Source organism: Theropithecus gelada, chromosome 6 (assembly GCF_003255815.1).
Source record: "Theropithecus gelada isolate Dixy chromosome 6, Tgel_1.0, whole genome shotgun sequence".
NCBI lineage: Eukaryota > Metazoa > Chordata > Mammalia > Primates > Cercopithecidae > Theropithecus > Theropithecus gelada.
The window spans coordinates 126,149,622-126,726,337 of NC_037673.1; the positions used below are offsets into that span (position 1 = coordinate 126,149,622).

The 576,716-nt window shown below is 36.4% G+C and overlaps 3 protein-coding genes and 1 pseudogene across 3 annotated transcripts in view; all 4 read left to right on the top strand.

The window, feature by feature from the left end:
- The window catches only part of ADAMTS19 (ADAM metallopeptidase with thrombospondin type 1 motif 19), a 287,425-nt gene extending 274,249 nt beyond the window's left edge, over positions 1-13,176 (top strand). The window contains exons 22-23 of the mRNA XM_025388260.1: positions 9,402-9,579; positions 11,565-13,176. Coding sequence (XP_025244045.1) covers positions 9,402-9,579; positions 11,565-11,716 — 330 coding nt within the window. The 3' untranslated portion in view covers positions 11,717-13,176. The remainder of the gene's footprint in view (positions 1-9,401; positions 9,580-11,564) is intronic.
- A 9,439-nt stretch (positions 13,177-22,615) lies between these two features.
- Positions 22,616-39,443, top strand: KIAA1024L (KIAA1024 like). The gene is made up of 3 exons (XM_025389439.1): positions 22,616-22,780; positions 34,879-35,106; positions 39,264-39,443. Exons 1-3 carry the CDS (start codon positions 22,616-22,618, stop codon positions 39,441-39,443), a joined length of 573 nt encoding a protein of 190 aa, XP_025245224.1.
- A 137,689-nt stretch (positions 39,444-177,132) lies between these two features.
- On the top strand, positions 177,133-462,409 carry CHSY3 (chondroitin sulfate synthase 3). Its single transcript, XM_025389380.1, has 3 exons — positions 177,133-178,287; positions 180,783-181,066; positions 460,009-462,409. The coding sequence occupies exons 1-3, from the start codon at positions 177,486-177,488 to the stop codon at positions 461,569-461,571; spliced, it is 2,649 nt and encodes an 882-aa protein (XP_025245165.1). The 5' UTR covers positions 177,133-177,485; the 3' UTR covers positions 461,572-462,409.
- LOC112626146 lies at positions 409,249-411,194 on the top strand (annotated as a pseudogene).
- Positions 462,410-576,716: the final 114,307 nt, after the last annotated feature.

Below are 576,716 nucleotides of genomic sequence, written 5' to 3' on the forward strand. Positions count from 1 at the left end.
GTTTACTGGAGTTGCATGCATGCTCACTTAAGGTGCTCTTCCCTTAGTAGTCTAATATTCCTAGGAGGTCATATACCAGTTAAACTCCACCATTTTTTCTTAATGCTCATGCTTGAGCCCACTTGCCCAATTCCTGAGCTCTTATTGGAAAGCTGCTGATGACCAGTTTCCGGTTTTTTTCTATCTGTAGGGAAACTGCCTTCCCCAAGTGCTGGCTGCAACTAATTATTATTTTAGAGAGACAGTTAACAACCTACTGACCGTCACCTGATGGTCGCCTGACATTCCTGGTTGTGGGGGAGGGAGAGTCCCTCTTCTGCCTTGCTCATGTCTGCCTATCTAGTATAACACTACCACCCATTCATGGCCTGAATTTGTGTTTCAGGTTTACTTCTAGAATGCTCTTGGCTGACAGGAGGGGTCCATTCAGTTAGTTGGGGGACTTGGAATTTTATTTTTGGTTTACATGGTGAAATTATCTCATGTGTACCCAAGTACAGAGAAGATTGTACTTTCCTTAGGTAGATTTAATTGATGCATATCACTAAGGCAATAGAACAAATTTTGCTTTCAGAGACTTTAGGGCTTATTTTTTGGTGAGGAAAAGGGATTATCAACATCAATTTTCCTTGTGCCTTGTTGTTTGTCTATGTCAAAAATTTGCTTAAGTCCTAAATCCTTGTGACCTATTTTCTAAGCTATTTAAGTTTGCTCTAAAGATGATTGCTTTCATTTTACTCTAGTAAGCCTGGGACATCATGATTGTGTTTCCTATTCAGAATTAAATCTTGTATACAGAGTTGATTCATGAGGTGCTTTGTTTCAAAGGTCTTTTGGGTCAATATTAAACTCTTTGGGGAACAGAATATCTATCAGACAATACAAGACTCTCTTTTTAAAATACTCTAGTCAGAAAATTTTCCTTGTAAAAGAAATTTCAATAGCAAGTTATCTGGTAAACTCTGTATTTCTTTCCCATTTGCTGGCAAATTGATGTTGACATTTTAGCATTTTGGTTTTTAGTGGAACTCTATAGTGTGTCTTGTTTCAAATATACATTAAATTACTTGATACACATGTGAAGAGCAAGATGTAGCATTTATTAGAAAGAAGGACTGAAAGAAGGGAGAAGGGAAGGAAGGGGTGAGAGAGCACGCCATGGAATCTGAAGAAACACCTACCTAAAGGTCCACTCTACTCATTTGCCCTTGTTATTAAATGTTTTAGAATATCATAGCACACAAATGTATGAATAAAACTATATAGTGCAGATAGTAGAAATAACATTATATCTGGAATCAAAAGACTTGCATTTGAGGTTTGTCTCTCCTTATGGGGCATGTCTTTCTATCATCTCCTTGAGTCCTACCCTGATTTTCCCATTTGAATTACAAAACCCCTTATCCCAAACGTTTCTCATCCTCTCTCTCAGCTTTAATTTTTTCCATAGTACCTGTTAACATGTATATTTTAGTGTACTTTCCTCCTTTTTTTTTTTTTTTTTTTGCTCTTACCCTCTCACCCATTAAGATGTAAGCTCCTGGGGGCCCTGTTCTTGTCTGTTTTGCTTACTATTACATCCCAGTCTCCAGAGGTGGCACATTGGCTCAGTAAATATTTGTTGAATGACTAATTGAAATACATGCCTCACACTTTCTATTAGCAATGTTGTTAGGGTTATGAGAAAGATAACCGAGATATTCTATGTAAAAGCATATTAGAGGCATGGAATATAATAGGTGTTTCATATGTCTGTTCATTTGTGTTTATTGTCTAATACATGATCTGTCAGTAGGTTGTCTGTAGATAAGGTGACTAGATGTTTTAGTTTATCCAGGACTGTCCCAGTATGCCTAGAGTCTGGGAAAAGTTATTACCAGCAACTTATTTCACAAATGTCCTGATATGGATAATAAATTATATGATCACCCTATCTAAAGATGAATCATGCATGTGAATTGTCCTTAGAACAAAAGTTTACCTCATACCACATAACCTGAGTTATACTAAAAATTAAACAAAAAAGCTTTCAAAATTCATTAATTTTTAATTTAACAGTAAAGTAGGAGGATAATAGTCTAACATGGCAGCATGTGGAAAAGAGAAATATTTCTGTTTTAACATAAAAGGAATATTAGCAATTTTCTAGTATTAAATGGTGCTTAAGCATTCAAATGCTGAATTCAGTATTTTTTAAGTTAAAACTCTAATTCCAGCACTTCTTGCCTGTAAAACCATACGCAATTTGTGAATTTATGTGAGCATCTACTTTCTTGTCTGTTTAAAAGGGATAATAGTATTCATGGCCTTCATTAAAATAAATGAAGATATTAAATTAAAGTAAATATAAGCTTTAACACAGTGCCTGGCATATAATAAATATTACATAAGTGCTAGCTTCTTCCTGTTCGTATTGAATGGAGGAAAAACTTTCAGAAGTAGTACTGTCAGAGACTTTGGAACCAGAGAGACTCACTCTTGAATAGGACCTGGTAAAATAAGGCTGAGACCTACTGGACTGCATTCCCAGGAGGTTAAGGCATTCTAAGTCACGGGATGAGATGGGAGGTGGGCACAAGACACTGGTCACAAAGACCTTGCTGATAAAACAGGTTGCAGTAAGGAAGCTGGCCAAAACCCACCAAAACCAAGATGGTGATTAAAGTGACTTCTGGTCCTCCTCGCTGCTCATTATACACTAATTATAATGCAGTAGCATGCTAAAACACACTCCCACCAGCACCATGACAGTTTACAAATGCCATGGCAACATCAGAAAGTTACCCTATGTGGTCTAAAAAGGGGAAGAACCCACAGTTCTTTGAATTGCCCACCCCTGTCCCAGAAAATTCATGAATAATCCACCTTTTGTTTAGCATATAATCAAGAAATAACTATAAGCATACTAAGTTGAGCAGCCCATGCCGCTGCTCTGCCTATCGAGTAGCCCTTCTTGTATTCCTTTATCTTCTTAATAAACTTGCTTTCACTTTACTCTAAGGACTCACCCTGAATTCTGTCTTGTGAGAGGTCCAGAAACCCCTCTCTTGGGGTCTGGATCGGGGGCCCTTTTCCATAACAGTACTATTGGTTTCCTTTGATCACAAAGCAACGAAGTGGCTTTGTAGTGTAACTGATTGTTTAAATATTACATAACTGGCTAAAAGTAGATGAAATTACACCAGCTTCCATAGTGGTAGTAATCTACTTCTAACTCCATCGATTTTATGTCATTGTGTTTTGTTAATAAATGTTATTGAATAAAATACCAGATCCATAGTAAATGATCTCTGGTGTTTTTATTTTTTACACAAGACCATGAACATAATGAGTGGTCAATAAATATTTGAAAACAAAAGTAAATGATGTAGTATTCTGAGACATTCAAGCAGATTATAATTTTAAGACTATGTTAGACAGGACTTCTATTTGCAGAAAGCAAAAGACTTGCCACAACTGTGAGCTGGCAAAGTGGATAATTAGTTAATGAGATTAGAGTCTTTACTCTTATGTGGCTTCACCACTTAGAAATTTTCACCACTTAGATGATAGTAACTTTTAATAATAAATCTTTGGAATTTTACTTTGATAGTAATTTAGACCTGAAACTGCAGCTGTCATCTACTACAATGCCTTGTCTAACAAAAAGGAAAAATAAGTTTCAGGTAAATTATTTGCTAGAGGCAAATAATTAGCAGCCAGGTCTCCTAATTTTGAAGTCAGAATTATTTTGGCTTTTTCTTTAATGTCGGTGTGTTTTTAATCACAGTGACATTATTTGAGAAGATATTTGATTATTTAATATTGTCTTCTATAATAAAAATAATAGTTTAGAAGATACCTTGGGATTTCAATTGTTCTATTTCAAATAACTGTTCATTTTCCATACATTTGTAATAAAAGTTTTACCAAATTATATTTTATAAAGAAAATACTAGTAAGAACTTGATATCATATTATTAAAATATTCTTATGAAAATTAGATTCTAAAGCTAAAAGATTATTTATTTTAATAATAAAGCAAATCTATTAGTTATTAGTTTCAAAAGCAGAAAATTATACTGTTTTAGTTTAATGAATTACAGAACTTTCATTATTTCTTGGACAATATTTTTATTTCCAGATTATGCCTAAATAGTTACAAAACATAATTTGCCTATAAAATGCAACTAACATCTTTTTTTAGTTCCCAAATTTTTATCAAAGGTGCTGTGTTCAGCCATTATCTGCTAAGATTATGAATTCTGAGTTATCATGTGTCTACTGTTATTTTATGTCATTTTCAATAATACTGAAAAACGATGTGTTATTTTGCTTTGCTCATATCCTTTGGAGTTGATTATATAAGATTGACTAAAAGTGTCAGGAATAGTCTCTGACTAATTATGGGCCTCTTTGAAATACTGAGAACCTTCTTTATCACATCAGAGTGATTTCATCTTTCTAAGGCTTCTATTGTTCTTTTGGTTTCTCAAATATTGTGATGTTTTTCAAGATTTACAGAACTTTTAGGAATAGATACTAGAACAGCATTTTGTTCTATGTAATATTAATCCCTTAAAAGTTTTAGTTAAACTGTATTTCATTGTCCTGAAAATACTTTTCTAAGCATGTCTTTATTTATATGGTTATATCCATTGTATAGAGTGGTATTGAGATTAAGGCTTTTAAAGGAGAAAGACCATGTCAAAGAGTCCTCCTATAATAGCTGGAAATTATAATAAAGCTTACACTGTACTGGAAATATTCAGATCATGTAGAAGTTTAAGAGAAAAAGTCAGGTTTAAAGGACATAACATCATAGTTTGTTGTTCTTTGATCTGCTATTTGCAGAAAGCTAAGAATTTATCAGATAGAAAGATAATATTTTGTGGAAATATATACAGAGTAAAACTTAGAAAGCTAAGTTATCTGTAGATTCATGTTAATGACATGCACATCAAATTCCATTATTCTGCAGTAAACTATTGTCATACCAGAAATATAGGCTTCATTATTGAACATGACATACGAACAACTCTAGCATAATTTACCATGCAGCTGAGGCGACAAACTAGATGAATTATATGGTACTACTTACAGATAAGAAGCAATATAAAGGGTCTATGCTAAATACAGAACATGTACTTTTAGCCAGTAATTTCCAAACTCAGACTGCACAGCATAATCACCTAAATACTTTTACTAAAAATGCAGATTCCCAGATCTCACATGAATTTATTGACTAAGAAATTCTATGTCTTAAAATCCATCATTGTCTTTAAAGAAAAATCTCTCCTATGATTCTGAAGTGTAGACTCAACATATGAATATATGGTTTAATTTATAAATATTGCATAAATATGCATAGGTAGTTGGGATAATGTGGAAGCTTTCATGGAGAAGCTGGATTTGAGATAGTTTTGGTTTTTTTTGTTGTCGTTTTGTTTTGTTTTTGTTTTGTTTTGTTTTGTTTGAGATAGTCTCACTCGTTCACCCGGGCTGGAATGTAGTGGCATGATCTTGGCTCACTGCAACCTCCGCCTCTTGGATTCAAGCAATTCTGTTTCATCCTCCCCAGTAGCTAGAATTACAGGCCTGCAGCACCACACCTACTTAATTTTTGTATTTTTAGTAGAGATGGGGTTTTTCCATATTGGACAGGCTGGTCTAGAACTCCTGGCCTCAAGTGACTGCCCGTCTCGGCCTCCCAAAGTGCTGGAATTACACGTGTGAGCCACCACACCCAGTCTGAGATACAGTTTTGTAAAACGGCATGGCATTTAGGAAAGGAGTATTACTCTGAGCACAGTTGTAGAGGTAGAAATAGAAATTGCATGGAAATAATTAGTTTATAAAATAACAAATTATTTTTAATAGGGTGGAGTTGAATATAAAGTTAAAGTGGTAAATACATGCCAGCCTGGATATAGCAAGATACTGGGCTTTATCTTTTAGGCAATGGTAAACTCAGTAACCAAAGATTTTTGTCCAAGGAGCATATATATGTAAATAAATTTTGAAAGAATGCATTTTCAATTAATATGTGACATTCATTGGCAGGCTGAGGACTAAAAACAAATCAAACAATAGTACATTAGATTTGAGGTAATGAGGATTTGTGCAGAATGCTTCCTTTGCTAAGGAAAATAAGAAAAGAGATGAGCCCAAGGATGATCATAAAGGAAGAACTGATAACAAAGAGAATGCAATACTGATAGTAACTTAGGAAAATACAAAGGAAAAAAAGTATTAAAAATGGTATGTCTGTATATTTGAAAGATGACAATCAAAATATTTATTAATTTGTAATCAGAATAGAATACACCAAGATAATTTATTTAAATAATTATAATTGTATTAATAAACCCTTTAAGCAAAATATTGCTACATATTTTTACACAGAAAATAATATGGCTAGTAAATAAATCATTATTTTCAGAAACACAAGCACATTTCCCCTCTTACATATAGTTTTGATACCATAAAATAATGGTGTTTTCTCAGACAAACTAGCATCAGACTATTTGTGTCAAAAAACAAATTTAGTGATATATGTATAAAACCAAGAGATTTCCCTAGTAAAAGACTGTTACACATCAAATATGTTCTTTACATACAAAATATTTTACAAATGAAAATAACATTTAGTTGAAATGCAAGAAATCGGTTAAAAGTGCACTTGATTAATAAAAGCCATATATGACATACCCACAGCCAACATCATACTGAATGGGAAAAAGCTGAATGCATTTCCCCAAAACTGGAACAATATAAGGTTACCCACTCACCACCTCTCAGCATAGTACTAGAAGTCCTAGCCAGAGCAATCAGGCAAGAGAAAGAAATAAAACATCCAAATTTTAAAAGGGGAAGTCAAATTATCTGTGTTTGCTGATAATAAGATTGTATACCTAGCAAACTCTAAAAGACTCCTTCAAAAGACTCCTAGACTTGATAAATGGCATCAGTGAAGTTTCAAGATACAAAATCAAAGTAGAAGCATGTCTATACACCAATAACATTCAAACTGAGAATGAAATCAAGAAGACTGTCCCATTTACAATAACCACACACACAAAAGAATTACTTAGGAAAACATTTAACTAAGAAGGTGAAAGACCTCTGCAAGGAGAACTGCAAAATACTGATGAAATAAATAAATGACACAAACAAAAGGAAGAACATCCCATGCTCATGGATTATAAGAATCAATATCATTAAAATGACCATACTACCCAAAGCAGTCTAGAGATTCAGCACAAATCCTATCAAATTATCAGTGTCATTTTTCACAGAATTAGGAAAAAAATGCTGAAATTCATATAGAATCCTAAAATAGCCTGAATAGCCGAAGCAATCCTAAGTAAAAAACAAAGCTGGAGCCATCACATTACCTGACTTTATGCTACAAGGCTATAGTAACCAAAATAGCATAGTACTGGCACAAATATAGATACACAGATCAAGGGCACAGAAAAAAGAACTCAGAAACAAAACCACATACCTATAACCAACTGATCTTCAACAGAGTCAACAAAAAAATGCAATGAGGAAAGGACAACCCTATTTAATAAATGATGCTGGAAAAATTGGATAGCCATATGCAGAGCAATGAAACTGGACCCCTATTGCTCACCAGATACAAAAATTTACTCAAGGTGGATTAAAGACTTGAACATAAGACCTGACACTTAAAATCCTAGAAGAAAACCAAAGAAAATGCTTTTGGACATTGGCATAAGCAAGGAGTTTATGAGTAAGACCTTAAAAGCAAATGCAACAAAAACGAAGACACAAATGGGACTTAATTAAACTAAAGAGCTTCTGCACAGCAAAAGAAATAATCAACAGAGTATACAGAAAACTAACTGAATAGGAGAAAATATTTTCAACCTATGCATCTGACAAGGACTAATACTCAGAATCTGCAAGAGACAACTCAACAAACAAAAAACAAGTAGCCCCATTAAAAAGTTGGCAAAGGACATGAACACACATTCCTCAGAAGAGACACACAGGCAGCTCACAAACATATAAAAAAATGCTCAACATCATTAATCATCCAAGAAATGCAAATTAAAACCAAAATGAGATACCATCTCATGCCAGTCAGAATGGCTACTATTAAAAAGACAAAAAAGAACAGATGTTGGTGAGGATGCAGAGAAAAGGGAATACTTATACATTATTGGTGAAAATGTAAATAAATACAACCACTATAGAAAACAGTATGGAAGGTTCTCAAAGACCTAAAAATAGAACTACCATTTGACTCAGCAGTCCCGCCATTGAGTATCTATGCAAAGGAAACAAGTCCTTGTATCAAAAAGACACGTGTACTCATATGTTTATCACAGCACTATTCATATTAGCAAAGTTATGAAATCAATCAATGTGTTTGATAACTGGATAAAGCAGGTGTGTGTGTGTGTGTGTGTGTGTGTGTGTGTGTAATAATATGCAGCCAAAAAAGAATGAAATTATGTCTTTTACAGCAATGTGAATGGAGCTGGAGGCCATTATCCTAAGTGAAATAACTCAGAAACAGAAAATCAAATATTTCATGTTCTCACTTGTAAGTGGGAACTAAACAATGGGCCCACATGGACATAGAGAGAGAGAGAGATAATAGACACTGAGGTCTCCAAAGCAGAGAGAGTTGAAAATTTACATATTGGGTACAATGTTCACTATCTGGCTGATGAGTATACTAGAAGCCCAAACCTTACCATTTTGCTATATATCCATCCCCCGAATCTATAAAAATAAAAAAGTTTAAATGATAAAAATTAAAAAGAGAAAAAAAGTACCTTTTACCTGAGAAATTCAGATTATCAAACATTTTTATTAGCATAATTCTAACATCGCCTAATCTACCAAGAAAAAGCAATTACTTTAATAACGTATCTAGCTAAGACATCTTGATATTATTTATAAACATTTTAAGGCCAGAAAAAATAAGGCAGATGAGTATATTTAAAGACTGTAACAAGGATCCAGCTCTAAAAGTAGACATGTGCTAACTTCTGAACGTCAATGACTAAATTAAATAATCATGAATCAATTATTTGTTTGCAAACCATGTATTAGACCTTTGAAAGCTGTCTGCTCAAGCATTACTGATGTCATTCACTCTCTTTCTCTTCAAGTCATACTGTACCTTTTCCTTTAACCTTCTTTACTCTCATGTCCTTTTCATTACCCAAAACTCTGTCTTAGATCAGCCAGAAGTTCTCAACAGCATTGTGCCCAATTTATGAGCATCAGTGTTTCTGACTCATGTTTTGCCTTGACTGTCGATGCTGCAGCTCATGTTTAATTTTACGAAACATTTCGAGAAGGTTGCCACATCCTAGAAAATAATAACAGCAAAAAATAAAAATAAAAAAGAACCTTAACAAATCTTGTATTTCTCCTAGTGCTCAATTACCTGTGGCAAAGGAATGCAGTCCCGTGTTATCCAATGCATGCATAAGATCACAGGAAGACATGGAAATGAATGTTTTTCCTCAGAAAAACCTGCAGCATACAGGCCATGCCACCTTCAACCCTGCAATGAGAAAATTAATGTAAATACCATAACATCACCCAGACTGGGTAAGCAGACAAAACAAAAAAGATGTTTTTCAGAAACATAGAAATGCTTATGGCTTCTTGTATTTTGTATATTACTTTAAACCTTGATAGTTGTAAACCTATACTGATTATTTTGGTTTGGACTAAATTGGATCCATTTAAATATGATTTTGTCCAAATGGTCAGGTGAGTTAAAAAAAAAAGTCCTGAAAACTTAAACCGCTTTGATTCCCAAAGTTGTCCAATCAGAGCCAGATCCAGGAAATAATAATGCCACACCACCCCAGGTCTTTTTGTAACCAAAATTCAGATCAATCCCATGGCAGAACTATCAATTAAGTTAATATCTGCAGAAAGATGAGATTGTAGTGTAAGCCTCAGATTTCTCCATGATTTATAGCCTTCCTTGTTATCTGGGTACAAATTATTCTTTGGAGGGACATAGACTAAAAACTGTCTTTCAAGAAGAATGGGTGCATGGATCTACACCATTAAACAAGAAGTTCTATTTTCTTTTTAAGTTTTGAGAATATGATACTAAATTAAAAAACAAATTCTAGTAGTATTGAATATATTGATGTTTACATTGTTTTATGTTACAAAATGCCTTCATATATTTCCTCAACTTCTGTTATTTAATCTAAACCATAATCGAGAATTAGAGTATATATTTTAAGTAGATAGAGCCTACACTTGCATAACAAATACTAATGAATGATTTAGCATTTATATCTGTGACTTAGTAGCTTTTAACAGCACTCCTGCCTGATTGTCAGTGGGTTAATTTATGTTTAATACCTTTGGTTTTAACCTGTGCATATAATCTCCAGGGGAACAATTTGAATCATACAAAATAATATTACCAAAATGTAAGAAGATAAATTGTCATATGTATTTTTCCAGGCATAAGATTCAGTCAAATGAGAAAACTTGGTTTCTTCATGGAAATACAAAAATTCTCTTTTGGGGGCCAAATAATTAACTAACATTTCCAAGAAATAATCAGTTCAAGGTGAATAACACTGATTAAGACAAAAAGTTAAGCAACTCTAGAGCAGATGTACTAAATACATTTATTCAATAGCAGTATAATTCCTTTCTCCAACAATTACTTTACAGTATATTTCCTTTCTCCAACAAGTCCTTGAAATATTATGTGGCAGAAAATAATGGATTAAAAGAAAATTTTATTAAAATTGCATTTTCTCTATTTATTATTCCTTGAAGGTGTACCCCAAAATACAGAAGCACAATGGTTAGGAAAATCTAAGGTCTTTAAAAATGGAATAATTATGTTAGAATACAATTCATTCCCATATGCAAAAGAAATAATTGTAGCAGGAGTGACTTTCATTATGCATTCCAGAACACACTATTGTTTTACAAAAAGGGAGGCCAAGTCTACATGACCAAATATTCTATACCAAGTTCTCATTTCAAACACTTCAACTATTGCTATAAATCTCAGTCACTTGTGATGATGTGCGTTGATTTTTATAGAACCCTGAAATCACAGCTCCAGATAATCCATTTAGATGTGACTGTTGTCTGGGGAAACTAGGAATATGAAATAACTGTGAGCATATTTTTGCTTTGCTGTTTCCTTGTAATTTCAACCTCAATAATAGTATTTATTAATTTGTATTCCCATAAAGGTAGATATATTGAGCACATTTATTTTTCTTTTTAATTTTCTCTACTAAAATTCAAAAGAAGCTTACATGAAAGCTATGAAACTGAAGCTTAAAAGTACAACACATTGAACCTGGGAATTATATCTTTAATAAGCCTAAAAACATTTATAAGTAAAAATATTATTCATTCTTTACTTTTTAATCATAGGAGGGGTGTGTGTGTGTATCTCTTTGTTGCTTAAATTCCAGAAGGTAATATAAATGAATCAAAGAGAGTGTACAAAATCTGCCCCCATTTAAACGCTTGAAGTTTGTTTTTACTGACATATATGATATCTGCATGGGCTGAATTCACTATGTTCTATTTCACAGCTGCTCTGACTTTCAAGTGCCTGGGAGATCAGTGGCCAGTGTACTGCCGAGTGATCCGTGAAAAGAACCTATGTCAGGACATGCGGTGGTATCAGCGCTGCTGTGAAACATGCAGGGACTTCTATGCCCAAAAGCTGCAGCAGAAAAGTTGACCTCTAGCAGGCTGGCTGGATCACAGCTCGTTGCAATTACATTATTTATAAACACACACACTAGCATGTTTTTCAGACCAAATATTATCAGATTACATATAATTTAATCAAATTAATTTATTTTTTTGCCTGCCAAACATCTAATGTGGTGCTTGTTTTGGTTACACAAACATTTTGATTTCTACTATATGGCTTCATAAATAATTTTATATGAATGAATTAGTTGGATCCAGTAATATAATGAAAAGAAAAAGAAAAAAATAGATCATTATACTTAAAACAATGTTTTGTTGTTTTGTTAGGGCTATCCCTAAGGTGCTACTCTCTCCCCACCAATAACATTGAATTATCCAGAATGTATACTGACTTAGCATAATAGTTCAGGTATATATGAAGAGAAACTATTTTTGTTTTTTGGTGTCCTGCTGCAGAATTAGCCCATTTTCTGTTATCTGCAGGAGATGTGTAAACATAATGAACCTCATGGTGTTGAACAGGTTTTTAGAGAATGTATTATGAATTTGGTTGAGATTTATAGACATCCATAGGAAAAATTCTGCTGTAATTATAACCTTATTTTGATATGGAAAGGAAAAGTCAAAATAGAGACTTTGATCATGTTCATGAACATGTACTTGAACACAAGTATTGTAACAATGAAACACTGTAATGATTTACACTGAATCACAATTGCACTGTTGATATAGTGTAGAGAAATCGTTAGAAATGGTAACATCTTACAAAAATGTGTATTATTTTAACATGTTATCACTAGATTTTAGCTTTTTTAAAAATATTTTTAACAAAGAAAACATTGATCCACCCATTTCCCTGTATCTTTTTAGCAGATTTATTAGAGTATAGTACTTAGCCTCACGAATCATAATTAGAAAATTTACTAATATTTCTCAGCCTTTTCCCTAGGAACAAGGAAAAACAGAAAGCATATAATACTGTGGTAGTTTCATTGTGTTTTTCTTCCTTTTAAAAATTAAGAAGTTTTACAGTTATGTGAAACGTTCAAAAGCCAGCTTAAAATTTTTCTTGTGAGAAAATATTGTACATGATTCACATGATTTCTTAGATTTTTCAATAAAATATGTAAAACTTGCCATTGAGAGACAATTCTCCATAGACTTGTCACATATCCGCATGTCTGACCGACAAAGGTACTGTCTACTTTTGTTCTGGAGTATCTTCTAGAGGATGTTTGTATAGTGAACTGCCTTGGAGGATAGTATCTCTCTTGGGAGCAAAGGGCAAACATGCTTCTCATTATAAAAGTTTCAGGTTCCCTAAAATTGGGGTTTCTTTACTATAAGACAATCCAATGCATGTGCTGACGTCGCCTGGCTCTCTTCATTTCACCCTATGGGAAATGGGGCTCAAGGAGCCAGTACAGGAAAAGCGGATTCCCTGGCTACTATTGCTGTGAGTAACGAAGTCGTTTGTCTCTAATGCAGGAGTCTCATGTCTTCTGCCCTGAAATCATAATAAGCTAACTTGATAAGTTGCAAGTAGGGTAAAACCTCAAAAGCTTCACAGTTCTTTACATTTCTCTCATTAATATTTTTCACCCTGATTTTAATAAATGTGTTTTAATATCAAGGTCATATTTTTTCCTAGATTGACCCTTCCTATGTAAATCCTTTAATTTAATTGCTGAGATATAGGGTTAACCAATATCAACAAATTTTATGTGAGATAGTAGATGAATGGGAGAAGGAAAAAATGAAATAGTAACTTCCATCCCTTGACTCCTGAATCCATAAATCTAGGTAGAAATAGCACCATGTACTGGTTCATAATTCAGAAAATATACGTCTTAGAGAACATTATCTCAGACCTCCAAAGTGTTTTCATCCACCTGGTAGGAGACTAAACTTTTCTTAAAAAGACATATCATTCTGTTAGGCCATCTGCTTCGGGGTGATGGAGAGCACGGTACTATGAGAGATTTACATGACAGGGGGCCCCTGTCCACACTTTATTTGCTATCACATAAGTTCCTTGAACAAAAACAATATTGAATGAAATACCCTAACAGTGAGTGAGACATTTGTTTAGTTCACAGATGGCATTTTGGCAGGAGCATTACAAACTGGGAAAGCAAATTTATTTCAGATCAACTGACTGTTTTTGCAAGAACAAGCTACTGCCTCTTCTGTGATACAAGGAGTCTAATGTAATCAACCTACAATCAAGATGGTGGGTTGCTTCTCCCATAGAAGGGTACCATAATGTCTTCTCTGCTATTGTTAAATGGAACCCTCAGCAGTGACTGTAGCTAGATTGACCTTGGTGAAAGTAAGTTCATGTTGCTTAGCCCATGCATAATCTCCACTCCTGCTACCATTCTCTTTATTTTTGAGGGTATTGGTCAAGGACAGAGGTGCGTGGAAGAGACTGATCAACATCAAAAGAACATGTCATCTTATCCACCTGATGATCAAGATCAGTTTCTCCTAAGTATGCTGTTTGGTGAACATTCAAATGGAATATAAGTATATACAGTTCAAGGAGTTCTATCCATTCTTTTTCCTCAGAACTTCATTATTACCAGTTTTTGTCTTGCTCCTTTCAAGTTCCTACCAAACCCATTAGACACAGCCCATAAGTTAGTGCATAGCCATACCTCTGGCTGTTTTTTCTTCTGGTCAAAATAAACTGCCAGATGCACAGCTTGAATTCCTTCTGAGAGGATTTTTCTTACTAATCATTCAGGGCACCTCCGTGCAGGGTTGTAGAGCTACAGCTGTCTACTCTTGGTTATGCTAGCATATTGTGAAGAACCATTAGTAAACCAGGACCAAATGTTTTCTGTCTCAGTCAATTCATTATGATAAAGTCTCTATGAGGCTGTGTGGGTTGAGAGAGTGGAGGCAATGTAGCAGTAGTAGGACCCTTAACCATCAGATCCAATTATTCAAGGAACTCATGCCTAAGTGTGTGCTCAAGACTAATCTTGTACCCTTGATGATGGAGTGATATTCTGCCCAGGTAACCTGGGTGGATCAGACACCACCGAGGTTATAATGAGCAGTTCAAGTTACATGGGAATTTGGTGACCTGTGGTCAAGCATTAAACATTTACTAGCATTTCATTGCAAACCAGAAATAGTTTCTCAAAACAGAAATAATTATTTGTAGAAAAGGACACAGCTTTCTCCAAAGTTATTAAGACCTCACGGTGATTCACCAATAGGATTCTGCTGGAAGCTCCATATAGGATCCTTATGTGCCACTGATTCTTTAAGTACCATAATGTCTGCTGTGCCATATTGCCTAACTAGCAGAGTAGCTTCAATTGCAACCTGAACTGATTATAGATTCTCTCCTTATTCTGTGCACTACATGAAACTGGAAGTCTCTGGGGTTACTCAGTAATAATGTATAAAGTAGCATTCCAAAATGAGTTATACATGTCACAGCCCAAATGGGATGTGTCTCTCTTAGGAAGGGCTAGAGGCAGGAATTTGCACTTTACTTAGAAGGGATATCTCAACATGTCACTGAATTCCTTGAAATTTTACCAAGCTATGAAATTCCTGAAGTTTTTGAGGAACCATTCTCAAGGAGAACTGACCTCCCCTTCATTCAGGGAGTTCTGGGTCTGAGAATCATCTCTCCAGTGAAAACTGATAAAGGGAATGCAATTATCTGGTGTGGTGATTCAAATGCAATGTGTGTTCACTAAGTATAGAGATATAATGGTTACATAAATCAAGAAACACTTTAGTAGAATGCCCACATATTTCAGTCCTAAGGACTCCCTGGTCAACTGGCCAATACCAAAAATTTTTGCAGGTCAGATCATTCCTGTGTTAGTCTGTTTGGACTGCTATACCAAAGTACCTTAGACTGGCTAATTTATAAACAGAAATTTGTTGTTCACAGTTCTGGTAGATGGGAAGTCCAAGATCAAGTACCAGCAGATTTGGTGTCTGGCAAGGACATGTTCATCATAAATAGTGCCTTCGTTTTGTCCTGACATGGCAGAAGGGGTATGATGCTCGCTAAAGACTTTTGTAAGGGTGTTACTTCCATTCACGAGAGCTCTGCCTTGTGATTTAATCATGTCCTTAAGGCTCTACCTCTTAGTTCTATCACAGTGGGTATTAAGTTCCAACATATTAGTTTTGTGGGGGTGGCAGGGGGAACCAACATTCAGACCATAGCAATTCCCTTTACTACATTGAATCTGCTGCTCTTTGTAATATCCATGCATGCATGGTCTTTGGAAGTTAAATCCTGCCACTTGGTTCCTGACTATGAGGAATTTATTATACTCATTAAATTCTATAAGATAGTTCTATGGCAGCATTTCCCAATGTTACTCCGGCTTCCAGAGAATAGCCACTACAGAGTTCTTTAAGGATTCTAACGCTGCCTTCACCATTGTATCTTTCAAAGCCTTGATTAGGGAATGCCCTCTGGGCCCTCTTGGGGAATATATTTAACAGGTGGATGAACATAACTATCATATTAAAACCAGTCTTCCTAAATGTATACCTTTCTCTGTACTACATTGTAGCAAGGAAGTCTGGCATCTCAACTTTGCTCAATATGAACCACTATTGGGTCCAGTTTTCAGTCAAACTGTTAGAATTACACTCAGTCATATCAACTAACGCCTTAAATCCAAAATCTCTACTTATCACATACATATCAAAAAAAAAATCAAGCTAATCCAAGATTGTATATCTTCCATCCTAAACTAAAACCTTTAAGAAACATCCCCACACAGTTTATATGACTTTGTAAAATCTTGTAATTCTTTTAGAACCTTAAAGTACAACCTCATCAGTCACAGTTTTTACCTGGTCCCCTTGAATCTTCCAGGACGTGAGTCTGAGTATGGATTTAGCAGACATGACAGATAGGGAAAGGTCCTGAGGAAAATCAGCAGTACAACTGAAAAAGGTTTGCTGTGTTGAGGTGCCTCAACACAGTAAAGGCTGTATGTGTCAAATCCATAGTTAACATCATATTAAACAGAGAAAAGTTGAAAACTTTTCATCTAAAAATGGGAATAAACAAGGGAGCCTACATCACTCTTATTCAACATAGTGTTGAGAATCACAGCCAGAGAAATTACAGAAGAGAAAGAAACAAAGGGCATGCAAATTGGAAAGGAAGAAGTAAAATTTGGCCCTGTTTGCAGAAGACATGATCTTGTATATAGAAAAACCTAAATACTCTTAGAACTGATAAATTCAGTAAAATCTCAGTATACAAAATCAACATACAAAAATCAGTAGTGCTTCTACATGCTAACAATGACAACCTGGAAAAGACATCAAGAAAGCAATCCCATTTACATTAGCTCCAAAATAAAATGAAATAAAATACCTGGGAATAAATTTAACTAATGAAGTAAACAATCTCTGCATGTAAAACAAACTATAAAATACTGATGAAAGAAATTCAATAGACACAAACAAATGAAAAGGCATCCCATGGCCATGAACTGGAAAAAAAAAATGTTGTTAAAATGACCGTACTCCCCCAAACAATCTACAAATTCAATGAAATCATTATCAAAGTGGCAATAGCATTCTTCACAGAAATACAAAAGGCAATTCTAAAATTTGTATGAAACCATAAAAGGCTTCCATGCTTATTGCAGCACTATTTACAATAGTCAAGATATGGAATCAACCCAAGTATCTATCAACAGATGAATGCATAAAGAAAATGTGGTATATATAGACAATGGAATACAGCTCAGCCATAAAAAAGAATGAAATCCTATCATTTGCAGCAACACAGATGAGCCTAGAGGACATTATGTTACATAAAATAAGCCAGAAACAGAAAGTTAAACGCTACCTGCCTCACTCAAATGCAGAAGCTAAAATATATTGCTCTCATAGAAATAAAGAGTAAAGAAGTCCCAGAGGCTGGGAATGGTAGGGGAAAGGGGAGATAGGGAGAGATTTATTAAAGGAAACAAAATTATAGCCAGTTACAAGGAATAACCTCTAGTGTTCTATATCACTCTAGGATGACCATAGTTAACATTAATATATTTTTTCAAACAGCTAGAAGAAAAATGATATTGAACATTCCCAACAGAAAGAAATGATCAGTATTTTTGAGATGCTGGATATGCTAATTACCTTGATCTGATAACTATACATTGAAACATTACTATGTACCCATAAAAAAATGGAAATATATGGGTATATATATGTGTGGGTATAACTATTATGTATCAATTTTTAAGATAAAAATATTTAAAGGTTTTATTTCAGAGCAGTCACAGAAGCTTTTTCTACTCCCAACTTGGATCTTGAACTGTGACTTTAAATTCCATCTTATCATTTTCTTTCTGTAAGTTCTTCAGCACATTTAGAAGCAGTGAATCAACTCCACAGTCAGTATTCTCTTTGTTTGTGAAAAGGTTCTAATGCAGCAGATAATAACTCTGCACATTGCCTCTGTAGCCACTTAGATTATACAGGCACTAGGGGTGACTATAGGTGAGAATTTAAATAACTGTTGAATCCCACTTACCCCTGGCAATAGGGTCATTCATGTCTTTAAATCTAGTCTTTAAATGTCTTTGAATCTAGAGAACACGTTTCAAATTTTATTTTTAAAGTTCTGTTTCCTGGAAACACTTCTAGTTGGTTCAGTCAGCAGAGCAGTGAGAGGAGATGGGAAACTGAAGGGCTGTAAGAGGAGTTGGAGGATTAGAGGAGTCACCAGCCAATCAATCCAAGGGGCAGGCACAGCCAGCTAAGAAAAACTATGAACGGGTAGTCTGCAAGGAAATCTATGGGATGTTGTTGCCTCTATGTACTTTCCTTCTTTATAGGTTCACAGCCAACATCTGGTAGTGAATCTGACTTTTCTGTTGGTCAACAGGACCAACAGTTGGAAAGAAAAAACGGGTCTGGAGCTCAAGAGAGCAAAGTCAAACTGGAATCTGCCAGGCACATACACCTCTGTCACTGCATCTGACTAAAAGAGAGTTGCAGGTTAATGGATACTGTTTCAATTTGGCCTTCAGAATCTCAAGGAAGTCCCTCTTCTGGTCAGTTCTCACCTAGAATCACACAGGGAAGGGGTACTCTGGGAAACATAATTGAATTTTTAACTATAGATTGTTAATACTACTTTAATTTTTAATTTTTCCTGTTTTGCTTTTATAGCAGTTATACCTAAAGTGAAAATACATGTTCATATCCACTCTCAAAATAACAGCAAACTTTTTTAGTGCTTAATATATGCTGAGCATTCTGTTGGCCACTATACATATTAAACCTCAGAGCAACCTTTAAGATACCAATATCTTTCGTTTTTAGCTGAGGAAACTGAACCTCAGTGAGACTCAGAATCTTGCCCAAAAACACAAGTTAGTTGGATGTATAGAGGCTCCCTATTACATAAATACTGTGCATTCAATTATTCTAATTGCCACTGTTATTTACCAATTTTGAAAACATAAGAAAGGCACAGGATTTATATAACCCAATCACAGTCTTGCTTTTTAATCGAAACTAGGCAAATAATTTCTAAATTATCTCAGTTTGATGAACCTCGACAGCTCATCTGATCATTGTACAGGTATTGGAGCTGGAAATACTTTCAGATGTTTCCACTGGCTTTTGGTAATCTTGAAAGCTAGAAAGAAAGAAAAAAAAAAAGAAAGAGAGAATAAAAGGGGAAAATGTGAATTATTAGGTTGGTGCAAAAGGATTTACAATTACTTTTAGTGGCAAAAACCACAATTACTTTTGCACCAACCTAATAATATATAAACAGTTTTGCCTAGTGAAGCCATATTTAATTGTATTTTTCCAATTCTTGTGGTTCAGAAACAATTACTATGGATGCAAATTCATCCATGGGAAAATGATACTGTATTTTTTTTAAATGCTGTAAAGAAAGAGCAAATGATTGGTTGCATGGTAGGAGTTGAGAGGCCTCAGATATCCACATTCCCATCAGACTGCTCTTCCAATATAGTAACTCTTTATTTATATGTGTTTATACCCTATGTCACTCTTGAACAAAGCTATTATTGACAATAAGGCACTAGAAACCCTAACCCAGTATTTTTTAAAATTATGATCAAGTAACTTATTTTTTAAGAGTTAATAGGAAAACAATGAAGGAGATGTTATGTGATCAGATAAATTTTGAAAATGTTAGAGTTAACAAAACAGAATGTCTCCACCTTCAAGATGAGCTTATGAACTATAAACTACCAGAAGAGAATTATACAGGATGTCATTTTGGGCAATGGAATACTTTTTCACAGAGTATGGTTGGAATACAGATTTAAAAATGAAGCACCAAGGCATTTGTTAAAAGTTTAACTGGATTATCAATTTTCAATCATAGTTAAGTCCTAATAGAATGGAAGGGACAACAGCAATCATCATTTATTGATCAAGGGGCTTCATTAGGGTCTTCAGACATGACTCATTTGGAAGAGGCCATGTTATAGTACTGCTCTTTTGTGAAGTATCCTTTAGTGTAAAGGCCCTTAAAACAAAAATTTGAAGTACAGTATCAAACAAAAGATGAGAAGATGAGAGGATAAATTATCACTGTAAGGTTTCAAAGGAGAGAAAAGTTATACCTACTAGGGAAAATATGTAAAGGTTTTGCAAAAGGTTAGGTATCGGCGATGACCCATGAATGATGTATTAGGAGGTAGTCGACAGCCATGGATGGGAAGGAATGTTTCTAGGCAGTAGAGCTGGCATTAGCAGAGACACAGGTTCTCACTTATAAGTGAGAGCTAGGAAATGGCTACACATGGATATGAAGATGGAAACAACAGACAGTGGGGATTTTACAAGGGGGAGAAAGGAAGGGGGCCAAGGGCTGAAAAACCACCTACTAATACTATGTTCACTATTTGGGTAATAGGTTCACCAGAAGCCCAGACAACACCATTATGCAATATACTCATGTAATAAGCCTGCACCTTTACCCCCTGAATCTATACTTTAAAAAGTAAAAGCTTGATTTCCTGATAGTCAGGTAGGCTACCTACAGGGATAGCAATAAGAAATAAGAATTGATGGTTTGGGGGTAAAGGCAGACAAAGGATGGTGGGAGAAGACGGAGACTAAACTTGTAAGTAGAACAAGACAGTATTGAAGCCTTGGGCAACTAGGGAATGACGGAAGTATTGAAAGGAAGGACGCCTAAGGAAAACTGAAGGCTCATACCACCTACCTCATGCTTTGGCTAAGGAAAAAGCCTAATCAAATATATTTGGATCTAGGTTCTGTGTTTCTGCTTGCCAATATAGAAAGCCAAAGACAAGTAAATTTCTTCTTGAAGGTGTGTGTTATTCCCCAAAGAATCTTTTAGGAAGAGCAAGCAGCCTGAGAAATATTTGTTCATTAGATATATTCTGGCAGCAAGCAGGAAAATCCAGAAAGTACCAAGCACATGCACATACACATAATACACTTGATTCTTGAAACACTTGTGGTTTCACTGTTTTGTTATTAACTGTCATTATGAAGTACCTATTACTTTCTCTAGTAAATGCATTTATAAAACCATCCAAACCTATTTAAATATTGTAAAATAGTGATAGAGTTTGGGTCCAAAACATTCTCAGAGAAAAAGTTAACTGCTTAATTCAGTTTTACAACTATAAGTAGGGCAGATATTTTTTTAACACACCCCCTCATGTTTATTGCTGTGAAGAAGGTAAGTACTCTCCAGTGTCTTGCTTGATTCAAGAACATCCTGGCTGCTGACTCTTGTAAGCTGTATGGCACTCTTCTGAGATCTGGTGCTGATACATTCCACATGTAACCCCACTGCCCCTGGAAGAGAAACTTTCCTGCTGAGTCAGAGGGGTTTATAGAGATGCAAAATTAACAGACAACCTATGTCTTTTAGAAACTGCTAATATATCTATCCTTTGCCTTCTCACAAGTGGGAAAGTTTCTGCTCCCTCCAGATGGAAATCCATACTTTCTCAGTGAGAAGTATGGGTCACCTAAAGCAGAGTCCCTTGTAAAGAGAGAACATATCTCCATTAAAGTCATCACAACTTGCTGGCTGGCTACAGCTGCCCACAGACTCACTCCCACCACCTTGGCTCTCTTAACAGCAGATGGGTTCACTTAGAAGAGCGTGTCATCCAAATCCAGCAGCCATGTTTTTTGGGCGGTCCAAACGTGCCGTGTGAACACCAAAGCACGTTGTTAAGAGCATATACAGCTGGGAACAGAGCCAAGGGGACCTAAGATAGTGAATGGGTCAAGGTAGTAGATTGGGGCACTACATTACTGTAGCAAACTATAAAGCAAATTCTTGCCATTTCCCTCCCCGTAACAAAGCTGACAACCTAAACCTGGTTAGGTTTCACAAGAGTTGAGGCTCTGGGAGTCAAAACATGAGAAGAAACATAATCCCGAGTATCACATGTGAGGCTGCGGAGGCAGGGCCTGGTCAGCTGTGTTAGCTCAGCAATGTTCAAAGAGAAAAGTCAAGCACTGTCTCTCTATACGTGACTGTTTCCTGTGCTCCACATTGCGGGTTGTAACACTGAGATTCTGGCAGCCTTTATTCAAACAATAGTTTCCCTTAAATTGTTATTTCTAACTCTGAATGAAGAGACATTCAGTGCTACACATATCTAATTCTGTCATCCTATTAATTTTAATGAGTACAGCCCCATCTGTTCCAGTCAAGCACCCTCAGTGTACATGTGTGTGAGAAAGGTAGGGCAGTGTGCTGCTTTGTTTCTTCGTCCCTGTGCATTGACGTATCATTTTGAGAGCAGTGACTGTGTGCAGCTGAGAGGCCTGGTTTCAGATGCCGGTCGGAGCATCCTCAGGCACATTAATAATGGAGGAGTCTGACAGGAGCAGCTTTGCCTGCCTTTGTTTTCCACTGTAGGTGAAGGGAGACATGGATCTCTCTGTTTTGCCAAATAACAACCATCCTGACAAATTCCTGCAGCTTGACGTAAAGTCTTTCACGAGGAGCTCAGCCCTCCTTCAGACCAGCCTGGCGAGGTTTCCGGGTGGAAATTATCCTGCTGCACAACACTGGCAAAACCTTGTCTACTCACAGGTAAGATCGAGTGGCACAAAAATACGGGTACGGGGGCTTGTTTCTTTCTCGCCATCTGCCATTTCACCATTTATGCAAAAAGAAGCCTATAGGAACAGAGTACAAGGTGGCTACTCTGTCTTCCAACTTAGTCTTTCTCTCTTCCTTAACATTAGGAACTTTTCTTTATTTATAAAATAAATGAATTCTCTCATTCATTAACTCCCCTCCAAGCATTAGCTTCTCTGCCTGTCTTCATTTGAAATTTCAGGTGGCCCTCCTTTACTCCTTCCCTTCAAAAATTTTCAAAATAATTGTTATATACACAAATAAGACTTTGGGGGAAAAACTCCCATCTCTATCTTTGGTGTAATCTAAGCATAAAGCATCAGAAGTTTACATTGTGGGCATAAACAAGCCTCTAAAACAGCTGGAGGTCTTGCTTCTGCTTCCCTTGGACTAGCTCCCTGTCATAGCATACACAGAAGACTTAGAGAACAGAACAATGGAAACCTAATTATTGAAGGGAAAAAATACAGCGAACTCTCCACCTTGAAAAAGTGCTAGCTATTATTGTAGATATTCTTATTTTCCACAGGTGTCCGTGTGGACAAGGAATACCAATTAGACCTTCAAACAAAATGCAGGTTTTATTTTTCTTTTCTTTTGCATTTTCCTTCTTTTCGCTGACCAAAAGAGAAGAATAAAACTGTGATGAGTTCCATCTGCTGGAATAAACATAAAGGCCCTAACTGTTGCACAGCTAATGAAACAGGAATAATCTTTGCTTTAAGACATGAAGGCTAATGGGGTTAAGAGTTAGTCAATTTAGAAACAGGAAGAAGCATTTCATTACAGAACAGATGTGACTGACCTACAAACCCCTGCAAGTCATTAAATCCTTTGGAGTGGCTCAAATTCCCTGAACAGAAATTTGTTTTCTTTTAAGAACAGTTGCTACTCATGAGCCCTGGTGTAAAGTGACTCCTTTGTGGTATGTTTGTGGGCTCCTCGGGACCTTTATCATGAGATCATTCAAAAGCAAGTACACTCAAATGATTATGTAAGTGTTTCCTCCACCTATAAGGATTTTAATTTATTTCCATTGTAAGGCAGCCTATTATGACAACTGGCATTTTTTAAATTTTGCATCAATCTCTTTGGTAATCCTCAAACCCTTCTGCCATTTCATACCCAGCCATGTTGTTGCTGTTGTATTTGTAGATGTGCTTCTTTTTTTACTTTTAAATGAAATGAAATGAAATTGCTCCTTTTTCCTCCTTATTGTTTATAACATAGAATAAAATGATTCAAAAATCAGTTCAGAAAACTTGGCCCTTCTATGCTATGCAGTTTAGTCTAAGAAAACATATCCAGTAAATTCCTTTGAGGTTGGAACACATTGATCTAACATCTTTTGTTTGGTACTGAAGTTGACCTATTTCCTTCATGTGGAACTTCACAGTTAAAACTCTGTTGAATGTTGTTCCTAAACCTAAATGAAATGCAAATTTTTAAAAGGCAACTTTTTCTACAGGCTCCATTGGGTGGAAATAGTTATTCAAAGAAAAACCAAAGAGGTAAACTTCTGTTTCATAGGTCTTTGAATATGTGGTGTTAACATTATAAACTTCAAATACACTTGATTTAGTTATCCTTTTAGCCTAAGAAGAAATGTAGTGAAGGCCAGTGTACTAATTGGCCAATTAATAATGCATGGAGTGGAGAGGCAGGACAGTACATCAAGTACAAATTCAGGTAACCAGGTAGGTGTGGCACAAAATATGAGTAACAACAACGATATTCACTACTTCATTTTGCAATGCATCAGTAAATAATTCTCTTTTGGGGATGGATCTTAAAGTCCATGATTGATATATTCATTGGATAAAATAATAAATGTCATAGAAATAGCCATATAGAAGTTTTAAATATTTGCCATGATACCACGATACCATTCCATGAAAGAAGACACTGAATATACAAGTATATTGAGGTGTTAGGCACACATAAGGTGGTGGCTACCGAGTAGCTCTTAATTTAAAGCTCTCACTCCACTGGGGAGTCAGTAAGTCAACGGGAAGAACATGGAATAAAGAAATTAGAAACTTGGTTTCTTATCTCAAAGTCACAATAAACCAGTTTTAGAGACATCTATCATGGCCCTTCATTCATGCCTCAGTATTTCCACTTGCAGTATTAGGATAATATTTATTTTAGAAATTTCCTTAAAAGTGAGAGCAAATGAAATATGAAGTAAAAGCAATTGAGAGCCAGATTTTCCTATAAAAGATCAAGAATATGTATGGAAGTATGTACATATGTATTGTTATTTATACCAGTATTTCAAAATGTATTAAAGTTATCTTTTCATTAGAATTTATTAGCAAATCATTTCATTTCCATTATTTTATAAATATTGTGGATGAAGGGGTATGTGTATATGTGTGCACATGGTGGTTGAGGGAATGTACTCAATAGATATGTCAACCTGTGTGACTAACCCAAGCAGTAGATATAATACCACATGAAATCTACACAAACTCCAGAGTTGTGTCAACTGATCCTTTCATCCCACACTACACAAGTGCATGGTGTTTAGGATATAGACTACTTTATGGAATGGCAAAGCACTTAACCTGCAGTCATTACCTTCAAACTCAGGGTAACCCAGGAGTTAAAACAGACATTCCCTAGATTGGAAATGTCACGTTGAATTCTTAAATATAGGTATCGTTTTACTCTCAATGATTTATCGTTTAATTTTTAAAATTCACTTTCCATTTTCAGAGGAAATTCTCTTGGCCATTTTTATATGAGCTAAAGCAATACCATTCAATCTATTTTTTTTTTTCTGAGACATAGTCTCGCTCTGTCACCCAGGCTAGAGTGCAGTGGCACAATCTCAGCTCCTTGCAACTTCTGGAGATTCAAGCGACTCTCATGTCTCAGCCTCCCTAGTATATGGGATTACAGGCACCCGCTACCAGGCCAGCTAATTTTGTATTTTTAGTAGAGATGGGGTTTCACCATGTTGGCCAAACTGGTCTCGAACTCCTGCCTCAAGCTATCCACCCCGCTTGGCCTCCCAAAGTGCTCGATTATAGGCATGAGTCACCATACCTGGCCTCAATCTAGGAAAATAAGCAGTGATGGTCTCAGTTGATTCAGTAACCAGGGACATTGTAATTCCCATCTATGCAGATACTCAGGTCACCTATATTTGCAGAGAGTATACACAGATATTATTTGATTCTATTATATTTATACTTCTCGTTAATTCTTTCACCAAAGAAATAAAGAAGCTTCACAACAAATTTTATGTCAGTGCAATGAAGAAACATTCGCCAAAATCTAATGTTTCTAACTGTTAAAATAATTTGGGGGATGTATCTGATGAAGGCATTTAGAAATGTATTCCAAATACTTCTGCCAACCGCTTTATAAAACAAGTAATGAAAAAAAGGCTGATTTTTTAAAAAATGTGATAAAATATGTGGTTTTCAAACAATCCCATCAAAAAGTGGGTGAAGGATATGAACAGACACTTCTCAAAAGAAGACATTCATGCAGCCAACAAACATGAAAAAAAGCTCATCATCACTGGTCATTAGAGAAATACAAATCAAAACCACAATGAGATACCATCTCATGCCAGTTAGAATGGTGATCATTAAAAAGTCAGGAAACAACAGATGCTGACGAGGATGTGTAGAAATAGTAAGTCTTTTACACTGTTGGTGGGAATGTAAACTAGTTCAACCATTGTGGAAGACAGTGTGGCAATTCCTCAAGGATCTAGAACCAGAAATACCATTTGACCCAGCAATCCCATTACTGGGTATATACCCAAAGGATTATAAATCATTCTACTGTAAAGATACATGCACACATATGTTTATTGAGTCACTGTTCACAACAGCAAAGACTTGGAATCAACCCAAATGTCCATCAGTGATAGAGTGGATAAAGAAAATGTGGCACATATAAACCATGGAATACTATGCAGCCATAAAAAATAATGAGTTCATGTCCTTTGCAGGGACGTGGATGAAGCTGGAAACCATCATTCTCAGCAAACTATCACAAGAACAGAAAACCAAACACCACATGTTCTCACTCATAAGTGGAAGCTGAACAGTGAGAACATATGGACACAGGGAGGGGAACATCACACACCAGGGCCTGTCAGGGGTTGGGGGGCAAGGGGAGGGATAACATGAGGACAAATACCTAATGCATGCAGGGCTTAAAACCTGGAGGATGGGTTGATGGGTGCAGCAAACCACCATGGCACATGTATACCTGTGTAACAAACCTGCACGTTCTGTACATGCATCCCAGAACTTAAAGTATAATTTTTTAAAAAATTCAAAGGGCAAGAAAGAAAAATGTATGTCTTTTTTTTTTTTTTCATCTATTGTAGTGGGCCTTAATTTTCTAATTAGCAGTTGTACATCAGAATATTTTCAGATTAACTCCTTTGTTATATCTTTTCCTGTCTTCTATCACATCAGTTTCAGAACCAAGGAGCATTCCAAACTAAACCCGTGAGATGGAGGGAAAGGCTAAGGGTGAGAGGCTGCTCTTCCATTGATTTCTAGACAATGTCATTTACTGAATATATTTCCTAATCACCTTTCTGCACTCTTTTCCAATCCAATCACACTCTTTTTTTCCCATAAATTTCAATGTCTTTCCTTTTTATCATGGGTTTTTTTGTGTATAACTGTATTTCTTCTATCTCTGAACACACGTCATGCCTTCCTAAAACTGTCTCTATTTTCAATCTTCCATTTATTATTTTGAAAAAGACAGTGCAGGGGCCGGGCGCCATGGCTCACACTGTAATCCCAGCACTTTGGGAGGCCAATGCGGGCAGATCACTTGAGGCCAGGAGTTCAAGGTCAGCCTGGCCAACATGGCAAAACCCCATCTATACTAAAAATACAAAAATTAGCCTCGCGTGATGGCATGGCCTGTAATCCCAGCTACTCAGGAGGCTGAGACACGAGAAACGCTTGAAGCTGGAAGGCAAAGGTTTCAGTTAGCCAAGATCGTGCCACCGCACTCTAACCCAGGCAACAGAGCAAGGCTCTGTTTAAAAAAAAAAAAAAAAAAAAATCCCAGCACTTTGGGAGGCCGAAGCAGGTGGATCACCAGATCAGGAGTTCGAGACTAGCCTGGCCAACATGGTGAAACCCCATCTAAACATACAAAAAATTAGCTGAACTTAGTGGTATGCACCTGTAATCCCAGCTACTCAGGAGGCTGAGGCAGGAGAATTGCTTGAACCCGGGAGGTGGAGATTGCAGTGAGCCGAGATCACGTCATCGCGCTCCAGCCTGGGTGACAGGGTGGGACTCCATTGAAAGAGAGAGAGAGAGAGAGAGAGAGAGAGACAGAAAGAAAAGGAAAGCTGCACAATACGTCTATCCTTTCTAAGCTTATATTGGATGACAATGTGGTACTTTGCAGGTGCATATATTATCTAGGAAGTAGACTGATAGCATCATCAAGTTCCTCAGGGTACCAAGTTATACTAAATTTATAGGATTAGGGAATTGGCTTTGGATAGTGTATTTCCAAAAACAACACCCAAATTGCTCCAACAAACTGTTCTTAGTTGAGATCCAAATGTCTCTGGCATGAAAGCCTATATTAAGGGTACGTTGAATGTTATAACACCACCTGTGAGCACCAAGAGCCCTGGTTATATGCAGGGGAAGGCAGGAGATGAGGTTTCAGAGAAACCTGGATCACACCAGAGGGTCCATGGGCTTTGTCTATGATTTTGAATTTTATCCCGAAAATTTTGAAGAATCAGTGAAAAATTAAAGCAAAAGAATGACACAGTGAAATATGTGCTTTACAAAGCTTTCCATTCTAGCAATTTAAAACAAAAATGGTATGTTCACGAAAGAGCTGATTTTCTGGGAAAGTTTGTCTATGTGCTCACATAGGAAATATACACAAAATGCTTTGTTTTCACTAAGATTATGATAAAGATTACACTGAATGTACAGATCACAATGCAGAAAACAGAAATCGTTATGACCTTGATTCTCTCCATCCATGAACATGATGTATCATTTTATTTATTCAGTTCTTCATATGGCCTTCAATAATATCTTTAATTTCCACAAAGAACTATTCCATATAATTTGCTAGGTTTCTATCTAAATACTTATATTATTTTTTCTCTTGATAATAGTACGTTTTAAGTCATGTTTTATAATAGAGCATTACTCATGCATACAATAGATCATTACATACTGATTTTGAATCTAGGAAGTAAAATCTCTTATTTTCCCCATAAACATCCCTGTAGATAACCATGTCATCTGCTATTTGTTTATTTATAACCCTATTTCTTTTATCTACTTATGTTTCTATTATTTTTGCATTGCTTTGAACTTCCACTGCAAAATTATATGGACATTGTGATTACTAGCATCCTTGTATTAATTCTGAAACTAAAATAAGTGTTTCTAATATTAAACCATTAAGTAAACTGTGTTCTGTAAGTTTGGGGCCCATTCCCTTAATTAGCTTAAGAAAATTTTCTACCAGTTCTAGTTCACTAAGAGTGTTTGTTTTGAATATGTTTGAATATTTTGAAAGTCTTTTTCTGGCCTATTGTAAAATTTAATGGTTTTTTTTTCCTGTTAATGTGGTAAATTTCATTAGTATTCTAATATTAAACCATCCTGTTGGCATAACATCTTTCCCTGGTAAAAATCTATTTTATCTTGTTACATATAATTTGTACATATTGTAGTATTCTGTTCAGCAATATTGCATTTATAATTTTGCATTTATGTGTATAAGAGAAATTGGCTTATACTTTTCTTTTACTTACTGCCCTCATCTGAAGTTTATACTAATTTCAAAAGTGAGCTGGGAATTGTTCCTTTTCCTATTTTCTGGAAGAATTTGACTAAGAAATTATGTATTTTGAGAATTGTAGAAGTTGACTGTAAAACCCTCTGGCCTGCTGTTCTTAAATGTGTATGTTTGGAGGAGATTTAAAACTATTGATTCAACTAGTCAAATTATCACAGGTTTGTTAATTTTTTTATTTTTTTCTCAATAAGTTTGGTAAGTTACATTATGTAAGAAATTGTCCAACTGCACATAAATGTTTAAAGTCGCTCAGTTTATTTTCTGATTGTTTCTTAATCTCTGCTGTGTCTCTTGTCAGTTCCCCTTTCCATTCCTAACTGGGTGGATTTGTGTCTCTATTATTTTTCTTGAGCAGTATTGCCAGAGATATTTTAAATATTTTTCCAAAGAAATAGCTTTCAGCTTTATCTTCTCCATTGTATATACTTATTCTCTTTAATATGTATTGATTCTGCCTTTATATTTATGATTTCATTTTGACTGTTTTATTATATTAATTCAATGGCTTTAATTTTAAGACATTGAATTCATGCTTACTACCTCATTAATTTTCTCATTCAGCTTTATAATGCAAGCATATATGCCCATAATATTCTCTCGAAATACCATTTCAGATCCAGCCAACAATTTTGGGATGTAGCATTTCTCACTTTCATTCTGTCCTAAATTTTAAGATGTTTATTATTATTTCTTTGAAATGTATTTTTAAATGTCAGCAGAATGTGTTATTTTATGTTTTTGATAATGATTTCTAGATTTATAACTAAGTTGTCAATGGTCGAAAAGCATGGTCCACGTAATACTGAATCTTTGAAATTTGTTTTGGAATTTAAGATGTTATCAATTTTGTAAAATTTTCAGTGTATATTTTTAAAATGAATATTTTCAATTGTTTAATAAAGACATCTATATATGTCACTTGAACAAACCTTTTGATTTTATGGCTCACATCTTCTTTATCCTTTTTTTTCCCCATAAGTTATTGAGGTACAGGTGGTATTTGGTTACACGAGTAAGTCCTTTAGTGGTGATTTATGAGATTTTGGTGCACCCATCACCCAAGCAGTATCCACTGCACCGTATTTGTACTCTTCTATCCTTCACCCCCTTCCACTTTCCCTCCAAGTCCTCAAAGTCCATTGCATCATTCTTATGCCTTTGTGTCCTCATAGCCCAGCTCCCACATTATCAGTGAGAACATATGATGTTTGGCTTTCCATTCCTGAGTTACATCATTTAGAATAATAGTCTCCAATCTCATCCAGGTTTTTTATTCTTAATGATGGTTTTGCATGCTTGAGAAATTTACATGTATAAATTTCTCCATGTAATTAAGTTTTGTTTTATAAATGTTGAGACTATTTTATTAGATGCATACAAGTTTAGAATGACAATATTTTACTAATGTTAACTAACTTTATTCATTTTCTAGCAACCTTCTTTATATCTAGCAAAGTTTTTGACCATGTCTATTTTGTCTAGAGTGTGTGTGTGTGTGTGTGTGTGTGTGTGTCTTGGTGGTTAGTCTAGCTAAGATATGTCATGGAAACAAATATACCAAAATGTTTAGTGACTTAATATATGTTTCATTCACACAAGGCCCGATGTATATGTGATAGATGTCCTAGGAGACTCACTTCTGAGTAGAATCCAAGCTCCTTCCTTCTTGAGGCTCTACAATATCAGAATCTCTATTAAGCTTTAAATAAGAAAGGGAAAGGTTAAGCCAAGGATCTTGCGAGGAATTTTACTGGTCAAACTTGAGTTTCATTAGGTTTGCTGAGCATCTACTGAGGCTTAACCCAGCAAAAATATATATATACATGCAAACATATCTGTATATACACACATACATATATGTGTGTATATTTATATATAATGGTATATGAATATACTATATATGCCATATGTATCACCTAGTGTGTGTGTGTATATATATCATCACATATGTATAATCATCTTCTGCTATATAAAGCACATTCACAAGAGTCCTGAGATGTGTATAGTGTCATAAAAAAAGAAAGTGAGCCAAAATCACGTGGAAGATTTCAAGGGGCAGACTTGGAAATGGTCTTTCATCCACATATCATTAGACATAAAACATGTGGCCCCAATATAAAATCAAAAACAGATTAGGAAAAGTAGATATCCTCTGTGCTTAGAAAGTGGAAACAAAATGAGTAAGCATTTCATCAGTCACAACACCCAGTTCTCATTGTTTATATTTGCCTAGTATAAATTTTTATATATTTTTACTCTAATTCTTTCCGAATCTTTATATTTTAGGCATTTCTGTTGTAAATATTTTATAATTTAATTCTTTTTTAAAAATCTGATCTGACAATCTCTGTCACTGCAATAGGGAGTTTATTCCATTTACATTTAATGCGATTATTTATAATTGTTTTTCTATGGTTCTGAGATTTTCCACCTGTATTCTTTTTTTTTGAGCCTTTTTAAAGATTGTTTAGTCTTCATCTTTTTCCTACTGCTCTGGTGACTTAGAAGCTGTACATTGTTTCTTTGCTTGTTAGCAATATCTCTATATCCTCACTGAAATTATTTCTTAAAAATTTCTAATTAAAAAATCTGTGTTAAACTTACTATACTCCAGTGTATTCATTTCTCTTACTTTAAATTCACAAATTAGTGATTATTACTATTATCTCTATTTCACCTAAATCAATGCTTGCCTAGACTCACAAACACATTTATCAGTTTTTTTCTTTCTCTCTTTCTCTCTCAAATTTCTCTTGTATCTTAAATATTTGTTATCAACTTTCTTCTTCCTGAATTACTATTTTTAGAGTTTTTACAATAACCTATTAATTTGTACACTTAATTTTCTTTGTTCAAAAATGCCTTCTATCTCTCTTTATTGAATTATAGTTTACTTCACATAGAGTCTATAATGATTAAAGTATATAAATGATAAATGAACAAAGTTATGCTTAATACAGAAAAGCCTAGGTAGGTTTTGAAGTGTTACCTTTTTTAAATAAATATTTTAAAATGTAATTTATTTTAATGTCCAAGTAATTAAAATAATTGAATTACTGTTGAGTTTTCCTGTGGTAAATATATTCTTTCTTGTGCGGTAGAGTGAAGGGTTTTTTGTTGTTGATGTTCTGAAAGCTATTTAAAAAAATTTATCAAGATTCAAATAAAAGCCAACCAAAATCAGTATTGCTTATTTTGTGATTAAATTCATAATAAATTTATACTATTAATTTTTCTTTGCCTGTCTCTCAGACATAAAATTCACATGCAGTGCAAAAATAAATAGTACTATGCTCTATAATAAACCTCACAACTTTCAAAAATATCGTCTAGAAATAAGAGCTTGAATGTTCTTTTAAAATGTATCTCTGAGTATTTTGCTATTTTTACACATTAGATTTTCTAAGTCTATATACATTGTAATAGAGTGTGTACTTTTTTCCTTGATCTCCCCAAAACTATATTTTCATGTATAGATCTTTCTTATTTAAGAAACTTAACCAACAGTGTAGAAGACAATCTGACAAAGCCAATTTGTCAATGTCAGGAGAATTATCCCTCTTCAGAGATGATCAAAGATGCCTATCCTTGAAGAAAAAAAATAAGTAAAAATTATGCTAAGCTCATACCATTTACATTTCTTATCAAATTACTTTTGCTCAATTCAGAAACATTACTTTTCAAGCAATCTATCTTTGAGATAAATGCTAAGCCAAGAAGATTTATTATTTCAATGCAAACTTCAGTTTTAAAGAATATAAATTGACTTTGAGCAGACCAAGGACCTATTAAAGTCAGAGAGGTGTCTGCAAGTTGAGCTCTAAGAATGCGAAAAATGCATGGATTAAGAAAATTAGGGAAATCCAACACCGAAGAGAATGGGAATGATTTTATCTAGATGATTTTTTTTCCTGCTAGCCATTTCAGAAGGAAACTACATTTAACAGTTTACAACTTTAGCTTATATAATATAAATTAATATGACCTATATACCAACAAATGTTGACAGCATCAGATAATCATAAATATGACTCAGAAGAATAAACTTCCTATTAAATATTCTCTGTTTTGGGTGTCTAAAATACATGACATACATTTACTGAAAAATATCTGTAAATTAAGGAAATGAACCACTTCTTTTTAAAGGTAAAAGATTATCTAATATTAACTTATATGCAATCCCTCTCTTGATGTCCCATGACAAATGAAACATGACTCTATAAGTTTTATTCTTCTCAATTTGTATTTGACCAATGAACAAATTTTAATTTCCAAAATGAACACATTTTTAATTTCTACCTTCATGATAGCTCAATATACTTAAGAAGAAAACAAAACAAAGTAAAAGTCTGAAGGTCAAACCAGACACAGAAAAGCACACATTATATGATTTTATTTATAGAAAATATGAGATGAGTCCAAATGAATCTATGCTGTTAGAATTTGGGTGCTATTATAGCTATTCTTTGGGCAGGGGGAGGAAGGGTGAATGGAAAGGAGCATGAGGTGTGCTAGTAATGTCATGTTTCTAGGTCTGGATGTTGAATCTTGAGTTTGTTTGGTTTGCAAGAATTTATAGAGCTATGTATTTCTATATATGCATATTATGCTTCAATTAAAAAAGTTTTTAAAAACCTGAAAGTCAGTATTAGAGCTATATAACAGCCTTTACACACACAGATGCTAAATTACACGTACAGTGCTAAGTTAGCTTCGACCTCAAAGCTGTCTGAAACGGGAGCCATGATAGTATTTGTGAAAGTCGAGGCATATCTCTAAAATGTCTTTTAATTTTGACTTTGCTGGATTAACATAGCAATATTAAATACTATTTTAATAAGTCATGGACTATAAAAATAGAGATAAATAAAATGTCATTAAATCTCAATGCAAGTAACCTGAGAAAAGTTGGCTTTGTTCAGAATTCTACTATTTGAATTTGACAGTAAACAAGGCTCTTTCTCTGTAGTTATAAAATAGCATTTTAATGAATGATTAGTAAAGCTGTTCAAGATCACACAAAAAGAAAAAAACTCAATTGATGTTAGATTTCTAGGTCAAATGAAACCATAGAATCCTTTCCTCATTCATTGTCCTAATCTGTTGGGTTTCTGCACAAAATCAGCACATTATCAGGTACAGTTATCTCACACTGCATTCCCTACTATCAGAAGGCCCGTTGCTAAGAGATGCCTTGTTTCTTTGCCTCTTAGAGGGAAAAGAAGAATATTGCTGCTCAACGAATTAGGGGATCCAGTGCAGAGAGCCTTGTTACTGCTGATAGCCCTCCACCATCCATGTCATCAGTTATGAAGAATAACCCACTCTATGGTGACCTAAGTTTGGAGGAAGCTATGGAAGAAAGAAAAAAGAACCCATCATGGACCATTGAGGAATATGACAAACGTTCCCTGCACACAAACCTCTCTGGACATCTGAAGGTACTCACAACTAAGTGTCAACTTCTTCAACTGATAAGGGAGATCAGTCAAATAATCCTAAAAGAAAGCATTATTGAAGTGACAGGTATTCTTCACTAGGCACAGAATCTCTAGATTTCAGAGCATTTTGGCTCCTGGCTTTTCTTTCTCCCTTCTAGTCAGTATTTATGTTTATTTGTTTTGAGTTTTACAGTTTCGACAGTTACTGGCAACTGTATAGTATAGAGAAGAAAAAAACTATGTGGCACAGAACAAAGGTTTTCCAGGAGGGTAAAACTTTTATTGAAAATTAATATGCAAGATTACGTTTTCTTTTAGTTTTTAAACATTTATGTTCGTGAACACTTAACAGCTGATTCCCTAGTCTACATTTATTAAAAAATACTTATTAAGTGTTAGGCACTGTGCAAGGAAGTTCTCATCAAAGATTATTTTATCTCAGCTCTCTCAGTGATTTAAGATTGAAGATTTACATTTTGGTCATTTTCCTGTGTCTCAGTAACAAAACAAAACAAAAACATTTCAACACAGGAAAAGTATGCAATGAACTCATTCACCCAGCTTAAATCCAACTTAAGTTTTTCTTTCTTTGTTTGCCCCCACTGGTGTCACCCCAACCCATGAAAAACTTCAAAATACCTGAAAAGCAAGGAAGCAGCCCTCTGTTTTCTGAATGGACAGGATTCCTAGCCAGTCTTGGCTTGCCTCCACCTGCCCCGGGCCAGGAAAGCCTGCCATTTTCCAAGTACATACCCTTCATTCAAAAATGTTTATCTGTGCTAAGCCCCATACCTTAAGCACTCGAGAATTTTTTTTTTTTTTTTGAACAGGAAAGCACCCTGTCTCCTTGAATCCCACTCACACTTTTTACAATTTCAAATATGTGCTACTCAAAAGACCCACTGTCCAGAATCTTGGAAGTTTCTTAATCTCTTGGTAGATTGAATGTATCTCCTCTTTTATGTAGCCCGTTTTCCAGAGAAGTTTACATAACAGATGCTCTCCACAGAAACAATAAGCTTGTGTTTCTTTTTCCTTCTTTCTTCTTTTTATAAATTTTGCGTTCCTTACCAAGAGTCTTAAGGACATCTAAAAGTCACCCCTACTATTAGAAAAAAAAAAGTATTGATACATTTTACAAACATTTCTTGACTGTATGTTAGGGCCTCTTCCTTTTGCTGATTACATGTAAAATAAGGGAACTATGGAGGTGAATGTTCCCGTCCCTACCCTCAAAAAGTTGATCTAACTGAGCAAATTAACAGACAATAACTATAGAACAAGATAAAGGAAACTAACGGTAATAGAAAGTGCCATGCAGTGTTCTGACTCATAAGTGGGAGTTGAACAATAAGAACACATGGACACAGAGAGGGGAACAACACACTCTGGGGCCTGTGAGGGGTGAGAGGCAAGGGGAAGGAGAACATCAGCACAAATACCTAATGCACGCGGGATTTAAAACCTAGATGACGGGTTCATAGGTGCAGCAAACCACCGTGGCACAAGTGTAACTATGTAATCTGCACATTCTGCACATGTATCCCGGAACTTAAAGTTAAAAAACAAAATCTGTACCCCAAATTCTCATGATACACTTTACCTATAAAGAAAACTTGCACATGTAACCCTGAAGCTAAAATAAAAGTTCACAAAAAAAGAAAAGAAAATGCCTTTCCCTCACATTTGCCAATACTGGTTATTTTTCAAATAAATCATCAATGATTGGAAAAAATGGTAACACATTGTTTGCTGATTTTCATTTTTCTGATTACCAGGTGAGGCTGAACATTCTAGTAAAAGTATAAAACTTGTTCACTATAAAAGCCCAAATTAGGATTAGTGTAATAGCACATAATTATCTCCTGTTAAATGTTGCCATAGGCTTACCTGTGATACTCTTCATTCTCCGTTCTAGGAAATTGCTGCTTTTCAGGTTTTCTTCTCTTTCTTGTGGAATTAGTCCATCATCACCATTGCCAGCAGCAGCACAATCAGTCAGGTTTTCTGATAATCCCATGTTATTACTTCCGTGCTTCTTTATTTCTTCTTCAACATTGAGTGGAAGTTTCATATTAAGAATGGTTATTACTTTATACAATAAAAAGAAGTTTTTGTGTCACTGAAAAAAAATAAAGAAGAAAAATATAAAAGAAAAAGTGCCATGTAGGATAGGAAGGGGGCACAAATCACATTTGATTATAAAAGGAATTCATGAAAAAGCAAACTTATTATGGGCTTGAAGGATGTATAGAATTCCAAAAGGTATAAATGGCTTGCCTAAGTGGGAAGGCTCTTTTTTCAGGAGTAGCAAGAGCAAAGGCAGAAATATAGGAGCTACAGGTTAAGTAATAGAATAATGGGAAAATAAGGCTAGAAAATAAAGCTAAAAAATGTTTGAATGTTATGCTTATGAAATTGAAGATTATTGGCAATAAGGAGTAATTTTTTAAGCTGGACAATTATATGAGTTATGTTTAGGAAGAATGAGCCATAAATACAATGAGTGCCATGTTTTACTACAATCAGGACCTGCTCCCTCCCATACCCAGTCATAACAAAAGCCATAACTTTTGTTTTCATTAAAATTTTTTCTACCTCATTAATTCAACTTTCATCTTCACCCCTGTCTATATCTCATAGAACCCCTAACTTATTTTCTGAAACCTTGACACCACTTTTCGGCTATAAACCCAAGTCCCTGTGGTCACTCCCATTTTTCTACATTGGTAAGAGTTTATAAGCCAGAAAAGAGAAAAGAAATCCATATTTAATTACAAAGGAAAGCTAGAAGCAGAATGTAAGACAAAATAGTCTCTATGAGTGAAGTTCTTAGTGGAGAACAGAGGCATTAAACTTACGAAGTGCAGGCCTCTGATTAGGACACAAAATGAAAGATAGGCATGAGGTAGAGAAGGATTTTTACATCATTATCCTTCTTCACAGATCATCCATATTTTATTTTAACATTTTAGCATTTCTAAAACTAAGAAGTTCAAACTAGTACTAGGGAGAATTGTTTTGCCATCATCAGAATCTATCCTCACTTTCTATTCATACACGCATGCACATTCCTCTCCCAGCAGTGCACCTGGAAGTCTGAAGCTAGTTCATTGACCCCTGACGCTGAGAAAGAAAACTTGCTGTGCCACATTTCAGCTGACTTTAAGTCTTCTGAGACTGGAGAGGCAAAGAGAGGGGGCAGTCCACTGTAAGCCATTACAACAAAGCAGGTGAAATATAATGAAGCATGAAGTAGGTTTGTGAAAGCAGAGATTGAGTATTCACTGTAAATTTGTTGTATATAAGGCATAGACACCAAATCTACAGCACCAAAACATAGCAAGAGATGTAACAGGAAAAAAAGTATTTTTATTAATGTATGAACAATAGAGTTTGCACATGATTTATCAGGTACAGGAGATCAGGTTGACTTGATAATTCTATGGGCCTGGAAGGGAAGATGAAGTCTGTGAAAGAAAGAGAGACATGGGGAATAAATAAGAGCTGATGTGGGGAAGAATATAATGGGTCATTTTTTCAGGAGGTCAAACAAAGTTTCTGCATGCCAGACATGTGGCAGCCCTCTACAAGGAAAATCAGTGGGTCAAGAGTAATGGAAGAGACTCCTGACTTTTAGTCCTACTACTTCCATGGAAGTCAGCTTCTGGATTTACTGAAAACCCCACCAAGCATGTTTATTCCTGCCATGCAGACAAAATCAAACCTCAAAGGTTAATCTAAAGCAAAGAATTTTCATTTTATTTCAACGTACTATGCTGAATTATATGCACTATTTATAGGATGTAAGGAACACTAAATTGGCTACAACATGATAGAAACACTGTTGTGTTTCTGACCCTCTAATGTGAGCAATTTAATTAAAGACTCACGAAGGCCGCCTAATTAATTCTGATGCAGACCTACAAATTGGAACTGCAGGGATTCCTTGTCAGCCAGGAGACTGTAGCTACATTTTTATGCTATTCAAGGAAGCCTCGTATCACTCATGTGAGCCATGACATTGAAGCCTTGCCCAGGACAGAGTGAATATGGACCATCAGTCCCCATGACAGTGTCTTGTTCTGCAATCTCAATTAATTTGTAACACTGACTGATTACTGATTAATCATATTCTCCATGTAATTTTCTTTTAGGAAAATCCTAACGACCTGCGGTTTTGGTTGGGAGACATGTACACTCCAGGTTTTGACACTTTATTGAAAAAGGAAGAGAAACAAGAGAAGCATTCAAAATTTTGTCGTATGGGTCTGATTTTACTTGCCATCATCTCCATCTTGGTTGCCATAGTGACTATTATTACTTTTTTCACCTGAGGAAACTGCAACAGTCAGAGCTACTTTAAATTTCCTAAACTTTTTTCTGATAAACATTTGAAACCCCCCCAAAAAATAACAAAAACAATGTACATGCAGTGTGAATGGATTGTTGATTGTACTATTAAATGTAATTGTCCTGAAGAACGTGAATGTCGGATGTGGCATTCCGGCTTCTCCACTTTGTTCTGTAAAAGCTTTGTAAGAGTTCCAGCCTGAGCTTTGTCCTTTGGGAAGCAGGAATTCTGAGGACCATAATCACAGAACAGTCACTATATGCAACCCACATTAAATATCTTCATAGGGAGCAAACAGTATCAAAAATTGTCAGCAGCTTTGTTTTCATGCTTAAACTATATTAACCTTGTTTTAAAAATACTGTTAACTCTTTACCACCTCATCCTCCTGCAATCACCAGAAAAGTTTGAGCTGATAATTTTTTTTTAACCAACTGCTGGGTAGCTGGGATAAAAATCTTCTGGTTGTGCTGCCAACTGAGTTAGATTCATTCTCTGTTTTATTTTCCTGTATTTCTGTTTAAGTCAGAAAAAAAGGAAGGAGAGAAATATCTTATTCAAATCTATTCTTATTTCCCCAGTAATCATCTATGATGCCCCAGTTTCAGGCTGCAATTTTAATAGAATTAAACTTGGATAGGCCATAGTTACATAATTAATTACATTTAGATCCAATTTATCCAAATTGGCTATGACCCCTGGTGGCAGTTAGTGTGTATATATTGCCAACCATGGCCTACTTGGGGGTCCCTAGGAAAGCAGAGGGAATACTGCTAAGAGAACAGAGTTTGAAGCCTAACTGCTACTTGCTAACAGACTCTGGCAAGTTATTCTCTCAGAGAAGGAATGATATTACCTGCCCAACAGGGCTGGCTAAAGGACCAAATACAAAACAGGTATGAAGAGTATCTGGCTCGAAATAAACAGTTGCTTAGTTAAAGGCTGTTGTTATTATTAATTTGTGCTAGCTAATTGACAACCTGAGTTTACCTTCCATTGTCTGCAGATACCTGGGGACATGGTTGTAGATACAGATGGGGAATCAAGTCATCACCCTGCCCTTCCTTCTAGAATATCCTTTCCTAAACCCCTCATTCCCACTCCTTTCTCATCTATAAGCAACCCAGCCAAAGGCTGCCTTAAGCAAGAAATAAAAGAGGAACTTTCTCTTCTTCCCATGAGCCTAAAGTCAGATTTTGTTCTTTGATATTGCCATATCATTTTGTTGTATTTGTCTTAAAGATGCTTGAAATAAAGTACAGTACAAGACAGTTTGGGATGGGCGTGGTGACTCGCGCCTGTAATCCCAGCACTTTGGGAGGCCGAGGTGGGTGGATCATGAGGTCAGGAGTTCGAGACCCGCCTGTCCAACATAGTGAAACCCTGTCTCTATTGAAAATAAGAAATTAGCCAGGGTGTGTTGGTGGGCGCCTGTAGTCCCAGCTACTTGGGAGGCTGAGGCAGGAGAATCGCTTGAACCTGGGAGGCAGAGGTTTCAGTGAGCCGAGATTGTGCCTCTGCACTCCAGCCTGGGTGACAGAATGAGACTTCCATCTCAAAAAAAAAAAAGACAGTTTTACTGAACAATAAAGTTGTTGTATAGAAAAAAAAAATGGTGTTAGCCATATTTGTAGTCCCTCATTTTTTATTCCTCTTCTCCTCCATGGAAGGTTCCAGTCCAATTTAAAATTGAATTACAGGAGAATTTTAAAACTGAATTACATGAAATAAAGTATCAGGGACTTTATCACTCTCACTGTGGACATAGATATTACCTGCTATTACTCTGCCTTCAAAGCTTACCTGCCCAAAGTTTACCTCTAAGGGATTCACAACATGTTCAGGTCTCTGCCACACATGGAAAGCATCTGTGCTGCATCAGGTTACATGTGGCTGCCTAGGATTAAGCATGGGTAAGGCTTTCTAAAGGCAATAAGCAGTAGTAACCATAAAAGTGTAAAGGCTGCTTAACTGAATTCCTGTCTCCCTTGCCCCCAACTCATTACCTTTCTCTTCTGCCTAGTCAATTCTGGTCAAGCACCTAGTATTCTTCTATTCTCCCTATCCCTCTTCTATTCTCATTTATGATACTATCAGTCATTTCTGTTTCATCATAAATGAGTTTATTACTTTCCTAGTGCTCCCAAATCACCTTCATTTTTAGCTTTTGATGTAACTGTAAAATCAAAATATATTATTGTCCTGCACTGAATTAATATTATGCATCTACATGTGAGGGCAACTTATAAATAAAGAGAATTTATCTCTGTTTACACGCAAAATAATACCTTAAAGGAAGTTCCAATTTCGCCTTCTACAGTACAGGTTTTTGTGAAAATGGAACAGAAAGAGCATAAAGTCATGGAAAATGCAGAGGCGACGGCCCTAAACAGGCTTATGTTGAAATCGGCTTTCTTGAGAAGTTCTCATCCAGATTCAATGAACTAGTGTTTCTAAAATATTTAAATACAATCCTTCTCACATAACAGGTAGTCAATAAATAATAATTATTATTATCTTCAACACTGACTATTTTAGTAACTTTTTTTAACCTAAATTGGGGTGAGAACACCTGGCTCCACCAGTTCTTAAGTTATAATAATTTAGTTTCAACAATAATCTTCCCCGGGTTTTTGTACACACCCTCCCCTCAAAGTTATCTTGTATATTTTTGCTTTGTTTTTGTATATTAGGTGAGTGTGTGGGAGGCCTAAAAGCAAATAGTATATTAAATTTTCTTTCAAAAAAATTCCAACTGTGCATACTTTTTAAAAGTGCTCCTCCCAGACTCAACAGGAGAATTAAAGCTGTTTTTTTTTTTAACATAATCCATTAATGGCCGTTCCAATTATATTCATGCTGCTGTCACCTAGCGGAGAGTTTAGTGAGGGGAAAACAGAAAAGGGAACGACGGCCTGGATCCATTTCTCCAGAGTGCACTACTGCCATCTGGTGGTCATATTTACCATGTCTGCCCTCAGCTCATGAAAAAGCATTTTACCAAAGGGACAGAATAAGGTACCTCTGTAATTACAATCAGTGTGATGGCATGACTAAGAGCACCTGCAACCACTAATTTTGATACCCTCTCATCTTTCAAGAAAAGAAATATGATTGGCCTAGAGTCATACTGACACTTGAAGGCAGAGCTGTAACCCTCAGCATCAACTCTCGACTGTAAGACACATCTCACGCTAAAGCTAAAAGCTAGAGGAATGCCTGGAAACTGTCCCATTTCTAATCTCTTCAAATGGGTTAAAGTTTTAGGAATATTAAACAATTTACTGCTTGTTTCAGAGTTGATATGATCTCCTGAATTTCTACATTTGTAGCGCTCTGTATTGAAGGTGTCTTTAAATATTATTTTTTAGTAATTTTTTACTAAAATTAAATGTTAATAATATTGAATGATTAAATACTATCTGTATCCATTGTCTAACACAATTCTTAAGTTCTCCCCTCATATAACTGAATAAATATAATTTTATTGTATCTGAGAAATAATTTTTAAAACTGTAATTAGACAGGGCCCTTAAATCTCAACACCTCTGAATTTCTACTTCCAAACCCACAAGAGTCTAAGAGAATATACAGTTTAGAGGAAAGACAACTTTTTTGGTTTCTTCCAAATAATCACTTAGTCCAGGCTCTTGCCTAACGTGAGGTGAGAATATTCAGCCAAAGTGAACGACTTCGGAAACCGAACCCAGATTTCTGCCAGAGCAGTTGTTCTGCTTTCATGTTATAGACACGGTGACTCATGCACCTCATCCAGTTTCCCTCGTTTTGCAGACTGTTGCAAAGGGAGTGTATAGGACTTCCTTGTGTGCATTTTGAGCTCTTTCCGCATTCCTGGCTCCATTTTATAAAGTGCCCTTTCCTGCCTCTTCCTTCCTGCCTTAAATATACGGTAGCCCACAGTGCTCTGTCTTTCCTCAATGCCTTATACTTACTATATAGAACTATATAGACTACATAGAGAATTGTGTGTCTGCGTTTACAATATATGCATATATACATAAATAAAATCCAAATGCAAAAGACTTTTTTCTTTTTTTTGAGACAGAGTCTCGCTCTGTCGCCCAGGCTGGAGTGCAGTGGCGGGATCTCCGCTCACTGCAAGCTCCGCCTCCTGGGTTCACTCCATTCTCCTGCCTCAGGCGCCCGCCACCACGCCCAGCTAATTTTTTTGTGTTTTTAGTAGAGATGGGGTTTCATCGTTTTAGCCAGGATGGTCTCGATCTCCTGACCTCGTGATCCGCCCGCCTGGGCCTCCCAAAGTGCTGGATTACAGGCGTGAGCCACCGCGCCCGGTCAAAAGGCTCTCTTTCAAAATAAACAATTGAAATAAATATTGTATCTTTTAAATAAAGAAATTCTTTTTTTCAGTATAAAATGTTCTCTGACTAGATTTCTTTAGCGAGAAGGAAAGAGATTCAAGGCTTACACAGTTTTGCTTATCCTGTACTCCATTTTAAAGTTACTGACAAGGAAAAGGTAGTAATTCTTCTTATGCTAATTAAACTGGTGGGTTTTTCTCAGCTATAAGATAGGCGCTAAAATCTCTCACATTAGAATTAGTTTCAAAGTTGGGAAGTATTGTTTAGATAATTACTTGAATAATAGAACAATGGTTAGGCCAGATTGGAAGTATATCAGTAAATATAAATGAAACAGCAGTTAAGTGTTTCTTTCTTAAAAATACATTATTTTAAAGGCTGAAATATTTCTAACCAATACTTAATAGAATAATTTTATTGTTCCTGCTGCAAAAGGAACAATAAAATTTTTCTTTTTTTTTTTAATATAATGATCACAAACCACTTTCATGAATTGCAAACCCAGGAAAAAAGTTTTATTTTGCTTATCATTAACATATAAATGCACAAATTTTAGAGCTGTTTTTCCAATTTATTCAGGAAGATTCTTGACAAAGACACTGTCCTTGATCTAATGCTAGTTAAACTCCCGTGAGTGTCTCTCTGACTAGGCTCTGGATCTTGGGTTATGTCCATGGTTGGCTTATTCCACTTTTGGCAAAAATCTTGCTAAGTCAGTTTAGGGTAAATCTGACTACCCTCTATACGATATCTTATCACCCCGGCCTTCCTTCAGTGAAAATCCTGTTAGGTCAGTGTAGCAAAATATTACCCTACTCTTAGTAATATTCCATCCACCAAAGCCTGACTATTCTCCTTAGCTACAAGTCTCCACTTTTCCTTACCATATTCAGAGTAGAGACTGATCTCTCTCTTCTACTATAAAACCCCATTGCAGAAGCCTCCCTTGAATAAAGTCTTCTTTGCTGCCTTTAACATATGTCATAAACAATTTTTCCTTTAACATTCCCAGTGGATGCCCATGGACAGCAGTGTCCCATACGACCCCATGCCTGCTGCCCATCCCCCTGAACATTTCCATCCTGGCTTTATTAAGAATTCAACAGAAATAGTTGTATCTTCTACACTGTGTACTTTTTAAAACCCTGCCACTTCTACAAGCTATTTCATCTCAACTGTAATCTTGAGAGATAAGTGTAAAAGCCGTATTTTACAAGAAGAGATTGAGGCTTGGGGACATCAAAAGACTTGTCAGAATCAAATTGCCATGAGGGCTTAGATCTACTAAACCTGTTCTGACTATTCTTTCTGCTAAAGTTTTTATTTTCTCATGGCTGTAGTGGGGGCTTGATATGGTCCAGCTGTTGACGAAAACAAGGGAAGTGCGTCTCCTCTCCTTCGCCCCATAGCTATACATACACTCAGCTCCAGTCTCCAAGTGAGTACAAAAAGACCCTGCTTCAATAAGGGAATACACAGTTATGCTCAGAATCCCAGTAAATCTGAATGTCATACGCTTGTACCATTTTGTAATTTAGGTTCGTGGGGCTTCCTTATAAGGTAAAAAATTAAGTGATAGACTCTATGATTAAGAATATGTATGAGTTAATTACTCTTTCTTAATAAGTGTTATGGATAGAATGCCTTTCCCTTATGACAATGTTCCAGAGTACAGGATCTGATTTCTCTAACTTTGCCTGAGATTGTCCCTAAATTAGATGTCAGTCCCAGGAAGCCCCAACACCTCTGTGTCAGGAAGGAGTTTGGCTTCAGAGGAGCTGATATCAGACCCACGCTGAAGAACCTCACCTCTGGGAAACCTGCAGGTCTGCGTCGTCTGCATCAGAGGTTTGGTGCGATGAATCCCTCAAACATACATTCACTCTCCAGTGTGCTACCATGTAAGGCACCTAGTCATAGTTTGGCAACAGAATTTGCTCCCAGAATTTTCTCATCTTTGTAGACTCTGCCTTTAAAATGCACCTTTCTTAATGTACACTGGCCAGACACCGAGTTTCATCTTGTTCACCATGATAAAAAGCAGAAGGGAAAAGATGATCTTTTATTTCCCTATAGCTTGGAGTTTCCTCTCTTACCACCAGAGGGCAGGTGTGCACCAGGATGCCAAACCACAGCTTGCCTATTTTGAGGGCGGTATTTCAGTTATGTCAATATACGGAAATCTTGACAAATGAGTGAAGAACTTCCAAAGGAATACAAGTGATTAATTGTGCTGATTAAGCCCTAGGGTAGGGAGCAGGAGAGCCTGCCGGGATCACTGAGTGTGCATCAGCACAGAAAAGTGACAGTAATTGGGGTCCCATACTGAGAAGGCTTCAGATCAAGGAAGTTCAAGCTGGGCACACCGACCTCATTAACCAAATCTACCGTGTCTTTACTCAAGTTGTGGTTCATGCTTGTTAAAAAATGCAGAATCTCAGGGCAGCTGCATCAGAATCGTCATGTTTAACAAGCTCCCTGGGTGATTCTTTCTCTCTTAAGTTTGAAACAGGATCTTGAGAGTGTCAGCAGCTCGCTCGGGAAACTCTTCCAAAGCTAAGGTTCAGGTTGGGGAAACCCACAAGTGTTCTGGGTTTTGTTGTGAACTTTTAAACGCCCCCACCAGGCGCCCATGAATGTAAGGCCTGCTTGGTGGCACTTCCCTGTGGAACAAACAGGCAGATGTGGAGATACAAATCACCTCTTTGTCCTGGCTCTTTCCTCGGCCTTTACATACTCCTCAGGAATGCAAGCTTCATGAGCAATTTAACCCTCAAGATGTATACAAACAGATTTTTATTTAACAGATAAATTATACTTTAAAAGTTGAGCTGGAATTCGTACTCATTTTAAATAGAATCTTAAAAATATGATCATGAGACAACCTCAGCCATCAGGGATAATGCAATAATGACTTCTTGTGCATCAGTACGAATTTTGTGTGAATCAGGGGCTAGAACTCCAGCCATATATTGTCCCTAAAGATGGTTTCTAGGACACAAAGCCACTCCTTCTGACTAAATTTATGTAACAGGTTTGAATTCTATAGATACCAACTTGAGGGCGAAGAAATAGAACTCTCATCCTGTCTCCAGAAATATAGTATTGGGGCTAAATTCAGTCCAATCAGCCTTTTATCAGAATTACTAATTCAGTCAAAATTCAATTCAAATTTTAATTCAGCATCCTACCCCCTCCTCTGGAAGATATGCAAGTCTAGAGAGTAGAAGTCCATTCATTTGTGGCACGGAGAGTGAGATTCTGCCTACTTTCACTATTTTGTGGCACCAGTGCTGGATGGTGCTGGCTCCCAAAGGTGACACAGTCATCACCAGTACAGTGTGCAGGAGATACCAGCCAGCAGTTCACTTATAAAAGTCCACATACATCACAGTAATGTGCATCTCCTTGATCTATGACTTGTTTTTGGCCAGGTAGCCTCTGACGATGATCATCAGCTCACACTCCAAGTTAATTTCCACAGCTTACCATGGAGCCCTAGGAAGATTACAGACTTCTTCAATGCCATTCCCCAGCCGCAGGGAATCTCAGGTAGAACTGGGCCCTCCTTTTGGCAAAATATATCATTTCTGTTTTTCCCCCAAGACTCATGGTATATGGTATATCTCTGAGGTTTCTGTTCTCAAACTGCGTCCCAAACATGGCAAATCTGTTTTCACATCTCTCAGAAATGCCACATTTTTCAAGAGCCATATTTATATTTTCTTCCTTTCCCTTCTTCACCTACCCCACGGAGGAAGTACAAATTCCTCTCTTCCTCTGAAACAGCATTCCCAGGTCAGCTATGTCTTCCTGGAGCTCAAATTTTTAACATCATTCCGAGGAAAGAAGGGAAATCAGTTTGATCTCATACCCCACTTGAGTCGGTCCTGTTTTGTGGTAAGAGCAGCATCGTTGCTCATTTAGATTATCAGTCCTTGCTGTCTGTGGAGTTCTTCACATTCGTCAGTGCAGTTGAGTTAGAAGTCAGATGGGAATATGGCTACAGGTATCTTCAGGAAAGAGAAAGGAAATAGTATTAATAGTTGGTTATTCTTTCCTATTTTGCCTCGCCATACGTGCTTATGCCCAGAGAGAGTGAGTCGTGACACAATCTTAATCTCCTTTATTTTGGTACATTCTCAGAGGCTAGCCACAGAATATGATTAATGTTACTATCTTTACCCAGACAATAAGAGAGTTCTGGGACTTCCCTGGAGTGCTGGGACCCCTTGTGGGAAACACTAAGTAAAATGTATTTGACAAGAGGCAAATGGAGAAAAGACTAGCTGGAGCCAAGAGCTAGTGTGGTTTCAGTGTGTGCATACAAAGGGAAGCATAAAGAATATTTTTTGGCAGGTGGTGATAGAATTGCTCTGTATCCTAACTCTGGTTGAGGACACATTAATCTATAAATTTTTAAAAATTCATAGAACTATGCACCAAAAACGTCACTTTTACCGGATGTTGTTTATCTGTCTACCTGTCTATCTATTTATCTATCTATCTATCTATCTATCTATCTATCTTTCTGTGGCAAATGAAAACTTATTCTCGGAAGGTTCCATATTAAATAGCTTCTACAGGTAGGCTTAAATGAGCTGCCATTTACAAAGAAAACAAAAACTGAAGCTACATTAGAATTCTGTTTTTTGTATTTGTTTTCTGAAGTAGCATGGCTCTACCACATACAAATAAATTTGTAGAACAAATATTCCAGTATATTTTCAAAAAATTTATAAAATATTAATAAAAATGATCTCGTGTTTCATTTATAGATTTGTTAATCTTTTCATTATCATACACATATAACATTTTGGGAATCCTTTCAATTTAATTCAATATTTTAAAGTAATTATGGCTTTATCTTTTCTTCTAAAATGATCTAAAGTTACATCCTATGTATTCATTATATATGTTTGCTAAATCTTTATAGCTTACTTACACTTGACACTCAGAAACTGAATTCTATATCTTCATATCCTCTCCTTTAGAGAGCACAAAATGTTAAAAGTAGAGACATTCTTACTAAATTCCTAGAATAAACAGTTCTGGAATTGTGTCTTAATATAGTTGTAGTAAAGATAACAGAAATAGTAAATACGGTCTCTGACTTGAGTTTTCAGCTTTTTTGTTGGATTAGAAGACAATGTACCAAAGGGAGGAAAATTTTTAAAAAGACCTAAAAATTAAAAAGCGTGGCAAAAACCCAGGACCAAGCAATATAACACACTTGATAACACAAAGGAATCTTGTACCAGGGTAACAATAAATAACATATAAGCATATTTTTAAAATTAAGAAGACATAATCAAGAACAAAAGTCAAAATTCAAATACCTATGTAACACCATCTATGTTTTGTTTCTTCAATAAATAAAATCCAAGATCACAAATATTTTCAAAATACTAGCTTTTATTTCCCTAGCGACCTACTATCTAGTAGTTATCCCCACTATTCCTGGCTAATTATCTATTAGCTACTTAACAACCTAACTATTACTACTATAAGAACTTACTGCTACTACTGCTGCTATTTTACAAAAAATCGCAATTACTTTTGCACCCACCTAATACAACTACACTACTCCTGCCACCTAGATAACTGCTCTCTCCTTGGCTAGCTACTAGGGAGAATAAAAAGGGTTTTCACCCCACAGTGCTCAAGTACGTATGTCTAATGAAAATAGATAACACCCATGACAGCTAAAAGGCACAAGATAGTATGTCATAAATGCACTGCAGTTGCCACTGATTACATGTACTACAGCAGGCCAAAGGTGAATGAAATAAGCCTTTGCTGATTGTAGGATTAGGAAACTTTCAGAGGATGTGTGTTTTAAGGGACCCAGCGCGGTGGCTCACTCCTGTAATCCCAGCACTTTGGGAGGCTGAGGCAGGTGGATCACCTGAGATCAGGAGTTTGAGACTAGCCTGACCAACATGTGAAATCCCGTCTCTACTAAAAATACAAAATTAACTGCGTGTGGTGGCAAGCACCTATAATCCCAGCTACTAGGGAGGCTGAGATAGGAGAATCACTTGAACCCAGGAGGTGGAGGTTGCAGTGAGCCGAGATTGCACCATTGCACTCCAGCCTGAGCAACAAGAGCGTAGTATAATCAAAGGCACAGAGCACAGAGGACAGAGGTAGGTAAACCACAGGTTCAGGAAATGATATGTAAGAAGGACATGACTTTGTTTCTTATTTCACGCAGAAAATAAAAGCAAACGAGAATAATTCATATGCTTTCACTACACCCATATATTCTGCTTACCTCTTTTAAACTGATGAATGCTCTCTTTTTAAACCTGAAGTTCACTGGATCCTGTTCCATCTGTTCACTAAATCCCCTTCTCTCCCCTCAAGGACTTGCCTTCTGCAATTGACCCTGATCCTTCTCTTTCTTGCACTGACAAAGTATTTTCTCTACCAGGTCATTCGTATCAACATATAAACATGTTAAAATACATTCCATCTTTAAAAACCAGCCAACAAAAACAAAAACAAACACCAATTTCATTGTCCCCGTATTCCTCTCCAGCTATTGCCTCATTTCTCTATTCTTTTTACAGCAAACTTAAAAGAATTGTCAAAATCACTCTCGGCCTTCTCTCCTCTCCTCTCCTCTCCTCTCCTCTCATTTTTTCTTGAACCCACTCCATTCATGCTTCTGTCTCCATCACTCTTCTAAAATTGCCCTTGTCAAGATTACTGATGATTTCCACATTGCCAAACTCAATGGTCATTGTCAGTTCTCAATTACTGTTTGTCAAGAGCATTTGCTGGGGTGGTCCTTTTAAAAACATATCCTTTACTTGACCTCACTCCTGTCACTGACTGGCTGTTCCTTATTCTTCTTTGATGGATCCTCATCAATTTATTATCCTCTAAATGTAGAGTGCCCCAGAGCTCTGTCCTCAGCTTCTCATTTACTCTTATTTCTGTAGTAATCTTATACAACATCATGATCTTACTGATATTCCATCACTGATAATTCCAAAGGCATATCCCAATTCCTGACCTATCATCTAAACTCCAGACCTGTACATCCAACTAGCATTTTTCACAGAGCTCTTCTCTAATCAATCTGTGTGAAATAGTCTACCTCACTCCAAACTACTCCAGATACACTTCTCCACTTACCATAATGGATTTTCTCCACAGAACCTATCACTGCCAAACATATTATTCATTTGTTTTCTATCATGCTACCCATAACTTCTTCATTCCCCCTTCACATACCACCACCGTTAGAATGAATGAACCATAGGAGCAAGGAATTCTTTGGTTTTATTGTCTATGGTGGCCCCAGTATTCAAGTAAATCAACAAACATTTAGCTAGACCAAGCAAAAAGAGAGAAAGGCCAAATAAATGAAATGCATATGAAAAAGGAAACATTACAATTGATACCACAGATATGTAAAAATCATTGGAGATTATTATGAACAACTATATGACAACAAATTGGGAAAACTAAAAGAAATGGATACGTTCCTGGATACATACAGCCTAGTAAGATTAAACCACGAAGGAGGAGAGTGGGGTTGGTTACTGGGCACAAAAAAATAGGAAGAATGAATAAGAGCTAGTATTTGATAGCACAACAGGGTGATTATAGTCAATAACAATTTAATTGTACATTTTTAAAAAACTAAAATAGTGTAATTGGATTGTAACACAGAGGATAAATGCTTGAGGGGATGAATACCCCATTTTACATGATGTGATTATTACACAATCCGTGCTTGTGTGAAAATATTTTATGTATCCCATGAATATATGCACCTACTATGTGACTACACAATTTTTTCAAACAAAAATTTTAAAGGGTTAAACCATGAAGAAACAGAAAACCTGAACAGACTGAAAACTAGTAACAAGATGAAAGCCAAAAAAAAAAAAAAAGCCCAGGATCTGATGGATTTAATGCTGAATTATACCAAACATTCAAAAAAGAACTAATACCAATTCTACTCAAACTATTTTAAAAAATTGAAGAGAAGGGAACACTTCCAAATTATTATGTGGGGGCCAGCATTACCCTGATACCAAAATGAGATGAGGACACAATAAAACAAAAATAGAAAACTCCAGGCCTGATAAACATAAATGCAAAAGCCCTCGGTAAAATACTAGCAAGCCAAATACAACAGCATATTAAAAAGAACATTCTCCATTATCGGGTCAGATTCATCTCAGGAATATAAGAGGATGGTTCCACATATGCAAATCAAACAATGTGATACCTTATATCAACAAAATAAAAGGACAAAAACCATATAATCATTTCAATAGATGTTGAAATAGCATTTGATAAAATTCAACATCTCCTCATGATAAAAACTCTCAACATTGGGTATGAAAGGGATATGTATCAGCACAATAAGGACCCATATACAACAAGTCCACAGCTAATATCATACTGAATGGGGAAATACTGAAGTTCTTTCCAATAAGATCTGTGATTCTCAAAATCACAAGCAACAAAAGCAAAAGTAGACAAATGGGATTGCATCAAGCTAAAGAGCTTCTGCATAGTAAAGGAAGCAATCAACAAAGTGAAGACACAAAGTGAAGAAACAAGTCAGAGATGCCACTTTTATCACTTCTTTTTAACATAATACTGGTCATCCTAGCTAGAGTAATCAGGCAAGAGAAAGAAGTAAAGGGCATCCAAATATAAATACAAGAAGTCAAATTAACCCCATTTAAAATAGTTTGAAAAAAATCCCCTAAACCTAAAATAGCTAGGAATAAATTACGCCAAAGAACTCAAAGATTTCTATAAGGAAAACTATAAAACACTATATTTATAGTTTTTTATATGTCCTCTGTGCTCTGTGCCTTTGATTATACTACGCTCTTGTTGCCCAGGCTGGAGTGCAATGGTGCAAAGATTTCTATAAGGAAAACTATAAAAACCTATAAAACACTAAATTCTTTCTATAAGGAAAGAATTTGAAGAACACACAAGAAAATGGAAAGATACTCTATGTTCATGATTGGAAAAACTAATATTATAAAAATGTCTATAGTACCCAAAGTGATATGCAGATTGAATGCAATCTGCATCAAAATACCAAAGGCATTATTCACAGAAATAGAAAAAGTAATCCTTAAATGCGTATAGAACCATAAAAGACTCCAAAAATCCAAAGCATTCCTGAGCAAAATCCAGAAGGCATCACACTACTTTATTTCAAATTACAGTAGAAAGCTATAATAATCAAAGCAGCATGGCACTTGCATAAAAACAGACATATAGACCAATGGAATGGAATAGAAAACCCAGGAATAAATCCACACACTTACAGCCAACTCATTTTTTACAAAGATGACAAGAACACACACTGGGGAAAGGACAGTCTCTAATAAATGATGTTGGGAAAACTGGATACCTACATGCAGAAGAATGAAACTAGATTACTATCTTTCACCATATACAAAAATCCATTCAAAATTGATTAAAAACTTAAATATAAGACCTGAAAATTTAAAACTACTTAAAGAAAACATTGGAGAAATGCTACAGGACATCAGTTTGAGCAAAGATTTTTTTGGTAATACCTCAAAATCACAGGTGACAAAAACAAAAATAGTCAAATGGGATTACATCAAACTAAAGAAGTTCAGCCTGGCAAAAGAAGCAATTAACAAAGAGCAGAGATAACTGGAGCATGGGAAAAAATATTTGTAAACTCTCCATCTACCAAGAGATTAATAAGCAGAATATATAAGGAACTCAAAAAATTCAATAGCAAAAAAGCAAATACCATGATTTAAAAATGGTCAAAAGAGCTCAATAGCTATTTCTCAAAAAGTCATACGAACGGCCAACAGGTATATGAAAAAAGGCTCAACATCACTACTGATTAGGAAAATGCAAATCAAAACCACAATGAGCTATCATCTTACCCCAATTAGAATGGCTATTTTGAAAAAGATAAAAAATAATGAATGCTGATGAGGAGGCAGAAAAAGGTACCTCGTTGGAGAGAATGTAAAGTAGTACCCTGTTTGGTGGGAAGGTAAAGTAGTAGAGTCTGTATGGAAAACAATATGGAGTGTCCTCAGAAAAACTACAAATACAACTACCTTATAATCTTGCAATTCCACTGTTTGGTTTATATCCAAAAGAAAGGAAATCAGCATATCAAAGAGATACCTGCATTCTCGTGTTTATTTCATTACTATTCACAATAGCCAAGATATAGAATCAGCTTAAGCGTCCATCAATGGATGCATGGATAAAAATGTGGTACACATACACAATAGAATATTATTGAGCCACATACAATCATAAAATTCTACTATTTGAAGCAACATGGATGGAACTGGAGGCCATTTTTTTAAGTGAAATACACCAGGCACACAATAACAAATATTACATGTTCTTACTCATATGTGGAAGCTAAAAAGTGGATCTCACAGAAGTAGAGAGTATAAATTCTGGTTACTAGAAGCTGGGAAGGGAAGTGGGGAGAAAACAATAAAAAGTTATTGGTTAAGTGATACAAAACACAGTTAGATAGAAAAAGTAAGTTCTTGTATTTGATAGCACAGTAGGGAAATTATTGTTAACATTAATTTTTTGTATATTTCAAAATAGCTAGAAGAAATTTGTAACATTCCCAACATGAAGAAAAGATAAATGTTTGAAGGGACAAATATACAAATTACTCTAATGTGAACATTATATATTGTATACGACTATCAAACCATCCCATATACCTCCAAAATATGTAAACTGTTATATGCCAATAAAAATTTTAAAAAATATAAGGCTCACATACTACAAGAGATTGCAAATGATGGTCACAGATGTGTTTTAATTGTCTTAAAATACAAAATTGTAATTGAAATTTTGACAAAGTTATCAACACATAAACTTTGGAATTTTATATAAATATTTGGTTTTATGATTTCTACTAAAAAATTAGAAATTGCTTATTTTAGTTAACATGTAGTACATGCTAGGCACTGTTGTAATTGCTTATGATAGTTTTATATGTCAACTCGCCTTGAGCACCGGATATCCAGATATCTAGTTAAACATTATTTTTGAGTGTGTCTGTGAGGTTGTTTCCAGATGAGATTAGCATTTGAATCTGTAGACTGAGTAAAGCATGTTGGCCACTGCAATATGGGAGGGCATCATCCAACCCATTCAGAGACTGAACAGAAAAGACACACACACACACACAAAAAAAGGTGGAAGAAGGGAGGTATCAGATTCTGTCTGTCTTATTGTTTGAACTGGGTCATCGATCTTCTCCTGCCCTTAGAGGTTCCTTTCTCAGGCCTTCAGATGAACACTAGAATCTACACCATCAACTATCCCCAGATCTCAGGCCCTCAAAATTAACCAGTGACCTTCCTGGGTCTCCAGCTGGCAGATGGCAGATCATAAGACTTCTCAGCCTTGATCATTGTGGGAGCCAATACCTTACAATAAATCTATTTATATATGCATCCTATTGGTTGTGTTTCTTTGGAGAAACCATACTAATACACTGTAATTATTACATAATTATTACTGCATTTACTTATTAAACATCTACATGATGAATTATAGAACTGTAGCACAGAAGGGTTAAGGGCTTTTCTAAAGTCTTCTATCTAGCAACTTTGGCGGTTATTCAGACTCAAATAATGTAATTTCATGGTTCAGGCCTTTATCACTATCTTCTCTGAACCAGCATTCCTAAGAGGCTACAACACCTAGAGCTCAGTGCCAGCCTCCCTATTTAGCTGGAGCAAACACTCTGCAGTGTGCCAAAGATGCTTCTCTCTTTTACCTCACCTGCTTTAACCCTATTGCCATTCACCAGAATCTGTAATCCTTGTCAGACTGAAATGTCATACTTGAATCAATAACCATTTGAATGTCCATTTACATATAATCACTCAATTGGTCCTAAATTTGTTAAAAGGTGAGTAAAATATAACCCTTGTTTATTCGTGAGTACAGTCATACTAAATATAGCTTATATAGAATAGAAGTTATTCATCAAAAGAGTAGTACAAACCATATGAGACATTGCAGTAAATTTCAGAGTTCAACAGAAAGAAAAAATGTATAAATGCCCACCAGCCATGGGGACAGGGGATTTCTTTGTTCACTGCTGCATCCCAGTGTCTCCACAGTGTGTTACTGGAGCTGCATACATATTTTTGAATGAATGTATGAATGACTAAGTCTTAACTCCTCCCTGATTCAGTTTAATTTCTGATTTCTCTTTAGCATTTTTCTACCTTCATTTTATATATTTAGTGGGAAGGCACATAGGAAGCATTATATCCAACCAAAAAATCAGATAAACTCTAATGGAAGTTCAAGAGAAAAAGGGATCATATGCAGTTGAGGGGAACTAGAGGTTTCATGGAAGAAGCAGGTCCAAAAAAACTGGTAAAATGTCCGTAGGCAGAGATAAAAGGAAGGAGTTTCCGGGCCCCTAAGAGTGAGTCAGACCAAACTATTTGTACTATATGCCATGGAGTTTGGCAGCTGCTGAAGGTTTTGAGCAGGTGGATGTTGATTTTCTTTTGACATTTACTTGGCTTAAGAAAATAACCAAGAATGAATCTATGCTATAAAAAATTAATAACTAAAGCAAAAGTGAAATTCTGGCTTGGATTTGTTTACAGGAGGATCTTGGGCAGTATTCGGGGCTTTCAACCTCATGCAACCCGACAGTTTTGTCAGATTCGTCTCTTTCTCCAAAAAGTTATTCAGAAAAGATACTGGGTTAAGATAAAACTCAGGATCCTAGAATTCAGTATCAATTAGTTACAACGGTGTGACCTTGGGCAAGTCACTTACTCAACTGGAACATCTTCATATGTTAAAATATTAATAATTTCATATTTTCCTTATAACTTGGAATTATTTAATGAGTGAACATACTGCAGGAATTCTTTGGAAGTTGTAAAGTACTCTATTCTGCCCTTCTCTGTCGTCCCCAACCTGCTTCAGCAGCATAATAACATGTGGAAAACATATAAAAATGTAGTGGTGGAAAGTTGTATTTTATTACTCTGCATTTTTGGTTGTTAATATGTGCAATGATTATTGGTGAGAAAAAATGCTCCTGGCCACCTGGGATCCAAAGTGACATTGTGCTTTTGTATTCCTCTGCTTTTGGAAGAGCGTATCCTTTTCAATTTGTTGAGAAAGTCATTAACTAAGATAAAAAATTCAAAGCCATGAAATCCTTTTTTTCCTAGAGAAACAAAAATGAATGACAAATATAGTAGCCCAACAGTTGGTCTAAACAGTGAGATACTACTTACGAAAGTGAGAAATTTGAAGATGATCTAGAAATTTTACAGGCTAGAATTTTAAGTTACTAAAGAACAATTGTGGGAAATTGAGTTAATTTGTAGCATCTTAAACTTCTGTTCTTTGATTTTTAAGAGACTCTGAGAATTTCCACACCCTCAATAGAGAAACATTGAGATTAACTGAGAGTATAATTTAGTTCTGACCCCAAGAAAAACCCATAAGTAAGCTGATTTTGTTTTATGATTACTTCCTTCACTCCCAAACCCACTGTGAAACTTCTTCCATTGTCATTCCTTTTTAGACACTTATTTTCTTTCTTCCCCACACCCTCCCAAAATTAATATATTCATTGCATATTTTGCAGTCATCTACACTCCAGATAACCCCTTCCACGATGCCAGATATTCCATTTCCATCTCAAATATACTCTAGATATCAATATCTACCTGTACTGGTTCTAACCCCTCTGGAACGTCCCTTCTACTCTTGTAATGATAATTGATTGAAGTGTCACTCATTCTAATAAATACATTTGTGTTTTAATTGGGCCCTCTGAAAACATAAATTTAATATGGTGGCATTTCAAGTAATGAGAATTTTAACTGTAGAAGTCAAATAAAAGAGATTTTGGGCTGATTGCAGTGGCTCATGCCTGTAATCCCAGCACTTTGGGAGGCCAAGGAGGGTGGATCACTTGAGGTCAGGAGTTTGAGACAAGCCTGGCCAACATGGTGAAACATCATCTCTACTAAAAATACAAAAACATTAGCTGGGCATGGCGGCACACGCCAGTAATCCCAACTACTTGGGAGGCTGAGGCAGGAGCGTTGCTTGAACCTGGGAGGCGGAGTTTGCATTGAGCAGAGATTGTGCCACTCATTCCACATTCCAGCCTGTGTGACAGAGCCAGACTCTGTCTCAAAAAAAAAAAAAAAAAAATTGCCATAAGCTTTGCAAAAGTGTTTCTTATAACCACAACTATTAAGGCTAAACTAGATGATATCTGATAAAACAATTTCAATATTGTTTCCTTAGAATCAGTATTAAAGGTCTCTAAACAATTTAAGGAAGAGCCAAAAGTTTACACACTTCCAGAGTCCAATCTGTAACAGGATAATGTGAAACGGTAGAGCATTATACAATAAGAAATGTTGTAAACTGGGGTAAACTAGAGCGTGCATGCATAGCAAAAAGGAATAATGCATCAAAAATATTACACCAGAGGAGGCAGAGCAAGATGGAAAACTAGAAGCTTCCACTGATCTTTCCCCACAGAAACACCAAATCTAACAACTAGCTACACACAAAAAAAGCACCTTCGTAAGAACCCAAAATCAGGTGAGTGATTGCAGAACTTGATTTTAACTTCATATCATTGAAAGAGGCACTTATCAGTATAAAATGACAGTCATGAATTGCCAGTATTACCCCTCCCTGATCCTCCAGCAGTGGCCGCATGGCACAGAGAATCCATGGCCTTGGGGTAGGGAAAGCAGTGATTATGGGACTTTGTATTGAAATTTAGTGCTGTCCTGTCACAGCAGAAAGCAACACGAGGCAGAACTTAGCTGATACCAACAGAGAGGGGATTTAGACCAACCCTAGCCAGAAGGAAATCATCCATTCCAGCAGATGGAACTTGAGTTTCAGCAAGCCTTGTCGCCACAGGGTAAAGTGCTCTGGGGTTTGAAATAGACTTGAAAGGCAATTTAGTCAACAAAGACTGCAACTCCTAGACAAGTTCTAGTGCCATGCTGGGCTCAGAGCTAGTGGACTTAGGGGCCATGTGACCTAGTAAGACACCAGCCGGGGCAGCCAGAGGAGTACTTGTACCACCCATCCCCTAAACCCAGGAAGCACAGCTCACAGCTCTGAAAGAGACTCCTTCCTTCCATTTGAGGAGAGAAGAGGGAACAGTTAAGAGGAATTTGTCTTGCAATGTGGATAGAAACTCAGCCACAGTAGAACAGGGCACTGGGCAGAGTCCTGAGGCACCCGTTCCAGTCCCCAGCACCCAGAAGACATTTCTAGACCTACCTTGGTCCAGAAGAGAACCTGTTGATTTAAAAAGAATGACCCAGTCCTGGCAGGATTCATCATCTACTAACTAAAGAGCCCTTGGTCTCTGAATAATCAGCAGTGGTTACTAGGTAGTACATGCTATGGGCCTTGGGTGAGATTCTGAGACATGCTAGTTCAGGTGTGACCCAGCACATTCCCAGCTGTGGTAGCTATAGGGAGAGACACATTCTGTTTGAGAAAAGCAGAGGGAAGAGCAAGGGGACTTTGTATTGCAGTTTAGGTACCAGCTTGGCCACAATAGGGAAGAGCATCTAGTGCACTCTTGGGATCTCTGATTCCGGGCCTTAGCTCTTGGATGGCATTTCCAGACTTGCCCTGGGGCAGATGGGTGCCCACTGCCCTGAAGTATGGGTCCAGGCCAGGCAGCATTCACCACAAGCTGACTAAGGAGCCCTTGGGTGTTGAGTAGACATTGGAGGTCGCTTGGCTGTACTCCTTTCAGGCCTTTGGTGGTGGTAGCCACAGGAAGAGATGCCTCTGCTTGTGAAAAGGGGAGAGAAGAGTAGGAAGGGCATTATCCTGTGGGTTTGGTGCTATCTCAGCTGCAGTAGAATACAGCATCAGGAAGATTCCTAAAGTTTCCAACTCCAGGCCCTGGCTCCTGGACAGCATCTCTGGACCTGCCTTGGGCAACTAAGAACTCACTGCTCTCAAAGGAAGGACACAAGCCTGGTTGTTATCACCACCTGCTGACTGTAGAGCCCTAGGGCCTTGAGTGAACATAGGTGGTAGCCAGGTAGTAGTTACAACGGGCCTTGGGCAAGACCCAGTGCTATGCTGGCTTTAGGTCTGATGCAGTACAGTCTCAGTTGTGGTGGCCATGGGAGTGCTCATGTCAACCCTCCCGCAGATCCAGGTAGCTCAGCACAAAAAGAGAGAGTTCATTTGTTTGTGAGAAATTAAGGGAAGGGAACAAGAGTTTCTGCCTGGTAATCCAGAGAATTCTTCCAGATCTTATCTAGGATCACATGGGCAGTACATCTGCGAGTCTGCAAGAGCCACAGTGTTACTGGACAAGGGGCGCTCTCTAATGAAGATATGGCTGCAGTGACCAAACACAGATCACAACACCCAAGTCCCTTCTAATACCTTGAAAGTATTCCCAAGAAAGAATGGTACAGACAAGCCCAGACTGTGAAGACTAGAACAAATACTTTTCAATGCTCACACACTGATGAGCATCCACAAGCATCAAGATCATCTAGGTATAACATGACCTCATCAGAAAAACTAAATAAGCCACCAGGAGCCAATCCCAGAAAGACAGAGATATGTGACCTTTCAGACATAAAATTCAAAAATAGCTGTTTGGATGAAACTCAGCAAAACGAAAGAGAAGGAATTCAGAATCTTATCAGATAAATTTAATAAAGAGATTGAAATAGTTAAAAAGAATCAAGCAGAAATTCTGGAGTTGAATAATGCAATTGACCTATTGAAGAATGCATCAGAGTCTTTTAATAACAGAATTAATCAAGCAGAAGAAGGAATTAGTAAGCTCATAGACAGGCTATTTGAAAATATAGTCAATGGACACAAAGAATAAAAAAGAATGACACACAACTACAAAATCTAATAAATAGCCTCAAATGGGTAAATTGAAGAGTTATTAGCCCTAAAGAGGAGTTAGAGAGAGAGATAGGAGTAGAAAGTTTATATAAATGGGGTAATAAAAGAGAACTTCCCAAACCTAGAGAAAGATAGAGTAGACTTAACCAAAGAAGACTGCTCAAAACATTTAATAATCAAATTCCCAAAGGTCAAGGATAAAGAAAGGACCCTAAAAGCAGCAAGAGAAAAGAAACACATAACATATAATGGAGGTCCAATACATCTGGCAGCAGGCTTTTCAATGGAAAACTTGCAGGCCATGATAGAGTAACACGCCATACTTAAAGTGTGGAAGAAAAAAATACTTTTATTCCAGAAGAGAATACCTGAAGAAAATATCCTTCAACCATGAAAGAGAAATAAAAACTTTCTCAGACAAACAAAAGCTGAAGGATATCATCAACACCAGACCTGTCTATAAGAAATGCTAAAGAGAGTTCTTTAAGCTGAAAGAAATGGATGCTAACAAGCAATAAGAAATTTTCTGAAGGCATAAATCTCACTGGTGGCCAGGCTCTGTGGCTCATGTCTGTAATCCCACCATTTTGGGAGACCAAGACAGGAGGATTCCTTGAGCCCAGGACTTCAAGAACAGCTGGGCAACATGGCAAAACCTAATCTCCACAAAAATTAAAAAATCAGGTGGGTTACGTAATGCATGCCTGTAGTCACAGCTATATAAGAGACTGAAGCAGGAGGATCTCCTGAGTTCAGGGCATTGGCCTGAGTAATAGAGCAAGATCATGTCTTAAAAAAATAAAAATAAAAAAGAATAAAACTCACTGGTAATAGTAAGTACACAGAAAAACACAGACAATTATAACACTGTAATTGTGGTGTCTAACTGCTCACGTGTTCAGCAGAAAGACTAAAAGATGAACTGATCAAAAATAATAACTGTAACAACTTTTTAAGACATAGTACAATAAGATATAAATAGAAGCAAAAGTTAAAAAGCAGGGGGACAATGTTAAAATGTAGAGTTTTTATTTGTTTTCCCTTTGCTTATTTGTTTGTTTATACAATCGGTGTTAACTTGTCATCAGTTAAAATAGTGGATTACAAGATATTATTTACAAACTCCACAGTAACCTCAAATCAAAAAACATCCAATGAACACACACAAAAAAATAAAAAGCAAGAAATGAAAACATACAACTAGTGAAAATCATCTTCACTAAAAGAAAGACAAGAGGGCAGAAAAGAAAGAAGAGAGGATCACAAAACAACCAAAAGGCAAATAACAAAATAACAGGAATAAATCCTTACCTATCAATAATAACATTGGATATAAATGGACTAAACTCTCCAATCAAAAGACTCAGAGTGGCTGACTGGATTTTTTTAAAAAAAAAAAAACCAAGACCCAATAATGTTGCCTATAGGAAACACACTTCAACTATGAAGACACAAACAGACTTAAAATAAAGGGATGGAAAAAGACATTCCCTGCAAATGGAAATTTAAAATCACAGTAGGAGTAGCTATACTTAGACAAAATAGATTTCAAGATAAAAATTATAAAAAAGACAACAAAGGTCAGTATATAATAATAAAGGGGTCAATTCAGCAAGAAGGCCTAACAATTTTAAATATACATGCACCCAACACTGGAGCACCCAGACATATAAAGCAAATATTATTAGAGTTAAACAGAGTTAGATAGACCCTAATACAATAATAGCTGGAGACTTCAACACCCCACTTTTTTGGGGGGGCAGATTATCCAGAAAAAAATTCCACAAAGAAATATCAGGCTTAATCTGCACTATAGACCAAATGGGCCTCATAAATATTTATAAAACATTTCATCAAATGACTGCAGAATACACATTCTCCTCAGCACATGGATTATTCTCAAAGATAAACCATATGTTAAGTCACAAAACAAGTCTTAAAATATTCAAAAAACTGACATAATATCAGGTATCTTTTCTGACCACAATGCAATAAAGCTAGACATCAATGGCAAGAAAAATTTTTAAACTATAAAAATACATGGAAATTAAACAATATACTTATAAATCACTAGTAAGCCAATGAAGAAATTATGAAGGGAATTTTAAAAATTATTCAAAAATGATAATGGAGGCTGGGCGTGGTGGCTCACGCCTGTAATGCCAGCACTTTGGAAGGCCGAGGTGGACAGATCACCTGAGGTTGGGAGTTCAAGACCAACCTAACATGGAGAAACCCCGTCTTTACTAAAAATACAAAAAACTTAGCTGGGCATGGTGGCCCATGCTTGTAATCCCAGCTACTCAGGAGGCTGAGGCAGGAGAATCACTTGAACCTGGGAGGCAGAGATTGCAGTGAGTGGAGATCGCACCACTGCACTCCAGCCTGGGCAACAAGAACGAAACTCCATCTCAAAAAAATAAAAAATAAAAATAAAAAAAAAATAATGAAAACACAATGTACCAAAATTTATGGGTTATAGCAAAAACAGTACTAAGAAGGCAGTTTATAGCTGTAAGTACCTACATCCAAAAAGTAGAAACATTTCAAATAAACAACAGGGCAGAAATAAATAAAATTGAAATGAAGAAAACAATACAAAAGGTCAATGAAAAAAATTGCTTTTTTGAAAAGATAAACAAAATAAACAAACCTTCACCTAGACTAAGAAAGAAAGAGAGAAGATCCAAATAAATAAAATCAGAAATAACAAAGCAGACATTTCAACTGATACTGCAGAAATTCAAAGAATCATTAGAGACTACTATGAACAAACATATGGCAATAAATTGGAAAACCTAGAATAAATGGAAACGTCCCTAGACACATGTAACCTACCAAGATCGAACCATGAAGAAACCCAAAACCCGAATAGAACAATAACAAGTAATGAGAGTAAATCTGTAATAAAAATTCTCCCAGTGAAGAAAAGCCCAGGACCTGATGACCTTACTGCTGAATGTTATCAACCACTTAAAAAGGAACTAATACTATTCTACTCAAACTATTCCAAAAAATAGAGGAAGAGAAAACACTTCCCAAATGATTTTATGAAGCCAGTTTAACCTTGATACCAAAACCAGACAAAGAAACCTAAAAAAAAAAAAAAATCCCTGATTAACATTGATGCAACAATCCTCAACAAAATCTTAGCAAACTGAATTCAGCAACACATTAAAAATATCATTCATCATGACCCAGTGGGATTCATCCCAAAGATTCAAAGGTGATTCAACAGAGGCACATCAATCAATGTGATACATCACATCAACAGAAAAAAGGACAAAAACCATGTGATTATTTCAATTGATACTGAAAAAGGATTTGATAAAATTCACCATCCTTTCACGATAAAAATTCTCAAAAAACTGAGAATGGAAGAGACACACTTCAACACAATAAAAACCATATATGACAGACCCACAGTATCACATTAAATGGGGAAAAACTGAAAATCTTTCTTCTAAGGTCTGAAACATGACTAGGATGCTCACTTTAACCACTGTTATTCAATATAGGACTGGAAGTCCCAGTTAGAGCAATCAGACAAGAGAAAGAAAGAAAAGGCACCCACATTGGAAAGAAAGAAGTCAAATTATCCTTGTTTGCAGATTACATAATCTTATATTTTGAAAAATCTAAAGACTCTACCAAAAAACTATTAGGATTGATAAATAAATTGAGTAAAGTTGTAGGATACAAAATCAAGACACAAAAATTATAGCATTTCTATATGCCAGCAGTGAACAATCTAAAAAAAAATTCAGGAAAATAATCCTATTTATTATAGCTACAATTAAAGTGAAATAGCTAGGAATCAACCAAAGTTAAAAATCTCTACAATGAAAATTACAAAACATTGATGCAAGAAATTGAAGATGACACACACAAAAAAATGGAAAGATGTTCCATGTTCATGGATTGGAAGAATTCTGTAAAATGTCCACACTACCTAAAGCAATTTACAGATTCAATGTAGTCCCTACCAAAACACCAATGACATTCTTCACAGAAATAGAAAAAACAATTCTTAAATTTAGATGGAACCATGAAAAGCCCAGAATATCCAAAGCTATCCTGATCAAAAAGAATAAAACTGGAGGAATCACATTATTTGGGTATTTTCACCAGAGAGATTAAAACTGTAAGAAAAAAATCCAATGGAAAATACCATAATAAAAGTGGAGAATGTCTTTGACAGTCTCATAGGTTTGAGACTGTGGAAGAAAAAAATAGAACTTGAAGATAGAATAATAGAAGCTACCTAAACTAAGATACAAAGAAAAATAGAGAGTGGAAAAAAAAAAAAAAAAAAAAAAACCAGCATAACAGAGTATTAAAGAGCTGTGGAACAAGATCAAGTGGTTTAACATATGCATGATTAAAATCCCAGAAGTATAGGAAAGAAAGGTTAGGGAAGAAAAAATATTTGAAATAGTCATGGCCAGTAATTTTTTAAACTGATGACAGAATCTCTCCTCATCCTGACAAACACTCACACAAATCCAAGAAATTCCAGTTTACCAAGCAAGATAAATGCCCCAAAGAACACCTAGAACATTATAATTAAACTGCAGGGGAAAATCTTGAATCCAGCTAGAAAGCAAAGACACATTACATATAGATAAGAATTACAGCAGACTTTATGTCAGAAACCTTACAAGCTAAGAAAATGGAGTTACAGTATTTAAAGTGTTGGGGAAAAAAAAAAAAAAAGTCAAATGAGAATTACAAACCCAGAGAAAATATCTTTCAAAATGAAAGAAAAATACAGAATTTCTCAGCCAAATAAAATAGAAGGAATTTATTGCCAGCACACCAACTCTACAGGAAGTGTCAAAGAAAATTTCTCAAACAGAAGGAATATGACATCAGACAGAAACTTGGATCTACACACAAAAGTACAGAGTCCCGAAAATAAAATAAAGGAAGGTAAAATAATTTTCTCATTTCAAATTGTTCAAAAATTACTTTTTTAAGGTAAAAAATAGTAGTAATGTGTGTTTATAGAAAATGGAAAAGTGATAATGAATGAATGAGAAGAAAATTAGGAATATATTGCTGAAAAGATCTAAACTATATGTGACATGTAGATAAATAATAAAATGTATGTTGTAAAAACTAGGGCAATCAGCAATAAAATAAAAAGAAAAAAGATATAAGTGATAAATCAATAGAGAAGATTAAATAGAAGCATTAAATGTTCAATTAACACAAAAGGATGCAGAAAAAGTAGAAGAAAGTTGAAGCAAATAGAAAACAGCTAATTTAAAATGGTAGATTTTAACTCAACCATATTAGTAACCACTCTTAATACAAACAGTCTAAATGAAACAAAAGGCAAGTTTAAAAATAAAAGCTGGTTCAAAATCATTTAAGAGACAAATATTATCAGATAATGTTTTTTAATTTTTTTTATTCCCATAGGTTTTTGGGAAATAAATGGTGTTTGGTTACATAAGTTCTTTAGTGGTGATTTCTGAGATTTTGGTGCACCCATTGCCCGAGCAGTACTACACGGTACCCAGTGTATAGTCTTTTATCTGTTGCCACCCCCAACCCTGTACCCCCAAGTCCCCAGAGTACCAAATGTATCATTCTCATGCCTTTGCATCCTCATAGCTTAGCTCCCACATTTGAGTGAGAACATATTCTGTTTGGTTTTCCATTCCTGAGTTACTTCACTTAGAATGATAGTTTCCAATTCCATCCAGGTTGCTGCAAATGCCATTATTTCTTTCCTTTATATGGTTGAGTAGTATTCCATGATGTATACATACATATATATGATATATATATAAAATAATATATCTATATATATTAGATATATATCTATTACAGAAATAGAAAAAATAATATTTTTAATAGATATATATCTATTATTTTTTGATTTTTTTATTATGCCCATTCTTGCAGGAGTAAGGTGGTATTGCATCATGGTTTTGATTTGCATTTCCCTGATAATTATTGACGTCAAGCATTTTATATATATATCACATTATATATATACACACACACACCAATATATATATTGGTGTATATATATGTGTGGTTTATATATTTTATATATATATACGCATACCACATTTTCTTTATCCACTCATTGATTGATGGGCATTTGAGCTGGTTCCATATTTTTGCAATTGCAAATTGTGCTGCTATAAACATGCATGTGCAAATATCTCTTGTGTACAATGACTTATTTTCCTCTGGGTAGATACCTAGTAGTGGGATTACTGGATCAAATAGTAGTCCTATGTTCAGTTCTTTAAGTACTCTCCACACTGTTTTCTGTAGTGGTTGTACTAGTTTACATTCCCACCAACAGTGTAAAAGTGCTCCCTTTCACCACATCCCTACCAACATCTAATATTTTTTTGATTTTTTGGTTATGGCCATTCTTGCAGGAGTAAGGTGATATTGTATCACGGTTTTGATTTGCATTTCCCTGATAATTAGTGATGTCAAAGGCATTCTGTCTGTTATCAGAGCTCAAATGCTGTGCTGGGAGAACCACTGCTCTCTTCAGAGCTGTCAGGCAGGGATGTTTATGTCTGCTGAAGCTGTGCCCAGAGCTGCCCTTTCTCCCATGTGCTCTGTCCCAGGGAGATGGTGGTATCTATAAGTCCCTGACTGGGGCTGCTGCCTTTTGTTCAGAGATGCCCTGCCCACAGAGGTGGAATCTAGAGAAGCAGTGGGCCTTGCTGAACTGCAGTGGGCTCCACCCAGTTTGAACTTTCTTGCCACTTTGTTTACATTGTGAGTATAAAACCACCTACTCAAGCCTCAGCAATGGTGGACACCCCTCCCCCTGCCAAGCTCCAGCATCCCAGGTCGATCTCAGACTGCTGCACTAGCAGCAAGATTTTCAAGCCAATGGATCTTAGCTTGCTGGGCTCTGTGGGCATGGGACCACCGAGCCATGCACTGGAGGGAATCTCTTGGTCTACCAGTTGCAAAGACCATGGGAAAAGTGCAGTATCTGGGCATGAGTGTACCATTCCTTCAGGTACAGTCTCTCATGGCTTCCCTTGGCTAGAAGAGGGAAATCTCCTGACCCCTTGTGCTTTCTGGGTGAGGTGATGCACTGCCCAGCTTCAGCTTGCCATCTTTGGGCTGCACCAACTGTCCAACCCATCCCAATGAGATGAACCAGGTACCTCAGTTGGAAAAACAGAAATCACCTGTCTTCTACATTGATCTTGTTGAGAGCTGCAGACTGGAGTTGTTCCTATTCGGCCATCTTCAATGTTCTTCTTTAAAGTGGTTATTCTAGTTAACAATCTGTCCAACCTTTTTTCAAGGTTCTTAGCTTCCTTGCATTGGGTTAGAACATGCTCCTTTAGCTTGGAGGAGTTTGTTATTACCCACCTTCTGAAGCCTACTTCTGTCAATTCATCAAACTCATTCTCCAACCAGTCTTATTCCCTTGCTGGTGAGGAGTTGTGATCCTTTGGAGGAGAAGAGGCATTCTGGTTTTTGCAATTTTCAGCCTGTTTGTGCTGGTTCCTCCCCATCTTTGTGGATTTATCTACCCTTTTTTTTTTTTTTTTTTTTTTTTTGAGGCGGAGTCTCGCTCTGTCGCCCAGGCTGGAGTGCAGTGGCGCGATCTCGGCTCACTGCAAGCTCTGCCTCCCGGGTTTACGCCATTCTCCTGCCTCAGCCTCCCGAGTAGCTGGGACTACAGGCGCCGCCACCACGCCCAGCTAATTTTTTGTATTTTTAGTAGAGACGGGGTTTCACTGTGTTAGCCAGGATGGTCTCGATCTCCTGACCTCGTGATCCGCCCGTCTCGGCCTCCCAAAGTGCTGGGATTACAGGCTTGAGCCACCGCGGATTTATCTACCTTTGGTCTTTGATGTTGGTGACCTTCAGATGGGGTCTTTGAGTGGATGTGCTATTCCTTTTTCTTAGTTTTCCTTCTAACAGTCAGACCCCTCTGCTGCAGGTCTGCTGGAGTTGGCTGGAGGCCCATTCCTGACCCTGTTTGCCTGGGTTTCACCAGCAGAGGCTGCAGAACAACAAAGATTGCTTCCTGTTCTTTCCTCTGGAAGTTTCGTCCCAGAGTGGCACCTGCCAGATGCCAGCCAGAGCTCTCCTGTATGAGGTGCCTGTCAGCCCCTACTGGGAGGTGTCGCCCAAACAGGGGGACACAGGCATCAAGGGCCCACTTGAGGAGGCATTCTGACCCTTAGCAGAGCTGGAACGCTGTGCTGGGAGGTCCACTGCTCTCTTCAGAGCCATCAGGCAGGAACGTTTAAGTCTGCTGAAGCTGCTCTGCTGAAGCTGCGCCTTCCCCCAGGTGCTCTGTCTCAGGTAGATGAGGGTTTTATCTATAAGTACCTGACTGGGGCTGCTGCCTTTTTTTCAGAGATACCCCGTCCAGAGAGGAGAAATCTGGCAGTCTAGCCACAGCAGCCTTGCTGAGCTGCAATGGGCTCTGCTCAGTTCGAACTTCCTGGTGGCTTTGGTTACACTGTGAGAGTAAAACCGCCTACTCAAGCCTCAGCAATGGCAGATGCCCCTCCCCCAACCAAGCTCCAGCGTCCCAGGTGGATCTCAGACTGCTGCTGTGCTGGCAGTGAGAATTTCAAGTCAGTGGATCTTAGCTTGCTGGGCTCCATCGGGGTGGAACGGACTGAGCCAAACCACTTGGCTCCCTGGCTTCAGCACCCCTTTCTCAGGGAGTGAACAGTTCTGTCTCGCTGGTGTTCCAGAGGCCACTGCGGTGTGGAGGAAAAAAACCAAAAACCAAAAAACTCCTGCAGCTAGTTCGGTGTCTGCCCAAACAGCTGCCCAGTTTTGCGCTTGAAACCCAGGGCCCTGGTGGGGTAGGCACCGCAGGGAATCTCCTGGTCTGTGGGTTGCAAAGACCGTGGAACAAGTACAGTATCTGGGTCAGAGTCCCCGGTTCCTCAGGCTCAGCTCCTCAGTGCTTCCCTTGGGTAGGGGAGAAAATTCCCCAACCCCTCACGCTTCCTGGGTGAGGCGATGCCCTACGCTGCTTTGGCTCACCCTCCATGGGCTGCACCACTGTCCAACCCAGTCCCAATGAGATGAACCAGGTACCTCAGTTGGAAATGCAGAACTCACCCACCTTCTGTGTGAATCTTGCTGGGAGCTGCAGACCAGAGCTGTTCCTATTCGGCCATCTTGATCAGCTTCAGGCAATGATCTTTTTGCGACAAATTTCCCAGGTGTTCTTTGAGCTTCTTGTATTTGGATGTCTAGATCTCTAGCAGGGCTAGAGAAGTTCTCCTCGATTATTCCTTCAAATACATCTTCCAAACATTTAGATTTCTCTTCTTCCTCAGGAGCACCAATTATTCTTAGATGTGGACATTTAGCATACTCCCAAATTTCTTGGAGGCTTTGTTCATTTAAAAAAAAAAAAAATCTTGTTTGTTTGTCGTTGACAGATTGGTTTAATTTGAAAGTCCTGTCTTCGAGCTCTGAAGTTCTTTCTTCTGCTTGTTTGAATTTATTGCTGAGACTTTCCAGTGCATTTTGCATTTCTCTAAGTGTGTCTTTGATTTCCAGAAGTTGTGATTATTTTTTATTTAGGCTTTCTATTTCACTGAAGAATTTTACTTTTATATTCTGTATCATGTTTTTGATTTCTTTAAGCTGGACTTCACCTTTCTCTGGTGCCTCCAGGATAAAAGCTTAATAATTACCTTCTGAATACTTTTTCTGACAATTCAGAGATTTTTTTCTTGGTTTGGATCCATTCCTGGTGAGCTGGTAGGATCTTTTGAAGGTGTTAAAGAACCTTGTGTTGTCATATTACCAGAATTGTTTTTCTGGTTCCTTCTCATTTGGGTAGACTATGTCAGAGGGAAAATCTGGGGTTCAAGGGTGGCTGTTCAGATTCTTTTGTCCCATAGGGAGCTCCCTTGATGTGGTGTTTTCCCCCTTCCCCTTGGAATGGGGCATCTTGAGAGCCCAACTGTAGTGATTGCTATTTGCTCTTCTGGCTCTAACCACCCAGTAGAGCTACTATGCTTTGGGCTGGTACTGGGGAGTGTCTGCAGAGTCCTGTGATGTGATCCATCTTTAGGTCTTGCAGCCATGGACTTCAGCATCTGCTCTGGTGAAGGTAGCAGGGGAGTGAAGTGAATTCTGTGAGGGTCCTTGGTTGTGTTTTTGTTTAGTGGGCTGGTGTTGTGTTGGTTGGCCTCCAGCCAGGAGGTGGCACTTTCAAGAGTGCATCAGCTGCACTTAGTTTTTGGCAACTCAGGGAGCCTGCAGCAGCGATCCACTTCTTCAGAGGGTCTGTAGATTCACTCAGCTTTCCTGGTATGTTCCTGTGGTAGTTCTTGGAGCAAAAGTTCACATAGTGAGTCTCCACATGCTGCTTTGTTCATCCGAGTGGGAGCTCCAAGCTAGTCCTACCTCCTACCCACCATATTCCAGATTAAATGTTTAAAAAGCAAGTCACAGCTATATGCTGTGTAAGAAACCCACTTTAAATATAAAGATTAGATATATTAAAAATTAAAAAAAGAAAAGCTATATGATGCCAACACTATCCACAAGAAAGCCAGAGTAGTTATATAACATCAGGCAAAATGGACTTCAGAAAAAAGAACATTATTGAGGATAAAGGGAATATTATGCAATGATAAAGGGGTCAGTTCTCCAAAAAGACATAACAATCTGAAATGTCTGTGCACCTAATAACAAATCTTCAAAGTACATGAAAGAAACATAATGGAACTTCAAGGGGAACTAGGAAATAATTGCAACTATAGTGGAAGACTTTATTATTCCCCTCTCAGGAAGTGACAAAACAGTAACAATAAATTAGTAAAGATGTTCAGGTGCTTCGTAGTGTTAATTTGGCTAGGCTGACCAACATTTTTCATAATTCCATTTCCTGTATGTTTCTGGTTAAGAATGATCAATAGGAACATTCTTGTACCAGATTAGAAAGGTGGAAGTGAAAACACAACCATTTTATAGCTCACACACGTTATTGCTTATCTGCTAGCTAATTTTGTGGGGGAAAGTATAGCAATCAAATATGTAACTGCTGAACCTTTCCCTGATCCTCCTTCAGTTCCACTAATTCCTGAGCCAGAAGTGTGTCACGTTCTATGATGAAGGGCAATTATCAACAGCTTTCCTTGCGGAAATGCGTATCATTAAGCACAGAGGTAGTAATTACTGAAGTGCTTCAGTCTATCTTATGATCCAGCTCTTGTTTGTGGGTCACAGCTTGTCCTGGCTCTTTCCTATATTACATCATCTTTTCTTCCTAACTGCATGCCCTGTCCATTTCAGCTTCAGCATCAAATTCAAAGGCAAGAGTCTTATAGACACTAACAAGTTCCTATAATTGTATAACACCAAATCCTTTTAATAAATCCATTAATTCATCTATATCTGAATTGACGTATCTCTCTATATATCTGCATCTCCATCTCCACCTACATTTATATTTACATCTACATCATATTCATATTGACAGCTTATGGTCTGCTTCTCTGATTAAAGCCTATTTAGTACAGAATTTGGTACTAAGAGTGGTTCCAGAGTAACAGAAACTTTAGAATGAGTTGTCTGAAATGGTTCTTTAAACTGGATTATTGGATCTCATTAGACTTAAAGGCATTAATAACTTCATTTCTGAGGCTAAAGGGAACATTGATCATCTATGACATGCAGCGGTAAAACAGTTACTCAAATTATCACCTGCAGGTAATGTAATCAGTGCCTATAAAATGCAAGTAATTGCTGCCATAGGACGTTTTCATGAAAATAAGAAATATAATGGGATGGGTTGCTTGCTTATGCTGAAGAAATGTGAGAAAGAAAATTAGATCCGTAACTTAAATCCTAAGCTTACAGGCTACATAAGAGACCTGAAAGCTTCAATAACTGTCCTAAAGTAAACTTATTACTTGTAGCCGTAGGGCAGATATTTCCAAACACCAGACCCAACGTCTGATCCTGCAGGTGGCTGAATTACAAATGCAAAGTGAATATCCAATTCCACAGTATCTCTTTTGTTAAAGTTAGAGCATTGATATGGATGGGGTAGAAACTGGGAAATTGGGAAGGGGGCAGATAGGCAGAATCCAATAATGCTGGGGAATTTGAACTCCAAAATTCTGCTGAGCCTATGGAAGATCCTAAGGCTCTTTGCCCTAAGGAGGTTAGTCACCCTTGCCTAAGAACCTGTAAGGTCTTTCCCTGAAGTAGATATCTTGCAAGGTGTTACTGATGATCCTCAGGACCTATTCCCACTACCTGTCTTTGCTTCTATACCTATAGTTAAAATCAAGAACCAGTAGGCCTCAGAGGGTGAAACACAAAGTATGGCCTGTGATTAGATCTGATATATGCAAAAAAATGACTTTATTCAGAAAACTGGGAAATACATATAGGAATGGATTTTAAGAGTGTAGGATCAAAATGGAAGGAATATGAAGTTGGATCATGATGAATTCATTGACAGGGCTCACAAATTAGAGATTCTGAATTCAAAACTGAAGGACTGGAAATGACTCTAACAGTTTTCTTGGTTAGTTTTCTGAAATGTGGAGTCAAAGGTAGCCTCCACCACCAGATCTTTGGTAGATTATAGAGTAAGTGCCAGATCTTGGCTCGTACAATATAGAATACGTTATCCAAAGGTTTAGGGAGACTGAACTATTTTAAGTGAATGTAGTGACTGTTTAGTGTTTGCATTTTCTTTCTAAAATTTTTTTTCTTAATTTTTTGTAGGGACATAGTAGGTGTATTGCGTGACTTCTCTGCTTGTCGTATGAAACGTTTTATTTATTGCTATTTGTTTGAACTTATTAATTATATTATTCAACTTTGATATCTGTGATAATTTTCATCTTCACCTGTTTCTGAGAAAGATTTGCTAAAATTCTCTGACATCAATGGTTGATTTATCTGTTTCTTCTCCTAATTCTGTTAATTTGCTTTTTGATGAATGTGATTCTGTAATTATAACAAAAGAATGTATACTTCTTTCTTTTAACTTAGTCTTTCCTCTGGGCTTTTTCCAAACAAGTGTCTATTCACAAAAGAGCATTAATAAGTTTAATGGTGATTTTATTAAAGCTTACATAGGACACATGGAAAAGGGTTATATTTTACAGTGTATAGCATTCATTTTAAAAATTTTTCATTACAGTTGGCTTCTTCCAAGTTTCTCTTTTTGGCCTCAAATCCACCAGATGTCCTCCTTTCCTTTTCTTCCTTTTGGCACTACAATTCCTGACTCTATCCTATGCCCCTGCCCCAGCTCACTTCACTCACTACCACGAAACTGCCAACAATCTCTCTTTTGGTTGATTATGTACAGAAATTCTGCTCTATCCAGGATTCTTGCTCTCAACCATACGATTTTTCCTGCTACTTCATATAAATTCAATACATCACAGACCATTTTGATGAAAAGAGACATATTGATTATGCTCAGAAAATGAATTATTCTTTGGTAACTGGGCCCCATCTTCCTTAGGAGGCAGTTGAAACTTACATATGTGATTAGTACAATATGTTTCCTTTCAAATATTTCAATTTAAAATGGTACATCTTTTTATTCAAAGAGGAGAGAGACAAAATTGCATTTTGTTGTTGTTATCTAAAGACTCACGAGTAACAACCTGAATTAATGAACTGGATCTTTGTTTTGACTGCAGGTTTTACTCAGATTTAATATGCTTCAGCAACTCTCAAAGGCAGCCACTACACTGACTGCTGGTCTGACATGTCACTTAATCCAGTCCTGATCCAAGATCATGACAAGAGAAAATGATAAACTTCCTTGGAAAATCAATGAATTTAATGTTCTTTTTATCTCGTTTAATGATTTGTCTATTGACTGTGTTTCCTCTCTTCACAAACTTACACACAGAAAACCTCTTTTTGCCCAGGCACGGTGGCTGGCACCTGTAATCCCAGCAATTTGGGAGGCCAAGGCGAGTGGCTCACTTGAGGTCAGGAGTTTGAGATCAGCCTGGCCAACATGGTGAAATGCTGTCTCTACTAAAAATACAAAAATTAGCCAGGTGTGGTGACGTGTGCCTGTATCCCTAGCTACTCGGGAGACTGAGGGAGGAGAATTGCTTGAACCTGGATGGCGGAGGTTGCAGTGAGCCAAGATCAGGCCACTGCACTTCAGCCTGGGTGACAGAATGAGATTTGGAGAAAGAAAGAAAGAAAAGAAAGAAAAGAAAGAAAGGAAAGAAAGGAAAGAAAGGAAAGAAGGAAGGAAGGNAAGAAAGAAAGAAAGAAAGAAAGAAAGAAAGAAAGAAAGAAAGAAAGAAAGAAAGAAAGAAAGAAAGAAAGAAAGAAAGGAGGGAGGCAGGTAGGCTTTAAAAAAAATTAAAGTATATAATGTTTTAGATGACAAGACACCAGTCTGAGATCAGGATTGGTAATTACAATAGTCTCAGGTGACATAATTCAGGAAGGCAAAATTATGTAACTTTAACTAAACCTTTATCTTTATGTTTATTTCAAGTCTACGCATCTTCTCTTGATAACATAAAATAAAAACTTCGTCAATCCTAGGCATGAACTCAGCTCTGGAATTTCTCCCAATTTATTTTCTGTCTGTGGCATCATCTAAGTTCAAGTGAACTCAGATGGAGTGAATTACGTGGTCTGTGATCACTGACTTTGTCTACTTTGGTATCTGCCAAGATTCCCTCACCCAGGCTTGTCTGTATGCCTGATATCTTCCCTCTGTTATTTTCTCCACCTATGATGTCAGGTCAGGCATTGATACTTGCACCCTGAAACCTCCATGTCCTAGTTGAGTGATGTCTTCAGGTCTATCAAATCCCTCTCTCACCCAACTCTGTACCTTGTTGATAGCAAATGGGAAGTTGGAACTATTCCAATCCATTCCAGAGCCTCAAAGATTTCATCTGAGGCCTATTAGGACTCTAAAAATCCATCCAGCAAATTCTGTCTACTGCTTCAATATCAGGATAATCACTCCACACTGCTGCTCCTTAAATGGGAAGCAGGCCATTGTGCTGTCTGCACTTAAACCCCCAAATTTGGCTATTTATATTGGCACACACTCACACACCTTGAAGAACTAGTTCTAAGTGAAGAAGAGTGAAAGCTCAAAAGAGCATCTAACTCTCTATAAAGCCCTTTCTCTTAACCTATTATTTATTAGAGTATTTTAAGTTTAGTGTGTAGCAATTATTGAATATTGACTATTTTGTTCTGTTAGGCTCCCCATCCCACCTCTCCACAGTTTAGCTCCTGCCTAAAATTAAAGAAGAGGAACGGCAACAAAAATAAGAATGTTCAATCCCAAAAAACACATCAATTTATATCACTGCAAATAAATACTGACTTTCTAATCATGGCTCTTCTATTAATCCACCCTATTACACTGTGTGAATCAGTTTACCTTTCTGAGTGTTAGTTTCCTCATCTGTAAATTATGGGGGTTAAACTAGTTGCTTTTTAGAATCCTTAGCAGCATTAATATTCTATGATTGCATGTTTTCAGACTACAATGCATTCAAAGTCCAGCACTGACAAGTTCCATCTACAATCAGCCCCCCAGAGTTAAAAGGGGGAGACATTATATAATTCATATTAAAGTACTTTGAAAAGTTAAATGTACCATATAAATAAACCTTGGTGTACAGCAATTTGATGTCTGACAATTTTCTTTTACAGCCTTCAGCCGATTAAATGTGTGTTAGCAATTTACTACACTCATTGCTAGCAGAGGAGCACAAAAATGAACTTCAATTTCTATTCTGCTTTTTAATGTACTCCAGATACTAGTTTCAGCACCATTTAACCTCTCACACTTCCTATATCCTTCCACCATTCCTTCTTCGTGGGGTCAGGCAAGTTAAGCAGAGAAAACAAAAGAGGCAAGAGACGTTGGGCCAATGTCGAGTGCCTTGACTAAGTGTACTGGTTTTTATCCATTATTGTTCTTTTCATGTGTTAAGTACCTCTTTAAGCCATTTCAAAGGATGTGATGCCAAAAGATAAGTAGTTACTTCCCAAATATCTGCTTTGAAGAATTCTATCCTACTGTTGTTCATGTTCATGATTTAGTAAGAAAGAGCTCAGGCTTTAGAGTTGGACAAGCTAGAGGAAAATTCATGCTTGATCCTTAGCACCTTTGTGGCCTTGGGCCAGGCCAATTGTTTAGCCTCTTAGAGCCTCAATTATTCCTCTTCTAAAAACGTTGATTAAAATAAGAAAAACCCGAGTGTTTGTGTGGATTATAGATTAGAGTTAACATATGTACTGGCTGTGAAGTACTTTATACACTGTGGATCCTCAATGCTTGGTCAATAATATCTATGGCCAGGGCGGCCCATGGATGTGGGTGGTCCCAGACAAACATTTTGTATGGGGCCACTGTCTATATAAACAATTTGATTTAAAACGATTATTATACAATTTATTTGCATGTAAAGTTTGCTGATTTATTAATGATTAAGTGTAATGAGGAGAGAAGAGGCACTTAATTAATAATTATTGTTTAAATAGTGCACATGAAAATTCTTCATGGTGTCCACACACAATTTCTACCTGTTTATGTCCAAGAATCACATCTTGCATTTTTTATTGTCAAATACACTATCCTTACCAAATTTCTTATTCCTTAGTGTGAGAAAAGAAGTAGTAACACTATTGTTATAGACAATGTCCTGGTCTCCAGAATCTGTGTATATTAAAACAATGTAGATCTTCTTGCCTGTGTAATCCCTAATGCCATTTCATTTATTCTTGGTTCTCTCATTACCTGTGACACTGCGTTATTCTTCGTGTGGCCTATGAATACCAGCTTCCAATGACCCTATCAAAAGCTGTTGCTGAACTTCGTTAATGAAGATCACAAATGCATGTGTGCTCAGAGTATGCAGGAAAATGTGACCAATAATTTTTTTTTTCTGGTCATGTTAAGTGTGTCATTTTATAACATGAAATATAGACCATCTTTCAACTGTGTCTCCCTAGGCCACACATAATAACAACATTCTCAGAATGTAATCTCTTTCAGTGTTGACCACATTCCTGCCTTCTACATGCTATCGTCAGCAAAAACACTAAGAAGGTATTCATGAGCAGAATGAGTGGAGTGTTACTCCTTTTCCAGCATGGGTTAAGAATGTACTGGGTGCTTAGATGTAAGGTAAGAGAGGACTTTCTCAGAAGGGCCTGTGGTGGTGTGAGCAACAGTTCTGAAAGCTCTCAAGTCCTCAGAGGAGATAGGTGGGGCCTCTCCATAAGATCTACAGACGCAGGGTGCCACCCTTTCAAAAAAAATTGTGGTGACCATCCTGGGTGCCAGTGGAGAGAGCACATAGGAGAAAGGATAGCCATGCTAACCTCTTCTAACCTGAGGTGCTGTATCAGACCAGACAAGGGCTAATGGTTGGAACACAGGTTGGGAGTGCCAATATGCAGGCTCACGCACATAGCCCAGGGCTTTGCAATGGACCCTCGGTGTCCCAGAGCCCCAAATTTATCCTGTATCCAATGTGAGTTGCACCCATAATCAACGTGTAAATACTGTTCTGGAGGCACAGATTTGTACAATGCCACAAAAGAAATACTATGCTGGTAGTGGAAATCATATTTCCACTAGGCTGCACCAGGCTACCCACCCGAAATCAGTGCCTGACCACTAGCAACCGCAATGACCTACTAGGTAAAGCTTCTTGACATCTCTGGTCAATCTCATGTGATTGGGAGGGATGTAGATTTGGAGACCTCCCCAAAATGGAGAAACAAGGACTAGGGCCCACTAAATACCTGGCTGCATGTGGGACTTCAGTCTAGATGACATTGTTGATGTTGATGGGTTCCAGGCAACAGACGAGGACTTAGAACATTTTAAGAAAGAAACTCCAAAGTGTGGAGCCCTCTGAGAAGCCAGGAGCAGAAGCCCTGTTTGTTCAGTCCTAAAGCAGTACTACCTGTTGCCCATAGGCAAAGTCAATCTTTAACAAAACTGATTGAAGGAAGCAGTGCTCTAGTGATTTTATGAGTCATCCTGTGGGGCAAGTGAAGAACTTTAAGATAGAATAAAAAGACTATTATTTCGAGGACTGGGGAACTGTTTTAGAAAAACTCTCAAACGAAGTTTTTCTTCTACTCTCACACCACCACAACGAATGTTTTTCTTCTACTCTCACACTACCACAATTGTTCCATCAACACGAAAGAGGACTTCTGACCAAATGTGTAGGGGTTTCTCCCCATCACCAAGCTGTAGACACCATCTGTATGTCCTCCAATTCAATTCCAATACTATCTACTTGGAGATAATGTCAGATCCCACAGATTGAGGGCTCAGTCCCCAAGACTGCCCCACCCCTGCCAGGCACCTGTTGTCAGTCTGGGCCTCTGGAACTTCTGACTGACTGGTTTCAACTTGGGGTTCCTATGACCCCCTCTTTAGATTTGCTTAATTTGCTGGAGAAGGTCACAGAACTCAGAAAGACACTTACATTTACTGGTTTATTATAAAAGATATTGTAAAGGTACAGATAAAGGATGCATAAGGCAAGGTATGCCTTCCCCGAGTGTGCCACTCTCCTAGAACATCCATGCGTTCAACTATCTGGAAGCTTTCCAAACACAGTCATTTTGAATTTCAATGGCTCCATGATATCAGCATTCCTTCCCCTAGGGTATAGAATGGGAATGCTGATGTCATGGGAATAGTAACTACCAATTGTAATTGCCCAACCAGGTTCTTCTTGCCCACAGCACAGAAAAAGCCACCAATACACTGAGGCAGAAAGTGTTGCAATAGAGAGTTAAATTATCACCAGGCTGCTGAGCAGAAGGACAGGAGATATTTCTCAATTCTGCCTTCCCAAGAACTCGGAAGCTAGGGTTTTTAAGAATAATTTAGTGGGCAGCAACTAGAGAATGGGTACTGCTGATTGGGTGGGGATGAAATCATGGGAATGTCAAAACTGTCTTCATGCACTGAGTCCATTTCTGGGTGGGGGACACAGGACCTTTTGAGTCTGTTTCTTGGTGTGAGTCACAGGTCCAAGTGGAATTAGTTGGTCACCAGAATGCAAAAGTCTGAAAAAGATCTCAAACATTAATCTTAGTTTGACAATAGTGATGTTATCTATAGGACCAATTGGGGAAGTTACAAATGACCTCCAGCTACATGACACCTGAGCAGTAAGTAGTTATAAAAAGACAAATTATAAAACAATGACTGGTTAGAATTTAACTATGCCTACATTCTAACATAATTTAAGCCCCTACCATAATTCTAACCTTGTGGGCAATTTGTTTGGTTTACAAAGGCAGTTTTTGTCCCTGAGCAAGGAGGGGTTAGTTTCAGGAAGGGACTCTTATCATCTTGTTTTAAACTGTAAACCAATTCCTCCCATAGTTGGCTTAGCTTTCACCCAGGAATGAGCAAGAACGGTTAGCTTGTGAGGTTAGTGGCAAGATGGAGTCAGCTGTGTTAGATTTCTCTCACTGTCATAATTTGGGAAAAGGCAGTTTCACAATGAACATGTAATAATTATTTAATGTTCAGCTCTGTATTCTTTCAATGTGGTGTCAGAAAACTACTAATGAACACAGTCTCTAGACATGGAAAGTTAACATTGTTTTGTTATAAGCTCTTTGAGATAGATGAATTGACCATTTTTATTTCTAGGCTCCAAGGCCGGTCATCTATTGGGAAGAAGATAAGAAAATGTGAGAAAACACTGCTGGAAATAAAAAAGGAACATTCTTTAGGTGACAAAATTGAGGTAAGTAGAGAATGTAGTATTTCGTCCTATTTTGAAAGACTGCATATTCTTCATGCAAAGTCGGGTGAATGAAGCATACATTTAATATGTCAGTATACCTAAAATGTCTGTCATCAATGCACTGCTCACAATAGGAAATTCCACGTTGAAATAATAAAAGAACATTTTATCTTATGTCTTTAGTGCTGACTTGCTGTCTCACTGACACCATCTCTATTCTTTCTCTTTACTTGAGTAGTACATTACTTCCAACTTCGGCCATTGTCACCTTACTATGGAAAACAATTTGCAGCAATGTATGTCTCATTGGTGCAATGAGATATAATTGCACTGGATCATAGCAATGGATATAATTGGCTCATAATTTACTTTATATGGAATTTGATGTCAGGTATTACTTTTTAAATTTAGGAATATAGAATTAACAGGTCAAAGTGGACAATTAGAGGATTTTCTTTTAAGTGAATAAGATATATTCTGTGTTCATTAGCCTCAATATACCCAGCCCTATTTTGGGCTCACCTGAGCACTAAGCAAAGAACAACTTGCCTCTGCTCTTTAGCTATTATAATCTGGTTTGAAATATAAAAGCAAAACACACACACACACACACACACACACACCCCCCATAGCTAACAATTTATAACTCTAATAGTGTGCTAAGTATTATGGGAGTTCAGAGATGAAGCGAAGAGAGGACAATCTTATTTTACATTCAGAAAAAGTCAGCAGTAAAAAAGTACTGGCCAAAAGGTAAACATTTCTTTTCTTATCAGTTCAATATTTTTAATGTAAATGTAATTTCTTACTCTTTTTTCTAAGTAATTCCGATTCACAGTGTCCAAGAATCTGCCTTTTCAACAAGTTTCATAAATTAAATATTCTTGATAAAAATAAAATATAAAACAGAGAAATCTATTGTCTATTCTGAAATGTTACCTCCTCCTACCCTTTGCCTTCATTTGCCAGTACCTAGAATCTGCACACCAGGCTCTTCCCAACTCGGATGATATCATAGAGACCCATTTGGTACAATATAACTGCTGCCTTTTCAAGTAGAATTTTTGGCCTAGAATGAAAAACCAGAAAACTTGTTTTTAAAGGGTCTAATGTGTTTCTCATCAATCTATTCTTTTGAAGAAAAGTCTGGGGGCACTGAAATGATGTAGGTTTTTTTTTGAAAGTGTGGGAGATTCAATCTAGCATTTTTACCTCTCATACTCTTTCAAGTTGGCCTTCTAAATTATGCCAATATTTTTCTGGTCTGTCTTGCTCTTCAAGGGCCCAGTTCAGTTGAGGTTCCAGTAAAGAACCTAGAAAATATGTATATCTAAATAGAGCTACAATGTTGGATACAGACACTATAATGGGTTCACCCATATAAAAATTCAGTTTAATCCAAAATTATGTTTTATCATCCTTAGTTAAGGACTCACAATATCCATTTCTATATGCATTCCCCCAGCACTTCAAATTCATGAATTTCTATAATATTTTTACTCTTTTCTTTCATTTTACTGCCTAAGCAAAATTGATTTTTTAAGAACCCTCTGTACTTAGAAGCAATAAGGCACTGCTGGAAGTTTCAGCTCTCTTTCAAGGGAAGCATATTCTATTCAGCCAAGAGAGGAGCAATGAAAATTATTTCCAATGGATTCATTGGTCCAGGTTTTCTCCAAGCCTTCAAAATCCTCTGAGATTTCATTGTTTCAGGTATCAAAATCTCACTTTTATTTGATCAGGGTTCTTTAACTTAAAACACTTGGCAGAGCTGTCAATCCAAAGCCTGCTCGAATTCAGCAACTCAAAAAAAAAAAAAAAAAATCAATCTCCCAATTGATTTTCAGTGATCTCTGACCAACTGCTATAGTCAGTAAGGTATTTAGTTTAGCATTGTCACAGGAAGGTCAATAGTTTTATTCTATGCCCTGAGTGAGCATTTCACAATGTGAGCTTGGTTTCTCTAAGTTATCCAACACCACCAAGATCAAATATTCCACCCCAGTGTCTGACATTCCTTATCCCCTTTAAGTTGGCCTATTGGAATAGCATCCTATCCCAGAGAGTGGCATCATGAGTGAGCACATGGATCCGGGGGAACAGACTTGATAGATTGCTTATCCCTATTGCCATGGTAAAACATGAGCAGCTATTCTTTCATTCCAGAATATAAGCATGACTTTTACTATATTTACTCCATCTCAGCCAAACACCAAATCCAGATAGCTCACATTTTCCTGGGGGTCATTACCAAGAATTCAGTTTCCATATCTAATTTTGTTAGATGTCTTTGGCATGAATCAACAGAAACCAATTAAGGGAAAAAAAGAACTTATTAGAAAATAAAAGTGTAGCTCACAGAATCAAAGGAAGAGTTGAAAACCAAATCTTAGGGCAGACTAAAATCAGAATAGTTTTAAGTATTTTATTTTATTTTTATGTATTTATTTTTTGAGACAGGGTCTCATTTTGTTGCCCATGCTGGAGGGCAGTGGCACCTTCATGGATCACTGCCACCTTGATCTGCTGAGCTTAAGTGATCTTCCCACCTCAGCCACTCAAGTAGCTGGGACTACATGCATGCACCACCATGCCTGGCTAATTCTTTTTTTTTTTTTTTTTTTTTTTTTTTTTTGAGACGGAGTCTCGCTCTGTCGCCCAGGCTGGAGTACAGTGGCCGGATCTCAGCTCACTGCAAGCTCCGCCTCCCGGGTTTATGCCATTCTCCTGCCTCAGCCTCCCGAGTAGCCGGGACTACAGGCGCCCGCCACCTCGCCCGGCTAGTTTTTTGTATTTTTTAGTAGAGACGGGGTTTCACCGTGTTAGCCAGGATGGTCTCGATCTCCTGACCTCGTGATCCGCCCGTCTCGGCCTCCCAAAGTGCTGGGATTACAGGCTTGAGGCCGGGCTAATTCTTAATTATTTTTGTAAAGATGTTTACAATATTATGTTGCCCAGGTTGGTCTCAAACTCCTGAGATCCTCCCCACTCACTCTCCCAAAGTACTAGGATTACAGGTATGAGTCACCATGCCCAGCCAGTTTTAGGTATTTTCATATGGGAGATTAGCCAGCATCAGTCATGGACCTGCCTCTTCATTGGTGAGAGGTAGACTTGGCCTCACAATTCCTCCCAAATTACCCAGATTGGGAAAAGAGCAAATCTTATTCCACCTGCCAAAGAAAGGATGCTGTACTGGGAAGACTATATGCATAAATATGTACATACATAATGGAAACATGCATGTATGCAGCTTAAAAGACTGTCACACATGGAAAATAATCAATAATTCTTATTAATTTGGGCAATAATTCTAGAAAAGAAATTAGACTGCTCAAATGATGGTAAGCGCTCTTAGCTCAACTTCATACTTCAGCCACCACAGTTATAGCTTTGTGGAAATTATTTCCAGTGCACAAATTCTACATACTCTCCCTTCTGAAACTGGATCCTCACTCATTCTAGCTCAAGGAAGAGGTTCGTACATAGAAATGTTAGGCAAATGATGGAGGAGACTGGTCATCAAGGTTTCACAACTGTCTTACTATTAGATATTACTTCAAGTTCCACCAAAGGTGCTAGTCCTGCTGAATTTCTAACTAGGTGAACTTTTAGCTTATAAATCCAGATATTGATGACAAAGTACAGGACAAGCAATTATAGATTGCAGCTTATGCTCTGCTTCTACCACCAACTCCTCATGTGTTTTTTGTTTTTTAACACAATAATTATATTGTTCTGTGATGATAACTTTGCTTTGGGGCTTTTTTTTTCCTATAGGAAAAATAGATAACATTGGCTACTGAAACACCATCATGCTGTTCAGCCTTGAAAACAATTCTCTAATGTTGGGCTACAGTTTGCCCCTGTGATATATTTTCACAAATTAGAAAAATTCCCCCACTTTGAGCATGGGATTACAAAAGCCACTCTCAGAGTGACAATAACGCTGAGGGTATACAACTTGGTAAGCAGAGCAAGAAGAGAGCTTCAGCTGTCCCTCATCTCATAGCCTTGGCCTTTGTGCGATGCATAATTTGATTCACCACTCATGGTGACTCTTTTCTTGGGGTAATTTGGACAAACTGGGACAACTCAAAACCTTTTCTTTGAGTCATCTGGTTGGAAGCTTCAGAAAAAAAAAAGGTCACAACACATCCTGAATTGCAGTCACACAGTATTTCTCCATCGCTCAGATTACTAAAGAAAATCATTAAACCTTACTGATTAAAAAAATTTTGTGGAATAGTTCCTACCACTTGAGCTGCTTCACTTTTCTCAGTGTTCAATGTGATACATCATATTTAAGATGCTGGACTCATAGAGAATGCAGTCAAAATTGCAGAAACGTAGCTTCCTGGACCGCCCCCACCTTCTTTGTGTTTTATCCTTACTCCTTGCTTTTGATTCCTGTTGCTATAATCTACATGTCTTGGCTCCTTAAGTCAAATTGGTTCAGGCTCTCACATCTTGGCAACTATCCTGGCTATGAATGGCATTGTCTCTGTAGCTCAGCAATGCCTTCATGGACTTAATTAACTAATGTTCTTTGCATTTTAGCTGGGTCTTCAGGACGCCCTCACCTGTGTCATTCTGATAGATTCTCTCTGGTTTATTTTCCTTCCTTATCCAATTTGGACTGAGGCTTACTACTTCAACCCCAGTTTTATCAGCACTAAGCATTTATTTTGATCCTCTGTCACCACTCCCCAGCCAAGTTCTTTAACCTAATCATTCTTAAACTATGTTCTTGTAACACTTTAAACCAGTGGTTCTCAAATATAATCTGGGAACCCTGAAGTTGCTTAAAGCCATTTCAGGGCATTGGTGAAGTAAAGATCACTTTTATCATAATAATTATATGCCATTTGGCTTTTAAATCCTCATTTACCCTGAGTAATGTACAAAAGAGTTTTCCAGACTGAACACAGAAGCAAATATGAGAATTTGACTGTCTTGTGTTCATCCATACATTAAAGAGGGTTGCAAAAATTTAAAACAACACTACACTTACCACTAAATTATTTGCTTTTCATATACAGTTATTTATTCTAAAAATGTTCATATGCAAAGGCTTTACTTTTTAATGAATTAATAAATAACTTTAAGGTTCTTCAAGGCTATGTGGCAAAAATTTACAGATATACACAATTATAAAGCTCTGTGGGGACTCAATAACTGTTAAGACTGTAAAGCTCTTCTGAGACCAAAAAGGTTGAAAATTCTACTCTGAAATGAGCTAATAACAAAAAGTTCTGAACTTAAACTCAATACTTGACCAGTAGAAACCAATAAGACATCCACAGAACTCGTTCCACCCAACAACTAAAGAATATATATCCTTCACCTCTACACACAGAGCATACTGCAAGATAAACCACATGCTTGGCCATAAAGCAAGTCTCAATAAATTTTAAAAAAACTGAAATCACACCAACCACACTCTCAGACCACAATGCAATAAAATAGAAATCAATACTGAGAAGCTCTACTAAAATGAACAATTATATGGAAACTTTAAAAACTTGCTCCTGAATGACTTAGGGGGAAACAATAAAATTAAGGCAGAAATCAAAAAATTCTTTGAAACTAATGAAAACGGAGACACAATTTATTATACCAGACTCTTTAGGATACAACAGTATTAAGAAGAAACTTTTATAGTGCTAAATATCTACATCAAGAAGTTACAATTATCTTCAGTTAACAACCTAACATGGCACCCAGAGGAACTGTGAAAACAAAAATAAACCAACCCCATAGCTAGTAGAAGAAAATAAATTACCAAAATCAGAGCAGAACTGGACAAAACTGAGATCCAAAATCTATACAAAACCCAACAAAACAAAAGTATGGTTTTTTTTTAAGGATAAACAAGATTGATAGACCACTAGCTAGATTAATAAAGACAAAAAAAAAAAAAAACCAGATGATCCAAAAAAGCACAATCACAATTCACATAGGTAACATTACAGCCAACCTCACAGAAATATAAAATATCCTCAGAGACTATTACTAACACCTCTATGCACCCAAACTAGATAATCTAGGAGAAATGGATAAATTCCTGGAAACAAACAGCCTCCCAAGATTGAACTAGAAAGAAAGCAAAACCCTGAACAGACCGATAATGAATTTTGAAATTGAATCAGTAACAAAAATCCTACCAACCTAAAAAAAAGCCCTAGACCAGACAGATTCACAGTCAAATTCTACCAAATGTACAAAGAAGAACTGGTACCAATCCCACTGAAACTATTAAAAAAATTGAGGAAAGGACTTCTTTCTAACTCATCCTATGAGGCTGGCCTCATTCTGATACCAAAACTTGGCAGAGACACAACAAAAGAGGAAAACTTTAGGCTGGTATCCCCGATGAACATAGACGTAAAAATTCTCAACAAAATATTAGCAATACCCAATCCAGCAGCACGACAAAACATTAGTTCGCTGTGATCAAGTAAGCTGTATTCCTGGGATGCAAGATTGGTTCAACAAATGTAAATCAATAAATGTCATTGATCACAAAAACAGAATTAAAAACAAAAACCGTATAATGATCTCAATAGATGCAGAAAAAAAACTTTCAATGTAATCCAACATCCCTTCATGTCAAAAACCTTTAATAAATAGGCATTGAAGGAACATATGTCAATATAAAAAGAGCCATTTATGACAAATCCACAGCCAGCATCACACTAAACAGGCAAAAGATGGAAGCCTTCCTATTGAAGACTGGAACAAGACTAGGATGCTCACTCTCCCCACTCCTATTCAATATAGTACTGGTAGTCCTAGCCAGAGCATTTGGGCGAGAGAAAGAAATACAATGCATCCAAGTAGGGAAAGAAGAAGTCGAACTATATCTCTTTGCTAATATGATTCTATACCTAAAAAGCCCTAAAATATATGACAAAAGGCTCCTAGATATGATAAACAACTCCAGCAAAGTTTCAGGATACAAAATCAGTATAAAAATTGGTAGCATTTGCATACATCAATAACATTCAAGCTGAAAGCTAAATTAAGAATGCAATCCCATATACCACAGACATAAAAAGAATGAAATACCTAGGAATACAGTTAATCAAGGAGGTAAGAGACACTGGAATAAGAATTACAAAACAATGCTGGAAGAAATCGGAGATAACACAAATAAATGGAAAAACATTCCATGCTCATGGATAGAAAGAATCAATATTGTTAAAGTGGTCATACTGTCTAGAGCAATTTACAGATTCAGTGCTGTTCCTATCAAACTATCAACATCATTTTTTTCACAGATTTAGAAAAGGGCTATTCTAAAATTCCTATGGATACAATGAATATCTTGAATAGACAAAACAATCCTAAGCAACAAGAACAAAGTCAGAAGTATCACATTACCTGACTTCAAACTATACTACAAGGCTACTGTAACCAAGACATTATGGCACTGGTACAAAAACAGACACATAGACCAATGGAACAGAATGGAGAGCCCAGAAATAAATCTACAAACTTACAACCACCTGATATTTGACAAAGTAGAGAAAAATAGGCAATGGAGAAAAGATTCCCTATTCAATATATGGTGCTGGGATAACTGGCTAGCCATATGCAGACAAATGAAACTGGACCCCTACCCATCATCATACACAAAAATTACCTCAAGATGCACTAAAGACTTAAATGTTAGACTCAATGTAGAAAAACTAGAAGAAACCCCAGGAAATATCCTTTTTGATATTTTCCTTGGCAAAGAATTTATGGTTAAGTCCTCAAAAGCAATGGCAGCAAAAACAAAAATTGGTAAGTTGGACCTAATTAAACTAAAGAGCTTCTACAAAGCAAGAGAAACTATCAAGGGAGTAAACCAACAACTTACAGAATGGAAGAAAATATTTGCAAACTATGCACCTGACAAAGGTCAGATATCCAGAATCTATGAGGAACTTAACAAATCAACAAGCAAAAAGCAAATAATCCAATTAAATAGTGGACAAAAGACATGAAGAGACACTTCTCAAAAATAGACATACAATTGGCCAACACACATGAAAAAAATGCTCCTCAGGTTGGGCACGGTGGCTCACACTTGTAATCAAAGCACTTTGGCAGGCCGAGGTGGGCAGCTCACATGAGGTTAGGAGTTCAAGACCAGCTTGGCAAACATGGCGAAACCCATCTCTATTACAAATACAAAATATTAGCCAGGCATGGTGGCCTGTGCCTGTAATCCCAGCTACTTGGGAGCTTGAGGCAGGAAAATCACTTGAACCTGGGAGGCAGAGGTTGCAGTGAGCCAAAATCATGCCATTGCACTCCAGACTGGGCAACAGAGCAAGACACTGTCTCAAAAAAAGAAAAAAATGCTCATCTTCCCTAATCATCAGAGAAATGCAAATAAAAACCACAATGAGATACCATCTCATACCAGTCAGAAGGGCCTTTGTTAATTCTAAAAACGAGATGCTAGAGAGGCTGCAAAGACAGGGTAACACTTATATACTGTTGGTGGGGATGTAAATTTGTTCTGCCACTGTAGAGGGCAGTTTGGAGATTCCTCAAAGAAATAAGAGTTAAACTACCATTCAACCCAACAATCCCATTCTTGGGGTATATCCCCAATGGAAAATAAATCATTCTACCAAAAAGACACATGCACTTGTATGCTCATCACAGCACTATTCACAATAGCAAAGACATGGAATCAACCCAGGTGCTCATCAACTCTGTACTGGATCAAGAAAATGTGGTACGTATATACTAAGGAATACTACACAGCCATAAAAGAGAAGGAAATCATGTCCCTTAAAGCAACATGGACATAGTGGAGGCCATTATCCTAAGGGAATTAATTCGGAAACAAAAAACCAAATACCATATGTTCTTACTTATAAGTGAGACCTGAGCACTGAGTATAGATAAACATAAAGATGAGAACAATAAGCACTAGAGAATACACGAAGGAAGAGGCAGGGGGATGGGCAAGGGCTGAAAAAGCTACCTGTTAGGTCCTATGCTAACTACCTGGGAGACAGATTCATTCATACTCCAAACCTCAGCATCACAGAATATACCTTTGTAACAAATCCGCACACATACCCCCAGAACCTGTTATAAAAGTTGAAAAAAAAAAAAGTGGAGTTGCAAACAAAATAGAATAAAATAAAATAGTTAAGTTGTGAACACGTTGGAAGTGTTATATTCCTGGGTGCTTATAAGTCTGGATATCACGCCCCATAGTAGTTGGATATGGGAGTGTGGAGGTCAGAATACAAATATGTGAAAAAGATGCATTGGAGGTTTGTGAGTCTTTAGTGTGTAAATGATAATTTAATCAATAGGTATGGTTGGAATATTCCAGGGAATGTATAGAGCAAGAAGAAAATTAGGACTCATTGCAAGAAAATTAGGACTCATTGCAAGTATCTATCTGAAACAATAGATATTTAAAGAAGAGCTTGCAAAGAAGGCCAAAATGAAAATGTCCAGAGCAAGGAAATGAGGAGAGTGAAATGTCACAGAAATCAAAGAAAACTTCTTTCAATAAGAACAGTACTCAGCAATATTAAATGCTGCTAACAGATCAAGTAAGAAATCTCCTTTTGCACCAGGGAAGGCCTTAGTGACTTCAGTAAGAGATTCAGTGATATTGTAGGTGAGGGGTTGGCAGAAAACATTTTAATGGTTTTAGATAAAGTAGAGGATGAAAAATTTGCGATAGCAACACTCTCAAGGAATTTACTTGAGAAGAAAAGAGGTAATGTGATAACTGGGTGGGAGTGTACATAGGATAGGTAAGGGTTTTGTATAGGAGACAATATTATAGCTAGCTCACAAAAGGGCTTAATAGTCTCTTAAAGCAATTATCTCCACGTGTCTGTGTTTCGTGTATAATTACAAGTACCTTGAGTTAAATGGTCTATTGAATATCTCTCTATATTCTCAGCATTTGCTACTTATCTGGAAAATTACAGGAATGTCATACAGATTTGCTTCTAATTAGTTAATTACCTATATTAGTGTTTCTTAATATAAAACAAGGCTTACAGTTTCTCATAAACAATAGAAATACAGAGTTAGCTATCATTCTGTATGAAAGAGACCTTAAAAATGCTTATGTTTACAAAGCCACAGCAGCTCATAAATATCATATAGACAGAAGAATATCACATTAAAATTCTGAAAAACACAGATCATTGTTAATCCTCAGTAAAATGTGCATTCCTTGTTCCTCAACAGAAGACAGGATGTGTACTAATGACATCTATTTCAAGCTAATGGCAGCAGGTAGAGCAGAGGAGAAACACCAACTGTAGGAACTCTGAGAAAATAATTTATTTTTGACTGATGTAAAGATGTCCTCGTCTGTCTACATATATCTATGAGTAGAACTTTGAAATCCTAAATAGACATTGTAGTATTAAGTGATCTTCTAAAGGTCTACGAAATATTAGTGAAGCAAAATCATTACAGAAAGTCATACGTTCAGATGAAAAATAAAATGAGTTGAGTTAAAAGGGATGATGATTAAAATTTATAGGTCCATTTTATAATTCTTCAATTATTTTCATGAGATTACTCTAACATCTGTGTATAAAAAATTTCATTACAAACACAAGACACATAGAGGCCTCTATAGACTTACAAATAAAATGAAAATTATCACAACTGAGAAAGCTGCAGTATGCTAATGATTATTTGTATTATTCATTTGTGAGATGGATAACTGGTGAAGTGAATATTCTCTGCTATAATTTTTCATTAAAGAAACATTTTTCTTTCAAACTAGCAGCTTGTTTTAAAGAGAATAGGGCCACTGATAAGCTCTCAAAATGTGTTAGTAGATGGTATCTAGTTCTAATTACTGATAGTGGTTACTCAGGACTAATAAATGATTATCTTTCAATACATAGGTAAAAAATGAAGTAAAAATCAAACTTTGACATTGTTTCTAATGTACATTATCATATTATTGCCAATTGCCTTTGCATGGCCTTTTTGTTTGGGGGGAAATGTACACATTGTGACCATTGACTCTCCAGTGTGGAAATCAGAAATAAATCCTCAGCCTACCTTGCACATAGGAAGAAGGCCTGTGATCAGTGTGCTGCAATCAGACATACCTGCTTCCCAGTGAGTGCAAGGCTGAGTTTATAACACAGAAGTGCAATCAGTGCTGGCAGTAATGCCAGTTAGGTTGGACTTCCAGCACTTAACATCCAACAGAGGCTATGGGCACAGTATCCTGAACAGTCCTGTTCTGTGTCATGATTTGGCATATTGCTGCTAGAAGTTTGGTTTTGAGACTGTTCTGTTTTTTTCAATGCCATTCCAGTGAATCTATTAATCACCAGATATTCTTTTTTGTTCGTTTGTTTTCATACTTTAAGTTCTAGGGTACATGTGCACAATGTGCAGGTTTGTTACATATGTATACATGTGCCATGTTGGTGTGCTGCACCCATTAACTCGTCATTTACATTAGGTATATCTCCTAATGTTATACCTCCCTGCTACCTCCTCCCCACAGTAGGACCCAGTATGTGATGTTCCCCTTCCTGTGTCCAAGTGATCTCATTGTTCAGTTCCCACCTATGAGTGAGAACATGCGGTATTTGGTTTTCTGTTCTTGTGATAGTTTGCTGAGAATGATGGTTTCCAGCTGCATCCATGTCCCTACAAAGGACACAAACTCATCCTTTTTTATGGCTGCATAGTATTCCATGGTGTATATGTGCCACATTTTCTTAATCCAGTCTGTCACTGATGGACATTTGGGTTGATTCCAAGTCTTTGCTATTGTGAATAGTGCCGCAATAAACATATGTGTCCATGTGTCTTTATAGCAGCATGATTTATAATCCTTTGGGTATATTGCGAGTAATGGGATGGCTGGGTCAAATGGTATTTCTAGTTCTAGATACTTGAGGAATCGCCACACTGTTTTCCACAATGGTTGAACTAGGTTACAGTCCCACCAACAATGTAAAAGTGTTCCTATTTCTCCACATCCTCTCCAGCACCTGTTGTTTCCTGATTTTTTAATGATTGCCATTCTAACTGGTGTGAGATGGTATCTCATTGTGGTTTTGATTTGCATTTCTCTGATGGCCAGTGATGATGAGCATTTTTTCATGTGTCTGTTGGCTGTATGAATGTCTTCTTTTGAGAACTGTCTGTTCATATCCTTAGCCCACTTTTTGATGGGGTTGTTTGGTTTTTTCTTGTAAATTTGTTTGAGTTCTTTGTAGGTTCTGGATATTAGCCCTTTGTCAGATGAGTAGATTGCAAAAATTTTCCCCATTCTGTAGGTTGCCTGTTCACTCTGATGGTAGTTTCTTTTGCTGTGCAGAAGGTCTTTTGTTTAATTAGATCCCATTTGTCTATTTTGGTTTTTGTTGCCACTGCTTTTGGTGTTTTAGACATGAAGTCCTTGCCTATGCCTATGTCCTGAATGGTATTACCTAGGTTTTTTCCTAAGGTTTTTATGGTTTTAGGTCTAACATTTAAGTCTCTAATCCATCTTGAATCAATTTTCATACGAGGAGTAAGGAAAGGATCCAGTTTCAGCTTTCTAATTATGGGTAGCCAATTTTCAGAGCACCATTTATTAAATAGGGAATCCTTTCCCCATTTCTTGTTTTTGTCAGGTTTGTTGAAGATCAGATGGCTGTAGATGTGTGGTGTTACTTCTGAGGGCTCTATTCTGTTCCATTGGTCTATATCTCTGTTTTGGTACCAGTACCATGCTGTTTTGGTTACTGTAGCCTTGTAGTATAGTTTGAAGTCAGGTAACTTGATGCCTCCAGCTTTGTTCTTTTGACTTAGGATTGTCTTAGCAATGCGGGGTCTTTTTTGGTTCCATATGAACTTTAAAGCAGTTTTTTCCAATTCTATGAAGAAAGTCATTGGTAGCTTAATGGGGATGGCATTGAATCTATAAATTACCTTGGGCAGTATGGCCATTTTCACAATATTGATTCTTCCTATCCATGAGCATGGTATGTTCTTCCATTTGTTTGTGTCCTGTTCTATTTCACTGAGCAGTGGTTTGTAGTTCTCCTTGAAGAGGTCCTTTACATCCCTTGTAAGTTGGATTCCTAGGTATTTTATTCTCTTTGAAGCTATTGTAAATGGGAGTTTATTCATGATTTGGCTCTCTGTTTGTCTGTTACTGTTGTATAAGAATGTTTGTGATTTTTGCACATTAATTTTGTACCCTGAGACTTTGCTGAAGTTGCTTATTAACTTAAGGAGATTTTGGGCTGAGACAATGGGGTTTTCTAAATATACAATCATGTCATCTGCAAATAGGGACAATTTGACTTCTTCTTTTACTAACTGAATACTCTTTATTTCTTTCTCTTGCCTGATTGCCCTAGCCAGAACTTCCAACACTATGTTGAATAGGAGTGGTGAGAGAGGGCATCCCTGTCTTGTGCCAGTTTTCAAAGGGATTTTTTCCAGTTTTTGCCCATTCAGTATGATATTGGCTGTGGGTTTGTCATAAATAGCTCTTACTATTTTGAGATACGTCCCATCAATTCTGAATTTATTGAGAGTTTTTAGCATGAAGGGCTGTTGAATTGTGTCAAAGGCCTTTTCTGCATCTATTGAGATAATCATGTGCTTTTTGTCTTTGGTTCTCTTTATATGCTGGATTACGTTTGTTGATTTGCATATGTTGAACCAGCCTTGCATCCCAGGAATGAAGCCCACTTGATCATGGTGGATAAGCTTTTTGATGTGTTGCTGGATTCGGTTTGCCAGTATTTTATTGAGGATTTTTGCACTGATGCTCATCAGGGATATTGGTCTAAAATTCTCTTTTTTTGTTGTATCTCTGTCAGACTTTGGTATCAGGATGATGTTGGCCTCATAAAATGAGTTAGGGAGGATTCCCTCTTTTTCTGTTGATTGGAATAGTTTCAGAAGGAATGGTACCAACTCCTCCTTGTACCTCTGGTAGAATTTGGCTGTGAATCCGTCTGGTCCTGGACTTTTTTTGGTTGGTAGGCTATTAATTATTGCCTCAATTTCAGAGCCTGCTATTGGTCTATTCAGGGATTCTACTTCTTCCTGGTTTAGTCTTGGGAGAGTGTAAGTGTCCATAAGTGTCCAGGAAAGTATCCATTTCTTCTAGGTTTTCTAGTTTATTTGCATAGAAGCGTTTATAGTATTCTCTGCTGGTAGTTTGTATTTCTGTGGGGTCAGTGGTGATATCTCCTTTAACATTTTTTATTGTGTCTATTTGATTCTTCTCTCTTTTCTTCTTTATTAGTCTTGCTAGCAGTCTATCAATTTTGTTGATCTTTTCAAAAAACCAGCTCCTGGATTCATTGATTTTTTGGAGGGTTTTTTTGTGTTGGTATCTCCTTCAGTTCTGCTCTGATCTTAGTTATTTCTTGCCTTCTGCTAACTTTTGAATGTGTTTGCTCTTGCTTCTCTAGTTCTTTTAATTGTGATGTTAGGGTGTCCATTTTAGATCTTTCCTGCTTTCTCTTGTGGGCATTTAGTGCTGTAAATTTCCCTCTACACACTGCTTTAAATGTGTCCCAGAGATTCTGGTATGTTGTATCTTTGTTCTCATTGGTTTCAAAGACCATCTTTATTTCTGCCTTCATTTCGTTATGTACCCAGTAGTCATTCAGGAGCAGGCTGTTCAGTTTCCATGTAGTTGTGTGGTTTTGAGTGAGTTTCTGAATCCTGAGTTCTAATTTGATTGCACTGTGATCTGAGAGACAGTTTGTTATAATTTCTGTTCTTTTTCATTTGCTGAGGAGTGCTTTACTTCCAACTATGTGGTCAATTTTCGAATAAGTGTGATGTGGTGCTGAGGAGAATGTATATTCTGTTGATTTGGAGTGGAGAGTTCTGTAGATGTCTATTAGGTCCAGTTGGTGCAGAGCAGAGTTCAAGTCCTGGATATCCTTGTTAACTTTCTGTCTCGTTGATCTGTCTAATGTTGACAGTGGGGTGTTAAAGTCTCCCATTATTTTTGTATGGGAGTCTAAGTCTCTTTTTAAGTCTCTAAGGACTTGCTTTATGAATCTGTGTGCTCCTGTATTGGGTGCATATATATTTATGATAGTTAGCTCTTCCTGATGAATTGATCCCTTTACCATTATGTAATGGCCTTCTTTGTTTCTTTTGATCTTTGATGGTTTAAAGTCTGTTTTATCAGAGACTAGGATTGTAACCCCTGCTTCTTTTTGTTTTACATTTGCTTGGTAGATCTTCCTCCATCCCTTTATTTTGAGCCTATGTGTGTCTCTGCATGTGAGATGGGTCTCCTGAATACAGCAAACTGACGGTTCTTGACTCTTTATCCAATTTGCCAGTCTGTGTCTTTTAATTGGACCATTTAGTCCATTTACATTTAAGATTAATCTTGTTATGTGTGAACTTGATACTGTCATTATGATATTAGCTGGTTATTTTGCTCGCTAGTTCATGTAGTTTCTTCCTAGCATCGATGGACTTTACATTTTGAAATGTTTTTGCAATGGCTGGTACCTGTTGTTCCTTTCCATGTTTAGTGCTTCCTTCAGGATCTCTTGTAGGGCAGGCCTGGTGGTGACAAAATCTCTAAGTATTTGCTTGTCTGTAAAGGATTTTATTTCTCCTTCACTTATGAAACTTAGTTTGGCTGGATATGAAATTCTGGGTTTAAAATTCTATTCTTTATGAATGTTGAATATTGGCCCCCACTCTCTTCTGGCTTGGAGAGTTTCTGCCAAGAGATCTGCTGTTAGTCTGATGGGCTTCCCTTTGTGTGTAACCTGACCTTTCTCTCTGGCTGCCCTTAACATTTTTTCCTTCATTTCAACTTTGGTGAATCTGACAATTATGTGTCTTGGAGTTGCTCTTCTTGAGGAGTATCTTTGTGGCATTATCTGTATTTCCTGAATTTGAATGTTGGCCTGCCTTACTAGGTTGGGGAAGTTCTCCTGGATGATAGCCTTCAGAGTGTTTTCCAACTTGGTTCCATTTTCCCCGTCACTTTCAGGCACACCAAGCAGACATAGATTTGGTCTTTTCACATAATCTCATATTTCTTGGAGACTTTGTTCATTTCTTTTTACCCTTTTTTCTCTACACTTCTCTTCTCACTTCGTTTTGTTCATTTGATCTTCAATCTCTGATACTCTTTCTTCCAGTTGATCAAGTCAGTTACTCAAGCTTGTGCATTTGTCACATAGTTCTCGTGTTATGGTTTTCATCTCTATCAGTTCTTTTAAGGTCTTCTCTGCATTGATTATTCTAGTTATCCATTCATCCATTCTTTTTTCAAGGTTTTTAGTTTTTTTGTGCTGGTTACGTAGTTCCTGCTTTAGCTCTGAGAAGTTTGATCAACTGAAGCCTTCTTCTCTCAACTCGTCAAAGTCATTCTCTGTCCAGCTTTGTTCCATTGCTGGCAATGAGCTGTGTTCCTTTGGAGGGGGAGATGCGCTCTGATTTTTTGAATTTCCAGCTTTTCTGCACTGCTTTTCCCCCCCATCTTTGTGGTTTTATCTGCCTTTGGTCTTTGATGATGGTGATGTACTGATGGGGTTTTGTTGTGGGTGTCCTTTCTGTTTGTTAGTTTTCCTTCTAACAGTCAGGACCCTCAGCTGTAGGTCTGTTGGAGTTTCCTTGAGGTCCACTCCAGACCCTGTTTGCCTGGGTATCAGCAGCGGAGGCTGCAGAATATAGAATATTGCTGAACAGCTAGTGTTGCTGTCTGATTCTCGCTCTGGAAGCTTCGTGTCAGGGGTGGACCCTGCCATGTGAGGTGTGAGGTGTCAGTCTGCACCTAGTGGGGGATGTTTCCCAGTTAGGCTACTCAGGGGTCAGGGACCCACTTGAGCAGGCACTCTGTCTGTTCTCAGATCTCAACCTCCATGCTGGGAGATCCACTGCTCTCTTCAAAGCTATCAGACAGCGGCATTTACCTCCGCCGAGGTTTCTGCTGCTTTTTGTTTAGTTATGCCCTGTCCCCAGAGGAGGAGTCTACAGAGGGAGGCCGGCCTCCTTGAGCTGTGGTGGGCTCCACCCAATTCGAGCTTCCTGGTGGTTTTGTTTACCTACTTACGCCTCAGCAATGGCAGGCACCCCTCCCCCAGCCTTGCTGCCGCCTTGCAGTTAGATCTCAGACTACTGTGCTAGCCATGAGGGAGGCTCTGTGGGCATGGGACCTTCTAGGCCAGGTGTGGGATATAATCTCCTGGTGTGCCATTTGCTAAGACCCTTGGTAAAATGCAGTAATAGGGTGGGAGTTACCCAATTTTCCAGGTGTTGTGTGTCTCAATTTCCTTTGGCTAGGAAAAGGAATTCCCTTCCCCCTTGTGCTTCCCAGGTGAGGCGATGCCTCGCCCTGCTTCAGCTCTTGCTGGTCGGGCTCCACCCGCAGACCAGTGCCAACTGTCTGACATGCCCCAGTGATGAACCCGGTACCTCAGTTGAAAATGCAGAAAGGGGCGGAGCAAGATGGCCGAATAGGAACAGCTCCAGTCTCCAACTCCCAGCGCGAGCGACACAGAAGACCGGTGATTTCTGCATTTTCAACTGAGGTACTGGGTTCATCTCACTGGGGAGTGCCAGAGGATCGGTGCTGGTCAGCTGCTGCAGCCCGACCAGCGAGAGCTGAAGCAGGGCGAGGCATCGCCTCACCTGGGAAGCGCAAGGGGGAAGGGAATCCCTTTTCCTAGCCAGGGGAACTGAGACACACAACACCTGGAAAATCGGGTAACTCCCACCCCAATATTGCGCTTTAAGCAAACAGGCACACCAGGAGATCATATCCCACACCTGGCCGGGAGGGTCCCACGCCCACGGAGCCTCCCTCATTGCTAGCACAGCAGTCTGTGATCTACCGGCAAGGCAGCAGCGAGGCTGGGGGAGGGGCGCCCGCCATTGCAGAGGCTTAAGTAGGTAAACAAAGCTGCTGGGAAGCTCCAACTGGGTGGAGCTCACAGCAGCTCAAGGAAACCTGCCTGTCTCTGTAGACTGCACCTCTGGGGACAGGGCACAGCTACACAACAACAACAACAAAAAAGCAGCAGAAAGCTCTGCAGACGCAAACGACTCTGTCTGACAGCTTTGAAGAGAGCAGTAGATCTCCCAACACGGAGGTTGAGATCTGAGAAGGGACAGACTGCCTGCTCAAGTGGGTCCCTGACCCCTGAGTAGCCTAACTGGGAGACATCCCCCATTAGGGGCAGTCTGACACCCCACACCTCACAGGGTGGAGTACACCCCTGAGAGGAAGCTTCCAAAGCAAGAATCAGACAGGTACACTCGCTGTTCAGAAATATTCTATCTTCTGCAGCCTCTGCTGCTGATACCCAGGCAAACAGGGTCTGGAGTAGACCTCAAGCAATCTCCAACAGACCTACAGCTGAGGGTCCTGACTGTTAGAAGGAAAACTATCAAACAGGAAGGACACCTACACCAAAACCCCATCAGTACATCACCATCATCAAAGACCAGAGGCAGATAAAACCACAAAGATGGGAAAAAAGCAGGGCAGAAAAGCTGGAAATTCAAAAAATAAGAGCACATCTCCCCCGGCAAAGGAGCGCAGCTCATCGCCAGCAACGGATCAAAGCTGGACGGAGAATGACTTTGAAGAGATGAGAGAAGAAGGCTTCAGTCCATCAAATTTCTCAGAGCTAAAGGAGGAATTACGTACCCAGCGCAAAGAAACTAAAAATCTTGAAAAAAAAGTGGAAGAATTGACGGCTAGAGTAATTAATGCAGAGAAGGTCATAAACGAAATGAAAGAGATGAAAACCATGACACAAGAAATACGTGACAAATGCACAAGCTTCAGTAACCGACTCGATCAACTGGAAGAAAGAGTATCAGCGATTGAGGATCAAATGAATGAAATGAAGCGAGAAGAGAAACCAAAAGAAAAAAGAAGAAAAAGAAATGAACAAAGCCTGCAAGAAGTATGGGATTATGTAAAAAGACCAAATCTATGTCTGATTGGGGTGCCTGAAAGTGAGGGGGAAAATGGAACCAAGTTGGAAAACACTCTTCAGGATATCATCCAGGAGAACTTCCCCAACCTAGTAGGGCAGGCCAACATTCAAATCCAGGAAATACAGAGAACGCCACAAAGATACTCCTCGAGAAGAGCAACTCCAAGACACATAATTGCCAGATTCACCAAAGTTGAAATGAAGGAAAAAATCTTAAGGGCAGCCAGAGAGAAAGGTCGGGTTACCCACAAAGGGAAGCCCATCAGACTCACAGCAGATCTCTCAGCAGAAACTCTACAAGCCAGAAGAGAGTGGGGGCCAATATTCAACATTCTTAAAGAAAAGAATTTTAAACCCAGAATTTCATATCCAGCCAAACTAAGTTTCATAAGTGAAGGAGAAATAAAATCCTTTACAGATAAGCAAATGCTTAGAGATTTTGTCACCACTAGGCCTGCCTTACAAGAGACCCTGAAGGAAGCACTCAACATGGAAAGGAACAACCGGTACCAGCCATTGCAAAATCATGCCAAAATGTAAAGACCATCGAGGCTAGGAAGAAACTGCATCAACTAACGAGCAAAATAACCCGTTAATATCATAATGGCAGGATCAAGTTCACACATAACAATATTAACCTTAAATGTAAATGGACTAAATGCTCCAATGAAAAGACACAGACTGGCAAACTGGATAAAGAGTCAAGACCCATCAGTCTGCTGTATTCAGGAGACCCATCTCACACGCAGAGACATACATAGGCTCAAAATAAAGGGATGGAGGAAGATTTACCAAGCAAATGGAGAACAAAAAAAAGCGGGGGTTGCAATCCTAGTCTCTGATAAAACAGACTTTAAACCATCAAAGATCAAAAGAGACAAAGAAGGCCATTACATAATGGTAAAGGGATCAATTCAACAGAAAGAGCTAACTATCCTAAATATATATGCACCCAATACAGGAGCACCCAGATTCATAAAGCAAGTCCTTAGAGACTTACAAAGAGACTTAGACTCCCATACAATAATAATGGGAGACTTCAACACTCCATTGTCAACATTAGACAGATCAACGAGACAGAAAGTTAACAAGGATATCCAGGAATTGAACTCATCTCTGCAGCAAGCAGACCTAATAGACATCTATAGAACTCTCCACCCCAAATCAACAGAATATACATTCTTCTCAGCACCACATCGTACTTACTCCAAAATTGACCATGTAATTGGAAGTAAAGCACTCCTCAGCAAATGTACAAGAACAGAAATTATAACAAACTGTCTCTCAGACCACAGTGCAATCAAACTAGAACTCAGGACTAAGAAACTCAATCAAAACCGCTCAACTACATGGAAACTGAACAACCTGCTCCTGAATGACTACTGGGTACATAACGAAATGAAGGCAGAAATAAAGATGTTCTTTGAAACCAATGAGAACAAAGATACAACATACCAGAATCTCTGGGACACATTTAAAGCAGTGTGTAGAGGGAAATTTATAGCACTAAATGCCCACAAGAGAAAGCAGGAAAGATCTAAAATTGACACTCTAACATCGCAATTAAAAGAACTAGAGAAGCAAGAGCAAACACATTCGAAAGCTAGCAGAAGGCTAGAAATAACTAAGATCAGAGCAGAACTGAAGGAGATAGAGACACAAAAAACCCTCCAAAAAATCAATGAATCCAGGAGTTGGTTTTTTGAAAAGATCAACAAAATTGACAGACCACTAGCAAGACTAATAAAGAAGAAAAGAGAGAAGAATCAAATCGACGCAATTAAAAATGATAAAGGGGATATCACCACCGACCCCACAGAAATACAAACTACCATCAGAGAATACTATAAACGCCTCTACGCAAATAAACTGGAAAACCTAGAAGAAATGGATAATTTCCTGGACACTTACACTCTTCCAAGACTAAACCAGGAAGAAGTTGAATCCCTGAATAGACCAATAGCAGGCTCTGAAATTGAGGCAATAATTAATAGCCTACCAACCAAAAAAAGTCCAGGACCAGATGGATTCACAGCTGAATTCTACCAGAGGTATAAGGAGGAGTTGGTACCATTCCTTCTGAAACTATTCCAATCAATAGAAAAAGAGGGAATCCTCCCTAACTCATTTTATGAGGCCAACATCATCCTGATACCAAAGTCTGACAGAGATACAACAAAAAAAGAGATATAGACCAATGGAACAGAATAGAGCCCTCAGAAGTAACACCACACATCTACAGCCATCTGATCTTCAACAAACCTGACAAAAACAAGAAATGGGGAAAGGATTCCCTATTTAATAAATGGTGCTGGGAAAATTGGCTAGCCATAAGTAGAAAGCTGAAACTGGATCCTTTCCTTACTCCTTATACGAAAATTAATTCAAGATGGATTAGAGACTTAAATGTTAGACCTAATACCATAAAAATCCTAGAGGAAAACCTAGGTAGTACCATTCAGGACATAGGCATGGGCAAAGACTTCATGTCTATAACACCAAAAGCAACGGCAGCAAAAGCTAAAATTGACAAATGGGATCTAATTAAACTAAAGAGCTTCTGCACAGCAAAAGAAACTACCATCAGAGTGAACAGGCAACCTACAGAATGGGAGAAAATTTTTGCAATCTACTCATCTGACAAAGGGCTAATATCCAGAACCTACAAAGAACTCAAACAAATTTACAAGAAAAAAACAAACAACCCCATCAAAAAGTGGGCAAAGGATATGAACAGACATTTCTCAAAAGAAGACATTCATACAGCCAACAGACATATGAAAAAATGCTCATCATCACTGGCCATCAGAGAAATGCAAATCAAAACCACAATGAGATACCATCTCACACCAGTTAGAATGGCGATCATTAAAAAGTCAGGAAACAACAGGTGCTGGAGAGGATGTGGAGAAATAGGAACACTTTTACACTGTTGGTGGGATTGTAAACTAGTTCAACCATTATGGAAAACAGTATGGCGATTCCTCAAGGATCTAGAACTAGATGTACCATATGACCCAGCCATCCCATTACTGGGGATATACCCAAAGGATTATAAATTATGCTGCTATAAAGACACATGCACACGTATGTTTATTGCAGCACTATTCACAATAGCAAAGACTTGGAATCAACCCAAATGTCCATCAGTGACAGATTGGATTAAGAAAATGTGGCACATATACACCATGGAATACTATGCAGCCATAAAAAAGGATGAGTTTGTGTCCTTTGTAGGGACATGGATGCAGCTGGAAACCATCATTCTTAGCATACTATCACAAGAACAGAAAACCAAACACCGCATGTTCTCACTCATAGGTGGGAACTGAACAATGAGATCACTTGGACTCAGGAAGGGGAACATCACACACCGGGGCCTATCATGGGGAGGGGGGAGGGGGGAGGGATTGCATTGGGAGTTATACCTGATGTAAATGACGAGTTGATGGGTGCAGTAGACCAACATGGCACAAGTATACATATGTAACAAACCTGCACGTTATGCACATGTACCCTACAACTTAAAGTATAATAATAATAAATAAATTAAAAAAAAAAAAAAAAAAAGAAAATGCAGAAATCACCCGTCTTCTGTTTCGCTCATGCTGGGAGCTGGAGGCTGGAGCTGTTCCTATTTAGCCATCTTGGGCATGCCCCCCTAGGTATTCTTAAATACATCACTGTTCTGATAAAAGTAGCCAGCACAGATTCTATTGTTTGCAACTAAGTGATCTGACTGACATACCTTTGTAACTCAGGAACTAAAAAGTATTTCAATATCTCAGTGCTTCTTTGAGTTATTAAAATATTTATTAGAAAAAAACTTATGTGAAGTCAATATATTGGCCTTTTCTATTCTGAAAGTGTAATAAAATGGAGCAATAGAGTATGAGAAGTTCATGGCCTGCAGAGCTTGGAGTTTACATCTTGATATCACTATTGCTAGCTATGGATAAGTAAGTTAACCTCATTGATTCTCAATTGAATCACTTATGATAAATGATAATAATACTTAATGATTGTTAGAATTAGAAGGGATACGATTTATAAAGTATTAGTCCAATCTTTCATACTTCAAGCTGACTAACAAAGAGCTTTTTGTTTTGTTTTGTTTTTTGAGACAGAGTCTCGCTCTGTAGCCCAGGCTGGAGTGCAGTGGCCGGATCTCAGCTCACTGCAGGCTCCGCCTCCCGGGTTCCCGCCATTCTCCGGCCTCAGCCTCCCGAGTAGCTGGGACTACAGGCGCCCGCCATCTCGCCCGGCTAGTTTTTGTATTTCTTAGTAGAGACGGGGTTTCACTGTGTTCGCCACGATGGTCTCGATCTCCTGACCTCGTGATCCGCCCATCTCGGCCTCCCAAAGTGCTGGGATTACAGGCTTGAGCCACCGCGCCCGGCCACAAAGAGCTTTTTATTCAGCTATTGCTAATGCCACATAATGTTGGTGAATTTTCTGTTATAGAGAATATAATCCACTCTGACTACTTTAAACAGAAAGGATTTCTTTTAGAGGATTAAATGACTTTCAGAATTTTTGGAAGGGCTGAAGAAATTGAGTCTAAGGTGAGCTTCTAGAAAAACCCTGAGAGCCACCTGCAGAATATGCTAACAAGGAAGCTGCCACCCGGGTCTTGACAACAAAAATGTAGAATCAGGAAGCTTTGTAATAACTAGAAAGTTTTTGCTATTGTTTCTGGCTCTACTACCTGTGCTGTGCTAAAGAAGCTATCTGCTGAATCACAAAACTATTATTCTAATTCCTATTACTATATATTAGTTTGGTCTATTTAACTTACATACACAGAACCATTCCACATTATGGTTGTCTGGTTCATGCATTGTACTGTGTGAAGAAACAAATACAGTATTTTTTCATTGCTGTATAGCAGTATGTGGTAGGCAGAATAATGGCTCCCCAAATATGTCAACATCCTAATCCCTAGAATCTGTGAATATGCTACAATACATGGCAAATGAGAATTGACTTGCATATAGAATTAAGGTTGCAAATCAGCCAATCTTAAAACAGGGAGATTAGCCTGTATTCTTCAGATGAGCCCAAGTGTAATCACGAGGATCCTTAAAAGTGAAAGAGGGAAGCAGATAGTAGGCTACAGGGATGCAATATGAGAAGAACCTGGCTGTCTTTGCTAGCTCTGAAGACAGAGGAAGTGGTCCAGGATCCAAGGAAGAAAATAAAGTACAGAATTCAATACGAAAGGTGAGTGTACTTTAGAAGCTGGTAAAGGTAAGGAAAGAGATTCTCCCTTAAAGATACCAGAAAGGAATGCAGTTCTGCTGACACATTGATTTTAGCCCCGTGCATCCTGTGTTGAACTTCTGACCTGCAAAACTGTAAGATGATACATTTGTGTTGTTTTAAGCCATTTAATTTGTGGTAATTTGTAAAAGGCAATATAGAAAACTAAGAAGCAGGATTTCACAACTTCAGAACTATTGACATTTTGGACCAAATAATTCTTTTGTTTTAGGAACTTTCCTGTGTAATGTAGGATAGTTAGCAGTTTCCCTGGATTCTCCCTACTACGTACCATTAGCATTCACACTATTTGTGACAATAAAAAATGTCTGCCAGACATTGCCAAATGTCCTGAGGGGTGGGGAGCAAGATCACTGTCAACTGAGAACTAATACTGTGTGGTATTGTATTTTATAAATATTTCACATATTATTCAGCCATTCTATTATTTAAAAATATGTGGATTGTTTCAAAATTATGATTATTACTAAACATGCTTCTATGATTACCTGCATGTATTTATGTACACCAGAAAAGTGGAGTAATTTGATCACAGAACATACTTTTTCTACCAATTTGTAATTCTATAGACAATGTATAAAATTTCCTATTGTGTTCTGTTCTTGCTGATACTTGGTGTTGCCTGCCTTCTTCATTTTAGCCACTCTAGTGAGTGTGCATACATCTTTTTGTGATTTAAATTTGCCTTTCCATGGTAACCAATAAAACTGCACATCTTCTAAGTATGTGTACTCCCATTATGATACTCTGGTTTATGAAGTGTCTGATCAAGTTTTCAGCTCAATATTTTTTTGGCACTGCCTTTTTATTTTTTAATTTGTAGGGGTTATATTATATTCAAATATAAGGGCTTTGTTGGCTACATGCAAGTTGACTGGATGACTGATCCTAATTATCTCAATGTGGTAAGGTTGCTGTTATTGAACGGGGTTGGGATTAAGTCTGGAATCCAGGTGAAACTCTGTAGTGTCTCTTATGTGGGCATCTACCCCATTTTTGCATCCTCAACATTATGAGGCTACCTAAAATTGTATACTCCTTTGCAGGGGTTTTCTGAGCTATCTTTGTTTTCAGTTTTCAAAAATTTATTTTTATTTTGAAATTTCTTCCATGGTTTATTTATTTATTTTTCCATAGGTTATTGGGGAGCAGGTGTTGTTTGGCTACATGAGTAAGTCCTTTAGTGGTGATTTGTAACATTTTGGTGCACCCATCACCCGAGCAGTATACACTGCATCCTACTTGTAGTCTTTTATCCCTCACCCTCTCCCACCCTTCCCCCAAAGTCCCCAAAGTCCACTGTATCATTCTTATGCCTTTCTGTCCTCATAGTTTAGCTCCTACATATGAGTGAGAACATGCGATGTTTGGTTTTCCATTCCTGAATTACATCACTTAGAATAATAGTCTCCAATCTCATCTAGGTCGCTGTGAATGCCGTTAATTCATTCCTTTTTAATGGCTGAGTAGTCTATCTCAAGCGTCTTGAGAAGAAACACCTTCAAGTATAGGGCTCACATCAGCATCAGTGTCTCCCTTCTCTTCAGAATTCTGGTCATTTTGGCAGTCCCAAATTTCGTCTTTGTTTCCCTACTTCTAAGCAGTTACCAAAAGCTCTGCTGGCTTCTCTACTTCTTACCTGTAGTCCTCTGTCCAGTTTCCTTGTCCTCTAACATCTTAAAAAAATTGTCAAATACCCTGAGGGGAAAAGGCAGAATTCAGTTCACTTATCCATACTTCTCTTACATTCGTGATCTTGTTTCTTATATTCTGGTTGCTTGGAAGCTCTTCATACCCTCTAACAGATGATTCTGTATTTGGGGCATTGTATAACTGGCTAAGTATTCTCAATAGGACACATGGTCTGCTGAATCCCATAACAGCTGGAAGCAGAAGTCCCTCAGCGAAATTTTAAAGCCTTAAATCTCACATTCATTCATATTTGTTCCAAATTCCCTCTCCTTCATTCTTCCAGTCCTACAATTTTTCAAACAATACCACTGTTTTACACTGTAATTCAACATCTACAATATTAAACTGGTTTCTGACTTTTTTTTTTTTTTTTTGAGGTAGAGTCTCGCTCAATCGCCCAGGCTGAAGTGCAATGGCTCGATCTCAGCTCACTGCAACCCCCGCTTCCTGGGTTCAAGCGATTCTCCTGTCTCAGTCTCCTGAGTAGCTCTAATTACAGGCGCCCACCATCATGCTCAGCTAATTTTTTGTATTTTTAGTAGAGATGGGGTTTCACTGTGTTGCCCAGGCTGGTCTCAAACTTCTGAGTTCAGGCAATCCACCCGCCTCAGCCTACCAAAGTGCTAGGATTACAGGCCTGAGCCACTGCACCCGGCCTTGTTTCTGATTTTCAGCTATGCCAGCCCTTGTAGCCTGTGATAAAAGAGTCTTTCAGGAAAATCATAGAATTTCCATCAACCTGTGATTGTGCCTTGTTCTGAGAATGTAAAACTGTAAGTTTATGTTCTTTCTTCTCTAGTACAGTTGGAAGCAGTGAGTCTCCCACTATATCCTGTTTGCATTCTTCTTTCTCACCCAAATGTTTCATTGCAACAGCCACTTGTTCTAATAAAAATTTATTATCATTTCATATTAAATGCCCACAGACAAAAATTAATGGTTTTGCCATAGTATAGCATGGATCATCAATTTCTTATTTCATGTTCATGCATTTCTTTCCGGGTAAGATAACCTGTCCCATATCCCCATTTCTTGTAGAGTTCTGTGACCTATACACACTTCCCTGTTACTTCGAAGTGCATTTTTTCAGATACAGATACTACATGGTTTAATCAAAAAGAGAACTTTTTACCCTTCTTCAAGAATGGTTTGAAGAACTAAAGAAACAGACCATAGGCTTAACTTCTGCTATGACCAACAAACTGTAGAATCAAAAATTCCACTGCTTCTGTGTCTCCAGAACCACGCTGTCTCTGCTGTGTCCTGAGTCAACACAAGAGTCGAGCCCTGCCTTTTCCTTGTTTCACTCAGTTTTGAATCAAGTCTCACAGGACCATATCTTATTAGCAAAATATTGTTCATTGCTAAGACCCTTGCTGCAAGAGATGAGGGAAATACAACATTAAGTTTCCAGCCTTTGTAGTACCGGAAAGCATCCAAGAAGGGAGCTGGAACTAATGATGAGCAAGTCGACCTGCTGCCAGTCTCATCATTGGGACTTTCATAATTTATCCCTTAGATTGTTTTAATAGCCTTTTAATTGTACTTCCTGCTAAGCTTTCTTTCCACATATCCATCTCCCAATGGAACACATCCTTGCCACTAATGACGGCCTTTCCCACTTCCTTCTTTCTGTGCATCCCAGGCATGCATTCTTTTTTTTTTTTTTGAGACAGAGTCTTGCTCTGTCGCCCAGGTTGGAGCGCGGTGGCCAGATCTCAGCTCATTGCAAGCTCCGCTTCTCGGGTTTATGCCATTCTCCTGCCTCAGCCTCCTGAGTAGCTGGGACTACAGGCGCCCACCACCTCGCCCAGCTAGTTTTTTTTGTATTTTTTAGTAGAGATGGGGTTTCACTATATTAGCCAGGATGGTCTCGATCTGCTGACCTCATGATCCACGAGTCTCGGCCTCCCAAAGTGCTGGGATTACAGGCTTGACCCACCGCGCCCGGCCGGCAGGTACTCTTTACACAATTACTAGTAATTGTCCAAGCTTAATTTGTATTTTTCTACTTCCTTTACCTCATTCATATTATTCCCTTTGCCTAAATGTTTCTCTCTTTTCTTAAGTCCTATCTATCCTTTAAAACTCAGTCAAGTGTCACTTATTACAGAAAGTGTTTCCAAACTTCCATCTGCTCTAGATGTGCGTGACAGTATAATGCCAATATGTTCCCTATTCATCAAGGTTTTAGTCATCAGGTTCTTTCAAACAGAGTCTCAGATCCTCAAAGCCAGCTATCACATCTTAACTGTTGCTTGCCTGAAGTATAATATTGTAAGTGGAGTTCAGTATCCAGGCACATTGTGAAGAAAATCCACAATTAGTGTAGAAATCTTAACAGTATTTTGCAGGGCTCATAAATTTGATTAGATTTTTGAGCTACTTATAAGCTGGAATTTGATAGCCTGTCTTTCACATTTACTATGGTCTCAGTAAATGTCAGTAGGGATGAACAAACTTTACTTATGTTGGCCAGAAAGATTTATACCAAAAAATTCTTCTCCATTCAAGTAAGGATCCCAATATTTTTGAGAAAATTAATGGTTATGTGTCATAGAAATTAGGGCATAATTTTAGTGTCATTGATTGGGCATAACTATCTCAAAGAAGCTTCCAGAATGGACACATTGTAAGAGGGGAAATCTGTAAGTTAAACAAACTATATTAGAATTAAATTATCACATGGACAACTTTTTCTACAGAATTAGATGTTTTTTCTTTAAACAAATTCTAACCTAATAAAGAAGTTTGCCTTACTAAATATACACTTAAACCATATTTCTTAAAACTTTTCCAGGAAAAAGACACCTCTGTGATATGGCACACATAATCTGAAAAAAAAAAAAAAAATACTGTCCTCTATATACAAAGACCACACTACTGACCAGAGATCAGTAGCCCATGTACTTTTCCAAAAAAAGATAATAAACATCCAATTGTAAATCTAAGCTATACCAAACTTAGTCCCAAAGTTTCAAAAAACAGCATGCATTTGCAAAATGTCCAGGCAAAATTAGAGGCTTATCTCTGACTTAGAAAGAGAGCAAAGGTAGGTTCTAACCAAGTTGTTTATCAACTTATATTTAAGGGAACATTGATAACATTTTAAATATATTCCTTGAAAAGTGGCTGTGTGGCAAATAAATTTGGGAACTACTGGGTTAAACAAATTTGGATAAGCTTGTTTTTGTTTTGTGTGATGTTTAGTTTTTACAATGAGACTTCTCAGAGTCTTGATATGGTGATAAGAATTTCTATGATTCTCCAAGAAAGCATTTGACTATGCAGTGTCCTCAAACTTATCTAACCACAGAATTGTCCTCTCCCCCAAATATGCAAATGTTTTTCTTCTTTTCAGATTACTGGTTTACATTTTTCAAAGAAAACAATTCTAAGAGCTCAGTTAGGAAAACATTATTCTAATAAAAAGAACTGAGTTTCCAGGAAATCTTAACAGCTTTATAAAGACAATTTAAAACCCTAAATTGAAACTTCTAAATCAGAAAAAAATTCTACAAAAATTTAAATAATTTTTAAAAATCAGTAATAAAAACATAACTATTGAGTCCCTTCACTGCAGGGAGAATAGCTGGTTTGCAGGATGGTAAGGTTTTGTTTTGTTTTGTTTTCCATCTATAGCATAATTTAATATAAATTATTAATTAATATTGCCAGAAATGAAATCTCCCCTTAGAACTCATTCCTATATTCAGTAGCTAGCTCTAGCTGGAATATCTCTCTTGAATCTAAACCATTCAGATTTGCTCCTGGTAAGACAACCTCTGAGAGATGCACTAAATTCACTTTCAAGTCTCAAATTCTATTACTTAATGTTTTAGTGAAACAGTATATTAGTCCATTTTCACAGTGCGATAGAGAACTGGCTGACACTGGGTAATGTATAAAGGAAAGCAGTTTAATTGACTCAGTTCAGCGTGGCTGAACTTACAATCATGGCAGAAGGCAAAGGGAAAGCAAGGCACCTTCTTCACAGGGCAGCAGGAAGGAGAATTGCCAAGCAAAAGGGGGAAGAGCCCCTTATAAAAATATCAGATCTCGTGAGAACTCACTCACTATCATGAAAATAGCATGGAGGAAACCATTCCCATGATTCGATTACCTCCACCTGGTCTCTTCCTTGACACATGAGGTTTATGGGGGTTATGGGGATTATGATTCAAAATGAGACTTGGGTGAGGACACAAAGCCTAACTGTATCAATCAGTGTACAATTAGATGACATGTTCTCAGCCATAATTGGTACCTGTCTCTGCCTTTTATACTTCTAATTTTTATTAACGTATAATTCATAAAAGATAAAGACACCGTTTAGTGTGTACAATTCGGTGGGTTTTAGTATATTTACCATGTTTTGCAGTCATCACTAATTCCAGAACATTTCCATGACCCTTCCAAAAAACTTTGTGCCTATTAGCAGTCACTCCTAATTCCTCCATCTTCCCATAACCACTAATCTATTTTCTCTCTTTATGTATTTGCCTATTCTGGGCATTTCATATGAATGCAATCATACAACGTGTGGTGTGTTGTGCCTGACTTCTTTCACTTAGCATAACTTTCTCAAAGTTTATCAACATCATAGCATGAATCGGTACTTCTTTTCCATTTCTGAATAATATTTCATTGTATGAACATAAAATATTTTATTTATCTATGAATGCATTCAGGGGCATTTAGAGTGATTCTACTTTGGGGGCTATTATGAATAATGTGCAATGTTAATGTGAACATGTTTTTAATCATTTTGAGTATATACCTAAGAGTGGAATTGCTACATTATTTAACTGTGTTTAACTTTTTGAGGAACTGCCAAAATGTTATTCATAGAGGCAGCCCCATTATAGATTCCTACCAACAATATATGAGGTTCCAATTTCTCCATGTTGTCACCAACATTTGTTATTTACCCCCTAACATAAAGAACTCTTAAAACTGAGCAAGAGATAATAGGCAAACAACCTAATTAGAAAATGGGCAAAGCAATTAAATAGACAATTCTGCAAATACGATATACAAATGACTAACATGCATGTGAAAAAAATGCTCCAATATTATTAGTATTTAGGGAAATGCAAATCAAAGTCATAAAATTCCACTTCTAGTTCTTTTGAACTTGAATAAAACAATACCCTGTAAATTTCTCTCAATTTTGTGTTAGGAAATTCATAGTTAGATCCAGGGCAACTAACTTTACCACCTATCAAAACCCTGGTAATCTTTGTTCTTATGTAAGCTTTCCATTAATTGTTATTTTATAGACATAGGCATTCATACTCAACTTGCCATTTCACTATTAGCCCTGTTTCTCTTTTTATACAGATTTCCACTTCATGTAATTTGGAAACATTATCAGAGATAGAGTCTATATTGTCCCCTATGTTTTTCTAGTATCTGTGATAACCTTTTGCCATCCAGAAGGGATTAATTTTCCATTTTCAACAGAAGAGTTTGTTTCTCAAACAGTATTTGACTACATGCTCCTTATGGACTATCACTAACACCTCTTTCCTATCATTCCCTAGCCTCTTACCATACCATAGTTTAATCTTTGGTCCAGGAATTTTTCTTTATTAAATGGGTCATACTTCCTTTCAAAGACCATTTGAGAGTCTCAATATTAAAACACAGTTAAACATAACAAGATCACATTAAATGGAGTTATAAAGGTCATATTTCAGAGTACATCAGATAAGACATTAACGTTTTGTGCCCATAATGTGTAAAAAATAACGTCTTCTTCGCAGTTATGTATGTGTTTGAAAAGTGTTTCTAATGTATTCGCCACACTCAGACACAGACATACACATGTTCTTAGTGAGATACTGAGAGAAAAATCTTTCTAATAGAAAGGAGTGGCCTATTTAATCTTCTCTTTATGTTCTATCTCTGGGACTACAAAATTTCACAGGTAAAAGTTTGGTTTAAAAGATAATGGAAAGTATTTCTAAGAATCACTCCATGTGAATGTTAAATCCTTTTCTTCATGACAAGGCATAAGAAGATCATTTTAAAAATATAAGCTTGTGCTCATTTTTGCATGCTAGTAAGAAAAATAGGTATAGCCATGTAATTGCTTTAAAATAGGTCCTGAAAAGTGAGAAATATCTTTGCACAGCATTTTTTATTTTATAAAACTGCTCTATTTCCCAATCTAGATGAGTATGCTGAAGCATGCAGATAGATGTTTGAGAATAAATTGTGAGAGACCATATTGGCAATACTGATTTTGGAAACATATGTCTCCTACTGGAATTTTGATGAATGTATATTTATGCATATTAATAGCATTTAAATTCCTCCTTGACTGCATTTCAAATATTGAGCTTTAAAGCTGGCCAAAAACTTTTATTAAAGATGATGTTTTCCACTTTATCTCTGGGCATACACTTGCTTATTCCTCATTCTAGGTGGATATGCCTATGCTAAAGAGAATAATGTACCTTCATACTTCGAAATACTAACTTTAATATGATTAAAATGCATTTTCTGTATCTCACTTCCAGTTTCTTTTCTTTAACAGTCATCTGCATTACATAATCTGTTTTGTTTCAGTGGTAGGATCTTTTCCTTTTTCTCAGATAATCATTTCAGAAGATAGAAACTAAGCCTTTTTAGAAACCAAGGTGTCTCTTGTGAGGTAACCTTTTGTTTGTAAGTCAGTCTCAAGCCACCAAACAGACAATCAATAGTAGTATTACATATTCAAGACTGGTACCCATGACTTGAACATTTGAAGGATTCTTAAAGCAAGGTTGACTTATTTCATTAGTAAGAGGCTAAATGTCCTTTTTTATTATTTGACTTCAATATGTGGTCCTCTATCAGGTATGCTGCTTTTTGATGATTTATATTTAAAAGGCCATGCTAAGTATTTTATAGATATTTTTTCATCTACCCTCATGGCTAATGCATTTCAAAACTCAAATGTTTTTCCTCTGTTACTGATTTTTGTCACATCCCCTGTGACAAATGTGGGTTCTTATTTCTTGACTCCAAATGCACATATCAGCATATTTCTGTTTCATTTGTTCTTTCATTCAGAAGAGAGTTGAAAACTGATGGTAAAATGTGCAGTAGAATCCCAGAACTGTCCAGAAAGAGTCAATGCCTCCTGAGCATAATCCACATGTATTCCACCCATTCTCCATGTCATCAAGTCTGGCCATTCCCTATGTCTCCAGAGCTATAGCACAACTCCCATACCTTGATCTTTCTCAAGAGCCTCTGGGGTACAGGAGAAGAAATTGTAAAAGAATGGACCTAGTGGCATGATACCATTATGGCAGCTGTCTGCAAAAATCTTCCCCAAATCTCTTCCGCCATATTTTTCAGTAACTTTAGTTAGATTTTTCCAACTGTCTGAAAATGGGAACTGAATTCCTAACCATATAACACTATGTCAATAGAGACATCTGCTGGATCCAGATAGCATAGCTTCACAGGAACAGCGCTTTTTCCATCCCTTCTTAACTCATATTTTAAAAGTAGTCATTTTTCAAATACATTTAAAAAAATTAGGTAAAAGAAAATGGAAATCGACATCAAAAAACAGCAAAAGCATCAAAGTGAACAAATAAACACTCATTTTATATACTAAGTCAATTATAATTTCTCACATTTATTGAACTCTCATTATGTATAAGGCAATGTCTTGAATGTTTACCATAGATAATCTTGTTCAGTCCTTACAATAAGCTAATGAGGTAAGTAATATTATCATTCCCATTTCACCAACTAGAAAACCGATAATGAGCAAATTGCCCAGTATCACATTGCTAATAAGAAGTAGTACCGTGGTTAAGATTAAAATCTTGCAAATTGGCACAGTTTGAAGACAACAGACACTGTGCTGCTTAGCTTAGCCATGTCTAGAGAAACTAGACTCTAGGTCACTGCTTTAACCTGTTGAACAATTAATCTTCTCTGAAGGACATAATCTAAATAATGAACTTTAGTTTACACTAAATTTTATATAATATCTATTCCCTTTATCACAAAATCTTTGTGGTAACACTGAACAAAATACTGTGAAATATAAAAGACAAAATATGAAATATAATGTGAAATATAAAAATAAAATTAAAATATTATTAAACTAATGGCTTTAGTAGATCTGATGAATAGGGTGATGGCTCTTTCTAGATCAAAACTGGAAACCCTTTATTTATCTTGTGATACAGCATTTGAAAATACAAGAATATTTATGCCTTCACAGACCCTTCTGCATGCTTGACAATAGCTATTGCAGTCATGAAAACTACGGACATTCTAGTTCCTGCAGAAAGACTTAGAGATTTTGGTGGGCATCCCTTAATCTGGGGGTCATTTTGTCTTGAAATTTGCAGAAGACCTTGGATCCTAGTAGTAATAACACATGTGATTTCAAAGGCTATGGATTCCTTTGCAGGGCATGAAGAGGCAATAAAAACAATCATCCATTTGTGCCAAACATTACATTGTATTATATATGCACACATACATTTCATCCTCATAAAAACCCTTGGTGGTAGATTTGGATAGCCAAAAAAGCATAGGCAAGTTCATGGGCAATAAATGAAAGAACGACATTTCTTCCTATTAGTAGCAGGTGATATTTGTGCAGTAGACGATGGAGGAAGACAATCTCTGTAAGACACAATTAATAGATAATATATGTATATGATGAACTTCAGCTGTAAAAATTGATTATCTAAAAATAGTAACACCAGTGACAGTCATTCTTCAACAGAACAGAAGTTCTGTTGGGACAAGGATAGTTGGTAGAAACATAGAGGTCCAGGTTAATCTGGTTGATTAAAGAGGAGGCACTCCTCCCGGAATTGAACTCAAGGAATTCTTGAGGCAATAGCTTAGTGTTTTAACTAAATTCTGGTTTTAGTAGATCTGGTAAATAGCATGATGGCTTCTTTATTCTAGAAGAATGCAAATTTTATACTAGAAATCTATATACAATTAGTATAACTTAGGAATTTGTGCTAAGTTAATTGCATAAGAACTTTGATATCATTATCTTTCCTAAAGTCATGAGTTAAAAGAACCCTCCATATATTTTGTTAGAGATAAATATTTGGATTATATATAAAGGAACCCTCCAGATACTTTGTTATAGATAAACATCTGGATTATATGTACCTATGTTACAACTGCAATACAAATAAATGAGATAAAGTTAGTCATACAACTTTTGGGGCCACCTAGGCTTGAGAAGACACCACTGAGATGGTCCATGCTAGAAATACTCTTATGATGGGCAGACATGGGCAGAAAAGACTGTGTCTCTGTGAGTGGCATTCCTTGATGCTCCCTTCATAGTGCTGGGGCTTCAAGTGGGCTAGGGAGGGAACCTGATCCATCCACAGAAGCTGCATATGAACTGGAATACCGTACATTGGAGTCTTTTTCCATCTGTCTACAGAAAGTACTTTGGAAGCAGCTTATTCTGAGATCCATCCTGTGTATAGGTTAACACAGAAAAATTAGGCAAAGAGGCTAAATTTAATGTCCCTTGATACGCGGAGGCAAAACACAAGTTAAGGACAAATACAATATGTTTTGCTGGTCCTAAAGAGAGGATCAGTAAGTCGGAGTCCCAGTGGCAGACAGATCACTGCTTATTCGATGACCTTCCTACCAAGCTGCTTTGAAGCCCCTCCAATTCTGGAGGCATACTATGCCAGGCCTGTCACCCTGAGGAGAAACTTCATCTGCAGTGTTGCCATCACCAAGGAATGAAAGGTCGAAAATAATTGCAATGGATTGTTTAGAATCAACAAAGCTGACAGAAAGCCTTGTAGGAAAAAGACCTTGAGAAAGCTGTGACTCCTGATCATGCTTACCTAAGGAAAAAACATACACATATATTGAGACATTCCAAGTTAGATCAAAATCCCAGAGCAGGGCTGGGCGCGGTGGCTCATGCCTGTAATCCCAGCACTTTGGGAGGCTGAGGCAGGCAGATCACTTGAGGTCAGGAGTTCGAGACCGGCCTCAACATAGAGAAACCCTGTCTCTACTAAAAAAATACAAAATTATCCAGGCGTGGTAGTGCATGCCTGTAATCCCAGCTACTTGGGAGGCTGAGGCAGGAGAATTGCTTGAACCTGGGAGGTGGAGGTTGCGGTGAGCCAAGATCGCTCCATTGCACTCCAGCCTGGGAAACAACAGCGAAACTCCGTCTCAAAAAAAAAAAAAAAAAAAGAAAAAAAAAATCCCAGAGCAACTGAAGGAGACAGAAGATGCAAAACTTCCGCAAAATCTCTTGCATCAGAGCAGGTCTCAAAGTAATGAAACCCAGAGGGGCAGCAGTGCACAGTAGCTGATGGATGACAATTCAGCACTCTCCGAAGCTTTTCTCCACAACAAGCACCAGTCCCCAAAATGCCTAGTAGGTCTAGTGTTGAGTTAAATTCAGCACCAAGAAAAGAAAAAATATTAACAATGTTAAAATGTCAGGAAATGAATGTGAAAAGTGTGTAGAAAGACATACTAACCTGTCAACCATAAAATGTCTGAATTGTACCATTGTGATTTGCTTTTATTATTTGCAATTTATAAATTATCTACAATGAACCTGTATTGTTACTGAAATAAGAAAAAACAGTAAAATCTATTAATTTTTAAATCTCTTTCCTTTGGGATCTTTTCTCATGTCATCATTTTTATAGTTTGTTTTCACTTTCTATTATTATCTATTGTTCCCACTGTTAGATATTAAATGAATTCTTATGAATATTTGTCTGGCATTGTCTGATTACTGGCATTAGGTAGTCCTTTAAATACTGGGATAAATCTTGGTCTAATATTATCTAATTTGGTAATTTAGTAATATAACTCTTCTATATCTGTATCCTTATCTGTAAAGTACAATATTTAGGATTACTAAAAATTATATAATTAGTGCATATAATATGGCTACGTAAAGGAGGACTTAATTCATGGTAGTTATTATTTTTCAATTTCTTCAAAACTTATTGTCATTACAGCCTAAGCAAGAATATGAAACTCTTCTGTGGCTCCAAGTGGTATTAACTAGTTACTCATCTCAGTTGAAACTGCACTTTAAGTAACTCCTAAAATACGTTGCTCAAAGAAATTGATTGCATACCTCTTAGGTATACGCAGCTGAAATTGGTGATGTGTGGAAGGACAATTAGCTAAACTATTCCAAGCAGGAAAGAGGTGATTGTCTAAAATGTTTCATAGGTACACATTGATATTAGGAGTAGGACTAGTTTTCCTAGAGGTGGCAGAAGCAGGAAGCGGAGAAGAGAGCAGATGGGAGCTAGAAGGGAGATGGTCAAGACTGCTGATGCTGCCTAACCAGAATGAGTGAGAGTATATGCGAATAAGGAGTCAATCACTGGTCTCTGCATTGTTAGAGAGCTGACTCAGAAAACAGCATACCGTAGAAGAAATATCCTTGTAAAAGGAGTCAAAAGTCTGATCTTTAGAGCCAATGCTACAATTTAGGAGTTTGCAAATCCTTAGCAAATCTCAAACTTCCAGATTGTCAGTGTTCTTATCTTTATAAATAAGAACAATTATCAAACTTACTGTGAAAATAAAGATATGTTTATAAATTGCATCTTAAAAATATTATTTATATGTAATTTATTATTACTTATATTGACAGTCTTCTTCTCCTTTTGACTGAGGCTTCCCAGGTGCTGTGCTAGAAGACCAACAGGAATACAACAAGACCAAAGTTATATTGCACTTGCCAGGGATGTTCACACATTCAGTAATTAAGCAAATACCTATTAAGTACCTACTGGGTGGCAGACATTCTCCTAGGCATGGATGCTACAGTGGTAAATAAAGCAGAGAGGATACAATCCCTCAAGGTTACAAACTACATTACAATAAGCTCTATGAGGGAGATTGTGAGACTTCTGTGAGATGGGGAGAGGATCTGGTCAGGTAATTCTCAAGGAAGGGACATTGACATGACAGCTAAATGATGAAGAGAGATAAACCAGACAAAGAGAGGGAGAAAAAAATCTTCTAACAGGGAAGAATGCACAAATGCCCAAAAACCAAAAGGAGTTTGTATACTGGGGGAACTGGAAATAGCTCAGTAAGGCTAAAAGGGGGAGGCAAACAGAGTGAGCTAAGGTTCAGATGTAGTCCAGGTTCAGTCTGTGCAGGCCATTACTGGCCACCCTGAGGATTTTGGTCTTGCGGCAGGAGACAATATCCATGTCTTCAATGTAACAAGAGTAGTGGCAGAGATGTATGAATGAAATAGACATACTGAAAATCAATAGGATTTTCTAAGGTAGCCAAATCAGTAGGATTTCCTAATGTTGGAGGTGTGTCAGTGATAACAGTGAAAGGATAATAGGTGTTTTGTAGGTTTCTGGCTTGTGTATTTTGATGGATAATGGTCCACTTATTGGGAGCCAGGTTTGGGAGAAACACCATGAGTTCAATTTTAGCCTGATGAGTCCAAAGTTATTTTGTGATATCGGATGGAACATGCCAAGTAGGTATATGTTATTTCAGCTCTGGAATTCAGAAGAAGAGGTCTGGGCTGAAGTAATGTGATCTTCGTTGAAGGGTATAAGGGCTTAAAGCCACGAACATGTAGATGGGATTGTACAGGATAAGATATGCAATTAGAAAAGAACATGTGCACAAGCCTAAGATAAAACTTTGACAGCTATGGTGAGATATATGGTCCTTGCTTAATCTTGTACATCACTGAAGTATCTCTGCAGAATAAGTGTCCATAGATTGCACAGCTGAATGCCCAGCCAGCCCCCAACTCAATTTTCAGATGCAAATTGGATCGATTATACATTTTTATAGCTTGGAGATACTCATGCTATAATCATGACATTTTTAGTGCTCCTTCTATTTTGTTGTTCTTTGCTACCACTTTAGATTATTAAAAGAAAATACAGCCTTTTTTAGAGAGCAAGCCACTTACTGAAATTGTGCCTTAGTGCCAGAAATGTCACTTAGCAAAATAAATGGAAAAGAATACAAGGCACTTTGATGTAAGGACTTATAAAATAGTATACCAAAGCAATTAGGGAACCCTCTAAAATGTTTTCCAAGGTTACAAATTGAATCTTTCAACAGAATTTCTAACCATTTAACATTGGAAGCCATTCCAGTAAGTTGGTTCTAAAATTGACTAACTCTACTAAGCCTTTCTCTGTTTATCTCACCACCATCCATTTGACTGCTATAAAACAAAATCATTAAAGATGTGACCATGAGAGACAAATGTAGAAATGACGATCTCCACTTTTCTGGGTTCATAGACAAGCACACACTTTCACTGACCCAGCCAGACTGCCAAAGGTAATGGAAAATAAATGTCCATTAAGTGGAGCCATTCTAAGCTTGACCTTACTTGTTAATGAAACCTAATCCTACTTTAACAGTGTGAGTCAGAATGTCCATTTTCTTGCCTTTTAGGTATAAATTATTTGATCACAGCAGATCATCAAGAAAGCTAAATAGTTCAGATCAATTAGGTTTTGTTCCAAATGAAAGATTATTGCAGAAACCAGAGAAGCTGAGCAGCCATCTAGATCAACCACTGAGAGGGTTACAGTGAATTAATAGGCTGCAGCAGGGTGCATTTTGACATTTAAGATGTAGTCTTGCAACATTTTGTCAAGAAAGATTTCTTAGAGATTCTGGTAATCCAAATAATACAGCAGCATTCATTGTTCTGTCATCTCTTTCTCTTTCTCCTTGTATCCACATATCCATCTGCCTTTCCGCTTTTTCATTGATTTATTAATTGATGATATGCATGAAAAGTTAGGCTCTTTTCTTCTGATTCAGTTAGATGAGGTTTTTGGAGATTGTTCCTAATGACTAGTGCACAATCACCAAGTGATTAGGCAAACACCACACCCTTAGTCTACAAATGCTGACATAGATAAGTACTAGGTAATAAGCTATATATCAGGAATGTATTTGTAAGTTTTTCAAAATTTATTAAGGTTTGAAAAGTGTTTAAGCAGTGTGAATGTTGCAAAAAATATGCACAGTAGCTAAAATTAGCTAAAAAAAGAGATTCAAGGAAAGAATGAATTTATAGGAGATGAAAATGCAAGTCTACAATGATGACAGAGAATATTAAAGAGAGAGGACAGTGGAAACAAAAGCAGTGAAACAGTATCAGGTGCAAATAACAAACATTAATTATGTTTCAGAAAAATGGCATAATAAAGAACATAAAATTAAACTAGACATTATAACATAAAATATAAGGAAGGAGAGTTAAATCAGTTTAAAATAGTAATAATTTTTGTAGCAACCATAAGTTTTCCTAGATGCACATATGTTTTGCTAGGCCGATTATGAACCAAGTTACTTGGAAACCAACATTGAAAGACTACATCAGTGATAAAGCAATAGATAAGTTATTTGTGAATGATACCAGACCTGCTTTCCCCCCAAAAAGGACAATCAGATTTTTTAAGTTTTGTTGCAACCATAGTACCATATGTAATTTTAAAACCAAAATAAATCATGAAGACAATGGTGGGGGTAAAGTATGACAAGAGGAGTTATGAATTACAGTTGGGGGGAGGGGAAGAGACAGGAAAAAAGGAAACTCATACTATCTACATTAGCCAATACAATTTTCTGATTTGTATACATCCTTTAAAGATTCGCCTTTAACAAAGAATGGTTTTAAATGGATGTTAAGTTTCTTTCTGAGAAACAAACCAAACAAGCAAACATGGATCCAAAAACACCTTCAGTCATCAATATGTGTTCTTTTGCAGCCATGTGTTTAAAAGTATCTTTGGATTTTGAAAAGTAAATACAGGTTACAGAATGAATTTTGACATTAACCTAACAGGAAGTAGGGATTTGAGGGTTCTAAAGTCAGGAATTATTGCACTTCAATCCAAGCTAACATTTTTTAAGGGATTTGTGTCAGATGCTTTGATAAGGAGTTTACATGCTTTGGCAGGTACTGTAATTAACCCAATTTTTCTAGGTGAAGAGTCTGAACATAGACATTTTCACTAATAACCCACAGTTGCTCGGTGATGAAGCCTGCTTTCACACTGAGCAGTGCAATACCGCAGCCCAGGTGCTTCCCTGCTGTGCTGAATTCTGTAATGCGAGGAGGAAAGAGATGGAAGGTTCAGGTTAGAACTATACCGAACTGAACTGCTTGTCACTAGGTGAGAAAATCCGTGGTTCCAATTTTATTTCATTTTTCTGGTTTTAAAATTAATATAGCAGGAAATTCAGGAGTACTAACTGTATTGCTATCATAGCAATGTTCGCATACTAGTTAGGCTTTACCAAATATCCAAGTTAGCTAAGGTTTGCCTACAAAAAAGTGGAACTACCAAAAAAATAGGGGAGAAAGGCTTATACCTGAGCCTCCTTTGGGCAGGCCTGCTTTTACGTGGTACCCAGATGGAATCCAGTCTCATATGTGATCCTAACTATCAATAATGGTAGTCACAGCACAATAGCAAAGTAACAAATCTAAGGTAGGATATTATTGGAATTTGTTTAGGGAACAGAGGAGGAAACCAGCATCTCATAGCTCGGAATGAAGTTCTCAACAGTCCTTTGCCATCTTAGCTATTTCTATAAACTTTCTCTTAAAGACCACTGTCAAAGTATTCACTGGTTTTCTTTCAATGTCTCTCTTCTTCATCTTCTTTTCCAGATCTTTTACAATCCCCTCTCACCTATAGTTCCTCTTTATCTCTGAACTCCGCATCTTCCCCTCAGTGTTTTTCTTTCCCTTTTGTAGGATGATATATCCCCATCATGCCCAAGACGATGGGAAAATTCACCTATCGTCTTGCTCCACAAAAAGAATTTCAGGATTCACTCTTTTAAGAAGGTTCAGGATTGGGGAAAATGTCACCATTAATCCAGCATATTTTCCCTAGTTACACCTGTCACAGCATTACAATGAACAAAGAGATTTGCTGCTGGAGCCCTTATCTCTAACCTGCCCTTGGATCTTCCCAACAGGTTTTGCATGAGGGACTTAGATCTCCACCTTCCCCCCACATATTTGGAAATGGTACAATGCAAGGGACCACCATATATACATAAAGAGTAGGGAATGCTTTCAAGTTCAGATGCTCATATTCTGTCTGCTCATGGGGAACTCAATTCTTATTGATCCAGGCTGAGAAGAAACAGGAGTCCTTATGAACAAAAATTGGAAAGTGGAAGTTTTGATGGCCACATTCCTCTAGGTGCCCAGGTGAGACTTTTCATCATTATTTTCCACACCATGTGAGAGGCACCAAAAATGAGGACTATTCTCCAGGAAGGTGTCCCTGTCACTTTTAGTGTTGTAGTTTAATTTCTTAAAATGTTGACAAAAAGGCCTACTATTTTATTACACTCACATATATACACTGCAAAGGAGGACACTTATATGATTAAATGTGTCCTCTTTACTACTGTCGGCAGGAGTAAATGAGAGACCGTGAGCAGGGACAGCATCACCCCTCTATAGGCAGGGAGTGCTTCTGAGCTCCCAGGAAGACTGTGCCACTGTGGTGATTGTACACCTCCAGCAACAGGAGTTAAGTGAGGCCTCTAACTCTGCATGGGGCTAAGGAGAGCCCTATGCAACCCTCCCAACACTCACAGCCTCTCACCACTGCCTGCCCTAGGAACGTGGGACCTAATATCCTGTTCTTATTCTTGTGGCTGTAAACTGCCACAAGAAAGGAAGGCTTCAAGTCATCTCTCATTTGCCACTTATCTCTAGAGGGTTGTCTGTTGCCCTTTCTCACCCCGTCTTTTATGCCTCTGTGGCTTTTGAAAGACTTTCATGTGCTTTCTAGTACTCAAAGTATTTTCTAACAAAATCCCCTGTGTCCTCATCCATTTCTCTGAGCATTTTCCTCACTTTTTTGCTCTAATAATATCTGAACCTCAGTTAAGGACACTTCTTCCTCTGCTGTTCTCTAAATAATGGCTGTTTTCTCTCCCACTCCTGCCATTCCACTGGCCTGGAGATGGGAGTCAGTGACCTCCTTGGTCCTCACTGCTGCTTCCATGCCATTATACCTCTCTCTCTAAAAATGTCATTTTGTATTTTATGTTATCAGGCTCTACTTCTCCTTGCTTTTCTTATTGCCATTATCTACCACTGCTGGGACATTGTCTTTCATTCCCTGAATATTTCCTTGCCACTGTCAATCTACAACACAACTTCTTAGTAATATTCATATGCAACATAATGATCTATCTAATACTCTGCCCTCTTAATCCTTGATATCTTCCCCCACCATGTTACCTCAAATACTTATATCCTTTAGTCATCCCCTTAACCTAGTCACTATAAGTACAATCCCTCCAAAATCCAATTTCAAAGATGCTACTCTCTGAACTCATATCACTCCAGCTCACTCCTAGTAACCCCACAAAATCAATACTACAATATCCTCAAAATGTTCAAATCCCTGATCCTGTCATTTGTGCATCTCTCCTCTCCCAGCTTAAATGTCACTGTCAGTCAAGCCCATTTCCCAGCAGATGCCCTCGCCTCCTTTCTCTATCATCCTTCAAGTCTCTCATTTGATTTTACCACTAGCAGGTTAATTTCAACTCTATGAAGCCAAAAGTGACTAAGGAAAAATACACAACCATGCTAACTTGTCTCACTTCAAACACATGATCACTAACCTCAGCTGGGCCCTAGGAGTTGCCTAGTGATCAGACTATATTCTTTGAGTCCATTTACTCAGCCACTATACTGAATGATTAATTCATACTTTCTCTTCAATCAGAAAATAATTTCAACAAGTTATTGCCATATCTACCTGTTGACCTGCATCTTTGCCCAGATGCTTTACTTAATCTGCTACAGGATATCAAAAAATCCCCAAATCTGTATCTAGCCAGCTAGAGACATACCGAGGGGTAATGAATTAAATGTGTAAAATGGTAACATGGAGGGAATGTAGAAGTTTTTATACTGCTGTTTTAACTTTTCTGTGAAATTGATGTTATTTAAAAAAACAAACAAAACAGTCCTTACTTCCTGACTATGCTTTATTAGGTACTACATAATCTGGATCCTCTTACCTCTCTGAGCTCACGCGCTACTACGTATTTTTGCTCTTTTGATCCACTCTCCACCCTTCTCCACCCTGATCTGTGCCTAAAGAGCCTCAACTATGCGGCACATCAACAGGTTCCCTTCTCAGCTCCAGTAGGATTTCAACAATAGGGAGCACTTTCAGAAGCGAGAAGAGTAGGAGAAAAGAGAGGTGGGGATATTTATTCCCCTAGATCTCTCCTTTCCAGGTCTCATATTGGCGGGAGCTGTGTTCTGTATGAGTCTCCTCTACATCTATAGTAAAAGCTCCCTCCATGCTTTGGCCATCCCTCTGTCTACTCCATTGGAAGCCTAGACCTCCCTAGGGCCTTCATTGTCTCCTTTGCTTCCCTTACCTCTGTTCATCCTATAAATACCCCATTCATCAAATTCTCAGTTATCCTATGTGGTTATCCACTTTTCCTTCCAGAGTCTGAATGGAAGAAAACACCTCTCCGGCTACTCTGTCCCCAAAGCACTCTGGCTTCCATGCTGATCCTTGGACCTGCTAGGGACATATTTGTTCTATTTTCTCTCCCTGAAACACTCTTCCACCAGATACTCACATAGCTTGCTTCCTCATCTCCTTTCTGCATTTAATCTAAAGTCACTTTCCCAGTGAAACCCAAAATTTCAACCCCTGATACTTCCTACCGGCCTTATCTATAACACTTACTACTCACTAATGGATGTATTTTATTTATTTGCCTTTCTCTTACCTGTTTCACCTTTAAAAGATAAGCCACAGGATTGCAGGAATTTCTGTCTCCTTTTTACAATGCTGTATCCTGGGGCTAAGAACAGGGCCTGGCACATAGTCATGGCTCATTCAGTACTTGGTGTTGAATAAATTGAATCTATGCATCCAACATAAGGTGATCAATGAAGTTATTGATGAAATACGGATTGACTTAGTGACTGCATAAATTTTTAGACACTTTATGAGAAGCTTTAGGAGCTGAGTGGAACTCGAGAGTTGAGAGATGATTTGCCTCAACCCGCAAATTTCACAGATATGGAAATTTGAGGCCCAGCTTTTAGTGACTGACAGTGAGACTCAGTGTCTCTCACAACACAAGTGAAAAACTAGGTCAGTTTGATAATCCAACTCTCTGCCCTCTGAGTCTAGTTCTCTGCCACATTTGCAGATTAGTTTTAGAAAAAAAAAAATATATTTTATATTATTCTAACTAGTATTTATATAAAACATGGCCAGAATTTTGGAATAAACCCCCCTGAATCTTAGATGAGTGTCACAGTCATTTTCAGAGCTTGAGCCTACATAGCTCTGGCTTTAGGCTGGTTTATTATCAAAGCTTCTGTAACCTGTCTCTCAGCTTTTCAATATTACTTCTCACTTTATGAGTGTTGGGTGATCTTTTTGATTCCACTAAGCTTCTAAAGCTAATAAAAGTAAAGGTCCTTTTGCCTCTCCAGCACTCCTGTTGAAGCAGAAATGGTTTTTTTTTTTTTCTATGTTTTTTTGCACTAAGTCCTCTTGTTTCCTAATTATCCAGAGTATGGAAACTAAAAGAAAAGAGCATTTGTGCCCAGCCCATACTGGAACAGGAGAAAATAGTTTCCAAACTATTTCTATTTTTAAAATAGACTTAATAAGTAAAAAATCTTTTTAACTTAAATCTCCCTACATTATTTGCCACTTAAAAGTGACTCATAAGTAATCTTTTTTTTTTTTTTTTTTTTTTGGAATAGGCAAAAGAAAATGTCTGAGATTTTGTTAATGATATTTGTTGCTAATAGACCATTTGTTGGTTTTTAATTTTTATATACTTATAGTAGAATAGAATATTTTTTAAAAAGTAAATATAACTAGTTGTCTTTGCCTGAGGAAGGTTCAGTGATAACTCAGTAAATTAACCTTATCCCATTTTACAGAGGAAAAAAACTGAAGTGAAATAGTTTGTCTAAGGACAATAGCTAGAAAGTAGCAGAATTTGGGTTTTAATTCAGTTCAATCTGATTCCAATATCCAAGAACTTTTGGACATTATGCTATGTCTATAAAGTAGAATTATTTCCCATGAAAATACAAGTTGTTCCTAAACTAGTATTCTTAAAATGCTTTTACATATTTTAAGATATTTAAATTGTAATTCAGAAGCACTGAATATTAGGATTGGAGGTCTCTATGGTTATCTAATTCAAACTGCTTCTAGAAGCTTGATTGTCTTTCACAATATCTGGTCAGCAGAGCATGTGACCTCAAGCGATAGGAATTCAGTTATTCTACCCAAAGTAGGTTTCAGTGTAACCTTCATGATTAGAATAGTCTTTTATTTTGAGATGAATTCTGTATCTTTATGGTTTTTAAATTGTGATCTTTAGAACCATGACACAGCTAGTTCATCAAAATATATATTCTAATTCTCTCATCTTAACTTCTTTTTAGAGTGTAGGATCAGAACACAATACCATAAAACCTCATTGTAAAACATTTTGAGGGTGGGGAGTCAAACAATTTTTAAGTTTAAAATGAAGATGGGTTCAAAATTCGAATCTTTAAAATGCATGTGGGATATTGTCAAGTCAATTAAATAACTGAGGAGTCAGAGTTCCAGGGTCTGTCTTGTAATCCAAATCCACCCTCATCCCTGCTGTGCTTTGGCGCCACCTGGTGGTGGTTACTATGTGACAGACCCTGTGATGTGTGGGCTGGGTATTCAGTGGGTTAGATGCTAGCGAGCGAACAGATTCAAACGAACTATGACACAAATAAGAATAGTATAACAAATCGTAATAATTTCAAAGAAGACTAGAAAGAGTTATTAGGAGAGAATAGACCAAAATATTTCATTAACAGTGGGAAATGAGGAAAGGCTTCTTTAAGAAAGTGACATTTTAGACCTGGAGGATTACAGAAGTTTTACCTGTGAGTTCAAGGAAAAGAAAACAGCAGGTGCAAAGATTCTCAGTATATTGAAATGTGTATTCAGAAAACTACAAGAGGCTCGATGAGGCTGACAAATAGTTAATAGGAGGAAAATGAGACTGGAGAAATAACCAGAAGCCTGAACTTGAAGAGTCTTGAAGAGATTTGGGGATCTTAGGCTGCAATGGGAAGCTATTAAGGCAAGAACTGATGTTATCTGAGAAAGAACAAGGATAGGGTGGGCGCGGTGGCTCACGCCTGTAATCCCAGCACTTTGGGAGGCCGAGACGGGCGGATCACGAGGTCAGGAGATTGAGACCATTCTGGCTAACACGGTGAAACCCCGTCTCTACTAAAAATACAAAAAAAATTAGCCAGGCATAGTGGTGGGCGTCTGTAGTCGCAGCTACTCTGGAGGCTGAGGCAGGAGAAAGGTGTGAACCCAGGAGGCGGAGCTTGCAGTGAGCCGAGGTCGCGCCACCGCACTCCAGCCTGGGCAACTGAGCAAGACTCCTCTCATAAAAATAAAAGAAAAAAACAAGGGTAAAATCAAATTTAAAAAATATTGCAGTGATTTAGGTGAGTGGTGCTGGTGGCAATGGAAATGGTGGCTAATTTGTTGGGAGTTCCCTTTCTCTTGATTTCATTTTATTTTCCATTTTTAACCCTTATGTCGTTTATGAACATGCCCCTGAATTTCAAATGAAGAAAATGCAGTAATTAGAAGCACTATTGGTTGAAGTAAGACCGAAATTTTTGTTCTCATTATGTTTGTTTACTTGTTTTCTTAGGTAGACCGTTTGTCAGAGATCGCTTCCTAAGTTGTAACTGCAGCCTTTACAAACCCTGACCTTCCTCGTGTCCCTTAGGAAATGAGAAGAAACGCTGCAAGGCTGCTCACAACACACTGGTCATCTGACCTTCATGCAGCTACTAAAGAAGAGACTGGAAATGGGGGGCTAGGAAGGAAATGTCTCTTCCTTCCCTAATCTGTCAGGATGTTTGTCTAGCTTCCTCTCAGATGTGAACAAGAAAAGTACACACTGAGGCAGTTAATTTATTGGGGGAGGAATGCAGGGTCTGAATCAGTATATATAAGTCCTTAGAAGAGTGGCAAATAGGTGATGTTAAAAAAATTAGCTTTTAAGTTTGTGAAAGATTGGTATGTAGTTGCTTATTAAAGTACTTTGAGCACAATAAAATTGCTCCAATAAGAGGGTTATATATTTAGATTGGGAATAAAAGTACAGTGTTTCAACATTTTCTATCAGCTACCTGGAGATGAGTCATGCACCATAAATACTTTCTCTTAACTTGAACACCCACAAAAATCTAAGCTCAGCAAAAGGATAAAATGAAGAACAGGAAAATGAAATAAACTAGGGATTCTACTTATATCCCATTTCGATTAAGAATTTTAAGGAAGAGGTTCTTAGTGGATGTTTTCTATTTCTCCAAAGGTTAAAATCTGTTGGAAGGAACCTCCCCACCACCCACTTAAAAGCATTTTGATGCCTCTAATCATTGTATTGTAAATAAGGAAGAAATAAGTAAAAGAAAATGCTCTCAAGACAGGAAATGGACTTTGTGGTGACGAACCTGAAATATAACTAAAGACATAAACTCTTAACTGCATTTTCTCTCCAAGGATTTTATGTACAATGTTAAAAAATAGTTTTGTCTGGATAACTGAGTTGGACTATAAACAACTGTCTGCAAGAGTAATATTTCCCAAGATGGCACTCTGATTTTTTTTTTTTTTTTTTTTAACCAGCAGACCGCTTTGGCAAAAGCCAAAACATTCAGGAATAACTTAATGACATAGCCAGATGTGTCTTAGAAAATCAACTGTCTGGCCAAACCACCAAACCCTACAAAAAGGGGGAATGAGCTCAGCAGGTAGAAAAAATTCCATCATGCATGATGTATGCTAGGAATATTATTGTGACTCAATTAATAGCATAGTCTCTATTTGCTATTTGGTTTTAAAACTCTCTCGTTGAAGCCAGTTTCTCTCAGTGCTTCTGCAAGATAACAAATACACCTTTACTAAGGCATATCCTAGCATCCTGAAAGTGTTCCTGTGTGTTCCAGCAGTGCTTGATTCACTCCCCAGCATGCTGTACTCAGCTGGTGATTCTGGCCTATTATTACAGAAAAGCAGCATGCATTAGTCCTTTAGATGTATTGATATCTTGAATCACTAAACTATGGTTTGTTTATTAACAATTAATTTGCAAAGCCAGTTACTATTTAAATATGTTCTTGAAAGAAAGACAAGTTTATCTTTCTATGAGTGGGCAACATGTCTCCCTCACTACCTCCTGATGCTTAATATGTTCCAAGATTCTTCACCAGAGGTGGCTTCTCTTTGCCTTTCTCTCATTCTTTCCCAGAGAAGGAAGATAATTTATCTGATTTGAAAGTTGGGGAGCTCATTCAGGTCAATTTCTCTTTCCCTCTCTCTCTCTTACCTGTCTCTGTCACTCTGTCTCAGTCTCCATCTGCCTCTCTGTGTCTCTCTGCCTCTCTCTGTCTCTTTCTGTCCATCTCTCTGTGTCTCTCTGTCTCTCTGTGTTTCTGCCTCTTTTTGTCTCTCTCTCTGTCTCTCTGTCTGTGTCTCCTTCTGCCTGTCTCTCTTTCTCTGTCTCTCTGTTTCCCTCTCTCTCTTTCTGCTACTTTCCCTGTCACCTGGCTGCTGGCAGAAAGATGCATTCTCTACTGCTCTTTGCTCCACAAGAACTTTCTTGCCTGTGGGTATTTTGCAGTTTCACCTGCTTTCCGTCATCCTGGTAACCTTACTACCTTAAGTTGTCTCAGGAAATTGGGGAAGAGGAGTGACAGGGCTCTGGCAGTTGATTGTGGAGAGGGGAAAAAATTCATTTCAGGGCACAGGAGCCCATTTGAGCAGCAGGCCTTAAAATCTGCTCTCTGGTTACATTCATGTATAGTAAAGGCATCTATGTCTTCAGTTGCTCAGAAGTTGGGCAAAGAAGAGGTGTTTTATATTGACCTCTACATTGTCAACTCTAGCCTGGGCAACATGGCAAAACCCTGTGTCTACAAAAATAAAAATTAAAATTAAAAAAATTAGCCCAGTGTGATGGTGCATGCCTGTAGTTCCAACTACTCAGGAGGCTGAGGTGGGAGGATCACTTGAGCCTGGGAGGCAGAGGTTATGGTGAGCTGGGATCATGCCACTGCAGTCCAGCCTGAGCGACAGGGTGAGACCCTGTCTCAAAAAAATAATAAATTAAAAACACTTTTTAAAGAAATGAATGATGAATGCATGTTGAAGTTTTTATTTCAGGTTTTCCATGAGGGAAGTGTTCTGAAGAAGCCAAATCACAGAATCTTTCCTGATAGGGTCATTTCACAGGAAAAGAGAATAAGAATAGATATAAGTTTTTTAAAAATGTCTAGCTCAAGCTCATTAGACCCTTGATTGACAGTCACCTGGAAGAGAGCTGCCTACCTAAAGCTCTTGATCTTTTCCAAGTTTGTCAGAAAATTGCTTAAACATTTTAAAAGATATGCATATTTCTCCCCAGAAGGAGAACATAAATTACTTCATGTACAAGTTTTTTTCCAAGACCAAAATATGAACAATGTTTGCTTTATCATTTCTTATGCTAAAACATTACAATAATGAGATGTTTGACTTTTCTTCTATATAACCCTTTTTGACATCATGTATGTACTGACATCAAAGTACACTTCAAATAACTGTCAGAATGACGTGCCAAATAGTAATGATGATAATAATGATAAACAACCATATGTTAAGCATGTATTATGTGCCAGGTATTATTATAATTACTTGATATTTACTAAATTATTTAATCTCACAACCCTATGACACTGTTGGGCCCCAACCATATCCCCTAAGACCTCAACATTATAGTGTAGGTTGGATGCATTTCAAATTTTAGCATATGTATCTCTTTGCCTGAAACTTTTTCTAGATGCTTGAGCCTGTTCCGCCTGTATTCACTGAAGTGTCAGAGAATTAAGACTTCCTGGAAGAGCCTTAAACCAAGTACTTGTGGGACTGGGTGTTTAAAATACCCCAGCTCCTTCTCCCCTTTGATGGGATGACTATGAGGCCATGTGTTCCCCACTGACTCCCAGCAGGTTTAAGCCCCACTTATCTACAGTGGTAACTTGCTTGATAATGCACACTTTTCATTGGCTGCTTTCTTTCATTTCTCACTTCCCCACTTCCCAATAGTATTTCCTGGATCTCCTCCCAAGTAAATTACTTACAATTGAATCCCTGGCTCATAGTTGGCTTCTGGAGGAATCCAAAGAAGATAATATGTATGAAAAATGATTCTAGGATGCAGACTTTTGGTATGGGATTATGCAACTGGATTGTATACTGGACAGATGGCAATAATTACCTAAGTAGGTTAGTGGGGTGTGATGAACTGGTGACATCTTCAGAAGTGCTAGAATGAGACTCTTACTGCTGGCGAAATTGTTTTCAGTTATAGGTGGGAGGAATGTGCTGGCTTATACAGTGTTTCCACCATTTCAGCAAGATAGAGATAATGATAATTATAAGGATTGTGAAGCTGGTTAGTAGTTGTTCTGTGCTGTTTATACAGTTTCAGATGAGTTGACAGTTATGTCAACTCAGTTCAACATGTGAAAGGCCTAGAAGAACTCTGTAGCAGCATTTAAAGCAACCCTCATCTTCTCATGTCAGAGGACAGCACTATTTTAAAGCTCAGTCCCTGGACCTGATTTTGAGAGAAGCAGATTTACAAGATGGCTAAATTAACAGCCTTGGCAAGTCTTCTAGGCTAATGTTGGGACCATGATAAAGGAGGAGAGAGATCCTGAGATCTGAGATGAGGATATATGGATGGTTGACCTTGAGACCTACACTCCAAGATTTATTCTGAACCTTCTAAGCCAGTAGCAGAAGTGTTCCCTCCTGTTGCTATAATATCCATTCCTTGCTTGGAGATCATTTGAAAACCTCATGTGAGGTATATGCCTTGTAAAATGATGCTGGCCTACCACAAGATTTGTCTGATTTCCCTCATTGCTTCTAGACCACTAACTAGACTCAGTGTCAACATGGCCTGATCAGTAAAGCGCTATTCTTGCTTTGGAGGAAATGGATTATTCATCAAAAATACTTTAGGACCTGGCTAATGTGTATTGGCAGGGACCAAAATTGCATGCAACAAATGGATTAGGATATCCTGTGATTTAAGGCTTAATGTCCTAGCAATGACACTTAAAATCATTCCTAGTATATTGCTGATAGAGTTCTCTGAGGTTGGAAAAAATGATGGCTGGATAGGCTGGAAGTCTATGAATGAGTATTGAGGCAAGGCTCAGGAAACTAGTCATTTAAGAATAGATTTATTATAACACCAGACTGTAATTGCCTATGTTTTCCTGAAGGTCCCAAGGAAACTCCCCTTCACTCTAGCTACAGAAATGTGCTAGTAAAGCAGATCCAGCATCAGTGAGAAGCTCGGTCGTGACTGTCCTCTTTAGGCAGAACTGAGAGTAAGACATACTTTTACGGAACTGAGCTACCTGGAGCTGATAGGATACCAGACTAGTCAAGGCCAGGTGGCAGCACCAAATTATCAAGGTCAAGATGAATGTAATTCTTGTAATGGGCAGCACTGTCAGAAATCCCTAACCCATTCAAATAAACGATAATGACTTCTAGATCCTAGTAATCCTAGGGTCAAAACAAATGGAAAGTCAATAAGAGTATTTCTTAATATCTGTAATAAAAACTGATCAAGAGTGCAGAAGCAGAAGGCTTATGTTAGCCACAGCAAAGGAAAGTTGTCATCTCTTGCCCCGTTTCCAGACATGAATCTATTTTCAGACCTAGACTCATAGATTTAAGAAAAGACTGAGTCCTGTCGAGGAAGAACCCTGAAAACCCTGTGTATTGTTTACAATAGTGATTCCCCAAGTCCTTCTCCTAAGAAGCCTATGACCATTTTCTCAGATAATGTGCATGATTGAAGAAAAAGAAATATTTAAATCTCAGGGGAAATTGTATATATAGGGTCTAAGCTTTTGCTAATACGGGAAACAAAAAAACAATAATGGCTTCCCTGTAGGAATACGAAGGCCAGTGATAGAGTCTTGCTCAAAATTTGTCTCACAGTGGGACCAACATTTCAGTTCCCTGGTCCCTGAGTGTGGAATTGTGATGGATACACTTGGTAGCTGGCAGTACCCTCATGCTATTCCTTAGCCTGTGGAATAAGAGCCAGAAGGGGAAGAAAGGCCACATGGAAGCTCCTGAAGCTGTCAGGCCAGCCAAGCTCTAATAAGTTAGAAGCAATACACCATCCTGTGTGGAACCCTCAAAAAATGCAAAGATACAAGTGCTCACTATATCCTCCATTTAAATGATCCCTGCAAAAGTGAGATGAATGGAGGCAGATGATATGAACTCCTTTTATAAGGTGATATGACAAGCTGCCAGGTTTGAGTGGGGCTCTTCAGTAGATTCAAGCTGGATTACAAGCACTGCTGACACTTGGGCCTTATGTTATAGCAGACGCTGTGGTGCTAGAGGTTCCTGTCCTAGATAAGGGTATCACATATGGTTTCTGCAAACTCCAAGAGAAGTCACAGCACAGACTCCCTATAGTTTTGGAGCAAAATCATGCTGTCTTCAACACAAAACTATTCATCATTTGCACAGTAGCTCATAGTCTGCCACTGAGTCCTAATAGATACCTATCACCATTTGTATGTCAGAACTGCCAAGTAATAAGATTGAGGAGTAATGCATACGATGGAAGTGATACATTCAAGATTGGGCCAAAGTGAGGCATATGGAATCAGAAACTTAAAGATGGCTCAGATTCCCTCTCCATGTCACTTTCCCCTATTACAATGAGGCCAATCCCACAGCTCAAACCTATGGCCATGTAGGGGTTCCCCAAGACCAGCTGTCAGAATGTGATGGATTCAAGTTGTCATATTGGTAACATTCAAAAGTGTATTGCTTCTATATTACAACCCCACTCAACATTGGCCCTAAAAGACAGCAATGAGAAACCCTCCTTTGGACCCAGCTTTGTATGGTATACTTGCCATCAAGTAGGTGTGGAAGGGAAGTGATCTGAAATTAAAATACATAGACTTCTTGGCATTAAAAAATGGGTTAGCCAATGGGTCAATCGTGTGGAAAGAGTAAGATTGAAATATTAAGGACAGCTGGGAAGACACAAGGGAGTAGGAACAAAATGTGCAGATTTTTGTGTCTCACATCAATCTTCACACACACCACAGAAGAGGCACTGAACAAACAGAAAGATAGGACGATTTGTGAAATAGTGAAAGCCATTTAGGCCCCATTCAAGTCAGCATAAAGCTTGAAAAATCAGCCTTTATATGGGGTAGTAGGGTGACAGGGATAAAGGCTATGCATGTGCTCCCTTTCACCAAGGCTGATATAGTTACCACCACGCTACTACCATTACCACCTATCAATAGAAAAGATTGATGTTGAACTTTCAATACGACACTGTTCCTCAAAAACAAAATAGCCATTTAGTGGCAAGGTGGGTAAATCAGACCTCTTTCAGCCTGGAGAAGGCAACAATTTGGGGGTTGGTGAGATTGATGCATGTTTTGGCATGTTTTTTCCATCCTTTCCCATAGTACCTTGGCCACCACTACTATCTGAGGGCTCAGAACTTCTGATTTATTTTCATGGAATCTTACATAACACCACCTTGAACAAAGCAGATATGGCATGGGGCACATGTCCACTGGTCCCAACACATTGTCATTCTTCATAAGCCGTCAACCCAATAGAACATTATACTGGCCTCTTAGAGGTAAAACTAAAGTACCAGAATAGAAACGACACCTTCTAGGAGTTGGGGTGCTGTTCTTCGAGATGCAGCATACCAATCAACAGCCATTATAAAGTTCAGTATTTCAAGTACGATAAATAAATGCATCTAGGAACCAGGTGTGCAAGAAGGAGTAGCCCTCTTCATCATCAACCCCAGTGAGCCACTGGGGCACTTTGTGCTTCCTATCCCTGCTACTTAGGTTCCCTGGACAAGAAACCCTGGTTCCTGAGGAAATGGGATTACTTCTATTAGACCAGAATATAATTTCCATTAAACCTAAAGCTATTTTAGATGTAGCTTGGTCATTTTAGATGTAGCAAACCTATAGACTAGCAAGCAAAGAAATGGTTCATTATATCAGTAAGGAAAATTGACACTGATTATCATGCAGAGATAAGAGTTGCAGCTACACGGGGATAATGCAGAGTATTTTTGGAATTCAGAGGGTTCATTAGGGAACCACATTTTGCTCAGGCCTGGCAATGCTCATGCAACACGATAGCAACCTACCAAAGTAAAGAGTTCAGACCCCTCAAGGATGAATATCTAGGTTGTGCAAGGGGCAAATACTGTAGAATAGCAGAGGTGACAGCCAAAGTAAAGGATCTACAATGAGTGGTGGAAGAAAGAGATGATGAATATCATTTGCGGCCTTGGGAATAACTGCAGCAGGAAAGAATGTAGTTGGTCCTACTAATCCATATCTTGTAAGTATTTTCTTTAAAAATTATAACTCACCACCACCTTGAAGATTAAGTTACAAAGTGGAATAAACTAATGAGGGTCTTTAGTGGATTTGAGTGATGCAAAAGGTGAACTGTGGCAGATGTTAAGACATGTATTAATATCTTCATTCTATTGATGAAGAAACTGAAACAAGAGAATGGAAAGTCAGCTTGCCTAAGGTTATACAGCTAGTGATTGGCAGGGCCAAAATTTTAACTCAGGTTCTTCCTCACTGATAATGATTTGAACAAATAGAAAATAGTGACAGTCAGGCCGGGCGCGGTGGCTCAAGCCTGTAATCCCAGCACTTTGGGAGGCCGAGATGGGCGGATCACGAGGTCAGCAGATCGAGACCGTCCTGGCTAACACGGTGAAACCCCGTCTCTACCAAAAAATACAAAAAACTAGCCGGGCGAGGTGGCGGGCGCCTGTAGTCCCAGCTACTCCGGAGGCTGAGGCGAATGGCGTAAACCCAGGAGGCGGAGCTTGCAGTGAGCTGAGATCCAGCCACTGCACTCCAGCCTGGGCGACAGAGCGAGACTCCGTCTCAAAAAAAAGAAAAAAAAAAAAAAAAAAGAAAATAGTGACAGTCAGCTGGGTACAGTGGCTCATGCCTGTAATCCCAGCACTTTGGGAGGCGGAGACAGGTGGATCATGAGGTCAAGAGTTTGAGACCAGCCTGGACAACATGGTGAAACCTCATCCCTACTAAAAATGCAAAAAAATTAGCCGGGCATGGTGGCACATGCCTGTAATCCCAGCTATTCGGGAGGCTGAGGCAGAAGAATCGCTTGAACTCAGGAAGCATAGGTTGCAGTGAGCTGAGATTGCGCCACTGCACTGCAGCCTGGGTGACAGAGGGAGACTCTGTCTCAAAGAAAAAAAAAAAGTAGAAAAAAGAAAATAGAAGTAGTCAGGTGAGGGCTCATGCCTATAATCTTAACACTTTGGGAAGTTGAGGTGGGAGGATTGCTTGAGTTCAGGACTTCAAGGCCAGCCTGGGCATAGTGAGGTCTAATCTCTACTTAAAAAAAAAAATAACATAAAAAAAAAAATAGCCAGGCATAGTGGTGCACACCTGAAGTCCCAGCTACTCAGGAGGCTGATAGAAGAGGACCACCTTGAGCCTGGGAGATCAAGGCTGCAGTGGGCAATGATTGTGCCACAGCACTTCAGCCTGGGTAACAGAGTGAGACCCCGTCTCTAAAAAAAATATAGATAGATAGATAGATAGATAGATAGATAGATAGATAGATAGCAAGACGTTAATTCATGGATTCACTTTCAGAGTTAAAATTAAAATAAAAGACAATATAATGATCTGGATATGATATGATGCTATAAAATATGAATATAGGATTTGTTTACTGAACTTACGAATCTATCCTAGAGGACAGAAGGGTATAATAGTTCATAAAAACCTTACTGTTCCAAATCAAGAAGAAACCCAGGGTTCAAAGTAAAGAAATAAACTGTTCTTTACTGTGAGTTCAAGTCTTACATTTCATTCCACACAGAGCTCCCTGTTGGGTGGGTATTTATGGGTCACTTGTCCACTCTTTTCAGCTTGTCCTAGCTCTCCTCAAATGGTCTTTTGATCATGTTTTAGGGGCATGGCTGTGGCTATCCCCATTGCTAGTAGAGAGAACACATTCTCTTGGACTTCTTTTTCATTTGCTCAACATTCCTCCAACTCTGTGATTATTTTAATCACGTTAACTCCCTAGGTTCAGTCCCTTCTCCTTGGCATCCAATCCAGGCTCAATCAGTCCTTCAAGTCCAGTTAGTCCCACTCTGGATAGGGACTGGAGAAGTGAGGTGGGAGGGAGAATCTTGTGGGAACTGGGAAAAGAAGTACTTCAGACCTTGTGGCTCAATTAGACAAACTGCCAAGTTTGTTATGTTAGAATCTCTGTTCCTCTGCTTTAGTTCACATCACTAAATGTCCTTTTCTCAGAAATTAGCCTTGATGTTTTTATGTATCAGGAAGAATAATGAGGGAAAGGGAGAAAAACCCTGCCACACATGAAATTGGCTGCTATTTTATCCCCAGGAAAGTGTGCAAATATGTGCTCACTCACATTTGTCAGATTCGAGTTAGTAATATGAATTAGTAAGAATAGGCAGTAATCCATAAGTAGGCAGTAACCCATACAATGAGATTTGAATCATAAGAAATCAATTTCTGTCCAGAAGTACCTTCATTAACTAGTTTCAGGACTTTTATCCCTCATGTCCTCAAGGTGATATGTATTCGCCCTACACTGAATTAAACAACACTTGATATTACTGAAAAATACTTAGAAAAGAATTTTGATGGACTAGTATACAAAATTTTAAAATGAAAAAAAAATCAGTAAGAAGAAAATAAGAAAAAAAATTGGTAAGATGAATAAGAAACACAAATCTAGAAACAAAAGAATTCAGGGAAACTGAGAGAAGGTGGGTAAAAACTAATGAAGATAATAGATGCTAAAGAGAAGAAATCTGGAAAAAGGTAGATAGGTTTTATATAAAAATTATGTATATAAATTTTATCTTTATAATTTTTGTATTGTATCTATGCTTATATATAAACAACTTTTCAACAGGATTTCCTATCCAAGGAAGTAACATGTATTTAATTGTTCTTTAAGTTCTTCCATACATTATATATTTATTATAAATCATAAACATTTGTTATTTTATTTATTTATATCATTTCCATTTGTATTTGTTTCCTTTTTGTTTATTTGATCTGTAAATGTATGGGTAGTATTTAAATCTACTTGAAGACTGTGGTTTCTCAATTTATTTCTAAACTTTAATGGTTTTATGCTATATTGTAGGCACATAGAACGTATTACTATATATCTTCTTGGTGATTAACACACATTTTCTTTTTTCATTTTTAATGCTTGGACTTGAATCATTTTATCTGATATAAATTTTATTGTAACCCTTGTTTTTCTCTAATTCAATTTGCCTGAAATATCCTTCTGTCCTTTCACTCTAAACTTTCTGCCTCATTTTGGCTCCTGTTATAACTGGCATTTGTTTTGTATATTTTTGCCCTTTCTATTTTTCCTTTCTTTGGAGTTTCTTGGTGGACTGACAGAGGGTTTTATCCTCCTCTGAAGTTTAGGATGTTAAACATACTTTTACTATTCCCTATTGGTTACACTGATTTTTTTTTTTTTTTTTTTTTTTTTTTCAGATGGAGTCTCGCTCTCGCCCAGGTTGGAGTGCAGTGGCGCGATCTCAGCTCACTGCAAGCTCTGCCTCCCAGGTTCATGCCATTCTCCTGACTCAGCCTCCAAAGTAGCTGGGACTACAGCTACCCGCCACCACGCCCGGTTAATTTTTTTTTTTTTTGTATTTTTAGTAGAGATGGGGTTTCACCATGTGAGCCAGGATGGTCTCGATCTCCTGACCTCAGATTCCGCCCGCCTCAGCCTCCCAAAGTGCTGGGATTACAGGCATGAGCACAGCGCCCAGCCTACACTGATATTTTTAAAACAATTTCTATGAGTACTGCTAGGAATTGATCACTATCTCCTCTCTATGGAGAACATGAAGCACACTTTCATCAGACACATTACTACTATCTTCCATGTTTTCTTGTAATACTTTAAATTTCATTTCTATTTAGTAATTAATATTTTTCTGCAATCTAAAGTTTTTAGTGATTATTTGTACTTGATAGCTTTCTTCACACATATTTAACTTTTGCAATATTCATTGTATCTACACACACATACACATATATATATATATTTAACACTTCATGGCCTCTGAAAATAAACCAATTAACCCTTAAATAGTAATAGTTCTAACAATGGAGGAAAGCTAGACTGTATAAATTTATTGAGAAATGATATATATAGATTTACAGAAAACTATGAATACTCCACTTTATTAGCAATTTAAAGAGATTTAAAGAGTAATATTGATAATATACAATAGTACTCTGTAGACTAACCAAAGACTCTAAAAAGCCCAAAAAGATACAATTCACTGTAAGGTAGAGAGTAGAATGATAGATACCAAAGGTTAGAAAGGATGTGTGAGGGAAGGTGATTAAAAGATTAGTTAATGGGTAAAAACACACAGTTAGATAGAAAGTTCTAAGATCTGACAGAACAGTAAAGTGACTGTAGTCAGCAATGATACAGTGTATATTTCAAAATAGTAGATAGGACCCTAAATGTTTCCAACACATAAAAATTATAAATACTGGAGGTGGTAGATACTCCAAATACACTGACTTGATCGTTACAAATTCTATGTATGTAACAAAATATCACATGTAGCCTATAAATATGTATATACATTATGTATCAATTTTTAAAAGAAATAAAAAGATGCTCTTTCACTGTATATTTAACTAATTTTTCTCTTCAACGTGGTTCACCATGTTCCACCATCTTCTAGGATACAATTTAATGTATAGCTTGGGTACATCTCTGAAATAGCTTTCAGGAATGTATTTTAAGTGATATATTTTATTACTTCTTTCATATAAAATATATTTATTTTGCCATATATTGTGACAGTATTAAATATCGTAGACAGATGGAGAGGGAAAAAAGAAATAAGAGAAAAGATATAGTAGAAAAAAAAGGATTTATATTTTGTTAATGATCAGAGAGAGGAGAGCCAGTGATACCATGGGGAACTTACAATTAGAACTAAAACACGGAAATGTTTGACTACTTAGATAATCAATTTATTTTAGACAATAAAAAGGATAATCTTTTCCATAAATGGTTCATGAGTAATTGGTAATAATAATAAAGGAAGGAAGGAAGGATGGGAGAGAGGGAGAAAAGAGATGAAGGGAGGGAGTGAGAGACAGGGAGGAATACAGGGAAAGAAAATGAGAGAGAGGGAGAGAGAGAGAGAGAGACACTAAGGGAAGAAGGAGGAAAAGAAAGAAGGAAAAGAAAAAATGGAACCTCCACCCTTTCTTTACCCTGTATACAAAAAGTAACTTAACGGGGATCAATGACCTAAATGTAAAGTAAAAGCAACAAACTTTTAAGAAAAAAAAGGAGCAGAAAATTTTAGTGATGTGGACATAGCAAATATTTCTTCAATATGCTACGAAAGTATGAACGATAAAAGAAGAAATTAACAAATTGGACTTCTTCAAAATTACAGATGGGGTGGGGGAGGGAGGGATGTGTTACAAAGAGCACAGGAAAACTTTTGGAGGTGATGTACATGTTCATAATCCATTATTTAGGCGATGGTTTCATGGGTGTATACTTTTGTCAAAACATATCAAATTGTATACTTTAAATATGTGCAGTTTATTTTATGTCTGTTATACCTCAATAAAGCTGTAAAAAAATAAAGTTATATTTCAGTAAATCAGTCCAGGATGCCCTAAATATAATAATAATAAGTCTACTCTAGTCAGGTATTATAATGAGAAAATAAACACATGCAAATAAAATACATAGTAAGTGCAGACTTGATTTACCTGCCTATGTGCCTAATTTGTACTTGTGAGATGATCTGGGGAGGAATTTAGGTTCATGATGCAGACTAAGCATCAGGATAGAGAAAAAGAGCGTGAATTGTTTAAGGGCCAACTTGACCATACATGTCTGTACATCTAGAAAGCTTCTGATTACTCCTTATTGCTTCTTTCATGGCCTCTGGTCAAGCTGGAGTAAAGGAGGGGGAGAAAGCAAACAACTTGGAAAATATATTTCAGGATACTACTCATGAAAACTTTCCCAACCTTGCTAGAGGCCAACCGTCAAATTCAGGAAATACAGAGAACTTCTGCAAGATTCTACACAGGGAGACCATCCCCAAGACACATAATCGCCAGATTTTCCAAGGTCAAAATGCAAGAAAGAATGTTAAAGGCAGATAAAGAGAAAGGTCAGGTAACCTACAAAAAGATTCCAATCAGGCTAACAGTGGCCCTCTCAGGTGAAATCCTACAAGCCAGAAGAGATTGGGTGCCTATATTCAACATTTGTAAAGAAAAAAAAAAATCTTCAACCAAGAATTTCATATCCAGCCAAACTAAGATTCCTAAGTGAAAGAAATAAAATTCTTTTCTGATAAGCAAATGTTGAGGAGCTTAGTTACCACCAGATCTACCTTACAAGAGATCATGAAATATAGAAAGGAAAGACCACTACAAGCTAATACAAAAACACACTTAAACACACAGAGCAGTGTCACTGTAAAGCAACCACACAAGTCAACAAAATAACCAGGTAACAGCACAATGACATGATCAAACCCACACATATCAATATTAACTTTGAGTGTAAATGGGCTGAATGCCAAACATAAAAGGCACAGAGTTGCAAGCTGGATAAAAAAGCAACACCCAATGGTGTGCTGTCTTCAAGAGACCCATCTCACATGTAATGACACTCATAGGCTCAAAACAAAGGAATGGAGATAAATGTACCAAGCAAATGGAAAACAGAAAAAAGTAGGGGTTGCAATCCTAATTTCAGACAAAACAGATTTCAAACCAACAAAGATCAAGAAAGACAAGGAAAAGCATTACATAATGGTAAATGGTTCAGTTCAACAAGAAGACCTAACTATCTTAAATATATATGCACCCAACACAGGAGCACCCAGATTCATAAAGTAAGTTCTTAGAAACCTACAAAGAGACATAGACTCCCACACAATAATAGTGAGAGATTTCAATACTCCACTGACAGATGAATAACCAAGGCACATCATCAAGGCAGAAAATTAACAGATATTGAAGACCTAAACTCAGCATTGGACAAAATGGATGTGATAGACCTTTACAGAAGTCTCCACCCGAAAACAACAGAATATACATTCTTCTCACTGCCACGTGGCACATAATCGAAAATCAACCATATAATTGGACAAAAAACAACACTCAAAAAATGCAAAAGAACTGAAATCATGCCAACCACACTCTTGGACCATAGCATGATAAAAACAGAAGTCAATGCAATGAAAATCACTCAAAGCCATGCAATTACATGAAACTTAAACAACATGCTCCTGAATGACTTTTGGGTAAATAGTGAAATTAAGGCAAAAATCAGGAAGTTCTTTGAAAACAATGAGAACAAAAATACAACACTTTAGAATCTCTGGGACACAGCTAAGGCAGTATTGAGAGGGAAATTCATAGCACTAAATGCCCACATCAAAAAGTTAGAAAGATCTCAAATTAATAACCTAACTTCACAACTGAGAGAATTAGAGAAGCAAGAACAAATGGACCCCAAAGCTAACAATACAAGAAATAACAAAAACAAGAGCTGAACTGAAGAAATTGAGACATGAAAAACCATTCAAAAGACCAACAAGGCTGGGCACGGTGGCTTATGCCTGTAATCCTAGCACTTTGGGAGGCTGAGGCAGCTGGATCACCTGAGGTCAGGAGTTCCAGACCAGCCCGGCCAACATGGTGAAACCCCATCTCTACTAAAAAATGCAAAAATTAGCTGGACATGGTGGCACATGCCCATAATCCCAGCTATTTGGGAGGCTGAGACTGGGAATCACTTGAACCTGGGAGGCAGAGGTTGCAGTGAGCCGAGACCGTGCCACTGCACTCCAGGTTGGGCAACAGAGTGACACTCTGTCTCAAAATAAAAAAAACAAAAACAAAAACATCCAGGTGTTGGTTTTTTGAAAAAACTAATAAAATAGGCCACTAGCTAGGCTAATTAAGAAGAAAAAAGAGAATATCCAGGTAAACACAATTAGAAACGAGAAAAGGAATGTTACTACTGACCCCACAGAAATAAAAACAACCCTCAGAAACTATATGATCACCTCTATGCAAACAAACTAGAAAATCTGGAAGAGACAGATAAATTCCTGAATACATACACCCTCCCAAGACTGAGCCAGGAAGAAACTGATTCCCTGAACAGACTAATAATGAGCTCTGAGCTCTGAAATTGAATCAGTAATAAATAGCCTAGCAACCAAAAAAAAAAAAAAAGAAAGAAAGAAAGAAAAGAAAAGAAAAGGAAGGAAGGAAGGAAGGAAGAGCCAAGGACATGACGGATTCACAGCTGAATTCTGCTAGATGTACAATGAAGGGCTGGTACTATTCCTACAGAAACTATTCTAAAAAACTGAGGAGGAGGGACTTCTCCCAAACTTATTCTATGAAGCCAGCATCATCTTGATACCCAAAACTGGCAGAGACACAACAAAAAAAGAAATTTCAAGCCAATATTCTTGATGAACTTTGATTCAAATATCCTCAGCAAAATACTTGCAAACTCAATCCAGCAGCACATCAAAAAGCTAAGCCACCAAGTAAGCTTCATCCCTGGGATGCAAGGTTGGTTCAACATGCAAATCAATAAATGTGATTCATCAAATAAACAGATCTAAAGACAAAAACCACATGATTTTCTCAATAGATGCAGAAAAGGCCATTGATAAAATTCAACATCACTTCATGTTAAAAAAAACTCTCAATAAACTACATATTGAAGGAGCATACCTCAAAATAATAAGAGTCATCTATGACAAACCCACAGCCAACATTATACTGAATGGGCAAAAGCTGAAAGCATTCCCATTAAAAACTAGCACAAGGAAGGATGCCCTCTGTCACCACTTCTATTCAGCATAGTATTGGAAGTCCTAGGCAGAGGAATCAGGTCAGAGAAAGAAATAAAGAACATCCAAGTAGGAAGATAAGACATCAAATTATCTCTGTTTGCAGATAACATAATTCTATATCTAGAAAACCCGATAGTATCGCCCCCAAAGCTCCTTCAGCTGATAAACAACTTCAACAAAGTTACAGGATACAAAATCAATGTACGAAAATCACTAGCATTCCTATCCCACCCACCACCAACAACAAAACTGAGTCAAGTCAGAAAGGCAATCCAATTCACATTGCCACAAAAACAAATTTAAAAAATACCTAGGAATACAGCTAACCACAGAGGTGAACAATCTCTACAATGAGAATAACAAAACATTGCTCAATCAGGGAAGACATAAGCAAATAAGAGAACATCCCATACTCATGGATAGGGATAATCAATGTCATTAAAATGACTATACTGCCTAATGCAATTTACAGATTCAATGCTGTTCTTATCAAACTAACAAATACATTCTTCTTAGAACTAGGAAAAATTATTTTAAAATTTATATGGAAGCAAAGATGATCCTGAATAGCCAAGACAATCCTGAGCAAAAAGAACACAGCTGAAGGAATCATGTTCCCTTACTTCAAACTACATTATAAGACTACAGTGACCAAAATAGTATGGTACTGGTACAAAAACAGGCACATAGACCCATGCAACAAAATAGAAAGCCCAGAAATAAGACTGCACATCTATGACCATCTGATCTTTGACAAAGCTGACAAAAACAAGCAATGGGAAAAAGACTCCCTATTCAATAAACGGTGCTGGAATACCTGGCTACCAATATGCAGAAGATTGAAGCTGGACCCCTTCCTTACACCAAATACAAAAATCAACTTAAGATGGATTAAAGACATATATGCAACCCCAAACTATAAAAACTCTGGAAGCCAAGCTAGGCAGTATACCCTGGACCTAGAAATAGTCAAAAATTTCATGACAAAGACACCAAAAGCAATTGCAACAAAAGCAAAAATTGACAAATGGGATATAATTAAACTTAAGGGCTTCACAGCAAAAAAAAAATAAAAATAAAAATAAAAATAAATCAAGAGAGTCAATAGCCTACAGAATGGGAGAAAATATTTGCAAACTATGCATCTGACAAAGGTCTAATATCAAGTATTTATAAGGAACTTAAACAAATTTGCAAGAGAAAAACAGCTCCATTAAAAAGTGGGCAAAGGACATGAAAAGACACTTCTCAAAAGAAGACATACATGTGCCTAACAAGCATATGAAAAAATGCTCAATATCATTGCTCATTAGAAAAACACAAATCAAAACCACAATGAAATACCATCTCACACCAGTCAGAATGGCTATTTGAAAATTCAAAAAATAACAGATGCTGCTGAGGTTGCAGAGAAAACGGAACCCTTATACACTGTTGGTGGGAGCATAAATTAGTTCAGCCACTGGGGAAAGCAGTATGGTGATTCCTCAAAGAGAGAAAAGCAGAACTACCATTCAACCTAGCAATCCCATTACTGGGTATATACCCAAATAAATATAAAATATTCTACCATAAAGATATATGCATGTGAATATTCGTTGCAGCACTGTTCACAATCGCAAAGACATGGAATCGGCCTAAATGTCCATCAATGACAGACTAGAATAAAGAATAAAGGATAAAGAAAATGTGGCACATGTATACCACGGAATATTATACAACCATAGAAAAGAATGACATCATGTCTCTTGCAGGAACATGGATGGAGCTGGAGGCTGTCATCCTTAGCAGACTAACTCAGGAACAGAAAGTCAAATACCACATGTTCCACTTACAAGTGCAAGGTAAATGATAAGAACTTATGAACACAAAGAGGGAAACAACAGACACTGGGGTATACTTGAAGTGGGAGGGTTGTAGGAGGGAGAGAAGCAGAAAAGACAACTATTTGATACTGAGCTTAATACCTGGGTGATGTAATAGTATGTACAACAAACCCTCATGACACCTGTTTACCTATGTAACAAACCTTCACATGCATCCCCAAACCTAAAACAGAAATTAAAATAATTCCGTTCACTGCTCATCTCTTCTAAACTCTAATAGTGCTTTGCTATGTGAGATTTACCAGGTCTTTACAGACTCATGGTGTCCAAAATTAACTTTAGCTCAACTGCCCCTTCCTGGTAGACTAAATAGTTGATGATATAGAAAGCTTGGTAAAATTTTACTCTAGCATCCCCAAAGTGAAAAAAAGAAGATGGTAATGAAGTCATGTCCTGTGTGATGAACACAGCTAAATGTAAATGTAAAGGTAATTGGCCTGGGTAGCATTACAAGGAAGGAAGGGCAAGGAAGAGGAGGCAATAAGTCACCCTTGGCTGCCATAGGGAGGAAAGAAGGCAATTAAGGCTTGGGAGTTTGTGTTTGATGATAGTCTAATTATGACTGTTCACTGTGGTGCACAGTAAATTTAATTTTTATCACCCAAATTCAGACTTCTATTCTTACTCTGATAAGCACTGCCCTAAGAACTGGCTTAAGGGACTCAACTTGGCATTGTGAGGTATCCTAAGAAATTCATCTCCATATATGCAGAGGAATGTGTGGATGGTTGAAGTATTGATAGCAGTGCAATGGGAAATTTGGGGGAAAGATCATTTTGCTTAACTCTTCATTTTAAAAAATGGCTACTTGTTATAGATGTTTCTTTTTTTCCCCCCTCTTCCTTATGTTTGCTGGATTAATCAGTTTTTTGGTACTTTTTTTTTGTTTTCACTCTTTTTTGTGTTATGTTGGTAACTTGTAAATACTATTACAGAGTTCTATTTTACTAATTTAACTTCTTAGTTTTAAACACCAATAACTCCTTCTATATTTCTCAATTCATGTAACAAATTTAAATAATAATATCACCCCCAAATAATATAACCAGGCATTAAATAGAAGTTTCGACTTGAAAACCTTACCTCCATTGATTGCACAGGCATGGGAGTGGGCAGTGGGGACACTCATAGGTGGATGTGGGAGGGTTGGGAGAATGGTCCAAGGCAAAAACAAGAGTAAGTTACTCAGACTGTGTCAGTTCTTCTGTTACCTTTTTCACCCTACATTCTCATTCAGTCCTTGCTGCACTCTCTAGTCTTGTGGTTATTTTTAGGTTCTGCTAAAAAAAAAAATTTTCTTGAGGTCATCTATATCACTTTTATAGAATTTCAGAGTTTTCAAATTTTTGAGACTTTGAGATCAATTTTTTTCCTGTCTGCTTTATGGCTTTCACAAATTTCCTACTTTTCTGGTTTCGCTATGTTAACCCTTCCCGTTTTTCTGGGAACCTATGAAATAGACTTGACATTTAGTGTTTCATTTCAGCTGCATTTGTGAGGGAGGTAAAGTCATCATACTTGGTCACTGTGATTTCCACGTAAAAATCCAAGGGAAAGAATTGATGAGTAAATGACAAAGTACTATTTATATTTTATTTGTTTTCTTTGAGAAATAAGATACATTATTTTACCAAAAGTTTCTGGAGAGAGTACATGATGGATTGAATTTGAAAATTATATAACTCACAGCCATGACTTCGTTTAATGTAAGTACAAGATAAACATTTAGGAGATTTTATTTTAAAATAATTGTTGCTGTAAGAGTTATTCAAGGGAAAGATGTAAATCCTTATAACTTCTTGAATTTACTGCTTTTATTCTCCTTGCTACTTAATTTTCCTTGTCTTCAGCATATAAACATGCAACTTCTGGCGACCACAAATCTGCCTACTGTGTGAGTACCTGTTTTGTTTTCTACATTGATATGATTCATTTAATCCCTACTTTCATCTTTGACATTGCTGTACTAGAAACTGGCGGTGAATGCAGAGTATGGTGCACCTCAGTGTGTGTTTATGCAGCATTTCACCACCCACTGTTCCTTGTCAGTAATTGAAAGAGAAAACAGAAGCTAACAGGAACCAAAGTTGATGTGGTGGCAGACCAAGTTAATGAAGTGGAGGAAATATGAAGATTCAGTAGATGAAGGAAGATTCACCCCATCGATTAAAGAAATAACTATTTCCCAATACTCTTATTGTGCAAATTCTCAAAACATGTAATGTTGTGTATAAAACCAGAAAGTAATTAAAATTCCAGAAAATGTAACGGATATAGATAAATGCCAATGCAGAAGGAATAGAATCAAGAGTATGGAAAGAGTTGATTTAAAACATTATTGTGATTATTAAAGAGAATTAAGAAATAGTAAATCAAGAGAAAAATTAATGTCTCAAAAGAGAACCAAGGTGTGACTGTAGGAGGTAAATGAAATTGTGTAACCAGGAGACATCAACAAATATGCAGCTATAATTATCTGTGCATATAAACTTAGAAAAAGCCATTTATGCTGCTGTAAAAGTTTAAACGTGTTTACTTCGTAGCAACTAGTACCACAATTCAAATCTGGGAAAACAGTTTTGTTAACTAAGATATTTTGTTAAGCTTATTAAGGAGAGCAAAACCATTTTAGGTTAGTTCCCATGATCCTATGTAAAAAAGAAAGCAACTCTGCGAAGTGAAATGTGAGGGGAGGGAAGAGTGGGGATACTAAGTGTTGCACTAAGGGTCAATAAAATAGCTAGCAGGGCTAAAGAAAGACTTTCATGATACCAGATGTAGCCAATGATAATTTACTAAATTATCAGTTAGTGAGTTTGATTTCTTCCATCTTACCTATAAAATTGTCAGCAAATTCTTAATTCCCCACTAATGGTTTTTTTAAATGAATTGTTTGCATGGGAAATTCAAAGCTTCATGTAAAGCAATGTAATTTGTAAAGAAAATCAAAATGCTCTGGCAAGCCAAAAGCTTACAACCTCAGTCAATTTTACTTTTAAAATAAAAATAAAAATAAAACCAAGTCGGCTGGGCTTTGTGGCTCACACTTACAATCCCAGCACTTTAGGAGGCTGATGGAAGTGGATCACCTAAGCCCAGGAGTTCAACACCAGCCTGTCTCTAAACAACAAGAACAAAAAATACCTACAAGCTTTTCTTTCATTAAAAAAAATGTATGGAAACCACCTTCTTGTACTTATTATGTATTTTAATTCATTCAACTGTTAGTTATTGACTTTCGTGAAGTGCTTAGTTCATTTATTCAAAAAGGGAAGGTAAGTAGCAATGAGTTCCTACATAATCAAAGACTAAAATAATCTAATAGACATTAAGAAGCATGAACATTAATCTAAGTACAAGTATAAATTGCTCTAAAGAGGAAACTGAAGATACAGGAGGGCAGGTCCCCAAAGGGCCTTGGCTGACTCAGCTGTCCCCCCTTCCTGCTTGTAGTTCTCAGGGTAACTATAGAATGTGCTGAGAAGAAAATATCATGAGACAAGAATGAAATTTCTGGAACAATCCTCATCCCTCCTAGAGCAGTCTGCTCTGCAACACTTCAGTCCAGCAATTGCAGAGTCCCCTGGGGTATAAAAACCCAGAGCAGAATGCTTTTCAGGTCCCTCAACTGTGTTGAGACATGGGGCAAGCACAGACGAGAGACTCCATCCACACCTGGCAGCTTTCCTGAACCTTAGGGGCCTGCTCACCATCCTAGGCTTCTGTTGTCCCTTGCTGCCTATCTGAGGGTAATAAAGCTGCTTTTAACATGTGAGTGAGTGTTCCTGCAAGTGGTAGATAGAATAACTGGTGCAAAATGAACCTGCTTCACAAAGGAAAGAACTCAAAAGAAAATTAAATATGAATTATAATTTTAAAAATAGGTAAAATGTTGTTAAGCAGAGAATAGAGTCCGCATTATGCCCAACAGGGAGCTGGACACACCTGAGTAACAATAGGATGGGTAAGAAAGCACAGCGTGCTCAGGGGAGAGTGGAGATGCAGGTCCAGGGGAAAGAGAAAATGTACCTAAATAGTATCAACAACAACACAGAGTCTGATCCTGCAGTGGAATTATCCTGGCTCTCTAGGACTTTTGGGTAAAGTCTAGGGGTTGTCTGAAAATCTATGGCACACTGAGAACTGACATGTTGAAGTTAGGCTAGAGTGGAATGAGTCTGAGAGCCCCGAACAAACAAATCCTATAAAACTTCCCTTGACAACAGAGGCCACCTCTCCTCTCTGTTCTGATTAGCTAGCTCAGCTTTGCTTAACAACGCAGTAATGACCTCCACTGAAGTAGATGTGTGTGGATGAATTTTAAAAGTGCTAGACCAGAGAAGGAATATGACATTAGTGGAACCATCTCATATGCATTCCCTGGATTTCTCTATGTAACTCAGCAAAACCTTTCAGTTCTTTTTGAGTATAAGCTGTCTCCTCCTGAGACTCTGTATTTGTTCCCCAGTATATTAGTTTCCTATTGCTGCAAATTACCACAGACTTAGTGCTTAAAATAATAAAAATGTATTCTTTTAGTATTTTGGAGAACAGAAGTCCTAAAATGGTCAGCACTGCTGCATTCTTTCTGCAATCCCTAAAAGAAAATCCATTTCCTTGCCTTTTCTAGCTTCTAAAGGTCCCCCGTAGTCCTTGGCTCATGGCCCCATTCTCCACATTTAAAGCCAGCCTGATAGCATCTTGTCACCTCTCTTTCTGAACCTTACTCTCCTTCTTCCCTCTTATAAGAACCCTTGGGTTACACTGAGCTTCCCAGTTAACCCAGGATCTCAAGATTTTAAATTTAACAACATCTGCAAAGACTGTCTTGACACATAGGTAATATAATCCCAAGACCCGGGAATTAGGCCATGGACATCTTTGGGGGCAGCATATTCAGCCTATCAGACCTTAAGCATGTAGGGATTTTATGTTACTTGTGGGTCTGCAAGCAATGAAAACTGTAAAGAGTGGTACATAAAGAGGATAGGCATTCCATTGCAAAATGCTTGTTTCAGGGTAGCTGTGTCAACAATAATGATGTAGTGACAGCAAGAGTTTCCAGAATTATGAATGGTGGTAATAGCTTCCTGAATTCTGGTTGACAGTGTCAGGGGCATGAGTCTTAAGTCAAAGTCCAGTAATACCTCTGCCCCTCTAGTTCATCTGACGGGTTTGTAAGAACCTAAAACTTTCTATGCCTCAGTTCTCTTGCTTGTAAAATGGGTGTTATAGTATTACCTACCTATCACCCAGAGTTTATTTTCTTCGTTTTCTTAAAAAGTTCAATTAATTAATGTATTTAGTAATATTTTTAGAAAATATATGGAACATAATGATATTGCTATATAGAACATCATACCCCCAAAATGTAGCAAATACTGTATTTTTCAATACATGGAAAAATCACAAAAAGAAAAACAACATAAGTAATTTTCATCTAGTAAATGAAAAAAAAAAAGAACACTAAGGATCACAAGAATATCAACTGCAGAAAGCAGCTATTAACACTAGATTTGAGGAAACAGTGAATTTTGAAAACAGAAGCTTGAAGGAGGGGCCCTATGGAACTGAATCTGATGTCTCTTAGGATGGCACAATTTGGACAGTGCCAGGGTTTTTAAGGGAAATATAATAAGGTTGATTTTAACAGTGTTGGAAAAAAAATATGAAATGGATTCAAACACTGCTTCAGATAGGTACTGCAACTTCCCTTATCAGAAATTATTTTTTAGAAGTATTGATAAGATGATGCTTATGGAAGTAGGAAGCAAATAGGAAACAATCACAAAGCAAACTGGATGAAACAGTTTATTTTCCCTCCTATAGCCTCGAGTCTCTCTCTAGTGCTTGCTATCAGTTAAGCCAATAGAAAGCCAGCCAAAAGCAGCAATGTGATTTGCAGGTTCAACTCCAATATCTCAAAGTGAATATGGAAGGATGGGTTTGCCAGGTAGAGAGAATAGCATAATAACCAACAAACTCACCTTTGACTATGCAGCATCAATATAAAGCTTTATAACAAACATTTGAAATTCCATATTTCCACCCAGTGCAATGCAACTCTTCTTCATACAAATCAAGAAAGATGTCTTCCCTTTCCTCAAAAATAAGATGAAGCAAAGTTTCTATCTCTGGAAGATAGTCATTATTCATTTCTGTTCTATGTTGATTATTCTTCAGATACAGTCATGGTTCTAGTCTTGTGTAAAAGACAACTGAAATGCATTTCTTAATTAAAGTACTAATGGGAAGGAGGGGATGATGCATGGAGAGAAGCACCTTGAAAAAGAAATTCACGTCGCTCCATCTTATACCACTTTTTACAAGTCATAATGCTCGGCGGACTTTATCAGTTTTCCAGGAAACATATGCCACATTTGAAGCCATCTTTATAATTTTCTTACAGAGTAAAATTTTATTATGTTTAAGCCATTGTTCATGTGCGAATCTAATTGTTATATATGCTGAATTTAACACTTAACAATGGATTATAATTCAGTATATTTTCTCTCATATTTTCAGATAGTTACATTTCCAAAATATTTAGATTGTTATAACAGCTCTCATACGTTCGGTAAATACACTCACTCTTCTTCCTATTTTCATATGCTTAAACTTGTTTTGCAATCTACCTAACTTTTCTTACTCATCTATGAGCCTTCATGATGCCTAAACACATTTAACTTGATGTTGTCATTGATGATAACATGCACATATGACCTTTCACCACTTCTGGGTAAGCAAAGCATTGATTTATTCTAACTGAAATGTAAGTAATAGATTTTGAAATGTATTCTATGTTTTTTATCTTTCTAAAATTCCTTTTATGTGACTCTTCTGCCTCCATTCTTCCATGGGCATGATTTTTCCTCAGGACAGATTTTTATTGTTACAAGAAAGGTGCCAAGAGGAAGAAGAAGTCAACATTTAACATTTGAATTTCAGAATGGAATTTTTGAGTCAAAACCTGAAAATAAGCTTGAAAGCCACACTTTGTTGATAAAAGGATTTTATTAACACATCTGGGGCTAGGACTTGCTGACCAGATAGTAAAATTTTACTATAAACCAGAAATAGAACCAAATCAGAACAATGGAGGGGCAGTCATTATCATATAGAGAGCAGAGAGAAAGAGAGAGCCCACCCTTATTGACCTAGGATTGGAGGAGGGAAAAGGCAACAGAGGTTTTGGAAGTAGAGGTCAAATACCTGGGTCCTGGCTTCCCATCTCCGGGTTAGTGTCCCTGACATCATAAGGATTTATACTATGTGTGTTGGGGAGAAAGTGGAAAACAGAACAGCTTTTGCCTTGTCCTCTATTTGGAGAACTGGAAGACCACACAGAGGGTAAGCCCCCTTCACCATTGTGGGTTAAAGCATTGGTGGATAGGTGAGTAGAGTAGAAAGATCTCAGCCACCTTTACTGGCTTGCCATGGAGAAGCCCTTACTCTTTCCTCTATACCCTGTTACCAGTTTAAGGGGGAAAGTGAAAGGGAAAGCGCTGCAGGCAGTTTGACTTTGGATTAAAAAAATATTAATGCATTAAAGACTTTTAAAATTGAAAACACACTATTTAAAACAAAATATAATAATCTATTGTTGAAATTCCCTTAATTCCAGTGCCCGTTTCTTCTCATAGAGTTTAGAAAAGCTATAGAAAATAAAGGATCCCTGCATTCTTTGGACATCTGTGTAGTATATGTGTGAATTTAATACCACAGTAATTATCTAGTGGTTTAACAGAGCTCAGTGATAGTGGCTGTATTCACATAATTATATATAATCTAAGTGTGGCAATTTAGAGACAATACTCTAAATAGCAGAAAAATGTAGGTATTATATTGCTTAAATCTTTATTTAAATTATTTGGTTATGTTCATATTAAATAAGATGAAATAATTAGTTACAATAATACTCAAATAGAGTCACTCATATTTTATTCATTCATTTATAGTAAAATGGTAGTATCTGTAGTCTTTTATGATATTTTGCTATCCTTCATTTCCAAAGCATACTTACTGAATTCATTTGAGAGAAAAAGTAATTAAAATTATATTAATATTTGTTAAAAAAACAATACTTACAGAATAGGTGGATGCACTTACAAGATATTAACAACAAAACAGTCTGTGTCATAGAAAGTTTTGATGATCTGTTCTGTGCGTTACACTACATTAGTTTACATCTGACTTAGATTCTTACATTTTGACTTAAACCTAGGAATTGACTAGCTTATATTTAAAACAAAACACCAGATTTAATAAAAATATCATTTTAATATAATAATTGTTACCACATAATTTATTTTCCTGTTTTAATAAAGATAATTTGATTTTAACATATTATCATTTTAGTTCCCTCATAAACTAATTAAAAACCCCAGACAGAAACCATATTCCAGTAAATAACTGTTATAACATGTCTGTAGAAATGTCTGCTCTATGTGCATAAAATTTCCAGAAAAGTGGAAACTTAATATTCAAGTTTTTTATAATTCTGTTAACACCACCCTTAGAAAAAAATTAAGGAAAATTTATGAGTAACGTACTGAAATAGCTAACAAAAATTCTGCCAGTTTAGAATATCTGCTGGTTTGGTGCTATCCATAGAGTTTTTGTTTCAGTGCCAGCATCAAATATTCCATTTAAAAAATAAAATAAATAGAATGTCTGGAGCACTGGTTGGCAACTTTTGATTCATGGATTTTGTGCCGCTGGTGTCATCAAATACATGAATTTATGTCTTCACTTTTTTATGTTCCTATTTTTCACTAAGAATTTATTCACCTTTCTTTGAGCTCCATTTAATTTCACTGTCCTATATGTTCTCTGTCTCTTCTTTGCTGAAGTATTGGGTTTTTAAAAACTCTGTACTATTACTTGGTTGTTTTAAATGTATCTCTTCTTAACCAGGTAATATTTTTAATGTACACCTTATTTGGTGTAATAATATCTTGCATTTATTGAATACATCTCATGGTCTAGACGCTATGCTATAATACACACACACACACACACACACATACACACACACACAATCTCGACTAATACGAAAAGAGCTGGGATTTGATTACATGAGGTATGACTTCAAAGCACATTTCACCATTTGTGCATGTGTGTGTGTGTGTGTGTGTGTGTGTGTGTGAGAAAATTCTATTATTTGTGAGTGGCAGAAGTTCATCATAAAGTAGCTTATGAAAAATGGCATAAATTGCCTCACATAACTAAAAATCTAGAAGTGAGTTTCTAAACATTGCTGGATTTGGATCCTTAAACAACAACAAGGTCACCTGTGTGGCTTCATACTCAAACTGTTTCCATGTGTCTAAAATGAGTCCCCCAGTAGCTCGAGGCTCACAATGCCCTTGCAGCCAGAGATTGTGGAAAAGTGAGAGCATCTTTCCTATGATCTCTGGCAAAGATCCTGTGAAGGGGTATGATTAGACTTGTTGGGGTTACATGATGGTCAGAGCTTTGAGAGAGCTATGTACTATATTTGGCCCCACTTAACCACAAAGACGGAACAGGATTACTATAGATGAGAGGTCAGATGATTCCCCAAAAGAAGGATGCTGGGCAGGCAAATAAATAAATAAATAAATAAATACATAAAATTTCAAAACCTATTAAATGCCCATTAATAAAAATTAACATTAGACCTTGTGAATTACTAAATTTGTTTAAAGCACAAAACACCACATAAAGTTTCACAAAAACATCATGAGGTAAATTTTATCTTCATTTTTCAGCTAACAGAAGCAAAGACAAATGCAAATTGCCAAAGGTCACATTATGTCTAAGTCATCAGACCTTTTAAAGATGAATTATGTATCCGACTGCACTGCTATTACAGGAATAATATACAAAATTCACATGTCTAGGCTGAAATGTAGTAGCATCACATCTAAGTATTAAATTTTAAGGATTAAATATTTTTAAATGGATGAAATTAGACATTAGTCTGATTTAGTATTTTAGCATATGGTGATAATATTTAAAAAATAATCTAATATCATATGCATCCTAACTCATGTAACTTCCTCAGAGTATCAAATCAGAGTGAAAAATCTCTACAGGATGAATGTCAGATTTATTCATATTCTTTAGTTGAATAAATGTGATTTCTAAGAGTCATGTTTAATGAAATACATTCAGAAGTTACAAGAACTTGAAGCAACAGCAAGTACTTAATTAACATTTTATGTAAAAAGGAAGTGTCATTGGGAAAGGGAGCTTATTTTTTAAAAATTTCTATGTCATTATTGCCTGAGGGCGAGAAGATTGTGGATCCTGTTAAGTCTTGGTCTACATATTCAATATACATGCCAAGCAACATTTCTTTATTTTTTTTAAGTCTTCTTAAGTCCATCTTCAGTCCTCTATTTTGAGGGGACAGTATGAAATCAAATCTCAGACATTTCTGGGATACATCTTCCCATCAGGACTGTTTGAAGTCTTAGGGTTTGGCATAGGATCAAGTATCTGAGATGCTTCAAAGGATATGGGTCCTCAGTGGTTTCTGCTAATATATCCATCACTCCTTATGCATGGTACCTTCTGGGCTAGTGACTCTCTCTGCCCTTTCTATTGGATGCCCTGAGTTTTTGTTGAGACTGGGACCACTGTGTCTAGGGCACCAAATCCCTGGAGGCTGCTACTAGGGGGACTCAAGTCACCAATGATTATGGGACACACAGATCTTGGTCCCCTTTTAGAAACTAGAAATGTCATCTCACTCTCTGGCTTCAAAGACCTCACTCCTTTCTCCACTCTCTCCTTACCTGCTGGGACAGCCAAAATGCTCTCATCTATGAGCTAATACTTTTTTCAATAGATAGACTGTTGTCCTCAGGAGGACTCTATTTCCAGCTCTGCAAAAAAGGCTGGGCGCAAGGAAATATAAATGGCCTGGCTACCAGCTTGAAATAGGAGGAAGAAGGAGAAAAACTGAAGATAAATACAAACTATTATCTGGAAAAAAAAAAAAAACCCAGCAACAACAACACTCCTGTCACACATACACAACCATGATCTGTAGCTTGACTTAACAGTTTCATTAATGTTACCTCTGAAATAATATAGCAAGTGACAAGAAAATCTCATCAACTTTAGCCATCTTGAAGTGCTGTTAATCAGATACATCTAAGCTCCAATGAGTTGGAGATAATGCCCAAAATAAATGCCAGGAGGATCCCTAAGCAGCAGCTAAACAAAGGAATAAGGAGATGCCATTTGCAGGAAAAGAAGAATAACTATTTAAAAACAGCTAGAGAACAAACTAAAGAGGTCAGACATAAATATCTATTGCCAGAAACTAACTCAGGCCAACTTGTCTGGCATCCTGACTAAGAAGTACACAGAACATTGAACTAGAAGAGTCTTTAAGCTCATCTAACTCAGGAGACATCAGCCTATGTTCTGTGGGTCCACGGGGGGGTTTTAGGGGTTCCAGAAATGTTTGATTGGAATTCATTCAAATAGTGTTTTTAGCTATTTGTAATGCTATAATGAAGAATAGCAGGTAAACCTAAAAGTTTTATATTGTGAAGGAATACCAAATGTGTGCGTAGCTTAAAACTTAATTTGAGAACCTAACTATCACATAAGATGTTACTCCATGAGGCCCATTGTGGAGGAATTGTGTTAAAACTTAAGCGAGGTCAGAGGCTTCTTCTGCTCAAACCTCTGCGATGGCTTCCCATCTCCAAGTGAAAGTCTTACACTGGCCAACAGGTGCTAGAGGGCATACCCCTTGCCTGGTAACCTCATCTTTTGTGACATTCCCTTTACTATACTCCCCTTCAGCCATCCCAGCCTCCTTGCTGCTTCTGGCACATACCACGCTTCCATCTGCGGGGAATGCTCCCTCCACAAGAATCACAGGGTTTTGCTTCCTCGCCTCCTTCAAGTATTTGCTCATATGTCATCTTCTGACTGAGACCTTCCTTGACCACATATATAACAATTGCCTCTCTATCCGTAAGTTCTTAACCCACTTCTCTGTCTTATGTTTTCTTTTCTTTTCTTACTCTCTTTCTCTTTCTTTCTTCCTTCCTTCCTCCCTCCCTCTCTCTCTCTCTCTCTCTTTCTCTCTTTCTCTCTTTCTCTCTTTCTCTCTTTCTCTCTTTCTCTCTTTCTCTCTTTCTTTCTTTCTTTCTTTCTTTCTTTCTTTCTTTCTTTCTTTCTTTCTTTCTTTCTTTCCTTTCTTTCTTTCTTTCTTTCTTGACAGAGTCTAGCTCTGTTGCCAGGCTGGAGTGCAATGGTGCAATCTTGGCTCACTGCAACCTCTGCATCCCAGTTCAGGCGATTCTCCTGCCTCAGCCTCCCAAGTAGCTTGGACTACAGGCTTGCGCCACCACGCCCAGCTAATTTTTGTATTTTTGGTAGAGACGGGGTTTTACCATGTTAGCCAGGATTTTCTTGATCTCTTGACTTCGTGATCTGCCCGCCTCGGCCTCCCAAAGTACTTAGATGACAGGCGTGAGCCACCATGTACTGTACAATGTTAAAATATGTTTCATTTTATTGTCTACCACTCCCTACCAGTGTGTAGCTCCCCAAGACAAAGACAAGAGAATTTTATCTGCTTTGTTTAATGAAATTCCAGCACTTAGAACAGGACCACAAACCAAGTGCTCGGTAAATCTTTGCCAAATAAATGAATAGGAACTAGATGATGGGTGGAGTCAAAGAGCAAAGGCCACTAGACAAATGGACCAAGAAATCACATTTTTCTAGGTAAACGTGGGTCAGTGTATATTTCAGTCATATTCAAATATAGGAAATATCTGTTAAGCACTTTCTGTTTTCCAGACCTTATGCTGGGGGTGTTCATCTTATTTAACTTAATCCACACAACAATTTGCAAAGCTGTTAAAGAATGTCAGTGGAAGATAAACATTGAACACAAGGAGTATTTCTAAATTCTCTACCCATCCTCTACTCACTGCAAGGGTGTAGCAGGTTATTTTAAGGGCAGAATTCTCACACATGAATATATTGCTTCCTCTCAGTCCAGTTCAGCAGTCCTCAAACTTAAGTGGCATAAAATGCATCACATAAAGATATACATATCCAAAACCGTGTATAATCTACTTTATAGGCAAATAAGGAGTCCTCAAGGGTAATTTTCACTCAACCCAATTTTCATCTTGCTTTCTAATCTAATCTCTCATAAAATACAATGCCAAATTATGCTAACTTTAATCCCATTGTAATTTAAAGTTACCTGTTTCTTCTTGAACTTCAGAATAAAGCTGTAACTGTCATATTTATGCACATACTTGAACATTATGTTAAGGAACCATTAAGCAAGAAGGCTGTTGTTTTTCACTGCTATCTTTAAAATTCAAGTTTGCTTATGTCCACTCACATAAAATTACAGCAGCAAATTCATCTGTTGGTTGCCTGCTCCTCAGTGGTGCAATGACAAGAAAATATAAAGTGTTAAAATATAGACAGCTTTATCTCTTATTTCAAATTGTTGATGCTTCTTGTCTGATTACAGTTTTTTGATTATGAAAGCTCTTCTTGGATGTTGTAAATAAAATCAAAATTTTCTACTTATTTTTAAAGAATTTGGATCAGTATAATTTCAGAGTGTCCTGAGATGGCAAGGTGAGTTGTTAAAAAAATGCTACTATTTATAATCACTTATCTACTTGAAACAGGATTTTATATTTGAACTAGTCTAACAAAAAATCCACAGGAATAAATTGTAAGCTGTATCTTCTTTAAGACTGTAATTGCCATCTACAATCCTCAGTGTCAAAATTGTTCCTTCCTTATGTCTATTATGTTCATCAAACCTCATTGTTCCTCACTGAATTTTTTAGTAAGCAATTATTAACAATTTTAAATTCATTTAAACAAATGTACAATTTATTTGTTTTAAGCAGAGGAGTTTGTATCATAATTCTTTTCTCTTTTTTAAAGTTCCGCTACTGAAAACAGATTGAAAATCACTGTGGTAGCCAGGGATTGGTGAACTTTTGTTTAAAAAGCCAAATATTAAATAATTTAGGTATTGCAGGCCAAATGGCAAAATTTAGGATATTATGTGGGTACTTATGTAATATTTTAAATGTCACAATTTAAAAATGTAAAAGCATTTTAAGATGTAAAAATCATTCTTAACTTGTAGGTCATACAAAATCAGATGATGGTCTGGATTTGGCCTATGGGCTATACTTTGCTCACCTCTACTCTAGCCCAATACCCCTATTTTTACTGGTGAATAAATGATTAGCAGAGCTGAATTTTCTATGAAAGGTTCACAGATATTGTAGCAACCCTAAAAGCATGGACTGCAATGTAGGTCTCTTAATGTCTGACATCACTGTGTCATTAATGAATAACCTAAGAAGAAAAGGGGCATCAATACAGACAGGAAAAGACAGCAAACCACAGCTGAAGCCAAAACCACATAGAAAATGACTATATAAACACTCACTGTATAAAAGAACCATGTTTAGCAGGTTTTTTCCTTTCCCAAATTCAATCCCAGTGAACTCTTTTTGAACGCAAAGCACAATTTCCTATGATTCATAAATAATTCATATATAATATATCAGAAGTTCCAGGTGGCTAGGAACTGTGTGTGTACTCCCCCATATATATATATTATATATATATATTATATATATAATATATATATAATATATATATCTCTCTCCAGCTTTTTATTCTCTCTATATATATAGAATTCTATATTATATTCTATTATATATATATGTGTGTGTGTCCAGCTTTCTACCTTACCTTCACAGCCTATATGCTTCCAAATTGTAAAAGGTCAATAAATACCACTTATTGAATAAAAAAGTAAAAATGGGAAAATATAGCTTCTTTTTCTTCTCACAGCGATAACTTATGTCTTGATGTGTAGGCTGAAATATTAGTGATATGATTAGGGATTACATAGCAGAAAATAAGATTGCTTCTGGTGTAAATAAGCTTCCACTTTGGGATTATTTCAATTAGTTTTACTTAGCAAGGTCTTCTAAGGAACTGGGCATAGATATTGGTATTAATCATCTTTTAAAATCTCTGGATCATCATAAACTAAGAGTAAAAGGAAAGAACTATTTATCTTATTTTTATTCATATTGTACCACTGGATAATAGTAAGTTTTCTCCTCATAGAAGTATTTCAGTAATAAGGAAGAATAGTAGTAGAAGTAGAACATTGCCATTTGCAACTTCAAATGATTTGATGCATAGGAATTCATTATAAACAGCTGCTTACATCAGAAATAGACAAATATTATACATCTCCTGAAAGAACATAAAGCTATCTATGAAGTACTTTGGTTCAAGAAGAAAAAAATAAACTGGCAGTGGCAACTCTCTACGCCCTACACCATCTTACCAATTCACAGGGTATACAGAACATAGAGATGCGTGATAAATGACATGACAGGGGTGGAATCTGCAAAATTTCAGGTTGTAGGAAACCTCCGAGGGCAAATGACCCAGTTTTTTCTTTTTTAACTAAATATAATACAAAAAAAAGATAAAGACATAGAGGCATAACCTGCTAGAGAATCTTGAGAAACATATAAAACAATACTGATTTAGGGAATTGATGAGACTATTGTGAAAATATGGAACTGATGAGACTGTTGGAAATTTGAATAATTTAATATTTAATAATATTAGGAAATGTTTCTTGGATATTTTGTAAGGTCATGATATTTGGTTATTTTAAAGTCCCTATCTTTTAGAGATACATATTGAAATATTAATATGTAAATGATATTGTATTTTTGATTTGCTTTAAAATAATCCAATAGGGATCAAGCTGGTGGTGATACAGATAAAACTGGTCGTAAGTTGAAGTTGGATGAACTGCACAGGGAGTTCTAGTCTATGTACCTTGTATATGTTTGAAATTTTCCCTGGTAATTTTTTTTAATAGCCAAAGGGAATCCCCCAAAATAAGACATGGTACGATGGCAGTAGTAGTTCCTTACCATGAATTCTGGTAATTCAATAGGGAGTGGCAACAGGGTAAACATCAGCAGCTCCAATAGTCCCATAAAGTGGATTCAGTAGGATTTCAGATTTACTCTTAATAGTTATGCCACAAAAAAAGCATTAGAAATACTTGTGTAGGATTCCACTTTGAAAAACACTGACCTAGGTGCCAACATTTTAATTATTTGTATACCATCATGGCCAATTGGGTTCTGCATGCGTACAAGAAGGTTTGAGATGACTTGGATAACTATACTGTGTCCTGGAGTCCTAATGCTGTGCTGCTAATACTAAAACCTAAATTTAATTTTAATCTGATTCAGATGGCACTGTTTTTATTCCTGACTGCTTTTCTGTAAAGGTCGACATGGGGAGAGCAGTCTGGAACAAAAATAATGTGTGTTGTAGAATAGAGAGTGAGCAAAGCTTCAGTGGGGGTCTAAAGAATGTCATACTCCACCCTAACTTATAATATGTGCTTTTATTCTTGGCTTGAAGCTATCCTTCTTGTCCTCTTTCTGCCTAATAAGAACTCAGAGATTAGGCCACAGGGGCCCAGTGAGAAGAAAGCATCATCACCATTCTCCACCCCATACTATGGATCCTGCACAATAGTCTTGTTGCATTTTCTAGATGATGACCACTTGTAAATTCCTCTAGAATTTCATTTACGAGTGCCAATTTACTTTTTTCATATTTACAAAATTTAATTTGGAGTTAGCATTCCCTCTATTCTTAGAGCTCCAATTGGCATCAAAATGAAAATAATTGCTCCTTCAATTTTATTGGTATGGCAAGGTTATCTTCCTTCCTCACTAAATTTTATGACTGTCCAACTCTAGAATTAGCTAATCAAGATATTATTTATTTGATGGAATAATACAAAATGATTGGAACTTCAGAGTAATGTACTGTCCAGCAGCTTATTTTTATAGAAATGAGAAGCATATTTCCCAAATTGTTAAAGATATTAATTTGTTACTGTATACAAATTAGACAAGTCTTTAAAAATTTAAATTATATTGGTCTCAGAAGATTCATTCAACCTACTGGATTCCTAAAAAACAATAGGTGTGACTCTAGAAACATGGAGACAATCATGTACTTAAAAACATTTCACTTGCTTAGGATTGTCTTGGCTATACGGGCTCTTTTTTGGTTCCATATTAAACTTAAAGTAGTTTTTTTCTAATTTTGTGAAGATAATCAATGGTAGCTTGATGGGGATAGCATCAAACCTATACATTACTTTGGGCAGTATGGCCATTTTTATGATATTGATTTTCTGTATCCATGCACATGGAATGTTTTTCCAGTTGTTTGTGTCCTCTCTCATTTCCTTGAGCAGTGGTTTGTAGTTCTCCCTGAAGAGGGCCTTCACATCCCTTGTAAGTTGTATTCCCAGGTATTTTATTCTCTTTGTAGCAATTGTGAATGGGAGTTCACTCATGATTTGGCTGTTTATTATTGGAGTATAGGAATGCTTATGATTTTTGCACATTGATTTTGTATCCTGAGATTTTGCTGAAGTTGCTTATCAGCTTAAGGACATTTTGGACTGAGACGATAGGGCTTTCTAAACATACAATCAAGTCATCTTCAAAGAGAGACAATTTGACTTCCTCTCTTCCTATTTGAATACGCTTTATTTCTTTCTCTTGCCTAATTGCCCTGGCCAGAACTTCCAATACTATGTTGAACAGGAGTGGTGAGAGAGGGCATCCTTGTGCCGGTTTTCAAAGGGAATGTTTCCACCTTTTGCCCATTCAGTATGATATTGTCTGTGGGTTTGTCATAAATAGCTCTTATTATTTTGAGACACGTTCCATCAATACCTAGTTTATTGAGAGTTTTTAGCATGAAGCAGTGTTGAATTTTATTGAAGGCCTTTTCAGCATCTGTTGAGATAATCATGTGTTTTTTTTGTCATTGGTTCTGTTTATGTGATGGATTACATTTAATGATTTGTATATGTTGATCCAGCTTTGCATCCCAGGGTTGAAGCCAACTTGATCGTGGTGGATAAGCTTTTTGATGTGCTGTTGGATTCAGTTTGCCAGTATTTTATTGAGGATTTTCGCATAGATGTTCTTCAGAGATATTGGCCTGAAATTTTCTTCTTTCTGTTGTGTGTCTGCCAGGTTTTGGTATCAGGATGATACTGGCCTCATAAAATGAGTTAGGGAGGATTCCCTCTTTTCCTATTGTTTGGAATAGTTTCAGAAGGAATGGTACCAGATCCTCTTTGTACCTCTCGTAGAATTCAGCTGTGAATCCCTCTGGTCCTGGGCTTTTTTTGGTTGGTGTAATTAATTACTTTAATTAATTAAATTAAATTAATTACTGCCTCAATTTCAGAACTTGTTATTGGTCTATTCAGGGGTTTGACTTCTTCCTGGTTTAGTCTTGGGAGGGTGTATGTGTCCAGGAATTTATCCATTTCTTCTAGATTTCCTAGTTTGTTTGTGTAGAGGTGTTTATAGTATTTTCTGACAGTAGTTTGTATTTCTGTGGGATCATTGGTGATATTCCCTTTATCATTTTTATTGTGTCTATTTGATTCTTCTCTCTTTTCTTCTTTATTGGTCTGGCTAGCAGTCTATCTATTTTATTATTTAAAAAAACAGCTCCTGGATTTATTGATTTTTTTGAATGGTTTTTCGTGTCTCTATCTCCTTCAGTTCTGCTCTGATTTTAGTTATTTCTTGTCTTCTGCTAGCTTTTCAATTTGTTTGCTCTTGCTTCTCCAGTTCTTTTAATTGTGATGTTAGGGTGGCTATTTTACATCTTTCCTGCTTTCTCTTGTGGGTATTTAGTGCTATAAATTTTCCTCTACACACTGCTTTAAATGTGTCCCAGAGATTCTGGTACATTGCGTCTTCGTTCTCACTGGTTTCAAAGAACATCTTTATTTCTACCTTCATTTTGTTATTTACCCAGTAGTCATTCAGGAGCAGGTTGTTCAGTTTCCATGCAGCTGTGCGGTTTTGAGTGAGTTCCTCAATCCTGAGTTTTAATTTGCTCGCACAGTGGTCTGACATACTATTTGTTATAATTTCTGCTCTTTTGCATTTGCTGAGGGTGTTTTACTTCCAATTATGTGGAATCATGTCAACATGATTAAATAAGATAGTTTGTGAAAATAATTATATTTTCAACCCCCCCCCCCCAAGAATTTTGAAGACTGGCAGAAAAACAATCTGCTCTCTTGGTGCTAACATTCTGTTGAAAGTCATAAATCCTTACTTTTAATAACTATTGAAATATTTGTGTCATTATTAGTTCACTACAGACTTAAATAAAAGTCCACTGCTGTATGCAGCACCTTAAGATGAATTATAAATTATTCCTGCCTCATTCACTCAAGATACAAAATCTCAGATAGAATACCCAACTTGCTAAGCCTAAGCCATATCCCCTTCGCACTGGGTTGAGAGATGTGGTATCTAACTTCTCCTACATCCTAGTAAGGTATCCTAAAATTTAAATAAGAGTAATCATTATGGAAAAGGAAAGACCCCTAATCTCTCCTCTTATGTTTAACTTGTCATGATATGTGGTTATAAAGAAATGTATATATGTGTGTTTCTGTATGTACATATGCATATGTATAGTGTTTCTGTATGTAAACCCGTCATACATATATATCATATTTATGTGTATAAATATGCAATGTATTCATATGTTGGTATCTAAGAATGCAGCACAATGAATCCTGTAAACATCCTGAAATCCAGTTGTCTCTATCATTTAAGTGTTTTTGGGCTTAATAGTCAGAAATGGTATTTTTTTATTCATAAGTTTTGTATTATTTATCAGTCACAAACATGAGAAAAATATATTACAAGCAGGAATGTCACACACCCCATTTCAGATTTATGATTTATCTAATTGGTATTTGATAACCTATGTACCAAAGTGCTGCTTCCCAAACTTTCTCATGTAAGCAAATTACCTGAGGATCCTGTTAAAATGCAGATTCTGACTCTTTCAAACTGGGATCAGTATTCTGCCTTTCTTTTTTTTTTTTTTTTTCATGGTACATAAACTTTTTATTAACTTTGACGCCAAATAAGAAGGATGAAATTTAGGATACAAATCTTCTGTTCACAAAACAGTGGCAAAAATTTATATTTTTAAATTGGTATAATTTATGAATTCTCAAACATTTATTGGGAATATTCAAGTTTACCTAATTAATCACCCAGAAAGCCAGCAGTACTGCCAAAAGCTCTTGGTATATTCAGTAGTCACTGTGAAAACCTTTCATTTCTCTACCAACTAGCAATGGCTCAGTTTCTTCCTTGATGCATCTCGACACATCCTTGAAGCACCTCAACATGGACTGGAGAGAAGGCACTTGGAAGCAAATCAGAATGTACACTAAATAAACAGTCAACTTTTGGGGAACTGCAAGCACATGTTGACCAGATAACTGAAATGGCAGCAGTAATGAGGAAAGCCATTGAAATTGACGAGCAACAGGGTTGCAAGGAACAAGAACGAATATTTCAACTTGAACAAGAAAATAAAGGCTTGAGAGAAATCCTTCAAATAACTCGTGAATCATTTTTGAACCTAAGGAAAGACGATGCATCAGAAAGTACTTCTTTGTCAGCATTAGTGACCAACAGTGACTTGAGTCTGAGGAAGAGCTGAAGAGCTTCTGAGTCTGTGAGCTTCTTACATGACTCCAAATGGTCAAATAAGTGAATGAATGAATGGACAGAAAATTCAATCCTTTATTTTTTTCTCTGTAAATATGTACAGTGCACTGGCTATGAGATAGCAACAAAAAAATGCATAGTTAATGGTCATAGACTTTATTCCAAAACATAATTGGAAAGTATTCTGCCTTTCAAACAAGTTCCCAGGTGATGCCACTCTAGCCAATCCATGGAGCAGTAAAGGCACTAAGAAGCGTGTTCCACCATTGCTGGTCCTTGACTAGAAACACGGGCATCACTGAGAACTTATTAGAAATGCAAATTCTCAAGCTCCAAACCTGCTGACTCAGAAACTCGGGGGGTGGAGTCCTCTTATTCCCTACTAAAATTTGAGTGCTACTGAAATAAACCTTTATTTCTCTTATCTGATTATTCACAAATAAGCTCATTAATCCTCAAAGGCTCAAGTAGGTCCACGTTAATTTTTAGATACTGAATGACAGAAATGTGGTAACACAAAAGGTTTCCATTTTTTCAGCACCTCTAACTCCCATTCTGTCCCATCCTAGCATAAACTGGTCTGGTAAACAAATCTCCTGGAACTCATGTTCTCCATCTGTAGAATGCATAGGAGCTATGTGAAAGGGAGTCTTAGTAAGCTGTAGGTATCCTGCCATTATTATGGCCACGGCTGCTGTTTGAGAACAAAGACATGCACAATACTCAACTTGATTTAGATTCTCAGTGCCATGTAGAAAATTAAGTACAAATAAGAAAAAATAAAATATTTAAATAACCCAGAAACCTACTACCCTCAACTACCTTTTCTTTTTTATTTTTTTAAATTATACTTTAAGTTCTAGGGTACATGTGCACAACGTGCAGGTTTGTTACATATGTATACATGTGCCATGTTGGTGTGCTGCACCTATTAACTCATCATTTACATTAGGTATATCTCCTAATGCTATCCCTCCCCACTCCCCCTACCCCACAACAGGCCTGGTATGTGATGTTCCCCTTCCTGTGTCCAAATCCTCAATAAAATACTGGCAAACCAAATCCAGAAACACATCAAAAAGCTTATTCACCATGATCAAGTGGGCTTCATCCCTGGGATGCAAGGCTGGTTCAACATATGCAAATCAATAAATGTAATCCAGCATATAAACAGAACCAATGACAAAAATCACATGATTATCTCAATAGATGCAGAAAAGGCCTTTGACAAAATTCAACAGCCCTTCATGCTAAAAACTCTCAATAAATCAGTATTGATGGAACGTATCTCAAAATAATAAGAGCTATTTATGACAAACCCACAGCCAATATCATACTGAATGGGCAAAAACTGGAAGCATTCCCTTTGAAAACTGGCACAAGACAGGGATGCCCTCTCTCACCACTCCTATTCAACATCGTGTTGGAAGTTCTGTCCAGGGAAATCAGGCAGGAGAAAGAAATAAAGGATATTCAGTTAGGAAAAGAGGAAGTCAAATTGTCCCTGTTTGCAGATGATATGATTGTATATCTAGAAAACCCCATCGTCTCAGGCCAAAATTTCCTTAAGCCGATAAGCAACTTCAACAAAGTCTCAGGATACAAAATCAATGTGCAAAAATCATAAGCATTCTTATACACCAATAAGAGACAAACAGAGAGCCAAATCATGAGTGAACTCCCATTCACAATTGCTTCAAAGAGAATAAAATACCTAGGAATCTAACTTACAATGGATGTGAAGGACCTCTTCAAGGAGAACTACAAACCACTACTCATGAAATAAAAGAGGATACAGACAAATGGAAGTACATTCCATACTCATGGATAGGAAGAATCAGTATCGTGAAAATGGTCATTCTGCCCAAGGTAATTTAGAGATTCAATGCCATCCCCATCAAGCTACCAATGACTTTCTTCACAGAATTGGAAAAAACTACTTTAAATTCATATGGAACCAAAAAAGAGCTTGCATTGCCAAGTCAATCGTAAGCCAAAAGAACAAAGCTGGAGGAATCACGCTACCTGACTTCAAACTATACTACAAAGCTACAGTAACCAAAACAGCATGGTACTGGTACCAAAACAGAGATATAGACCAATGGAACAGAACAGAGCCTTCAGAAATAATACCACACATCCACAACCATCTGATCTTTGACAAACCTGACAAAAACAAGAAATGGGGAAAGGATTCCCTAATTAACAAATGGTGCTGGGAAAACTGGCTAGCCATATGTAGAAAACTGAAACTGGATACCTTCCTTACAGCTTTTACAAAAATTAATTCAAGATGGATTAAAGACTTAAATGTTAGACCTAAAACCATAAAAACCCTAGAAGAAAACCTAGGCAATACCATTCAGGACATAGGCATGGGCAAGAACTTCACGTCTAAAACACCAAAAGCAATGGCAACAAAAACCAAAATTGACAAATGGGATCTAATTAAACTAAAGAGCTCTGCACAGCAAAATAAAATACCATCAGAGTGAACAGGCAACCAATAGAATGGGAGAAAATTTTTGCAATTTACTCATCTGACAAAGGGCTAATATCCACAACCTACCAAGAACTCAAACAAATTTACAAGAAAAAAACAAACAACCCCATCAACAAGTGGACGAAGGATATGAACAGACGTGTCTCAAAAGAAGACATTTATGCAGTCAACAGACACATGAAAAAATGCTCATCATTACTGGCCATCAGAGAAATGCAAATCAAAACCACAATGAGATACCATCTCACACCAGGTAGAATGGCGATCATTAAAAAGTCAGGAAACAACAGGTGCTGGAGAGGATGTGGAGAAATAGGAACACTTTTACACTGTTGGTGGGACTGTAAAGTAGTTCATCCATTGTGGAAGACAGTGTGGTGATTCCTCAGGGATCTAGAACTAGAGATACCATTTGACCCCGCCATCCCATTATTGTGTACATACCCAAAGGATTATAAATCATGCTGCTATAAAGACACATGCACACGTATGTTTATTTCGGCACTATTCACAATAGCAAAGACTTGGAGTCAACCCAAATGTCCAACAATGATAGACTGGATTAAGAAAATGTGGCACATATACACCATGGAATACTATGCAGCCATTAAAAATGATGAGTTCGGCTGGGCGCGGTGGCTCACGCCTGTAATCCCAACACTTTGGGAGGCCGAGATGGGTGGATCACGAGGTCAGGAGATCGAGACCATCCTGGCTAACACGGTGAAACCCCGTCTCTACTAAAAATACAAAAAAGTTAGCCGGGCGTAGTGGCGGACACCTGTAGTCCCAGCTACTCGGGAGGCTGAAGCAGGAGAATGGCGTGAACCTGGGAGGCAGAGCTTGGAGTGAGCTGAGATCGCACCACCACACTCCAGCCTGGGCGACTGAGCAAGACTCCATCTCAAAAAATAAATAAATAAATAAATAAATAAATAAATAAATAATGAGTTCATGTCCTTTGTAGGGACATGGATGAAGCTGGAAACCATCATTCTCGGCAAACTATGGCAAGGACAAAAAACCAAACACCGCATGTTCTCACTCATAGGTGGGAATTGAACAATCGGAAATGGTATTTTCTTTAATTTAAAAAATGTTTTAACTTCCCCCATCCTTTTAGTTTTAGTTGACACGTAATAATTGTGTATATTTATGGGATACAGAGTGATATTTTAATACATGTACATAATATATAATGATCAAATCAGGGTAATTAGCATATGATACCTATCACCTGAAACATTTTACCTTTCTTTGTGCTGTGAAAATGCAAAAATCTTCTCTTCTAGCTTTTTGGAAATATACAAAAATGATAATGAACCATATTCACCCTATGAGGCTTCAGAACACCCAAACTCATTCCTCCTATCTAGCTGTAATTTTGTATCCTTTATGCATGCTCTCCTACTTCTCCCACTTATGCTTCCCAGTCTCAAATACCCACAACTCTACTCTCTACTGGAACTGCATATATTAAGGAAAATAAAATGAAGTATATTAGTAAGATTAATTTCACATGTCTTTGCTTCGCAAAATGTGGCTACTAAAATTTTTAAAATTACATATGTGGATAATTTTATATCTCTACTGAACAGTACAGATCTATGGGACAGGAAAGGAAAACCAAGTAATTAACAGGGATTGACAATTAAAGCAACAGAAAGAAGGTGGCACATGCATTTTATTTTAAGTTTTCTGAGACAGGAAATATTGAATTGGAGATTATTCATATTTTAGGAAAGTAGTGAACGGAGCCAATTAAAAATTAAAGTCTTTTTTTTTTTTAGCATAAATTCAGGTTAGTGATTAGGAACTCGAGATTTTGCAGCCCACTACCTAATCATAGACTATTACTACTTACAAAAAAATTATGTGTAAATAGTCCCTTTTTCTTTGTAAAAGCTTGATTGGGTATTTTGCTTATGTCTCAGACTGTCATGGGGCCAAGAGGGGCTGGAAGAAGTGGATGTTTTTATTTCAATTGATTGCTTTTTGACCCTTTCCCAAGTGACAGGAGGAGTTTCATTCTTTCCTCTCAATTGATCTTCTCACTGATTGCTTAAACAAGTGGACCATCTCTTGGTTAGGTAAATCTGTAGAAAATAAATGAAGAGTATGTGCTGACCTTAAACAAATGAAGTGTTTTTTTAAAAAAACCTTTTTATTATAGAGATCCAAATTTATCCAAAGATAATTGCCTACCCTAATAGTAATCAACACCTGGTCAATCAGACCTTAGTCACATCTACATCTCCCTCTATCCCATATATCTAAATCCCAGATACCATACCAGTTTATGAACATTTCAGTATGTATTTTAGAAAATAAGGACTCTTTCTATAAAAAACAAGGCTGCAATAGCATTATCATACCTAAAAAGTAATTCATGATTAATAAATCTTTGGTAGCATCAAATATCTGATCAGTGTAAAAAAATTTACTGCAACATTTTCATGGTGATTAAATGTAGATTAATACTAGGCCCAGAAACTTACCTAGTTTTAAGATATGCTGTAAATAATTACCTTTTCATATTTCAATATATGAATTTTGATCATCTCCTTATGTGCTGATTTCTGAGAAAATAAAAATAGAATCAAATTGTTATCTTAGTATGTCTCTATAATTATAATACTCCTTGGCAATAACAAAAATATTTTGTAACACAATTTATCCCTTAGGAACAAACTGAATTACCATTATGATTATTAACCACTAGATGCCACAGTTGCTTCACACAAACGAAATTAACTCAGCCTTGATCTGTCAAGAAAAAATGATAACATTCAAAATAGCTTAGTAAAATCCTGATTCAAAGTGTCAGGACAAGCCTAATCTTGATTATACCCTGTAACAAAAGCATAAACTGAACATTCATTGACCTTTTACTTTCATAAATGATCAAAGAATGATTCCACCCTTTAAAGTCATTTGTGCCTTGTCTGTGATTTTAAAGTTATTAGTAACCTTTTCCAATTAGTTTTAATATCTAATGTAGTTCCATTAAAGTAGTCTGCTCAAAGACTTTCTGCTAAGTATAGCAGACTTTGTCTTGGGGTGGTTGACATTAAAGTCTTTCCAAAGCCACAGGAACACAACCTCTACAAGAAGAAATCTGTCTTCACTGTGAATCCAGATGATACCTTATGTTCCAGTAGTTACAGCTCAGAGAAGGCGGCAAATAATTCATATGTTACTGTAGTCTAATATGGACATATTTGAAATTGTTAAAGGGTTTAGGAAAGACAGAAAATCAGTTTTGTAATTTTCTTTGTAAACTACTATAATTTTAGGAGGATTTTATTATTGCTTTTTTCTCAAAATCCACTACTGAGTTGCTTCACAGAGATTTTATGAGATGGTTCACAAGTATACTTATTGGTACATTCTTGCTTAGATAAGAACAGCAACTATATGAGACATTTTTCCCAGAGTTATTATTATAGAATTACCTGTATTTGTGTATTCTTTCCTCTAACATAGTATATAGATTTTGTTATATTTTGGTATGCAACTATGTTTATTTTTCTTCATTGTTAGTTCCATGAAAATTTCCTCCTCAACAACCCTTATATCCAATTGAAATTTTTTTCTTAAATTATTCCTATAACTTATTACTTAATGTTGTGAAAATAAAAAAGTGAGTTCTTGATAGAGATTTCCCAGAAAATTACCTCCTGTAAAATCATGTATCTTCAGAACAAAAGTGAGTATGAGAAAATTACTTTACTGACTTTGGGAAATTCCCGGAGATAACGACAGGAATCTCAACACACATAAAATTAAACTTATATAAAAATCTTTTCCCAAAGCTTCTACTTATTACAAATAAGGAAAGGGGTAGATGCTGTGCAGGAAGAACAAAAAAGAGTCTTGTTTTTTCCCTTCTATTCTAAAGTGATGGGGTCACTTCAATAAAGATTTCAATGTTTTATCTAATTCTACCCTTGTCCCACTCTAGTTTATTTTCTCCCCATAGGAGCTAGAATGATCTTTGTAAACAATAAATAAAAACCAGATCACTACTCTACACAACAGCTTCATTGTCACTTGGAATCAAAGCCAAAGTCTTTATGAATGTCTGCAAGGATCTATATATGCACTGTCCAATATGGTAGTCCCTAACCACTTGTGTCTATTGAACATTGGAAATGTGGCTAGTTTGAATTCAGATGTGCTGTAAGTGGAGAGCACAAAATGGTTTTGAAAAATTAGGATCAATAAAAAGATTGTAAAATATCTCCTGATATTTTGGATATATTAAGTTGAATAAAAAGTATTAAAATCAATTTCATCTGTTTTTAAATGAGGCTTCTAGAAAAAAAACTAAATTATATGTCTTGCATTTGTGGCTCACATTATAATTCTATTCAGCACTGACCTAAATTATCAACAAGTCATCCACTCCCTCCTTTTTCCAATCTACTTTGGCCTCTGCTGCTTCTCAATATAACATGTCTGTGTCAAAGACTTGTGTTAGCTACTCCTTCTCCTTGAAAAATATTATTTCAGATATCTTCAGGATTAGTTTCCTCACTTTTTCCTTTTCTCTGCTAAAATTATCAGACAGAACTTTCCTGACCTATCAGTTTTAAGTGGCCTCACCCAACACATAATACAGTCACTATCCTTCTCTATTTTTTAAATAAACACTTACACCAACATATTACATGTATTTATTTCTTTATATGTAAAAATACTTCATATACACACATGCATGTGTGTGTGTGTGTGTGTGTGTGTGTATATGTACCCATGAAGTGAGGACTTTGTTTTGTTTACTTCTGTTTCTCAGCAATAGTGTCTGCCTTACAGTAGATACTAAATAAGTACCTGTTAAATAAATGAAAAGATGAAATGTAATAAAAATTAGATGATAGATACCATGAGAGAGAGGTTTTAGCATGAGGGAAGGGATTAGAAATGAGGAGAATATTTGCCAAGCGTCTACAATGAACTAAACATTGTGCTAAGCACTTCATATAGTATATTAATAAAGCCTCACAGAAATGAATTTACAAATGAGAAATCCAAAACTTAGAGAATTTTCATAACTTGCCCAAGGTCATTTGCCTCATATGTAACATCACTTCAATGACTTTCATTTTATTTGAATATTTTCTAGTGCCTTCCCTGATTCCCAGACTAAATTAGATGCTCTTATAAATATTCTCAGAGTACTCTGTATTTCTGTTCATATCATTTATCACCATTCTAATTCATTTCATAGTGTGATGTTTAATGTCTGTCTTCTTCAATGCACTATAAGTTTCATGATGGGAAGTACTGAATAGTTTGTTGACATCTCCATGTCCAGAGCCTTCCACCTTGTCTAATGTTTAATCTCTAATATACACTTGTTGAATAAGTGAATGAAATTAACTTTCTCCCCAAATATTCCGAACAGTTGATGAATGGGTTAGTTATGCCCAATGAGAATTAATGATTTTGTAGATCAACTACATGAATGGCATCCATTACCATAAACTTCAGTTGAATACTGCAGGGGAGAGGGTACTGGTGTGTGGGTGGACTTATTTGTCCTTCACTGTTGACCATATGCAATAGGAAATCCTCTGGAAATGTGCTGTCCTACATGGTAACCCCTAGCCACATGGGGCTATTTAAATAAAAAGTAATTAAAATTAAATAAAATGAAAACTCATTTTGTCAATCACACTAGTCACCTTTCAATGCTCCATAATTTTATGTGGCTACTGTCTTATCAGAACAAATAAAAAAAATTTCCATGATAGTGACAGTTCTATTGAATAGTACTATTCTAGAAATTTTAAAACGGCTTTGGGAAGATATATTTTCAAATCAGAAGGGGTCTGTTTGACTAGCTTTGTATTCTAACTAAACTTCAACTTTGAGAGAGTCCAATAATCTGTATTCCCAAGTGTCTCTGGGCAAAACCTAGACGTGGAAAAGGAGCTTCATTGTCCAGCAGATGAAACATTCAGTCAGACGTGCTCATGCACAGCCAGTGACCGGTGTGGAAAGAACCATTCCTCCAAGGACTCCAGGCAGGCCTAGTGTTCCAGGGACGCTGCCAGCACCTCGCTGGATCGAGCCATTATGTCTAATGCCATTCAATACCATCCCTTTGCGTTTGATGTCTAAAACAGAAGACTGAAATTTGAAGAGAAGGAAGGGCTTGGGATGCCAAAAGCACCCCAGACTATAGCTTTATGCACAACCTTTAGAGAGAAATTTGTTACTGCTCCCTTCTTCAAAATGTCATATACCTTCAGGTAATTTCTTCCTAACGTAACTAAGTCACAATGATTTTGGCCAATACAGCTTAACTTTTTTTGAGATTCTGTTGCTGGAGAACTTTCCTTCCTCATTGGAGAGGTAAAATTTTCCTGTCTTTGCCTTAGAAAATAAAACGGTTCATAGGCAAGAATAAAAATCGTATCTTCCATTTTATTTTTTGATTAAGTTCACTTATTTTCTGGGGGTAAGACTTTCTTCCCTTTGGATCTTCAGGGTATTGGCCCTGTGAATGTGTGCCCATTTCTCCACTATTTGACAGTCTCACTGAGCCAATCTTCTACCAAGACTGAAAATAGACCATGGTTCTCATTTCTAGAACAGCTATCATCAGGAGAGCCGAGGGGGAGACCATTAGGCAGCCTCACGTTTTCCAACTCAACAGGTGGACATGGGATTTTTACGTTCTTTGGGGATTGAACCCCCAGTCACCATCATCTCCCTCAGCCTTTCAGGGTAAGTATTTCCAATCCCTCAGAGATTTTCTTAGGAGAGACTCCAAACGACAATGGTACTTCTGTGATGGACTGAGGAGAGCTGGTGGAGGATGCAGGTAGGAGGGAAGTTAGGCTGGGAGGAGAGGTGCTGGGATGGGACGTTGGGTTTCCTGACAAGTGACCGAGTAGAGAGAGAAGGCGCGGAGGGGCAGCGGTAAGAACAACGTGGAAAGGACGGAAAACGCGAAGAGTGGCGCCCTGGCAGACCTGGGGCGGGGCAGAGTGGGAAGGGTCACGCCAGGACGTACCCGGCTGTGGGCCGGGGGAGGAGAGCCCGGAGGGACAGCAACGAACTTAGTGGGGGCTCCCGGACCCGAGCTCCGCCGATGAGGTCAGCGGAGCCTAGGCGCCGGGAGGAGGCCAGTAGAGCCCCCAGACACGAGTGTCGGGAGGCCAGCGGAGGGGCGGGACGGGACGGGAAATGGGACGAAGAGCAAGAGCTGGGGGAGGAGGGAAGAGGGGGCGTCGGCGCTGCAAGCCGGAGGCGGCCCGACAGGGATCGTTTCCTTCCGGAGAGGAGGCCGGCTCTGGACTGAGGCGCGGACGGGGGGCGTCCAAGGGCGGGTGACGGGGAAATACCGCGGCCCGCGCTTCCCTCCGGCTGGCAGCGGTGCCGCCTGCGGCTCCTCCTCCGGGCCAGCTCGGAGCCGGGCGGCGGGGGGAGCGGGAGGCGGGAGCGAGGGCGGGGGCTCGGGAAGAAGAGAGGAGGGAGGGCCCAGGCGCGCCAGTGACAGGGTGGCAGCCTAGGAGCGGACGCGTTGCCGCCGCCGCTGCTCCTCCTCCTCCTGCAGCTCCTCTCGCTGCCGCTGCCGCCGCCACCCGTCGCCGCCGGGAGAAGTTTCACTCCCGACCCTCTCTCGGAGCCCCGGCCCAGAGCCGAGCGAGAGCCTGGCAGGCAGCTGCAGCCCGCGGCAGTCGAGGCGTCCGCGGCGCTCCGACCTCCAGCCGGTGTCGGCGCTTAGGCTGCGGGCTGAGGCCGGGGCTGGGGGCGCAAAGGCGGAGGAGGGGCGGGTGTGAGCCGGGGAACCCGCGTGCCCCGCCGCGGCAGCCCAGCGAGCGTCCGCGCCCGGGGCAGCCGCGATGGCTGTGCGCTCCCGCCGCCCGTGGATGAGCGTGGCATTAGGGCTGGTACTGGGCTTCACCGCCGCGTCCTGGCTCATCGCCCCCAGGGTGGCGGAGCTGAGCGAGAGGAAGAGACGCGGCTCCAGCCTCTGCTCCTACTACGGTCGCTCCGCGGCTGGCCCCGGCGCCGGCGCTCAGCAGCCGCTCCTCCAGCTCCAGTCCCGGCCACGGCAGGAGCAGTCGCCGCCCCCCGCGCGCCAGGAGCTCCAGGGGCCACGGCTGCCCGAGGCAGCCCCCGGGATCACCAGTTTTCGAAGCAGCCCCTGGCAGCAGCCACCTCTGCTGCAGCAGCGGCGGCGAGGACGCGAGCCTGAGGGTGCGACGGGGCTTCCCGGTGCTCCAGCGGCCGAGGGGCAACCCGAGGAGAAGGACGGGGGGGCGGCTGGGCAGCGGAGAGGCGGCCGGCCAGGGAGTAGCCACAACGGCAGCGGGGACGGGGGTGCTGCCGCCCCGAGCGCCCGACCCCGGGACTTCCTATACGTGGGGGTGATGACCGCGCAGAAGTACCTGGGCAGCCGCGCTCTGGCCGCGCAGCGGACCTGGGCGCGTTTCATCCCCGGCCGCGTGGAGTTCTTTTCCAGCCAGCAGCCCCCCAACGCCGGCCAGCCCCCGCCACCCCTGCCTGTCATCGCGCTGCCGGGTGTGGACGACTCCTATCCTCCCCAGAAAAAGTCCTTCATGATGATCAAGTACATGCACGACCACTACCTGGACAAGTATGAGTGGTTCATGCGCGCCGACGACGATGTCTACATCAAAGGTGACCTCCCTGCGCCGGCTTTCCAGCCTGCCCGCCTCCCCAACTCCTTTCTCTGTAACCGGCCCTAGCCCCTGCCCAGCCCCTCCGCTGCTTCTCTGCCAGCACGTGCTCCCGGCTCCCACAGGCCCTGGCCCGCCCTCCCCACCCCTTGCATCCGCCCATAATTCGGAGCCCGTTCCTCCTCTTCTGCAATCTGGACCCTTCTCACACCTGCCTGGCTTTATTCGCCTTCCTCACTTGCTGTTTTCGGTGCCGCCTCGCTCTTGTCCCTCAGTCTTTACCGTGTGGGAGAGGTTAGAAAAGGGACCGTAGAGCTAAACCAAAGGCCATTCCCACTCTGCCCTCCTCTGAAAGCCCCTGCTGATGGTAGTTTCCCCAATCGGTCCAGAGGGGCGTGGTCTTTGGTGCAGGAAGGGAAGACGGAGGATGCTGGCTACAACCAATTTGGAGATCCAGTGTTCTTGCTTTGAATCTTGCTCTTTTGTTTAAACTGGATCTAGCGCACTTTTGGAACTGCTCAGATTGAGGAATCATCTTCGCTGTCCAGGACCCTTTCCTGTGTGTTCCCTTCCCTTTGGCTCAACTCTCCACACACTGGGAGTCCCTGGCCATCCCCACCGCCCTAGCACGCTGCTCTTTCCAGCCACTACAGTGCAGCACCAAGCCGTCTCCCATCCCCCTGCCACACCTCAATAAAACCCTGAGAGGATGGGCATATTGTAAGGAATTGGTGGTGGGGAAGAAGAGGAAAGCACCCACTGATAAGCCAGACCCCGGGAACAGCAGACTGTACTAGCACACACTAGTACTGGTTCCTTTCCAGTGCATTTTGGTGGCCGCGGTGATAAGCAGAGGCTGGAAGTTCTTCCCAGAACCACAGGCAGCCACAGCAAGAAAAAACTTTTTTGTCAGTTTAAAAGAGGCGCGGTCTTTTTCCCGGAATGTGGGCGGCTCTGGACAGAGAATTTCTAAACTCAGCGGATCAAAGTTCTTTAGGTCAGGGAAGTGAATCTTTCCAGTCCAGCCAGTTGCAGAGATGGGGAGGAATGCAAGGGAAGCAGCAGGGTTGTACTGAATGAGGTTTCTCTGAGCTTTCCACATTTCCTAGCTTCTTGGTCAAAGGGGGGCAGCCCTTCCTTATTTTATGCCTCTACTCAGATAGAGTAGAGGCATACTTATTTTATGCCTCTACTCTATCTGAATCAGGAGAAAGCCTTGCTGCTTTCTCCTGATTCAGATAGTACTTTTCACACAATGCAAGAAAAACAAACAAAAAGCCAAACAATAAACCCTAACTGTCACATTTTGGCACAAGGAATTAGTGTAATCATAATAACTAGAGATCTCTTGGGTTTGGATTGGAAGGAGGGAAGTCACTCTAGAGCTGGTTGGAATAAAAAGTACTGATAATTGGATACAAAAATAAAGAATGGTCCCATGACATTTTTAACAGTGATATTTAGGATTGACTCAAAGAAAAAAGCGTCCTCTACTTTAAGTTCCTTGTCTTGGATGTGTCAAAATTTCAAAGGTTTCCTAGCAGAAGTTTGCCACACTTTGCAGAGAATTTATAAAATGCATCAACAGCACCTACTTCTTTCATTTGTTTTAATGCTTTGAAAGATTGTCCTTCAGAACATTAAAATGATATATTATTTCAATTTCTATTAAGAATGAAATGTATTTTGTATTAAGAACCCAATAATAGCTGAAACTCATTGAGATACAAGGGGCAAGGCATGGGATCAAGATAATGACTGCAGATGCTGTGCTCATCAAAAATGGCAGTAAAGATGCTGACTGGGAGTATGAAGAAGGTGACTCTCTACTTATTCCAGTGTATCACTTAGAATACCAAGTGCTTCTGAACTGTTTTACCTGCAAAATTTTATTTTTAAAAGTTTTTTTCCTGAACTTACAAACTACAAGTGAAACCAATTACACTAATTTTTGGCAAACTTTTTTTTCTAAAAAGGTGCCTTCTCAAATTAAATTTCAAGACAGGTTTGATTCAAACACCCTCCAAAACTGTGGGTTTTATATGACTGAAGTTTAATTAATGGCAAAACATCGAACTAAACCAATTATGAGTAAAAAATAATTATTAGGTGTCAACAGTCAGCCAAAACAATGCTAAATACCATTATTTAATATTATTTTATATTCCTGGGAACTTTTCATTACTTCAAATATACTGAGAAACCTGTCTTTACTTTCCTTGTCATTATTTCACCTTTTACAGAAAATTGGTGATTGTCAGAGCTGTTAAGGTTTTTCAGTGACCTTAAGAAGCTGATATAATTTTAATGTTTTAATTAATAAATATGAATTAGTGTTTTCAAAATAATAGAATATTGGAAGAGGTTTTTTCTTCTGTTCAATTGTGTAAGACTGAGGAGTTTAAGCACAATGTTTAAAGTTCTGCCCCTTACCTTGTACATTATAAGTGATTATGAAATAAGGAGACATAGTAATTGTTGCCTTTCTTTTTGTAGGTGATAAGTTAGAAGAGTTTCTTAGATCACTAAACAGCAGTAAGCCTCTCTACCTGGGGCAGACTGGCCTGGGGAATATTGAAGAGCTTGGAAAGCTGGGACTGGAGCCTGGGGAGAACTTCTGTATGGGAGGACCTGGCATGATCTTTAGCCGAGAAGTTCTCAGGAGGATGGTGCCACATATTGGTGAATGCCTTAGAGAAATGTACACGACTCACGAGGATGTGGAAGTAGGAAGATGCGTTCGCCGTTTTGGTGGGACTCAGTGTGTCTGGTCTTATGAGGTAAGCCTTGAGCTGTGATGAAAATGTTCACATAGTACATGTATATGCCTTTTTATAATCTAGGGCAGCAATTCTATTCATTGTCTCTGTATCTTTGTATCTACTTGAAAGTGATAGTAGCAGCCCTTTGGGGATACAAGAGTGGGAGATAACTTTCTCATTAGGTGTCAGGGCCTGTCTGAGACTTTGTTATTAGCATGCCCCTTAACTTCAAGCAGTGGCCTATACTTATGGCCACATCTCTGGAACATTCTTATATCCTCCTCTGCTTGATTTATTGGTGCTTATATACACGTGAATCTATTTCTCTTCTCTAACAAGGGTGTAATTTTACTCCTCTCTTCAGCTGTAGCCTTTAGCATTTGGTACTGTGCCTTTTTATGTTATTTTATTTTTGGTTAGGTGTGTAATGGCATCTCTTTGTTTTTAAATGGTTAAAATCTGAAGTTTCTTTGGATATTTTCCAGTGGAAATTTAACTTTTTTTTTTTTTTTTTTTGAGACAGAGTCTTGCTCTGTCGCCCAGGCTGGAGTGCAGTGGCGCAATCTCGGCTCACTGCAAGCTCCGCCTCCCGGGTTCACGCCATTCTCCTGCCTCAGCCTCCTGAGTAGCTGGGACTACAGGCGCCCGCCACCGCGCCCGGCTAATTTTTTGTATTTTTAGTAGAAACGGGGTTTCACCATGGTCTCGATCTCCTGACCTTGTGATCCGCCCGCCTCGGCCTCCCAAAGTGCTGGGATTACAGGCGTGAGCCACCGCGCCCGGCAATTTAACATATTTTTAAAGGTATTAGAAAAGTAAACTAATAGTGTATCACTTATGGTAGATGTATTCACAAAATTCCAATCACTGTATTTCCTTAGGCATATAAAAGGAATGAGTTGTCTGGAAAAAAAGCAGAAGTTTAAATGGTGTTCAGTAGCTGCTTAGTATTTTTGACAGATTCCCTAAAATTTGTTTATGTCTATTTCTATGCTATTTTCTGAAGAGGAACAATTATTTAAATAATCTTAGCTATTTATTTGTTGCCGTGATCATTTTTATGAAATACTTTGAGATTTTTTCCTTCAGAAATTGATTTTGAAATGTAACAACATTTTATTTAAAATACACTTCCTAATAGATAATTTTTATAAAAATTTATTTAACATTAAAATAATGTATTGTCTTTAGTTTGGTTTTCAAGTAGTTGGAATTTAGTATTATTTTAGCTACGGAGTGCACAGCTTTGTAAATTATATCTTAACTCCTTTGTTTATGTTTTCAAATTTTTCATGTCACTTAGTATAGAAGAAACATTTTATGGAAATATGTTCCCTGTGAAGTCACTATATACACAGTTTCATTTGTTTTCCTTGTAAGTGTAGTCTCACTTTAGTTAATTTTGCTTTCTCTTTTATGCTTTGTGGTATTTATACTTTGGGGACATATTTTATACATTACAGAAAGTAAAAATTATTAGTCATTTGAAATAGGCATGAAAATTTAAAATGATTATGTTGCTAATTTATTTTGATAATAAAATGGTAATTTGTAAAAACCATCCTACAACTACTCTTTAGGATAAAAATTTATGTAAAAACACTACAGTTTAGAGACAGGTCATCTAGAATAAACTCAATAAAATATTTCTTCCTTTGTTATAAAACAAAGTAAAAGACAAAAATATTTAATACAGAGAACATATTCAGTTGATTTTGTTTACATACTGTTATTATTTTGCAGATATTTACTTTACATGGATAAGTAAAAACATATTTGTATGGATAAGTAAAAAAATCTCATCTGTAGTTAACGATATAGATGGGAAATTATTGTTTTATATGATACTTTATTACCTTAATATAATATATAAAATTTTAACCAAGATAGTGTTTAAACATTCTTCTTTTCAAGTTCTCATTGATTCTGCTATGAAGGCCTAGTCTTCACCTAGCATTCCATTCCTTCATGTTCAAGAGAGTAAGATATGCACAAAATTGGGAGCTCAAAAATTGATTTAATATTTTATTTATAATATAGGCCTTTGTCCTGGTTAAAGTGAAGAGAAGTTATATTATAGATGTGCACCCTGTCTGTTAGAATAAGTGCAATCTTAGATCCTTTTATTAACTGATGTAAGAGGAAACAAAAGAGATTCCAAGTCTTACAGGCTGTAACCTGGTGAATATAACACTTTCAGTACTTTTCGTAATACATTTGAATTTAGACTGACACTTGACCATCACTGACTTATGAATCTGTATAAAACTAAACTAATCATCTCAACATGTTTCCCTAGCATTAGAAAATGTTTTCTAGATAAGTACTGTTGACTTTATGTTTTTCTAAGCTATTATATAGAATTTACTTTGTTTTGGGATTTCAGTCTTTAAAGGAGCTATTTAAACAGTATTAATTTAAAGGACACATTGATTTAATTCTAATACAAAGTCTCAAAAGTCTTACGTAGAGAAGTGATGGTAAATTTTATTACCAAGAGATATGTGAAAAAGCATTGTTAGCAAAATTAGTAAAGATATATATACAAAGAAATGATATCTAAATTTTAATACTAGAATGTGTTCTGTGTTTCATGAGACACCTAAGTAGGTAACTTGGGGCACAGCTAAACTGGGTATAACATTCACAGATGCCATACTTCACTTTCTAATTTGGATTTTATGTTAGTGGAAATGATGTCCATGTATGATACTGTTCATATTATATAGAAAGATTGGTCTATTCTACTCCAGGTTGGCACTCTCAGTAAAGGTGAGATTTTACATCTGCTCATTAAAAAAGCTATGAAATTGATCATTACTTTTTTCCCATAGTTCTTTTAAAAGCACTATCTGCGATAGAATTTTCGTAAAATTTTAAATTTCCTTTATCTATCCCTTTCACAAATTTTATAATTTTTTTTTGTTTGTTTGTTTATCCTCCTAATAAAAGTTCTTTCAGAGTTGAGAGTCTTGTTAAGACAGCATGTTCATGATTTTTGAGTTTGAATAGATCAAATGTTCATGATAGAATGTCATCTTTTAAAAATGGTGAACACGCTTGCAGATCTTATAAAAAGAGAATTGAAAGATTATTAAATAAAATATATAATTGTTAGTTTTCCTTGAATATAAGTTATATTCTTTATAAAATCTAGGAATGAAGCTTCCAGTATTATTCTTAACTGCTAAACTGAAATTACTTTCTCTGTGTTTGTATGTACCATTAAAAATATATTGTAAAAGAGAAAGAGAAAGAGAGAGAAAGATGATGGCGGGATTTGAACTGGGGTTTGAGCCACCATTTTAACATTTAGTAGTTTAATTGTCTTTCGCAGGTTACTTGTTTAAGTCTTGTGTAATTCAGCTGAAAGTAGAGTTTATAAGAGTATTTATCTCATACATTTCAGAAAAGATTAGGTGAAATGATCCATGTAAAGCCCTTAAGGTAGTGTCTGGCACATGGTACATTTTCAATAGATGTTAGTTTTTATTGTTCTAATGTTATAGATATCACGTACTGTATTATACAACATGGATTCATATATTTCCCGTAATAATTATTAGTAATGGATGGGTGATTCATTTATATCAAAAAGGTCAAAATAAAAAATGAATTCTCAGAGAGTTAAGCTTTTTTTGGTAAAGAATAAGAAACCAGTATGTTGCAGTATTTTAGAAATATGAGGAATTCAGCATTAGTGAAACTTACTGTGAAATATAGACACCTGTTTTAAAAATGCATTACAAATATTTGTTTCAGTCTTTGCACCTAATATGTATAAGATATATATAACTGAATTTGAGGATGTTGTGTGGAAAATATTACCTAACAAATTATTATTTAATATACATATGTAAAGAATCCCAAACAGATCTACGTAAGGAAAAATATTACTGTATAGATTTCCAAATTAATTGCCAGAACAATGGCCGCCTTTTTTGAGTTTCTCTGGCATCTTCAGTAGGGAAGAAAGTGAATAGTCTCTCATTCTCCAGTCAACTCATGAACACCCAGGGGCTTGTCTCTCAAGGCAGCGGGAACCTCCTCCCGGTGTACCTCAGGTCTTTGAGGTAATGATCTGCAGCTTCCGGCCTTTCTCACAATAAGGCCCAGGTGGTCTGAGGAAGTCTGTCTTGCTTGTTGGTCTCTTGCTCTTTTTCTCTGTCTTTTCTGCTCACTTTTTCTATTTCCTTCCGCTTGAGTGATAAATTTCAAATGTATTTTGATATGTACTGCTTTTCGTCAGGTTCCTGGTAAATTAATGTGCTCATAAAGGCCAACCTAGGTATCTTAAAAGATCACAGGATGTGCACCCAGACCGCAGTAGATCACAGTTAGGGCTCCAACATGGCCTGACCTGTTCAGAATAAAGAGGCCTTTGGTTGAGGGTGAGCCTTACACAGACTGGTTCTTTGTGTGCCTGTGATCACTGGAGAGTCTAAATTGAGATTCTCCCTTTCCCACCTGGGATTGAGGCATCTTGTTTTAAGGCCATATGGCAGATGTTAATAATCAACAGACTTCATGGGTTATACCTCAAACTTTATAAGCAAAGATTACTAACTGAATGAAGCATGCATGCTCATGAAGAAGTCATTCTATTCTATTCACTCTGCAAGTGTTAGAATTTATTGGCCTCTCCTGTTGGCAAAGATCACACTTTTGGTTGAGCTCTATCTTGGCTACTGCTTTTCTAGAGCTGCAATCTGGCAGTTTGGGAGACTGCATATGGCTCTTAAACATTGTTTGGCACATAGAGTATTTTAAGGTTTTTGTTTTTGTTTTTGTTTTTTGACATCTTTAGCAGAGGCAGGCAATCTACAGTTCCTTTCATGTCCTGTTATTGTCTGTAAGACTCTTCCTGCATGTTTATTTTCCCTTCCTGGCTTATGTAGGCATAAAAGTTTTGATTTTTTGAACTGGACAATCCATATATTGCAAGTTTCATGATAATATTCTCTAGAAAATGAAGTGATTTTCCAGTGATACTGAGAGGTATATTTTAAATATTTTAATTTATGGAAGAGTTAATATGTTATAAATTTGGCCATTAAAATTGTATTATTATATAACATAGTTACATTTTATTATAGATATGTTTTTAGTAAATAACAAAAATATTCTCACTGTTAAAAATTATTTATACATCCATGTTCATTTTATGTATTAGCAGAACTGAAAGTTTTGTTTTTTGATTTTGTTTTTAACATGATCACTTATATTCAAATCATAAAATAATTTTAATTCTGATGGTTATTCTTCTCCCTTTGAAGGAGTTTTGCATTTCTTCTAAGAGTCAGCTTAAGAATAGTTTGTATTTATCATTTTAATGTTTGCACTAAAATAGAGCCAAAGAAGATATCAGTTTCATTCAATTAAATGTTATTTCAAAGACAACAGAGTTCTATGTTGGTAAAAATATTTCTCTGTAGTTTTAAAAATTATTTCGTAAGACTAACTAGATTTTTATTAGACTTCTTAAAGTGATAATTTTACACTAGAATGTTTTATGTTCAATCTTAGTTCCTTAAAGTCTGTAAACACCCTAGGAAATTACATTATTTCACAAAAGGATATATTCTGGCAGTGTTTTCCTGAGCTGGTAAGTAGTATCAGAAGGCTGTACCATAAGAAACTGAACTATCAATAAGTTCTTAATAACAAATTTTTAAGGGTAAAATATCTGTGTTATTCTTACAGGGCTGCTGCACATCCTTCTTAGCTTCCTATTCCATATACATTTCACTCTTTTTTTTTTTTTGATACGGAGTTTCACTCTTGTCGTCTAGGCTGGAATGCAATGGTACGATCTTGGCTCACTGCAACCTCCCCTGCCTAGGTTCAGGTGATTCTCCTGCCTCAGCCTCCCGAGTAGCTGGTATTACAGACATGCACCACCACGCCCAGCTAACTTTATATTTTTTTAGTAGAGATGGGGTTTCTCCGTGTTGATCAGGCTTGCCTTGAACTTCCGACCTCAGGTGATCTGCCTACCTTGGACTCCCAAAGTGATGGGATTACAGGCATGAGCCACTGCGCCCGGCCAAATTTCCCTCTTTTCTAATGTTGATTTTACTCAATCATGAACATGTTTATGTCCCCAAAGTATATTCATATATATGAAAAATATAAAGCAGGGATTTTTATTTTAAAATTCAGTCTTTCAAAATCTTTTCTTGGTCTGATTCAGTCACAATTTAGTTTTTAACTTTACTAAAAGCAGTAAGCTTCTCACACCTACTCTTCCCACTCCCATCCCACTTGTCAGATGAAATCATCATGCATTGATTTTGTAGAACTTCTTTTCTTCCACACTGTTTTCTTCATTATACAAAATAAAATTGCATTCTGAGTTGATGGAAAAGCATGATATGGCAAGCATTGTAGGCTTAGATAGTTCATTTTTATCACTAACTGATGTCTTATCACCTAAATTGTGACAATTTATGCTTTCCAAGAAGATGATTTCCTACAATTATGAAAAATGTTAAGTTTGGAAGATGCCTGCAGGCAATTTGAAGTAAGCTCTATAATAACAAAAATGCTCATATTAATTTAAAAACTTTGAATATTCTTTCTCTTTAATTGATCACAAACATTCTAACGTCCTGAAATAATTCCAGGTCAGTTTCCTACTTTCCCTTTCTTTGTCTTGGTCTCCAAAAAGCTATGTTTTGGGAAACATTTATTTTAGTCTCTTTTCTATCTAGTGAATGATGCTGAAATTACAGAGAAATATATTCTATTATATAAATATATTACATTTAAGTTTTATTATAGCATGTTATTTTTGCGCAAAGATATAGCTGTTAATCAGGCATTTCAGTTAAAAAATTCATTGAAATTAGAAACAAAATCAGCTTACTGCGTTACATGAGTAATTATTTGATATTATTGAACCACAAGAAAACCTACGTAAACTGAAAAATTGAGGAGTTGCAGTTCTTCACATTTCTAATGTTCTCTTAAATACTGTCCTAACCATTAAACAACATTCTAGTTGAGGCTTAACTACATATAAATCAGTTTGAGTCATGATATGTGCTTAAAGATACTCTATCTTGGAAACTATATAACAAGTTTCTAAATTAACTGAATCAAAATAACATGCTTTTAAAAAATAAGTAGGCACAATTTTGGAAGTAACAGATGAATGAAATGCATTTATTAATTTTTTGAGATTTAAAAAGTTTTACTCAACCTTTATAATTTTGAAAGGTATGCTCATCATTCTTCACAGTCAGTGGTATCTGAACATCTGATTATCTCTTTCAATTTCATTAATTTTTATTGCAAAGCTATTTATTTATTTGTAGAGTTTCTGTGTCTCAAAAAGTGGTGATTTAAAGAAATATACATATTAATATAAATATTGTATAGTAAAATAAAAATAAAATGTGAAGAAATAAGAGAAAAGTGTGCAGAAAATTTGATAAAACCGTAAAGATACATGTTGAGTTCCTGTTTTCCTGGCATGAAAGAGAACTCTAACTTCTTTTGATACTGAGACCTGAGAAATCTCCCCCAGAGAACAGAAGGAAGTTGTGAGGGATGTAGCAGATCACATCCTTAGCACCACTTCTATAAGTAGAGTAGCATGGTTTAATTTGGATGTTCCTTAATAATTCCCTCAATAGAAGCCAGGGCTACAGCTCTAAAGGGCAAATCTACAAAAGAAATTCAACTTAGAGACAATGCAGTTATGGTCGTAGTGTACTATTATTTGGTTCCTTGCTTGATTTTATTGTAAAATTTAGAATTCTCTTCAAAGAGCCCTTCAAGGCTGTTATGTCTCACTTAAATGTTTTATATTAGGTTGTCCAACAGGAAGTCTGAGATATGCATATTCTCTGGTGAGAACCCAGAGTGTGGCTATTGTGTTGTTGATTAACGGCAGATCTATAGTTGTGCTTTGCTAATCAAGAGGAGGGTAGATATTAAATATACCAACCACAGATGGAGGAAACCAACTAGCTAAGGACAGGATGCCCCCTAAACTGAGCACAGAAGAGGTTCAGAATATTCCAAACAGCTTGGCTTAGAAATGTGGTCACCTAGCTACTGAGATGATTATTTAAAAGGTCTGTTTTTATAATAATAATTTAATTTTAAGGTAAAATTTTCATGTAAAAATTAAAATATGGAAAAATAGGCATTATAATTAAAACAGTATATTTTAATCTGATATCCTATTATACAGAAATAAATGTTATATGAAGTAAGGATATTTAATATACATGAGTATCTCATAAAATATGAAAAAATATGGTGTTAAAATAAATTGAAAATGTTCTGCCTTAGACTTCAGTCATTTCACATCTTATATAGCTAAATGATTTTGTTTGCTCAAATGTATTTATTAAGCAGTTTTTATCAGCAGTAAACAACACACATGCCTTCCTTGTCTTCATGGTGTGCACAGGGAGGAGGAGTCAGGCTTCCTACTGATTTCTTGGTTTCAAATCTAATATAGAGTTGGGTTTCTCGTCTCTGACATCCTTCTAAATTTTTTTTTTTCATTATAATTCATGAAATATCTCTAGTTGGGTCCAACTTTGGTACCTCTCTCAGAGCTAGGACCAGATTATTCTTATTTGAGTTTTCTTAAGTAAGCCTCTTCTTTTATTTGTATATTTATCCCTTGAAGAGGAGAAAAATAAAGACAGTTTTAGTAATTTTCTTGTATATTAATATATTGTATGCCTGTTGAATCACACAAATAACTAGGATTTTGTATTTTAAGTCTAGCACTAGATTACCTGGCTTCTTATCTAGTTTTGCCATTCACTAGCTGTGTGGCCTTACACAAGTTATTTAACCTCTGTGTGCCTTAGTTTCCTCATCTATCTACAATGGGTCAGCCCTCATATCTGAGGTGCATTGTTTCTAAGACCCCCATGGATACTAAAATCCATGGACGCTAAAGTTCCTTACGTAAAATGGTGTAGAACAATAGGCCTTCTATATCTTTGGATGTGGGTTCCACATCCAAAGATATAGACAGCCTGTTGTAATAACAGTACTTACTCCCTAGAGCTGTTAAATGCAAATAGCAGCATTCAGAGTAATGTCTCACAGTGTTAAGCATGTAAGACAATGGCTACAACTACTAGCTATTTTTGCAGAAGCAGAAAGGCATAAAATAGTGCCAACTTTACAGAGCTGTTGTGAGGCATAAAAAGGTCAGTGTATTAGAAGCCCTTAGAATAATGCTTGCCACACAATAAAGTCTGCATAAAGGTTAACTGTTATTAATATTTTCCAGCTTATAATGTTTATATTATTTGTTCCTCTCATGGGAGTGGGATAATGTTGATTGTGTAGGGTTTCATTGCTGTTTCTTTTTGTATGGTGGGCTTTGCTGTAATAGGGAAGGTGTTCATTCAGGGTGGTTCCTGACAGCACAATAGAATTTTCAATGGACTTTGAAAACTTATGATGCTGGACTCCCCCACCCCCTTCATCCATTATGTCAAAATCTCTTACAGGTGAAACCTGCAGCATGGGTAGTGTTTAAAACTTCTCAGGTGACTCTAATTTGGCTTCAGGGTTTAGACGACTGTGTAAATTTGTTTTATCAATTTTCCATATTCAAATATCTAGTCTATTTTAAAACTATTTGTTAAAAATTAGTTTTGCTTTGTTTTCCTTTGGGGAATCACAGGATAGTAATGAACACTTCTGCACTTCCGTTCTTGTCTGGCCTGTTACTGAACTAATCATTGGACTTTAAGACAGTGGCTACAAAGCCATCACTCACAACTGTATGTTTTCTCATGATCTGATTTTCATGGTTCATATATTAATTACCCTTTTCTTAAAAAATATCCAAGGTTGATTTTAAAACATTCTCATAAAGATATATTTTACCTGTCCAAGGCTTAAGGTTTATAGTTGTGTTTATTTATTACATCTCAGTAATGCATAGTAAGAGAGTTCTTATAATATAGGTGGAATGTCTACGTTGGCTTGATTGCTTTAACATTGACTTAAATAATTTTATCTCTGATGGTAAAAGGTATCAGAATGACATATGTGATTTAATAGTAACTTTTTAGATTTTTTTTAAAAGCTTAAATGGGTAATTTTGATTCTATTCCATCACTCTCAACAAATAGTTTTGAGCCCACTGCTAGAGGTGACTGTTATGATGGAGAAAAGTACAGGATACACAGGAATGTAGGGAAGAAATGCCTGAGGAGAACAGGAAAATGCTTCCTCCAAACTGGAAGTAACACATAGGGGCAATGCCAGGTGAGTGGCGATGCATGGGCAGGCAAAGACCTTAAGAATTTATTCTGCTAATATATTTTTTAGAAGGTAAAATCATGATTCTTGCAAAAATATACACATCGAAGGTCTTATTTATTTCATCAATTAATAAAGAAATAATACGTTACCAACTGTTCAGAGAATAACTCAAAGATAGTTACACATATCAGTGTTAGAGAATGCTGGGATAAATGTACAAATAGATGCAAAGGTAGGAAAACTTAATATTTATAAGGTGTTGTCAACTAATCAATTGCATTTCAGTGGACATAGTTGGTGTATTAGTCTTTTCTCACACTGCTGATAGAGAGATACCTGAGACTGGGTAAATTATAAAGAAAAAGAAGTTTAATGGACTCACAGTTCCATGTGGCTGGGGAGGCCTCAAAGTCATGGCGGAAGGCGAAAGGTACATCTTACATAGCAGCAGACATGACAGAGAATGAGAACCAAGTGAAAGGGGTTTTCCCATATAAAACCATCAGATCTCCTGAGGCTTATTCACTACCATGAGAACAGTATGGGGGAAACCGGCCCCATGATTCAGTTATCTCCCATGGATCCCTCCCACAACACATGGGAATTATAGGAGCTACAATTCAATATGAAATTTAGGTGGGGACAAAGCCAAACCATATCAGTAGGCATTCTGTCAACGACACTGATTTGTATAACTATAATAAAACATTTTTATTCTTATATATTAGTAAGTTATCATTGTATATGTATATATAAGGCAAAAAGTGATGTAATGATTTTTCATACAATGTGGAGTGATTAACTCAAGCTAATTAACCTATTCATCACCTCAAATATTTTACTTGTTTTCTGAAGAGAACATTCAAGATTTAGTTATGTTGAAATGTACAGTACTCAAGTATTAGCCATATTTACCATGCTGTGCAATAGATTCAATTAAAAAACCAAACTTATTGTTTCTATCTAATTGAGGCTTTTTAATCTTTGATTGTCATCCTCCTACTTACCCCACCTGAAGTCCCTGGTAACCACCATTCTACTCTCTGCATCTATGCGTTCATTTGCTTTAGATTCCACATAGAAGTGAGGACATGTGGTACAGTGGGCCCCCACCAATCCACAAGGAATAAGTTTCTTTTTTGGTTTGTTTGTTTGTTTTTTAAGACAAAGTCTTACTCTGTCGCTTAGGCTGGAGTGCACTGGTGCGTGATCTAGGCTCACTGCAACCTCTGCCTCCCAAGTTCAAGCGATTCTGCTGCCTTAGCCTCCTGAGTAGCTGAGATTACAGGCATGTGCCAGCACGCCTGGCTAATTTTTGTATTTTTGGTAGAGATGGGATTTTGCTATGTTGGCCAGACTGGTCTTGAGCTCCTGAGCTTGTGATCCACCCACCTTGGCCCCTCAAAGTGCTGGGATTACAGGTGTGAGCTACTGTGCTCAGCCAAGGAATTGGTTTCAAGACCCCTGGTGGATGCCTGAAACCCTCTGTAGTACTGAGCCCAGTTGCCATCAGTTGGAACGGCGTGATTTCTGATCATGTCTTCCATCCATAAATTTAATGCCTTTCTATTATAACTAATATGTTTGTGATATAACTTATCACATACTGTGGTTGTAACTTTTACAGTTTGAAGTGTATCAGTAAAAGTAGTACTAATTTCTTTCTCCTTCTTTGCAATTTCATAGATATAAGTGTCATTCTTACATTAGACCTTAGCAATCCCCCCATATGATTTTTTTCATTTTTATTTAAGACTGTGTTTCACTCTGTCACCCAGGCTGAAATGCGGTGGTACAATCACGACCCTCTGCAACGTTGACTTCCTGGGCTCCGGTGATCCTCCAACCTCAGCCTCCCAAGCAGCTGAGACTTCAGGCATGCACCACCATGCCCATCTAATTTTTTAATTTTTTTGTAGTGACATGGCTTTGCCACGTTGTCCAGGCTGATCTCCAACTCCTGAGCTCAAGTGATCTGCCCGCATTGGCTTCCCAAAGTGTTGAGATTATAGGCGTGAACCATCATGCATGGCCGATTTTTTTTCTTAAATCCAGAACTTTCACCCTTTCGCTCCTAGGAGACATTATATAGCTTCTCTTTGGCATACCAAAATTGCCAGCATCAACTCTTCTTGCACTTTGGGGCCATTATTAAGTAAAACAAGTACTATGCACAAGCACTATGATACCTTGACACAAGCAGTATGATGCTTTGAGCACAAGCACTGTGATACTTTTGACAGTCAGTCTGAGAAGCGAGGTGGCTACTGAGTGACCGCTAGGCAGGTAGCATCTACAGCAGGGATCCACTAGGTAAAGAGATGATTCATGTCCTGGGCAGGATAGAACAAGATGACTTAAGATTTTATCACTGTATCAGAACAATGTACAATTTAAAACATATGAATTGTTTATTTCTAGAATTTTTCATTTAATATTTTTAGACCAGAGATGACTACAGGTGACTGAAACCACCCACAGAAAGTGAAATGGTGGATTAGGGAGGACTACTGTATTTGTCTTTTTGTGCTTGCTTATTGCATTAGCATAATGTTCTCCAATTCCATCCATGTTGTCGCAGATGAGAGAATTTCTTCTATTTTACTTTAAAACATTTTATTTTTAATTTGTATGGTATATGTTGTATATATTAATACAGTACATGTGATTTTTTGGTATAGGCATATAATGCCAATATCAACTCAGGGTAATTGGGGTATCTGTCATCAGGCCTTTTATTATTTCTTTGTGTTAAGAACATTCCAATGTCACTGTTTCAGTTATTTTAAAATATACAATAAACTGTTTTCATCTATAGTCACCCTATTGTGCTACCAAATACTAGATCTTACTCATTCTATCTAACCATGTTTTGTGCCGATTAACCATTACCATGTTGTTGCAAATGAAACAAGGATTTCATTCTTGTTTATGGCTGAACAGTACTCCGTTGTGTATAGGTAGCACATTTTCTTTATCTGTTCATCCACTGATGGATACTTAGATTGATCCCATATCTTGGCTATTGCGGGTAATGCTGTAATGAACATGGGTATGCAAATATCTCTCCAATGGACTAATATCATTTTCCTTTGGATATATACCCAAAAGTGAAAATGCTGGATCATATGGTAGTTCTATTTTTATTTTGGGGGGAACCCCCATATTGTTTTTCATAATGGCTATTATAATTTACATTCTCACCAAAAGTGTACAAGGGTTCCCTTTTCTCCACATTCCCACCAACACTTGTTATTTTTCATCTTTTGATAATAGTCAATCTAACAGGCATGAGGTGATATCTCATTGTTGTTTCAATTTACATTTCCCTGATGATTAGTGATGTCTAACATTTTTTTTTCATGTATCTGTTAGCCATTTGTATGTTTTTTCAAAATGTCAGTTCAGGTCCTTTGCCCATTTCTTAATCACATTCCTTGTTTTCTTTCTGTAGAATTGTTTGAATTCCTTATATATTTTGGTTATTGATCTCTTACTAGATGTGTGGTTTATAATCACTTTTGCCCATTGTATAGGTTGTGTCCTTACTCTGTTAGCTGTTTCCTATGTTGTGCAGTGATCAGTTATTCTTAGAATTACCTGGAGTAATATAATTGGTCTAGAGTGGTTCCCATGCATAGTATTGTTAAAAATCTCTCTGGGTGATTCTAATGAGCAGTCATGTGGGAAAATCAGTTCTGTAGATAATGGGGAGCTTTGAAGAGTTCTGAGTAGGTGAGCATCGTGATCAGATTACCTCTTAATGGCTAGAGCATAGAAGGATGTACTGGAGGTTTTTGTTCGTAGGGATTGTGACAAATGACAGCTATTTCCCCAGATCCAGTGAGAGATGAATTTTAAGTCATAGTGGAAATGGAAGTGAGGGAGATGGACTTAAGAGCTAAGGAGGAAAGAGAATTTGCAGAACTAGTGATTGGTTAGATATGCAGTAGAGGAATGGGGGAATTTTTAAGATGATGCGTAGGTTTTGGATTTGGATGATGATAATATTCCTAGAGATAGAGTATAAGAGAGGAAAAAGAAACTTAGGTGGTTGGGGTGTTTGAGCCATTCGGAGAGGGTGAAGAGGAATGAGTTTTGTTTGTGAACATTGAGTTTCATTCATTATTCATTTATTCAACATACACTTATCGAACATCTAATATGCCAGGCACTGTTCCAAGTTCTGGAGTTGTAGTAGTCAAATAAATAGACAAACATCCCTAACTTATTTTATAATGGGAAAGATAATAAATAAGCAGGGGAAATGAATGCAGGATGGTAGGTGTGCAGTTTTAAATAGGGTGGTTAGATGGGCCTCACTGAGAAAATGATATTTAAGCTATGCAGATGTCTGAGGGAGAAGCTTTTCTGCAGGGAAGAGTAGGTGGACAAGTCCCTGGGGAAACACAATTGGCAGGTCAAGAACTAGGCAGAAGACAAGGGAAACTGGAAGTAAAGAAGGTACTTTGGGAGAGTGGTAAAAGGGAATGAGAGCGGAAAAAACGTGGGAGTTGAGGGCAGATATCATGTATGGCTTTGCAGCCCTTTGTGAAAACTTTTTAGGAGAAAAGTAAGGATCACCTAGTTGAATAACTTTCCCAGATTAGGCAGGCAGGGGTACAAAATCATTTTGAGTATTATCAGAGTACATAAATGCATTTGTTTCAAGTAAATTCTATTCATGGGTAAAGTAGTTAATATTTAAAATTAAAAAGAAATTGTACCACAGCCATAGAATTAAAAAGTTTGTTTAAAATTTGATTTATTAAACTTAGTAATTTGTTTTAAATTATTTAAAATTTAAATTCTATTTAGTGATTTGAACTAAATCACTAATATAAAATGGTTTAAACACTAAAAAGCATAAAAATATATATAATGAAAAATCAATTTCTGTTCTCTTTCTTCCTAGAGAGCTTCCCCCAACCCCCTACTAACCACTCTTTTTTATATTTCCATAGTTTCTCTCAAACATTAGACAACTTGATACATACGTTACCTCCTCTACCCTCAATTTTTGTCTATCTCAAGAGGTGGTATGTTACTCACATTGTTCTGAATGCTTTTAAAATTAGAATTAATGGCCGGGTGCAGTGGCTCATCCCTGTAATCCCAGCACTTTGGGAGGCCGAGGTGGGCGGATCACGAGGTCAAGAGATTGAGACCATCCTGGCCAACATGATGAAGCCTTGTCTCTACTAAAAATACAAACATTAGACAGGCATGGTGGCATGGGCCATAGTCCCAGCTGCTCAGGAGGCTGAGGCAGGAAAATTACTTGAACCTGGGAGGCAGAGGTTGAGTGAGCTGAGATCGTGCCACTGCACTCCATCCTGGTGACAGAAGGAGACTCCATCTAAAAAAAAAAAAAAAAAAAAAAAAAAATTAACTTTCTGTAGTTATTCTGATGCCAGTACCTAGATATAATCCTTATTCTTTTTTTTTTTTTTACTTTAATGCTGCCCAGCATTTCAAACCAATTGAATTATTTTTTTAAGAGAAGTGCACCCAGTTCTGTGAGAGCAAGAGGGAAATGCACTGCATAACATCCTCCAATTAACACACAAATTCCCAACCTTTTTAGACTACTAAAAATTTTTTTAAAAGAGGAGCAAATTCCTCAAATAATGATTACCCCTCTTTAATATGTCTCATTTGTTTATTCTACATTTACTGAGTATCTCTTGGGAAAGACATACTTTTCTGGATGGTGGGATAGGTGAGTTCTCTGTCCTTGTGGAATTTATGTTTTCATGGAGGGAGATATGAAATAAACAAATAAACAAATAGATAATCACGAACTCTGAGAAAAAAATGAGCTAGATGATGCTGGAAGGATTAAATGTGGAGGCCACTTCAGATTATTTCACCAGGGAAGGCTTCTGGGAAGAGGTAACATTTGAGTCCAGAAGCAAAGCATAAGAATGAACCTGGGAAGAGTTGAATACCCCGAATAAGGCCTTACTGAGATGTGTGTAGAATTGGTTATGGGCTAATGTGGTTGATATATAAACATTCAGGGAGAAATGACGCAAGAATAAGGTTCCAGAGAGGCAGGACCCAGATGATGGAAGAGAAGTTTAGTAAGAGAAATGGGAAGGCTTGAAAGATTTTAAACAGCTGAGTGATCTGCCTTATTTATAACTTCATGTTCTTTTTCAAATTTTATTTTTCAATTGACAAAAATTGCATATTTCTGTAGTGTACAACATGGTTTTGGTATATGTATACATTATGGAATGGCTGAATTAAGCTAATTAGCGTGCATTACCTTGCACACTCATCATATTTTTGTGGTGAGAATACTTAAAATCTACTATTTTAGTTGTTTTCAAGTATACAGTATATTGTTAACTATAATAATCACAATGTACAATAGCTCTCTTGAACTTATTTCTCTTATCTAACTGAAATTTTCTATCCTTTGATCAACATCTCCCAATTTTCCATTCCCCAAGCTCTGGTAAACACCATTCTACTCTCTGCTTCTATGAGTTCACCATTTTTTTTTTTAAAGAAATGTTTAGTGTGATCTGAAAGGTACAAATTGTAATATTAAAACACATTTTAGGTATTCTTGAATATTTCTTATACTAATGTGTGTGTATATATGTGTGTGTGCATGTATATATATGCATTTATATAAAGCACTTATCACTGCATAAGATTGTGAGGGCAGTTATGGAGATTATTACTAAATGGCCAGTAAGAGGATAATGGGCATAAAGCATAATAAATCTCCAGTTGTAAATTTGAGCTTCTATGTATTTTATGTGATTTACCAGACCTTGAATGCAATATATTCTGTCATTGAGAGTTTCTGAGTTAGGAGTACAAAACAAATTTGGGGCCATTGAAGCATATAGCATGGAACTTGATCATACATTATTATCTGGTCGTGAACCAAAGTACTTTTTATTTCCCTTGAAAATTCATTTTAGATGGCCAACTTATTGACTTTTTACATGATATTATTTGTCAAGCCCACAAGTTATTTTTGTAATATAGAATCATCTAATAAAATTTCCATCTAAAATGTCTTTAGTTTGGTGTGCCAAATCTCTTTAAGATATATGTCTTATTTTGTGAAACTGGAGTTTAGATTTATGAACATATAGTTTTATTTTGTGTCTTAATTGAGTTGTAGATGCTTCTACTGTAAATAGACTGAGAGCAGCATAACCTTGGATTAACAATTTAAAATATAAATCCATGATCATTGATTTTCCACCCATATAATTGGTTAAGATTCATGTGATTCCCCTATGGTTGTTTAAAATTCTGCATTTCTCATATTTGACCTTCATCTTGTTTTGATTTCCTTTTTAAAAAAAAATCTTAAAGATTTATGTGGTTGTGGTAAATCAAATTTTATCAAGAATGTCTTCTGACTTTGGAAAGTCTATGGAAAGATTTATCATAATCAAATAACTTTTGTTATTCAGCATTTGCTCTTCTGATGACATATTTTATGGTTTTGTTTGTGAGTGTTTTTTTCATTAGTTACAAGCATATAGTTGATAAATACTCTTGTTGGTATACATATTTGTTATCATAATATTTATATATTCAATTCAGTAACTTCTGCATGTAGATTGTCTAACACCTGGTCAAGTATATAAATACTTTTAAATTTATTGAAATTGATCTGTTGTTTTATTTAAAGAGCATTTAACAGTATATCACAAATTGGTTTTGCTGAAACTTAGGCAATCTAATGAATGATAGTGTATTAATAATAAAACAAACTTACCTGGAACAAACTATAAATGTAGATATTTTCATGAGGTCCTGTAAGGCCCTGATTTATGTAAATTTTAGGATTCTGTTTTTTCCTTAACTACGTTCTAATTTTTTAAAATTTCAACTAAATTTTCATTTTATGTTCTTTATGCCTCTAATATTTCTTTGTTTTCTAGTCTGCATATTGTTCAGTGCTGTTAGCAGGTTTTATTTTGTCTCAATTCATTTTAGAAATCGTTGATTTTCTGTTAAATACTACCACATTGCTCTGAAATTCTTGGATATTTTATGAATTTCAATTACATTTTTCTTAAAAAAAAAAAAAAACTTTTGACATTTTTAACAAATGGTCACACGAACTAAGTTTTGTGTTCAGGACACTGTGTTCATAGATTAAAAAATCAGCCTACCCAAAACCCTTAAACTATCCAAGCTTGTAAAACTTAAATTGCATTTGAGTTACACCAAATTCTTGAATTCTTGGACATTTTATGAATTTCGATTACATTTTTCTTAAAAAAAAAAAAAAAAAAAAAAAACTCTTGACATTTTTAACAAATGGTCACACGAACTAAGTTTTGTGTTCAGGACACTGTGTTCATAGATTAAAAAATCAGCCTACCCAAAACCCTTAAACTATCCAAGCTTGTAAAACTTAAATTGCATTTGAATTACACCAAATATCCATTTCATCAAGTATGTCATTTGCAGAATTGATTGAAACAGTTGTTAATGAGTGAAATTGTGTTCATCAAATTTGGCAGACAACTGTTAAGTGTGTCTGTGAATAATTGAAAGAAAATGCACTTCGTTGTTTTTCAGGTTTTATTGTATAGTGGCATTTATCAGTTTCGTGTGTAAATAAGTAATAATACTGACGATTCCTGGTTATGTAAAACATTTACGCTTTTTTTTTTTTTTTTTTTAAGAAACTGTACTTTCATTTTTTTTCCCAAAAGATTTGTGGTTGAACACATTACAGCAACATTTTTTTAAAGGATTGGAATGGTTAATCCCTTTCTTGTTTTCCATTTCTCCACATTAGTGTTACATTCCAGTTTTTGTGTGTGTGTGAGTTTATAGGATATCTAGTTGACCTAAAGCTCCCACAATTCCTAGGAAAAATGAATCAAGAATGATAATTTTATGTGATTCTTATTGGCCAATTCCTGTGGTTTTTAATCATAGATTTTAGAATAGTAGAAAATTATGAAAATACATTTTTAAACTTTTAAGTTCAGGAGTACATGTGCAAGATGTGCATGGTTGTTACATAGGTAAATGTGTGTCATGGGGGTTTGTTATACAGATTATTTCATCACCCAAGTATTAAGCTTAGTATCCGTTAGTTATCTTTCCTGATCCTCCCTCTCCCCACCCTCCACCCTGTGAAAGTTTCCAGCACTCCACTGATCATTAGAGTGAGAAAATAAATTTTTTATTAGTTCACATTTGCTATTTTTTCAATAGAATATAATTTACATGGCTTGACCAAATTAATCTAGAACTGTATCTAGTAGTTTCTATTTTTAAATAAAAAACAAGTTTTTTAATTTAACAGTTTGGTGGATAATGCTGGTATCATTTTGTACAGCTGCTTTGATTAACTTTGTTTCTTTTGGATGCTATATTTACAGCTGAAGTAAATTTAGGTGAGTCTCTGCATCATTTTAACACTTAAGGTATCATGTAACTTGTGGAGGAAATGGCAGTTGGAACAAAGACTTGTTGTAGCATAAAAACCAGTATAGACAACCTAACTACATGCTGATTTGTAGCTCAGTGTGGTTCTATTAATTTCTATCTTCTTTCATTATAGAATCAAAACTATGCTAAAAAAGTCTCAAATGTCTGGTATTTTATTATGCTGCTGCTGAATAATAATATAAATGTTTGAACATTTCTGATTGTATAAAATAATGATAGTAATAAGAATAAAATTCATTTATATTGATATGTAGCTAAAACAATAAACTGTTGACCATTATTTATGTACCAAGCTGTGTAGTGGGTACTTTAACACAGTTTTCTGAGCTATAGAATTAAGTGAGTTCCTTTGCCCTGTGCCACAAATGAGGGAACAGGCTCAGATAAATTTAATAACTTGCCCAAGATCACACTGCTAGAGAGTTGTTAGGGTCTTGCTTTGAGCTATGGCTTGTTTTATTTCAAGGACTATATATTCTTCTCACAATGTTACATTGAAATTCTGCTTATGAATTCAAAGAATGGCATTTCATTTTTATTTCAAAACCACAATGTCAGATTGGAATAGACAAGTTCAAGTATATATAATATAAGGAAATGGGAAAGAAAAGAGGTAGGTGACAAAGGTCAGACAGTAAAGGCCCAGAATGAACTACTGTCATCCATTTTAGCATTCTCTCTACTAGACAGTTGGAGCTAGAGTCACTTTGTTGTTCTAGGAGAGATCTGTGAGGAGTGAAACAGACCAAAATTGCTACATTTCTTCTACTTCTTAGCATGTTTACAGGAAAAATATGTAAGAATAAAGTTTTCATTTTCAGTAGAAACAGAAAATTGTATCTTTTACTGTGCCTCAGGGCAAGAATAAAAATATAGGCTGTCAGTTTTATTTAATGTAATTGTTTTTCTTTCAGCTATACTATTTAGGAACAAAGTGCACATGGGACACGGGCATACACATCATGCTAGAATTTCACTTGATGGGTTATATTCTGAAAACTCATTGTAGCAGAACATGTTCCTTGTTCTGGTGATTAGTGTAGGTTAGAATGAAGATTTCTCATTTACTGCTCAAAAATACATACACATAGTAGAAATTTCTCAGGAATAGTTAAATAGTAGAAATACAACAAAAAACAAAAAACTAGCTACAACTTTGTTGAAATCCTTATTGCTCCAGGAATTTTTAACATTAGTGTTTAATAATGTTTAATTTCTAGGAGTGTCTTTTACATGTCTTTTACATGTCTTTATATTGTTAGTAAATCCTTGTGAAAATCTCTATGAATAAATGGGGTTATTACCACCTTTATTAAAATTACCATAGTAAGCAGGTTTGTGTTGAATTTAGCCATTTGCTTAGCTGTTGATAGACTATGAAAATGATGATGTTCCAGATAATCTCCTTAGACAGGTACAACTATTTCTGGAATTTAAAGAAAACGTAAAGTCATGCAGTAAAAATATCAGGACATCAGAGTATACCTGAATGAATGTATTGGAAGTACTTACCAAGTATAAAATTCTATGCCTTCGGGCACAGTGGCTCATGCCTGTAATCTTAGCACTTTGGGAGGCTGACGCAGGCAGATCACCTGAGGTCAGGAGTTTGAGACCAGCCTGGCCAACATAGTGAAACCCCATCTCTACTAAAAATACAAAAATTAGTCAGACATGGTGGCTCATGCCTGTAATCCCAGCTACTCAGGAGGTTGAGGCAAGAGAATCATTTGTACCCGGGATGCAGAGGTTGCAGTGAGACAAGGTCTTGCCACTGCACTATAGCCTGAGTGGCAGAACCAGACCCTTATCTCAAAAAAAAAAAAAAGAAAGAAAAAAAGAAAAAAAAAACGCTATGCCTTATTCTAAGCACATAACCATTTTTCTTGAAGAGTGTAGCTATGGAAACAAGATAGCCAAGTAAGAATATGAGTCACATAGAAGCTAATATGGCATTGATAAGTCATACATAGATAAGCACCATAGATGTTTAAAAGGAGGCATCACCAGTGGGGTATGAAGTTTTGGCTGGAGGACTTCATGAAGTTGATCTTAACTTAGAAAAGCAGGTAGATAAACTTTCCAAGAACAGAGAAGGAATGGAAACAAGGTGAGCTGCGCATGATGCCCTGAGGGGAGGACGGTCAGCCTAGCTTCACCTACATCAAAGCTGTAGATGAGGTGGTCACAGAACCAAAAGAGGAAACCTGAGACTCTACCCCCATAAGGCTGACTGTATCAGTGACTACCTAAGAGTCCCAACTGTTGTCAGAAATCCATTGGAAGACTACAGATGAGATGACAGCCACAGAGGGACCATGAAAAGTGTGAAGGAGAATCCTCTCCTACTGCTGGGGATTGAGCATCTCTTCTACCCTACCAATTAAAGTAATGTCTTAGAATTCTGGGAACACATAGGTCACTAGGTTAATTTCATTTTATTTTGGAAACAGCTTTATGCAAATTTGTGTCTGGTGCACATCAGTCTTTCCAATTCAGTTGTTTTTAAATTGCCTTTGTCTTAGCCTCCTGATTTTGTTATAGTCTGCCTATAGTAACAGTTGTAAGGTCATATATCATGCTAACTGATTTTTTTTTGTCGTTTTGAATAATCCACTGAAAACAACTCCTGTTTAGTGTGACTTTGTAAATAATTTAAAACATGTATATTTGTGAAAAATATATCCAGCCTACACACGTGTGTCCATTTTTATGTGTAGTGTTGCCTACAACCATTTGTGCCCATGGACAGACTGACATCCTCATCTTGTTTCGTGAATCTCAGCTGATTGGGGGCTGATTTCTTCCAGCATCGCTCTAAATGAGAGCCTATTAAACACAGCCATTATTCAATTATTTTGATTAAGGAAATCATTAAGTGCTTTATAAATTATACCTGGGCTTTGAATAGTTCTATTTTCTTAAAATTATTTTTTTATAAGGAAAGAGATATTTACCAGCTGAATGCTATAGATATTTGAGTAGACGTGTATGAAGACATTATACAAGTTAGTGTGGCAGTTAATAATGTATTTTACTAAAGAGAACAGAAAACTTGGCCACAGTGGCTTTTGCTTTTCAATTTTCCAGATGTGTAGGTGAGTAGGCCATTGCTAAATGATGCGGTTAGGGTCTCATACTTTTTTTGTCTTTTTACTCTGCCTTTTCTTCAAGTGTTGGCTTTTGTTCTCATGCTTATAGATTTCAGACACTTTTTAAGTATTTAATTCTAGTTTTAGGTAGCAAGGGGGAAAACTTTTTCCTGGGATGGATTTTGTCTTTTCTGCATGGATGAAAGTCCTCCCCATGGACTTCTCCCTAAATTGTGTCATATAACCAAGTGTAGCTGCAAGAGAGGCAGATAAATTGAGTATTTACATTCTAGCTTTCATAGCAAAAGAAGGAAAAGGAGAAGGATCTTGGGACGTGGTGTTGATAAAGCTAATCTACTCTACTAGTTAGGGTTCTCTACAGAAAAGGAAATAATAGGATGTATGGAAAAAAAACCTAAAAAAACATAAAAATATTTATATGTAAACAGTAAAACCATATATATGTAAACAATAAAACCATATATTTATATATAAGCAATAAAACCATATATAATGTAAACCATAAAACCATGTATATATGAGAGTTAACTATCAGAGTCTCTGATAGTTTTCTTTTCTTTTCTTTTTTTTTTTTTAAGGAATTGGTTCACACTGCTGTGGGGGCTGGCAAGTTCAAAATCTGCAGGACAGGTAGAAAGATGGAAAATTCTAGCAGGAGTTGATGTTGGGGCCCAAGTATAATGGAAGTCTGGAGGTAGACCTTCTTCTTCTTGTTCAGGAACCTATCTTTCCCCTTAAGACTTTCAATTGATTGGATGAGGCCTACATACAATATGATGGATAATATGATTTATTCAGAGTCCACTGATTTAAATGTTAATTATGTCTTTGAAAATACCTTTTCTGCCACATCTAGACTTGTGTTTGATGCAACAACTGGACACCATAACTAGCCAAACTGACGCATCACACCTATATTATCTACAAAGGATTAATAATAATCAGTGGTTTAAAACTTTTGGATACTAAAGTCCAGCATCAGTTTCTTAGGGCTGACATCTTCCTGATCCATGTATTAGTTTATGTATATTAAATGCAATAAGGTTTCCATGTATCCCAGAAAGTTATTATGCTAATTCTGAATTAGAGTTAAAATATTGACTAATGTCCATTTTAAAAAGAGAAAGAGTTCTTTTCTTTCTTTCTTTCTTCTTTTCTTTTTTTTTTTAAAAAAGCATATTGAGAATTTCTAAGGCTCTAACTTTGTTTTCAGCCAGTAAATGACTTATATAGTAACATTTTAACCAATAAGATTACTCTTGCTCATATGGCCTAGGAAACGTTAGAAGAAATAAAGGAATGTTGACTGGCCTGGAATGAGGAGATGTAGATTTTTATATTAACTCTGACATTAGCTAGTTTATCACCTTGCTTTTCTGAACTGAAGACTGATAATAGATCCCCTACCTTTCCTTCCAGATTGTGACAGTTACATGAGATAACAGATCTAAAAAAATGCTTTATGCAGCATAGAGTGATACAAATATATAAAGCAGCACTAGAATATAAAGATAAATGTCTCATGATAACCTTCTCTGTGATTGGAGGATGGCATGGCTGACGAGCCATCAAACAAAGGTTAGAACTGAATGCAGACTCAGAAGTGACCTGGTGCAAACTCTGTTAGCCTGGATGGCCACAAAGAAACATCCATTATCCATCCATTAGAAGTAAAATTCTGTGGAAAGGAGGGCCATTTCTGTCAGCATGAGGAATGTTTTGAAATTAGCATCAGGTTGTCAGGCTTGGTCAGCATGACAGCTGTTTCAATTCATGTTTGTCCAACCCCTTTCCTTGGAAATACACAAGCAATTACTCTGCTAATGTTGGGAAAAATCCAATATAAAAAATATTTCATTTTAATAACAAATTTCTAAATCTGAATCTTATAAAATACTAAATAAAGAAGGGTGTAACAGAAGTGTTTACTTGATGTATTTATTTTTAAGAAAATCCTTTAGTCAAAGTAATGTTAGCTAAGTTAATTTTATTTGCGTACAGAATCATTAGGTACCACTAAAAGTCATTGACAATTTCTTAATTCAGTGAGACTTAATCAGCAAAACTTCCAAAAATATTTGATAATAAGTATACCCCTGGAATGGGATTTATATAACCCTATATTAATTTAACATTATCTCTAAATTCTTTCATGTAATTCTATACTTTCATATATTTTTTCATATAATTCTAAATTATTTCTTATCATCTAATTGTATGAATTTTTTAGAAGTTGTACCTAGCATTTAATTTCTTTAAAAATAGTAATTTTGCAGCTCTTAAACACCAGCTGTTAACACTCTTTCTTGATGTTCATGTGAAATGGACACTTAAAATTTCAATGTTGGTTTCAAGTTTTCAGTGTTGCTTATGCATAATTTATCCTTTGACCGAACAATGCCATTTTTAGTTATTTATCCTAAGGAAACTAGAGATGATTTTAGATTTGTTTGAAATAATATTTATTATGTGAGGCTACCTAGACAATAGATCGAAATAGTTAATAAAGTACTGTGCATTTGTATTATAAACTTTCAAACAGCCATTAAAAATGATCTCAATATTATATGAAATAGAAAAATGCTTATGACATAATATGTGAAAAGAATGAGATAAAAATATAATTCAAATCATTGTCTTTAAGATGTACATTGCAATATAATTAGGGTTATGGGGGCATTACCTTGAACTCTTCTATACTTGATCAGATTTTGTTAATATGTATAATGGTATGGTTGCTTTGTTTACTGCAATTTAAAGTGCATTTTTAATGTGAGAAAATGAAAAATAAACAGTGATTTTATTGCCAGATGATAGGCATAGAGTAAATATAGAAGAATTCATTTGAATTTAATGCAGTTTATCCTATGTTGTTCAGTAGTGTAGTTCTGTGATTATGATAGGCTATTAGGAAGATAACTGGAGCAGCAGTCTGTGGAAGGTTCTGGAGGAGTAAGTCTGGATTTGAAAAGGTTAGGAGGAAGCTTTTGTTTGTCTGTCAGGATAGGCTCTTCATTTGTACTGGAGTGTGAAAATAAGACTGAGTACTGGTCCTGGATAGTGCTGGTAATTAAATGTAGATACCCCATATTTTGTTTTCCAAAAATAACGCTGACATCTTTTTGTTTCCAATAGCGGTCTGTTATGAATAAGATTTGGGAAAAGAGAAGGGAAGCAATGAGAAAACAGGTTGCTTTATTAAAAGGTGTAGGTCTCACTGAGAGGGACTTTGCAGGAGTAAAATCCTACAAACTTAGGAACACTTAGTCTAAAGCTGGCACTCCAAAATACAGGAAGAAATTCTTACTCATAATAAAAACTCTACACTCACATTAAATGAATCAGAACAAGAGCTGAGTTATCAAAGAAAGATAAACTACTTAAAACCGCTATTTTTAATTGCCATACAAGAAGGACATTTCTCGTAAAGATAAACAGAATTTCCTTAGTTACATCATGTTTTCTCTTGGTAGTTGTCTCTCATTATTGTGAGAAAATTTTAAGAATTCAAATTCACATTTCTGAGGTAAACATTTTGAAATATTATTTTGTTTTGATCAGTCCCTTTGGTGTTTAAGTAACCTCTCTGATCACAAACATGGAAGAGGTTTCTTTGTTATGTATCATCTTTTGTCTTAGTAGTCACATAGTTTTACATGAAATATGAAATAAGAAGATCAAAGACATTTTTTGTTTAATTTTGGCAGTCTGTGTTTTTACTCTGTGTCCCTAAATTAGAGTCACTACAGGGCCTTACCTCAGAACGCTCATGTTCTTCTGCCAAATAAATAAGGACAGACATCGCTCTTAAGGCCTTTATTAGTCATCCCTTAGAAAGGTTGGTTCTTGACAATGTCTCATTCAGACAAAATATTCATTTAGCACAGTTTGCATTTTCAGGGCTTATTCATCCACAACAGGGATAACAATAGTTGCATAAGGGGAATTATTCACAAATTGAATTGCTTGAACAAAAAGGAAGAATGGATGGAACAGAAACTCCAAAGTTGTTCCACTTAGAAATGAGATGTGGCTACTCTTTTGATTCATCTTGTACCAAATTCTGAGTCAATCACCTGGGAATATTGCATTTTAAAATAAGTGTTACAGCACAACATTTACAGCTCTCAAATTCTAAACTGAAGCTGCCACATGTCAAGTGTTGACTCGCATGGCTCATAAATCACCAGCTGTTGTTTAGACAGTATCCATCTTCAAAGTTTGTACAGCAAAGGGGCCTATTCAATGCATTTTAAAATCAAATTTCTGCAGAGGAGTTTCAGACTAGACAGATCTGGGAACTAGGCTGAGAACAACCACTTAGTTGTTGATTCAAATATACTTTTGGCAAAATTTAACTCAGAGGCTGAAAAAAATCAGAATTTCGAAGCTGTAGTAGAGTACTGATTAAACGATAATCTATATTTATAGTCTTTTAAACTTTTAATTAATACACATGTGCTTATGTAAAAGTTTGGAGAACTTGAAAGACTATGAAATTCATTGGTGGATAAAAGGAAATAACACTTCTAAATCAAAGTCAGATTTGGAGAAAACTAATTTGCCTGTAATTCACTTTTTTTTCAATGTATTCTATAAAATAAAGGCTAAGCAATTTTGCATGGCGTGTTAGTCAGGATTCTTGGTTGAAAGCAAAAGGACTACCTCTGGTTAATTTATATAGAAGGGAATTTTTTTAAAAAGGATCTTGTGCCATTCACAGAATCCTCACATAGCCTAAGAACCAGATTGAGTTCTAGGCTGACAGGGATAGGGCCTAGAGTTTTGGGTCAGCCCCTATCTAGTGTGATGTCAAGTACCACTGCAAGGGCACTCACCAGACCTTGGTCACCAGGCACTGACCCTGGAAACACTTCCCCTCCTTGCTGCCTCATTGGTCACCACTTTTGCAGGGAAGGAGTCTGCACTGTTTTTGTTTCTTCATGTCACCAGCTTGCTGGACAGCTGGGTCTGATGTAGAGACCCAAGGCTACATTTCTGCACCATAGCTGTAAGGAAGGTTGTGAACATGACTGTGTTTCTTTTTTTGTTTGTTTGTTTCTTTGAGAGACATAAGATAGGGATGTTGTATAGGGAATTCCCCATATAAGAATGGGATATAGACGATGAGAGTACAGAAAAATATTAAAAGGTCTTAAACTACCATTCCCATTAATTTTGCCCTGCATTCTGGCCAGAGGCTCCTCATCATCCCTTCGGCATTCCTTATACTTTTCTGACACTGTGGTGCTGCTCATGTTGTTCCCTTGGTCTGGAATGCTCTCTTGCTCCATTTATATAGACTTTTCTTCAAGGGCTATCTCAAAGCTCCACAAAGTCTTCCTCTTTTCCCTAGGTAGAAGAAATAGCTTCCTTCATTTGGAGTTCTCTCTCTTTCTCACTCTCATTCTCTTTTTGGTTTCTGTCTCATCCACTTGAAGGTAAGCTCTTCCAAATGAGATACTATATTTGTCCATTCTCATACTGCTGTAAAGACATACCTGAAGCTGGGTAATTTATAAAGAAAAGAGGTTTAATTGGTTCATGGTTATTTGGGCTGTACAGGCTTCTGCTTCTGCAGCGCCCTCGGGAAACTTACAATCATGGTGGAAGGTGAAGGGGAAGCAGGCACATCTTCACATGACTGGCAGGAGAGACAGGGAGTTAAGGAAGAAGTGCTACATGCTTTGAAACAACCAGGTCCCATGAGAACTATATCAGGGAACAGCAAGGGGGAAGTCCATCCCCATGATTCAGTCACCTCCCACCAAACCCCTCCTCCAACCCTGGGAATTACAATTCAACATGAGATTTGGGCATAGACACAGAGCCAAAGCATATTATTCTGTCCCTGGCCCCTCCCAAGTCTCATGTCCTTCTCACATTTTACAACACAATAATGCCTCCTCAACAGTCCCTGAAAGTCTTAACTTATTCCAGCATTAACTCAAAAGTCCAAGTCCAGTGTCTCATCTGAGACAAGGCAAGTCCCTTCTACCTATGAGCCTGAAAAATAAAATTTAAAAAATTGTTACTTCTAAGATATAAGCGCTCCTATTCCAAATGGGAGAAATTGGCCAAAACAAAGGGGCTACAGGTCCCGTGCAAGTCTACAACCCAGCAGGGCAGTTATTAAATCTCAAAACTCCAAAATAACCTCCTTTAACTCCATGTCTCACATCCAGGTTACACTGATGCAAAGGTTGAGCTCCCAAGGCCTTGGGAAGCTCTACCCTTGTGGCTATGCAGGGTACAGCCTCCACAACTGCTTTCACAGGCTGACATATGGGGGCTCCAACCTCACATTTCCCCTCTTGACCTCCCTAGTTGAGGTTTTCCATGAAGGCTCCACCCCTGCAGCAGACTTCTGCCTGAACATCCAGGCATCTCCCTAATCCTTTGAAATCTAGGTGGAGACTCCCAAGCCTCAACTCTTGCCCTCTGTGCACCCATAGGCTTAACACCATGTGGAAGCCACCAAACGTGGCCTTGTACCCTCCAAAGCAACAGCCCAAGCTGTACCTTGGTCCCTTTTAGCCATGGCTAGAGCTGGAGCAGCCATGATGCCAGGAGCCATGTTCCAAGGCTGCATATAGTAAAGGGACCCTGGGCCTGGCACATGAAACCATTCTTCCACCCTGGGCCCCCAGGCCTGTGATGGGAGAGGCTGCTGGGAAGGTCTCTGAAATGCCTTTGAGGCATTTTTCCAATTGTCTTGGCTGCTAACATTCAGTTCATGTTCACTTATGCAAATTTCTACAACCAGCTTGAATTTCTTCCAGAAAATGAGTGTTTCTTTTCTGCTACATGCCTGAGCTGTAGATTTTTCGAAGTTTTATGCTCTGCTTTCCTTTTAAATATAAGTTCCAGTTTCAGATAATCTCTTTGTTCATGCATATGAACATATGCTGTTAGAGGCAACCAGGCTACATCTTGAACACTTTGCTCTTTCAAAATTTCTTCTGCCAGATATCCTAAATTTTCTCTCTCAAGTTCCAAGTTCCACAGCTATCTAGAGTAGCAACACAATGTCACCAGTCTCTTTGGTAAAGCATAACAAGTGTGACCTTTGCTCTAGTTCCCAATAAGTTTCTCATCTCCTGAGACCTCCTCAGACTGGACTTCGTTGTCCATATTACTATCAGCCTTTGATCACAATAATTTAACAAGTCTCTAGGAAATTCCAAACTTTTTCTCATTTTCTTGTCTTCTTCTGAGCCCTCCAGACTGTTCCAACCTCTGTCCATGGCTCAGTTCCAAAGTCACTTCCAATTTTCAGGTATCTTTATAGCAATACTCCAATACTCTGTTAGCAATTTTCTGTATTAGTCCATTCTCACACTGCTATAAACACATAACTGAGACTGGGTAATTTATGAAGAAAAGAGGTTTTATTGGCTCACAGTTCTGCTGGCTGTACAGGCTTCTGCTCTTGGGGAGTCCTCAGGAAACTTACAATCATGGCAGAAGGTTACAGGAAAGTAGGCACACCTCATGGCTGTCATGAAAGAGAGAGAGTGAACAGGGAAGTGCTACACACTTTGAAATAATCAGATTTTATGAGAACTCTATCAGGAGACAGCAAGGGAGAAGTCTGTCCCCCTGATTCAGTCACCTCCTACCAGGCCCCTCTTTCAACACTGGAGATTGCAGTTCAACATGAGATTTGGATGAGGACACAGAGCCAAACCATATCAGATGCCACACCTTAATCATTCTGTGGAGCTTCAAGTCATAATGAAGAGTAGGCTGTATTCACTCTTGTCAAAATAATTTTTAATATGACCCTTTAAAACTTGAATTTTGTAATATTTGTATGGGATTTTACCTTTTCATTTATTTTCTGCAAGCACCATTTTACATAGACCCTCAGGTACTATGTTTTATGTATAATTTGAAAAATAAAACAAACTTAGAAATTACGTACTCTGGATTTTTCTCTTCAAATAAGAAATGAAAAACTAGAATATGGAAAGTCTTGTCTATTTGAATGATGCTTTGAATTAATGCAATATAGTAAACTTTATTTCAGTGAGTCTGAATTTACATTTGGGTTACGAATAATCTTCACTTATGTGGAAAATGATGGGCTGAAAATAAATGTGCTCATAGCTTTTTCATGCACACCTTTTAATATCAGTTAACATAGGAAATCTTTGTAAGTGCTGCTTAAAGTTTAGATGATAACTTAAAGCCTGAGGATATAAAGACATAATGATCAGACATATCTCAGAATTCTGATTATTCAATCTCATATTATATTGGGAGATATCCCCATTTGCTAGGGAACATTGTATGTTATCTGAGTTATAGAACTATTTAAACAGTATAATTTCCATATATTAGATTTTAAGAGAGATTATGCTGATAAAATTATAACACCATTGAAAACATTCTTTAAAGGCTTGTCATTAAATAGAAATGTTCTAAATTCCTTTTTCCAGTTTGGATTATCTTCACTCCTGAAAATATGGAGACACATATTCTCATTGCCTACATACACCATGCAGTGTCTCTACACAGAGTGTAAAAAATTTAAACCTATTTTCTAGATCTAAGGGGATATGAGCAGGCATCTCCCTAGGTTTTCTTAAAAAAAAACAAACTGAATTCTTTGTTTATGACAGATATGATTTGAAATTCTGATTATTGAGTTATTTAAGATGTGATGAATCTTTTGATTATTGTTAACTGAACTCATTCTCAGGATTTGTAGCGATGACTTACATGTGAATCAGAAATTAAAGTTTTTCAAAAGAGTAATTCCCAAAATTATGTCATTATATTGTTGTACAAGTATTGTTTTTAGGAATATATCCTGTAGATACTATGTTAACCTTTAAAAAATAAGCTGAGAACAAATCTACACATTAGTAATTTAATGTAGATTCTTAAATATGTAAGAATATGCTTTTTACATTTTGGAAAATTACATAAAATTGACCTTTTCCCTCTTTTTGTAAACTCTGGTTTTAAAATTCCACTATTATAAAAAATACTGCAGAGCCTATCTCTGTGTGTGTGTGTGTGTGTTTGTGTGTGTACATGTGTGTGTGTATGCCAATGTATGTACATATAGTATATACAGGTGTATCTGTGTGAGAGTATATTTATGTGTATAGGCTTTATATATACATATATATGTGTTTTTTCACTTTCAGGATAATACTCAATAAATTACATGAGATATTCAACACTTCATTATAAAATAAGCTTTGTATTAGATGATTTTGCCCAACTTCAGGCTAATGTAAGTGTTCTGAACATATAGAAGGTAGTCCATGCTAAGCTATGATGTTCAGTAGGCACAGTGGCTCATGCCTATTATCCCAGCACTTTGGGAGGTCAAGATGGAAGGACTAATTGAAGCCAGGAGTTTGAGACCTGCCTGGACAACATAGGGAGAGCCTGTCTCTACAAAGAAATTAAAAAATTAGCTGAGCATGGTAGCACACACCTGTGGTCCCATGTGGTCCCTGCTATTCCAGAAGCTGAAGTGAGCATGACCTCAGAGGTCACTGCAGCCCAGACTGGGTGACAGAGAAAGATCCTGTCTCAATAAATAAATAAATAAATGCATTTTTTAGCTTATAATGTTTTCAATTTATGGTGAATTTATTGGGATGTAACCCCATCATAAGTCAAGGAACATCCATATCTTTGTGTAAACACGTACACACACAAATGTATTGTTTAAGTAAATCAATATCAAAATCAGACTCTTGATATTCATTTTATTATATGAGACAGGGCCATATTATTATCATTTTTTCCAATTAATAAGTAGCTTTAATGGTAGACAGATTTATGCCAGTGTCTTAATTATGATTTTTGTATGATGTTTCTTGGTATAAGTAGAAATTTCCCAAAGTGGCATATACTTTTGATAAAGCAAAGCCCATTTAAATTTTCATGCTATGAATACTAGCCAATAGAATCCATATAACAAGTGAAGATTACCAGAGAGTGTCTTTGTCCAGGGAAAAACTTTCTGAAACGATGTTTTTCCTCTAATCTCACACTACCACAGCAATCAACACAGAAGACTTCTATGACAAAAGCAGCAGACACCAGCTGGGTGTCCTCTAATTCAGTTCTCACACTCTCTACCTGGAGATAGTGTAAGATTTCATGGATTGGAGGCTCATCCCCAAGACTCACCACACACCCCAGAAACCAGTCAAAAGTCCACATCTCTGGAAGTTCTGACCAACTGGCTTCAAGGTGGGGTCCCCACAACCTCCTCTTTGGATTTGATTAATTTGCTAGAATTGCTCACAGAACTCAGGGAAATGTATTTAGTGGTTTATTATAAAGGACACTGCAAAGGATACGGATGAACAGATACACAGGACAAGGTATAAGAAGCTTCGGGAACCCAATCCTCTTGGGTTTTTATGGGAGCTTCAAGGTGTCATAATTCCTTCCCCCATGATATAGGGCAGGACTTTCTCTGGGGAGGGTCATAAAATCCATAACCAGAAAGGTGGGGAAAGATTAGAGTCTTGCCTTGGGATAGGTGAAATTAGGGCAGGAGAGAGATTCTGCTTGCTGAAGCCTGTGACACCCAACATTATATAAAAAAACTATAACTAGAGCTTTTGGAGTTATGAGCCAGGAAGCATGGACAAAAAACAGTATATACCACCACAGTAACACTTGTCAACCCTGTAAGAACACTAAATTTGTTTTATTTAAAAGAGTTCATTATTTTCTTATAAATGTTGATGCCTAAAATTTCTATTATATGTTTGGAAAATTACATCTGTTAACTTTCGTAAAATTATTTTTCTTTATATTTTTGAATATGGATTTTATTTAGATGTAATAACTTCAAACAATTATCTCTAAATTTCTTCCCAAAGGAAATAGTACAGATTAGCTAGAATGAAAGGAGAGATTTATATTATTGTACCAGACACCCTGCATAACATGTTAACTTGTTTTGTTTTTACGATAACCTGAGTGTATATTTTATCTCAATTTTATAGATAATGAAACTGCCGCTTAGGGGAGGTTACCTAATATTTCTAAAAGTTTTCTGATTTCAAAACCTATTATCTTTGTATTCTACCTAACCGGATCAAGGAGAGCATATATGCTTTGGTTTGAATGTGTAAAACCATGTTTTATTTGGTCATGGATTTGGGAGATAGAATTTACATTTAATGTTTTCTTCACTTATGACATGTTGCAAGTTGAGTAGTTAATGGATGTATATGAGAATAGCTTTTATTGACTCATGTATTTATCCTGCCTTCAACAAAAAGTCTTCATTAGAGTGTTTTCTTGGATGTAAAAGAGTGAAATTTGCCTTCTGATGGGTCTGAAAGTTTTCCACAAAAGTTATATATATTTTTTTATTTGATGATAATGAAATAATATATGTTGACACGTTGAACAGATTCTGCATCATTTTTATGATGCCATTATAACAGTTTTGGCATGCAGTAGTAGTATGCATATTTGTGTCCATTTTTTCTTTCATTTGAACTAAATAGGTCTCTTTTCATTATCATGAGCTAAGGTTAACAGAAGTCAGACTAATATGGACCTAATGCATTAGCACCAAATGAAGATTAAAATATCATCAGTGCACACTGTGAGAAGGGTTTTGCAGTAGTTCAGTTACTGAAAACTGTTGGAGGAACTGGTTTATCAAATGGTGATCAAAAAATCATGCTGAACTCCAAAGAACCTGTGCCATTGTACGCAATAGTCTAAACAAATATGCAAAATGGCAATTGTCACATTAAATTAATGCTAAAATCTATGTCAGTTCAAATTTTATTTATAGAACCTGTGCCATTATAGGCAATACTCCAGACAAATTGCAAAACGGCAAATGCCAAATTAAATTAATGCTAAAATTTACGTCAGTTCAAATTTTATTTATAGAACCTGTGCCATTGTAGGCACTACTCTAAACAAATTGCAAAACGGCAATTGTCACATTAAATTAATGCTAAAATTTACGTCAATTCAAATTTTATTGGTTTTCCATGCTGGCATTTAATTTGTAAATTAGATCTGTGTAAATAAAACTATATTATTATGTCAGATATAAGCTGACAGATTTTGTAATTAGTGATATATTTGTACATATTTAGGTAATGTATTAATAATAGCCATTTAAATCAATAATCATGATCCTTGAGAATTTTTTCCCTTTAAACATATTTTGTACATAAAATTTCATGAAGGGTAGATTAGGATATTCTAACTACTTTGCAGACAGGTACCAGATATAATGCGGAGCTGTACAGAATAGATGTTTTCAACAAATTTGTGAAGAATTAAATTGTATCATCCACATATAGATAGTATTAAAGAGGCAGCTCATACACATAGATTATAATGATGAGCATTTACGGCTTTTTTGGATTAAATATTAAATATTGCCATAAAATTTGAAAGGCATTAACTGGAAATCTCACCAAATTAGATAAATGCGAGGTAAGTTGCACAAGCTGGGGAACACACAAGTGTGAGTGTTGTAGTAAAGTTGAATGGATACCCTTCTATTCTATGCTGCTTCTCTTCTGTAATGGCAGCTCTTTTATGGTTTGTATCAAATTTAGAGCTTCCACTTGGAAAGTGATAATTACAGAACTATCACTTTCTCCTGGGCTTCAATGCTAGGTTGACAACATCCCCTCGTGTGGCACTTGGCCAAGGGCCAGCTGAAATTAATCTGCAAAAGAGGCAGTGCCTCTGACGGAGTGGTCTCCTTTCTTCAACAGAGATAAGTGACCCGTCTGAACATCCATGATAGTTTACTGGTAGGTGTAAGGAGGAGGGAGAAGACTAGTTGTTCTAGACTGGTAATACAAGGTATCCAGAAAGAGATCAGTTTTAATTTGCCTAAATAGAAACAAGCTGTGTAGATGGTCTTATAAATTGCCTGTGATAAAGTCACTCATTTGGGACAATGAATGAATTTTTTTTTTTTTTTTTTTTTTTAGTTGGAGTTTCGGTCTGTCACCCAGGTTGGAGTGCAGTGGTGCAATCTTGGCTCACTGCAACCTCCGCCTTCCAGCTTCAAGTGATTCTCCTGTGTCAGCCTCCTGAGTAGCTGGGATTACAGGTGCACACCACCACACCCAGCTAATTTTTGTATTTTTGGTAGAGACAGGGTTTCAGCATGTTGGTCAGGCTGGTCTTGAACTCCTGACCTCGTGATCTGCCCGCCTTGGCCTTCCAGAGTGCTGGGATTACAGGCGTGAGCCACCGTGCCCAGCCCAATGAACAAATTTAATATTTTGAACTTTGACCACAGCTATATTTTAACTATTTAATCTAAATTTTAGATTAATATATTTGAAAATGTTACATGAAAACGAATTTATAGTGAGTATAAATGAAAATTCCACGTGCTATAGTTTTACTTCCTTTTTTTATTACAAAAGTAATGCATGCTGCTTATAAATAACAAAACAATGCAAACAAGTAAAAGGGCTAAAGTAAATGTCTTTTTTCTCTGTATATTTCACAATATATGTGTTCATAGCTTAGACAAAAAACAGTGGGTTTTTTTGTATAAAAAAGGAATGAAACAGAAAGGATTGTCACTTCCTTAACAAATGCTGATATCAAATGATAATTTTAGAAGACATATTCCATGCTAAGATATCTCTTATTTTCTTTCTATTTCTTTGAATTTATCTACGCAAATTAAGTGTATTGGGAATTAAAATGAGCCTGTTTTTTGAGCCGTTTGTGCTTTAGTAAAAATAGATGTGTTTAAACACCTGATTACTGCAATATTCAAAGTTTGTGAATCATTCTGAAGCTTTTTGTAATCTACTGCCCTAGGTATTCTAAGTGAAGATGGGCATTAGGAAACTCTGTGGGACAGGAGGAATGTGGAACATGGCACTTGTGCCTGTTGGGAGAAAACAAAAATTGCTAGTCTGTTCTTTTCAGAGTGGCCAAACATCCCAAGAAAAGCCACAGAATAAACATGGCATAACTTCTTGAAGTATCAGCTTTGCTTAAAGTTGTGAGAGGAAAACATTATAATGAAATAAATAAGGCTATGTTAAGAAGCAACATCAAATACTTGATTTTTAAGATTTTTAAAGTTTTAATATAAAACAGAAGAAATTACTCATAAACAGTGACCTTATACCATCAAGTCCCTGAGGGTATGTGTCTCATCTCCCCTTCTGTTAAGGGTACTACTTTTTGGGCAAAGTTGAGAAACTGCTATGTGAGGACTTGGGGAAAGAAGAGAGGGGAAACTTTTGGATTTTTCTTTCGGACACTATAGGAGGAGAGACGGGTAGGTAAAAACTGAGGATTTCTCACTTATTTTTTATTCCCCACCATATTTAGGATAATACCTTGCAGATGGTAGGCTGGTAGGGCATATAGAAATGTTTTTGGGATTTTTGATTGTTTCTTTTCTTATTAAGGAAAAAATCACGCATTATTGAACACTAGCTTCCAAATTTTGCCAATAAGGTTTATAAAAAGTTTTTAAGTGGCTGGTACATTCTTTTTTCTCTTTTTTTCTTCTGTAGATGTGAGCTCTGACTCTCTCAGAGAAAAAAGAGCAAGATTTTGAGTAAAGTGAACCTATAAAAATATTATTCCAACCACAAAACTTATTTTTAACCATCTTCCCACACTTAGCTGTGACTTGAATAGCAGCACAGAAGCACAACAGCACTAGGTGAAGTACAGTGAGGGTGCTGGGCAGAATTTTTCACCTTTCTGAATATTCTTATTTTCTTCCCCAGTTATTTCTTTTGTCTTTAGGTATGTGGCTTGATATTAAATAGTGCAGTTGAAGAATTTTCTTTTTTGGAAAAAATAGACATTTCTAGAAATGTTTATTTCTCATTTCCTAGATGTTTTCTAAAGAATACTTTTGAGGTCAGGTTAGGGGATCTTGGAATTAAGCACATTTCTAAAAAGGATTTCTCCATATAAGGAAATTATTAGCCCAAATTAGGCCAGGGCAAAATTCAGACTATAGAATTAGAAAGTTTAAAAAGTACAGGTTTTAAACTTAACAATCCAAACACAATCATAAATTTAAACGACTGTTTTGTTTGGATTGAAATTCTATAAGTATTCATAGATAATTTTGTTTTAATCTAATTTCCATGCAATAAAAAACTATAGTTACACTGCTGTACATTAGGTCTCCAAAATTTATTTATAACTGAAAGTTTATACCCTTTGACCAGCATCTCCCCATTTTCCCTGACACTTGAACCCTGATAACCACGTTTCTGCTATTTCTGTAAGTCTGACATTTTTAGATTCCACGTATACGTGTCTTTCTGTACCTGGCTTATTTCTCTTAGCATGATGTCCTCCAGGTTCATCCATGTTGTTGAAAATGGCAAGATATCCCCCCTTTTTAAGGCGAAATAATATTTCATTGTATATATTTGTCATATTTTCTTCGTTCATTTATCCAGTAACAGACACCCAAGTTGTTTATATATCTTGGCTATTGTGAATAATACCACAATGAACATGCAGATATCTCTAGACATAGTGATTTTATTTCCACTGGATACATACCCAGATGTGGGATTGCTGGATATGGTAGTTGTATTTTTAATTTTATGAGGAACCTCCTATATTAGTCCGTTCTCACACTGCTAATAGAAACATACCTGAGACTGGGTAATTTATAAACAAAAGAGGTTTAATTGACTCACAGTTCAGCATGGCTGGGGAGGCCTCAGGAAACTTACAATCATGGTGGAAGAGGAATTAAACACGTTTTTCTTCACATGGCAGCAGGAAGGAGAAGTGCCCAGTGATAGGGGAGAAGCCCGTTATAAAGCCATCAGATCTCATAAGAATTCACTATCATGAGAACAACATAAGGATAACTGCCCTCATTATTAAATTACCTCCCACCCTTTCCCTCCCACGACATGTGGGGATTATGGGAACTACAATTCAAGATGAAATTTGAGCTTGGTGCAGTGGCTCACACCTGTAATCCCAGCACTTTGGGAGGCTGAGGCGGGTGATTCACTTGGGCCCAGGAGTTCAAGACCAGCCTGGCCAACATGGTAAACCCATCCCTACTGAAAATACAAAAATTAGCCAGGTGTGGTGGCGCATGCCTCTAATCCCAGCCACTTGGGAGGCTGAGGCATAAGAATCACTTGAACCCGAGAGGTGGAGGCTGCAGTGAGCCAAGAGTTGCACCACTGCACTCCAGCTTGGGCACATAGCGAGACTCCATCTCAAAAAACAAAACAAAACAAAAAGATCAGATTTGGGTGGGGACACAGCCTAACTATATCACCTCCATACCGTTTTCTATAATGGCTGTACCAATTTACATTCTTTCTAACAGTATAAATGTTCCTTTTTATTCATGTCTTTACCAACACATATCTTTTGACTTTTTGATAATAGCCATCTTAACAAGTGTGAGGTGAAATCTTGTGGTTTTGATTTGCATTTCCCTGATGATTAGTGATGTTGAACACCTTTTAATATACCTGTTGGCTATTTGTATGTCCTCTTTGGGAAAATATTTATATTCTTTGTCCATTTCAAAAATCATATTGTTTTTGGGCTATTCAGCTATGTATGTTTCTCATATATTATGGATATTAACCATTTACCATATAAATTATTTGCAAATATTTTCTCCAATTCTATGGGTTGCCTTTTAGTTTTCTTGATGGTGTCCTCTACTGTGCTGCTAAACAAAATTGACTAACCTAAACTAGACTAAGAAAAGAGAGAATACTCAAACAGATAAAATTGGAAAAGGTGGAAGATATTTTTATTTTTTTATTTCCATAGGTTTTTGGGGAACAGGTGGTGTTTAGTTACATGAATATTTAGTGGTGATTTCTGAGATTTTGGTCCACTCATCACCCAAGTAGTATATGTTATACCCAATTTACAGTCTTTTTTTTTTTGAGACGGAGTCTCGCTCTGTCGCCCAAGCTGGAGTGCAGTGGCGCGATCCTGGCTCACTGCAAGCTCCGCCTCCTGGGTTCACGCCATTCTCCTGCCTCAGCCTCCCGAGTAGCTGGGACTACAGGCGCCCGCCACCGCGCCTGGCTCATTTTTTGTATTTTTAGTAGAGACGGGGTTTCACCGTGGTCTCGATCTCCAGACCTTGTGATCCGCCCGCCTCGGCCTCCCAAAGTGCTGGGATTACAGGCGTGAGCCACCGCGCCCGGCCCAATTTACAGTCTTTATCCCTCATCCCTCCTTCCACCTTTTTCCCTGGGTCCCAAAAATCCATTGTATTCTTCTTGTGCTTTTGCATCCTCATAGCATACCTCCCATTTACGAGTGAGTACATACCATTTTAGTTTTCCACTCCTGAATTACTTCACTTAGAATAATGTCTCCAGTTCTATCCAGGGCACTGTGAATAACGCCATTGTATTGTTCTTTTAAGGCATATATATACACACACACACACGCACGTCATAATTTCTTTATCCACTCATTGATTGATGGGCATTTTGGCTGGTTCCATATTTTTAATTGCAAATTGTGCTGCTATAAACATGCATGTCTAAGTATCATTTTCATATAATGACTTCCTTTTCTCCTGGTGGATACCCAGTAGTAGGATTGCTGAATCAAATGGTTGTTCTACTTTTAGTTCTTTAAGGAATCTCCATACTGTTTTCCATAGGGGTGTACTAGTTTACATCCCCACTAACAGTGTAACAGTGTTCCCTTTGCACCACATTCACGCCATCTATTATTTTTTATTATGGCCATTCTTGCAGTAGTGGGATTGCTGAATCAACTGGTAGATCTACTTGTAGTTCTTTAAGGGTTCTCTATGCTGTTTTCCATAGTGGTTGGACTAGTTTACATTCCCACCCAGAGATTGCAAAGGTTTTATCCCACTCTGTGGTTTGTCTGTTAACTACACTGATTATTTCTTTTGCTGTGCAGAAGCTTTTTAATGATAAAAGGATTAGTCCAACAGGAAACTATCACAATCATATATATATGTATATATAATATATAATATATGTATGTATATAATATATAATATATGTATATATATAATCATATATATATAAGTGTGTGTGTATATATACACACACCTAACACTGGTGGTCCCAAATTTATGAAACAATTACTGCTAGACTTAAAAAATTAGATAGACAGCAACAAAATAATAGTGGGGGACTTCAGTACTCCATTGACAGCACTAGACAGGTCATCAAGAGAGAAAGTCAACAAAGAAGATGGAAGATATTACAACTCATACTGCAAAAATACAAAAAAAAATCATAAGAAACTGTGAACAATTATACGCCAATGACCTGGAAACCTAGAAGTAATGGACAAATTTCTAAAGACATATAACCTACCATGACTGAATCAAGAATAAATAGAAAATTTGAAGAGATTAATAAGGAGTAAGGAGACAGAATTAGTAATAAAAACGTCTCCTAACAAAGCAAAGAAAAAATAAAGAAAAGTTCAGTGACCTGATGGCCTCACTGGTGCATTCTCCCAAATATTTAAAGGAGAGCTAATATCAATCCTTGTCAAACTCTTCCCAAAAATTGAAGAAGAGGGAATACTTCCAAACTAATTGTGTGAAGCCATCATTTTCCTGATACCAAAGCCAAGACAAGGACACTACAAGAAAAGAAAACTATAGGCCAATATCCCTGATGAACATACATGCAAAAATTCCCAACAAAACCAGAGTAAACCAAATTTAATAGCACTTTACAAAGATCATTCACCATGATTAAGTAGAATTATTCCTGAGATAACAAGAGTGGTTCAACATACACAAATTAGTAAAGTTGATACACCATATTAATCGAGTGAAGGATGAAGGATAAAAATCATAAGATGAATAGGCTGGGTGTGGTGGCTCACGCCTGTAATCCCAGCACTTTGGGAGGCTGGGGGGGGTGGATCATGAGGTCAGGAGATCGAGACCATCCTGGCCAACATGGTGAAACCTCATCTCTACTAAAAATACAAAAATTAGCTGGGCGTGGTGGCAGATGCCTGTAGTCTGGGCTACTCAGGAGGCTGAGGCAAGAGAATTGCTTGAACCCGGGAGGCAGAGGTTGCAGTGAGCCGAGATTGTGCCACTGCACTGCAGCCTGGTGACAGAACAAGACTCCATTTCACACACACACACACACAAAATCATATGATGAGTAGTTGCAGGAAAACATTTGACAAAATTCAACATCCTTTCATGACAAAAATTTTCAACAAATTAGATGTAAAGAAATGTACCTCACTACAGTAAAAACCATATATAGTAAGCCATCATACATGATAGTGAAAAACTTAGTTTTTCCTGTAAAACCAGAAACAAAGAAACAATCCCTACTCTCATCACTTCTATTCACCATATTCCTGGAAGCCCTAGCCAGAGCAATTAGGTAAATAAAGAAAGAAAAAGCATCCAAATAGGAAAGGAAGTAGTAAAATTGTGTCTGTCTGCAGATGATATGCTCTTCTATATTACAATTTCTAAGGACTCCACCAAAATACTGTTAGACCTAATAAATATATTCAGTAAAGTTTCAGGACATAAAATGAATGTACAAAAATCAGTTATTTTCTTATACACTAACAATGAAATATCTGAAAAAAAATTAAGAAAATAATTCCATTTTTGATAGTATGGGAAAAATACTTAGGAATAAATTTAACCATGGTGGTGAAAAAGCCGTACACTGAAAACTGTAAAATATTGATGAAAGAAATTGAGTAAGACACAAATAAATGGAAAGGCATCCTGTATTTGTAGAATAAATAACATAGTCAATATGTCTATACTACCCAAGGCAATCTGCAGATTCAATGAAATCCTTATCAAAATTCCAATAGTATTTTTCATATAAATAGAAAAAGTAATCCTAAAATTCACATGCAAACACAAAAAACCCTGAATAGCTAAAACACAGGAACAAAGCTGGTGGCACAACATTTCCTGATTTCAAATTATATTACACAGCTGTAGTACTCAAAACAGTGTAGTACTGGCATAAAAGCATACACAAAGACCAATAGGGCAGAATAGAAAGCCAAGAAATGAACCCAAGCATTTATGGTCAACTAATCTTTGACAAAGACACAAAAAATACATGATGGGGAAAGCAGAGTCTCTTTAATAAATAGTGTTAGGAAAACTGCTTATTCACAGGCAAAATAAAAGTGATATTGAATCCTTATCTTACATCACACCCCAAAATCAACTCAAAATGAATTGTAGTTTTAAACTTAAATTCGGAGCCATAAAACTCCTAAAAGAAAACAGAGAAGAAAAGCCCTATGACGTTGGTCTTGGTGATGATTTTTTATATGTGAAACTAAAAGCTCAGGCAACAAAAGCAAAAAATAAACACATGAAGCTACATCAAATGAAACTGATTTTGTGCTTTTAATTTTAAAATGCACATTTACACAAAATATGACATTTTCTATTTGATATTAAATATGGGTTAAATACCAAAGCATCTTATCTGTAAATTGCTTTTTTAAAATTAATAATATATATCAATATGAGTAATAACATTTAAGCAACACATATCATCTTTCTCCCTGGTGATTCTGTCTGTAAAATCACATGCCTGTGGTGGGAAGCTTGGGAAAGCTGATAGGGATCTCCACCCATTGTCTCTCCATGTGGACCCTGAAGCGATTCTGAGAATTCATGTACATAGAAGCAGTCGAAACTATTGGCCATCTATGTAGATACTTGGCTTTGTAATTTACATTTTCTTAAAATATGATATCCAGATATAAATCGAAAGGCAGACTTCTCCAGGTATGTAGTATTTTTTAAATTATCTGTTTTGGCAAACAATGTAATTACCATTTGTTTTTAACTGTTTTTCAGCTTTACATTACTAGCACAGACATTTATTGAGCATCTGCTAAACACTGGTTATACTAGAAGGAATGACACAATCAGCCTGGATAGGAAGAGGGAGCATCTATGTAGAAAAATCATTATCACATAATTAGCTTTTAACTTACTACCACATTGGTATAGGCAGTCAGAACCCATAAATATTCAAGGCAGGAGGTAAAGGAAAAAGAGCTGAACCAGGTTGAGAAGTTTAAGGCAGTCAAGAGACTGATGTTGGAGGAAGAGTGGAGCCTCTAATATTTGTTTTGAGTAGAAGTGGAAAGAATGCATGTAGCTCTTAGAGCAATAAGCAGAGCCCTTGTCCTGCTGGGTTGGAGGGTTTGGATAAGAGGTGAGCAGTATCAAGTTGGAAGAGCAATTGAAACCAGATGTAACGAAAACTTATTTGTTCTGAAGACTCCTGGAAACTGTTTAACATCTATTAAAATCTCAATGTCATATATGCTTTCTACTAATATAATTGAAATATGTATTAATATATTTACATAAACAGTGCCATTAAAACATAATTGTATTCATTTTGCTTTCAGAAATGAGCTTATAACTTAAGATGCTAATTTGCCTAATTATCTACATTTTCTCCTCATGTTTTAAAATCTTTCTTTAAACACATTTGAGGAGTCATATTTTCTACCAAATGCCTTTAATGAAAATGTCCATTTTATTCTTTAAAATCTGCAATTTCTTCTTTATAGAATTTGCCTAGCCTGTTTCCAGAGAGTGCGTTTTATTTCTACTTTAGTTCAAATTATTAGATGTCTTTTGCATCCATTAGGAAAGCACTTTGGCATGCTGTGGTAGTTGCTAGGAAACACCAATAAAGATAGGATGAGTGCTGAGACAGGAGGAGAGGAAAAGTAACTTTTAATGTCTACTATATGCCAGGCACTGGGCTGGATATTTTGATTATATTGTTTACTTTAATTATCAAACACTGTAAGGTGAATATTATTGTCCCCATTTTTAAAATTGTATGACAAACTTTTATTTGAGACTTTAGTACATGAACAAACAAGAATGACTGAAAATTGAGTAGTATCCTATATCTTCTTTTTTAAAATTATACTTTAAGTTCTGGAATACATGCGCAGAACATGCAGGTTAGTTATATAGGTATACAAGTGCCATGGTGGTTTGCTGCACCCATCAACCCATCATCTACAGTAGGTATTTCTCCTAATGCTATCCCTCCCCTATCCCCCTACCCTCAACAGGTCCTGATGTGTGATGTTCCCCTCACTGTGTCCATGTGTTCTCATTGTTCAGCTCCCACTTATGAGTAAGAACATGTGCTGTTTGCTTTTCTGTTCCTGTATTAGTTTGCTGAGAATGATGGTTTCCAGCTTCATCCATGTCTCTGCAAATGACATGAACTCATCCTTTTTTATGGCTGCATAGTATTCCATGGTGTATGTGTGCCACATTTTCTTTATCCAGTCTAATATTGATAGATAGGCATTTGGGTTGGTTCCAAATCTTTGCTATTGTGAATAGTGCTGCAATAAATATACGTGTGCATGTGTCTTTATAGTAGCATGATTTATAATCCTTTGGGTATATACCCAAAAATGGGATTGCTAGGTCAAATGGTATTTCTGGTTCTGGGTCCTTGAGGAATCACCACAGTGTCTTCCACAATGTTTGAACTAATTTACACTCCCACTAACAGTGTAAAAGCGTTCTTATTTATCCACATCTTCTTCAGCATCTGGTGTTTCCTGACTTTTTAATGATTGCCATCCTAACTGGTGTGAGATGGTATCTCATTGTGGTTTTGGTTTGCATTTCTCTAATGACCGGTGATGATGAACTTTTTTTGTATGTTTCTTGGCCGCATAAATGTCTTCTTTTGAGGAGTGTCCGTTCATATCCTTCTCCCACTTTTTGATGGGGTTGTTCTTTTTTTCTTGTTAATTTGTTTGAGTTCCTTGTAGATTCTGGATATTAGCCCTTTGTCAGATGAATAGATTGCAAAATTTTCTCCTATTCTGTAGGTTGCCTGTTCACTCTGATAATAGTTTCTTTTGCTGTGCAGAAGCTCTTTAGTTTAGTTAGATCTGATTTGTCAATTTTGGCTTTTGTTACCACTGCTTTTGGTGTTTTAGTCCTGAAGTCTTTGCCCATTCCTGTGTCCTGAATGGTATTGCCTAGGTTTTCTTTTGGGGTATTTATGGTTTTAGGTCTTACGTTTAAGTCTTTAATCCATCTTGACTTATTTTTGTATAAGGTGTAAGGAAGGGGTCCAGTTTCAGTTTTCTGCGTGTGGCTAACCAGTTTTCCCAACACCAGTGTTTACATTGGGAATCCTTTCCCCATTTCTTGTTTTTGTCAGATTTGTCAAAGATCAGATGGTTGTAAATGTGTGGCATTATTTCTGAGGCCTCTGTTGTATTCCATTGGTCTATATATCTGTTTTGGTACCAGTACCATGCTGTATTGGTTACTGTAGCCTTGTAGTGTAGTTTGAAGTCAGGTAAAGTGATGTCTCTAGCTTTGTTCTTTTTGCTTAGGATTGTCTTGGCTATACAGGAATTTTTTGTTTGTTTGTTTTGGTTCTATATGAAATTTAAAGTAGTTTTTTCTAATTCTGTGAAGAAAGTCAATGGTAACTTGATGGGGATAGTACTGAATATATAAATTACTTTGATCCATATGGCCATTTTCATGATATTGATTCTTCCTATCCATAAGCATGGAGTGTTTTTCCATTTGTTTGTGTCCTCTCTTATTTCCTTGAGCAGTGGTTTGTAGTTCTCCTTGAAGAGGTCCTGCACATTCCTTATAAGTTGTGTTCCTAGGTAATTTATTCTCTTGGTAGCAATTGTGAATGGGAGTTCACTCATGATTTGCCTCTCTGTCTGTTATTGATGTATAGGAATGCTTGTGGTTTTTGCACATTGATTTTGTATCCTGAGACTTTGCTGAAGTTGCCTTTTTTTTTTTTTTTTTTTTTTGACAGAGTCTTGCTCTGCCACCCAGGCTGTAGTGCAGTGGCACGATCTTGGCTCACTGCAACCTTAGCCTTCTGGGTTCAAGTGATTCTCCTGCCTCAGCCTCCCCAGTAGCTGTGACTACAGGCGCATGCCACAGCACTCTGCTAATTTTTGTATTTTCGGTAGAGACTGGTTTTCTCCATGTTGGCCAGGATGGTTTCGGTCTCCTAACCTTGTGATCCACCCACTTTGACCTCCCAAAGTGCTGGGATTACAGGTGTGAGCCACTGCGCCTGGTCCATTTTTTTAAATGACTGTTTTGGAGCTATAATTTTTATATAATAACTTTTAAAGACAGGTAGTGTGATGCCTCCAGTTTTGTTTTTGTTGCTTAGGATTTCTGTGGCTATTCGGGCTATTTTTGGTTCCATATTAAATGTAAAATTGATTTTTTTCTAGTTCTGTGAGGAATGTCATTGGTAGTTTAATAGAAATAGCATTCAACCTATAAATTGTTTTGTGCAGTATGGACATTTTAACAATATTGATTCATCCTATCCATGACCGTGGAATGTTTTTCCATTTGTTTGTGCCATCTCTGGTTTCTTTGAACAGTGTTTTGCAACTCTCATTGTAGATACCTTTCACCTCTGTCATTATCTGTGTTTCTATGTATTTTATTCTTTTTATAGCAATTGTGAATGGGATTGTGTTCCTGATTTGGCTCTCAGCTTGATTGTTTTTGGTGAATAGGATTGCTAGTGATTTTTGTATGTTGATTTCGTATTCTGAGACTTTGCTGAAGTTGTTTTGCAGTTTAAGGAGCTTTTGGGGCGAGACTATGGGGTTTTCTAGATATAGAATTATGTTGACTGCAAACAGGGATAGTGTGACTTCCTCTCCTCCTATTTGAATGCTTTTTATTCCTTTCTCTTGCCTGGTTGATCTTCATATATTTGACATATAAATATATGTGCAAGATAAACTGAATGAATTCCTGCAAGTATGAAAGTATCTGTAGTTTTTCCTCACATATAATTAATGTTTGCTTTGGCATAGAATTTTAGGTTAAAAATATTTTTTCCTCATACTTTGAAGATATTGGTCAACTGTGTTCTGTTGTCTACTGTGATGTTGAAATATTTGAGGACAATCTGATCATTTGGAAATCATTACGTCCTTGCCTTTCATGCCTTCAGGAGCTATTAGGTTCTTCCTTTATCTCCAGTGCTCTAAAATTTCATGATTTATGTCTAGGCGTTGTAGGTTCATATTAATTTCAATATAAACATTTGTGTCCTTCAAATCTGGGTTTCTTTTTTTTTCTATTGTTTCCTTGATTTGTTCTTCCTCTCCAACTTCATTTTTATTCTTTCTTTTCCAAAATAAATCCCCATTGGCCGTATCTTTAACTTGCTATGTTGATCCTCTCTCTGTTTTATCTTTCCTTTTATGTTTTTCTTCTTCTGAGGTTTATATCCTGGCTGATGTTTTCAACTTTATGTTCTAAACCTTCTATTAATTTTTTAAAATGTGAATTTTTAAAACTTCTAAATATTTTTAATGTTTTCTGATTGCCTCTTTTCAGAGGATCCATTTATTTTTATGAATGTGATACTCTTCTTGAATATTAGAGTGTTACTAGTTTGTGTGTTTGACTTTTCTTTGCTATCTTGAATTATCAGTTTGTCCTCTGCTTTCCTTGGGAATCTGTTGATTCTTGGTTTTCTGCTCATATTTGAGTGAAAGGCTTGGTTGATTATTCTAATTATGCAATGTGGATTTCTTCTACTGGTATACAACTAGACCTGATTCCAGCTGGGCCCTTCTTGGGAATAGGGCATCTGACAGGGAACTATGTATAGGAAGGAGATGAACGTATTTAAAATTATTCCTTGCATTGGGTGGGCAGGGAAGCTGCTGTCAAATTATTGACCCCAAGCCTGCATTAGAAAGCCCTGCAGGTCACTTTAACATTTTTGTAACTTACGTACTTTTGTTGAACTACTTTCGTTATCCATTAAATATCACTTTCCTACTGGTTTGTTGTTCAGGGAAATCTCACTTATCAACAAGATAAGAGACAATTATTTTCAACCCACAAAGCAGAATAAAAAACAAACCAAAAATTCGCTGTAATCCCGAATCTCTGTCACGAAGAAACCAAATACCACATGTTCTTACTCATAGGTAGGAACTGAACAATGAGATCACTTGGACAGAGGAAGGGGAACATCACACACCGGGGCCTGTCGTGGGGTTGGGGGAGAGGGGAGGGATAGCATTAGGAGATACACCTAATGTAAATGATGAGTTAATGGGTGCAGCACACCAACATGGCACATGTATACATATATAACAAACCTGCATGTTGTGCACATGTACCCTAGAACTTAAAGTATAATAATAATAAAAAAAAAGAAATTAAAGTATGAGCTTGATTCCTTATCTTTTATACAGGACTTTATCTACTCTAGAGTTTTCCTGTTTTTCTAACAAAGTTGCTTTCTTGTTTTTTATCTTTTTTAACCCAGTAAAAAAGGATAATAAAAAAGAAAAAGAAACAAGGTATCGTTAGAAATAGGTGATCTTCTGAGGATCAAAAGTAAATGGAGGATGGAACCATAGCAATATGAATAATAAGCCATATAATCTCCAAATTTAACTATGTTCAATGCCTTCTTCTTAAAAATATTCTATTTTTAAAGAGATGGGGTTTTGCTCTGTTACCCAGCCTGGAGTGCAGGAGTGTGATCACAGATCACTGAAGTCTCAAACTCCTGAGTTCAAGCAGTCCTCCTACCTCAGCCTCTTGAATAGCTGAGACTACAGGCATGTGCCACCATGTCTAGCTATTTATTTATTTATTTATTTTTTCCAGGTGGGGTCTCACTATGTTGCCCAGGCTTGTCTCAAACTCCTGGCCTCAAGTGATCCTCTTATTTCAGCTACCCAAAGTGCTGGGATTATAGAAATTAGCCCGTGTGCCTGGCAGATGCAGATGTCTTCTTTGTAAGAAGATAGAGAAGCAATTTTTTTTAGCGAGAGGTTATTTTTGAATGCCATAAATTGATAAATATTAATCCCTAAAAGAATAAAATATAGGACTTAATATTTCCTTATTAGCCTAATTAAATGACATATTAATCTAGTTTGTTAGCTAAACATAGCAAACTCTACTATTCATTCAAATTTCAGCTTGAATCTTGCCCTTCTTAATGAAGTCTTCTTGGATGAATCCCAAGTGATTGTGTTCTCTTTAGTGAATTTGCATACTCATGTATTTATTTTTCCTTCTCTTATGATGATTAATGTATTTTGCATTATATACTAGTTACTGCTAGACGTTAATCTTGTTCTGAATAAGATTTGAATTTTCATATATCTTTCTTCATTTTTAGATACTTTTGCCTAGTATATATGTAAATAATATTGGTTAGATGACTAAAGAGATGATCTCATCATCGTATTCCAATAATAATTTGTTACTTGCTTTCTAAGCAAAAATCTTTGCCCATATATCCAGAATGTTGTTTTCTGATGCTTTCACATTTCCTATAGCTACCTATGGGATTGTACTTTGTATTTTGATTTATGGTTTGCATCTTGAAATTTGGATATTATGAATAAAAATTTGAAAACAAGAACTCTCTATTTTCTTCACTTTCATATTTATTATAATTCAGTAGAGCAGAGATTCTTAATTTGCATGTAAAAATATAAGACATGTTAATTTCAATATTGTTAAATAGGGAGGAATAACAATAAACATATATTTATGATCTGGAATAGTTGAGTTTATTGTTATTCAGTTTGAATATGCAGCTAAAGAAGCAAGATTATAAATAAGTGGTTTCCATAGATAGCATGTTTAGACTTATTTGCATTAAGATTTCTATGTCATCAGCATAGGAAAGATGCTGAGAGCTATAATAAATTTGAAATTTTTTTCCGATTACAGTTTTTACTTTGCATGTTCATTTTGTTACAGTTTAAGGTACTGTTTTCTTTTTCCTCTTATTGCAAGTGATGTATATCTTTTTTTTTTTTACTTGTTAACAACACTTTAAAATTTCTCTGATATCATATTTGATTATTGCATTGCTATGAAGTTAAGTGGTGTAGTGTTTAAGTATATTTGATGCTGAATATATTTTCAGACAAACCTTAGAAAATTCCTAATCCGGCCGGGCGCGGTGGCTCAAGCCTGTAATCCCAGCACTTTGGGAGGCCGAGACGGGCGGATCACGAGGTCAGGAGATCGAGACCATCCTGGCTAACACGGTGAAACCCCGTCTCTACTAAAAAATACAAAAAACTAGCCGGGCGAAGTGGCGGGCGCCTGTGGTCCCAGCTACTCGGGAGGCTGAGGCAGGAGAATGGCGTGAACCCGGGAGGCGGAGCTTGCAGTGAGCTGAGATCCGGCCACTGCACTCCAGCCTGGGCGACAGAGCCAGACTCAGTCTCAAAAAAAAAAAGAAAATTCCTAATCCAAAGGACTCTGAATGGATTAAGTTAGTTTTATGACGAGAGATGATGATTTGATGAAGTTAGAAATGGCTTTTCTGGGACCCCATCAGTAGAATTTTCCCTCCCTTAAGACAGCTTCTTTCCATTCCCAACACACTTAGCACATCTTCCTACCATGGTCCTGATGCTCTTTGTGGGCTTTACAGGATTCTTCCTCTCCCTGTTTGACGTTGCCCACAGAAGGACTGGCAGAGTTTGGCTTGTAGTGGACATTCACTTAACGTGGTTGAATGAGTAAAGATTGAGCTTATAAAGTTTGGAGGATCTTTGAAGGTTTTTGGCCAAAGATGACATGGTGAATACAGTGTCTCCAAAATATTTATTTCCTGATACTCTTTAAAATGGTCATTGAAGTTGGGATTTTGTCACTGGGTATACTTCTTAATAAATAAATTCAAGGATTAATGTGTTTTCTTGTGAAATGACTTGGGAAATTTAAATTTTTATCATTTAAAAAAGACAATTGTAGTATGATGAGCAACGATTTGGTCATTTTACTTAAATGCATGAGAAAACAGAAATTACAAAAAAGATTGTTAAACCCCAACTTTGATTTTAATTAGATTTATTTGTTTTAAAGTTTTAAGACTCTCAATGTAATAATCTCTGATAATTTGGTAAATATGAAATTTGTATCAGTATCTTTTTAGTAAATCATTTGTTTTATATATGAAATTTTTTCAAAAGAAATGAATGCATGCTATTGTTTAAAAAGTAAACTAGTTTTTATTTTTCCTGCAAAATTGACAGATTTTTATAAAACATTTTATATGTACCCTACTCCAAATAATAGCATAAAAGAAAGGGCATTGTAAAAGACTGCCCTTGTAATTATTTTACTTTGTGCCTAGTGTTCGTAGTTATCAAATTTTAATTTATTTTCCAAGCTACTCTGAATGCTGTGTCCACCAGTGGATATGATCAAACCAGTAGACAATTTCCGCAGTATGTTCTGAGTTGAAATTCTTCCCAGAGTGACTTGAATTGGAATGTTTGGTTGATTGCGGCAAGTCTGACTTGCTTTTCACCATAAATGGTACAGACATGAGTTTTCAGAAAACGGGCAATGGAAATTACAGCTAATGCATGGAATACACCAAAAGGGGTAATTGCTTCCTTCCTTCCCTCTTTAAATTCAGTATTTCTGACATAGCTAAAGTTGCTCAAAATGCTTACTTTTCTAATTGCAACATATAAAGTCAGTAAAAGCAGGGAAGGTATGTAACAGTGATAAAAAAGGTTTGAATTGAGACAGAATAAAATGTGTGTTCACATTGATCTATTATTTCTTAAAATAGTTTTATGTGGAATAGCAATATGGAGAGAATTATTCCTAAAAATTGTGTGAGCTTTTCAAATTGAACTCTCATTTGAGAAAAATAGTTTAGATCACTTACTGTCCCCTTTTAAGAAATGATCATCAGTAATGATCATCCCTTTCTTTTTATATCTGAGCATTTTCTCTGATACCCAAAAGTCTTAAACTGCTCCAGGCTTTCCACACCTTTTGTTTCTAATTTTAAACACTACCTCAGATAACCCCTTCTCTGATCACGCATTTTTTTTTCTTTGAGCATAATTATTCAAAGATTCCCTCCTTTTCTCTCCATTAGCCTCTTTCTTCCTTTCTGATCCAGGATGGTCCACAATTTCAGTAACCTTTAAGCATTAATTTGTTTATGAAATCACAACCTGACATAAACTTGTGTAACAGCTGTACTTTTTTCCCTCTAGTCAACAAACTTTTTAAAAACAACTTTCAATAACTATTTCAGATCTTCTCTGTTCTCATGTTTTTTATTACTCACCTCATTCTCTACAGATGACTCTACTCCTTTCATCCAGAAGAAAATAAAAGTCATTTGGGAACTCTCATAATTCTCTCAGCCCAGACCAGGAAACTATCCATACCTGCAGCCAATCTTTCAACTTCGTGCTTAGTTACATACATAATAGGGGTTCTACTCATCTCATACCAATCCCTGCTTCTGGGTTTTGTTTCCTGTATCCCCAGCCCTCTCAGAAAATTTTTATTGTCAGTTGTTTTCTCCTCTCTTCCGTACCAACTATTGCATCTCAAAAGAATCATTCCAGTCAAGACTCAGACTCAACACCACTATGGCTGAACGCATAACCTTCAGCATCAAGCCTTGCCTTTTCTTCTCTAATCTCAGCAATTGGCACCACCACCAAGCCAACTGAACGGAAACCTGAGTCATTCATGAGATCTCCTCCTCTCTCCCTGAATTCAACTCCCTGAATTCAATCTGTCCCCAAGTCTTGTTGCTATTGCCTCCTAAATGTCTCCTTTAAATCCACTTCTTTTCTTCTCCCCACTTAACACCCTTATCTAGGCTGGCATCATCTGTTTCCAGAGATACTACACAAACTTCTTAATGCATCAAGGTTGTTCTCTGATTTGCAGCTGTATTTATCTTTTCTGATTGTAAATATGACCTGTCACTGCCCTGCTTAAAACTATTTAGCTGTTTCCCATAAAACACAATATAAAGACCACACTCCTTTCAGTAGCCCATAAGATCCTGCATGGTCTGACACCTGTGTGCTTTTGCAGCTGTCTCATGCTCCCTGCTCTCTGCTCTGCAACCACACCAGGCTTCTCTAGTCAAGCCAAGAAATCCTGCTTCCTCCTCTTTGATGGTGACACCAAGTCTCTGGACTCTAGCTTTTATTGTACACATTAACTTGATGGCAGAATTCTGGCTTCAAGGATTGCATTCAAATGATAACTCCAGCAGAAAGAGCAGAATTATCATCCAGAAGAGCCAGTTGACTGTATGAGAGGTTAGAACACATGGGTTGTGATGTAGGCTGCACCTGTCTTTTGTATCGATAGCCCATTCTGGAACAGCCAATTTAGGGGTCTTTGCAGGTTATGTTTTACGTTCTGCTTCTGGAGTTCTACTAACTTCTAGGTGGTTGCTGGGAGCCTCAAAGGTAGCGGCCAGGGTTTCAGCTCCAGAGGTAAAGCCAGAATGATGAGAAATGACTATAACTTGTAATCAGTCTAGCAAAACTATGGTGGAATGGGGAGAGAGGGCCTCTATACTGAGCCTAGATCTAGAATGCTATTGGATTATTGGAGAAAGATGTGTACACTATTTTATTTCCCAGGCTTTGAAAGTGGATAATAGCTATTACAGATACCTTACATCTCTATAGTCTTTTGATGTTTAGGAAACTATTTTCATCTACTACCTTGGTGGATAGCTTACTTGATTGTTAGAGTAGGCATGACAAACATTTTTCAGTTTCTTTTTGTATAAACGAAGAAGCTAAGAGAAGGGTTATGACTTGGCCACGACACTTGAGTGTCAGAGTCCAGGATGAGCAGCTCCTTGTTCTGATTTCTGTGCTTCCCCTCATGGGACTGGTATAACATTTAACACTATTCTGGTCACGGTGTGTAGTATTAACATATGAGTGAAGTGTGATGCAGTGGGAAAATGACTAGCAGATGACACTGTGGAGTCAGTTTTCAGCTGCTTTTCACAGTGCAGCCCTTTATTCAGCAGTTAAATCGACCTATTTTTAGTTGTGTTTGGGACAAAGCCCAGAGCTGTACTTTACAGAGTCTACAACCTCCTGTTGGGTGTTATTGCCCTTAGTCATCATTTGAATGTTTCTTATGTCATCTGACTCAGAAAGTCCACATTTTCATTTTCTTCCACAGAATTGGTTTGGCTAATCTTGGGTCCTATATAATATCAGGGTTTTTTTTTTTTTTTCCTTTAAGAGTTTGAAAAAACCCCAGGGATGTGTGTGGGCATGTGTGTGCATATATGTATCTGTATATATATGTGTGTATGTGTATATGTGTAGGTGTGTACTTGTATCTATGTGTATGTCTATCTGCATGTGTGTGCACATGTCCTGTAATTCACTTGGGATAAAAAATTTCTGAATCATGGTAGTGCTCAGTTTCTCCATCCTTACTGTTCAGGAGGGTACATGCCAGTCAGAAACAGATACAGTGGGCAACCTCTCCCTCAAGCCCACCTCACAGGCATCAAGGAAGTCTTTGTTGGATGGGAGTGGAATAATGGTTTGTCTCCTTACTCAGGAGCCAGGATTTTATGTGGCTGGAAGTTGTTTCTAGAGAAGAAACTCTGATGTGCTTGCTGGCTGTGTGATCCTAGACTGACTGACTGAAGGTCTGATTTGACCCTGAATACCCAAGGATACTCCTGCTCTTATATACATATATGTGAAGAAGAGAAGGTGTATCCTTGGGTAAGGTGGAATCCCCACTCATACTTCCCTAGCATCTTCTGTTTCATCAGTTGGGCTCTAACCTAGCTTGGGAGGGAGAAGGTAGGAGAAGATGAAGAGAAGAGGGTAATTATAATTACCCTCCAGGAAAAAGAAGGGGGTAATTATAATTTTTCCAGAAGCTAGGGACTAACACAGCCCAAGTGTGCATTCAGATATAGGACTCCAATAGCTGTCAATCGATCCCTGTCAATATTATGTGCCTCTGTTCTATTTGGGATTCCCAGCTGGAAAACAGTGCGCAGCCGATCTCGTCTTATTTTAACAGCCACTCTTTAACAGTCTAGGATTGAATTATTCAGGGCAATTTTCCCCCTGTGTATATAGCAAATAGTATGTAGAAAATCTTAATCACTTTAGAAATAATCTTAATTATGGTCATAAGACTGGTTATTAGTAATTTTGGTGTGTTTAAAATTCAAATTAGTATGAAGAGTTTTTATTCCTCACTGTACAAACTCTGGAGCTATGAAGCTGCTCACGGTGGAAACCTGTTCTTTTCCCCCACTTTTAGAGCTATGACTGAAAACACAAAATGTTCTTGATTTTTTCATTCCCCATCTGTTTTCTGTCATTCAAATACCAGTACATTATTTGAAATGTATTTAGTCTGCAGCCACAGTACATAGGTTGAATCCTGTGTAACTTTTCATGTTGACCAATTTAAACTTTGCTTTTAATTGAAAAACATTTTCAAGTGCCTCATGACATCAGTTGGAATTTTCTTGGTTTGTGTGTCAGTGAGGATTTGGATATTCAAGAGTTTTCACTCCAGGGGGAAGAGGCAAAGAGGCTAAATGATGTGGGTGCATGTTATTTTATGGAAAGAGCTCTGAAATGGGTGGTAGAAATCTGGTTTTCAGGTCAACTTCTGGGAAACGCTGCCATTTGACGTTGGGGAAGTGATGTTACCTCTTTAGAACTGAGATTTGCCATCTGGAAAATTGGCAGAAGTTGCCTAGATATATTCTACCTTGCCAGCTTTGAAATCTGTGACACCGTCACGTGTTCTTTGATTTTATTGCAGAATTTCCAAATTACATTTCCGTATAATGCAGTGTGATGTGCAGCTGATCAAAAGTTTGCTTTAACTGTCAGTCCTGGTGGTTAAATAAATATTGTACATAGTTCGCCTTGTGGACTCTTCAATTCTAGTTATCATATGCTATTTCGGTGCTGCAGTGCACCTTGAGGTTACTCCATTTAGATACACTGTTTAATCCAATGCTTCTATGAGTCATTAAAGAAAGGTTTTCATCGTACCTTTTGTTGAAACGAGATAATTGACAGGTTTCAGAAAGGAACCTGGAATCGTGGGGAGGTTACTAATTTCTAACATATAATTGATAAAGGGTAATTGTCTTTTCACATTTGTCAAATTTTTTTCAGTAATTATTCTTTGCAGCAATAGGAAAGGAATTGAAGAGATGTCTCATTTAAGGTCACCAGGTATTTTATTTTATATTACAAAATACTGGTTCATCAGCTGTTTGCCTGTTGATAAACTTGCTGGTATAAAAACGTTTCATTTAGTGAGACCAGAGCCTTAAATTCTTGTTTTAAAAACTGTTAGATGAGGAGTAGTTGATTGAATAACTCTTCTCATATTCAACTGTTTCTGGACTCTGTCCCTCAGAAACATATTTTGGTGAGGGGAGCTCTGTACACACATGCAAAGATGTAAAGCTCCATCCTAACTTTTCTGACAACATGCTTTGTTCCAGGTGATAGTCTGTATTTTTATTATAGGCTGTTAGAGAAAAAGCACCTTTAAAGTATTAGAAATAGCAAATGATTTGAGAAGAACAGCTGTTGAAATGTCAAGGAATGTTTGTGTAGTGGAAGCAAAAGTGTGGAGTATTTTTCTTCTGTTTAATCTGTTGATCCAAATAAATTCATCTTTGGAAACTATTCAGTGTCTTGTGCATAACAGGAACTCAGTAAGTGATTGGCAAGTGAAAATAAGGCCGCATTTCTCAGTGCACAGCTCAGCAGGTAGGTGGTGCATTGTGTAAAACTTGCTGCACTGCACAAGTGTGAACCCTGGTTGTCTAACTATTTGCCAGATAATCGTTATCTCTCTGAGCATTTGAGCACTCATCTGAAAATGGGGGCAATGTAAGCTCCATGTCATAAGGCTGTTATGAGCATTAAATTAGATAATATGATGTTAATAAAATGGTAAAATTTTTAATGAAAAATAAGTAAATAATGAATACCTTTATTTGTGTCTTATAACATCTTGGAGGTATGAAAATGGAAAGATTCCTAAGACATACTCATCAAATCACAGTTTGGAGTTTATAGACCTCTACAAATTTGCCAGATATTCTTTACATGGAACTTTTGCAGCTCCATGAAAAGTTCTGCTTTTATCCAGTGTCTGTCCGAAGGAAAGACTCTCACCTACTGTTTGTGTATCAGTTTTCCTGAAGTGGGTTTAGTTCTTACCTTGAAAACGGAATGAAAAAAGTCACTAAGAAGTAACAACAAGAAGGGAACCAATGCCCGACTTTATTTTCTTTCTTGATGACCAAGTTGTCACTCCTACCGTACAGATACTGTAAGTAACTTTATACTTAAGGTCAAAGTACTCCTTGTGTAGGGTCTCAACATGTCTAGTGTTACCTGTGTCTAAAGCAATTTAAGAAGGTCATACATAAACGAATTGACCATCTTCTATTTATATAACCAATTTAGAGTGGCAGAGTTGTAACAGAAAAAGATACTGGGAATCAAAAGCCCTGTTTAACATCAGACTTCACTCCTTAACTGGCCTCAGTATCTTCATCCATAAAATAAAAATAATGTACCTATCTCATAGACTCTATAGTTTAATGTATCCATGCCACATTTATATAGGGTGAGAAAGACTTTGAAGGAGGAAAGATGGAATTAGTTAATGGAGAACCTTTTTACATGTCTTAAGAGACAACATTTGATACGAGAGGAATCAAGTCATGTAAATGAGGACTATTTTCAAATTATTACACTTGATGAAAAGTCTTATGTGGAATATAATTTTAGATATGTATATATATATTTATCTTGTTTACTTTTCAATATCATTTGTAGAGAATTAAACACATTTATTTCTGTAAAATTGAAAATTTATTTCTAACAGCTCTTTTTCCTGCTAAATATGGCATTTATTTAAAAGATCTAATATTTACCAGTCACTGCTATTTGGTTCTCTGAAAACCCTCCTAATTATCTGTGAAAGCCAAATGTGATCTGAGCTTTCTTGGCAAAAGGATATTGACTTTCATTAAGACCAAATTGCAGTACAGACCTTTAAGCCTTTATCTGCATCTCATTAATTGGCATGTGATTTGGGAGAGTGGCTATTAATTATACAGAAGACGGTGAGTGAATAGAAAGGATCATTCAAAGGCAAACCATGCTTAAACCTGACCGTGTCCACAGACATTATATACCTCATCTGGCGGTCGTTAATTTTCCTAAGTGTTTGAAATCAGCCGTAGTAAGGGTTTTTAAATGGCACATCTAGAAATAACATTAATGTCTAGATTTTTACAATTTAATTTACTGTTAAGTCCTTTTTATTAAACTTGCATGAATTTTTGGTTGAAGTGGCAATAAGAGAGTATACATAATATGATAAGCTACAGATTCATTTTTAGTAATAAAATCTCTCTTCCCCTGACAATAAACTATGGTAGTGTACTCTTCAAAAAATCCACTAAGTTAAAGTAAAGTTTTCAAGTTAAAATAAAGATACAAGAAGAGATAATCCTCATACCTATCGTTAAGATGTCAGCAAGTAGATTGTGCCTTGTTAAATATATACTGTTGGGGAATCTAAATTATTTTTCAATTCCATTAGAGTGATATCTTATAATATACTTTGATAAATCCACACATAAGAATAGACCAAAATGAACTTGCAATTAATTCTATGTAAATTCCTGTTTTCCGTTTTATCTATGTAGCTAACATTTCTGAAATTTCAACATGTATTTTCAAGTTGTCTCTTTTTGCAGATGAACACTTAAATCCATCTAATTGTTGCATTGAAAAATCTTGATCATTTTCAATATTAAATTATTTTTATTAATGCAATTCAACAAACATATATTGTATATTGAGTGCAAAATGCATTGTTCTACGTTAAACCATTTAGATGGGGAGGTTGAAACTTGGTACTCTAACATTTAACTTGGGAGAAACAGAGTAGAGGATTTTGATTCCACTGATAATGTGAACAGTGTTTAGTCATCTCATTTGACTGGTTTCTCACTAGTTCCTTATGAATTTTGCTGTAACTGTAAAGGACAGGTGTTTGTCACACTTTGATGGGTCAGAAGCAAATAGGAACCAACAGTTTTGAATGAAGGTTTTTATTAAATGGTAAGCATACTGTTACAAGATCTCCCAGCAAATAGGCCAATGTGTGTTTAAAACACTTTTCTTCTTAAGATTATCCAGACTCAAGGCAGTGTTTCCCAAACTGCAGGCCACCAATAGTCTACCTGCATCTGAAATATTTAAGGGTATTTGTTAATGCAGATTTCTTGGCTCTACTCCACAGTTAACTGAGTCAGAATCTATAGAAGTGGAGCCTGGGAATCTGTATGTAACACATTCCTTGGGGGAATTCTTAATCAGTGACTTATTTTTCTGATGTTTTAGCTAGAGTGGTTAATTTATGTGAAAAATGCTTATGATTAATGGATATCACATTATAGTTAAGTCAGTGTTGTTATGTATTGGTATATATTTTACAACATTACTGTATCTTTCAAAAGAAATATCTGTGGGTCAATGGAAGTAAATTGATGCTGGTATGACAGATCTTTTCCTATTTTCCTGTAAAATGATACTTCAAAAAATTTACTTTGCACCTAGACGCACATGCATGAAGTTAAGAGGTGACATAGCTAGGGTTAAATAAGTTGGTACAAGTTTGAGACCAGATTTCTGGAAGCATTGCATATTCCAATATATTTAAAGTAGTTGATACTACTTCCATTATCAATGTAATGATTTACTCATTAATGTTTAATATTAAGCATTACTTAACGTAATTAAATAGATCATGTTTTATGATGCATATTTTCTTCAACTAAACTTTAGCTGATTATAGTTAAGTCATTTAGTATACTGATTGCATGCTCAACACATTTTCTTGCTTTTTACAGACAATTAATTTGAAATACTGCATGAATAACAGTTATTGGTTTGTGACTGATCTCAAGCCTAAAAAGAAACTGTTTTCATGAAGAATTTAATTCAATTATTTTTACACTTTTTACAAAGGATATGTAATTTCAAAGCATATGTAAATGGTTTTGCTAGATTGTTTGAGGAAATGGGTGGAAAAAATACTTTCCTTCACGATCTTAAATACATTTATCTTTAATTTAGTGGTAGAATAATTTTGGTAAGATTCTCTTAAGTGCCATTTCTACAATAATTGAAGGGTATCCAAAAATAGAAGCTTGAGAAAAATATTTTACTTTAATGAATACATTTAGGCAGTTTCTTTCTGTTGTATCAAAAATAATAAGGAACTTTTCAACCAAAATAGTAGTGAAACATTATGAATGTATTTATTTGTTGAATAAATAAAATGAACTCTGCACTACAATTTCTCCAAAATTCCAGGCTATTTCCTGAACTGTGTCCTTGCCACATGCTGTCCCTGCTTATAAAAGGCCCCCCAAATCTGCAAAGCTGCCTCTTTCTCATTCTTTAGTTCCCCACTTGAAGGAGCTCCTTTCAGATCAGCCTTGCCTTCCTACTACATTTAGTGTAGATCTCCAAGTCAGCCTTTTGGTTGCTTCTTTTGTAAGACTTATTTCAATTGTTTTGTCTATTTACTCATTTCTTTTTTGTTTCCCACTGAGCTGTAAGCAACTTGAGATCAGAGAAAATGTTTGTCTTGTAAACATTTGCATCACCAGAGCCCAGCAGAGTGCCTGGCACATAGTAGGTACTCAACATCTTTACTTGACTTTAGGGATGGATAGATGGATGAATGGATGGGCAAACAGAGGGGTGGACAGAGGAACAGATCAGATAGATAGATAGATAGATAGATAGATAGATAGATAGATAGATAGATAGATAGATAGATAGATAGATAGATAGATAATCGATAAATAGTGCTTTTGAGTTGAAAATGTTTACACAGAGAGAGATCTTAAATGAAGTGTTAGCATGAAATAATGCTTATATTTGATCAGTGGTAAGGAATAGATAAAAGTTTAATCTTACATTTATCTAAAGATAAAAGTTTAATCTTACATTTATCTAAAGCATTTGAAAGGAATAATCAGGCTAGAGAATTTTGTAGATTGGGTTGTTTTTCTGAAATGCTGTACTTCACTTACGCTCTTGTGTTTCATTTGATTGATACTGTAGATGCAATTTTCTTTGTTTAATTGCATAATTTTTCTGTTAGTTATAAAGAAGATATGACTTATGGGTAAATTTGATTAATAATGCTACCAGCTACTCTAGGCTATAAAACTATGCTACCAGAAACCATGCTGCAATTTGAATTTGGTAAATGTCCAAACCTGATGATATATGTGATAACACTGGGGGAAAATGAGTTACTGTTTATAACTCTAAATTATTATAGTTAAATATCAATGTAATGTCTCTACTATGCCAAATAAATATAAGGTTATAGCAGGTTTTTTTCATAAAGCTAGAATTTTAAGGCTTATTATAGTATGTACCTATAAATGTATGCTCAGCACATTCTTTGGTGTTCTATTTAAAAATATGTGAAACTATTTAGAAGAAAATAGAATATTTGGCATTCAAAGGACATGTGCTGAACAGGATGAGGAGGTTGAAAGTGACAAGTTTTCAGGATTATTCTGTTATCTCATTTGTAATGAGATGGAAGTAACTCTGCATGTATTTTAGGTTTAATAATAATGTAGGGAGTGCATTTTAGATTTGGTATAATTTTATAGTAAAAGATAGTAGATATTCAATACATTAATTAGTCAAAATATAGTAAGTTATTTTAAGACAGATGCTGTTTTAAAGATATGAAATAATAATAATAAATGTGAGGGTGGTTTCCAATTTTATTTCCATGAACTAATTTTATTAAAATAAATAAAATAATAAAATACTTTAATCTTTATTTAGCTATGTAATTCTTCAATCGTTGGCTAATAAGACTTACATCAGAATACTATGTACTGTGAATTGAATTGCTTAGTACATTTTATTACCAGATGCTAACGTAGGCAAGTTTTTAAAATTTCTGTCTTCACAGCAACTCTGTAAGTTAGTATCATTACCTCTAACTAACAAATGAGAAAATTGTGACTTAGGGAAGTTACTTGTCTAATGCTATATTGTTAAAAAGTTTCAGGGTCAAGTTTACCTGCTTTCAGACCCTAATGTGTTATTGTATATCACATTGCTTATAAAAAATAGCCTTAGCTAAGTAAATTAATGTTCCGAGACATTATTAATGAGGGCTATATTTTTCATTTAGCCGATCAGCAAGCATTTATAGGGAATGACCAGGCACTGAACTGAGAACTAGAGATAGTCTAAAATTAGACATGAGACTTGTCTCCAAGGACCTTACTGTTATAAAGTGAGATCGTTGCTGGTGACTGTAAATTTCTACACATGCTTGGATTCTACTGGGAATTCAGCTATGCTATTTTATACATCTCTTCATCTGTAGCTGATTCAAAAGTGTGAAAGGGCTGCTTCCCCTAGAGCAATTCTAACTGTGCCTTGTTTAACCAACAATGCACTAAATTATTCTACCAAGAGATAGACTTTCCCTTAAGAATAAGATTAGAGTTTTGACTGAAATCAGATAAGTAACTTGAACAAAAAGAACTTCAGTGTTATCTGTTATTAACAGATTAAGTCAAAATTATTTAGAATGACCTAAAAATTATGACATAACCAGTCCCCAAGTTTAAGAACATTACAGATTATCTCCAGATTTACCACTGTGAACCCTCAAATCCAAAAGGCCAGTTAGTTACCTCCTTATTGCCTAAATTTACCCTAGTGGTTTTTGATAGTATCCTTTGCTGTAGGGTTATCTATACTTGAAATGTCTTTGCTGTTTTCGCAGATCTTACTCATATTTCATACATCGCTCAAGTTAACTTCTTTGGCAAAGGCATTCTTAACTGTTCCCACCCCTATTAATCATCCCTCCACAGAACTCTTTTGGCCCATGTTGTTTCACAATTCTTTGTTCCCTCCCTGGCCCTTTGTATGGTCATATATCTCTGTCTCCAGTATGTGAGTGTATTTTCAAATAGATTATAAACATCTGATGATCAGGGCTCATATCATATATTCATTTTTTGTCCTTGTAACACCCAGCTGGGGCTAAGGCAGAATTGGCATTTAATACCTATATGTTCAATTTATAAACCCAATTACTACGTAAAGGGTTGTAATTTCTATGCACCAATTAGCTATAATTATTTAACTTTTTTCAAGTTGAAATCTCATTAGACTAAAACTAATTCATCAGCATTGAGTATTTCAGTAGTGTGCTTTTGAGATTAAGGAGAAATTCCAAGCAGAAATGCCTGCTTGCTACTATTGTCAGTCATATGGGACAGAGGGCCAAGGATACAGAAAGTTGAGTTGTAAAGAATCTGCAATGATAGAATTTGCACTTAAACTTGGTTTGATACTTCAATTTTGAACACAAAAAGCTTGAGTCCATTTAAAGCAAATTCTCATGATGCAATTCATTAAGGTTAATTGAACATAAAATGTGCCTAAAACATCATCAATGTAAACATGTGGACTGTCATATTGTTCCATTTAGCTTAATTATCTTTCTGACAGTGTCATCATGTGCATTTGTTTTTGTTTTGCCTTTAACTAGATAATAAAGCTTAAATGTATCTAATTTCCCTTAATAACCCATTGTCATGGTGCCATCTGTAAACTGGTATAAATATATTTTCATCTTTTTCCGGTCTTTTTATGATCTGAGTAACAAAATCCACATACAGTTTTTGTACCATGGAGTAATACTTTCTTTTATTTAATCCAATACTTAGCTTTAGGAATTGCCACTAGAGCTAAGTGGTAGGTGTAAGGCGGGGGAACTGGTCCTCAGTGTCTGAGGTGAATAGTGCTCTAATACTATGTGCTTCTGATCTCACTTTCCATTTGGGGTGACCTTTAACCACCCATTGCCCAATAGAGTGGACTGAACTGAAATTCCTTCACTAGACCTTTTCCCAAAAGAGAGGGGTGTGCCTATGCTTGTGTGTTTGTTTTCTTTGCATTTAGCATTTTAGTACACTCACTTTGAAAAAATAACAAAAAGTATTTTTTCACTTAAATTAAGAACTTAATAAAAGTTCTAGCCATACCAAGACCAGAACATCCTAGAAAATCCTAGTGTCGAAATGGACCTTGGGGTTGCAGAAAGATAAAATATGAAAAATCATGAGCGAGAAGGGGATGACTTCAAGACCCCTAACCGTTGTTACTGGTATGTTTCCCTTCCCACTTTCTATTTGTAGTATTCCAGGATGCAGTTATGCAAGCCCAGTTTGGTCCTCTCAGTCACATATGTGTGTATATGCTATCTATATGTTTATACATCCTATTATTTTTGTACAGTCCAAAATGTTTGATGTTAGTAGCCTTTTTTTCCCTAAGTAAAAGTCTTAATGTCTGTTTTAGGGACTCTCCAAGAAATCTGCATCATGAAAACAGCTACTGGCCTGATCTCTGCCGTGTGTGTGTGTGTGTGTGTGTTCTGTGTGTGTCTTGATGAATATGGGAAAATGCTCTGCAATTGAACCCTTAAGGTTAAATCCCCCACACCCACTCTTCTACTCACAAAGCTTTCAAAACCAGACCTATAATAGGCAAGAAAGTAGTGGCGAAACCATCTTTATTTCTTCTCAAATGTCCATTTCTAACATATTTCCATCTTGAGTGCTGTCTGTTGTTGCCTGTGACTTAGGTTTGTGCCTTGTATCTTCTCATGGCTGTCTTCTCTGTTTCATAGGCCTATCTTGCCTCCTCTGCTTTTTTCTCCCATGTACTGCCTGCCTCTTCTTACTTGATCTTTAGCCCACGGATGGAGTCTTGTGATGAGTCAATCATGCTTTTTCATCTCATGATGAGTGTTATGCCTTGTGTTGCTCTCACATTGTGATTGTAACTCTCACATGATGCTCCTGCTCCCCTATCCCCTCAATGACTTTTTCATTAAATTGCTGTCTTGTGAGTTATCTTTTACCTCTGGTGTTTATGAAACCTTTGTGTCATAGATTCTCTCTACACTGATCATGTATTATCAAGAATGTAGTACTATCAGTCATGATCGTTGATTCGCATTGTATTATTCAGTCCAAGATCATAAGCTTTCCAAAAAGAAAGTATTCTCATTTTATTTCTTCTAATTTAATTACACTTTTTATGAAGAATTTCAGAGAATCTAGAATTCTATCCATAGTCCTAACTTAGCCACCTCTAACTACATATTCAAATGAACTGAGAAAATTGTGCCTGTTTTTATGTGTCTGAATTATATTCTTGTATGACTAGCTATTTTATGCATATGAAGTTCTTTATTCATATTCTAATGGATACAAAATATTTCTTTTTGAATTGTTGCCATTTTTAAAGATAACTAAATGCAATTTAGTTTCTTCAGAATTTCAAAATGATTATATACATATTTTCTCTCCCTACTACGCCACACTGTTAAGTATGACTTGTTACAAATTTGGAGTAGTCTATATTGTCATTTTGTGAAATGTCCTTTCTTCAATTTTTATAGGCATTGCCTTGATTAAAGGCCTCATTACCTCTCGTAGAGGAATGATGAGCTGCATCCTTACAGTCCATCCCCTTACCAAGTGATTGTTTCCACAGCAATCTTCTAAAAAAAAGTGTATCATTTTGGATAAGTCACTTTTAGTCTTGTAGTCCTTCAGTGTCTTGACAAAACCCAGACTCCATAGCAGCATCTGCCCCTGCTTACTTTCTCAGTAGAAATTATCCCACTGTTTATAAACCTCAAACTACTTGTGTTTTCTCCTAGAATGACATGCTATTACACAACCTCATTGATTTTTCATAAGTTGGCTCCTAGGTCTGCAATGCTCTTACTCTCTTTGTCAGTCTCTTATCTCCTCTGCATTCTTAATAGATTGACCACTTCTGAACTTTCTATAATTGTAAAAGTAGCTTATTAGCCCAAATAACTGAATGTGAAAAGTTAGAATTTCATCAAGTCTATTTTGGGGCAAATGAGATTTCCTAGCATATAGCTTATTTCTAATAGCCCCTAATTAGAAGGGATGCCTTTGAGCTGGTAAGGCCCTTTATATTGATCTGGTTACATTCCTGCCTGGTCCTCCTGGTGAGTCATATAAAAGGGATGGAATGTTCCAGTCTGGCTGTGCAGATTATCACCATAGAAAGGATAACTCAACTGACCCTTACATAGGCTTACCCTGACTTGGTGATACTGCGACCTTTAATATGAGTTAGAGCAGTCAGAAGAACAATAATTCCAACTGGAATATATAAAATGTGTTTATACTCACCCCTACCCCCAGTGGCCTTAATATAGTTTCTCTTGCTAACCTTCGAAGGAAGATCATAAAACACTGGAATTCTTTAAATTGTCTCCGCTGAGAAACAAAAATTCCCATGATCGAGAAAAAAAAAAGCAAAAGCCCCTATGTACTTGTAGTTCCTCAAGGCTGTCGTGTGGTTGGGTTGCTGGTACTCTCCACAATTCTAGAAGAACTTCATGGCGCAGTTGTAAGGACTGGTGCGGAGAATGAGATTTGGAAGCAGAAAGTTGAGCACGGATTTCCTTTACTGAATGAATATCAGGGTGGGCAGCACAGCACATTGAAAAAGTCACAGCTGATTTTACAAATTTCAGGACACCATAGAATATCTGTGTTTTATCTGTAGAGAGGATCTAAATTGATATTTTATACTGGAATGTATATTATTTGTGTAAGATATAGTGTAGAGAAGTAGTGTTAATCATATTTAAAATCTACTAAGACTATTAGTTTTGTTACCTCTGATACAATTATAGTAGCATCTACTCAGAACTTTAGTTTTCAAACTATATGCAATTATTATTTTAAATGATTACTTTATAATTTATGATCTTATAAAATGACTGTAATATCATAAATTATAAAGTCGTTGACCTTCAGTTTCTGAAGGAAGTAGCAAGTTGAAGAACACAAAGCATTGATTGAGAGATGAATGTCACAATTTTTAATGTTAATACAATATTTTAATACAATAATTAATTATTAAGTACTTCATATATAACAAAAGTATCTCTGGAAATTTGGCTAAGATGGTCAAATATAAAACTTAAATAGAAAGTGCTTTATCTAATGTGATTATTTGATTTTTTAAATTTTATAAACCATTTTTGGCATATATTACAATATGTGATTATTTGGATATTTGAATAATATTTGATGTGTTCTATGTATTCATGATAGTGAAGAATAAAAGTAATGGAAAAATTACTTTTAAGCCATTTTTACTATGGAATTTCTGTTTGGTGATGATGATGGAGACAATGATGGCATTATAGTTATGTATGAAACTTGAACTCGTATTACGGACAAGTCAGTCTTCTAAGTATTTTGTATAGGGTTGTTGCATGGATAAAATGAGATAGTTTATGTGGTAAGAGTCATCATTTTTCTCTTTATATGGGCAAGGAGACTGATGCATGGACAGTTGAAGTAACTTGTACAGATCAGTAAGTGGTTGTGTTCAGAGTGTCATCCTGGCTGTTCTGACCACATTCTGTGTTCTTCTGTGTGAAAAAAAAATTAAAAGTAAAAATAAATAAAAATAAAATAAAACCAGTCTTATTCAAAAAGATCAGTTGTTTTGCTTTCACTCTACTTGATACAATAGTTGGTTTGAAAATGTCTATATCCTTAGATCCCCACAGACCCCACAGATGTGAAAAATAAGTAGTGGAGTTCTCTCAAAGAAGAAACATGTGATCAGTTAGGACCTAGAATCAGTCTCTGATGAACTGGAAGTTGCCCTGATAGGCAGAAATTTCATAAGGAATCCTAGATCTTGGCCTCAAAGACTGTAGCAGTTTAAATAGCTGAATGAATAAAATCTGAGTCCAAAGCGGAGAGCTAAGTTAAAAAGAAACCAGTTAATAAATAGGGATTTGCCCTCCATAACCAATCCCATCTTGGTTTCATAGATAATATCCCAGTAAATGTGCACAGATATTTGCTGTAACAGAGTGCTCACCTAAAAATACAGTGAATTGTCTTAGGACACCAGAATAAAATGTTATAAAAGGGAATGACTGAATGAAGGATATCTGGGAAGCTTTCCTTTTCTTGAATTCGTATTCCTTTAGGAGTATTTAATATAGAACTTCCTGATTGGAAGACTCATATATACGCTAAAAAGCTCTTCACACTTAATATTATATATTTTTTAAATGGTGGGATTTTTAGCTGTGTATATAATGGTTTATGGAGAAAATATAGTAGCAGTAGACTTTTAGGAACTGGCTACTCTGGCATTTTTACTCATGATGAAGAAAACTCTAGCAATCCAAAAAACATGTGTTAAAAAGACAGTTAAATAAAGCACATTGTTTTTCTTATGACAGCTTCTGCCTGGGGGGTGGTTTACTTGAGCCGTTCATAAAATATGTCTAATGATTTGCTTTTTGTTAAGACAAAGCAACTTTCTTATTATATATAGAGAAGACTATATATATATGCTATTACTATGTATAAGATGTTCAATTTTTTTTAGTTTTGCTTTGTTTATTTCAATACTAGCCTAAAATTTTCATTTAATTGAATGGCTACTATGTAAGGCACTTCCTGCTAGGTGTTACTTTTTTTATTTTTTATTATTATACTTTAAGTTCTAGGGTACATGTGCACAACGTGCAGGTTTGTTACATATATATACATGTGCCATGCTGGTGTGCTGCACCCATTAACTCATCATTTACATTAGATATATCTCCTAATGCTATCCCTCCCCACTACCCCCTCCCCACAATAGGACCCGGTATGTGATGTTCCCCTTCCTGTGTCCAAGTGATCTCATTGTTCAGTTCCCACCTATGAGTGAGAACATGCGGTATTTGGTTTTCTGTTCTTGCGATAGTTTGCTGAGAATGATGGTTTCCAGCTGCAGGTGTTACATTTTATACCTCTAATCTGGAAAATAACTTTAAGGTAGAAATTATTAACCCTTCTTTACTTAGAAGAAAGTCAGAGCTCAGATAGTTTTGGGTAAAGGGATGTGTTCCAAAGGTCCAGATGGCATGAAGGCAATCCAAACCTGAATCTCTTTGCCCCAAAGGTCACACACTATTCATTACATCACACTGGCTGCAAAGAACATAATGAATCCAAAGATAGGTATTTCAAGGATAGGTATGTTTTCAGTTACTGATTAGCAGCACAATTATGAAGTATAAGCAACCCTTTAAGGACAGTGCTTTATCTGGGAACAGATTACTTGGGACTATCTGTACCCTTGTGAATCCTTGAAACTCACCACTGTGGCAGCTCAAAACAAAGCAGTCTTTTGTACACACAATGTATCTGTATTACATAAGTTAAATGTATATTTGTCTAATGTCACCCAAAGTTAGCTTATCTGTAAGATGGTTTTAAGATGTAGGAAGATAATAACTAAAATATGCTCATGATTCATTAAAATATACTTTAAAAGAATGAGATGAGCATAGCATTTAACCAGGTATCGCATTTCAATGGTAATTATAAGTTTTATCGTGGCCATAAAGCTGTCAAAATAGTAATGGTGAGATTATCTGTACTACAGTTTTAATTTAAAGTAAATCTTTTAAGCAAACATGTATGGAAATGTTGTCATTTTCCTGATTTTGACTTGCTCAGTATGACCATTATAAATATAATAAGTAAAAAAACGAAACTAGTAGCTTACTTCAGAACAATAAAAAAAATAAACCATAGATGGGTTTCTGAGTGGAGATTTTAACAAAGCAGAGCTGAAAGAAATCAATCTAAAACTTTCACCAGATCCCCTCGGCAGTTTGTCTGTTTCTGTTGTGCTTCTTTTTCACAGTCTTCTGCCTTTCTAGAAAGTAAATGTGTTAATTAATTACTTAAACAGGAAGTTTACAATACTGTGAGTTAAATATTAACATCATTTATTTTTAGGTATTCCTTTAGTTCTGAGCTTAGAGTACTAATTGTTTTGTTGGCATTTTGGCTATATTTGCTTTTGAAAAAAAGATGGTCACGATTCGCTTCCAATGACATTTATAAAGTAATATTTATGGTATGTCTTTGATTTCAAAACAGTTTCAACTTATAATAATATCTAATATAAATGATTCATTTTAGTCATATCTGTTATTTAATATCCAGTATTTTGCCAATAGAAATTATGCTAATGAGTTTTTAATAGCTTCACTCATATTTGTCCTTAAGTTGGAGATGTACAAATACATATTTTACATATGTATACATGAACACTTTAAAATATGTAAATATATAGCTTTTCTGAATGCTCTTACAGTTAATGTGCAATTTAACAGAACTTTGAACACCTGCTGTATCTTATGCACTATTCTCCTTACTGCAGGGATACAAAGATGAATTACAAACAGTTACTGAGATCAAGGACTTTCCAATATATCATAAGTATTTTTATGTACAAATCATAATGAAGATAAGCCCATAATGTTGATGGAATGTGTCACTGACAAATGAGTATTTTGCCTTTTCTTTAATAATTTATGTAAATTTTCTACAGTGAGTAGATATTATCTCAGTTTAAATATATAAAAGTATTTTAATCTACCTAAAAAAGGAAATGTAAGTATATTTGATAATTTATTTTTCCAGATACTTAGCTTACCAACTGAAACTGTAACTATTTATTTATACTAAATAATTAACCCTAAAGTTAAGAGGTCAGAGAAATGTCCATTAGCATTATACTGTCATTAGAAAAATTGGTACTAACTGGCCGGGCGCGGTGGCTCACGTCTGTAATCCCAGCACTTTTGGGAGGCCGAGGCGGGTGGATTACGAGGTCAGGAGATCGAGACCATCCTGGCTAGCACAGTGAAACCCCGTCTCTACTAAAAATACAAAAAAATTAGCCGGTCGTGGTGGCAGATCCCTGTAGTCCCAGCTGCTAGGGAGGCTGAGGCAGGAGAATGGCGTGAACCCGGGAGGCGGAGCTTGCCTTGAGCGGAGATCACTCCTCTAAGACTCCGGCCTGGCCGATAGAACGAGATCGCGTCTCAAAAAAAAAAAAAAGAAAAAGAAAAAGAAAAAGAGAAAAAGAAAAAGAAAAAGTCATACTAATTTATCAGTAACAATGTAATTCAGAAATTAATCTAATGAAGAAAATATTATATCAAAAAGTTAAAATTGTAAGTGAGGTTTAAAACACTGACAAGATTTAATTATGGCTTTTTATTTACTAAATACTCATTGATTGTACGATATCATAAAGTAAACTTTTCAACTCATAACAAGTGGTTCAATTAGAGATTCTGGCCTTCCTTTTTTTTAGAGACTATTTTTAGAGCAGTTTTTTCTTCACAGCAGAATCGAGATTTCCCATTATCTCCGACCTCTACAGAAGCATAGCCTCCCCATTATCAACATCTGTCACCAGAAGGTACGTTTGTTACAATCGATGAGCCCAAATTGACACTTCATAATTACCCAAAGTCTATAATTTACCTTAGGGTTCACTCTCAATGTTGTACATTCTATGGGTCTGAACAAATGTCTAATGACATGTATTCCTCATTGTTGTATTTTACAGAGTACATTTTAAATATCCTCTGCACTTGAGCTATTCATTCTCTATACCCCAGTCCCTGGTAACCACTTATCTTTTTACTGTTTCCATAGTTTCGCCTTTTCCAGAATGTTACATAGTTGGAACCATAATGTATATAACCTTTTTAGATTGGTTTTATTCACTTAATAATGTGCATTTAAGATTCTCTGATGTCTTTTAATGGCTTGATAACTCATTTCTTTTAATGACAGATAATATTTCATTTCCCTGATGTATACCTTATTTTATCCATTCACCTAATGAAAGACATCTTGATTGCTTTTACGTTTTGGCAATTATGAATAAAGCTGCTGTAATCATCCTTGTGCAGGTTTTATATGGACATACGTTTTTAACTCCGTAGGGTAAATACTACAAAGTGTGATTGCTGGATTGTATGGTAAAAGTATACTTAGCTTTGTAAAAAATCACCAAACTGTCTTCTTAAGTGGTTATACTATTTTGCACTCATCCCAGCAATAGGAGTTTCTGTTGCACCACATCCTTGCAGAATTTAGCGTTATCAGTGATCTGGATTTTGGTATGTAGTAGTATCTCATTCTTGTTTTAATTTGTATTTCCTAATGACATATAATGTGGAGCATATTTTCATATTTGACATTTAATTCACATTCATTTCACATTTCAGATGCTTCTTTGCCATCTATCTATCTTCTTCGGTGAAGGGTCTGGTGAGGTCTTTGATCCATTTTTGAATCAAGTTGTTTGTGTTCTTATTGTTGGGTCTTAAGTGTTCTTTGTGTATTTTAGGTAACAGTTCTTTATTAAATGTGTCCTTTTCAAGTATTTTCTCCCAGTATGTGGCTTGTCATCTCATTTTCTTAACATTGCCTTTCACAGAGCATAAATTTTTAAATTTGTCAAAGTCCAGCTTATCAATGATTTCTTTTATTGATTGTGTCTCTAGTGTTGTATCTAAAAAGTCATCACCATACCCAAGGTCGTCTAGGTTTTCTCTTATGTTACCATTTGGGAATTTTGTGTTTTACATGGAATTCTAGGATTCACGTTAATTGTGTGAAGAGGATAAGGTCTGTGTCTAGATCCATGTTTTCGTATGTGGATGTCCAGTTTTCTAGTACCGTTTGTTAAAAAAAAAAAAAAAAAACATGTTTGCTATATTGTACTGCCTTTGCACCTTAGTCAGAGATCAGTCGACTATATTTATGTGCATCTATTTCTGAGCTTTATTTTGTGTTTCATTTATCTATAATATTTGTCTGTTCTGCTGCCAGTACCACACTGTCTTGATTACTGTAGCTTTATATTAGATTATTTTGCTATATTATATTCTGCAACCTTGCTATAATCATTTATTATTTCCAGGATTTTTTTTTCAATATTTTTGGATTTTCTACAGATGATCATGTCATCTGCAAATAAGGACAGTTCTCTTTCTTCCAAATCTGCAGACTTTTAATTTTTTATTATTTTTTATATTTATTTTTGGAAACAGGGTCTCACTTGGACACCCAGGCCAGAGTACAGAGGTGTAATCATAGTTTGCTGCACCCTCAGACTCCTGGGTTCAAGGAATCCTCCCACCTCAGCCTCCTGAGTAGCTGTAATTACAGGTGTGAGCCACGATGCCTGGCCAAATCTGTATACTTTTTATTTTATTTTCTTGTCTTATTGTGTCAGCAGACTTCCAGTATGCTAATGGAAAGCAATGGAATGAGGGGACATCCTTGCCCTGATCTTAGTGGGAAAGCTTTGAGTTTCTCATCACTATGTATGATGCTAGATGTGGGGTTTTTTGTAGGTATTCTTTATCAAGTAGAGTAAGTCCCCCCACTTTTCCTAGTTTACTGATAATTTTTATCGCGAATGAGTGTTGAATTTCATCAAATGCTTTTTCTGAATTTAATATAATCATGCAATTGTTCTTTAACCTGTTGATATGCTAGATTACATGAATTGATTTTTTAATGTTGGACCAGCCTTGCATGCCTGAGACAGAATTGGTTGTGGCATACAATTCTTTTTATACATTGTTGACTTTGATTTTCTGGCTTGCTTTTTAGCAGGATTTGAGTACCGTGCGTATTTTTTACTTTGGTAACATATATGACACTTGCGGTAAGGTTCTTTATAATAAATACACTATTCATTTATGTGATAGAAATTCGGTCTTCACTGACTCTTGTCCCCACATCTTTCTGTATATAAAACGATATTCTTCCAATGTAAAAAAATAAATAAATAAAACACACACAAAAAAACAACCCATCAATGAACTCTAAAATTGTTGCCTTGGTTTTCCTTATAAATGCATAGTTTTTTTTTAACATAGGAGAAACAAAAAATTCATTTTCGTTATCCATCTATTCCATGTAAATTTGAACACATTCTTGTATTCACTTTTTCCCTTTCATGAAAGTGGAATAATATTGTAAGAGCAGTTACATAATTTAATCAAAATTTGTATCTTGAATTGTTAATTCAGCATATAATTTTCTTTTATACAATTCAGAACTATGTTTTTTCAAAGAGTAAAGAACAGTTGCTATATTTAATACCATCTCTTTCATTCAGCTTCCCTAATATATTCTAATAGCCTCATTAAATACAAATATAAATGAAACATTCAATTTCAAGGCTTTAAAATGTACGTTAATTTAATTAAATAAAGTATCAAAAGCAGCACTCATAGAAGTTATATAAACACAGATAAAATTGAGTAAAAGTTTATTATTTTAGCTTTTGATTTAAAAATGAAGATTATCTCACTGTTTTTTATCTGATAGAAAGGGAGAGTGATAGCTACTTAGCAAAGCAGCTTTAAGAATTACATAAGCCAATGTACATAAAAGGTTTAGTAATACCTTGCCTACAGTAAATGCTCAATACAGGTTGGTGTTTGTTTATAGTTAATGTTCCCGATAATTTTATGCTTGGGATTTAATCTTATATTTTATAATTAAGCTAACCAGTTTGTAACTTTCCATGTTGTAGTGAAGCATAATACTTGTTTCAAACAAAAATTGAACTTCTTAATTATACTTTGAAAAACACTGTATGATATATCTACTGTTAAAAATTATAGTATAATTGACAATGTTTGTGTGTTTTAACGCATGTATTTGCTTCACCTCTCTTCTCTTCATTTATCAACCCAATAACTATTTCTAGAATACGGAGATTAAATCTCTACACTTTCAGTATCTTGTTCAGGTCTGTTTTAGTGCTGTGGCAGTGGTAATTCTTTAATATTTACACTCACAGAAACAGTGTGGTTAGGTCAACATAATCTTTTGCATGGTGTTCTTTGTCCTCCTACATACATATTTGTCAACATTCCTTATGATATAAGCAATCAATGTAATACATTACTTATTATGAAATAAAATAAGTTTATAGTGTATTCCATTTTTAGAAACATTATATTTTTCTACTGTGTACACTTAGATTAAGCTTAAATTTTCTTTGATCTCTGAAGAAAGTGAAGAAAGAGAGCTTTTCCTTTTCATTCTTCTCTGATGCGGGCCATGAATGATTTAGTTTAACACGTATTTATGGAGCACCAACTACATGCCAAGAGATAGGGTAGATGCTAATGACAGAACTATGAAAACTGCCTTTTAGGATGCTCAGGTACATACAAACTCATTTCAGTGTAGTTTATTAAGTGTTAAGATCAAATAAAATATGAGGGGAATAGAGTGTCAAAGAAGCATTTAAACCAGCTTCCAGGAAATAAATTCAGCCCAAACAACCCATTTTAAGGTAGAATGGTAATTATATGTAGAATTATATCTGAATTATCACAAAATTCTTTGGTCATCAGTAAAGATTCACTTGTGATCATAGTAATTCTCTGGATATTGAACAAAACATCCTAATGAGTTTTAGCAAATCATTTTAATTGTTGTAAACAAGGAGTGTTATCTGATGATTAAGTGGAAATTACACCAAAAACCTCATATTTTTCATTTTCCAACTTTTAGGTTCAAGAGGTACATGTACAAGTTTGTTACATGGGTAAATTGTGTGTTGCAGGGGTTTGATGTATAGATAATTTCATCACCCAGGTAATAAGCATAGTACCTGATAGGTAGTTTTTCAATCCTTACTCTCCTCCCAACCTCTACCCTCAAGTAGGCCTCAATGTCTGTTGTTCCCTTCTTTTTGTCCATGTGTACTCAAGGTTTAGCTCACACTTATTAGTTAAAACATGTGGTACTTGGTTTTCTATTCCTGTGTTAATTCACTTTTGATAATGGCTTCCAGCTCCATCCATGTTGCTGCAAAGGACATGATCTCATTCTTTTTTATGGCTGTGTAGTATTCTGTGGTGTATATGCACATTTCTTTATCCAGTCCGCCATTGATGGGCATATGGGTTGATTCCACATCTTTGCAACGGTCAACACTGCTATGACACACACATTCATGTGTCTTTATGATAGAAGAATTTATATTCCTTTGAGTATATGCCTAGCAATGGGATTTCAGGGTCAAATGGTAATTCTAAGTTCTTTGAGAAATCTCTAAACTGCTTTCCAAAGTGACTAAACTAATTTACATTACCCCCAGAACTGTATGTGTTCCCTTTTCTTTATAATCTCACCAGCATATGTTATTTTTTCACTTTTTAGTAGTAGCCATTCTGACCGTGTGAGATAGTATCTCGTTGTGATTTTTATTTGCATTTGCCTAATGATTAGAAATGTTGAGCATTTTTTCATATGCTTGATAGTTATGTATATGTCTTCTTTTGAGAAGTGCCTTTTCATGTTCTTTGCCCATCTTGTAAAGTGGTTGTTTATTTTTTGCTTGTTGATTTGTTTAAGTTCCTTGGAAGTTGTAGACATTAGACCTTTGAGGAATGCATAGTTTCCAAATGGTGTCTCCCATTCTATAGGTTGTCTGTTTATGCTGTTGATAGTTTTGTTTTGGCTATGCAGAAGCTGTTTAGTTTAATTAGGTCCCACTTGTCAATTTTTGGTTTTGTCACAGTTGCTGTTGGCGTCTTCATTGTGAAGTCTTTGCCAGGGCCAGTGCCCCAAATGGTATTTGCTAAGTTTTCTTCTAGAGTTTTTATAGTTTTAGGTTGTACATTTAAGCATTTAATTAATCTTGAGTTGGTTTTTCTCAATATGGTGAAAGCTAAGAGTCCAGTTTTCATCTTCTGCATATGGCTAGCCAGTTATCCCAGCAACATTTGTTGAATAGTGAGTCCTTTCCCCATTGCTTGTTATTGTCAGCTTTGTTGAAGATCAGATGGTTATAGGTGTGTAGCTTTATTTCTGGGTTCTTTAACCTGTTCTATTGGTCTGTATGTCTGTTTTAATGCCAGTATCATGTTGTTTTGGTTACTCTAGCCTTGTGGTATAGTTTGAAGTCAAGCAGTGTGATGCCTCAAGCTTTGTTCTTTTCACTTGGGATTCCTTTAGCTATTTGGGCTTTTTGTTGTTGTTGTTCCAAATGAATTTTTGAATTTTTTCACATTCTGTGAAAAATGTCATTGGTAGTTTGATAGGAATAGCATTGAATCTGTAAATTCCTTTGTGCAGTATGGCCATTTTAATGATATTGATTTTTCCTATCCATGGGCATGAATGTTTTTCCATTTCTTTGTGTCATCTCTGACTTCTTTGAGCAGTGTTTTGTAATTTATATTGTACTGATCTTTTACCTCCCTGGTTAGCTCTATTCCTAGATATCTTCTTCTTTTTGTGGCTATTGTGAATGGGATTGTGGTCTTGATTTGTCTCTCAGCTTGGACATTATTGATAAATAGAAATGACACTGATTTTTGTACATTGATTTTGTATCTTGAAACTAGGCTGAAGTTGTTTATCATATCCAAGAGCCTTTGGGGAGAGACTATGGGATTTTCTAGGTATAGTATCATATTATCGGCGAAGAGAGATGGCTTGACTTCCTCTCTTCCTATTTGGATGCCTTTTATTTCTTTCTTTTGCCTAATTGCTCTGGGCTTCCAGTACTATGTGGAATAGGAGTCATGAGAATGGGCATCCTTGTCTTGTTCCAGATCTAAATGGGAATGCTCCCAGCTTTTGCCCATTCAGTATGCTGTTGGCTGTGGTTTTGTCATAGATCACTCTTATCATTTTGAGGTATGTATATTCAGTGCCTAGTTTATTGAGGATTTTTAACATAAAGGGATGTTGAATTTTATCTAAAGCCTGTTCTGTATCTGTTGAGATGATCATGTGGTTTTTGTTTCAGTTCTGTTTGTGTGATGAATCACAATTATTGATTTGCACATGTTGAACCAACCTTGTATTCCAGGAATAAAACTACTTGTATGTGGTGGATTAGCTTTTTGATGTCCTCCTGGATTCTATTTGCAGTTACTTGTTGAGGATTTTTGTATCATTGTTCATCCGGGATATTGGCCTAAAGTTTTCCTTTTTCATCATGTTTCTGCCAGGTTTTGCTATCAGAATGCTGCTGCCCACATAGAATGATTTAGGGAGGAATCTCTAAATCATTTAAAAATACTAGCATGATTAGTTTATTAACATTTTCAACGTTACCAGAAAAGGTTGCTCTCCTTTATTTTATTTATTTATTTATTTATTTATTTATTTATTTATTTATTTATTGTTTTTGAGACAGGGTCACACTCTGTCACCCAGGCTGGAGTACAGCGGCATGTTCTTGGTTCACTACAGCCTCCACCTCCCAGGTTCAAGCAATTCTTCTGCCTCAGCCACCTGAGTAGCTAGGATTACAGGCATGCGCCACTGCACCCAAATAATTTTTGTATTTTTTGTAGAGACAGGGTTTCGCCATCTTTCCAAAGCTGGTCTCGAGCTCCTGAGGTTAAGCAATCTGCCTGCCTTGGCCTCCTAAAGTACTGGGATTATAGGAGTCAGCCAGTGTGTCCAGTCACAAGTTTTCTTATTAATGACTTTTCTTTGACTAAAAACAAATTGAACAAAGTTGAAAAAGAGATATCAAAAATTATAGCAAAATTTTTGTTTATTTTATAATTTTTTAAATTACTGAAAATTTGGTTTCATTAAAGTTCCTTTTTCTGTGAAGTTCAGTGGCCATATTAGACCTTGATGTTTAGCAAAATGAAAATATTAAAATAGAGAACATAGGAAACAAAGATTTCATTACTACCCTAGAATTCAGCTTGGTGGTGGAAGGAATTGTGTTCAACAGTTTGTTCATAAAATTCTCTGGACCATATGGAGAAGATTAAATGTTATGTTATTGGTAAAAGTATTTGGAAAATTAGAGAGGACATACTATACAAAAGTAATGTAAAACATTTCTCATTTAATTTACAGTAATAGAGAATGCCAAATGCTGTCTTTGTTGTATGAATTAGGTACAAAATGTTTTTATTATGACAGATTTTTAAAACAGAACTTAGGACACATTCTGTGTAATTAATAATAGGAGATGTTTCTTAGTTCATAATATCAACTCCTTTATAAGCATATTTTTAGAGATTATCTTTTAATTAAAATATGCCATGTTTCTAGCATAGATATAAATCACTCATGTTTAAAGGAATGGCTTCTACAGGGTGGTATGATCTCATTCAGAGATACTAGAGCTTTGGTACTGCTCTGTAGGTTGGTTTTAGTTCCCTTCAAAACAAGATCACATTCTTAAATTTTATTTCCGTAACTTGCTCATATGTGTAACATGGCATATTTCTGTCTTGCATTATTTGACTATAAATTTAATAAAATAATAGCTGGCCAGTAGAAAAAGTAAGCATAAATATCTTGTGAAGAAGCATATTCCATTTGAACTGTTTTGCTTTTTCATACTAAATGTGTTGGAAAAGTTTCTGATTTTTCTAGCTGCATTTGTGGCTCTTAAGTAATTTCTTTTGATTTACCATGAAGATCATATTATGACTGCCTATTTCAAATAATTCTTAAAATCTTTCTTTTTTTCTTGCAGTGTGCCATGATATTTATAAGTATTAAATTTTTTTAGGTACCTGAAATAATCTACAGATATGATTGTGTAGTGAACCAAGAAATGCAATACAATAAATGCACAGAACACTTATAGACATAAAAGGACATTTGCTTCAAAATGGCATTTGCACTCGGGGTTAAAAACAAGTTATTTTCCTGGCCCAGAGAAATGTACTTTCTTTACAATGACACATTGTTCCCTGAATTTCGATGGGTAATGGCACCAGAACCATTTTACATGTGAGCCCAGATCTCTTAGATTCTTTTAATCCTGTTTAATCACTCAGGTGATGAGTATGCAGGATGAAAATGTTGTTGATAAAAGGCATAGCTCATTCATCTAAAAAGTTATTAATGTTTTCTTCTACCTTCCTTACAAAATACCTTTTCAGAAACAGGCCTATTTATAAACACTGGTGAAGAATCAGACAGCGGTAAGGACTGTCATGAAGCCCCACTCATTGTCATGGTATCTTCTAGACATATTCTTTTCTTGATGATAGTAAAGGTTGGCTTCTTCCATTTGAGAGCACACAAACAAATCTAATCAGGAGTTCTTATCAGTTGTGTTCACTGCTTTATCCCCATCCCCTAAAACAGAGCCTAGCGCATAGTAGGCACTCAATAAATATTTCTGAATGAATTAATATATTGTGCATTAATATTCTATTATAGCTGTCATTTGTATGAGTTAGTTAGTTTTTATTAGATCACTGGGCCAATCAAGTCAAAGATATAATCATCTGAAGCTGCTGACTTTTTAAGAGAGAACTCCGGTCTTTTGCAATGTTTTGTTATTTTAACCTCAATCAGGATTTTCTAAAATGTGATTTTTCTAGAAGTATAAGTTCGTGCTATAGGATTTAAAGCTGAGAAGGACCTTAAAACCTGTACTTCTCTACCAACATCATCAGAGGGGCCCATTAGTCCTCCTCGAAGAGCAACTTGAAATACTTTCTATACTGCTTCACATCTGGCATATGTCTCCAGAAAACTGTATTCCAGTAAGGGATGCCTCCAGAATGAAAGGAGGTACACAGTGAGAAATTTTGTAAAGTATTCTTTGCTTAGTTCCTGTCTTAGTTTGTTTATGCTGCTATAACACAATACCAAAGACTGGGTAATTTATAACAAACAGAAACTTATTGGCTGACAGTTCTGGAGGCTGGAAAGTCCAAGATCAAGAGGCTGCCATTTGCACAGCCTTCTTATGGGTTCATCCCATAGAAGAAAGGCAAAGAGAGGATGAGAGAAAAGCAAGAGGGCAACTTTTTAATTTATTTTTATTTTTTAATTTTTTTATTTTTTGAGATGGAGTTTCGCTTTTGTTGCCCAGGCTGGAGTGCAATGGTGCGATCTCAGCTCACCGCAACCTCCGCCTCCCAGGTTCAAGTGATTCTCCTCCCTCAGCCTCCCGAGTACTTGGGATTACAGGCACGCACCACCGCTCTGGCAAATCTTGTATTTCAGTAGAGACTTTTCTTTTATAAGGAAACCACTCCCACGGTTTTGTTATTAATCCATTCTTGAGGGCCTCACCCAGGCTTTAACACCTCCTATTAAACCTCACTTTCCAACACTGCTGCATTGGGAATGAAGTTTCCAACATATGAACTTCAAAGGGCACTTTCAGACCATAGCAGTTCCTTTCTGCTAAATTAGCTTGACAAGTGGTTGATTAAAAACACGGCTTGCAGCTTTTGTCCCAACTCTGCCATCTGCTAACTTTCTGAAGTTGGGCAAATTGCTTAACTTCTTGATGTCTCGGGTTATCATTCATAAAATGGTGATAATTATAGTGCATGCTTCATAGTATTAATGTTACTTTGATGATTTTATGAGCAGGGTTTAGGAATCTTATTCTGTAAACAGATAGATAGTAAATACTTCAGGCCTTTTTACCTGTCAATCATCCATAGTGTAACTGAATTTAGAAAGTAGTTTGCCTCCTGGTCATACAGAAATTGAATATAAAGCAATGTATATTTGTGAAGATGGATAGGTAATATATTAACAAACCCAAACTTTTATTTTATAGAACTTAACTACACTGTCTGGTTTTATTAATGCTAGAAATATTATTCCAGTAGCATTTATATCAGAGTTGGATGACTTCAATCAAATTCTATCCATTTATATAGTAGTAGATTTTACTTATATTCAGTTATTTCTTAATTTTTCACTTTATTCATTCATTTAGCAATAATTTGTTGAATACCTTCCCTAGGTTAGAATCTAAGTGTGACAATATTAAAAAAACATAGTCCCAGGGATCAAAAGTTTATAGTAGAATAAGGATAATAGAGAAGCAGTAAGGTGGTAACATCATGGTTGACAAAAGTACCATAGAAGGACACCCAGGGGGTTGTGAATCTACAGAGCACATAACCCAGCCTATCCAAGGAGGTGACACCTAGGCTAAGACCTAGTGGATAAGTTATTGTTAGCAAGTTTAAGGATACTAGGAAATGCATTTTAGACAAGTAGAGCACAAAGGTGAGATATCACAAGGAGACAGCAAGTAGATCATTAGAAGTGAGTAAAATGAGAAGGGGTTGGGGAGGTTGCAGGTCTTTATCTGCATAATTCCTGGGATGGTGACTAAAGAATTTAAGTTGAAGGATAGCATAATTGAATTTACCCTTGGGGAAGAATGATCTAGTGGCAAGGTGGGGAATTCATTGGAGAAAGATGATGCTGGAGTTTGAAACAAATTAAGAAGTTTCTGTAGTAGTAATCTCGATGAGAGATGATGCCAGTTGGACTTTTGGAGAAAAATTTAGGAGCTAAAATTAAAAGCTTTGAAGATTTAATTTCAGAGGGAAATGAGAGTGAAGATAGAATCAGGATGACTTCTGGACTTCTGGCTCTTTTTTATACTAATTTATTTATATTTGATATCTCAGGTATGAAATTTCATCAACATGTTATTTGCTCTTTTTATAAAGCAGTGATAGTGCTGATATATTTAAGAGTTTGTTCCTTGATAAGTATAATAGTAAAGCTAAAGAATATGTAGGGTGTTGAAGTCTGATTAACAAGCTTGAGTTTTTCCTAAAGTTGAATCTTAACCAGTGTCTGCCATTGTTACAATTATGAAATTCAAATTCTGTAAGTAATGTAACTGGCAAGCAGCCATGGCTAGTGCCTTAATAACAGCATGGGCAATAGCTATCACTGGATGAAGAGGAGTAGGAAAAAGAGGAAGAAGAGAAGAAAGAGTAGGGGGAAGAGGAAGAGGCAGAGGATTCTTATTTGAGATTGGGAATCAGGGAAGCAGATAATTTTTCCCTTAGATTTAAAAGAAAAATATGACAAATAATGATGTCCCAAAAAGATTTCAGGGAACATGAAGTTGCTTCTGAGAACTCTCTAGGTTGCTCCACTGTGGTTATGCCCTTTCTCTGTTTATAGTTTATGGATAGGCTCATCCTATAATACAAACTGTTCTTTGTTTCTCCATTCGCTTCTGTCCAAGAAGCACTGGAGACAATCAAAGATGAAGAAAGAACCTTTTAATTAATTAAAGTTGTTTTGTAGCTTGCCTTTGAAGTTTCTTTTCTGGGAACTTCTTCAGCAGTTCAAATCAGCCATGTGACATTGTAAGACAGCTTGCTGACACTGAAGGCCTGCAAATAGTCTTTTTCACCATGCTATCCACTTTTGCTAAGGCACACACTTTCTTCACCTTTCAGTAACAACAATACAATTAAGTTAAAATCTGACTAGAATTCAGTAGTACATTACTTTGGCATCCCAACTAAATGATTACCTTGATTAAGCCAAAGTAAATTTTGGAAGGAATGAGTATGTCCCCTACTTGTATTTGTTTTCTGATAACATTTTATTTTATACATAATTTTCAGTTAGGAATCATATGCTATTGAATTATTGTTCTTTTTAATTACTAAAGCATGCTGAATTAAACTACACATACCAGATAAGACAGAGGATAGAACAAACTGGCATTCTCTAGTACTTAAAAATTTTATTTTATGGTATTAAACACATTTCACAGATTTTAGATTTTTAAATAGAGCCTATTTTTTATATCATTCCAGTAAAGCTGGAAAACAATCTTGATGTCTGTTGTTAGAGGTACTATGAGCAGAGGAGATGAATTTTTACCAGTAGTCCTGTCCCGTCAATATATGATGTGCTTTATGGCAGGAGCAGTCATTAGTAGTGTTGTCACCTTTTGTGGCTTTGGCTAAATCCTGATCTGCCTTAAGGTTTTGCTTAAAAGAACCATTTCTAATAGTAACATGCTGGTCTATTTGTGGCAATTTCTATGCAAATCCTCAGTCATTCCATGTTATATCAAATTGTGTACTACAGTGGTAGTTTTTGATTGAAATTCTCACATATATCTATTATTATTGTTGTAACTGGTAAAATAAATTTTTGTTCAGTATTTTGAGTGTTTGAGTGTTTTAAGTTCAATGTCTTGAGTGTTTTGAATCTCAAACTTTTGTTCTGGTGGTTTGGCACTCAAAACACTGCTGCAAATGCTTTACCCATATTGTCATTTAATTTTCCTTCTAACTCTAGAAAGTGGGTACTGTTATATGCTATTTCAGATGAGAAAATTGAGCTCAAAGTTTACATGACAAGCTCAAGTTTATATGGCAAATTAATTCATGTTGGAGCCAAGATTCTAGTTCTCGTCATTAGTTCTGACTCCAAAAACTACACTGTTATTCACAGTACTCAATCTTTTAAGAATGACATGATTCCAAACCATCTGTGTACTTTTAAGAAAAGTAGTGCACATGTGTTAAGGTTCTTCCTTCCTTCCTTCTCTTCTTCCCTGTGTCTTCTTTCTTTCTTCCTCTCCCATGTTGGAGCCAACATTCTAATTCTAGTCATTAGTTCTGACTCCAGCAACTACACTGTTATCCACTATACTCTATTTTTTAAGAATGATCTGGTTCCAAACCATCTGTATACCTTAAACAAAAAAGTAATGCACGTGCATTAAGGTTATTCTTCCTTATCTTCTTCCTCGTGTCTTCTTTCTCTCTCTTTCTCCCTTTCCCTGTCCCAACTCCCACCTATCTCCAATCTCACATTTTTATCTGTCTCTCCCATCTCCATCTCCCATTTTCCATCTCTCTCTCTCTCTCCCTCCCTCTCTCTTCATCTTTCAATTTCTAGATATAGAGCATAGGGCTTAGAATGAAAAAGATCTTATTTCAAAGCCTGGTTCTGTCATTTGCCAACCACTTTGTTTTTGTTATGTTAGTGAACGTCCCTAAGACTCAGTTTTCCATCTTAAAAATGGGGTAATAATACAGTTGTCAGAGTGATTTTTGTTTAAATTATTTTGTATCTGGGAAGTACCTAACAACAGCAGCTGTTATTATGAGGAAATTTTGTTGTTACTGTCCATATGATTACTTTAGGTTACATTGGAACCTCACTTTCAATGCTTCTCTCATCTATATACCCAGCCAGTGCAGCCTGATTGCATTGTGGTCCCTTTAGAGCTTATGGAATAGCTTGCTTATAATAACTTTTAAAGTACTGTGTTATTTCATACACCAAATGTGAGTGTCTCAAAAAATGGCACAAGAAACCGAGTGGGACATGGTGGCATTTGTGCCTTTCAGAACACTGAAGTTATTTGTATGTGTTATTTTTACATCATCCGACAGCATTTTAATATGTTGTAGGACTTAATACCATAAACAGTTTCTGTTTTCCAACAAATATACTGGATTTCTTGATTTGGTTGCTTAGCTCATTGTCAGAAACAACTTGTTTAAAAATGCACAGCCAAGTTCTATATTGATGAATATCATAGGTAAGTTTTGTGTGCCCTAGTATTTGAGTACAAGGCCTTCTAAATCAGGCTGGATGCTTCAAGGAAGATCTTATTATCTTTTTGACAAACATGTAGCAATTCTGATGTCTGCCATCTTCAATACATAGTCACACACATACACACACACACACACACTCCTATATCATTTGCATTATTTTTGTTTCTTTATAGTATTTATCATATTTGTAACAACCTAATTTAATTCTTGCTGATTGTGTATCTTTCCCATCATAGTCTAAATAAAAGAAGATGTATTATTTCACTTCTTTTCAGTTTCGCTTGTACACAACACAATTCCTGAATTTATACAAGTGTTTTTTGAAGCAGTGAATGAATCCATGTAAAGTTTTGTTCATAACTATGCCTTCTGTCAATACTTGGTCGTTTCTTCTCCTTTTTGGATTAACTTTGCAGAAACTGCTGATGATTGAAGTCTACCAAAGGGCATACTTCTCAGATGATTCAAAGCACATTAAAACAAAAAAACAAAAAACTCTAGCTCTTCTGTTTCATTCTTGAGGATGACTTTTTAAACAAATTAAGTAAAACCAGGTTAGGTCATTTTCTGCACTTTGTCAAAGCCAATATATGAAAATATATGCCATATATATGACTAATATGACCCCCACCTCTTTTTCTCTCAGACAATAAAGTTATATCAGCAATGCTACAAAGTGTTTAACCTTTTTTTAATCTCATTTTTTTAATTTAAAAATCTATGCAAGCGTATAGATTTTAAAAATCAAAAATCACAGTGCAATGACATGTATGTCTCCATGCCAACTCAGATTCTTTGGCTTCAAGACCAGAAATAATCAATAACTTAATTTGTAGTAATTTAACAGTAAAATATTTAGAAACATTTCACTCTTATGCTAGCATATATGTATGTGTATAGTTAAATGAATTCTATGCTCACTGTTATAACACTTTGGTTATTTTTCCCCACTTAAAAGTATGTATCTTTAAGATTCTTGTTTGTTAGTATATATAATTTTATTAAAATTACTGCATACAGTTTCACTGTGAGGATATAAACCCCTAAATGTAGTGACTAATCTACTGATGAGCATTAAGATTGTTTTGTGTTTTGATATTTAAAAGCAATGCTACAATAATTATTATGGTAAATACTTTTTATACATACATTTAAATATATAGGATACATTCTTAAGGCAAAATGTTGCATAAAAAGGTTAATGTTTTGTAAGTGAAAACACATGTTGCCAAATTTTCATATAGGTTGATTTCTCAAATTTATACTACTGAGAAGAGTCTATGAAGAATATTGTTTATGGTCAATCTTTTTGATTTTGTCAGTCTGATTAGTAAAAAATAGCCAGTCCCTTTTAAATTGTTTTGCATTTTTTTTAACTAAGTAAAAGGCTTAAGATCTTTCAAATCTATGTATTTTTTGTTGCCCATTTTTCTTTTATATTTTCAACTTTTCTTACTGATTTGTAGGACTATGTCATTCAGTACAGCAATTTGCTCTGTTTGTGCCATATGTTGCAAAATTCTTTTTTCGGTTTTTGTTTGGCCTTTTTCTTTTAACTTTACCATGTTTTTTATGCAGAATTTTTAAAGTGCAGACATAGTTATTATTCTTTTCCATTAACCCTTTTTAAGGCTTCTGTGTTATTTGACATACAGAAAGGATTTCCTACTCCAAGATTAGGTTAAACATTGTACCATTTTATTCTAAAATATTACAGGTTTTTAAGAATGTGTAAATCCCTGATCCATCTGGAATTTATTTTTTTGGAAGAGTGAAATACAAATCTAGCTCTTCCCTCCTTTTTTTTTTTTCCTGTGTGTCTAGCTAGTTGTCCCAACACTAATTCCTGACTAATGTATCTTTTTTCTATAAGCTGAGATAGTATCTTTATCATATACATAATTTCTACAAACGTATACACCCAACCTTTTGTAAAAATTGAAAGGAAAAAAGGAAGAGACTGCTATGATTGAAAACAGCGTTATTTCATTGCTCCTTTTTATTTGCAGTTATGCAGAAGAGGCTCAGAGAGGACCATGCCTCTAAATATTAAAATATCTAAAAACTTTCCATCATGTACTATCATGATAGTGTGTATTACAGTAGGAACTGAGATCCCAGAGAAGACCTGGCCAATGATAATGGCAGTGGTGGAGTATTCCATCCTAAGAAATGTACTGATTGCACTAGAAAAGAAGGTCCATGAACACCCTCCAGCAATGTTGAGAGGGTACTGAATTTTATCTTCCAAGTTTCTGCATTATCAGACCCTTCTTTTGCCTGTAGTCTCATTTTGTCCTGTTCTTGTCCTCATTCAGGTAGCTCTAGCTACCCTGGAATTCTTTCAGTTTCCTGAACACACCACGCTTTCCTGCCTTTGGGAATTTATTCCTCTAGTTTGAGTAATTTTCCTTCCTTACTTAGAAGAATTTGCTTTAAAACAAAATTAAACTCTACCATATATCTAAGTAATATTTTAATTTAAATATTATGTAGCTGCAAGATAATGTGACAGCATAAAGAATGTTATAAAGTGGATACCTTTGTGACAACATCCAGGTTAAGAATTAGGATACCACAAGCATACAAGAAACCCCCTATTCTTCCTTTCTGATTCCATCCCATTTATCTTCCCTCAGAAGTATCCATTGTCTTTCAGAAAGCTAAAATCTCCTGCTTATCAAGAAACTTGTGATACATTTCAGCATATCTTAGAAACAGCTAACTTTGAACAGTGGTAAAAAGTATTTTTTATGAGGAGTATTACCATATATAAAGAACTCATAACTTCTTAGATGAATAGACCGTTTTCAAAGATAATGATTATGAATAACATATATTTTACTTTGTGTTGCTTTTTATGAAAGATGGGGACATGTTAAGCATGCTTTTCCTTCTGAAGGTTAAAAATCATTGTAGTATTTTAGTGTAAAGTTTTGAAATGCTGCACTATAAAAATAACACTTTTTTGTAGCAGGTACAAATAAGGTAGAATGAGCTGCATAATTTTTATTTGACTGTTAATAGTGGAAGAGTTGATAATTAGAATTATCTCTGATTTTAAATTTCAAGTCAGCACAAATTTATACTTTATAAAAAATATCTACTTCATGGTTTAAAACATTCTTCTAACATGGGTTTATTTTATATATACTATGTCTCTTGCCAATTATGATTCTATGTTCTTTCTCTCTAACCCCAGAGGTTGATGATTATTTTACGGACTGTAGTAGAAGCTAGGTACATTGTTGCCTTCTTTCGCCCACTTTTTTTTTTTTTTTTTTTTTTTTCTGTCACCCAGGCTGGAGTGCAGTGGCACAATCATGCCTCACTGCATCCTGGGCCTCCTTGCCCTGAGCTCCCCAAGTAGCTGGGACTACAGGTGTGTAATTTTTCTTTCTTTCTTTTTTTTTTTTTTTTTGGTAGAGATGAAATCTTGCTACATTCCCCAGGCTGGTCCTGACCATACAGCTTAAGCCATATTCCGGCCTTGACCTCCCAAAGTGCTGGGATTACAGGTTACTCCACAGCACCGGCCAGCCTCACTTCTTTTTTTTTTTTTTTTGTCAAGACAGAGTCTCGCTCTGTCACCCAGGCTGGATTGTGCAGTGGAGCAATTTCAGCTCACTGCAACCTCAGCCTCTGGAGTTCAAACGATTCTCCTGCCTCAGCCTCCTGAGTAGCTGGGACTACAGGCATGTGCCATCACGCCCAGCTAATTTTTTGTATTTTTAGTAGAGACGGGAATTCACCATCTTAGCCAGGATGGTCTTGATCTCTTGACCTGGTGATCCACCCACCTAGGCCTCCCAATGTGCTGGGAATACAGGCCGGAGCCACCACGCCTGGCCCTGCCTTCTTTTTTATCCTCAGTAATTTAGGCAAAGGGCTCCACCTCTCAGTGCTCAGGTTACCTGGAGGTTGAATTTATACTCAAGGGAAAGAAAAGATTATCTGAGAAACAGTCATGATTCATGATTCAAAAAGTTTTAGAATTAGGGGCTTGGTGGAGTTCTTTCATTTTAAAATTATTCTTCTTCCTACTCTTCTTCTCCTCCTCCTCCACAGTTGAGTTAGTAGGCTGCTGAAGAAATTACTAGATGATAAAGGTATCACCATGGACACAGTAGGCACTGCTCCTCTGTGCCTGTGGCAGAGAGAATGGTACCAAGATCTAGTGAAGGGCCTGGAATGAGAACCAAGATATGCAGGACCCATGAAGAGTCCCTCCTGTCCTTGCCTTTATTCCGTAAGAATAGTACTACGTGAGCATTCTGTGAGAATTTTTGTGTTGTTGTTTCTAGTTAAGGAGTAAGATAATATGTACAGAGTAATTTATAAGCCTGTGTCTTAAATATTCACAATTATTTCATAAAAATAAGTAACATTATTTTTTAAAGATCTCTATGCTCATAAAAATTGGCATCTCTTTTTCTGAACATGCCCTTGCTGATAGTTTCCTGTATATCTAGGTTATGGGAATAGAAATATCTATTTTCCTATAACTGACATTCAGAAATTTAACCCACTAACATAATCCCATGTGTAACAAAAAGGTAATGGGGGAAGTCGAAACAGTTACTTAAAATTCTGGCTAGTTCCTTTAAGATGTTAATTAATATGTCAGCCAGTCCTTATATTGGCTACCATAAGCCAATGCTTATAGTAACTATAGAGTTACTCTCTAAGCCCTTTTTCTATGTTCTTTTTTAACTCACTACTTTAGCAATAGAAGATGAAATTCTGTTGCCTATAAACAGAAGTGGTACCTGGTGGCCTTCTTCTGTGTCTCTGTGTGTCGTCCCTTGAGAGAATCACCCAGATTTCCACCTCGTATGCCATAGGGCTCAGGACAAATTCTATGAAGCCTATGTAGTTAAGGAATACGTTTTATTGGGAAAACCTGCATAGCCCAGGATCAAAAAGAGAAGAGAAAGCATGGCTGCCCCAGATTCTCCCATCATCCTGTAGAAAACCATGTCCTGACTAGGGTGCTTCCGGCCCAGGCTGATTTGTGCCAGGCAGCCTGTGTTTAGGATGCCAGCTGTTTAAAAGCCTTTTCTGGATGTGCCCCAGTTGCTCAGCACTTGGAGGCCTTACAATGCATGGGATATTACAGTTCCCTCTGAAGATGAGAGAGAGCCACAGGAAGCTGAGCTTGCATGGCCCCTCCTGCTAAGTGACAGGGCAGCCCCCATCCTGACTAGCTTATTGTCCAGGAAACCATAGTACTCTTAGAGTCATTTTACAGGCAGTCCTGATGCTAGTGCTACAATGTAGGAGCCACCAAGAGCAAATTAGATCCTAAAGAGACATAGAAGCTAGAGACATAAGTATTTTTTATATGGATAACTATTTGAGATGTCTATGTTAATTTGTTCCACTATAGTAAACATTTTATCATGTATGTATCTTATGTTGTATACCTTAAATATACACAATAAATATTATTTAAAAAATAATAGGTATTAAGCTTGATTTTTTTTCCCTTTTTGGGAGGGGCCAGAGGGGGTGGGTGGCTTATTTGTAATCACATAGCCACACTTCTAAACCAACTGTACTCCCAAATGACTCTACATGTGTTTTTGTGTCTTTGTTTTTGAATTACTATTCTGTTTGTGTTTTAAAAAAATTTCCTGTGTTCAGTCCCAGTTTCTTTGGGTTGCTTTGCACATGAATGTTATCAGGACTTCTCAGATGACTTTCCTACTCAAACTGATTTGTTCTAAGCTGTCCTTCAACAGCTGCAGATCAGATATGCCTGTTGTCAGAACTTCGTCCTGTTTTTGATGTTGGTGATAGTGTTGTTGCTAATTAATTTGTTAGGACTCTGGATGGAATATCCATGACAGCTCGGGTTCTTGTTATCAAAACCATAATGTGGTAGGAAGCATTATTACTCAGGTAATGAGTTTTTCATGAGATACAATGCCGTGTTGTAATGGAATTTGCTGGTATGTAAAAAGGGTATTTAACGTCTTTGTTTTCTTTTGATGGACAGAAGGCTGTCAAAGGAGCAACAGTTTAATTCCCTTTGGGGTTTATTATGGTTAGAGTGCTCTTTCAGACTTGGATCTGATACAATCTAAATGGTGAACTAATTTGAAAAAAAATACATTTTGTAATTTTTTCTAATTCACATTTAAGTTTTTTTGAAATTAGTTCACCATTTAGGTTGTATCAGCCTTGTTGTAAGGACCTTGTATTGGCTCAAGTTAGGCTCAGTGAAAAGCTGTGTTGTGTTCTTCCCAAGCACAATTGTAGTTCGGAGAGGATTCCATTTGTATTCTGTCTTTAGCATAAGCCACACGCTCATGTACTCTGGAGGCAAGGCAAAGAGGGGTTACCAGATGGGACAAAGCAATATTTACTTAATTAAAAAAAGTAAGAAAGCAGAATAGAAAACTCATCCCAATGCATAAGAAGAGAGGGATTTTAAAGTTCCTCCATAGGCAATTTGAGACCTTGTGGTCTAGTTTTCTCGAAAATTTCTGTTACGAGGGCATTGAAGTATATGACTGCCAAGTTGGTTTAAGCACCTTGAATATCTCAGTGGTTAATCTGATGTACACAAAACCGGTTTGTGCCTCATATTTTTTGGGAAAAGTCCAACCCTTGTGATGTCATGAATCAGCGTTTATCATGTATTTTGAATTGTTCTCAATATTTCATATAACAGATATTTTTATTTAAAAATTGGTTTGACAGGATATGCACTTTTTGGTTTCACATTTTTCCTTTGAGAACTTTGAGTTCTCTGGAAAATGTTCTGAAACATTCAAAGCCATTGATAAATTAGATGTGTTTCAGGGTTTCTGTGATCTTTAAACTTGCTTTAATATATTCACATTTTAATTCTTAAAATTTATTCAGACTATAACTCTTGAAAAGCTAAAATGCAGAAGGAAGTTGTTTCTCATTTGTTTTTGTCTCCTCCATATAGTGGCCATTCAACCTACTTTTCTTAAACGAAATGATGTTCTTTTCTTAACTGAACCACGCAACATAAAGTTGACTGCTGAGTGGCAAATAATGAATAATGCAATGTCTTTCTTTAAATAAGCTTGTGTTTTTCAACATTTAAAATTTTTATATATTTGAGTATAAGTGATATATTTCTGTTACTTTGAAATTTTTAAACCATCTAAAGTTAGAAATATTGATTGGAACCTGGTCTTTATTAATCGTGACTTAAAGTAAAAAGTATGTAAATCCATAGAAGCAATAGTTACCCAGTTATTTGCCCGTTTGTTCTGTTTGTATTTGTTGATAGTATCTACTAAATGAGGAAAGAGAAAAGGTGAGGCAAAAATGTAAGACTTGATTTTGGTAATAATTAGGATACCCCAAATTAGTCTAGTTTTAAAAATTGACATTTAGGGGTTCAGGTGGCTCTGAATTATTTGCCTGTTTCTAATAAAAGATTATTTTAAAACAAATGTTCACAAGTGAATGAAATATTTTTTAAGAGACTGAATAAAAAATAATATTTACAAGACTGGAAGGTAATGAAGTAGGTCCATGAATAGACCTGTCACTTTAAAATTGCATTTATGCATATTTTATTTTTCTTCTCACCAAATATGATTATAATCTCAATATTATTTTGGATGCTGCAATTTTTGTTATATAAATAACTCTATATCATTATATCAAGTAAAGTGACGGACTAAGTGAATATTATTCAAACATTTTCCAAAGCTGTTTTTTTTGTATGCTTAAAAGTATATAAATTTGAGGATCCTATTTCAGCAACACATATATAAACTCAATATATTAAAGTTTTTTGAGATACTATAAAGTTTAGTTTGGCCAAAAAACCTATTATCATTTAGATAAGAAAGCAGCTGAGATTTTTAAAAGTACCTTCTTTAAAAAAGCAAAAAAATGAAAAACCAAAAACTATAATAGCCTGTAATTCCAGCACTTTGGGAGGCTGAGGCAGGCAGATCATGAGGTCAGGAGATCGAGACCATCATGGCCAACATGGTGAAACCCTTTCTTTAGTAAAAATATAAAAATTAGCTGGGCATGGTGGCACGCGCCTGTAGTCCCAGCTACTCGGGAGACTGAGGCGAGGCAGGAGAATCGCTTGAACCCGGGAGGCAGAGGTTGCAATGAGCCGAGATTGCGCTACTGCACTCCAACCTGGTGACGGAGTGAGACTCTGTGGGAAAAAAACAAAACAAACAAAAAAACCCTATAATATTATTATGTAAAATAAAAGTTATTTTTTAAAATTCACTATTTTAGTATGCATTGCTAAACATGACTCAATACAATACTGAATTTCAAGTTAAATTCATTTTAATAGTCTGAAAATATTGTGATGTTTTAAAAACTCATGATATTTAGAATCCCTTGTTTCTTTTTAGTTGCATTTTAAATCTATGAGTGATTCCAGTAGGATGTCGAATTAAAGTACTTGAATAAGATGATTACAATCTTTATTTTTTATATTCAGATCTGCAGTGAGGCAATAATAAATACCTTCTGTCCTAAGCACACTGATACTCTAAATTGCAAATTTTGAATGTCATTCTCTCTGAAATATTTAATTGAAAGAGGAAAGTAATTAACATATAATTTCCAAATAAGTTTTGTTTGGCTATATAATACATTAATTCATGCCTTTGTTCTTTTTAATTTATCTTCATTTTGCTATCAATAACACATTTTTATTGCTTATGTTTAAATTATTACTATAGATAATGGGAATCCCAGAGCCATAAGATATAGAACTTAGTCTATTGGGCAAATTGTACACGAAAAGATAAACCCATGGAAGGCCCATACTAATTTGTGTCAAATTAATAGTGCATGTCCCAAAATTAAATAAGCATTGCAGAAAATAGAAGGGTATTTGGGTCACTGGGGTCTGAGGGTAGTCAATGAACTTCACATTCTTGGATTATACTTGCATACAACCTTGTTTCAACAAAAACTAGGAGGAATATTTTCCAAGCAGTAGGAATTTGAGTAAAGTTGTGGGGTTAGGAATTTGCCTGGATGGCCTGGAATGTTAGGACATAGTAAGATGCAAACCTGGTGTGAGAGAGGATAGACTATGTAGTGTGGCACTAGGAGATGAGGATGAAGAAGTGTCAGGCTGAAGTGTTTGTATTATGTAGCTCATGAATGTCTTTAAGCTGTGAGTGACAAGTGCCAAAGAACCAGCTAAGTCAGATAATCAGAGGGTGAGCTCTGTGATGATCTGGGTTGAGGTAATATGTTTCAAAATGCCTTATAAAATAAGAGTGTGTGCTACATATTTTGATTGGTGAAACTCAGAATATATAAATTATTAATAAAATTTTGTATTTTCTGAATGCACTATTGGATTACTCAAGGAGAAGAGGAAAGAAACATAGGTATAACACATCAGCAAAAGTGGTTCCCCTCAACAATATCTTGTGAAATAATATGATATTTTTAAGAAAGGTATCAAAGTAGTCACAAATGGAAGAATCATAGCTATATCATTTAAAAAATTTAAAATATTTATTTTCAGTTGCATATAGGAAGGGGATATATTTTCAGTGCTTGAGTCCTCTAAAAAATTTATCTAATCCTATGTAGATATAATCTTTAATGAAAGGGCTCCGAGCCTACAATGTGCTAGATGACTAAGAAAATCAATTGACTTTGTGAAGAAACTAGATATTGGTGGCTGTCAAACATTATGCCACAGTAGCTTGGAATCCTGTTAAAATGCAGATTCAGAGTTCAGTTGCTCTGGAGTGGAACCAGAGATTATACATTTCTAAAAAGCACTTAGGTGATATTCATGATGTTTATCCTTGGACTACACGTTGAGTAATACAATGAAATTTTCAACAAGTTAGTCTCTTAATGTATTGTACATGAACAAAATATTATACCATGTTGTTATGTGTTGGTTTATATTCAAAGTACTGTTCTAAGATTCTATCGAATATTTTTAAATAGTGAAGGATTTAACATCCTCTTACACAGTTTTATGGTGTTTTAATTGTCACTGCTGTGAATTATAAAAAATTTGTAAAATATACTATCACTGCTGTCGAGAAATTTCTATTTAACTCCTTCAAGATGGCTGACTAGACACAAACAGGCAGAGTTTCTCCCACTGCGAGGCCAGACCATCTAAAAGATGCACAATCCAAGCAGATCTTCTGAAGGAAGTCATTGAGAATGGAAGGAAAAGGGGCTCAGATCCTGGGTTGAAGGGGGAGAAAGAAGAGAATCCTACATGTGGTTACTGAGAAGCAAGACTCATTAGGACCTGCATGCTTCCTGGAGAAGGAGTGAGTTAAGTAGGCATGGTCTGTGGCCCACATTTGCCACAGAACTCTAGAATAGTAGCACCAGGAGACCCCATGACCCCTGTGGACATTTAGGCTGGGAGGGAGAGCTGCCTCGAGAGTTTGCAGGGTCACGACTACAGTATGTCTGGAGCCCAGAGGGTTTGGTGTGGGAACTGCTACAGTGGTGTATTGCCAGTTAAACTCATGCCTCAAGACTCGCCACACTCCTCTGGGTGGTTTGGTCTTTGTTGACTGTTGGGTCTGTACAGAACAGGCTATCTTGCCTATGGGATTGGGCCAATATAATCTGAACACCCCCTTGTCTGCCAGCCTCTCCCAGGGTCCCTGCCTGGCCACACCCTCTTGCAGCACAGCCTTAGATGTTCATATGGGGCACATCTTAAAGGCCACCACCATGGCTTTTTTACTGACAGACCTTGCCTAACCATCAGAGAGATTTTGCAGATGGGCCTCAGCCAGTGTGTAACCACATGCAGCCTCCCCTGCACCACTTTGCCAGCATGCATTCATCTGCAGCATCCCCCACCAGTTTGCCAGCATGTGCAGACCCCAGTGCTGCACCCCCACTGGAGCACATGTATGTGTGAACCTTGTGGCTAGGCCAGTGCTGGTGCACACACATGTGCATGGACTCAACTACCACCACTCTGACAGAGCACTGTTATTGCCCACCCCCTCCCACCCCCCATTGGAGTGTTGTTGCCAGCAGACTGGGGACACATTGGCCTCTCCAGTGATAGCAGGTCAGTGAACAAAGCCATGGGCCTGGTCCCAGACACCTGGGGTTAGAGCATGCAGACCAAGAGTGCTAAACTGAGCCTTGGCCCCCTGAAGTCATTGAGAAATGAAGCCAGTTGATGGAACCCAACATATACCACAGTCAGAGCCTCAAAATAATCAAGAAATATAAAAGCAAAAAGCTTCATCCAAAGGACAGCAACATCAAAGATTAAAGGAACATCAGCCTAACAGATGGAAAAGAACCAGCACAGGAATCCTGGCACCTCTAAAAGCCAGAGTGTCCTCTTCCTCCAAACAACCCACTAGCTCCCCAGCAATGGCTCGTAATAAGACTGAAATGGCTGAAATGACAGACATAGAATTCAGAATCTGGATGGCAGTGAAGATCATTGAAATTCAGGAGAAAGTTGAAACCCAATCCAAGGAATCTAGTGAAATGATTTAAGAACTGAGAGATGAAATCGCCATTTTAAGAAAGAACCAAACTGATCTGATAGAGGTGAAAAACTCACTACAAGAAATTCATGCTATATTCAGAAGTATTCACAGCAGAGAAGAGGTAAGGTGAGGTAAGAATCTCAGAGCTTGAAGATTAGTTCTGTGAAATCAACTCAGTCAGACAAAAATAAAGAAAAAAAGAATTTTAAAAAAGGAAGAAAACTTCCAAAAAATACAGTATTATGTAAAGAGAGAAAACCTATGACTCATTGGTATTCCTAAAGGAGAGGGGGAGAGAGCAAGCAATGTGAAAAACATATTTGAGGATATTATCCACAAAATTTTGACAACTTCACTAGAGAGGTCAACATTCAAATTCAGTAAATTCAGAGAATCCTTGCAAAATCGTGTACAAGATGACCATCCCCAAAACACATCATCATCGTATTCTTCAAGGACAATGCAAAAGAAAAGATATTTAAAACAGCTAGAAAGAAGGGGCAGATCACCTACAAAGTGAACCCAATCAGGCTAAGAGAGGACCTTTCAGCAGAAATATTATAAGCCAGAAGAGATTGGGAGCCTATATTCAGCATCTCTAAAAAAAGAAAAATTCCAACCAAGAATTTCATATCCAGCCGAACTAAGCTTCATAAATGAAGGAAAAATATAATCCTTTTCAGACAACCAAATGCTAATAGAATTCATTACCACTAGACCTGCCTTTCAAGAGGTCCTTAAAGGAGTACAAAACATGAAATCAAAAGACATCACTGGCCACCAAAAAAAAAAAAAAAAAAAGAAAGAAAGAAAAAGTAAAACCACACACTTAATTATATGGGTTATTGGTACTATAAAGCATCTACACAGTCAAGTCTAAACAACAACCAGCTAACATGACGACAGGATCAAATACACATATATCAATATTAACCTTAAATGTAAATGGGCTGAACACCCCGTTTAAAAGGCACAGAGTGTCAAGTTGGATAATGAAGTAAGACCCAAATGTATGCTGTCCTCAAAAGAACCATCTCACATGCAGTGACACCCATAGGCTCAAAGTAAAAGGATAGAGAAAAATCCATCAAGAAGACAAAAAAACATGAGTAAAGGTAGCTGTTCTACTTTCAGACAAAACAGATTTCAAACCAACGACCATCAAGAAGCACAAAGAGGGTTATAACATAATGATAAAGGGTTCAATTCTAAAAGAAGACTTACCTATCCTAAATATACATACATCCAACACTGGAACACCCAGATCATAGAACAAGTAATTAGAGACCAATTAAGAGACTTCTATAACCACACAATAATAGTATGAAACTGCAACACCCCACTGACAGTATTAGACAGAATATCAAGGCAGAAAACTAGCAAATATATTTGGGACCTAAACTTGACACTTGACCAAATGTGCCTAACAGACATTCACAGAACATTCCATCCAACAAAAAGAGAATATATATTCTTCTCATATGCACATGGCACATACACTAAGATCAACCACACGCTTGGCCATAAAGCAATTCTCAACAAATTATAAAAACCAAAATTATACCAACCACACTCTTGGGCCACAGTGCAACAAAGTTAGAAATCAATAACAAGAAGATATCTGAAAAAACATACAATTACATGGAAATTAACCTGTTCCCAAAGGACTTTTGGCCAAACATGACATTAAGGCATAAATCAATAAATTTTTTGAAACTAATGCAAACAAGGATACAACACACCAGAATCTCTGTGACACAGCTAACAGTGTTAAGAGGAAAGGTAATAGCACAAAGTGCACGTTAAAAAGTTAGAAAGATCTTAAATTAGCAACCTAACATCACACCTAAAGGAATTAAGGAAACGAGCAAACAAAGCCCAAAGCTGGTAGAAGAAAATAAATAACCAAACTCAGAGCTGAACTGAGTGAAATGGAGTAATGAAAAATCATCTAAAAGATCAACAAAACCAAAAGTGGTGATTTGAAGGATATATAAGATTGATAGACCACTAGGTAAACAAATAAAATGAGATGGTTCAAATAAACACAATCAAAAATGACAAGGGATATTACCACCAACCCGCAGAAACACACACACACAAAAACAGAGAGCATTATGAACAACTCTAAGCACACATAGTGGAAAACCTAGGAAAAATGGATAAATTCCTGGAGACATGCAACCTCCCAAGATTGAACTAGAAAGAAATTAAAACCTGAACAGACCAATAATGAGTTCCAAAATTGAACCAGTAGCAAAACACCTACCAACAACAAAAAGTCCTGATCCAGACAAATTTACAGCCAAATTCTATTAGATGTATAAAGAAGAGCTATTACCAATCCTTCTGAAACTATTCCATTGAATCAAGAAAGCAGGACCCTTCCTAACTCATTCTATGAAGCCAGTATCACTGTGATAGCAAAACCTTGCAGAAACAAAACAAAACAAAGAAAATTTCAGGCCAATATCTCTGATGAGCCTAGATGCAGAAATGCTCAACAAATACAAGCAAACCAAATCTGACAGCACACGAAAAAGCTAATCCACCATGATCAAGTAAGTTTTATTTGTGAGATGCATGGTTAGTTGAACATATGCAAATCAATAAATGTGATTCATCACATAAACGGAACTAAAAACAAACACCACATGGTCATCCCAATAGATGCTGAAAAGTCTTTCAATAAAATTCAACATTCCTTCATGTTAAAAACCCTCAGCAAACTAGTCATCAAGGATACATACCTCAAAATAATAGGAGTCACTTATTACAAACCAACAGCCAACATCATACTGAATGGGCAAAACCTGGAAGTGTTCCTTTGAGAACTGGAAGAAAGCCAAGATGACTGCTCTGACCACTTCTATTCAACATAGTAATGGAAGTCTTAGCCAGAGCAATCAGGCAAAAGAAAGAAATAAAAGGCATCCAAATAGGAAAATAGAAAATCAAACTATCTCTATTATATGATTTTGTACTTAGAAAATGCCATGGTCTCTGCCCAAAGGCTCCTAGATCTGATAAACAACTTCAGCAAAGTCTCAGGATAGAAAAGCAATGTTTATAAATCAGTGTTTCTATACACAAATAACATTCAAGCTGAGAGCCAAATCAAAAGCACAATTCCATTCACAAGAGCCACAAAAAGAAGATACCTGGGAATACAGCTAACCAGGGAGGTGAAGGATTTCTATAACAAGAATTACAAAACACTGTCCAAAGAAATCAGAATGACACAAACAAATGGAAAAACATCCCATGCTCATGGATAAGAAGAATCAGTGGTCATACTCCACACAGCAATTTAAAGTTTCAGTGGTCTTTCTATCAAACTACCCATGACATTTTTCAAAGAAACAGAAAAAAAATTTTAAAATTCATGTGGATCCAAAAAAGAGCCTGAATAATCAAAGCAATCATAAGCAAACAGAGCAAAGCCAGAGGCATAACACTACCAGGAGTCAAACTACAATACAGTGCTACAGTATCCAAAACAGCATGGTACTGATACAAAAACAGACACATAGACCAATGGGACAGGTTAGAGAACCCACAAATAAAGCTGTACACCTACAACCATCTGATCTTATACAAAGCCAACAAAAACAAGCACTAGGGAAAGGACTGTTTATTCCATACATAATACTGGTATAGATGACTAGTCATTTGCTGATGATTGAAGTGTACTCCTTCCTTTCACCATTGTTTTAGTCCATTCTCATGCTACTGTGACTGAGACTAGGTAATTTATAAAGAAAAGGGGTTTAATTAATTCACAGTTCCACATAGCTAAGGAGACCTCAGGACATTTATAATCATGGTGGAAGGCACCTCTTCACAGGGCAGCATGAGAGAGAATGAGTGCCAGCTGGGGAAATTCCAGATGCTTATAAACCATCCAGTCTCATAAGAACTCACTTGCTATCATGAGAACAGCATGGGGGAACTACCCCCACAAACTAATCACCTCCCACAAGGTTCCTCGTGTGACACATGGGGATTCTGGGAACTATAATTCAAGATGAGATTTGGGTGGCAGCACAGCCAAACCATATCATTTTGCTCCTGGCCCCTCACAAATCTCATGTCCTCACATTTCAAAACACCCAAGTCATGCCTTCCCAAAAGTCTCCAAAAAAGTCTTAACTCATTGGAGCATTAACTCAAAAGTCCAAGTCCAAATTCTTATCTGAGACAAGGCAAGTCCCTTCCACCTATGAGCCTATAAAATCAAAGCAAGTTTGTTACATCCTAGAAACAATGAGGATATAAGCAATGGGTAAATACACCCATTCCAAATTAGAGAAATTGGTGAAAATAAAGGGGCTACTGGACCCATGCAAGTCTGAGATCCAACAGGCCAGTTATTAAACCTTAGAGTTCTAAAATGATTTCCTTTAACTCCGTGTCTCACTGATGCAAGAGGTGGGCTTCCATGGTCTTGGAGAGCTCCACCTTTGTGGCTTTGCAGGGTACAGCCCCCCTCCTGGCTGCTTTCACAAGCTGGCTTTTAGTGTCCCTGGCTTGCACAGGCACATGGTGTAAGCTCTTGGTGGATCTACCATTCTGGGATCTGGAGGATAGTGACCGTCTTCTCAGAGCTCCACCAGGCAATGACCTAGTGGAGACTCTGTCTGGGGGCTCCAACCCCACATTTCACTTCTACACTTGCCCTAGCAGAGATTCTCCATAAGGGCTCTGCCCCTGCAGCAAACTTCTGCCTGGACATCCAGGCATTTGCATATATCCTCTGAAATCTAAGGAGAGGTTCCCCAACCACAGTTGTGACTTCTTTGTACACTCAGACCCAACATCACGTGGAGACTGCCAAGGCTTGAGGCTTGCACACTCTGAAACAATGGCCCCAGCTGTACCTTGGTCCCTTTTAGCTGGAGCAGCTGGAGCTGAAGCAGCTGGGATGCAGGGCACCATGTCCTGAGGCTGCACAGAGCAGAGGAGCCCTTGACCTAGCTCATGAAATCCTTTTCCTTCTCAGGCCTCCAGGCGTGCAATGGGAGGGTTGCAATTAAGTCTCTGACATGCCCTGGAGAAGGTTTCCCCATTGTCTTGGTGATTAACATTTGGCTCCTCAATACTTACGCAAATTTCTGTAGCCAGTTTGAATTTCTTCCCAGAAAATGGGTTTTTCTTTTTTATCGCATCATCAGGCTGCAAATTTTCCAAACTGCTATGCTCTGCTTCCTCTTGAATGCTTTACCAGTTAGAAATTTCTTCTAGCAGATACCCTAAATCATCTCTTTCAAGTTTGAAGTTCCACAGATCCGTAAAGCATGGCACAATGCCACCAGTCTCTTTGCTAAAGCATAGCAAGAGTCACCTTTGCTCTGTTTCCCAAGAAGTTTCTCATCTCCATCTGAGACCACCTCTACTTCTACCTCATTGTCCATGTCACTATCAGCATTTTGGTCAAAGCCATTCAAAAAGTCTCTAGGATGTTCCAACTGTTCCACATTTTTCTGTCTTCTTCTGAGCCCTCCAAACTGTTCCAACACCTGTTTGTTACCCAGTTCTAAAGTTGCTTCCATATTTCAGGTGTCTTTATAGCAGCACCTTCTCCTGGTACCAATTTACTGTATTAGTCCATTTTCATGCTGCTATGAAGAAATACCCCACAGTGGGTAATTTATAAAGAAAAGAGATTTAATTGACTCACAGTTTCACACGGCTAGGGAGACCTCAGTAAACTTACAATCATGGTGGAAAGCACCTCTTCATAGGACAGCAGGAGACAGATTGAGTGCCAGGCCAGATGGGGAAATGCCAGACACTCATAACCATCAAATCTTGTGAGAACTCACTATCATGACAACAGCATAGGGGAATCTCCCCTACAATCTAATTACCTCCCATGAGGTCTGTCCAATGATATGTGGGGAGAATGGGAACTACAATTCTGAATGAGATTTGGGTTGGGGCAAAGCCAAATCATATCAACCATATATAAAAATTAACTCAAGAAGGATTAAAGATGTAAATGAAAGACCTAAAGCTTTAAAAATCCTAGAAAAAATTCTAGGAAATACTATTCTGAACATCAGCCCCAGCAAAAATTTCATGACAAAGACTCCCAAAGCAATTACAACAAAACCAAAAATTGACAAGTAGGACCTAATTAAACTAAAGAGCTTTTGTACTGCAAAAAAAACTATCAACAGAGTAAACAGACATCCTACAGAATGGGAGTAAATATTTGCAAACTATACATCTGACAAAGGTCAAATATGTATAATATATAAGAAACTGATATGGTTTGGCTCTGTGTCTCCACTCAAATCTCATGTTGAATTGTAATTCCCAATGTTAGAGGAGGAACCTGGTGGCAAGTGATTGGATGATGGGGTGGATTCCCCCCTTGTTTATCTCAAGATAGTGAGTTTTGCTCATGAGATCTGATGGTTTAATAGTGTGTGGCACTTCCCCCTTCACTCTGTCTCTCCTTCTGTCATAGGAAGATATGCTGGCTTCCCCTTCACCTTCTGCCATGATTAAAGTTTTCTGAGGCCTCTCAGTCATGCCTCCTATACAGCCTGTGGAACTGAGTGAATTACACTTATTTTCTTTATAAATGACCCAGTATCAGATATATCTTTACAGCAGTATGAGAATGGACTAATACAGGAACTTAAATTAACAAGCTAAAAACAACTTCATTAAAAAATGGGCAAGGGACATGAACAGACACTTCACAAAAGAAGACATACACAGGGTCAACAATCATATGAAAAAAATGTTCAGCATCACTGATCATTAGGGAAATGCAAATCAAAACTACATTGAATTTTGATCTGACATGAGTCAGAATGCATATTATTAAAAAGCCAAAAATTAAGGGATGCTGGTGAGGTTGTGGAGAAAGGAGAACACATACACAGTGCTGGAGGGAATGCAAATTAGTTCAGTCACGATGGAAAGAATTTTAAAGATTTCTCAAAGATCTTAGAACTATGATTCAACCCATCAATCCCATTACTGAGTATATACCCAAAGGGATAGAAATCGTTCTACTTTAAAGATACATGCACCTGGATGTTCATCTCTGCACTAGACACCATAGCAAAGACATAGAATCACCCTAGGTGCCCATTAACAGTGGATTGGATGAAAGAAAATGTGGTATATCTATACTGTAGAATACTACACAGCCATAAAAATGAATGAAATCATGTCCTTGACAGCAGCATGGATGCAGCTGGTGGCCATTATCTTCAGCGAATTAATGCAGGAACAGAAAACCAAGTACCACATATTGTCACTCATAAATACAAGCTAGACATTTAGGACATATTGACACAAAGAAGGGAACAATCGACAACCTGAGCCTACTTGAAGGTGGAAGGAAGGATGGTAAGGATCAAAAAACTACCTATTGGGTACTATGCTCTCTACCTGGTGATGAAGTAATTTTACACCAAACCCCAATGTCACACAATTCACCCATGTAACAAATCTGCACATGTATAAATTTTGGAAGAAACAGAAGAAAAAAAGAATTTTCCACTTAAAAGGGGAGAGAAGATATGTAGTTGGGGATATAAGTCTATCCATATTGTATGTAGACAGTGTCTGGAGTGAACACATCAAGTAATATAACAGGGCTGATGATTTTGTCCATCATTTTCAAATATCATTATTAGCAGTATTATTTTATTTTATTTTATTATTATTTTTTGAGATGATGTCTCGCTCTTGTCCCACAGGCTGGAGTGCAATGGCGCGATCTTGGCTCACTACAACCTGTGCCTCCTGGGTTCAAGTGATTCTCCTGCCTCAGCCTCCCAAGTAGCTGGGATTACAGGGGCCTGCCACCACGCCCAGCTAATGTTTTGTATGTTTAGTAGAGGTGGGGTTTTCCTATGTTGGCCAGGCTGGTCTCAAACTCCTGACCTCAGGTGATCCACCCACTTTGGCCTCCCAAAGTACTGGGATTACAGGTGTGAGCCACTGTGCCCGACCAATTAGTATTATTAATCAAGGAAAGGACAGTCTCTAACATGTCTGAAATATAGAGATCATATTACATATTAATTAGGCATGCAACTATACTAGGTGTGTTATGTTAGATCTAGAATTCCAGCTTGGATTTTGTTTAGTGGCAATGGACACCATCACTTTAAAGGCTTTTGAGACAGTAGAGGAGAATGAGAAGGTACTGCTAGAGAGAGGATGATCAACCAACACATTAGGAAAATGGGTCTTGATAGGGGGTATAGTATAGGTAATACTAGTGAAAGTCTGAAGATAGTTGGGTTTTTGAGGAGACTGCTGTAAACATTCAGCCATGAGATAAGGACCAGGATGAATGCAAAGCCGTGGGAATTGGAAGACACTGATATAAGCCTGATTTATGAAGGTTCTACTTTTTAAAATCAGTTTCTTTGTAGTGGTTTGAAGTGCTTGGATGAAGAGGTTACTGCTGGCAGTTTTTTGTTTTTTGTTTTTTTTTTCATTTGTTTGCATATTTTATATTCATGCTATGCAGGTGTGGAAGTTCGAGTGTATGGTCAGTGTTCAGGTTGCTGCCAGTCTCAGATATTCTAGAGTTTGGCAGCTGCATGATGATTAGAATTCTGCTGCTTTTTCCTCACTCCAAACTTGAGATCCCCTGTCAAACTAGTCTCTTCATTGCTCCAGGCTTTCTCAGATCATTAAACTTCCCACTGCCTCTCCAGTAGGTTTTTAACACTTTGCAGGCACAGGTGTGGTGGCTGGATGGAGGGGTCTGGGATCGGGAAGGTTGGGGTAGTGTACTTTCTAATCCTGATGGTAGTGAAAGGTAACGAATGAGAAAAAGCTACTGATCTCCCGAGAAGTTCTTATTTTCCTGTTTTCTTCAATATGAAAATTTGTCAGGTTTTAAAAATAATCTCTTTTGGAGGAAATCTCACTCCATATTCCTTGCTCTTAAGTGAAGTTTACATTTACTTATTTTATTATTTTCTTTAGACCAGTTGAATATTAACACACTGAAGTAAAATTTTTTAAATGTCCTATGAACAATCTTTTGTTGCAATATATAAAGTTAGTAAAATGTAGCTTTTAAAAACATTTAACTAAAACATCATGGAGATATTAAGGAGTAAATTTAACATAAGAACTCTAGAAAGGAAGAAAAACAGCTTTGATTGCATTTTCTTTTATGATATCTTGAGATGAGAAAACCAGTTATAATCCTCTAGAAACCTCTTTGAACAAGGACACTACTTTTGAGAGAATGAGGTTAACGGACACATAATACCTTTGTAGTAACTGTTGTGTTTCCTGTTGAGTGGTCTGGGGGTCACAGATGGGTGCCCACTATCTGGTAACCTTATGTGGATCTTGCCATTGAAGAGAATCAAAATAGATTGCGGAGGTACATCTTTAGGTTCTTTTGTTTTTTAATAGACAAATTGCTCCTCACTCAACTATTTTGTTTTTCTCTTTAAAGAGAGAATGTGGTTTCACATTCTTATGTGTAAAAAATAAATCTTATTTTCTACAAAAAAGTTAATCTTATTTTTTACAAAAAAATCGTATTTTTTACAAATAAGATTTTAAATCTTATTGTTTAAATCTTCTTTCACTATGTTAGTGAAATATAGTAAGTCTTTATTTGCCAAATAAATTACAATGCCTCTTGCCCAGATGCATACTTCCTGATGTTTTAACAAGTATTCAGAAATGTAATTGTTTAAATTACAATCACCCCTGCATCTCCAACTATTTAACGCACTTCGTGAATAACTTTGAAATGGTCCTAGTAATTGAGACAATAAGTACTTTTTTAGTTCTCTGCTTCTGTCTCTATCTATGCTTTGCCAATACCGCTGTGGCTTTTGTGCTTCTAAATCTTTTCTATTTGCAAAGAATTTTGTCATGGTTATATTAGGTCAAACACATTTCTAGGACTTTTGCTATTTATCAAATGGCTTTATGTATCATAACTATTGGTCAGCCTTGTCTGTGTATTGTGACTCTGTCCTAATACATCATTGCTATGGTTTAGATATAGTTTGTTTGTCCGCACCAAATCTTACATTGAAATTTGATCCTTAGTGTGGTGATGTTTGAAGATGTTGCCTGGTGGAAGGTTGTTTGGGTCATGGGGGCTCATTGCCCTTCTAGGTTAGTGAGTTCTCACCCTTACTACTGGTTCAGTTCTCAAGTGCATGGATTCATTTCCTTGAGAGTGGGTTGCTATAAAGCCAGGATGCCCTCAGGCTTGATCCCTCTTTGCATGTGTGCCTGCTTCCCCTCGGGCCATCTCTGCCATGTTTTGATGCAGCCCAAAGACCCTCAACAGAAACCAAGCAGATGCTGCCACCATGTTTCTCGTACAGCCTGCAGAACCATAAGCTAAATTAAACCCTTTATTAACTACCCAGTCTCAGCTGTTTCTTTATAGCAACACAAAACAGATAAAAACAATTGTGTAGAAAAATTTTTTTTTCTAAAATGCATTGCATTCTCACTTAAATAACTAATTTTACACATGCTTGTTTGAAGAATAATTGCTTACATAATTACGATCAATGTGGTAATATTATTAGACCTTAATATAAATTCTAAAACAACTAATTTTTCCGTTCTCTTTTCCTTACTCTTCTCATGTATTCTTTATCCCTGTGAATGGCAACATAAAGTACCCCATCACCCAGCCCAGAAACCTGGGCAGTTATCTTTTGCTTCTTGATACTCATACATTCCCCCAATTATTCATGTTGTTGATCTTATATCCCTAATATCACTTGGTCCCATCACTAACGTCCTGTGTCACCACTTGGTCCCCTCTTCCTTAGTTCAAGTCTGTATCCCTTCTCACTTAGATCACTGCATTTCCCACCTAGTTAGTCTGCTTTGTTTAGTCTCTCTGGTTTTTAAGCAGGCTTACCCCTCAAAATAACGACCTGGTTTATCTTTCCCTGGTAGAATGTCTCTTAGTTTTTACAGTTACAATTTCATAGGCGCTTCACTTGATGTTTGTATCAGAAAATTTTATAAATTTCTCATTCAGTGGAGCTGCATCAGTCTGAGCATCAACTAAAGGTTTTTGCATCTCTCTTGTCACTCACACTATGAGAGGCCCTTTTACTTTTCACAAAACTATGTGGTTTAGCAATCATATTGTTTTATCAGTAAATTAGAACTTGTAGATATTTTAGATATGCTTTAGGAAAATGTTAGGGATTGGCATTGATTTATTATGCATTATAATTATGGGAGATAAGCCCCAATTAGCATTGTACTGAGGAATATTAGAACATCTGATTTTCATGAGTTATTGACATTTAGAGTGAGATTCACATACTTTCTCTACAGTGTTGCCTGTGAGATCTTGCTAAAATATAAATTCAACCCTCCTATTTCTCAAATTAATTTTTTTTCTCTGGGCCAGGTGCAGTGGCTCACGCCAGTAATCCCAGCACTTTGGGAGGGTAAACTGGGTGCATCACTCAAGGTCAGGAGTTAGAGACCAGCCTGCACAACATGGTGAAACCTCGTCTCTACTAAAAATGCAAAAAAAAAAGAAAAAAAAAAATTAGCGGGTGTGATGGCTGGTGCCTGTAGTCCCAGCTACTCGGGAGGCTGAGGCAGGAGAATCGCTGGAACCTGGGAGGCAGAGGTTGTAGTGAGCTGAGATCACGCCATTGCACTCCAACCTGGGCAACAGAGCAAGACTTCATCTCAAAAAATATATGTATGTATTTTTTCCTCTGGCTCCTCCACATCCTTTTGATTAAAGTTTAAACTCTGTTGCTTGAAGAAAGCTTTCTATACCTCTCCATGACTTTTCCTCACTGCCCCTTCAAAGCAGTCTTTCTCCGTTCAGGACCATGTGTATCTGAATCACCTGAGATGCATATTAAAAATGTGGGTTCCCAAACAGTTGCCCAGATACACAGAAATCAGAGGTTGTGGGAGTCTAGCCTAGGAATCTTCACCCACTGCATAAGTTATTGGTCAGAACGCTCACCTAAGCAATAACTCATGATGTGTGTATGTAATTCCTCCAAGAAATCTATTGCCTCTTCCCTTGTCCCCTACTCAGTCTGTCGAGATGCTTCAGATCTGGGCTCATATTTGTCCTTGTGCATGTCCTGATCTAACCCCCTCCATACCATAGTATTTTCAGTTATTTATGTGTTTTTTGCTTCTCAACTCTATAGTATATTCTTAAGAGAACGAGCCATGTTTTATTCAGTGCTGTGTCCTCAGTATTTGGTGTAGCAAATGTCCAAGTATATTTGCCTGACCAATAAATGGATGAAAGACATCTGCCAAGATGGTAAAACTTGGAGATGGGACCTCTGTTTATTTGATGTTATATTACCAATATTTATGTAGCTTCTTCTCTCACATTTATTTTTGTATGCTTAAGATAATGGGTTTAGTCACTAGAATCTTGTCCTGACTGACAATCCCAATAAGCATATATCAGCATTATTTACAAAGTCTTAGCTAATGGGCCATGGCTAATATTGCACTAAGAAACGTTTGCCTGTGCCTACACTTGTTATATTGCTGTCCTTACTACCACCACTAGTAACATGCCCCAAATGGTAATAATACCTAACCAGCATATTGGAGAGTTTTTGAATTACTATTATTTTTATTTATAATGGAATTCCTGTTTTCACTGAATCAATACATTCTGATCTTTTCTTCATATCCTACTAAATATGAGGAGAGAATAAGTAGAAAATAAATAAGAATTTTTTTCTTGTCAGTTTCCATGGTAATGGAGCTTTCTACTTGTTTAACCAGGAAACAATGTTCACACAACCTGTTTTTATTTTTTTTCCCCTTCTCACACTGTCACATACACACATACATATATACAAATATCATAAAAGTTTATTCTGTCAAATATAGCCAAAACTATAATATGTTTTAATGCTTTTTCTACTTTAATTTGTCTTACCCAGTGCTATTTCACTTATAATAAAAAGATAAGCACTATGTAAATTTGCATGTGTGATAAATATTTAGAAAATGTGAAAGGAGCAAATATGTGATATTTTCAAAATATACTACAGCTCTCAGGGTTATGAAGACTTTCACTTTTCTAACTGGGGTTTCAATAAAATTAAAAAGGAGACAGTCATCATTTCTATTGTTTACTCATTGTCTTGCCAATATATGTAATTATGTGCCATCTATTGGAAAGATCCATGTGTAGTCAGATCCATGGAGTACAGGAATAATTAACTGAAATCATTATTCTTTATTTGTATGTATGAATTCGGTCATTTGCTGGGAAAGTAGATTAAATTTCTTCTGTGTTCTGAAAGACCGAATTTGCTTTTTGAAATACCCTCCAGGGAGGGCTGGATGAATTCAACAATTTGATTTATAGTATTAATGTAGAAATAATTTAATTCTATCTCCAAGGGATTAATGAATATCTATTTCCACCTATACTAGCTTGTTATTCTCAGTAATTAGGGTTTACCATGGCAATTATTGAACTTTAATTTTCATGTGTTTGTGAGTCACACTATTCTGTAGTATAGTTACGTTGTTAGCAGATATTAGCATTAACTACATGGTGTTAATAAGTAATCATGAGTAAGTAGTCATGACTAAGTATTGCACTAAGAAACTCCTTTGGTTTCTATACATAACATTATGTTTGTATCGCTGCTGTTAATACCACCACTGATAATGTACCTAAAATACTAAATAGTAAATTATATATATGCTTACATTTGATCCTAGCAAAGTTAAAAATATAGGTAAGTCTTTGAGAGCAGTACCAATTCTATTTATTCTGTCTATGACATCTTGCCTTCTTTTTGTGACCCTGTTTGATCAATTGTAATTTATAATTTATTTTTAAAAATACATTTTTGACCAGGGAGTGAAATGATAAACTTAATAAATTACAATCTCAGCAGATAGTTTAATGATTTTACGTTTAATCCTTGGTCATTTATTCAGATACCTTCCATGAAATCACATTATTTAAATGTTGCCTTCCTAACTTGCATGTTATTTTGGAATATATTTAAAAATTAATAGTATATATACCTTACAGTAAATGTAAGGTAAATATAAAATAGTTATTTCTCTTCTTGTCTTTGTGTGTTCAGTTTTCTAAAAGGGGTCTATGAAACTTCCAGTAAAATGTGAAATTTAATTCACTTAAAATTCAGAGTATAAAAATATGCCCTATATTTGTTATATTTGGGAATAGGGTAAAGTTAAATAATGATGGACTCATAAACTTGAGATAGACTGAGAACCATAAACAATGGCTAGAATGTCCTTGGATATTCCTAGAGAAGACCTCTCAAAATTCTTGAAACATTTCATAATAACTTCTAGAATGTTCCAGGTCAGAGTGATTTTCACTCTTAGATAATGAAACGTTCAATTCTTTTTTTAGAAGTGGGAAAAATCTATACAGATGAGTGTATAGTCCTTGAGTTTTGTTTCTTAGGTTTTGTTTTCCCCACAGGAAGAAAAAAAAAGAGGTTGTAGTTGCTTACAGATGTTAGGAAACCCAGTTATAGGGAATCTAGTAAATGGTAAGGGATTTTTTGGAATACATTTCTTCTCCAGAAATTACATAAGGAAGAAGGGACCATAATCTAGCCTTTGATTCTGATCATGCTGCACTTTTACTTTTTCAGAGGTCAGTTTCCCAGTTTGCCTCACAATTAGTATTGGGAAGATAAATATAAAGCAAGAATACATTAAAATATAATAGGAAAGAAATTTTGTAAATGCTTGAAGGGTGTTTATAAGAATTTCATCAACTATTTAAAACCAATGTGTTTAAAGTACAGAGGAAAAGAGCCCAACCAAGGTTCAATGAGAGCTAATCATTGGGCCTAAATGTCTTCAGATTTTCAATTTTTCAGTAAAATGTATGTAAGCAGTAAATAAAGCATACTAAAGTCTAAAACCATCATCACAGGGTTTTAAAGACAGTCCTGAGAACAGTGCTGAAGAAATTAACACCCAAGGCTAACATGTAACACCCTCCACCCTTTTCTGTTTTTTTTGGTCTCATGTGTTATAAAGTGTACAGAGAGGAAAAATGAGTAAGACAGTTTAGCCTCAGATAGGAGGAAATGCTTGTTCTCTAAATACACAGCATTACAGTGCACATTATTTAAACATAACACAGTAAGACCATTTTTTTTTCTCCAAAATAGCTCTTTAAAAGGAAATACAAGCTTTTTGGCATGAACTACTGTATCACATTTTCCTAATACTAGGTATTGGTAGCAACTCTTATAATTTTTAAACAGTTTATTCCACTTAAAATATGCAATCAATGTAGACACTTCTTCTGGGTAGTACTTGTATCTCCTATTTAATAATCAGATGTTGTCCTCATCCTTCCCTATGATTGATGGCAAAAATAAAAAAGCCCGTCATGCTTGTTTAAAGGCTTTCTCCTTGCCTGTTTTGTAATTGTGTAACCCCCTCCCCCAGGGAGAACTTAAATTCTTTCCACATTAGAAATAAAATATCAAGTTATTTTCTTTAGCTTTTCCATTATTGATACAATCTAATTTAAATGAGTTTGATAAGATTTAAAAATGACAGTTGTTCATCCAAATCTTTTAAATATAGAAGCCCATTGCAGCAGTCTGTATTTTATTGAGCCTTTACTTGGTTAATGTAGGGAAAGTGCCTTTCCTACTTTGAATTTTCGAGCAATTAGTTTGGGAAGTGTTTATTTGTAGGGATAAAAAGAATGTGCAGACTCTGACCCTGACTTTCTGAAGTGTGCCACTCTTTCATGGTGACATCTAATCTGTTTTAACCCCTATTAAGGACAATACAAGATAGTCAATCAAATTATGTTTTACAAAATGTACTTTTGGTGATTTCATATTAACAATATGGAGAGTTAATTTTCTTCTACATACCTAGAGAAGTAGTCAGAGATTAGAAATTCTTGGCAACCATGAATAGCATGAAAAAAAATTAGACAAAACATTGAAGCAGCATTCATAAATAATCTACAATTTGAGATAGGCAAATTCAGACTGCTCCCTAATGTCACAAACTACAGTGTATAAACTTATGTTGGTAATAAGACAATTCTAAAGGTATTTTATATTATTGAGCACATATCTAGCCCTCCCAACCCCAGTTCCAATTATCTCCGCAAAAAGAAATATATGAGACCTTCCTAGGAATGGCTGATTAGGTTAACGATGTTGACACATATTGAAAAGTATTTTACAGAGTTAAGACACTTTTTCACATTTTCTATCTCATTTAATCCATTGGAAAACACCGTAAAAGAGCCTGGAGAGCTATTATTTTGATTCCAATTTTACAAATAAATTATCTGAGTTTTAATGTTGCACAGGATCAAAAGTAAGAGTGGCTGGGCTGCAATTGGGTTCAGTTTTATTAATCTGTATTTATTGATTCAGCAAATGTTTGATGAGTGATTGATTTATGGCGTGAAGCAGGTTATATAGTGGAAAATAAAACAGAAAGTTATTCCCTTGAGAAGTATTTTCATACAACACATTTTTCTCCATTATGTAAAACTTATTTTCAGTGTTGTATTAGGGTCCTTTATGGATTTAATGTTATGAACATCTCTCAGGCTGGTCAGCCCCTTAATTTGGCTTTGTATGAGAAGGAATGGTGAAAGGATCCTAATTTGGATTTGGTATAGGGATCAGTGAAATATTCTCTAAGGAATTAACCTTTAGGTTGAGACCTGGTAAAATTAGCCATATGAAAAAACCAGCAAAGAGTGTTCTGTGCAAAAGAAGCAACATGCAAAAGGTACAGTGCTGGAAACCAGCTGGGAAAGAAGGCCTGTGTAGTCAAAGAGAAGGAAGTAAGGTATTCAGACAAGCTGGAGGGCCAACAGGAGGAGCCAGATCGGGTGGGGTTCTGGCTCACAAAAAAAAGATTTGCCCTATAACAAAAAAAGCCACAGAATCAAAGAGGAACAGTGATATTGTCTTAGTCTGGTTGGGCTGCTCTAACAAAGTACCATAAACTAGGTGGCTTCTAAACAACCAAAATTTATTTCTCACAGTTCTGGAGGCTGAGAAGTCCCAGATCAAGGCACCAGTAGATTTGGTGTCTGTTGAAGGCCTGGTTTTTGAGTCATAGACAGCTGTCTTTGGGCTGTGTCCTCCCATGGCAGAAGGGCCAGGGAACTCCCTGGGATGTCTTGATAAATGTACTAACTCCATTCATGAGGGTTCTGCCTTCATGACCTAATTTCCTCTCAAAGACCCCATGCATGTCCAAATATGATCCCATTGTGCATTTGGACTCAACATACAGATTTGAGGTGGGACACAAACCTTCAGCTATAGCAGATATCATCTGGTTTGCGCTTAATTCGTTTTGACCACCATTGAGAGTGAATTGAAAGGCCAAGAATGAAGCAAGGAGAGGCCAGTTTTACTAACATGGATAGCCCCTTGCAGGCATTTAGGTAAGTGATTCTGGTGACCCTAAGGACTAGTACAATGAAGAAGAAAAGTGAAGTGATGTGAAGGAAATTTCATAGGGCCTTGTTGCCTCACAAGACTATGTTACCAAGGAGACTTACTTGTTTGTATGTATTTTTTCTGATATTTCTGATCTCTGCCGCCCACTCTTTCTTTCCTTGAAATTTCTGCATGACCATGGATTCCTTAGCAGTTTCTTATGGCATTCATAGATTGAAATGACTATCTATGTCATCTCCTCTTAATTACCAATCCAACATTTTGAAAATCATCACGTTTTATTTGGAAAAGTAATAAAATGGGACTAATGAAGTGATTAAAATGTAAACTGCATTCACCATGATTAAATACTATAGTAAAGGAAGATAATTTTCAAAACAAATTGACTGCTTGTTGAAAATACTGGTAAGCAGGATTTCCTTCAATAGAATTCATTGTTTCACATCAGCAAAAAATATTATTATGGACTCTCAGGTGGGATCTATAAATAGCAGTGATATGTTTTAGTGGTATTGATGTAAACGTATTTTGCCTTATAATTTTGAACCAAATTTGCATTCTTATAAGAATATCGTTGTTACTTATCATAGTTCCAAACGAGTTCTCTGAAAATGGGATCTTACTGCCCTTAAAATTGTATGCAATTGTTTTTGGTATTTTGTATTACGTTGTGTTTTAAAAAGTAAGGTGTTTTAAAACAAATTATCATAGAAAGTTGCCTTCCTTCTGCAAGTTTGGCAGATTAATCTATTTAAATTTGAATTAAACAATAATATGTGATTAAGTAAAATTCTTGTAACATTTTATTCTATTACCACATTTTTAAAAATACTGACAAGTTTACTTTTTTGTAATTTGAGATAAAAATATTATTTTTCCCAAGGGCCGTGTGTGTGCATTCACACATAAGTACATAGGTGAATCTAATTTAAAATAGTGGGAAGTGGGAGGCCTAGTGCTGTCTTTTCCTGTGTTTACAGCCATCATCACTAGGGTGTTGCAACCTCATGTGACTTGCCCTTGCAGCCTCTAGGAACATTGACTAAATTTGTGCCCAAAGGCACTGTAGTAGCAAATGCAGCCTTTCTGGTTCTCTAACACTATGGGACTTCCTGAGACACGGGGAAGGAGTTTCATGCGGGCATTAAGAAGCTCTGCGTGGCACTGAACTCAGCAAATTGTATAATGTGAGTCTAATAAATCTATAGCAGATAAAGGATCTACTTTTTCATTTGATATCTAGAAATGCCCAAACCCTGAACAACTTTATAAAAGGAGAATATAGCTAGGAGGAAGAATAGCTGCAACTCTGGGGTTAGTAGAGCACCTCAACCTCTGTGAACGTTTATGTTACCTGTAAAAGAAACATAATAATAGGCTTACCATGAGGATTAAACAAGGCGTGCACAATATCAGATGCATACTTTTCGATAACTATGAACTATTATTACAATTACTATTTTGGCTAAGCATCCAACATGTCACCTGGTACGTAATAGCTGCTTAATTAAATTAGCTGTAGTGAAAATGACAACTTATTATGTCACATAACTGAAAAGTATAGGGTGGTCCCAGTCCTGGGCTCATCTGGAAAGGGTGCTGGAAAAAATCTCTGTCTCTCTCTTTCTCTCTGTCATTGTCTCTCTTATTACTTTTTGTATTATCTATTTCTGTCTTATTGTTTCCATATCTTTTCTCTATGTTTTTTCTTTTTCCTTTTTTTTTTGAGATGGAGTCTCGCTCTGTTGCCCAGGCTGGAGTGCAGTGGCACGATCTCAGCTCACTGCAACCTCTGCCTCCTGGGTTCACACCATTCTCCTGCCTGAGCCTCCCTAGTAGCTGGGATTACAGGCAGCCGCCACCACGCCTGGCTAATTATTTGTATTTTAAGTAGAGACGGGGTTTTACCGCGTTAGCCAGGATGGTCTAGATCTCCTGACCTCGTGATCTGCTGCCTTGGCCTCCCAAAGTGCTGGGATTACAGGCATGAGCCACCGTGCCCAGCCCCCTATCTTTTTTCTTTTGTCCCTTTCTAAAGCTCTCTTATTATGTTTTATCTCATTGTCACTTTCTTGCTGCCTCTGTCCCTCTGCCTCTTTTCTCTCTGCCTGTTTGTCTCTCCCCCACATCTGCTTGTCCCACTGATCCCTCACCACCTCATGTTTCTCTCTTCTTTTTCCCTCCTTCTCTCTGTGTCTGTCCCTCTGTCTTTGCTTCTTTATCTATTCTGTCTCCTTCCCTCCTTCTTTCCTGTGTGTTGGATATGATTTTTGATAGACTGACATCAGTGCCGGTGGCCCCACAGTAAAGAAATTACTACTTCTCTCTTATCCCCAGCCAAAGTCGTTACCCCGATCCTCACAGAAATGAGCGAAGTGCTATTTGCCGAGGTTTGGAGCCAGAAACTTTGTTCTACCCAAGTCTCTCGGACTCCGTGGGGATTGTGTGTGACAATAATATATACTACAGCTTATTAGATTAATTATTATTTAGCAGGTCTCATGCTACACATTTTAATAATCTTATTATATCCTCATAACGTTTCTGAGTATTAAGAACTATGCTATCCTCATTCAACAAATCAGGAAATTGAGGTTTAAAAAATGAAGGGTCTTTCACAAGGTTGTGTATCAACTAAGCAACTAAGCTGGTATTATTAATAGAATATGGACTGCCTGCCCCAAGCCCTGTACTGTTAATGCCACACACACACCACTACCTCACAAGGAAGTTAAATTTACTGGGTCTCCATATGTTCATGAGGTATTTGAATTATATATTTATGCTGTTTAGTCCTTATAATATTAATTTTGCAGTTAATTTGCAATATATTATACACACATTTGAGCACCTTCTGCTCCTTCCCAAAAACTCTCAGCTAGCCCTCTTTTTCTTTTAAATAAAAATTTGTGGGGTTTTCATTCAACATATTGTTTTATATCTACCAGAACTTCAGTAACATAATCTCTTGGTAACATAGCCATTAGAGAGAAAATCAGCATTGGTTGCCCACTGTGGGCACAGAGACAGAACTGATTCTCCTAACCAAGCCCCGTCCCCACTCCATCTTTCTGCTAGAAATGGCAGGGCGGCGGCCGGGGAGGGGAGGGGAGGGGTTGAAGTCCAAAGACTTCTTATATTCAGCAACATGTCAAATTGTGTCTTCTTTGTGTAGTCAAAAATGTAAGAAGTAGTGGATTAGGCTTTTTTCTTTGAATTCTATAAATGAAAGTTACTACAGGCACAAATATTTGCATCTGTCCTATACTTAAATTTTTTTCCTAAATCAGTTTTCTGATTTTTAATTTTTTATTATTTTCTTACTTATTTTCAAGAGATCCTCTACTTTATCCGCTAGGTTGATGGTATGCTATTTTTTTTTTTATTATTTTGTATGTATTTAACCACAGTTTGAATTATCTCACCTAAAATATCTTTTTCATCTCAATATTTTGTTCTAATGAATTGAAAAAGAAAGCTTTAAATATCATAGTTTTCTGCTTATGTGATGTTTGGCCAATTTTGCGCAGGTTTATAGTTTTAGTGACTTTTAAAATTGCTCCCAGTAATGGAGGCAGCATTTTAAATTTCTTTTAACCTATATCAGAGATGATATACAAAATCCTGAAGGGGAACATCACACACCGGGGCCTATCATGGGGGGGAGGGGGGAGGGATTGCATTGGGAGTCATACCTGATGTAAATGACGAGTTGATGGGTGCAGCACACCAACAAGGCACAAGTATACATATGTAACAAACCTGCACGTTATGCACATGTACCCTACAACTTACAGTATAATAATAATAAATAAATTAAAATAAAAATAAAAAAAATAAAAAACTGTATATGCTAAAAAAAAATTTGTTTCTCAGGAAGTCAAGTAAACTTACTTTTATTGTTAGAACTGTATTTTGAGGTTAATTTTCCAAAAGGAGCATGTGCCACAACTCTGATATAACACTGGTGCTTAGAACATTATTCAAAAATAGGGAAATTTTAATGTTACTATATAGTCATTATTATTTTGTTTTCTGAAAATAACTTGTTAATTCAAAAAGGTTTAAAATACTGATTTTGAAAAGTTGATATGTGAATAATAATTTAACATTTTTAATTCCAGTATCCATTTTGAGAATACTAGTAAAGCTATTATCTGAGGCCAAATCCCACAGAGCCTTCCAGGTGGACTCTACTAAGTCAGGACAGTTTTAAGAGCTTTGGGGGCTTGAGTGTTATTCCCCGGAGCTAGGTTCTTAGAATGTTTATAAACCTAGTCCCTGGATCTGAACTTTCCATTGAAGATTTGAGGATGGTCTAAAGAATGGTAATTAAGGCTTGTTATAAAACATTTTGTTGTAAGAATAATGAGTGAAAGTTTTTGCCTCATTGTATGTCCCTACAAATCAGGGATAGTTTTTACTTTTTTTATTTTAATAGCTAGAGTATAGCAGGCTTATCCTAGAAGAATTAAACCTATTATTTATGGCGTGTAAGAAGCAGATAGTGTCTTTTGGCTCATTCTGAGTGGTATGAAAAATAAATAAATAAATAAATAAATAAATAAATAAAACAAAATGGAATTTCTAAGATAAACAGTTAAAAAAAAAGATGAAGACTGCAATTCTGCTGCTCTGAATGTGTATCCTGATGAGCCATTAATTTCTCTGCACCTTTGCTAACATGTGAGATGGCTGAAGATCCGTCCAAGGAGGTATATTATTAGACTCTAATTGTCTTTATTCATCCCAGATATACTTATTTATTTGCTGTTATCTCATACTTTAATGGATTTTATGCATATATAAATCATCTAAATTTGAAATAGTGTGATATACAACATTATTATCTCACTGTGTGCACAAAATATTTACTAGAACAGCCCCCAAATTAACTTTCTACTGTCAAAGAATTGGGAAATTTCCAAGATGGGTGGTTATTTGTCTACCTTGTTTACAGTATTCCATGTGGCAACATTGCTTTGGCTTGTACACCAGTAAAACTCTCATTGGTAATCAAGATCCAAGGGAATTATACAAGTTTTGAATTGGTTGACATGTACAGGGGATATATATCTTGCATAAATTGTGAATACAATGTACATTGATCCATATGATATTTGTAAGCCATGCATGGTTTGAATAAAGTTAATTTATTCATTCAACATTGTACCTGTGTTGTTTAAGATGCAAAGGCACAAAATTGAGTCCAATGGACATAGTATCTTCCCTCAGAAATTATGCAAGATAGTGTTACAAATTGACATTTGGGTAAATATGTAAAAATCTATTTTCAGTTTTAAAAATAAATAATTTCTGTTGAAATTAACATGTTCTAACAAAAATATGCCCAAGCCAAATATTTTGATATTTCACAGAGGCAGGCTAGAAACTCAGGAAAAGAAATTATCTTCAACTTAGATGTAACTTGATAAATTTGCGATTTGATAAATCAGAGAATATAGGCATGCAATGATGAATTCAGTAAATCAAAGAAAATTCACAACTTGTATTTCATTTGTGGTTCCTCCCTATTCCTCTATTGCTTATTGTCAGTAAATCCCAACTACGTAAATGCATATGTATGGGTTTGGAATGTATCTGTTGCATGTCTATATAATATGTTCTATTTCCTGTAGTTATGTTCTGTTATGGCAGCCTCTATGTTTGCAAATCATTTCCCCTCACATATTATAGATGTGAGATATCCTTGAACAATAGGGGAATATTTCCCTCATAAATTGGTTGTTTGGAAGATAGTGTTCATAGCACTTAGATTATATGTATTATCGTTTCTACTAATGTAAAAATATTTTGTTAGATTGGGCCTGTTTGGGTAATAGGGTGTTTAAATGGAAGCTTTGGCGGAAACACATTATAAAGGTAGATTTTGCCTAGGCTTTCCTCAGAAGAATTCCACTGTGACTCAACAACACCCATTTCCAAAATGAAAAAAAGTGCATGTTGCTATCACCTACCTTAAGCCTAGTGAGAGAGTCTTCGAGGAGATTTATTGGAGAGAACTCTGCTATACCTCCCCACCCCCCCCTTCCAGGAGTGCTACCCCCCTCACTTCAGGTTAAGAGAGAGGGGATTTCAGTAGACCACTCTGAGGGCGGAAAATGAGTACCCAGGTTAGACATACACCTGGGAAACCAAAACTGAATATGAATGAGAGAGAGTTGTATGCTTTGGGATAAACCTACACTCCTGAAGTTTGTTGGAGTTTCCCAAGATGAATCTCAGAAGATTCATCTGAGATTTAACACCATTAACACCTGTGAAATGAGAAGGGTGAGGAGGCCCGATTAGTTGGTCCAGGGAAGCCATTAGACAGCCATGTAGACCAGACAATGTCTCTGCCAGCCCAGCCATAATGCACATTAGACAAGTCCCATGTTGTGGGTAAGTGGCCAGTCCCTCATACCAGAGTCTTGCTCAATCCTGGGCTAGGGGCCACTCTGAGAAGACTATGCCCTTGGCTTATAAGCTGAGGCAGACCCAGATGAAGCTGACAGCTGGAGGCTGCCAACTAACCACACTCCTCACAAATGGACATTGAGTGCTTTCTTGAAGGAGAATCTGGACAGGATATCTCCATTTGTAAAAGTCCTCTAGCAACTCTGTTGATATTCCTATAATCAAAGTATTTTGTGTACTTTTAGTCATCAAACTTAAGTAAACTTTTTAATTAGTTACAGTCTAGTGTAATCATCAAAGTTCTGAATTTTCTTCAGTTATTTTATCCCTTCAACCCCAGCACATATACAACTATTCTTTTTCCTCCATTTGTTCTTTAACCCCTGTTTCCCTCACTTGCCAGAGATAGCTTCTAACTCTTCCAGTTTAGACCCAAAGAGGAGAGGCATTAGTGGAAGAAGAGATACTGTTGAGGTCCCCTGATCCATAGATGTGCAATTACTAATTCTCTCTCATGAAACTGTCTTGTGATAAATGAATCTCATTGAATTATAAAAATATTGGACGATTTTGATGTTTTTATTAATAACAATAACTCTCACTGATTTGGAAGACACTCCCAGGAACTGTATTTACAAACTCTATGTATTTTTAACCGTTACACCAATTTTTATGTACAAGAAACAAACCCCACTGGTAAATGGAGATGCTGGAGTCTGTATAGCTGAAGATACCAGAGTTCTTGTGCCTAGGCTGCCCAAATGTGGGGTAGACTTTTTAAATGATTTCTATATTATGTACTTTATATTTGCTTTAAAAATCTTTTGGCTCAATAAAATTTTTGATTTTGATTATATTTACCAATTACTGGTCTTTCTATTAGTACAAATCAAGAGAGTAAATACAAGTAACTATCTCAGAACAAATTAAAGAAATCCAACTTGTAATTCTCTGGATGTTTGGAAGGTAGTTTTAAATTGGAAAATCTATTTTTGTTTTAGGGATTTATATTTTAAAATGCAAGTTGCGAAAGAGTGAATTTTGTAGGAAAGGGAGGATCTGAGAATAACATCTTCTTAAACTAAATCTTGCTTTTGACTATTGCTTAAGTTTTTTACACAATAAGTTTCCCCAGATGTTTGTTTGCAAGTTGCTTTGGTGTTTATCATATGAAATAGGACAAATATTAATTGTGTCTATTTCTAATTTTTCTTTTGTAAGAATAATACAGCAGCTAAGTTTTGTTTTTCTTTTTCTTTTTCAAATAACATACTTGAAATGGAAGCAAATTTCACTTCATTTTACAATGAATATTCTAATAGGCTTTTAGCTATTAATCTTGGATGATTCTCCTATGAAAGACTCTATCATTATAAACTTCCTAAGTTATTCAGAATTCATCTTTTCCATATTTATGAGAGGTACAACTTCACATTTTTAAAAAGAATGGTTCATTTCCTCAAATAGAAATCTTAGCACTGCCAATTTTAGCAACATTTTATTATGAGCAGTTGTCACCATTCTCATCGTTGACATTTAATTGGTTTCCTTTCAAAACCAGGAAAAGATCCATTCAACAGATATTTGGTACAGACCCAGCTCTAAGGACTGTAGATAAAATGGTGAACAAAACAGACAAAATCCTTCACTTCATAGAATTTAGACTCTAAAGAGGTGAGATAAACAATTAAAAGTAAGCAATCAAAAAATATTTAGCATACCTGATGGTGGTATGTGCTATGTTGAAAAAATAAAGCAGGATGTCAAGACAGGAAGCACTGATGGGATAGGAGCAGACAGTGTTTTGCAATTTTAAATCAGCAGGTTGTCACTGAGAAAATGTGACACTTGAATAAAAACCCAGTGGAGGTCAGAAAATGAGGCAGAAAAATATCTAGGGGATGAGCATCCCAGGTAGGCAGAATAGCAAGTGCAAAGGTTTTAAGGCAGGAGCTTGCTTGAAATATTAAAGAAGGAACAGGGAGATCAATATAGCTAGTACAGAGTGGACAGAGAAGGGAACAGAGACGAAGATAAGGATAGAGAACTAACAGGGGACACAGCATGTAAGTTCTTTTAAGTGATTTGAGGAACTAGGACATCTGTGTTGATGAGATGGGAATGCATAGAAGTATTTTGATCAGATGAGTCCCAAGGTCTGACTTCCATTTCAACATACATTAGAAATATACTGTAACAAGGCAAGGGAAATAGCAGAAAGATGAGGTAGGAGGCTCTTGTTATAATACAAATGAGAGATGGTGGTATCTTGAGCCAACATAATTATAGGAGAGGTGGGAGAAGGGGCAGTTTTGTGGGTATATTTTGAATTTAGAACCCATGGGATTTCCTGATGGATTAGCAGTGGAAATGCAAAAAAAGATGGGAATCCAGTCTTCCTTCAAGATTTTTGGTATAAACAGCCAATAACATGGAGTTGCCACAAAGTATGAATATCTACAGTCCAATCAGAATCACATATGCATTTGGTATTTACTTGTCATAACACGAGGTATTACAGAGAAAAACAAATGAAATTGGCTACTTTACAGTTAAAATAAAGTAACATGAAGTCTATACATGCCCCCAGGCTGTAAATAGCACTGATAAAGTAAGTAGAAATGAGTGATATGACACACATGCCTCAAGATACAGGAAGCAGAAATGAGCCAACCCTTGTAGCAGTAGGTAAAAATTACCGTGTGAAGGGTGTAATCATTTCTGTTCATGAGAAATCTGATGTATCAGATCTTCAGTCACTTTGAAAATGAAGGCTTCTAGCTAATTTCTTTCCTTTTTCAAATTCAAATGACAAGATCAGTGCAGGTAGGTCCTATGACAATGAAATAAGAATAAGATATGCAGTTGATCAGGATACTAGCATTCCCAGAGTAATTCTAGGGCACATTCCCAAGTCTGATCATTCATTTGCTTGGTTTTGTTTTCTGTTTCTTTTGTTTTTGGTATTGTTTTAGAAAGTAGTGCATGAGCATCAATGTGTGAGGTATGATCATCAAACTCCTGTATTAAAAAGATGTACATTCTAAAAATGTGGCAAAGCCCTTTGCTCAATCCCAGGCAGCTAAGAGAAGAGCTTTGGTTCCAGATGAACTGACTGTCTCAAAAAAATATGGGAAAATAGGTTTAGCATCTCAGTGTTGCTGAGCACTCTAATGTAACATGACAGTAATTCCTGGTCATTTTCTTACACTGTCTTTCCTGGACATGATAAAGAATTAGTTAAGCAATGCCCATTCTTGAGGGAATGTATTGAACAAAAAGGGTAACAAAAGCTCTTGCATATACTTTATTAATTGTGTCTTCTGTATCTTCTCACTTTGACAAGATTAGCAAATTTATGATTTGCATGCATTCTTAAATTACATATATATTTTCCTAGTATATCTCTTCCATAACTGTGCTAACATATCATAGCTAATCTAGAGCACCAAATTTAAGTATCTAAAATGCACAAAGATTGCTTTTGAAATGTGTACTAATTTCAATGACATTGGGCTTGTATGCTGTAAATGCTCTCCCTTTTAAACGTAAAATGAATTTGTTCATTGCTTAAATATCATGTCCCCTGTTAAACTGCAAAGGTTGCTGGAAAAGCAGAAGAACAATATAAGCAGGCTATTGAGAAAAGAGCTTGGACCTTGGAGCCCTACAGATCTGGGCTCGAATCCTAGTCCTGCCAGGCTCCAGCTGTGAGTCCTTCCTTCACCTCGCTAAGCCTCAGTTTCTTCATGTGTGGAAAGGTTTTTGTTTTCACATGGATTAGTAAACTAATAACTGAGTAAATGTGGTTTTACTTTCTCCCCATTTTGAAACCAGCTCTGTGTGTGTGGCTGTGGGTGGGTGTTTATATTATGTGTATTGAGGATCATAAATGTTAAAGATAGAAGAATAACTCCATAACTCCTTGTCAGTGAAACTGGTAAAGAGCCATAGTCCAAACCACAGACGATAAATTCCATGCTAAGTAGACTGAACTCTGGATCAGCTTGAGGAAAGATACTAAAAGAAAAAACATAGCTCTCCTAACTCATGTAGCACATAGATCCTCCAAGAACGTCTCGTCTCCTGAATGGCCCGAAGTTGCTTACTGGAAGTAGGATGTATAGGATGGTAGCTGTCATAAAAGAAGGAAACATGCGTAGCAAGAGAGACTTCCTTTTACTCAGCGGGATAGCAAGGAGGCAAATTCAAAGAGATACCTTTGAGACAGGCCATATTTAATTTCTGGAACCCACCTGCTGACCTAGAAAAAAATAGCCCAGAAATTAGAGAGAAGGAGCATGGTGAGTTTCACCACCAGTGCAGCTGAGGACCTTGATGGGCAAGTGATACATCATAGAAAGCAGGATGAGGGACGCTCGTCCTACCCTCAGCCCCCTCTTGCCAAGGAAGGTACAGGAAGACGAATCATGATGTGCTCACAGGGCAGAGGCTGCTAGAGTTGGCGAAATAATAAGAAAATGACCAGTTGGAAGAATTATTTGTAAAACATAAACCGTCAAAAGTCTCCATTTCTTAAAAGTATTTTAAAAAGCTTTTAAATCAATAAGAAAAATGAGTGAGGAACCAAGGTAGTTTGCATGTACTATAGCCTGACTGTTCCACTTCTATGATACATATTATATAAATAAAGCCTTAATCGTGCCTACCTGTCAAGACTGAGGTGGAGAGATGACTTTTCCTTTTTACCTCATAATTTACTATGTTTTTATAATTTTTAAAATTTACAATGTAATTTATTTTCTTTTATTTAAATTTTTAAAAGAAAGGAAAGAGCAATATTCCTCAAAGTGCCTAGTACAGGGCAGCAGCTAATATCCTAAAGCTCAACCACTTGTGTAGTTAAGTTGTTCAAATTCTGCTTTCACTTAAAAGCAGCCATTTGATCGTGTATAGAGACAAGAATGCAGATTTTTTGAAATCTAAAAATCATTAGTACTGGTAATGAGATATTTATTTTTAGAATCACTTATCCTCTTGACCCTTAATTTATGGTGCTGTTTGACCATTAAAAAATTGTGTGAGAGGATGGTAAGTGAGATAAATATTATTAACCTGAACTTGTTCTTTCATTAGCCCCTGTGGTATGCAGTGCTACTGAAGTCAAAAGATACCTGTATTAGCAGGTTAATTTCTGCTACAGAAGGATTTGCTGAAATTTACATTTGCTTTGTATTTAACTGACTGTAAGGAGTGACTTTAGATACCTCTGCCTAGGAAAAGGGCAGAATATTAATATTGTGTAATTATCCTTTCCTTTATGTTTCCAGAACTTTTGTTCCTGAAAAAGATTGAGGGACAGTGAAAAAGGTACCTCTTTATGTTTCTCTATTTGAAAAGTTATTAGGCAGCATTGCTCTATTACCTTCTAGGAATAATACAACTAATTCTTATTAAGATTGAAAACAGACTTCTTAATATACAGAATGACCGTGCTATTTACTGTCAGTCATAGTTATGACTTTTTAAATGAAGGCTTGATAAACTTTCTCTTACATGTGATCATCAATTTGTGTTTAACCAAAAAGAGCAAGTAATGTAGAGATATTGCATGTGTAGATTCCTACCCTGCATGCAAGGACTGGGAAGGATGGAAGCACATCCAAACCTTAAAGATGCTGTGAGGTAGGAAATTCTTTTGAAGGGAATTTCTACTTTCCTCTCCATAGTGTATTGTTTGTCTATTTCAGTCTTTTATTCCTTTGCCAAATAATTAGTTTTCTCTGCTTTACATGTGCAACAGAAGACAATTAACTTACTGCATGCTGGATAGGGAATGGTTTGTCTTCACTGCACTACAAAATATGTGCATTCTTATTGTTACTAAGGGTGAGTGCCTGGTTTATAACAGAATTATAAATAAAGCCATCAGGAAGGAAGAAGCCATCATAATCACTAGATTATCTTTATTGGCCAGTCGTTTACCCTTTTTGACATACTATATTTACATTTCCTTGTAATTATTAGAAGAAAAGAAACAGAAGCACCAGTGAAAGAAATGCTGAAATTCAGATGAATATTTCTGTATCATAACAGTTCCTCGAAAATTATTAGAGAAGGAAGAAAATAAAAAATTAAGACATTAGGGTTATAATATGTTCAAGACATTTTTCTTATTTTACTTTACCTCCAATTAAAGCTTCACACAGAACAGGGGGTTCATTGTGTGGCAGATTCCCTTTGTAGGACTTCAAAGTTATTTAGAGTATCTACCAGAGATTCCAGGAACAGGACAGTTTGGATTAAAAATAGGTGACATCCCAGAGCTTTGGGAGACCAAGGCAAGAGGATTGCTTGAATCCTGGATTTTAAGACCAGCCTGGACAACATAGGGAGAACCTGTCTCTACAAAAAATAAGAAGTAAAAATGTAACCAGGCATGATGGTGAGTGCCTGTAGTCCTAGCTACTTGGGTGGCTGAGGTGGGAGGATCACTTGAGCTCAGGAGTTCAAGGTTACAGTGAGCTATGATCATGCCACTGCACTCTAGCCTGGGTGACAGAGCAAGAGCAAGACCCTATATCTAAAAACAAAAACACAAACAACAACAAAACCAAGATGATAGATTAATGTGGAATTTTCCCAGTTTGTATAAACTTTTGTTGTTGTTTTGAGACAGGGAGTGCAGTGGCACAATAACAGCTCAGATTCTCCTCAGGTAGCTGGCACTACAGGCATGCCCCACCATTCTAGGTTAATTTTTTGTAGAGACAGAGTTTCACTATATTGTTCAGGCAGGTCTCAAACTCCTAGGCTCAAGTGATCCATGTGCCTCAGCCTCCCGAGGTGGTAAGATTACAGGTGTGAGCCACTGCATCCCACCAACATTTTCCCCCCTAAATAGCAGTTGTGGCAAAGGGCTTTTCCCTGTGAAAACTTTTCTGATCCTCTTATTTCTTTATAATATTTGATTTTCCAGGGTTTCCTTTCAAAATATTCTGGATGTGTGTCTAAGTTGCTTAAATTTTGACACTGACATTGTCACTTTAGGGAGGTAAGGTAAAAAATTAAGGTAAAATTAATTTATTCCGTGTGGAAAGTGAAGGGTGTGACTGTAAACATTTTGAACTTTAGTCTACAGTTTTGTCTCCATCGACCACAGTATTAGTATTGCTAAACATCCAGGTACTTGGGTGCCTATGTGCAAGAGGTCTTAGAGTGTCTCTCCATTAAATCTGAAATAAAACTGATTTCAAAATAAATTCCATTTTCAACCACTAATCAGCGACCATTTTCCTGGAAACACTAAGTAACTGTCTTGTATTTAGAGTACACCACGTGAAGACAAATCACAGGGAATGCTCTCTTTGTCCAGCCATCAGCTTCCAGAGTACCAATTTTCATCAGGCTTGCAGAATACCAGTTTCAATACTGAGTGACAAGGTGTCTATTCTAAAATTTGCTCCCTGAAATTGTTCATACATGTAATAATATGTATTTGAGACAGTAAAAATGGTTAAACTGTCAAAACTGTCTTTCTTTGTCCATATTTAATTTTGAGGAGATGGCGAAGGTCCAGCATAGCCAAGAATTTACTCACTTAATGGCCTATGATAAATCCTTTCTGGCTTGGATGCTTTCAATATTATGTCATGTACAGCCGTAAATAATAACTTGCAACTATAGTCATGGAAATCAGAAAGGTAAACAATTTAAAACTTCATGGACACTCAAAATGAGCAAATTGTTACATTTCAGAGAAACTGATTCTTATGTCAAACACCTAAATGAACAGTTTGCAGCCTACCTATATTGACAGCATTTCTTGAGGAAAGAGGAAAAGCTGTTTTTTCAAGGCTGTTCTTAAATTCCTTCAGTGTCTATTCTGTATTGATCCCTTTGGGAGGCCGTATATGGTTCAGTACAAAGAGAGGTCTACTTAATTTTCAGAAGAGAAAATACTGTTTAGTAAGCTCAAGCAGCAAAATTGCTTGACTGTTTCTTTAACAGAGGTAAATTAGTATTGATGAACAGATTTGATGATTAAGAAGGATCCTACTTGTCCCAGCTATTGGGGTACAGCTCAGATCTGCACTTGTAATGTCAATGGCCATTAGCAAGCTGCTCTAAGCGTTGACTGCTCACATTTTGGAGCTCTTTCTCCGGAAATTGCCCTTGGTCCAACAGGAATTGACTTACCTCCCAAAAAAGTCACATGCCCCTTACCTACCCAATGACTGACTGATAATGGGCTGTGGAAGATGGTCTCTTTGTTCCAAGGTGGAATAAACTCTGCTGTGCAATTGGCATCCATTTCTCCCCAAGCAATCAGGCTGAAGCTAGACACCAGCTGAGACCACATTCTCCTGCAATGGTTTCCTGACACTCTGTTCCAAGGGAGTACTCCCTCAGTAAGACAGGAGCACCTGAAGCTGCCTCTGGGCACCCCAGCCCAACACAAATGTGAATGCTGCATTTCTACAATACTATTTATATACTATATTACATTACTAATATCAAATGTAAGAGGCATCAAGACACCAAAAGTGACCAGGAAGCCAAACGTTACTTAGGTTACTTAGCACTAGTCAACTTATAAACTGATAAAACGATAAAAGCCGTGGATGTTTTCTCTAAAAGGATATCCCAACTGTGTAAAGATAATATTTAGTGAAAGAGAAAGAGAGAAAGAAGCAGAGAGAGAGTGACTATAAAATAGTATAAAATGTTCAGGTCATTAAATTTTCCTTTTTTGATCATTTAAAAATTTTGCGGCCGGGCGCGGTGGCTCAAGCCTGTAATCCCAGCACTTTAGGAGGCCGAGACGGGCGGATCACGAGGTCAGGAGATCGAGACCATCCTGGCTAACACGGTGAAACCCCGTCTTTACTAAAAAATACAAAAAACTAGCCGGGCGAGGTGGCGGGCGCCTGTAGTCCCAGCTACTCGGGAGGCTGAGGCAGGAGAATGGCGTAAACCCGGGAGGCGGAGCTTGCAGTGAGCTGAGATCCGGCCACTGCACTCCAGCCTGGGCCACAGAGCGAGACTCTGTCTCAAAAAAAAAAATAAATAAATAAATAAAATAAAAAATAAAAATTTTGCTTAATTTTGAAACTTATGAGGCTACATTTTAACAGATATAAATAAACAATGTAATAATGAGGATTCAATGCATAGTGATCACATTTGAAATGTTTAAAAATGTGAAAATTTCTCCTAATGCATCTTTTAGTGATGCCTATGTCTTTATAAATTATAAATTAGGAAACATGGAGAAAGGGTAACAATGGTTGAAGTAATGAAAGCTTTCTACATAATTTTAAGGAAGTTTGGAATTTAAAAATCAGCCTGGTGCAGTGGCTCACACCTGTAATCCCAGCATTTTGGGGAAGGTAGGAGGATCACTTGAGTGCGGGAGTTCAAGACCAGCCTGGGCAACATATTAAGACCTCATCTCTACAAAATCTGAAGAAAATTAGCTGGACATGGTGGCACATGCCTGTAGTCCTAGCTACTTGGGAGGCTGAGTTGGGAGGATCCCTTTAGCCCAGGAGTTCAAGGCTTCAGTGAGCCAAGATTGCACCACTGTACTCTAGCCTGGGGGACAGAGTGAGACCCTATCTCCAAAATTTTTTTTTAAATCTCCTCTGTTACAGGATATCATTGCTACCTTCTAGCTTTTAATTTGCATATAAATTTATTATAGCATAGCAGCTCACTAATATGCATTTTCCCCCAAACAGTAATCATTCAGGCTAATCTTTAATTAGATCAAGGCAAAATAAATATTCATACACTCTAATTTTGAATTGTTGGAACCTTTTATTATAATTTTAAAATGATAAGTTCCTATTACAGTATCAATTCCTTTGTCTATTTGTTTTAAAAAAGACAAGCACATCATTTCGTTTGATAGCAACCTGCATGTATGAAACTATTCCAATATTTGTTTTTTGTTAAAGTACAGAGCATTTATATTCTTAGTTCGTTAAAGATACTCTATAAGATTTTGTTTTTATTTTTTAATCATGGTGCATTAGAGATAAAAATCAATCACTTTCGTACGATGTATAGAAATACATAACAGTTACAGTTAGCAGGACAATACCTACCAAAGTGGTACATTATTCTTTTTAATTTCTCACTCTTCACATAGCAAATAAACATTAATTCAGTGTTTTGTTTCCAACATGGAGTACCCTACAGCAGTTTCTGATTGTTATCGTGGTATGTATTATCTAACCCTCATTAGTATAAACACAAAGATGTATTTGCAAAAGTAGTTTTATTTTCGAGTTCTTCAGTAGGGTCATGATAATAACTCACAGAATTTCTACCACAACAACTGGGATAGCAAAGTTGGGTCATAGGCAGTTAAGTAGTCGGCCTCAGATAGTTATCCTAAAGCTGGAAATTTATAGAAAGTTATTGTTGGTCCAACTAAAAAGCTGAGACATTATCCTTAATTGTGATACAGATGTTAAATTCCATGTTAACAAGGAGCCCTTTGCCTTAAGACTGCCTCTATAAACTAGGTCAGAACACAAAAATCCCCCAAGTTAGAGATTATTTTGTTGTTTTGTTGTTCTTTGTTTCTTTGCTGTGCTAAATTGAAATTTATTGTCAAATAAATAATTTTTAATATATATTTTATCTGTTCATTAAAAATTAATAAAGATATTTAATAAATATATATTAAATAAAGTCATACTCCTAAGATAAGTCACTTGTTTGTCTAGACTATAATTTATAATATCAGGGGGATGATTCATCAGATATTTCCCTGAGAATAGGTTTCAATTAAGGAATTAGAGATTGAAAAGGAGAGATTTGCACGAATTTGGATGTCTGGAGAGGGGAGAACTTAGAAAATGGAGGTTACTTCAGATATTTGTCCTGTTTCACAGTCTTGTCCACGTGGGTCTGTTTGCATTCTCTGTTTTGGTAGATAGGAATAATGCAGCAGCGTCTCTAAATAGAGCGTTAGAACATTAGCCATCCACAATCCTAAATGTAGGACATTGACAATACAGTTATCCTTCGCAGTACTGTTGCCTTCTAGTATGGAAGTAAGTCACATATAATGCTTGTTAGTCATCTATTATATTTGATGTCATGTAGCAGAATTAGTTTAAGAAATCATTGGAAAAACACCTGACATATACATATGTTTTATAGTGTTTAAGGTTGTTCTAAAGATAATAGAAAAAGACCCGTCTTTAACTTCATTGGAGAAAAAGGTCGACTTCTGGATTTAATTACAATTTAGTTCTAGATTCCAGATCAGATTTTTTTTTTTATGTTGAAAAACACCATTTCACCATGCAAGGCCTCTATTGTCAGCTTTGTAGTTCCACAGATTTGGCCAGGCTGAGGTTAAAATGCATGTTAGACATCAGTGTGGAGATATCAGGCACATAGCTGAATGGAGTCTGAAGCTCAGAGAGAGATCAGAGTTGGAAATATATATGCTGAAATATGTAAATCTTCAGCAAATATAAAATGCATTTAAAGTCCCAGAGTCAGATAAGTTTACTTGAAGAGGAAGGATATACTGAATGTATACTGAGAACATTTGAACAATTCAAGAATGATTATCTAGGAACTTCATTACTTGGAGGTCAAGTAGAGGAGAAAGGAGTCACTAAGGAAGTAATATAAAAACCATTGGAGCATATTGTCATGGAGACCAAGAAAGGAGAGTGTTTCAAGAAGGGGAGAGGAGGTCAGCTGCATCATCTGTGGCTAAAATATGAAGGTAGAAACATCATCATTGATTTTGACAACATGGGGTTTTGTAGGTGAACTTGGTGAGACTTTTCAGAAGTGTGGTGGATACAGATCAGATTGGCGAGTACTGAAGCATGAATGGTAGGAGAAACAGAGGAAAGCAGATGAAGTCAGTTTGGCTTTGAAACAAGGAGAAGAAAAATAGTTGCTGGAGAGAATATGAAGTCAAAGGGGATACACATTTTTAAAAAATATAGAACACTTAACCATCATTTTGCATACTGATTAGAATGGAGGAATTCATTATATATATAAAATATATATATAAATATATATAATACACACACACACACACACATACAAGGCAATGATAATATCTTTCAAGAATAAGATCCGTAAGGAGACAAGGGAAGGTAGGATCCAGAGTACACGTGAAGAAATTGATCTTTTGTGAAAGAAGGGACTCCTCCTCCATTGTGACAAGAGAGAAGGCAGGGAGGACAGGTACAGATGTGGACAGATTTCTAGATTCAATGGTAAGAACGTGAGGGAACTCTCATCTCATAGCTTCTTTTTCTTAAAAAAAGTAAAAGGTACAATCATTAGCTAACAGTGAGTAGGGAAAGGAATTGGGATAAACTGTTGCAACTGAATTGGGAGGAGAAAATGTGTTAAGTAATCATTTTGGAGAGTGGGAAACTGAGTTTTTCTGGGATGGCTAAGGAGTTGGAAATATTTATAAGGAAATATTTATAAGGTCTGTAATGACAGATCTTGGAAGTGAAACCATGCAAAGAAATAAGTGACTCTAAAAGGGATTGGTCGTGGGTAGCAGAAAAGTGGATTGGTCAGTGAAAGTCATTATGAAGTAGTAGAATTTTTAAATGTATTTGAGTCAATGAAAAGGATAGAAGAATATAGTCAGAGTGAGATATGTATTATAAAGAAGATGAAGGAGGTGGGATATTTTTCTAAGTGAAGATTAGGACTAGGGTATTGTTATGGGAATAGGAGGCTGTCAAGTAATGTAAGAATAGCTTACTGGAGGTGACAAAGTCAAGGAATCAGATGTCAGCATATTGGATGGGTCATTCCCAGGATGCTGATGTAACACAGAAGGATGACAGAGAAGATACTTCAATAGATATTCAAGGATCTTCAATGAGTGACCCAAGTTTTATAAATGTCACTAGAAGAAAAAATGGCGGCTAGCATACTTGGATGGCATAAGTAGTTTTTTGTTTTTGTTTTGTTTTGTTTTGCTTTGAGACAGGGCCTCACTCTGTTGCCTGTGCTGGAGTGCAGTGGCACGAACATGGCTTAAGTAGCAGCCCGGACTCCTGGGCTCAAGCAATCTTCCCACCTCAGCCTCCCAAGTAGCTGAGACTACAGACACACACCACCATGCCAGTCAGTTTGGGTTTTTAATAGAAGTAAATGAATTACAAATGGGAAAAGTAGAGTGAGAACACTCATCTTCACCTCCTGGACCTGAGGTACACAGAGTATAAAAGAAAATTTAAAAAGCACTCACTAGGGAGGGCTAGTAAAACAATGATATGCTCAGGGTACATTCACATTTGAGTTATGGCAAGGGGAAGGACATATTTTTAAAAGACATTGAGGGTAGAGGAACATTTAGTGATCATAGATGTGGGTTTCTGGCAGTAACATTAAAGTGTTTAGAATGGAGTGGAGATGTGATTTAGGGGATGCGCACAGAACACACGGGATGAAAGTCTGAGTCATAGTGAGTGTTATGATCCTGGAGGTCTGGTTGCTAGTGACACAAGGATGTGGGGCAAGATAAAATTAATCCTGGGAGCATCCTGAGCAGAAATAAGACTAATCAGTTCTGTCTGTGTGCCTGAAAAGTTATCTGATGTAGATTTGGTGCTCCTTATGGGAGTATGTGGGGATGCCATTGCCCTGGAACTACTGTTTCTGGTGAAGGATACTGAAGCTTTGCGTAGTTTTCCTCTAATTTGCCTCACTCTGAGTCCTACCCAATCAGTACATTTTTGGAGATGGAAACTTTGTCACTATGATGTCAGAAAATATGAATACCTTGTGCTTGTTCAGAGTGGGTAAAAGCTCTCAACCCTGCCAAGATGTGCTTCGAACTTCATTGCTCTGGTAATTTTCTTGTGCTCAATGGCAGGGCAAGGAGTAAAGGGAAGAAATTTTCACTGAGTATCTAGATGTGCTGAACTCTGGAAACGCTTGCCTCATTTATTGTGGCTTCAATCTACTTTTCTGCTCATTTTGTAAGCAAGATCCTCAACTCTACTAATGCTAGCAATACTTAAGGGCAGGAAACGACTATTATAACTCATGTCATTATACCCACATCTTGAAAACTACCATATTAAAGGGAGAAAGTACTGGCTCGAGGAGGCTACTTTATTAATATCACATTACATTTAAGTCGAAGTAATGCTGTTTTTGGAATTTAGATTTCTTGCATCCAAATCTTTGTGAAGGTTAGGAAGCCGTGTAGCATACAAATGAAGGTGAACTACATTATCTATCACCAAAGTTAGACTGATTTATAACCAAATTCTATGTGTGTTATGCTATTCTTTTAGTTTATGTTATAGAGTTAAAGCTTGAGGAGATGCTGAGAGGAATGTTATCATGAAAATATAATCTAGCTAGTTATTAAGGTGCTTCAAAATTAGATTTTCACCGTGGTTTGGGTTTGACTTTAAATTTGTAGACTAATGGATTTGATCTTGTGATTATCTCAAATATCTGTTGAACAGGTACTTTGTGGGAAGCTGTACCTACAGAGACAGCTTTATTGTTCAGTGGAGACAATATCAAATATGACATACTTCCTGGCTTGAATGAGCTTACAATCTTGTAAAACATACAATCAATTGTCAATTGGAACATGCTAATCATCGACACTGGAACAACAGAGAAATTAAACATGGGGGCAGGGTATCAGGGTAGAGCTCTCAAATAAATGATATCTAAGCACCAATAAATAATTTTTATGGATACCTTGTATAAAATCAGCATTTCAGTTTTTTAAATTTACTATTAAAAATACCTGTATAAAAAATCAGATGATTTTGTGATCTCTTCAATGGCAACAAGTTAATTCAAAGTTCAGTGTATTCAACTGTCATCTGTTTGGAAGAGATTGGATTTTTAATTAATAAATTAACACAAATATAAATTTTCTCAATATAAATTGCTAAAATAAAGTAATTAAAATTTAAAATATGGTATTGTTTCTCCTGTGAGATTTCAGTGGGCACATATATTTCCATGTCTTCTGTAAATATAAGAAAAGTCAATCAATAAAATTTAAAAGTATATTTGATGACTTGCAATATTTGATCCTGCAAAAGTCTTGGGAAAATAAAAATAAAACAAAAATAAAAGAGGAAATATTTTATTCATGTTCAAGAATGTATTGAAATGACTTTAGCTCATCTCACCTTTTATCTGATATTGTTCTCTAATATTTTAACTGCTTTTAGGAGTTGAAATGACTCATTCATCCAACAAACCTTTCTTTTTCACCTACTATGTACAAAGTACCACATGACCTCTCAGTATGTTATCAAAATAAAGCAGACAGGGCCCGCAACCACAGAATCTTACAAATACACCTTAAATACTAAATTGTAGGAAAGAATTGTCTTCTGAAATATTATAGGTTAGTAATTTATTGGCCATCCAGAAACAATCGTGGTCCCTTATTTATCCCAGAATTTTCCTGGACCAGGTTTCTCTTCTATATAATAGGAAAAGTCTGTTGGGTACAGTTCACTAGCTGAAATTAATAAAGTTCAAATAATACATATTTCTTATATAATATATTCTAAAATCCTCAATAACAACATACTGAACTCTTACTAATGCCAAAGCAAGAATAATATCTAATTCCATTTAAAGCATAGAAACCAGGAGATGGAGATCAATATATTTTAATCACTTTTCTCATTATGTAATCAAATCAAATACTATCATTACATTATGTATATGTGAATATATGTTTTAACTAACTTTGTTAATTCAAATTTTAATATAACATTTCACTTTTTATAATTACTGAACAGAGATATTGTCAGGTTTTTGTTTGTGTTAACTTGTACATCTTAGGAGTATTCATCCTTTTTTTTCCTTTTTTAAGTAAAAATAAAGAATAGCTTTAACTCTTTTGCCCATGTGTGGCTGTAAAAAAAGAAGTAAAGAAAAAGCAAGGAAAGAGGAAAAGGTTTAAAAAATGGGAAGGAAAGAAGAGAAAATGAACAAATTAGTACAATGAAGTATGGATTTAGTGCGTATGTGTGTATAGAGATGGGCTCTTCTGAGTTCTACTTTTCTGCCCTGTTGGATCTTAAGTCTAATCCTTATCATTATCATTAGTCCATGCAGGACTGGCTTTTATGTGTTTAGTCTATTATTTTTAATATTGTGATAAGCATCCAAAACCCCTCACATCCACAAAATGTTAGGAGTTTTAAAATGTATATATAAAGTGAAATATATAGCTACTCCCTGAAATATATTCCTGCTCCTTGATGAGTTTTTCTAGATATTTTTAATTTCTTTTCCTTTTATTATTTTATAGTTTGAAACTATGATTTTCAGAGTATACCTTTGGAAAATGTTCACTCTTTTTGTATAATTAATACAGTAGATGCAACTGTTTTCTTTTTCTGTCTCCTTAAATCTACGGAGTGCAGCTTGGAGTGGAGGAATAATTGGATAGGGCAGAGCCCTGTCTCTGCAGATTTTTGAATGTGCTCCTGTTTTCAATTAGGGAACAAACAACTTCCAGATCTGTGCTAATTACTCTGCACTCACTCTCTCCCTCCCCTACCCCATTCGTGCTCCTCTTCTCTCTATATTTTTTCTTTTTCTTCTTTATTCTTGTTATGTATCTTTTCTACAAGTCCTTCTCTTTCCTCAGTCATCCAACTTGTGAGTGAGATGGTGAGGATAAATATTAAGAAAGCAGAGAGTAGAACGGTGACTACCAGAAGCTAGGGCGTTGAGTGGAATGGGGAGATGGTGGTCAAATAATACAAAATTTCAGTTAGACAGGAAGAATGAATTTTTTGTGATACACAACATAGTGACTATAGTTAATAGTGGTGTATATTTCAAAATTGCTAAGAGAGTAAATTTCAAATGTTGACACCACACACACACACACACACATACACACACACATGCACACGCATACAGAATTTTGATGGTGAGTAAAACCTACTTTTCAATCCTGGTTCTTCCCCTTCACAAAGGTGCAGCAAAAGGGATGGGATAGTGGTTACATAATTTACAACATTTATAATTTGGCTCTACGTCGTGAGTTAGATTAATACATCTCTAAACTCTCACTTTAGAACTGATGTTGAATTTCTAAATAAAAGATAAAATATGACATTTATGAGAGTTGAGAATTCTTATTTTCATGATTGAAATTATCACACCAAGAAATTATCACACCAAGAAGATATTTTTAAAAATTCTTTCATTGAAAAAAAGAGGAGCTTCTCTTTATGTCAGCTGGGAGCATGCTTGTATAGTACAGGGCTTCTCTTATGAAAGAAAATTTATTAAAGCTGTGTCCCCTTATATTTTTCCCACAGATAGTTGGCACATGCCATGGAAAAGAACAAGAAGCCATTCTCGATGTTCTGTTACTTGTTGCCCAAGACCAAAGGCCACCATATAAGCAGCTCCTCAAAATTAGGGACCCTAACTAGAATTTCAGGGAAAACCTTCAAATATCTTTTATTTGAAGGAGAGGCTGTCAACTACTCTAGTAACAAGATAAGCTCACTTAACTGGCAAAGTATGAAGATAAAATTCTCTTGCTAGGATGTGCTATATAAATGTAATGATAAAATGCTCTTTGATGCACTAATTAATTGGTACTTAATTGGGTAGTTTTGTTTCACAGCCAAGAATCAATTATAAAATGATCCCTATATATCTCCCCATCTTTTTTTTTTTTTTAATTTGAGATTGTCAATAACCACGTCTCTTCTTTAGCAATTTAGGGATGGGAAGAAATGAGGCTCTTCTGCTGCATAAAGTTGGTACAATGGGGGAATAAGGGGATCATCATTTTGCTCTTTTCATGAGACAGCAAAATTTCTCTATGGTTTGTACTTATTTGACTGGCTTGCCTAGCAGTTTTAAAGTGGAATCTTGTACCTTAAGATTGGTTTTTCAGCACTTTAAAGACACCATGGAGAAATTTGTAGGTATGACTGTAAGCTGTATCTCTTTAATATTTGAACACTAAGAAGCAAAGTATTACTACTAAGCCACCTACTGTTGTAGGGTTTTGTTTACTACTCCACATAGGTTAATATACATCAAACTACAACAACATTGTATTTAAGTACTTTTCTTTTGACTAGTGCATTCCGTTCTAGTGTTATAAAAATCCTGGCAGTTGTATGTCAATTGTCTTCTATCTCACGTTAAAAGATTTTATGACAATCACTCAAATTACCTTCCATTCATTATCTTTATCTGTTTAAAAATAACAAATTTCATTTGTGGTATCTTTAAGCAACATGTTATTGATAAAGGGGAACATTATAAATGATATCTTCTGGCAACTAGAGGAAAGAGTGCTATGTCTACACAAAGAATACATATTTATGGTTATGTCATGAAATCTGGTTTTGACCAACTGCTCTTTTTAAATACCAAATTTTATAAAGAAATAATAATTTTATCTAATATAATACACCAATAGCTAGTTGTATATAGAATTTACTCTCTGTGGAAGATTTAATAAGCACTCATTTAGGAAGAAAACCTCTGTTTTAAAACTTGAAACGTGATATAATGAAAAGAACATGGGCACTGTAATCACGTAGAGTTGGGTTCAAGTTCTAGATAAGAATCTGTCTTAGCCATCAAGGAAATGAAAATTTTCACTAGGCCTATGTAAATGTACTCATCTTCAGTATTGGCACTCATCTACATATACATATCAGTCACCTAGACTCAGCAAGGTTTGAGGAAAACCAGCCAGCAGAATTTTCACCACACTCAGCTGAAGCATGAAACACCTTTATTTATCTTTTTCACTATGACATTGTTGCTATTGTGCATCAGTAAGTTAATGACTGTATTAATTGGTATATACCCACCTTTGGGCTGTTAATGCAGCTATTACAAAAAATATGGTATATTTAAATGTAGTAGCATAAAAATATAAAATATATTCTTAAGTGGAAAAATGCTAAAAGCTATAAAGTGTTATTTGATTTTTGTTAACAAAAGAAAGACATGTTTATAATTGCAACTAAATCTTTAGTAAGACTTAGGAACAATGTATACCAAACTCTTAACAACGGTCACCTCTGTGGAAGGGAGTGGATGGAGATGAGGATGTGGTGGAGGTGGGCGTGCATGGAGGGAAGCTTCATTTTATGTTCTGTGCAATTCTATATTGCTTGGATTTGTTTTTAGGGTAAAGATATATTCATTTGTTGCTTCTGTAAGTAAAATATAAAGAATATAATTGAAAATCACTATAGAACTTTTTTTTAAAGGAGCTAAAGTTCTTTAAAGACTGCCCATCTGTCTACCAGGTCCACTAAATTTTGATTCTTTCTAGGCTCCTTTACTTTCTTAACCCAAGAAAAAACATGATTCTGAGACACAGTGGGCCTGGAGTGCTCACAATGTAATCAAGTTCTTACACACTAGGGAAGAAAACTCCAGCACTTTGGGAGGCCGAGACGGGCGGATCACGAGGTCAGGAGATCGAGACCATCCTGGCTAACACGGTGAAACCTCGTCTCTACTAAAAATACAAAAAAATCATTAGCCAGGCGAGGTGGCGGCGCCTGTAGTCCCAGCTACTCGGGAGGCTGAGGCAGGAGAATGGCGTGAACCCGGGAGGCGGAGCTTGCAGTGAGCCGATCGCGCCACTGCACTCCAGCCTGGGCGACAGAGCGAGACTCCGTCTCAAAAAAAAAAAGAAAACTCATACCACATGGATATATATGTAATAGAACCCCAAAGAATGACCTAGAAAATGATCATAGGATGTCATTAATACCTGGGGGATAGGACAGGGACATTTCCTGTGAGGAGGACAAGCTTCATTACTAGAGTGATAAGCCAGAATCAGACATTTGAGGAAAACAAAAAAACTTACGGGAAAAAGAGATACCATTTAAGGTGTATTCAGAGGACAGAGACCCGGGCAGATGAAATGCAAAACAAGTAAAACATTCTGGGGAAGATAAGGGGAGAAAAGCAAATTGTGGTAAATTGTGAATGGAGTTGTAAACCAGACGTTAGCATTTGAGTTGCCAGAGAAGGTGACAGGCAGTTAAGTTAGATGCAGTACATTGAGATGACAGAAAAATATTCAGAGGTAGAATTGGGAATGACAACTGTGTGCATTAAAATTCTTTAAAAAAAAAAAAAACTCACCTTGAAAACAAACGGGAGTGTACTAAAATGATTAGGATACAGCAAACCAAAAACTATACTTTGCCCCTCTCTTGTTTCTCTGGGTGTATCTGCATCATTCTTTTCTTTCTCTCTGCAGATGAGCTTTCACGAACTCTCAGTCCACACTGCCATAGATGGTCATTCCCACAGCTCCTGCTCTGCATGGTGTAGCCCCATAGACAGAGGTACTGGACTCCCTCTCACCCAATCTCTCTCAGTGGGAGAGAGAAATCTAATTAGCCAATCTGGGCTCAAGAAACCATCCAATAATCTATAGTGAGGAGTAGTGAGCAGTTCATGGTGCAGTCATAACTTCTGGGAGTTCCTCCCACAGTGGAGGTGTCGTTCCCAGAGCAAGTGAGTGGAAGAGTTGTGATCCGATACCTTTTCTCTCGATTATCTATGTAACTATTAGCTACATAATTGCCATTGGGAAGATTTTGCTTTTGGTATTATTATCCATAAAGATACTGATAAATATTTTGTGACAAAGCTTTGGTCCCTTGGCACTGCTCATGCCAGTTTACCATCAATAATAATTTTTTTATTTTGTGAACTTAAAATATTTATGAATGTCTTATTTTGTGAACTGCTGTGAGAGAAAATAAGTGGGAATTTTATTCAAAGGGGGAAAAAAAAGAGACGTCTGTCTGATCAAGAAGTGCTGAAACCAAACTTGGGAAATATTTATTTTTTTCTATTCTTGTAAGGGGGCCTATGTCTTTTACCCAAGGCTTTTCACATCTTAATACCATTTAAATATTATAATTAGATAATATTCACAGGCTTTAATTTATCTTTTCTGCCTCTATTTTACAAATGAAAAGCTGAAGCCTTTAAATTTTCTCGATGCTGCATAAGACAGACAAATGGACTCAGTAAGTTTAAGTACTGAAAAATGCTCCAATACTAAAACAGGAATGCCCAGAAGAGACAGGAAGCTATAAACCATGATAAACAAACAATACAAAAATTCAACAATTATGAAATACAGCAAACATGGAGTGAATTGGTTAACAAGCCCATGATGAACAGTTGAGTCCTTTGTATAATTACAGATATTGTAAGTTCAGAGGAAGGCAGTATCCTAAAGATTAGACACACCTCAATAATTTATATATTCCCAAATAGGAACACTCCTAAATTGAATAATTAAAAAGAGTTTGTTTTAAGAGGAAAAATAGCTGGTCTGTATAGAGTTAGTCTCCTGAAGGAGAAAAGAATCACATGATAGCTAAGTAAAAGGAAAACTAGAATGTAATAGATTTTAAGTAAGAAACAGAAAATACAGACAATGAGAGCAGAGTCAAAGTTAGGACCAAAATGAGTTTACTTTTAGTTAAAAGTAATAAGGAAGCAAGAACTATAATCAAGCAAAAGCTATATAGGATGAAAGGAAAGAATTAGTGAACTGGAGGTGGGAAACCCAGGTAGGCAGATCTGTAGAAGGAATCCATAGAGTAGAAATGTATCTGTTAATAATGGTGGTCAGTCCTCATGTTTCTGATTCTCAAATGCATACATACTGTCTCAGTTCCAGAACTATCCTTCAGTTCCTTATTGGGAAGCCAAGCTTATGATGTGTTTTGACTGCAAACTTTTTTATGATACCCTTATCTTTATCACCTATGTCTTATGGTGGCTCCATTGCTGGCCTTAGTGAGTCTCTATTCTTTATAACAGGGGAAGATAAAGTAGAACCATAGAATAAATATGGTCAGAAAAGGGAAGAGTTAAAGACAGCATTGTATTAGGAGCCTGGGTAATTGGGAAAATATCAATATTAATGATAGAAATCGTGAAAATAAAAGGGTATGTTCAGATGAGCTCACTTTTAGGTATATTTTTAGTTATCTTAATTTTGAGATGCTCAAAAATGAAATATAAATGCCTCATAAATCTGGAAAATTCATCCTGAGATATCAAGATATGTTTATTTTACTCGTTTTCCCAGCATTCATTAGAATTTCTAAATCCAAGAGCTTAAAACTTTCCTCAGTTTTAAGGCATTTTGTTCCATGCTTGCTTTACATGTCCTTATGCTTTATTTTCTTATTCTTGGTTTCTGGAAAGCCTATCGTCAAATATTGGAATCAGTCCTTCATATCCTTTGGCTTTACTTTCACGCTTTGTATCTCTTGATATTTTTAACTGCTTCTGGGAGAATTCTGGCTCATTCTTCTAATTTGTTCTTTCGCTGTGCCCATTCTCTTATTCAGCTCATCTATTGAGATTTAAATGTCAGTGATCATTTTTGTCATTTCTCTGAAAATTAATTGATTTTTTGTTATGGATATAGCCTCCTATTTCCCTGATGATATTAATTATACTTAATCTAAATTTTTGAGAAGTTTCTTCTAACTTTGTTTTCAAATATATTAATATTTATTAGCTGCTTTTCATGGCATTGGCTTTTCTCAAGTGTCTATGTGCTCATCTTTAGAATCAGGTTTCCTTGTTAGCTCAAGAAAAAGTCTAGTGAAGTAGTTAAGAAGATAAGGCCTGGAGCCGCATGGCCTGTGATGAAATTCCTACTCTACCATGTGTTGGCCCTGTGGTATTAATATTCCCTAAGTTACCCTGTTACTAATGTGACTTCACATTTCTGTGCCTCAGTTTCCTCACATATAAAAACTCTTACTTCACAGGGTTTCATGGGAATTAAATTATTAACACATGCAGTGCTTTTGGAAGGAAACCTACTACTTAATGGGTATTAGTTTTTAATGTTATGAGAATAATGAAGTGTTTTGGTATTAATAAATACTAGCTTTTAATATTATATGACTACTGAAACATTTTATTGCATTCAGATTCCACTGGTTTTGTGAGTGGTTAGGCCGTGTTGCTGAGTGGAGTGGGAATATACTAGTAGTTTGTCCTCTGGGTATGGAGGCCTTCTGATCCTACCTAATGTAGTCAGCCACCTGGGGCATTTACTGCTCCGGCAGGGCTAGATGGGGTCTGAGGATGGTAGTGGAAAATCATATCTCCTTCTCACTCCCTGGTCCAAGTGTATGTGTGGAGGTGGAGGACTCCCTGGCTACTCCAATCTTGTATCACTACTCTTCACCTTATGGAGAGTGTGTCTGGCTGTGGGTCTCTGTCTTCTGATATGTATAGGGATTTGTGATAGGAAAATGAAGTGCAGCATGATTCCCATCTTGAGCCAATTCTGAGTGATTGTTTTGAATGTGAGTTGCTTGATGTGGTTCAACAAACAATTCTATGTCTTTGATATGCCCTCCTTTCTGCCAATATGTCTTAGAATTTGCCCTTTGTAAGAAAAAAAAAGTCACTTTGAGCTATGGATATGGCAGTCTACAAAAGTGTTATAAAGATAGCTTTTGTTTTTATTTCATAGTTTATGATACATGGCTACAATAAGTAAATACATCCATTAATAACTAGTGTATAGATTTTTCCTGGTTTTCATTAATAAGTAGATTGTGAAACAAGAGTTGGAAACAAGTGGAAAACATTTTAAGTTCTTGGCATTTTTTGTACTGATGAAATGTTAGAAGAGATATGGGAGTTTATTCAGCTATTAGTTGAACTGTCTTAATTAGTTTCATGGAATCAAATCGTTTCATGATGGCTTTGAGGACATAAAATGAGAGGATGACACATACATCCTAGTAGTATATGTATGTCCTGTACACATCCCAAAGATTATTTTGAATAGGAGAACAGCAGCAGCTGCTGCTACTGCCGCCAGAAGCACTGTGGTGGGAAGGGACTCAGTTTTCCAGGCGAAGTGCCATTGAGTCCCGGGCATTTTAACAAGACGATGTACTCAGTGTCTGAGCTCATGTAGGGCAATGGCAGTGGCACCTTCATCCCCCTTCCTGCAGAATTGTCATTGTGGCTACTGGTTACCAACACCAAGGGACAACATATGATAAAAAATGATGCTGGTATAAGGATTTTGAGGGGGATACGAATTGATATTGATTCTCTTTCCCTTTTGATCTCATAAGTATTAATGTTGGCTGAATTTGATGTTTATTAAGATTCTCCTTTGTGGAAGAGGTGAATGCCTATAATGCTCTATCTAAGAATTAAAGTCAGTGTGACATGCCTTGAAAACCTTAAACTGTACTTTCTTTCCTTTGTGCATCCTAACTTCTCCAGGTTGGATGCAGTTCATCGAACCAGAAAGTATCTGATGGCAAGGAGTTGGCATTTAAACAAACTCTCTGACTCAGGTAGTTCAATAAAAAAGTTTTGGTTCATCAGAAAGAAAAGTTGGTTAAAGAAAAAAAAAAACTGAGCAGTTAATTTGACAGCTTCGTGTTCACTTTGATTTAAAATTTGCTTCTCTTTTGTTAAAATGTTAACATTCCATTTATTCTGGTTCCCATCTTTAGAATTTTTCTTTCTCTTTTGCTTAAAGAGCTTTGATAGAATTGCATTAGAATACTGTGGGCTGTTAAATATAGTCGTGATTTGTAAGAAAAGGAATTTCAAAATGAACCAAAGATGGAATCTGCACTGATCTTAGAAAAGCAAAGGGTACGTGGAAGCTTGACTTTTCAGAATTGATCTTTTTGTTTTACAGCTTGCTTTCATTTCAATAAAAAAGACACTAAGTCTACAAATATCTATCACAAAATCTTAAAGTAAATGTCATTTTTATTTATAGCATGCAGTGCATACAGTAGTGTAGCTTAGTGATTTAGATCATGGGTAAAATCCTGTGTCAGCCCTTACTAGCTATGTGGTCTTGGGCATGATTCTTAACTGTTGTGACTCAATGTCCTCATATATAAAGTAGGAATAATAAGAGTATCTGTTTGATGGGATTGTTGAGAGGATTATGTGAGTCAATACTCGGAAAGCACAAAGACTATATATACTACCTGGAAACACTATATATATATGTTTATTTTTAGCATTTCTTTTTTTTTTTTTTTTTTTTTTTTTTTTGGCGACGGAGTCTGGCTCTGTCACCCAAGCTGGAGTGCAGTGGCATGATCTCTGCTCACTGCAAGCTCCGCCTCCCGGGTTCACGCCATTCTCCTGCCTCAGCCTCCCGAGTAGCTGTACTACAGGTGCCTGTCACCACACCCGGCTAATTTTTTTGTATTTTTTAGTAGAGATGGGTTTCACTGTGCTAGCCAGGATGGTCTCTATCTCCTGACCTCGTGATCCACCCGCCTTGGCCTCCCAAAGTGCTGGGATTACAGGCATGAGCCACTGCGCCCGGCCATATTTTTAGCATTTCTTTTTTTAAAAAACCACCTGAAATTATGGTGAAGCTTAAGTTATTGGACTATATAAAGTGAAATTATTTCCGAAGCTGTTTGTAAACATATTTTGTGATTCTGATATCATGTGTGGTAAGTTACTACTAAAAAACTTCCCTAGTTATAATTAAGAACAATAATTATTCTCACCCTTAACACTGTTTTCTGAAACTAAAATATTTTTCTTTCCTTTGCATATCTCAGTATAAAAACTACAGAAAATTTAATGAGATCCTTTTAGAAGGAAAATCTTATCAATGATCCCATAATACTAATATTTGTCATGAATAACCTAGCTCAGTATATCTTACTGTTTGTAGCATTTTTATTCATTTTCAGAGCTGGTAGCAAAAATCACATTAAATTATATTGTTGGATACAGTGCCTATTAATGTAAGTATAAAAGGACTAATGATGGACTCATCTGTAATTTTTGGCTTGCTTTCTCCATACCTTCTTCAGTAGTAACTCTTGATGAAAACATTCATACCAAGATGTTTACCCAGTTTGTGAAATTCAACATATGCCAAACTTAATTTTTCATCATTCATGCTCAGTTCTCAGACCTTTATCTATTTCTCCCGCCTCCTTTCAACCTTTCCCTTATACTGCCTATGTCAACACATACATGCACACACACAAAGAGACAGAGAGAGAGAGAGAGAGAGAGAGACCGAGAGATACAGAGCACCTCTCTTGAACTTTCTTCTCAGATGTATCTTTGTTTCCTATTTCCCCAATCTCAAATATTTAGCTATATTTGAGTCATCATTTCTCTTTTTTAAAAAAATTGAGAATACAATAAAATTGTAATGAACCTTCCTTTAAAATAGCTCTTCTTTCCTACCACTGCTGTCATGACTCTCGAGATAGCCTTCAATGTCTGATTTTCTTCTTTCCGTATTGTCACTATACTTAACAATCTGTATTTGTTGGTCATATTGATTTTTATTATCAAATCTAGGTGCAAGGTACTCGTTGCTTTTGAAATGCTTCATTGACAAATTATCCTTAAGTATGGGTAGATGAAAAATGGACAAGGAAAGATGAAATCATATAATATCATAAAATAATATAATAGAGAAGAAATAGCTAGGCGTGGTGGCTCATGCCTGTAATCCCAGCATTTTGAGAGGCCGAGGCAGGTGGATCACTCGAGGTCAAGGGTTCCAGACCAGCCTGGTTAAGATGGTAAAATGCCATCTCAACTGAAAATACAAAATTAGCTGGGTGTGGTGGCACATACCTGTAATCCCAGCTACTTGGGGGGCTGAAGCAGGAGAACCACTTGAACCCTGAGGTGGAAATTGCAGTGAGCCAAGATTGCACCATTGCACTCCAGCCTGGACAAAAAGAGTGAAACTTCATCTCAAAAAGAAAAAAGAGGAAATATTTAGATTGATTGGTTAAAAGTATGAGGAACATATTAATTTTCTATTTTCAACTATTAGTTTTTTGTGGCTGTCATATTACCACAAACTGGGTGCCTTAAAACAGCAGAAATATGTTCTCTTATACTTCTGGAGGCCAAACATCTGAAATCAAGGCGTCAGCAGGGCTGCACTACCTCTGTGGCTCCAGGGGAGAATTCATTCTTTGTCTTTTTGTCATTCTGGCTGTTACCAGCATCCTTGACTTGTGTCCACCTCCCTTTGCTTTATCTTCAAATGGCCTTCTTTGTGTGTTTTTTATGAGACACTTGTCTTTGAATTTAGGTACTATGAAGGTTGATTTTTTGTGTGTGTCAACTTGGCTATGGTGCTCAGTTGTTAGATCAGACACTTGTCTAGATGTGTTTTGTGAAGGTACTTTAAAGATGTGATTAATATTTATGAGAAAGCAGATTACCTTCCATAAAACGTGAATGGGCCTCATGCAATCAGCTGAGGCCTAAAGAGCAACAGCTGAGATTTCTTAGAGAAGAAAGAATTTTGTCTCAAGACTGTAACATAAAAATCCTGTCTGAGTTTTCAGTCTGCTACCCTGACCTTTAAATGTCAGACTTAGGACTGCAACATCAACTTTTACCTGAATTTCAAGCCTGCTAGCCTCCCATATGGATTTTGGACTTGCACTTACAGTTGTGGAAACCAATTCCTTAAAACCAGTCTTTCTCTGCTCTCTCTTTATCTGTCTCTTTTTCTCTCTTTCTCTCTCTCTCCCCCCACTCCTTCCCCCTTCCCCTCTCCCAATCTACCTCCTCATTTCCATCTTTTCCGTTGATTCTATTTCACTAGAGAACCCTGACTGAAACAGGATCCAACTTGCATACTCTGAGATGAACTCAACTGTAAATTCTTAACCTAGTTACATCTGCAAAAACCCTTTATCTATCTGAAAAACCCTTTATCCATAAAATAAGAGTCCCAAGTTCCAGGGATTTGATATGAATAAATATCTTTGGGATGGGTGGACATGTTTTAACCAACTACAACTACCCTATAATTAGGAATTCCTTATTCTGTCTCACGTGTACCACAGTACATTACCAAGTTTCAAAAGGTATCATATACTTTTCAAAAGAGTTATCAACATAAAATTAATTTTATTCACATCAGAAAATGAACATATATGTCAGATGAACTTTATGAGAGAAGATTATCTTAAGGTATAATAAAAATAGTATAGTTAATTCTAACTTTAAATCACATGCATAAAGCTGTATTTATTAATAAAACCTAGAATCTGAGCCACACTTTTAAAAACTGAAATGAATATGTACAAAGAAAAACTGGAACCAGTCTAACTGAAACTATTCCAAAAAGTCAAGGAGGAGGAATTCCTCCCTAACTCCTTCTGCAAAACCTGTATCACTCTGCTAGCAAAATCAGGCAAGAACACAACAAAAGGAGAAAACTACAAGGGAACATCCCTGATGAACATAGATGCAAAGTCCTTAAGAAAATACTACCAAACTGAATCCAAAAGCACATCAAAAAGATACTTTACCACAGTCAAGTGGGTTTTATTCCAGGATGCAAGGATGGTTCAACATCCACAAATCAATAAATGTGATTCATTGCATAAACAGCAGTACAAACAAAAACCATATGATCATTCCAATAGATGCAGAAAAGGCATTAGATAAAGTTCAACATTTCTTCATGATAAAAATCCTCAACAAACTATGCATAGACAGAACATACCTCTAGATAACAAAGGCCACATACAACAAACCCACAGTTATCATACGGCATAAGGAAAAGTTGAAAGCCTTTTTTCCAAGAACTAGAACAAGACAAGGATATCTACTCTTACTTCTTTCATTCAACATAGGACTGGAAGTCCTAGCCAGAGCAGTCAGGCAAGAGAAAGAAATAAAAGGCCTCCAAATTGAAAGAGAAGAAGTGAAATTATGTCTCTTTGCTTATGACATGATCATACACCTAGAGAAGCTAAAGACTCCTAGACTTGATAAACACATTCAGTAAAGTTTCGGGATACAAAAATCAGTGTGCAAAAATCAGTAGCTTTTCCATACACCAATAACATTCAAGTTGAGAACTAAATCAAGAACTCAATCCCACTTACAATAGACACACACACACACACACACACACACACACAAAATAAATAAATAAATGCCTAGGAATACATTTAACCAAGGAGGTGAGTGATCTCTAAAAGGTGAACGACAAACACTGATGAAAGAAACCATAGATAACACAAACAAAAGGAAAAACATCCCATGCTCATGGGTTAGATGAGTCAATATCATCAAAATGACCATACTACCTAAACCAATCTATAGATTCAGTGAAATCCCTGTAAAATTATCAATGGCATTTTTCACAGAAGTGTAAAAAAACTCCTGAAGCTCATATGGAACCAGAAAAGACCCTGAATAGCCAAAGCAATCCTAAGCAAAAAGAGCAAATCTGGAGACATCACACTGCCTGACTTCAAATTATACTACAAGGCCATAGTAACTAAAATAGCATGGTACTGGTACAAAAATAGATACTTTGATCAATGGAACAGAATGGAGAACCCAGATATAAAGCCACATACTTACAACTAATTGACCTTTGGCGAAGTTGACAAAAATAAACAGTGGGGAAAGGACACCCTATTCAATAAATGGTGCTAGAAAAACAGGCCAGCAATATGTAGAGAAATCTCTCTTATCTCTTTGCATATACAATAAAAATTAAATCAATATGAATTGGAGACTTAAACGTAAGACCTGAAACTATAAAAGTCATAGAAGAAAATCTAGGAAAAATTCTTTTTGACATTGGCCTAGGCAAAGAATTTATGATGAAGACCCCAAAAGCAAATACAACAAAAACAAAAGTAGACAAATGGGACTTTATTAAATTAAAAGTTTCTGCACAGCAGAAGAAATAATCAACAGAGTAAACAGAAAACCTGCAGAATAGGAGAAAATATTTGCAAATTATGCCTGTGACAAAAGACAAATGTCCAGAATCTATAAGGAACTCAGATAATGCAACAAGAAAAAGACAACTCCATTGAAACCTGGGCAAAGGACATGAAAAGTCATTCCTCCAAAGAAGAAATACAAGTAGACAAAAAAACACACGAGACAATGTTCAGCATTACTGATCATCAGAGAAATGCAAACTAAAACCACAATGAAATAGCATCTTACATGAGTCAGAATGGCTATTATTAAAAAGTCAAAAAAAAAAAAAAGACAGATGTTGGCATGGATGCCGAGAAAAGAGAACACTTAGACATTGTTTGTAAGAATATAAATTAGTTCAGCCTCTATGGAATACAATATGAAGATTTATCAAAGAACTAAAAATAGCACACCATTCAACCCAGCAATCCCCACTACTGGATATCTAGCCTAAGGAAAAGAAATCATTCTATCCAAAAGACAACTGTACTCATGTTCATTGTTGTCCTATTCACAATAGCAAAGTGATGGAACCAACCTAAGTGTCCATCAACAGTTGACTGGATAAAGAAAATGTGGTGTATATACACCACGGAATATTACACGGCCATTTTAATAAAGAGTGAAATAATTCCCTTTGCAGCAACATGTATGGAGTTGGAGGCCATTATCCTAAGGGAACCAACCCAGAAACAGAAAACCAAATACTAAATATGTTCACTTATACATGAGTGCTAAACAATGGGCACACATGAACATAAAGATGGAAATAATGGACACTGGGGACTCCAAAAGTGGAGAGGGTGAGAGGGCGGTGAGGGCCGAAAAATTACGTCAGATAAAATGTTCACTATTTGGGTAATGGGTACTCTAGAAGCCTAGTCTCTATCAGTATGCAGTATACCCATGGAACAAGCAAGCACATGTACCTCCTGAATATAAAATAAAATATTTTTTTTTGACTGAACAATTTTTTATACTTTAAGTTCTAGGGTACATGTGCATATCTGTGTAATAATATTTTAAAATGCAGTGAAATTAATTTCTGAGGAAATTCATGTTTCTATAAACCAGAGACCTAATTTTTCTTTTCTTTTCTTTTCTTTTCTTTTCTTTTCTTTTCTTTTTTGAGACGGAGTCTCGCTCTGTCACCCAGGCTGGAGTGCAGTGGCCGGATCTCAGCTCACTGCAAGCACCACCTCCCGGGCTCACGCCATTCTCCTGCCTCAGCCTCCCGAGTAGCTGGGACTACAGGCGCCCGCCACCTTGCCCGGCTAGTTTTTTGTATTTTTTAGTAGAGACGGGGTTTCACTGTGTTAGCCAGGATGGTCTCGATCTCCTGACCTCGTGATCCGTCCGTCTCGGCCTCCCAAAGTGCTGAGATTACAGGCTTGAGCCACTGCGCCTGGCTAATTTTTCAACATTAGGTCCAGAGGCTAGTACAAACTATATTTGTTCTATTAATTTGCATATTTGCCGGAGTTTATGAAGTTTTTTTTTTTTTTTTTAGTAAATAACTTATTCAAGCTATCTATATATCAGACAGAAATAAATATCAAGCATATTTTAAGGTATATATTAACTCACAATTTTAAAAACATGTTGAAGAAAATATAGATTGTTTTACACATGGGATTCAGTGCCCAAATGAAAAACAGACTTCCATTTAAAAGGAAATTTGCATTTGTGGATAATAAATAGCTCCTGGATTTTGTTGAGTGTGGCTCCTTTTAGCATTCTTTTCTTTCTTATGTTTTAACATCTGTTAAGATTCAGCCGTAGAATTTGGTCTTCTATATTAAATGACTACATCTATTTTTGATTTTTAAATTTATTTTCTTACCATTTTAAAACTGAAGATAAACTTTACAGTTTTTTATTGTATGCATGTAATCTGAGCAATAATGTTGTGAATATACGTCTACTGGCCTGAATCTCATCACGTATTTGATTTGTGGGGTGGGGACAGTAGCTGAAAATGAAGAAAAAAATAAAGGACTCTCAGCATAAACAGCTAAGCCTTTTGTCTTTAACTTTCAGAGCCCAACTTTCATTTATACTTCTACACTGATTGTCATAAAGGTTCACAAAATTGGATGCATTTCAGTAGTGAAACTGTCACTGTACTAGAATGTTCTTCATCTGATTTTTCATCGTTGCGACATCTGAGATACATATTTGCCTCATAGTTTTATATCTGTCTTCTTGCTTTTTCCCTAAATTTCCATCTTCATTCCTCTTGAGAACCTTTCATTGTTACTGTTGTCATTAAATAATTGAAGAGGGGGCACTCTCTTTTTATAAATTTAGTATTTTCATTTCCCAGGGGTTCTGTTACGTCTTAGTGCATTTGTACTACTACAACAGAATACCACAGACTGGATAATTTATAAACAATATAAATTTATTTCTGTCAGTTTTGGAGGTTGTTAAGTCCAAGATCCAGGTGCCAGTATTTGGTGTCTGGGGAAGGCCTTCTTGCAGCATCCTCACCTGGCAGAAGATGGAAGGGCAAGAAAGCAAGGTAGCCCAATGCTGTGTGAAGCCTCTTTTATCTGGGTCTTAATCCCATTCACATGGAGAGGAGCCCTCATTGCCTAATCACTCCTAGAAGACCCCATTTCTTAATACTATCACATTGGCAACACCTGGATTTTGGAAGGAACGCATTCAAACCATACCATGACAATAAGGGAAGATAATACTGATGAGGGTGATTTTTAACAGTAATTTTTTTTAAAGATGATTTAGGAGAAATTACTCATATTGACTAAGTTTGCCTTCCTATTCAGACTAATAAAAAAGTAGTCACAGGAGGCTTTGCAGATATACTAAGGAAGACTCAGGGACAACTGACTTGCTGTTTGGGCTGGAGACAATCTTATATTTTAAAATATTTTCATCAGTAGCCCATAAGATGATAGACATTCCCACCTAATGTATTATTAGTGATTATTTTAGGTACATTCTCTATATCCAAAATGCCCCAGATTTTTTGCACATATTCTCTCCTGTCCCCACAGGAGTCCTGTCATGTATATATAAGGTCCATTTTACACAGAAAAATTGAAGCTGACAGAAGTTAAGGAGTTTTTACACAATTATGCAGTGGAAGGAAGGACTAGAGATAGTTCTATTTATTGCTTTAATTCTTCACTGCCCATCCTTTTTGTGTTTGGATAAGGAAGGTGGTTTTGAAATAACTTTTACTTGCTCTAGGCAAGTTTCAGAAACAAACCTACTTCTATGGCACATGTTAAGAATTTTAAAAACAGTTCAAATAATTTTGCTCAATTTGGGAAACAGTTGAAAGTCTTGTCTGCTGTTCATTGACTTCACATTTTACATAATGAGTATACATGTTTAAATCTGCATATGCCTGACTCATCTAGAGCCTGATCTCAGAGAATTCTCAAGAGCAAGGGCTGCTCCCAGAATTCTTCCAAGTGATTTGTAGGGTCTAGAAAGTTAAGTCCAAACAAAGTCATTCACCATGAGAAAAGAGAAAGTCTAGATAGATTACCAAATAATCGTGCTGCACATGAAATGCTATTTGCTTTTGCTTTTTCTAGAGCTACCTTTGTATTAGATTTAAGAATATGCCTCTCTAAGGAGTTGCCTAGGGGGAATATTTTTATTGTGAACAGTCAGGAACCCATGTATAGTTTCTACTTTGCACACATCAGTTTGCAAAAGTAGTTTCTTTCTCTTCTTTTTCATTACCCTGTGTGCATTGATTTCCTGCAGATGCTGTGAATAGAACTTGGTTTCTGTAACTCATTCATTGGGAAGAAGTCCTTTATTTTGCTACTACAGAGCTGACAGATGCCAAAGCCTCAGAACTGTTAAATTTATTTTAAAATGTTATGTGTTTTTTTTTTATGGTGGTTGTTTCGTTTTGCCTGTAAAATATGAACTTAGTGTTCATTATTTTGAAAGAATAAATCCACTTTAAAAGAAGAACACCTTTGCTAGGTATTAGCAACTTTGACATTTAGAACCAGCTTGTAAAATTCTCTCTTAACAATGTCTGAATATTTATTGAAGATTTAGTGGTAGCCCTTGGCCTCTGTTTAGTAGAAATTAAAAACAAAACAAAACAAAAAAACACCTCGTGTAGGTCATTGGCCCTTCATCTGCTCCTTTCCTTAGAATTTCTGATTAAGGGGATTTTCGGGTACTTCATAGAAAATGAGGTTTCTTCTCAGAATAGTATGGAGTACACTCGGGTCCATCCTCTCTGTGACCCTTTCTATTCTCTGGGGTAGCTTCTTTTTCTTGGGTGAATCTGAGAAACTGGTGAAGATCACAGACTACCAAAGACTGTCCCTGAGAACCTTACTGATCAACTTCACAACTCAAGAAAAGCTGGTTAAGTGTAAAATATCTAAGATAGCACTGCTGTGTCACTAGTTTAAAAGGTTCAGACGAAGTTGTATTTCTAGTCTGACATTGATCCAGTTTGTGAATATGCTCCTAAATTTATTGTCTGACATCATTGTTTAATCACAGCCATTCATCGACTTTTCCAGTTTGGTGAGACTCCAATTTACTAAACTGAAATGTCTGGTTCACACAGTCTCCTCCCCTGTCACATTGGTTCAGGGCCCACAATTTTTTTAAATTCTGAACAATGTCCTTGTTCATACTGCTTTATATTACATTAAGATCTCCCCGGCCTATTTTCAGGTCATTAACTCTTTATTCCCAAACACATTTTGGCTTCTACCATGGAAAATAATCCAAAACTTGGAACACACCGTGTTCTGAGACTACATCAACACAAAAAGCCATGAATCTTTCCCCTCATTTCTTCATGCTTCTTCAAACCAGCATTTTCTACTGTTTGTGTCAGAAGTTTCTGCTACTCATTACTTTCTTTTCAATACCCCGTTCCTGTATCTCTTTCATTTGACATATTCTAGAGGATTATTGAATTCCTGACCAAAATCATCTGTTATTATTGATTTTGTACACAACTATGCTGGGCATTATTTCAGAACACTCTAGGGATAATATTTTGCTGCCCCAAAAATAATAGAGCATGCTGAATCCAGAGAGGCCACCAAGAAAACCTCCCTCCTTTTGAATACTATGAGAACTAAGGAGCATAAAAGTGAAGTGACTTTTCCAGAGGTTCATGATTAATTAGTAGCAGGATGGAATTTGAACTTAGGGCCTCTAGCTGTAAGTGTGATTATTTGTATATTGTTCCATTCTCCAAACAAAGTGAAACTGGGGTGTATAGTATAGTAGGACTTGACTACCCCAAGGGGATTTGAGAAAAAATTAAGCATAGCATCCTTAACCAATCTCAAGAATTCCACCCAATCCTCAGGTTAGTAAAGCTTTACTTGGTCCTATCTCTATTGTTATTACTTGTTCATAACTTCCATAGCACTTTGGCATTAGGTGACTTCGTTATATAATGTAACTTTTCCATGGAGAAAATAAGGAGTCATCTACTCGGAGTATTTAGGCCAGGAAAAGGCGTAAGCTGCAGGACAAGCCAGGGAGCACAAAAGCAAGCCTCACTGTCGGATGCTTCTCAGCACCCTTCAGGATCTGGGGTCTGTGATAGGCTTATCATGGCTATTTCATCAGGAGTGCTGTTTTATCTCATGCCTGAGCTACTGCCAGCAAGGCCAGGGTGCTAGATTCCTTTTTAGTGATCTGCTAATGTAAGAAATGTGTTTCATAATAGTGCTTTAGAATTTTGTGAACTAGCACCTCAGTTTCTTCTCCTGTCTGCATTTCATTTTTATTTTCTTTAAGTGTGTTTTATACAACACAGTTGTACAAAAAAAAAGCTGTGATGACTTTGGGTGGGAAATAATCCTTTACTAAAGTTTTCACATCTTAGTTTGCTGAAACTCACAATTAGGACTTTCCAATAACAGTGAAATAGCTCTCTCCCTGAAGCCTTCTCTAATTCCACTGACCAGATAGTTCTCTTCCTCATATGTACTACAATCATTTTATATCCTGCATCTTTCTCTGTGAATTTGTCAGCATTTTATATTTTCATTAGATGTGTCACCATAGTTCTGTTTTGTAACATGGTTTGAAATATTTGAAAAATTGTCATATCCTTTTCAAACTTAGTTGAAGAGTTTGTATACAATGTGTGCACTCAAATATTATTTTCTAATTGAATGCCTCTTTGAAGCAATGAAATTTTGTTCACTCTCCCAACTTCTCAAACAGCTGTGTAGTGAAAGCATGATTCTAGAATATTTATATAAAACAGACTTTTTCAGTGGTAGGAATGTTTGTTTAGCAGAGTTAAAGCAGTGAAGATAACCTGTGCCACCTCTGTACTCTATGGTGCTGGGCTTTTAAAAGAGAAAACAGCCACTCCTAGAAAAGATCCAGGGAAGGCAGTACGCTCAGAAGAAAGAGGTTAGAGCAATAAGATGAGAATAGGTTAGAACAAGAAGGTGAAAGGAATGTTTAGGGTAGAGTTTGAGAATATGAGTGATTATGTATGTTTGTATATCTGCTTTTTTGTTTACATGATTGTGATATCAAAGACATCGACTATATGTTTTATTCATCTCTGGGTTCCACACATCTATCACAATAAAGCATTGTTGAATGATTTAATATTATATAGGTTCCCAAACGTAAGTGTAGAACTTTTTACAAAAATAAATCCAAGCCATAGTTTAGGTCTATGAAAGTTTAATGTTTGTTGGTCTGTAAATAAGTTCCCCAGTGAATAAATGGATACTGGGCTCATAAATGTCCAGGCAGCTGTAAATATGTATTACATGTAACTATCTAATGTTTAAGTTGCCATCACCTCTTCTCACCCGTTCTTCAATGTTCCCTGTTTCAATATTGAATTTAATTTCATTTGTAATTCTTTATTGGTTTTCTAGCCAACAACTAAGTGTCATTATCATACACAGAGCACCACCAATTTCTGTTAATTAGCTCTATAATTGCAAGTGAAAGAGCTGAATACACTTGAGTTTCCCATGAAAATTAAAAAATAAGATGGAAAATCCACTAATTGCCCATTTCAGTTTCAGAAGATTTCATAATTACCAAAGCATCTCTCTGCTGCATTGAATTGATGCCTCTGACTGTACATGATGGTCCAAGTGCTCACAGGGTGGGCTGTCTTCAGTTGTGCTGATTTCCTGTTTGTCAGTAGTCACCAAGAAAACCCTGTAAGAAAAATACTACTCCCCTAAAGAACAACAACAACAAAAAAAACTATACAACAAAATGTCTACTCCCTTTTCTAGTACAGAAACCTTTGTGGGGAATTCACTTAACATCCTGAGTGTGTATTGGGAGGGTTGCCACAGAGCAAATGCATGCCAAAGCACAAAAGTGCGGTAGAAAATATGAAACAAGTTCATAGGAATAAGTACTGTATAGCAATTCCTTATGAAAAACACCATTTTAAATGGTATGAGTCTGTAAAGACATTTTCTAAAAGCTTTCATCAATCATAGTGGTACATGATGCCTGCAGTCAACTTATTTATAGTCTGCCACTGTCAGGTTCTGGCTCAAAGAGCTGATATTTCACTTTCACACATTTATATAGGTAGTTCAATAACAACTAGAAAGCAAATTTGTCAAGGAAAGGGATTTGGTTTTGCTCCTTTTGGCATCTACAAAGTCTAGTAGTAGAGTCTATTGCCAATCTAGAACTCAGTAATTGTTTTGTGAATGAATGAATGAATGGGTAGAAGGCTCAAAATATGTATGTATTTCATCGTGTTTATAAACATCTTGTCTTAGACAATCCATATTTTCTAATAGGTTACCCAGGGTTCAATTACCTGTAAATCATATTAGCTGAGGTTGAAAACATAAGCACTACTTAACTCCTTGTATGGAGAATGTTATTGAAGAAGCAAAACAGTGCAAGTTCAGACCTGTCATCACAGCCTCTGTGGTGTGGTGATCATACCTAGCCTGTGGTCATCTTCTCAGATATGGGACATAAATGCATTTGAAGCTATAAGACTATGTAAACAGAAAATTGCTGTGAATATTGATCTGTGACCAATAAAATGAACAGAAATGAAACATACATTTCAATCTTATTAACTTAAATAAACCAAGATAGAAGAAGAGTGTATGGCGAGGCATGGTGACTCATGCCTGTAATCCCAACATTTTGGGAGGATGACCTGGAGGATCGCTTGAGCCCATGAGTTCAACACCAGCCTGAGCAATATAGTGAGACCTCCATCTCTATTTTAAAATATATATATATTTAAAATAAAGAAATAAAAAGAACTTACATGGAACAATTTTCTCACATAATTATTTTCTTGACATGCCATGGCCTATTTGGTAAATGTATACATACAAATCTTTGCTGACTTAGCTTCTTAACATTTCTTAATTTTATGGCTTTCTTTGCGTATTATATCATATATGATTTGAATCTTCACTATTGCTATTTTTATTGGATTGAAGTTCTAGGAAACATAGCGTATTCCAGACTGTGCTCTAGATTCATCTAATGGGTAGAAATCTCTGATAATATGGAAGACAAAGGATATTTATCTTATCTTTATGTTTCTACTTCTTCTCACCAATTTTTTGTCTTCTAAATTAAGATTTTAGAGGATTCCTCTGTCGTAAATTAAATTATTAAGTACATTTGATAATTTTGGTATCTCACTAGGAGATACTTTATTACCATTTCTACTGTAGCATTTGCATTTAATATTGACATTTATTTTAAATAACATTTTTAATGAAACTTATAAGATGTAGGCAAGTATTTCTATTTCTTTGAGGATTATAGAATTAGAAACACAGAAAAGATCACATATCTAAGAAAAACCTACCGATAATAGACATAATGAAAAATTAGATCTTATAGCTGTTTTACAAACACAGTCCACTCTTTAGAACTTCAGAAACATCTTTACACTCACTGTTAACCGATAGGAGTACTACCTATGAAAATACTTCTCTTCATGAAAATTCTAAATAAGTAAGTTTTCATTATTTCATTTGGATTACTGTTATGTATTCATTGTCATATAATGTTAAAAGAAATGATAGATATACTGAATCAAGCAATTTGAGTTGTTCCCAGAACTGATTATATTTGATTGCTAGTGGAAGCTAGGATGTCTGGTTTTCAGACTAAAACAAGCTAAGACTAGGACACAGTGATTGAAAGGCAAAGACCTTAGATAAATGAATCCACCACGTCCAGCTTTCCCTGATACATCACAGTAAGTTTTTTGTGGATTTTGGTGTCAGAAAATCATGAAATGAAAAATCTTCTTAAGTACAAATGTTCAATTAACCATAGAAATCATAATGCAGTGTTGAAATACTGAAATGACTTAATGCAATTGGTTTTATCAGATGTTGAAACTGGAAATAATTTTAAGGTTAATACTCAATTATTTGACTAAAGGCCCTATTCCTCATTTATTTATTACAGTCATATAAAAATAAATTCGACTTTTACTACTTTGATAAAATATACGGATATTCAGTACTGTTGAAGTGTTAATAAAAATAAGATAAATCTTTATAACGTTAAAGCTGTTTTCAGCAGACAGAATAAACTCGTTAGGAATAAACACAGTAAGAACAGTGATATTTTGACTGCTTTAAGACTCATATTTGTTTTATTGGTGCTTCAGAAAGATTGGAAGTCATTTTTATATTCCTTTTTATTTGCAGAGAGAAGGGTTTGTAGCTTTTATAGATAAAATTATGTAGGTCACTGTGTTCATTTATCTATATATGTCTGTACCATTTAGATAGATTAGATAGAGAGACAGATAGTAATAGAGATGCTTTTTCGAGATTATATCAGTTTAGCAGTGTGGTATCCAATCTGATGCCCAACACTGGCAATAAAGGAACCCAATGCTCTATCTATAATAAGGCTGTTGAGCTCCAGAGAGCTTCATAAGCACATCTATTGTTTTGTAGCTAACTTGGAAATTAGTAAATGCACAGTTTTATAACCATATATAAGAAAGAACACTTGTCACCTAAAATATTAATTAGTTCTTGGTTGCCTGGACTTTTACATTTATATGTTTGTATGAAAATGAAGGTTTCACATGCAAAATAAATTTTCAAACCTGATATTTGTATTCTGTCAAGAGAAGAGCTGAGTCCATCCTCTGAAGTTTGGACAGTTTAAATAAATGAGTGAAAAGACCCATATCTGTGTGAGAAAACAAAGCAGTTTATTTTGCCTTGAAAACCTGCAAAAAATATAGCTGAGTAAAAAGATGACATTATTGTATTTCATTGTGTGTGTGTGTGTGTGTATGTGTGTATACACATATGACATTTTCTTTATCTGTTTACCCCTTGATGGGCAGTTAGATTTCTTACATATCTTGGCTATTGTGAATAATGTTGAAATGAACATGGAAGTTCAGATAGCTCTCCAACATAAAAATTTCAGTTATTTTGGATGTATACTCAGAAGTGGGACTAATAAATCATATATTAATTATGTTTTTAGATTTTGAGGACCTTTTGTATTGTTTTTCAAAGTGACTGTACTAATTTACAATCCCAGAATCCCTTTTCTCCACGTTCTTACTAACATTGGTTACCTTTCTCTTTTTGATAATAGCCATTCTAATAGGTGTGAGGGGATATCTCATTGTGGTTTTCATTTACATTTCCTCGATAATTAGAAATGTTGAGCATTGTTTCATGTATCTGTTAGCCATCATGTCTCTTTGTTTGAGGAATGTCTGTTTAGATCCTTTGCCCATTTTTAATTAAGGTTATTCGTTTTCATAGTATTGAGTTTTTTGAGTTCCTTGCGTATTTTTGATATTAACCCATTATCAGACATATGGTTTGCAAATATTTTCTCCCAATCCATGGTTGTCTTCTCACATTGTTGTTTTCTTTGCTATGCAGAAGCTTTTTAGTTTCATGCAATCTACCCAAGAAACCATTGCCAAGAGCAATGTTTTTGAGATTTTCCCCTATGCTTTCTCCTTGTAGCTTTACAGTTTCAGGTCTTACATTTAAATCTTTAATTCATTTTGAGTTGATTTTTCTGTGATGTGAGAAAGTATTTTAATTTTATTCTAATATCATTCTTCGGCGTGTGGATATCCAGTTTTCCCAGCATCATTTATTGAGGAGACTGTCCTTTCCCCCATGTGTGTTCTTGGCACCCTTCTTGAAAATATATTGATAGTAAATATTTGGGTTTATTTCTGGGCTTTCTATCCTGTTCCATTGGTCAGTGTGTCTGTTTTTATGCCACTACCATGCTGTTTTGATTACAATAGTTTATAATATATTTAAGTCAGGAAATATGATATAATACCTCCAGCTTTGTTCTTTTTGCTCAAGATTGCTTTGGCTCTTCGGGGTCATTTGTGGTTCCATGCAAACTTTAGGATTTTTTTCTATTTATATGAAAAAATGGCACTAGAATTTTGATAAGAATGCATTGAAATTGTAGCTTGCTTTGCGTGGTATGGACATAGTAACAATAATAATTCTTCCAATCTGTAAACGTGGAATACTGCACAGTCTTTAAAAAGAAGGAAATCTGCCGTTCGTGACAACATGAATTGAACTAGTGGACATTATGCTAAGTGAAATAAGCCAGGCACAGAAAGACAAACATTGTATGATCTCACTTATATGTGGAATCTGAAAATGTCAGTCTCCCAAAAACAGTGTAAGTAGAAAGGTTGCTACCAGAGGCTGGGAGAAGGGCAGGATCGGAAAAGGGAAGATGTTGATCGAAGAGTACAATTCAGTTCAATTAGACTGGAGGAATAACTTTTAGTGATCTGTTGCACTTCATTGTGACCACAGTTAATAATAGTGTGTTGTACGTTCAGAATTGCTAAAAGAGTAGATGTTAATGTACTCACACAAAACGATAAATTGATTGGATGATATATATATTAATTAGCTTGATTGAGTGTTTTTACAATGTATACATAGATCAGAACATCATATTATACCCCATAAATATACACATTTTTGTTCAATTAAAAATAAACTTTTTTATTTTTCTTTTTAAAGACAGAGTTTCACTCTGTCACTCAGGCTGGAGTGTAATGGCATGATCTCAGCTCACTGCAACCTCCGCCTCCTGGGTTCAAGCAATTCTCTTGTCTCAGCCTTCCAAGTGGCTGGGATTACAGGCACATGCTACCACGCCTGGCTAGTTTTGGTATTTTTAGTAGAGATGGGGTTTCATCATGTTGGCCAGATTGCTCTTGAACTCCTGACCTCAAGTGACCCACCCATCCCAGCTGGATCAAAAAGAGAAAGATAACAAATGTTAGTGAGGCTGTGGAGAAAAGGGAACAATTGTACACTGTTGGTGGGATTGTAAATTAGTACAGTCACTTTGAAAAATAATACATAGGGTCCTCAAAGGTTCCTCAACGTTCTGGGATTACAGGCGTGAGCCACTGTGCCTGGCCAAAAATAAATTTAAAAAAATAAAAATGTCATCATTGGCTAAACTTTATTGAAATCAACTGAATCTTACATTGTCATATTAGATAATCTATTGTATATTGTCTGCAATACATACTTATGTTTATTTCTTATCTGATTTTCATAACAGACTTTAGTGACAGGCGTGGTAGAAACATCAACCTGTGTCACAGACTGGAGAGGTGAGATACAGAGTTTGAAGTGACAACCACAAGTTTATAGAACTCGTATGTAAACAGCAATATTTTTCCAAGTGGGCATCAGACTACTTTGTTTACCTGACTTTTTGTTTTCTTGTCTGTGTCCTAGTGAAATCATATCACATTGGAAGATTTAACAATTATCCTGCAGCTAGAATACTTTTTTTTTTTTTTTTTTTTGAGACAGAGTCTCATTCCGTCACCCAGGCTGGAGCGCAGTATCGCAAACTCAGCTCACTACAACCTCCTCCTTCCAGGTTCATGTGATTCCTGTGCCTCAGGCCCTTGAGTAGCTAGGACTACAGTTGCAATACATGACGCCTGTCTAATTTTTGTATTTTTAGTAGAGATGGAGTTTCAACATGTGGGCCAGGCTGGTCTCAATCTCCCAGCCTCAAGTGATCCACCTGCCTCAGCCTCCCAATGTGCTGGGATGACAGGCATGAGCCACAGCGCCTGGCCATACAACTTTTTTTAATAGTGTACCACACTAGAAGATATGGCGCACATTCTTAAAAGATAGGGTAACAGAGTAGAATAAAACCGTTAAAACATAGGAAATGAGAGGATGAATTTGACATAACCAAATTTGCTCTCTTAATATTTAGGAACTGCTGAAATTAAAATATTGATATAATATGGCATTTCTACATGACTTCCACAATGTCTACTTATGAAAGATCCAACTATTTAACAAGGAAAATATTTGGAATACTTTTATTCATTGATTCTGAAAATAGGGGACAGTTTTCTATAGAAAATGCTCTTGAGAGAAGAAATAATTTATTAAAGATTATAAGACTGTTCATTCCTTCAATTTTTACATTGACAAAATGTGCAATACTGACAGATAAAACTAACATATTTAGGATTCAATACTTGTTGAATGCAATTGGAAACTTGCTTTTATGCCAAATAAAGAGGAAAGTTGATTTTTGAGAGTAAACGGTTGGAGTTATATAAACACATACATGAATGATAATAATAATTAAGCTTTTTAACTTAATAGCCACATGACTTCAGACAAGTTACCCCTTGTTCCTGAGCTATATTTAGTTTTTTCATCTGTAGATGAAATAAAAATTCCTTTCTTACCGGAATGCTGTCAGGATTAAGTGGAAAAGAGGGCTTTCAGACTCCAGAGTGACACCCATTTGCGGTGCTATTTCTGTTTGTTTGTTAAAACCACTATTACTTTTTTTCCAAGAACAGAGAAGGGCCATTGTGGTCCACCTACCTTAAATGCGCTTGAAATATTTCAGGCTTAGAGAGGGATACATCCAACTCATTATTCTCCTTGCTTTATAGGAAAAAGTCAAACACCTTCTTTTTATAATCTTGGGCTTAAAATTTAAGAAAAAGAATCCTTTTTAGAACGTTCTGGTGCTCAGAATATTTTTAAAAGAACTGAAATATAGTGATAATACAATAAAGCAATATAAAATTCAAAGAGATGGGTCTCTATTAATATATTATATACTTTAATTACTACAGGTTATGCAGTTGTATTCATTCTACTAAAAATATTCCTGTTTGAAAGTACCCAATGCCTTTCTGTTCATTTTTATTTAGGTTTTATGGAAGAACATTTTTCCTTTCCCATTCATTCAAACTCTTATTTTTCAACTGGCTGATACACAGATAAGACATTATGTAGGCACTATGAAAAATACAAAGACAAAACACCTCAATGCAAATAAACTAGAAAATCTAGAAGAAATGGATAAATTCCTGGACACGTACACCCCCCAAGACTAAACCAGGAAGAAGTTGAATCCCTGAATAGACCAATACAACGCTCTGAAATTGAGGCAATAATTAATAGCCTACCAACCAAAAAAGTCCAGGACCAGACGGATTCACAGCCGAATTCTACCAGAGGTGCAAGGAGGAGCTGGTACCATTCATTCTGAAACTATTCCAATCAATAGAACAAAAGGGACTCCTCCCTAACTCATTTTATGAGGCAAGCATCATCCTGATACCAAAGCCTGGCAGAGACACAAAAAATTCTAAAAGAATTTTAGACTAATATCCCTGTTGAACATCAATGCAAAAATCCTCCATGAAGTACTGGCAAACTGAATCCAGCAGCACACCAAAAAGCTTATCCACCATGATCAAGTGGGCTTCATCCCTGGGATGCAAGGCTGGTTCAACATACGCAAAGCAATAAACATAATCCAGCATATAAACAGACCAAAGACAAAAACCACATAAGTATCTCAATAGATGCAGAAAAAGCCTTTGACAAAATTCAACAGCCCTTCATGCTAAAAACTCTCAATAAATTAGGTATTGATGGGACATATCTCAAAATAATAAGAACCATTTATGACAAGCCCACAGCTGATATCATACTGAATGGGCAAAAACTGGAAGCATTCCCTTTGAAAACTGGCACAAAACAGGGATGCCCTCTCTCACCACTCCTGTTCAACATGGTGTTGGAAGTTCTGTCCAGGGCAGTCAGGCAGGAGAAAGAAAGGGCATTCAGTTAGGAAAAGAGGAAGTCAAATTGTCCTTGTTTGCAGATGACATGATTGTATATTTAGAAAACCCCATCGCCTCAGCCCAACATCTCCTTAAGCTAATAAGCAACTTCAGCAAAGTCTCAGGATACAAAATCAATGTGCAAAAATCACAAGCAGTCTTATACACCAATAACAGACAAACAGAGAGCGAAATCATGAGTAAACTCCCATTCACATTTGTTTCAAAGAGAATAAAATATCTAGGAATCCAAGTTACAAGGGATGTGAAGGCCCTCTTCAAGGAGAACTACAAAGCACTGCTCAAGGAAATAAAAGAGGACACAAACAAATGGAAGAACATTCTGTGCTCATGGATAGGAAGAATCAATATCGTGAAAATGTCCATCCTGCCCAAGGTAATTTATAGATTAATGCCATCCGCATCAAGGTACCAATGACTCTCTTCACAGAATTGGAAAAAACTACTTTAAAGTTCATATGGAACCAAAAAAGAGCCCACATTGCCAAATCAGTTGTAAGCTGGAGGCATCACACTACCTGACTTCAAACTATACTACAAGGCAACAGTAATCAAAACAGCATGGTACTGGTACCAAAACAGAGATATAGACCAATGGAACAGAACAGAGCCCTCAGAAATAATACCATACATCTACAGCCATCTGATCTTTGATAAACCTGACAAAAACAAAAAATGGCGAAAGGATTCCCTATTTAATAAATGGTGCAAGGAAAACTGGCTAGCCATATGTAGAAAGTTGAAACTGGATCCCTTCCTTACACCTTATACAAAAATTAATTCAAGTTGTATTAAAGACTTAAATGTTAGACCTAAAACCATAAAAACCCTACAAGAAAACCTAGGCAATACCATTCAGGGACGTAGGCATGGGCAAGGACTTCATGTCTAAAACACCAAAAGAAACAGCAACAAAAGCCAAAATTGACAAATGGGATCTAATTAAACTAAAGAGCTTCTGCACAGCAAAAGAAACTACCATCAGAGTGAACAGGCAACCTACAGAATGGGAGAAAATTTTTGCAACCTACTCATCTGACAAGGGGCCAATATCCAGAATCTATAAATAACTCAAACAAATTTACAAGAAAAAAACAACCCCATCAATAAGTGGGCAAAGGATATGAACAGACACTTCTCAAAGGAAGACATTTATGCAGCCAACAGACACATGAAAAAATGCTCATCATCACTGGCCATCAGGGAAATGCAGATCAAAACCACAATGAGATAACATCTCATACCAGTTAGAATGGCAATCATTAAAAAGTCAGGAAACAACAGGTGCTGGAGAGGATGTGGAGAAATAGGAACACTTTTACACTGTTAGTGGGACTGTAAACTAGTTCAACCATTGTGGAAGACAGTGTGGTGATTCCTCAAGGATCTACAACTAAAAATACCATTTGACCCAGCCATCCCATTACTGGGTATATACCCAAATGATTTTAAATCATGCTGCCACAAAGACACATGCACACGTATGTTCATTGTGGCACTGTTCACAATAGCGAAGACTTGGAACCTACCCAAATGTTCATCAATGATAGACTGAATTAAGAAAATGTGGCACATATACATCATAGAATACCATGCAGCCATAAAAAAGGATGAGTTCCTGTCCTTTGTAGGAACATGGATGAAGCTGGAAACCATCATTCTCAGCAAACTATTGCAAGGACAAAAACCAAACACCGCATGTTCTCACTCATAGGTGGGAATTGAACAATGAGAACACTTGGACACAGGAAGGGGAACATCACACATTGGGGCGTGTCGTGGAGTTGGGGGAGCGGGGAAGGATAGCATTAGGAGATATACCTAATGTAAATGATGAGTTAATAGGTGCAGCACAACAATGTGGCACATGTATACCTATGTAACAAAACTTCATGTTGTGCACATGTACCCTAGAACTTAAAGTATTAAAAAAAAAAAATTTTTTAAATTTTTTTAAAAAAGCAAAATACAAAGACAAAATATTTATAAATCTTGACCTCAGATTGCTTAGCATCTAGTTGGATAAAGGTAAATCAATTTCATATGTATAATAAAATGCAAAAAGCAAAGAAGCTGGGAGTGCCTTGAGGAAATGTGCCATCTCCATGGAAGAAAGGGACATGTCAATGGCGTTAGATCAAGTAAGGCAAATGCCACCTGAGTTTTCATATAAGCCAATATAATTCATTCATATTTCTGGTGATAATTTCTGTTGCTATCCCAGTACCTCAAATTCAGTGATGTACCAGAGTTTATCATGTTTTCAAAAAGTACTGCTTCCTCTTGACCTAATTTTCCTTTATAGGGGAATTACCACCTTCTTAGCTATCAAGGCTTAAAATCTTGATTATGTGTGACCCTTCCCTCATTCTCCATTCTCAAATCCACAGGGCTAGGGATCCATGTCTTCTTTGAAACTATACTTATCTATTGCCTTTCTGGTCCCAGCCTTGCCTTATCCTGACTGCTCTGCACTTTGTCAATTTACCCTATGCCACTGTATTTCTATGCGCTTACATATATATTTTCCTCTGCCTGGAATGCCCTTCCTTAATTGTTTTTTGAGAGCTATAAGCATCTAACTAAGATGTAGCCTTGTCCATGAACCTTGTCTGTCCTCTTTCTTATTGCATACCTTCACTTCACGACACCCCACCCTCCCAGCTAAAACTGAATCTTTTTTTTTTTTTTCCAAAATCCATGGCCCTCAATTTCTGCCACTATTGCGATCTTATCGCATTCTATGCCACATTATAATTATCTGAGAACATACTTTTTTTTCATAATTAGTTTATAAGGCCCTAAAGAAAAGAAACTTTTTTTTTTCCCATTTTGGTATCCTGCATCTTATAGAGTAAAATAGTAATAAATGTTTGTGTATCAATGACCTAACAGATAATTTCAGACAAATAATTTAACAGCATTTCCTCGAGATTTAATATTTTTAAAAATATTCCTACATTCACACTTCATATGTTCTCTAAAGAAAAAAATATGGTAAGATACATACACATAGGGTTTTACTTTTCTTGAAATTTTCTCTTATTGTTAAAAAAGAAGGACATCACTTTAATAATGCTACGTTACTCTGAAACTTTAAATGTAAACTTTTGGGAGTAGGGGATAGTCAGTGATCTTTCACTGGAGTTAAAATATTTTAAACTACACAAAAGAGTAACATGTATAGCTGGAAGAGGTATAAATACTGCCCACATATGGCCAGAAGAGGTATGAGGCCTGGTTCACATTATCTTTAAAGTTCTACCCATCCCCCACACCGTCAATGATTCTGGAATCTGTTTTAATTTTAACCATGTATATGGTAGGAATGTATATAGACAGTGCCCTCTCTTTTTAATTTGAAGTACCTGGATACCATAACGTGACTAGAGTGTGGCAGAAGCCCAAACAGGAATTTATTTTTCAATTGCCTGCTCTTTGTGAACCTAAGGATGGGCCTTTTAAAGGAGGCTGATACAATAAATATGGGACCTTTTCATTATGGAGACATTGGACCGCTAATATCCATATATGTTGTATGCAGAATTAATATTCTCCACTATTCAGGACCTTACATTTATTTCAGTGAGCTAAAGAGGAAGAAGAGTTGGAAAGTTATTTCTCAATGCATATAATATTTTGTATACAAGCAGGTGTTCTATACTAATAAATGGAAATTTGAACTTATCAGAGAAGTCTGAATATCAATGGGGATAATTCACAATTACTGACTAGCAGATCCTGTATCTCTTTAAATTACTGTGTCTAACTTTTTAATAAACCTACTTGTAATTCTGACATATATATGTGTATATATACACACACATATATATACACATGTACACATATATATTCTTTTTTGTGAGAATACATATTGAAAAAAATTTTGTTTTATTTTATATAACAAATAGAAATCTCCTAGTAAAACTATTTCTAAAGAAAGCTAAATGTGAATATGTAGCCATAACAACTAACACCTATTGAGCACTTAATACTTGCCAGTCACTGTGCTAAGAAATGCACGTTTTCTCTGTTGAACTGTACTACAATACTTTGAAGTATTATTTCCATTTTATGGATAACAAAACTGAGATTTGGAGAGTTAAAATAACTCATGCAAGGTGAAATATCTTATAAGTGTTGGTGATAGGATGTTGAATCATATTGTCTGATCCCAGATTCCAAATACACCATGTTGGGGGATCGTCCATACGACTTTACCTGGCAATATCTGTGTTTCCTAAATCACAAATGCCTCTGTGTCAGCCTACCCACTTGGGCTTCAGAAACACCAAATATAATTTTCATAAATTTTACATGATCATGATGCTGAGATGCTTTTACTCCATGGGTGTGTGTATTGTTTCATGAAGAAAACAGTCAGTATTTGCCTATCGAACTGCCATGTAAAAAGATACATATCCCAGTCCCTGAAAAGCAGCTGCCCCATCTTGTTAATATAATCACTCTAGGATTAAAAGGTAATTCATTTTTGGAATCATTTTATAAATATTTTTAAAAATTTACACATCAGTTTTGTCATTGATGGGAGTTGACTATTGGATTTTGTTGTTAGATGTTCAAAAACCTCAGCTATCATTTGTATTTATCGCTATAACCAGTCATTGCTAAGCTAGAATGCTCCCCTAGTCGCTGTTAAGTTTTAAAGACCATTTGGACATAGGATGCATAGCTGGTCCTTATAAACATAAAATATAAAGTGCCAAAATAAATTCCTGTTGACTTCATCAAAGCAGACCTTATTCTTTTCCTCAGTGCTTGAACCTTCACTGATGCTCAGCTGGGCTCTGAAAGAGAGGGAAGAAGACAGGCAGCTGTCGAGAAACAGCTGTGCTTATTGGAGAGGCTGTGAACAGCAGTGGAGAATAAGGCCGGATCCTTTGCTACATGTCTATTATACTCAGTCTCTCTTTAATCACCCATCCCTCTGAGCTCACTTGCTCAATATGCGATAGTCGTCAAAGCAAGACATTAAGTATATACTGAGATTTCTTCTCCTCCAAAGGTTATTATGAGGATTGATGGGATTATATTTGTGAAAGATTCCAGCAAATATCAAATGAGAGGCACTGCCTGCATATCAAGATCTGCTGTATTTGAAGGAAAACATCGTTCTTCTCTGCTTTTTCCTCTTGTATGCTTCAGAGACCCATGACAACCTCCATTCTTCCATTTCCCAGCCTGGATATAGGCTGTAAAAAGGATAAAGCTCAAAGCTGACGTCAGAGCTTCTTTCCTTAGAAATTTAGACCCGACTTGTATTGCTTTTACCTCTTCTACGTAGAACATTTCCTTTCAAATATATTTAATACACTTACAGATGTATTTAAATAAATGGAAGTTTCTTTTATTAAAGACTTGAAGCCAAATCTTAGGAAAGCTTTTTTTCCGACTATGATATTTTTGAATTTTTAACATTGGGATAAACTTCAGGATTTTTGTGGAAAATAGAATCTTGTTAGGTTTAAAAGCAAATATTTTTGCCTCTTTGTGATTTCAATGAATGCTGTCATATGTAGAATGGATATCTTTTCTAGTATCCAAAGAAAATAGTTTCAGGGACAAGCAGAATAGAATCACAGTTAAGAACACAGAGAGGGATCTTACAGACTGGGGTTCAGGTACTGGATCTGACACTAGCTGCCTGGCTTAATGCAAATAATTAAAACTTCCCAAGTCTTTGTTCTTTTATCTGCGACAGTAGCATAACAATCATACTTTTTTCACAGAGATGAAGAAACCAAGAACTTGTAAGAAGTACTTGGCACAAGTTTTACATGTGCAGGGATTACTGATTATTTTAATGTACTTTTTCAATCCATATCAGAAACAAGGAAGTTTGTGAGTACTACATTAGCATGATAATTTATCAATAAAAGGCTAACATTTCTCTCTCTGGGTACCTTCTAATGATCCAGGGGTCCTAAAGAAGTCATTAAATTGTTTTTTTGTTTGTTTTCTGCCAAGCTCATAGCTATCCTTGCTTAGGAAAATGTTTTCAGCCCTTCAGAAATACACCTGAACATACACACATACAGACACACACACACACACACACACACACTTAAACATATACATAAAATGTATATCTATCTATCATGCTACTGTTTCTGCAAGCTACAGGTAATTCAGTCAATCTATATTATACTATATAATATAAACTACTTCAAGGAAGCAGGTCAGACCTCCAATACACATTTTCATTATACCATATACCCATCTCTCTGTGTGACCATGGCTTCTCCATGGTCTGTAGTTCCTGTAATTATTCTGCCCATCACCATTACCTAACATAGTAGGTATTCTATCTGTATTGATTGTAGCATTGGTTTATAGCTGAGGACTGATTGCTGTAAGCTGTCATATGAAGCCCACTAGGATGTTTTTTCTCACAGTGTATTTCTGCAAGCAAGGTATTTTGTGATAGCTTTATTATTTTGTTTATGATTTATTGGCTTCATTCTTAGGATATTAGGTAAAACCTGGGAATGTAAACAAAATTTAGTAATTGTTTAATGTAACTCTTGGAAAATAATCAAGATCAGAAATCAGGGTGTGCTCGGCTGAACAGAATGACCTCTCTTTTAAAAAGTCTATCTGCATTGCTTCATTACTTAAATACCTAAAAATTATGGGCAGCACAGAGGAAAAGGCTGAGTGGATTTGAGTGAATAAATATGCTTCACTTAATGTGTGATCATAGTCAATCTTCTAGACTCTCTAAGTCCCTGTTTCTGAATTGAAGATTATACCTGTAGGGGCCAAAAGAAAACTTCCCTTTCACCCTCAAAAGGTTCACAGAAAAGGAAACTCAAAAAAGACACATTAATAGGAGAAATTTATTAGCCTGCACAGGGAGAAAATTATAGAGTGATTAGCCCGCCACACAACGGGGTACAGTCATTCTATACCATCTTCTTAGAGACCAGGGAGATGGGAACATGTGGATGATTTTAGGGAGGTAGTAATTTTTTTAGGGGAATTCAGTGGGCTTGAAGAACGTACAATGGCTGGGAACAAAGTCTGTTGGGCCTGCAGAACAGGCAGTGGTTTGTGACAAAAATCTATTTGGATGTGTTGACAGACTTTGGTCTTTCTTCCTGTGATATGAGTTCAATTAATGAAAACTCAGGGAGGATACCAGAGGTCACTGTTTTCTTCCTTGTTGAATCTGGACTTCAGTCAGATAAAGGGATTCAGAGAACAACTTCATTCTGTGCTTTGGGTGGGACGGAGGATTGTCAGGCAGGACAGACAGGTGTATGTGTTGGTGGGGCAGGTGGAGGGCACTGCAGGACTTGGGGGCGGGGAGGTCACAAAGACCTTGAGGCTTCTTCTTCAGGTCAGCATGTGAAAGTGCCATATTTGGGAGTACTGGTTTCTGAACCCCAACATACCCCATGAACATAGTATGATGATTAAATTAGATATGTTGTTTAATATCTCAAACCAGTACCTGACTCCCTGATATGGTTTGGCTGTGTCCCCACCCAAATCCAATCCTGAATTGTGCCTCCCATGATCCCCACATGTTGTAGGAGGGACCTGGTGGGAGGTAACTGAATCATGGCGGCAGGTTTTCCTGTGCTGTTCTCGTGGTAATGAATAAGTCTCATGAGATCTGATGGTTTTATAAAAGGCCGTTCCCCTACACAAGCTCTCTTGCCTTCTACCATGTGAGACGTACCTTTGCTCCTCCTTCACCTTCCATGTGATTGGGAGGCCTCCCCAAGCATGTGGAACTGTGAGTTCATTAAGCCTCTTTTTCTTTAAAAATTACCCACTCTTGGGTGTTTCTTCATAGCAGTATGAAAATGGACTAATACATTCCCAATGTATATATTTTTTCCTTTCTTTTTAAATATCTGTCTCAAAGATTTTACAGAGGAATTAAGGCATGTTATTTTGAATTATTGCTTGAACTAGAAATTTTCTTTACTTATAGCTCTATAATTAAAAGTAAATCCTAAAGACATTTTCGTTGAACATAATCTCTCTCCTAGAAATATCCACAGATGGGTGTGCACATTATGGGAGTACAATGGAAAAAATCACGTTTCCTGTCTGAATCCAGGTTAACCAGAACCCAAATGTTAGCATTTGTCTCCAAACTCCATCTCATAGGAAGATGAATTGAGAAATGAATTAGCTTTACTGCTGATCAAATGTACAAACCCCAAATGTAAAATAAAATAATTGATAGAAGACCAAATAATGCTTTTGAATCACAGCAGTCATTTATTATATTAAGAAGGAAAGAAAAGATGTTCAGTGGTGTTTCATGGAATTATGATTATTATGATCACAATCTTAAAAGGCCAACAGAAATGACATTTAAAGTGGACTGCTGAATTTTTACTTATATAAAATGAGCTTTGATTTATAAGAGTAATAAGCGATTGATGAATTCAGTATGATTAATAACTTTTTAAAACATGAATTCTTCATAGAAAAATTAATACAAGGGATTCTGAAATAACAAATTTGAGAAGCAGCTACTAATATGTTTTGTTCAGAGATAAGAAATCCAAATCACAGTGTAGTTTGTTTCAAATCATATGTTTGATCCAATAAAACATTTTCTTTTAATGATTTCTCTTAAGCACCAAATTCACTTTCCTCTTATATTATTGCAAGAGTTTATCTGAATAAATATCATTAATGCTAATCTCTGGATTAATCCGGCCAATTCCTTATTTAGTGATTTTTCTTAATGAATATTTTCCTATTGACCATATTGTGTTTTATTCCCAAAGATTACGTATAGTTAAGTCGGCATGGAGCAGGGGTAGGAAGGCATGTTGGCATGTGTTTGTGCTTTTGAAAAAAGCCTTCAACAAACACATGAGAAACACTATTTTCACAGTGACAGAAATGGAGTGTATCTAATTACTTGTACATGCTTAAGTGACAGTAGTCCTCCTGAAATGTTGGAACACTATATATATATGTGTGTGTGTGTGTGTGTATACACACACGTGTATACATATATGTGTATACACATATGCATATATGTATATGTGCACACACATGTATATACACATTTATATATTTAAAGGAATCGTGATGGGTTGATAGCTGCAGCAACAGGAATAGTAACAGGAACAGAGGTAACAGAAATGAGGAGCTTCAATCATTTCCAGTGTTGTAATTTCCCATTGAATGCAGAGTGGAAACATACTTTTCCAAGATCTGAACTTTTTTTCTTTCCTTCTTAATATAACAAATGACTGCTGTGATTCAAAAGCATCATTTGGTCTCCTATCAATTATTTTATTTTACATTTGGGGTTTATACATTTGATCAGCAGTAAAGCAAATTCATTTCTCAATTCATCTTCCTACGTAGGTACATATGTGAGAATGAAACAAGTACTGAGCTGGCAAAGCATCTTTTTTCACTGGATCCTCTTCTGTTATTTTTAAAATGTATCTCTCTGTGTTAGCATTTTATGGAAATGTATGCATAGGAAAATACACCCTATTTTTCTCCTTTCTCAAGTCTCATTTCCACTGCCCTAAGGCTAATGATTCCATGTTATAAGCAGGCTTCATTACCTAGCCATAAATATGACAAGAAAAATATTAAGATCAATTTGAGTCATCACATGTGGTAACATCCAATTTATCTGACATTATTAAAGAATTAGATGAGAAATATAAATGAATGTTTGAGATAATAAGGGGTTTAGTTCCTTATGTGCTTTTTCATTTTAGCAAGTTTTTTTCCAATGCATCTTTCTAAAATACATTTTCTAAATACTTCGGTGAATTCTTGAAATACAGTGTTCTGGATACCAGCAAACATTTTTATGGTAATTCAGGGTCATTATCATAAACAAATGCTTGTTTTTGTTTTTTGTTTTTTTCTGTATGGAAACACCTCAGAAGCCTTTGAGAAGTAAGAAGTATACTTTTTTTTTTTTTGGCCTTTTAATATACAGACTTATGCTGATCTTTCTGTTTTCTTTTTTTCCTCCTCTTCTTTAAATGGGAGATTGTATTTCAGTTTTTTCCTCCCTCCAAATAAGAAATATGCGTTTTTATCAAATAGTTTACTACCCACCTTTTATATTTACCTCTCTTCCTTTTAATCAAGTAACTAATCATGTTAAACCATTTAATGCAATTTGGCCACAGCTAAAGTTTCCTGTCATCTGAGGGATATTTCATTGTCTCCTTAGGTAATTCATGTTAGTTCTATGATATCCTTCAAGAGGAACTTTTCCACTTGCTATTTGGTTTATGATTATATTTCAAATATCTGAAATTGCTAAAATAGCTGTTGTCTTCAACAAGTAGGAATTTCTAATATTGAACTTTTAAACAGTGACGATAGCTACTAATAATGTATATTTCAAAATAACTAAAAGAGAAGATTTTAAATTTTCTCACCACGAAGAAATCACAAATATTTAAGGTGACAGATATGCAATTAGCTTGATTTGATCATTCCACAATGTATACATGTATGTGTTGACAAAGAGTCAAACTCTGTAAAATATTTGAAAAAAATGTATTCAGAGCAAAATATGCATGACCAATGGCCTGTGACACAGCTCCAGAAGACCCTGAGAACATGCGCTCAAGGTGTCAGGCTACAGCTTGGTTTTATACATGTTAGGGAGAAATAAGACATCAATAGATGAATTGATCTTTTAATTAATTACTTGATTTAATAAGACATCAAAATAATAATTAATCTTTTGCAGCATTTTGTTTCCAGTTGTGCTGCTCTGATCCTAAATGTAAACACAATTAATCTATTGATGTCTTATGTCTCCCTAAAATGTATAAAACCAAGCTGTAGCCTGAGTGGGGTAGGAAAAGTACTTTCAGGTGATTGGATTCAAAGATTTTTTCTGATTGGCAATTAGCTGAGAGAGTCTATCTAAAGACCTGGAATCAATAGAAGGGAGTGTCTGGGTTAAGACAATAAATTGTAGAGACTAAGGTTTTTATTATGCAGATGAAATCTCCAGGTAGCAGGCTTCAGAGAGAATAGATTGTAAATGTTTCTTATCACACTTACAGAGTCTGTTCTATCAATCGTAGGATCTCTGTTTTCATGTTAATGCTGGTCAGCTATACCTGAATTCCAAAGAGAAGAAAGTGTAATGAGGCATGTCCTATCTCCACTTCCCATCCTGGCCTGAACTAACTTTTCAAGTTAATATTGGAATGCCCCTGGCCAAGGGGGATGGTTCATCAGTAGTTGAGAGGATTAGGGTTTTATTTTGGGTCTACATATTGAAACATTGCATTGTACCCAAAAAATATATACAATTATTATTTGTCAATGAAGACTAAAATTTGTAAAACTTTTGAATTGGAAAATGTAATACATATATTTAATCAAATAATGATATGAATATGTGATATTAGAAGCAGCCTTGAAAATATTACAAATAGGTAAAAATGATTAGACTCAGTGTGAAAAAAATAGTCTATAATTATGATGATTTTTAAACCAGAGCATTTTCTATCTTGGTTGATATGAACTTGTTTTAAAGTACAGAAACTTCATTTTAATAGATTAATTAAGCATCAATAACCAAAAAATATTGCTGCTTTCAAGTAAGTACTAAAATTTTGCTCATCAGTAGTTTCAGTTGGGAAATGGTATAAAATGTGCTCATTGACTTAAATTTTCAGCATCTGTTCTATTTGTGACAGGAGAAACACAAGTATTCGTTGAAAAATATTTGTTAAATTGCTGTTATAGGAATAGGCATTGCCTGAGAAACATGATACATGAAACATGATCACTGCTTGATCATGCCTGTTTGATTTCTTCTCATATGTTTAGAAAACTGGATTTATCTTATTTTGTTGTGTGTGTATAATAATACACATTTCTCTCTGGATAGACATGTGTAGGAAGATAGGTAAAGGAATTGCAGAGCTCTGTAAATTGGCAACCCTGAAGTCCTGATGACAAGGGAAATGGAAGCTTATTACTGTCAGCATGTGTCTAGATAACAACTGGGGACCAACAAATGTGGTTCATCCAATATTTACACTTCAGTGTGAAAATGGAGTTGTAACTGATTGATTGAACCAGCTAAACACAGTAGGGGAAATGCATCTTTATTCTTTCACACTTCGTCTTTCCTTCATGCTCCTAGCTTCAGCCTTTATCCCTTACAGTTCCCATGGCTTGCCTTCACTCCAGGTACTAATACCAAAACTTCAACCTCTTAAAAAATTGAAAGTTTCTGTCTTCCCCTGCTCAGGCCTGCTTTAGCTTCTTCACCATTTGCCGTCTTCTTCCACTCACCAGGCTGCCTCTCCACTGGAGAGTTACAGGAGAGAGAAGAGGTAAGAAAAGGCTTAGGATGGTGTTAGTGCCTTCTGAAAGAGCTAGATATCTAATTGCAGATTATTTCCTTGTGAGGTATGGAGAGCCCTTTACTGGAGTCTTCCAATTCCCTAGCATGCTGAAGACCCCTCCAGTGGGCTCCATCCATAAGTCTCCCACAGTACCTGACTACCAGTGCTTCCACACTAGTCACTTCTCCAGTCCACATGGTCCACACAGGTGAGGTCACATTCAGGAAAACAAGGCTAGTGCCCTTCTTCAAGGATCTACCTGTGGTGTTTCACCTGTCACCACTGTTGCTTTCTTCTTGCTCTGCGCACTCAGGTGGGCTCCTGATCATTTAAACATTTTTACCTGTGAGCACACACCAGTCCCTGCGTTCTCCAAATTCTGGAGAACACGTATCATGTTGTTGCATTACTCACTCATTTTTCTCCTCATTGGTTAATGCACGTATTTTATTTACTCAGGATACATACAGATAACATGAGGTTGTTTCCAATTAAGACTGTTATGCCCATTCAGTGTGATAGCAGCAGTAGGACAGAAGGAAGCAATTACATAATGTGAAGTGCCTCCTCTTCTCAGATTAATACTTCCCAACACAGAAACATTGTAAATCTTTTTTGAGAAGAAAGGGGGAACTTTGCCTTTGCCTATGAAATAAGTGAATGAATTATACTGTTTAAAGCAAGTTGTTAGTTGAGCTGGCTAGAAGCTATCTGTCTGACACAAATGTTTTCTTTCCTTTCAGATCTGTGGTTTTTTTTTTTTTGTTTTTTCATTTGGGATGTTCTGTTTATGAATTATTTATATCTCTTATTTACCAGAAATGACTTTGGACCATTGCCAAAGCACCAGGTCTGCTGTTTCTGAACGTAAACGCAACACACACACACACACAAACACACACACGCTTCTTTACTTTTGTTCTGTTTAATTATGGAGGCTTCTGCTTTCCTCTTATCAGGGCCATGATTCAGTCATTTTAGTATGTAATTATCCGAAGTGTCCTCAATTTAAAAAAGTGAGACTCTGTGTATTTTTGTCAGAATGCAGTGTTATTCAGCTATGGAAATCTTTTTCGGCATTTTGTTTCCAGTTGTGCCATTGTGATTCTAAATGTAAACACAAGAATTTGAATTTCTACTTGGTAAAGAGAATTCATCTTGAAATAAATTAACCAAAAAAAAAAAAAAAAAAAAATTAAGGAAAATTCTAAGTACTCATTGCCTTATCTGCAAAACAGCTATGGAGAGCTTACATGTGGGATGGCAGGACTATGCCTAATGATCTTTTCAGTATCCCTCTAGGTCAAAGTACCATAATGTAGAACAACAACATGAATTGCTGAAAAAAATCACTTTTTAAATTTCTAGGTTCTTTATCTGTATGATTAAGATAATTATACTTCATAAAGTTAATAGGACCATGATGTGATATAACAGTACCTGAAACAGCAGGCATGACGTAAATGCCTGTTCTCTCTAACAATGCATTATATTTAGGTAGGGGGAAATGCCATTTTAAAAACTGCACTCAAAAAGCACTTCAGGAAAATTTCTAAAAATCTCAATGTTAATGACCTCTTTGCAGAGTTAACTGTTATTTGTTGGTACCCCAGGCTTCATAAGGTTAACTAGCCCCGAGTTCAAAATGAGATCCCATTAATGGTGAAGATCCCTGTTTTGCTGACTCCTGCCCAAGTGAGATCACCTACAGTGGTACTGGGGAGTCCACGGAGAGAGACAATCCCTCTTACTTGTTCTCAGTCGGTGAGCATTTGGGGGATCTGTCAGTTTCTTCCTCTCTGTCCCTGCCATTTTGAGTGAGGTCAGTTGCTGAGCCCTCTGAAGGCCCACAGTGTTTACTCATCCTCCCTCTTGCCCTCTGCTGCTGGACCCCGCTATGCACTGCAGCAGACAGCTCAAGGAGGCAGATGGGCCTATGCTCTGAAAACCTAAAAACACTGGGTCTGCCCTAAATTCCTCATGTGTGACGTGGGAGAATAATTTTTTCTCTACCCTGCTACCAGTTATCACACTGTGGAAAAGGGTTTAGTTTTGGGGACAAATCTTGAGTTACAGATGCCATATACAGAAAGCATTGGCAGACCTACACTGCTAATAAGCTAGACCTGCATAAGTGGGCTAAAACTCACTGTGAATTCATCAAAGTCTTGAGTTTAAATGATGATGTTTAGGTTCACACCTCTTTATAAAATACTTAGAGCTTGGTTTACTGTATAGACTCAAGAGAACTACATATTCCAGTAACCCTAAAATTAAGTATTCTGATTCTTCAAACTTCCAAAATATGGACAATTTTAATGTACCCAAGAAGTTTCCTGTCCATCTTTCTCTTTAAATATTGGCCTTTGCGATAATCTGAACATAATCTGAATCTAATCTTTTAACCAAAATGCCAGGGGTTTGGTATAGGTCCTGCTTTTTGCATCACAGCAAACCAATTACTGACACAAGTATTGCTAGGAAAGAAGGCTTTAATCAGGTGCTCTGGCAGAGGAGATGTGAGATCAGTCTCAAATCCATCTCCCTGACCAACTAAAATTCAGGATTTATATACCAGGGAAGAAATGGAACCATGTGTAGGAAAACAGGAATTAGGGAGTGGTAAGAAAGAGGAGTTGATCAACAGGAAGCAGGTAGTCAGTTAGGCAATCATAACAGCCAAGGTATCTGGCATCTCATTGTCCAAATCCAATGATCTTGTGAGTATCAGCTCCTAGCTATTATCTGGGAGGCCTCATGGTTGGGTTCCTTAGAAAGGAACTCAGATAAAACAAATGTAACTTTCTCAAGTTTTAAGACTGGGAGAATCAATTTATATGTTTATTCAAAAAATTATAAATATCATCTCTGTGGTACAATTGGGTCAGTTTCAATCTAAACAATTCCATTGAATTTAGAGAGTTTTCTTATGACTACTTTTGGAAATTCCTAGAAATACAAAGATGAAAAAGGCATGGGTCACTCTCTTCCAGGACCTCCACAGACTATCAGATAATTAAACACAGAAAAACATTTAGATAGATCATGCCTTGTTGTTTTTGAATACACAATAACACATGTTATCTTGTTTTTGAAACACAAGTACTATTTAGTTTATTTGAATGATGTAACCACATTGAAGGTTTTTGGAATTGTGGTTAATTTAAGAAACTATATATGTTTAGTTGTAAATATTAAATGCTGCTACTCTTATATAACCAGATTTCCCTATCACATAAGAAAATATGCACAAACACTACTAATAATGATAATAGCTATTATTGCTGTTGCATAGTTATTTATACTAGATGCTTCATATGCTTGAACTTGCTTACTTATTACAACAACCTTGAAAGTTATGTGTGATATGATTTATTTTGCATTGAAGGAAACTGATGAGTGATGTAGTCGGTTGCACAGAATCACACACAACTTGCCAGGGCAACTGTAAAGTCAATACTTTAAGCTTTACCTTCTCTGCTTGATTATATCTCAAGAACACAGTATCTTCTTAAGAATGGGTTCATTTTCATCCTTTAATTTTTTTTACCCACTTACAGTAACCACCAGGAAGCTTGCTTTGAGAAATTGCTATTTCAGCATAGAAAAAGTCCATATAATGGTGATCAGAAATTATTTTAATTTTTTTCTACTGAATAAAAAGTACCATGTCTCTTCTATTTCCTTCTCTTAACATTCTGGTAATTACTTGCCTTCGATCCCACTTCACCATTATCTACTATTATGCACAATAATAACAAAATATTATAATGCATACAAAAAATGCACAAGAGCTTTCTGCATGAGCCATTTGTTGTCAGCAAACTCAGTAAAGGGGCTCAGTAGGGATAGACAGTGGCGGCCCTTCGAGTAATCTTTCAGAAGTACTGGATACTTCTCCAAGAAAGCACCACCTTCTTCTATTAGGTGGAGGAGGGAGAGACAAGGCTGGTATTTTCATTCCTTTTCAGTGAATAGATGGTGCTGAATTGTAGACTTCTTAAGAAACTCTAAATGTAAGCATTCAAAGAAAGAAAAATTACCCCTTCAAAAAATCTATGGTGTAATTTTTTATATATTTAGACCTAAATAGTTTTAAATACCAAATCTGAACACTAATGTATTATAAAACAAATGGCAGTTTGTAGCTTTACCTGTTGGACTTTTTCTGTGTACTGACCTTCAGATGCATTTTTACTATAGCATAGTTAAAATGCGCTATTTAATTCTAATTAATTCCAAACCATATACAGGATATTGAAGTAAAAGCTTGTTTTTGTCTGGTGTCAGGAGTGAGGAGTTTGCTATACAGGGGTAACAGAGAAATTTTTGGGGTGACAAAACTGTTCTGGGGGTGCCGGGCGCGGTGGCTCAAGCCTGTAATCCCAGCACTTTGGGAGGCCGAGATGGGCGGATCGCGAGGTCAGGAGATCGAGACCATCCTGGCTAACACGGTGAAACCCCATCTCTACTAAAAATACAAAAACTAGCCGGGCGAGGTGGCAGGCGCCTGTAGTCCCAGCTACTCGGGAGGCTGAGGCCGGAGAATGGCGTGAACCCGGGAGGCGGAGCTTGCAGTGAGCTGAGATCCGGCCACTGCACTCCAGCCTGGGCTACAGAGCGAGACTCCGTCTCAAAAAAAAAAAAAAAAAAAAAAAAAAAAACTGTTCTGGGTGGAACTATGGAGGTAGATACACAGCTCCAGGCATTTGTCAAAATCCCTAAACTGTACAACAAAAAAGTGAATGTTTTTCTTTAATTTAAAAAGTCCATTAGGAGGTGGCAGGGGGATAGAACACAGACAGTAACAAATGAATCTAACTATATTACACATGAACCACATAACCACATTGGGGGGTGGTAGGAAGAAAGGAGCTGACCTAAGAAACTTTGGAAAATGATGTTTAGACTGGATACTCTAAAGATAAAAGGAACTGTATATATGCATATTACTAAGGAATTTTGAAAGTAATATATTTGTATACTAGGATTGAACAAATAGCTATTATATCATAGATAATGGGAGCTAGGAGTCCCACTGTTAGAGTAAGAAGTTACAAAAGAAAGGGGAATGCTAGGATGAGCCCTGTGGTCCTGAAAGAGAGGTGGAGATATTAATATGGATATACCAAAAAACTGTATATAGTATAATTATATTTACATACATGTATATACACATATACACACACAGAGGAATAGAAATAGACACAGAAATATAGATGCTTACATATGCATGAGTTAATATACATACCTATATTTCCTAGTTCTCTTCACTGAGAAGACTAGAAGCAGTGAGTTCCCCAATAGCAATGAGTATGCTCAGTGCTTATAACTTAGTAGTTTCTAAATACAATTCTGCAGTAAAAAATACTAAGAGTCCTCGGAGAACCGTTTGATTCCAGGACTGGGGCAGGGAAAATACAAGTTGCATCTAGAGCATCTTGCTATACTGGAAAGTGCCAGGTGCTAAACATAAGGGAACCGGGGATGAAGCCTAGTGAAAGGAGCACAGAGCCAACCTGAAAGAGCCTGAGCAATAAAATGATTATAATAGTGGATTATACTCCAAATAATGGAATAAATATCCATGGCCCCATGCCAATATAAAGAATTGAATCAATGAATAAGGTGGCTAAACAACAGTGCGTTGCAGAAGAATTCCAATTGTAAGTGTAGAAGAAGGGACTATATTAAAATACAAAATTACAAATAGAAAATCACTATTAGAATATCACAGTAACAATTGCTGCAAGGCAAGATCCACCAATGGAGGCTAAAATTAATGGGCAAAAGTATAAGCAAAAACAGGATATTTGCATAGTCTCAAAGTATCTCTTTCAAACTATTTAATAATTACAAATGAAAAAAGTAGTAACTTGACAGTGGACAATCTTGGCAGACACTATCCTAGCTGAGGTTAATGTAACCACCAATATGTACAGTCATAATGAACCCCCAATATGACGCACTGCGAAGGCTACATCACCTGCATGGTATCGTTCCAGATAATGCATGGTCTCAATACAATTATGAGAAAACATCAGTCAAAATGAAATACAGGAACAATATACCAAATAACTGACAAGAAGTGTTCAAAGTTCTCAAGGTCATGAATGATAAAAGGAAGGTTGAGAAACTGTTACGGATTCAGGGTGACTAAGGGCATGACAACTAAATGCAATATGGGATCTTGAATTGGATCCTGGAACAGAAAAATTACATGACTAGAAAAACTGGAGAAATATATATTATATATATATATAAAATTTTTTTTTTAGATGGAGTCTTGTTCTGTCACCCAGACTGGAGTGCAGTGGCGCAATCTCAGCTCACTGCAACCTCTTTCTCCCGGGTTCAAGCAATTTTCTGCCTTAGCCTCCTGAGTAGCTGGGACTACAAGTGCATGCCACCTTACCCAGCTAATTTTTTGTATTTTTAGTAGACATGAGGTTTCACCGTGTCAGCCAGGATGGTCTCAATCTCCTGACCTCATGATCTGCCTACCTCAGCCTCCCAAAGTGTGAGAAATATTTTTAAAGTTCTGTCGTGCACTTCGGTTAGTAGTATTGTATCAAAGCTCTTAGTTTTGTTAAATCTTCCATGGTTATGTAACATGTTAACAGCGGGGAAGCTGTGAAGGATGTATGGGAATTTTCTGTACTATTTCTGCAACTCTTCTATAAATCTAAAGTTATCTCAAAATAAAGGGTTTTTTTTTTTTTAATTTGCTTTGATTTTTTTCACTACCATTGGTTCTTTGCTAAATATGATGAAAGGTGTTGCCAACCATTTTTTTAAGTATTTTTTTTTTAGTATTTTTTAAAAATGAGCAACCACTACTTGCAGTTGAAAGCAGTTGTACCAATTTTTATTTGCAGCAAAATTCAGCCTCTTTATCCCAAGTACAGAGCTGGTTACTTCCAAATGGTCTTAAGGAGGGGGAGAATCTGGAAGGAGTAGGAGCCTGAATTGTCCAAAAAGTATTATTTTTATTCTTTTATACTTACAGTATTAACATTTTATTGCTATGACTCTTTCTCCTACTATATTTGTTTTGTGATCTATAATATTTTGATACTTAAATATGATATTTTAGCATTTAGTGTGCTGCTTCCAAGGGTCTAATTTGTTTTTTGCTCCGCTTGTGGGTACACACATATAAAGTAGAGCAATTCTCTTAGATAATTCTATGACAGCTATAATTTTGCTAGGAGATTAAGAAGTTTTGATTACCCAGACTGTTAGATAGTATGTAAATTATAGTACAGAAAGCACTGACTTCTGCTTACAGAATGGCCCCTAGGTAACCCACTGTATTTGTCATTTTCTAAGTGGTTCTTCCTATTTCCAATGCCAGGCAATAGATACACCAGTATTAGGCTCACCAGAGCAGCCAGTCAACCAGTGTGGACAGACAAAACTTGAAGAAAGACTTCTACCCTGTTTTCTGCCTCCCTCTGTGAGCAGCCCCAGGGAAGAGCAGTTCAAACAGTGGCTGCATGGCTTGTATTTCTCCTCCTAGCGTGTCACAGATGAACCTCCGGGAGAGGCTGGGGCTCTCCTGCTACCTGTGAGAATGACTTAATTGACAAAGTGCTGCTGCAGGATTCTGCTACCTACTCCTGGCTGTCTTTTGGGCTTCCCTCGTGTTTGGATTTTTGAAACACTGGTCTGACTTTTTAGCTCTTTGATTTACCTTTCAAATTAGTTAAGTGTAACTACATGTTAAGATGTCTACACTGTTTTTAAGTAAATGTTTTTATTTTGAGATAATTGTAGATTCACATGACATTGTAAGAAATAATACAGGAGGCCGGGCGCGGTGGCTCACGCCTGTAATCCCAGCACTTTGGGAGGCCCAGGAGGGCAGATCACAAGGTCAGGAGATCGTAGCCATCCTGGCTAACACGGTGAAACTGCGTCTCTACTAAAAATACAAAAAGAAATTATCCGGGCATGGTGGTGGGCGCCTGTAGTCCCAGCTACTCAGGAGGCTGAGGCAGGAGAATGGCGTGAACCCAGGAGGCGGAACTTGCAGTGAGCGGAGATTGTGCCCCTGCGCTCTAGCCTGGGCGACAGAGCCAGACTCCTGTCTCAAAAAAAAAAAAAGGAGGGGGGAGGGAAATAATACAGGGAAGATGCTGTGTATCCATTACCCAGTTTTCCTCCAGTGGAAAAAAAATCCTACAAAACTATAATGCAATGTCACAATCAAGGAATTGATATTGGTACAGTCAGGATACAGAACATTTTCATCCCTTGGAGAATCCGTCATGATATCCCTTTACAGTCTTACCCTCTTCCCTCCTGCCTTACCCGCTCCTTAATCTCTGCAACCTTCAAACTGTTCTCTATATCTATATGCAGTACTTTAAAAAATCATGATTTGTCTGCTTCTCAGAGAGGAATAGTCTTTCTCCTATAACTTGGAAGGTATACACACCCTCGTTTATTGATGTCTGCCAAACCTTAATCTGTCTAGTTGGGTGTTTGTGGGAGTTGGTGCACTTGGTTTGGCCTCAGTGCCTATGAATTTACTACCAAACCACCAAGGATTAAATTCTCACTCTCTCTGCCCCATGCCGACTGTGTGACCTTGGACAAATCAGACTTCTCTGAAACAAAGTTTTCTTACCAAGGGGAGAAAAAAAATGAATAATAATAACGTTTACCTTAAAGTGTTTGGGGTGAACTACATGAGATGATTTAAGCAAATTACTCACTACTACCTGAAGGAGTTGGTTCTAGAAGAGTTTATAATATGAGGAAAAGGCAAGTGATGTCTATAAACCCAGTTTCCTAACTCCGCTTTCTCAGGCTCAAGAGAAAACTAAAAGCAGTAAAATCAATAGAAGGTTCTTGACCAAAGGGAATCATTAAGAATCATTAAGATATTCAGAAATTATGAAAAATGAATTAATATTAGAAAGTATCCATGATTAATATTTTAACTTTGAATAACAATGACATTTGCCTTTGATTATTAGTACTTTCTAAATTTTTTAACTGTGTTAGAATTTTTCCTTAAAAAATGCCTTTACATTACTGTGTGGGTTTGACTTGCAGCACAACCCTAAATATGCACCTGGACAGATTTAAATTCATTCTCCACTAAGCATGCAGATCCCAAAAGCAGTTGGGCAGAGCAGTGCCTGTAATTGATATAACATATTGATAAATCAACACATTTATTTTTCCCCCAGTGACTCATGCAGCTGTATACATCTAAAATAAACCATAATTCTACCTCCCACAAACCAATTTGAAGACTATCTGCTAATGTTTATTTGGTGGTTGATAAAAATGGAATAATTATGTGGAAGTTGTTTTTCTTTCTGGCATTTCCAGTGCTCCTTTCCAAACAGATCTCTTTGAGAGAATATTTGGAAGGCAATGCTTTCCATTCTCCAAACCTCCTTTGATATGCTGGTAGCAATATAGAGAGGCAAGTAGATGTGTTCATTGTTAGTAGTATGTCCTTTTACTAGAGCTGGATAACATTTTAGTACAGATGCCAAGGATGTAGTGACTATGTAAAGTCTTACATATATAGTTCTCAAAAATTAGTCTAACAATGACAGTGAGATGGGAATATCCCCCATGTTCATAAGTGAATTATAAGTGAATTAACACATATGTCTATACGTAAATGTGTGAGAATGATTCCATTTTGAATGGAATTTATTCCTTTTACATAGGAGTCATTACCCATGAAAATGATATTCAGAATTTCATCTTTTCATTTATTTTGCACCAGTGTGAGGAGCTATCTACTCTTATAATTGCATTTGTGAGCACTCTTACAAGTGCATTTGTATAATTGGGGCAGAGCCAAATAGCAAAACATTTTCATGGGGTCTACTTTGCACAGATTCTCATGCTAAAATTGTGAAGTAAGCTATGGCACATAATATGTCAGTCCCTTAAAGCCAACCTCTGCCGAGCTTTCAGAGTTGACTGTTCAATGTAGCAGAATCTCTGGTGCAGCTGTTTCTAAATGAGACTCATAGACTGAGCAGAACCTAATGTAATGAATGTGTCTCACCTCTAAGTCCCTGGGTATCTTGTCTCCACTTTATTTTAACTGTAGTGATTACACAAAAAAATAGAGAAAGTTTTGCAGAGAGAAATTTAGAAAATAGATACTGTATTTTAGAAAACATCAATGCTTTCCAAAAGCTTTAATTAATAAGAGAATATTTTTGTGAGCACAGAGATAAGGTATGGGTATATTCATAGAAGGGCAGAGATAAAAAGGCAGCTTTCAACATACTCTATTTGAGGAGTTAGATTTCTATATCTATATCCTTGATGCTTATACATACCTATTTATCAAAGTATCTGATTGTCAGCAGATTATTGATGTTTCCCTAGATTCCACCTAAAGTTGAAATGAGAAAGTCAAATTTAGGTCCCTTAGTGACAAAAGTTAAATAATGTGGCTATCATTTATTGAGTAATTATTATGGTCCAATTAATCGGGTAAGAGTTTCACATGAATTCTATCATTTAATCCTTAAACTAACTTTATGAAGTTCATTTTTCTTTGTAAATGTTACCAAAGGAAAATGAGGCTTAAAGAAGGTAAGTAACATACCCAAGTTGTTAGTATTCAGGAAATGTATACCCGTAAATTTGTAATTACCATTTCAATCCTCTTAAATAAGTCTTAGAAAAGGCACAATTTGTTGACTTTTTGATCTAATCAAACATAAACTATGCAAGAAATGAAAAAGCTCACCTCAACTTTGCCTTGAAATATAAATGTTTCACTGATCAAGTATAAATTTCTCCAGTTGCGTCACCCCAGAGGTATAAATTCTCTCTTTGCATCTAAATGTATTAAACAGTCCCTCAAGTAGTTTTTAATTGAAAATGAAAACCGCTAGCAATTGTCTAACAGCTGAAGCATCTGTGAAGAGCTGGCATTCAGTGGACTATTTCTTCATACTCTTATTTTCTCGTGCATGATCACACTGCTACAGAATCTTGATAATTTTTTTTATCTGAGTATGTTTTTGTTTTTGTTGTTTTTGTATTAATTTAACATTGTCAAAGAGCAATCACAATCAGATTAATGATCAAATAAATGCTGTCTTTTACTGTATTATTTCCTTCATAAAGTAGCATAAAGCAAATTTCTCAAAATCACCATTTATTTAGCAGTTATTACAAGTTTCTCAGAAACACCACAAAGCACAAGCTTTTTCTAAGAAAATTACCAAACAGATATGATTATGTCAGTTAAGTGTATAAGATATTTTTCAATGTATCCATATTTTAAATAACAAATAAAAATTGTATGTATTTGATATATGTACACATTGTGGAACGGCTAAATCAAATCTCGTTATCATATCCATTACCTCATATACATTTTTTGAGGTGAAAACACTTAAAATCTATTTACTGTCTTAGCAATTTTCAAATATACAATATATTATTATTAACTATAGTCACCATGTTATATAACAGATCCCTTGAAATTATTCCTCTTGTCTAACTTATATTTAGAAATTTACATTTAGGTAGATACGTATGTCATGATATCATAAAAGGGACACTGGGAAATCATTTGATTCCAAAAATTTTCTTTCAATACTTTTATTCATGAAGTATCTGAAATCTGCCATTAGTTAAACATTACACCACAGTTTTGTGTCATTCTTCAGTTTTAATCAATCTTGTCAAGATTCACTTACTCCTTTTTGTATTACATTTAAAGGAGTAGATTATTTCCAAGCATTGTCATACTTTTGTATTTTGTAGCTTATAATGGATTTTGATGCAAAAACTGTACCGTGAAAAACAACATTGTTTTGTGGTGTTATTACATTGGAGTGCTTCCTTTTGGAAGATGTCAGTTGTATTTTTTCCACCAATTATTGGGCTTGCTATCTTTCACAAGTTTAAATCCTAATATATTATCCTTGTATAGTAACTTATTGTTAACACATTGACTTTAAAAATATTTCAATGGTAAATTAAAGAAAAAAAATCAAGATTCTGGCAGTAAGACAGTGCTATAGCTATTAAGTTCCAATAATAAGAGCCAGGTAGCAACAAGACAAATAATCACCTCTACTATTAACTAATTTTGAAAGAGGGTATCTTCAGGGTAGACTCGATTTGCTGCATTAATTATGTGTCCTTCTTTTTGTCATTAGTCTTGAATACTATTTTAAACAAAATTAAAATTCATACTGTTTAATAAATCAATGTAATTTGAAAACCTTATTGGTAGTTAACTATTGAGAAAGGTCTTGTTTTTTAACTACTCTCCTTCTACAAAAAAAATGACTAGTGAGCAATAATATTTCTAGTTGTTTTTAGCAGTAACCACATTTGCCTTACGATGTAGAGCAACACAATGATTTCACTTTCAGATGGGGCTAGTCACATTACCTCTATGTAAATACACGCGTAATATTCCATCTGCTAGGTATAAGAGCATGATTAATTGGATGAGAAAATGTTAATGACCATAAATAATCCTTGAACCTAAAGCCAAATTATGAATATGGCTTAATTGAAATTTAAATTCCTACATATTGGCCTGGTTGTTGAGAAGAATAAGGGCATGGGGTACCAGGAATCTTCTGGTCCATGTTATTTCAGAACTCTTTTCTGCTACTGTATTTATACACCTTCTCTCCTACACATTTTTCTAACAGCTTGTTCTCTAAGGAAAGACCATGTAATTACTCTAGTACAGTGTTTCACTTGAGAATAAAAGTGTTTATCAAGTAACTCAAGGAGGAAAATATGGGTTATTTATTTGCCTAACAACAAAATAAAATGAATCACATGCCTAGCTAAAAAGAAAAAAAAAATAGGACTGCTTAGTCTGCTTGTGCCTAGAGGCTTGGTGCTTCCTAGGATGAAACTATGGATTCAGCCAGACGAACATATGGCAGAGACTAATTACAAGACTCCTACTGGGAACAAGCCATGCACTTTCAGAGCCCTTTCTAGAATGTTGAAAATCTCTAGCAACAGCATACTTTGTGGTCTTGTTTCGTCTTGTGGCCAAATTTGCAAGTTGTATGACAAACCTATTAATGCAGGAGACAGGTCATACACAATCCAGGAGTAAAGGGATCTGTGGAATTCTAGAATTGTTATATTATTAAGTTATATTAGAATTTCTATAATTGAGTTATTTACTTCTGTGGCATTGTACCACATTGAAAGCAGAAAGTAAGATGAATGTGTGACTGTTAAATGTGACTTATAAGGTTGGCCTAAATGTTCTCTTTATGTGCTGCAGTTTTATTATTGTTATAATTATCTTCTTTTTATGTTTTGTTCCATTCAAGTTTCATCTTTTTGCTGAGTATATGCCAGTCCTAGGGTAGCATTGTGTTATCCAGTATTTTAAAAGAGGAATATCTCACTGTTGGCAGAAAAAAAATATAGAGAGATATATGTGTATACACGTATGAATTATCTGTTAACTGACAATAAAATGTTTTTCTGTATTAAAAAAGCACATAAACATTTTACTACTGCATATAGCCAATTCTTAATGTTATATATAAGTTTACCTGAGAGCACTGACTCCTTGTTTATAGCCAGGCCTTGTATTACCTATCTGCATTTTACTCTGAATAAAATATTACCCTAGTTCTGGCTATCCTTTGCTTTACACATGCCTTGATGCACATTTCTTGAGCTGGTGACCATACATTGTTTACTCTGGGATAATTAATTCATAAAATGGGTTGTCTTCTAGTATCTTACATCTTGAAAGTGTCTTATATCTCAAAAACAGTACCTTTTTCTAGCCAGAGACTAAATATGTATTGATGGACGTTAAGCATTCATTTTTTACAAGTAGCTAAATGAATCTGCTAGTTTGGTTGTTAGCCCAACCCATTTTTATGTTACCTTTAGTTTAGTTTGTTGGCATGTTTGTTAGGTTGATTATTGCTTTGGTAGGCTTACCTTTTAATGTTTATATTACCAGCGCATACAACTCAGCAGAAGCACAGATAATTGATTATTCACAATAAAAAAGAATGCATCTGTGAAAATTTCTCAGAGGATTAAAATTAAAGCTGTTGATTAAACACATATTTTAGCACATCTCAGCCGTGATGTTTTCTCATGGGAATCCTTTCTCACTGAAGAGTTACTTTACGTGTGGCTTCAGGAATGAATTAACACCCTTGATCAAATTAACCAAATGTGTTTTCAGATACCTCTTTCCATCATGGTAATGTGCTTTTGTTGATGAAACAAAATATGACTCAAAAAGAATAAAACTGGAAGGTTCAGAGTTTGGGGGAAGAGATTACCTATTTTTAGGAGAGACTTCACACCAAAAGCCAAAGTTTCAGGGCTTTTGATCTCATAACGTATTAGGTAAACAGAGAAGAAGGAATGACTGGAAGAGCAATGCCATAAGCAAAGGCATGAGGACATTTCTTTAAAGATGCTATTATTGGCACTAATGTGAGACAAGTAGCATAAGGCCTGTCATACTTGTTAATGTTTCGACTTGTTAATGTTTTTTGTTAACGAATGTGAGTTAACAAAAAAGTATAAGTGCGTGACTGTAATAGATCCACTTGAGTCACTACAGAACTAAGCATTGTCTGTTTATGCTAATGAAATAAAATAAATGTATCATGTGGTATAGTAAAACTATGTAATTGGCAACTGCTTTCTGAAAGGAGCCTGAGACTCTTATTCTCATATCCAAATCCACTTGACCTTGTGTGCTTGGAGACATTTAGGGTTTGGGTTAGACAGATAGACAGTCAGGGTTTAGGTTAGACTTATGATTCAAGGAAACCATTCTTGGTGTTTGAGCCAAGGGGCCCCAAGTAGTTTTTAGGGATGAGTAATGTGATAACAATGTGGTGATTAATTGGAGGTGGAAAGTATGAATATGAGATTAAGGCAGAGTGTCACCTTTCAGCAATACAGCCCTGCGCACATCCTTTCTCTCTTTCTTTTTCTTGCTCCCTGTCTCTCTTCCTCTGAAAATAATTTGGACACAAGAATTTCAGAACTTCAAGGTATTGTTTGATTTGAAATATCTAATGTTTAGACATATAATTCAGTCTCACTACCAGAGTGTTTCACTGAGATAGAAGTGGCTCCTAGGTAAGTAAAGATCGCTATTCATTTAATGCTTCACACTGACATTTTCACTGTGCCATAGTTTATAATTCTCTGAGTCAATCCAGATCCAACTATATAAAAAGATGACTTATTACTCACTTCAAGAAAGGCCTACATGAAGCAGTAGCATTCTCAGAACAAAGTGGCATGAAATTTAGCATAACTTTTCATCATAGGTCCTGTTTCATTCTGGAAATAGTTTGGAGCTATATTGTCATATTATGCACATTCCTATGCAGTGGCTACTAACTAGAGAGTGTAAAATTACATTTACATTTATAGCAACTTGACTTGGGTTGTAATTTTGTCAGAGTTCACTGAAGTATCCCATCCTCAATCATTACTATTAGTATTAGTTAATTAGTGCCTTTGTCATGAGTATTGAATAATCTCCAGATTATTTTATAAATCTATCATACATAAAGCAAGATTTTAAAAATATATGCGGACATAAAATTATTCTTGAAAAAGTGATAGGCAGCAATTCAGGTACTCTGTTCTCAAAGTTCCAATAATTGATCAATATGGCTAATTATAATTGTGTCAAAACTGTTTTTCTCTAGTATTCCCCTAGAGAACTAGGATGCTGTTCTTTTTTTTAAAAGAAATTCTGATAAACAGGGTTTTGGTTTTTGTTTCAGACATTTTTCATTGTGAATATGTGAAAATGTTTTACTCTAATATCTTCCTTAACCTCTCCAAGCACACAAGTTCAAGTGGATTTGGATATAAGAATAAGAGTCTCAGACTTCTTTCAGAAAATGGTTGCCAATTACGTTATTTTACTATACCACATGTTACATTTAGTCATGTAAATTCCATGATAATTTTATTTCATTAGTGTGAACAGACAGTGCTTAGCTGTGCAGTGAGTTAAGTGGATGTATGACAGTCATGCGCGTATACATTTTTGCTAATTCATATAATTTTGCTGCTTTTGGACGGTGTAAAAGACCAGTCTTGTCACTAAAAATCCATTACTTGGTGTTATGGGCATATCACTCTCAGCAGTACAGGAGAAGAATACACACTCATGGGCAAACCAGTTACGTAAAACACCTACTTTTGTGTGCTAGGCATTGAGGATACAGCAGAGAATAAACTAGATCAAGTCTTTGCCTTTTAAACCAGCTTTTATTTTATTCTACTATAGGGATACAGACAATAAACCCGTAAAGAAATAAATATATTTCAGGTGGTGACAAAGTTCTATGAAAGAAAATAAAGTGAAGTAGGAGTGAGAAAGTACTATTGGTGGGAAGGCATTGAACACAGTTTAACCTGCCCTTGAGATGACTTAGCATCATCTATTATAAATATTCATATTTGCATGACTCATTATTATGTTTGTCTGTCTCTAAACTTAAATTTATAATCTCAGCTGTCACTGTTCTAGATGTCATTATACCTACCTCTAACTGCACCACTTACTGTATTTATTACTTGCATATGGAAGGAAACATGGAAATTAGGCCAGTTAGAAAAATTGTGTTAAGAATCAAACCAGGAATGCTAAGGAAAGTTCATAATTTTAGTTTAAGCAGTTTTTAATGTGACATGTGCTGCATAGGCTTAGTTACTTTTTTGATACTTTGTTGTGCTTTGAGGAGTTGAGAATGAATGACATTTAATTAACAATTCTCATTTTATCACTGTAAGTGTCCATTTCTGGATTTACTCTTAATTTATTGAGGATCTTAGTTTGTTTACTAAAATATGGCTAACTAAAGTTGTTAATATGATTATTTAACATAACATTGATAATAATTGCTTCAGTTAATATTGTGCTTTTCAAAGCAAAATGATTCTTACTTGTATAATTTTGTATTATTTTGATCAGAGCCTTCATTCTTTGCTCTTCACCTATAAAAACAGAAATAAAACTGATCTTAATTGCAGTTTTGCCATCCAAGCATTATGTAAAGGGTAAATTCTGACCTTCTTCACAATGTTACTATAGCTAACGTTAACAATAGTAATGTAGAGTTCCTACTAGCTCAGCAAAAAGAGTAGTATATATTTAACAACGAAGGTGACTTGCTCTGAGTCCCGTTTACTGAATAATTAAGTATTCCTTACAGGGCTAGTGCATGTGTGTGTGCGCGCGTGTGGGTGTATACTTTTTCACATTTATTTTAATACATGTAGAGGAAATGGTACTTATATTAAAATAAATTTGAAAATGAGTTGTTTTCCCTCTGCTTTATACATACATATACCACTTTTGCAAATGTGCTGTTAGCTTAGACAGCCCTAACTTCACTCTTTGTAGCATTACATGTGTATTGTCAAAATCTGTTCTGCCAACTTATGTGACAGACCCTAGCAGGCAGGCCTTTGATTACACAGAATAGATAGAAAGTAAAACTTAGTGGTATTTGATCAGTCAAGTCAGTTCAGTTTAATAATTAGGTCTAATTCTTAGTGTCATGCCTGCAAAGCAGCCTCTATCCTCTCCACCCTGTCCCACAATCACTCAAATCAGTTGGCTACTTAATTCTTCTCTCTTCTAGCTTATTACTTCTTTTCAGAGCAGAATAGCTAAGGGGTATATTTGCTTCAATGCCTAACACCCTGTTTCATATGGCTGATAGAATCCTTCAGTATGTTACAATGAAAAACCTTTTTATTATCAAAATAATTTATCAACCAACTATAAGCATAGCACACCTGAAAATTGTATAATTGTTTGTAATCTACAATGCACTTTCATATATATTTTTAATTGTGGTGCTATCAACGGTCTTGTAAGGTAGGTGGGGCAGAAATTAATATTCTTGCCTAATTCTATAATTTATGCACTCTAGTTGATGGCAATTTAATCAGTTTATGATGCAAAACTTTTTATATCGTGAAAATACACATATATAAATATTTAAATGTTAGTGTTATATTTGAAGTTATCTAAACATCATGCTCATATTGGAATCTCCATGCATAATTCCAGAGAGCCCTTTCAAAAAATTATTCTCGTGCATTAGTGTTTTATATTTTTATATTATTGTATATATCACATATTATGAATTGTATAGGGCCATCAAGAGTCTATGCAAAGTACTTAGTACAAATAAATAACTTCTCTGTTGGCTAACTTAAGTGGCGATTTGCCATTTACCTAAGATTGAGGTTTTATTCTTTCAGAAATAGTTGTAATCAATATTTCATGGGGTGATTGAAAAATGCAAAGCTGACAATCATTTAGATTGTAATGCTTTGTCAAAAAGTTATATTATCATAAAAGCATAATCACATATATGCAGTTATGATTAATGGAAGGTTTTATCAAAGATGAGGTTGAATTTATTGGTTTTGATTTGAAAATGTGATAAAGTTTTTACGGCATTTTTAAAAAATGACTGCATTCACACTTAGGCTTTTCATTAGAACATTCACATGCTATATTATCAATTTAAAAGCAGATGCACCAATGGAGATGATAGCTAAGCATTTTATCCACAGGTATTTTTGTAGGTTTATTAGTTGAATAACATGTCAAGCACCCAGAATAGTCCTTTTGTATTGCATCTATTAAATATAAGGCAAATATTAATATTTGATATTTTGTATACAATTTCTTCTGAAAATGGACCAAAATAGTCTAAAGCATGGGTATTATCCATTTGACTATGAAGATATATGAAGCCCTCAAGTTTCTTAAACAGAAAGAAGATTGCAAATTACTTCAGTCATGCTCTGTAGTTTACATTTACAGGCACATCAGTGTCTAAAAATAAAATAAGGAAATGAAATAAAAGTTCTAACGGAAATAGACAATAATTTGTGAATTAGGATACAGGTCCAAGAAACTTTAAAACTGTTAATATATTCTTATGCAAATAAGAAATCATTGTAACTTAGAAATCTTTGTTGCTTACAAAATTGCCTCTTTAGATTTTGCTTGACAGTATTAATATCATTTTAAGGGACATAGATTTCCTTTAAATTTTCACTCAACAGAGAAGCACAACAATGCCATACTTTCGTCTGCATTTCCACTAGGGGGTGATCTTCTATTAAAAGTAGCAGAGGAGGATTGAAAACACTGTGACCCTACCATGGCAAAATGGATATCCTTGGTAGGTTAGAAAGTTCTCAGCTGAAATGTTGTAAGTAAGAGAGAAAAAAAAAAATTAATACACTTGAAGCTAGTTTCAGCAAGGAGAACCTCTAAAATCTTTATACGTCTAGAAAACACACAGTTATTAGGCTTAAATGTTTTCTGTTTCAAAATTTCAGGAGTTCTAGTGTTTTTCTCATCAATATAGAATATAAGGAGCATTTTGTGAAAGAGAGCTGCACCTTTGCTTCTTCCTTAAAGAACACAGTTGCCTATTCTGAGGAGAGTAATTTTTTTTAAAGTGCGTATTTACTACTTGTAGATGAATATTGGGAAATATTAGATGGGGATTTAACATGGCATTGGAATCTGACAATTATCAAGGGCTTGCCTAGAGCTAGATATTGTCCTATGTAGGTTTTATACATCATCTCATTTAGTCTTCACTGTCATCTTGTTTAAACCAAAAGTGACTTGAAAACTCCACAGATCTCTACAAGGGGAAGTGAATTGGAGTTTGGGGATTAAGCAAGGGAAAGAGATAGGATAGAGAATGGAGAGGTTCAAAATTGCTAGGAAAAACTATGGCTTATAATTAATTACTAAAGAAAAAGGCTTATAAGTACTGGAAATGGCGATGCTGAACAATCTGCAACTATTCTGATACAAAGAAAAATGTTGGAAGTTCATGGGTATGAAGAGCAAACCTGGCTGCTTCTGAAATATTTTCCTGGGATTTATCTAAAACGTATGCTCTAGAACCTTGTTTTTGTAGTGACTTCAGAAATGAGCTGGCTTCTACTGAACATGGGTTATTATATAGTCACCATTGTTTTTTCTTAACTTCCTGACAACAAAATTTGACTAAAGCTTTGCCTTTAGTCAAAATTTCAACCATAAAGAGCTTGTTTTAGATGCAATGGTTACCTGGATGTATTAAGAAATAATATATTCCCACCTGATTTTCTTCATCTTACTGTCATGTTCATAATAACACACAGGCAGAGGCAGCTATTGAAAGGTGTTGCTTCTTTAGTATTTGTAATTCATAAGAAATGTGTTCTAACATTTCTCATAGGAGAGCACAGATAAACCACAGTCTAATCTTTGGTTTTCATTCTGCCCAGAGTGTTTTGTGCTGACAGTGTGTGAAGCCTAGACCTCATAAGATCTGTCTTGAGCCTTAGGGAGATAATCTTGATAGTGGATGAATACTTACATTCAAGTTTTTTTTTTTCTAACTTAGATGGAAAATACATCCAACTCATTTTCATTTTCATGTAAAAAGCATAGAGAATATTAATGATGACATATAATACCTTTTTACATTTCATTAACTTGGGGATTAAATCTAAATAAACTGTGCAGCATTATAAGATAACTTAAAACTCTGTATATTATATCCCTAATAAGAGAAATATTTGTAAGATCTTTAGAAATCTTCATGTTTGGGAATGTAAAAATGTTTGAACAGTCTTTTGCTTTTGTTAGGAATTGAATTTTGGCTGTGGGAAATTTTTATTGCTAGCTTTTCAACTTTCACTGACATTTAACTTCTTATCTGTTGGCTGTTACTCATACACAAACCTCCATGTTTTTATCATTGAAAAACGGATGTATGACCATATGAAAGAATGCTGCCTGTAGGCTAGGCTCACTGACAGGTACAGCAGCTCAAATCCCATTTGCCAGCCCCATGGCATGAATCCTTCAAATCTATGTTTCAGTCAAGTACAAATCCCATAGTCATGGCTCTTCAGGATGAAAACTGATTAACATTAAATCCTCACATGCCAAGAATCTGCTATACTGTGTCTTTAACCATATGGCTAGAATTGAAGTATCACCTCTTTAATCAGCCGGTTGTTTAAAATTCTGTACACATTGATGGTGGATTGTCTGAAACAGTACATTTTATGACCCTGAATATGTATGGCTAATTTTATCCTAAGTCCTCAGATTCATTAAAATCTGGCAGTTATTAAGTTTGTGAGCACGTTATACATCAGTCCGTTTTTTAAAAAGCTAGTCTAGGCAATAGAGCTTTGCTCTATTCAGTATGATTATTTATTTGTGTAACACAAGATCCCAAATATGACCACCGTATTCTGGAAACATACTGGTTATTTATAGGTTAAGGCAATAACTTCCAGTCCTAGCTGAATATTACAATTGTCTGGAGAGCATTGAAAGTATTCTAGTACCAAGGCTTCAGCCTACATCAAATACATCAAAATAATGCAATTAGTAATTTTTAAAAGCTTCCCAGGTGGTTCTAATATTCTCTCAAGATTGCGAACCAATGGGTTAAAGTGATTTTTTTTTTCAGCCATCTGGAAATAAAATGCTGACAGAAATATGCAGGTGCAATGAGGTGACTGTGGGTAAAATATAACAGATGCAACTAATTCCACACATTTTATTTTAACACACACATACCGGACTTACTAGAATTCAGGCAGGGTTTTAAGTGGTTGACTCATTTAACCCTCGTATCGTGTTTATGAGGAATACATTAAATCATCCCCATTTACAGAAAAGAATTGTATTAAACAGTTTTCTTAAACTTATGTAGTTGATAAGGGGCTGAGCCTCACTTCAGAATCTATGTTCCAATCCATTGATTCTCAGACTGTGATTCCCAAGTCAGCTGCATCTGGTTTTTTGGAAAATCATCACTTCAAACTTACCAAAGAAAAACGTTTGTAAGTACTATAATTGGAGATATCAAACAACTTCTTGTTCTCATGTTAAAGATATGGATATCATAGATCATGGATATCAATAGCACACCTTGCTATTTCTGAATATTTTCCTGGAATTTGTCTAAAATAAATGCTCTGGAAAGTTATTTTTGTAGTGACTTCAGAAATGAGCTTTGGCTTCTAGTGGGTTTTAACAAGTTCTCAGCTGGGAACTTGTTAGAAATGCAAATTCTCAGACCAGATTTCTAGTTTCCTAGTCAGTAAACCTGGAGTCTGGCCCACGAATTTGCATTTCTAAGTTTCAAGGTTCTGCTGCTTCTGCTGGTGGTCTGCTAAGCACATGTAGAGAACCGCTACACTGTCTACACCACCTCTCTAAATTAGCCAACGAATTTTATTGTATTGTTCAGCTACATTCCACTATAGAATAGTCTTTTTAATTATAAGAACAATATAAGTGTAAAAGTTCAAGCCTTGGTAGACATAAATTATTTTTATTACTCAGAGTCACCTTTGTTTGTTTGGAGAGATATAGGCAGGAATGGCTTAAGTTGATGAATCTGTGTGTAAAATGTACAAGCTACTGCTGAGTTTCCTATTAGGGATTGAAAAAGTGAGATTAAACAAGCGAAAAGGCAGTGGAAGAAATGAGATTATAGATATCCTCATTTCACTATGCCTTTGACCACAACCCAGCTCATTTTCCCTTTCAGATCTTTTATTTCATGCTATTTTCACTCCGTTTGCCTTTGGTTAAATAACTCAGTGATTATCAATATAATGCGGAAAATTACTATTACGTAGTTATTTGTAGCTTATATTTACAGGCAATTAGAAGTCACATTTTAAGCTAGTACTATTAATCTTTTGTTTCATGTAGCCTGTGTTTTAATGAGGGGTATATCTGAAATTTTGTGATCATTAGTCATGTTGTAAAAATGATATAATAAGTGTGTGTATATATCTGAGATAAAGAATTTCTGGTAAGAATATGAGACAGAATATCAGCTACCATTTATAACAAGGAAGATAACAAATGATGAATTCATATATTATCCTTCCAGTAATATTTCAGCTGCAAAATCTCAGTTTTTGTGTAAATCATGCCTAATGTCCCAATATATTTTTGTCAGAGCATAGATCTTTAGTTGGTCCTTGTCAAATACAAGTGTGTATCTCAATCTCTGTAGGAATGTATTTTAAGTACAGTTTTGTGTACTTTGTAATCTCTCCATTTATAAATGTCACACTATGTATTTAAACTCAGAAACAAAGCTATTAAAAGAGCATTTTGAATTCAAAAATTGTGTTTGTGTTATAGATGGGAATACAGGATTTAAAAATACAGACATAACAGAAAACACTAATAGAGTTTTATTCTGGAACTTGGCACAGAGTAGGGGTCTGCTGAGTTCCACTCCTATTGCATGATTCCTTTGTCTATTACAAGGCCCAGTCTCTCCATTTACAATCTTCAGTTCGATACATTCCAGGAGTGGCAGGAGAGACCACACCATCAGAGTGGTTTTTTACCAGCCACATTCATCACAAAATGGAATCATTTTTGTAGTGCTATTTTACAGATACATAAAAACCAACTATATTCTACAAAAATGTGCTGCATCCAAAAATACTGCTACAAACCAAGAGAGTGCTAAAAATTCTATTAGTGGAGGCAATAAGAATTAGATAAATAATTCCTTAAATTATACTCCCCTTTTGTCATTGCCACCATGAGAACTACATTACATTTTGGAATGTGGGAAAATGATACTACTTTTCTGCTTTATGCCAGATCATTTTGAGACTCAATTTTTATTCATATTTTTTCTTCATTGTTTCCATAAAGGATTTGTGTGAAATGACTAAGCAAACATGTTATTATTACGTTATTATCATAGGTTTGAAAATCTCACATAATAGTTTATCCAAAGGCAGTGATTATTGAGCCTTGTTTTTGTTGTTTTAATTGTGGTTCTTGATATTGACTTCTGAGGATAACAAAACAGCCAGAAGCCTGGTAAGGTTTTCAACTGGAGAATTACGAAAACAGTTCATGTGATGATGGCTGCTGTAGATAAGGCATGGAAACTATGTATAATAATGAATAGTGAAAGCCTGTTGGATATTGCTGTTATCCTAGTTTCTGAAAACTCTAAAGCCCCTAAGTGAAATTAGAAATGTGGAAAAAATACTTTTAAAATCTCTGCATACTGTGAATAATAGTAGTATCCACTTCATGGAGATATTGTGAGGATTAAGTAAGGTAATATATGTAAAGTTCTTAGAACAGTATCTACTACACAATGCCATGGAACTCTGAAAAATCGGTAATGAATTAACCACCAAGAGAGTCACTTAAAGTTTCCTTATGTGGTATTCCTAAAACAAAATCTTTTTCCTCTGAATTTTCCTTGCCATTTTCAAAATATCTGCAAGTAGTGTTCAGAGTGTGTCCCTTCCAAGCTGTCACTTTAGGACGTCATCTGGCACTCCTAGGCTGCATGACACGATCCTTTTTGTCCCTTTCCTGGTACCTGTTTCTGTTCCTGTCTGTTGCCTACAGGAACATCTGTCCTTAGCTGACTCCTGAAGATGCCACTCAACTATTGAACAGTCCTCTCTAAATTTATCCTAGGTCTTTAACTATCAATGGGATCTATAGCTATCACTTTGGAATCTGCAACCTCTAGAGATGTGTTAAAATCCAATTTTAAAAAGTTGTGTGTAGGGCATGATTACAACTATGGAAAAATAATTAAGCAGATTGTTCAAAGGGTTTTTTAAAAAATTTTAGGTGATTTTATTTCTTTTCTCAAATTTTTATAAATCTTCTACAATGAGACTGAAAGATTACGATATGAATGATTGTAGAGAGGATTTTTTTTCAAATCTCATCCCCCTAACACTTCAAAAAGAAAGGTTTATAGTTCTTTTTTCCTCCCATTTTTCCTCCATAAATACAGAGAACATAATCATCTTGTGAACAAATAATTATGTTTAATGTTTTAATGGTAATATATTTATATAATTGTAATATTAGACCTGAAAAAGTCACTACAAAGCAAGGCATGAATGTCACGATTTCACAATGTCCATATAGTGTTTCTCCATCTTGTCAACATTTTCTAACGTTTTTACTTATGTTTTATGTCTCCAGATTACCATAGCTAGAACTCCCATTGTTTCCTACTTATAATCCTTGCTGAAGATGAATGCTGTGATCTACTAGAGCTAGATCTACTAGAGCTGGAATTTGACATTATACTGTCCTCTTTAAATGTATTTATTAAATGATTCAGCCATTCTCTTTGTTTCTGAAGTATCTTATATTTCCACAAGATCTTCTGTCCAAATCTGTTAACATTTTACTAATTTAGGGCCCAGTTATTCACTTCTCACTTGGGTTATTATAGCGTTGACCTCTTGTCTGTGAATTTCAGACAACCAAAAACACAATGCATGTAATGATGAATGCTAACTGATGTGGTCTGAGCTCAGCCAGATTACATACTGACACTTATGGCAGAGCTTTCCTTGGGAATGGCAGTGTTCTGTATTCTTCTTCCAGACTAGCAGCCTAGGGGAGCGGAGCCCACAGTGGCCCACCATCCCTGGAGTCTGACTGAGCTCACGTCGACCTCCTTCTATGATGGCTCAAAGACTCCTCTCCTGGTCTTCTTCAGTTCTTTCACCTCACTGATCATGCAAGAGATTCTCTTTTCTTGTCATTTTAATCCTCATTTCATTCTCCATCCCAAAGTGACCAACCTAAGTGCATTATTGCCCCCTTCTTCTCCAGAATCCCTCTGGTAATTTCTAAACTTGCCTCCCAGAATTATTTCTGAAAATCCTTTCTGGGAAGTTTTAAGATACTTGACCCAAATAGCAACATTTCCATTTCCAGCAGTAAAAAGAGGAGAGTTCTACTCCCACAGTCTTGGGCAATCATACTAATTATCTTAGAAGAGTTCACAAAAAAATGTGGCAAGGAGAGAGTGCTAATTGTAATGTTCACTCTTTGACACAATTAAGCTATAACTAGCATCTTCTGGATCAGAGTAAGCATGGTGCTTTTAAATATGTTATCAAAATAAGTTTGTTATTTTTTATATCCAATATTCAATTCTTCTGGCATTCTTTTACTATGGACTATACAAGAATTCAGATGAATCAACTATTAGGAAGATTTGAGGGCAGTATTAATGCTGTAACTTTAATAGTCTGAGCAAGAGGCTTAATTGGCACTCACTTTTCTTTATTCCTGATGTAATAGTCACTGCAGTTGGCTGTGATGAATTATTCCACCTTTGTGGGTGCCAAGTGGAGTGATTCCTGATTCATTAGTCCATTGCTCCTGAAATGGAGAGTTCACTACTTGTATGGATCTTGTGAGCTTCCACAGAGCCCATCTGTGTGCCACTCACAGGAATGCAGACCTGAAGGCAGTATCAGCAAGCGAAGGTCAGATGATAAATTGTGGCTCTCAAAGCCAAACTTATTCAGAATTTGTCCTTCTGAAAGTTCAGTCAGCAGTATACTAAGAGACTTGACAAATTCTCCTGAAGTGAAAAATTGCCTTTCAGCTCTAGCTTTGTCTTTTTTTTTTTTTTTGAGTAAATAAGTTATTGCAATAGAAACAGAACTTTTGATTAAGTGTTTAATTATTGCCACTTGTAAATAGAAAATGTGGCGTCATTTCAAGGGGGACCTGGGCTGCTTTTGGGGGAGAGAGTTGAGACTGGAATGCAGAGCATCCTAATTCTTGCAATGTGTCCTTTCAGTACCTACCAATCTCTTGTTACCCAGGTGAAGCTGGATGGGAGCATGCCATGGAGAGCACAGAGACTCACTACAGTGGTGTGATGAGGAGCAATGAGATACCTGTATTTGGACCAGCAGGGTCTGGGAGCCCTAGGGGTGGTGCTGGAGCACAAGGAATTGGTGGATGTGGGAAAGTGATGGTCTTGAATTGCCACAAGGATGCAGAGGAGCCCAAAAGATGTATCAGATGATTTCTACACTAAGGAACCGTGGGATCTTGGAACACTGTTGATAGAAGAAATGCTAGAACTAGAGATTCCAGACCATTTAGTTTATAGCCAGTGAAAGTGAAGCCCAAAGAAGTTCCATTGAGATCTCGTGGTCAGGTAGTGGCAGAGCTAAGAATAAAAACCAGTCTTCTGATTCCCAGTCAATGCCTTTCTCTCTGAGCTCTTTGCAGCTTCATTAGAGACATTCTATCAATAGTTGTACCATGTCTACTTTCTGGGTAGCTGTTTTTGTTTCCCTGGTTTTTGTTCATAAATAAGATTAGAGCATAATAAACAAAATATTTTATTTTTCCTTCATACTTTCTGTGTGACTACAAAAGTTTGCAAAGATGTTAATTTTTTTAAGCTTCACCACCAAAAGTTTCTTCAAAACTACAGATGTCCAGCTACTTATCCAGTATCAAACACATCATACATCTGTTAAATACTGATGCTTCCAGATCATTTTTCTTAATGCTCAGAATAACACTGCTGCATTTCCATGAAATTCTCAGCATTAATGGTATGCTTTGGATATTTGTCCCCTCCAAATCTCATGTTGAAATGTGATTCTCAGTGTTGGAGGTAGGGCCTGGTGGGAGGGGATTGGACCATGGAGGCAGATTCCGTGAATGGCTTAGCACCATCCCTTTAGTGATTAGTGAGTTAGCACTCTCAGTTCCTGTGAGATCTGGATGTTTAAAAGAACATGCCACTCCCCCTGCCCCTCTTGCTCCCTCTTTTGTCACGTGACATGCCTGCTCCCTCTTCGCTTTCTGCAAGTACTGGTAACCTTACTGAGACCCTCACTAGGAGCAGCTGCCAGCACCACACATCCTGTACAGCATGTAGAACTGTGAGCCGATTAAACAGCTTTTCCTTATAAATTACCCAGCCTCATATATTTCATTACAGGGATGTAGGAATGGCCTAACAGAATTAGTAACTAATATTTTAGCTTTGTTTTCAATATTTGTAAGTCAGGGCATTTATAATGTTTTAAATGCAGATAAACTTAATAAAAGAATCAGAATTTACCCAGTTGTTTTTATCAAAGCAGCATGTTATTCTAAGTAAGCAACTGCATATCTACAATTACTACATCTCTCTATTGATATACACAGACACATATACACATAGGCATATATAATGTATATATGTGTATATATATACAGACACATATATATGTGTGTACGTAGTGTGTGTGTGTGGGTGTGTGTGGGTGTATATGTGTGTGTGTGTGTGTGTATATAGATATAAAAAATGGTGATTCTCATTAACCTTAGGCTATTTATCTGTATATGCAGAGAATGAACTGGAACATCTGCTGTCGAGTGTGATACTTTTCAGTAGTATTTTTGCAAATTATCATCGATTTCCTTTCTCCACATGTAACCTTAAAATGAAGAATTTTGTCTTTTCTTTTAATAGAGGTGAAATTTTCTTCCTGAAATTACCCTCTGTAAAGCACTTTATTAAAGTGATTCTATACCTCAGTTTCCATGAAATAGGAATGCTGGGTGCTTTTGTATTCCAGGTGTGTCATTAAGCGAGGCTACAGTAATGATAATTCTGCCAAATTTTCCTCCTCCTTTCACATACAGATAGGAGAAAGGAACATGATAACTAAAAGCCCAATGCTGACTTTACACACATCAAATCATTTAATATCCTTATGATGAGGAGGGAGCATATAATTTTTTCAAATTGGGACCTTTTTAGAATGAAAGGGAACACTGTTAATGACTTAGAGGCAAAAGGTATAAACAAAGACTATCCTGGGAACTTGAGGAAATGTGATCATTCTACCTTGACCCCTAGAGGAGGGTATCAGACTCTCTCATGTACAGGTAGGGGAACTGAGGTGTAGAGAGGATATGTAGCAGGCCCGAGGTTGTATTTAGAAAGTAGACATCCAGAACTCCAACTCAGGACTGACTGACTTCAAAGCAGATGCTCCTTCCTCTAGACTATCTTTCTATGCAGTTCAGCATTTCCCGGACTGTTTCCACAAACATGACATTTGGTAGCCATGACTGCAGTAGTAAGAAAGGTGCATGCTTGAGGAAGATAGAGATGTGCTAAACATCCTAAGTGTTTCTGTGTATGCTGGATTCATTATGCGCATATTTAGTGTGCTAAACAGCTTTGAGGGGGCTCGGGTCCCAGGGAGGAGCTCCCCATGGCCGCTTTTTCCCTCTCCCGCTAGGAGCCGCACCTGGTCTGTATTCCAGGCTTCTCCTTGACATATTCAACCTGAGACTCTCAACTGAAGGGATTATCTTCCCTTGGCAGAGGTTCATTGCTTATATTCCTGACTCAGCATTCATGTCATTTCCTAAATTAGAAAAACTCCAGGATCGATAACTAATTTTTGAGTAATGATTACGAAACTAAAGGAAAGACAGGCTTTCCTCCTAACTTGATAGAATATTTTATTCCTTTTGTTTTCTTTTCTACTTATCATCACTCCTCTTAATATCGTTAGACTCAAAGGGAAATTTTAATCAACAGAAAGGCCAATTAAAATGGAAAGCATGTTCTTATACCCATGAAAAAATAAATAAAAGGTAGCCTATCTATTTAAAATTTATTCCATTTGCTAAAAATGTTAAAGGAGTAACATGACATTGTGTCTGCTTCTTTTTCCTTTTGTTCTTTTTAATTCCACATTCACTTGCTATCCTCAGATTACTATACACATTTAAATTTCAATTTAAAAAGCATAAATTAAACTATCAAACCCATCCATATAACCTGAAAAAGAACATAAATATAAAATTTAAAAATCTACGAAAATTAAAGTATAAACTTTCACTTCTCCTCTCCTTACCCCACCTGCCTATTTATAGGGAAAGTCTCCCAGCCTTGCTGCTTGGGGCCCGCCATCTCCTCCAGAGCCTCATTATTTCTTGCCTACATAGATTCCTTCAAACATTCCTGTCATTTTTTTTCTTATATTACTACCAGGGTCATATTCCTGAAAATTAAACCAGATAAAAGCACAACTTGGACTGTTCCTGTAGTGTTCTCTGTAGCCTGTAAGATAACACTCAGGCTTCCCAGAATAATACACTATCTGCTCCTTAGGGAAAACAATCAATCTCTCAAAAAGAGAGAACGAGAGCAAGCAAGCAAGGGAGAGAGAGAGAAGGAGTGAGGGAGGGAGAAAACATGACTATTTCAGGGACACACCATAAAAGCTGGTGGTTGCACAGAGCAACCAAATGTTAGAATCTGGCCTGCACACTGCTTTCCATATCCCTGAGTCTAGGCATGTGGGATGGACTGCCTTGAAGAAGAGACTCCTTTTTCTAATTTGTACGAAAACTCCTCCACTTGCCAGTGCATGTGCCCACAGGGCTTCCTCCATCTGGAGATCAGCATCTTTTCAATGTGTGCCCTACTGTTCTGTTTGGGCTGGCTGTGGCCCTGGCTGTTTCCTGTGATAGACTTTGTAAATCTCAAGGGTGGCGCTATGTCTTTATAGTGATTCCCCAACTTTAATGTGCATATGAGTCAGCTGGGGGAGTCTTGTTAAAATGTGGGTTCTGATTCAATGATTCTGGGTACTGATGCTGCTGATGCATACTTTGAATACCCAGGTTCTAAAACCTAATCGTGTTCTTAGCATGTAATAGGGGCTGCATGAATAAATGCTAACTGGATGGGTAAATGGAAGCATGAGAAGGAAGGATAAGCTGTATTTCATACACACTAGAGACCTAGAAATCCATTTTTCTAATTTATTTAGACAAATGATGCCAAGTAAAGGTAAAATGATGAAGAGTTGTGAATTGTATTTTTCCATAGGTAAACATTTTTTAAATTCAGGGCCAGAGTATAAATCTATTAAAGGAGCTTCCTGCATTTCTCCTGGAGCTTCCTTGTAGCTCTAATAATAAAGCACAACCTCCACAGTAGCACAGAAACACAGATACTTGGGTCACATCACTTATTAAATAACTACTCTATAATATTTGTATACTCTGAGATTTATGTAATTTTAGGGGAATTTAGGGCAGCAGTATTGTTTAGTAGACTTGAAACCATTCATTTCAATATTTTCCCTTAAAAAACAAAAACAAAAAGTGTATACTTTGTCGTTGGTGATAGAAAAACAATGAGGGCAAGCACATGATTGCTTTGTTGAGCCATGTATGTCTCCAAATTGCTTATCTTTTTTCAGAAATAGGAAAGTGAGGCTGCTAACGAGGATGAGGCTGGGCATAATAGAACCTGTAACGGGCTGACTGCCAGAGACTGGCCCTCCTGATTCATGGCTGAGTGATCCTGGACATGTCCGTCTGGGCTCAGCACCCTCAGCTGCACAGTTCACAAATCCAGATGCTGGATTTATTGAGTGCTTACTTTGTGTAAAGGCCCCACCCGAGGAAATATGAGTGAGTACACTGAATTAGGTGACCCCATGCTCCATTTGTTAGTCTGTAAGTCAGTAATATCTGTGACTTGCCAGAATATACATGAATACATGAATTATTAAGTAAATAATTATTATAATAGCTAACAAATACATCCATACATACATGTAGAAAATCAGTCTGTGATAACAGCAGGTTTAGACATTCTTCAATCTGTTCCTATATTTGTTGTTTTCCTCTCTTTATATAATTATTAGAGTAAATTTCTTCTTAGTTGAATCAGACATTTTTTCAGACTTTAAGAAAATATTTGGACAAAATAAGGGATTAATCTAATCTAAGCTAAGCTGTTGATTTGTGTGGCTCTTCTTAATGATGAGTATTGTTTCACACTTAGGCTTTCTTTTGATGCCTTTCTGGAAAGGAAAATAAAAGAAAAATAAGTATACATTTTTGTCCTCTAACAGTCTGTAGCAAGTAGCAGAAAGGCAGCACTCAGCTTTCTAACAACACCATCTTGAAGAAAGTGTTTGCATCACTTTTGAAAGGGAGGTGCTCAGACAGTCACCTAGTCAAGGATACACAACAGCCAGTAGTTTTGTGCTGTTAGGATAAGGGTAGTGTTGCTTATGGCATTTCCAAAATGGAAAAGGTTTTTGTTTTTTCCAGGTAAACATAAATATTTTGGTTTGCCTAAATATTTAATAATTTAAAAAGAAAATCTTATTGTGAGCCAGAAATAAGCTTGTTAAAACATAAGGGTGTTTTTCTTCGTGTCATTTGTAAATGTTCTTTCATAACAACACATATTGGAAGCTATGTATAATGTGAGAAAATGGTTAAAATAGGGAGTCCATTTCTGGGTTCTGTTTGCTCTCACTTCAGTTGTCCAGAGAGATGATGTTAATTGACCATATGGCAAAGTTTTAGTGATAGTAGGTATTTCTCATCTTTACATTCTATATTCTTGAAACAAATATTTTGGAATTCATCCTATTGGCCATTTCTTGAATTAGTAGGTATGACCCCTGCCTCCATAAGGTGTGAGAGAAAAAAAAAAAACGCAAGTTAAACAGAGCTGTTAATTTAAAACATTTCCATCGGATATTTATAAAATAAGAGATTAATTTTATATAGTTTCCACTACATAAAAAATAAAACTATAGTAATTTGGAAACATTTCTATTGAGCCCCAAATAGGGAGACTGTTTCAGAAAGAGAGTGTGTTTTAAATTCACCATTTTCAATCTAATGAATATGCTGATTGTTCAAATAAGCCTGTTAGAACGGCAGTCCCAAACCTTTTTGGAACCAGGGCCCAGTTTTATAGAAGACAGTTTTTCCATGGACCGATAGGGAGATGGTTTCAGGATGAAACTATTCCACCTCAGGCATTCGATTCTCATAAGTAGCACACAACCTAGATCCCTCACATGCACAGTTCACAATAGGATTCCTTCTCCTATGAGAATCTGATGCCACTGCTGATCTGACAGGAGGCAGAGCTCAGACTGTGATGCTCACCTACTGCTCACCTCCTGCTGTGCGACCAGGTTCCTAACACACCTTCCAGTCTGTTGCCTGGGGTTTGAGGACTCCTGTGTTAGACCACATCAGCTTCTGCTCTTACTCTGTTTCTTTTGTGCATTTGTGCATGCACACACACAGAGACACAATCAGTGCCCTAAAATAAAAAAGAAAAGAGAGAGAGACAGAGACAGTGATGACAAAATATAAAGAAGTAAACCGTTCTAAGAGCAATGGAGGAAAAAGCATAAAATTCACTAATATAGGATTAAGAAAAGTTAAATGATAAAATAGAAAACAGAATTTTTTGGATAGCTCTTAAGTGATAGCAACAGGATGTGAGCCGTGGTCGCAGGACAATGTTTAAGGGCCAAAATATCTCCACATTCTCTAAGCCCACCTTGTCCTGTGAGCTTCAACTTGCATTTCCTGCCTTCCTACTGTAATCTCTGCCCCTGAATCCTCTTCATCTATTCTTCTGAGAATGAACCAACAGTAGTTATTTTCATAATCCTGTCTGTAAAATAGGGCAAACTATTTTTGCATCTTGCAAATTTATCTGTGCTTCGGTACAAATACCAAAAACATACAGAGCAAACTTTTATTTATTTATTTATTTATTTATTTATTTATTTATTTATTTATTTTGAGACAGAGTCTCACTCTGTTGCCCAGGCTGGAGTGCAATGGCATGATCTCAGATCACTGCAACCTCCACCTACTCAGTTCAAGTGATTCTCCTGTTTCAGCATTCCGAGTAGCTGAGATTACAGGCACCTGCCACCACACCTGGCTAATTTTTTGTATTTTTATTAGAGATGGTGTTTCGCCATGTTGCCCAAGGCTGGTTTCAAACTCCCCAGCTCGGGCAATCCACCTGCCTTGGCCTCCCAAAGTGATGGAATTAGAGGCATGAGCCACTACGCCTGGCACATAAGTGAACTTTTATTCCTTAACCATGGCACATGTATTCCTATGTAAAATTGCATGTTTTGCACATGTACCCCAGAACTTAAAGTATAATAATAAAAAATAGAGTAAAAAAAATGCAGCTCTTCAAATTTGGCTCCAAGTGTGATTTCTCTCTCCTTATTCTTAAGGCACCTCTCATATTTTGCTCTCAATGGCAGTAAAAATTCTAGCAGAGAAAATACTTGTTAAAAACTAAATGTATCGGTCGGGTATGGCGGCTCATGCCTGTAATCCCAAGCCTTTGAGAGGCCAAGGGGTGAGAATTGCTTGAGCTCGGGAGTCCTCGAACTCCTGCAGAGATTACAGAAGGAAGACAGAAAATGCAAGTTGAAGCTCACAGGACAAGGTAAGCTTAGAGAATGTGGAGCTATTTTGGCCCTTAAGACACTGTCCCGCAACCATGGCTCACATCCTGTTGTTATCACTTAAGATCGGAAGATTGAGTCCTCATCTCTCCAAAAATTAAACAAATCAGCTCAGCGTGGTGGTATACACCTGTAGTCCCAGCCACTCAGGAGACTGAGGTGGGAGAATTGCTTGAATTCAAGAAATTGAGGCTGCAGTGAGCTGTGATCATGCCATTGCACTCCAGCCTGGGGAACAGAGTGAGATCCTGTCTCAGATAGATAGATAGATAGATAGATAGATAGATAGATAGATAGATAGATAGATAGATAGATAGATAGATAGATAGATAGATTTAATATTAGTTATGCTGCAGTTTTCTTTTTTTTCAGTTCATCACTAGAGAGCAAGAGTAAGGGTTGGAAATGAAATGTTGAGCTATACATGATAAAATTTCAGTATAGAGATAATGATGAACTCCAAGCTAATACCTAATTAACATAAGAATAACAGAGTCAAAATTTATTCTCTTGATCCCTTTTCTGAATCCAAATCTATACATGACTGTGATGGTCACTTGGAAACAGGTTTGTCTACCTGTAAATCTGTTGACTTGATGGTGGCAAAACCAAAAGGAAAAAAGGTAAGAGATCCTAGAAAGCTGCTCTCATAAGAATGGCTACTAAGATTTCCTTGGATAACAATCCTGAATTTTGTATTTTATGACTCTATCTCTGATGATTGTGCAAACTGGTCCCAGGAATGCCATCCTTCCCACTCCATAATAAAATGGGCACAGTTCATTAGAACTTTTAAACCAATTGTAGCTGCCCAGCTCTCAACTGAGTGTCCCCTTTACATACTTGTTTGACATACCTGGTATTGGTCATTGTAATAATGCCTAGGATTTGGTTTTTGCAGTGCCTTTTTCTATACTTTTTAAACTGCTCCTTGATGAATGCTATTCTCATTACAATCGCATTTTGAAGTTGCATGAGTACCTATTTCATGTCTGCCCCTGGGAGAGTTTTCTTATCAATATGAAGTCCCTAACACATTGTGGGTACTTGATAAGTATGTGTGTATTGATTTCCTGCTAAATGGGCTCTGATGGGCTTAATAACCTTACCTAAGGAAAAAAGACCAATGATTATTGGTTACATAGGCTGAGTTTAAAAAAAAAAAAGGTAGGTCTTAGGCTGTAACATTAGATAATCTTGGTATTCTGCTTCCAAATCTTTATGCAATATGATGGGCTTGTGTTTATAGTCATTAAGTTAACCAACTGAATAAATAAAGACATAATTATACTCATGGTATTAGGTGGAACTTCTTGGTAAGAATAATGTCCATTTGTCTTTTTTTTTGCATTGATAAGATTGGCTTGTAATTTTGTTATGGTAGAGAGAGCAAGAATGAGAAGAAGCAAGTGACCTTGCTCTGTCTATAAATTGAAAAATGCATGTTGATCTTATAATTTTATGTTTTTCTCTAGTAGACTAAAACTTGAATGGTCGAATCATTCTCATTTCATTTTTGGGGATTTCCTGTCACATAATTTAGTGGTAGCATGACTATATAATATCATATAAACCAAGACACTTTAAGAATAAAAGAGGCACCTCTATAATTATCCAAGAATGAAAAGCATAAACCCAGACTGTGGGGTCACATTGTCATTGTTTTCCTTTCCTTCGGTTCCTAGTCCATTAGTGAGCCACCTCTGTCTGACTCTGAACAGATGCAGGCAAGGGCCTTTCTGAGTTTCTCATGCTCGTGGCCTGTGTGGCTATGCTAATGCTTTCTGGCTTTGCACCAACTGTAACATCTTTCAGAAACATGAAAGATATTGACATCTCCTGGAAAAGGCTGTATCTATTTTCCTCTGATACACATGTGGACACTATTGGGAATCTAATCTGAATCAAGCAGCAGCTTTGTTTTCCAAGTGTGTATTGTCGATATACTGTAATGGACAAAAATGCTGTAACATGAATTAGTGTAGATCATGCCACATTTTTCTCTTCAGCCAATCATCACAGACTTAGCCTTTCTTTCTCAATCTCAATCTGTGAGTAATTATATCAATAATATTTCCAAATTAAGCCCCTATTTCATGCCATGCTCTGTGCCAGACACTTCCCCTACATTATTTCTAATCACTAAAACAACCTACAAGTGAAGAAGCATATCCTCATGTAAAATCTGAAGAAAAAGAAGAGGAAAGAGGCTAAGACACTGGCCTAGTTAGTGATTGTAGATTCTGGGTTGCATCCTGGGTCTGTCTGACTCTAAGCCCATGTTATTCCTACTAAACCCTCATTTCTCTTTAATTAGTAATACCATAAACATTCTAGAACATATCTTGTTCTCAGTTATGATCTGATAGCAGTCATTTGCTGTAAATATATGGATAAAAGCACTTTGTTTTATTTTATTTTCATGTCACTTAGACCATTGTTAAGTCATAAATTAGGAAAACTAAACAGTCACGAAAGTAGTAAGAACTCAAACCTAGGTCAATGAGAAATTCCTGATGTTGAAATTGCTATCATACCATCGGCTTCTTAAGGATTAACACCTGTTTCTGGTGCTTTTTCTCCATGAAGATGAATTAACAAGGTTTTGTTCTATTCTAAAGAATATTATTTTTAGAGTGTGGGATGCTTTATTATGATTATGCACTATTAGAGTTCTCAATTCTATAAATATATGCTTTAAAATATAGGAGCAAGGTACAATTTCAGCACCTTATCAACCAAGTAAGAAGTATGCACCTAAATAATTACTGCTTCACTGACAATTTGCAACTTTAATTTATTCACAAAGTTTGAAGGAAACATATCCCATCTTTATATTTATGGATATTTTAATACAAAAAGTAGTGTTTTGTGCTTGTTCCAAGAAAATCTTTTCATTTCTGACAATGAACACATACTGAGGAATGAAAATAGCAAAATCTCATAGAGAAAAACAAATTATATCTCCTTCAAATATTCTCTCAAGAGATGAACAAGATTAAAAAATATTTTTAGTAGCCAAGATGTGGAAGAAGAAAATGTGGGGGGTGTGTGTATGTGCACATCTACATATATACACATGTCATGATGTGTGTGTGTGTGTATGTGTAAATAATGGAATACTATACAGCCTTAAAAAATAAGGAAGTCCTGCCATTTATGCTAACATGAATGGACTTGGAGGATATTACAGTAAGTGAAATAAGCCAGACACAAAAAACAAATACCTAGTGATCCCACTTATATGTAGAATCTAAGTTAAATCATATAGGAGCAAGTAGAATGGTAATTACCAGAGGCTGAGGGGAGAGGAAAATGGGGAGATACTGGTCAAACAACATAAACTTTATTATGCAAGATAAGAGGAGATCCTTTATGCAGCATAGTACCTATAGCTAATAATACTATGTTGCGTACCTAAAATTGCTGAGAGAGTAGATCTTATAAGAGTAGTATTCTTAACACATACAAAAAAAATAATAAAAGAGATGGTAGGAAATTTGGGGAGGTCATACATATGTCTGTGGCCTTGTATAAGTCTGTGATGGTGGGGATGGTTTCACAGGTGTATAATTATTCCCAAACTCATGGAATTGTATGCATTAAATATAGACAGTTATTTACATGTCAATAATGCCTTTATAAAGTGGTTAAAATATTTCTGTAATGAACTTTATTTCTCGTCAAAGTAAGATCATGGGCATGTGTATGTAGACAAAAATGGGAGGCGTTTCTTTCTTCCTGTTTTTTCAACAGGTCTGTGTAGAGAATGCTCAATATTATGGCTATTGTAGTTAACCAATACGGTAGGAAATGTGCCCAGGAAAACACTTATCTGCTCAATTCTAGTGATGCACATAGAAACTAGGGTGGACACAGAAAGCCCTGTGTGCCAAGTTTCCTCAAGACAATCAGCACCAATTTTGTGGATGGTGTACAAGTCTTTGTTGTATTATTCTCGATTACTTAGTATGCCCAAAAATATAACATTAATACAAGATAGCATCATCAATTTAGCTTAGATGGGAGGTCCCATTTCCATCTAATGAGCAACATTTGGCCAACCCAAAATGTGGATTGCTCTAAAAGGATTGGTTTCACAAGGATCTCTGTTCATGGTGTGCACTATTGTGTGTCAAAAGTTGTCTACTCATGGTGTGCCATGGTGGTAATATTATGTGCCAAAATCTCTACTCATGATATGCCACTAGTTCCACATATGCAAGGTGCAAACTTTTAGGTGAGCAACTGGATCACTTGGCTTTGTTGGAAATACTTCCTGTTTACATATCACACATTAATTTATAACACAATACCTTCATTATTATCCTGTTTAGCTCTCTAAGTAGCATGACAGGTAATTTTTCCCTTAAGTGATTATACATGTGCTATTTATAAAACTAATAAAAAATTTAGGCCTTTATCCTACTTTAGAGACACAATAATATGAATACACATAGCAATTTAGAAAATGAATATTAAATAATTTTAAATTTTGTCATAAAAACATTGTAATGGAAAGAATTGTAATGGACCATCTGTCAGAAGCTCTAATTATGGAGCTCGCACTGCCACTTACTAGTTGTGTGTTCTTGTAGGAAGCCACAGACTCAAAGCCTCATTCTCCTTATCAGTAAAAGATGGCTGAAACCACATTGCCTGACTAACCCTAAGGACCCAATGAAAGAAAGCACGTGAAAGTCCTCTAAAAGCCATCAAGCACTGTACACATGTAAACTAGTATTCATAAAATGTAACATTTGACATACTTTTCCTCTGAATCTGAAGTAAAATGAAATTGGCCTTTGATAGGAAAATATCGTTACAATTATTTTAAAAAACTAAATTTCACAAATTTTTATGCCAAGAAAATTTGATAGGGAACTAGAAACAGATGAATGTAGTTATCTTAAATCTAGTCTAGCTTTTATAAACTGTTTATTCTATTAGGATGTCAGAGTTTATAGACAAACGGCCAAATATATATTTTTAATTTGCATGATTTAATTTCTAACGGTATGACTGTCAGTAAATATCCCCCCTTAAGTTATCTTTCTCTGTCTCCTATTTTTCTTCCCTGATGTCAGATGTACACATAATTAAGTTAAGGGTTTTTTTTTAATATAGTTTACGCATTTCTGACTTCTCAACTCTTCTGAACCATCCTCTCCTAGAATTTCTTGCCATGTAATCATTTTGAAATCCATATGCCTAAACTTATGGTGTATCTGGAAATCTGATCTCAGGTTCCTTCCCTAGCTTTCACATCTCTGAGATGCCGCAGACATTTTATCTTCAGGTTCTTATTACTTCACTAACCCATTCCTTTTTATCTGCCAGAATTAGGTTTGCAGGAGCCCTTCCTCCAGGCTCTTCTCCTTCTTGGGAGTCTAAAACTTCTCCTCGTCTTTGACCAAGACTTACAGAAGATGCCCCAACTGTTGATGTTCACTGTCAGCATTACTTCCTGCACTCCACTTGGCCATAGACATCAGTCTCTTCTCTAGATGGCCTGAGCTGTTGTAGCTGGTTCTGCAGTCATCATAATTCTGTTCCTTTTTCTCTTTGTCCTTCCTTTCATGTTCCACACTTTCTTTACTCCCTCAGGTTCACAAATCTCCACAGAGGTGTTCATCTTCTTTTAATAAGTACTTCTGTGAACAACTTATAGCAGAAATTGTTTCTAAGAAATGATGCATTCCCTGTATCATGTTTCCTGCTTTCCCTATATCAGTCTCACAGACAGGTTCTGTTTTCATGATTCTATCTGGGTATGATTCTCCATACCGTCAGGATTCTCTGATCCATTACTAAGGGTGTTTCTCGGAGCTTGCTTTTCATCTCTATTCCTTTTTATCTCCACATGTCTTCTATGGAATATCATTTACTCTCACCACTTGTATAGCCCAGTGCTCACTCATCATCTACTCACATATTCCCAGAAAGGACTGAACTAATACAATTAATATTACATTCTAGAATATCTGCCCAGTTTTGTTTCTTCAGAGCCTTCTCCACCTTAGGAAATCATTGAATGGGTCAAGTTGGATACTACAGTGTGTTCTTGGATTCTTCCCTTTCTCTCACTTTCTGCACTCAATTTCCCCTAAAGCATCTAAAAGGTTAAAAAGCCTTTTCTGTCTAGACACCACTGTTGCCTCTTACTTGGGCCTTCTGCAGTAGCCTCCTGACTCTCTCTGCTGTTCCCACTCAACTTTCCATATAGAAGGAATAGAGCTCTTCTAAAATTGTAAATCAAATCATGCCACTTCTCTGCTGAAAACCTTGAAATGCCTTACTTTTTCACTTAAACTTGGCATTATTACCAAGCCCAAAGTTAATAATCAATATTTATATGTATTTATTTAATCCTACCATCCTACATGGTAAATACTACTAATATAGTCTTTGAATAGACAAGGAAACTGAGACACAGAAAACCTGTCCAAGTTAATCCAGGAAATAACTACTGAATCCAAGATTAAAACCTGGGTAGGTGTTCTCAGAGCCTGTATGGTAAACTATCACACGTTGCAGTTCAAAGACCCAATAGAGTTGGTCATTGCCAACCCACCCGTTCAACCTCATGATATCCACCAGAATATAAGCTTCATAATAATAAGGATGTTGTCTACTTATTTCACTACTGTGTCCCCAGAGCCTGGAACAACGTGTGTATGTGAGAAGCAAACTCTCTTCTTATTGTGAACTGCACATACTGGTCCCAGAGAACCCAGAGAACACTTCTAAATCATATCATAGGGAGTGTCTCCTTATCTTTAAGGTCTTACCTAAACAGTGATTCCCTACTCTCAGTGCCCCACTCCACCCAAAGACCCTCACTGGCCACCTTATTTAAAGTAAACCCTATGTGACTGTTCTTATAGCATTATTCAATTAATTTCCTTCATACCGTTTAGCCCATTTTGAACTTACTGTTAACTAATATACTCTTTTCCCTTTTGACTTACACCAGAATGTAACCTCCATAGAGGCACAGACACGTTTACTCTTATAAACCCAGAGTCTCTCATAGCAGGCATTTAAGAAATACTTGAGTGAATCGGCTTTCCATTTTCAACTTTAAGCTCTCTTCAAGATCAGAGATAATCTCTGAAAAAGCATGGTTATTCCTGGTGCATTCATAAATTCAATAAATACTAAGTGATTTATCATGAAACTAAAACTACCATAGGAACTGGAGGTGCCATAGGAACTGGAGATGCCAAACTGAGCAAGTTAAATGTGATCCTGAAATTCAGAGAGCATACAGTCTAGAACAAGAAGAAATAATAAGTATAACAAAAACCACAACAAGAAATGATTGCAATGTAATATGATGGGCTAAGTTATATAGAATCACACATTATTCTTGGTATCTTAAGCCACAGTGACAAAATCTCAGTTGATATAAGTAGTTAGACCTTCTGTTTTCCAAGAGTATCCTCTCTCTGTTTTAGCAACTGAATCTGATTAGGGTAGCAAGAATGATTTGATTGATACAGATAGCTCAGTAGTTCTCAATAGAGGGCAATTTTGTCTCCCACCCAGGAGATACTTAGCAATGTCTACAGACATTTATGATTGTCATAATTGGGGGACACATAGTCAGTAGAAGCCAGAAATGCTGCCAAACATCTTGCAATGACCAGGATGTTTCTCTTCATACACACACAACAAATAATTTTCCTCCCCAAATGTCAGTAGTACCAATGTTGAGAAACCCTGAAGTACCCTAATACTGGCCTCACAATCAGACTTCTATGATCTTTCACCAAAGACATCATAAAAGCAATAGTTAATATTTTCTAAGCCTCTTCAGTAGGCATAATTCATTCAGAAAGTATTTATTTATTATACTATTCTACTATAGGAGCATAAGAAATGTCACGCCTCATTGGAAATCTGTGTAATATGGTTGGGCATGCCGGAGAGATGTGCCCTGAGATGTTTATGTAAAAGGTTGTATAGTAATTTACCAATTTACCAAAAGTTCTCCATCATAGACATGAAAAGGACTCAGAGTCTCGGCACCATGAGAAGGGCAAGAGGCAGAAAATTTTAATGATATTGCTTCCATTACATTCTTAATCATCTGTGAGACAATTGTGTGGATTACTTGTAATGCATTTTTTTCTTCTTCTGGTTAGACTTGGAATTGGTCCTTTGGTGTGCATAGATACACATGACTACCAGGTAGCCATATGGGATGCATAATTTATACTTTTAGCTTTCATAATCTTGAAATTAATGGATAATTATGATATTTTTCATATCCCTAGAAGTTGGTTTTCAAAAGAGGTTAAGCATCAAGATAAGTTTACAAGGTAAGGCCTGGCATCGTGGCTCATACCTGTAATCCTAGCACTTTGGGAGGCTGAGGCGGGTGGATCACTTGAGATCAAGAGTTCAAGACAAGCCTGGCCAAATTGGTGAAACCCCATTTCTACTAAATATACAAAAATTATCTGGGTGTGGTGCCATGCATCTATAATCCCAGCTACTTGGGAGACTGAGGCATGAGAATTGCTTGAACCCAGGAGGCAGAGGTTGCAGTGAGCCGAGATCATGCCACTGCACTCCAGCCTGCTGCGAGACTCCATCTATAAAAAAAAAAAAAAAAGAAAGAAAGAAAGAAAGAAAGAAAGAAAAAAAAAGTTTTACAAGGTAAGAAAAGGTAAGAAAACAGTGAAAGAAGTCTCTTAGAATAAATGGGCTGTCATCCTAAGAGAGAGAGCAGCAAAGAAAACTGGTTTATGTTTGCTCCCAAACATACATTCCTTTTACTATGATACCCACTTTCCTCATGTTGCTTAGTCCTAAGTTTTGATTTTCAGTTATTTCATAAAAACTATACCAGATTATTCTAACAACCTTTATTAAGTATTGTTACTATAATATTAGTTGTATTTTATTGACTTGACTTAACGTATTATTTACATTTTTCCACTAATGTTTTAAGCAACCTGGTGAGATACGTTTGCCTTGTTATTTAACGGGACAGTGAAGCTTACAGAAGTGATGTTGCTTTCTCAGGGTCACAGAGTTTGTAAACGGCAGATTTGGATTCAAACCTAGGTTTGTCTGATTCTACACGCAGTCCATGCTTCTAATCTTCAAGTTATTGCTACACTAGTATGCGTGGTGATTTTTTTGCAAATGGTTGAACAATCTAATTGGTTTTATTTTTGGTTTCCATTTGAAAGGTCATACATTTTAAAACTTTAGAAGAGGAGCCTTAGAAATCAAAATATATTATACAAGTTAGATATTTTGGTAGCACACAAAAAAAGTTTAGGATCATTTTTTTGACAATGGCAGGTAATAATCCAAAACATGTAGCATTATTCTGAATCCTGCTGATATTCACCAATTGTAATATCTTATCATGATCTTATATAGCATTCCATATCCATATGTTGAAGACATTTACTGTCCTGAGCAGGGACTTTATCTCTTGAGAGGAGAGACTTAGTTTGGTTTAAATATGCTATTCCTAAAAACCATTGATCATCCTGAAATTGCTAATTACTGTTGTTACTACTACACTGATTATTTAAGATTTTGAGATTGAAGGTTTCAATTTTTTAATGTAGTTTTGTTTTTTGTTTGCATCATGTTTCTACACACAAAGTGTGTAGATGGCAAAGAAAACTGAAGCATAGAATTTTAAAAAATAAAGTCAATAGTTAAATTGCACCATCATTTCTGGATTTATTTTCTTACACTCTCTCATGTTTTACTTCCCACCCCCCAAATTTATGCTTCATGTGGCTAAAATTGACAAGCTACGAAAAGGTAAACAACAAGAAGTATATTTTTCTCCAATATCAGAATCTTAAAGCTCATTCCCCAGTCACCCATTTGTGAATCTTATCTTTCCAGAAATATTATTCAAATATAGGTACACAAGGTATTCAAAGTACATGGGTACCTTGTGTACCTATGGTGTATATATAGATATACTAGTATTGATACAAATATACACACACATATATACATATCTATATTTTTATACCTACTTATACCTACAGTTGTATACGTGTGGTCCCTTATTTATGGCTGTAAATGAAGGTATATTACATATATATGTGTGTATACATACATGTATACACACAACCATATACGCATATCTGTGTATATATATTATATGTATAAGTTTAATAAGTGTGCATACACACACACACTGTGCTGTACTTTAGTTTTCTTTCACTCAATCACATCTCTTTTTTTTTTTTTTTTTTTTTTGAGACGGAGTCTTGCTCTGTCACCCAGGCTGGAGTGCTGTGGCCGGATCTCAGCTCACAGCTCACTGCAAGCTCCGCCTCCCGGGTTCCCGCCATTCTCCTGCCTCAGCCTCCGGAGTAGCTGGGACTACAGGCGCCCGCCACCTCGCCCGGCTAGTTTTTTTGTATTTTTTAGTAGAGACGGGGTTTCACCGTGTTCACCAGGATGGTCTCGATCTCCTGACCTCGTGATCCGCCCGTCTCGGCCTCCCAAAGTGCTGGGATTACAGGCTTGAGCCACCGCGCCCGGCCCAATCACATCTCTTTAAACTTACTGCACGCTAACAAATAGAGATTTACCTCATTTATTTTAAGGACTGCAAAATGGAATCACTGAAAAGATATTGAGGTTTATCCTTAGAAAATTAGACTTGGGAAGCATTTTCACCATTGTAAAAATAAAATTTTAATTCCTTTCTCTTATATTTTCATTTGTTTAGTTTAACTCTAAAGCCACACCAGTCATGTTCCTTCATGACTTCTCACAGTCTCAAACTCCATTTCATTTGTTGTTTGTTACCATCATTTTTCTGTACCTCTCCATATCACAATGAATGGGTTTCCCTGCTTGTCAAAACTGTCACTGAAATAATGTTGAGAAAGCTTTCAGGCTTTACCAGTCATGTTGAACTCATGACTCATTTCTCTGGAAATAACTCAGTATGTCTCAATGAGGACCATGTATTGATTATATATTTCCTAAGAAAGGTAAAAGAGGTAGAGGATTGTTTTGCTACCCTCACTAATCTTCAGTCTCAAAAGAAATAAGTAAAATCCATTATTATTTTGCTTATATAATTATTTAGAGACTGTATATAACCAATAAACCAAAATTAAAAATGTTAATTTTCCTTTTGTTTTTCCAGATATTTATTGAAGGCCCTTCATTTCCTAGGCATTATGCCATGTGTTTAAAATTCACTAAGAAAAGTCCCAGACCCTTGCATTCACTAAAGCTGTTAAAGGAAACAAGCAAAGTGTTTAAGACAAATGTTGAATATTTAAGGTGTACATTGGATACAGTGGAAATCCAGAAGAGGTTATCTACCGTAGCTAAATAGGAGTCAGAGTGAGAAAAGCTTCACCAAGGAGGTAATACTTGATTTTAATTTTAATACAGGAAGGTATTAAGCCAGCTAGAGAAGTGGAGTGGTTGCCAGAGGTAGAGAAGTGGGAAAAGGTCCAGGCAGAAGGAATAAGTCACTCCAAGACAAAAATCAGCATAATGTATTTGGGAAACTGTAAGTGATTTGGTAAAACTGGGATGTACTGCGCATGGATGGTTGCAAAGGAACCCAAGGGACAGTCATGAAGGCTGATACCAAGGAGCTTTGCGTAACTGAAATTTTGAGGCAGGGAGTGATATAAGTGGATTTTAACTCTGGTAGCTGTATGGCAGATGGAGTTGAGAAAGAAGAGAGTGGACCCATTTCAAAAGCTACTGAAATAGTCCAGGCATGAGCTGATGAGATACAGACCTAAGCACTGGCAGGAATAATGGAAAGAAAATAATGGTTTAAGATTACTCTAGAAATTAAAAAGACAGGACTTTATTCACTCCTGAGTCATTCAACAAGAAGGTAATCATATTAAGCAGAGATTTTAATTACCAGTAGATTTGAATCAGAATCTCATTCTTTGTAACAGTTGAGCCACAAAATTTTTCACAATTCTGTCCTGAAAGAAATTAAATATTGTTTTGATTTTTTAATTTTCGTGTTATTTTATCCACCAGGAATACTGGTGGGTAAAATAAAAAGATTTATTTAAAATATAAAGCATATAATACCTGTTCTTGAACTCACCACCCATCCCACGAACCAGATCATCATCAGTAAGTGAGTCTGTTTACTTCTTCCCTATTTTAATCTCAGGTTCTCAAAGCTCAGTAAGACTTAAAAGGCCTCATGTGTCTTCAAAATTGTTAGGGGTTTCTTGTCTCCACTGGCTCCAAACAATATCAAATGTTCAAAACTGTTTCCTACCTTTGTTCTTTCTGTATTTTCCCTTACATATAAATCTCTAGTCTTCAGAGAGAACTAAGAAAAAAAATCACTCCTCTCAATATATTGTCTCCTACTATTTAAAAACGAGACATTTATGGATGAAAGAAAATTAGATTCCCTAGATGTTTTGTAGGTTCTGTTTGCACATCTCCGGGAATGGAGATCTTGTATCCTGTCATTTTCCATGCTATTTAATACACCCAAAATACATCTTCCTACAACTCTTTTCCCTTATCAGTCCTGTGGAACCACACAGAAAATGTTCATTTCTTTTCTGACAGCTCATCAGGTATGTGAAGATTATTATGACCCTCTAAGTTTTCTCTTTTCTAACTAAATATCTGAGTATTTTCAGTATATCTTCTTGGTTTTAAATCATTTTGCCATCCTGATCCTTTTTCCCTGAAGCACTATGTTATATATATTGGTTAAAAGCTTAAATGACAATGGGCATAATACAAATGTGTGAGTTTAACTGAGGGTATATCAGAAATGTTGCACATTAAACATCTGAGAATGTCTTCTCTTTCATTAAAGATATACTCTCATTTATTTATTAACATGTCTCTAGGTCAACTGTTTGTTTTCCTACTTTTATTAGAGTCAACAGTAAAAGGATATATTAACTTAAATCTTAGATATAAAATTTAAATATTTTTCTCTTAAATATTCCGTGTGAAAAAAGCAACACTACAAACATGATGATCAAGATCCTGAAAATTTGGCTACAGTGTGAGAAGGAAGATAGTTGTTTACAGTAGCAACTGTAACATCTGGGGAGAGTTTATACCCAATCTTAAGAGTCAAGAATGTTGCCGTATGGCAATGTGGACCCAACATTGTTACAACTTCTATCTCCAAGCCAGCTGGAAGTCTGTTTTTGGTTTTTTCTTTTTGTTTGTTTGTTTGTTTGTTTTGGTTTTTTGATGTGAAATTTTTTGATTTGTAAATTTGGTAGCCAATTGAAAGAAGGAAGGAAAAGAGGAGAGAGAGAGAGAGAGAGGAGAGAGAGAGAGGAAAAAGAGAACTCTGTGTGTTAATATTGTGCTAGCCAAAAAATACAAATGCAAAATACAAAAAAAAATAATAATAATTCAAACAAAATTTCTGTAGGGCAGACATAGCAATTTTGTAACTCTTGCTTACCAATCCCTGCTACAGATGTTGTTTAAGAATAGAAGCTCCTTGGGCAGAAGCGTAGAGCAAAAGAGGCACAGCTGGGCTAAGGAGGCCATTCGAGGCCTGAGCCAGCCACCAGGAACCAGGACAATATCTAGCCAACCAAGGACACATCTCCTCAGGCATCTAAGGGCAGGCTGTGACCAGAGGTAGGTGTAGGCTGTCAGCAAGGTAGGTCATACAGGGTAGGCGGGCTTTATCCAAAATGCCGGTGGAGCAAGCCTGGAAGGACCACAGGGCCACATGGTTCTGGTGATGGGCGTGGCTTAGATGTAGGGAACTCAGAGGCCAGCCAGCTAGTGGGAAATGTGAAACTGAAGCCAGTTAAATGGCAGGGGGTGGACTACAGGCAAGAAGGTTAGATAGAAAGCTGACACTAGAAGAATGGCAGAGAGCCAAGACTGCTGAATTTTTATCCTAGAATACATTTCATTCTTTATGCCCAGAAGCAGTATTGGCTCAAGAGCTAAAATGAGGCTCGGAATTGGCAAGGATGATATAAAGATAATAGAGGCCACATAGAGAATAAACCCTTAATCTGATTTAGCAATCAGCAAAATATTGCTAAAGTCGTGATAAATTATGAGATAAGAATATATTAACTGAAGAGCTCATACTGTTCCAGTAGGTTGGACCCAAATCCCTTTTGTTAAAGTAGAGCAATGATGAGACTATTAAAAATAATACAGTCATGTGTCCCTTAAGTGAATGCATCATTCTGAGAATATGTTCTGAGAAATGCATTTTTGGTGAATTCATCATTGTGTGGTTATCATAGAGTATATTTATGCAAATATAGATGGTATAACCTACTACACACATAGGCTATATTGTATAGCCTATTGCTCCTAGGGCTATACACCTGTATAGCAAATTACTGTACTGAATACTATAGGCAACTGTAAGGCAAAGGAAAGTATCCAAACGTAGAAAAGTTAATTTGTTGCACTACAACATTACAACAATTATATCACTAGGCAATAAAAATGTTTCAGCTCCATGATAATTTTACGAGACCACTGACCATATATGCAGTCCATCATTGATTGAAACATCATCTAAAACATCAGTTCAGCCAAGGGTAGAAATTGGCCCAAGGAGGTCCATTGAGCAAGACACATTGGAATGAACCTTGAAGACAGAAGTAGAAATTACAACAGGTGATTGTTTTTTCTCATCATATGAAGTTCGGAAGCTCAGGGCAAGCAGTGTGGGCTCTGTCACACCTTAGCAGGATATGAAGTCTATGGGAGCTCCAGATTAGAGTATGTATGATAACTTTACATCTTTGTCACTCATAAAAGAGGAGAGCAACACTTTGTTAGAAGATGGAACAAAAGCAATTTTTTGAGAATAGGAGCTGCTTTATTTTAAGTTAAAATTCTTTTCTTCTGTGCTGCTAATTAGAACATGTGGCTTCCCTCTTGGGATTTTACAACATAAAATCAAAACCATACAGTTCCACTCTGAATACTCTACCTTTAAAATATGGTGAAGAATATTCATAATAATCATTAGAGCTGCCATTATAATAGGTATTGATTATTGTGGAGAAATTGGAAACAAAAGCAAATATTTTTAAGGCTTCTACAATATTATATTGCTTACTAGTATGATTTTAAAACAAATTTTTAGCCAATTATTTTAATAATAGCTTACCTTGAATAATAGATCTTACCTCAAAAGTAGAACTACTTCCTACTACAGCCAAATTTGGCTATCAAGTCAAGTGCAGTGACGGAATTTTGAAGCATTTTTTTAAAAATTCCTATAATGGCTCATGGAATATTGTGAGAGCTTTTGGGATTCCTGTGTCTTTGCAATCCATGCCATGACTATATGCAAGCAAACATGTCTAAAGGAACTTCAGTTGGTATTGATCTTGGCACTACCAACTGTTGTGTGGGCATCTTCTGGCATGAACAAGTAGAGATAATTGCCAGTGATCAGGGAAGCAGAACCACTCCAAGCTATGTCATCTTCACTGATACTGAATGATTGATCAGTGATGCCGCAAATAATCAAGTTGCAGTGAATCCCTAACAACATGGTTTTTGATGCCAAGTGTCTGACTGGATGGACATTTGATGTGCTGTTGTCCAGTCTAATATGAAGCATCACCCCTTCATAGTGGTGAATGAGCCCAAGGTCCAAGTAGACTACAAGGGAGAGACAAAAAGCTTCTGTTCAGAGGAAGTGTTCTTTATGGTTCAGATAAAGATGAAGGAAATTGCAGAAACCTACCTTGGAAAGACTGTTACCAATGCTGTGGTCACAGTGCCAGCTTACTTTAATGACTCTCAGCAACAGGCTGCCAAAGATGCTGGAACAATTGTTAGTCTCAATGTACTTAGAATTATCAGTAAGCCAACCGCTGCTGCTACTGCTTATAGACAAAAAGGTTGGAGCTGAAAGAAACATGCTGATCTTTGACCTGGGAGCACTTTTGATGTGTCAGTCCTCATCATTTAGAATGGAATATCTGACGTTATATCTACAGCCATAGTCACCCACTTGGGTGGAGAAGACTTTGACAACTGAATGGTCAACCATTTTATTACTGAGTTCATGTACAAGCACAAGCACAAGCACAAGCACAGGCAGGACATCAGTGAGAACAATAGAACTGTCCAATGCCTCCATACTTCTTGTGAATGTGCTAAGCGTACTCTCTCTTCCAGCACCCCGGCCAGTATTGAGATCTGTTTTCTCTGTGCAGGAATTGACTTCAATACTTCCATTGCCCATGCTTTATTTGAAGAATTGAATGCTTACCTGTTCCATGGCACTCTAGACTCAATAGAGAAAGCCCTTGGAAATGCCTAACTAGACACGCCACAGATCCATGTTATTGTCCTGGTTCATGGTTCTATTTGTATCTCCAACGTTTAGTAGCTTCTCCAAGACTTCTTTGATGAAAATGAGCTGAATGAGTATCAAGCCTGATGAGGCTGTTGCTTATGGTACAACTGTCCAGGCAGCCATCCTATCTGAAAGCAAATCTGAAAATGTTCAAGATATGCTGCTCTTGGTTGTCAATTCCTCTTTTTCTTAGTATTGAAACTGCTGATAGAGTCATGACTGTCCTCATTAAGCATAATCCCACCATTCCTGCCAAGCAGACATAGACCTCATTATGTACTTTGACAACCAGCGTGGTGTGTTTATTTAGATTTATCAAGGAGAGAGTGCCATGACTAAGGACAACAACCTGCTTGGCAAGTTTGAACTCACAGTCATTCCTCCTGCATCCCATGGTGTTCCTTTGCTTTAAGTCACTTTTGATATTGATGCCAATGGCATCCTCAGTGTCTCTTCTGTGGCCCAGAGTAAGTAAAGGAGAACAAAGTTATTATCACTAATGACAAGGGCCATTTGAGCAAGGAAGACATTGAATGTATGGTCCAGGAAGCTGAGAAATACAGAGCTGAAGATGAGAAGCAGAAGGACAAGATGTCATCCAAGAATTCAGTTGAATGCTATGTATTCATCATGAAAGCAGCTGTTGAAGATGAGAAACTTCAAGGCAAGATTAACGTTGAGCACAAACAGAAGATTCTTGATAAGGGTATTAAAATTATCAATGGCTGGATAAGAATCAGATGCAGAAGAAGGAAGAATTTCAACATCAAAGTCTGGAGAAAGTCTACAGTCACGTAATTACCAAGCTGTACCAGAGTACAGGAGGCACACCAGGAGGAATGCCTGGGGGATTCCCTGATGGCAGAACTCCTCTCTCTGCTGGAGCTTCCCCAGGGCCCCCATTGAAGAGGTTGACTAAGTCAACCCAAATATAGGTGTCGCACTGTTCCACACAGTTAAAACATTGAAGGACTCAAATTTGTAGCAAATTCTGTGGCCGTCTTAAAGTTGAGCTGCTATAGTTAACTACCAACCAATCTCAATACTTGAATATGGAACATGTGCACAGGGGAGGTACATAACATTGCACTTTATAAGTACTGTATTGTAACTGGAAAATGTAATGTCTTAAAAAAAAACTATATTTAAAATTGGAACCAAAAAATTCTATAATAATATGGTTTTCACATAACCAGACTAGCAGTCAGTATCTACTGAGGAGATGGGGGTCTTCATAGAGTACTTTGAAACTCACGAGTGTACATATGCAATGATTATGTATTTAAAATAAATTGTGACTATTTGGTATCTATTTCATTTGGTGGAACCTTTGTTCTCAATCACTCAAACATTTATTCTCCAAAGTGAGAGTCATGACCCTTTGTTCATAATTTTTCTTTTCCAACTGGAAAACTGAAACCTCACTTTTTGGAAATGTTACTTTTAGCTAACAAGGAAATAGAATATTCCAATTTGATTATGTTTTAGGAAATTATTTTTAAAGTAAGGTATCTAAATCAATCTCTTTTTAAAGGGTTGTCATTTTTATTATTGTTGTAGGAATTAATTACATAATATCGAAAGATAAATGAGAGTATAAATTCAAGATCATCAAAGCCTTTCCTTGCAATTGTTTCTAAGCAAAAATTATCCAGACAGTTTCTGTTATTAAATGTGCAAGGAGATCCGAGGTCATCTGATCAAGTCCCAAATTTCCACTTTCCAAAGACAGAGAATCCATGGTCTTCACCTTAATAGCTGCCTTAGTGAGTGCTCAGTGGTACTGAAAGGGCCAAGCCTCAGAAAATAGGGCAGAGTCAGGATCCCATATGGGTGAACTTGAAGATTTCCCTTAATCAGAACACAGTAGATGGTGAAAAGGAGGAGCGAGCCAGAGGAAAGGGAGCCACCTCTAAAGAGACATTAATAATGTATCTGGTACTCGTTCTTCATTCTGTCTTCTATAAGAGTATGGAAGTATATTGTGGCCTTATTTAACACATTGATCTATTGTTAATGCTATCTTCTCATGCAAGTGCGTTGCTGGCATTTCAGTATATCTATTCCAAAATATAAATCCTTAATTACAACAGACAAATTTTTTTGTGTGGATAAAAGCCTAGTGATTGCCTTACCCATAAAGAGCTAGCTAGTTCTCTCTCCAGACTGTTTCTTTCATTTGATCATTATCACAACTTGTCTAATAGAAGTAGTGTGAGTTCATCATTTGAAATAGAAAGGCAATAACCCTCCAGAGTAGGTTGTGATTACAAGACATACTACTGAATGTACTAGGAAAAAGAAGCAGACCATGAGACAAAGGGATTTTTAAAAGCCCACTACGGGACCAGAGTTCTAAGATAGGCCAAATTAATCTATGCTATTTGAATTGAAATATGTGAATCTACATAGTAAGTGCTATTTTGTATCTGGCTTCTTTCACTCAAAATTATGTTTGCCCTCATCTGTGTTGTTGCATGGAGCGATGGTTTGCTCATTCTCTTGATGTATTCATTCATTCTACTGGTTGATATTTGGGCCATTTCTAATTCAGGGTTATTGCTATTATTGGGGACATTGCATACTATCACTACTTTGAAAATTGTTGGACATGTCTTTTGGTGAACATATGTATATTTATTTTACATACCAAGGAGTAGAAATCATATCCATAGGGGGTGTGTGTGTACATATATATATATATATATATATATATAATATATAAAATATATATATGTATTCAGCTATATTGGGTACTTCCAAACTATTTTCCAAAGTAGTTGAATCAATTGTATACTTTTACTGAGTGCATATGAAACTATTACTTTATATTCAGGAAAAAGTAAATATTAAACTTCAGAATGGCAAACTTCAGCTTTACAATGCTGTCTTCTTTTTATTAAGTCGTTCAATCTGAGGGTGTCTACAGATTGATTGTAATGATTTGTGGGTAGCCTTAGATTTCTATGCTTAAAGGGTTTAAGAGGTGTTTCTTCTATAAATATATCTTTCCAAGCAAAAAATATTCACAAATATTTCCATGTTTACCAATGAAAAACCATGTAATGACTTTTGATATAAATAATAGTACTTTAGAACTCAGAAAAGTCTTCCTAAAACTCCAAGTGGAGCAAGATGGCTGACTCCAGTTTCCTGGTACTTATCCCCTGCCCCCCAAAAGGGACTAAACAACAAATATATGGTTAATTGCTGGATACGAAATCAACACACAAAAATCAGTAGCATTTCTAAACACTAATATTACACTATCAAGTAAAAAATTTTTATTTGCAATAGCTGCATAAAAGTCAAGTATCTAGGAATAAATTTAACCAGTGAAATAAAAGATATCTACACTAAAAACTATGAAACATTGATGAAAGAAATTGAAGAAGGCACAATTAAGTGGAAAGAAACCCCATGTTCATAGGTTGGAAGAAATAATATTGTTAAAATGTCCATACTACCTAAAGGAAACTACAGATTCAATATAATTCTTATCAAAATACCAATGAAACTCTTCAGAGAAATGGAAAAAAAATCTTAATTTTTCATGGAACTAAAGACACCAAATAAATAGCCAAAGCAATCATGAGAAAAAAGAACAAAGCTGGAGTCATCACACTGCCTGACTTCAAAATACGGTACCATAATATAGTAATATAGTAATACAGTAATATAGTAATCAAATGTATTAGGCCCTTCTCTCATTGCTATAAAGAAATATCTGAGATGGGATGATTTATAAAGAAGAAAGGTTTAATTGGCTCGCAGTTCTGCAAGCTGTAAGCCAATTACAAAGAAGCATGATGCTGGCATTTGCTTGGCTTCTGGGGAGGCCTCAGGAAACTTACAATCACAATGGAAGGAAAAGGGGGAACCAGCACATCACATGGCTGGTGCAGGAGGAAGAGAGAGGGAGGGGCAGTGCTACACACATTTAAACAACAAGATCTTATGAGAACTCACTCACTATCATCAGAACAGCACCAAGGGGCTGGTGCTAAACCATTCATGAGAAACCACTCACACAATCCAGTCACCTCCCACCAGCCTCCACCTGCAACACTGGGGATTACAATTGAATATGAGATTTGGGTGGAGACACATATCCAAACCATAACATCAAAACTACTGTGTTGCTGGCATAAAAACAGATAAATAAACCAATGGAACATAATCAAGAGCCCAAACATAGTTCATACAGCTATGTCTAACTGATTTTTGACAAAGGTGCCAAGAACACACGTTGGGGAAGAGATAGTATCTTCAATAAATGTTACTGGGAAAATTGGATATCCACATGCAGAAGAATGAGGCTACACCACTACCTCTCACCATACACAAAATCAACACAAATTCTAGACTTTAAGGAGAATATTAAAGACTTAAATATAAAACCTGAAATGATGAAACTACAAGAAGGGAAAATGCTTTATGGCATTGGCCTGGGCAAGAATTTTTAAACCAAGACCTCAAGTATGCAGGCAGTAAAAACAAAAACAGACAAATGAGATTACATCAAACTAAAAAGCTTTTGCACAGCAAAGGAAACAACAAAGTAAGGAGACAATGTAGAGAATGGGAGAAAAATATTTGCAAACTATACATCTGACAGTGGGTTAGTATCCAGAATATATAAGGAATTTAAACAACAGCGAAAAAACTAAATTACCCCATCAAGAAAATGGACAAATGATATTAATAGATATTTCTAAAAGAAGACATACCAATGACCAGTGAATACATGAAAAGAAAAATATTCAACATCACTAATCATCCAGGAAATGCAAATCAATACTACCATGAGATACTAGCTCATTCCAGTTAGAATAGCTATCATTAAAAAGACAAGAGAAAAGTATTGGCAAAGATATGGAGAAAAGGCAACATTTAAACACTGTTGGTGGTACTGTAAATTAGTATGTCCATTATGGATAACAGTATGGAGATTCCTCAAAAAATTAAAAATAGAACTATCATATGACCCTGCAATCCCACTATTTAATATATATCCAAACGAAATATAATCAGTATGTTGAAGATACATCTACACTCCCATGTTTATTGTAGCACTATTTGTAATAGTCAAGATATACAATCAACCTGTGTTCAACAATAGATTAATGGTTAAAGAAAATGTGACACACACACACACACACACACACACACAGTGTAATATTATCTAGCCATAAAAAAGAATGAAATCCTTCATGTTGCCAGGTGAAGGTTGAATGAGGAGGATATTGTGTTGAATGAAATAAGCAAGATATAGTAAGACAAATACTACATGATCTCACTCATATGTGGAAACTTAAAAAAAAATGGTGTTATCAAACATACCAGAGAGTAGATCAGTGATTACCAGAGACTGGAGAGGGAAGGGAGAGGAAGGGGAAGAGGCTGGTTAATAGGCAGAAGTTACAATTAGATAGGAAAAATATGTTCTTGTATTCTATTGTACGGTAGAATTAACCATCACTAAATGGTTAACAGTAAGATATTATATATTATGAAATACAGAAGATAGGCTTTTTAAAATATTTTCTTCGCAAAGAAATGATAAATGCATTTATCATTAAGGTAATGGATACTGAATACCCTGATTTCATCATTATACGTACATATTGAAACATTAAATTGTACCCCATGAATATCTACAATTATAGTGTGTTAATTAAAAAAAAACAAGCATTTTCATTTGTTTTTTGTTTTGTTTTTTGAGACAGAGTTTCATTCTTGTCGCCCAGGCTGGAGTGCAATGGTGGGATCTCGGCTCACTGCAACCTCCACCTCCAGGGTGCAAGTGATTCTCCTGCCTCAGCCTCCCCAGTAGCTGCGATTACAGGTGCCTGCCACCATGCCCAGCTATTTTTTTGTATTTTTAGTAGAGATGGGGTTTCACCACATTGGCCCGGCTGGTCACGAACTCCTGACCTTAAGTGATCTGCCTTCCTCAGCCTCCCAAAATGTTGGGATTACAGGCATGAGCCATGGTGCCGGGCCTTCATATGTTTTTATCTCATGGCAGTACTGCTTGCCTTGTTTCCACATGATATATCTGAGATCCAAAGAAGTTAAAAGGTTAAAGCGTTTGTATAAATAGCATCGTTCCATATCAGATCTTGGACTATGATCTAGATGTGAAGGCTGCCAGCCATGATGTCATTCTTCATGGATACAGGTGTAGAATTGTGAGCCAAAGTCTTTAAAGCATATGTGAATTGTGATCGTATCAACTGAGCTTTATTTATTCCAGGTAGTCAATACCACTGCTAATTTGCATGGTTGCTTTATGTTAGTTAATACATTTGTTTCCTTTTGTAAAAAATTAGAAATTGAGTCAATGAAAGATTAAATGCCTGCCTTAACATTACGAGAAAATGACATTCCTTTTATGAACTTCCAGTTAAAGATGTCTTCAACTTCTGTAACATCAAGCATTTTAACAGCCTATGTGTATTAGGCCATTCTTGCATTGCTGTAAAGGAATACCCATGACTGGGTAATTTATAAAGAAAAGAAATTTAATTGGCTCCTGATTCTGTAGGGTATAGAGGAAGCATGGTGCTGGGCATCTGCTCAGCTTCTAATGAGGCCTCAGGGAGCTTACAATCTGGCAGTAGGCAAAGTGGGAGCTTGCATGTCACATGGAAAAGGAGGAATGAGAGCGAGTAGGGGGAAGATAATACACACTTTTATTTGATTTCATTTTTTGCTTTTTACAATTTTTACCTTTATATTGACAAGTAATTTTTTAAACCTCAAGTTTAGGGGTACATGTGCAGGTTTGTTATACAGGTAAACCCATGTCATGGGGGGTTGTTGTACAGATTATTTTGTTACCCAAGTATTAACCTCAGCAACCATAGTTGTTTTTCCTGATCTCCTCCCTCCTCCCACCCTCCATCGTCCTGAAGGGTGCTGTTTCCCTCTATGTGTACATGTGTTCTCATCACTGTTCCCCGTTTGCGTTGTTTTCCTCTATATGTACATGTGTTCTCATCATCTTGCTCCCATTTATAAGTGAGAACATGTGTTATTTGGTTTTCTGTTCCTGCATTATTTTGCTAAGGATAATGGTCTCCATCTCCGTTCACGTTCCTGCAAAGTACATGATCCCATTCTTTTTATGGCTGCATAGTATTCCATGGTGTATATGTACCATATTTTCTTTATTAATCTATCATTTATGGGCACTTAGGTTGATTCCATGTCTTTAGCATTGTGAATAGTGCTGCAGTGAACACATGCCTGTGTCTTTATGATAGAATGATTTGTATTCCTTTGGGTATAGACTCAGTAATGGGATTGCTGGGTAGAATGGTAGCTCTGCTTTCAGGTCTCTGATGAATCACCACACTGTTTTCCACAATGGTTAAAACTAATTTACACTCCCACCAATAGTGTATAAATGTTTCTTTTTCGCCTCAACCTGGCCAGCACCTCTCATTTTTTGGTATTTTATTAATAGCCATTCTGACTGGTGTGAGATGGTATTTCACTGTGGTTTTGATTTGCATTTCTCTAATGATCAGTGATGTTGTTGAGCTTTTTTATATGCTTATTGGTTATATGTATGTCTTCTTTCGAAAAGTGTCTGTTCATGTTCTTTGCCCACTTTTTAATGGGGTTGTTTGTGTTTTTTATTGTAAATTTGTTTAAGTTCCTTATAGATGCTGGATATTAGAACTTTGTCAGATGCATAACTTGAAAAAAATTATCTCCTATTCTCTAGGTTGTCTGGTAACTCTGTTGGTAGTTTCCTTTGCTGTGCGGGGTTTTTAGTTTAATTGTATCCCATTTATCAATCTTGCTTTGGTTGCCATTGCTTTTGGCATCTTCATTATGAAACCTTTGCCTGTTCATATGTCCAGAATGGTGTTGCCTAGGTTACCTTCCAGGGTTTTTATAGTTTTGTGTTTTATATTTAAGTCTTTAATCCATCTTGAGTTGATTTGTGTATATGTTGTAAGGAAGTGGTCCAGTTTCTATCTTCTTCATATGGCTAGCCAGTTATCCCAGCACCATTTATTGATGTGTCCGTTACCCAATTCCAAAGTTGCTTCCACATTTTCAGGTATCTTTATGGCAAGATCCCACTCCTTGGTACCAATTTTCTGTATTAGGCTGTTCTTGCATTGCTATAAAGAAATAGCTGTGACTGGGTAATTTATAGAGAAAAGAAATTTAACTGGCTCATGGTTCTGCAGGTTGCACAGGAAGCATAGTACCAACATCTGCTTCTGGGGAGGCCTCTGTAAACTTATAATTATGGCTGAAGGCAAAGTAGGAGGTTGCACATCCCATGGTGAAAGCAGGAGCAAGAGAGAGTGGGGGGAGGGAGGTGCCACACACTTTTGACAGACCAGATCTTGTGTGAACTCAGAGCAAGAGCTCACTGTCACAAAGACAGCACCAAGTCGTAAGAGGTCTGCCCCCATGATCCAAACACCTGCCACTAGGCCCCACCTCCAGCATTGGGGATTAAAATTCAACATGAGATTTGGGCAGGGACAAACATCCAAACTATATCAACATATGGTGGCAACCCATTATGAGAGATTATTATATTAAATGAGACTGGGTATCTAAAGAGTGAGAATTGCATTATTGACTAAAATTCTGGTATAACAAGGGTCAGCTACCTTTCTCAGAATTGGACAGATTTGCCACTGTGCATTTATTGGTTAAAAACACCAGTATCTGTATACAAGTTTCTTTAATGAAATGTAAAATTACAGTAATTTTTAAAATATGAATTATGCTTGAAAATTTTATTCAGCCATTAAAATGATGTTTATAAACTATTTGAAATAGTTTTAAAAGTAGACTAAGAAATTCCATATGTCTTATGATCACAACTATGTATAAATACATACAAAAAGACTGAACGTAAGTATATAAAAATGATGGCTCTCATGTGATTTTAGATGAGGGGTGTATTTGACAACTTTTAAAATATTTTCCAAATTTTGTAAAGTAAGTATTTATTACTTTTTTTCACAAAGAATGAAAAATAATTTTATTAGAATGTTGGCTACTAGTGAGAGAGACAAATGGATAGAATTTTTCAGCAGTAAACAGAAAATACACACTGTATTCCAATAACAGAGGGGGAAAAATAAATAGCAAAGTTTTAGGCCTAACAATATCATTAATTTTATGAAAGCAGAAATTCAACAGGTCATATCTTTTAGGACAGTAAAATGGCAGTAGAAATTATAAATTGTAATGAACAAGTAGTATCTAGCTACACACAAATTTTGTTTAATTAATTTATAAAATAAATAAAAAATCCAACAAACTACTTTTGTGAGGTCAAAGTATTTATTACTTTAAAATGAAAAAATGTAAATAGAAATACTGTTGTACTGGATAAATCATTTAAAATATTGATAAGTAGAGCTGTGTTCAACCAACCAGTATTAATTAATAACAACATGAACACATCTGAATATATACTACTGAGTAAAATTTTATGATTATATGATATTTAGGCCTGAAGCAATCTCAAAAGGATTACTTTCCATCATGGTGCTAAAGTACTGTAAACTTTTATGTTAAATGTGCTAACTTACAGGATGAATTACTAAGGACATTAGCACCGATGTCCTTACTAATGAAGGACACATTCAAAATAGTACAGGATCTGCTCCAATGGTTAATACCATGTATTTTCCTTCTTTTCTGAATCTCTATGAAGGAATAAAATTTGCAGTTATATTTGCTTCTTCCTATGAGTTTTATGTAACTTTATGGTTTCATAAAATATTTTTATGTGCCCTAGAGAAATAATACAATATTTCTTAAAAGAAATCATGTGTTTGTGTGGATCTGCCTATCCATTACCTTTAGATCTAGTTGAAACATCACACCAAGTTTGTTTCAGAGCATGACAACTAACGCAGGAACATTTTACAAGCTCATAGGGTCTGGGAAAAAAAAAAAAAAAGGAACTCTGTAGTTCAGCATCATTAAGAACCACATGGATATTTTGTGGGGAATATGGGTGTTATATTTCTGTGATAGGTTATACATTTGGAATGTGAATGCTGATTTGTTGTGATCCACTAAGGTACTGCAGTTCCTTACAGATACACTTTTAATTTTTGTAGGTCAGAAAATAAAACTCAAAAATTACACTTTCAAGACTGGCAACCTTGCCAAATGTCATTATTATGAGCCCCAAAATGCCTCTTTTGGTGAGCAAATTGGGGCATGCTTGACACAAGTTATTTGCCTTCTGATTGTTAGTGTGGGACAGAAGATCCAGTGAAGGGCATGAACTTCAGAAAGCAAGTACTGACATGTTCAAATCATTCTTTCACACATCCATTCAACAAATAGTTATTGACTCTGTGTCAGGTGCTAATCTCAGTGCTGGGAATGTGGCTGTTGTATTAGCCTGTTCTCATGCTGCTATGAAGATATACCCGAGCCTGAGTAATTTATAAAGAAAAGAGGCTTAACTGACTTGCAGTTCAGCATGGCTGGGTAAGCCTCAGGAAACTTACAATCATGGAAGAAGGGGAAGCAAACACGTCCTCCTTCACATGGTGGCAGGAAGGAGAAGTGCCAAGCAAACGGAGAAAGCCCCTTATAAAACCATCAAATCTTATGAGAACTCACTCAGTATGATGAGAACAGCATGGGGGTAACCGCCCCCATGATTCAGTTACCTCCCACTGTGTCCCTCCCATGATACATGGGGATTATGAGGTTACAATTCCAGATGAGATTTGGGTGGGAAAACAGAGCCTAACCGTATTAGCTGTGAACAAAACAAGCAAAATTCATCCCCTCACAATGCTTGCATTCATCAACATTGTCATTGTAGATACATCTCAGAAGTTTTTAATTTCTTTGAGAACATATCTATGCCAGGCACTAGGTGCCCCACATTATTCAAAATTTAATTCGGAGATACCTGCATCAGAATCACTTGAGACACATTTTAAAAATCAGAATTGGACTCTTAAGAAAATATCTGAAAACCTGCATTTTTGACAAGCACCCCAGCTGCATCTTCACAAAGTTTAAAAACCACTGTTCCAGCTTTAACGTCTAATATTTATTATAAGGAAAAAATAATAGCAAAATATTTGAAGCCAAAGTAATTTGCAAACCTTGTGACTATAACCAAAATTGTTGACTTTCCATAAAAGCTGTGGTCTTCCCATTCTAACACTCTGTATTCAGTAAGAAACAGCTGCAGACTGACTATATTAATGGTTTCCAAAACACATATTGAAAAATTAAATAAAATATGCTTCACATGTTTTGATTCTCTACCAACTTTCATCATTTCTCTTCTTCCTGTAATTTTTGTAGATATTTTTGTGTTGACTTTTTGCCTTCACCACAGAGCATTTAAAACTTTTCCTATCAGTTTTGTGAGTGTGAGTAAGAGGGCAAGAGTTATTTAAGCTTCTAATCAGTGCTCTCTTGCTAAAATTGGGGGTAAATAAATAATTAAAATTCACATATGGAATACCTATAATTAAAACTATACATACAGCAATAGACACAAGTTTCCTTTAAAAGCAACAGATAAAAGAATCACAGCTGTTGTTAAAAACTGTTTTGCAAGGAAATATGAAGTAAGCTTGACTGATATTTAATGCCCTTGGAACATCTGTAGAATGGCCTTCTTTCAGTTTTTGGTAATTTTTGAAAACTGAAGAAATTATTAGAAACCATTTGCTAGCCTAAGCAGCACTAGTTTTATAAAATTATTACTTCTGTGTACATCATCTCTATAGCCCCAGTCAAATCAATGGCATGTTACATAAAAGCAACTACTGATAGGCTGGGCGCAGCGGCTCACACCTGGAATCAATCCCAGCACTTTAGGAGGCTGAGGCGGGTAGATCACTTGAAGTCAGGAGTTCGAGACCAGCCTGGCCAAAGCGGTGAAACCCTACCTCTACTAAAAATACAAAAATTAGCTGGGTGTGGTGGTGCACACCTGTGGTCCTGGCTACTTGGGAGGCTGAGTCCCAAGCCTTCGAGAATCGCTTGAGTCTGGAAGGCAGAGGTTGCAGTGAGGCAGTAGGCAGAGATCACACCACTGTACTCTAGCCTGGGCACCTGGGCAACAGAGCGAGACTCTAAAATACAATTTTTTTAAAAAAGCAACTATTGATAAATGAAAGACATTTCCTATTTTTATTGCCCCAGCCTGGAAAATTACCATTCTTGAGAGAAAAACACGGACATAATTCACCAACTGCTTAAAACTACATAAATTTGTTGCCTTTGTATACCCTTCTCCTAGCCATTCTGACCTCTGATGTTTTCTCAAAACATCATTCTCTCTCAGCCTTTAAGTTTTGCAAGTCGAGTTTTCTTACCTGCTTATAAATACCTTCTCCTATTATCTCTCTTTCCATTTTTTGCACTTTTGATCCTTTAAATCTCAGCGTATAATCTCCAATCTGGGAAGCCTTTTCTCATTGCCCCAACAGATAGTCCCTTTTTAATTTATAGCTCTTTGAAGGCAGGATTCTACTTCAGCATGCATCACACTGTGCTTCCTCTTGCCGTCGCCTCTGCAAGTGCCACAGCTGGTCTTGATCATCATGGAGCCCCCATTGTGAGTACTGCTGCCAAGCCTCTGTTGGGTCCAAATGCTAGAGTTTAGAGTTTGCAAACTACTGCTTCTTGGCAAGCTCTTAGTTTTATTTACTTGGTTCATTGTTCATTTAGTTTTTGTTTTTCGTTTTTTTGTTTGTTTGTTTTTGTAATCAGTACTTAAACATTAGGAAATCGCACATACCATAGCAATTTGGATTTCTGGCTGTTGTTTGTTTGTTTAAGACAGAGTCTTATGCTGTTGCCCAGGGTGGAGTGCAGTGACAAGATCTTGGCTCACTGCATCCTCCACCTCTCGGGTTCAAGTGATTCTCTGGCCTCAGCCTCCTGAGTAGCTGGGACTACAGGTGCACGCCACCACACCCAGCTAATTTTCGTACTTTTAGTAGAGACAGGGTTTCACCATATTTGTCAGGCTGGTCTTGTACACCTGACCTCAGGTGATCCACCCATCTCAGCCTCCCAAAGTGCTGGGATTACAGGTGGTGAGCCACCATGCCTGGCCTTGGCTGTTTTTAAAAATCGCAAGATATGCTAACATCAGTCCCAATAGACAAGAATTTAAGAAATAGCTCTTCCTTTCACATAAGACAAATAGCTTTTCACTTAATCTCCTTCAACTTTTTGCCCCTGGCCTCTGGAGTATTAGAATGTGTGTGTCCCACTTGCTGATTTAAATTTCACATGCCTTGGAATGGAGGAGACAAAACATTATCATAGCTAATCCAATATTATCTTAAACTATCTCAATGAACCATCCCATGATCTTATTTTCTCCCATTCAGAAAGACTCAGTACCTTCTTAAATGCCATGTTTTTCTGTGTCTATCCATCCAGCGTTGTGATTATTCATTTGCAATTATTCATATGTGTCTAGACATTATTAAATTGTTGGGCTGAGAGTGTGTCTTCTTCAATTCTAATGGTTATGTAGCACATAGTGGATGTTCATTAATAGTAATATGTTAATTAACTTTGACATGGAGGTGCTTATATTTTGTTGCTGTGTGAATCTCAGATGAAATTCTTTCCTATTCAATATTGTATTGTAAGAGGAGAAATTAATGTTATTGTTAGGAGTGTGAGATAACTACAATATAACTACTAAGGGAGTTAAAGATCTTCCTAGGAAGGTAGAGTGTTGGATAGAGACTGGCAAACCCTGTGTGACTAAAACTTTAACTTGCATCCAGATCACCTGGGGATTTTGTTAAACTACAGCTTCTGATTCACTAGGTTTGGGGTGGGGCCCAAGAGTCTTCATTTCTAACACACTCTATGATGATGCACATATTGACACCTCGAACAGCAACTCCAACAGGTTTGATTCTTCAGTGGAGAATTTGGTATTGGTTAAGTGGTAGACTGCTACTCCCTGGGACATACTGTAATCTGAAGATGAGGTCTGTAGGAGGCATTTCCTAGAGTTAACTTTGGTTTTAATTCTTCCAAATGTGCCAAGAAAACTGAGTGCTGGATTCTGGATAGATAGCTTGTAATGGGCCAGCAGATTTTCTTTATAGTAAACGTGGGACCTTTACATATTTAGGAGCCCCATTTGGGGAAAAAAAAAATGTGCACATAAAAGAAGGCCCTTTGATTTCAGTTCAAGGGCAAGCCATCTGGCCCTGTTTTTGTGCAGTAATCAGGCTAATAGTGCTAGTGGCTTTGTGGGAGAAAGCATAGAATGGTACTTTAAATCTGTTCAAGGCCCTATTTTTAGAGTCTGGCAGCACAGGAATGGAGTGTTTATTTCATGTTTAATGCAACCTTCCACTTCAAACTGGAAACGTTTCTTTTCCTCTACTGAGTTTCTATCAAGTCTCCCAAGAAACACTGCCAGCTTTGCATATCTCTATCCTCTAAGATGATTAACTGTTTAAAATTGAAAAGCCTTGAAAATGCAAATCCTGCCACAGGCTCCTCGTGGGGTAAAAAGACAACTCAAATAAAATGTTTCCAGATGGTTTAGGCATTATGTTCTTTATATCCTCAAAGCAAGGGAGGGATTCTAAGCTGGACGAGTTGGTAAAAAGTCATATTGAGGAATATTTAGCAGCTTCTTTTTCAGAAGCTGAAGAAGGCCACTGCATAGTTCCTGGAGTGGCATACGTTAGTGAGATTCTATTAAGCAGCTGTTCAGCTCTAGTAAGAGCTGCCTCAGTAGAAGGGTAGGATGGCTTGTATAGTCTTGTTTTTTAATCATTATACATTTCTAATCTATTTTGCAATCTCAAAACATTTTCTTAACCTGACAGTTTAGTGTTTGAGAGCAGCTGTATCTGCTAATCCAAATCAATAGATCTTATGGTATGATCTTACCTTTATTAGTAATATTGAGTTTTTACAGAAAAGAACTGTCAGATTTCTTATCATAGCATATACTACCTGGAGTAATTTTTTTCCCTGAACAATTTAGTTACTTCTCTTTCTGACAATCACTTAAAGCATATCCTCCACCTTTTAAAGAGACACGATCGACTTACTGCTTATTTCTAACTTGCAGTCACAAAATCCATAAAAACTTTGTTGCTTCAAAATAGAAAGAGAGAGGAGTATGGATTTTGAGCAGGTGTCGGGCTGTTTATTTGGTTTCCCCCATTTTGTGCAAGGCATTTCATCATCTAGGCCACCTTAATGCCAAGGTGCATTTGTCATCTGTTGAATACACACATTTAGTATTTAAATAGCAATTTGCATTTTCAAAGTGTTTTGTCAACTATTAATTAGCATTTCTTCACAGCATACCTGTGAGATGGGTCAATATCACCATTTTACAGATCAGAAAAGTGGAATGACAAAGGCTGAGTGATTTGAATGAAGGAATATAACAAGTCAAAGGCAGCCAAGGATGGATTTGTGGCACCAGCCTGGGATTTTAAACATATTATGCTCTCTGAGCATCAACACCCTTCCACTCAGTGCTCAAAGAGGGCTTAATATTAGTAAAGACACAGATTTGCTTAAGCAGCAGATAAACAAATTACTAAGGTTTAATTGATTACTACATGGACTAGATTGACTATGGGCAAGCAAGCTACATCCTACAGACAGCTACTGGCTGAAACCATAGGATCAGGCTTTTTGACACCCATCTCTATGACAACAGCATGGAAACTTTTTTTTTAATGGCAAGGAAACACTTTTTATTGAGTATTCGTGTGAAGACTCTCTTAGAATCTACAAATATCATTGTTATGGCAGCTCTAAGGATATACTGTCATTCTTAATTTGTAGATTAAGAAACTGAGGTTAAATTCCTTTTCTAAATCACTTGGCTGGTTTGAGGTGAGGCTTCGATCCAAACACAAGTTTATGAATTTGTACTTATTTGTGGTCCCCAAATGTGCACATGTTGAGGTTAAGTATCAATCTAGACCAGAGAGCCACAGAGAATTGACTTCTCTTTCTCATTATTATCAGTGACTCAGGTAAAGTTACAGACAGCAAGCACATCATGTTTTAAAAACGGTGAAGTTAATAGAGTAAATGTTAGTTAAGAGAATAACAATTTACTGTGTTTTTAAAAGGCCAAAACAATGAGCCAAATCTGGTGCTCAGATACTCAGGCCATACCTGGAGTGCCGTTATGTGTTTACTTTTGGTTATTATACCTTAATAGGACTGCAATCCAGTAGAAACATATTTAAAGGAGAGAGACTAGGGTGCTAATAGGAACTATTTAGGCTGCATAGCAGCAGACCTAAGTGACCCAAGCTATCTATGACATGAAGACATGTCATATGGAAGAAGGAATAAAACCTGAGTTTGGCAATGGTAGATGTTAGAATTAATATCTGTAGCTGAGATTTAAAGGACCAAAGATTTTCGCTTAGTAGAGAAAAATTTTCTATGGGTCACATCTGTCTAAAAAAGAAGTCAACTGAACAGAGAGGTACTGAATCCCAATCATCATGTTACCTGAAAGGGGTCCCCATCCAGACCCCAAGAGAGGGTTCTTGGATTTCGTGCAAGAAAGAATTTAAGGTGAATCCATAGGGTAAAGTGAAGGCAAGTTTATTGAAAAAGTAAAGGAATAAAAGAATGGCTGCTCCATAGGCTGAGCAGTGCCATGCGCCACTGGTTGCCCATTTTTATGGTTATTTCTTGACTATATGCTAAACAAGGGGTGGATTATTCATGAGTTTTCCAAGAAAGGGGTGGGAAATTCCCAGAACTGAGGATTTCTCCCCTTTTTAGACCATATATGGTAAATTCTGGATGTTGCCATGACACCTATAAAGTGGCAGGGCACTGATGGGAGTGTCTTTTAGCATTGCATTATAATTGCAGATAAAAAGCTGTGGGGACGACCAGAGGTCACTTTTGTTGCCATCTTGGTTTTGATGGGTTTTGTCCAGCTTCTTTACTGCAACCTGTTTTATCAGCAAGATCTTTATACCTGTATCTTGTGCTGATCTCCTATCTCATCCTGTGACTTAGAATGGCTAACTTACTGGGAATGCAGTTCAGCAGGTCTCAGCCTTATTTTACCCACCCCCTATTCAAGATGGAGTCACTCTGGTTCACAAACACCTCTGACAATCAAAGTTGTCTGGCTGGTGTGGTGAGTGGCAGGAGCACGCTTTTGAAGCCAGACATGCCAGAGTTTGAATTTCAACTCTACCATTGCACTGCTCTGAAGAACAATGGCAGAGTTGCTCTATCCTGTTTTTAAAGAAGCAAGTAACATCTAGCTATACCCTATGTTAAGTTTCCTAGAGTACTTCCTAGCCAACAAGCGGTACCCGGCAAATACTTAATGTCAATTTCCCAGTTTAAAGAGATCAAATAAAATGCATTTAACATCAAGTGTGGGTCTAGACAAGATGTGCTTTAAAGTGCCCAACACTGTGCTCTGGACAGTCTTTGATTCTAAGTCAGGAGCAGCCATTAAACAAGAGGGAGTGAATTTTCTAAGTGGTGACCTTTTATAAAGGAAAGTATAGGTGAGCTGAAAGCTTATCCCAGAGTTTTTGCAGCAAGTTTCTGAAAAGCATTACTTAAGTATGAACAGACAAAAAGACAGTTGTCATCAAAGGAATTCCCATTATTTTTTATTTGTTTGTTTATTTATTTATTTTAGAGACAGGATCTCTGTCTGTTGGCCAGGCTGGAGTGCAGTGCTATGATCACAGCTCACTGCAGCCTCGACCTCCTAGGGCTCAGGCGTTATTTTCACCTCAGCCTCCCAAGTAGCCGGAACTGCAGGCATGTGCTACCACATCCTCCTAATTTTTCTATTTTTTGTAGAGATGGAGTTTCACCGTATTGCCCAGTCTGTCTCGAACTGCTGAGTGCAAGCGATCTGCCTGCCTCAGCCTCCCAAAGTGCTAGGATTACAGGTGTGAGCCACGGCACCAAGCACAATTTTGGTTTACTAAAAAACATTTATTCCTTAATTCTGTATTAAGATTTGTCCTTTTTTTTTTCTTTTTTTTTTTTTTTTTTTGAGACAGAGTCTACTCTGTTTCCCAGGCTGGAGTGCAGTGGCACAATCATGATTCACTGTAGCCTGGACCTCTCAGGGCTCAGGTGATCCTCCCACCCCAGCCTCCCAACTAGCCAGGACTACAGGTGTGCACCACCACACTCTGCTATTTTTTCCATTTTATGTAGAGACAGGGTTTCACTATGTTGCTCAGGCTGGTCTCAAAATCATGGGCTCAAGGGATCCGCCTGTTTTAGCTTCCCAAAGTGCTGGGATTACAGGCTTGAGCCACTGCACCCAGCTGCAATTCTACATTAAGATTTGTAAAAGCATGTTTCATGTAGTACTTGAAACCACTTTAAATTTAGTTTTAAGCACTTTTCTTTTACTTATTGTACTGCCTCTTCTCTCCATTTTTCATTTTTCCAATTAAGGCTGCATAAATAAGTGAAGTAAAAGCTTGAATGCAATATCTAGTAGTTGCATTTTCTCTTTAAAATGCAAATTAAGTCTAATAACTTTAAACAAGCAAGTTAGCATATGTCAATTATTCTTATCTTAGGTACACATGACTAGGGGTATGAGTGGTGAGATTAGGATATTGGTAATAATTTAAAGGTCAAGAGCAAGGATGGGTGTCAGTGATCACCATATATTAGCCAAGAAATGCATCCAAGGCAATCAGTTACTGACAGTACTTACCATGGAACAGCTTCTTGGTAGGAGTGCATACCTAATGTGACAAAGAATGTTTCTAACTAAAAATCCCTAATAGTAGCATTTTTCTTTCAAAGAAGATCAAAGACAACACAGTGGTTTGAATGGAGTTTGAAGGTGTCACCCAGGTTACAGAAAAAGAAGGCATATGTTACTGGAGATACTCTGTTTTGAGACTGTTAACATGATTTAAAGATTATTCCATCTTAGAAGATGATTTCTGTCAAATTTTGCATTCCAGTTTGGATCTAAATCTGGAGCAGATTGAGTATTTGCATTCTATTTTTATTCATAGAAAGATTATGTAAATTGGAACCACAGATTTACTCATTTCAACCAAGCAGAGTTAAATTGAGAACAAGCAAGTTCCTTGGCCATCTGACTCCCAATACTTGCCTTACTTAGAAGTCATAATATAGGAAGCCTCTCATCTCCTCACTACCAAATCCTCAGTCCTGCTTTCCTCCTTGCCCACTATCTTTTCAACCCTCCTTACTATAACATGGGATGGCCCTTTCTCCTATCAAAGGCCCATTCATTTTCTGATGCTTTGGACCTCATTTCTTTCTCAGAGACCTATCTCCTCCCCTTTGTAAATCCATCCCTTTGCCCATTACTTCATTATTTCCTTTGAAATCCACTAAACAGTTTACTGAGCACCTACTTTGTGCTTTCCTGGTGTCCTCGGCATTTGGAGATGCTTTCTGCCTCAGTACCAAAGAGTTTTGATTCTTTTATTCTCACAGAGGGGAAGAATCTTTCTCCCCAATTAAATGCAATGTCCTAACATTAGCCAAAAGGGACCTATGCTGCTTTTAACTCTTTGCCTAACTCTAGGTTTAGGACAGTTCTAATTTAGGTGGTGTCACTCACTTGCCAAATGAGGGTTCAGTGGAGGATGAGGGATGTGTGACCAGTAAAGGGGTTTCACCACAACTACAGATAATCCTTTGGAGGGAATACCAGGGAACAGCTCCAGAAAGTGATGTAAAGTACTGATCATTTCTATTACTCTCCAAGGGGCATAGGTTAAGGGCTCTCAGTGAAATTCATCTACAGTACTACTTCTGTTCTTGGTGAAATGCTTATGTTTATTGAGTCATTACTACATGCCAGATATTATTCAAAACACTTTGTATGTATTAATTTTATCTTCATGATAACCATAATATTTCCCGCATTTTACTGATGAGAAAACCATGACACAGAAATATTAGGTTGTTAAGTGATTTGTTCAAGATTTCCCTAGATAGAACAGGATCCAAACCCAAGTAGTTCTGATACCAGAGCAGGACTTTATAAATAGGCTTCATTTGGAATAAACACAGACACGATTATCACTAATCTATTTAGGAAGACAATATTAAAAAGCCTAAGCAAAAAGTTTTCGGCATTCCTTCAGGCAAATATGCTCAGTGACTTTGGTCCACTTGAATTAAAAGACTAAAGAGTAAAACCTATTAGACCAATCCCTTTCCTGTGAAAAGAAAGTCCCAGTGTGGCAGAGAGAGAGAATTCTCGGGGTCCATTTGAGGACATGCTGTGTATACTCCACAATATGTGCACTCTTTTCCTCTGTGGGAATATGTTCTGTCATTCAAAGTAGGCTCTGTCATTCAAAGTGTTTCATCTTAGAGAGAGAGAAAAGTAATTTTCCCCCAATTTTTTTTTAGTTTTGTGTTTTTACTTATAAATTTTTTAATGATCTAAAATTCATATTTGTAGTATGTTCCAGATTAGGAAGCTAATATATTTTTCCTAAATTATAGGTAATTTTTTTTTTTCTTTTTTTAAGACGGAGTCTCGCTCTGTCACCCAGGCTGGAGTGCAGTGGCACCATCTCGGCTCACTGCAAGCTCCGCCTCCCGGGTTCACGCCATTCTCCTGCCTCAGCCTCCCGAGTAGCTGGGACTACAAGCATCCGCCACTACACCCGGCTAATTTTTTCTATTTTTAGTTGAGATGGGGTTTCACCATGTTAGCAAGGATGGTCTTGATCTCCTGACCTCGTGATCCACTCGCCTCGGCTTCCCAAAGTGCTAGTATTACAGGCGTGAGCCACCGCGACCGGCCTATAGGTGATTATTTTAATAGTACTTGTTGAATGATTTATCCTTTGACCACTTATTAGAAATGTTACCTTTTAATTTATTAAACTTCTGGAATGTGTAGTACTCTTTCTGGATTGTTCATTCTATTCTACTGATCTATTTGTCTATCCTAGTACTATTACCGCACCCTTACATTACTCAAATAAATTGGATGTCCTTCTTTTCAAGATTTTTTTTACCAGTTTTGTGCAAACACTGTATAAGTTTTAGGAAAAGCCTATCAAATTCTAAAGTTTTAAAAGTTAATATACTTTCTGGAATTGCATTCTATTTAAAAGGGGATTTTATTTAATTAATGTAGACATCAACTTTAAAGAATTATATTCTCCTTCAGGATTGTGGTTACATTTTGCAATTTATTCAGAGTTTGCTCTTACGTTAGAATAGCTATTTTACAAGGTGTATCAGTCAGTCATACAACCATTATAAACTTGTTATAATAAAGAATGTTTATTCCATCTTATCACCACTTTAATGTTTGACTTCTTAACTTCAAAAATGGTTGAAAACGTAAAACTGGCTAGGCACAGTGGCTCGCACCTGTAATCCCAGCACTCTGGGAGGCTGAGGCTGGTGGATTGCTTGAGTCCAACAGTTCAAGACTAGCCTGGGAAACATAATGAAACCCTGTCTCTACTGAAAATACAGAAAATTAGCCAGATGTGGTGGCGTACACCTGTAATTCAAGCTACTAGGGAGGCTGAGGTGGGAGAATCACCTGAGCCTGGGAGTTCGAGACTGCAGTGAGATTGCACCATTTCACTCCAGCCTGGGCAACCAGAGTGAGACCCTGTCTCAAAAGAAAAAAAAAAAGAAAAGAAAAGTTAAGACTATCCTTGTATATCATTTCTATTTATAGTAGGAAGAGCTTTTTAATTTAATTATTTGGTCAATTAATTTTACCCCTCAATAGACCATTTACCTATTGACATTTGTGTGATGTAAAAAAGTCATTCCTTGATTTGTTGGGACATTTATTTTAAAAATGTACACTTAACCAGAGATCCATTTGTGTCTACTGCACGTTTAAATAATGTATTATATATAAATATATTTTGATGTTTTCACATAACTGTCCTTTTTTGACCTTCATACAAACATTGTACTTTTGAAAAAGCAATGATTTTTCTCCCCATTTAAAAAAAATGAGAAGATTGACATAGACAAATAATGTGCTTTGCCCACTATCACAAAGCTGGTCAATGGACTCTCAGTACAATGACCTTCCTTATGAAATCAGCTGCTTCCTAATATTCCTTTCTGTAAAGCCATACAGCAAACTGTCTAGATTCCTATATTTATTTATTTATTGACTTATTTAAGAAACGGGGTCTTGCTCTGTCATCCAGGATAGAGTACAGTGAGATGATCATAGCTCACTCCAGCCTGGAACTTCTGGGTGGGCTTAAGAGATTCTCCCACCTCAGTCTCCTGTGTAGCTAGGACTACAGAGCCTGCTACCACACCTGTCTCATATATATTTTTTTAATGTTATTTCTCATTTTGCTGTCTCCAAGTAGAAGCATTGGAGCAGAACTATGAGGAAGGACACCCTAAGAAGTAAGTCTTGAAGGATGGTAGAAAGGTCGCATACCAATTGTACTGTGGCTGGCACAATGCAGATGGAATAAATTACATAGCTGCAATCAACTCAGATCTAAACTCAGGTGATGTGAATGTAGCAATATTGTGCTTTCTCTATGTAATTGCAATTACCTCCAAGTTTATTTGTTACCAAACAAGCAATTTTTCAATCAGTGCAACTTGTGCAAATCAGCCCTCTGGGATGTGAATGATTTAATTCACTCATCATGCACTTCATGATGCCCAGATGTACCCCACCCATGAAGAAAATAAATAAAGTTTAAGGAGAGATTACATGGAAAGCAGACATGTGGGGCACAAAAGTAATGTCTAAGTTGTCATTCTTTAGAAAAAAAGTTAAATGTGAGAAGAGTAGAATAAAACTGTCAGTGAGATATGTAGTTTTATTTAACAAAGAAACACAATATTGATTAAAATAAGAATAAAATAAAGCATATTTTATTAACCAAGAATAAAGCACATTTTATTCTTGGTTAATTTTCCTTCTTTTTAGGGAACTTAATAGACATATATAGTAATTGTTTGCTTTGACAAAGAAGACATTTAAGCAGAATGAGGATGCCTTCACATTTCATTTCTTTACACAAATAATACATGCCACACCCATGGAATTCACTCCCAACTAATACTGACACTTCCCCTTCAACTTCTGGACCTTTCTTAACTTGAGGTTTCAAAGAGTTGCTCCCATTTGTTCTAAATCTCTGAGGAAAAAAAAATCTATTTTTCTTGAGAAAACTTATTTTTTCTTCCTCATTAAAAGTATGATCATTTATTACATTTTGCCATACTGAATTATCTCAACACTAATCATAGCGAGTGAAATGAAAAATCTGTTACTACCTTTGTCAAAATAAACTTAACAGTTTAACTGTGGATGGGGTAGGATTGAAAATAATAACTAAGCTAGCTAACTAACACATAAATCTCTAATCGATAGAGGAATAAATTAGAAAGTAAAGCTTTATAGTAAACACCAAACTATGCGATATAGTGAGCTCTGTGATACCTTGCAAAGAAGAGTCAGGGTGTCCTGCAGTTGACAGAAGATGCATCTCTATGATAGGCATCTAACAAGATTTAAGGAATGGGTAGCGTTCAAATTAACAGAGCTGTGCAAGAAGGTGAAAACTCAGGTGATATGTTAACAGCGATTTTTCCCATTTGACAGAACTTTCTCTTCAAGTGAACGACTACTTGGAAACCTAATATGCAACAGCTTTAAAGCAGAACTGCCGTGATTGAAGGGAGGAGAAAAATGGGCCCCAGAGCCCTGTTAATATGCCCTTCTGGTTTTTCCTGGGCCTCTCCCTGATTTAGAATGTTAAAAACTCACTATTTATATTTCATTTGATCTGTATCTTCCTTGAGGATTAATACTGATGCCGTATATTAGAGACACTTGCAATAATTCAAACTTGAGTCAGGGTCCAGGTAATAAGAGGGGAAGAAACAACAGGATAATTAGGAAGCAGTTGTAAAAAAGAAATAAAATTGATTGACTGGGACACCGGAAGAGGAGGAAAGGAAGAGTCTGCAACATTGTAGAAGTAAGAAGTCTATATATCAGGAAGGAAAACAGTTGTACAAGGTAGACAATTTAGATATCAGGATGATGAAACTCTATTTGTCTCTTTGTTTTAGTATATGTATGTTTTATTCAATTTCCCCCTCTTTCAATATATCACTGTATTGAGATGGCTTTAAAGCAGGAACATAAAGACCAGATTTATTCTGGTTGGATCCATAAGACTCCATCCTTTCTGAACATCTAGAATCCACTCCTAGGCATGTGATGTACATTGAGTCTCTCTTCCCAGACAGCTCTGCCCTGCACCATTTACAGGATGTCAGGCACTGGAGATAGAATGAAGAAAAAAAGACACAGTCCTATCCTTCAGAAAACTCCCAAATTTGTTAAGAAGCCAGATGTATCTAGATCAATAAACAAATGTAAAATTATAATTGGATTAAATAGTGAGGAAGAAACAGCACCTAGTACTAGGAGACATATACTAATCCTGATTTAGTCAGAGTAAGTGTCCATGAGGTAGCTGAGTAAGAGTTAAATAGGAAAAGAAATGCTATTGACAGATGGGAGAACACTCCAAGTAGAAAAAAAGGCATATGCAAAGGCACTAGGAGGGAAAGGATCCAGTATTGGTGGAGTATAGAGGGTGAAAGGTAGCAGAGAAAGCTGGAGAGGTATGCAAGGACCAGAAGGACCAGACCATAAGAGTCCTTTATTCTACAGTCATCTATTCCATGGTCAGTGGATGGCATTGACAGAAGGGAGAGTCATATGATTACATCCTGTCTTGGAAAGATGCCTCATGTTGCATCATGGAGAACTGATTGGAGAGTGGCCAGATGAGATGTAGGCAGACAGGTAGCTATTGCAGACAAAGTTCTTGGAATTTTGGACCAGGGTGGTTGCCCAGAAGATATGAAGAAGAGAAGCAAGATTCAAGAGATAGGTAAAATGGATTGGAATTAGTAATGAGGCTTAAAGGAGAGCAATGATATAATAATGATTTATAATGATATGTTAGGGATAACTCTTGACATGACATCATTATTGCAAAATCACTTTCCTAATTTGTCTTTTAATTTTATCTTTGTTGCTTTTGATATGGGAAGGTTTTAATGTTAAGGTACTATTAAAATCCATTATCCTGTCCTTTATTTTCTTGTTTATAGTTTTGTTTTTGCTTAAAGAACTTCTCCATGTTTAGAAAAGGTAAATATTTACCTACATTTTTTTCCCATTCTTTAATGGTATTTTTTTTTTTATAGGAGAGGGTCCGAGTAGGATTTAGATCTTTTGTATATTTGAGATACATGCGCATATCTATGTGCACACATACATCTGAACATATATACAGGTATATATGTATATGCATTTACTGTATTTAGTATAAGATATGAGGTAGGTATGGATCTAAATTTATTTTTTCCTTGTGAATGGCTAATGGCCCTATAAATCATATATGAAATATGATTCTGAGTCATTTGCCTTTTTGTGAAATATTTTCTCAATGAATATGCTACTGAGATTAGCCATACAACATATAAAGAATAGGACATAGTATTCATGTGAATACTTTGATTATAGTGATCTGTTTTAAACAATTCTGTAAACAGTATGTAAAATAAATTGAAATGTCCATTAGTATTAGGAGCAATAGTAGTGAAAACAGAGCCATGAAAACAAATCCAAAACCTAGTGAGATTTGGAGTGTTTAGCGTGCTTCTTTATGAAATATAGTTATTTAGCTCATTTATTGTACTAATTATAGCTTTATTCCTCAAATCTCAGTAGTTTTTGCCTTAGAATCTTATATCTGCTTTATAGAATGAGGAATAATTCATTTATTTTATTTTATCTGTTCAGAGAGAAAAACTTAAAAACTCAATTTAAACCATTTTAAAAGATAACTGTGCAGACTTGAAACCCAAATTGTTCTTTACTCTTTTACCAAAGCTATTATGGTGATGGTGAGTCACTAGGACACTTACTGGGTCTCATGAAATGATTTTATTAATCTTACCCTTTCCGTTATGTAAATTACTCTTTTTGTTGTGACAACTTTATACATAAGAAAGAAAGGTAAGTTATACTTAGTCTCCAGTAAAGATATATCAATGTAATTAGATCAAAGTGACTCAAGTCATTGTATCTTCATTTCCAGACACTTCACTTTAAAAAGATTCGGTTTGACTTGATTTTTGTTGACACTGTCTTATAAATACCTACCTGTTATTTGGCACTGTGATGCCCGTCAATTCCCACAGCAGTGTTGGGCCCATGCAGAAGTCCACAGCACTATAATTGGATATTGTTTTCCTAAGAAAAATATTATAATAGACATCCCACCATGCTTATGTTATTTTAATTGGATGTTTAGCTCTAGGGATCTTCATAATTTATCATAAAGCTTTAATGTTAATAAAATCAGCTGGAAAAAAACACTGCTTATCTCCTTGATTGCATCACAAGGAGTAGGATCTAATTTGAGCCTTTCTTTTCTTCCTTTTTTAAGCTAATGGAGAAAGAGTTTTAAGTGGATCATGGGCTCTAAGCACTGTAACACAATGCTTCATTAAGTATTGCCCATGATCCACATCAAAGAAAAATTACTAAATGTGGAGGTAAACAGGCAAGGAAGACTTATTCAAGACTACTACAATAGGGGAGAGAGATTGAACTCAACTGCCACTGAAACAAAAGGAAGGAGAGGTTTTTGTCTGTTTGTTTTCCCTTTTTTTCCTCTGCTCCTTTTTTATGGTCTAAATTTAACGTATTCAACTGATGTTTTTATATGCATACACAAAGTAAAGTGATTACTACGTGGAGAGTTTTTAAGTGCTGGGGTGAGCCAGTGGAAAAGTACTGGAAGACATTAGAGAGGAAGTTGGCTGGTGTGATCAGGACTTCTGTGTTTGCTAATTGGTGTTTATCAAAGATAGGCTTCCAACCTCCCACAGAGACTAAGAGATGGAGAGTTGTCTTTCTTGATGATTACGTTTTGAAGGGATAGCTAATAGTACCTTGAGAAAGACATTTCTAGATTGTAAAACTGGCAGGGAAGAAGCTGGAAGATTTACATCTCAATAGGGTAGAAAGGAATTTATAATTGCAAGTTTTATAAAGTAAATCCTCTAAGGAAAAGGAGATCTGGAACCTATAGTCAGGAAGAAGCCTAAGTTATTTCAAGCTGAGGGAAATGTTAAGGCCATCTTGGCCATGCATTGATGGGTATTGGATTTTACTTGATCTGGAAACTGATCTAAAAGTACAAGCCCTTTCTTACTTTACAATATATAATACAATCTTAAAACTTTTAAATATTATATACAACTAAAGGTTACTTATTAGAAAACTAATAAATTAGATATTCAGTTGCAGAAGGAATGTCTTTGAAGTGTGCTTTAGAGTGCAGGAGATTTCACTGTTTAAAGTTTACTAAATAATAATAATAGCAACACCTATTGAGTATTTACTCTATGTCAGATACTAATTTATGCATGTTTCATATAATGTACAAAAAAATCTAGGAGCTCTTCTTTTCCCAGAGGGTGTAATTTAATCCAATGTCAGACTGGGAATAGAAGAGCAGGTCTCAAATCCAAGCCCGTGACTCCAGAGAGGGAATGTTGGCCTGGAATAGACACACATGCACACACACTGATGGAATAACAGGAATATGCTGAAGAGGTTCTTTTTTTCTTTCCTTTACATAATTGAAAGGTCCTCAAAACCCAGGTCTAACTACACACCACTTTAAAATTTCCTACAGAAGCCCTAGTTTTGTCCTATTTCTTGAATGAACGACTACCTTGTTTCCATACAGCTGGCAAAGGCCTTCATTGGACTTTGCTGTCATTCTCGTTTACTGTGGTGTCTCAGCAGCACTTCATTTATTTGTGCAGAAATTATTAATGTGATGGAGTGCAGCCTGACTTAGAATCTGTTTAGACTCCTATAGTCATTTCGCATCGCAGTGCCACAAAGCGGGAATGATGATGGCTGTCTTCGCCCTTTCTCCCTGCTTGGATGACTACATCAATTACGAAAATAGTAAAGAGATGGAGGACTCCCATCAGTCATGCTACGATAGTACTGGCCTGTGAGTCACTACTTAAATAAGATATAAAAGCTCTAAGATATGTGCCAAGTCTTTTGCAGCACAGATGTGTAAAGTGTTAAGTTACGTTTTATTTTTTAACTTAAAGGAACATTTAGAAGCTTGGGAAATACTGCAGAATTCTGAGAATTGTCTTTTTGACAATTAAAGTTCTTCCAGTAAACATTTTGCTCCCTGTTTTGGTTATCAGCTAGTTTTGGAGGGCATATATTAATTTATTAAAAATTAATTATAAATGTATTCTTAAATATTAGGCCTAGGCTACCCCCTAGGAGCTGGTCATCTAGAAAGGCACGCTATCAAGTAAAGCAGCAAGTACAATATGGAATAATTAGTACAATGAGCACTGGCCAAAATTATACAGCTGTTTATGAATGTATATAGTTAGTGCTTGTCTCCTTCACTAGATAGTTAGCTCCATGAGGACAAGGACCATTTTTGTTGTTGTTGCTATATCTATAGTAACATGCATTTTAGAAACTCAGTAAATATTTGTAAATATTTGAATAAATATAGCTGCAAGTAGGAGAGGGAGTCAAACTGTTGGGGAGGATAGAATCAAGAAAGGTTTGTTCAGGCAAAATTACTGAAATGATCATCTTGTTGTAGAGAACAGTGTGTCATCTGTCTCATGGTTTCTATTTTTTTGTCAATTCGATTTCACTAACCTTCTTGAGCATCTACTGTATACATGGCAGTGAACTATGTTCTCCTCTGTACCTTATTACTGTGCAGTGTACTGAGAGCTGAGGTCCATTTTCTATGTAATGAATATAAATTTTTCACTCTTAAATATTGACAATGTGATACCTAATTTCCATTTCTGAGAATATCTGAATATAGACTAAATGACATAAGAAACTCCAAAAAAACAATTAACACTGAGCACTGCACAATGGCCCTCCTATTTGTTGGAAATAGGTCATGTTTTAGCTCCTTATACAGCATTCCAAATTTCCCTGAAGATTACTATAGAGGCATAAATGATGCATCACTGGAAATTATCATGTAGCCAAAGCTCATACTCACAGAAGTATATGTTATCCTTCAAACAAAAAAATCCTAAGTTTGTCCTAACTTTATCTGACCCATTTTTATGCTTTGTAACATTAGTGAATGATATAATGTTTATGCAGAATTAGATAAACTTATGTTAAGTTTTTCACAAAGCTAAATAGTTGGTTGTTTGAATTTGGGGAGCACAGAAAAATAAAAACAAAACAGTAACTACAACCAATACAACCTTTGACTTTTGCTTTAGCACGTTAGTTAAGTAAGAACCTACTTGGTATTTGAAAGCTTTCAAAACTGGAATGAAACATATGAATTAGAAAGAAGGTAATTTCCTATTTTTTATCTGAAAGGGAGATATGATTTTATGCATGATCAGTGACATCATACCCTCATTATATTTCCTCCATGGATACAGTACTTTCATGAATTGGGCAGCAGCTCCCATCTTTCTTTCTATTTTTTAATTTTTTAAATAAAATATTTTAGATTCAAGAGGTACATGTGCATATTTGTTACATGGGTATGTTGTGTACTAGTAGAGACTGGGCTTCTAGTGTACCCATTACCCAAATAGTGAATATTGTAACCAAAAGGTAATTTTTCAACCCTTGCCCCCTTTCCACCTTGCCCATTTTGGAGTCCCTAGTATCTATTATTTCCATCTTTATATCCATGTGTACTCATTGTTTAGTTCCCACTTATAAGAAAAAACATGTGTTATTTGATTTCTTGTTTCTGAGTTAGTTCACTTAGGATAATGGCCTCCAGCTGCACCCCGTGTTGCTGCAAAGGACATTATTTCATTCTTTTTTATAATTGCATAGTATTCCATGGTTTGTATATGCCACATTTTCTTTATCCAGTCAACTGTTGATGGACACTTAGGTTGATTCCATGACTTTGCTATTGTTAACAATGCTGTGATTAACATACAGGTACAGGTATCTTTGTATATAATTATTTCTTTTCCTTTGGATAGACACCCAGTAGTATGATTGCTGGGTATAATGGTAATTCTGTTTTTAGTTGTTTTCTGTTTTAGTTCCATACTGTTTGCCATAGAGGTTGAGCTAATTTACATTCCCACAAACAGTGTATGAGCATTCCGTTTTCTCTGCATTCATGCCAACATGTTGTTTTTTGACTTTTTAATAATAACCATCCTGACTGGTGTAAGATGATATCTCATTGTAGTTTTAATTTGCATTTCTCTGATGATTAGTGATGTTGAGCATTGTTTCATGTGTTTGTTGGCTGTTCATATTTCTTCTTCTGAGAAATGTTTGTTCATATCCTTTGCCCAGTTTTAATGAAGTTTTTTTTTTTTTTTTTCTTGTTGAGTTGTTTGAGTAACTATTACTTTACATTTTGTTTTTCAAAGGTCTTGAAAGCCTAGTTTGGAAATGGTAACTTCCCTTTGTCTATTGTTAGTTATGCTGTGAACCAATCATTTAGAAGAAAATGAAATCACTAGTGAAGGAGGTCGTTATATTGGTATTACATGAATAAAGGGTGCGTGCATGTTTGCAAAATGGCAACTTGCAAACCTAATATTCTTCTTTACCTCTTCCTTATAATAAATAGTGAGCACTTAAAATGTTTAGGGAAAAAATAAATGTAAAATTGTACTTGAAAGTTTACCAAATTTTTTCAAAGGCCTTGGAGGAAGAGAAATGTGTAGATTTAAAGAATCATCTAGTGTTATCTTAACTGTATCTCAGGAAGTATCTATATAGTCACTCTCTGAATATGTGTATGTCAGGCTAAATCAGGCAGATAGATGAGCAGTTAAGTTCAGTTATCATTAGATTTTTTTTCTTATTAGAGTAATATTTTAATTCTAAAAGGATAGTTTTAATTAAGGCATATGGGTTTATTTAAACTAACAAATGATTATGTGTCATTATACCATTATAAACAAATCTGATGATCTTGGTGATTTCTTTAAGATTTTTAATCTCTTTGGTATTTGTCTAAGACATCAGGTGTCCAGAATATACTCTGCTGAGAAATCTTATGTCAGAGATTGAGAGTTAATATCTATGAGCTATTTTCCATGTTGTCTGAAGTGTTTTTAAATTGTATAGAATATATCTTTCTGAGAAATCTTCATCACATGTAAGAGTTGGTATCTGCAAGCTATTTTCTGTGTTGTCTGACAGGTTTTTAAAACACTAAAATAGCTATTAAAAAAAGAAAAAAAGAAACAGGAAAAATGTGTCAGTTTTAATGGTGCAGATTACCCATATCAGATTGTTACTTGGATTTCAACCAAGACTGAACTAACTAATTAAACAGAAGGCAAACTTTCTTCAAAACCATACAGAGCACTAGTACCAAGCTGAAATTGCAACTTCACTTATCAGGTTGTTTTTGACAGGATGTTTTGTGGTACAAGTGACAGAACCACAGCTAAACTAACTGGAATAAAGAAGAAACTATAGTCCTAGGAAGCCAGAAAGTCTGAGTGTGCTCTGGCCTTAGGCATAGCTCAGTACTGTGTTCAGTGCTCTCAATAGCACTCAGTTTTTCTTGTGTCACTTTTCTGCCCTGTCTGGGTGGTGAGGTCTGCTTTTCTTTCTCTAGGATTCTAGTGTGCAAAATATGAGCCTATGGTCAAAGGAAACCATTTTTTTTTTTCCTGTTACAAGAGAGATCTTGCCCATGAATAAAGCTAATCCAGAAGGAAACATTTATAAAAAAAAATGTTAATTGGCCAGAGTGTGGTATGCATTCACTTTTAGAAAAAGATGAAAGTTGTGTAAAATAAAAAGTGAAGAAAAAGAATTGTTTTTTGTTTAACTCCTTTTTTTTTTTTTTTTTTTTTGAGATAGTTGAGACAGGGGCCCACTTTGCCACCCAGGCTGGAGAGCAGTGGCACCATCTTAACTCACTGCAGCCTCGACCTCCCAGGCTCAAACCATCCTCCCACTTCAGCCTCCCAAGTAGCTGGGACTACAGGTGTGTGCTACCATGCCCAGCTAATTTTTCTATTTTTTTAGAGATGGGGTTTCGCCATGTTGCCGAGGCTGGTCTCAATATTCTGGACTCAGGCGATCTGCTTGTCTTAGCCTCCCAAAGTGCTGGGATTACAGGCGTGAGCCACCGTGCCTGGCCACATTGAACTCTTTTGAAGTGTACAGTTCAGTAGTGTCAACTATATTCATGTGTTGTGTAACACATCTGTAGAACTTTTTTATCTTGCAAAACTGAAACTCCATGCCAGAACAGCAACTCCCCATTTTCTTCTCACTCCAGCTCCTGGAAACTGCCATTCTATTTTATATTTCTATAATTCTGACTACTTTAGATATTTCTTATAAGTGGAATCATAGAGTATTTGTCTTTTTGTGACTGGCTTATTTCACTTAGTATAATGTCCTCACGTTTCATCCATATTGTAGCAAGCAATAAGATTTCAAAAGGAAAGGAAATTTTAAGATTTTTTAAAAGTTACTTTAAAAGGATATTCACAAATATAAAATGTTTTCAGGAAACTTAAGTTTATGACAACTTAAATTTATAACAAACATGGAGAAAGCTGATGGGACTGAAAATAACTTGAAAATGCACTGCTCTCTTATTATCTTTCAAATTCAAATTTATTCAAAATAGTGGACTCACCAAGAAAAAAGGCAGCAACAAAAATCACATCTATAGCCTTTGTACTACATGTTTTCAATACTGCTACTAATATATTTGGGGAGGAATTTCCTTAAAAAAGAGAGAGAGGCAAGAGACAAATTTTTGTTTTGCATCATTATTTTTTTAATTTAACCTTTTGTTTTGAAATAATTATCAATTCACATACAGTTGTAAAAAATAATACCAAGAGATTCCATGTGTCCTTTATCCAGTTTCTCTCACTGATAACATCTCGCAAAACTATATTCAAGTATCACAACCAGGACATGGATATAATCCACTGATCTTATTCAGATTTTCTTAGTTTTGCAAGTACTCTGTGTATGGGCGTTTGTGTGCATGTATACACACATGGACTTAGTTTCATGCAATTTTATCACACATCGTATAGTGAATTCAAAAGTAGAGTTTATAGATCAGATGTATCTATTATCAAGGTGCTATTATTTTTATAAATCTTAGTAGCAAAATGTTCTTATTTTATATGAAAAATATGCATACATGATATGAAGAAGAGCATACCCTATTATTCTTATACCAGATCATTGCTTTAAACAATTCATTCAAGCTGTATACACCTTTTAACGTATTTTCATTCTTTCCATAATTATAGAATGAAATATGTATATTTATTTTCCCTCAAATTATTTCTTTTCTTTAATATTGAGAATCAGGATTTTGTTTTTAATTTTACCATTATTACCAGAGAAGTAGGGCAAATTTTAGGAATCTTACTGTTAATATCTGCAGACAATAATTGAGGACAAACAATTGTGTTAATTTGAAAATTCACTATTTTACTTAGAATTTTTATATTCACTAGTCTTATAAAAGAAAGATTACTAGTCACTTTCATTAAGGACAATACGACTCTCCATTTAGTTATGTAACTAAATCATTGAAAATAAAATGGGTTTAAATATTTGCAAAGCAAACTACTGAACCCGTAGGTACATATTCACCATTATATTGTACACCACTTAAATGATTTTTTATTTTCTTATATGCCTTCACAATTTTTCTAATTTGCAGAGTGTTCACTTCCTAGTGAAAGAATGCCTCCTTCATCTCATATCTCCCAAATCCTCTTTCATCTCATATCTAAGAAGAGATACAAACAGATTTTTCCAAGTTAGAGGATCCCTTCTCTTAAAAAAAAAAAAAAAAAAAGTAGTGGCATAATGAAAACAAAAAAGCTTTCAGATTGAAGTAACTTCTTTACATAAGTAAATTAAGGAGACTTTTTTCCTTCATAGAGAAGACCAAAGATGTTCACAAACAGCTTTATCCATAATAGTATGGCCTCTTATTTCTCTTTCATTTCAACAGAGATAATTTAGTTTCTTAGTTTTCAAATTATGATCTGAAGTCAAATGATAGCTGTTGTAAATATATTTGAATCATTCTCTAAGGCAAATTTAATCAAGACCATTTTCATGTACTCATTTATTCAATACCTACATTAATAATATAAAAACAAATTTCAACAACTACAAAGATAACTACAATAATAATAACTAATTATATACAATAATAATAACTAAACGGTTACAATATACCACATTCTTTTCTAAATGTTTCAAATACAAGTACTCATTTAACACTAACAGCCACGCTATGAGGTATATACTATTTATTGTATTTCTTACTTTACAAATAGTTAAACTGAGGCACAAAAAGTTAAAGGATTTGTCCAAGGTCACATGTTTATTAAGTTTTAGAGCCTGGCTCCATCCATGGCATCTGGCTCCAGAATCTAAGCACTTTGTTGCAGTGCACATGCACCCCCCTGAATTACAATGAGACATACATGGAAAAGGCCTGTTCCTTTCCTTCAGGATATTTATAGACTTATAAGAGAGAAATGACAAACATCTATAGTACAAGACAGAAGGAGATTGGGGTAATTAAGACATACACTTGGAGGATTTCTGAGTTATTTATGGAATAGAATTTCTCACATGTAGTTGAAAAAGGTGGCAACATTTGTGATGTAATTCAGAGTTAATAGTGTGTTGACAGGATGGAAGAAAGAGAAAACAAGAGGCCTGGCAGGCAACAAGGAGAAGAGATTCTAGGAAGGAAAGGTGCCTGGGCTCCTTTAAGTGAGAACAACGAAAGGAAACAGCTCCTTTTTTATCAAGTGTGGGTCCCTTTCCGAAGATACAGGAAAATTTCTAACATAAGTCTCTCGGTTATGGATAATACTTACCAAAATGTGTATGTTACACAGATGATTATTTAGTGTAACCTAATTTTTATCAAAGACACATGACATGTATATTTGTTAAAACCTTAAGTGATCCTTTGAATTTACAATGCAAATCCAGAGTTTGGATCAAAATGCTAAATTTTGACTTTTTTCAAAATTTTTAAACAATTTTGATTTTCAAAAAAGATTGATGAGGTTGCTTATCAGCTTAAGGAGATATTGGGCTGAGAGGATGGGGTTTTCTAAATATACAATCATGTCATCTGCAAACAGACAATTTGACTTCCTCTCTTCCTATTTGATTACACTTTATTTCTTTGTTTTGCCTGATTGCCCTGGTCATAACTTCCAATACTATGTTGAATAGGAGTGGTGAGAGAGGGCATCCTTGTGCCAGTTTTCAAAGAGAATGCTTCCAACTTTTGCCCATTCAGTATGATATTAGCTGTGAGTTTGTCATAAATAACTTATTATTTTGAGATACGTTCCATCAATACGTAGTTTATTGAGAGTTTTTAGCATGAAGAGGGGTTGAATTTTATCAGAGGTCTTTTCTGCATCCGTTGAGATAATCCTGTGGTTTTTGTCATCGGTTCTGTTTATGTGATTGGTTACATTTATTGATTTGCATATATTGAACCAGCCTTGCATCCCAGGGATGAAGCTGACTTGATCATAGTGGATAAGCCTTTTGATGTGCTGCTGGATTTGGTTTGTCAGTATTTTATTGAGGATTTTCACATCAATGTTCATCAGGGATATTGGCCTGAAATTTTCTTTTTTTGTTGTGTCTGCCAGGCTTTGGTATCAGGACGATGCTGGCCTCATAAAATGAGTTAGGGAGGAGTCCCTCCATTTCAAGTGTTTGGAATTGTTTCAGAAGGAATGGTACCAGCTCCTCTTTGTACCTCTGGCAGAATTCAGTTGTGAATCTGTCGGTCCTGGGCTTTTTTAGGTTGGTAGGCTATTAATTACTGCCTCAATTTCAGAACTTGTTATTGGTCTATTCAGGGATTCAACTTCTTCCTGGTTTAGTCTTGGGAAGGTGCATGTGTCCAGGAATTTATCCATTTCTTCTAGAGTTTCCAGTTTATTTGCATAGAGGTGTTTGTAGTATTCTCTGATGGTAGTTTGTATTTCTGTGGGATCAGTGGTGATATCCCCTTTATCATTTTTTAATTGCATCTATTTGATTCTTCTCTCTTTTCTTCTTTATTAGTCTTGTTAGCTGTCTATCTTATTTTGTTCATCTTTTCAAAAAACCAGCTCCTGGATTCATTGATTTTTTGAAGGGCTTTTGTGCCTCTGTAGCCTTCAGTTCCGTTCTGATCTTAATTATTTCTTGTCTTCTGCTAGCTTTTGAATTTGTTTGTTCTTGCCTCTCTAGTTCTTTTCATTGTGACATTAAGGTGTAGATTTTAGATCTTTCCTGCTTTCTCCTATCGGCATTGAATGCTATACATTTAACACTGCTATAGCTGTGTCCCAGAGATTCTGGTATGTTGGGCCTTTGTTCTCTTTGGTTTCAAAGAACTTATTTGTTTCTGTCTTAATTCTGCTACTTACTCAATAGTCATTTAGGAGAAAAAATTTTAAAAAGATTGATGACTTTGCTTATCAGCTTCCGTGTAGTTGTGCAGTCTGAGTGAGTGTCTTAACCCCGAGCTCTAATTTGATTGCACTGTAGTCTGAGAGACTGTTATGATTTCCGTTCTTTTGCGTTGGCTGAGGAGTGTTTTACTTCCAATTATGTGGTCAATTTTAGAATAAGTGCAATGTGGTGCTGAGAAGAATGTATATTCTGTTCATCTGGGGTGGAGTGTTCCGTATATGTCTATTAGGTCCGCTTGGTCCAGAGCTGAGTTCAAGTCCTGAATACGCTTGTTAATTTTCTGTCTCATTGATCTGTCTAATATTGACAGTGGGGTGTTAAGTCTCCCACTATTATTGTATGGGAATCTCAGTCTCTTCGTAGGTCTCTAAGAACTTGCTTTATGAATCTGGGTGCTCCTGTATTGGGTGCATATATATTTCAGGTAGTTAGCTCTTCTTGTTTCAGTGATCCCATTACCAATACGTAATGCCCTTCAGCAAAGTCTCAAGATACAAAAATCAATGTGCAAAAATCAGAAGCATTTCTATACACCAATAATAGAGAACCAAATCATCAGTAAACCCCCATTCACAAATGCTACAAAGAGAATAAAATACCCAGGAATAAAACTCACAGAGGATGTGAAGGACCTCTTCAAGGAGAACTACAAACCACTGCTCAAGGAAATAAGAGAGGGCACAAACAAATGGAAAAACATTCCATGCTCATGGATAGGAAGAATCAATATGGTGAAAATGGTCACACTGCCAAAAGTAATTTACAGATTCAATGCTATTCACGTCAAGCTACCACTGACTTTCTTCACAGAATTAGAAAAAACTACATTAAATTTCATATGGAACCAAAACACAGCCTGTATAGCCAAGAAAATTCTAAGCAAAAAGAACAAAACTGGAGGCATCATGCCACCTGACTTCAAACTATACTACAAGGCTACAGTAACCCAAACAGTATGGTACTGGTACCAAAACACATATGTAGACCAATGAAACAGAATAGAGGCCTCAGAAACAATGCCACACATCTACAACCATCTGATCTTTGACAAACCTGACAAAAACAAGCAATGGGGAAAGAATTTCCTATTAATAAATGGTGTTGGGAAAACTGGCTAGCCATATGCAGAATACTGAAACTGGACCCCTTCCTTACACCTTATAAATTAACTCAAGATGGATTAAAGATTTAAATGTAAGACCTAAAACCATAGAAACCCTAGAAGAAAACCTAGGCCATACCATTCAGGACATAGGCATAGGAAAAGACTTCATGATTAAACACCAAAAGCAATGGCAACAAAAGCCAAAATTGACAAATGGGATCTAATTAAACTAAAGAGTTTCTGCACAATAAAAGAAACTGTCATCAGAGTGAACGGACAACCTACAGAACGGGAGAAAATTTTTGCAATCTGTCCATCTGACAAAGGGCTAATATCCAGAATCTATAAGGAACTTAAACAAATTTACAGGAAAAAAACAAATGCCCTATCAAAAAGTGGGTGAAGGATATGAACAGACACTTCTTAAAAGAAGGCATTTATGCAGCCAACAAACATGAAAAAAAGCCCCTAGTCACTGGTCATTAGGAAAATGCAAATCAAAACCACAATGAGGTATCATCTCACGCAAGTTAGAATGGTGATCAATAAAAAGTCAGGAAACAACAGATTCTGGAGAGGATGTGGAGAAATAGTAATGCTTTTACACTATTGTTGGGAGCGTAAATTAGTTCAACCATTGTGGAAGACAGTGTGGCAAATCTACAAGGTTCTAGAACCATTTGACCCAGCATTCCCATTACTGGGTATATACCCAAAGGATTTTAAATCATTCTACTATAAAGACACATGCACACATATGTTTACTGCAGTGCTATTCACAGTAGCAGAGACTTGGAACCAACCCAAATGCCCATCAATGATAGACTGGATAAAGAAAATGTCACACATATACACCATGGAATACTATGCAGCCATAAAAAAGGATGAGTTCATGTCCTTTGCAGGGACATGGATGAAGCTGGAATCTATTATTTTCAGCAAACTGACACAGGAACAGAAAACCAAACACCACATGTTCTCACTCATAGTGGGAGTTGAACAATGAGAACACATGGACACAGGGAGGGGAACATCACACACCAGGGCCTGTCGAGGAGTGGGGTGCTAGAGGTGGGATAGCATTACAATAAATACCTAATGTAGGTGACAGGTTGATGAGTGCAGCAAACCACCATGGCACCTGTATACCTATGTAACATGTATCTGCACATATATCCCAGAACTTAAAGTATAAAAAAAAGATTGAATTAAAATCCTTGTTATTTTGATTATGACATCTCTAATAACTTCCTTGTGTTTCTTCTTCATTTTCCTGTTTTAGTCATTTGCTAGTAAAGTTAACTAAGTTACACAATCACACATGTGTATCCTGTCCTTGACTCCCTATACTTCATAAGGGGCACATAATAATTTTTCATACATATATATGAGTATGTATATAGTGTGTGTATGTGTGTGTGTGTATATATATATATATATATTCATTTTTTATATTCTTTACTAACTGCTTCTCCAGATTCACTGGGTTTTCTATCAATTTCATTTTCTGAACAATCCCTTCCTTTTGCCTTCTTACCTTCTGGAATATCTGTTGGTTGCCCTTTATGTTCCCATTTGCACCATGTCTTCTCTTTCCTGATTTCCTCTCTGCTTGGGAATAACAAAGCTATTAATAATTCTCTGAGAAATGAGCTTGAAAGATAGTTCTTTGAGGTACAGCAATGACCTTATTTTCTCCTAACACTTCATTGATGTCTTGTTTAGCTATAGAATTCTGGTTTGAAGCCATTTTCATCTATATTTTGAAATGACTATTTCATTACTTTTTGTACTTCCAGTTTTCATTAAGAAGTCTATAGACATACTGCTTTTTGAGCCTTTTATCACTATCCTCCCAGGAGGCATCTAACATATCCTCTGCCTCAAGGCTCTAAAATTTCACAGGGGTATGCTTCATATGGGTCTAATTTCATCAGATTTAGCTTTTATAGAATAAGCCCTTTGAATTTGGAAACTCAAGCCCTTTATCTGTTGCATTTTGTGGAAATTTTCTTGAATTATTTTCTTGACAGCTTTTCCTCTCTGTTTCTCTGCTCACTCATTCTGGAACTACTGTTATTTGGATATTGTATGTCCTGAACTGTTCCTGTAATTCTTAAAACTTTTCCCACGTATTTTTCAGTTTCTGTCTTTTTGCTTAACTTTCTAGGAGATTTTATTACCTGTATTTTCCAACTCTTGTTTTGCATTTTGAAATTTGTTATATTTTAATCTTGATGCATTTTATGTTTTGGGTTTTCTACATGTGTACTTGATATGTGTGATTATGTGTGGATAGATATAATAAAACCTATAAACATGGATAAATATGGATATACTTGTGGTCTTTTGTTTTGTTTTGTTTTTTTGTTTGTTTTGTTTTTGTTTTTTTTGAGACAGAGTCTTGCTCTGTCACCCAGGCTGGAGTGAATGGTGCGATCTCAGCTCACTGCAAGCTCCGCCTCCTGGTTTCACGCCATTCTCCCGCCTCAGCCTCCCTAATAGCTAGGACTACAGTAGGCGCCCGCCACCTCACTCGGCTAGTTTTTTGTATTTTTTAGTAGAGGGGGGGTTTCACGGTGTTAGCCAAGATGGTCTCGATCTCCTGACCTCGTGATCCGCCCGTCTCGGCCTTCCAAGGTGCTGGGATTACAGGCGTGAGCCACCGCGCCCGGCCGTGGTCTGGTTTTATGTTCTTATTATCTTCCCTCACTTTTCTGAAGATAGTAATTCAATATACTTTTTTTTGGTTTTCTTCTTCTACCTGAATATTCTTAATTCCTTTTTTTTTTTTTTTTTTTTTTTTTTTTTTTTTTTTTTTTTTTTTTTTTTTTNCGCCATTCTCCTGCCTCAGCCTCCCGAGTAGCTGGGACTACAGGCGCCCGCCACCTCGCCCGGCTAGTTTTTTGTATTTTTTAGTAGAGACGGGGTTTCACCGTGTTAGCCAGGATGGTCTCGATTTCCTGACCTCGTGATCCGTCCGTCTCGGCCTCCCAAAGTGCTGGGATTACAGGCGCGAGCCACCGCGCCCGGCCATATTCTTAATTTCTGTAGAGATGGCTTCTATCCTTATAAACTGCTCAAGATTGAGCATAAGGGTTGAAAATCTGATGAGAAACTTTGAAAAAGTGACTTGGTTTTGTCAACAGTGACAAGGATATCGCTTAATTCAGAGATGATGGAAAATGAATATTAAGTTGGTTAATATTACTTTTTTGCTCAGAGAGGGTCAGTTGTCTGGCTGCACAATCTGACTGATTATTTTCACTCTAGAAAATTTTACTCCTGTTTCTGGAGGTTCCAATAAGGGTTTCTAAGATTCAGTTCAAGTTTCTTCTTGGCTTTGCCCATTGCAAGTCTACAATTCAGTTTTCTACACTTTGCTAAATCTATTACCACTTATCTGTGTGCAGTCAACTTCCACAATTATAGTGTCTTCCCCTTCTTTTATTCCCTATGTTTTTGTGTATACCTTTAAAGAATCACTTTATTACTGTCCTCATTGAATTCAATAAATAGTAAATGTGGAAATTACTGTTAAATGTACCACTTTTATTCAGAAGTCGACTTGAACTTTTTATCTACCTTCTAAAGGATTTTGTTCTTTTATTGAACATTCCGGGTTGATTTTATCTGGCACACACTGTAAGACGTACATTTAATGTAGATACGATACTCCTTTTATTTTAGTAACAGTTTCTTAAATTGTATCTTTATGTCTTCTGTTTTATTTTTTTTCAGTCACTCTAAGTATGTTTTTGGCTTTTCTTAGCCTACCCTCCTATCAGTATGATTTCTCTTTCAACTGTCATTAACTCTTTATTTCTATTTCATTTTCTTTAGTTTTCCTAATTTCTGCCCTTCTATACCTTAATAATAGCTTTCCACAGTGTCTGTTTTTTTCTGATTTTATTTTCATGCCTGTGATAGACTTTATTTTTTAATTCTTTCTTTATTTCTTTGTTCTTTGAGCTGACATTTCATCTTAGCATCACACCCCTGAGATCTTATATTTCTGCTTTGTTGTTTATGAAGATAGAGGCAGATGCTTTATACATTTTCAAAAACAGGTGCCTAATGTTTTTCTCAATTTCATGGCTTTTTTTCTGGGGGGAAAAGGCAGTGGTAGTTTTTCATCTAATTTTTTTTGATACTTCGTGTCAGTGTTACACTGTTTTTCTTTTTTAGATAAATGACTCATCTCTGAAAAAAACTGCATTATTCCTGGACAAGCTATTCACCATAGATTTATTTTGGTAGGAGTGTTTGCTATAATTCTTAGCTTGCTGATTTCCACAAAGAAAAGACATAGATTTTCTCTGCTGCTTCAGATTAAATCTGCTTCATGAAGCTAGGGTTTAAGTGTTTAATTCTTTCTGTACCTCTGTCTTTTCTACTTCTCTGAAACCAAATGTTGCCATCAGGGTTATTTTGCCTGCTCAGCTCACCTGAGTTCCTGAACTTGGAGTTGTAAATGTAGAGTATGTTTTAGGCCCTACATTTTCAGACAGTGTATTTTCTTGGTACTTTCTGAGATCTACTATCCTTGAACCCTTTGGGCACTGACATTGATCTACTTAGCCTCTTCTTTCCACCTGTTTCCAAATGATCCTGCCCAACCTCAGAAGCTTTTGGAAATTCCAAAAATATTTTGGTGACTAAAGGTATTTTGGTGACTATGTATTATTCCATCTCTTTGTTTTTAAAGCTAGAGTTAGCGGTATTTTATTTTTAGCATTCCCTATTGTTTTCTAAATAGCCTCATCAATGTATAATTTACATTCCACAAAATTTTCTCCTTATATGTACTACATTTTACTGATATTTGATAAGTTTATACAGTTACACAATCATTACCACAATCTAGTTTTACAAACTTTCCATTGCTCCGAAAGTTACCTTGTGCCTGTTAGTAATCAACTCCTAACTGTTTTGTTTTTGTTGTTGTTTCTTTTTAAGATTTTGAAGTTTCTCATTTAAGACTGGGCATGGTGCCTTATGCCTGTAATCCCAGACCTTGGGAGGCTGAGGTGGGAGGATGACTTGAGCCAAGAAGTCCAAGACCAGCCTAGGCAACATAGTGAGACCCAACTCTACAAAAAAAAAAAAAAAACTTGAAAAATTAGCCAGGTGCAGTGGCATGCTACTCAGGAGGCTCAGGTGGGAGGATTGCTTGAGCCCAGGAGCACTGCAATGAGTAGAGATCAGGCCACTGCATTCCAGCCTGGGCAACAGAGTGAGAACCCATCTCAAGAAAACCAAAAAAAAAAAAAAAAAAAAAGTTTCTCATTTATATAGCTATGATCATTTCAGAAATGACCTATGCTATGTTTTCATTATTAATAATTCTAAGAAGGGTAATGAAAGTTTAATACGGTAGAAGACTAAATAATTCAACATACAACTGCCTCTTGGTATTTATTCTTCTTCTGTTAGGTTTTTTATAGAAGATTTTCCTAGAGCCTCTCAGATAATCTTTCTCAGAGGGTGAGATCATGTGTGATACACTTAAAGCACTGGGGTCAGTTGGGACACACTGGTGTTCATTGCTGCTGTGATTTTGTTGTTGTGAAATGATTTTTCTTTGCAGTGTAATGTTCTGGAGGTTCCATGAAATCAACTGATAATTCTTTAAAGGAAATGAAGCCAGCGTAAACTAGAGGTTCTTAATTATTTCAAGCAAATTAATATAATTTTTAAAATAAATTTTACACGCTTTTTTCTTAGAACAATTTTGCTACATTCAAAATGTATCACGATCTATAGCAAAACTGAAAATCATGAGAATTCTAGTTTTAATTTTATTCTCATCACTCTCAGTAGACACTTGGTTGAATAATTCTGTTTCCATGAATTGTAGTTTTCTGAAATCCCCACAATAATTTGTGTTTCTCATAATAAGGCACCTAAATGGCATGCTAGATGCATTGAAATACTGAGTATGTGGCCAAATTTATAATTATTCCCATGCATTTCCATAAATGAACAAAGATGAATTAAGTGAACTAAAGGGTATGAATCTCATTCTCTGAAGACTCCTAGCTAAAAAGCACAATCTCAGAAGGAGGTTTGTTAAAGTGCTATTTACACACAGCTGTCATTTATTGAGTGCATTCTATTTGCCAGACACAATGCTAAGCACTTTATATAGTTTTTTTAATTTAATAATGCTTCAATCTCCTTTGAGATATTTGACATTTTCCCATTTTATAGACAAGGAGACTGAGATTTAGACTGGAGGCTTAGAAATGGTGAGGCAAGTATTCAAATCCATACCCTGATTCCATAGCCAAGCTTTTAAACATTCTCCCTTTTATCTTGTATAAATTGGACATCCCTCTATAGCAAATTAGGATATGCTCTATGATTCTTAATGGCAAATAACATAAATTCGGGATGCACTCATCATTTCTACCTAGAGTATGTATGAATGCACTGCTTTTAAAGATTGTCCCGGCCGGACGCGGTGGCTTGCACCTGTAATCCCAGCACTTTGGGAGGCCAAGGCGGGCGGATCACGAGGTCAGCAGATCGAGACCATCCTGGCTAACACGGTGAAACCCCGTCTCTACTAAAAATACAAAAAATTAGCCAGGCATGGTGGCGGGCGCCTGTAGTCCCAGCTACTAGGGAGGCTGAGGCAGGAGAATGGCGTGAACCCAGGAGGTGGAGCTTGCAGTGAGCCGAGATGGCACCACTGTACTCCAGCCTGGGCGACAGAGCGAGACTCCATCTCAAACAAAAAAAAATCATCCCTACCACTGTCTTTCCTCACTTATGATATTTATGCAAAGGGATATGTTGGCAACATAAGCACCATATAGACAGCAGAAATGATGATGTAAGTTACTTAGACATTTCAATACTAAAATATTATTTATTTTATAACATAATGTCATTTTTATCAAATTGTGCAGGATTAATCACTTCAATATCACTAAAGGAGCTGGACAAGCCTGCAATTTAACAGCTCACTCCTGAGCAATTTTTAAAATTTATTTTAGCATTTATCCTTTTCTTAGTAATGTAAAGCATGCCCTAAGAAAGAATAGTTTCAGAGAGCCAATATTCTTTAGAGATGGTATAATTAGTAATTTATACATGATCAGAATTTGTTTTACCTTCCTACATAGAAAGAAAAAAATCCTTGGGATGTTACATAGTGTAAAATATTGAAGCAATTTTAGGTAAAACATATTAATACTACACAAATTGAGATATATAGCCCACTGCAAATTATGGGTATAATTTGATTTAACATTGATCAAAAGTTTCATATAAAAGTTGTCATGTGTTTTCAGAAAATAAAAAAAATTGTATGCAACCAAGCTACTGCATCTTAAATCAAGTCCAAAATCTTTCTCAAAGTATCTACTGTTATATTCTTCAAAGGCAAATGATGTTTGTTTATCTGTTAGTAAAAATTTGTCCAAGTTTAGAAAATGAATCAGGTGAAATACCGTGGGTAAAGAATCTGCCATGGCATTAGTCATCTCCCTTTTAAGTCACCTTCTCTGGGAAAATCTCTCTGGTATCTTCTCTCTCTCTCTCTCTGTGTGTGTGTCTCCCTCTCTCTTTCTCTCTTTTTCTGTCTCTCTGTCTCTCTCTCTGTCTCTGTCTCTCTCTCCGGGCCCACACATCCACACACATTTATGAACATACATATATATGCATACTTTCAAAATAAATCCTTCATTAATTGGAGTATAGCAGATAAGTGTATCTTAAGCAGCAGTTCAGTGACTGTTCACACCTTAAATGTACACATATGACCACTACCTGGATAAATAAAAGAACATTACCAGCACTACTCCAGAAGCTTCCCTCTCTTTTTTTTTTTTTTTTTTTAGATTTCCCGGACTGCTGTAGATTTATTTTTATGTATATAGTTCTGACATTTCTTTTTTTTTTTTTTCATTATACTTTTAAGTGCTAGGGTATATGTGCACAATGTGCAGGTTTGTTACATATGTATACATGTGCCATGTTGGTGTGCTGTACCCATTAACTCATCATTTACATTAGGTATATCTCCTAATGCTATCCCTCCCCCCTACCCCTACCCCATGACAGGCCTCAGTGTGTGATGTTCCCCTTCCTGTGTCCAAGTGTTCTCATTGTTCAATTCCCACCTATGAGTGAGAACATGCGGTACTTCGTTTTTTGTCCTTGAGATAGTTTGCTGAGAATGGTGGTTTCCAGCTTCATCCATGTCCCTACAAAGGACATGAACTCACCTTTTTTTATGGCTGCATAGTATTCCATGGTGTATATGTGTGATGTTTTCTTTATCCAGTCTATCATTGATGGACATTTGGGTTGGTTCCAAGTCTTTGCTATTGTGAATAGTACCACAATAAACGTATGTGTGCATGTGTCTTTATAGCAGCATGATTTATAATCCTTTGGGTATATACCCAGTAATGGGATCACTGGGTCAAATGGTATTTGTAGTTCTAGATCCTTGAGGAATTGCCACACTGTCTTCCACAATGGTTGAACTAGTTTACAGTCCCACCAACAGTGTAAAAGTGTTCTTATGTCTCCACATCCTCTCCAGCACCTGTTGCTTCCTGACTTTTTAATGATCACCATTCTAACTGGTTTGAGATGGTATCTCATTGTGGTTTTGATTTGCGTTTCTCTGATGGTCAGTGACGATGAGCATTTTTTCATGTGTCTGTTGGCTGCATAAGTGTCTTCTTTTGAGAAGTGTCTGTTCATATTCTTCACCCACTTTTTGATGTTTTTTTTTTTTTTCTTGTAAATTTGTTTGAGTTCTTTGTAGATTCTGGATATTAGCCCTTTGTCAGATGAGTAGATTGCAAAATTTTTCTCCCGTTCTGTAGGTTGCCTGTTCACTCTGATGGTAGTTTCTCTTGCTATGCAGAAGCTCTTTAGTTTAATTAGATTCCATTTGTCAATTTTGGCTTTCGTTGCCATTTCTTTTGGTGTTTTAGACGTGAAGTGCTTCACAGCCAATATCATACTTAATGGGCAAAAACAGGAAACATTCCCTTTGAAAACTGGCACAAGACAGGGATTCCCTCTCTCACCCCTCCAATTCAACATAATGTTGGAAGTCCTGGCCACGGCAATCAGGCAGGAGAAAGAAATAAAGGGTATTCAATTAGAAAAGAGAAAGTGAAATTGTCCCTGTTTGCAGATGACATGATTGTATATTTAGAAAACCCGTTTGCAGATGACATGATTGTATATTTAGAAAACCCCATTCTCTTAACCCAAAATCTCCTTAAGCCGATAAGCAACTTCAGCAAAGTCTCAGCATACAAAATCAATGTGCAAAAATCACAAGCTTTCTTATACACCAATAACAGACAAACAGAGAGTGAAATAATGAGTAAACTCCCATTTACAATTGCTTCACAGAGAATAAAATACCTAGGAATCCAACTTACAAGGGATGTGAAGGACCTCTTCAAGGAGAACTACAAAATCTCTTCTTGATTCTTGATCATTATTCCAACAGCAAACCATATAGGTTAGCTTACCTGTTTCTGAATTTCACATAAATGGAATCATACAAAGTGTATTATTTTGTTATATGGCTTCTTTCATTTGTTTGTGAGATTCATCCATGTTGTGAGTAGTATTTCAAGTATTTAATTGACGTATTGTTTTTCATTACATGAATATACTACATTTATTCTGTTCTTGATGTAAATTTAGGTTATTTTCAGTTTTGGAGTATGAATAATGCAGCTATAAAAATTCTTCTATATATATGTAGGTGTATGTATGTATTTATATATGTATTTCTATTGGGCATATATCTAAGAGAGAACTACTGAGTCATAGGGAATATGTATGTTCATTTTAGTTGATACGCGTTTTCTCAGTGATAGAACCAAGTTACATTCTCACTAGCAGTATAAGAGAGTTCCAAACCTTCCAGTGCCTTGACAATGCATGGTATTATCTATCTGTTTAGCTTTAGCCATTTTTTTGTGGATCCATCATGTTATCGCATTGTCATTTTAAGTTGCTTTACCTTGATGATGAATAAAGTAGAGAATGTTTTTATATCTCTGTTGAGTATTTACATACTCTTTTGTGAAGTACTCTTTCAAGTTTTCTTTCCCATTTTTCTGTTAGATTTGTCCTTCCTTTTTTCCTTATTTGTACAAGTTTATTATTTATTCTGGGAGCTGGTTCTTTTTCATAAAATCTATTGAAATTTTTTTCTCCAGCTCTGTAATTGCCCTTTTTAATTTTCCTAATGGTGTTTTTAAAGAACAAAGTTCTTAATTTTAACATAATGCAAGGTATTAGTCTGTTTTAATGGTTAGTTCCTGATGCCCTATTTACAAAATCTTCACCTACCCTAAAGTCATGCAGATATTTTCATGTAAGTTTTAGAAACTTTTTAAAGCCTTTTTCTAAAATAAACCTTTATATTTACATCGACAGGTCATCCATTGTAGGATGTAAGAGATCAGTTTTTACTTTTTTCCCTTATATGAATATCCAACTGATCTGGCACTAATTACTTAAAAGACCACCCTTTCTCCAAACTGTAAGCTCTATTTTATATTTCTATTACTTTGCTAAATTTTTTCAAGTCTCTTCTTCCTACGTTTTTCACAAATCTCTTTTTATGCTTCTTGCAATATGTCTATCAATGATTTTATTTTTTTCTCCCTTTTTTCTTTAGCTCTGCCAGTTTAGTTTTTATCTTTTTTAAGCTTATTTGTGTATTAATTGAGTTATTTTTTTGAAGAGGCGGTTTTTTTTTTTAATTTGTGTACAATTTGTACCTGCTTCTGATGAGTATTCTTAAGTTTGCAGTATTTCTTTCTTCTTATTCATCAGTATATTTGCAGACATCTCATGATGCTGCTGGCCTTTTTTCTTCCTTTTCACCTCTTTCTCCTCATCCCATCTTTTTTCTTCTTTTTCTTCTTCATAATCACTTATCTTGAGTGGGTATAATGGAGGTATCTTAATTGACTAGCAGAAAAGGAAGAATCAGCTGGCGGTTTGAACTTTGTCCTCATAACTACATTTTTTTTTTCATTTTTGTTTCTGCCTGAACTAGTGAATTTGTTCTAGACTAGCAGAAAGCCTTTTTGTTTCATAAGGGTGTCAAGCATGTCTATTTTGGATATGATACTTTACATCAGGAGTGTAGATCAGTATAGTTTCTGTTTCACCTTATCTTACCAAGAACTTACTCTGTAAAAATAGTATATCAGGATGCTAAATGAAATTTAAGACTCCCCTGGCAAATAACCTCTTACTGTCATTCCAAACAACAGGTCACTGGTTTTCCTCCTTAGGGTGAATTCCTTATTTTGGAAGACTCATGCTGTGTCCATTCTGACTCTCTGCTTCTCCATGATCTGTTATGGGGTTATGGACATAGTCAATTCTTGTTTTATGTATAGCTAGAGGTTCATTTGCAATATTTGAGCCTATGAACCTGACATTTATGCTCTCACTCGTATATAGAAATAAAAAAGTTGATTTCATAGGACTAGAGAGTGGAATGTTGGTTACCAGGGGCTGAGTCAGCTGGAGAGAGGGGTTGGGGAGATTTTTGACAAATGATACCACATTTCAGTTAGATAGGAGGAATAAATTCAAGTGATCTCTTGAATAACATGATCACTATAGTTAATAACAATATATTGTATACTTTAAAATGCTGGAAAAAATAGATGATAAATGTTCTCACCACAATAATAACTACGTGAGGTAATGAATACATCAATTAGCTAGATTTACTCATCCCACTATATATATACATATATATATAGTGGGAAGTGTGTGTGTGTGTGTGTGTGTATATATACACACACACTTCCAAACATGTGGTACATGATAAGTACATGGAATTTCATCTACCAATTACAAATAATAAAACTATTTTAATTTTTAAAAATATAAATATTATAAACCATTTTTGTTATGAAATACGATACCAAAAATGTATTAACTATTTTCATTTAGATGCTTTAGTTTATTGCTGGTTTTCTTTTTAAATAAATCTTTTAAAATTAATCCTGATTTTTTTAATTTTACTTTTCAGATGCAACAACTGTTCCATGAAAATTATGAACACAATCGGAAGGGTTACATCCAAGACCTTCACAATAGCAAAATCCATGCAGCTATAACACTTCACCCCAACAAAAGACCTGCATACCAATACAGGCTGCATAATTACATGCTCAGCCGCAAAATTTCTGAACTTCGCTACCGCACCATCCAGCTCCACAGGGAGAGTGCCCTGATGAGCAAGCTCAGTAACACAGAAGTGAGCAAAGAGGACCAGCAGCTGGGAGTGATACCTTCTTTCAACCACTTCCAGCCTCGGGAGAGAAATGAAGTGATAGAATGGGAGTTCCTGACAGGGAAGCTCCTATACTCAGCAGCTGAGAACCAGCCCCCTCGACAGAGCCTCAGTAGCATTTTAAGAACAGCACTGGATGACACTGTCCTACAGGTAATGGAGATGATCAACGAGAATGCCAAGAGCAGAGGACGGCTCATTGACTTCAAGGAAATTCAGTATGGCTACCGTAGAGTTAACCCCATGCACGGGGTGGAGTACATTTTGGATTTGCTCCTTTTATACAAAAGACACAAGGGAAGGAAACTGACTGTGCCAGTGAGACGTCATGCCTATCTTCAGCAGTTGTTCAGCAAGCCTTTCTTCAGAGAAACCGAAGAGCTAGATGTCAACAGTCTTGTGGAGAGTATTAACAGTGAAACTCAATCATTCTCCTTTATATCTAATTCTTTAAAGATATTATCTTCTTTTCAAGCTGCCAAAGAAATGGGAGGGCACAATGAAAAGAAAATACACATTCTCGTTCCTCTCATCGGAAGATATGACATTTTCTGGAGATTCATGGAGAACTTTGAAAACATGTGTCTTATCCCAAAGCAGAATGTAAAGTTGGTCATTATCCTTTTCAGTAGGGATTCTGGCCAAGATTCCAGCAAGCATATTGAGCTGATAAAAGGATACCAGAACAAATACCCCAAAGCAGAAATGACCCTGATCCCAATGAAGGGAGAGTTTTCCAGAGGTCTTGGTCTTGAAATGGCTTCTGCCCAGTTTGACAATGACACTTTGCTGCTATTTTGTGATGTTGACTTGATCTTCAGAGGAGACTTTCTCCAACGATGTAGAGACAATACAATTCAGGGACAACAGGTGTACTATCCCATCATATTTAGCCAGTATGACCCAAAGGTAACAAATGGGGGAAATCCTCCCACTGATGATTACTTTGTATTCTCAAAAAAGACTGGATTTTGGAGAGACTATGGATATGGAATCACCTGTATTTACAAAAGTGATCTTCTAGGTGCAGGTGGATTTGATACCTCAATACAAGGCTGGGGACTAGAAGATGTAGATCTCTACAATAAAGTCATTCTATCTGGCTTAAGGCCCTTTAGAAGTCAAGAAGTAGGAGTGGTGCATATTTTCCATCCAGTTCATTGTGATCCTAACTTGGACCCTAAGCAGTATAAGATGTGCTTAGGATCCAAGGCAAGTACTTTTGCCTCAACCATGCAACTGGCTGAACTCTGGCTAGAAAAACATTTGGGTGTCAGGTACAATCGAACTCTCTCCTGACAGTCCAGGCAACACATTTTGCCTTTTTAAAGGGGAGTTTACCTCATTGTTGGTTGTTGTTATTTTTATTTTATTGTTATTTTTATTATTATTATTGTAATAATTTTATTTTGTTGTCCTGGTCTTAAACTACTCTTGGTTGTCTTCCTAAGGGTGTTTTTTGACCTCAAGCAAGAAGAGTCTGCAGTTCACTGATGTTTCAGATTTCTACTGAAGTCAATATGTGTTATTACTTTTATATATCTTTATTTGAGATTGAGTTAAATCATGGTAATCAAAATGACTTTTGAAACTCATTCATCACAAGAGACAGCTTAGAAGAATGTTCTCTTTGGGCTTAAAGATGCAATATCGACTTTTATTTGGTTTCTCAAATTCAATGTGATACAAATATTTACTGGTGAAAGGTACCACAAAAGTGCTTTATGCTTCCTATGGGGAAGGGACTCTGTAACATAAACTTGAGTTTTGTAATTTATACAAGGACTTAAATATATAGACAATAATTTTCTTCATCTTTAGAATTTTTAAAGTAAATGAACACCTATGATTGTATGTTTATTTTTTAAAAAAAGTTTTAAAAATTGAGGAGTTTTGTTCCACAAGCAACCGGTACTGGCTACCCTGGTCTTATGACAATTATGAGCTCCTCACAACTGTCTGCTATAAATGCGAATGAACTTTATTTTCTCAAGGAAATATGATTTAATTAAATATTCATGTACATTTTAGAAGCTTTATGAAATAATGTCCTTCATTTGCTGGCAAGAAGATAAAATATGACAGAACCTGTTTATTTAAAATAAAACACAGGTATAGCAGTATTCTTTTTCAAAAATGCCGACAAGGTTTTGTTGTTTCCTTTTACTCATACTTGATACGTTTCTGTTCATACTCACCAAAATATGCTTGCTGAGCAGGCTTGAAAAGTTAACAAGGGATTATGGTATGCTGTTTGTATTATTACCCTGGAAAACCTAGCCTTCATAGGTGATTAACTGAGCAATTTCTTTCTTTTTTTTTTTTTTTTTTTTTTGAGACAGAGTCTCGCTCTGTCGCCCGGGCTGGAGTGCAGTGGCCGGATCTCAGCTCACTGTAAGCTCCGCCTCCCGGGTTCACGCCATTCTCCTGCCTCAGCCTCCCGAGTAGCTGGGACCACAGGCGCCCACCACCTCGCTCGGGTAGTTTTTCGTGTTTTTTAGTAGAGACGGGGTTTCACCGTGTTAGCCAGGATGGTCTCGATCTCCTGACCTCATGATCCGCCGGTCTCGGCCTCCCAAAATGCTGGGATTACAGGCTTGAGCCACCGCTCCCGGCCGAGCAATTTCTTTACTCAATAATTTACTATCTGGGAGAAACCTCCTTCCTCAATCTCTTCAGCTTTGGGATCAAGTGAACCCAAGAACAGCTCAAAACTTGCCTTTAATATGGGTTGGTAGGTCTCTCAAAAGTCAATGGGGAAATGATTAATATCACATCAATTTTATAATTATTAAAAACACATCAGGAAATATCTCATTTAGCTTTACATATCATTCTTTCTTTGACCTGGATCAGTGGTGTCCAGTTTGTAGAAAAGCATAATTGGGTTAAAGAAGTATAAGAGAAAATGAACATCCATGCAAAGGAGTGTCATTAAGGTATATTGTAAAAGTCTTATTTTGTAAATAGGTAATACATTTGCATGGTTCCAAAATCAAACAAAATTTTTAAATATCTAAAGTTGTTGGCCCCACTCCCCATCCACCCATATCTGTCACCTGACCACACATAACCATTGTTTGGGCTGTGTGAGTGGTTTGTGCATGTCTTTCTAGAGTTTCTGAAGCACAAATTTTACTTTTTTAACCCTCTATACACAGAATGTAGTATATTATACATATTGTTCTGTACTTTGATGTTCTGTTTCTACTTAATGAAAAAATAATTTGCATCAAAATTGATTTAAGTGATTGTTGTAAATTGTTGCCATTAGTTTTACTGAATGCCATGAGGCCACATATCATTTGATTTGGTGATGGATTCCTTACATATTGACAATCTCTTTTACTGAAGACATTTTGGGAGCCTTAACAAATATCATTGCTTAGTATTAGGACAAACAGGATGGCAGTATCCTTAACTATAACTTGTAATCTTAATAATGTCAAATTCATTAGAAAATAATTAATGGAATTTTTAGATATTAAAATGCTCATCTTGACAGGGCCAACAATTCAAAATTGATCTCTGCTCTAATATTGTCTCTGACTTTCACAAACCCTCACTCTAATAACTTACTTTGCTATATTACAAGACTTAGCTCTCTTGCAGGTTTTATTTTCCTGAACAGTAAATATTTTAACATTCAGTAAACATAGTCATCTGGGAAGATCTATTACCAAATAATAAGCATTAAGTATTTTGTTAATGAAGAAAGGAAATCAGGGACTGATCTTTAACTCAGACAAATAAAATAAGAGGGAGTTTTACAGAGGTAATAAATGTAAAGGCCTAGTTTAAAACTCCAAGACTTAGAGAGTTATGAAGCAGCTGCCAGGGGATGAAGTGGCATTCTGTATTATATGATGAAACCATGCTGATGAAACCAGGGAATACAGAGACCTCATTTGAACTTAATTACACATATATGCACTATACTGTTAGTATACTTTAAATCTATTACATAATTTTGCATTCAGCCTTCATATAATCTTTTACAGGCAATGCAGTATTACCTCACTGAAAATATGGGGAGAATGATGATAGTAAAATTGAGTGTTTTTCTATCCATGTAGTATCAATTACCTAAAGCCTTTAAGTTTGAAGGGCAAGACACTATGAATGCAACCAAAAAAGCACAATATATGCAGGTGAAGTAGTCCATACATTGTAGTGTTACCTTATTTGGATAGCTGTAGATATTCTGTTTCAGTGTCACCCCAAGAATAATTTCATCAGCCTTCAATGTCTTCTTACTGCTCATCTGCTGTCCACTCAGCACCACACTATGCATTTTATTTTTAAGTTTAATCCTCAGAACAATTCTCAGAATATTGATATTACTTTCTTCATTAAACAGATATGGAAACTGAAGCCACACATGGTTAAGTAACTTGTCCCGGGTTCACACAGTTAGTATGCTGTAGAGGTAAAATTCAAACAAAAGCCTGTCTGAATCTGAAGCCCCTGTTTTTTCACTCTATCTCATGGCTTCTCAGTTGCTAGAGGGATGTAGAAAACAATGGGAGCGAGCGCAAAAGGCCTCCTGACATCATGCACATGTGAGATCCACTAGTCAGTTTGCTCCTGCTGAACACTCTTTCTGGGCAGAGCTAAATTTGTGGATGTTTGCTCAGTTAAAGCCTCTTCCGGATTTAATCTCAAGCATCTACCACTTTGCTAGATCCTTCTGTGTACCATTGTGTCAGGGAAGGGTAGGGTTTTTCTGTCTACCTGCTCAAACATGGCTGAACTTCAGCAAGGAAAAAAACTGTCCAGAAGTTCTGATGGATGCCAACAATATCCCTTCTATATCATCTCAGCCCCTGAGTGTAGAAACTGTTCACACTGATGAACACCACCAAATAATTGCTTGACTCTTTCTGTCACTTTACCCATATGGACTTGGTATAATCAATGTTGTCAGTGCTGAAATAGTTCTCAATTTAAGAGTTGAGCCCATTATGCCTAGTTAATAGATACGGAACTACAGGAAGGAAACACTCAAATGTGTAGACTGGTAGTCCAAACAAGAGAATAAATATTCCCTGGAAAGGTAGATTAGGAAGCTTCTTTGTTTTTAGCATATGAAACCTGGAGACCATCTCTAGACAGCAGCCCCATGACTGGGCTACTCTCATTTCATTTCCAGAGGAGCCCTGGAAAGTTCTTTCTTCTAGGAGTAGGGTTCACCAGATAAGGTTCCCTTCTAATAGTTTCAGATTGCTCAGATGAGAGGCTGTGGGCCTGCCTACCCTGTTGAACCCTCAGCTAGGACTTCCTTGTCCTGGGGACTATATTCTAAGGTAGACCTGGATCTAGAAAGAGATTGCTGTCTCTCTTCCTTTCTTCTTCCTACCCAACAGAAAACATGCTTATGCTGGTAAAATATAAATAACCAACAGAATATTTGTAGCTTCATATTACCTTGATGATAAGATTTATATGGAGAAATTAAGGTTTCGACATATTTTACGTTACATGATCAAGCTACGTTTATTTCCCTGCTACCTCCTGCTTTCTAAGTCACTGTACCTGTGACCCTACAAGTTACAGGAACCTTGTGTGCCTTATCCTAGCAATAGCTCTATCTAAGAGTAGATACTGGTAATCTGAAGACTACTGGTAATCTGAAGAATTGTCCACTTAATCTCTCATTTGTGCTTAATTGTTGATGGCACAATCTCTTCAGGAAGTAGCCTGCAATTGTGGATATTACAGAGTGAATGAGAAAAACGGTGTCTTTAGGGACAATACAAGAATTTGTTATCAGTTCTTAGTGCTGTTTACTTGCCTACCTTCCCCATTCACATTCTTATTAGCATCTTAATCCCTGTCAAACATACAGTGTTGGAGCATTCTGCCTGTGCTGAGGCCAGGAGCCTCCTAGACCTTTGTTTTCAACTAGTGGCAATAGTGGTGCCAGGTTGGAGCCTCCGGATATGCCAGTGTGGTTCTGCCTCTGTCTGCCCCACAGCCTCCTTCACTTGCTGGCTGTGCTGCCAAGCTTGCCACGACAGACGGTGGGAATGATGTGAGGAACCGGTAATGACTCATGCTCCCAGGTGGTGCTACAGTCAGCATCTGCATCAACCAACAAACTACTTGGCACTGGCACAAAGTGCCAGGATATTCTATTGTCAACTTCAATTTGACACCCAGTTGTCCATTTCCCTCTTCTTTTCTGATCTCAAAAACTGCCAAAGTCTAAGACATATTTGGGATTTCACTCCATGCAGGATTTTATTTCAATCAAATTCAATCAATATGTATTGTATTTATAGGTCGGTGTCAATGCTGAGATTCTTCAGTTTTGTTATCCATTATGCATGGGTATACATTTTTGCTATTCCTTTACCATCCAACCCCCATCTTTACAGACTTAATTCTGGAGGATTTGGTGAACATCATATTAGAATGGTAAAATTGTATATTAAATGGTCCTATTGTTAAAAGACTTCCAACAGAAAAAAAAAACCCACAGTAACAACAACAACAAAGAAACCACAATACTTGCTCATATCTATAATGTTAACTGATTAGCAAATATTTATTGGAACTTGTTTGGGAACGATACTCTTGAGTGGGAACTCCTAGACTGTGAAAACATGCATCATCTGGAAGCAAACCTCTCAGTACTATTAGGTCTCCTTCCTTGGGACTGTTTTCCATCTCTTTCTCAGTTCTCCCACAGCCACTATCCCTCAGTCTCCCACAAACACAGTTTCTTATTTTGTCCAAGTGGGGGTAGGTGTGTGTACATACCAAATGGAATCAAAGAACAGTTGAATTTCAAATACAGACATGAATCTACCTCAGTTTTTCCATTTTGGTTCTTGCAACAAAGGTTCAAATTGAATTGGTCAAAAATAACTAAGTTAATATAAAAGTGAAAAATACCTTCAACCGTAGGGTTTGCCACCACCCCAATACAAGGTCCATATAAAAATGAAAATAAATACCTCCAATCACAGGGTTTGCCACCAGCTCCAATCATTTTTAATATGTAACCTATTAAATGCTCTGTCACCACAATGACTCTCAAGCTCTTTTCCCTTTCTCTTCCATACCCACCAAAGTGGATCCCACACCTACTTCTAAAAGAAGTATCTTTAATAGTAAAGAAGCAAAATGTTAAAGGCATGGTACTAAGAAAATGCATTATTTTCTTCTTTTTAACTTGACTCCTAGTCTTCATACCATTCTAACATGTTGATGACCTACTTTAAAATTTTTTTTCTTTTTTTCCTGCCATTAAGATCTTCCCCGTCTCTCTAACTTAGAAACTAGATGATACAAACTACATGCAGTTTAGACTACAAGTTTTAGTATGAGGATTGAGAAGTTACTATTATATAATTCATGAGCTTGAAGTACAAAGCTAGCATACATTTTTCAACTCTTTTTCTTCAGTCATTTTGGCCTATTTAAAGTGTGCTGGAGTATACTTCTTTTTAGTCGACTGGAATGCCAGAGGCTTTTCTATAGCTTCTTGAGTTTTTAGACTAGAAACTGAAGGCAGAGAAGTTTGATCCCCTTTGATTGCTTCCATTTCTCAATTAATCTTTTCAACATTATATTCAGGCTTGTACTTTAATGAAAAAAAGGATTGCATGAAAATATTTACTGAATTAATTATTCATTTATTTAAAGAAAAAGACTTCATGAATAATATAATGTATATTTTTAGAAACTATTTTGCCTTTGCAAACTAAATAATTCACAATGAATTATATGTTTATATGTATTTTATATTTTTGATAATTCATTATATTGAATGAGGAATATTAAATAATTATGTTTTAGTTGTCACTGTTTTCTCAATATTGATCATGTTCATAATTTTATATTCTACATAAGACAAACATTTCTTTTAATAAGCCTAAGAGATCAGAAAGGGCATGTGATAAAAATGGAAATAAATTATCATTGCTCATAATCATCATTTTTTTCATTTACACCTGTTTCCACCCAATGTGCAGTCAATTTAGAGAAAGGTCATTTTGTTTTCAAACACTTCTATTTGTTACTTTATACAAGAAGCTACTTCAATAAGGGAGGAGAAAAAGTAAAATGCTTTTATTGTTATTATTTTAGTAGTTACTATTCATTAAGTGCTTACCTATTCTGCACTGTTACTCAGAAAAGTTATCTTCTTTGAGCTTCATCAGCTCTAAAGTAGATATCATTATCCCTATTTTACAGGTGAGCAAAATAAATTTCAGAGATTTATTTTGCTCTCAAAAATGACAATGTCTGAATTTGCGCTGGGACTCAACCCAGCTCAAATGTGTTTGGTTCATCTGCCGCAGATGGACCCAGAAAGTTCATCTGTGTCCAGAGCACATACTTTCGCCAGTATACAGTAAGATAGACAGGATAGAGTATCTACCCATCTACCTTCAGAAATTCTTTAGGGGGTTCTTTAAGCAAGGCTGGTATGTATTTATATTAGTATCAGGTCATTCATGGCATATTTCTGGCAGCAACATTTTCTTCCTTCTTTTATTTCTTTTGCTGAGCTAACATACACCAAAGCCTTATTTGAGACAAAGGGCCAGTATGACATCTCATTTTGTTCAAACTACTGTCTCAACAGCATCAATCTACAGTAACTAACTGGATTGTCCATAATGCCACAATTCATGATTTTGCCACAATAAAACATCCTAAAAACGATCATATATTATGAAAATGAGACTCACAGATAGTGGGACATATTTCTACCAGAAAGACTTCAAAACTCCCCAGACTGCATATCTTTTGGAATAAAATCACATGCTTATATGTTTTTTAAATGTATAATTCATTGTGCTTACTTTTCACCTAAATATAAATAAGTTTATCAAACCTATAAGTTTATGCTTCTAAGATGTATGATTCATTGTTTCTACTCTAAAGGCTCCTATATATTTTCTTGATTTATTAGTTTATTATTTAATGAAGTAACTTTTGACTGAGTCATATAGAAAAATGTCAAGTACATTTTTGAAAAAGCAGATATTATGGGGCAATTTATGACAATATTTTTGTTAAGAAAAAAAAGTTCTAGGCCATGAGCGGCAGCTCGCACCTGTAATCCCAGCACTTTGGAGGGCCGAAGCAGGTGGATCACTGGAGCTCAGGAGTTCCAGACCAGCCTGGCCAACACGCTGAGATCTGTCTCTACTAAAAATACAAAAATTATCCAGGCATGGTGGCACGAGTCTGTAATTTCAGCTACTCGGGAGGCTGAGTCACGAGAATAGCTTGAACCCAGGAGGAAGAGGTTGCAGTGAGCCAAGATCATGCTACTGCACTCCAGCCTGGGTGACAGAGTGAGACTCCATCTCAAAACAAACAAACAACAACAACAACAAAAACTCTATTGTGAGTCAGTTGCAGGTACTATTCTCTGAGCATCCTTTATTCAGACAAGAAATTTGAACTTTACATTTCTTTACAAAAAAAAAAAAAAAAAAATACTGCATAGAAATTGAAGTCCTTTAAGGAGAATTTCCTAATAAGAAAATTAGTCCCTTACTCCTTCTATGGTTTTATATATTTTTCCGTATTCTCTTTTTTTCTTGACCTTTTTTTAATACGATTGCCTTCATCTTTATGGAGAAACTTGTTTCTTCACCAGCAACTCTAACCTGTAGCTCTTTTATTTTCCTTGTTCTATGTAGCTGGCTCTCTTCCACGTGGGCAGAACAGCTGAATTCATTTCTCATTCTAATTGGTTTCTTCAGAATCTTTAGAAATTGAAGATATTATAATAGTATAATATTTGTCTATACATTTAAAATGTTTTTTCCATGGCCATTTCATCAAGTTTTTTTTTTTTTTGGAAACCGAGTCTCGCTCTGTTGCCCAGGCTGGAGTGCAGTGGCGCCATCTTGGCTCACTGCAAGCTCCGCCTCCTGGGTTCACGCCATTCTCCTGCCTCAGCCTCCCGAGTAGCTGGGACTACTAGTAGGCGCCCGCCATCATGCCCTGCTAATCTTTTTGTTTTTTTTTAGTGGAAACGGGGTTTCACCGTGTTAGCCAGGATGGTCTCAATCTCCTGATCTCGTGATCCGCCTGTCTTGGCCTCCCAAAGTGCTGGGATTACAGGCGTGAGCCACTGCGCCTGACCTCATCAAGTATTTTTTAAACATTGATTTTTTAACTGTATCTCAAAATAGATCAAACGGTCCATTTAAGTCAAATAATATTTAATAATTAATGTAGTTTGAAAAACTGGGAATTGCCTTACAAATCATAGGATTCATTTTGTTTAAAAATAATATTTAAGAATATTTAGTCTCCACTGATTTTTGAAGCCTCAACTTGTTATTTGAATTAGGATGTTTTAAAACTCCAAAAAGAAGCAGAATTTGGATCATAGATAGTTTCATGATTGATGCTTCTCTTCTTAAAAGTCTCTAGAGCTTTCCAAATTTACTTAGGATAACATGTAAACTCCTTTCCTTGGTGTTTAAAACCTGCTGCACGGCACTTGCTCCTGTCTCCTCTCTGTTCTCTACTCTCTCACTCCACCTGGTTCATTGTGCTCCCTTTATACCAGCCTCTGTTTGGACTTGAAGTGTGCCAACCTGGCTCCCACCTTTGTGTCTCTTCCCAGGTTATTCTCTGAGCTTGGAAAGTTTGTCCTTGAAGTCTTCTCAGTTGGTTCCTTTTTATAATTGAGGTCTTACCACACGTTTTACCTCACCAAAGAGGCTTTTCTGACCACCCAATCTTTAATAGCTTCTTCTGCCACCTCCTCCAAGTTATTTTCATTTACTTCTGTGTTTATTCTCATCACATAATCGTTACCATTGAAACGGCATCTCACATACCTCTATCTGGTATATTCTGTTTACAATGAATCTGGAATATTCATTATTTACTTTTAAAATACACCCCCTTGTCCTTCCTCCCTAAAATAAAGTGCTTTATAAGAGCAGGGACCCTCGCTATCTGTCTTGCTCAGTGCTGTGCCCTCAAGTGCTAGAATAGAGCCTTGCTCAGGGATCTCAATGTCAAGAGCATGAACCTGATTGGAGAGGGCATCTCAGATTCAGCTCATTATTCCTTCTCTCCATTTGTGTCTTCTCTACCTCCTACCTCCTTTAATCTCTCTTCTCTCTTAATAAGCCATTTTCATTCATTTCAGCCTTGTGGATTTGGAGCTTCATTGCACATTGTGTCATTTATTATTTTACCCTGTTTGTTTCTTATACATGTATTAGCAAGTCTTCCATCTTTTGCCATAAGCTGAATATTTGTTAAATACTAGGTAAGGCAGGAGAAAGTACCTTCCCCACATGTAATAATAACAAAACACAAAAGAGCAACCCCTGAATTAAAAGTATCCTTCAGGATATCAGCAAGGATACTATGACTTATTTCTTTCTTCTACCTACTCTGCACAATTATGGCAGATTCTCTTTAAAAGTTTTTTCTTCCAAAATGTGAAAATAAACTGTGTCTCTGAGTGTCCTTGTATTGTCATCTAATTTTTCCATTTAAATCTCTCATATGTTTGAAGTTTCAGCACTGCGACAGAAGTTCTGCATTTTTGTGGAATCTGGACAGCTCTGGCATCTATCAGTGACCCCTGTGGGCTCAGGGGTCCACTTTGTCAAAGGGTTTAGAGCAGATTCTGATACTAATTGATCTGTATTAGCAAATCTTACCAGGTACAGAATTCTAATTGGGTCCTTAATACAAAGATAGCAGTTGCCAATTAATTCACAAAGACATATTCATTGTCCCCATGTTATCATCTTTCCAATATCCAAAGCCTTCTTAGAAGCAAGCAGTAAAAATGGTTGTTTGGTTAAGCACAGGTTTAGAATTAATCAAAATGGATGATTTTAATGCATATTGCCATCAAACTATGTGGCATGGATAGGCAGAGGAGCCTCTACCAAGATGACTCCAACTAGATGACTGTTTCCCAACATCAAGGACCTTCTTTACTCACACTTCCATTGCTACAGGAAAATGCAGGCTATTCACCCAATGTGTGTTACTATATTCTGGTTTTAGTCATAAATGAAATTTAAATCATAGTGTTATGTGCATGTATCAGTCATGTTCTAGAGGGTATAATATTCTAACCTATTTCATCTATAGAACTTATTAAACTATATTTAGTAGAATATCAACTAGGGCAGATTAAAAACTTGCATTCTATGCAAAAGCAATTATAAAAACCTGCATCTTACCAGTGTGCATCAGCGACTAATGGTCAGGCAACAAAGACAAAAGAGAATTAAAATGATCACATGTCTCCAAAGTCTTGATCTTCCTCTAGTTACACACTTGTTTTTTAAGGTCAACTATTTGAACTTTGCAACTAAATGAGAACTAGTACATAAAGGCAGCATCTTCTAAGCAATCAATTGAAAAGTGACTAGCCAAAGCTAATGACTAATGGCTATTGATATGTTAAATCCATCACACATGTATATATAAATAAAAGAGAGTTGGGTTATATGAAAGAAAATTCATATGTGACTTTTACCTTGCCCTTTGCTAGCTCCCAGCCATCTCTGGCTTCTTCAATGTAAGCGTGTGAAGAACTATGAAACAGCCCAGACAACTCTGGTCTCCCAAAACTTGATGAAATGTGTCTTCTTCTTGCTGCCTTTTTAGCCTCCATGTTGACCATTATTCTTCTATTACACAACATGCTTTCGTGATGGGTATATTAAACATGGTTACAGGTTATGTTAGTTTCATAATTACATTAAAATCTATAATGAGATTTGAGGATGACTCTCTGATATCAGAAGCCACACACATGCGTACTCTGTCTTAAAACAAGCTACTTCTATAATTTATTCCCACTAAAGTTTACTAAGAACTACCTAATGCAAGACACTGTTCAGGGTTGGGCATGTCAAATTGGGAAAACTTCATCTACAACAATCTCATCCATTTCATAAAAGTGAGAGAAATAATTTTCTGCTTCACTGACAGCCACTTGGCTCTTGCTCCCAAATTGGTAATGCACAGAATTTGGAGTTTAGCTAAAGTTTTATGCAATTCTATTGATTAAATAAATGCTTAATTTTAATTTTGAGTGATATTTTTAAACAAATAGCACTAACTTTAATAAAATATTTTTATTTGAGGAACATTATAGAAAAAGGATGAAGACAGAAACCTGATTAACAGACTCAAGGAGCGCCAAACGCCAACCCACATTGCATTCACTACAAGATAGGGAATTTTACCCCACAGACCACTTTCCTAAGTTTTATATCTGTCTTTACTAGTCCTGACAGAAAACATGAGGTTTCTGACACAGAAAACAGAATGATTACCTACAAAAATCTTGTATTAGTTTCCCACACCAATCCCCTACAGGGTGATGTGATGAAAGTCACATGTACCCAGTTTGTGCAAGAGGAGAGAGGTCTGTTCCACAGGAGAGGAACCCCCCGAATTATACATTTCTGAGCTTTCATAGAATGGCTGTCATAGTTGCCCATCCTCCCTTCAGAAGAAAGAGAAATCATATCTTCTAATATAAACAAATGGGAAGAGAAAGAGAATGTCTCCAGAATCACTACCCTTTGTTATCTAACAAATGGTTCCAGGGGAGTAAAATCTGAATCTCTCCAGGACATATCTGAATTTAATTTTCAAAGGGTCCTTGCCACTCATTCATGTTTGAATCCAGGTTACTAGCATTCAGAAAGCTCACATCATGAAGAAATATGAAAATATTTATGAGACATTTCCTCCTGACAGTCCACTGTTATCCCTCTTCAGATCAACTCTTAGTAACTGAACAGTATGTGGTGTGCTAAGGGAGTGTCCAGAGCATGAAACTGCTTTACTGTCCGGGCTGGGAGTCAGCCATACTTTGTCTTAGTTCCTGTTCAAAAATGCTTCATTTTCTGTTAATCTTTTTTGTTATTACTGTTATTTCTGTGATTGAGAGTTCTATTTTGTTTGCACACTCTCTCAGAGAACTTATTACATGCTAATGTAATAACTTTTATTGCCTTTATAATTTATTATTTTAGTATTTATTTAAATGTTTTACTGATGTGTTTCCCTGATAAAAATGCTCAAGTTGAAAGCAAAGTTGATCTTACAAATATATTTCAAATTTTTGCTAGACTTTCATTTGTTCTGATTAGTTATTGCTGCCTAATTTACTACCCCCAAAACTTAATGGCTTAAAACAAACATTTTTTATTGTTCATGATTTTTTGGGTCAGTAATATGGGAAGGACTCAGCTGATGCCCATGGCATCCTCTGGAATGGCTGAGACTGGATGATCTACTCCAAGATGGCATCTTCACTCTCTTGTCTAGTGCATTCATGCTCTTCATCCCTCTCTCTCGCATCCTTCAGAGCCTCTTCATATAAGGAACTTCTCTTAGCTTGGCGGCCCCAGGGTAGCTGAGTTTCTTCACTTGGCAGCTTAAGTCTCCAAAGCCAAGTGTACCAAGAGACCAAGGCATAGTCTGTAAGCCTTCTTATAATCCAGCTTTGGAATTTGAACATATTCTATTCATGAAGTCAGTCATGGAGGAGGTGGAGTTCCATTCCACATCTCAATAGGAATTATTGCAAAGAAAGTGTGGTCATTCAACATGCCCAGAAAATGGCTTCATCTCTGCCTCTCCAGAAAACTGGGCAGTAAATCAAGAGAAAGAAAGGCTGATTCTCATCACAGCTTGACACAACAAAATGATGTACTTAGCTATAAAGAAAAAAGACAAAGAATTGTTCACTTTTTTCTCAAGAAGAAAGCAGGTGAGCTCATGGAAAGAAGGTTTAAAGGGCACTTCACAAAACACTTTTTATAAAATTGCCTGTTAATCTCTCACAGAAACAAAAAATTCTTGGCATGCTGCAAATGCCATGATATGGTGATTTATCGATCAAAACTTTCGATTATACAAGTGTTAAATCTTCAGGGAACTTAAATCTCAAGTGTTTAATTGGCTGTTTTATCTCTCCAGCAATTTTCAAGAACTCTGAAGAACTCAGCACTTTCACACAAGTAAAACCAGCAGTTTTGTTTACCACTGGTTCATAAAATAACCTAATAATTTACAATAAAACCCTCTTTTAAAAGAGAATACATGATTCCTATAATACTTGTTTAAAATTTTCCTATAACCAAACAAAATCATGAATCCTCCAACAGACAACTTACACACGGTTTTGGTAAATCTAGCAATTTTCATCTCGTCATTGTTTCCTTGTTATCCATATCACCCTCTTCTTTTCCCTGTTTTTCATCCTTTTTATTTGTTTTTCATAATTCATAATAGTTCTGATTTATATGCATTTTAATATTTTTGATGCCCAAAGATTTTCATTTTCAATACAGGATTTTAGAATTTGTTTTCTTTTCCCTTTCCACTTTAGTAGAATGTTAACGATAATAATGTGTTTTTAACATTAAGCTAATCATACTTTATCAAAAAATATTTTTCTTAAGTAATCTTTGATAAATGGATCTAAATAGTCACTTGTTGCTCTGTAGATAATAAATGAAAATCTGTTGCTATATCTTTATTTCTCAATATTCTTCCCTTAAGCAGATGCTGACTACCCTGCCCTTCATATATATTGATTTGAAGAATGAATGTTTTAAATAATTTTAGCCAGCTGTGTGTTGCTTGATATTTTCCCCACTGTCTTATGTTAATTCTAGACTCTAAAATGTTATTCATTCTGTAAATGATTTTGGTGTGTCTACTGTATTTCTCTTATCATTGCACTAATTTCTAGTCAAAGTTGATTAAAATAGGACTGTTGCCCTGAAGAAACTTATAGGAACAATTAACTATTACAAAACATGTGAAATAGCACAACAGAAAAATGTATTATGGGTTCAGTAGAGTCAGATCAGATTCTTCTTGGAGACAAAAAGAGCAGGCAGGGAACTTCTCCAAATAAGACCAAATAAAGAACTATTTATTCATAGTAAGGACTTTAGAATTTATTCTATTAAAAAGTTCTAAATAGAGTATGCATCTAGAATTTTTTATAATTAAACATCAAAATCCATGATCTTTATCTTCAATTTTATAAAAATTTTCCACATACTTTTATAAAATTATCTATGAATGCATATAACTGTAAAAACTACTCTCCTTTTCTCAAGTCTTTCTATAGAGGATATGTGAATGAGTTTGCCTCCCAAAATACATATTCTTTTCTTTTAATAATTAATTCCCAGAAATATTTTTCTCACCTTTCTTAAAACAGATACGTGGGCTATTTTAACCAATATTAGTAGCTAAAATAGATATGGGTTGGAATAATACTACAAATAACAACAGTAAACATTTATTGAGGCCCATTCATTTTCCAGGCATTCTATGAATTACTTTACAGATATTGTCTAATTTTGTTCTACAATAATCCTATAAAGTAGGTATTATTTTCTCTGCTTTACAATACTGACACAGAAACACAAAGATTAAACTACTGGATCCAGGTCCCACAGCCAGGAGGTGGAGGATCAAGGATTCTAATAAAGGTGCCAGGATTCTAGCATGTTAAAAACATTTAAATAAGAGACCCCCAAATTATGGTACCAGAAGTCAATTAACAGGTGTTTTCCTATATTGTGATCATTTCTAAGCACATGATATTTATTATTTTGTTATTAGTTTAAATTTTATGACCTGCTTTTGAATTAACTATATAATCCTGAAAATCTCCAAACATATTTTTCTGTTCTAATAACCCATGCTAACATGTACCTCCTTTTATTTATTGTGATGTAATTTGCATACACAAAAATGTACAAATTTTGGTGTGCAGCTTAATGAAATTTTATGTGTGCATATACATACATTACCACTACACAGATCAAGACATGTTCCCTCTCTCCAGTAGTTTCTGTATGCCACTTTCCAGTAAATAACTGTATTAGTCTGTTCTCAGGCCGCTAATAAAGACAGACCTGAGGCTGAATAATTTATAAAGGAAAGAGATTTAATTGTTAAACTCACAGTTCCACGTGGCTGGGGAGGTCTCAGAATCATGGTGGAAAGTGAATGAGGAACAAAGTCACATCTTACATGGTGGCAGGCAAGAAAGCTTGTGCAGGGGAACTCCCCAATATAAAACAATCAGATCTCATGAAACTTATTCACTATCACAAGAACAGCATGAGAAATACCCACCGCCATGATTCAATTACCTCCCACCAGGTTCCTCCCACAGCATATGAGAATTATGGGAGCTAAAATTCAAGATGAGATTTGGGTGGGGACACAGCCAAACCATATCATTCCATCACTGATAACTCCCAAATCTTATGTCCTCACATTTCAAAACAAATCATGCCTTTCCAACAGTCCCCCCAAAGTCTTAACTCATTTCAGCATTAACTCAAAAGTCCACAGTCCAAAGTCTCATCTGAGACAAGGCAAGTCCCTTCTGTCTATAAGCCTATAAAATCAAAGGCAAGTTAATTACTTCCTAGATACAATGGAAGTACACACATTGGGTAAATACAGCCATTCCAAATGGGATAAATAGGTCAAGACAAAGGGGGTACAGGCCCCTTGCAAGTCCAAAATTCAGCAGCGTGGTCAAATCTTAGAGCTCCAAAATGATCTTTGACTCCATGTCTTGTATCCAGGTCACGCTGATGCAAGAGGTGGGTTCCCATGGTCTTGGGTATCTCTGACCCTGTGGCTTTGCAGGGTATAGCCCCTCTCTTGGCTGCTTTCATGGCCTGGCATTGTCTGTGTCTTTTCCAGGCACATGGTATAAGCTGTCAGTGGATCTACCATTCTGGGATCTGGAGGATGGTGTCCCTCTTCTCACAGCTCCACTAGGCACTGCCCTAGTGGGGACTCTGTGTTGGAGCTCCAACCCCACATTTCCCTTCTGCATTGCCCTAGCAGAAGTTCTCCACAAGGACTCCATCCCTGCAGTGTACCTCTGCCTGGACATCCAGGCATTTCCATACATCCTTTGAAATCTAGAAGGAAATTCCCAGACCTCAATTCTGACTTCTGTGCACCTGCAGGTCCAACACCATGTGTAAGCCACCAAGGCTCGAGGCTTGTACCCTCTGAAATTATGTCCCAAGCTGTACATTGGCCCCTTAAAAGGGGACACAGCTGGAGCATCTGGGATGCAGGGCACCAAGTACCTAGGCTACACACAGCAGGGGACCCTAGGACCAGCCCATGAAACCATTTTTTCCTGTTTGGCTTCTAGGCCTGTGATGGGAGGGGCTGCTGTAAAGACCTCTGACATGCCCTGGAGACATTTTCCCCATTGTATTGCCAAATAACATCTGGCTCCTTATTACTTATGCAAATTTCTGCAGAAGACTTGAATTTCTCCTCAGAAAATGGGTTTATCTTTTCCATCACATTGTCAGACTGCAAATTTTCCAATCTTTTATGTTCTGCATTCTTTTAAACGTAAGTTCCAATTCCAAACCATATCTTTGTGAATACATAAACCTGAATGGTTTTAACAGTACCCAAGTCACCTTTTCAATGCTTTGCTGCTTAGAAATTTCTTCCACCAGGTGCCCCAAATCATCTCTCTCAAGTTCCAATTTCCACAAATCTCTAGGGCAGAGGTAAAATGCCACCAGTCTCTTTGCTAAAACATAGCAAGAGTTACCTTTGCTTCACTTCCCAACAAGTTCTTTATCTCCATCTGAGGCCACATCAGCCTGGATTTCATTGTCCATATCACTATCAGCATTTTAGTCAAAGTCATTCAACAAGTCTCCGGGAAGTTCCAAACTTTCCCACATCTACCTATCTTCTTCTGAGCCCTCCAAACTGTTCCAATCTCTGCCTGTTACCCAGTTCCAAAGTCACTTGACATTTTCAAGTATCTTTAGAGCAGTTCCCCAGTACTCCCAGTAGCAATTTACTGTTTTAATCTGTTCTTACACTGCTAATAAAGACATACCCAACACTGGGTAATTTATAAAGGAAAGAAGTTTACTTGATTCACAGTTCCACATGTTGGGGAGGCCTCACAATCATGGTGGAAGGCGAAAGAGGAGCAAAGTCACATCTTATGTAGCAGCAGGCAGGGGAGCTTGTGTAGGGGAACTCCTCTTTTTAAAACCACCAGATCTTGTGGTATTGATTATTCACTATCATGAGTAAAGTATGGAAAGACCCACCCCCATGATTCAATTGCCTCCCACCAGTTCCCTCCTACAACACATGGGAATTATAGGAGCTACAATTCAAGATGAGATTTGTGTGGGGACACAGCCAAGCCATATCAATAACTGACCACACACCTAGAGGTAACAAACATACTAAACTCTTCACCATAAATTAGAATTTTTCTCTTTCTAAATTCCATATAAACAGAATCAAACAGTAGATACATTTTAGGTCTTTTTCCTTTCACTCTACATGTTTTTGTTATTATTCATGTAGTTACATGTAGTAGTATTTTTTATTGCTGTATGGTTTCTCATTGTATGAATATGTCACAATTTTTCATCTGTTACATTATAGGTGGACATTTGAGTTGTTTCAGTTTGGTGCTGTCATGAATAAATCTTATACATTCTTTTTGTGGATGCATGCTCTTGTTTTCTTGGTCATATAATCCAAGGAGTGGAATTGCTAAAACAAAAAATATGTCTATCTTTAACTTGATTTAGTATGTGCAAAGTCTTATTTAAAGTGGTTTACTATTTTATTTACACTGTAACCAGCAATGTACGAGAATACTTTTTCTTTACAATCTCCCTGTCAAATGCAAATCTTTCTAATTTTAGTTTTTCTGATATTTCATTTTGGTTTTAACTTCCATTTCCCTGAGCTATCATTGGATCATAATAGTAGATTGGGTAATGCAGAAAGGAAAAAGCCCTTGGAATTTTAAGTTCTGTTAATGAGTGTCTAAGATCTAAAATTTCTACTTAGTTCTATTTGTTTTTCTCCTGAAGGGTTCCATATTTCCACAAATTATACTTATCTTTTCTTTTAAATTGTGTAACATATGCTTATTATTGTGTTAAAGTCCTTGCCTACTAATTTAATAATTTGCTTTATCTGTGAGCCTGCTTCTATTGACTGTTCCTCTTGATTCTAAGTCATATTTTTCTGGTTCTCTGTATGTTTTGTAATGATTTTATTGTATTCTGGACATTGTGAATAACAGAATATTAGACACTAAATATACATGTTTTGTTTATTTTCCAGAGAGTGCGCACCCTTTCCTGTGCCTAGCAGCTGAGGTGAGGGTTAATCATTCAGACTCCTTCCAGCGTATGTTGAGCTGGCACTCAATTAAAGTGCAAATTATTTATTTTACCTTTGATTAACTTAAACTTTAATTCTCCCAGATGTCACCTCTTTGATACATTAATTATTTGTGCAGGAACAGGATTGGCAGAATTTTTACATATTTTTCGTTCACCTTTATATTCATAACCCTAGCTGGGCTGCAAAATCCAGTCACCTTGACAATGTACTATATGATTTATTTCTGCTTATCAGCCCCTCCTATAAAGTTTTCTGAGCAAAACTAAAGGATGGACCCAGTTGTTTGTCCATATATTTGACTTTCTTCCAGATGCAATCCAGCCTGCCAATTCGTGCTGTTGTCAAAAGCCCAGATAATTTCCTCTTTTGTATATACATTTTCTCCATGTATCCTGACCTATATCCAAACCGGGTATGTTTCTCCAAGTATGAATGCTGATATGGCTCTGCTTACTTATAAAGGTCTTGATTTACTCTAGAATTTACTACCTCCTTGCCAGTTACTCCCATCTGCAATATTCAGAAATACAAAGATGAAATTTATTTCTTTATAAAATCAATTATATAGATCATATACTTCAATTTCTGCAAATGACAGAAAAGTTAAACATGCCAGTTCAAGTAATTCAGTCATGTGTGTTTAGAATTCAGTCATTTTGTATAACATCCAGTCTAACTCAGATTTCCACCCTTCTCCTTCTCATTCCTTCTCCTTGATTTTATAACCAGCATCTAATGTACCAATTACCATACTGGAACTAGGAGACGGTTATCACATTACCATACCACAGTCTGGCATTGCTTCTGGCTTTTGTTGAGGAACAGCATCTTATCCAGTCTCTGTCATCCTAAACCAGTAGATTTTGCTAATAATCTACAGGGATCAGATCCTTGTAACCTGTATTCTCTTTGCTCTCCTTTCTTAGCAGTATCTGTTTCTCTCTTAGGACACTGGTCTGATGCTCTCCTTCATTACTGTGAAGTACATAGGACTCTAGGAATATGCTCTATGAACCATTTGCCTAAACCATTCCCTCAGCCATTGCTTAGGTACTGGTTAGATGCACTTGCCTCTAAGGCACAAGAACCTGCCTAATTCTACACAAAGTGAAGAACAAACAAGTCTGTCACTTCTCAGATTCTCCCAAATGTATGTGATATTTCAGCCTGACCCTGGGATCTCAGCCCAATGGAGAGCAGAACCCAGAAATTTCACATTTGTATTAATTTTCTCTTCTACTTCCAGCAGATTTCTGTCTCCAAGATACCACCTCCTCCTCCTGTAATTCAATAAAAGTTTCCCCCACTCCACATTGGCAGAAAAACTTCTGAAATTCTCATTTGTAATATTTTGATATTTTATAATTTGTGTTGTTAACCCCATATTTATAGTTCTCCTGGCTTTGAAATTTGATATGAGAAGTCAATCACATGGAATTCAAGAAACTCTTTTCTCTGGCTCTTGAAATTGAGAGCTGTGGTTTTTAAGAGTACCATTTCTATTAAGGGTTTAATTAACTTTTTTGTTCTAGCCATATTTCCCTTTCCAATCAATGCGTATACAAAGCTACTCTGCTCCCTGAATAGTAGGATAGATTAACAGTGCAAAGAAGCATGAGAACATGATTAAAATCTCAATACATAGCCCTAACAATCAGGTTTCTGACAGCAAGGAGATGGCACACTCAGAATTCAAGAATGAAAAATGTTTAAGGAAGAAACGGTTTACCAAATATGGATATAGTTGAGGTAAGCCCACTATAGGTGATGATGCAAGGGGGAATTATTATCTCTAGGTAAAGGGTGAAGTGATTGGTTTTTAAAGAAGAGAGAGCAGCTATGCTATTTTAATAATTGTAGGAATGTTCACAAATCACACATAGGTCATAATAGCTAGAAATGTGATTTATGAACTGCTAGCATTACATTCAGACTTTGAAAGAGTATGAACACAGGGTAAATATTAAGGGATTCATGTTGAGATCCTCAAATTCTCTAAATTTGTTTTTATAAAGCTGATGTGCCCAAGATAGTGTCTTTGTTGTTGTTGTTTTCTTGTTTGTTTGTTTTTTGTTTTGTTTTGCTTTGTTTTGTTTTGAAACGGAGTCTCGTTCTGGGCTGGAGTGCAGTGCGGTGATCTGGGCTCACTGCAACCTCCGCCTCCTGAGTTCAAGCGATTCTCCTGCCTCAGCCTCCTGAATAGCTGGGACTACAGGCATGCACCACTAAGCCCAGCTAATTTTTGTATTTTTAATAGAGATGGGGTTTCACCATGTTGGTTGACCAGGATGGTCTCCATCTCTTGATTTCATGATCTGCCCGCCTCGGCCTCCCAAGATGGTGTCTTCTTTAAAGACCTCAAGGTGGATGAAGAATGAGGCTATTATTGCCTGTGTTGAGATGTTCTAAATTCCAATGTATTGTGTAGTGAGGCAAAAGTCATGACAAGTTTAATTTAAAGACCTTGCCACTTCTTCTTTTATCAGTCTTTATAAAAATCTATTACTCTGAAGGAGAGAATTGGTAAGAAGTGGCTATGGCCTTAGATAGAAGAACATAGCCACTGTCAAACCATAGCATCACAGGGAGTAAACTAGAGGAATAAATATTCCCCTAATTATTTTCTGCCACTACCCAGACTGATGCTAGTTCCTGCTATTGGTTGAAACCTGCCAAAGACAGAAGGAAAGAAATATAGTTGTAGCACCTAAATGTCAGCTTGTGGTGGCAAGACCAGGAAGAGCAGAGTAGAATCCTAGAAGAGCAAAAGGAGAATATAGAGCAAGCATAACAACACATTGTTTTCCATCTTCCTTCCCAATTATTATCCATGTTAATCTAAAAACAGCATAATCCTTGCTTTATTATGATACCTATATATAGAGACACACACACACCCATACATACATATGTGTACCCATATATACACATATAAATACATATATATACATATATACACACACATATGTATATATACACAGACACCTTCATGTATATATATATATATGGGGGGAGAGAGTCGAGTCAATCGTGTATAGTTCAAGAGTCAACTGTATACAAGTACATATGTATGTGTATACAGTTGTATGTGTATACAATTGACTTGAATTGTGTGTGTGTGTGTGTGTGTGTATGTATGTGCGTATACAGCTGACTCTTGAACAACACAGGGGTCTGGGGTACCAACCAGCCACACAGTCAAAAATTGATGAATAACTTTTGACTCCCCCAAAACGTAATTAATAGACTACTATTGACCAGAAACCTTACTCATAACATAAAAAAGTCAATTAATACATATTTTATATGTTATATGCATTATGGACTGTATTCTTGCAACACAGTAAGCTAGAGAATAGAAAATGTTATTAAGAAAATCATTTAAAAATTTTCTATTCATTAAGTCAAAGTAGATCATCTTAAAGGTCTTCAACCTCATCAACTCCACATTGAGTAGGCTGAGGAGGATAAGAAGGAAGGGTTGGTCTTGCTCTCTCAGAGGTGGCAGAGGCAGGAGAAAATCTGCACACAAGAGGAACCATGTAGTTAAAAACCCACATTGTTCAAGTCTCAACTGTATATAGATGTTTTCCTTTCTATAATTTTTTTCTCAAGCAATTCATCCTTTTTTTGAGGGAGTAAGTTAGTCAGTAAACTCAATCCATCTTTATTCCAGCCACTTACCAAGTGACCACATAACCTTTTCAATTTCTTCTTTCCTTCATTGTCTCCTGAACAATCACTATTCATTCTTCAGGATGCTATTAGGAACTATCACATGGAATTGTTAAATATTGAATGAGTTAGTAAATAAATGGTGGGGGGAAACTCTTAAAAGCTATTTTTGTTCTTTCCAATTTGACCCACTTTCTTCCTATCTGATCGTTATTTGTTTTCTTAAAGAATCACAGTCCGTTTCGGCTGCTATTATAAAACCCATAAACTGGGTGAATTATAAACAACATTTTTTTTTCTCTCAGTTCTAGAGGCTGAAAAGTTTAAGATAAAGATGCTGACAGACTTTGTGTCTAGTTAGGGCCCACTTCCTCATAGACAGCTGTCTTGTGATTATAACCTCCGTAGGAAAAACGTAGGGCAATTTTTGGAGTCTCTTTTATAAGGGCACTAATCCCTGCCCTCATGGCCTAATTGCCTGCCAAGGACCCCACCTCCTAATACCATTGCCTTGGGAGTTAAGACTGTAACATATGGATTTTGGGAGTCCATAAACATTCAGCCTATTAGCAAATACCCCTATGCATTAAAATTATTACAGCGTTTTATTTCTTTCTTTACTCTTAGGATTTAGCAAAGGGCCTAGTGCATAGTAGGGACTCAGTGAAGGTTTGTAGAATGAATTAATTCTTCACTGTCTTCAATAGGTATATTTTATCCCTGATAAATAATTTATGGATTGTAAACTTGTTATGTTGATCCACTGAACAGCATATCTATATACAACTATTCATCTTTCCATTCCCAATATCCCAACTTTCAATTCAATATAAATATCCACTTATTCATTCTCACCCTTTAAGTTGTCATCTGAATTCTCCCATTTCTTCATGGTTTCTCCCCTTTTCTTGAGTGTTTTTTTTTTTTTTTTCTATCTATACAAACAGTTACTGCAATTTTATGCTTACCCTCCATTGATCTCTTTGGATGCCATTCCTTTCTTCATACATTTCTTTTTCTCTTTTGCTGTCCTGAAACAAGATTGTCTCTCGTCAGGATCTTTTTTGTCTAGCCTCCAAATTAACAGTTTAATATTTTATACATAGTTATTGTATGCTTTGTTTAACCTTACAATTATATCTCTCCATAATCTTTCTTCTTCCTCTAGACTGTCTCCATCTTACACTGTATTTTATATTCTTTACTTTGAGGTATCTCTAAGAAGATTCCCAAGACAGGGTCTCCCTCTTAGCTCTGTCACACAGGCTGGAGTTCAGTGGTTGCAATCATAGCTCACTGAAGCCTCAAACTCCTGAGTCCAAGCGATCCTCCTGCCTCAGCTTCCCATGTAGCTGGGATTACAGACGCAATTCACTGTGTCCAGCTCTAAGAAGATTTTTCTTGTAATCTAAATCATAACAGCTGGCATTTACTCTTTCATGTGTCATGTTCTGTCCTAAATGTTTATAAATAAGTTATTTAATTTTCAATACAACTCTACAAGGTGCATACCATGAGTATTCTCATTTTTATAGTTAAAAAGTATGAGATCCAGGGCGTCAATAGACCCAAGTTATTCAGCTATTAAGTGATTGAGATGGGTTGCTCTGCCTCTGTGGCTCACATTTTAACTGCTTTGTGGCACTATTTCTATATTTTCTTACCACCCTGGAACTCATATAGTCAGATGGACAAATGATACCAGCCCGGATAACTGTACTTCTATTTTTCCAAAGCCTTTTTATTGTCTCAGATGCTTGTACCTGTCTTATTCTATGTTTTTCTGTATAGTTTGCAGAAAGGTTTCATTTATCAGAAGAACTGGCCTGCATAATCCTTCTAGAAAGTACTTTTATGCTTTGATTCTCCATTCCAACATTTCCTTATACTATTTACAAGTACAAGCTTTCATTGCTGATGTCTTTACTGTGTTTTGGGTGTGTTTTAGTAAAATCTAATCTTTATCTTCTCCATAATGAATGTAAACTACTTCTTTAAAACATGTTACTTTTCTAACTAGAGTTATTTTAAGCCTCTGAAATATCTGTTTTATTAAAATAATTAATGCATCATAGTATCTTCTGACCTGTCACCATATCACTGAGAGCTTTAATATCTAAAATGATAGACACAATTATTAACATTGATCTGCATTTATGAAAAATCCCAAGCTTCTATTAGTAATGTAGTTGACTTTATCCAGAGATGGAAACCAAATAATGTACAATGCAAATATTTGGAGAATAAGCTAATTGTTTTATTACTTGTACAAATTAGAAAAACAACTAAAATATAAAATATCTTACTATAAAAATACATGTTAATAGTATTTCCCTAATACTAAGCAGTAATCTCTCCAGGTAGTTTTAGGATTTCTACACTAAAATTGTTATTACATATTACTGCCAACTGAACAGTTCCTTCATTTTGATTGTACTGTGTGCAAAAGGAATCATAGAAAACTCTAACTGGGAGTCTCAATATCTATTTTAGGTAAGTGTAATTAAGTTTTGTTACAGAGCAATAGCTGAGCCTGTTGCTTTCTTGTCCAGGGTCCAACTTTTGGGATCTGCATCTTTGTTTAAGCTCATCTCCATGTGACTTATTATCTTAGATATAAGATCTAGGCTGGGTCTGATCCATTTCCCAAAGTATGTTTACAAATAGTTGGCATGAAACTCCCCTGTTTTTTAGATCTTATCACTGGACAGCTGTTGGGAAGATTCTAACAGCAAGATAAGTAGGCTTTTAGGCTTCATGATTATGTTACATTTGGGAGTTTAGAATTATCCATATCAGAGGTGTCTATGTTGAATATCTTGAGCCTCTCCAACACAGAGTGAGCTGTCACTTAGGAACTTCCTATCTTAGTTTTTTGTTTAGGTTCCCAATAAATACTTTGGAGACAAATATTTCAGTAAAAAGTAGTTTATTGGAGAAGTGAAAGTAATGGGGAGTTGGAAAGTAACACAGGAAGAAAGGGCAGATAAATAAAGAATGTGATATTCAGCCACCTATCTCTGGTGACTGGAATGGATTCTGGTAGTTGGAAATCAGACAGGAATGACCAGGTTTGAGAAACACGAATGGAGCACTCAGTATTGACTTGTATTAGTCCCTTCTCACACTGCTATAAAGAACTTCCCTGAGACTGGGTAATTTACAAAGGAAAGAAGTTTAATTGACTTACAGCTCTGCATGGCTGGGGAGTTCTCAGGAAACTTAACAATCATGGTGAAAGGGCAAGCAGACACCTTCTTCACAAGGAAGCAGGCAAGAAGAGAATGAAGGAGGAACTTCCAAACACTTATAAGACCATCGGATCTCATGATAACTCATTCACTATCATAAGAACAGCATCAGAGAAACTGCCCCCATGATCCAATCACCTCCCTCCCCTGACATGTGGGAATTACAGGTCCCTCCTTTGAGACATGTGGATTACAATATGAGATGAGATTTGGGTGGGGACATAGAGCCAAACCATATCAATACTCTCACATACACATATTTAAGAGTATAAGAAATGGAGAGTTAAGTAAGTTAAAGTTAAGAAGAAAAGTTGCAATTTAAATAGCTAGAACAATATAGAGGGGAAAATAAATAGTAATTGGAATTGGAAAAGAAATGGAATAATTGTAACATTTTTATATGTCAGTTGCTACTTTCAAAAGTTAAATAAATTAATTAAACTATTTTCCACTTTTTAGTAGATCACCAGGGATATATCAAACAAGATATTTCAAAGTTCTCCATCAGATCTGATTCATAGTATTGAATACGAGGGGCTTTACCAAATTATCAGCAGCATACACGTTACAGGAATAATTCTCCATTGTTTGATATTCACATTATGAGATGTCAAACAGTATCATTTGTTAATTGAATTTTATCAATAACACTTTCAGTATTCTCTCTACACAAAAAATTTTCATTCTAGATGTGCCAAATTAGAAATTTCTGAATTTTGCAGTAGCCTGGTGCATATTGGGATATTCCTTCCAGAATAAAAACCAGGTTGCTTAATCTTGCATACTCCACTGTAAGTAGAGGCACAATGCTTGGCAGGTCTTTTTGGGTTTTAGAGGTCGTACTAGTTGGGGTTCTCTAAAGAGACACAACTAATAGGATAGATGTATATATGAAGGGGAGTATATTAGGAGAATTGACACACACAATCATAAGGGGAAGTCCCACAATAGGCCGTCTGCAAGATGAGGAGCCAGAAAGCCAGTCCAAGTCCCAAAACTTCCAAAGTAGGGAAACCAATAGTGCAGCCTTCAGTCTGTGTCTGAAGGCCCAAGAGCCCCTGGCAAATCACTGGCATAAGTCCAAGAGTCCAAAAGCTGAAGAACTTGGAGTCTGATGTTAGAGGTCAGGAAGCATTCACCATGGGAGAAAGTCGGAGGCCAAAGACTCAGCAAGTCTGCTCTTTCCATGCCTGCTTTTATGCTGGCAGCTGATTAGAGGGTGTCCACCCAGATTGAGGGTGGGTCCGCCTCGCCCAGTCCACTGACTCAAATGTTAATCTCCTTTGGCAACATCCTCACAGACACACCTAGGAATAATAACTTGCATCCTTCAATCCAATCAAGTTGACACTCAATGTTAACCATCACGGATGGTTTTGTTTTGTTTTGTTTTGTTTTTGTTTTTTGTTTTTGTTGTTGCTTTTTTTCTTGAGATGGAGTCTCATTCTGTCACCCAGGCTGGAGTGCAGTGGCGCAATCTTGGCTTACTGCAACCTCCACCTCCCAGGTTCAAGTGATATTCAATTCTCCTGCCTTAGCCTCCTGAGTAGCTGGGATTACAGACGCCCACCACCACACCTGGCTAATTGTCTTTATTTTTAGTAGAGACAGGGTTTCACCATCTTGGCCAGGCTGGTCTTGAACTCCTGACCTCGTGATCCACCAGCCTTGGCCACCCAAAGGACTGGGATTATAGGCGTGAGCCACTGCGTCTGACCCACAGATGTATTTGCACAACATTTAGAATACTGATCATTAGTGAGCAACTCATAAATAAAAACTCTGTCTTTAGCCTTATTATTCAAACAAAGTAATATTGCCTAAAATGCCTGTGTTAGTTAAGGACAATATAAGTACCTAAAGAGAATTCCGTCATAAGCCCCTAGAGTTTTGGAATCAAGTGCTCTCTTAGGCATGTAACTATTATATTTCTGAGAAATGGCTCCCAGTACACCATTGGGCCTTACTCATGACAGAACATCAGATCAGAGTACAAAATATTCATGCTACCTTAGCTGTGCCTCATGAACTAGGGTCTATCTTTTCCAATAAGCTACAAAATTCAGCACAAAGGGGCAGCATTCAAGTAGGTAGTGGTCGGGCGGGGAGAGTAGTGGAGCATGTAAGGTTGGCCTTAAGCTGATCCTAAAGTAAACCACCTGAGCAGGTGATTGATATTCTTAGTGCATGTACTCCCACACCTCTGCACACATCTCCCTCAGCAAATACCAATGGACTCATGTCAGGATCTCCGAGACAGAGTTGATTGAAGAAGGTTTGCAGGTGAGTAGGCAAAATATACTGGTACCAGCCAGAAATGAACTACTATATAATGCAGTATCTCAGGCATATACTTGGATGGTACCCATTTGGCTATGTGTTCAGATGATATATCTGGAGGGCCTAGAAAAAAGAAATGGCGAGAAGTATGAATGTGAACTGATTTGTGAATAGTAGCAAAAGTTTGGATGGAATGGTCTAATAATCTGAATAAACAGGATTTGAACACATTTTAAGTATGGTAGTCTCAGAATTGGCCCAAAGCATAAGAATGTGTGTTCTATATGAATTATTCATCAAGGGCACAGACTGAAGACAATACTTTCAATAATCAGATGTACAATATGACACACTCTAGGGATGTTTGTAACCCGCTCTCCCATTTCTTCACTGCTTATTTGCTCAAAAGGTTAATGAGAAAAGTGGCCACAGAAACCAGGCTGGAAGTTATATGTTTGCTCAAAAACCTTGGTTTTCCCTCACTAAAGCTGATCTGGCACACCCACTGCTGAGTGCCTAGTCTATTAGCAGTAGCAAAAACTGACTCTTTCTCACAAGGTTAGGGGAGCATGACAGACAGTCATGTCATTATGGATGGGACAAAAATTTGCCCCCACAGGAATAAATATTTATTCCAAATGTTGATTTCTCTTCTTTGGACAATCTGACAACCACAAATGCCTTATTTGCCATAATTTTATCACCTTTTACTTTGCCTTTAACAAAGAATGTTTATGGTGAAAAAGTAAGAAAACGGGCTGATTACTTAGGAATTCATTGCAACATGGTGCAACTGTCAATAAATCTTAGCTGTGACACCGGCTGGGTGACAACAACTTGCAAATTTGAGGTGCTATTCTACAGGATGCTTTATGAGCTCAAAATCAACAACATGTATCTGGTTTTTCTTTTTTCCAAAGTCAGAATATAGCAAGGTAGAGCACAGTACTATTTCTCTTAAGAACACTCTTGAAAAGATTTTGCGTTCATTTTTCTCTAGTTATGCTTTTGGCTGATTAGAATTCTTGGTTTCCAAGGGACAAATGCTTAAACAAGGGCACAAAATAATGGTTCTGTTAACCTGGATGCTGAGGTTGCCAGCTGGCCTTTGGGGCTCCTCACGTTCCAGTACCAATGAGCAAAGGAGACTGATAAAGTATCTATGGTGACTGATCTCAGAGTGGGTATGACTGATGTTTCTATAAAAAAGGGGCAGCATAAACTATGTGTAAAACCAGGAGTTTCTCTGAGAGGGGAAACCTCCTAGCACTTCTACATCCAGCTGAAAATGTTCATTAGTTTCAAATCAATCAGTGCAATAAAAATGACCATGGCTCATCCCCCACTGGGAGAAAAGTATAACGCTCAACCAAACAAAGCTGAAGAACATGGAAATTGTAAATACCAACTGTGGCCTCATGACCAACAGTAGAAACAACTAGAGCAACCACCCATGATTGTCTGTTTATTTTTGTTTTTATTATTTGTATTTTTATGTATATTAATCTATTTTCCTTGTTCTTCTTTTTCCTTATTATTATTTCATTAAAATGAGTTGGTAGTGGTTACATTTATAATTTTATCCTTAGTTTTCAGAACATTAGAGTAGGGCTATAACTAAATTTCGATAACTAAAAACACTTAGCTATATATGTAGTTACTAATGGGATGAAGAATGTATTTGGATATTTAGGAAAGCAGTAGCTTTGTAGATGAGTTTTTCTCAATGCAAAAATGTTTTAAAAAGGACACCTTTAAAAGATGAAGCATGCAATCTTAAATAAGGATATCCTTTTCTAACATCTTTATCCATCAACTATCATAACACAAAAATACATAAAGCAAAAACGTCAGTAGAAAGTCACAACAGTTGTAGGTGAATTTAAATAAACTGTCAGTTATGATTGATGAGGTAGACCAAAATATGTAAGAGTGCATGTAATATAATAAATCATAAAGTTGACCTAATCAATATATCTCAAACACAATAACCTGACAACAGAGAACACATTTTCTTTATATACTCCTACAAAACTCTTCAAGAATTGATTATTTATTAGGCTACCAAGAAAATCTCAGCAAAATCAAAAAAGTGGAAATCATGTAGATCATATCAATTTGCTTTCCAACATAATCTAATTATTTGCGTTTGTTTCGCAATCATGTAACTCCCAGTTTTTCTTTTAGAAATCATTTTGCTGTTAAAATACTTAATAGAGAACTTGGAGAAAAAGAATGGAAATGCTTATGAGGAAATTGCTTCTGGCTTCTACACTGGAAAGAATAGAGTCAACTTGCTGCATATTTTCCCCCAAGGGAATAAAAATAATACATTTCTACTCTCTCTTAAAGCAAACAGAACCATTTACAAATCTTTCATTTTTCTCTTAATAAGCTTTCAGCTCAACTCAGGCCAGTACTAACAAGCAGAACTTTCCCTTGGGAAAGATATCTGAAAAAATTGTTACTTTATTCTATTTTCCTCCTAAATTATTTTACTCACTGTAAACCAGGTCTCAGAATATCCTAGACTAAATCATACAGGCTCTGTAATAAAGACGGAGCATCCCAGCTACTAAGGTGAAGCAGATAAAAGAAAGAAGAGTTTACTTAAGTCCCCCAAATTTAAATATATTTGAAAAGTTATTGACGACTCTCAATATTCTGTTACCTAAGTGGACAGAAAACATCTCTTTATATATTTGATTTCCCCACAAATTGTTCATACTTTATTTCTCTAAACATACTCTTTTTTAAAAAATGTAGTAACGTATCTTGTTTCTATGCAACAGTATGTATGTGTTTATCATTCAGTACTTATATGCTTATATTGTTGTTTTGCATAATCTCGTGACGCAAAGATCGAGCAATGTAATATACAAAAGAAACCACGTATGAACATGAACTTCAGTGCAAGGCTCAGTGTAATGAGCAGCTCAGGAACAGTACCAAATGCCTTAGGAATTTGATCTTTCTGCAAATACTTAATGAGGACATACTAAGTGTCAGGGACCATTCCAGGTGCCAGGGATAAAGCAGTGGATACAACAGTGTAGGGGAAGTAACAGAAAAGCAAAACATGCAAGTATAAAATATGTCAGAGTATATTACTTGTATGTGCTATGAAGAAAATAAAACAGGGGGCTGGGCGCAGTGGTTCACACCTGCAATCCCAGCACGTTGGGAGGACAAGGTGGACAGATCACCTTAGGTCATGAGTTCAAGATAAGTCTGGCCAACAAGGTGAAACTCTGTCTCTACTACAAATGCAAAAATTAGCCAGGCATGGTGGTGGGCTCCTGTAATCTCAGCTACTCGGGAGGCTGAGGCAGGAGAATCGCTTGAACCTGGAAAGCAGAGGTTGCAGTGAGTCGAGATTGTACCATTGTATTCCAGCCTGGTGACAAGAGCAAAACCTCCAAAAAAAAAAGGAAGGAAGTAAGGAAGGAAGGAAGGAAGGAAAAAAAAGGGAAAGAAAGAAGGAAAGAGAGAGAGAAAGAAAGGAAGGAAGGAAGGAAGGAAGGAAGGAAGGAAGGAAAAGAAAGCAGGGTAAGGATGATTGTGTAGTGCCAAATTGAGTAGAGATTGCTATCTTATCCATGGTAGTATGGGAAGTTCTCCAAGAGGGCAACAGTTGAGCAGAGACTTGTGCGTTATGCACATGTACCCTACAACTTAAAGTATAATCATAATAAATAAATTAAAAAAAAAAAAGAGTTGATTCACATTGATACACAGGGTAAGAATGTCTTTGGCAAAGAGAACAAGTGTAATATCTCAAGGTGGGTGTGTACTTGATGTTGGAGGACCAGCAAAGAGGCACATGTAGTGGTAAAGCAGCAGTGGGGGTGGAAAGTGGTAAGAGATGAAGCCTTGGAGGTAGTGAGGCACCAGATGATGTAGGGCTTGTGCCAGTTAATGACATTGGCTTTAACTGTTAGTGAGATGGGGAGCCTTTGGAGATCATAAGCAAAGCAGTAGTATAATCTGACTTAGATTATAAAAGATTACAGAAAATCTCAAATATGTGGGAGCATGGATACTTCAAATTTGGCTGAAGGCTGTCACATTCAGTGGGAAAAAATCTGTAAAAGACGGAGAAAACAGTATGAATAATGTGTGGCCAGTAGCTGTTGAACGGAACTGATACAAAATATTGAAAAGTGTGCAGTAACCAAAGTCCTGATTCTAGGGCTGGAAATCAAAACTACAGAAGAGGAGCTTGTGATGATGTCCTATTATAGGAAACTCCGGCATGAGTTCCCAAGCGGGGCCAATCAGGGGATTTTACTTCCTAAATCTTCCAGTAGAGACACATTCGATCACTCACCCACATACATGAGCAGATGGAGGAAAAATTTTAAAAATAAACTTGGTTAGGACTTGGAGCCTAATATAGGTGAAATTATTGTGTGTGGCTGATGAAACCCAGGAAAATAAAGGGGACTTACCTTATTAAAGCTGTCACCTTATGTCAGGCTGGGGACATCTCTCTGTAAGTTTCTCCAGCATCCCCACACTGTCTACAACTTGGGAAATATTTTTGTTCTATATTTGCATTTCCACATTTCTACATATCTTTTTCTAGCTTTCTATATATTTTGCCATAATGCATTACAGTTATTTTCTGATATGTCTCTCTTCCTGACTAACTTGTGAGCAGTTAGATACTAGGTATCATGTCTTTTTCATCTTTGCATCTCTTAGTCACTAGGACAGCATTTGGCATGTAGGATTTACCAAGTAAATAGTAATTTAAATGTATTTCTAGAAACAAGGAAGCATGTATAACTTTTTCTTGCTATATCTAATTTTTAAAAAATCATCCTCTTAGTTTTCCACTCTTAAGTGGAGAAAAAAACTCTATGTTGGCTTTTCGTTTTTGTCATTATGGAGGGTTTATAGGTTTGATTTTCCCCAACGTTTTGAACATGAGAACTAAGATTTCACAATGAAAGTTAAGTTTTCAATTAATAAAGAAGAGGGAGAAAGGCATCTTGGTCTGCATAAATTTAAAGTCACTTGATTAAAAATGTATATATATGTATGTTTGTGTGAATACATATATAATCATATTGAATAGATAGAACTGTAAAATAAATCTATAGCACATCCAATTAATAGTTATATTGTAAGTTTTATCGAGCACTTACTCCATGACAGAACTGTTCTAAGTGCTTTACAAGGCTTTTTATTAAATTTCTTCACAATATTATTTTCAGTTATATGCGTCAATTAATTTGGAGATAGAGAAGAAATAGATAATTTTCTACCAAAACGGACATAATAATTTCTATTTTCTGGATTGATAGGGATGGTATGAGAATTTGGAAAGCTAGTCACAGATGTAACTGCCAGCTTTTAACTAGACCCAGAAAGGTGAGTTTTACTCAATTTCTAATGAACGGATAATAATTCCGATTCAAACTGTTCTGATAAAGAAAACAATTGAAATGTTTCCAAATTATTTTACAAAGCAAAGAAAAATCAGGCAAGGACATCACACAAACTGAAAACTACTCTTTAATTTCATGTATGGAAGCAGCTGTAAATACCCTAAATTCATGCAAGAGATATGCACAGAATATGAGGAGCAAATGTGTTTAACTGTAGAAATTTAAAGATGGCTCACAATTAGGAAATGTGTTACTATAATTGGCTATATTATCAATGTAAAAACTGTGATTACATGGGAAGATTAATAAAAACTGATGAAATACAGTAAGTTATAATTTGATAAATAACCTTATAAAACATTTAGCAAGTTAAAAGTAGAAGGTAACTGCCTTTATAAACTGTGCTCTGCCAGACATCTACAACGAACACTCTAACTAGACATAAAGCATTGGAAATATTTCCATCAAAGCTAGATATAAGCAATGAACACTGCTATTGTACCACATCATATTGCATTGTAGCCATTGCAGCAAGACAAGAGAAAAATGATGAGGTAAAAATATTGGTATAAAAACATTTCACTGCTGAAAGTTTTTGAAGTTATTATGTAATTCACATTTCCCCAAAGTAAAATATGAAAGTGTGAATATTAATATCCACCTTACACTGTTTTAAAATATACTTAAAGATTTTTTTCCTGTAAAGCTTTTAGCAGAGTCTTACATAAAATAAGTACTCAGTTACCTATCATCAACATTATCATCATCATCACCATTTACTCCCTGAGCCTGCAAAGTTAAAGGCACAACCAAATCCACAACAATTTGAATATATTTAAAAGGTTTGATCTGCAATTCCTAGTTAAAGGAGGGGATCAAACATATCCATTATTAAAAGCATAAACTCACAAAGACATGGAGGATGAAAGAAGAGAGAAATAATAAAAATTACTTAAATAATTACTTAAAGATTAAAGTAGGTAAAGAAGATAAAATTACTTAAATAAGCCATAAAATTTAAGCAAAATAGAAAATTCCCCCCAAATTTGGAGTTATTGGCTCTATGAACCTCTAGAAGAGATGAGAGATATAGAACTGAGGTAAGGAGATTTAGCAGCAGTCTTTTTTAAAGAAGATTTACAAATCCCCTCCCCTTCCCCTCCACCCCTCCATACTTCCCACAAGATGATGGATAGTTTTTATTTGTGCAGGTAATTTACTTGGGAGATATCACCAGACACCACCAGAGTCATGGTAAAATCTTAATGTCCAGGGTAAAAAAGAATATAATTTTAACATTTTTTTTCTGTATGTAAAAAAGGAGTACTACTGTGGAATGCATTGATGTATTTTTTAAGTTAAATTATTGTCTTAAGTATTTAAAAGCATTGACAGATGTGGGTATCTACGAATGCAGAAGAAATGGTGAATCTGAAACCACAAATTATATTTTCTTAATTTAATTCTCCCTAGAAATACTACTTATCAGCATGTTGAAGGTTTAGCTGATAATTTCCAGAACAAATTACATGGGAAAGTCAAATCATTTGTGGGATTTTTGTATGGTGAGCATTAGAATCCAGATATAGACATCTAGATAATGGTATTTATTGGGAGAGAATTTTTGCACGATTAAAAAAATTATACATGATGCCTATGACAATTGCAGTATTAGGAACTGATTAAATATTTTTATTTGGGAAGTGTCTTAAATCTCAGTTTCTACTTTTATTATGATTTTTATTATTTGCAATTGAATTATCTGCATGTAGGTATTTCTTTTTTAACTTTTAATTTAAGTTAAGTTCAGGGGTACGTTTGCAGGGTTTGAAAAATATGTAAACTTGTATAATGGGGATTTGCTATACAGATTATTTCCACCACCCAGGTATTAAGCCTAGTCCCCATTAGTTACTTTCCTGATCTCCCTCTTCCCACCTTCCACCCTCCAACAGACCCCAGCGTGTGTTGTTCCTCTCTATGTGTCCATGTGTTTTCACCATTTAGCTCCCACTTATAAGGAAGAGCATGCATTATTTGGGTTTCTGTTCCTGTGTTAGTTTGCTGAGGATAATGGTCTCCAGCTTCATCTATGTCCCTGCAAAGGACACGATCTCGTTCCTTCTTATGACTGCATTGTATTCCGTGATGTGTATGTACCACATTTTCTTTATCTAGTCTATCATTGATGGGTATTTAAGTTGATTCCATGTCTTTGTTGTTGTGAATAGTGCTGCAATAAACATACACATGCATGTATTTTTATAATAGAATGACTTATAGTCCTTGATTTAACCTTTATTTTGGAAAGGATCTTATAAATTTTACTGAAAACTGGTCAAAGTTGGTAAGGGTATCTACAAATATTGTAGCCAAGGAATGGTCCTTCTAACACTGTATCTCTTACAGAACTTATATGTGACTGGACAACATTTTACAATGCTGAATGAACATAGATTAATTAAATCATTCCAGAGGCTGGAATTGTTCAAAAGCTCAAACTGTTCAAATTGTTCAAACCCTTCACATATCACACAAGATTCTTTCAGGTGCAAGGAATAGAAAATTTCCATTTCAATTGGCTTAAAAATAGGAAAAATATTAATGCTGCGTGCAGAAAGTCCAGAGAAAGAGGTATTAAAGTTGGTGGCTTTAATATCTCAGTATCTCATTAAATATCATAGGAATCCTCAATGCCGGTTTCATACTCGGGCTTTAGCAAGATGCCTGATGGATGAGGTGCCGAACACAATTTTTAACACACTGTAATATTCAGAGGAAGATGAGAGACCTTTCCTGGAACCAATCAATGAAAGGGGAATTATATTTAAACCAGTGTAGCCTGCCCTGAAAGCTTGGGATTTTCTAGAAAAAAAAAAAAAAAAAAAGTTCTATTGAGATAGAGAAAAAGGAAATAAATGCTGGGTAAGAACAGACATTGTTGTCCTAGATGTGTTCTCTTGGCTTGAACTGGAGACAATTTAGTCGTGATTGATGAACTGCAAGCACAATATGGTGGTTGGCACTACTAAAATGAGGTTACGTGGTTTGGTATGAAGTGGTGCTGAATCCTTTTATGGAAATTTTTAAACAGTGAAAATCAGCTAACTGATGAAGACTGGATCAAAAACATTTGGATGAACATTATTATAGCCTTGAAGATTATAGCCATTGAATTCCTTTGAATATTTCTTGGCAAGGATTTCAAAAGAATTTACACTAACATATGCTATGATTTGCACATTCCTAGTGAGACTGTGACTCTGAGAAATTTATTTGGCAGAGCACACACTGGTCTTTCTGGAGTTGAAGTTCATTTTCAAAATGAAAGCAACGGCCTGGGCCAAGTTCTACAATTTTGAGATTAAGATCCAATTTTCAAAAAAAAAGATTTCTTTGATTTCAAATTTTATGAAAATAAATTACAATTTCCCAGTTTATTTTCTCTTAAAAATTTGACAGTGTGAATGAAAAACTGCAAGTGGATGCTGTTAAATTATAAGACTACATAATGCTAAAACTAAACAGGGCAATATTAGAAACCAGACTTCTACAAATATCTTAGTTGCTTCCGTAACCATACAAACCAGTCAGCAAGATTTTATCCATGTTCATGAGTACCTGTGTTTGTGTACTACTGTCTTCAACTAAGAAACTGCTTAAACATAAATACTGCTCAAAGTTAAAGGATCAAAACTAAAATAATTTCTGATTTTCATATTTTGGTGCAATAGAAATATGTTAGACTTCAGATTGCAAATCAAAATAGTAACATGTCAGTAAAGGAAAACTTAAGAATATTTAAGAATTAAATATCTAAATATTTAAAATTATAATGTCTAATGTTACCTATGCTTTCTTTTGCTAAATGTTTACACTGAGATTATATTTATGGTAGCTGGAATTTTTTTCCACATGCTCTGATTTTTGCAATTGAATTATCTGTGTGTAGGTATGTTCCTTTGTGTCTCTGTTTTAGATCTAAATAAGTTATTTTGTCTTAAAACCAGCCAAAAACTGTATGTGGGACTGTCAAATGATTCTGCCTTGATCTTCTGAGGATTGCTTTTTTAATCCCAGGACTGTGTTGAGGCTACTTCTTTAGTGATTTACAGTTATATTTTGTGATGGAACTACTTTCATTTAGTTCTATTTATTACCACATTTGATAGTTAATTTTATGTCAGTTGTCTGGGCCACAAGATGTGCAGATACTCAGTTAAATGTTATTCTAGGTGTGTTTCTGAGGGTGTTTCTGGATGGAATTAACATTTAAATTGGTAGACTGAGTAAAGCAGGTTGCCCTCCCTTATGTAAATGAACCCCATCTAATCCATTCAATCCCTTGAAGACCTGAACAGAAAAAAGAAAACAAAAAAACAAAAAAACAAAAAAACAAACCTAAGTAAGAAGAATTTTTCTCCTGCCTGACTGTCTTGAGCTGGAACATCAGTTTTTTTCCGCCCTTGGACTCAAACAGAAACATCTGCTCTTCCTGGGTCTCAGGTCTATCAGCTTTTGAACTGAAACCTACCATTGGCCCTCCTCAGTTTCTAGCTTGCTGACTGTAGATCTTGTGATTTGTCAACCTTCATAATCATATCAGTTAATGTCTTCTAATAAATCTCTTTCTGTACATCCCCCCCCCCACATACACATCCTATTATTTGTGTTTCTCTGGAAAACCTTGATGAATACATACACTGGAAAGCAGATTTATTATCCCTTTGCTTTCAGCAAAAATTAAATTGGGTAGGTGATTGCTTTCATGTTTATTCTCTTGACTTCAACTGGTCCCAACATTTCTGAATAGCCTATTAAAGCATTACTTCTCAAATTTGGGGATCATTGTTAAAATGCTGTTCTGGTATAGTAAATCTGCATTTCTAGCAAGTTGTCAGCTGATACCAATGCTGCTCAATGGTAAGGTGCTTGAGAATTGCATTTTCACAAACAATTGACTTACCCCTAAACTTTGACAATATATTGAAGATCATTTTCTGGAGTCTTTGTCTACAGAATTGCCTCTTGACATCTCAACACAAGAGTTACCTTAAATGAGACTGTATCTTTCAGAATCATCTACTGCCATCTAATGATAGTTCAGAAAGCAGCGAAGACTTATTAGGAAGGCATACCATACTCATGGAATAACTGTATCACATTTTCAAAGAAAATTATCAAAACTGATTTCCAGCAGTTTCCACAGATATTTATGACTTCTCCAATTCAATTAAGTTGAATATCTTAACATTTTCATTTGCTCCCCTCACTTTATTTTCATTTACCGCATGGGGCATAATGAAATAAACATAGGCTTTGGAGTGAGACACAACTTATGGAAGTAATCTAACTTCTTTGGACTTCAATTTACTTATCTGTCAAGTGAAATACACTCCTCATTACCATGTGAGTCCTCTTTTTATTTGAAGCTCTTATTAAAAATGTAAATCTACAAAGCAGAGGCAAGAGGTTGTAGAAAACTTTAGTTGTTTTTATTTCATCATGGCATTACCAAATCCACGGAAGTAAGGAAATGTCTTAGACCCAACCTGACTCAGAGAAGATGTCCTAACAATGACTCTTACTACAGTATAATTCCTTAATTCTTCCTTCACTTATTACTTCACCCTCTCAAACAACATTATAACCACCTAAATCTACATGAGGGGAACATATGGGAAGAAGAAGAAAAGGTTCCTTGTGAAAACTTTCCAGAAGATTGTTGCTATTTATGGTTTGTTCTGGGGACTTTTGTTGTATCTGATTCCTGTTGGAATCACAACACTTTATAATTTTCAGTATCTGTTCTTAATGTTTGAAAAATCATGGCTTGTTAGATATCCCAATGCCTTTAGTCAAACCTCAGAAATCTATTTCAGTACTATTCTTCACTATAATTAATATTGTTTAAATCAATAGAGATGTCTTTGAAATTTAAAAATATAAGAAATATTTTATTTTTAAGAAGAATAAATTAAGGAAACATGTATTATTTATACAAAGACACAGTGGGTTTTTCTGTCTAGCTACCAAATTCTAATTGTATGAATAATTTTTGTTTTCTACAGTTATAATTTTTGCTATAAAAATGTACGATTGCTTTTCTCTGCGTATTCTAGAAAGTAGAGCTGGAGACAAAGATAACATTGGCAATAATTGGGGGGTTGGGGTGGGGCAAGTACCAAGCCTAAGGTATTAAGTGCGAGGGAAAATGGAAATGAGACAAAAGATATAATGTGATACTAACGGCAGGTCACAAGCCAGATTTGTTTACTTGGTCTATAGGGCTTCTCTGAAAGAAATACAAAAGGAATTACACTTAGAGTAATCTATAGAAAACATTTTTAAAGGCATTTTATCTGTTTAATTCCTTCCTCTTTCCCATTTCCCATTGGTCAAGATTTACCGCAAGAGAGGCTAAGGATTCTGGATTGCATCATTTGGCCCTTCATCAGCCATTCAAGAGACAAAGACCCATAGCCTGCTGTGTGATGTTTAATACAAATCTGAAAACAGCAGGGTCCAGGTGGAACACTGATGAAACAGAGAAAGAAGGAAACTTTATTTTCTCCTGCAGTAGGAGGCTGCAGGAAACCTACTAAAGACTTTACATTCGAATATCCAGGTACTATAGACTCGGTTTTGCATAACAATGTGTATAGCAGTCTAGTAACTTATCCAGGGTTTTACTTAAAATCAGACTTTTAAATAATAACTCGTGATGCCGGCTGGGCGCGGTGGCTCACGCCTGTAATGCCAGCATTTTGGGAGGCCAAGGCGGGCGGATGGCGGGCAGATCACGAGGTCAGGAAATCAAGACCATCCTGGCTAACATGGTGAAACCCCGTATCTACTAAAAATACAAAAAATTAGCCGGGCGTGGTGGCGGGCGCCTGTAGTCCCAGCTACTCGGAAGGCTGAGGCAGGAGAATGGCGCCAACCCGGGAGGCAGAGCTTGCAACGAGCGGAGATCACGCCACTGCACTCCAGCCTGGGCGACAGAGCAAGACTCCGTCTCAAAAAAAAAAAAAAAAAAAAAACTTTATGCCATTTGCTTACCGGTCTTAATATTTTCATTACAACAAATGCATTGATAAAGTATCTACAAGATCGGGGGTAATTTTACTTAAAATGTGTTCTGCAGGGAAGTGTGGAAATATACTTTTGGTTTGCACGGTATGGCAAATAAAAGTAGTTTAGAAATCCTTTACATAAGAACGATGAAAGTCCTTTTAAGCATGGAGTTTATTATCTGACAGGTAGATGTTTGTGGAGGTTTATACATCAGCATAGATAACATGGTAATGTAGAACACAAAAGCTGACCTTGAGGTTTTGTTTTTGGTTTGTTTTGTAAGAAAATGACCAAACAGAATGGCAGATAGGACCACACTAATGTAGCTTTCAACCTATCTAAAGTCTATGTCATTTTAATATCTATAAGACATCTGGCTGAGTATAAATTTTGGATACTATTCGGGTTCTTGATGAACCAGCCACACAATTTAATAGGCATGTTCATTTGTGTTTTCAAAAAAAAAGGTTTAGATTGAAGGACTGGATTGTCACTGTATTTCGGATACAGTCCACAAGACACAGTCCACAAGACAGTCCACAAGACATCTCTGAAAAATAAAATAAATGATGTAATGCAGTGGGACAATCAGTATCTATTATGCAATTATGGAATGAAACTGTTTTCAAGAACAAATCAGAACGTTTTGAAAAATATATTAGAGACACAAACTTTTATGAAATAAAATGTATAGAATTAGATCCACTGATAGTACTGTCACATATACCAGCTGGGAGAATATTTTTGCCAACTTTGGAATATGCTAAAAAATAAAGAGCTCTAACTTTAGAAAAAGAAATTTCAAATATTTGAATTTAGTGTTCATTCTGGGTAGAGCAAATACATGAGCTTTATTCTATCAAGGAGTTTAGAAAATTCATCACATGATCTTCTGCTTCTAACAGAATGGCAGATTTGGTTGAGGAAATTCACAGCAGAATGTACTTTTAAGGAAGAGGAAAAATCTGAAACGTAAAGGAACTGGTGAGAAATAAAATAGAAAATGTATATGAACCTAAATAAATATCATATAAGTGTAGACAAAAGAGCTAAAATTCAAAACAACAATGGCATGTATGCTAGGTGGGGCATGATTAGAGTTAACAGAGAAAGAAGAAGGAGTGTCTTAAGAGTCATGTATTATTCTGAAAAAAAGGTCAATAAATTGTTCAATATTATAATTTTTTCATAAATTTCAAGGATAAAGCTAAAAGAAGTATAGGGTGTACGTTTCTAAAACAGTAAAGACAGAAGTAAAAACAGTAATATGAATAATAGGACAATTAGGAAAGAAATAACATGAGTGATAAGGTTTGGCTGTGTGTCCCTACCCAAATCTCATCTTGAATTGTACTCCCATAATTCCCATGTGTGGTGGGAGGGACCCAGTGGGAGATAACTTGAAACATGAGGGCAGTTTCCCCCATACTGTTCTCATGGTAGTGAATAAGTCTCACGAGATCTGATGGGTTCGTCAGGGGTTTCCACTTTTGCATCTTCCTCATTTTTCTCTTGCTGCCACCATGTAAGAAGTGCCTTTCAGTTCATGCCATGATTCTGAAACCTCCTCGGCCATGTGAAACTATTAGTCCAATTAAACCTCTTTTTCTTCCCAGTCTCAGGTATGTCTTTATCAGCAGCGTGAAAACAGAATAGTACAATAAGTAAATATGAATGGCTTAGAAAACAGTAAAAATGAATGGATTATAAATAAATCAGAAAAAGATTAGAAATTAATTACAAGTTAGAAATATAATTAAAAAACATTTACAATAGGCAATAATAAAAAAAGACTATTAATTATCCAGATAAGTAGAGCTTATATAAAAACATACATAAAATGATATTAAAGACATTCTAAGTACATTGATACATGTCCTACATTTATGGAAAGGAAGACATAAAGTCATAAATAATTAAATTATCCCATAGAATGTTTAAATTCTAGCTAATTCTATCAGAATTCCAGCTGGTGTTATATGGAGATTGAAAATCTCTCTTAAAATTTATGTGAAAGCACAAAGCCCAAAGAGCTAAGGCTTTCTCAAAGAAGAGAATACTGTGAGGAACTTATCCTATAAGTTATTGCAACATTATTAAGTTATAATAACTAAGACAGTGTATATTGGTCCAGGCCGGGATGATATATTAAAATATTCTAATGATTTTTGTGAGTTCAATATTTAGCAATCAGAATGAACTTTTGGCCAGTCAGAACAAAGGTCTAACAAATCAGGACAAATAAAAGTAGACATGCTGTGCCGATGTATATTACTGAAATAGAAGCTCTGGAGAAAAAAATAAAGAAATTGAACAAGAGAATGAAATGGAGAACACAGAAAGAGACCCAACTTCATGTGGAAATACATAGGGAAGAAGTGCCATGTTAGGAAGAAAGAAAAGCTATTTGATTAGGCTGAGATGAGTATTTTTATATTTAAAAAATACATGAAATTTAATTCCCACTGATTAAATACTTAAAATGAGAGAAATACCTTAAATATCTTAATAAATAGTATTTAGTAAACTTTCTGTCATTAAGATAGATAAGACCATAAAAACAAAAGATTAATAGTTGACTATATTGAAATTAACAATTAACATTCATCAAATTACAGCATCAAAAAGTCAAAAGGCAAGTAACAAACCTGGAGAACTTATTTTCAAAATATAAAACTAATAAAGGGCCAGGCGCTGTGGCTCATACCTATAATTCCAGCACTTTGGGAGGCTGAGGCAGGTGAATCACCTGAGGTCAGGAGTTTGAGACCTGCGTGGCCAACATGGTGAAACCTCGTCTCTACTAAAAAGACAAAAATTAGCTGGATGTGGTGGCACACACCTGTAATCCCAGCTACTTGGGAGGTTGAGGCAGGAGAACTGCTTGAACCTGGGAGGTGGAGGTTGCAGTGAGCCAAAAATCATGCCACTGCACTCTAGCCTGGGTGACAGTGTGAGACTCCGTCTCAAAACAAAACAAAACACTGAACAAAGAATTAGTATTCAGGAAAGTCTCTATGAGCTAACTCTGGTGGGGGAGGCTGCCCGATGTAAAAAAACATTGTAGAAATGGCTACAAATCAATAAGAAAAAAAGTAATTGTGTAGGAAAATTTAGCCGGGCCTGGTGGCACGTGCCTGTAATTCCAGCAACTCAGGAGGCTGAGGAAAGAGAATTGCTTGAACCTGGAAGGCAGAGGTTGCAGTGATTGTGCCATTGCACTCCAGTCTGGGAGACAGAGCAAGACTCCGTCTCAAAAAAAAAAAAAGAAAAAAAAGAGAATAACAAGTGATGTACGGTATAGAGGTATATGAAAACTCTTATACCCTGCTGGAGAAAAAGTTAATTGATACAAACACTTTGGAAAAAATTTAACATTATTATGGAAGTTTGAATATTTGAATTTTTTTAAATTCAGAAATTCTACTCCTTGCCATACACCGTAAGGAACTGATGCCACTAAACCTATACAAGAATGCTCACAGTAGCATTATTTACAATAGCAACAAACCAGAAACATCCTAATTGCCTATTGGTAGGATAATGGATAAATTATTGTATAGGTACACAATGGAATATTATACAAATAAGGACTACAATAAATTATATACGAACATAATTTTGCACTAAAAAAGCAAGTGGTTTTTTGGGTTTTTTTAAATTTATTTTTTAGACAGAGTCTGACTCTCTCGCCTACACTGTAGTGGAGTGACTCCATGTTGGCTCACTGCAGCCTCTGCCTCCCAGGTTCAAGTTCAAGCAATTCTTCTGCCTCACCCTCCTGAGTAGCTGGAACTGCAGGTGCCTGCCACCACAACCGACTAATTTTTATATATTTTTTTAGTAGAGATTGGGTTCACCATGTTGGCCAGGCTGGTCTTGAACTCCAGACCTCAAGTGATCTGCCCGCCTAGGTCTTCCAAAAAAAAAGAGCAAGGTTTTAAGGAGATTCCACATATATAAACAAAAATCAGGAACAAACAATATCAAACAGCATTTTTTTGAAATACATATATATATGATATGACTTCATGGAGAATAAGGTCGGGCGCAGTGGCTCAGGCTTGTAATCCCAGCACTTTGGGAGAACGAGGTGGGCAGATCACGAGGTCAGGAGATAGAGACTATCCTGGCTAACACGGTGAAATCCCGTCTTTACTAAAAATAAAAAAAAATTAGCCAGGAGTGGTGACAGGCGCCTGTAGTCTCAGCTACTCGGGAAGCTGAGGTAGGAGAACGGCGTGAACCCAGGAGGCAGAGCTTGCAGTAAGCCAAGATGGCGGGGTGACAGAGGGAGACTCCGTCAAAAAAAAAAAAAAAAAAAAAAGACTTCATGGAGAATAAAACAAGAGATTAATGTATTTTGAATATCGTCTGTCTCAGTTGGTGGAGGAATGAGATGAACTAGGAGAGGAACACATAGTTATATGCAAGGTACTGGTTATGTTCTAGGTCTGAAACTGGTTGGAGGGATTATAAACACCCACTTTATTTTAAGCTTTTAAAAAATGGTATACATTTATGGGCTGTAAGTGTAAAGTTGTTACATGGTTATATTGTGTAGTGGTGAATTCAGGATTTTAGTGTATCTATTATAGGAAGAATGTAAAATGTACTGATTACGCAATTCTTCATCTTCCACCCTCCTCCCATTGCACATCCTTTCTAATCTCCATTGTCTATCATTCCACACTCTATGTTTGTGGGTACACATTATTTAACTCCCACTTATGAATGAGAAAATATGTGGCATTTGCCTTTCTGTGTCTGAGTTGTTTCATTTAATACAATGGTCTCCAGTTCCATCCATATTTCTGAAAAAAACATGTCTTCATTCTTTTTATGGCTTTTTATAGTACTCAATTATGTCTACACAACACATTTTAAAGCCAGTCATCCCATGATGGACACAGGTTGATTCCATCTCTTTGCTATTGTGAATAGTGCTGTGATAAACATAAGAGTACAGGTTTCCCTTTAATATAATACTTTTTTTGGGGGGGGGATAGACATCCACTAGTGGGATTGCTTTACATATATGTTACATATATTCTTTTGTTACTTCAGATGTTTTATACTTTTAAAATATATAGAAAAAGAGAATATACAGGAAATTACCAATTGAAATACACAGACAGAAAAATAAAAAAGTATAGTGATATTTATTAATTGAGATCCCACTAATTCACCATTTATAAAAACACAACCGTAAGCAGACTACAATTCACATACCAGGTTATGAAACAGCGTGTTCAACTACGACACATGTTTAGTGCATAGGGGTAGAGTTATTTTAACAAAGAACTCTTAGGGACGTTGACATATTTGACTCCATGTTTAGCAATGCTGTGAACTTAGAAGAATTGTTAAAGGAAGCCTAGCAAGTAGGTCAAATGTATGTGTAGGTGAAAGTATGATAGTGACCTCAGGTATTAAGACAGCAGCTTGAAAATTGCAAGAACCTAAACATGAAGTAGGTAAATGGATTATGAGAAGGGACTTTTAAAAGAATGAGGAAGAGCCTTTTTGGTTTGTACTTTTCCCCCTTAACACATCAGGAAGAGAAGGTACAAAATGATGTCTATGGTTAATGACAATATATTGTATTCTTGAAAACTGCTAGGAGAGTTGATGTTAATTGTTCTCACCACAAAACTAATAACTAAATGAGGTAATGCATGATATTAGCTAGATTTAGTTATTCCACAATGTACATATACTCCAAAACATCACGTTATACATGATAAACACATATAATTTTATCTGTTGATTTAAAAATTACATTAAATTAAAAAGAAGTTAGAGAAGTAAAGAAAGATGGGTCTACTTAACACCATCTGTCAGGATGGATCCAAAGTGAAGGAATAGGAACCAGTTGCTCCCACTGTCAAAGAAACTGTTATGCATAGAACCAAAAGGAATGAAATGTGACTTCCTACGTCAAAGAAAACATGTATGATCATGGGGCAATCAGTGCAGAACTCACATTGACAAGACCTGTATGATCAGGCAGCTTTTCATATGAAAAATATGCCATAAAGATCAACAATGACTATCCCTAGATACTAAAAGCTTCTTTCTTAATGTAAAATTTAGAACTGAGTTATTTTATTTGCCCAGCAAGAGTTTTATAGGGGCTTTTATTTTGACTTTGTAGTATGCATAACTGAGTAATTTTAGCAAATACTGTTTAATTTAAAGACATAGAAATTGACACATTTTTCTAAAAGCTAGTAATACTCCTGTCTTCATTGTGTACTTTGTAGGCAGATGTTCCCACCAGTTATAGTCTTGTCTCAGGAAACAGTGATTGATACATTGGAAAATAGCTGTGACAACAGCCTAGAGTATGGCATGTGAAATTGAATTGCCTCTGTAATTTTCCTTTGTTATTCATTTATTATGTGGTTTCCAGGAGATGGTAGGGTAGAAAAACGAACAATTTCTATTAGCCAATGATAAATGAAAATTAAAATTGAGTCTATTTCAAACAGTCAGAATTAAAGTATCTTCAGGATTTAAGTTAATATAAAAATGACCAAACATATTGAGCCTTAATATAAATATAAAAGAAACAATGTAAATATTTCTCTTTATTTTTATTTATTTATTTATTTTTTTGAGACAATGTCTCGCTTTGTCACCCAGGCTAGAGTGCAGTGGCGCAATCTCTGCTCACTGCAACCTCTGCCTCCCAGGTTCAAGCGATTCTCATGCTTCAGCCTCCTGAGTAGCTGGAATTACAAGCGCACGTTACTACGCTCAGCTAATTTTTTGTATTATTAGTAGAAATGGGGTTTCACCATGTTAGCCAGGCTAGTCTTGAACTCCTGACCCTCATGTGATCCACCCGCCTCGGCCTCCCACTGTTCTGAAATTACAGGCGTGTGCCACTGAGTCCGGACAATTATGAAAATATTTGTATTTCACTCAAACCACGTATATCTGAAGCACAAGCATATTTGTAAACACATGTTTCTATTTCACAAGAAAAGAAAGTTAAGTATCAAATTTAGTATATTTTCACTTCACATTATAAATGAAAAGAAAAAAATCATGTAAAAACATGAGTTTTAGGAAGGCCTTTCTCATTTTTGTTAAATGTTATTAGCTTGAAAATACTAGAAAAATAAAAGCTTTCTTTATTTTTTAGCCAATCATTCATTTTAATCAAAGCAAACATATAAAACAAAACCTCATAATGAGAAGGAACATCAGAAGTCATCAGAGCAGCTACTCTCTTTTGGGCAGGCAACTGTATTAGTTTCCTAGAGATGCCATAACAAATTATCACAAACTAGGTGGCTTAACACAACAGCAAATACTCTGTCACAGTCCTGGAGGCTAGAAGTACAAAATCAAGTTGTCAGTGGGGCCACATGTCTTCTGAAGCCTCCAGAGAAGAATTCTTTCTCATCTCTTCCTAGCTTCTGTGGTTGCCAGCAACTCTTGGCATTCCTTGGCTTATGACTGCATCGCTCTTACTTGCTGCCTCTGTCTTCACATGCTCTTCCCTGTGTGAGTCTCTGTATCTTTTCATGGCATACTTATAAGGACACCAGACATTGGATTTAGGTTCCTACTTCAATATGACGTCATCTTAATTACAAGGTCAAAGACCCTATTTCCAAAATAGGGCCATCCTCTGAGGTTGTGTGGACATGAACTTATGGAGGATATTATTTAACCCAGTACAGAAACTTGAGCTGTTGTAGTTTATTTATTCACTTAACTCTGTATGTATCTCTTAGTTATGGCAAGTGCCATGCTGAGCACAATGATATGTAAAATCCTATATGACTCTGCCATCATGAAGATTGTAGTCAATCAGAATTTTTTTCTGAAATGTGGTTGCAAGGTAGTATGATAGAAAATGCACTGGTTGGCCGAGCGCTGTGGCTCATGCCTGTAATCCCAGCACTTTGGGAGGCCAAGGTGGGTGGATCAGGAGTTCAAGACCAGCCTGACCAACATGGTGAAACCCCACCTCTACTAAAAATACAAACATTAGACAGGTATGGTGGCGGGCGCCTGTCATCTCAGCTACTCAGGAGGCTGAGGCAGGAGAATTGCTTAAACCTGGGAGACGGAGCGTGCAGTGAGCCGAGATCACGCCATTGCACTCCAGCCTGGGTGACAGAGGGAGACTGGGTCTCAAAAAAAAAGAAAAGAAAAAGAAAAAAGCAAACGCACTAGTTTCGCAGTTGGAATGCCTAATTTATAGATCAGACCCAATACTGATGAGTTCTGGGATATGAGGTAGGCCAAATAACTGCTTTGTAATTTTTAAGATATTATGGATGAAAAATGTGGCCCCAAACTACAGCCATTTCTAACCTATATGCATTTGTACTCAGATTTTGCTGTTTGCCCTTTTAGAGTCCATGGTACCCAGGTATCTTTTGGAGTCCTCAAAGCAATATATCAATTTTGCTCCATGCCCATATCTATGAAACTGACTGTTGAGTCCTATCTTTGCTTTCATCACTCCTTGGGGTCAGCGTTACTCAGATAATGGTCTACCACTCTTTACAGACAATCATTGCACCCCTGCTGTGTCCCATCTCACCTGTGGCTCCATGGGCATGGTATACTTTACTGCTGACCTCTCAAAGAAATGTGGTAACCTGTACTGCAGTTGAGAATAGCTTTCTCTCCTTCGAGGCATATTCTATTAAAGAGATCTGAAAGTCACATCTCTTCCTCCCACATTGTGTTTTCTAGAAAGAGCTTTTGTTTTTACTCACTAACCATTTATGTCCCCTAGGTACAAGACAAGTGTCCGGGGAACTGAGGTTGGCAGATTCATTTAATAAATATCATTAATTATTTGGGCTGCCAGTTCCTGAGTAATCTACTGTGGTGGTTTTTATCATGGCAAATCAGCCAAGCTAAAACTACTTTTCCCAGAATTCCCTTCCACCCATGGTTCTGGATGAGGGCTGGCCACAGGGAAAATTGTGAGATTTATAGAGAGGAGAAGATCAGCAGCCATTAGCTCCTAAGGTCGTTGTAAGGGACCAGGTACCACCATAATTAGCACCCGTTGCCACTGATCTGCTGGTTTATCTCATTGGGATGGTGTGGCAATTTGGCCTCACTAACTTCACTCTAGTCCCTTGCATGACTTGGCCTCACTAGCTTTATTCTAATCCCTGTCAGATATTGTTTTGTCTAAAATTTTAATATTTTATTCACCATAAATTTTTGGATAAATTTTGACTTTGATATGTTGCATTAAAATATTATTTATCTTGATTACTAAGTTATTTGGCACTCCATAAATTTTTGCATCAGCAACTGTTGTCTAAAGGACTAGTGTTTCACTCATTTCCTAACCTTGTATCCAGCTCCTGCCGGATCTCTTCTGGCTTCTCTAAATTCTGGAACAGATGTGCAGCTCTGGGACAAAGAGCACCAGTTTCTTCTGAAGGTCTTCCACATGATTGAGGTTGGAGGTGATGAGAGACAGATGTGGGTTAAATATTAACCTTGCAATTCCCGTTTGATATGATGGGTTTCATGTGCTAGTCTGTCCTCGCTTCCCTACTTCTCATTGTGCCTTTCATTCCAGTTTGTGGCCCTGCGATCTTAACAGTGCCTTCAGGCTTACAACCAGAAGCAGAAGCAACAGATTTTCCATACAGGTTCCATTTCCCAGCTTGAATCTTAGTTAATGCATCCTCAGAGTGCCTGGTCCCTCTTTCTTCAGATTTTTTTTTTTCCCCTTGGAGGTTCTTTAGTAGTCCCCGAAGATAAAAGTTTTTTTGGTCTCACCCTGCAAACTTGCCAGAATGTACAGAAGTGTTTGAACTTCAGCAGCAAGTAACGCTTGACTTCTTTGCCAGCAGAATTCTGAGTTTCCTTTTACATAAGGATCTGGCAGATTATCTCTGGCTGTTCACCAAACGTGACCAGACATACCTGGTTTTCCCTTTCTCTGACTGTGCCTCAGACTACCTAATATTTTAGGACCCCTAGAAATATATTTCCAATTAAGCTATGGCCTCCAAAGCTACTCCAGTTAATATAAAACCTAGGATATGGGCTGCAAAGCTACATTCTTTTCTCTGGGTGAAAGATCGCTGGTATTCCTCAAAAGTCCATGATTTTCTAGATATACCATCTGTATCAGTTTCCAGGGGTTGCTATAACAAACTGCTGCAAACTAGGTGGCTTAAAACAACAGAAATTTATTGTCTCATAGTTCTAGGGGCTACAGTTCCAAAGTCAAAGTGTTGGCAAGATCATCTTCCCTCTGAAATTTGTAGAAAAAACATTCTTTGCCTCTTCTTAGCTTCTGGTGGTTTTCTGGCAATCTTAGGCATTCCTTGGCTTGCAGCTGCATAGTTCCAATCTCAGCCTTCACCCTCACATGACATTTTTCCTCTGTGTGTGTGTGTGTGTGTGTGCATGCATGTGCATGTGTGTGTGTGTCTATGTCTATATGAACATCTTATAAGGTCACCAGTCATATCGGATTATTGGATTAGGGGCCCACCCTACTCTCCAGTATGACCTCATTTATGTTAACTAATTACATCTCCCGTAATCCTATTTCGAAATCAGGTCATATTCTGAGATACTGGGGGCCAGAGCTTTATCATGACCATTTTATTGGAGGGGCGCACTTCAACCACTACACCATCATTGTTAGCCTCCCTACCAACGTCTTTACCTCACCAATGTCTTACAAACGTGGTGCTCGATATTAAACAAAATAATCCAAATGAGATTTGATTACAACAGAATATAGTGAGATTACTACTTTCTTCTGCTACTCACTTCCTTACTTCACTTATCCAACAAATATTTATTGAGCTTCTATTCTATGCTTAACATTCTGCTTGTGCTAGGAATACACTAAAGTGGAAAAGAGACAAGGTCACTGTCTTTACGGAGCTTCCATTCTAATAAGGAGATGCAAACAATAAGCACATAGACTTTTGTTAGAATTTTGATTATTTCAAGTGCTATGAAGAAAAATAGACTAGGGTAACTGAAGGAAAGTGATGGGTGTTATTAGAAAAAGGATTATCTTTGAGAAATTCAGTAAATGGGCTTGGAGGTGGGAGTGTTTATGGGGAGTTTAAAGTACAGAAAGAAGGCCAGGGTGCTGGAAGGTATGAATGAACAGTGACATGGAAAGCAGACAAAGAGGCCATCATGCCCCAGGAGGCGGAGTTGTGGATGTTATCCTGGATGTGAATTTAGTCAAAGGCTTTTGAGCATCCGAGTCATGTGGTATAACATATTTTGGCTGCTGTATTGAGAAGTGAGTGTTGTAGAACAATAGAGAAGCCGAAACACCTATTTAGGTGCCATTTACAGGAGTAAAGGTGAGAGATAAATGGTAATATGGACCAATGTGAGAGCCAGAGTTGTGATGATGGTCAGACTTAGGATGCAGATTTGGGACAGAGGGCTTCATGATTTGCTGATGGAGTGAAGAGTAAGGGAGGAAAAAATAAGAACTGTAAGATGCTCTAGTACTTAGAAGTTTAGAAGTCGAAGAGAACTCCGTAAAGGATATTGAGAGGAAGTGCCCTGTGATGCAGAAGAAAAACAGAGAGCAAAAGAGAGAGAGAGATCCAAATGCCAAAGAAAGTATTTCAGAAGAAGGGAGTAATCAAATGGGCAAACACTACTGATAGGCCAAGTAAGATAAGGACAGAAAATTGACAATTAGAGGTTGTTGGTGAGGCGGCATTGAACGGTCTCGGTGGAATTTCAAAAGAAAATATAAGTTGAGGTAAAATTGTGAATTAAGACAACTCTTATCACACTCACTATTCCAAGCCACATATTATTGAAACACATGCCCCCCCATTTTATTTCCAAAAGTTAACTCCTTTCAGATTGTTTCACCAGCTCTTTCTGAGGCTTTCCAGATGGTTAATGGTCATGTTCCCAGAGGCAATTTCCTAAATGTTTGGACATTCCGCCTCCTTATTGGTTCTCTGCTGACTAGTTATAAATATTAGTTTTAATAAAACTAGCTGAAATACAATATTTTTCAAAATTTATGTGAGTTTGAATAACACCTCAAAAACGAGATTGGATTCCATTTATATTTCCCTTTGTTTTTTCAAGATTACTTCACAGATGGGTGTCGTGCGCTTCCTTCGAAAAGTATATGCTGTATGGTCATTTATTTGTTCCTAATGCTAGTAAAAATATATTGAATTTGAGTTCCAATTACATTTCATTGTCATGGCTGTATATATATATTCAAGAGTTTTGTGTCAATGCTGAATTTCATTTTTACTCCCGCTAAATTTTGTTTTATAGTTCAGGTTTGTCATTCTAGTCAGTTAAAGCTTTGGATATATCAATAAGCCACATTTCTCTATTTTGTCCCAAATTTTCAGGAGAAATTTTTACAAATTCTTTGGTAAATTAAGATGAGGTGTTTCAAAAATTTCCCCTGATTTAGATACCCTAGCCACAGTGAGTCCATGGTGGTGTTCAGTGATAATGCATTATTTTAAAACAGTTTTACAGCCAATCTGTTTAACAGTTCTAGAGTTCTTTTAGGGATCAGCAACTAACACGTTAGCAAGCTAACACTTTTTTAAGTGGTTTCATGAAACATCAGACGTGTTAGTTGCTGATCCTTAATAGAACTCCACTTTTTAAGTGGTTTCACGAAAGTTTTGAGCAGGTATCTGGAACTTCTTTATCTTTATATAAATTCAAAAAGTAGCTAATGATTTGTGATTACATCTGCAAATCTTTCCACTACTCTGAAATATGATTTTGGTGGAAGTTCACTTCTCTGTGACTTCACATCATCTGAGCTATGACTTCCTTTTTATAATGTATTCTGGAGCATTTCCAGTTTTACTGTGATTCTTTTTGTAGACAAAAGAAGGAAACAAAACAGGAACTGAGTGGTACTCTTCCTTGTCCATGTACTCAAATTTTAATGTAGGGAATTTTCTTAGATATGCATTCGTTTATGGTCCACTTTGCTCACCACAGCCCTCCCTTCCCCTTCACCCAAGATAAGTGTCATGAGTATAGGAAATTTGCTTCACCCCTTGCTGTATTCTTAGAATTTGGTTCAGTTTCAGCCACCAGTAGTTCAAAAAAATACGTGTTGAAGGAATGGCTACTTTTTGTCGCCTTTTTGTGGTGCTTTTAAAATTTTTATTTTAGCTTTATGTATATCTATCTAATCATAGAGAAATTTGACAGTAAAATCTCCTATTTCCTCTTTGTTGAGAAGAAACCTTGGAACTTTGTACTGTCATTTCTAATAGTTCCATATCAAAATGTTCACATGTGAATTTTCTCTGTCGTAGTTGATATATTTTGATTATATTTGATTATAATAATTATGTACATGTGATCATAAAATTAATTCGTAAGAACAACTTTTAGATGTTAAACATTTAATAGTTTAATCCTCAGTTTTACTTAGTATTTCAATATAAAGTACATACTTAAGTACCATTGCAGAAAAGAAGTTTAGCTGTTCATCATGAAAAATATTTAATCAATTCTAATAGAATAATGAAAATATTTTTATTTCAGATTTCTAAAATTTCAGGAGAAACTGATGTTCATATCTATCAACCCCTTTCAAATTTCAGGTGAAACTGGTGTTTCCAATATCTCTCAACCCCTTTCAAATTTCAAATTCTGTGTTTATAAAACTCTGTGTTAATAATCTATAATAACCACTTTCAAAGGGGTTGATATATTATCTATAAATTATTTAAATATTTATATTAAATCTTATTTATATTATGATATAGTACATAATTATTTGTATTATTTGTATATTGTTATTTAAAATTATTTATATTATTTATATAATTCATATATTATGATATAATCAACCCCTTTGAAAGGGATTGTATCGATCAACTCCTTTCAAACTCTGTATTAATAAAACTCTGTGTTTATAATCTATAATAAATATATCTTGCATCAAGACAATATGCACACATACATGTAACTGAAACAAAAGTTTCATATATATCTCTATATATTAAGCTTTTGCTTATATATGAAGTTTTTATATATAGATATACATGTGAAAGATATATCTGTATATGAAGCTTGTTTTTATGTATCTATATATATCTATTGTTTATTTAGAGAGAGTGATATATATACCTCTATAGATATCCTTATTAGATGAGGTACATATTCTGTTTTACACTATTTTATTCTATTGATCTAATTCATTAAAAATTAAAAGTGATCATTATAGGCACTCAAACAACACAAATACTGATAATTTTCTTAGAACAGTCTCTACTTAAGAAATCACCATTGTAAGAGTTCAATTCAATTTAGCAGTTATTGATTATGCCTGACCAATGTATCCAGTGCTGGGTTAGACATTGATGAGTTTACAAAAATTGGACAAAATGCGATTTTAGCACTTGATAGATACCATGAGCTTTATTTTCCTCATTTTTGTCATCCTGGCTTGGTACATAAAGTCCCTAGAATCTAACTCTAACTTCGTTATTCCTATTGATATCTTCTAATACTTTACAGTCATAGAACTCTGAACCTTATTATCAGGTATTCCGACATCTCTGAGATGTGTAGCAGTGTTCTTTCGTACAAAAATATCCTTACCCTTTTTTGTATGACAAGTATGTTATAGATACTGAAAATAAGTTGTTATCTGGGAGCCTACTCTACTTGTAGTATTTTGTTGGCCTTTAAGGAGATTACTTTATTCTATATCATGGATTCCCAAATGTTGTCGCACCATAAAGTTTTCACAAGAATGCAATGAAATGAAAAATAAGGATGACATAACAAGTTTTGGACAGAGGTAAATTCATCCAATTTAAGGGAAAGTTACTTACATTGAGGATATTTTTATTGTCTTGTTTCATTTTTAAATTATTATTTTTAAAAACTGGTAAGTGGTATAAAGTGTCTTTTTCTCAACTTTTGTTTTGGATTCAGAGAGTGCATGTGCAAGTTTGTTACATGGGTATATTGAGTGATGCTGAAATTTGGGGTTCAGATGATTCCATCATCCAGGTAATGAGCATAGTACCCAATAGGTACCTTTTCAGGCCATGCTCCCGTCCTTCCTCTCTCTAGTAGTCCCCAAGGTCTGTAGCTCCCATCCTTCCATTTGTGTGTATTTAATTTCAGCTCCCATCTATAAGTGAGAATATGTGGCATTTGGTTTTTTGTTCATGTGTTAATTTATTTGCTTAGGATAACAGCCTCTAGCTCCATCCATGTGACTAAAAAGGACATGATTTTTTCATTTTTATGGCTGCATGGTGTTCCATGGTGCATATGTTTCACATTTTCTTTATCCAGTCCATCATTGATGGGCACCTAGGTTGATTTCATATCTTTGCTATTGTGAATAGCACTGCGATGAACATATGAGTACATGTGTCTTTTTGGTAGAATGATTTATATTCCTTTGGGTCTATACAAAGCAATGGGATTGCTGAGTTGAAAGGTAGTTCTGTTTTAAGTTCCTTGAAAAATCTCCAACTGCTTTCCACAGTGACTGAACCAATTTTCATTCCCACCAACAGTGTATAAGCATTCCCTTTTCTCTGCAGCCTTGCCAGCATCTGTTATTTTTCAACTTTTTAATGATCACCATTCTGACCGGTGTGAGATGGTATCTTGCTGTGGTTTCAATTTTCATTTCCCTGAGGATTAGTGATGAGGAGCATTTTTTCATATGTTTCTTGGTCATTGTGTATCATATAAAGTGTCTTTAATAAGCAAAAACATACCAAAAAGCATTTAAAAAAAAAAACAATAAAGATCAGTCACTTTCAATTGACTTTACATTTTGAGGGTGGGATGGCTGTGGATATGATTGCTCCATTTATACAGAGTAACATAAAAATCCTGAAATGTAGAAGTTTGCCTTTCTGTCAAAAGTCCCCAGTCTCCCATCTTTGACATAAGGTTCTCTCAGTATGGGCTTTATGTGCTTACTTTGCTCACTAGGATTTAGTTTCAATCTAAACTAGAACCCTAATATGTAGAGGGTCTTTGGTCAAAGTTCTCTGAGGATTGTCATTTCGAGTTTTAATTCTGATATTCATTTCAGATGCTTATTTCATCACTTCTTCTCAGACAACTTTTTGTGAGCCAGGTATTCAGTAGTTCGTTGATTTGGAAATATTTTCAATGATTTGGACATTTTGTCCAAAGGAAACTTGAGTGGCACTGGACAAACCCAACAGTGTTTTTCCCGTTTCATCCATTTCTTTTTTTTTTTTTTTTTTTGAGACAGAGTCTCGCTTAGTCGCCCAGGCTGGAGTGCAGTGGCGCGATCTCGGCTCACTGCAAGCTCCGCCTCCCGGGTTCACGCCATTCTCCTGCCTCAGCCCCCGGAGTAGCTGGGACTACAGGCGCCCGCCGCTTCGCCCGGCTAATTTTTTGCATTTTTAGTAGAGACGGGGTTTCACCATGTTAGCCAGGATGGTCTCGATCTCCTGACCTCGTGATCCACCCGCCTCGGCCTCCCAAAGTGCTGGGATTACAGGCGTGAGCCACCGCGCCCGGCCCATCCATTTCTTTACCTGTGGAAAAGGGAGAAAGAATAGTGTTTATCTAAGTCCTATCCTTGTTGTATAGGTTTTATTTTCTTTACTTACACTCAGACAGCTAAAATGTGCTTATTTTTATGTAAATTATTTATTTATTTATTTCATTTTGGGGTAGCAATTGGGTCTCACCATTAGCCCTGGCTGGTCCTGAAATCCTGGGCTCAGGTGATGCTCCCACCTGAGCCTCCAATAGTGCTGGGATTACAAGCATGAGCCACCACACCTGGCCTATTTTTATAATCACTATCTTAGAATTGATATATTATTACTGACTTAAAAATACAGGTATGTCTAGGTTGAATTAATATGGAGGAAAAAAACCCTACAAGGATGCATAAGAAACTTCAGAGACAGTAAATGTGAGGAAGAGGAGTTGGAACCAGCAGATGGAGAACAAAGCTGAGAGGGATACCTTTTGCCGTATACTTTTATGTGCATTTTTTTGTTTTAAGAACCATGTGAGATTATTACATATTCGAAAGTAAAAACAGTCAAGGCACGGTGGCTCACGCCTGAAATCCCAACACTTTTGGAGGCCAAGGTGGGCAGATCACTTGAGGCCAGGAATTTGAGACCAGTCTGGCCACCAACATGATGAAAACCCATCTCTACAAAAAAAAAAAAAAAAAAAAAGAAAGCTGGGTGTGGTGGCATGAGCCTGTATTCCCAGCTACTTGGGAGGCTGAGGCAGGAGAATCACTTGAACCCAGGAGGTGGAGGTTACAGTGAGCCGAGATTATGCCGCTGCACTCCAGCCTGGGCAACAGAGAGACTCCCTCTCAAAAACGAAAAAAGAAAGAAAAGAAAAAGAAAACAGAAGTAAAAAGAACAAACAAATAAATGTAATAGTTTAAAATATCTTTGTCTAAGCTCTTAAAATGTCATAGTAAAAGAATTAGATTAGGAGTATTGAGGAATTTAGAGTCTAAACAGTTGATATAGGTTAACATTGGGGGTATATCAGACCAGAGTTCTGACCCAAATAATAAGAAGCATTAACTCCAAAGAAGTGGCCAACCCTGAGACCTCTAACAAAGCTGTGCCAGCAGACACAGCAATAGGCAACAAAGCTGAAACCAAAGCTCAGGTTCTGGCCGGAGCAACTCTAGAGGTGGTTTGGATCCACTTAGTAAACCAAGAGCAGACCCCCAAGAAGCCATCCAAGAGTCAGCAGTCATGGCCATGCATCCTGCTCACAGAGCCAATTGCTTTTAAGATTGATTTATAAGATTTAAAGGGGTTTGGATCATAATCCCAACAGAGACAATCCCATCCATAATCCTGAATGTTGAAATCCCGGAAAGATCAAAATCCCTAATGTGTAAAATTCCAAAAATCACAGTTCCAAAAGGTTAAAATACCAAATGTTGAAATCTTTAAAGCTGAATTCTGGGGAAGGGATTAGTGTGTTTTTGATTGTATACAGTCAAGTTGCATCTTATTAGGCAGAACTATTACCTTGTTATCATCTTTATTTTGGAAATTAACTATGGTTCAAAGAGATGCATCTGGATGCCAAATTGACAAGGGGTGGACTTGTGGAGTTAATTCTAGGTGTCCATTTGACAATATTAGGGAACACCTAGGAAACCTGTAAAGCATTATTTTGGGTGTGTCTTTGAGAGTGTTTGCAGAGGAGATTAGTAATTAGGTCTGAATGAAGTGGGCGGGAATGATCTGCCTGCAGCATAGTCAGGCACCATCCAACTGGCCAAGGACCTGAAGAGAGCAAATACAAAAGGTGAACTTGTCTTTCTCTGTGAGCTGGGACAGACTTTTTTCCTGCCACTTTGGACAGAAATTTGATTCCACAAAAGTGCATTGTCACAACATTGACTTTGTGTGTAAGCCTTGTGTGTATACATCAAAACATTGAAACTTCCTCAACAAATGAGATGTCTTTTTTGTACATGTGCATTTGTGAAAGATAAAATTTCTTGGCTTCTAGGGTGGCTGCATATATGGCGGTGGCCTTTATGGTTTTGGATCCATCTTGTGAAAAGACGTGGGTTATCTCTTAGCATATTTCAGAGAATTGCATTATTGAGCTGGGTATATACAATTACCAACCATAATGACATATATTTATATATTTTGCTTTTTCACCTATTTATGAATATGAATATGGTTTGTCTGCTTATAACTTTATGCCTGTGCTACTATTATACCTGAGCTTTTATGTTTGCAAAAATATACACTATTGTTTACCTATTTTATCATGTAAAGTGGCCTATGAAGTGTTCTGTCATGCTTTCACATGTTTCTCAAATAAATATTTTTTAAAAATGTAAATAAATACCTTTCAAATTATTTTTATAATTATATTTTTAGGATATTGATATTTCAGAATTTCCACAATTGAGATTATGGCTTTCAGGATTGTCTTTTGGGATTATGATCAGCTCCTGATTTAAAGATTCTTTTGATGGCAGGACACAACACATTGATATTCCAAACCAAAGAAAGCTGCCAGGCAGGGCCCACAGAGAGCTGCCTCCAGGAACAGGGTAATAGCAAGCCGTAGCCATAGGGGGCAGCTTCCATATGTCAAGTGGCATGAGGTTAGCTAGGTTTTGCAGGTTCCCGGTACATCAGGTAATTTGAATGATTTCACAAGGCTCCAGGGCAGAGGGATTGTCTCTAGTTTTCTGGTATCTATAGCTGGGGCAATTAGGGCAGGTGTATAGTGGCCCAGAGTGTGATCACCCATAAAGAAGTTGTTGGAATATAGACTTACCTGCTCAAGAAGGGGAACTGACCCACCTCTAGTCAAGGCCTCAAAACTGGGTCAAGAAAACATTAAAAAAAAAACCAAAATGAAACTTTATTATACTTGTTAAAAAGACACATTCCTAAACCCCTCTCCAAACCTCCTGAATAGACTTTCTTGGTCATGAGGCTTGGGAATCTGCAGGTTTAACATTTTCTCCAGGTGAATTGAATTTATAGTAAGTTTGCAGAGAGCTCAGGTTGGGCTCTGGAGTTAACCTGTCTGGGTTAGTGGCTAGATCTGCCAGCTGTAGCCCCTAAGCCCTTCACTTCTTTAGTTCCCAGATTTCTCACTGTAAAATTGGATAGAATAATAGCACCTACATCCTAAGGTTGTATGAACATTAAATGAAATAACATATGAAGTATTTAGAGTGCTTGCTACATCCAAGTGCTTGTGTTAAGCTTAAAGAACTTTAAAATTTATTTGAAAAACTAGAACTAGGCCAGGCGTGGTGGCTGACGCCTGTAATCCCAGCACTTTGGGAGGCCGACACAGGTGAAATCGCATGCGGTCAGGAATTCGAGGCCAGCCTGGCCAACATGTTGCAACTCTGTCTCTAATAAAAATACAAAAATTAGCCGGGCATGGTGGTGCATGCCTGTAGTCCCTGCTACCCACGAGGCTGAGGCAGAATTGCCTGGGCCCAGGAGATGGAGCCACTGAGATCATGCCACTCCAGCCTAGGAGATGGAGCTAGACTCAGTCTCAAAAGAAAAACTAGAATGATGAAAATTCAATATCTTAGAACACTTCCTTTAAAAGGATTGTGCTAGTTGCATCTCATTTAAGGAAACAGTAATGCAGAATCCAATCAAGTATATTTCTCAATAATTTTTAATATTAGGAGTCACTAAGGGTAGCCATGAGAAAATTCTCTTTTTCCATCTAGTCCATCTTCATTTGAAATGAGCCACCTTTATTTATTTTTTTTTTGGCAGCATTTGTATCTTTCTGAAGTCTCTAAAATTTTGTTGATAGTACATGTTTCGTAGCCAAAAACAAATAATAATAATAATGAAGCAACAAAGAGAGAAAGAAAAAGGAACACTTTCTTAAAACCTTTTAATCTTCATTCCATCATTCCATTAGGAGAGAATTGATTATACTAGTTGCAACGTTAGAAGCTGATGAAACCTTATTAGCATTTCCAAGATCTGTTTTGTCCTTTCACCAGTTAGACACACGAAAGCAAAACTGGCTGTAATATGGTGTTAGTGGTCTGCAAGAAAATATGAAATGTCTTTTCTCAGTTTACAAGAAAATTGTATTCCATTCTCAAAAGATAACACTTCCATGACCATTAAAAGGGAAATAATATTTTTAAAAATTAATTTTAAAAAATTTCCAGTTTTATGGAATCAAATACATATTGACAAAATGGTATATTTTAAGGTGTACTACATGATGTTTTGATATCATCTCCCATTGTCAGTTGTTGGGTGTGGTGAGAACATCAAGATCTACTCTCTTAACAAAAAATTAATTTAAAAAAATTAAGATTTATACCTCTTTTCTGTGAGCAAAGGATTTCACAGGCTTCTATCTGTTTTATTACTTCTAACTTACACTTTGAGTTTACTAGAATGTGATTGTTCATACAAAAAGAGTTTTATGCACTAATTTTATAAAACTCTCACTGAATAAAATATGTGGAATGCTACATTTCTTCCTATCTAATTGGTTAAATGATAAAGGATTTTTAAAATAAGAATCAATTTAGACCTTCTATTAAAATCAGGAAAGTGTCTATTCACTTATCCTACTCATTGAAATTATAAAAATAAGTAATATTTGCTTTGTTAAATCTTCACTAACTTCAGATTGTTGATTAAAGTCAAAAGAAACTCTTAACTTTTAATGAGACCATCTTTATTTTCTTGTTGGCCACAGTTTACAAAACTTAAATTTTATAGACTGTACTTTTAAAGGATTTTTTAAATACACTTTAAGTTCTGGGATACATGTGCAGAACGTGCAGGTTCGTTACATACGTATTCATGTGCCATGGTGATTTGCTGTACCCATCAATCCATCATCTACATTAGGTATTTTTCCTAATGCTATCCCTCTCCTTCCCTCCCACCCCTTGACGGGCCCCAGTGTGTGATGTTCCCATTCCTGCCCCCATATGTTCTCTTTGTTCAACTCCCACTTATAAGTGAGAACATGTGGTATTTGTTTTTCTGTTCCTGTGTTAGTTTGCTGAGAATGATGGTTTCCAGCTCCATCCATGTGCCTGCAAAGGACATGAACTCATTCTGTTGCATGGCTGCATAGTGTTCCATACTGTATATGTGCCACATTTTCTTCATCCATTCTAACATTGATGGGCATTTGGGTTGGTTCAGTCTTTGCTATTGTGAATAGTGCTGCAATAAATATATGTGTGCATGTGTCTTTATAACAGCATGATTTATAATCCTTTGGGTATATACCCAGTAATGGGATTGCTGGGTGAAATGGTATTTCTAGTTCTAAATCCTTGAGGAATCGCCTCACTGTCTTCCACAATGGTTGAACTAATTTACACTCCCAACAACCATGTAAAAGCATTCCTATTTCTCCACATCCTCTCCAGCATCCGTTGTTTCCTTTTTATCGATCGCCATTCTAACTGGGGGGAGATGGTATCTCATTGTGATTTTGATTCGCATTTCTCTAATGACCAGTGATGATGAGCTTTTTTTCATGTTTGTTGGCCACATAAATGTCTTCTTTTGAGAAGTGTCTGTTCATATCTTTCACCTACTTTTTAATGGTGTTGTTTGTGTTTTATTCTCGTAAATTTGTTTGAATTTCCTGTAGATTCCGGGTATTAGCCCTTTTTCAGATGGATAGATTGCAAAAAATTTCTCTCACTTTGTATGTTGCCTGTTCACTCTGATGATAGTTTCTTTTGCTGTGCAGAAGTTCTTTAGTTTAATTAGATCCCATTTGTCAATTTTGGTTTTTGTTACCTTTGCTTTTGGTATTTTAGTCATGAAGTCTTTGCCCATGTCTATGTCCTCAATGGTATTGCCTAAGTTTTCTTCTAGGTTTCTCTGGTTTTAGGTCTTACGTTTAAATATTTAATCCATCTTGAGTTAATTTTTTATAAAGTGTAAAGAAGAGGTCCAGTGTCAGTTTTCTGCATATGGTTCGCCAGTTTTCCCAATGCCATTTATTAAATAGGAAATCCTTTCCCTATTTCTTGTTTTGCCAGGTTTGTCAAATGTCAGATGTTTGTAGATGTGTGGTTGTTACTTCTGAGGCCTCTGTTCTGGTCCACTGATCTATATATCTGTTTTGGTACCAGTACCATGCTGCTTTGGTTCTGTAGCCTTGTAGTATAGTTTGAAGTCAGGTAGAGCAATGCCTCCAGCTTTGTTCTTTTTGCTTAGGATTCTCTTGGCTATATGGGCTCTTTTTCAGTTCCATATGAAATTTAAAGTAGTTTTTTCTAGTTCTGTGAAGAAAGTCAATGGCAGCTTGATGGGAATAGCATTGAATCTATAAATTACTTTGGGCAGTATGGCCATTTTCACGATATTGATTTTTCCTATCCATGAGCATGGAGTGTTTTTCCATTCATTTGTATCCTCTCTTATTTCCTCGAGCAGTGGTTTGTAGTTCTCCTTGAAAGAGTCCTTCACATCCCTTGTAAGTTGTATGTAGCAATTGTGAATGGGAGTTCACTCATGATTTGGCTCTCTGTTTGTCTGTTATTGGTGTATAGGAATGCTTGTGATTTTTGCACATTGATTTTGTATCCTGAGACTTTGCTGAATTTGCTTATCAGCTTAAGGAGTTTTTGGGCTGAGATGATGGGGTTTTCTAAATATGCAATCATGTCATCTGCAAACAGAGACAATTTGACTTCCTCTCTTCCTATTTGAATACTCTTTATTTCTTTCTCTTGCCTGATTGCCCTGGTCAGAACTTCCAATACTATGTTGAATAGGAGTGGTGAGAGAGGGCATCCTTGTCTTGTGCTGGTTTTCAAAGGGAATGCTTTCAGCTTTTGCCAGTTCAGTATGATATTGGCTGTGGATTTGTCATAAATAGCTCTGATTATTTTGAGATATGTTCCATTAATACCTAGTTTATTGAGCGTTGTTGGCATGAAGGGGTGTTGAATTTTGTTGAAGGCCTTTTCTGCATCTATTGAGATAATCATGTGGTTTTTGTCATTGGTTCTGTTTATGTGATGGATTATGTTTATTGATTTGCGTATATTGAACCAGGCTTGCTTCCCAGGGATGAAGATGACTTCATTGTGGTGGATAAGCTTTTTAATGTGCTGCTGGATTTGGTTTGCCAGTATTTTATTGAGGATTTTCACATCGATGTTTATCAGGGATATTGGCCTGAATTTTTTTGTTGTTGTTGTGTTGTGTCTCTGCCAGGTTTTGGTATCTGGATGATGCTTGCCTCATAAAATGAGTTAGGGAGGAGTCTCTCTTTTTCTATTGTTTGGAATAGTTTCAGAAGGAATGGTACCAGCTCCTCTTTGTACCTCTCGTAGAATTCGGCTGTGAATCCATCTGGTCCTGGGCTTCTTTTGGTTGTTAGTCTATAAAGTACTTCTTCAAAATACATGAGTTCATTTCTCATTCCTTCACCCTGGACTGCTCTTAGGGATCAGATTTGCTATTAAAAATAAAACAACAGTTGACTGGGCACTGTGGCTCATGCCACCCAGCATTTTGTGAGGCTGAGGTGGGAAGATCACTTGAGACCAGGAGTTTGAGGCCAGCCTGGACAACATAGCACAACCCCATCTTTACAAAAACCTAAAAAGTAAGCCAGGCATGGCAGTGCATGCCTGTAGTTTTAGCTACTCAGTCAGCTGAGGCAGGAGGATTGCTTGAGCCCAGGAATTCAAGGCTGCAGTGAGCCATGATCACTTCACTGCATTCCAGCCTGGGCAACAGAGTGAAACTCTGTCTGTCTCAAAAAAAAATCTATATCTATATCTATATCTATATCTATATCTATATCTATCTATCTATCTATCTATCTATCTATCTATCTATCTATCTATCTATCTCTGTAATGCATCCCGAACAACACTTCCTGGTTTTCCAGTAACGTTCACTGTACATTTTATATGTTCCATCATCCCAAGTGTTTATCCTCAATTCTTACCATCTAATCCCTTTAAGTGTCTACTTATGCATGCCAATAATCACAATAAGCAGAATATCAAAAATATAGCTACCATGGATTGGTGTTCTTGCTGTCTAACAAGGCAACAGCCTGAGTTCTGTTACATAGCTATTATTTTATTTATTCCGCAGAACATTCCCAGGATAAAAATAACATCACCTTCATCTTTTCACATGAGAGAAGGGTGCAGAATTAGAGACATTAAATAAATTGCCCAGGACCCCAAAACTCTAAATTGGATGACACAAAATTCAAACTCCAGCCCCTTTAACTCCAAAGTCCATTCTTTCAACCATCAGCTAAGTGGTTTACCTCTGTTGAGAAAGCATCCCACTCTCCAGTCACACACCCACGGAAGGGAGGTAACATTCTCTATTTGTTTGTTCTTGCTATGGAAAAACTCTCTTCTTTCCGGCCTTAGTCTGAATGCACATGACTTAGCACTCTGCAATGGAAATAGAAGGCATGACACATGTAATTTTAAATGTATTAGTACACATTTAAAAACACATTAAAAATAAGAAACGTGTGAAATTCCTTTTTAAATAATATATTTTAACCAACCCAATATATTGAAAATATTATCATTTCAGCATGTCACTAGCCCATTTCATGGTCCAAATAGTCACTTGTGGGACAATGCAGGCTTAATGTCTTTAAATTAGACTATCCACGGAATCATTTATTTAAATATAAATATTGAGGCCGGGCGCGGTGGCTCAAGCCTGTAATCCCAGCACTTTGGGAGGCCGAGACGGGCGGATCACGAGGTCAGGAGATCGAGACCATCCTGGCTAACACGGTGAAACCCCGTCTCTACTAAAAAATACAAAAAAAAAACTAGCCGGGCGAGGTGGCGGGCGCCTGTAGTCCCAGCTACTCGGGAGGCTGAGGCAGGAGAATGGCGTAAACCCGGGAGGCGGAGCTTGCAGTGAGCTGAGATCCGGCCACTGTACTCCAGCCTGGGCGACAGAGCGAGACTCCGTCTCAAAAAAAAAAAAATAAATAAATAAATAAATATAAATATTGTCTTATCACAGATATTAAAAAGTCTAAATTATAACATTTAAAATAATAAAAAATCCATTAGTTTTCATAAAGAATATCTAATGAGTATTCTACTATACAATCCACTAACAAAGTAAGAAATTATCTCTCCAAGTCATTGAGGTACACAATCAGGAGTGGTATTTTGGACTATGAGTTATGAAATCTCATCATGCTCTTCTACTTTTTAAATTCTTATTTTAGATTTGGGTGTGTGTGTGCAGGTGTTTTACATGGATACATGTGTATAATGATGAGTTTTGGGCTTCTAGTGTACCTATCACCCGAACAGTGAACACTGTACCCAATAGGTTATTTTTCAAACCTTCCATTTTTCCCCCTTTTAGAGTCCTAGTGTCTATTGTTTCTAACTTTATGCCCATCTGTACCAGTGTTTAGGTCCTGTTTATAAGTGAGAACATTCAGCATTTGATTTTCTGTTTCTAAGTTATTTCACTTAGGATAATGACCTCCGCCTCCTTCCATATTGCTGAAAAGAACATGGTTTTATTCTTTTATATGGACGCATAGTATTTCATGATGTATATATACCACATTTCTTTATCTATTCTTCTGTTGATAAACATTTAGGCTGATTCCATTACCTTGCTAGTGTGAATAGTGCTGTAATGGATATGCAAGTACAAGTGTCTTTTCGCTATAACGATGCCTTTTACTTTCTTTCAACCCAGTAGTGGTAGTGCTGGCTTGAATGGCAATTCTATTTTTAGTTTTTTGAGGAAGCTCCATACTATTTTCCATAAAAGTTGAACTAATTTACATTCCCACAAACAATGTATAAGCGTTACCTTTTTTTCATATTCACGCCAATATATGTTGTTTTTGACTTCTTAATAATAGCCATTTTGACTGATATAAGATGGTATCTCATTGTGGTTTTAATTTGCATTTCTCTGATGATTAGTGATGTTGAATATTTTTCATGTTTGTTTGCCACTTGTATGTCTTCTTTTGAGAAACATTTGTTCATGTCTTTTGCTCACTTTTTAATGAAGTTGTTTGACCATCTTCAGAGTAAGCCACTGTGGGGCCTGAGCAGGATAGGTAGCGTCATTGTCACTGGAGGTAACATTGTCATTACTCAGGTTTGTAAACCACTGGCTTTTCAACATTTGCAGCTCAAGGCTTCACTGTTTGGCTATCTTTAGAAATAACTTTTTGTGTAATTAGCAGAGTTGACATTAGGCATGGGCGTCTTAAGGAGGGAGTTTGTTTTCAGAAAATGTTTTATGTGGAGTAATCTTACAGAAACATTTTTTTTTTAAGTACAGAAACTCCAGATGGTTTCACCATCTTTAGTTTATTCTTTTGTTATGTGTCACTTATTAACCCCGTCCAAAACACTGGCTCCAGTAAACCTCACCAAAGCTTTAAAAGTAAAATGTTTCATGAAATTTTACATTTTTAAATTATGCAAGACTGCTCTAATCTCACAAAATGTCCTTAATGGCATTTATTATTATGCTCTATTGGTTATAACTAATTCAAACTGAATGACATTAAATATAATTACTGTATAACATTTGTTTTCTAGTGTCAGCTTGCATATTTTCTTTATTCTCCCATGTCTCCCCTTAACAATCTGTAAAAGTCAGTAATCAACTTCATGTTCCTCTATTGCGTAAATTTAAAAAGGCATGTAGGTGGAGCCATCTCATTTTCAAAATATTAAACTGGACATAAAATATTTGCCCTGCTTTCATGTATTATAAATTTGATACGGAAGGAGAGAATGTAAAAGGAAATGCTTTTTAAAAAGGAAAACACGCATCTTATTTATGAAGATTATCCTCTTTTACTCTTTATGACACTCACACTTTGGCTTTGGAGTCCCTTGGCTTTTCCTTACTTCTACTTGTCCCATGGATTTATTTTTGAAATTTAACAAAATAATGCATATAAAGTGCTCGCAGATCTCTGATAACACAAACGTGTCAAATTAATTCATCTTCCTCATTTTTCTTCTCCTTTGTCATAATCATCATCATAATTACAATGAATTCTGCCTATTTGCCTAAGAGCTGGTTCATGAGTATGCCACAGCTAGCTTGCAAGAGCCAACTGTTGAATTTTCAGGAATTTTATGAGCTGATTCTTAAACATAGCCATTATTAAAACTTAAACTTTATAAACTTACAATTAAATAAATTACATAAAATGTAATAAATATTGAAAACACAATCTCTAATTATTTTAGCACATTTTATATTTTCTATGCTCTTGAGGTTATTTGTATCCTTTGTTGCAGTGAGGTAGAAATACTTTATACTGATGAGCTACTGTACATCTCTTCTCAACTCTGTGTTCAGTGACATCATATTAGTACCTTGAAACTGCCCGTAGTGGAATATTCACAGGGCAGAAATCATCAAATTCCACAAATTGAGGTCTTTTCACCCATCAGACAGTCATTTGTTAAAATTTACCTGGGGCAGAAAATATATAAAATAATCCTGGAGCATCTTGTAATGCCAAAAATAAGGAAGTTCTAAAAAAATAAAGTAGAAATAACTCGCTTTCCAATGATGGGAGTAGGTCAAAGTGACACAGGCACCAACTAAAAGAGCTGTCAATGGCCAAAGCTGAAACAATTTGAGCAATAAAATAATTTTATTGGTAGTGTATTAGAACCCAAATTATAAAATTAATTTTCATAAATCCATACTAATATAAACAAATAAATTGAGATGGGAAAGAATAAACAAATCTCACATGCTGAAGAATTCCAAATAAATTATGTAGTCACTCGAACCTCAAGGAGATGAAACAGAATTCCCTATTCCTTAACTATGAGCTTTTCCTTCCAAAGAAAGCCTAGTAAGAGGAAGAAAAAGAGTAACTTTAGAAAAACCTGACAAGCACTACCTTAGCCAGGTGATCAAGACCAGCATTTACAGCGGTAAGTCATGTTGATAGTATTCATTTTGTGGTATGACATGATTAAAATGCCCCTTTATTTCTGTGGTCTTTCTCTCAAATCCAATAACCCCAATCTACTCATGAGGAAAGCTCAGACAAATCCCAACTGAGGCACATTTTACAAAATACCTAAGCAATACTCCTCATAACTGTCAAGATCATCAAAAACAAGGAAACTCTGAGAAACTGTCACAACCAAGAGGCAGCTAAGATGTCAAGACCACTGAATGTAAAGTGATATGCTACATAGGAATCCTGGAGCATGAAGAGAACATTAGCTAAAAATTAAGGAAATCCAGGTAAAGTATGAATTTTAATGAATAATAATGTATTGATATCGATTAATTATGTCAAATGCACCAAACTAATATGTTATTAATAGGGGAGACCGACTCTGAGATATACGGGAACACTCTATATTATCTTTATAATTTTTCTGTAAATCTAAATTATTATAAAATTGAAAGTTTTTTTTTTTAAATTTACTAACAGAACTGATCAATTTCTACCCTAGATGTCACTTACTGAAGTCCTATTCAATGCTCAGTACCTCTGGGTGGACATCAAGCTGTGTTGCTGGTATTGCACTGGCCCTGGGCCTGTCCCCTAAACATCTCCATGCTAGGATGGGGGTGAAGGTAGGAAACTTGATGAACAAATAAAAAATTGTTAATAATTTATGTTAAAAATTATATATCGACATCACATAGCTTGCATTCTTGTCAAATCATTATTAATCTGTAATATATAACCACAGGATGGCAAATAAGAAACAAGAGTTTTTAACTAATCTATTTCTTCATTCATCAAAGACAGGTTAAAATTCCCTTGCTGTGACCTACATTTTATCCAGTATAGCAAGAACAGAGTTCTAAACTCTGTTCCCAGGGATGGAAAACTCAAAACCTTCAGGGTTAGGTCAGCAAATGAGTGGATTGCCTGAGTGAAAGACAGTAAGAGCTGGTGGGTGGATTGCCTGGGTCAGAGACAGTAGACATGATGGAGATTTTCATCAAACTGGAGAGCACAAGGTTGACCGAAAGCAGTTAGTGTTAAGTATTTGTTAAACTGCTACTGCAGCCCAAGAAAAAGTTACTGGTTTGGCAGAAACTTCTGTTCTAAATTGTCAATTAAATCCCAAAGAAATTTCTTTGACAGACTTGAGTGAAATTGAGGTGTTTCATTCAGCTCATAGTTTATCTAGAGATGTAGACCCTGAGAAATTTTAATACATATTAATGAATTCCTTCAATTTATTTTATTTTTAAACTGGAGAAATTTTTATTTTTTATTTTTAAATTAAATAAATTCACTAATATTGAGAAGTAATATATGTTTTTATACCAAATAACTGGTAAAAAGGAAACAGGTTGCTTTCTGTGTTTTTGTTGAAGTCTGTCTATAAATAATATACTTTTAAAAATTAATAAAATTTAGGATATTTTTAGCTTCATATTATTGGAAAATCAATCATATTATTGTTTGTTCTAATCCTGAGCTCCTTTGAGATTAGATTTTCAAATAATATATTAATATGAGAGTTCTTTTATCACTAAGTTTAAAAATAATAAGGAATTTTGCTATCTCCTCAAAACCCAAGCAAACATCTAGTGATTTTCTCACACAGAAATGCTGTTATTAAAATTAGTCAAGGGCAATGGGTAACTTCAATATAAGCCATTATTAGAGAAGACTACAGTTATGACTTCTAATGATAGTTGACTACAAAAATACTCATAGACTAAGAAAATTAATTGGCTAGATTCCTTTGAGCTAAAGCAATATTTTCTGTTATAGGAGCTGCAGAGGGTACACAGAAAGAATAATTTAAATCTTATGCAAAAATAAATTCCTGTTAATGCTTATATTGAATTAAATTCTTTGTTTAAGGGCATACGAAAGCTAAAGTATCATTCTTTCCTAGCTTCTAGATAATTTTTAAATTCTCAGCCATTTAACATAGCCATATAATGACTAAAAATCCTCAGTGACCTTGTTGCTAAATTCAGTAGATATGGTTCAGTTCTTTTCTTACTTTGCTCACAGTAGTTGTTGATGGCATTGTTCATTTTCCTTCTTAAAAATGCCCAAATCCACAGCTCTCACTTGCCTCCTACCTCTCTTGTTTCTCTCACCAATAATTTTTTTACTTGATGCACAAACCTTGAACATATTCCTGAGGTACATGTGACATTTTGATTGCTGCATAAAATATGTAATGACCAAATCAGAGTAATTGGAATATTAATCACCTCAAACATTTATTATTTCCTTGTGTTGTGGAACATTCCAAATTTTCTCTTCCCATTACTTTGAAATATACAATAAATTTTTGTTAACTACAGTCACCCTACTGTGACTAGAACTCATTCCTTCTAACTATATTTTTGTGCCTATTAACCAATTTTATTTCATCTCTCCCTCCCTTCTATTATTGCCAGCTGAGAATACCATTCTATTCTGAGAAACACCATTCTACTCTCTACCTCCATGAATCCACTTCTTTAGCTACCACAAGAACATGAGATATTTGTCTTCAGTGTCTGGCTTATTTGACTTAACACAATGTCCTCCACTTCCATCCATGTTGTTACAAATGACAGGATTTCATTCTTTTCTATGACTGAATAATATTCCATTGTATATACATACCACATTTTCTTTATCAGTTCACCCATTAATTAACACTTGGGTTAGTTCCATATCTTAGCTATTGGCTATTGTAAATAGTGCTGTAGTAAACATGAGATATATCTTCAATGTACTGATTTCCTTTATTTTTTTTGGATATACACCCTGTGATAAGATTGCTGGACCATATGGTAGTTCTTTTTTTTTTTTTTGAGATGGAGTCTTGCTCTCTTGCCCAGGCTGGAGTACAGTGGCACAATCTGAGCTCATTGCAACCCCTGCCTCCTGGGTTCAAGCAATTCTTCTGCCTCAGCCTCTCGAGTAGCTGGGACTACAGGTGCCCACTACCATGCCTGGCTGATTTTTGTATTTTTTTGTAGAGACAGGGTTTCACCATATTGGCCAGGCTGGTCTCGAACTCCTGACCTTATGATCCACTTGACTTGGCCTCCCAAAGTGCTGGCATTACTCGCACCCAGCCAGTAGCTCTATTTTTAGTTTTTTGAAGAGCCTCCATATTATCTTCCACAGTGTCTGCACTAATTTACATTCCCATGAGCAGGGTACAACTGTTCAACTTTCTGGGGATCTTCACTAGTGTCTTTAATTTTTTTATCTTTATGGTAATAGACATTTTAACTGGTGTAAAATGATATCTCACTGTGGTTTTGATTTGATTTCCCTTGCAATTAGTGATGTTGAGCATTATTTCATATACTTGGCCATTTGTATCTTCTTTTGAGGAAGGTCTTTTCAGATCCTTTGCCCAATTTTTCTTCCATTCTATAGGTTATCTCTTCATTTTGTTGATGGTTGTCTTTGCTGTGCAGAAGCGTTTAAATTTAATTAGTCTCATTTGTCTGTTTTTCTTTTTGTTGCCTATGCTTTTGAAGTCTTAGACATAAAATCTGTGTCTAGACAAATGTCCTAAATCATTTTCCCTACATTTCCTTCTACTGGTTTTTAAAGTTTTGGGTCTTACACTTAAGTCTTTAACCCATTTTGAGTTGACTTTTATATATGGTGAGAGACAGAAATTTAGCTTTATTCTTCTGCAAATGGAAATCCAGCTTTCCCAGCACCAGTTACTGAAGAGATTGTCCTTTCCCCGGTGGATGTTCTTTTCACCTTTGTTGAAAATGAATTGGCTATAAATGTGTGGGCTTGTTCCTGGGTTCTCAGTTCTGTTCCATTGGTCTATGTGTCTGTTTTTATGCCAGTACTATGGTGTATTGATTACTATTACTATACGATACATTTGTAGTGTAATTTGAAATCAAATAATGTGCTTCCACCTCTGTTCTTTTTGTTCAATATTGCTTTGGCTATTTGGGGTTATGTGATTACATGTGAATTTTAGAATTATTTTTTGTATTTCTGTGAAGAATGTCATTCATACTTTGATAGCGATTACATTGGATCTGCAGTCCACTTTGGGTAGTATGAACATTTTAACAATATTAATTATTCCAACCCATGAGCATGGGATATCTTTTCATTCGTGTGCATGTGTGTGTCTTCTTCAATTTCCTTAATTAGTGTTTTATAATTTTCATTGTAGACATTTTTCACTTCTTTGGTTAAATTTATTCCTGGGTATTTTTGGGTAGCTATCATAAAATGGAACTCCTTCCTTAATTTCTTTTTAAGATGGTTTGCTGTTTGTGTATAGAAATGCTACTGAGTTTTGTATGTTGAATCTGTATTCTGTAACTTAGCTGAATTCATATGTCAGGTATAGCAGGGTTTTTTGATGGAGTCTTTAGTCTTTTCTAAATATAAAATCATGTGTTTGCAAAAAAGAATAAATTGACTTCTGCCTTTCCAGTAGTGATGCCTATTATTAATTTCTCTTGCCTAATTGATCTGGTTAGGACTTCCAGTTATGTTGATCAGGAGTGGTGGAAGTGGGCATTGTATCCTATTCCAGATCTTAGAAGATAGGCTTTTAATTTTTTTTCCCAGTCAGTATGATATTAGTTTTGAGTTTTTTATATATAGCCCTTATCATTTTGAGCTTTGTTCCTTCTCTATCCAGCTGATTGAGAATTTTTATCATGAAGGAATGTTGAGCTTAAATGAATGCTTTTTTACACCTATTAAAAGGATCATATGATTTTTGTTCGTTATTTTATTGACATGATGCATCATGTTTATTGATTCATACATGTTGAAACAACCTTATGTCTCTGGGATGAATCTCTATTAATCATGGTGAATGATCTTTTTATTGTGTTTTTGAATTTGGTTTGCAAGTGTTCTGTTGAGGACAACCAGGTTATTTAGTAGGGCCTTATAAAGGCATGAAACAAGCCAGCAATATGGATACTCAGACATTATTACCTATTGCTAGATTTTTAAATACTATATCATGGTTGAAAACTATTATATTTATAAACATATTCTCACAGAATTAGAACATGGTATCAATGGACAAGAGGGAAGAATTAACCATAATTAAATAAAGCAGATTTTCTAAGCTTGAAGATAACATGGTTCCAATTAAATTTGGGGAATACATTTGTCCTACACTAATACGCAGAAAATTTTTCTATTTTTCAAAATGAAATGTAGCATAATTTGTTGAAATTAGGCTGGGCACAGTGGCTCACGCCTGTAATCCTAGCACTTTGGGAGGCCGAGGAGGGTGGATCACCTGAGATTGGGGTTCAAGACCAACCTGGCCAACATGGCAAAACTCTGTCTCTACTAAAAATACAGAAATTAGCTGGGCATGATGACACATGCTTATAATCCCAGCTACTCAGGAGGCTGAGGCAGGATAATCGCTTGAACTCAGGAGGCAGAGGTTGCAGTGAGGCAAGATCATACCATTGCACTCCAGTTTGGGTGACAGAGTGAGACTCCATCTCAAAAAATAAATAAATCAATAAATTAAATAAAAATTTGTTGAAATTAGCAGCCAAAGAAAGCAAGCTATTAGCCCACTGGTATATGAGGGCTTCAAGACCCTATTAAAGACTTAATATATCTGGTATTTAAAGTAAAATCCACAACATTCAGATAAAGCTGACCTACTCTGTCATATGCATTTGATTTGAGTGAGTAAATAATCAGAAAGTGTTTGACAAGTAGCAATTAACAGGAAACTTTCATTTGAAGGAAAAATGAGAATGGATTTGTAGCTGCCAATAAATTTCTCAGTAAGCTTGAGTAATACTGTTTATTCAATGAGTCTGAATAAATTTTCAAGAACATTTCAAGCATTAATTAGCCTCTTTTATAAGTCTTTTAAATTTGAAAATGTAGTATGGATCTGTCAGAAGTAAAATTAGAATTTTTAACTTTTTCATAATTGATGTTATGCAAAACATTCAAGACACTGATGTATGAGCGTTCTCCCCAAGCATTTTCTCTTACTGACAATTCAGAGGGCCTGCTTCTTAGAGGTTGGATATTTACTCCCTGCTTAATACAAGCCTTGGAAAATCTCACTCTAAGATAGACAGGCAAGGCACAGAACCTTGCCATGAGTTTGTCACTAGGAGAAAATAAGACTCTGCTGTCTTCAATATTTCTTACTAATTCTCTTCCTGAGAAGTGATACATTTTTAGAAAATTTAAAAACAGAAGCAGCAAAGTCTTTTTAGAAAAATTGTCATCATTCCTTTTGCTCAACTACATAATAGATTGGAATTTAGAATATTCCAACACAGGCCATGATACCCCAGTTCTCCAACCACAATGGTGTCTTAAAGAAAGGTACTTTCCTAGACACATCAGTTTAATGAAAACACATTTAGAGAACTGAGGATCTTGAAATAAATCCCTTAATATTTACGATGTGCGCATGTGCATCCAAACTCTAAATATTCTGCCAGCTGTATGCAAATCAATTTTTCTTTCCAATGTGGTAGCTATAGTATACCATTTGTAGTTTACGAACATGCCTATCTCTTACCAATCACTGTATGAAAGCTGTTCTCTCTGCTTTAAAAAACCACTTTACCCTTTACCTCTAACTTCATCTAGCAAATTTCCTTTCTCTCTCTATGTATTTTGCTCACATATTTTCTGTTGTGAAATAGTCTCTTACATTGGGGTAAGAGATGTGAGAGTGTCAGTCAATTTCATCTTCCTTAGTGATATCAGTACTCTTTGCACCTAAATCTATATGTGGTTACTATTACTATATTATAATTGTTTATATCCATGTCTCTCTCCTACATTTGATTAAGAAAATTTCTGTTGTGGAGACGGAATGATATATATGTTCCTATCCCCAACATCGTGCACAATTCCCATCTCAATGTTGGTATTCAATAGCTTAATATTGGCTTCATGAGTGTTCATGGCCACACACAGCCCCCTGACTTATCTAGTTAAATTGCTCATCAATTAAAAAAAAAAAAAATCTCTTTCAGAGCATTCTAACATACAGGTACCAAGTTTTTGCCCAAAGATATTCAGGTATGGTTATGTTAGCGCTTTTTGTGATGGTCCTTACAATTGTTAGAATGCTGTGTCTTTATTTAGGGCCCCAGTGTGTATCTGTGTAACTTCAACAATGTCTGAATTCTCCATCCTGAAGAAACAAGTGTAAAGACTGGTACTTTTTCCTACCAGTTTTGCCTTATTCCTCTTGTTTTCCTTTTTAAGTTAAAATATGACTTACCTATTGCAAATATCCCAGACATGAAATAGTTGTAAAACATTTAACAATTCTGGTCAACTGCTTTTATGTATTTTAATGTCTCTTTTGAAATACGACACAAAAACAGAAAACACTAGATATAAAGTGATCAGCCTAAAGCATACCAGTTACATAGCCTGAATAATTTCAATTTAATAATTCTGTAATAGAGCCAAATGATGAATATTTAACTAATGCTACTTATTGCTTAAAGCACTATCACATCTAAACTATGCCATCTGTGCCTGTACTGATGCCCATTAAATTAAAACTGTTGGTGCTTCTTTGGAGCCAAACCCTCCTCTAATCCACGAGCCCTGGCAACTATTTTTTTGATCAGTTTTCTCTTCCTATAGATTGCCTATTTTAGAATGGCATGTAAATGGAATTGTACAGAATTTAGCCCTTTGAGTCTGGCTTTTTTCTTTGTATAATGCATCTGAAATTCATTTATCTTATTTCTTGTATCAGTAGTTTGTATCATTTTATTGTTGAGTTGCATTCTGTCATATGAATACACCACAGTTAGTTCATTAATTTACCAGCCAAAGGACATTTGGATTATTTCCCATTTATAGTGATTATGAATAAAACTTTATAAACATCCACTCATGGATTTTTCTGTGAATGTAAGTTTTGTTTCACTTAAATAAATCCCTAGGAATGAGATCGATGGGTTATGTAAGTGTGTATTTAACTTTACAAGAAACTGCAAAGCTGCTTCCACTTGTTTTTCCATCAGCAATGTTTGACAATTCTAGTTGCTCAGTTTTAAGAATTCAAGTTGCACAGAGCAGCCTAACACTGGATACTTATCTTATTAATCTTATTATGGTTATTCTAATATATATGTAGTGATGTATCATTGATTTTTGACCTATATTTCCCTAATATTAAATGTTATGAACCACCTTTTCTAGTGCTTGTCATTCATATTTTTGTCTATTCCCATGTTTTGCTCATTTTTTGCTTGAGTTGTCTGTTCACTTATTAAGGAGTTTTGATAATTCTTTGTATATACGTACTTGTTTTAAATATGTGCTTTGCAAATATTTTCTCACATTTTGTGGCTTGTATATTCAGTTTCCAAAGAATATATTTCAAAGAGGAGAAGTTTTTAAATTTTCATGAAGTCAATTTTATAAATTTATCATTTTATTTCTTTATGGATTATGCTTTTGGTACCAAATCTAAGAAATAATGTTTCTTTCACTTTTCTCTAGATGTTATACAGTTCAGTTTTAAATATAGATCAGAAATTCATGGATAGAGGTTAATTATTTTTCTACCTAAAACTTCAATGTCCAGCACCACCTGTTAAAAATTATTTTTGAACATTGAATTGACTTTGTCCTTTATCGAAAGTCAATTTGACTACAAATGTTTGAGTTTTATTTCTGGATTTTTTTATTGTTCCATTTTTCTATGTATCCATTCTTTTGCCAATATCACAGGCTTGATTATTATGGCTTTCGCGTAAGTATTACTATCTAATGATGTCTTTCCTCCATCTTTGTTCTTTTTCAAAATTGCTTTTGTTATTCTAGATCACTTAGGTTTTTTGTTTTGTAAATTTTTGTATTAGCTTGTTAATTTCTTGCTGGAATTTTTTGTCGGGATTGCATTACATCTACAGATCAGATTGGAGAGACATTGACATCTTAACAATATTGAGTCTTCAATATGTGAACATAGTACATCACCTACTTAGTCTTCTTTGTTTATTTTCGTCAGTGTTTTGCAAGGTCCAAATACACATTGTGTGTAAACTTTGTCCCATTATTAATCAGAAAAGATAGATCACAGTATTCATAGGCTCATAATTCATATAAAATAAGAAAAAAATTTAAAGTGCTTATATGGGTTTCTCTATTCAGTGGAAAAGTTATTTCAAAAATTTTGTGAGCAATAAACTCTCATAATGTTAAGCAATGACATAAGTCACAATATTACCCTTTGTCCCTTACAAATGGCTTCAAACAATATACTTTGACTACTAAAATAGATTTGTATAATATTAAAAGTCTATTACTTCATTTATAGATTCTAATTGGATAACTATGAAATTGTATTTTAAAAATACAGGTGTTTAAAAACACTTCTTTTGCCTTAAAATGTATCTGGGTATTGGCTACAAAATTTTACTCCACATCGTAAACATTGTCACAGAATATGGACTTAATTATTGAATTAAACTCACATTCGACCTTCTGAATCAGAATTTTACAGGCCGTACTAATGTTTTTTCTTCTTTATTTTTTTCTCTAACTTTTATTTTAGGTTCAGGGAGTACATGTGCGGGTCTGTTGCATGGATAAATTGCATGTTTCTAGGGTTTGGTGTACAAATTAGTTTTCCACCCAGGTAGTGAGCATAGTACTCGACAGGTAGTTTTTCAATCCTCACCCTTCTTCCACCCGCAACCCTTCAGTAAGCTCCAATGTCTATTGTTCCCTTTTTTGTGTCTATGTGTACTCAATGTTTAACTCCACTTATAAGTGAGAACATGTGGTATTTGGTTTTCTGTTCCTGTGTTAATTCACTTAAGATTATGGCCTCCAGATCCATCCATGTTGCTGCAAAGGACATGATTTTATTTCTTTTATGGCTGTGCAGTATTCCATGGTGTATATTTACTCTATCTTCTTTATCTAGTTTATTGTTGATAGGCATCTAGGTTGATTTCATGTCTTTGCTATTATGAAAAGTGAGGCAATGAATGTATGCATGTATGTGTCTTTATGGTAGAATGTTTTTAGAGCCTTTGTCATTAAATCATTGCCAAGGCCTATGTCCAGAATGGTATTTCCTAGGTTTTCTTCTAGAGTTTTTATAATTTTAGGTTTCATGTTTAAGTCATTAATCCATATTGAGTTGATTTTGTATATGGTGAAAGAAAGGGATTCAATTTCAAAGTTCTGTATATGGCTGGCCAGTTCTCCCAGCACCACTTATTGAATAGGGAGTCCTTTCCCTATCGTTTGTTATTGTCAACTTTGTAAAAGATCGAATTGTTGTACATGTGCAGCTTTATTTCTGGGTTCTCTAACCTTTCCCATTGGTCCATGTATTTGTTTTTGTACCAGTACCATGATGTTATGGTTACTATAGTCTTGCAGTATAGTTTGAAGTCGGGTAGAGTGATGCCTCCAGCTTTGTTTTGTGTTTTGCTTCATACAGATAATTTTAACATAGCACATACTAATTAATGTTAATGAGCAATACTTTTGTAGATATAGTAAAATATTTAAGCTGGAATTACTCACAATTTGCACTACAAGCTATATAATAATATCTTGCATATATAACTGTTAGAAACATGAAAAATTGATAAATTCCAGATCAGATAAATTTTTTAAATTAAATCATTATAGAGCTTTTGGAAGTGCTTTACTCTAAGCTTTATAGAAAACCCATTATAACTATGCCTCTTATCACCTTTGGTAATGGAACTCTTTGAATGTCTGAAGAAAACCATAGATTGACTCTAATTCTGTGGTGGGAAAATCATTTGATTGTTTAGACAATCAAAGGGTGTTTAGGGCTAAAGTTTAAGTTGAATTTTCCTGTTCTTTTAACTTTAATTAAACTCAAAGGAAGGGAAATATTTCCATTTCACTGAATGCATTACCTAAATCCTTTTGGTCTGCAGATTTTTTTTTTTTTTTGCTTTCACCCCAATTGGTATTATATATTATTATCATTATATGTTAATAATTGAGATGTTCATGCTTTCTTATTTCAAGGAGATCCCTTTGATCAAATACTCCAAAATAATAGTGAAGATGATGATGATAGTCATTAGTGTTATCATTTGAGGATTTTTCTTTAAATCATGTAATGCATGAGTCATCTGGATATATTCGTCATGAGAAATATTACATATACAATGTGAAAATTAAAACATGGGAATAAAGACACAAAATAACCTATTTCTTTCCATCACTTTTCTTTAATTTTATTTTGTTGTCAGTCTTTATCTGCTTTAAAGCTGTAGGACTTGTATGACTTTTATTATATCTATTAAGCAACTCAATCCTATTTCCCTGCAGTGGAATATTTTTACCTTCTCCAAAGTTTGCAAAGCTTAATAAAAAGAGAAAAGTGAATCGTTGTTTTATGTGACCATAATTGATTGCTAATAATAACTTATTAATATTAATTCTTGTATTTTCATTTGCATATATTTTGACATTTGCATATATTATTATTTTTAGCGATTCACTACATAAGCAATCAGCAAGTGCTTGACAAAGTGCTTGACAAAGGAATGAAATGATGAAGGACAACAGTTCAGAATAGGACTGCAATTATTACTTCAATTCCACAGATGGATAAACATCCATAAAGAAAATAAGAACACATACATGTGTCTTACATGGCTTTCAGTTTAACTTTCATTACTTTATGATCATATTTTGTAAGGTGCTTAGTGTCTACTGAAAGTTAGTGGATTACTCAAGACTGACATCATTGTCTCCTGATTCTCAATTCCAGATTTTATTTTGCTTTGTTCTATTTAACCTCAGTAGGTAAGATTATCACTTGGGAAGTTGATTAGGGTAATATAAAGAAAACTTTCTTATTTCATTGGTTCCCCAATTTAATAAATATTTACTGATTGTTTTCTATTGGAAAATCACTATACTCAGTCCATGGATAATACAAAATAAAGTAGACAAAAATCCCTACTTAATATGTATGTATTTATGGAAATAGAAAAACTAACACTGCAGCCATCAAGGTTTACATAAAATTTCTTAAGAAGACTACACTGCAGAGATAACCTCTAACAACGTGGGTGGGGGTAGCAGAGCAAAGAGGACTGAAAAAGAGCACAGGGAATCCTTAGTGAGTTTGCTTGATGATTATGAATACATATAGTCACATATATATCTTGGTGCACTGGATATTCTGTTCAAACACAGACTTTGTTTGGATATTCTTTGATGGTAGGCTGTTTCTAGAGAAATGCCTAATATATTACGTGTGCCCATCAAACTTGTTTATTTCTTCTACCCACTTCCTGCAATGCAAGTATCACAGGAAGAAGGAATAAACAAGTTTGATGGGCACAGGTAATACATTACATACTTATCCACAAAGGCTGGGAAGAGACCTTGGGAAATGCAGCAAAAACTTCTTAAAATAAAAACACGACAACTTACATTTGAAGTTAATAAACACCAACTATACCTACCCTGTTCATTCATTTGAGTTCAATGCAGGGAGACTTGCCCACTTAACCTTTTGTACAAAGAAGAAACAACTGGAATATTACCCCAAAATGTTTATATTTGAAATATCATTGAAATTAATTCTGTAGGGAAAATAGTCTGTCAGTGCACTGGCAAGGGCAAGCCCTTTATAAATGGGACTGTCAATACTCTGCCTTCAGCGTACATCACTAAGTGTGACATTTGAATTAAACTTCGTAAAAAAATTAATAACAGGGTATTCAAAGAGGCTTTGTACTGTGAATCTTAAAAGCTTTCAAGAACACGGCACAATTATAGCCTTTTTATAATTTATATTATCAAATATGCTTTAAACTATCCTAAAATGTTATTAGCATATTAGTTATTGCTCCAAGCTTGTAAAGGATTGCACCACAGACCTTTTGTATAGCTATTTATTCTTCTACTTTGTTATCCATATACAAATTGAAAGCCAAAATGCTTTCAAGCATTATCAAATAACATGCATTTATTTCCCTCAAAAATAAGGCAAAAAGGTGAAATAATACAGAAGTGTAATGACAAAATTTTAAAATGGAGGCTAGAGTAGTTTCTCGTGTGCAAAACCATCTTTAATTAAAACATATATTTTAAAATAAACTCTTTACTTTTGAATAATTTTAGATTTACAGAAAAGTTGCAAAGATAATGCAGAGAAATCCTGCATACCCTTCAGCTAGTTTTTCTTTCTGTTAGCATCTTACATAACTATATTATATTTATCAAATTAAGAAATTAAGATTGGTGCATTATTATTAACTAAACTAAAGACATTGTATATATTTCTGCAGTTTTCCAATTCTGTTCCAAGATCCATTCAGAGGACCATATCGTCCGTCCTTTAATGTCTCTTTAGTCTTCTCTGATTAGTTACAATTCCTCAGACTTACCTTTTTTTTTTTTTTTTTTCCCATAGCCTTAACAGTTTTGAAGAGTCAAGCAGGTTTCCTTGTTTTTTGAGCTGGGCAGTTTGAAGAGTCAACTTTGTAGAATGTGCCTCAATTTGAGATTATCTGGTATCCTTTTTGGCTAGGCTGATGATATTTTGAGGAAGAATACCACAGAGGTGAAGTGTCCTTTTCACACCGCATTTTGGGATATATGATATCACTGGTGATGCTACACTGGTCACTTGGTTACATTTGTTCAATTTCCTTAGCAAATTTCTGAGAATATGGTAAAAAATTACTTAAAAAATAGAAGTTATCATATGCATTTTTTCAATCATAAATTACCCATAAGGTAATCCACAGGATGAGTTGTTTTATAGGATGGAATAATAAGAATTCCTTGGTTAAATGATTTGATATTTTACCTCATTTTATGTTCTTTTTGTGAAAACATTGTCTAAATTAAAACTGTGATTTAAATAATTGTTTATAGAATTGGGTAAAATTAATAATCTGCAAGATTTTTGACTAATTCTAATATTATACCAAAGACATACTGTGAGCTAACTGGTCTCAATGATAACACATGTAACTAATGATGGGCTTCTTATTTCAGTATCATGATAGGTAACAATTGTTCACAAACCTTGAATTGCAGCTGTTCAAATATACAGTACCATTCCCTTATGATGTACTAAAACAAAAATCAGTGAGAAGGCTTCTGGAAGCTTTGTAATTGTTGATCTATTTGATAACTAAGACACTAAAATTCTAAAAATATTACTATAATGTGTCCCAGTGCTTCATTAAGTGAATTATTTGTGTGCTGGATGGAAGTAAGAGAGTTGGTCAACATACTCTGCTTTGTTCAGGTCACATCTAAAATACGATGTGTTGGCTTTAGATCCTTATGAGAGGAAAAGATAAAGTGATTTTCAAACCTGTTTAATTTACACTTTCCTTTTTCTAAAAACACTCCCACTTTCAAACCATAAGTGAAGATCTGCGTCAAGTTCATGCAATGTGACCTCAACTAATTGCTTGAGTCAGTAGGCATCAATCCACAGTCTAGACTGAGCTAATTTATACACTTGCTTCATCTCCACCCCCACCACAAAATAATTAGTACACAAAGACTAGTCCATTTATTGGTCACTTCAACAAGGAAGTGATGGAATGTGGAGTCTGAGTGAACCATACTGGTCCACAAGTAAGAGGACCAGAGAAACCAGCTGTTTAAAGGGAAAGGAGATAGAATCCAATCCACTCCAAGAATCAGAGGTAAGAAAAATACCAGAAGTGAGAAAAAAGACAGAGAACACAGATATCTCTCTTCCTAGTGACTTTCACTTCCTCTCAAAAATCTCTGGGGGAACTTGTCTGCCCTTTCCAAGGAGTCTTAGATATATCCCTGAAATTTTTCTAAAAGTCTAAACTTTTTTGTTTAAATTAATTAGATTTTGTTCTATTATTTGCTACAAAAATGCTGTCTACACAGAGAAAAAAAAGGACCAATTTATTTATTGAATAAATAATGGAATGTATATAAATCAGAAGCAAGAAGAGGGAAGAGATTGTGATAAATGTACTCAAATGGCTAAAAGGCTTTCATATCTTGTTTCAGACTTAGAAAAAAATTGAAACAAGGGACGGAAGTCCCAGTTAGATACATTCAATCTTAACATAATATAAAAATATGCAAATAATTTTCAAAAAATACAGTAATTTAAAAATGCAAAGGGATTCCTTATTATCCCCAGATTTGTTTCTCACTAGGAGTTGTCCAGAAAAGGCTGCATGCACCACCTGGGAGTATTTTACATTGAGTAAGAAGCTTCCCTAGGTGCCCTCTAAGTATGCTGTAATTGTAAGTGATAACAAAATGATTAAAGTATTTTGGCAGGCATTTCTGAAGGATGTTTAATGACCTTGTGGAAGAAATATCATGGTACTGTAAAAATTAGAGACCTGTTTTACACGTACAAACTGACAAGTAAGAAAAGATTCTTCCTTCTGAAAGCATACCTTCCATTATAACTGCACAGTGAAAACATGTTAATTAGAGCAAAGATTGCTCATACTAAAACACTGAGGCCAGAGAGTCAGAGCTGAAATGGTAGAGTCATTTCTGGTGTCAACAAGTAAATCTTTTGTTCCATAAACCTATCCTTAAGCAACCTAAGAATTATCTGATCTAGTAATAACAACTATGAAGAATGAAATATATATAGATCAAGATCATTGTGAAACCTCTTACCCCTCCCCAGAGGAGAATCTGGAGACTCTTCATTTAGTCATTTTGACTAAGAATTGTCATTAATGCCTTGCTGTAAAATACCTGGATACTGATATTAGAGTCTATTGGATATTCTTCATAGCTTGATCTACTTCATATGTATTATAAAACCTATATAGCTTTTCTTGCATAAAATGGGTTTTACACATCTAATTAAGCCTTCACAGAATTCTAAATCAATGAGCCATTGTAAATTTTGTTTTAAATATTATCTAAGTTTTCTGGACCTTACATATCTGCTAAATTCAATATGTGGTTCCCAAGGGTGGCCTAATCATGTCAGCATCCTTGTGAGTCTTTGGTTCTGTCTGATGTAAATCAAAAGACAACTCTTAAAAAAAAATGAATGAGTTAAGCCACATTATTAAACTAATGGATTACAAGGAGGGGGTTAACACTAAAGATGGCATTTCCAAGGCTATTTCACTTAGAAATGCTGATTTCTTCCTTAGGCAACTCCTCTTTTGAGAACCGGTTCTTGAATGAAATTCTATTGCAGTAGGCTCATTTTGTTTTGTTTTGTTTCATTAAATTTCTTCCTGATAATATTAATCCCATTTTCTCCAACTTCCTGATAAAACATGTTACACATCCCATAGACATTTGACTTCACTAAAAATGACAGATTTGATGTGACTCTGTTAGTAATTTATTACTTATATATTATAATAGAGGTGCTTTATTCAATTTCCTGGAAAAAAAATAGATGTTTGGTACTGTAAAAGAGAGAGTGTCAGTGGCTCCCTAAATCACTGATTCAAAAAGTCAGAGAATAAGAGACGATTTTTGTGAGCGTGATGCATAGGTATATTGGATTATGTTTAAACTAACCCAAGAACTCCCACTGATCCTGGTGAGATCCCTAACTTAAGGCCTTAACTTTTCGCCTTCTCACTACTCAAATCTCTGTGTATTCCAAAACCCCAGCTAATAGCTTTTCTTTCTAACCTAAATTTTATTGCTTTAGGCACTCTGTGAGAACACTGAATAACAAAAATTGTGTGTCACAAGAAGCAAGTACTTATTTAGTTCCCAACTTGCTCTAGGCTATAGCTCAGGCACAAAGTTTTAGAATAACCTTTGCAAGGTGCATACAGACTTCAGCTCTCAAAATCTAATAGTGACTGAACTCACACTTACTAACTTTAAATTGATATTGATGCTTTATGTCATCAGTTTTTAAATATTTGCTTGTAAATATTTATAATTATCACTTTTTAATAAAAAACCACATTGACAATTTAGTATGTCATTCTTTCTCACGCTTACGTTTTTTTTGGGGGGGGGGTGGTGGGGACACAGTCTCACTCTGTCTCCCAGGTTGGAATGCATTGGTGTGATCTCGGCTAACTGCAACCTCCGCCTCCTGGGTTCAAGCAATTCTCCTGCCTCAGCTTCCTGTGTAGCTGGGATTACAGGCATGCGTCACCATGCCCGGCTAATTTTGTACTTCTAGTAGAAACGGGGTTTCTCCATGTTAGGCTGGTCTCAAACGCCTGAGCTCAGGTCATCTGCCCGGCCTTGCAAAATGCTGGGATTACAGGTGTGAGTCACTGTGCCCGGCCCAGGCTTACTTTTTAACACATTTATTTACATAAAAAACAGTTTGTTTCATAACCTTAATTTGATGTCCTATAATTATACTATATTTACACTTCTTTCAAAATTTCCATCTTCACAACATGTTGTATTATAGGACAATGTGAATAAGAGAAACCAAGTCTGAATGTCTCCTAAACAGTCTATGAGCAGAGTCTTTAGAGCAGGATACATTTTTTCTTTTATATTTTTCTCAGAATCTGATTGAACTCCTACCACATGGTAGGTTTTTATTAAGAATCTTATTAATGAATATCAAATGAATCACATCTATTGCCATTTTATTTTATAAATGTAAATGATCAGAAGAGCCCTTTTTGTGTGTGTGTGTGTGGATTTTTGAATCCTCTTTCGACTCTCAACTCTTGTTAGAACCGTATCTTAAAATTTGCTTGCTCTTATACATTAGGAGTGAAAAAAAATAGCAGCATTAACACCAAAATGGAAATGGGTCTTTAACTGGGAAAATGACAAAGCTGTATAATTGTTCTCAAGTGAAACAATGACAAGAAAGCTGACAGAAGCCAAGAAGGAGAGAACAGATGAAACAAGTATACCATAGCCTGGACTCCAGCAGTTTCTGTCCAGAAAGCTGCTGAGTCTCGAATTGTGAAAACAAAAGCCAAAATGTCTTCATAGCCTGAAAGAGTGGCCTTTTGTCAGCACCCTGTTTTTAGAACAACTGTGGTAGTTGCTGCTTGTGCAGACTTCCTACTAGTAACCAAAGATTGGTAAGTTTCGTGAACATACCTGGATTTTCCAAATTGAGTAAATGGCATATCTTAACCATTGGGGCATTATTGCAGCTGGTGCTATCTCTTCTTTAGGCATTGCCACATAACAAGAGCGGGGTGGCAAGATCTTTTACCTAAAATCATTGACACCTTTTTAGTACTTTATTAGCTCCATACGTCACCCAGAAATGATTCCAATTGTTTTTATTTGTGAGTGTAATACAACCTAACTTACTTTATTAATTATCTTTACTCCCTTCTTGAGTTGTTTGATAGAGTTAGTGATTGTTGTGGAGAATGTTGACTGTTGATTTCTCCAAAAGCCCGTCAGAAAAACCTGTTGATCAAGAAAGAGTATGTTAGACCCACTGAAGCAATGGAGAATGCTGTTTTGACAAAATTTAAGAGGATAAATTTAAAAAGAGAATTTGCAGGGTACTGGAGCCTTGACTGGATGATTTTTTTTTCAACTTTTATTTTAGAATCAAGGATAACATATAGATTTGTTACGAAGGTGTATTGCATGACGCTGTGGTTTGGAGTATAAATGAATCCATCACCCAGGTAGTGAGCATAGTACCAATAACAATAGGTAGTTTTTCAACCCTTTCCCCCACTTCCCCCTCCTTCTATTCTCCAGTGTCTATTGTTCCTATTTTTATGTCTGTGTGTACCCAATGTTAAGCTCCCACTTATAAGTGAGAACATGCAGTATTTGTTTTTCTGTTTCTGCATTAGTTTGCTTAAGATAATGGCTTCCAGCTGCATTCATGTTGCTGCAGAGGACATGATTTCGTTCTAGGCAAGTGGCAGATAGAGTAATTAACTGTCCTGGTTTGCCTGGGGCTAAAGATTTTCCCAGCATGTGGAACTTACGGTGCTAAAACTTAAGTCTTGAGAAAACTGGGACAGTTGTCCACTCTAGATTGGGAATGGGCAGAGGTTATGAAATAGCATAAGAAATTTGGATTGGTGGTCATTGAAATGAGTTTTGATACCCCAAGCTAATGGTTTTGATAAATAAGCTGATGAGTGGGCTTAGTTTCATTTGCAGAAGCAGGTGTATTCTAGAGTAGGGAGATGTTACTTTTGCTTGCTCTCCATATTGATTTAAATAGGATGAAAAAAGTATGCCTAGTCATCATATTACTAAAATTAGAGTGTGGAAATTGTGTTGATTTCCATTCTAAAGACTGAATATAATCTATTTGAATGTGACTAGATTCTGGGTTTAGTTTTGTTACTTAAACATTTTGCAGAAGCCAATATTTTAAATTCTACTTCCAATGTGCTTGAATCTTAAAACCTAAGTTAGTTAATAATAAAGTCATCCTCAAAAGAAAAATTATATCTTGGTTGTAGAGATATTCATATGAATGAATCATCCATCTAAACCTTAACAAAAAGAGAAAATTTTGCTATATACAAAAAAACCTAAACATTTCTGTTGTGATCTAACCTGCATTATGATGGAAGTAGGAGACAAAAGGGAAAAAAGCAGTATTTCTAAATCCCTAATATGTGCAAACATTGCTCTTGAAATACTTGTAAATGATTTATGTTAGAGAGTCATTATTGTATCTATTTTAAATATGAGGAACCGAAGACTCAGAGAACTAAAGTAATTTACCAAAGTCCACTAGACAGTGAAAGGACAGTTCTTGGTTTCTTGTATAGTTCTGTCTGAATCAAAGGCTTTGCTGTTTCCAAAGCACATCACTGTAATACTGTGATTGGCCACTCTTCCTGCATTCCAACTCTCTCTTCTCTTTATACCACCTCAAAGATAAGCTGAAAAGTTACAGCAGGAACATATATTTAAAACAGCCTTATCTAGCTGCTGTCATATGTAAACTAAATCTAAAATTTGCAGGTAAATTTGAACTTATAATCTGGAGATTACCATAGTAGTATAAGGCTAAGACAAATTTTGATTGTATACAAATACAAACCTGTAGCTTTTGGATACTCATAAAATAAAGCAATTTATTTTATTTTTTTCATAAAATCAAAATAGAACTAAACAGCTATGCAACAGTAACCTTTAAGAAGTAAATAAAAATAGTGTTCTACAGCCTTTCTCTTGTTCAAAAGGAAGATGTAGATTTAGATTAGAGTTCCTGAGAAAGAATGGCCAGAATTAGAATGAAATTTAGAAGATAGTGCCAATAAAGTCAAGACAGTGAAGATTCCAGAAGAGTTGCAGTAAGTGAAGAACTCAAAATCATCCACTGGTTTTTGTAATAGAGTCTAAAGTTGCACCATACATCTGAATCTGAAAGAATGTTAGAATGAAGATACGAAAGTATTTGAAAATGGAGGAGTCATGCAGCTGTAGTTCAGATTTGATGGGTGTACACTCACATCTAGTAGTGTGCTGAAGAGTGGGGGTGGTGGAGAGAAATAGCAAAGATTTAGCACATTCTTGCTAAGGAATGGGATTACAAACAACAAAAGGATTGTTTCTTAGAATCAGGGATCCCCTTACAACTGACTACAATTTGTCTGTCACTCATATGCATGATTGTGTGATTTTCTTTTGCTGTGCTTGACAGTTTGAGCAAAAGACCGGAGGAGGTGTCATGGGAGCCTTGGGGTGTCACTTTGCCAGCCAGAAACCTCTATATACAGTGGCACCTTTGCCAAAGTTTTGCTAGGGGCTGCTGGGCTCATTCTGCCCACTCCGCCTGGCAGGCTGCACTCAGCTTGCTCTGTAGGCCCAGAACCCACACCTGCCAAGGGGTAGCCAGGGGCTGAGTGGCGAGGGATGTGTGAGCAGGCAAGCGTGGGGTCTGGCCACTGCACATAGCCAGGCATGCCAGTTGCAGTGGCTGGACCAGGAGTACTATAAGCGGCTTCCACTGCGGGCATGGGGGAATGGGGTGACACCTGGAAGCTGGGAGATGCCAGGAACTACAGAGTCCCAAAGAGGGTGTCACAGCCCTGGTTTGGGGAGCTCCAAGGTCTGGGGTCCCCAGAGGGCCGCAGCTACTCTCTCCTCATCACCTGCAGTGTGTCAAGTGGGGTGGGAAGAGGCATGTTTCAGCTGTGTGTGTTATAGCTCTTTCAGTCCTGCTATTTGGAGGGTCCTGAGTTCTTGTCCTGCATCCAGCATGAATGAGGTAGGTGGACAACGTGGACAACTGGAGGGTGCTTTATTGAGTAGCAGTTCAGCTCCCAGGCAACCAGAAGTGGGTAGCTCTTTTCCATAGGCAGGTCATCGCAACATCTGTGCAGCCCTCAGCAGAGAGGAAACCCAGAGTGGGTAGCTCCTAGCTACAGGCAGGCCGCAGGCTGTCCCAATGAGTGTACAGTTCTCAGTAGAGAGGAAACAGAGTGGGTAGCTTCTCTCCACAGGCAGGTAGTCCCATCATTTGCCTGAGTCTGGCTGAGTCCGGGGTTTTTTATGGGCTTCAGAGGGGATGAAGTGAATGCTGATTGGATTGGTGGCCATGGGCTGGCCCAGAAAAAGCATTCATAATTTTGCACTCCAGTCTGCGGAACTGGCAGCCTGGCTCCCAGGCTTCAGGCTGTGTCTGGCTTGAAGATGGGGTTTAACCAGGGACCTACTCCTTTCAGCCCAGGAGCCCGTCTGTCTCCTGCCACTGTTCACGGCACCCAGGTGGTTCATGCCGAGAGGTGCCTGCAGGCTCACAATATGCCGCCCTCAGCCCCCCACTCAGTCTCCCTCCCATACTTGTCGGTGTTCAAAGTCCAGAGGGGGCTGAAGAGGCAGGGGGCTGGCATGTCAGTGCCACCCTGAGCATGTGTACACCCAGCCAGGTTGTGACAACGCCTAGACTCAGCCACAACTTTGCTGTGAAATCAGAGCTGGTGCTGAGAGGAAGGAGAGGCCAAGCAGCAGGAGCAGCACTTCTGAGCCTTTGGGGGCAGGAGAGCTTCCCAGGCCCGGAGAATGCAGGGATGCCTGTGTCCGCAGCCACAGATGGGTGGCTGCAGCTGTGTCCAGAAGCACAAGGCTCCTGCCTCATCAACTCAGAATGGGGTAGGGCTCCTGCCGGCTTTGCAGAGCATGCAGCCCTGGCTACACTTCTCTGCTGCAGCTGGCGCCTTGGCAGTGGCCACTCCAGATGGGCCACTGCTGCCATTAGAGACAGCTTATGGGACTGGGTCAGAGTTTTGCCTTACGACTATGTACTGTCTAGGAAGGGGCATGTAATAGTAAAGAGTGTTTGGCAAGGAGAGGTCCATCTTATTGGTGTCAGTAAAATATGTAAAACAGAGAGAATAACTGAGAGATTAGGAGAAAATAGAGAAAGGATAGGAATAGTAGTCAACATGATGTAAAATGTAGAGTAAAATTTGGGTCACAAGAGAGCTGGAAAGATAGGAAGTGGTAAAAATAGTGAGCTCTTGGAATTTAGGCAAGATATTGGAATAAGATTTCCTCATATGATGTGATTATGTATTTATTTATTTAATAACTACTTAGTTAAGTACCTAATATGTACCAGATACTTTATTGTTGAAGACACAGTGTTTAACCCCAGAGAAACTGTCCCCCACCTCAAGGAGCTACTTCTGCAGGGTATTCTGTGTAAGAACCAGAATGAGGTAATAACCAGAGTGTAGCTGTATGTGTGAGCAGCTACAGTAGTGAGCTTGAGAGTGGACGTTGAATACGTTATTCCATACATGCAGCAGCAATAAGGAATAGAGGGGAGTTAAGCCAGCATCCAAAATATAAGGTGTATCCAGAACAGGAATATAGAAGGGTGTTGTGCTCTATAGTCCATTCATAGGATCTTAGATATGTAAAAATTTTAGCACGAGGCAAAGAAGCAGCAGTGTTAAGCAGCAGTGTTAAGCAAGAAATCTCAAAAGCAGCAGCAGTGTTAAGCAAGAAGTCTACCAGTCTAGTTTCAACCTGACCCTTAGGTAACTAGGGTGTAGACAGTTGAGAAGCCACTTCTGCAGAAAATTGCAGAGTAAGTAGTGTTCAGTGAAGGCAAAGGAAAGCATGAAACATTCAGTGACATGAATAAAAATGGCAGAAAAGGGAAGATAGACAGCATAACTAGAGAAAGACAATGTCCTCTCTCCTCCAAAAATTAAGAGATGCTGGATTTTTTCCCGGTATATTATGTTTCTGGTATTAAACTGTATGAGTATATCTAACTGACTCAGTTATGTGACTCACAACTGAATTGACAAAAGCTGAATTGTCTTCTCTGTAAGAGAGATTTTTCTTAAATTAAGAAATACGTTGTATATCTCTATCAAAATTTCTGTCAAGCACATCGTTAGCATTTAACAAGTGAAAATACAATTAAGGGGCTCTACACTTTTGGAGCCTAGCTTACATTTAAAATTCTGTGCAAAAGCGTAACTATTTTAGGTATAACAAAATATGCCTTTGACCTTTTGAATATTTTATTATGTCCTTGTCCTTTTCAAAATGACAACCCATTTTTAACTCCAAAAGTTTGCTGGAGCAGAGCTATAGTCTTGTGTAATACACCCCACCCTTGTCAGGACAAGCTTAGAAAACACTTTCTCTGACCAGCAAGGCACTATAGTGACCGATTAAAATTAAAATACCATGACACTTTGTCTCTAGGCCACCTCTCAAAATAATTTTAGGAAAACAAGCAGTTTAATCTAGATGGCTTTTACTTTTCTAGATATTTTTTCTAAAACAAAACTGTTTTGTTAAGGGGTGCTATAGACTCAGTGTTTATTCCCCTCCCTCCAAATTCATATCTGGAAACCTGGCCCCCAAGATGATGATAAGTGAACGTGCAGCCTTTGGAAAGTGATTAGGTTGGAGAGTGGAGCTCTCATGAATGGGATTAGGAACCCTAGAAAATAAACTCCAGGCCAGGCACAGTGGCTCACGCCTGTAATCCCCGCACTTTGGGAGGCCGAGGCAGTGGATCCTGAGGTCAGGAGTTCTAGACCAGCCTGGCCAATATGGTGAAACCCCGTCTCTACTAAACAAAAATCAGCTGGACCTGGTGGCGGGCACCTGTAATCCCATCTGCTCGGGAGGCTGAGGCAGGAGAATCGCTTGAACCCAGGAGTCAGAGGTTGCAGTGAGCCAAGATCACGCCACTGCACTCCAGCCTGGGTGACAGAGCAAGACTCCCTCTCAAAAATAAATAAATGAATAAACAAACAAACAAATAAATAAATAAAATAAAAACAAGATCCAGAGAGTTCATTTATTTGTTCTGTCATGTGAGATTATATTGACAAGGTGGCCTTCTATGAACAAGGAAGCAGAACCTTACCTGACCCACATCTGCCAGTTCTTTGATCATGGACTTCTCAGTCTCCAGAATTGTGAGAAATGAACATTTGTTGCTTATAAGCTACCCGGTCTGTGGTATTCCGTCTCTGCAACCTGAATGGACTAAGGGGAAATAAGTGCAAGTATAAAGGGAAAAAATCTGGAGACTATTTTAAATTAATTACAATCACATTTCATTTTAATTAATACAATAGATTCCCTTTTTAAAATTTGGTTTTAAAATTCATTTTAACTGCAATGAATCTTTGCCGTCAATTAGCAGCTGGGCATTGTGGTTAGGAGGATGTATCTAGAGACACGCTGCCGTGTGTTACAACCTCAGCTTCATGTTTTATTTTATTTAAACCTGCCGTGTACCTTATTCAACATTTCTATTTGCGGTTTCCTTCTCCGGTAAAACCATTCAACATCTCTATTCTCAGTTTCCCTCACTATTAAATCATGGTACCAGCCTCATTGATCTCTTGTGAGGTTTTAATGATTCATTTTTAATAAACCACTTAGCGCATCACTTTGTACCTACTGAGAGCTGTAACAATATGCACAATACACACAAGTACATGTGAGTTTGTTATTCATATAGAAAGCAGTTTAAAACTTTAGGAACTGAAAGCACGTATCTTTCAAAAAAGTGCATAATACTATACAAACTGAAGTATACATAAGAAAATAAAGAAAGGAGCCAACTCCTGGCTGCTTAGCATGTGTGAATCATATATGTTATATTATTTGGAGCGGTCTTTTAATTACAACTATCTCACTTAAGAAATTAGAAAACTGAGGTTGTTTTAAGTACTTTTCTCAAGGTCACGTGCTAGGCAGTGGCCTGGATAGAATTCAAATCATGACATGAAAGATAGCAAAATGTATGCCGTTTGCACTTTTGCACATTAACAAGCCTTAGTTGTATAAAATGAGCCATTTACAAATGGTATTTATGGAGCCCCAATTAGGTAAAGTATCACAGGATTTCTTATTCATTTTTTATTTCATTCCAGTATTTTTACAGTGCTGAAGATATTCACAAACAGGAAATGTTTCTTTCCTATTTTCCCATTAACCTACTAACAGAGCCACATTCTTCACAGTTTTTCCCTTTTACTTTCCCCAAAATCTGTACTTCTAGCCAGGTCAGGGCCAGAGGGATATAATGGAAACAGCTTGCTTTCCTGCTTCAGTGTCACCTTAAGGGTGAAGTAGACATATGCTTGCAGAAATCACTGGCTGCCAAATGAATTGGATACATTGAAGGAAATTCAACTTATCAAGAAGTAGAGAATATTTCTCTTCCCTGTGAACCTGGGGTTGGTCTTGTGACTTGGTGTGACCAATAGAATATCAGCAAATATGGAATAGGCAGAGGAGTGAAAAGTGCCTGTAGATTGGCTTTTCTCCTCTCTTGGGGCTGAGATGATTTCTGCTCCCATGTGACTAAGTGTGGACTAGCCTCCTGGAGGTTGAGAGACCACAAGAAGAGAGACCAGCCATCCTGACCATCTCAGTTGAGAGCCCGTGGACCACGTAAGATATCAAAAACCAGATGTAAGTCAGGCCATTCTAGACCACGCTAGCACAGAATGGAAGAAATGCCAAGTGGACTCACAGAATTGTAAGAAATAATAATAGTTTGCTGTTTTAGCCACTAAGTTTCGGGTTGGTTTGCCTTCCACCAAAGGCTTTATGAGAGATACAGTAGACATGTGCCAGAGACTTTGAAAGGCACTTTGGGGAGTTCAAAGATGAGTAGGCCTTAAAAAGTGTAACTGAAATGTTTATAATACCAAGAAATGATAAACGCATGAGATGATGGATATCGCATTTACCCTAATGTCATTATTATGCATTATATGCCTGTATCAAAACATTTCATGTACCACATAAATATATACACCTACTATGTACCCATAAAAATTAAAAATAAAATAATAGAATTGTTGATAAGATCATAAGAAAGATAAGTCCTTGTCACTGCCTTGTCACTAACTTAAAGCAGGTAATAGTTGAGACAGAAGGTGAAGATACAAATACGTTATAAAACATCTCATAAAAACAAATGATCAAATAACATTGCATCCAAATACTAGAAAAGGTATCACAGTAAAAATCCTAAAATTCATTTGGGAGTTAGGGAACTATGGAAAACCATTCTTCACACCAATATCAAAATTGAAAGAAAGAAAGAAGAATGTTTTCAAAGAATTTTAGAAGTAAATTTTGGAGACATAAATAACCTTAGCCTAACTCTCACATTTTGTGGATGAGAAAACAGAAAGTTAGGATAGTCGTGGCCATGAGGGACCCTCACCCATCTAACCACTTAGATTTCTGCATGTGACAGCATGCCACCCCTCCTGGATCTAATCATAAGGGTTACATCTGATGACTGCCTTTGGATAAAAGAAGAGACCTTTCTATTTCTTCCTACTCCTGATTTCTTGAAAGCGCAATTAATTCACTGCTCTATTCACTTATTTATTCTTTACCTTTCATCCTATTCAAATTCTTTACCATGGATTACAAATCAAATTTTTACATAATCACCTGGTTCCTGCTCTCCTCAGCAACCTCATTTCTTACTACTCTTTCTGTTGGACATCAGAATAGTTGTATCTGTTTCCTTGGCCTGGAGCACATTCCAGGACCCAAACCTTTGATTGGCTACCCAGAGGCTGATTTACCATGAAACTAATGGTTGTTAAGATGCAGGGCTCCACATATGCACAAACTTATTTCAAGGAACTGTTACATAATATTGCATTTATAATTCCATCTTCTTTTTCCTAAAGAGGACTCTAATAATTGATAAGGAAAATATCTGACATTATTGCTCCTGCCTTTCCTGGTGTCCCAGTCTAGGAAAGGCAATAAGCTACAAGGCCAGTCATGGGCAGGGTCAGCTGTGAACACAGAAATGAAAGGTAAGAGACGCGAGATGGAAATTCAGCATTTCTGCTGTGTCTTCTCGCTACAGCATCTGGACACTTACAACTATTTATTTTATTGTGCTGTAATGTTTTCAATTTTGAATACAAATATTTTGACAGCAATAAGTTTAATAAGACAAAAGCATTCCATTTAAAAAGAATACAGCACTTTTGTTTCTTAAGAATATAAGTACTGTATGTTTTAATGTAAAATGTTTATGGACTTTTACCATCCACCAAGAGCACAGTAATAATAACACCAATAATATGAAAACCAGAAAACACCAAACAGCTTAAGAAGTTTAGCCATTTTAAAATTTATTAGTGATTTTAGTACTGTGATCAAAGACAATAACTTAACACATATAGCTATAAAAGTTAATTTGCATATCACTCTAGAAACAACACTTTTTATTTAGATTGATTGTTCTTCATCTATATTAATTTTGCTCATTACGATTTCAGATTTTCTTATGTAAGTACAAAGAATAAAGTGGTGGCTATTAATGCATTAGCAAAAGGAGAATTGCTCAGTGATGTTAGTTTTATGTCAATATCATCGGCTGCTGAAATAAATTTAGTTAATTATAATAATGATTTATTCATTTTTTATTCAGTTTATGGAAAAAGTAAATCTTCCATAAGTTAATTCAGTCAAAAATGACATTATCAAAAAAGATGTTATCAATTCATTCAAAAGTTAAGTGAATAAAATAATATATTGGTACCAATTACATAAATAAATTTTTGGTGGTTCAGAACATCATAGTAAAAAACAATGTTCTTAGTAAGTTAAAGCATCTATGGAACAGAAATGTATGTAAAATTGGTTGAGGCACACTCACAATTCACAGTGCACCTAAAACAAGCTGAAATGCTTTGCCAATTTACACAGAAGCAAAAAATTAAAATGTACAAGTAACTATATATATATATAAAATACTTGGTTAAATATATAAATGCACATATAATTATTCTAATAATGATTTAATTGTATATGCATAGAGAGAAAGAATGAAGGAGAGAGAGAAACTGGACTTCAATTTATTTCCAATTTGTTGAATAGAAACAAACACTTCAGCGTAACAGCTGGTTTTTCTATTTTTGCTACCCATTTTCAGACAGACTTTAAAAATGCTGAGACTTTGGAGAACAATTTCAATCTAAATGTTCAACAGTAGTATAGACCATTACTGGAAAAGAGTTTGTGTTCCCTTTTTTAATCAGATAGAAATTTTAATAAAAGCATTCAAAAAATGGAGTACCAAAAAATACAACCTTTATCAAGTTGAATAACTGAAAACAAAGCTTGCAGATAGAAATTGAAATTTATACCCACAAAAGCAAGGGCAAACTAAGTAAATTAAACATGGAGAATTCAAATAATGTATAGGTTGAATTTTTAGGTTCTCCACCTGTGCTTTGAAATATCTCCACTTCTGAGAAAAATACTTGATTAAACTCCTATCTATAGCTGTATAAATGAAAATTGTGTTCTTGAGTAGATTCAAATTTAGAAAACTTATGATTTTTTTAACATCCAAATTTAGCAAAGACATGGAATCAACCTAAGGGCCCATCAATGGTGGAGTGGATGAAGAAAATGTGGTACATATACACTATGGAATACTATGCAGCCATAAAAAAGAATGAGATAATGTCTTTTTCAGGAACATGTATGAAACTGGAGGCCATAGCCTCAGCAAACTAAGACTGGAACAGAAAACCAAATGCTGCACATTCTCACTTATAAGTGGGAGCTAAATGATGAGAACACATGGACACAAAGAGGGGAACAAAAGACATCGGCGCCACTTGAGGGTGGAGAGTGAGAGGAGAGAGAGGATCAAGAAAAATGAAACTATTGGCTACTAGACCTAGTACTCAAGTGACTAAATCTATACAAAAAACCCCCATGACATGAGTTTAACCTATATAACAAACCTGCCTTGTACCCCTGAACCTAATAACAGTTAAATAGATTTGATGAAACATCTTAAAAATAAATACTTTGGTGAGTTTTTCTTATCCATTCTTTCATAAAACTAATTTATCTGGCAACACAATGTTTCAAAAATTGCATAAAATTATTTTAATGCCTCCTGTTATTCTCAAAACTGTTCTGATACAGATGATAAATTATATGCTCACCCTATGTATAATGTCGTGGGAGGTTGCCCGACTGCTTCCCCTAGTGTGATGCAGTGATATTCTTCAAGGCACTGGCTTAGACACTGGAAACAGAAAAGTAGTATTAAAACTATCTCTGCCTCCCAGAAGCTCACAGTGTAATGGAATGAAAAAATATTCATTAATTAATATTATGGGTTCCTGGTTGGAGACATACAAAAATTTCCAGAGAGAACTCCAGTGAGAGAGAATGGGGTCTAATGGCTAGCATTGGTATTGCAAATATTTTGGCAATTTGATTACTGAGTGGAATGTATAGCTTTTAGAATATTGACTGTCCAGCAATATATTTCTGGAAGAAGTTGTTCCGTGGTGTCAAAGAGAAATTATACCAAGATCGAGACCATCCTGGCTAACACCGTGAAACGTCTCTACTAAAAATACAAAAAAAAAAAAACTAGCCGGGTGCGGTGGCGGGCGCCTGTAGTCCCAGCTACTCGGAGGCTGAGGCAGGAGAATGGCGTAAACCCGGGAGGCGGAGCTTGCAGTGAGCCGAGATAGCGCCACTGCACTCCAGCCTGGGTGACACAGCGAGACTCCGTCTCAAAAAAAAAAAAGAGAAATTATACCAGAGTTAAACAGGCAAGGAAGACTTTATTCAAAACTATTACAGTGAAAGTCAAGACTATTGCTAATAAGAGTGAGAGATCAAATTCAACTTCTACTGGGAAAAAAATGCAGGAGAGTTTTTAAGCACTGGGGTAAGCTAGTGGAAAACTACTACAGGATGTTGAGGGGGAGGTTGGTCCATGTGATTAGGCCATCTGCGTTTTCTAATTGTGCTTATCCAAGTTAGACTCCTACCCTCCCACAGAAACTGAGAGAGAGGGGCAGTATCTTTTTTGATGACTACATTTCAAAGGGGTGGCTCTCAGGTCCTAGAGAAAGACATTCCTTGGGTGTAAAACTGGCAAGAGGCTGGGAGATGTACATCTCAAAAGGGGAAGAGAAAAAACCTACAATTGCAAGTTTCCTAAATTAGATGCTCTCAGTTAACAGAGGTCAGGGGTTTATAGTCAAGAAGAAATCTGTTTAAAGTTTAGTCAAGCTAAGGGGAATGTTAAGACCATCTTGGTCAGTGGATTTCTGAGCATCCATGCATATTTGACTCCAAGTTAGAGGAATACAAGGAAAACTCACTTGCCTGGAATCTCTCCCCACTGCTTCTCTTGCTGGCAAAGTTTATTCTTGTCTGGCAGGTTATAATCCTGATGGAGTGTATAGGGCCATCTAAAGACTGATCATAGGTCTTTAAGATTCAGTTTGAATAAATAAATATTTTTAGTGCTGCTATATAATCATCTTGGGAATAGGCGCTTCCCCTTGGACAGATGGCTTCCCGGGTTCCTGTATAGGAAACATTCTACTTTTTCACACTTTAGAGCCAATGAAAATGTACTTTTCTGCAAAAATGATGACAATGACAAGATATAACATCTGCTTTATAAGAGACAGCTGCATACAGTAGCTCCACACTAAATTTAATCTACTCCCTAATTCTTAGCTGTGTTCCTGAGGGAGCATGACTAAAACCATCGCGTTAGCTTGTTCCCAACGATGATGTCCAATAAAGATGCCAAAAATACTTTAGCATTATTTTTATCTTTGACATTTGAAAGCAAACCACACTTACTGGTAAAATTTTGTTTAACATCTTTACTAATTGCCTTCAGTATGTTAAAAATGTAACCCTTTTAACAGTCATCTTTCCTTTTTGAGGTATTTTGTGCTAATTTAAAATACTGAAAAGGAATAAAACGCACGAGAATAAAATGAGGCAATGTGGTATTCAAACCACACTCCTTTCTTCTCTCGCTGCATGAATTTGCTCAAGTTTCTTAATCTCTGAAGTTCAGTTTTCTACCTAATAAAATTGAAATAATAAAAACAACTTTTCTGCATTCTAGTTCTGAAGGTTGAGGATTATGTATGCTAAGTTCTTGAAACATAGTAAGTACCTAACAGTATGTTATTATAGGTCTGAAAGCTTCATATATACAGTATGGCTATAAGAAGGGACTATTATCGTTTCATAACTGTAAGGGAATTTTGAATACATCCATGAAGTATTCTGAGCCCAGATGTGGTTAATTGTTTTTCTTATTCTCACTTTCTTGAAAGAAATTTTTTTGAAGATTATAGTACCAAACAGAGAACTAGAGAACAAATGCACTATTACATAATTGATTTGGAGGTAACTTTCATTTATGAGTTGCAAGACCAGGCCCCTGGACTCTGGACTCCAAATCCAGGATTTTTTCAAGAGTATCCAAAGAGACAATATCCATTCCTTGATGCAGGACCAAGGTAGCACTAATCCTTGGCTAATTTTTGGAAGGCAATCTCAAAGCTGGATGTGATACAAACAGAGTAGGTATTGAGATAACTCCAGAAAAAAATAGTCTTTCATTAATTCTTGCATGCATGCATGCATTTATTCAAAAAATATTTACTGAGTGCCTTCTACCTAGCCAGCACTGTGACAGGTGTCAGGAACAGATAAAAATAATAATAGCTAATTCTTATTATGCCCTGCTGGTACTAGGAAAGAGTTTAAATACTTTATTGTTCTTTTACTCATTTATACCTCAATAACTTCCTGAAGGCTGTATTGCTGCTATCCCCATTTTATAGATAAGAAAATTGAGGAAAAGAGAAGTTAGAAAACACATATGGTAACATAACATCGTGAGGTCAGAACCCAAGCTTTTGAACACCACTTCATAGTGTCTCCTCTAAAATAATAGTGAGTTAAGCAGACATGGTACTTGACCCTGCCTAGTGAAGGAAAAGAAATGAATCACATAATCACAATAATTATATGATTGTAAACAATTATAATGGGGCACATCCAAGTGTAGGAACACTATACAGAGAGAACCTGATAAGCTTGAAGGCACGTGAAGAGCATGAGAAACTGAATAAAGGCCAGGGTGGCTGGGACACAGAGATTCACTGCGGGAAAGAGTGCAAAGTACTGCCAGAGAGGTAAAATGTTTAGATCCTGTATAAGCCTTAACTTTGGGGTCCAGAATACCTGTGTTCCAATCCCGGCTCTGTCGCTTTTTGCCTCCGTATTTGCAGCAAAGGACTTAATATCTCCGAGCTTATGTCTTTATTTTTAAAATAGGGATAATAATAAGATCTACCTCACAAAGTTTCTGAAGTCAACAAATGAGTTATTTTATGTCCGGTACTTAGCATAGTGCCTGGCACATTATAAAACTAAATAAAGATTAATTATTATGATGATTATATGAAATTATAAAAATACTTACAATTTCAAATTTGCCTTACTGAATCTGATTCTTTTCTTTAGCCTGAATTAATTATCTAATTTATAGACTTAATATGTATAGAGCAGGATGTGAGCTAAACTGTTCTGCTTTCTTCAGCAGACTCTAGACTAGAAAAAATATTTTAAAACATAGTTTAATGTAACAAGTGTGTTAGTTGTTATAATAACCCAACTCCATTACCTTACATATGCACAGACACATGCTTTGGCACAGGCATTTGTGTGCATGTGTGTGTGTGCATGTGTGCACTGTAGTTCAGACAAGCTTTCCATATTCCAGTTGGATCAAGCCCGTAAATCTGACATAGTCCAGGTCCCCAGCTAATTCCCCAGAGCACAATTACGTTGAAACCCCAAATCTCTGGCTCTACTGCACCACAGTTGTTAAAACAACCCCAGAAAAGCTACACAAATGAATGAATTTCCAAATTTAGGCTGCGTGATTGCTTAGAGCAGTGACTATCATTCTAAGGAATGTAGCAGGTTAGTGCAAGGTATTGCCAAAGTAGGTGGCAGATTTCCTCCTTACACAAAACTATGATAGTTAGTGGGTTTGTAAAAACTCAGCAGAAATGCAATTCTTCATTTATTTTGTTTCCATGAGTAGAAAACAGGAGAATTTCTCTTTTTCTCTTTGTGGTCAAGAGGAATGTAGCGGTGATATCAGAGTCATCTCACAAAATGCCAAGTGAGTTGGAGCTGATCCATTGGCACAGGTGACAGAAGCCTACTTAGTGATGCCCAAGCAACAGGTTTTTGTCAGTGGAAGGAATAATCAAAGAACTTTCTATGTAGGTTATCACCTTAATAAGCCCACTGTAACAAACACCTTAGGAAGAATTTATTGATAGTCAGCATAACGCAAGACTAAACAGAGGTTGCAAACTGAGTGGGTGTGGAAGAGGCTTGAGGAAATAGGCTATTCATAGAGAACAGGGAGGTGCTAGCAAACAGGGAAGCTGGAGAGATTCCAAAACAAATCTTTCCCAGGGCTGTGTCATTTTGAAAAAATGTAAGTGCCTCTTTAAGCAAAAGATTGTTGGTTCCCAATCCCTGCAATAAGCCATCTGACCTCTGGTGAGGCTGATGCCATATGGACGGTCATTTTATCTGAGAAGCAACCAAGAGCACTATGAAAAAAAAAAAACGTAATAATTATCTCTAATTGAATATATAGTCTAATTTTTAAAACTATGGCAAACTCAAAGCCTTCAAAGTGCTACAGGGAAAATTTGCACATGGCTGATGCTTTATCTCCCTTCCTGCTCTCTACGTCTCAGTCTCAGCATGCAGCTGGTCACATCTGCTTGCACGGGTCTTCATGCCGCCAGTCAAGCTGTGTGGAGAACAGGCAGCATGGCTGGGTACATGGCCGCAGGTGCATCAGTAACTCCTCTAGGTAGGAACAAATAAAGTTCATGTTTGGAACAACCAACTGGAAACTCAGGAAACCCTCTTTAGTAAACATTGTAAGAAAACTTGGCGTAGTTCCAAAGAAAGTGTACTGTCATTTACTTTGTTTAAGGAGAAAACTTATTTTCCCAATGTGTTTTCAAAAATTTCTGATCATTATGTTTAGCTATCCAAATTGTCTACGAAGTCAAATAAATCAGTCCTTTGCTACAGTTACCACCAATGGGATACTAAGAAATGGATATTATTTTAAGAGCCAATTGCTTTCCAAAACTATTTGAAAAATAAACATGACTTTAACAGAAAATACTTGATGCTTCACTAAATTAAAGATAATGGATATCCTTGTTTTTATAAAGGGTTCTAAGTCTATCGAAGATTTGAGCTGCATTCTTTCTGAAATGTGTGCATACTGATTCATTCAATTTTGAAGTAATTTATCACTTTCATAAATTAAGTGACTTTCCCCTGCTTCTCACACAATGAAGTTATGTGTGAAAATTAATGATTCTGCAATTTAATGCTCTCTCTTGAAAGAACACTCTAGGGAGTTTTATTCTGATATGCTGCTAAAGTTTAGGATATTTTTATTAATTTACAACATCCATATAAATGATTTGTGAAATTCAGAAGGGAAATGCACCTAATTTGCCAATGTGATTGGCTTTTGAAAAATTCTTTCTAAAAAGTTGCTTGAATATTCTTGATATTATACAATGAAATATGTTTATAGACTCTTATCATAACTCAGTGTTCCTGATGATTTTGTCTGTGATTATTAAAAATTTTACTATCACAGAAATAGAAAAAAAAATTTAAATTCCTATGAAACTACAGAAAACCCTAGATACTAAAAAGAAACTTGAACAAAAAAACTGAAGTTGGAGACACTGCCCCACCTGATCTCAAAATATATTACAAGGCTATAGTATTCAAAACAAGATACTGGCATAAAAACAGATATATAGATGAATGGAACAGGAAAGATGGCCCATAAGTAAATCCATGCATTTACAGCCAATTGATCTTTAACAAAGGTGCCAAAACTGTGAAAAGGACAGTCTTTTCAATAAATGATACTGGGAAAAATGGAAATCCATGTGCAGAAGAATGAAATTAGACCCTTTTCTCACATCATGTACAAAAGTCAATTCAAAATGGATTAGAGACTTAAACATAAGACCTAAACATGTAAAACTCCTAGGAGAAAACATAGGAAAAAATACTTTTTGAAATTCATCTAAGCAAAGATTTTTTGAATATGATCCCAAAAGCATAAGTGACAAAAGCAAAAATAGACAAATGGGATTGCAACAAACTTTAAAAAGCTTTTGCACAGCAAAGAAAGCAATAGAGGGAAAAGAAAACCTAGAGAATGGGAGAAAATATTAACCACTGATACGGAGTTAATGTCCAAAATATTTAAGAGACTTGCTATGGCTTTGATGTTTGTCCTCTCCAAACCTCATGTTGGCATTTAATTCCCAGTGTTGGAGGTGGGGCCTAATGGGAGGTGTTTCGGACGTGAGGTGAATTCCTCGTGAACAGATTCATGTCCTCCCATGGGGGTGAGTGAGTTCTCATTCTTTTAGCTCCTGAGAGATCTGGTTGTTAGAAAGATCCTGGAACCTTTTCCCTTTCTCTCTCTCCTGCACCTCTGCCCAAACACTCCCCTGTGCCTTCCACCATATGTGCAAGCAGCCTAAGATCCACACTAGATGCAGATGCCCAATCTTGAACTTTCTGGCCATCAGAATAGTGAGCCAAATAAACTTTTTTTTTTTCATAAATTATTCAGCCCCAGGTATTCCTTGATAGCACATAAAATGGACAAGACAGAACTCAAATAACTCAACAGCAAGACAAAAAATTACTCAATTTAAAAAGTGGGCAGAGAACCAAAAGAGATATTTCGCAAAATAAGACACACAAATGACTAACAGGTATATGAAAAAAAAAAAGTTCAACATCACCAAGTATAAGGAAAATGCAAATTAAAATCACAGTGATATCACCTCACACCTGTTATGATGGCTGTTATCAAAAAGATGGAAGATGACAAGTATTGCCAAGGATATGTAGAAAAGATAACACTCACATACTGTTGGTGGGAAGGTAAATTAGTACAGCCATTTTGGAAAACACTGCTGTACTTCTTCAAAAAACTAAAAATAGAACTACCATATGATCCAGCAATCCCACTACTGGGGATTTATCAAAAAAAATGAAATCAGTATGTCAAAGAGATATTTACACTCCCATTTTCATTGCAAACATTATTTACAATAGCCAAGATATGGAATCAACCTAAGTTTCCACCAATAGATATATGGATAAAGAGAAAACATGATACACACACAGATATATACAGACACACACACACACACACACATACACAAACACACACAATGGAGTACTATTAAGCCTTTAAGAAGAAGTAAGTCTTGTTATTTGCAGCATGGATGAAACTGGAGGACTTTGTGCTAAGTGAAATAAACCAGACACAGAAAGACAAATATTGTATGCTCTCACTTGCATGTGAAATCTGAAAATGTTGAACTCATAGAAGCAGAGAGTAGAGTGGTGGTTGCCAGAGGCTGGGGGTAGGAAAGGTGGAGAACGAGAGCTATTGATCAAAAAGTGCAGTCTCAGACAGGATGAATAAGTTATGAAGATCTACTGTATGGCATGATAACTATTATTAACACAATGTATTGTATACTTGAAAATTGCTAAGAGAGTAGACATTACATTTCTTACCACTAAAAAAAGACAAGTATGTGAAGTAATGGCTATGTAATTTTGTTTGATTTAATGACTTACCATTGTATGCATATGTCAAAATATCACATTGTACATTGCAAATGCATACAATTTGTATTTTTCAATTATATCTTAACAAAGCTGGGGGAATGTTAATAAAGGTAATGATGGTGACAATTGCTGAGCAATTGCTTTATGCTGGATACTATTATTTGGTAGTTGATATAGAGTAGTGTTTAAGTACATTGGCTTTCAATTCACAGAAACCTTGTTTTCCATTACACCTTTAATGAGTACATTGTGACTATAGCACATAGTCAGCAGAAGGTACTTTACTCATGACTGTCAGAGAAAGTCTTCTATGACCTCTTGGAACTCAATTTCTCCATCTGAAAAATGGAAATAAAACACCTACCACCAAGAATTGTTACTATAGCAGATAATATATATATATTACACACAAACTTTTGAAGAAATAAAATTTGTCAAAAATATACTGAATTTATGTATTTTTAAACGTTGAAATTAGGGTCAAATACCATCATTGGTGAATAGAGATCAGGAAAAATGGTATTTTGGCTTAAATTGCTTCAAAAAATAACACTTATCTTCCATTTAAATTATTTTACATGTGCATGGAATTTACCAAATAAAGAATTTTAGAGTTTGGGGGCAGAGCAAGATGGCCAAATAGGAACGGCTTCAGTCTCCAACTCCCAGCGTGAGCGACACAGAAGACCAGTGATTTCTGCATTTTCAACTGAGGTACTGGGTTCATCTCACTAGGGAGTGCCGGACAATCAGTGCTGGTTAGCTGCTGCAGCCCGACCAGCGAGAGCTGAAGCAGGGCGAGGCATCGCCTCACCTGGGAAGCGCAAGGGGAAAGGGAAACCCTTTTCCTAGCCAGGGGAATTGAGACACACAACACCTGGAAAATCGGGTAACTCCCACCCCAATACTGCGCTTTAAGCAAACAGGCACACCAGGAGATTATATCCCACACCTGGCCGGGAGGGTCCCATGCCCACGGAGCCTCCCTCATTGCTAGCACAGCAGTCTGCGATCTCCTGGCAAGGCAGTAGCGAGGCTGGGGGAGGGGCGCCCGCCATTGCTGAGGCTTAAGTAGGCAAACAAAGCTGCTGGGAAGCTCGAACTGGGTGGAGCTCACAGCAGCTCAAGGAAACCTGCCTGTCTCTGTAGACTCCACCTCTGGGGACAGGGCACAGTAAACAGCAATAAAAGCGGCAGAAACCTCTGCAGATGCAAATGACTCTGTCTGACAGCTTTGAAGAGAGCAGTGGATCTCCCAACATGGAGGTTGAGATCTGAGAAGGGACAGACTGCCTGCTCAAGTGGGTCCATGACTCCTGAGTAGCCTAACTGGGAGACATCCCCCACTAGGGGCAGTCTGACACCCCACACCTCACAGGGTGGAGTACACCCCTGAGAGGAAGCCTCCAAAGCAAGAATCAGACAGGTACACTCCCTGTTCAGCAATATTCTATCTTCTGCAGCCTCTGCTGCTGACACCCAGGCAAACAGGGTCTGGAGTGGACCTCAAGCAATCTCCAACAGACCTACAGCTGAGGGTCCTGACTGTTAGAAGGAAAACTATCAAACAGGAAGGACACCTACACCAAAACCCCATCAGTACGTCACCATCATCATCAAAGACCAGAGACAGATAAAACCACAAAGATGGGGAAAAAGCAGGGCAGAAAAGCTGGAAATTCAAAAATAAGAGCGCATCTCCCCCGGCAAAGAAGCGCAGCTCATCGCCAGCAACGGATCAAAGCTTGACGGAGAATGACTTTGACGAGATGAGAGAAGAAGGCTTCAGTCCATCAAACTTCTCAGAGCTAAAGGAGGAATTACGTACCCAGCGCAAAGAAACTAAAAATCTTGAAAAAAAAGTGGAAGAATTGATGGCTAGAGTAATTAATGCAGAGAAGGTCATAAACGAAATGAAAGAGATGAAAACCATGACACGAGAAATACATGACAAATGCACAAGCTTCAGTAACAGACTCGATCAACTGGAAGAAAGGGTATCAGCGATTGAGGATCAAATGAACGAAATGAAGAGAGAAGAGAAACCAAAAGAAAAAAGAAGAAAAAGAAATGAACAAAGCCTGCAAGAAGTGTGGGATTATGTAAAAAGACCAAATCTACGTCTGATTGGGGTGCCTGAAAGTGAGGGGGAAAACGGAACGAACTTGGAAAACACTCTTCAGGATATCATCCAGGAGAACTTCCCTAACCTAGTAGGGCAGGCCAACATTCAAATCCAGGAAATACAGAGAATGCCACAAAGATACTCCTCGAGAAGAGCAACTCCAAGACACATAATTGCCAGATTCACCAAAGTTGAAATGAAGGAAAAAATCTTAAGGGCAGCCAGAGAGAAAGGTCGGGTTACCCACAAAGGGAAGCCCATCAGACTCACAGCAGATCTCTCAGCAGAAACTCTACAAGCCAGAAGAGAGTGGGGGCCAATATTCAACATTCTTAAAGAAAAGAATTTTAAACCCAGAATTTCATATCCAGCCAAACTAAGTTTCATAAGTGAAGGAGAAATAAAATCCTTTACAGATAAGCAAATGCTTAGAGATTTTGTCACCACCAGGCCTGCCTTACAAGAGACCCTGAAGGAAGCACTAAACATGGAAAGGAACAACCAGTACCAGCCATTGCAAAAACATGCCAAAATGTAAAGACCATTTAGGCTAGGAAGAAACTGCATCAACTAACGAGCAAAATAACCAGTTAATATAATAATGGCAGGATCAAGTTCACACATAACAATATTAACCTTAAATGTAAATGGACTAAATGCTCCAATTAAAAGACACAGACTGGCAAACTGGATAAAGAGTCAAGACCCATCAGTCTGCTGTATTCAGGAGACCCATCTCATAAGCAGAGACATACATAGGCTCAAAATAAAGGGATGGAGGAAGATTTACCAAGCAAATGGAGAACAAAAAAAAGCAGGGGTTGCAATACTAGTCTCTGATAAAACAGACTTTAAACCATCGAAGATCAAAAGAGACAAAGAAGGCCATTACATAATGGTAAAGGGATCAATTCAACAGGAAGACCTAACTATCCTAAATACATATGCACCCAATACAGGAGCACCCAGATTCATAAAGCAAGTCCTTAGAGACTTACAAAGAGACTTAGACTCCCATACAATAATAATGGGAGACTTCAACACTCCATTGTCAACATTAGACAGATCAACGAGACAGAAAGTTAACAAGGATATCCAGGAATTGAACTCATCTCTGCAGCAAGCAGACCTAATAGACATCTATAGAACTCTCTACCCCAAATCAACAGAATATACATTTTTCTCAGCACCACATCGCACTTATTCCAAAATTGACCACATAATTGGAAGTAAAGCACTCCTCAGCAAATGTACAAGAACAGAAATTATAACAAACTGTCTCTCAGACCACAGTGCAATCAAACTAGAACTCAGGACTAAGAAACTCAATCAAAACCGCTCAACTACATGGAAACTGAACAACCTGCTCCTGAATGACTACTGGGTACATAACGAAATGAAGGCAGAAATAAAGATGTTCTTTGAAACCAATGAGAACAAAGATACAACATACCAGAATCTCTGGGACACATTTAAAGCAGTGTGTAGAGGGAAATTTATAGCACTAAATGCCCACAAGAGAAAGCAGGAAAGATCTAAAATTGACACTCTAACATCACAATTAAAAGAACTAGAGAAGCAAGAGCAAAGGCATTCAAAAGCTAGCAGAAGGCAAGAAATAACTAATATCAGAGCAGAACTGAAGGAGATAGAGACACAAAAAACCCTCCAAAAAATCAATGAATCCAGGAGTTGGTTTTTTGAAAATATCAACAAAATTGAGAGACCACTAGCAAGACTAATAAAGAAGAAAAGAGAGAAGAATCAAATAGACGCAATTAAAAATGATAAAGGGGATATCACCACTGACCCCACAGAAATACAAACTACCATCAGAGAATACTATAAACACCTCTACGCAAATAAACTGGAAAATCTAGAAGAAATGGATAATTTCCTGGACACGTACACTCTTCCAAGACTAAACCAGGAAGAAGTTGAATCCCTGAATAGACCAATAGCAAGCTCTGAAATTGAGGCAATAATTAATAGCCTACCAACCAAAAAAAGTCCAGGACCAGATGGATTCACAGCTGAATTCTACCAGAGGTACAAGGAGGAGCTGGTACCATTTCTTCTGAAACTATTCCAATCAATAGAAAAAGAGGGAATCCTCCCTAACTCATTTTAGCAGGCCAACATCATCCTGATACCAAAGCCTGGCAGAGACACAACAAAAAAAGAGAATTTTAGACCAATATTGCTGATGAACATCGATGCAAAAATCCTCAATAAAATACTGGCAAACCGGATTCAGCAGCACATCAAAAAGCTTATCCACCATGATCCAGTGGGCTTCATCCCTGGGATGCAAGGCTGGTTCAACATTCGCAAATCAATAAACGTAATCCAGCATATAAACAGAACCAAAGACAAGAACCACATGATTATCTCAATAGATGCAGAAAAGGCTTTTGACAAAATTCAACAGCCCTTCATGCTAAAAACGCTCAATAAATTCGGTATTGATGGAACGTACCTCAAAATAATAAGAGCTATTTATGACAAACCCACAGCCAATATCATACTGAATGGGCAAAAACTGGAAACAATCCCTTTGAAAACTGGCACAAGACAGGGATGCCCTCTCTCACCACTCCTATTCAACATAGTGTTGGAAGTTCTGGCTAGGGCAAACAGGCAAGAGAAAGAAATCAAGGGTATTCAGTTAGGAAAAGAAGAAGTCAAATTGTCCCTCTTTGCAGATGACATGATTGTATATTTAGAAAACCCCATTGTCTCAGCCTAAAATCTCCTTAAGCTGATAAGCAACTTCAGCAAAGTCTCAGGATACAAAATTAATGTGCAAAAATCACAAGCATTCTTATACACCAGTAACAGATGAACAGAGAGCCAAATCAGGAATGAACTTCCATTCACAATTGCTTCAAAGAGAATAAAATACCTAGGAATCCAACTTACAAGGGATGTAAAGGACCTCTTCAAGGAGAACTACAAACCACTGCTCAGTGAAATAAAAGAGGACACAAACAAATGGAAGAACATACCATGCTCATGGATAGGAAGAATCAATATCGTGAAAATGGCCATACTGCCCAAGGTTATTTATAGATTCAATGCCATCCCCATCAAGCTACCAACGAGTTTCTTCACAGAATTGGAAAAAACTGCTTTAAAGTTCATATGGAACCAAAAAAGAGCCGGCATCTCCAAGACAATCCTAACTCAAAAGAACAAAGCTGGAAGTATCACGCTACCTGACTTCAAACTATATTACAAGGCTACAGTAACCAAAACACCATGGTACTGGTACCAAAACAGAGATATAGACCAATGGAACACAACAGAGTCCTCAGAAATAATACCACACAACTACAGCCATCTGATCTTTGACAAACCTGAGAAAAACAAGAAATGGGGAAAGGATTCCCTATTTAATAAATGGTGCTGGGAAAATTGGCTAGCCATAAGTAGAAAGCTGAAACTGGATCCTTTCCTTACTCCTTATACGAAAATTAATTCAAGATGGATTAGAGACTTAAATGTTAGACCTAATACCATAAAAACCCTAGAGGAAAACCTAGGTAGTACCATTCAGGACATAGGCATGGGCAAAGACTTCATGTCTAAAACACCAAAAGCAACGGCAGCAAAAGCCAAAATTGACAAATGGGATCTCATTAAACTAAAGAGCTTCTGCACAGCAAAAGAAACTACCATCAGAGTGAACAGGCAACCTACAGAATGGGAGAACATTTTTGCAATCTACTCATCTGACAAAGGGCTAATATCCAGAACCTACAAAGGACTCCAACAAATTTACAAGAAAAAAACAAACAACCCCATCAAAAAGTGGGCAAAGGATATGAATAGACATTTCTCAAAAGAAGACATTCATACAGCCAACAAACACATGAAAAAATGCTCATCATCACTGGCCATCAGAGAAATGCAAATCAAAACCACAATGAGATACCATCTCACACCAGTTAGAATGGCGATCATTCAAAAGTCAGGAAACAACAGGTGCTGGAGAGGATGTGGAGAAATAGGAACGCTTTTACACTGTTGGTGGGATTGTAAACTAGTTCAACCATTATGGAAAACAGTATGGCGATTCCTCAAGGATCTAGAGCTAGATGTACCATATGACCCAGCCATCCCATTACTGGGTATATACCCAAAGGATTATAAATCCTGCTGCTATAAAGACACATGCACACGTATGTCTATTGCGGCACTATTCACAATAGCAAAGACTTGGAATCAACCCAAATGTCCAGCAGTGACAGAATGGATTAAGAAAATGTGGCACATATACGCCATGGAATACTATGCAGCCATAAAAAAGGATGAGTTCGTGTCCTTTGTAGGGACATGGATGTGGCTGGAAACCATCATTCTTAGCAAACTATCACAAGAACAGAAAACCAAACACCGCGTGTTCTCACTCATAGGTGGGAACTGAACAATGAGATCACTTGGACTCGGGAAGGGGAACATCACACACCGGGGCCTATCATGGGGATGGGGGAGGGGGGAGGGATTGCATTGGGAGTTATACCTGATGTAAATGACGAGTTGATGGGTGCTGACGAGTTGATGGGTGCAGCACACCAACATGGCACAAGTATACATATGTAACAAACCTGCACGTTATGCACATGTACCCTAGAACTTAAAGTATAATAATAATAAAAAATTAGTTTAAAAAAAAAAGAAAAAAAAAAATAAAGAATTTTAAAGTATTAAAATACTTGCTGGAGTTCATTTGTGCCTAAACATATGCTGAAAACTCACCCAGCAGGTTATAAGTTGGTTGACTATATAACCTGCTGTCTGGAATAAGTATTATATATTTTGGGCAATAATTAATATTTATATCATTCTACTTATAGGCTTCATTGAAATACTTAAAATAATTATTAATAAACCTCTGCATGCTGAGAGTGAAGATTTTAAGCAATTAAAATATAAATAATTGATAACAATATTATATATACATTTTTTAGTATGATTGTACTCACAATTTCATTGAGACTCAAAACTATGAGAAGTAGGCAGGTAATATTATTCCATTTTTAGATGAAGAATCTGAAGTTCAAAAAATTAATAACTGGTCTAAGTTTACCTGAGAACTAGGCAGCAGAGCTGACCAGTTTGCTCTATGTCTCAACCTTTTATCACTGTCTTTACCTTGCATCTGATTTTGTATCCTTGAAAGACAACTGTGGCATGAGAGTGAAATTCTATGAGAAAGAAAACAAAAATAAAGGGAGTGGGAAAAACTTTGGATATAAGTGTTTGCAATAAAACTATGAGCCATACTGCCATCAAGATGTTTACTGAACAGATATAGATCCTTTGGTACTATTCATATGCTTGAATTAGAACAGAATTCCTTTCCCATTCCCTTCTCATATGATTATTTTCACAATTTTGGTAGATGGCTGAGCTAAAGGTCAGGAACTCTCAACATAAAATTCTAATGATAAAATATCACATTATGGCATACTACCCAAATTGTATTTTTTAACTTTAGGTTTCCATTTGATTGTATAATTTTGACTTCCATGATGACTTCAGACTGTCATAAGTTGGAATATCTACTATATATAAGCAAAAGCAGGGTAATCATTAAGCAAATTATACCAACCAGTCATGGTTTTTCTTGTACTTATATACACATATATGTATATATATATAAAGAAAATGCAATTATACATGTATATATACACAAATGTATATATGTATGGGTGTATATATATGTGTGCATGTATACATATATAAAAAATTATGTTTTCTTTATCCATTAATTCGCTGATGGACACTTAGGTTAATTGCATCTCTTGCTATTGTGAATACTGCTATAAGAAACTTGGAAATGCAGATTTTTCTATATACTGAAGTAGAGAGAACAGTGGTTACCAGAGGCTGAGGAGGGGTGAGGAAAGCAGACAGATGATGAGGAGAGGTTGATCACAGGTACAATGTTACAGATAGAATAATTTCTGGTGTTCTGTTATATACCAAGGTGATTATAGCTAATGACATTGTACTGTGTATTTCAAGTTAGCCAGGAAAAGGATCTTGAAAGTTATCACCACAAAGGAATGATAAAGGTTTGAGGTGATGGCCATGCTAACGATCCTGATTTGATAATTATACAATGTATACATGTATTGAAATATCACACTGTACCCCATAAACATTATTGTCATTTCTTAGCAAAATTTAAAAAGAGAGAGTAGGAATAAATGACATAATTGTATTGTGGTGGGCTTCGTTGTTTAGTTGAGGAGAAACTATCAGAATGATCAGGGAGAAACTGAGGAGAGTTAAAGAAAGCTTTAAAATGAGAGGAAATACCTTAGGGAATTAAGAAAGAAAGGGACAAACTAAATTTCACGTTAAAGGAATAATAGACTGTTTTAGGGTTGTTCCTTTTCTTGGTAAGCTAAATAAACTAAATTTGAGTGTGATGGAGTTTTCTGTAAGTTGAAAACTCCATGACACTTTTGCTTTTACTATCATATTTGGTGGTAGCATGCTTACTTTAATTGTGTCTTGGTTAAAGAGTACATAGAAAAGATAAAGTGTATATATGGGGGAAGCAATAAAATGTCAAATAATTCAATTAGTTTTTAAAAATTTGATTTGCCAAATAGGAAAAAAAGCAAGGTCATCACTTCATGTTGTGAATTGCTCATCAGTTGATTGTGTTTGATTTATTTAAATCCAGGATAAAGAAGAAAGAAATGAGATAGAAGCTGAGGGATTTGTTACAGAATTTCTACCTGAAGAAAAGGAGTAAGTAAATGCAGTAAAGTTAACAATGTCGGTGAGGAGGATGAAATAGATACTTTTGCATAGATTAAGTGATACTAAAAGAAACCTCCTTAAACTTCATACAAATAAAATTTACTGTAAGCTTTATAATTTAGGAGGTGTAGGAAAGTAACAAGAAGTTAAATATACTTCACTGATGGCAACAGCTCCTGAAGAAAACTTCTGTGAACATTT

What these genes read in the sequence shown, in the direction of transcription:
- KIAA1024L (XM_025389439.1), top strand. Translation starts at nt 22,616, where the DNA reads ATGGATCTCTCTGTTTTGCCAAATAACAACCATCCTGACAAATTCCTG. An exon ending in AAAACCTTGTCTACTCACAG is followed by an intron (nt 22,781 to 34,878) that starts GTAAGATCGAGT and finishes TTTGCCTCTTAG; the next exon opens with AGGGAAAAGAAGAATATTGC. An exon ending in ACCTCTCTGGACATCTGAAG is followed by an intron (nt 35,107 to 39,263) that starts GTACTCACAACT and finishes ATTTTCTTTTAG; the next exon opens with GAAAATCCTAACGACCTGCG.
- CHSY3 (XM_025389380.1), top strand. Translation starts at nt 177,486, where the DNA reads ATGGCTGTGCGCTCCCGCCGCCCGTGGATGAGCGTGGCATTAGGGCTG. An exon ending in CGACGATGTCTACATCAAAG is followed by an intron (nt 178,288 to 180,782) that starts GTGACCTCCCTG and finishes TTCTTTTTGTAG; the next exon opens with GTGATAAGTTAGAAGAGTTT. An exon ending in AGTGTGTCTGGTCTTATGAG is followed by an intron (nt 181,067 to 460,008) that starts GTAAGCCTTGAG and finishes TTTACTTTTCAG; the next exon opens with ATGCAACAACTGTTCCATGA.